General features: G+C 48.9%; 19 protein-coding genes and 4 long non-coding RNA genes across 60 annotated transcripts; 12 read left to right on the plus strand and 11 right to left on the minus strand.

Annotated features, from left to right (window-relative positions):
• The first annotated feature begins 3,343 nt into the window (after window positions 1–3,343).
• On the plus strand, window positions 3,344–51,185 carry Plekhm1 (pleckstrin homology and RUN domain containing M1). Of its 2 annotated transcripts, none has more exons than XM_027428046.2 (12): window positions 3,344–3,458; window positions 11,428–11,513; window positions 16,426–16,673; window positions 17,961–18,587; window positions 27,010–27,400; window positions 35,612–35,894; window positions 37,545–38,465; window positions 41,318–41,463; window positions 44,071–44,264; window positions 47,931–47,994; window positions 48,380–48,537; window positions 49,296–51,185. In XM_027428046.2, exons 2-12 carry the CDS (start codon window positions 11,469–11,471, stop codon window positions 49,405–49,407), a joined length of 3,189 nt encoding a protein of 1,062 aa, XP_027283847.1. In that variant the 5' UTR covers window positions 3,344–3,458; window positions 11,428–11,468; the 3' UTR covers window positions 49,408–51,185. The 2 variants fall into 2 exon arrangements, with proteins under 2 accessions (XP_027283847.1, XP_027283848.1); XM_027428047.2 differs by lacking the exon at window positions 49,296–51,185 and adding an exon at window positions 48,945–49,287.
• Window positions 51,186–52,936: 1,751 nt separating this feature from the next.
• On the plus strand, window positions 52,937–82,203 carry Arhgap27 (Rho GTPase activating protein 27). 5 transcript variants are annotated; one of them, XR_004770867.1, is made up of 19 exons: window positions 52,937–53,075; window positions 54,004–54,129; window positions 55,068–56,071; window positions 73,810–74,226; window positions 74,546–74,728; window positions 74,916–74,996; window positions 75,069–75,152; window positions 75,410–75,477; window positions 75,733–75,823; window positions 76,226–76,330; window positions 78,459–78,557; window positions 79,391–79,496; window positions 79,624–79,746; window positions 79,820–79,918; window positions 80,088–80,165; window positions 80,258–80,392; window positions 80,480–80,585; window positions 80,687–80,966; window positions 81,064–82,203. XR_004770867.1 is itself a non-coding variant. In XM_027428043.2 (18 exons), the coding sequence occupies exons 3-18, from the start codon at window positions 55,268–55,270 to the stop codon at window positions 80,862–80,864; spliced, it is 2,757 nt and encodes a 918-aa protein (XP_027283844.1). In that variant the 5' UTR covers window positions 52,937–53,075; window positions 54,004–54,129; window positions 55,068–55,267; the 3' UTR covers window positions 80,865–82,203. The 5 variants fall into 5 exon arrangements, 4 of the variants coding, with proteins under 4 accessions (XP_027283844.1, XP_027283845.1, XP_035303968.1 ...); XM_027428043.2 differs by having other exon boundaries at window positions 80,687–82,203; XM_027428044.2 differs by having other exon boundaries at window positions 55,133–56,071; window positions 80,687–82,203.
• Window positions 78,854–80,263, minus strand: LOC118237814. Its single transcript, XR_004770868.1, has 3 exons — window positions 80,077–80,263; window positions 79,284–79,986; window positions 78,854–79,184 (listed from the first exon to the last, which is right to left on the minus strand). It is a non-coding gene; the product is annotated as an uncharacterized LOC118237814 (long non-coding RNA).
• Window positions 82,204–87,112: 4,909 nt separating the features above from the next.
• On the minus strand, window positions 87,113–88,388 carry LOC118237813. The gene is made up of 2 exons (XR_004770809.1): window positions 88,278–88,388; window positions 87,113–87,882 (listed from the first exon to the last, which is right to left on the minus strand). It is a non-coding gene; the product is annotated as an uncharacterized LOC118237813 (long non-coding RNA).
• Window positions 88,389–98,382: 9,994 nt separating this feature from the next.
• On the plus strand, window positions 98,383–126,239 carry LOC103164366. Of its 5 annotated transcripts, none has more exons than XR_004770805.1 (6): window positions 98,383–98,460; window positions 104,721–105,088; window positions 105,646–105,727; window positions 107,906–108,027; window positions 109,275–109,444; window positions 125,122–126,239. It is a non-coding gene; the product is annotated as an uncharacterized LOC103164366 (long non-coding RNA). The 5 variants fall into 5 exon arrangements; XR_004770806.1 differs by lacking the exon at window positions 107,906–108,027 and adding an exon at window positions 109,121–109,199; XR_003487414.2 differs by lacking the exon at window positions 107,906–108,027.
• LOC118237813 lies at window positions 100,085–104,238 on the minus strand. The gene is made up of 3 exons (XR_004770810.1): window positions 103,876–104,238; window positions 100,730–100,836; window positions 100,085–100,390 (listed from the first exon to the last, which is right to left on the minus strand). It is a non-coding gene; the product is annotated as an uncharacterized LOC118237813 (long non-coding RNA).
• A 14,015-nt stretch (window positions 126,240–140,254) lies between the features above and the next one.
• Window positions 140,255–188,939, plus strand: Map3k14 (mitogen-activated protein kinase kinase kinase 14). Of its 5 annotated transcripts, none has more exons than XM_027428031.2 (16): window positions 140,255–140,377; window positions 164,024–164,298; window positions 165,358–165,427; window positions 166,866–167,076; window positions 167,158–167,775; window positions 168,777–168,914; window positions 176,713–176,842; window positions 177,050–177,181; window positions 177,707–177,811; window positions 182,191–182,354; window positions 182,713–182,863; window positions 184,243–184,566; window positions 184,741–184,847; window positions 185,152–185,296; window positions 187,067–187,167; window positions 187,460–187,624. In XM_027428031.2, exons 2-16 carry the CDS (start codon window positions 164,043–164,045, stop codon window positions 187,622–187,624), a joined length of 2,817 nt encoding a protein of 938 aa, XP_027283832.1. In that variant the 5' UTR covers window positions 140,255–140,377; window positions 164,024–164,042. The 5 variants fall into 5 exon arrangements, with proteins under 5 accessions (XP_027283832.1, XP_035304239.1, XP_035304237.1 ...); XM_035448346.1 differs by lacking the exon at window positions 140,255–140,377 and adding an exon at window positions 152,033–152,159; XM_035448348.1 differs by lacking the exons at window positions 187,067–187,167; window positions 187,460–187,624 and adding an exon at window positions 186,472–187,046.
• A 150-nt stretch (window positions 188,940–189,089) lies between these two features.
• Spata32 (spermatogenesis associated 32) lies at window positions 189,090–201,909 on the plus strand. The gene is made up of 5 exons (XM_027428034.2): window positions 189,090–190,253; window positions 198,681–198,744; window positions 199,939–199,993; window positions 200,262–201,094; window positions 201,590–201,909. Exons 1-5 carry the CDS (start codon window positions 190,241–190,243, stop codon window positions 201,675–201,677), a joined length of 1,053 nt encoding a protein of 350 aa, XP_027283835.1. The 5' UTR covers window positions 189,090–190,240; the 3' UTR covers window positions 201,678–201,909.
• Window positions 201,910–206,783: 4,874 nt separating this feature from the next.
• LOC103163525 (spermatogenesis-associated protein 21-like) lies at window positions 206,784–210,530 on the plus strand (the record flags this gene model as incomplete). The annotated part of the gene is made up of 9 exons (XM_027427754.2): window positions 206,784–206,833; window positions 207,073–207,297; window positions 207,407–207,456; window positions 208,505–208,648; window positions 209,033–209,104; window positions 209,191–209,311; window positions 209,596–209,774; window positions 209,926–210,084; window positions 210,313–210,530. Coding segments are annotated over 9 exons (1,158 nt in total), but the record flags the coding sequence as incomplete, so codon positions are not given.
• Window positions 210,531–210,535: 5 nt separating this feature from the next.
• Window positions 210,536–270,395, minus strand: Fmnl1 (formin like 1). The gene is given in 27 exon segments (XM_035448345.1): window positions 210,536–210,917; window positions 211,505–211,625; window positions 211,873–211,953; window positions 212,075–212,176; window positions 212,356–212,519; window positions 212,629–212,758; window positions 212,838–212,918; window positions 213,491–213,559; window positions 213,660–213,894; window positions 214,522–214,724; window positions 215,262–215,386; window positions 215,566–215,797; window positions 215,799–215,854; window positions 216,091–216,343; window positions 216,491–216,592; window positions 217,117–217,266; window positions 218,475–218,585; window positions 218,857–218,931; window positions 220,546–220,639; window positions 220,803–220,879; window positions 222,508–222,616; window positions 225,628–225,753; window positions 226,241–226,324; window positions 226,635–226,708; window positions 227,449–227,562; window positions 229,189–229,272; window positions 268,565–270,395. Coding segments are annotated over 26 exon segments (3,150 nt in total). The 5' UTR covers window positions 229,267–229,272; window positions 268,565–270,395; the 3' UTR covers window positions 210,536–210,813.
• On the minus strand, window positions 229,201–277,219 carry Hexim2 (HEXIM P-TEFb complex subunit 2). 8 transcript variants are annotated; one of them, XM_027428036.2, is made up of 4 exons: window positions 276,764–276,933; window positions 276,060–276,165; window positions 270,961–271,886; window positions 229,201–229,272 (listed from the first exon to the last, which is right to left on the minus strand). In XM_027428036.2, the coding sequence occupies exons 2-3, from the start codon at window positions 276,120–276,122 to the stop codon at window positions 271,008–271,010; spliced, it is 942 nt and encodes a 313-aa protein (XP_027283837.1). In that variant the 5' UTR covers window positions 276,123–276,165; window positions 276,764–276,933; the 3' UTR covers window positions 229,201–229,272; window positions 270,961–271,007. The 8 variants fall into 8 exon arrangements, with proteins under 8 accessions (XP_027283837.1, XP_027283841.1, XP_027283838.1 ...); XM_027428040.2 differs by lacking the exon at window positions 229,201–229,272 and having other exon boundaries at window positions 270,862–271,886; window positions 276,859–276,963; XM_027428037.2 differs by lacking the exon at window positions 229,201–229,272 and having other exon boundaries at window positions 270,862–271,886; window positions 276,799–276,939.
• A 13,346-nt stretch (window positions 277,220–290,565) lies between these two features.
• On the minus strand, window positions 290,566–292,616 carry Hexim1 (HEXIM P-TEFb complex subunit 1). The gene has a single exon (XM_027428029.2). The coding sequence runs from the start codon at window positions 292,019–292,021 to the stop codon at window positions 290,951–290,953; it is 1,071 nt and encodes a 356-aa protein (XP_027283830.1). The 5' UTR covers window positions 292,022–292,616; the 3' UTR covers window positions 290,566–290,950.
• Window positions 292,617–293,007: 391 nt separating this feature from the next.
• Acbd4 (acyl-CoA binding domain containing 4) lies at window positions 293,008–307,229 on the minus strand. 6 transcript variants are annotated; one of them, XM_035447879.1, is made up of 11 exons: window positions 307,164–307,229; window positions 305,860–306,271; window positions 305,592–305,730; window positions 305,330–305,448; window positions 304,945–305,065; window positions 304,788–304,872; window positions 304,407–304,527; window positions 304,107–304,211; window positions 303,547–303,777; window positions 302,832–302,971; window positions 293,008–293,058 (listed from the first exon to the last, which is right to left on the minus strand). In XM_035447879.1, the coding sequence occupies exons 4-11, from the start codon at window positions 305,409–305,411 to the stop codon at window positions 293,023–293,025; spliced, it is 921 nt and encodes a 306-aa protein (XP_035303770.1). In that variant the 5' UTR covers window positions 305,412–305,448; window positions 305,592–305,730; window positions 305,860–306,271; window positions 307,164–307,229; the 3' UTR covers window positions 293,008–293,022. The 6 variants fall into 6 exon arrangements, with proteins under 6 accessions (XP_035303770.1, XP_027283824.1, XP_035303767.1 ...); XM_027428023.2 differs by lacking the exon at window positions 293,008–293,058 and adding an exon at window positions 297,145–297,783 and having other exon boundaries at window positions 304,107–304,196; XM_035447876.1 differs by lacking the exon at window positions 293,008–293,058 and adding an exon at window positions 297,145–297,783.
• Window positions 307,230–307,275: 46 nt separating this feature from the next.
• Plcd3 (phospholipase C delta 3) lies at window positions 307,276–331,048 on the plus strand. Of its 3 annotated transcripts, none has more exons than XM_027428015.2 (15): window positions 307,276–307,581; window positions 318,284–318,445; window positions 318,537–318,765; window positions 319,145–319,274; window positions 320,490–320,718; window positions 321,034–321,235; window positions 321,354–321,498; window positions 322,313–322,465; window positions 324,422–324,586; window positions 324,717–324,867; window positions 325,603–325,719; window positions 327,639–327,805; window positions 328,047–328,182; window positions 328,262–328,411; window positions 328,484–331,048. In XM_027428015.2, exons 1-15 carry the CDS (start codon window positions 307,431–307,433, stop codon window positions 328,570–328,572), a joined length of 2,376 nt encoding a protein of 791 aa, XP_027283816.1. In that variant the 5' UTR covers window positions 307,276–307,430; the 3' UTR covers window positions 328,573–331,048. The 3 variants fall into 3 exon arrangements, with proteins under 3 accessions (XP_027283816.1, XP_035303766.1, XP_027283817.1); XM_035447875.1 differs by having other exon boundaries at window positions 320,490–320,598; XM_027428016.2 differs by lacking the exon at window positions 307,276–307,581 and adding an exon at window positions 311,077–311,186.
• A 2,237-nt stretch (window positions 331,049–333,285) lies between these two features.
• Window positions 333,286–362,580, minus strand: Nmt1 (N-myristoyltransferase 1). The gene is made up of 12 exons (XM_027428017.2): window positions 362,410–362,580; window positions 351,742–351,847; window positions 349,036–349,180; window positions 344,412–344,530; window positions 342,066–342,157; window positions 340,719–340,835; window positions 339,625–339,795; window positions 338,746–338,854; window positions 336,187–336,357; window positions 335,573–335,740; window positions 334,633–334,770; window positions 333,286–333,658 (listed from the first exon to the last, which is right to left on the minus strand). Exons 1-12 carry the CDS (start codon window positions 362,538–362,540, stop codon window positions 333,638–333,640), a joined length of 1,488 nt encoding a protein of 495 aa, XP_027283818.1. The 5' UTR covers window positions 362,541–362,580; the 3' UTR covers window positions 333,286–333,637.
• A 260-nt stretch (window positions 362,581–362,840) lies between these two features.
• On the plus strand, window positions 362,841–395,987 carry Dcakd (dephospho-CoA kinase domain containing). Of its 5 annotated transcripts, none has more exons than XM_027428025.2 (6): window positions 374,880–374,994; window positions 382,639–382,930; window positions 389,426–389,634; window positions 389,930–390,133; window positions 392,581–392,668; window positions 394,944–395,987. In XM_027428025.2, the coding sequence occupies exons 3-6, from the start codon at window positions 389,523–389,525 to the stop codon at window positions 395,233–395,235; spliced, it is 696 nt and encodes a 231-aa protein (XP_027283826.1). In that variant the 5' UTR covers window positions 374,880–374,994; window positions 382,639–382,930; window positions 389,426–389,522; the 3' UTR covers window positions 395,236–395,987. The 5 variants fall into 5 exon arrangements, with proteins under 5 accessions (XP_027283829.1, XP_027283828.1, XP_027283825.1 ...); XM_027428026.2 differs by lacking the exon at window positions 382,639–382,930 and adding an exon at window positions 387,101–387,163 and having other exon boundaries at window positions 374,902–374,994; XM_027428028.2 differs by lacking the exons at window positions 374,880–374,994; window positions 382,639–382,930 and adding an exon at window positions 362,841–362,963.
• Window positions 395,988–439,661: 43,674 nt separating this feature from the next.
• Window positions 439,662–446,175, plus strand: C1ql1 (complement C1q like 1). The gene is made up of 2 exons (XM_027428014.2): window positions 439,662–440,258; window positions 445,989–446,175. The coding sequence occupies exons 1-2, from the start codon at window positions 439,662–439,664 to the stop codon at window positions 446,166–446,168; spliced, it is 777 nt and encodes a 258-aa protein (XP_027283815.1). The 3' UTR covers window positions 446,169–446,175.
• Window positions 446,176–457,231: 11,056 nt separating this feature from the next.
• On the plus strand, window positions 457,232–480,539 carry Kif18b (kinesin family member 18B). 2 transcript variants are annotated; one of them, XM_027428011.2, is made up of 16 exons: window positions 457,233–457,376; window positions 469,186–469,512; window positions 470,065–470,222; window positions 470,533–470,637; window positions 470,859–470,969; window positions 471,047–471,244; window positions 471,340–471,516; window positions 472,088–472,162; window positions 472,276–472,373; window positions 472,826–472,994; window positions 473,439–473,542; window positions 477,319–477,524; window positions 477,787–478,300; window positions 479,304–479,387; window positions 479,867–479,952; window positions 480,170–480,539. In XM_027428011.2, exons 2-16 carry the CDS (start codon window positions 469,194–469,196, stop codon window positions 480,244–480,246), a joined length of 2,481 nt encoding a protein of 826 aa, XP_027283812.1. In that variant the 5' UTR covers window positions 457,233–457,376; window positions 469,186–469,193; the 3' UTR covers window positions 480,247–480,539. The 2 variants fall into 2 exon arrangements, with proteins under 2 accessions (XP_027283814.1, XP_027283812.1); XM_027428013.2 differs by lacking the exon at window positions 479,304–479,387 and having other exon boundaries at window positions 457,232–457,376.
• An 8,408-nt stretch (window positions 480,540–488,947) lies between these two features.
• Window positions 488,948–496,156, plus strand: Gfap (glial fibrillary acidic protein). Of its 2 annotated transcripts, XM_027428007.2 has the most exons (10): window positions 488,948–489,402; window positions 490,233–490,293; window positions 490,515–490,610; window positions 491,589–491,750; window positions 492,528–492,653; window positions 492,882–493,102; window positions 493,901–493,944; window positions 494,269–494,388; window positions 495,462–495,547; window positions 496,115–496,156. In XM_027428007.2, exons 1-10 carry the CDS (start codon window positions 488,948–488,950, stop codon window positions 496,154–496,156), a joined length of 1,413 nt encoding a protein of 470 aa, XP_027283808.1. The 2 variants fall into 2 exon arrangements, with proteins under 2 accessions (XP_027283808.1, XP_027283807.1); XM_027428006.2 differs by lacking the exon at window positions 494,269–494,388.
• Window positions 492,113–499,548, minus strand: Fam187a (family with sequence similarity 187 member A). The gene has a single exon (XM_035447407.1). The coding sequence runs from the start codon at window positions 499,519–499,521 to the stop codon at window positions 498,259–498,261; it is 1,263 nt and encodes a 420-aa protein (XP_035303298.1). The 5' UTR covers window positions 499,522–499,548; the 3' UTR covers window positions 492,113–498,258.
• A 114-nt stretch (window positions 499,549–499,662) lies between these two features.
• Window positions 499,663–503,719, minus strand: Ccdc103 (coiled-coil domain containing 103). 2 transcript variants are annotated; one of them, XM_027428009.2, is made up of 4 exons: window positions 503,595–503,719; window positions 502,235–502,385; window positions 501,733–501,865; window positions 499,663–501,140 (listed from the first exon to the last, which is right to left on the minus strand). In XM_027428009.2, the coding sequence occupies exons 2-4, from the start codon at window positions 502,375–502,377 to the stop codon at window positions 500,703–500,705; spliced, it is 714 nt and encodes a 237-aa protein (XP_027283810.1). In that variant the 5' UTR covers window positions 502,378–502,385; window positions 503,595–503,719; the 3' UTR covers window positions 499,663–500,702. The 2 variants fall into 2 exon arrangements, with proteins under 2 accessions (XP_027283810.1, XP_027283811.1); XM_027428010.2 differs by lacking the exon at window positions 503,595–503,719 and adding an exon at window positions 503,221–503,587.
• A 206-nt stretch (window positions 503,720–503,925) lies between these two features.
• On the plus strand, window positions 503,926–548,300 carry Eftud2 (elongation factor Tu GTP binding domain containing 2). Of its 4 annotated transcripts, none has more exons than XM_027427999.2 (28): window positions 503,926–504,046; window positions 507,529–507,637; window positions 518,119–518,284; window positions 519,285–519,363; window positions 520,609–520,684; window positions 521,166–521,231; window positions 521,945–521,980; window positions 522,647–522,737; window positions 523,533–523,615; window positions 525,735–525,901; window positions 528,410–528,534; window positions 534,010–534,073; window positions 534,435–534,525; window positions 536,746–536,881; window positions 538,938–539,065; window positions 539,395–539,588; window positions 540,716–540,827; window positions 541,167–541,307; window positions 542,657–542,758; window positions 543,493–543,575; window positions 545,199–545,285; window positions 545,440–545,566; window positions 545,741–545,828; window positions 546,381–546,499; window positions 546,650–546,744; window positions 547,099–547,252; window positions 547,425–547,532; window positions 547,832–548,300. In XM_027427999.2, the coding sequence occupies exons 2-28, from the start codon at window positions 507,533–507,535 to the stop codon at window positions 547,925–547,927; spliced, it is 2,919 nt and encodes a 972-aa protein (XP_027283800.1). In that variant the 5' UTR covers window positions 503,926–504,046; window positions 507,529–507,532; the 3' UTR covers window positions 547,928–548,300. The 4 variants fall into 4 exon arrangements, with proteins under 4 accessions (XP_027283800.1, XP_027283802.1, XP_027283801.1 ...); XM_027428001.2 differs by having other exon boundaries at window positions 518,122–518,284; XM_027428000.2 differs by lacking the exon at window positions 503,926–504,046 and adding an exon at window positions 504,390–504,517.
• Window positions 548,301–548,819: 519 nt separating this feature from the next.
• Window positions 548,820–550,188, minus strand: Higd1b (HIG1 hypoxia inducible domain family member 1B). Its single transcript, XM_027428003.2, has 3 exons — window positions 550,089–550,188; window positions 549,423–549,557; window positions 548,820–548,890 (listed from the first exon to the last, which is right to left on the minus strand). Exons 1-3 carry the CDS (start codon window positions 550,186–550,188, stop codon window positions 548,820–548,822), a joined length of 306 nt encoding a protein of 101 aa, XP_027283804.1.
• Window positions 550,189–564,461: the final 14,273 nt, after the last annotated feature.

The following is a 564,461-nucleotide window of genomic DNA, read 5'->3' on the forward strand; positions in this document are numbered from 1 at the left end:
TACAGCTGTGGAGGAGGGTTCACTCCTGCTGAGTGGATAATTGACCTGGTAACCCCCAAAGGGGATGAGGGCACTCCAGAAGCAGACACCGTGCCCTTGGCCTTTAGAGGCTAAAGCACAGGGTGAGTTGAACCAAAGCTCAGGCCAGTAGAACTTGGGGTTGGGGATGGCTGAGTAAAAGCATTTGTTGGTCAAGCCTTACCTAAGTTCCAGCTCCACATAAAGCTGGGAAGAGAGAGAAAGCTATATAAAATCATCCACAGACCTCCACACACACATAAACAAAATAAGTAAATTGGGGTATGGAGAGGCCTATTATCCAACTACTTTGTTTTAATTATTTAAAATAATTTTAAATTTAAATATACTTTGATCATATTCTCCCCCCAAGTCATTACAGATCCTATCCCCTCCCAACTTTAAGTTCTTTCTCAAAACAAAAACAAAAACCCAATGCTATAATAATACCAAGAAAACAAAACAACTCTCCAAAAGAAAAAAAATGTAACCAAATAAAAGCAAACAAAAAACTGTGGAGTCCATTACATGTTGGTCAACTACTCCTGAACATGAGGCCTGCCCTGGAGTGATTGATATACCCAGTGTCACTCCATTGGAGAAAACTCATTTTCCCTCATCCAGCTGGTAATAAATGACAGTTCAGTTGTTAACCTTAACCCCAGTGACTAGGTTTTCATTCATTTTTAAATTTATTTTCATTTTTATGTGCATTGGTATGAAGGCGTCAGATCCCTGGAACTGTAGACAGTTGTGGGCTGCCAGTTAAGTCTGTACTCTTAACTCATTCAATTTTTAAACATAACTAAATATAAGACAAAGCAAAAACTATCACACTGAAGTTGGATAAGGAGTCAAAGAGAAGGCACAAGAATCCAAAAGCTGCTCATTTGCGCACTCAGAAATCCCATAAAAACATAAACTGGAGGCCATAATATAAACATAGAGGACCTGGTGTAGACCCATGCTCACAGTTCCTAAGGGAGATGGGAATAGATCTACCTCAAAATCCAGTTATACCACTCTTGGGCATATACCCAAAGGATGCTTCATCCTGCCACAAAGACACTTGCTCAAGCATGTTCATTGCTGCTCTAGTCATAATAGCCAGAAATTGGAAACCACCTAGGTGTCCCTCAGGAGAAGAATAGATAAAGAAAATGTGGTACATTTACACAATGGAGTATTACTCAGCCATTTAAAAAAATGACAATATGAAATTTATAGGCAAATGGGTGTAGTCAGAAAAAAAAATCATCCTGAGTGAGGTATCCCAGACCCAGAAAGACAAACATGGTATGTATTCAGTTATATGTGGATATTAGATGATAAGTTAATGATAACCAAGCTACAATCCATAGAACCACAGAGCATAGGTACAGAGTAAGGGAACAGACAGATTTTGTTAGGAACAGGTTGCAGATGGATGAAGGAATGGAGGAACCAAGTGGGGAGGGGAGAGGGAGCTAGGGGAGAGACTGATAAGATTAAGAAGCATTTGAGGGGTAGTATGGGAACCTAATACAAGAGAAACTTCCTAAAACATATACATACATGAAGGCAACCCAAAGGAAATCTCCAAATAATGCTGGAGACAGAGTCCCACCTGGCTATATCTTGTCACCAAATGAAGCTTCCAGTACAGGGAGTGGGTTATATCTAATTCAGTTGTTGGCCAAAGCGAACCATGGGAATCCTCAAACAACCCAGTCAAGACTATTATGTAGCTCTCCACAAACTTACAGCAAGGTCTCATTGCTGAAGACAACACCTACACAACCCATTGAACCTGCAGATGTCAAGCTGGTGCCTTCTTAAGAGCCTGAATTCACCCCTATGGTCCAGCTTCTTTCATACAGGAAGGCAGTTTGCACGTTACCAAATGTGAAACCAAACACAAAGCCAGCCACAAACCCTTTGATCTACAATGACCACTGTGTGCAAGATACGACAGGGCCATGGTGGCCAAAGCTTGTGGGAGAAACCAATAACTAACTGACTTGACTTTGACTTCATGAGATGGAACCTGACATGCTTGGGGTGACCAAGAACCAGAGACTAGATAGCCCAGGGTAAAACCAAGTAATACTGGTCTTAAAAAAAAAATGTAGTGATAGCCAGGTGGTGGTGGTGACGCATGCCTTTAATCCCAGCACTTGGGAGGTAGAGGCAGGCAGATCTCTGTGAGTTCAAGGCCAGCCTGCTCTATAAAGTGAGTTCCAGGACAGGCTCCAAAGCCACAAAGAGAAATCCTGTCTCAAATACAAAACAAAACAAAATGTAGTGATGACTCCTAATGAAACTCTGCTATACTCATATAGATCAGTGCCTTGTTCAGCCATCATCAGAGAAACTTCCTCCTGCACCAGATGAGAACAAGCATCGAAACCCACAGCCAGACTTATGCAAGAGAGTGACAGGCCTTGGAACATGCAACCCTAAATGGGATGGCTCCATCAAATCCCTCCCCTTGGAGCCCAGGGAACAGCAAGGAAGACACAGAGTCTAAGAGCTAGAGGGGTTGGAGGACACCAGGAAAACCCGGCCCTCTAAATCAACATGAGCAAAGCTCATTTGAACGAAGAGACTGAAGCATATTTACCATGCACTTCGAAGGATTGTCTTTAACAGGCCCCACCTCTGTGGCCCGCACTTAGTTAGGCCCTAGGTTCCTTCTGGGCAAAGTCTGCAAGGGTGCAGTATCTACACCGCCCGCCCTGCCTTTCATTAGCTGCTCACTACTTTCAACAGTTTTCTTCGGAATCCATTCGGAAAGACAGGTGTCACTTTCTGTCATGGAACAAAAGCAATTAAACGGCGAGAAGCAGAAAAGCATGTCCTTCGGGCTTCATGCCTCAAGGGGCTGACCGCAAGCAAATTAACACATCCAAGGGAGCGTTCCGGGAGATCACGTGGTTTAAGACAAGTCAAAACAACTGTTTCCTGGCTCCAGAAAACCAGACCGTAGGGTTCCACTTGGGTCCAGGATCTGCTCCTTGGGGCACCGAGTTAGTGGTGCCACAAGGGCACATCGTGGTCTGAAGGAAACCAAACGACAGTCCCAAAGTCGCACGGATGGGGTTAAGGGTCAGGCCTGACGCAGATCTGCTGGGTGCAGGCGGCTCGAACGCCCCGAGGGGCCCCGCCTCTCTGAGCTACCCAGAACCTAGGGGTCGGGAGCCGCGGGGCCGCTCACCTGCACCGAGACCCCCAGCCTACAAGGCCGGGGCGGGGAAAAGCCACCGGCCCCGCCCCTCGGCTTCTCCGGGCCTCGCGATTGGCTTCGCGGGCCGGAGGCGTGGTCGGAGCGAGGAGCCAACGTGATGGCGTCAGACGCCGCGCGCCGCTTCCTGTTGTCAGTGCCTCAGGAGCCGCAGCTTCTGCTGCAAGGTGTGGGGTCGCCTCGCCCGGAGCGCAGCCACCTGCTCCTGTTCCCTGTGGTGAGTCTGGGTCCGGGCGTGAAGGGAAGCGAGGGGAGGCAGGCCGTGACGCGAGCCGGCGGTGAGCCTGCAGCCTCGCGGCCACTCGCGACCTCTGGGTGCCTTAAGACTTGGGGTGGGAACCTCGGCCCTTCGCAGCCCGGGCCTGCTCCCACCGCAGCCAGCGGCCACCCGGTCTCACCCCCCCCCCCCCCCCGTCTCCACCGCAGCCGACCTCAGCCCTCAGCCGGGCCCCCTTCCCACCGGTCTTGCGTAAGTGAACCCTCTTTAGCCCGGTTGCAATCCGACCCGAGTCACATCGCCTCTTACCTCAACATCACGCTCATCCCTCAACTCGTCTGAACCCTTCCCTCGTCCCTCCTTTCTGGCTCAGATTTACTATCGCAGCCTGTCATGCCCCGGCTCAGCCCCGCGAGGTCTTCTCTCTCATCCCGAACATCCTACGTCTGTCCCTCCCGTTGACCCACTACTAAAGTGGTCTCCCGCTGAACTTGCCCCTTTCTTGGTAACTGTCATCTCAGCTTTATCGCCAGTCCTGTGCGTATCTTGTCCTTGTCGACTCTTACCCTAATTTCCTAGCTGATCATAGAGGTAATTTCTCTCTGGCATTATCCCGAGAGATAATGTCGCCTAAATCTTTTCTAGACTGTCTCCAACTCTGCTGCCTCAGTTCCTACCACCTTTCCCCCAGTCCCTTTGTTATTGTAGACTTAATAATATGTACTTATTCTTTGAGAATTTCATACTTGCATGTAATGTACTTTGATCATATTAAACCCCCCCCCATTCATCCCTGTTAGTTAGGTTTTTTTTTTTTTTTTGAGACAGTGCCCCTCTCTTTAACCTTAGCTGTCCTGGAACTCACTAGAATAGATCAGGTTGGCCTCAAACACATGGAAATCCACTTGCCTCTGCCTTCCAAGTGTTGGGTTTAAAAGTGCGGGCTACTACTCTTGGATATAGTTTGTTTTTTGTTCCTTTGGTTTCATGCAATAGGGAGTAGGTGTGGGTGTTTGGGTTCTTTGTTGTTGTTGTTGTTATTGTTTGTTTTGAGACAAGGTCTCAATAAATAACCAAAGCTAGTCTTGGACTCCTGGTCTTCCCTGCCTCCACCTCCCAAGTGCTGGGATTGTAGGCATGAGCCACCATGTCTGGTTTCCAGGAATTACTATTAACTAGATCTAATTGACCTTTGTCGTTTCCTTCCTTGACCCAGCTGTCTTTCACTTTTAGAATTTAGGAGACAGCTTCCTACCTGTCATACCTGTTATTCTTTAACAGCCATGTCTGCTCCTTTCAGAGCCCAGCAGACTAAACAGCTGAGTTGGTGTCTGTAGGGACTCAGGTGGTAAAAGAGTATAGCGCTTACTCCTTCGATTCTTGAGTGAGAGGATTTTTCCTGGTGTCTGGCCTCCTGGACATGTCTCCACAGATGTCCTTTCTGGCATTCATATTAAATCATTTGTGTTGTAATGTTGGGTGTCACTCAAATACCTGGAAGGTGAGAGATGGCCACTTACCCAGCTCATTCATCCTGGGGCAGTGGAAACCAGCCCTTTTTTTTGGCTGGTGTCCTGGCAGTACATAGCCTCAGGGAGCACTGTGGAGTTGGTTGTGATCACAAAGCCCTGCCCATGTGTCCTAGCACCTGTGAGGAACAATCTTCCTATCGTTCTTCTCTGTATAGCTGAAGGCAGACCTTTCCTATTATTGAACCCACAGACATGATGGCCTTCAGAAGCATGTTGTAAGTCATGAAGAGTATAGACAGTGGGTCCTGGGTAGGCTGAAAGACTAAGTGGGTACCTGTAAAATCACTTCTCTTTTTGTAGGTCCTGGGTCATTTAGTCTTAGCCACTGGGTTTGTAGGAACATGTAAGGGTGAGTTAGTTACCTGTTAGTAGTTGAGGTAGATGGGTGTCTTTAAGGTTCTATGCTCAGCACTTATAGGCCCCCTGGGGGCTTGCAATGTATATTTCCTCCAAGTTCTGATGGGCTTGCTTCAGGAGGATCAGCTATCTATGATGGCAGCCCCTCATCCCCGCCTCACCCCCAGTACTGGCGATTGAACCTAGGATCTTATACATACACTTCCAGTCCTATTAGCAATGTAAGGGCCCTAAGAGATGATCACTGCTACAGTGGTCTCTTTCTTTGAAGGCTGTCTTTAATATCCTCTCATGATGATGCAACCTTCAGAAAGGCTTTTGACTTATTGACCAAATAGCGTACTGGAGGAAATTCCCCAGTAGCCCTACCGTGTCAAAACAGTATGCCTCAACTTCCCACAGTCTGTCACAAAGATATTCCTGTTCTGTATGCCTCACCTTTATTTATTAAGTCATTCAAGAGTGGGGTTTGGCCAGGTGTTGGTGGCAAACACCTTTAATCCCAGCACTCGGGAGGCAGAGGCAGGCAGAGCTCTGTGAGTTCAAGGCCAGCCTGGTCTACAGAGTGAGTGCCAGGATAGGCTCCAAAGCTACACAGAGAAACCCTGTCTCGGGGGAAAAAAAAAAAAGAGTGGGGTTTGTTGTTGTTTTTTTTCCCTTTTGATTTTTTGAATATCACTGTGTATATTGTCCTAGGTACTAGATACACAGTGATGATGGAGCCGAAAAGATAGTTCAGTGATTAAGCGGACCTGGGTTCAATTCCCAGTACCCACTTGGCAGCTCACAGCTGGTCTGTAACTTCAGGATCCAGCACCCTTACACACAGACATGCATATAGGCAAAACACCAATAAAATAAAAGTAAATTAATTTTAAAAAAGGAAACATAGTGATGAATGAGTTGCTCAAAATTCTTGTTTTCATTCATTCAGAATATATACATCATTAGACTCCTACAGCAAAGTTAGAGTGATACCCACCTGTAAGTAACCCTAGGTACTCAGGAGGCTGAGAATGGGGAAGCTTTCCCAATGAGTTTAAGATCTTCCTGGGCTACATATTGAGTACAAGGTCAGCTTATGCTACATAACAAGACCTTTTCTCAAAAATAAAAAAATAAGTGATATGGCTTAGTGGCAGAGCACTTGCTGAATTACAAAGCCCTGAAAAATTTAAAAGCCCGGAATAGTTGGCTAGGCCTTGTAATCTCTGCATTGATGGAGAAGAGAGTGGGAAGTTTGCTTTAAGTTGAGGCTAGCCTGAGCTACGGGAGTGAGGTCCTGTCTTACAAAAAACAAACAAAACAAAAACAACAACAACAAAACAAAAAACAACCAAAAAACCTAGAACAAAACAAAACAAAACAAACAAAAAAACAGAACAAAACCTAAAAAGGGTAGAGGGAGGAAGCCTATGCTGTATGGAACAAGAATATGGGAGAGATGGGTGGTGTTGGATGAAAGGCAAGTTGGAAAGAAGATGTGTCGGGAGGGACAGATGCTCCACCCACACTAGTATCTGTGTGGTCTCTCACCTTCCAGCTTCAAAGGTTCGATCCCTTTACCCCGTTCTACACTCTCTAGAGATTCAGCTTTCTTCAGAGGGAAGGGCGTGCTGTTTACTCACTCAGCATTCACATGCCTGAGAGGTCAGCTGCCTTCTGAATCAGGAGATAACTTTGTCGTTCTTTTCCAATGGAAATAATATGACTCACCAACTGGTCTAGCAGCTGGACGGTACAAGTTCAGGGCTGTTCAGAACAGCCAGGTGTGTATGTGACCAGGCAGTAGAAAGAGGCTGAGGAGTGGCTGAGGTGTCTAAGGAGAAACCCTTGCCGTTTACTGATGGATGTAGTGTTTTGAGAGCAGTAGAGCCATATTATCCATTCTTTCAATTCTCATCTAAGCCATTTTTTTCTTTTCTTCCTTAAAGTGTAGATGAAGTAAGGTGACCACTATACTAGCTAGAACTGGGACAAATCCTTCCTGTGTTGAATATTTAAGAAAGGACAGTTCTGAAACTTGGGTATCATGGAGAAGACCTGGACTCAGCTGGTTGGGGCTGTAAATCTGTCTGGTAAGACAGTGTCTTACTGCCTTTAGTTCTTATTTGATAAAATGGAGCTCCTGAGTTCTTTTGACCCAAGACAGCTTGAGCTGGAAAAAGGACTAAGGAGACCTGAGATTTCTGTTTCTTACCTGCTTCTACTGAGCCTGTGTGCTCCTCTAAAGTAGAGACAACCATTTCTCCCATGACTGTTCTAAGACTGTTCATTCTGGAAAGCCATGGGAGGGTGAATCAATGCCTGGGGTAGCGGCAGAGTTAGTACAATTTGGGTTTGCCTCTCCCTTGCTAACCTCTCCCCAGAATGTCGGAGGCCCTCAGTATTGTTGCCCAAGTCTACTCCTTACTCCTTCATGGGTGTCAGTCTTGTTCTTAGTATTAGTGAAGAACAGCTGAGGAGAGGACATGACATCAGTTCTCTTTGAGGTCCAAGCCACCAGGTAGACAACAGATCACTGATCCAACTTCCATGAGTGAGTGCATCCTGTCTCCCTGAAGCACTATGATTTAGACACGAGTAACCAGTTTTTTAGCTTCTTTCAAAGAAGGGTAAAGGTACAGGGTGTGGTGGTGCATGTCTTTGGTTCCAGCACTGGGGAGGCAGAGGCAGGAGGATCTCTGTGCATTTGAAGCAAGTATGGTCTGCAGGACATCCAGAACTACATGACTCAAATGTGTGTGTGTGTGTGTGTGTGTGTGTGTGTGTGTGTGTGTGTGTGTGTGTGTGTGTGTATTTTCTGAATGGCAGTCTAAACCTGAATTTTTTTTAAACCTATTTTCTGAATTGTGAAATGGTTGCTTTGGACTCCTGAGCTAGTATCAATCATTTTGTGGCTTTTCTGACAGTTTCATGCAGTGGTTACTTTTCTCTGCTTGGACCCTGTGTACTCTGACTTTCTTAGCTTCCGTTTATTTTGGTTTAGTTTAGTTCAGGTTTTGTTTTGTTTTAGTTAATTGATTTTATGTGTATGTGTGTACCTGAGTATATGTATGTGTACCCTATGCTGTGACAGAAGAGGGTCAGGTCTCCCAAAACTGGAGTTGCAGGCTGCTGTAAGCCACCATGTACATGCTGGGAACCAAATTCCCGACTTCTGCAAGAGTAAGTGTGCTTAATTGCTGAGCCATTGCTCCAGCCCCTAGTTAGGTTTTTTTGAGATGGAAGTGTCTGTAGCCAGGCTGGCCTGGAACTTCCTACAGGGCTGAGGGTGGACCTGAACTCAGCAGTCCTCTTGACTCAGCCTCCTTTCCTGAGTGCTGAGTTTACAAGAATGAGCCCACAAAGAAATCCTGTCTCAAGGGTAGGGGGTGGGGATGAGCCCACCTGGGATTTGTGTTTTGTTTTAGTGTGGTTTTGGTTTTATGAGGCAGGTTGTAATGATGATACTGAACCCCTAATTCTTTCAGCTCTGCTTCCAAAAGCTGAGATCACATAGCCTGGGGTGCCTTTAGTTGGTTTGTTTTTAAAAGCTATTACTGAGCCATAGTCCTTATTAATAGTGCCCCCACCATGAGTACACTATTACTTTCAGCTAATTAGTTCCAGAGCTTTTATTGACCTAGGCTATTATTTACATTGTTGAGGTCTAAACCCTAGGGTCCTATCCACCCTGGCTGAGAGAAGAGCAACTGGAGTTTGAGGACTATGTCTAGGACAGGGCTGAGAATGAGAGACTTGGGCCCTGGAAGTATGGGGGCTTGGAGCATCAGCCGCTGGATGTTGCCTTCTGGGCTGCATAAGGGTATTGTGGAAAGAACTCAACCTCCAGGACAGACATATTGTGAGGAGTGACTGCTTGACCACAGCACATACTTCCTTCTCGACCAACCTAGAAACCGAAATTTGGAGCTGGCCTTCTGAAGCCTTGAGAATGCCTGGGGAGGTGGAGCAGAGCCTTTGTAGCCAGAGCCAAGAGCCCTTCCTGGCAACCTGTCTCCATGAGGCCCATGCTCCTTCACACACCTGCCTCCCTTGACAAGGCTTGTCTTAAGAGGTCCACCCTGGGTGCTTTTATTACTGCCATCATGGGAAGGCAGAGATTGGCTTGGTCCCATCATTGAGGACCACCCTGTTTCTCTCCTTCCTGGGCCTCATGCTCCACTTCTGTCTTGTAAACCTTGCCTGCCAGACTGGCCTGAGTGTTCCTTGGGACTGCAACTCAAGTACACTCTTCCCCTTCCCAGCCCCACTCAAGGTCTAGTTCTGAGATTGGCATTTACTTAGGAGTCTGGGGTTTCCTCTGAGCTGGGGTTGGCATTGCTCTGCGTGGTGAAGCCAAGCCACTGCTGTGTAAATTTGTCCCTAGACCTGCTTCAGCTTCCTTGTCCTTCTTCCTCTGTCAGGAAGAAATAATGAAAGGCATTCATAGGGTGATCATAGGAGTCGTGTAAGCCAGGCAGTCTGTTAACATCCCTTGCTTGTGTTAATGTCTTTGTGCCCTAATTAAGCGAGACCGTATAAATATTTGCTCTGTTGTGTTCCCTAGAGACTTGTTTGCATATGAATGTGCCTACCTAGCCAGAGAGCTCAGGCTTGGGCCAAGGGAAGAAGGCACCTGGCCCTTGGAATCTTCAACTGTGGATAGATACATAATACATTGTGGGCAGTGGCATTCTTCATATTATATATTTGTGGCTACATCCACCAGAATTACAGAAACCATTTATACCCAAACACACCATCTTCAGACTTTGCACCTGAGAAATAAAATCCTATGTTCCCTTGATCCTACCTAGATAGGAGCAAATTGTAGTGTCAAACCCATGTTAGCTTGTGACACCCAGGCTAAAGCTTTGCAGCCCAGCAGAAGCAGAAGTGTGAAGAGGGTGCTGTCTCCTGGAGCTGCTGCAGGTGTGCTTAAAACCCTGGACTGGGTCAGGAGTTGAGTACAAGACCAGCTTGAATGTGAATTGTGAGGTCCAGCACCTGGTCCCCACCAGTTCTTAGCATCTTCAGTGAAAGCCCCTCCTTCTGAAATTTTCACATTCACAACCCCTTTTGTCTGAGAATTTTTACATGATCTCATAGGTAGGTGTATAAGGTAGACAAATCAAACAACATATAATAATAAACCATAAATAAATCTATTTAAAAATGTCTTTGGTATACATACAATTATTCTGTTTATTGAAAATGAAAGCAAATTTGCATACTGATAAGCTGGCTGAGCTTGTTTATCAATCCAATTCAGGCTATACTAATTTGATACTTCTATTTGCTAAAAAAATATTCAAAGTCTTTGTTTTCATAATTAAACCATTATGTTTCTAAAAAACAGAAAATTTTGTACTGTAAACACTGCAAGTTGTCTCAAATATGAGCTGAGAGCTGGGTGCAGTGGTGCACACCTTTAATCCCAGGGCCCAGGAAGCAGAGGCAAGATCTCTGTAAATTCTAGGCCATAGAGTTCTGAGACAGCTAGAGCTACATAGCTGTCTAAAGTGTATGTGTGCGGGGGGGGGGGGGGGGGGGGGGGGGTGTGCTGAGGTTTTCCAGTCATTGCTCTTTGATGATGTATGATGATGTATGATGAATTCCTGTGTAGTGCAAAACATGTGTTGCATGTTCAGAACAGCAGTTGAAGTCATGTGATGCAACTCACGTGAGCTCTGCCAGAAACACTTCAGATTCACTAGACACTGCTTTTGAATTAAGTTTTAGTTGCACATTCAGAAACCCACTGAGTATGCCACTCCATAGGGACTTCAACCCGCTGTTGAAGAAGCTTTGCAAATTCCTATCTCATAGGCCCTGGCTTTCTGCACAGGTTTTGGTGCAAAGAGCTCTTGCCTCCCATTTGTGGTGCAAGGGTTTCACCCCTCCCAAGAACTGAGCCTTTGGTCTGTTTCCTTCCTTAAAATCCAGTCTCAGTTTTTCCTTTGTGTTGCTCAAAGGCCTTTCATTTGCAATTTGAGTGGCCTGGCCTGACTGCCTGCTGCCGGCTGGGAGGGGACTGCGATTGTGGGGGTAAATTGGGAGCATGCTCATCTAGCTTCCTTCTTCTGTCCTTGCAGGTGTCATGTGAGTCTCCTTGAGAGCTGCTGCCTGAGTGGAAATGCTCTCAGTGGAGAATGGGCTGGACCCTAGGGCTGCCATCCAGGTATGTGGGCAAAATAAGATAAAGGGTGGGAAGGGCTGCACAGGGCCACCATTTCATCAGGTTTTCCTCTTAAATTTTTTTTTTCTTTTTAGATAGGGTCTCATGTAGTAACCTAGAAAGGCCTCGAACTCACTTCATAGCAAAGGATAAACTGATTCTCCTGCCTCAACCTCCAAGGTGCTAGAATTTCTGGCATGTATCACCATATCCAGCTTTCATCTACTCTTCTTATTTTGAAATAAATATGTCCAGAGAGAGGCTTCAAGTGGAGAAAAATTACAACAAAAGCAGGCTTCCAGGAGCTCCTGACCTTTCTAGATGAGAGAGAGAGAGAGAGAATCTGTGTGTATGTATCTGTGTCTGTGTCTGTCTGTATGTGTCTCTTTGTGCCTGTATGGTGTGCCCTATGGCATATGTGTGGTGGTCAGAGGAAAACCTATGGGAGTCTGTTTTCTCTTTCCATCCTGGGTTCTGGGGGCTAAATTAGGTCAGGCTTGGCACCAAATACCTCTGAGCCTTCTTGCCAATCTCCCACACCCTCTTTTTGAGATGGGGCCTCTCACTGAACCTGAAGGTTGCTGATTTGGTTAGACTGGCTGAGCGGCAGGTCCTTGGAATTCTCCTGTTTCTTCCGCCCCAGGGCTGGGATTGCAGATGTCACCATGCCCAGTTTTTTATGTGGGTGCTGGGGATCCCAACTCAGGTTCTCATGCTTGTTCAACATGCACTTTACAGTTTACTCAAGTTGTTCCAATAATGGGGGTAAATTGGCAGCAATATCTTTGAACAGGTACTATTTTCTAGGAATTTTTCAAGCAAAGATGTGGCCAGTTTAGCAGAATACCTCCAACAAGCCCATTTCCTGTGCTTGTCCCCAGACTTGCTTAGGCACTCTGGACTGGCTGTCTTGTGTTCTTGGAAAGGCAGGAAGTCAGATAGCTTTGGGGCTCAGTGGAACCCTGTCGTGGCATTTTTGGAGTATCCTTTCCTCCCAATACCAGAATCTTCTGTCAACACGGAGCTGCAGCCCTCAGAGAGCTGCCTTCCCTCTCCTGGCCACTAGAGGGTCAGCTCTACCCATCTCCCTTCTGGCTTCCAGCTAGGCCTTTGCAAGTTATCCCTGTCCCACCCTGGGCCCTCTGGAGCTAGAGCAGATCCCTGGTCTCCTAGCAAGAGCTGCACAGATCCACCCCTTGAGGTGTCTGGTTACCTGCATTCCCTGACACAGCACCTGATAGGCACTCAGTTGGAAATAGTTTATGCTTTTATACAATCTAATAATATATTTAAAATAGCATTTAAAATTCAACTCCAAGATTAAAATCTTTGCTTCAAAGGACACTATTCATAAAGTGTTGAGGGAAAGATGAAAAGATACAGTCCACAAAAAAAGAGAAGGTATTATCTCTGATAAAGGTCTAGTAGCTAAAATATATAGAAAACTACTTCAACCCAGCAATTAAAAGATAATCTGGGGGCTTGGAGATGGCTGTTCAGTAGTGTGTGCTGGCATAAAGCCCTGAGTTTAGATCTCCAGAACCCACGTAAAAGCCAGTCCTGGCAGCCTATGTCTGTAATCCCAGGGGGGAGGGTAAGGGCTGACAAATCCTCAGAGTTCATTGATCAGGTAGCCCATGAATTGATGAGCTTAGGTTCAATAAGAGACCTATAAGAATAATGTATAGAATGACTAAGACACTCACCATTGACCTCTTGCCTCCACACACGTGGGCACTCACCTACATATACTGACACATATAAGCACACACACCACACATAAAAACAGGTTGTACAGTGGACAAAAGATTTCTCCAAAAAAGATACACAGATGACCAATAAGCACACAAAGTAATTCGTATTACTGTTAGACCCGGAGAAATGTAAAGGAAAGCCTCGGTCAGGTGCTACTTCACGCCATTTGGGTGGCTGTAATCAGAATGACAATAGCAAGTGTCGTTGTTAGTGTAAAATAGTGGTTACTTGGGCAAACAACTTAGTGTTTCATAGAAAACTTAAATAGAGCTTTTAGGGTTTTTTTATTTCTTTTCTTTTTGGTGTTGGGGATGAAATACAAGATCCCACAAATGGAGGCATTGCTCTACCCCAGCCTGTCATAGGGAGCATAGGTTTTGTGTGATTTAACAATTCTTTGGCTTTTCAGGCAGGTTTTACTTTGTAGTTTAGGTTGACCTGCAACTTACTATCAAGATGGCCTCCAAACTCACATGAAAGTCCTCAGCTTTTAAGTGTCAGGACTGCAAGCCTGTGCCATCGGGCCAACTCTGTGTCTTATCAATTCTAGACCTGGAAGCATGTCTGCATAAAAAGGTGAAGACAAGCATTCAGAGCAGCACTATTCTCAAAAAGTGGGAACAAGCCAGGTGTTCATTTTCTTATGAATGACCAGATAAAGCATGGTATACTTGATTGTAAAAAGGAATTAAATACTGATATGTGCTATAATATAGATAAAACTTGAAAAAATGCCAAGTCAAAGAATCTATACTCAAAGTCACATGTTGTATGTTTCCACTTCTTTGAAATATCCAGAATAGATAAATCTGTACAGGCACAAAATAGATTATCCTACAGCCACTCCACCCCACTCCCAGCCACTGATACACACTTTCCTTCAGTGGTGTTAAAATGTTCTAAAATTAGCTAATGGTAAACGTTGCACCATTCTCTGAGTATACTAAAAACCACTGTGCTTTACTTCCTTTTCCAGAACTTTCTACATTTCATTAACTTTAAATCTTCAGTTCAAAGAAATTCAGTGAACTCTAGACAGAATAAATACAATAAAACCATCAGGTTTTGGTATTGTTTGTTTAGGAATATACCTATGATTAAAGTGATGATAAAAATATAAATAGAATGCTAGAAAGATGGCCCAGCAGTTAAGGACACTCACTGCTCTTTTTTTTCTCCCTTCCTTCCCTCCTTCCTTTTTTTCCTTTTTTTTTTTTTTTTTTGAAACAGTCACTCTATGTAACCTGGCTGTCCTAGAACTCACTCTGTAGACCAGCCTGGCCTCAAACTCAGAGGTCACCTGCCTCTGCCTCCCACATGCTGGAATTAAAGTCATGTACTATCATTGCCAGGCCACATTTTCTGCTTTTGTGTATACTATCTACTAAGCTCATTTAGTATTGCTCTTTTGCATATGGGAATGGATAGCCTATTAGTGCTCATCCCTGTAGAAGACTGATTCTCCTCTCAACAGCCATTGTAAATAAATCTTTTTTGTTTGTTTGATTTGAGACAGAGTCTCACTGTGTAGCCCTGGCTTCAAGAAATCTGCTTCTGCCTCCTGAGTGTTGAGATTAAAATGTGTGCCACCATGCTCAGTGTCAATAAATTTTTAGAAAAATTAGTGAAAGTAAAAGTTACTAAAATTCAGGAATGTGTTACTTCTGGGCAGGACCAAAACCAACAACAGAAAGAACACCCCCCACCCCCCCACCCCCGGGAAGTTTGTAGTTTAAATGGGAGAATTTAATGTGAATTATAATTTGTTAATTGATTTTTTTAAATTCAACTTTCCAAAGAACACTTACTATTCAGACTAAGTCAAAATAAAAGTGAAATGTTTATCTATAACTTAACACATGCTGCAAACCAGTTTTTTGCAGTTCTATCTAGTTCTTTGCTAGCACTAATATGACTTTAATACACTCATAATTATGATTATATACATGTTATGCTAAATTTCTACAACCCTTGATGTACATTTTGTAATTCGTACCTTCTATATGTGTACCAGGCACAGTGGCAACTGTTGGGGACACAGGGAGAAATGAAACCCAATTTCTACCCTCAGTCAGTGGCCCTTGCTGGGCTTGATGGTTCACATAATCTCTGAATTTGAGGCCAGTCTGGTTTACAAAGTGAGTCCAAGGCAGCCAGGCCTACAGAAACCCTTTATCAGAAAATAATAATAATAACAACAACAACAGATCTCTGAATTTGAGGTTAGCCCGGTCTACAGAATGAGTTCCAGGACAGCCAGTTCTACAGAAACCCTTTCTCAAAATAAATAAATAAATAAATAAATAAATAAATAAATATGAAAGAAGAAGCAATGTCCCAGGGTTATAGATCACAAAACATTGTTTCCACTTAATCTTTAGGGAATTGAGGCTCAGAGAGGTTAAGCAAAGTGTCTGCAAACAGAGCTGGTACTGCCTTTGGCTCTAGGCCTGGGCCCTTAGCTAATGTAATTAGGCATCTGTGGTCTTGACCTTTACCCCCACTGTGTTGGGGGTCTAACCGGGGGCTTGTGCCTGCTAAGTATACTCTTTAGCATTTGAGCCACACCCCCTAATTCTTTCTTGGGTTTTGCGTTGAAGAAATATTCTCTGCCTCTTTAGCTTATCTCTGCAGAATGCCCCTGAACTGCGATAGCTGTGATTACATGGATCTGGTATCTAAATATAAGACTAAAGTTTCATTAAAAAATAAATAAATAAATAAATAAATAAATAAATAAATAAATAAAGATGGGGGTTGAGAGATGCTTCTGTGGTTAAAAGCTCTTGTTTTTAAAGAGGACCTGGGTTCAATTCTTAGCATCACAACCATCTGTAACTCCAGTTTCAGGGGATTTGATAGCCTCTTCTAACCTCAGACACCAAGCACTCATGTGGTACACATACATACATGTCAGCCAAACACTCATACATAAAATAAAATTAATAAATCTGATTTTTAAAAACTATGTGCAAAACCATTTCTCTGTGTGCTGGATCTTCACTTGCCATAGTAGCTAGCTTTGCAGGAGTCTTGGGTTCTCTATAAAGGTGTGTATGTGGTTACACACATTGAAAAACAGGCCATGGACTACATTCTACAGACTTCATATAGGATTTACCCCTAAAGTCTGACTGTGCGTTTGATTGACTCCACTTAGGTCATCAAGAAGAAGCTAGTGGGATCTGTGAAGGCCCTGCAGAAGCAGCATGTGTCTCTGGACACAGTGGTCACCAGTGAAGATGGAGATGCCAACACCATGTGCAGTGCCCTGGAGGCCGTGTTTATCCACGGCCTACATGCCAAGCACATCCGTGCCGAGGCGGGAGGAAAAAGGAAGAAGCACACGCATCAGAAGCCTCTGCCTCAGCCTGTTTTCTGGCCCCTTCTGAAGGCTGTCACCCACAAGTGAGAGGGTTGGCATCAGGGAAGGGCTTCAAGTGCGGGGCACTCGACTCTCTTGAGGATGGCAAAGCCAGAAAACAGTGTTCTAGTGTAGGCAGTGTGTGAGGTAGGGCTGGAGGCAGCCTTATAGAAAAGCTTATCTCCAGACCTTGAGACACTCCACACTCATTAAGAGCCTGTGGCTGCTCCTCACCCCGGCACTGTTGACCTTTGACTACGGTAGGCTGAGTCATGTATTACATTGTGAGGCTTGAAAAGACCAAAATGTTCTCTGGTCCTTTTAACAGGACCAGGGTTTGCTGACCTTGCCTTTGACTAATTTTTCTATCATCTAAATTTAATTTAAAAAAATTTTTGTGTATGAGTGTTTCCCCACTCATACATTCATATCTATACATACCATGTATGTGCCTGGTGCAGGGCACACACGCCAAAAGAGGGTGCCAGATCCCCTGGGACTGGAGCTAGAGGTGACCAAGCCACCATGTGGGTGTTGGGAATCAGACTTGGGTCCCTGCAAAAGTAGCCAGTGCTGTTAACCAGTGAGCCATTTCTCCATTTCTTGTTTTAAACTTTATACTCATACTGAATTGTGTCAGGCATTTAGCTAAGAAGCCAAATAGTGGCTGAATATTCACCCCAAGCTCTAACAGCTAAGTGTGGGACCCTTTGTCCTACATAGTCTGATCAATTGATTGTCAGGGCCCCATCTATTATTGCCTGGCTTTGTGACCTAACCAGCCACCCTCCACCTGTTGTAATGGGAGCTCTCCCAGTCTCCTGATAGGTCTGCTACTTTTCTGCCCATTGTGTCTTTTTCTCTAATAGTCCATTGTGCTGAAAATTTATCCTTTTTTTTTTTTTTTTTTTTTTCTGGAAAGTCTTCAGGGCCTAACCGAGACACCGTCCTTTCTAACCAGAAGTGATGGCCCCACCTCTCACTCCACCAATGATAGGACTGACCTTTATGTATTTCTTTCAGTGGCAGTTACCTGGGGCTGAGAGCATAGCTCAGTAGCGGAATGCTTGCCTAGCATATGCAAGGCCCTGGGTTTATTCCCCAGGAATTAGGGGTTGGGAGTTTAACAAATGTGTTGAGTTGGTAGATGTATCTGGTAGCTATGGCTCAACAGCTCAGTTTTTCTGTATTCCCTGAGATGGAATCTGTTGTGCTTAGGTATGTTTGTGTTTGCAGTACTTAATTACTGGTTCTTGCTAAGCAGTGGCTTGAACCACATCTCTGAGATTTGAGGTTGTTTCTTGAAACACATCTGCTCTGTCCTCCTCTAGACACATCGTCTCAGAGTTGGAGCATCTGGTCTTCATCAATACAGACGTAGGCCGCTGCCGGGCCTGGCTGCGGCTGGCCCTCAATGATGGTCTGATGGAGTGCTATCTGAAATTGCTCCTGCAGGAACCCACACGGTTGTGCGAGTACTATCAGCCCACGGCCCTGCTGCGAGATGCCGAAGAGGGCGAGTTTCTCCTGAGCTTCCTGCAAGGACTAACGTCCTTGTCCTTTGAACTCTCCTACAAGTCGGCCATCTTAAATGAATGGACACTCACCCCATTGTCTCTCTCTGGGCTTTGCCCCCTCTCTGAGCTTGACCCTCTCACTACCTCTGGGGCAGAATTACAACGGAAGGAGTCTCTGGATTCAATTTCCCATTCCTCAGGCTCTGAGGACATTGAAGTCCAGCACTCTGGCCATAAGATCCGCAGGAACAGGAAGCTCACTGCCTCTTCCCTCAGCCTGGATACAGCCAGTTCATCCCAGCTATCCTGCAGCCTAAACTCTGACAGCTGTCTGCTCCAAGAGAATGGCTCTAGGAGTCCAGACCGTTCTGAGGAACCCATGTCCTACGACTCAGATCTGGGCCCAGTGAATGCTGATGACTCTGACAGGTCTCTGCAAGAGTGAGTATCCTCCTCCAACCTTTGCTCTGCCTTCCTGTACAAATGATTGTCACTGTACTCTGGTGGTATATGAAGAAGTCAAAGGAGACAAGGGGCTTACTGTAACTGAGGAAATAGCTCAGTGGGGAGAACAAATTGCTTTGTTTTTTGAAATGGCTTCCCTCTGTAGTCTAGGCTATAGTACCTGGTTCTCCTGAGTGCTGGCATTAGAGGTGTGAGCATCACTCTCACCTGGAGAATAGATTTAGTACTCAGAGTTGGCCTGAGTCTTTGGCCTTTCTGAGGTCCACATAAAATATGAGTTTTCCATCTAGAGGGAAGGAACTTGTAGTTCAGAGTGCATATACAACTTCCAGCAAATATGGTGAAGTAGAGGGCATAGACTGTGACCTTTCATAACACCTGACAGACACAAAACCTGAGACAAATGGGGATCAGTGAGTGTATAGAGTATGTAAACAGACTCTCTTAACTCACTTTGCCAAAGGGGAGCATGAGGCTGAACTCCGCTCCATCTGCAGTTCTCAGTTGTCTGCATAAAGCTGCATCACCAGCCCTAGCCCTTTCTCTTCACACCCCCACACTCCCATGCAGTGCTGGGAGTTAAACCAGGGCCTTACATGAGCCACACAAGTTCTCTACCCCTGAACCACATTCCCAAGCCCCAATGCTTTTGGGTTTTATTTGATTTTGTTTATTTTGGTAAGACAGGGTCTCATACAGTAGCCCAGGCTGGCCCTGAACTCTTTGATCCTCTGCTTCCACCTCCTGAGTGCATATGCTTCCAAGTTCCTAAATGTATCTGTAGCAGAAACAGTGTGTTTTTATGTTATTATTTTTAATTTTCTTCCTGTTTCTTTGATTTCCTACAAAAGATAGCATATGTATATTGCTGGTGTGTCAGAGCCTCTTCATTCTCTTCTTATGTCTATTGTTCCACTCAGTAGACATTGAGTTCAGTCAACTCCTAGAAGCACTGATTTGTAGTTTCCACAACTGCTGTCTATTAACACTGTCAGGAATGTCCCCGTGATCTCTCAGTCTTACCAGTGGAAAGTATTGTCAGGGTTGTGGGTATTTGGTAGTTGTTTTGTTCCATAAAACTCATGTCTAGGACCTTTTCATTACTACTGTGCACCCTACATCCTTGGTTCAGGTCCTTCCAGGTTGCCACCTGGTATAGGATGGAATCAAACCCAGTGATATGTGGGCAGGGCTCACAGAAAACCTAGTTTCCAGGCCTACTCCAATCAAATTGCTGCTGACTCTTCTGAACCATTTCTCCATCTTTAAAATGAGATTTCTCACAGATCTGAGAGTCAAATCATTGTCTGTTCAGTGAGTGTACGCAAGGAGGTGCCAACATGATTGCCCCATGCTATGGCTAAGGGGAAGGTTTTTATTGTAAATAAAAGAGAATATCCAGAGGTATCTGGAAGAATTCAGAGCTGAGAGAGAAAGAAATAGACTGAACAAAGCCAGCAGACTGGACATAGCCAGGTCTACCTGTGAGAGAAGGGAGAATAATCAGACATAGAGAACAGAGAAAGCATAGTGAGAACAGCAGCAGCAGGGGTGGGGATGGGGCGGGGCACTTGTCCTTATGGAGAACAAATGGGCATCGGGAGGTGAGAAGGTCTAGGACGCTCTGTGGACTTTGGAATGTGTAATGTGTACTTTGATGCCGAGGGAGCCTGGAGGCCAGTGTGTGCTCTGATATGCAACTTCAAGTACATGTCCATGGAGCCATAGGTCCTTCTGCTGGAGGTCAGGGAAATGACTCCTTTTGGTAGATGCAAACTGGTTTTACAAGTTCCTGAGGAATACTGGCTTTTATCTAACCACCAGAAATCCACCTATAGTCCAGGTTCCTGGATATTTGGACAGCCTTTTGGAGTTTGGGGAATTGGCGTTTCCTTTAGACCTGACAGTGAGCTGCTCATATGAGAATGGTAGGCTCCAGAGGTAGAGCACTGAGTCCGTGCGATGGCAATTTCAGATGTCAAGTGAGGAGCTTAGGTAGAGCACACTGGAGAGAAGTTCTGGGGTGGAGTGATACAATATTACTTAGGCTAGCTCACCTCTCTCAGGCCTTCGCTTTGTCATATGCCTTGCCTTTATCTCTCATGAGTCTCATGACTGAAAAATTCCAGTATAAGGTCTTTGAATCAGTGGCTATCCACCCTGTCTTGGAATCACTGACGTGGTTCTTATGGGGAAACTCAAAAAGAATTGAGGGTCAGAATTGTGAGTAACTGGAGAGTCCACACACGCAAATGCAGGACCAGTGCTGTTCACAGAGCTGGGCCTCAACCTTACCCTCCGGTTGGGGAGGGGAGCAATACTACACTCGCATGTAGAGGTCAGAGGACAACTGTCAGGAGCTGATTCTCTCTTCCACCATGTGCATCCAGCAGATCCAAATCATGTCCTCAGGCTTCACAGCAAGCGTCTTTACTTGATGAGCTGTCTCCCTGACCCAGCATTTTTCTTTTTAATTACAGGGTCTTACCATATATTCTGGGCTGGGCCTGAACTCTTCATCTTCCAGAGCAGGGTTCAAAGAAAAGCACCACCACACCTGCTTGTTGTTAGCCTGTAAGCTGCAGAAATGAGCATTTCTAGATCCTCAGCAGCACTTTGGTTGAGTTTATTCTTTAATGATACTTGAATATTTAAGTTAATTAGGCATAAATATCCTGTCCTTAATGTTTCAACTCTTAAAATACCTTCAGGTTGGACAAAGTACAAAACATGATTTCAAATGAAACCTTTTCATTTGCTATAAGGGGTTCTATTTTGCAGAAAGTAAATTGTAGCTTGCCTTGTGGGCGGTGGACACAAGGGTCTGTGCTATGGTTATGGAAGGTTGTAGACTCAGGCACTAGACAGCCTGGGTTGACCATTTACCAGCCTTCTGTTTCTTTAGCACCATCCCTCCCCTCTGGCTCTTAACAATCTTTCCACTGCAAAACTCTGTCAGTATTTGTCAGGTGTCACTTCTCTTTGGGAAATGACTCAGCTTTAGAGTTCACCTCTGCACTTTCTTCAGTGGCCTGTACCTCAGCGTGACACAGAACCACACTCCGCCAGCCTGAGGGTTTGCAGGGTCACAGAGTCCAAACCCTGCCTGGCTTGGCAGAACTGCTCTCCAAAGCATTGTTTACACACTTTTGTGAATACTCGTGTCCAGATGCACAGACAAGGATGCTGGGGAGAGCTTGTTTGATAAAGCACTTCTGTCTGAATTAGGTCCTCAGAACCTGTAGTGAAAACTCTGGGAGTGGTAGTGCCTATTTTTACTCCCAGTGCTCTGGAGACAGGGGCAGTGGATCCCTGGTGCTCACTGGCCAGCCAGCATAACTTACTAGGCTAGCTCCAGGCCCATGAGAGACCCTGTTTCAAAAAACAAGGTAGATGATGCTTGAGGAATGACACCTGAGGGTGTTCTCAAGCCTGAGCACATACCTGTACCTGCACATACATGATCTCCCCATTTCTCCCACACCCACCAAAAAGTGAGGAAGAGAAGAACTCAGCATTTTCCACCCCCTAGAAGTTATGTTCTTAGATTTTTTTCTTGATTTTTTTTTTTCCTTTTGGGTGGGAGAGACAGTACTGGGGTTGAACCTAAAGTTCAAATTTATACTAGGCAAACTCTACTACTGAAGTATATCCTTAGCCTTCCTGGATCTCACTGTGTAGCTCTGGCAGTCCTGGAACTCACTATATAGACAAGGTTAGTCTCAAACTCAAGACATCTGCCATCCTGTGCCTCCCAAGTGCTGGGATTAAAAACATGCACCACTATGCTGAACCCTATTTGAAATAGGGTCTTCCTAGGCAGAGGGGTCTCCCTGAACTCATTGTGAAGTTCAGGCTGGTCTTGAATTTAGGATCCTCCTGCCTGGGCAGTGTTAGAATTACAGGTCTGATGGGCTGGAGGGATAGCTCAGCCGTTAATGGCTAGGTTCACAACCAAAAATATAAGAATTACAGGTCTGAGTCACCAGATTACCCTTCTTGATTTTATTTATTTGTTTGTTTGTTTATTTTTGAGCTAGCATCTCACTTTGTAGTGTTGGCTGTCCTTGGAACTCTCCATGTAGACCAGATTGGCCTTGAGCTCAGAGGTACACCTACCTCTACCTACCAAGTGTTGGGATCAAAGGCCTTGAACCACCATGCCTGGCTTGATGAGTTGTCCTCTCACTCATGCCCCCACAACACAATAATAATAAGAAATAATATTTAGCCGGGCTTGGTGGCGCACATCTTTAATCCCAGCACTCGGGAGGCAGAGGCAGGCGGATCTCTGTGAGTTCGAGGCCAGCCTGGTCTCCAGAGTGAGTGCCAGGATAGGCTCCAAAGCTACACAGAGAAACTCTGTCTCAAAAACCAAAAAAAAAAAGAAATAATATTTAAACATTTTTCATTTTGGCATTTCCATGCATGTGTATGTGCGTTGATCACATCTCTCTTCTGAGATACCCTCTTGTCTTTCCTTTCTCTCTGGTTTTCTTCCTTTTCCCATTCAGCAGCCCTGTGATCTTTTTCCCTTTCTGTTTTCAATGTCTTTTTTAAACCTAGATCCTACATGTGAGAGAAAAATATACAATGCATGTCTTCCTGAGTCTTGGTTCTCATAACATAATTGTCTCCAGACCCATCCATTTTCCATAAATGGTGCGGTTTTCCTCTAGTTTACAGCTGTATGTCTACCATGTTTTTCTTACCCAGCCATCTGCAGGTGAGTAATTAAGCGGCCTCTGTGACTTGGTTGTCAACAGCGCTGCACAGGGGTTTGAGTCCTTGGGATCTACCCAGGGGTAGTATGGACAGAAGGATATAATTGTTCTCCATTTTTTTTTTTTTTGAGGAATCTCTATACTGATTTTCATAGTTCTAGACTAACACTGTATAAAGGATCCTTTTCCCCTCACATCTGCCACTTACATATTTTTTTACGTTTTTATTTTTTGTATGTGTTTTGCATATATATAAAATAGTCCACATGTGTGCAGTGCCTATGGAGGCCAGAAGAGGGCACAATACCCTATGCATCTAGAGTTATAGACCATTGTTATAGAGCCACCATGTAGGTGATGGGAATCAAACCCTGGACTTCAGCAGTGCAGCCAGTGCTCTTAACTGCTGATCTGTCTCTCTAGCCTCCCACCTGTCTTTCTTATGAAGGTAAGATATTGAGTTCTTACATCAAAAAATGTAGTTTGTTTTTTTTTTTCACATTTTTTGAGACAGGATCTTGTTATGTAGCCTGACATGGAACTTACTATGTAGACCAGACTAACCTCAAATTCATCACAATCCTTCCGCCTCTGCTTCCCAAATGCTGGACTTACAGGCATAAGCCAAAACGCCCAGTTGCAAGATCATTACCCTGTAACTCAAGAACATATTTATTGTCAGGAAAGGAAAAGGCAGTGCATTTGCTCTGTATCTGCCTGTTCTGGACATTTGTACAAACAGAGCCTTGTAATATGTGGCCTTTTATAGCTGGTTTCTTTTTTTTTTTTTTTTCCGAGACAGGGTTTCTCTGTGGCTTTGGAGGCTGTCCTGGAACTAGCTCTTGTACACCAGGCTGGTCTCGAACTCACAGAGATCCGCCTGCCTCTGCCTCCCAAGTGCTAGGATTAAAGGCATGCGCCACCATCGCCCAGCTATAGCTGGTTTCTTATACTTGTATAATATTTCAGAGTTTACCCACACCAGAGCATGCATCATGTCTGAATAATACCCCATTTGGTGCATCTGTCACAATTTGTTCATTCACATGTTAATGGGCTGCTCTTCAACTTTTGACTATTAAGGTAATAGAGCTGAACAGATAATGGTTACCAGTCATGTCCAGATTTTGTCTGCACATGCTTTGGTTCTCATAGGTGTGGACCTGGAGAAGAGTTGCTGGGTCACATGGAATTCTGCTTAACTTTCTGAGGAGCTACCAAACTGCTTCCTATAGCAATGGTACCATTTTACATTCTCACTGTTAACATACAAGAGCTAATTCCTTAGCTGGAAATGAGAGGTAGAGGCAGGAAACTCTGAGATTCAAGGCCAGCCTTGGCTAAATAGCAAGTTTGAGACCATGTGTACAAAAAATAAATTTTAAAAAAGTTAATTTCCCCAAATCTTTGCCAATACTTGTTATTCTCTTTTTTATTGTGGCCAACCTCGTGAGTATAAAGTGGTGCATCGTTGTGGCTTTTGTGCATTTCCGTGGTGGCCAGTGATGCTGACCGCCTTACCATGTATTTATTGGAGATATCTTCACAGAAGTATTTTTGATCTCTGCCCATTTTAGCTTTAGTTATTTGTCATTTTACTGCTGGGTTGTAAGAATTCTGATATTTTCTGGGTATTGAATAGTACAACTATTTCCCCCTGTGTTGTGAATTGTCATTTCTATCTTTCTTCCCTCAGGATGGCAATCAAATCCAAGACTTTGCATATAATAGGCAAGTGTACTACCAAATTGAGCTGTACATACCAGCCCACAGTCTCTCTCTCTCTCTCTCTTTTTTTTTTTTTTTTTTATTGTGTGAGTATGTGTGTTGCTGTTGTTGTGGTTTTCAGACAGGGTTTCACTTTGTAGCCTGGAACTTACTATGTGGTCCAAGCTGATCTCAGGATTTATAGTCTTCCTGCCTCAACCTTCCAAGTTTTGGGATTTAGGTGTGCACCACCCCATGGAGTCTGGCTTCACTTCTTTTGTGGTTTTTGTTTGAGACAGGGTTTCTTTGTGTAGCCCTGGTTGTCCTGGAACTCTCTGTAGACCAGGCTGACCTCAAACTCAGAGATCTGCCTGCCTCTGCCTCCCTAGTGCTGGGATCAAAGGTGTGCACCACCACCACCTAGCTACTTTTTTTTTTACAGGATTTTACGAATCATAAAAATTTGATTTTTTTTCCAGGCATGTCAGTACGTGTTTATAACCCTGTCACTCAGGGAACTGGAGCAGAAGGATCAGTGTGAATTATCTGACAACACTCAGTCTCACACAGAGAAGTTTTTAATCTTGATGAAGTCCAGTTTATGGTTTTGACTGATTGCTTGTGGTTTAGAAGTCACATCTAAGAATTACCTAATTCATTATTTTACCTAACGTAAAGATGCACTTATATCTATATTTTCTTCTAAGAGTTTTATAGTTTTAGCTCTTACATTTAGGTCTCTCATGATTTTTTTAAGTTTGTATATGGTAATACACCTTTATTCTTCCATGTGATTGGCCCCTTTTCGAAGCACCATTTGTTGAAAAGACTGTTTGTTCCCTTACCCACTGAACTGTTCTTGTGTCCATGTGAAAATTTGTAATGGCTTGGTTTGGTGACACCTGCTGACTCTATTGTCTTGGAATGTCAGTGGGATTGGTATGTAGGCAAGAGCAGAACTCTGGTGAGCAGGCAAACACTTTGCATTCTGAGATCAACCAAAATTAAGGGGCACTTACTCCACCTAAGCCAGTGTGGTTGACTCGGGCCATCTTTAGACTCCAGGCAGTCTTGTTGCCCTCTGAACCAGTATTTATCCATAGCTTACTTGTTTTGTAAATGGAAGAGGAAATAACAAATAGTTTATTTTTAAAAGGTGACTTGGATTCCCAGAAGCCCAGGAGAGGGAGGAGCAGTCACTAGCCAGGGCACATTCCAGAAGAACCAGAAGTATACATATATGCGTATCAAGGCAGTAATGTTGACTCTGTGGCCCCTCTGAGGGGACAAGGTATAGTTACCCCACAAAGAGACATTAGTAAGTCACCCCTTGTGTGCTTGTACATACCCTGCCACACCATGTGGGAGATCACCGGATTCCAGCAGTGGTTTGGAGGACCTGTATCTAGTTGACCTTTGAGGGGCCTTTGTACCTCACTACAGCCCTGGTGCCCCATGGCTGTCCCATGGACAAAGTATGTCCTCACTTCACCTATCCCCTATCTCAGAGAGTGGATTCTCAGTGCCTCAGTTCTTAGCTGTTGAGGAGCCCCACTCTGAGGCACCACCTGTTCAGGAAGCTTTGTCACAGATGACACTAGAGAAGCCACTATCCACACAACCACATTTGGCCAAGTAAATTCTCCAAGCCCACAATTAGCCTGTTCAGTTTGAAGTCAGTTCCCACTCAGGTTCTTATTTCTGTCATGTGAATGTGCCACCTGAGACGCCCCCCACACACACACACACAGCTCACCTGCCCACCCACTGTGCCGCAAGTCCTAGTGTCAGTGAGGAGCATCAGAGGAGGCCTATGTGGGAGCTGAGGGATGGCGTGAGTAATTAGAGTCTTGTTTGGTTTGGTTTTAAAATAATCATCAGCTTTCTGTTCTTACCACTGCTCCAGGAGCTGTGGACATCTTAGCCATCAACTTGTCACACAGGTTTGTTTGTTTAAAAACTTCTAGGGTGTTGTCAGAATTCAGCAAAGCCCAGGTTAACTCTGTGCCAAGCAGCGGACCAAGCCAAGAGACAGAGACCTCCACGTTCCAGACCCCTCTCTCCCTCCACAGCCTAGCTACTGGCACACATGTGCACTTGGAGGGGCCTGCAGAGCTCCTTCCTGCCCACGCATCCTCTGGGACCCCAATTGGTGGCTACAAGCATCAGCTACTTCCCCAGGAAACCCCAGATGTGCAGCAGCTGGGCACTGCCCAAGCTGCCCCTGCAGGGAGCACTTCAGACCAGCAGCCTTCAGGTCCCGTGGGCGGAACAGCAGGCCAAGGGAGTGGTCAGCCGAAGGCCCTGCAGTATGGCCGAATTGGGCCGAAGCTTGTGGTTTCCTCTCCTACCAGTCCGGTGAGTATGAAGGCTGTTTTGGGGAGTCTCGGGAATGACTCAAAGCTGAAGTTTCCCCATCTAGTGACCCAGAGTAGCTCTGCCCTCTAGTTAGCTTCCCTGTCCCCATTGAGGAAAGCATGGTAATGATGAGCTGATGTGTCTTGGTGTGTCAGTAGTGGAGAGGAGCCAGGTATTATAAATATCTCTTCTCGTCTTCACAACCACTCCATGAAAAAAAGGGATTCCCATCTAATACCACACTCTGCTTGGCTTTTTGTTGGCTTTTTGTTTTTAAGATCGGGTTTCACTATGTAGCCCAGGTTGGCCTCTGATGTGTGCTCTTTCAATACCACCTTGGTCTCCCAAGTGCTAGGATTACAGAGAGGCGCCAAACAGCATCCAATCTGTGTCCCTAAACTACCACCACTCACTAGTTTATGCCCTTGGAAAAGCCATTTCACATGCCTAAGACTTGATTTTCTTTTTTAATACTTAAAACTAAATTTTCATAAGATTCTGAAATATACTGGATATACTGAAATATCCTCTGAAAATGCTCGTTTTTTTTGTTGTTGTTGTTGTTGTTTTTGTTGTTGTTGTTGTTGTTTCTTAACATGGACTAGGTCATAACTTTGTGGTCAAATGTGGCAGTCACTAAACCAACAGTGGCTATTGGGCACTCAGATGGTCATGGTCATGTAAAACTATAATCTCACTGCTCTGAGGTAGAAGCAGGAAGATCTTGAATTTAAGGCTACATAGTGAGATACTGTTTCAAAAAAAGAAAGAAACATATGGCCAGTCTAGATTTAGATGTGGTACATAAAATAAGCACTGTTAAATTGACTTATTGGGGTATAATTCACACATCATGTAGAAGCATAATTCAGTGATTTTTGGTTGTTTTATGACTATAGAGCTATCACTTCAATATAATTTTAGAACATTTAAATCTCCCATTTAAAGAAATTTTATTAGCAGTTGATAATTTTATTATCAACCTCTAATAACCACTGCTTGATCTCAGTAGATTTGTCTGTTCTGGAAATTTCATAAAAATGGGATTGTGTTTTTGTGATCAGCTTCAGCCGTTTGTGTATATGTGCACATGTATGTGTGGAGCCCAGAGGGATGCTAGTGCATCCACCTTTTTACATGGGTGCTGAGGATCCTAAGTTAGGTCCTCAGGTTTGTGTGGCAAGCATTTTACTGACTGAGCCATCTTCCCATGCCCCTAAGCATGATATTTTAAGAATTAATTCAGTTAAGTGTGATGGCTCATCTCTATTATCCTAGCACACAGGAGGCAGAGGCAGGAAGATCATGAGACCAGCTTAATAAGAAGAATCTACTTCAAAACCCATGTTACAGCATGTATCAGTTCTTCATCCCTTCATCCCTGTTACTGCAGAGTAATAACTACCCCATGGTATTTTCCATTGTATGACTAAGTCATGTGATGGGAACATATGTTGATGGGAAGTTGGATTATTAACACTTTTTGGATATTACAAATGATGTTTAGACATGGGTGTCCAAGATTTAGTATGGGCATATGCTTTTAATTCTCTTAGATACTTAAAATTCTATTAGTAGAATTTTTGGATCATATAGTAACTCTATTTTTAACCTTTTGTGGAACTGCCAAATTGTTTTCCAAAGCAGCTGCTCTATTTTACATTTCCACCGATGCATTTCTCAGCACCCTTATCAACAGTTGTAATTATCTAGTTTCAAATGAATCTATTATTAAAGCCATCCTGGTGGATGAAAAGTGGTAGTTCATGGTGTGTTTAATCTGTATGTTTCTGGTGATTAAAGAATGTCCTTTCATTTGCTTATATAAGGCTATTTTGTCTTTTGTGAAGCACCATCACATTCTATTTTGTTTTAATTTTTATTTTATGTGTATACATGTTTTGCATGCATGTATGTATGTGTACTGCATGTGTTCCTGGTGTCCACAGAGGCCAGAAAAGGACCTTGGATTCCCTGGAACTGGAGTTACAGGTGGTTGTGAGTCACCATGTAGGTGCTGGGTATCAAACCAGGGTCCTCTGGAAGAGCAGCTAGTGCTCCTAACCACTAATCCATCCCTCCAGCCCATTCTTAAAATGAATTCATGTGCTTTGGTTTTTGTCTGTTTTGGTTTTTTTTTTTTATTTTTGTTTTGCTTTGTTTTCTGATATTTGAAACAGGGTCTCTTTTAGTTTAAGCTGACCTTATATTTATTGATCATGTACTAAGCCTAAAATGACTTTGCATTTCTGATTCTCCTGCTTTCACTTCCCTGTGTATAAGGTAGCAGTCAATTTACATCTATTGACTGAGTGTATGTGTGCTTGTGCAGGTGTGTATGTGATCACTTAAGTGTGTTACAGCACACAAATGGAGGTCAGAGGGCATCTTCTGGGGGTTCAGTTATCTGCTTCCACCATGTGTTTTCTCAGTATCAATCTCAGGTTGCCAGGCTTGGCTGCAAATTCCTTTCCCACTAAGCTGTCTCTCTGGCTCCAATTTATATTTTTCTATATAGACATCTGCTTGATCCAGCTCAAAGTATTGAATGTGACTATGAAAATCATGTAATTGCATAACTGGGTCATAGTCTTTGTATTTCCAATTCAGAAGATGGTTCCAGATTTGCTTCTGTAAGATGCATTTTTGTGAGGTCTTAAATGAAAGGGAATCATAAAAGTATGCTGAAGGTTGGAAGGTCTGCAGCTCCTGCCTCAAACTGCAGAGAGAAGGGCACTTTAAGAGTGGCTGTCTGTGTCCAGCTGAGCTCCCAAGTGTGGCCTTGACCATGCCGAGTTCACACTTGCCGAGGGTCTGCCTTTTGCTTTTCAGGTTCAGACATGGTACCTCATCACAGACATGGTACTTCATCACAGACATGGTACCTCATCACAGACATGACACTTCATCACAGACATGGTACCTCATCACAGACATGGTACCTCATCACAGACATGGTACCTTATCACAGACATGGTACTTCATCACAGACATGGTACCTCATCACAGACATGACACTTCATCACAGACATGGTACCTCATCACAGACATGGTACCTCATCACAGACATGGTACCTCATCACAGACATGGTACTTCATCACAGACATGACACTTCATCACAGACATGGTACCTCATCACAGACATGGCACCTCATCACAGACATGGTACCTCATCACAGACATGGTACCTCATCACAGACATGGTACCTCATCACAGACATGGTACCTCATCACAGACATGGTACCTCATCACAGACATGGTACCTCATCACAGACATGGTACCTCATCACAGACATGGTACCTCATCACAGACATGACACTTCATCACAGACATGGTACCTCATCACAGACATGGTACCTCATCACAGACATGGTACTTCATCATAGACATGGTACCTCATCACAGACATGGTACTTCATCATAGACATGGTACCTCATCACAGACATGGTACCTCATCACAGACATGGTACTTCATCACAGACAGACATGGTACCTCATCACAGACATGGTACCTCATCACAGACATGGTAGCTCATCACAGACATGGTACTTCATCATAGACATGGTAGCTCTTCACACATATGGTAGCTTGTTACAGACATGGTACCTTGTCAGGGTCCCAGAGATGATGAAACTGGGTAGCTTACCTCTCAACATAATTCTTCCCCATCCACAGAGTTTTGACCCTCTAGCTTCCCATCAGCTCCCTAGATAAAGCAAGTTCTTTACAGGCTCCAGCTTTTATAGTAACTATTCTTTATGCCTGGATCCTTCTTGACTGTCCCCTGTACCTGTACCCTTCCTGACTGTCCCCTGTGCCTGTACACTTCCTGACTGTCCCCTGTGCCTGTACACTTCCTGACTGTCCCCTGTGCCTGGACTCTTCCTGACTGTCCCCTGTGTCTGTATACTTCCTGACTGTCCCCTGTGCCTGGACCCTTCCTGACTGTCCCCTGTGCCTCAGTGCTGTCCCAGCTTACTCTGACCCCCCAAGGTCTGAAAAGCACCATCCTCATGACTGTCCTTGTTACCTATTCTACCTTGTTTAGAAGGTAGAATTCATCATTCCCTCTTTGGTTGTCTTTTGTTGTTGGCAGGAGTAGTCTAATCACCATCAAGCTTTTAAAGCCCTGAGAACCATTCAGCCTTTCTTTTTCAAATGTTTTGTTTGTAAATCATTCAACATAAAGCATTGACTGTGAGCCAAGCTCCATGACAGATGCTAGGGATACAGTGATGAAACAGGACAGACAAGAGCCCTGGCCTTTGGAGACAGTCATCAGATTAGACAACTGATGATGTGCATTATAATTACACTAGAGCTATGTGCTAGGGATGAAGGGCATAGGGAATGGGGAGCTCTTGGGGGGTGACTAAACCTGGCCTAATAACTGCTCCACTACCTGTGGCATGGGACCCCCCCCCCCTGCATTTGTACATACAGGCAGTTCCCTTGCCTGGCATGATAAGGACAGCCTGAACAGAAAGTCCAGTCCTTTTGACAATGGTCCAGAGAGCATTACATTCCTTAACAATAGCCTCCTGATACCTAATAACGCAAGGCGACATTCCTCTGACTTGGATCCCTAATGGCAGATACTTCTCTGATGTAGATCCCAGGTCAGTGGCGATCTTGAAGTTTGAAGGAACAGGGCCAGATATAAGACCCTGAACAGGCAGATACGGGAGGATGGCAGAATGAAGCAAGAGAATGGGAAACAGATGGTGACCATGAGATTGCCATGATCCATTATTCTTTCTCTGCTTCACCCCATAAGGCAGATAGATCCTCAGTGCTCTCTCAGTGGAATTTTCCCCACTGTTTCTCATTGTTGTTTGTGAGGAACAGAGCCATTCTCTAGAGAATCATCTCCGGTGGCTGCTTTGAGGTCAGTGGACTATGTTTCTTAATAGTCTCCCTCTCCTCGGTGGATAGAGACACAAACTCCCCATCCCATCCCTAAATCCACAGTTGTGTCCATCCCTTCTGATCCTTCCACCCACCTCTGTTGTTTTACAGTGACGGCATTTGGGTAGTCAGGAGTTAGTCCTTTGGGCTGGAAGATGGCTCAGTGAGTCAAAATACTTGTCACACAAGTCTAGCAAGCTAAGTTTGATCGCTGGAACCCAAATAAAGGTGGATAGAGAGAACTAACTCCACAGAGTTGTTCACACACTTGTACAAATGAAAACAGTCTCCTGTCTTTCATAACTCAGTGCCATGTATTTTGTTTGACATTATCAAGAAAAATGATAGTTTGGAACAGCCTTGTAGGATGGAGGTGAGCCGGGGATAGTGAGGTGAGCAGCGGACAGGGTGATATGCTGCCTGGGAGAGAGAGGATTCAGGCAGGGGCTTGTAGAGAAGTGCCCCCTGGTGGAATCCTAAGGGATAGTGCCCTCTCTCACTAGGGCTCGCACAGGGCAGGATCATCAGGTATGTATGAGGTCACCAGGATGGCCAGGTGGCTCCTGGGAGCTATTCCTCACACCCATTTTCCTCAGGGAATCATCTGGGTCTTGGTGACCCAGACGGTCTTTGTTTAGACCAGTTTTGCATGGTCCCTAGCAGCTACCCTGACTAACACATCATCCTGCCCCTAGTAGAAGGAAGTGCCTGCCAGTTCTCAAAGTCACATGAAGAGGCCCCGGGGCCCCATTCTGGAGAGCTCCCCAAGTGCCTGAATCAGAACTTGCCTTTCTTGGCTTCACGAGTCTTGTCACATCTGAATATGTTAAACTGTCCAAACCAACCCTCTGATGCAGCCGGAGCCTGAACCCTCCTTCTCCCTGTCTACATCAGTAGGGAAGGCAGTCTTGATTTGGGGGTTAGAAATAGCAATGTCAGAGTGAGATTGGTAGCACTTAACAGAGCAGTGGGGTGGATCCTGCCCTTATGTGACTCATTTCCTTTGTATAGACAGCCACGTAGTGCAGCCAGCCAGCTTCCTTGCCTCTGCTCTTCCATGTTCCAACATAGAAAGGCAGAAGAAATTACAGTAGTGAAAAATAGGAACTAAACAATATTCTCACAGGCCGCCTGGTTCCATATATCCCCAACTTCCCCTGTCAGTGAGCAGCTTCAGACTTACATAGGAGATTGGGGGAGGGGAGGAGGACTTCCCTGCTATGAGGCTTCAAGACACCTGTATTTCCCCTGCAGGAGAATCAAGTTGTACCCCTTCCTTACATCTTACACAGAAGTTGGCTCAAAATGGGTCACAGATATGTAAGAGCTAATAAAGCTCTTAGCAAAACTGTAGGAGTAAATCTTGGTGACATTAGTTTTAGAGGTGGCTTCTGAGATAAAAACAGCAGGAGCACAGACAGAAGGAAAACTGGCTAAATTAGGCTTGAAATTATAGCATCTCTGTGCTGCAGAAGGCACCATGAAGAAGGAAAACAGAAGCTGGGCATGGGGACTCATGCCTGTATTCCCAGCACTCAAGAGGCTGCTGCAGGAGGCTGATCCAAAGCTGGCCTGGGCTATGTAATGAGTTCTAGGCCAACCTTGCCTAGAGACAGTGTCTCAAAAAGAGAGAAGGAGGGAGGGGGATAAAGAAAACAATAAAAGACAATGTAGAATAGGAAGAATTATTGGTCACTCAGAAACCTGATATGGTTCTGGTGTCTAGATTCTGCTCAGAATGCTTGTAATTTTTATTGGTTTCCTAAAACAGCTATCACAAAGTACCATAAGTTAGATGGATTACGACAGCAACTGTGTATTCCTCAGTAGTACCAGAAGCCTAGTACAGAGCCAGATGTCCATGGGGTTGGTCCTTCTACTGATTCTGAGGAGGAGCTTCTTCCCTGTCTTTCCCTTAGTTCTTAGTATTCTTGGCATTCTTTGGCTTGTAGGTGCATCATCACTCCACTCCCTCCCTCCCTCCATGACCCCAAACTTCTCCCTCCACTTGACGTTTTCCTCTGTGTGTGTCATCTCTTTTTGTCTTTGGTTTTGAGCCAGGATCTGGCCTGGAACTCATAGAGATCTGCTTGTCTTTGCCCCTAGACTCATGGGATTAGAAGCATGTTGCCACTATGTCTCCTTCTCTTATAAAAACATCAGTTGTGTTGGATGAAGGGCTCATCCTGTTCCAATACAAGAGAATCTGAACTCATTCCATTTGCAAGGACTCTGTGCCTAAATAAGATCACATTCTGAGGGGTTAAGATTTCAGCATGTCTTCTGGGGCTGGGGACAAAAATCAACCCTAACAACAAAACCATAAGCCCAATTAAAAATAAAAATCCAAAGAAAAGATAGAGGTAACCAATATGAAAAGATGTTCTCTTGCCATTAGACATTAAGAAAATGCAAATCAAAACCACTGTGAGACACTACTTTACAGGCCAGCATGGCAGAAAGACCTAATGACCGAAGTTGGAGAGTTTAGAAGGAAACTAGAGGGCTGGCGAGTGTTCAGCAGGTAAATAAAGCTGCTTCCCACTCAAGCCTGGCAACCTAAGTTTGATCCCCAGAGCCCACATAAAGATGGAAGGAGAAAACTGACTAAAGTTGTCCTCTGACCTCCATGTGCACACCTTCCCTCCCCTAGTAATATCAGCCTCATACATTGCTAATGGGAATGTAAAATGGTATAGCCACTTTGCAAAACAGCATGTTTATCTCAAGTTAAATATGGAGTGTAAGCATGATCTACCAATTCTACTCCTAGGGGTATGCCCAAGAAAGAGGTATGGGAGATAGACACATCTGCTAGTGGGTAGGGGGTTTATTGGGTAGGGGGTTTATTTGTTTTGTGGGTGATGAAATTATTCCAAACATAGATGGGTATACATCTCTATGAGTATACCATAGACATGGAGTTATATACCCATTTTTGGTTGTGAGCCTAGCCTTTAACAATAGAGCCACTACTCCAGCCCTGCATACACATTTTTAAGGTGTTAAATTGTACTTTATCCATGTAAGTGTACATGCATGTGCGTGCAATTGCCCACAGAGGCCAGAAGAGGGTATCAGATTCCCTGGAGCTGGAGTTACAGGGAGTCACCCAATGTTGGATCTGGGAACCAAACTTTGTTCCTTCACAAGAGTAACAAGTGCTCTTAACCTCCGAGCCATCTCTCAAGCCCCATATACATTCATATTTTTAATTGTATTATATGTGAACTAACAAAATATTTTTAAACTCTTTTTTTAACTCTTAAAAGACTGCCCTGTTACTTTTTTCTTATAGAAAAACAAGTGCTGGATATCTGAAGATGACTTCTGCCGACCTCCCCAGAAGCGTGTTCCCAAGAGTTCTTCTGACCTCTCCACATCTCCTTTGCAAGGGACTCCAGAGTCAAGGCCTGCTCTGCATAGGTGTTTTTCTCAAGGACCAAGAAAGAGCTGTTCCCTGGGGGCATTAGACAAAGCTTGTGTGCCTTCACCAGGCTTCGGGAGTGCCAAAGCAGCCCCGGCAGCCATGTTGGCACAAGATCATAAAAACTTCTGCGTGGTGCATCGGAGGCAGATGGGTAGGTGTCTCTATAGAGTCCCATCCCCCGGGACTGTGAGTTTAAAAAGGCAGCTCTCAGTCCTCTCTGCCATTACAAACAGGTAGTGTGTTCTTCCAGAGTGTAGAGGCAAGGTGGCTCTTAGGCAGGAAAGCACTTCCAAAAAAGTACTGTACTCACTCACATGGTCCACTAGAGCAGTATAAGAACTGCCCACAGGGTGCCATGCTCAGGAGGCTCAGCAGGACCATCCAGCCAGGCCACCTGTGCCTCAAAAAAAAAAAAAAAAAAAAAAAGAACAAACAAAAGACCTGATTACAAAATATAAAGATGCTTTTTTGGTCTTTTGAGATAGGGTCTTGCTGTATAGCCCTGGCTTGCTTAGTACTTAATATATAGCTGAGAACGGTCTCAAACTCATAGCCTCTGGAGTGCTGGGATTTCAGGTGTGTGCTACCACTCCTAGCCCATGTCATACATTGAAATGGAAATATTGTCAATGAAATTTAGGATGGGCAAGCCCAGCTGGGTGCCATAGACCTATAATCTCAGCTGCTCAGTGGGTGGAAGCAAGAGGATCTCAAGTTCATAGAACATAGAGTGAGTTCAAGGCTAGCTTAACATTGCCTTATTTCAAAAAAGTGAAATGACATACTGGGGGTATAGCTCAATGGTCAAACATTGACCTACGTGTGGAAAGCTAAACCAAGATATTTAGGATTGTAGAGCCCATGATTCCCTCCATAACTCAGGAGAACCAGCCTTGAGGTCAGCTGTTCTAATGGCTCCTTCTAAAGGTTTTTATCTTGAATGGCTCAGGGAACAGTTCATGCAGGCTTTATCAGACCTGTGGTCAGTTTCAGCCCTCCATGTACCTGTATGTACCTCCATGTACCAGCTTGATCTCCATACCCTGAACATTCCTGAAAGGTTAATTAATCCTCGATTAATTTTTCAGTGACCCTCAAAATGTTTTGGTTTGGTTTTTGTTTGTTTTTCCAAGACAGGATCTCACAATGTAACTCTAGCTAATTTAAACATATATTATTTTATTATTATTTACTTATGTGTGCATGTGTTCACATAAATCCACGAAGACAGGTGAGAACAGCTCGGAAGAGGGTGTCCATGGAGCTGAGGCACAAGTACTGAGCCTCAAGTGCTTCAGGCTTAGTGGGTCAGGGAGGTGAAGACTAGAAATGAGGGCTTTAGGGATCCTTTTTGGATTGGCCACAAGGTAGGCTTTGGTGGCCTTGAAGGAGCAGTTGTAATGGCATGAGGAGATAGATGAGAACCTAATGGGACCAGGTTCAAGGAGGAGTGGGAACAGGGAAGCCAGAGACAAAATGTGGGTGTTTCCTCGTGGGTTTTGGTAAAGGAGACCAAGAAGCAGGGTGGTAGTTAGAGATGGGCATTTCTAAGCATGGAAGAAATGACTTCATGTGTGCAGTGGAGGAATCTGAGTGCTTATGTCTTTTCAATGAAACGTTGGAGGTGATGTCACCAGATGTGGGGATGAAAGATGGAAATGTGCAAAAAACACTCCATCTGGCTTTTAGGGTTTCTTCTGAAAGTGCTTCTGATGGCAGTCACTCTCCTATGGAACCAGTTATGGCTTTAAATTGTAAAGGGACAGGCCCATAGTCTAAAGTGCCTCTTTTCTTCCAATAGGCCTGTCTAACCCATTCCGAGGCCTCATGAAGCTGGGCACAGTAGCCCGGCGAGGGGCCATGGGCATGTGGAAGGAATTCTTTTGTGAGCTGTCCCCACTGGAGCTCCGCCTCTACCTGAGTGATGAGGAGCGCACCTGTGTGGAAAGCTGTTCCTTGCTCCGATGTGAGGCTGTAGGACCAGCCCATGGTGATGGACGATTTGAGTTGGTCTTCTCTGGCAAGAAGCTGGCACTGCGTGCCTCCTCCCAGGATGAGGCTGAGGACTGGCTTGACCGTGTACGGGAGGCTCTGCAGAAGGTGCGTCCTCAGCAGGAGGATGAGTGGGTGAATATCCAGTACCCAGACCAACCTGAGGATGTCCTAGAGGCTCCACCAGACAGCCTTCCCTCTCATTCAGCCCTGCTCCCAGAGCCTGCAGGGGCCCAAGGCATGCAGTTGGACTGGACATCTGCCCAGGTTCCAGAGCCAGATGCTATCAAAGAGTCCCTTTTGTACCTGTATGCAGACCGGACCTGGGTCCCCTATATTTTTTCCCTGTCCTTGGAGTCTCTGAAATGTTTCCGTGTGAGAAACAATGAGAAGATGCTAAGTGATAGCCATGGAGTGGAGACCATCCGAGACATCTTACCAGACACCAGCCTTGGGGGCCCAGCCTTCTTCAAAATCATCACAGCCAAGGCCATCCTGAAACTGCAGGCCAAAAACACTGAGGAGGCTGCCCTGTGGAGAGACCTGGTCCGAAAGGTGCTAGCATCTTATTTGGAATCGGCTGAGGAGGCTGTGACACTCGGAGGGAGTCTGGATGAAAACTGTCAAGAGGTGCTGAAGTTTGCCACCAGGGAGAATGGCTTCCTGCTACAGTACCTTGTGGCCATCCCCACCGAGAAGGGTCTTGACTCCCAGGGCTGCTTCTGTGCAGGTGCTGACTAATTCTCCCACCAACCCCAGCTGGCTGTGCTCTTCCTCCTGTGGGGTCCTCATTTGGGGCTCCCCACCAAGGCCTTCATCCTTCCCATATCTGACACAGCAGATGGCACCTGCCCTGCAGCCTCTGCTCCTCCACAGTGCCCTCTGTGGACACCTTCTGCCCTGTCACTTGACACCTCCTGATGTTGGGTGGCTCTATGGGTAGCAGTCCTGCTTCCTAAGCCCTTCATCCTTCCTGCTTTATATCATTGCTACACTGAGTGTACTTTTGTTGTAAGGGTATGGGATCCTTCCAAAACATGCATGCCTGCATGCCTTTGTAAGACATGCTATTCAGTGCTGTCTAGTAGGGCTTCTATAATGATGAAAGCATCTGGTCTGTTCTTTCCAGCCATAGTTATAGGTTGCATATGGCCACTGAATGCTTAAAGTATATACATAACTAAGAACTGAATTTCCTATTTGCTTAAATATATAGGGGACTTCTGACTTTGAGCCACTGTGTTGGGCTCCACAGTTTGGGGGCTCATCTTCCCCTTATGTCTCACATAGCCCAGGCTAGCCTTGAGTTTGTTATGTAACTGAAGATGACCTTGAACTCTTGGTCCTTCTGCCTTCCTAAGTGAAGGGTATAGACCTGTGCTACTGTGTCTCCCCTCACCCCCCATTTCTTTCTTCCTTCCTTCCTTTTTTTTTTTTTCTCCATACAATCTCACTGTATAGCCCAAGCTGGTCTTGAATTTTTGCTGCCTCAACCTCCTAAGTAGTGGGATTACAGGCATTTGTCCCCACACCTAGTTGGCTTTTCTGTCCTTTTCTCATATGCATAATATTCATTTCGAAGGATTCTGCTATGCCAGTATCATGGTGGGGGGGGTCTGATCTTGTGCATGGCACAAAGCCAGATGCTTTGTTTGGAGTCAGTCTCTCTCTCTCTCTCTCTCTCTCTCTCTCTTCCTCCGTATATCCTTGTAGAGTTAGGAGCTACTATTTTCTCTGCTTATAGTATTGGTGAGGAAACTGGAGCCCAAAGCTAGTAACTTGTGCCAGGCTCTTAGTATATGCAAGAGGCACTTTGCAAGAGGCAAAGTCCATCAATTGGACTTTGATGATTGTGTCCCAGAACCTGTGCTCATGGGCATGACACCAGAGGGAGTTCCCGTTTCATGATGCTCCCCCATCCACCTTCCATTGGCACCTCTTCCCACCTATCCCATGGACTTGCTGTCCAGGGGAGACGTCAGCTGCCCTGTTGTAGAACAGAGTAGAAAGCGAGCTGTCCTGATGGGGTGTAGCCCATGGGACATAGAGGAAAGCCTGCTTCAAGTGCCTTCAGGGAAGTGGCATGTGGCAAGCCCCTGGAGGGTGGGTGAAGTGGTTGAGCAAAGCTTCCTCCAGAAGACACCTGCAAGCCTCTGCCTGCCCCAGCACTCACACTCTGCTCTTGCTGGGGGGAGGTTCCTGTCTGTGGGTGTGAGCACTATAAGGAGAACTCTTCCCTGTGGCTGTCACCTGCCAGCCTGCCACCTGAGACCTGTAAATCTGAGAAATTCAGGCTTTCTACACTGCTGCTGTCCAGTGGTCAGAAGATGCCAACCAGTGATATTTGTGTTGAAACTCATAGTTTACAGGGCACTTGTATTATTTACACTTTGTCATGACCTCATAAAATAGCTAGCGGTAGCTAAGTTGTACAGTGAAACAGTCTTGGAATGTAGGTGAGTGTCAGGGTAAGGCAGCTGATCAGCAAGAAAACCAGCTCTTTGGTCCTGAGACCAAAGGCACCCCCTCCCCCATTGCCAGTGGGAGGCAGGGAGTGATTAAGCACTAAGGTAGATGTTAGCTTTTTGCCCTGTTTGCCCTGAGCACTCCTGACTCTCACTGCTCTCTGGTATGGAGAAGTACTGACCAAGTGACTAAGGCTGTCACGGCCCACTGTCCTAAGATAGGCTACTGTAGGCTCAAGCAGACACCATGTTATGCCTAGGTCATGCTGTTCCTGCTAGCTTCCCCATCTGCTTCTGTGGCCGGACCCCTCTCCACAGATCTGTCACTGCTGGTCAAGGTTCTAGCTTTGTTACTCTTGTTTCTGAGCCCAGTGGAGAGGTAGGAGTACAGGTTGGCATTGGGGAGCCAGCAGTGGAGCCAGTGAGCAGAGGTGGCTGTGGAGAGTGCTGGCTTTGTGACCAACCAAGCCCAAATCTGAGTGCCACCTATCACTTAGTCTTGGCATGACCTCACCAATGTCTTCCTGTGAGTTTGTTTTGCACAGGTCCTTATTGTGTAACTCTAAGCTGACCTCAAACGCAGAGTCCTCCTCCCTCAGCCTCGGAGTGCTCCCAGAGCCAGAAGTCATCGTTTAATAGTATGCTGTCCAAATCAGCAGCTTTGCCGGGTGTGATGGTGTTCATGGTGCAGGCCTTTAATTCCAGCACTTGGCAGGCAGAAAGCAGGCAGGCAGGTCTCTCTGAGTTCAAGACCAGCCTGTTCTACATACATAGTAAGAGCCTGTCCAAAAAACAAAAAACAAACAAAACCCAGTTTTGATTTTAAGTGGTAGAAATATGAGTGATTTAAAAAAGAATGTTTTACATGTTTATTGAGAGAAAGAGGTCAGAGAACTCAGTTCTTTCTTTCTACCATGTGGGTCCCAGGGATCAAACTTGAGTCATCAGGCTTGGTGGCAAGTGCCTTTTCCCACTGAACCATCTTGCCAGCCCATGAGTGATTGTTGTTACCTTTATATTAGCAGGACTTTCCCACTGTAGCAAATTCCATGTTACATGAAGCTGACTTTGGCCCCACTAACTCTCTCACTCACTCACTCACTGTGCCTTCCCCTAGGCTGCTCACGGCAGATTGGCTTCTCCTTTGTACGACCCAAGCTCTGTGCCTTCTCTGGCCTGTATTACTGTGACTTCTGCCATCAAGATGATGCCTCAGTGATTCCAGCCAGGATCATCCACAACTGGGACCTCACAAAGCGCCCGGTAAGTCTCGGCCAGGCTGTCATCAGTCACGCAGAGCTGCTCAGTGACTGAGAAACATTCTCCCCTAGGGCACCTCGGTTTAGTCCCTAAGATGTGGAACTGATAGCTTGTTGTCTATCTGCAGCCCCTGAACAGGGCTCTGTAAAACTCTGTCCCCAGTGGCTACCTCAGGACAGTTCCTGAAGCTAAGATAGTAACAGAGTTGTTTAAGACCCCGGCAGTAAGGTTGTCAGTAGGAAAGTTAGGGTAGAGTAGATTTAATACACCGATGATTAATGGACCGACAGACAGATGTAGGTAGACAGCTAAACGGGCTAGGCAGCAGGCTGCATCCCTTAGACAGCTTGGCTTATGCTGCTCCTTGGGGGCCAAACCAACTGCACTTCACTGTGGAGAAAAGAAAGCCTTTTTCTAAGTCATACAGTGTGGTCATTGCTTGACACCTGCAACTTAGAGAAGCCCAGAGTTTTTAGCCTCTGAGCATCAGTGTTTCTGGCTGTAAAATAGCCATGCTAATTTTTAGAGTATTTTGAGAGAAAGCCCTTCCCAGACTCACCTTGCCTTACCATATTTGGTTTCTTGAATATTATATCTTGTGTACTTTTTAATTACTCTGTGTGTGTGTGTGTGCACATGCACGTGTAAGCACTCTCCTTCCACCATGTGTTTCCATAGACACCTTTACCTACTGAGCCTTCTTGGTGGCCCTTGGGCACCTTTATTAGTGTTCTTCTGAAGTAGATTGTTTGCTTGCTTGTGATAGTCTCTTAGTGCCTGTCAGCAGTGCCTTTCTGTCCTCATAGCCTGTTACACCTCCGTCCCTAAGGCTACTTATCCAGGGTCTTTCTCCAAAGGGACAGATTTGGCTTTCTCCCAAGGGCATACACATCGAAACACAAGAAAGGAGCTGTTTGTGTCTGTCAGAGCCTTCAGGCTACACAGTGTTGGTTTTGGATGTGCCCCACCGCACAGGGATGGCCACTGAATCAGTTTCACCCCTGTGGTGAGGAGAAACCCCAACACTGGCTTTGTTTGGGCCTTCTGTTGTTTACCTTGTCTCCACCCCAGCCCTCAGCATTAACTATTCAACTACAAAGAGGAGTATAAACCTCAAAATTCAAAGATACACAAGAAAGAGCCCTTTAACAGTAAAAGAGTTAGCACTCCTCGCCTGGTACTTTTATGGAGAGCATCATTCACTGCTGGAGTCTCTGTGCCTCATCTTTTCCCTCACCAGGACACTGCAGTCCTGGTCCAGGTGCTTCTCCCTTAGCAGTCACTGGCCTGGGAAAGACAGGGGAATTCAAAACAGAGTAATTGGCCCAAAGATTTGGGACTTCATTGTTTGCTGCTACTGCGCTGGCTGACCCACTTGTGCTGAGATCCAGCTGGCACTTGGCAGAGTGTCAGCCCAGGACAGGGATTCTGCTTTGGCCTGTCTCTTACATGCCCACAGGATACAAACAGCCTCTGGGGAGCATGAAGCCCCGTGTGCAGGGCTGGGCAGTGTTTAACACACATTGCTGGATGTTATTTCAGCTGAGCCTTGCCTAGGGCCAGAGACTGAGTTGTGGGAAGAGCTAGGCTCAGTCTAGAGGGTAGCAATTTGACCCCAGTCACCCCAGGGTTTGCCACTGGGCTTTGCCCAGACTGGGGGCTGTTACCTCAGTGCTCTGGCACATGGGAAATGCAGTTATCCATTGCTGGGGGAGGTGATAGCTGACAGTTGGGAGATAGCAGATCAGAGGTCTCTCCAGCCCCCAAGTGTATGGGAGCTTTCCTGAGGATCCCATCATATATCCCATGCCCCTCAGAGGCCGATGGGACCAGGGTGGCTCTTGCACTGTGCTTTTTATGTGAATGCAGTATGCCAGGCCCTGCGCTAAAGCTTACATCCTTTACTCTAAACTCAAAATCATGTCATGAAGTGTTCTTTGATTTTCCTCTAGCAAACCTTAGCTCTTGGCTATAGAAAACAGAATGTATGGCAGCCCCATGTTGAGGGACTATGGCTGTTTGCCTCTGCTATCCACAGGCAAGTGGATGAGCTACTTTAGCTTCTCTGAGGGATGGTTCTGAAGATGAGAGAATACAGAGGGACCATACTTCTCTAAGTAGAGAGCACTGGCAATTGAGACCCTATAAGACCCTCCTGAAGTACTGGCGAGAGCTGAGGCCACTCAGGAATGTCATGGAGCTCTGCTCTGTAGCTTCCTGTAGCTGGGGCTTGATGGCAGCGGAGTCACCTGGTTCCTGAGTTAGGGCTCAGAGGACAGCATGTTTCCTGTAGGCAGGAAAAGGGGGCTGGGAGGACAGGAAAGTATGGGAAGTCAGTGAGGCCTATGGGGAGGGAACCCCTCCCTTGTCTCAGCATGGTCAGAGTAGGACAACAACAGGGTTTGAAAGGCAGTCTGGTTTCAGACTCCACCGTTGTCTGAGCTGTGTGACCTTTGTCAAGTGGCCTTAATTCTCTGACCTTATTTCCTGGTCTGTAACTTGAAGAAAGTACCAAGTGGGGACAGGCTGCAGGCAGGTTTGAACTAGGTAACACAACATTCAGCCAGAAGCCTTGGCTGACTGGGCAAGGTCTTCCCTGGATTTTTGCAGGTCTGCCGGCAGGCCCTGAAGTTCCTGGCACAGATCCGGGCCCAGCCCCTTATCAACCTGCAGCTGGTGAATGCCTCTCTGTATGAACACGTGGAGCGCATGCATCTCATTGGCAGGAGCCGGGAACAGCTGAAACTTCTGGGGGACTACCTGGGCCTGTGCAGAAGTGGTGCCCTGAAGGAGCTGAGCAAAAGGTGAGCACTCCTCATGTGCACACGCACCTGTGCGCACACACTAGCCAAAGCCTGGGCAGCTTGTCTGCTTGGGAGATGTCAGAGCTGAGCTGGTGACTTCCCACTGGGCTGTGAAATCACTGTATCCTTTGAGGGTGGTGTGTGGTCTTGTCCACATGTTCATTCATTTGTTTAACAAACATTTGTTGAGAACAACTGTTCCAAGCACCTGGTGGATACTGTGCTGAAAACGGCAGACCCAAGGCCTCCATTCAGGAAGCCACTGATCTGGCGGGAGGCAGGTGAGCCAGCAGCACCTCCAACCAGGGGCAAAGCAGGGGAGAGGAAGGATGCTCCAGATGTACATAGGAGACACATCTGACTGAAGGTCAGAAGGATATATCAGAAAGACTTCTGGAGGGAGTGACTTCTGAAATGAGACATGAAAAGTAAACAGAAGTTACAGAGGAAGGAAGAGAAGTGGGTTGGCTGAGGAGTAGCACACAGGGCCATGGAGGAAAACACCATACATGGAAAGCTCAGGGAGAGCTTTGTCAGAAGAAGGAAGTGGGCAGAGTGGTAAGGGGCAGAAGAAAGAAGGTGGCCTGGCTCATCCCTTGGCTGCTTGCTGTTGTCTTTGGCAGCATTCCTCTCTAGATCATCTACAGCATGAACAATTGGCAGCACTCTTGGGAGGCCCCCCACCCCTACCCTAGATCTTTTAGTGCTCAATGGATAAGAGCTAACCTTGAACTTCAGGATAGTCTTATAAGGTCTCTCCGTGACTGCCTCATAAACCTCCAGGCCCTATACTTATGACTGAAGATGTGACTGTGGAGGGGCTGTACTCTCTGGGGCACCAGAGGCAGGCCTTGGGGAAGAGCAAGGTGCATGGTCCATATGGACTTCGTGTCTGTTTTGCTGGATTTTGGAGACTAGAGGTGCCTACAGGCTGTCTTTCCCTAGCCTTGCTTCCCTAGGGGCCAGCACAGAGCACTATCTGAGCATGTCTCCTCAGGCCCAGGCATACCCCAGTTCTCCCGGAGGTGTACCTGCACTGTGCCTTAGGGATAGGTATGTCCAATGATGGTCCCCTGGATCTTGGGTAGGGCAGAGGGAACACTGACCTTTTTCTGCCTAGAACAGCCAATAACCACCCCCCCCAAGCTTTATCTCCTTCCACAGGGCCTAGAAAAAACAGACAGCCTTTTGGGAGGCTCTGCCACCTAAGATCAGCACACCACCTAGGCCTTTTTTTTTTCCATGAAGTTGACCTATTTTTTCCTTTCAGGGATTCCAGGGGCCAGGGCACCAAAGAATATGTGCACCTGCCCAGTGATAAAATCTCCAGGTGGGAGAAAAGTCTCACTGCCCTCTCTGGAACCCCAGAGACCTGAGGGTCTGTGTAGATGCATGACTATGGCATGGCTCATAGGTGCTGGTCCCATTCACCTTACCTGCTGACTCGTGCCCAACAGCCTCTGGTGGGTGCTCAGGCAGCCTGTCTCTGTCTCCATTTTCTTGACTTGCCCTGCCTTGCCTTGGCTCAGCCCTGCACAACTGTCTATTAGAGGGCAGGTCAGGCTTGTGAATGTCCTATTTTAAAAATGTATTTGTATGTGTGTATATATGGTATATGTATGCATGGGGTTAGGGAGATTGCACACACCTATGTACATGAATACAGAGGCCAAAGGGCAGCCCTGTTCAGTCTCTCTTTGTTGTATTCATTGGAGACAGTCTTTCACTGAACCTGAAGCTTGCCATTTTTGGTTAGACTGGCTGGCCAGTGAGTCCCAGTGTTCCCCCTGTCTTTGTCCCCCACAGCATTAAGGCTACAGCCATACCCCAGTGTTTTATATGAGTACTGGGGAATCCTAACTCAGGTCCACATTTCTGTGCACCAAGCATTCTTTCCCCCTGAAAGTTCCCTTTTAGACAAAGCTCAGAGCAAGGGAAGAGTACAGGAGCAGTCCCTGCCCAACCTAGACCACACCATGGCTCCGGGAAGTATCTTTGGTGCTCTGAGCCTGTTTATCCATCCAAAAGATGGACCACTGGTCTTGGTTATATGGTTTTCCTAAGTTGTGGTGAGGGCCACATGAGAGGCTCAGGGGCTGGGCCTTAACCAGCCATAGAAAGGCAGGCAGATGGTTGTATCCTGAGGAAGGGTACCCAAGCCAGCCTGGGCAGAAGGGCCCAGAGGCTGGGAAGCTTCCCGAGAAGTGGCCAGAGGAAAAGTAGGGCTTTTATGAAACAGGTAAAATTCCTGGCCACCCATGCAAGTCTCCCTCATCACCTAGCCTTGGCAGGGAGGGTTCCTGCCTCCTTTCCTAGCCAGTTAACTTTGCTCCAAAGCACTGAGCAGGGTCTTCTCATTGTATAGGGTGAGAAACTGAGGCACAGGATAGGCTGTGTCCATCTTTGTATATGTCCTCAACCAAACCTTACAGAAAAATCAGTTGCAAGGCCACACTGAGAATGGCAGGCAAAGGGAACAGTAACTCCCAAGGAAGTCCCTGGGCCTGTTGGCTCCTAGGACTGGACAGAGAGAAAATGACAGGGATAAATTTCCATCAAATCAGCCCCACCCTTCCTGCCAACTCAGGATCAGTGTTTGTACCCCCTTCCATGTTTTCCTGGCTATAAATGACAGCTTCCTGTTCCCAGAAAGCTGGAGGCTCACTGGGGGCCAGTCAGAGTCCTCAGCCACAGGGTACAGTGTAGCCTGCTTGGCTGTGTAGGATCCACCATCCTAGCCCCAGATTGGGCTCCCTGTGAATCAAAACTGAGGCCATTGGCTAGAGTGTAGCCAGTCTCCCAGGGGCCTGGCACTGTCCCATCCTAGATGTTCATAGTATCGAGATAGGACCCCAAACCTCCCCAGTTTGGCCAGCCATCCACACCAGTGCCCACACACATGGCCAGTTGGGTTCTGTGCCAGGGATTTTCTGCACATGTTTTCTCTCCCTCCCTCAGGATGTGAGCTGGGGTCCCCACCATTTGTCTGTTAGGAACTGAGCAGAGCTGGTGTCCTGCCTTCATCTTTTGCTGCTCATCCTGAAATAGGATCTGCTTTGCCTAGAGTGTGAATCAGTTCCTCTCAGAGATCAGGGAAACCAGACACTTGAACATGACCTTGGGGTTTGAGGGACTGCATCCATGTTCTTAGACCTCTGTTTCAGTGCTGGCACTGACTCAATGGAGGGGATAAGGATACAGTCAGACTCCTGTGTTCAAGCTCAAGCTCTGATTCTTAACTCCGTGACCTCAGGCAAGTCATTTAACCTGTGTTTCCTGTCTTCTCAAAATGGGAGTTAAAATCAGACTGGCTTCACAGGATTACTACAAAGACTCGGTACTTAGCCCAGTTCCGGGTACCAAGTGTCAGCACACGTCATCCTCATCGCTTGGTAGTCATGTGTTTTCAATGTACTGAATGTGTTCTGTCAATTGTTTGATCCTCAAAACAATTCCATGTCTCCCGGGAGGGTACCTGAGGTACCAAGGGCTAATCAATGTCCCAGGTAGCAGAGGTCAGAGCTCAGGCTGACTTGTGCTCTTAGCCTGCCTGGTAACCCAGATCTGTATTTCTGGCTGGTAGGCAAGGCTGAGGGGAAGAAAACCAGGAGCTGGAGGCCTAACCTTGGAAGCCCTTCTGAGGAAGTGCTTGTGTTGTCTTTGCAGGCTAAGCCACAGGAATTATCTCTTGGAGTCTCCTCACAAATTCAGCGTTGCTGACCTCCAGCAGGTGAGCATGTTTTGCTCCCCACCCCTAAATCCTGAAGAAGTCTCAGAGATACAGTGGTTAACCCGGGCCAGGCAGCAATCTTCAACAGTCCACCCTTCAGAATGGCCTCCCTTTTGCTCTCTACCTCCTGAGCAGTCACTGACCCCTACCTCCCGGGGCTCCAGCAGCCCAACAGTGAGTAGAGGCCTTTCCTTCAAGGATGACAGAGTAGATTGGGATCTCATCTGTAGTCTCCATACCCCAGAGACATCAGGTGCAGGCTGATGCCCGCATCAAACCACCTGATGCAGGGACTTCTTGCCCACGTGGAACCAGGGAAGTTCTGAGGCAGTGCCATGGCGATGCAGTGGTGCTACCTAAGACTGGTCTCCACTTGCTCCTGCAGATTGCAGAGGGGGTGTATGAAGGATTCCTCAAAGCCCTGATTGAGTTCGCCTCCCAGCATGTCTACCACTGTGACCTGTGCACCCAGCGAGGCTTCATCTGCCAGATCTGCCACCACCACGACATCATCTTTCCCTTTGAGTTTGACACCACAGTCAGGTATGAGGAATACATGGCCAGCTACTCCCACAACCACAGCCTTAACCTGTGGTAACCCTCATCTTCTTATGCAGGGGCACGCTGGACATCCTCGTGCCCAGGATACTATGACTGCCCAGGGATGCCTGGCTCACAGTCCCCCCCCCCCCCCCCCCCGCCCCTTACCTTAGAGAAGAGCTGCTGCTGTCTCAGGAAGTGGGCTGTCTTAGAGCTCAGTCTACAATGGGTTGAGGGATTGATGGTGTTTTCCTGGCCCTCAAGCACTAGCATGAGGCTTAGCCCAGTGGGCACCTGGTAGCTGGTACTTACTATGGCCCCAGCTGCAGTAAGTGGTAATTCTTGCCATCCATTGCTGTACATCAATAGAAGCCCCTAAACAGGTATATTCCCATCTTCCTTTACCCCAGGTTGGAATGGAAAACTGAGCTACAAGGATCATCCACTTTTCTTCAGTGGATAAACCAACTAGAGTCAGCCCTGAATGGGCCTGGGCTGTTTGAACTGCTTTAAAGATAGGCGAGAAGTCATAGAAACACGCAGGCAGCATTGATCACAGAGAACGAAGTGGGACACGCATTATCAGCGGGCATGGGGGTCACTTGGGTTCAGTGTCTGAAGTGCTTTCCACGAGAATTGGCGGGCAGCGCATGTGCATGTGGGCTGCAGACAGAACGCAGCCTCTGTGGGTTCTGTCCAAGGCCCTGTCCAGCCTGGCCCAGGCACATCTAGATGACTGGCACCTGACGCTCTCTTCTCAGGTGTGCCGAATGCAGAACTGTCTTCCATCAGAGCTGCCAGGCTGTGGTGAGGAAGGGCTGTCCCCGCTGTGCCCGCCGGCGCAAGTACCAGGAACAGAACAGTGTCAGCTAACCCTGCTATCCTGCCCTTCCGAGGCCATCCAACTGGGTTTGTCGTCAGCCTAGGCTTCTCTGTCTCCCTGTAAGGAAGACTCTCAGGTGTGCCCAGAGCTCTTGCCTCCAGAGAAGGTCCAGGAGTCTCAGTGATGCCCCATGGCCCCTTCTAACCCTTCTGCTCCAGGAGGTGGGGACCACCAGGTGCCTCTGCACAGGGCCTGTCATTGGCAGGCCTGGCTTGTTTAGTTGTCATGGCACCTCCATTAGGGCTGTTCATACACTGTGGAAAAGAGGCTTGGTGAGCACTTTCAACTCACATTCCTGATTAAAAGGTCTAGTTTTTTAAGGTGAGTTTCCCCCCTTCATATTTAAACAGAAAATATTTTTTTATTCTTGACCCTACCCAAGTCACTAAGAAATGCGACCCTTCATCCAAGCAGATGGGCAAGAGCAGCCCCAGCCCAGAGATAGGCATGGGACTGAGTGGACAGGCCTTTCCTTTGTCCTCTCTGGCACATACTGCCAAGAGTGTGTTATGTGCCAAATAGCCCATCACTGCAGGACTGGTCAGTTTCAGCCCCATCTTCCCCTCCCATCTCTGTGCTCTCACCTGGAAAATGTCCCCTTCCTCTGTCAGAGTCCCTGGCTCCTTTCTGGCTTGGGACAGGGGGATGACCAGCACCAGCACTGTCAGCACTTTGAGCCTTCCTTGTTCAGAAAGTCCCTGGTCTTGCCAACCTCATCCCCATGCCCTCCTTAGTCCTACATAGATGGTAGAGCTAGCCCTGCCAGGGTAGAGCAGGCTAGACACCAGAGAGGCTCCAAGCTCCAAACTGGAGAAGAGGCACCATCCTTTGGCTACAGAGAGGTAGAGGGATGTGCCTAGAAGCTGCCCTGTAGAAGCTTCATCAGCCCTAGTCTCCCAAAGCCCTGCGTTCATAAACCTTCAGTTTTTACCTTGCCCAGCAGGACACTGCAGTTCCCAGTTGAGCTCCCTAGAAGCAGGGTTACCCTTAAGAGGCTCTTGGGCTGGTGTAGCATCCCAGAATTGTTAGCAAGGTCATGTTCATAGCCTTGAGGCATTTAGGAGAGTAGCTATGTACTATGCTATCCTCACCTCTCCTGGACCCCACAGCCCTTCTGGCCATCCCAGAATATTCAACTTAGAGCCAGTGGCCTCAGGTGGAATGGAGGGCCTCCCTGGAAATGTGCCTCTCATGTCTAGAGAAGAGGTTTCCCCTCCCTCCCTGAGCTGAGTAAGCTGACTCACCTCCTGAAGCTTACAGAATTGTGCAATAGACCAGAGGAGGCAGGTGGCAAGTGGCAGAGGCTGCCTGCCACAGTTCGTCTGTCCCCATCATGGAAGGCGTGCTCTCCAGTGGTTGGGAAACCAAAGCTTTCAGAACCACGCAATGTATCCATATCTTCACCCCACAGCCAGCATTAACACTTCTCCCAAACCACAGCCTGATCAGAGTCTCCTTGCTTTGGATCTTGAATGGGTAGGAGTCAGTCCCTTGTGGGCTGAGAGTATTCCAGAACCCGCCTGCCTGAGGCAGCCAGAGCCCTTCCACTGCCTGGATTGTACCCTTTGCTGAGCTGCTGATGTGCTCAAATGAGTCACTTTACCTGCCACCAGAAGAGCTCACGTGAACCTCAGCAGTGCCCACACTAGTTCAAAGATTTTTTTTTTTATGCAATATTCTGACAAGTGGGCCTTGACAATATGGAGAAGGAACTGCTTCTGTGGTATTTGACTGATTTTGCAGTAAAGAACTGGTCTTTCTAATCAAAGTGTGGCTTCTGAATCTCAATCCTTTGACTGCTGGGGAAAACACCAGCCATCCCACCCACTCCCCTTCATCCTATTGGGGATTTTAGGGCCCATGGAGCACACTTGCCAGCCAACGCGGCAGGGGAGAAGAGGTAAGTGACAGAATTTAGGTTGCCCTAGGTGGAGGTGATAGCCTTTCAGATTTACACCACTGGACTGTAATAGCTGAAGCTCACTTTTCCACCTTAAATGCCTGAACACACACACACACACACACACACACACACACACACACACACACCACACACACACACACACACACACACACACACACACACACACACCCTTGTAAAAGCTTAGGAATCTGGGTGTGGAGAGGGGCTCAGAGAGGGCAATCGAGAAGGGCAAGCCCTGGCTTCTGGACTCATGGATTAAAGGCTCAAGAACCTGTGTGCTGCTGGCCTTCCCCTGAGGTTCCAGGAGAAGCCCCCCACTGCCCATGCAAGAACAAAAGAAGGAAACAGACTAATTCCTAGGGAAACCAGGTTGCAGAAAAATGGGACAGAAAAAGACAACATCTAGGGCTACGTTTCCTGACCTGGAGGACCTTCAGCCAGTGAGTGGGGTGCTCCTTGGTCATCTATGAGCCAGATTCTCCAGGGGCCTAAAGAAAGAGAAGAGGAACTGGGTTTGGAGCTTGGGGGGGTGGTGCGGGGGGGGGGGGGGGGAGTAGGAGAGGAGCCTGACTCTTGAGCTGATGCTGTCCATCCTTGGCTCAGGCTCTCAGGCTTTCCACCTTCAGCACAGTGCCTCTGAGGGCAGCTTCTGCTTTCGCCCCTGGTCTAGAGGGGGATGGGAAAACTGGCGTTCTCATCCCCAGAAAGCACCTCCTATAATAAAAGCAACAACGAATAATAAAGTGTGTGTGCATACCATCATTGTGTTTGGTGGATGTCATTTAACTTTCCCAGCAAGCCTATGGGGTAATGAGGGGAATTGAGACCCAATAACTAAAGGCCCGCTTGTGGCAGAGTTGGGCATCAGACTGCTGTATCCCAGACAAGGGTGGAGGGACAGAGTTCATTCAGTCTCTTTTTGTGCCGTGTGCCTTCTCTGATGTATCTTAAGATACCCAGCACAGTGGACTCATTGGTGGGCAAGACTAACAAAGCCAAAGATACAGAATGGGAATTCAAGAAAATATGGGAGTGGGTGTGTCCAGCCGAACCCTCAGCCCTGGAGGGACATAGGCCTGGTGTCCAGGTTCCCTTGTCTGCTCAGGAGCCTTAAGCAGCTCCTGGGTGGAGCACCTAGTTGGACCCCACGCTTTTCTTGGAAGCCAGAGAGAGTAAGTACTCTGGTGCTGGGGCTTGCCCTTGTCAGAAATCACAGGCACAGCCCAGAGTGGTAAGGCTGCTTTCCCAAGAAGCAGGTAATTCCCAAGATGCCAGGATCCTGGAACTATACCCAGGCTGCCCGCCGAGTACTGGATGGTGACACTGTTCCCCCTACGACGATGAGGGTCAGTGGGAGTGGAATCTGGTCAGAAGTTGAGAGAAACTGCCTCCCCCGCAGATCTCCATCCAGGCCCGGCCGCCTCCTCCCCGGATCAGGTGTGGCCCAGGATCGCAGGGAAGGAGGGGGAAGGGTGGCGTCTTTGCTCCTAGAGCTCTGGCTCGGCCCAGAGGGGACAGGAAGCCAGGACACCGGGGATTGTCTCTTGCAAGCACAGCCCAGCCCCAGCCTGGGAGGAAGTTCTGCTGAGCGCTCTCCGCCGGTTATATTGTTGAACAGGAAACTGGGCACTGCGGGAGCAGGGCCGTGGAGCAGGCAGCACCGGACGCGGACCCCACGCGCGCGTCTGCCGGGACAAGTGGAAGCTAGGCCAGCCAGCGGGCGAAAGTTCTGAGGTGCCCGGGCCGGGCTGGACTGAGGGAGGGGTGGTAGTGGGGAGGACGATGCTGGGTCGTGGGAGGGCGAGAAAGGTGCCCCAGGTAACCCTCCCCACCCTGGAGCCCCGCGCACTGCCTGCCCTTCTTGCTGCACTGGGACTAGAGCCGAGCGAGCCTGGAGGAGGGCCCAGAGGCCAGATCCCCTGGGAGGAGCGTTAGGCGTGGGGCGAGAGGGGAACCAGCCGGAGTCCCCCAGTGCTGATTTAGGCATTGGTGACGCTATGGCGAAGGGTGACAGGGCAAAAGATGCAGGAAACCTACTGGCTAAGGGTGCGTTCTTGCTTCCAGGGATCCTTCCCGCTCTCGAATCCCTCCCCTTCTCTTCGCTCTCCCGGATAAAGAAAGGGTCTGAGGCACAGGTCCCCTTGCCACACAACCCGAGACACTGAGCTCCTGTGAGCCTCTCTGCAAGGGAGCTCTGATTTTTCCAGGCCGGGATGGGCTGTGCCTCAGCTGAGAGGGCGGAGGTGCGCCAGGAATGGGTAGTGCTCTGAGTCTGTCTGCAAAGGGCTCGCAGTTCGTGATTCAGGGTGCAAATGGCCTCGCTCAGAATGTGCGTGCCGGGACGAGACAACCATCTCCAGGCATTCTCAAGAGCATCGCGCCCGCGAAACGCAGGGTCAAAGGCAGCAAACTCCTCCGGGGATGGAGGGGAGAAGCAGGACCTATTGACTCTTGAGCTCCGCTCGCGATCAGTCAGCACCCTTTCCACGGCAGCTCCTCCCTCGTGCCTTTTTTTTTTTTTTTTTTTTTTTTTTTTTTTTTTGAGATCCAGTCTCTCACATCTCCCGGCACAGGGATGATGGCTGGCTCCTTCTCACCCTCCCAGACAAGCTGGATTGGGGATTGGGGACAGCCCTACTGAGCATGGGTCTCCTCTCTTCAGCTCTGTTCTGCGCCGTTCCTTCAATCTGTCCTTGGAAGTCCCGCCCACAGAGATGCTAGAGACCTCATCGGCCACCCTCCGCCAGCCCCGCCCATCCAGCCCATGGGCACCCTGAGACCCTCCCAGGTAACGTGAGTGCGTGGGGTCCTGGGGAAGGGGGCGTAACCCGAGTGTCCACACTCTCAGGATTTGCTCGCCCAGCCCTGGTCTAATGTGATACCTCCTCCCGGGCTCAGGGTGCTCAGTGACTCAGTTCACACCTTTTCCCCCATCAAAGAATTCTTGAAAACAAGAAGTCACCCTCAGCAAGAGGATGGACTCCCCGCTGCTGGTCCCCAGGCCACCTTGTAGGACAGTAAACAGAGTGGTCAGTACTTCCGCAGTAGGCTTCACTTTGTTAAAGGCACACAGAATCCTCCCTCTACCCCCTACATCAGGCACCAGACTGAGCAAGCATTGGGCGGGGGTGGGGTGGCTTTATAATAGTCACTCCAAAGAACTTTAGGGGACCCTGGTGATGCTATCGCAATGCATTCTTTAGGAGCTACTCTCCCGGACAGGCAGGCAGCGTAGGGAACCCTATTCAGGTGCGCACACCAGGAAGCCTCCCCGGTTGGAGGCCGCCTTGGGAGCTGGAGTGAGTGCAGGGGGCGGTGCCGGCCGCGCTGGGCGGGCGGGACTCCTGGTTCACGTGTGCCGCGACGCCACTGGGAAAGGAAAGAGAAACCCAGAGAACCGGTTCTCCAGCCTTAGCTGTCCAAGCCCCTTCGTCAAAGTCCCTGGGCTAAGCAAGGCAGGGACACCCCAAAGGAAGAACAACTTGGGGGCTGCCCCAGGGCCTGTGCCCCAACGCGAACCTCGCCCGCCCGGAGCGCAGGCTCCTAAAGGGAGGGGGCAGGCACTTAGGGGCTCTCCACCGGCTCCCTGCAGGCTGGAGGCGTCAGGGTGGGCGGGACGGGGACGGGGGCGGGGGAGCGGCGGGAAAGGGACCTTAATTCACAATTCGCCGACCCGGAAAACGAGGCTCAGTCCGCCGTCAGGCAAATGTGCTATCTACCTTGCAGTCCCCGCAGGTCTATGAGCCAAGGTTTCCCGGAGGGAGAGTAAAGTTAGTTCCTATCGTCCTCAGTTTCCTCGCCGTGGGATCGCAGCGGGACGACACACATCTCACAATCCACGTCCCAGAATGGAGCCTTAAGAATGAGAGCTTTGGAGATGATTTTATCCAAGTCCCCAATTCAGAGATGGAAAAACTGAAGCCCGGATGCCCTGGGCAAGGGCAGGAGAGGGACTGGAACCCTTGTCTTTGAGCCCCAGGCGCGGTGCTCTTCCCGGCTGCACGGTCGGCCCTGACTTCGGCGGCTCCTCTTCTGGTTACCCGCAGGGAGGCGCGGTGGCCGCGATGGCGGCGGACGTCGAAGGGGACGTGTACGTGCTGGTGGAGCACCCCTTTGAGTACACCGGCAAAGACGGGCGCCGCATCGCCATCCAGCCCAACGAGCGCTACCGACTGCTGCGCCGCAGCACGGAGCACTGGTGGCACGTGCGCCGCGAGCCCGGGGGTCGCCCTTTCTACCTCCCCGCGCAGTACGTGCGCGAGCTGCCAGCACTCGGCGACCCGGCCCCGGCCCCGGCCCCGCAGCCTTCCGCGCCGCAGCCGCGCCCGGCGATCCCGGAGCCTCTGGCCTATGACTACCGCTTCGTGAGCACCACCCCAGTGGGCGCCGATGGGTCCTCCACCGAGCCCCGGGGCCGCGCCAGCTCCCTAAGTGGCCCCGCGCGACAGCGCGTCGGGGGTCCGCGCAGCAGCCTGGCGCCGGGAGGTCCCGCCTGCCTGTACGTGCGGCCCGCAGCGCCCGTACGACCCGCGCAGTCCCTGGACGACTTGGCGCGCGGCGGCACCGCGCCCCCTGCCGGCCTCCTGGGCAGCGCCGGCCGCTTCAAGGCCTCCAGCGTGGCGGGCTCCTGGGTTTGCCCGCGGCCCCTGGCGCGCAGCGACTCCGAGAACGTCTACGAGGCCATCCCCGACGTGCGCTGCTGCCCTCCGCGGGAGGAGAGACCCAAGCAGGTAGGACGCCGCGAGCGAGGGCACGGGAGGGGAGGTCACAGTCTCGGAGAGCCCAAAGGATTTCTTGACTGAGGTCGTCGTTTGTCCCTTCGTCGTGAATATTCAGGTTTTCGTGCAAAATTGCAAATGGACTTGATTGCTGGGTGCTGTCCCGAACCCTGCCGGGAGATGAACTAACCTAGGACAGGCCCGTGCACCGAATAACGTCCCTAAAATGCCACTCTGACTCTTGTTCCCCTTTAGAAGCTCGAGGTGGAGGTCGGGTCAGATGAGATGGTAGACGGGAAGGTCGAGCATCTGCTTCTCTTTGAGGCAATTTCCAGTATTTCGGTTCCTGTGAAACAAAACAAAACTCTTTATGGGCCTTTTTTTTTTTTTTTCGAGTTCAGTTACAGAGAGATCTCTCTTTCGGAGTCCGATTGTGTTTATCTGAGACATAGGAAAACAGCGCGTTTTTAAACACTTGTAGCCTCGGAATCCTCTTGCTGCGTCCTGTCATCTTAAACTTTAGGGAGAGATGGCCTGCAGGAGGAGGGGGGATACCCCCAGTGGGTTAACATCTGCCATTCGCTGTGGCATTACCCACAACTCACTTCCTCTCTCAGGCACTGAGTCCCGGGTGCCCTCACCCAGGAGGTGCGACCCCATGGGCCAGCTACTTGGCCTTGTGGCTTGTCCTTGCGGCAGAGTTCAGGTTTTGCGGCTACTGAAACTCGAATTTGACTCTGCTGGGTCACCTGCCAGTTGCTGACGAGCTCGGTGTCCTCGTAAGTAAACAATACCCAGTGAGGCGTGGAAGCGCTTGGCACCAGCCAGGGGGAGCAGCTAGGGTCCCGCTGCCTCGGCGCTGGCAGCTGCTTTGAGCCTCTGCGCTCAGGTTTCCGAGGATCACCCCTCCTCCTGGTGGCCACTTCGGAGAACAACACTCAGCCGGCTTAAGTATCTGTGGCCGATCAATAGTCGTTCTGTTTATCCCCCAGCCCAGGCGTCCGTCCGTGGTATAGACGGCTAAACGCCCGCCCGTGCTTGGTTCTCCGGAGCCCTTGAGCTGGCTCCCTTCCTCTAAAGAACTCCCGGATCTTCCCATGAGTTCCTTATCTGTGGTAAATGGCCCCGTGTGCTGAATTCTGGCCAAGGGATTGCTCACACTGTGTTAAGAAGTGAGGAGCTGCAACACCTTCTCCTATGAACCAGGACTATGAAAGTCTGTCCAAAGGCCGTTATCCAGGCTCTGGGACCAAACAGAAAAACTATCCCCCAGATGCTAGAATCTCCTGGGAAATCTCAGCTACCAGAATCCCTGACCTTTCTCCATCCTTCCTCCAGCTCCCTGCGGGTTCCCAGGTGTGAGTAGTTTGGGACGCAGTTGAGGGTGGTCTGGTACTGACACAGAAGGAACCAGTAAGTCTGCCAAAGAGCTGGATGCTGGGCAGATAGGCTGCTGCTGGCTCTCATTAACTCTGTGGCCCTGCTTGCTCCCGTGTGCTGAGTATAACAATAGCACATTCTCTGCTGACACCCTGTCCCCAGCAGACTGTAGGGATGGTGAATTTGTTCTCCCTTGGGAAGGAAACCCCACCCCTGCCCTTCCTTGTCCCAGGCAGCATGGGAAAGAATTTCCTGAAAGGTGAGCATGGCAATTTTCCAGAGGGCATAGATGCGCGCGCGCACACACACACACACACACACACACACACACACACACACACACACACACATCCCTGTTGCTGGCAGTTTCTTGTCCCACCATGTCCTGCCACACTTCAGCCCCAAATAAACACACGGATGCTATATTAATTATAGAACTACTGGCCGATGGCTAGGGCTTCTTATTGGCTATCTCTGTCTTCATTATTAAGCCATAACTAATAATCTATGCATTTCTACATGGCCTTATCTTACCAGAGAACGCCTGGCGCATTCTCCTCCCAATCTCCACATGGCAACTTTCCGAGATCCCTCTCTGCCTACCTTTCCCAGGATTCTCCTCATCTCCTAGTACTGCCTATCTTCCTGCCTCTACTGGTTATTGGCCAAATAGTGTTTTACTCATCAACCAATAAGAGAAACATATATACAGAATGACACCCCCCATCATATCCCCTGCTCATACTCCAAGTTACTCACACTCCCCACCCTCACTCTTACCTCCTCACAGCCCTCAGCCGTGACCCCCCAAGTCCATCTGCTTACTCTTGCTTGTTCATTAGGCATGAATTGATCAGATACCTCCCAAGTGCCCCAGTGAGCCTTCAGACCTAGGGATGATGATAGCACAAAAAAACAGCCCTGAGAGGTACCCTGCCTGGGATAGTACCCCCATGGCAGACAATAGATACTCCTGTCCCACGTAGTTCAGGCGGTGTGGAGCTATGCTGAGGGGGCTGTGGAGCAAGAGCGGAGGAGAGGTGTGGACAGGCCTTCACGGAGGTTTCATAGTTCTGTCTTAACCCACGGTTTGCACTGGCTGTGGTATCTACCATCATGCAGGGCTTTGTGGGAATTTGGACTTTATCCTGCACCTCCTGGAAGGCTCGTAGTAGGGAAGGGGGCGGGCTTGAGAAGGTCTCCTGTGCTCAGGGCTATAATACGTGGTGATAATGGGAGGGTCACAGAGTCTGAGGCCAGGGAAGAGCAGCTGGGCGGCTGAGGCCTAGCTTGCCACTCACACTGGTAGGCAGGCAATGACACTATTTCAGAGGCATGGGGTAGAGAAAAATGGGGTGCACCTGAATATAACTTACAAAAGGAGGAAAAGAGGAACTCAGGGGGAAACAAAGGTACCAAAGAGGATAAGCAGAAGCCTAAAAGCCAAGACGAATGCGCAGAAGTTCAAGTTAGACAAAGGCCATGGGACATTAGGTGACATGGCCACCAGAAGGCCAGCTTGTCAAGGGACTGCAGAAGACATTGTGTGTCAGGAGCTGAAGGGGATGCCGAGGGGAGGCAGACGGCAACTGTTAGGTAGACGAGAGGGAGGTACGCTGTGGTCAGGGTGAGAGGGTGAAATGATCAAGGTATCCCAAAGTCTAAGTCACCGGACAAGGCCAGAGCGAGGAAGGCAGAGGCAGAAGGAATGGGGGTGATGCTGAGGCAGGAGGGGCAGGAGGGGTGCTGAGTCTGGAGGATAGAGCTGGGCAGGCTGAGGCAGGAGGAGGGATGGTTAGACTGGATCCCTGGGAGAAGGGAGTGACTGGAAACCAGAGCAAAGGTGTGAACCACGAGGTGTCAAAGGTGAGAGGGGATCAGATGGGTGTGTCCATATATCAGCTCTGTCCTTCAGGCAGGCCACCCAGCAGGCATACCCAGAGAAGAAGGGAGCCTGTACCACATTTAGTATTTCGTGTTCACAGCTCATGCAAGTACTCCACACTACATCTGGGGTATGCTGGTCACGGAGCTGGACACAATGGACCCAAGGTGTAGTAAGACACAGCCCCAGGGACTAACAGTCCAATGTCCTCTCACTCAGAGGCCTGCACACACAGCTCAGCGCCTAGCAGCTCAGAAGGAAGCATGGGACACCCTTTTGTCTCCAAAACAAACAGGACCATAGAGGAAGTGTGTTCAGATCAGACCCAGGCCTCCAGACTCCAAATCCCACCCTAGCCGGGCAAGTTTAGATTCAGGGAAATGGCCTTCAGAGGTGGCTAGCCTTGTTCCTCTGGGCCAGAACAGTGCGGGGCAGAAGACAAGCAAATCCACTTTTTCTGAGCACAGTGCCCAGCCCTGCAATCCTTCAGCCATCACTGCAGACATCCAGGTTACAGCAGGGAGATTAGATAGTCAGGAGGCCACAGCCAGAGCTCCTGACAGGGTTAGGCCCACACAGGAAGCCAAGAGACAAAGAGGCCTCTGGGGCCATGTCTGTAATCCCAGCTCCTCGGGAGGCTGAGAAAGTAGGATCCCATTTTCAAGGGTCCTTGGGCTACAGAGTGACTACAAAGCCAGTCTGGAGCACTTAGTGAAACTATCAAAATAAAGGGTAAAAAGAGAGCTGGGATGTATACAGCTTAGTCCACACCTAGAATGTTTAAGACTCAGGGTTCAATCCCCAATGCTGCCCTCCCCCTGTGGCCTCTGGCCTCCTTAGCTAGTAGATTTAGGGGTGTGGTCAAAATGCCGGCCTTAGTCTTGGAGGTGGGAAGGCCCAGGGCACAGATGGACTAGAGCCCGCCCCTGTTGCCTGGGCATTGGCTACTGGCAGGACAGGTTACAGACCTTGCTGGGAACTTATGCAAACAGCCCGGAGGCACTGCTCCTGAGAGCTTGGATCTAGTCGGAACTAGAAGAAGCCCCCTGGGCCCTCCCATCTGAGCCTCAGGAACTGTGAGTGATCCCTCCCGGGTATTGGGATTCCTGGGGAAGACTCACTGGCCTCCCTCCTGAGTTCCCCACCTGAGCCCTCCCTGTCCTGTATACTTCCTGGGACAAACGTCTCAGGGACAGACCCAAGCAACCTTGAAAAACTGGGGAATCAATAAAGCAGGGAGTAGAGGCCAAATTAGGGAGATCCAGTGAGATGTCCCTGTCCTGTCCCAGGTCGCTCACATCCCCCCCCCACACACTCCACCCCACCTCACCCCACCTCACGTCTACCCAGTCTCCTAACAGTGATTCTGGGTGGCTCAGCTGGTCTCTCTATACCCGTCCTGGTCTTTTCCTTCCTGTTGACCCAGGGGTCCCAGGACCTAGCCCCTGGCTAGGGGGAGAGCAGAAAGAACAGGTCCATCCCCCGCTCCTGCCCCCCAGCCTTACCTACCTGGTTACTCAGAATGCTCCTACTCACTGCCTTCACCCCTGCAAGCTGGGTGGCTATCCTGTGTCCTCTAGATCCTAGAGGGCTGAATTCTTGCTCATTCTTGGTCTCCAGTTGCCTTTAACCTCTTAGCCTTCAAGCTGTATCTCAGGACCAGCTCACTCCTGCCCCTCCCATCCGAACTCTGGACTTTCCTTTTCCCTACCCTCTGTTCAAGAGTGGGAGAGAGGGGGACAGTCCTCAGTGCCAAATGTCAGCTGGATGGGTGATCAGTGCTGGATCCTGAGGTTCAGGAAGGCCCACGGTCGTAGTAGCCGGTAGTCGGGAATGTGCTCCAGGCTCCATGCCAGAAAAGGGTCTGGGCTGGTGAGCAAGAGGACAGTGGCCGTTGGTTGATGTCTGGGGAGCTGGAACAGCTAGGCCTGTGGGCCTGGGGCATAAGAATGCCTGGTTAAATTTAGGAAGTTCTGTTTCTAAATTGAGGAAGGACTGTGATGTGGAGGGGATTCCCAGATCTGCTCCTGGGGGTCCCTACTCTGCACCTTTTTATTCTGGCTGGAGGTCTCCTGTGAGACATACAGGTCTCTATCTAATCCTGGACCCCAGCCTCCCTCCTCCTCGTCCCTAGGCAGGAACATTCCCTAGCCTGTTTGAATGTGCGAATTACTGTACCCTCCCTGGTAAAATGATTTGACCACCTTTTAAATGCTGGGGTAACAGGAAATTGCCATCTATTTCTGCCAAATTTGGGGTCCTCTTCCAGCATCTGCTTCCCCAGTCTTCCCTGTTGGGAGTTTGCCACAAGGCAGTTCAGTAGGCTGATGGGGGAAGGCCTCTCCTGTGGCTGTCACTCATTAAGTCAGAAATGGTGAGAACTGTATTGCACATCAGGAAGGCAATGAGAGAAGCCCCGGTTGCAGGTAGCTTATTGTCCAGGAGGCAATACACACCAACAAACGTACCGTCAGGAGCTGTGTGTCAAACACATCCCCAAGGTGCCATAGAAGGTGTTAGAAGCTGCCTCTCTGCAGTGATGGGATTGGCAGATAACATCTCAGAATGCTTCCTGAAGGAAGAAAGTGGTATCACAGATAGTCATAAAGGTTTCTGTAATTTCTTCCTGTGAAGCCTTCTAGAACAGAGCACTTTCCTAAGACAGCTTTCCCCCATCATTGTCAGTAACAGTCTATTCCAGGTTTTTGGGTTTTCTCATACTAGTTGACTAGTTAATTTTAGCTTTTTGACATTTTATTAGGAAAGTATTCATTTTTCCATAGATTTGCAAAATTTCCACTTCTGAAATTTAGTATAAGCTGGAAGAGATAGCACACACCTGTCGTGCTAGCATTTGGAAAGCTGTAGCAGGAGAGTCACAAGGCCAGAGCCAGCCAAAGCAGTGTACCAAGAACTCATCTCAAAAACAAAGAAAAGCCAGGCCAATTGCTTATCTCTTAGCAGGAACATTCATTCATTTGACAGCTGATTGCTTCTGCTGGATTTTGTTGAGTCTGGATTTTATTGCCGTGTTTTGCACTTCTTGTTTAGCCTTGTGTCTTCCCCCTGGGGGGTGGGTTGTGATTGGCTTCCCTTTTCTTCTGTCATACTTTCCATTTTATCCGTGGCTTCTGCCTCCATCCTGGCATCCCTAACTAGAGTTCTACACCCTGTCTTGACACTTATTGGACCTGCTGCGAAGCACACTCTGTATTGTATGTATATCATTTCCTTTATGTTTTCTTTCGCTTAAGAGTTAGTTCTCCCGAATGGGTCCATGGGTTTATCTTTTTTCCTATCCTTTTGTAGTTGTGCTATGACATTGGAGAGAATTTCCTCTGCTTGTACTTGAGCCCACAAATTTGAATCTGGTGGTGAATATCTTTTATTCAGTGAGTACAATATATTTCCAAGTCCTTTTTAACTCTCCTTACTTGATCTAACTCTCCTTAAGAGTTCCCATTTTTTGTTTAAGTTGTGATTGCATTGACCAGCCCTTCCTTCTGGTAATAGTCTTGAATTTTTTAATGGAGCTATGTATGCAGGATTTTTTAAAAATAATTCCCCCCGAAACACAGCTTCTCTGTGTAGCCCTGACTGTCCTGGAACTTACTATGTAGATCAGACTGGCCTTGAACCTGAGATCCCCCTGCCTCTGCTACCCTAGTGCTAGGATTGAAGGTGTGCACCACCAGCTTTAAAATAATATTTTAAATTTTATTTTATGTGCACATTTGTCTGTGAAGTGCATCAGATCCCCTGGAACTGGAGTCACAAACAGTTGTAAGACACCCTGTAAGTGCTGGGAATTGAACTCAGGTCCTCTGGAAGAGCAGTCAGTGCTCTTAACCATTGTGCCATTTCTCTAGCCCTAAAATAGTATTTTAATATCTGTGTATGTAGTAAAATTTTCACATGCACCACTCCTGCTTTTTTGCCTGATTTCTGTTGGCCACAAGTCACAATCTCTATTCTCTGTTTTGTTTTCTTCCAGTTTCATTATAAAAAGACAAACTAATATGAATAAAAATTGGATAACTTCTTTTTTTTTTTTTTTTTTGAGATAGGGTTTCTCTGTAGCTTTGGAGCTTGTCCTGGAACTTGTTCTGTAGACTAGGCTGGTCTTGACTTACAGAGATATGCCTGCCTCCTCCTCCTGAGTGCTGGAACTAAAGGTGTGAACCACCACCATCCGGCTGGGTCTTAAGTGTCTCCTACACAGAGAAAGTTATAGGTTTGTGTACAGTGACATATGTCTTTTAAAAATTATTATTTTATGTGTATTGGTATTTTACATGAATGTATGTCTGTGCACCATGGGTGTACAGTGGCCAGAAGAAGTCATTGGGTCCCTTGGAATTGGGAGTTGCTGATGCTCGTGAGCTGCCATGTGGTTTCTGGGAAATGAACCCAGGTCCTCTAGAAGGCAGCCAGTACTCTTAGCCATCTCTCCAGCCCCTATAATTTTACTTTTAGTTGACATAGCAGTCATATACATTTGTAGCACACACAGTGAGATTTCCATACATGTATAAAAAGTATGATTGGTGTAACCATATTGATCATCACAGACAGTCATTATTTCTTTTAATGGGGACATTCAAAACTGTCTCTACTAGCTATTTTTAAATATCAAACATAGGTGCTCTTCAGTGCTCTAGAGTGCAGAAGTTAATTCTTCCATCTACCTGAGCCATTAGACCCACTAACGATTCTTCTCTGTAACCCCTCATACACACACCTCCCAAGTTCTGGCAGCCACCATTTTGTGTTCTGTTTCTTCAAAGCCAACTCCTCAGTTCCCACCTTGACGTGGAACACACACTGTTTGTTGTCCCATGCCTGGTTTGTTTCACTTAACACAGTGTCCTCCAGTTACATTTATGCGTGTCTACAGAATTTCACTCTACGGTGGCTTTGTAGTATTCCATGGTGTTTAGTTTTCCATTGTGTGTCTTCTTTATTCACCCACTGGTGGACAATTAGGTTGGCTCTGTGTGTTGGCGCTTGTAACAGAGCTACAATGATGGTGGTAGTGCAGATGTCTTCTTAACATACTGACTTCAATTTATTTGAATATATTCCCATGATGAGGTGGCTGCTGTGTATGCAGTTCTATTCCTAGCTTTTGGGGGAACACCCACATGGATTTGCATACTGACTATGCTATTTACATCTCACATACGTGCTACAGGGGAATTCTGATTTCCCGATATCTCACTAGCATCTGTTACCTTATTTCCCTAGATTTTAAAATTTATGTGTATGTGTGTGTGCCTGTGTGTTTATGTGCACCATTCTCATGCAGATGCCAGCAGAGGCCAGAAGAGGGCATCAGATCCCTGGAACTAGAGTTACAGGCAGGCGTGAGCTGCTTAGTGTGGGTGCTGGGAACCAAACTTGGATCCTCAGAAAAGCAACACCGCTCTTCACTGCTGAGCCATCTCTCCAGCCTCCATTTATTACCTTTAGTTTTATAAATTTTCTTTTCAACTTCAATTTTATTTTCAGTGCTAGAGATCAAATCCTGTCTAGATGTTTTGTTTTTAACCAGACACCGTATCACTTACTTGTGTCTGTTACACTCTGGAAACCGAGGCACAAGGATCATTTGAACCCAGGAAATTGAGACTAGTCCAAGCAACCTAGTAAGACTTAGGCAGGTGTGGTGCATACCTTTAATCCCAGCACTCCAGAGGCCGAGGCAGGTGGATCTCTGTGAGTCTGAGGCCAGCCTGGTCTACAGAGTCAAGGATCCATAGTAAGACCCTGTCACAAAACAAAACAAAAGGCCCTGTCTCGGCCTTGCAATTTAAAAAGAAAAAAAAAAGATTTCTTTAATGACATTTATGTAAAGTCCAGCAGTTTGCTACTCAGACTCAGTACTTTGGAAGACTGAGGCGGGAGGATTGAAAAATGGAGGGTAACTTTGGCAACTAATCAAGACTGTCTCAAAATTAAAAAAAAAAACAAACTAGAATGTAGCTGATCAGTAGAGCCCTTGCTTAGCCTCCAAGAAGCCTTGAGTTTATTCCCAGGTGCCACAAAAAATAAAATAAAATATCAAAAGTATTTTCATTTATTTTGTGGCTTTTAAATTTTGATGCTGTATTATAGACTTAGTTAAACTGTTACAAATGTACTAAGATTTTATGTATATACACACAGTCATGTGTCACTTACCATGAGAACACATTCTGTGAAATGCATTGTAAGGTAGTTTCATTGTCTTATGGGTGTCATAGGGTGTATTTGACCAAACCTAGATGGCAAACAGGTTGGTCACTCGGCATGACTTTCTGATGTGATCAAGAGACACAGTAACCAGATGTGTGAAGCTACCAGCCATTTCACAGGGAAATTTCTGTCCTAAGCAAAGGAGAAACTGCAATTACAATAGAACACTTAGGCTAGTAAGCACATTAGTTTGTCAGATACTGTGTGCTGTACATTCTACCTAGCTGCTTGTGCTATAGGTTTATACAGCTGCCCATATCATATGTTTGTTTACCCTAGCATCACCAGGAGCTGTGACTAATGCATTGTGTTGTCACTTACCAGTGGTGCCAGGGAATAAGGCTTTTTCAGCTTAAAAAGAAAAGAAAAAAGAAAGATGAGAGAAAAGAAAAAGAAATTAATCTCAGCTCCATAAAAATCTCACTAGATTATTATCATTGGTGGTTATTAATCAAAGTGTCCATATATGCAGCTGTATATATGTGCACTAAAACTGTGTGGATTTTTCTTTTTCTTTATTTTTTTAAAAGATTTATTTATTTATTATGTATACAGTGCTCTGCCTGCATGTTTGCCTGCACGCCAGAAGAGGGCACAATATTTCATTACAGATGGTTGTGAGCCACCATGCGGGTGGATGCTGGGAATTGAACTCAGGACCTTTGGAAGAGTAGCCAGTGCTCTTAATCTCTGAGCCATCTCTCCAGCCCCCCTTTTTTCTTTATTTTGCATCAAATTCTGCCTCAGCGTCTTTGGTGCCAAGATTACAAGACATAAGGATGTAAACCACCATGGAGGGGGAGGTGTTTGAGACTCTCACTCTCTCTCAGCACTAAGTTTATAAAACACTAACAGGATCAGTGTAATCAAAAAGGAGGGGTGGGTGGAGGTTGGAGGTGAAGCCTCCATGGAGATCCAGGTCAGGGAAGCCAACTGGAACAGGAGGCCCCTGAGCCCTGCACTGAAGCAAGGGAGAAATCTGTGGAGTGCGTGGGTAAAAGACAGCCCCTGGCCACACTTTCCTACCTCTGCAGTTTGGCTCAAAGCCACAGTCTTATGGCCAGCCTAGAACTTCCTTGATGGGCTTTGCAGGCCCTCTGCCAGTATTACTTCCACTGTGTAACAGGGAGAAGCCTCACCCAGGTCTTGCCCACCCAGGAGGAGCAGGCCCAGCAGGCAGCTCTATAAGGTCATACAGAGGCTAGGGCAGAGTCCAGTGCTGGGGGTGCCCTATTCGAAACCCAGAATCAGGAAACCAGAAGAACACCCTGCTTTCTCACCAGGGCCCTGTGGGTGTGGGAACTCAGCAGCCAGCTGGGCTTTCACTGAAACCAGCCCTGGGGGCAGGGAGGAGGACAGCACCATGCTATCGTTAAAGAACTATGCTCCAGAAATTTCTTGCCCAGTGGTGGCGGCGTAGGTGCATGCCTTTAATCTCAGTGCTCAGGAGGCAGAGGCAGGTGGATTTCTTCGAGTTCAAGGCCAGCCTGGTCTACAGAGTGAGTTCCAGGACAGCCAAGGCTACACAGAGAAACCTTGTCTCAAAATAACAAAAAAGAAATTCCAGCCCCACACCTCTGGGTGATCTGTTTTCATTCTGTGTTTATCAGGATAATTCAGCCCTAAGCCCATTGGGTTTAGGATGCAGATGAGGTAGGGCACCTGGCCTGGGCCTCACAATCACTCCAGGTAGCAGTGAAATGCTCTGCGTGGTCTAGGACTGCAGTGAAACCTCCTACTTTGCTCCCCCATTGCCCCGTACATCAGTGAGCTTGTAGCTCTCAGCCTGGTCTAGGCAGATACAGAGGGAGACTCCAGTCTCTGGCCCATAGGAGGTGGAGTAGGGGAGGGGCCCACTGTGTGACAATATTAAGGCAAAAAAGCACAGTTCCTTCCTGCCATTCCTCTACCCAATCTGGGTGGCAAAGAGTGGGCCTGCTCAGTGAGTGGATGGAGGCCAGTCCCTGGCTGAGTCTGATTTGGGTCCTCTCTCTCTTTCTCCCTCCTTCCCCTGTCTCTTTCTCTTTAGAGAGAGATTTTCATTAAATAGCCAAGAGGCTACCATGGACAAACTCCAGGCTGTCTTTGAATTTACAGCCTGCCTCAGACTCCTGAATGCTGGAATTATAGGCATGTGCCATACATGCCCTGTGTTTGGGGTCATTTATTTTACTTCTCAACCCAGAGGGCAAGATTTTTCTCTTGTATCGTCTCCCAACCCCATCCCCCTGGGAGAGGCAGATGGAGTGATAGGCAGCTAGTCTGTGCTGGTGGCTCTGGCCCCTCCTACTCTGTAACTCTCAGCATGGTGTGCTTGTGGGCACCAGCTGTGGTCATCACTTCCGCCTATGGGGGAAGGGAGCCACTTTAGCTTGAGAGCTAGGCTGTGCATCCAGAGCGGTGCTGGCTTTCCAGTGTGACTGGTGGGACATGTGGCCAGGGGACTTCTGGTGGAGCAATGACACAGGTGCCAAAGGGCAAAGGACCAAATGTTTCAATTCTATGCTGTGTCTTCATGGGCTTTCTGAAATGAGAGACCAGGCTGCAGACAAACTGGGGACTTATGGAAACAGAGCCCATGAAGGAAGGGCGCCTTGGAGAGGGGTGGGATAGACAAGCTAGTGTCCAGGGACTTGGTGGAGCAGCCACAGCTGCTCACCTGGGGTATGCTGGGCCCACGGGGTGTGGCTGGATTGGAGTGTCTGCCTGCATGAAGTGGTGGAGGGGTTGAAACCAGAAGGGGGCAGCTGCTTGGTGTCCTCCTTTCTCTTAGTCCTCAGTGGAGGGTGGGCAGTTTCACACACGGATGTAGACACACCTATGGGGATGGGTGTGTGTGGCCACCCAGGCGGAAGAGGGCAGATGTGGCTTGGTGACCAAGTCTGGAGGAGATGGGGCCAGGTGGTCAAGTGGGAAGACAGTGGTGTGGCCACTGTCCCTTCTGTTTTCATGACTGGCAGAGTCTAGACACCAGCTTCCCCATACATACCACATGTATCCAACCCCTTCCTCATCTGAAGCTCCCGCAACCTTCCCGTTCCCCTTCGCACCCTCCTGGGCCTTGGGGGAGTCCACAGCCACTCACTCCGTACCCTAGGCTAGCCCAGGCTGAAGCGCTGTCCTCAGTCTTTCTGTCACCTGTCCTTGCATGGGCCTCCTCTTCCATCCCACCTGTTTCCTGGTACAGCTGCTCTGAGCCGAACCTGCATGTGGGCTTTACACCTCCTCTGTCCCCAGAACACTGAGTACAGGGACACAGCCAGCGCAGTCCTGGAAACATGAAAACACCCCAACCTGCGCCACCCCCCACCCATCAGGCAACTTCGTCTCAGGCACTTCCGCAGCCCTGACAGGAAACCAGTCACAGTCTCAGCCTCCCGCCATCTCAAGGCAACTTCTTGTTTCCCAGTTGCCCTGTGCCAGCCCAGAGTTGTGGTCCTGGGCTCCACCCCCTAAAAACTTCCCAGGCAGCATCCCAGCAGCTCAGAGGGGCCGGGATGGTGGACATGATTGCAAAACTGGCCAGGAGGCAGAGCCGGGCCCTGCGGGCACAGGTAAGGATAGAAGGACTCGGGGGCAGGCTTGACCTCTGATGGGGAGGCCTTCTGGGTTCAGAGCTGCAGTGGCCCGCACCCCACCCACTCTTTTAGGAGCTGATTGTAGAAGCTCAGAACAGTTACGTCGGTCGGCACTTTTCTTCTTCGAGGCCTTTCCTGTCTAAGGGTGCACAGAGAGATCTGAGATCCCCAGCTTGGGGCAAGAGAGACAGGGCTTCTACCACTGTGGATGAGGGGAGTTGGGGGGGGGGGTGGAAGGCAAGGAGTGCACTACCATGAGGAAGTGAAGGAGGATCTCTGTGGTGAGAGTAAAGGTCTCTCTTGGCTCAGTCCTCTGACCTGAGGTGGGGAGGCCTCTTCCTCTTCCTCACTCAGGCCCTGTGTCTATACGGAACAACTTAGGAGCCCTGGATACTATTTTTAGGCTGTGGCAGCATGTGGGTCTCCAGAGTGGGGGCCAGCTTGGCAGGCCCCTCTGTCTCCCCGCTCAGAAAAAAAAACACAGTGAGGGGCCTACTCAGACCCCAGGAGCAACGAGAGCCCAGCTGGACCCTGCCAGATGAAAGCCCCTTTAGCTCATGGGAGGGAGAGTGTAGTACATGGAGAGGTCCAGAGTTAGATGGACCAGTGAGCACTCAGCTCCATGGCTGCAGCTTCAAACGGGGGTGGGTTCTGCCTGATTGCCTCTATGAGGGCCCCTCTCTTCCATCCCAAGCGCTTGTCTCTGGGGCAGCACATCCTCCTAATGCTTTCTGCCTCCACCACATGGTTCTGCATCGTCTCTTTTTGTGGTAGCCCAGGGACCCAAACCTCTCTCTCCTCAGTATCACCCAATACCTGCCGGCGTGTCCTCTGTTGAGATCCCGTAGCTCCAGTAGCCTGTCAAGCATAGTCCCTGCTCCAAAGAGCGAGCCCAGCAGCAAGCACCACAGCATCTCCCCACCACCCACGAACCCTTCCAACCCCCACCCCCGGCTCCTGAAACACTCAAGGCCACTGCCCCTTGCGTGCATGCATGCGTCTAGGTGTGGGACAGGAGGTATATCTGGCCTCTGCGATCCCTCTCATAGTGTCTGTCCTGTCCCCATGAATCTCCTGGGCTCTGTGGCTCAAACCTTCATTCCCAGCAAACCCTTTCTCACATTCTGTTCTGTGTGTATGGGTTTGTTTGTTTCCAACATTTGCCGTGGAATTGACTTGCATATTAAAGCAGTGTTTGGATAGATCTGTTATGCTCCAGGGCATTGTCTCACCTGATGGGGGCAGTGGCAGCTGACACACCATCTTACATCCTACTCACAAGAGACGCATGCCTTGGGCAAAGGGGCGAGGTTCAAGCATGAGGCCCTGAGAGTTTGGATCCCTGGCACCCATGTAAATGCTAGGAGGACTTGGCAGTCTGCCTGTAATCCCAGCTCTGGGGAGGCAGAGATGGGGATTTCTAAAGCAAGCTGGCTAGCTCAAATCAGTGAGCTCTGGCTTCAAGTGAGAGACCCCACCTCAATATAAGGTGGAGATCGATCAAGGAAGACAGCCCTATCAACAATATACACATGCAGACATATGTGCACCTGCATTCACACACACACACACACACACACACACACACGCACGACGCACGCACGCACGCACGCACGCACGCACGCACGCACGCACGCACGCACGCACACACGCACGCACGCGTGCACACACGAGCACACCATATACACAAGGGAAGAGAGAAAAAGAAAGGAAGGAAGGCAGTCAGATAGGTGGGCAGCTACCCAACTTCCAAGGCAGAATGCTACTGGACCCTACCAAAGTAATGAGTGTCTTAAACCTCTCCCCTGAGAGGCTGTGACCTGAGGCACCAAAGGGAACAAAGTCAGCATGGGGAGAACAGGAGAGAAGGACAGTCAGGCCCATGGGACAGCCTGAGGAAGTGGACAGGGAGAAGTGGGTAGGTGGGTCTTCTGATGAGGAGGGATAGCCTGGGGTAGCTGAAATACAGGAATACACGTGAGGTTTGGGGTCCGGGAGAAAGCAGTGTGCAGAAGGCCCTGTCTCCACCTCATGAGCCTGGAGGGTAAAGGACAACTGGTGTACTCAGCCCAGCACCTGCATCCTGGGGGCTAGCCAGTCAGAAACTGTAACCTTCCACGTCTTTCCATGCCTTTACACTTTCTTTATTCTGTTTATTGATTGCGTGCACACATAATCATGTGTGCCTCAGCACAGGTGTGGAAGTCACAGGACAACTTGGCAGAGTCAGTTCTCTCCCTCCACTATATGGGTCCTGGGGTTCAAACTCAGGTTGTCAGGCCCGGTGGCACATACCTGTAACGGCTGAGCCCTCTTGCTGGCCCCCACCTTTGCGGTCTTTCTCAGCAGTGACATCACTGACATGCTGCGCTTGCCACACTCTACACCTGCCATGTGTGCCTTTGAGGCCAGTTCTGCAAAGCAGGGACTTGTGTCCCTTTGTTCTCTGCTGCATCCCCAACCCCATGGCTAAGTTCCTACCACCTGACAAAGCATGGGAATCTTTGTGAGATGAGTGACTTTGGGAGGGGGTAATCTTTACTTATTTTTATGTGTGTGGATACAAATACTCATGTAATTACATGCATCGCATGTGTGCCTGGTGCCCAAAGAGGTCAGAAGCGGGGGGAAGGGGGGCATCAGATCCCCTGGAGTTGGAGAGTTGCCAGCCACCATGTGGGTGCTGGGAACTGAACTCAGGTCCTTTGCAAGAGCAGCAAATGTTCTTAACCCACTGAGCCGTCTCTCCAGCCCCCAGTGGATACTTTTTATGTTCCTTCCTAAAACCCAGGGAGAAGCCACATTGAGTAGGACACAGGAACGTTTGTGATGGTTTGGTTTTATCACATGAATTGTGAGTGTGTCACAGCACACACGTGGAGGACAGAAAACAACCTGTGCTAGTCAGTTCTCTCCCTTCACCACGTGGTTTGATCCCAGAGATCAAATGCTGGTCATCAGGCTTGGTAACAAGAGCCTTTATCCACTGAGCCACCTTGTCAGCACATTTTGTGTTTGAGACAGGTGGATCTCTGTGAGTTTGAGGCCAGCCTGGTCTGCAGAGGGAGTTCCAGGACAGGCTCCAATAAAGTACAGTGGCCCAGAATAAAGACTATTCTCATGCAGATGCTCCTTTTTAACCATGGCTCACACCTTTAGTCCCAGCACTCGGGAGGCAGAGGCAGGCAGATCTCTTATGAGTTCGAGATCAGCCTGGTCTATAAGAGCTAGTTCCAGGACAGCCTCCAAAGCCACAGAGAAACCCTGACTTGAAAACCTTCCCCCTGCCACACACACACAGAAAAACAGTTACTGTTACAAAAATTGGAATCTCCAAAAATTTTTAAAGAAAAAAGAAATTGGAGCTGGAGCTCAATGGGACAGTACCTATTTGCCTTCTGTATTTGAAGCTTAGGGTTCAATTAGCACCACCACCACCACCCCCAAAAAATAACCCTATAATCACACTGCCCATATAGACCATCTGTCAGCATTTTGTTTGATTTCAGTCTTTTTGAGACAGGGTCTCATGTACCCCAACCTGGCTTCAAACTCCACATGTAGACAAGGATAGCCTTGAACTTGTGAAGTTCTGCGTCTGTCCTCTGAGTGCTAGAATTACAGGCATGTACTACCATGCCTGGTTGTATGCAGTGCTGGGAAAGGAATCAGGCAGGGCTCCCTGCATGCTATATGAGCACCCTCCCCAGCCCACACATATTAGCTTATTGAGGTGTATGTGTTGCTGGGAGCATTGTGTATTCTTAGAAAACTGTTAACCCTGCTGCCTTGGCCGTCTGCCTCTCTAGAGGGTTGGCATTGCTGGGCTGCGTGATGTTGGGAACACTGGAGGGATGTGGGGAGAGTCTCGGGACCTGAGTCCTGAAGCACAAACGGGGTGAGCCAGGTGGAGTGGGAAACCCAACAAGCTACGGAGGAGCTGAAGGCACTGGGCCCCAGAAGTTCCAGCAGAGAGGGGTGCAACAAGAGCTTAAAGTTCAAGGCCAGGGGCAACAAGGAGTGGCAGGAAATAGAGCCCAAGTCCAGGCAGGTGATGGATGGCCTCTGCAGGCCTCAGACTTTGCCCATTGCCCACGGGGAGGAAGAAAGTGTGAATCATACCAGCTTTTCCTCTGTGACTAGCCAGGTGAACCCTCTCCTCCCCTCTCCTTCCCTGTCCCCATCCTCCCCCACTCTCCACTCCCTCCCTCCCTCCCTCCCTCCCTCCTCCCTCCCTCCCTCCCTCCCTCCCTCTCTCCTTTCCTCCCTCCCTCCCTCCTTGGGGCTCTCAAGGGTGGTGGGAACCTTCAGTGGGGCTATGCACTGCAAAAGGACCCCAAATGAGGCCCACGAAAGAACAACGGGTCCCAGGCCATTGGTCTGTTGCTGCCAGTGCCTCACGTCCCCTGAGTGCAGACTCCTGAGAGCCGAGTTATGGTTAGATGATTAACAAACTGAACTTCCCGTCTGTGGCACACGCTGCTTCAGGCAGCACCATCAAAAGCGTTGACCACAGTGTCTGGGATGGGCAAAGCATACATTTTCCACCCAGGGTAACTGAGTCAGAGAAGTAACCGGGCTCGCGGAAGACTGCCCAGTTTGCAAATGTCCAAGGTCACACTGTGCGACTCAGGAGTTGCCCCAAAAGTTGTCTCCTTCGGCTCCCGCAGGTGGATGATCCCCCGGAGCCAGTGTATGCCAACGTAGAGAAGCAACCTCGAGCCACCTCGCCGCGCTCGGCTGCAGCTCCTCCTCGGCTCAGCCCGGTGTGGGAGACCCACACAGACACGGGCACTGGGCGCCCCTACTACTACAACCCCGACACGGGCGTGACCACCTGGGAGTCACCCTTTGAGGCCTCTGAAGGCGCCACCAGCCCGGCCACCTCCCGGACCTCTGTGGGCAGTGGGGAGAGCCTGACAGAGTGGGGCCAGTACTGGGATGAGGATAGTCGCAGGGTGTTCTTCTACAATTCCTTGACCGGTGAGACGGCCTGGGAGGACGAGACTGAGGACCTGGAGGAGGAACCCCAGGAGCAGCTGGAGATGCAACCCAGCCTGAGCCCTCGAAGCCCAGGACATCAGAGGGTGAGGGGTGGGGCCACCCTGAGGGCCTCTGATCCCACCTCCTGCATCTCAGGGATCAGATAATAGGGATGGGATAATGGGAGGGGAGCATTTCTCAGCATATTTGACCCCTCCTCGTGATAATCAGAGACCAGAGAATGGGGGCGGGGCCATCTCTGACCCCACCTCTTGCTTCTCAGGGACCAGAGAGTAGCTGTCTCTGAGGACCTCTGACTTCTTGCTTCTTGGCCCCAAAGACTAGAGAGTAATAGACGGTTCTGGTACGAAGTGGAGAGACAGGAGACAGAGAACCGCTAACTGCATCTTCTGGTCCCTGCAGCCCCCGACTCCTGAGACAGACTACCCCGAATTGCTGGCCAGTTACCCGGAAGAGGACTATTCTCCGGTGGGCTCCTTCAGTGATCCTGACCCCACTTCTCCCTTGACTGCACCCCCTGGCTGGTCCTGCCACGTTACCCCAGACAAGCAGACGCTCTACACCAACCAGTTCACTCAAGAGCAGGTAGGACATCACTAGCAGGTGACCTAGACAGCCTTGCTGTCTCTCCTTCCCCAGACTTCCTCAACTAGGACCTCCTCTCAAGACTAAAGCGCAGACCCTGCGACATTCAGTACTAAGTTGGGTGCTCCAGTCCCTAGTACCATGCTGGACTCTGGGCTGAGGGCCCTGACCATCCCTGTGTCCACAGTGGGTAAGGTTGGAGGACCAGCATGGAAAGCCATATTTCTACAACCCAGAGGACTCCTCTGTTCAGTGGGAGCTGCCCCAGGTAACTAACTGGGGGAGGGAGAGAGCTAGGGAGGATGGAGGGGATGGTAGGTGATAGTGTCTCTCTCCCCAGGTCCCGATCCCTGCCCCTCGAAGTGTTCGCAAATCCAGCCAGGATAGTGACACTCCAGTCCAGGCTAGCCCTCCAGAGGAGAAGGTGGGAAAGGGCCATGGAGTCTGGGGTCAGGCATTGGTGGAGTATGTTCTTCCCTTCCCTGTAAGCCCAGCGTAGGGGGAGCATGGAAGCCCTGGAGGAATCGCCCTGTGCCTCCCTCCCAGCAGGTGGGAGGGTGACAGGGTTCAGTGAGCCTCAGGCCTAGCCTGTGGGGGAACTTCCAGCTGAGGAGATGCTAGCTATGTCCCTTGTTGCTTGTCCCCCTTATAACCATTCCCGATTCCCCCCCATTCTCTTAGATCAAGACGCTGGACAAGGCAGGAGTGCTCCATCGTACCAAGACAGTGGACAAGGGGAAGAGACTTCGGTGAGGGCCTGTCAAGTCCCTAACCGTGGCAGAGTGGGCCACTTACTAATCCTCGTAGCGACTTCATAAAAAGTCCTGTGAGGAAACTGAGCCGCCTAAGGTTCCTTGGCTACCAGCTGTTAGGGGTGGGAATCCAACTCTTTTGGGCCAGTGCCCCAAGCTATGTTCTTAAAACTCTATGTCCTGGGGGTGGGAGGTCCTCCAGACTAGGAGCAAATCTAAGCCCCGCCCACCCCCACTTCCTTCTATACTTAGGAAGAAACATTGGAGCACCTCCTGGACTGTGCTGGAGGGAGGCGTCCTCACCTTCTTCAAGGACTCAAAGACCTCAGCTGCAGGCGGCCTGGTGAGACTTTTCCCTGAACAAGGGACACCTTCTGCTCTTTTTTTCTAGCCTGGCTTGGGAAACACTAGTCTGAAAAATGGATACCCAAGTACCAAGGAGCTATATATTGGCAAAGAGGGGCCATGACGGCAGGGTCACTACAGTACAAACCGTCCAGACACTTGGGGCCTGAAGAACAGTCCTTGGGGATGGACAGCTCCAGTCAGGAAAGCTGGGAGGCTGGGAGGGGTCTGACATACCTGCTTACAAAATGGGGTTGGGCTCCTTCCTTCCAGCAGGCCAACAGTGTCTAAGACCAGGATGTACCAGGAGCCTGGTATGTCAGAGCCAGGCATTTTAGCAAGCCCATCTAGGTGGATGCCCCTTGTAATTTGGAATCCTCCATTCCTTCCTTCCCCACAGAGGCAGCCTTCCAAGCTCTCAACCCCTGAGTACACAGTTGAATTGAAGGGGGCCTCTCTCTCTTGGGCCCCCAAAGACAAATCCAGCAAGAAGAATGTGTTAGAGGTGAGTCGTGGGATGGGGAAAGGGCCTTTGAATCCCACTGCAGACAGAGCCCAGGGATGGGGACCTGCAGAAAGTAGGGCCAATCGAGTTCTCAAGACTCAGAGTCAAGGCTGCCCCATCTTGGGTCCAGTGTTTCTGTCATCATGCTGTTGGAAGTCCCCACTCTGGGTACAGAGTTAAGTAGCCCTTACCACTGAGGGTAAGAAGCAGGTCTATGGGAGATGACACTGTCATCCCTGAGTGGCCTCCTTCTCTCAGTCACCAGCCTGAGATGGGGACTCTGACTCTAGCCACTCACTGTGATGGGCTGAACCAGAGACCAGCTTTTCCTGGCCAGAGCTCAGATTCCAGTTTTTATTGGGTCCCCAGTGAATAAACCAGTGACAAGCTGGTCAGGTTCCCCCAACAGGAAGAACAAGAAGATTCTGGCAAGGCTTCATAGTACCACGCCCTTCACTGTTTGGGGTTTTGACAGGTCCTAAGATCTGTAAGGCAGAACCCTAGAAAACACAGGCAGTGAGGGGCTGGAGAGTGGCTTAGTCAGTGAAGTACTTGTCACACAGAGAGGCTGAGTTCAATCCCAGAACCCATGAAGAAGCCTAGTGTGGTGGCCCATGCTTGTAATCACAGGGCAGGGAAAACAAACATGGATTCTCTGGGGCTTGCTGGCCAGCCAATCTAATCTAAATGTTGGATTCTGAGTCAGCAAGAGACCCTGTCAAAAATGAAAACAAAGTAGACAGTGCCTGAGGAATAACACCTGAGGTTGAACTCTAGCTTTCACCTGCACACACATGCGTGCACACACATATACACATGCATGCATGAATACACCCCACAGGCAGTGAACTGGCAAAAACCATGCACACAGAGAAAAGTAGCTATTAGCTGGCAAAACAAGTTAGGGATGGTCCATGACGGGAGGAACTAGGGGCAGACAGTGAATAGGAGGTGCTCTGGTCGTCACCCAGAGAAACTTAGATCTATTTCTCCAGGCAGCAAAAGAGGAAAGGGACAGCAATGGGTTACATAGATCTTTACTGTTAAGGAGGGGATCCTCTCTGGGTTCCAGGGAATCTAAGCTGTTTCCTTGCCCTTGCTTCTTAGAGAACTTTCTAATGTGTAGCTCTATGACCCTGGGGTCTAGAAGGATATGTGCCCTTCCAAAGAGCTCCATGGAAGCTGAGCCAGGACCTTAGGTCTGCTTCAGATGGCTGTTATGAAGCACAGTCCAGACATTCTGCAGGGGGCTTGGATGTTTCACTTCTGATGGTTCTCCATGCTATATTCAGTTCTAGATTTATTGGTGTGTGTGTATGTGTGTGTGTGTGTGTGTGTGTGTGTGTGTGTGTGTGTGTGTGTGTGTTACACCACAGAAGTCAGAAAAGGGCATTAGATTTCCCTGAAACAGGAGTTGGAACTGGATGGTTGTGAGCCACCTTGTGGGTACTGGGAACTGAACCCAGGTCCTCTGCAAGAGCAACAAGTGCACTTAACAGCTGATTAAACCATCTCTTAGTTGTAATAGGAGGACAACCAAAAGGCAATTTTCTCTGACTCTAGAAGTTGTTCCCTACTGCCTAAGCCAGGTTCTGCTGTCTGCCTCTCTCTGGACCAAAGGGCTAGATTGGCATGTACTTACAAAGCTAGGCATTGCAGCAGGACAACTCTGTGTTTGGAGTCAGCCATGGGCCAACCATGATATATTTCTACTACTCCCTGTAATTTTTTTTCATTGTTTTTCCAGCAGCTAGGCTCCCACAGGAATTTTCTATCACTTTGCCAATGCCCTGGGGGAGGCCTGCTGTATTCTGTGTTGGGCAGCAATGAGCCCCACAGAGCTCTGACCTGTTACTACTGGCTGTGTGCCCATGAAGAAAGTGACTCAAATGTCCTGGACCTCAGTCCACCTATCACAAACACTGTCACCCACAGCATTAAAGAGGAAGACTTGGACCTGGCTTGAGGCCTTTGCTTTATTAGGTTCTGAGTCTCTTGGGAAGGGAGAGGTCACTTCCCCCTCAGTACACACAAAAGCACACACACACACACACACACACACACTTCAAGCCTACTCCCAAGAGAGACCCAGGGAACAGGGGTAACTGACTGACTTGTGTCCCTCCAGCTGCGAAGCCGAGATGGCTCGGAGTATCTGATTCAGCATGACTCAGAAGCCATCATCAGCACCTGGCACAAGGCCATTGCCGAAGGCATCGAGGAGCTGGTAGGCAGAGCCTGGGACCTCCGGGGCTGACAGAGAGGGACGAGGTCCTTGTATGCAGGCCCCTCGGCTATGCACAGCTATGCATAGTGCTGTCCCCTGCAAGAGCAGCCCATCTGCTGATGAGAGGGGCTTTCCAGAAACACATGACTCCGGCTCTGGGGCTGGTCTTGCAGGACTCTATAGGAGGGCCCAGGCACAACCCATTATAGGGGTGGCAGGTGGGAAAGTACATAACTACCCTGAGACCAGCTAAAACTATAAGATAAAGGATCAACAGATTGAATTCAAAGGCCTTGTGCTTTGCCATTGAGCCATAGCCCTGGTCATGCATTGTGGATACATAGCTTAGTGACAGAGGACGTGTCTAGAATGCAAATGGTCCTGAGTCTGATCCCCAGCTGTGACAAAGTCAACAGCTATTTATCTGGCAGTGGCCTGCTAGTATTAATTTCCATATGAGTTGGCACTGGGTATTGATGAAAATGGGAATCCAGACTCAGGCAGGAGGCAATGTTGGTGTGATCAGCAGTGGTCTGCAAGTTCATGAGCCGGAGCCAACCAAGTGGGATGTAGAGAGCTGAGTGAAGAAGTGGGGAGGCCAGGACCCGGGAGGCTGCTGAAGATGGCCTGGATAAGAAAGAAAGGGCGAGGGTAGAATGACCTGGCTCGCAGCTCCTGGAGGACTCTGCAGCCAGGGAAGGTGAAAGTTGATTCCTGGACATTCACCTGCTAAGAGAAAGCAGGCTCTTCCTGGGATGGCTTCAGGCCGGAACTGCTTGGGACAGGCCCCAGCAGGCCCCAGGCCTTGCTTCTCTGAGGCTGTGTGATTCCAGTCTGCAGACATGCTCCAGAGGGAGGAAGGTGAGCCCGGCAGAGTTGACTTCGGGTCCAGTGAGCGCCTCGGCAGCTGGAGGGAGGAGGACGTGCGGCAGAGTGCAGGTGTGCAGAGGGTCAGGTGGGGAGCCGACCAAAGAGTCCCCTCTGCGGGGTGGGAAATGATGTCCTGGCTAAGGTCTAGAGCCCATATCTACCCCTGCCACCTACTCACTGGTTCGGTCTGTGGCAGCCTCACCCTCGCTGAGTCCCGGAGGCCTGGAAAGCGACTTGAGCAGGGTTCGGCACAAGCTCCGCAAATTCCTACAGAGACGACCCACTCTGCAGTCTCTGCGGGACAAGGGCTACATCAAAGGTACCTGCAACTCTCCGGGACCCGAGCTAAGGTGGCACGGGGCTGGGCGGCGCTGACCAATCTCTTCCCCCAGACCAGGTGTTTGGATGTGCACTGGCTGAACTGTGTGAGCGCGAGAGGAGCCCTGTGCCACGCTTCGTGCAGCAATGCATCCGCACCGTCGAGGCCCGGGGTATGTACACATGCGCAGACAGGGCAGCGTTTCATGGTCCGCTACTAGGAGCGAAAGAGTGGAGACCCCTGGGGGAGCACAGGGTCAAGGAGAAGGAGATGAGGCGATCCTGAGTGGAAATTGCTAGTGTCCCTAGCCCTTCCAGGGTCAGCCATTACCTTTCTCGCAGGGCTGGACATGGACGGGCTGTACCGCATCAGTGGGAACCTGGCCACCATCCAGAAGCTGCGCTATAAGGTGGATCACGGTGAGGTTCTTCCCCAGTCCCTACCCTGGGAACTGAAAGCACAAGTGGATGCAGACGGCCTCTCACTGCCCCCGGCCCTCTCCCCACCGCAGATGAGCGCCTGGACCTGGACGATGGGCGCTGGGAGGACGTCCACGTGATTACCGGCGCCCTGAAACTCTTCTTCCGAGAGCTGCCAGAACCCCTCTTCCCCTTCTCGCACTTCCACCAGTTCATAGCGGCCATCAGTGAGCGCCTTAGGGAGAGGAGGGGTGGGGAGGTTGGCCCGCTTTTGTCACAGCCAGCAGACCGTCTCTGGTCCCTTCCCTCACCAGAGCTGCACGACCCTGCCCAGCGCAGCCGCTGTGTGCGTGACCTGGTGCGCACGCTGCCCGCCCCCAACCACGACACACTGCGACTGCTCATCCAGCACCTGTGCCGGTGAGCGAGCTGGACTTCCCAGGGCAGAAAGGGAGGACTGGCGCCCCCCGTCGAGAGACTCCCCAACCTCTGAGCTGTTGATCCCACCATTCCCACTGCAGGGTGATCGAGCACGGCGAGCAGAACCGTATGACCGTGCAGAATGTGGCCATAGTGTTCGGGCCCACGCTGCTGCGGCCTGAGATGGAGGAAGCCAGCATGCCCATGACCATGGTGTTCCAGAACCAGGTGGTGGAGCTCATCCTACAGCAGTGCACGGACATCTTCCCGCCTCACTGACTGTGGACCCTGGGTGGCTGAGGCCATGAGGCTGGACCTCCTCTGAGGCTCTCCACCTCCCACCCCGCTGCACTGTGACTTCTGCACCCCTCGATTCGGAGGGTACGATGACCCCGCTTCATGACCCCAGTTCATGAAATGTGATTTCTCCCTATTGTAGCCCCATTCAGGGTTTATTAGGGCCCTTTCTTCATTACAGCGCCCCCTGTTGTGTGAATGCGAGACTGTGCCTGGAGGACGAGTGCTTCGGAGGGCCCTAGCTAGGAGGAGGGATTGGATGAAGGCATTCTGGCTTCCACAGACCTACACCTGGCCAGGCCTTGGTGGAGACCCTGTAGGCCCCGTGCTATGCAGGAGGTCCTGCTCTGGTCATGAAGCAGCTACTGACATTGTCCCTGCTGCCAGGGGAGGACTTACCCTGGCGGCCAGCCCAGGCCACTGACTGCTTGCTTCAGTCTTATGGTCCTGTGCCACCCTGTTGCAGGCCACCGGCGAACTTTTCCTGTGCTTTTCTCTCTCCCTGGGCCACACCTGTTCTCTACAAGGGTTCTTCGTGCCCACCCCATGCTTACCCCACACTCACTGCACCTGGTTCCAGGGAGCTGGGACTAGCAGAAGTCAAGTAACTTCAAGTTCCAAAGGTGATCTGAACCCCTGCAAAGGTTCTCCCGACAGCAAGCCCAGCTTCCAGAGGAGAAAGTGATTCCTAACCCCCACAGTAGCACAGCCTATGGGCTGAGCAGAATAAATATGCTGGAGTACCCTACACAAGCTAGAGAGTCCCTTAAGGCAGCAGGGAAGCTTCCACAGCTGTTCTGGGAAGAACAGCATAAACAGAAGCCTCCAGCCCCTGCCTGAACCCTGGCTGGGTGCCTACATGGTACCCACTTGCCATGCGGAGCTGGGAGAGGCCGGTTGGAGAGGTCACAGCCTCAGGCAGAGAGTTGAGCATGTGTCAGCTGCCCCTTCCTTGTGCACACACCACCTCAGCTTATGTCGGAGCCCCTAGCTCCACCCACCCTTACTGACTCAACAAACAATAATAGCTAATATTTATTGAGCATTCCCACCACACCAGCCTTTTACTCGGATTACCCCTTTGGTTTCTTGCAGTTAATATTTATTGTGGACCCTCTGGGCCAGGCACTGTGCTCCTGGGACGGGGGTTCTACGCATGCTACCTGGAGCTTTGGGCCCATTGAGTAAGGCTGATGCAAGCCCAGCCCCGATGGTAGCAGGGCCAAGAAGAGAACAATTGGAGGCCTCTTAACATACATCTTCATATTAAAAGTCTTAAGGCAACCTAACAGCTGTTAAATAAAATACGTTTATTCTCCTACTTTGGCAAATGTTCTTTGATAATGGCCTGGAAGGCTAGCTCCTAGCTTAAACTTGCTGGGCTCTTCCAAGTCCACATTGAGCATTGTGGTATGTGGAGAGCTGCACTGATCTTTAGCCTATCTGCAACCCCCGCCACTATACAGCTAAGGCTGGCCTTGAACTCCTGATCATCCTGCCTCTGCCTCCCAAGTGCTGACAGTGCATCGCCAGGCCCAGCTGCCATCTTTTCTTAATTATTTTCCAACTGAAGGATCTTTGAGTTAAATCTTCTTGAGGCTGTCATGACAGATACTGCTGTACAATGTGTCTGTGGCCACGGTGGGGTGGAGCGAGGCCATCTTTAGCTTGCAGGCAGAACTTCCTTGCTGTGTTCTCAAATGGCAGTGAGGCTAAAGGTTGGGTCCCTCCACACGAGGACTCTGATCCCAACATTAATCCTGACCTTACTTTAACTGAGTGACTCCCCAAGGCTTCATCTCCAAACACGTCACACTGGGCTCATGCTTCAGTGTGAATTGGAGAGGGTGTGAGCTTCCATTCCATTCTACGACGTGCGTGTTTCTATCCTCTTGGGTACACAGCTGTTGCTGGGTCCCACAGCAAATCCCTGCATCTTACTTGTTGGGGAGAGATCTCCCCCACCATCTTTATCAGCAGCCATGGGGAGGGGAGTGCTGACCTTTCTCCCACACTAGCTCTCCTCACAGCCCCAGTCTCCCTCCCTCCCTCTCACAGATGGCTGGCCTCTGCCCCCAGCAATGATAGAAACCACAGTGAGCCCCAGAACAGCCTCTCCTCTCCCTAGCTCTCCACATCCCTGAGGATGACGAGGAGTTGCCTTTTTTTTCCTAAGAGGACCCACGGTTCTCCATGCTTCTCCCATATTGAGCTGCTGTGCTGGGTTGAAGTCACCAGGAAATAGAATCAAGGAGGCCAGCTTGGTGTACTCAGAACCCACACCTACAAAGGGATGAAGGCAGAAAGACTGGGCCCTGTGCCCAGACTCAGCCAAGCTCCCAGAAGCTCTGGGTGAGTTTACGAATTGTCCCTCCTGTGGCAAGAAGCCAGGCTTGCCGGCTGCCTATTAGCCACCCAAGTGCCTGATGGATGGCACAGATCTGGGCAGAGCATCTCCTGGGCATATCCCAGAGGGGCTCAGATGAGAGCTGTTGGTCACTGGGCCTCCACCCACTGGGGGCTTGGTGCTTCAGTCATGGACGAGAGGAGGTTGTGGAACCCATAGTATCCACTGCTATCCCACCTGGCCCCATGGGAACACGCTCCAATCACTGTTTCCCTTGGAAGCCCTCCACCATACACCTCTCTGCAAGCGCAGCCATTCTGTCTCTCTCACAGCCAGACTTTTTAAATTATTACATTTCTTTGTTTGCATGTTGTGTATGTGTGTTGAAGGTGCATGCATGCCATGGCATCTGTGTGTGGACGTCAAAGGACAGACAACTTGCAAAATGTGATCCTTTCCTTTACCATTTGGGTACTAGGGTTGTCAGGCTTGACAGCAAGTTTTATATACGTACAGCTAGATGTTAAGATGCGTCTATGTTGGCTGTCCCATCCACTGACCTCAACCCCTGCATGACACAGACCCCAGAATCTCCTGTGGATTCAGCAACACACCCATGCTGGTAGACACTTTGGGTCTCCGTGTTCACTGGCACCCCGTGTCATACAGGCCTTCCTGGAAACATCCTCAGCCCCCTCATGTTCCTCCCACCTCTGGCCAAGCATGGGAAGAAGGAATTCTCAGACCAGACCCTCCTCCCTGTCTTCCTTCCCAGAATGACACAGCATCAGTGATGTCTGCCCTGTGACAGACATCAGAATCCAGCCTAAGACTGGATTCATGATTTCCCCCAAACCAAGTCCACCTCCAGGGTTTCTCTATCTCAGGAAACAGCTCTGTTATCTCCCAGATGGTCAAGCTAAAGCTTGGGAAGATGCAGGCTCCCTCCAGCCTGTCTCTGCATCCCTGGCCTCTACCTTGTCAACCCTCTTCCCCCCACAAGCCTGGTCTAGGACTCTAGCATCTGCCTGGACTACCACTTAGTCCCTTTCCCATCCCATGCCCCCAGCCCCCACCCCAATTCAGCCTCAGTTTACAACATTGCCCTGGTTATCTTATTGTCCCAATTTAAAACCTCAGACTTGAGTCTGGTGAGATAGCTCGGCAGGTAAAGGCGTCTGCTGCCAAGCCTGACCACTTGAGGAGGGAACTGAGTCCCAAAGTTTCCCTTTGACCTCCACACGCATGGATACACAGTGAGATGTGTGCAGCTTGCCAAGCCCTGAACCTAGTGCAGGGACATTTGCAGAGTCACATTAGTCTTTGTTCCCGGTTTCTAGGCTAGCCCGGGTCCTGAAGAGAGACAGCCACAGGAGTATCGTGTTGGGCCATAAGTTTTTTGATCCCAGGGCTCTGAAGCAGTCTTTTTCCAAGACCTCAGCTCAGCAGTGCCTCGGGAAAGGGACTCTTTATGCTTCGAAGCAAGAGCATCTGAGGTAGCAGAGTGCCCTTGTCAGACCTAAGCAGGAGGGGACTCCTTGGATTGGCAAGAGGGCTGAGAGAGAGCCTGCTTTCCTGGGCCTTTCAAGCCTGGGTGTTCTGCTGCTGCAGGCCTTTGACGAACGCCTGGAGGGGTGAGGGAGCCTGTAGGTTTTTCATTATTATTACTACTAAGAAGGGGTGGAGGTGGAGACCAGCCAACAGAGCAGGCTGCATCCTGCACTACTCACATATACCACTAGGTGGCGATGATCAGAAGGACTGTATGGCCCAGTCTCCTGTGTGGTGTGGTTTGTTCAGTGTTGAGACACAGTGACATGTGGCCAGACTGGCATGCCACTTGCTATACAGCCAGAGATAACCTTGAATTTATGATCCCCTGCTTCCACACCCCAAGAGATCGAAGCCCACCAAGATCCTTTCTCTTTCTTCTCTTCCCCCCTTCCTCCAAGACGTACTTTTTTTATGTGTGTGTGTGTGTGTGTGTGTGTGTGTGTGTGTGTGTGTGTACTCCCGCGCGCGCACACGCGCGTGTGCCACATGTGTGCAGGTATGTGCTGAGGCCAGAAGAGAGCACTGAATCTCCTGGTGCTGAAGTTTCAGGTCGTTGTTAGCCCCCAGCCCACATCATGGCATCTTACATAACCGCTGTGCCACTAATCCTGGCAGGTGATGAGCTCCTCACACCCAGCTGTGGTACGGAACTCACCCACTCCACTGACCTTTGCACACTCTGTATTGTGTGTCTTTGTGCAGAATTCTTTATTTTTGTCACAAGCACAGATTCTCACAGCCACCACCGCCATCAAAACAGAATGGTTCCATCACTTCAAAAGCCCTATTTCTGCCAGACATGATGGCACACACCTTTAACCCCAGCACTTGGGAGGCAGAAGCCAGTGGGTCTCCGTGAGTTTGAGGAAAGCCTGGTCTACACAGTGAGTTCTAGGCCAGCCAGAGCTCCAGGTGAGACCCTGAAAAAACAAACAAACAAAAACCCTCCATTCTTGGCCTGGAGACAGTTTGCTCAGAATCATTTGGTGGGTCGCCAGCACTAAAGTTGGGGAAGCAGGAATGGGATTTATTTGTTTATTTATTTTTATCATTTTATGTGTATGAGTGTTTTCCTCTGCATGTGTGTATGTGCACGACTGGTACCCACCAATACCAGAAGAGCTCATCAGCGACTGGAGTTACAGACAGCCACGAGCTCATTGGGACTTGAACAACAAAGTGCTCTTAGCCGCGGAGCCAACTGTCTCTTTAATATCACATCTCCCTGATTCTTTATCACTAGGCCTCTTCTCGAACCATTTCTCATTTCTTCCTTTGAAACTGTTGTGTGGGGGGACTCACACTCACACAGCGCGTACCCTTTGGAGACTTGGCTTTCTGCATTAGGCACAAACCCTTCAGACCTGAAAGAGTGGCTCCCAGGTCTGCCTCTGTTAGGTTTTTGAAGAGCCACTCTCCGCTGGGGGTAAAGGATGAAGGGAAGCCTCCGGGGTCCTGATGAATACTATAAACCAGTCCCCCACCCTGGCAGGCCAGTGTTCCAACCCCACCCCCACCCCACCCCCCACCCTCATCTCACACCCCTACACCTTCATCCCGCCGCGGGGAAATTAGCTTAGCTTTTCATCAGGGATGCTTGGAGCGGAGCTGCCAGCAGGGGGCACGAGAGGCCTTTTACCCGAGGGGCAATTACATAGACACACCCAGAGCTAGAAGGGGAGCTTTGGAACTTGTGTGAGCCAAGAGAACCCATCTGTCCTGACCACTGTGTCCCGGCCCCAAGAAGAGACAAAGCTTGGAAAGGGAGAAGGAAGGGGGCAGGTTCCTTAGACGGGGTGGGCGTTGCTCCTGCTGCCCAAGCACCTCCTCCTACCCGCTCTTATTCATAGCTCTAGATCCCCCAAGTCCCCGGTGGCCTGCATTCCCCTCTTTTTATCCTGGTACTGGATCTCCGTTTCTCACAACACCCGGGGCACCATCTTCTCCAGAAGTCCCTTCACTCTGAGCTTTCTCTAACACGCTCTCAAAGTGTGCATCTGGCCTGGGTGAAGGATCTTAATGAGCTTTGCTGTGTGCTGGCGCCAGATGACACTAAAGGCCTAGAAGAAAGCCTTGCTCTCAACATGCCCAGGGCCCTGGAATTCAGAGCCTCCGGTCCCTGTCCAGCTGGCGGCATGTGGCCGAGTGACAGGCACCTAATATCAACCTCTGGCCTCCACAGGGGTGCATACACACAAAAGCACCCTCCTATGCACACATACATGGACACACACACACATCCTACACAAATGTAAGTCCCTGTCCTCTGTAATCTCAGTGGGTGTTGTGTGTATGTCAGTCAGAGATCACAGTACTAGAATCTTGTTCATACATTTTGCTTAACTGTAATTCACACATCTGTCTCACTAAGAGACTTCTGGTTCATCTCTAGTTGCTCAGAACCTGGCCCACACAAGGGGTTAAAGTTTGGTTAAAGTATCAGTTATCAAATCTTAGAAACTCCCTTCTAGTCAGCTGCTCTCACCACAACCGTGCACTCCAAGGAGTGGCTGTCTTTTAGGGTCTCCTCCTTGTCTCCCATGAGTGCTAGCCACTAGCCTTCTAACTCCTAGGCTCATTCAGCCCATCCCTGGGCAGGCTCACCCACCCACAGAGCTGTATCTACACCCCTTCAGTTGCCAGGTCTCAAGCAACCCTGCAGCCCAGATCCCTGCATCCACGCACAACTAACCCCCTGGTGTGCTCCACCAGCTGCAGACCAGTCCCTGCTTGTGGAGTGAGGGAGACAAGGAGCCTCAGGAAATTCTTAAGAAAGGTATAAGAACACACAAGAAAGTTGCAAGTAACATAGGGAGCTCGAAATGTCCCTTAGATGAGTCATCTGACCCAGACTGCAGTGGGCTTTTTCATGAAGCAGTCAGTGCCAGAGGCACCCATCCGCCTGAAAAGCAACTCCCATAATTGTCGCCACAAACAAGACTCAGAGCTGTGGGGTCCAGTCTCTTTGGTCTGTCGTTGGTGCCCTATGCAGGGTAAGCAGACATGTGTTCACATCTTCTCAGGAAAGACTGCCCAGACTCCCACTGATTCCTCTTTGATTGAAGTCTTTGCCTTTCCCAGTCTGTCTTCTCCATAAACCTGAAAGTCCATCAGAACAAGAATTTTTGTCTGTCTGACACGATGCTGTGCCCTGCCACCTACACATGAATGAATGAATGAATGAATGAATGAATGATGACTCTCCCTGAGGCTGACTCCATCATCTCCCTCCCCTCAGCATGCTACTCCCGTCTTCTCTCTCCTCCATCTTCCAGCTCAGAACCCCCAGAGCCAGCCCAGAAGGTTCTCTGCCTTCCTTCACATCTCACATCAGCACATCTCACAGACCCTCCTGTGTGTTCAGCCCCAACTCCAACCCCAGGTCCCTTCTACCTCTGGATCCCCTGCCTACCACCATGCCACCATCCTGCCTTCCTGCCCCACCTGATGTCAGCCAAACCATTTTTCTCAATTGCCCATCTCGTTCTGCCAACCTCTCCTGAAGACCCTCTTTGCATCCACAGCTCAAGTGCTGGTCCAGCAGTGTGCAAGACTCGAGAGGAGGATGGCGCCAAGTGCATGACTACAGAAGGTGTCAGAGTGACAGGGGCACAGTAGGATGACAATGAGCATGGGGTGGCAAGATTGGGAAGTTGTTTCTTTTTTAACTCTGTGAAACTTTCCCATTACATCAAGGAGAAAGTTCCCAGAGGTCCTTAGCATCCTCTTTTTATTCTTTTCTGATATTTATTTTTACTACTTTTCTGGTGTGTATATTTGTGCATGTGTTTGCTTGCATGTGTGTGAGTATCTGTGTCTGTGCCCATGTGGGTGCGTGCATACATGAAGACCTGGAGTTGATGAGGCTCATGCTGGCTGTCTTCCTCAATAGTTCACTTCACTTACTCTTGCAATTGAACCCAGCATCCGCTGATTTGGTCAGCCTGGCTAGCCAGCTTGTCCCAGGGATTCCATGTCCCTGCCTCCTGAACACTGACTGGGATTACAGGGGCTACCACATCTGCTTGGGTTTTACATTGGTCCTGGGATTCAAACTCTGTCTTCACACTTTCAGGACAAGGACACTGAGCCATCTCCTTGACCCTCTTTTCACTTGCTGCATTCCTTTTTTTAAAAACATGGACCAGGATGCTGGCCATAGCTGCCCACTAGCAAGCTAGCTAATTAGAATGTAAAGATATCATATTCTGGTTTGATTCCATTTATTTTACAGCACCTGTGATATATGCTACAGGGGTTCTAGTTACAGTAATATCGTCCCATAAAGCAGCATTCACTAGTGAGATTATATCATAGATCATATCCATCAAAATATGAATATCGGGAATACATAATAAACTCTTGCTCACCTGCAGGAAAAGTCAATAGAAATTGTTGACAATCACATAGAAAAATTGGAAAACAACTCAATGCTTCACAAAAGAGGATGTGTAGAGGCTAACAAATGTGTTGATTTCATTAGGCATTAGAGAAATGCAAATTCAAAGCACCACATGGTCCCATTGCATGCCCACCAGAGCTGGGATCAAAGGCTGGATGTCATGTGTTGGCAAGGATGTGAGTCAGTTAGAACTCTCCTGGCTGGAAGCAAGGTGTGTGTGTGTGTGTGTGTGTGTGCCCACTTTAAGAAACTGGCTGCATCTACTGAAGCTGAGCACATGAAGAAAGCCAGGCATTTCTGAAATGAGCATAGAGTGCTCACTGAAAGTTAAGAACAAAGATTTTCACAATGGCTTGGTTCATAAGAGCTGCAAGCTGAGAGCAGTCTGTTTGCCATCGGTGACAGAATGGCAGTGTGCTTTGTGGCATGTCCACAGGATGGAGGACAGTGCAAAAGTGTGATCCAGCAAAAGAGGCCAGGGCAAAGATGAGCAGAGAGAGCAGTCTCCATGCTCCCATTTATGTGGCCTTCAAAAGCAGGAAGACTGGGGCAATGGGAGACAGCCGTTAGTAAACTGCTGCCCGAGCATCAGGCATTGTGGCACAGGCTGATGTTCCTGGCACCAAGGAGGCAGAGACAGGAGGGTCTGTGGATTCCCAGACCAAAGTCAGTAAGACATCCCTAGTAGGGACACCTGAGGTTGTTCTCTGGCCTACACACACACACACACACACACACACACACACACACACACACACACACACACACCCCACATAATTAAAAGAAAAAAATACTTAAACTTACGTATTTGTTTTTTAAAAGTAAACCACTAAAAGAAACATTAAGAAAATGAAAGTTTGACACACTTAAGTGCATTGCTGGTAGAATGTTCATAACAGACATTTGGGGAGCCTGGCTACCTGGGATCTGAGTTGAGTCCAAGTTGTCTGACTTTCTGGGCCGTGCCTCATGTTATGGAGAAAGTTCAGCTTGGTTGATGGTCTGGGTTCAGATTTGGTTTTGTGTTGGGGAGTGTGTTTTGCTTTGTTTGACACAGGGTCTCACCATGTAGCCCTGGACTTGCACTGGTTATATAGACCAGGTGAGCCTCAAACTTGAGATGACCTCCATTCTGCCTCCTAGCACTGGGATTGTAGACATGTGTCCTCACACCCAGATAAGAGCAGGATCTTGAGACTTCTCTATTTACAGACGGAAGGAACAAGCAGGTCTTCATAAGATGCAAATCTGCACAGGTTTCTTTCGGGGGTGGGGTGGGCATGGTTCCTCTTGCGTGCTCTTAAGACCACTAGACGTGTAGCCTGCCTTGGGCCCTTGCCTCTCTCTACGGAGAACTGGACCACGAGATGTGTTGTGGGTTAGCAGTTGTCACAATGACATCACCTTCAAAGGTTAGGGATGCCCCCAAGTCATCCCAGTTCCCTTTAGTGCCCTATATGGATAGGTCACCCAGAACAGCGCCTCCGACTTCTACTTAACCTCTTGATAGCCCAGCAGCTTCCCTAGAAGCCAGGTGCTCACTGCTGAGAAACAGACGGACACTTTGTTTTAAGCTTTATGGGGGGCGGGTGGAGAAACTGGTTCATGTGTAATTTCATATGTGGCTGAGCCCATGATTGCCTTTGAACTTTGGTAAATCAAGTCAGACCTTGTTAATAAGAAAAGTATCATGGGCTTAGTGGATAAGGTGTGTGCTACAGCCTGAGGACCTGGGTTCAATCCCCATGACCCACATGGTGGAAGGAGAGAGAGAAGTGAGAGCCAGCTCTCACAAGCTGTCCTCCATATACACCTCATGGCATGTCTATACACACATATATGTACAATACGAATGAATGAATAAATGAATGAATGAATGAATGAATGAGTGTAAAATTATTTTTTAACGAGCATGGAGGTGCATTCCTTTAATCCCAGCACTCAAGAGGCAGAGGCAGGAGGATCTCTGTGAGTTAGAGGCCAGCCTGGTCTACAAAGCAAAACACGGAAGGAAGGAAGGAAGGAAGGAAGGAAGGAAGGAAGGAAGGAAGGAAGGAAGATACCATAGGGTAAACCTGAACTGCCCCCAAGATCAAGCCCGACACTCTATGTCCCTTCATCCTTCCCCTGTAACCCGTGTTGTCCCCAAATATGCAAGCATTGTCAATTTACATTGTGTCTCCTACACTGGCCCTAGCCACAACTTTTCTTTTCCCCCTGTGGAGAGCAATTCACAGGCGTGGTAAGCATCACAAGTGACTGTGGTGCTCACAGAGTAAGATGGGAGAGGCAGGAATCCCAGCCTCCCACACGGAGGCAGACACAGACAGAAACTCACCCATAAAGTGACACGTACATTCAAGGGTCAACAGCCTGTTGGAGAGAGCTGTGCAAGGGAATGCTTCCTGGAGACCAGTGTTCAAGGATGCTTTTGTGTGGTTGGTGCTGGGGATCGAGCTCCGGTCTGTTTGTGTGCTGGGCAAGCCCTGGGGAGAGACAGAGCCTGGAGACGCAAAGCTCTGGAGACACAAGTCAAAAGGCAGGCAGCACAATTGGAGGCCTCTCCTCTGTCTTTCTCTTAGGAAACCCCACCTACCTCACCTGGTACTTCACTTCTAAAATCCTGCTTTCAGCACCTACTGAACAGCAGGCCAGGTGTGGTGCTGATGCAGAAACACCTCCATAGGCACACTAACTGTTTGCAGGAGGACTTCTCATCTATCCAGTATGGAACCTCATCCTTACAGCAACAGATAGGAGCCATACCGGCTCCCAACATCTGTCTATTAAGCCATGTGCTCATTTATTTAAAACAATATATACTGAGTATTCAACATATGTCAGGAGCTGAATATGTAACAAGGAGCCAGGAGAACAAGTACCCCCCCCCCCGCCAGGGGAGGGGAAGATAAATGCATAAGCCATTGAGGCAGGCGTAACACAACAAATGGGGATATGGCAGAGAGTGACCAGGGCAGACGGTAGAGCAGGCTCTCTGGAAGGAGGACTATGGGCAAAGCGTTCAGTGAGTACAACTGGATCTGGACAGTGTACTGGCTCCTGGGAACAGAAGGAAGGTGACAGATCCTTCTGGAGAACTGGAACGTTCTATGGGGAGCAAGTAAGAAGTGGAAGGTAAAGAAGGAAGCCAGCAGCTAGAATGGGGAAAGCGAGTGATTTTTGGATTCATTTTATGATGCGATGTAAACCCATTGAAAGGTTACATGGAAGCAAGCTGATGCAGTCTGATCGGCTTTGTGTCTTTGTGGGCTTGCTTTTGTGATACTGTTGATGGGACACAGGACCCCTCGCATGCTGGACAAGTGCTCTGCCTACAAATCCAGCCACCTGTGTTTGATATTCGACAAGACTCTACAGGGCAGAGCAAGAAACAGTGAACGCCTCTAGCATCTCTAGTCCCAGTCTACGCAGAGATTGAAGTGTGAGGTCCAGCCTGCCGGAGCCTCCGTCAGCCCGGGAAGCAGCACCCGCACACCCCCAGGCTGGCACTTCTGTGTTCTACCTGCATCTTTTCCTCCTGTCTCTCTCCACTCTGACTTGCTCTGTGGGTACCCTCACCAGGGAACCAGTGTTGGGTGCACATCTGTGTTGTGACATACATGATTACACTGTGTAGAGACGTCACTGTGATTGGTTCAATCACTATGATTGGCTCCCTGGCATCGAGTCCAGGTTGTCTTGGCTTTCTGGGCCCTGCCTCATTTAGCCTCTAGCTAAATGATCAATAGCTAGACAGGAAGTATGGGCAGGACTTCTGGACAGAGAGAGGTCTCGGAAGAGGAAAGAGAGAGACACCAGGAGACATGGAGAGGAAACAGGAGATACAAGATGGAAGAGAGGTAAAAAGTAACGAGGCAGAACATAGGTTAATATAAACGGGTTAATTTAAGTTATAAGAGCTAATTGGGGACAAGTTAAGCTAAGGCTGAGTTTAATGAATAAAGAAGTCTCCATGTCATTATCTGGTCGCTGGCTGGAGGGACAGAGAAAGATTCATTATACATTTTAGGCCAGGTACCTAGGCCAGCTGTCACGGTCTGGTCTCAGTCTCTTCCCATTTCTCCAGCACAAGTAGGAAGACCATGGACAGCTGGCTCAGTGAGCAAGGCTCTACCAGGCAAAGAGGCTATAAAGTGAGTAGCAATGGCCAGGGTTTCAGTCAGAGAGTGATTTAGAATGCTAGACCATAGATACCAACACAGGAAATAAACAAAGAAGCGTGGAAATGATGTCCCATGGGAGAGTAGAGCCTAGAAGTTTGATTCAGAGAAAGTGAACTGGGAAGACAGGATGCTGGAAACCCAGGGCAGAACTATTGGCAGCACCATCAAGGGCCAGGGTGAGCGTGGGAAAAGCACTCATTAGAGGTGAGAAGGTCAGAAGTGTGTGTGTGTGTGTGTGTGTGTGTGTGTGTGTGTGTGTGTGTGTGTGTCATTGGGAATGAGGTTGGGGTGGATGCCAGGCAGTGAGCTAGGAGCCAAAGCCAATCCCTGTCCTGAGTGGGAGTGGCTGGAACGTAGTGGAGGCCATCACAGGACATGGGTGACTAAGGTGTGTTTAGAAGAGCCAGAGATTGACAGGTGTGGTGATGAACACCTCTAATACCAGCCCTTGGGAGGCTGAGACAGGAGGATTACAAGTTTGAGGCCAGCCTGAATTACACAGTGAAATTCTGTCTCAAAATAAAATTTGAACTGAGGTATAGCTAGTGGTACAGCACTTACCTAGCATAAGCAAGGGTCTGGTTTCCATCCCAGCACGGAAAATAAATAAATACAGGCCAGGAGATAGAAGGGGAATGGCTTGGGAGCTACGGAGAACAGCAGGACTCCCACCACCATGTCCCAACCCTGAAGTGTTTGCTTTGGGGTGCTGCTGGGAAACCTCCACAGGGCTAGTGGGTGGGAAGGCACCCTCAGAAACACAAGGCCCCCAGAAAGGACTGCAAAGGACTCCAGAAGGAGGCCTAGTGATGGAGCTGGACAACGATGAGGCCGCTCTTGGCAGATTCTGTACCTGGTTGAGACAGAGGACCAGTCAGGGGCCGTGATGGCAGAAAAAGGTATAGCAGTCCTAGGTTGAAGATGTCCAGGGATGCTGTTCGGGTTGGAGGTTCCCAAGGTGGGTGAGAAGTTGCAAGCCTTTGGTACAGATTAATCAGCTTCTCTAAAAGTGATTTGAACTTAAACCAAGCAACTCAAGCACTCCTAGCAGCTGCTTGCAGTTTCTCCACAAGTCCAGCTCGTTCTCAGCCTCCTGGCATTTGATAATGGCTGTCAGCAGGCCCCTTAGCTCTGACTGTTGGCCAGACTGTTACTCATGGCTTTGAGTGTCCCTGAAGAAGTTGAAGGGTGCTGAACTATCCTTAAGACCCACCCTCCTAGCCTTGTTTCTGTTGAGGCCATTTTTGGCAGACTACCCCCACTGGCTAAGGTGAAAAAACAGCCAGGGCCCTAGTTTTTGAGGGCCCTGATTGAGAAGGATATAGAGACCCAGAATCTTCTACATGGTCACCTCAGCTTTGAGGGGAGGAAACATGGACATAACATCTCACTGGAAGAAGGCCCAAAGCATTTGTGGGCCAGATTAATTTTTTTATTATTGCTTGCTGTGCATGCATGCATGGGTTTGCATGTGAGCGCATATGTATATGTATGCAGGTAGAGGCCACAGCACACACCCTCAGGTGTCATCTTCAGGAATGATGTCCACCCCTTTGAGACAGGGTCTCTCGTACTGGAGCTCACCACTTTGGCTAAGTTGGTTGGCCCATAAGCACAAGGGATATACCTGTCTTTGCCTCCTCGGAGTTAGGATTACAAACACATGGCACCAGGCCAAGCATGCTACATGGATTCTAAGGCTTATGCTTAAGTCATGCTTGCCAAGCAAGCTCTTTATGGACTGAGTCATCTCCCCCAGGCCCCAGGGGTGAGCTTCAGAGCTGTGAAACACTGCAAAGGGGCGTGACATTGGAAGACAAATTCAGAATGCCTCACAACAGAGCCCACACCATGGGCCCTAAGACCATACATGATCTCAGCATCTCTGTAGTCAGAAAGGGGAGGTGAGGTCTCCTCTGAGGTACTGGATGCAGGCACAAAAGTGGGGGCAGGGGTCACTCACTAGGCTAAGTACACATACATCATTGACACACAAAGGGATAGGTTGGGTGAGGGACTCTGGAGACTGGAGATCCACATGCTCAGGGAACCCCAAATCCCAGGTGGAGGGGGGCATCGAGAAGAGAGAAGCACTCCTGGGCAGATGGGCTGGCTCATGAGCATCAGGAATGTCAGGCTAGTGGCCACCTCAGTCCCTAGGAAATGAAACTCCTCCAGGGTCTTATTTGTTCTTTGAGGCTGGCTGTCAGTAACTCCCCTATGCTGGTGCAGAGAAGGCCTGGTGAAACTGGCCTCGGGGATGTGGGAGAAAGGGGGCCACGAGCTTTCTGGTGACCCTGTGTGGGGGATTCCCGGGGAGGGAGAAAGGCCAGGCACTCACAGGTCCTTCTCCTTTAGCTCCACCCCTGGTGAGCAGGGACTTGTCAGGGAGTCAGCCCGGGTTTTGGTGGCAACACCACCAGGAAAGATCTGTGTGGCTTACAGAAGTCACTTCCCTCTTCAGTGCTGTTTCCTCATCCATCAAATGTCAGGTTGGTTGATCTTTATGGTCCTCTCCTGCCCTGACATCACCAGAGACCAGTCACTCTGAACCCCTTCCCCCAGTCCCCCACCCAGAGGCTGCAGGCTGGAGGGACACCTTGTCCTGCAGTTCTGCAGACCCCCTCCTCAGCGCCTCTCCTTACCTCCACCTGCCATTCCCAGCTTGCTGAGACTGACAGAGCGAGCGGGAGGTACCACTGCTGAGGTCCCCTCCCTCCCAGCTCTCACCCTCCTTCCTTGGGCCAGTGTATCCTTCCCAAGGTTTCTCTCTCAATGCCACTCTCAGGATGGGGACAGCAGTGGGAGGGAGCAAATGGGATAGTGTGAGCCCCTTCCCCCAGACCAGTGTGGGGCCCATGATACACTCACTGCAGTTGGGACTTCTCGGAGCTTGTCATAATAGTTACTAATCATTGTGGGAATTTTATATTCTGCTTCCTCGCTAGACTGGAAGTACCAATGAAGACGGGCACTGCTGTGTCCCCAAGGCTGGCAATTGTGACTTGTATGTAGGAGGTGTCAACGCCAATACGTAACTGTTAAAGGAATGGATGAATATACACCCTGAAGCACTAGAGAAGAGGGCTACACACACACACACACACACACACACACACACACACACACACACAACTGCTATGATCAAAAGCTTTCCCCTGCCATCTGACATCATCATCAGTATTATTGGGAGTGCCAAGGACTGAGCCAGGCTTCCCAATGCTGAGTACAGACTCCAATAATACGGAGCTAGACCCCCAGCTATTAAATACCAGGGATTAATTCCATGGCATGATACATTTGCCAAGCTTAGCAAAACACAAACTCAGAATGCCTGGTTAAATTTTTTTCCCAAAAGATTATTGAGCTGACCCACTAGTGTAGATCAAAGGAAAAGAAAAATCCTATTCTCAATTAAACATTCCCAAGTATTAAGACAGTATTGATTACTGACCAAGAATATTTTGAATTTCAGTTAAATAATAAACAAGTTTGTTTTGTTTTTAATATATCCATATACAGGCCGGGCAGTGATGGCGTGTGCCTTTAATCCCAGCACTTGGGAGGCAGAGGCAGAGGCAGAGGCAGGTGGATCTCTGTGAGTTCGAGACCAGCCTGGTCTACAAGAGCGAGTTCCAGGATAGTCTCCAAAGCCACAGAGAAACCCTGTCTTGAAAAATATTGCATATATATTATATATTCCTATTGCAATAGGAATCCAGTGCTGTACTTGGCAGCGCTGGGCCAAGCTACATTCTCTAACTCACATCAACCCTAGGAGAGAGGATTTACTATTTATATTATGCCCCTTTACAAATGAGGGTTCAGGGGCACAGAAGGGATAAGTTGCCTGCCCAAAGTCACGCAGCTAAAAGGCCACTAAAGTAAGGCTAGACCCTGGGCAGTAAAAGATCTGCTTTATTTGTTCCTTTTAAAATACTAGGAATTGAACTGAGGGCTTGTGAATGCTTGGTTAGCAAGAGTTCTGCAATCGAGCTCCTTCCTCAGCCATTTTGTGTGGTTTCACTTGGGGTCTCATGTGTCCCAGGCTGGCCTCAAAGACACTGTGTTTCAGAGCACCACCTTGAACTTCTGATCTTCCTGCCTCAGCCTTCCCAACTGCTGGGGTTACAGTGTGTATTCCACAACACACAGCTCCAGCCCTTTATTTAAGTTTGTTTTAAGACAGTCTCACTAAGTTACCCAGGCAGACTGTGAACTTGCAACCATCAACACAAAAATACATCTTTCATCTCAAAGAAAATATATGCTGGTTCTCACATTAAATATGCATGACCAGAAAGACATGGTCCACTGTGGATGTGGATATATGGGGGGTTTTATTAATTATAAGACAAAGTAACTTAAAGCTTTTACCAAAAACTTTGGTGGGACCACAGGTAGGTGTGTCCACAGTGGGGAACCACCCTATAAGTTTCAGACGGTGTCTGAGGACACTGTTAAGCTTTTGGAATGAGGGAAGCTGGTGTTTGGCTAAGAATATATTTTTTTAAAGGTTGATAGTCACAAGCTTTTAGGTCAAATATAGTGGTAGGCAATGAATGGCTTTCCAAGTGATAAAAATTGGCCCAGGACAATTGGGCTCTAACTCTTTAAAAATCATAAAGTTTGGTCATTTGGTCTTTAACATGAATCTTCTCTCTCTCTCTCTCTCTCTCTCTCTCTCTCTCTCTCTCTCTCTCTCTCTCTCTCTCTCTCTCTCCTCTTCTCTCTCTCTCTCTCTCTCTCTCTCTCTCTCTCCTCTCTCTCTCTCTCTCTCTCAGTTCACATGATTCTCAAGCCTCTGCCTCCTGCCTCCTGAGTTGCTGGCATTATAGGTCCATGCTACCTGAAGATGGACTGGACGGGCTCTTCCCTCCCAGTGAGTGCCCATATGTAGAGGCACAGGGCTGGGCTCTGGAATCCAACAGGGAAATGTCACCAGACAAGAAGAATCTTTGAGAGGGACCAGAAGAAGGACCGGGGGGGGGGGAGGGGGAGGGGCGGCGCCTGCGCGCACACCACAGGACCCGACAGGGTGGGGCAGAATCCTGCAGCAGTCTTGTGGCTTGTCTCTGCTCTGTGAAACAGGTATGAACAGATTCAGTGTCTCTAATTCCAGATCCTAGGATCAGATGTGTTTTGAAACTCAGAACTCCCCAGATTTTAGAAAGAAACTTTAGGGTTGCAAACATAGCTTAGTCAGTAAAGTGCTTGGCACGGAAGCATGAAAGCTGAGTCCAATCCCAAGGATTCATATAGAAAACGTCAAGCTCAGTGACCCACCTCAACATGAAAGGCAGAGACAAAAGGGTCGCTGAGATAAGAACCCGGGACTTTCTGGTCGCCAGCCCGGGGGGGTAGTGGGGGGGGAGGTCTCAATGGTAGATAGACTCTGTCTCAAAAACAAAACAACAAAAACAACAACAAAAACAAAACTAAAAGTAAATAAGAGCCTGAAGAACGACTTCTGGCCTACATACCCATGTATACACACGCACGTGGACGTAAACGGAAAGAAGGAAAGCAAGACAAAATTCTCAGCTTCTTGAGGCAGGAGGATAGCCGGGGCTACAAAGTAAGACCCTGCGTGGGGGGAGTGGGGAGAAGAGGATGAGGGGTCATCTGTGGGCCCTGAACTTCCCAGGGACTGATGTGGCCACACATCTGATGTATATTACAAAGCCCCTTAGGGGGTGCTGGCTGCTGCAGTCTGTATTTATCTGGAACAGGTCATTCTCTGCTGTAAACTTCCAGCATTCTCATTAAGTGGGGAAATGAGGACCGTATCCTGGCCCCGCCCCCCCCATTAGTTTGTCTCAAGATTTAGCATCCTAAATTCCTTCATGGATTTTGGATGGGGATTCAGCGTGGGTGCAGCGGTACCCGGGAGGAGGCAGGGTGCAAGCGGAGGTGGCGCGGCTAAGGAGTTTCCAGAGAGGAAAAGCAGCGGCTGCAAGCCGGCGGGACGTGGCGGGGCGAGCTGCACCCCCATCCTGTGAGCGGGCGTTCCTGGGCTGCCTGCGCCCTGAGTCACCGGCCCGCGGCGGAGCGGAGCTCAGGAAGGCGGCGAGCCAAGGGCAGCGGGTGGGCGGCGGGAGGCGGGTGAGGGCACGATCGAGGCCAGCGCCGTGACTCAGCGAGACCCCAGCGGGTGCAGCCGGGCTAGACTGCTGCTGGGCCTGGTGGGGGACGCACCGCCTAGTCCCCAGCTCCTAGGGGAACGCCCCTCTGAGCCAAAGGCTCTTCAGCAGCTTCCAAAATGGACCACGGAAAAGAATTGTTTCTATGTATTCTGTGCGATCCCTTTCGATGTTTTGTTCTTGTTTAAGATGAGTTCACTTTGTAGACCAGGCTAACCTTGAACACCCAATGTTCCTCTTGCCTCAACCTCCAAGTGCTGGAATTATAGGCATGCACCTGGCTTAATTTTAATTTGTCATTTACATAATACATTCTTTCTTGGAAAATGTAAGCTAACGACAGCCTCAGAGGTAATTGCACACGTGTTTTCATATCAGCACTGCTCACGAAGCTTCGAGTGCTAGAGCAGGGTAAATGAGTGAACAGAAAGCAGTGTGTACAGATGAGCATTATCAGTTAGCATTAACACTGGAAACAGAAAACAAAAACAAAAACGTGTCTTTAATGCCAGCACTCGGGAGACTGAAGCAAGAAGATTGCTGCAAGTTCCAAGACAGCCTGGGCTACATAGTGGGGCATCCTCAGACTTGGCATCCAGAGATCCTATTTTAAAATAAATAGACAGCTAGATAGGAAGGCAAGGTAGAGATGAGCAAGAATACAGTCCAGTGGTAGGTATGGGTGGGAATGCCATAGTGGACTACATCACTTCATATGCTCTTAAATGCCAATTCAGTGGGAAAGGAGAGATGGCTCTGCAGTAAAGATCACCCATTGCTCTTACGGAAGACCCAGGTTCGGCTCCCAGCAACCACATGGGACTCCTAACAGCCTGTAATGCCACGATATCAGAAGTTGCCTTCTGGACCGCATACACCTGCAAGCACATGGTACATATAAACTCACACAGGCTCACACAGCATTCTCATTAAGTGGGGAAATGAGGACCATATCCTGGCCCCGCCCCCCCCATTAGTTCGTCTCAAGATTTAGCATCCTAAATTCCTTCATGGATTTTGGATGGGGATTCAGCCTGGGTGCAGCGGTACTAGGAAGGAGGCAGATAGATACACAGATAAATAAATTTTAAGAATGAATTCAACAATTAAAGAAGGCCTTTTGAAATGTTATAACATGAATGAAACTTGGAGTTCTGCTAAATAAGTCAAACACACCCCCCCACAGACACACAATAAAATAGTGTGATTTCACTTACATGAAGTTAACAGGTGTCCTTGTTCACAAAGGCAGAAGGTAGAATGGTTGTTTGCCAGCATTATAATCTAAAGTATAGCGTTTCAATCCAGCAAGACAAAAAGACCTCTGAAAATGGATGGTGGTAATAGCTTTGAGTGGGTGGTCATGAAGGGAGGGAGAAAGAGTATGCATTGATTTAATGCCACTGAACTGTACTCCTAAAAGTGGCTAAGCCTAGATGGGCATGGCTCAGCCTGTAATCTTGTGAAGCCACTTGGGAGGCTGAAAGGCAAGGAGGCCTACTTGAGCCCAAGAATTTGAGCCCAGCCACAACATTATTGAGACCCTGTCTCAACAACAAGTAATTAAAACAATGACTCAAGAGTTAAGTTTTGTGCATATTTACAATTTAAAGGAAAACATGGAAAGGAAAAGTACCCCTCCCATTCCACCTCTAAGTCATCTAATCCCAGCCCCCAACACCTGCTGCCACCAGCTTTGTGTACCCTTCCAGAGGGATCTAGGCTCAGACAGGGAAACCGTATGTATTAGTGCAGAGACATAAATACAAATGCACGCAGAGGGTGTCTTCCAACACTTTTTCCCCTTTTAAAAAATGCAAGCAGCTGCATGAACTGTGCTCTGCTTTGTCTATTAAAAATGCAACTTGCAGCCGGGCGATGGTGGCACACGCCTTTAATCCCAGCACTCGAGAGGCAGAGGCAGGTGGATCTCTGTGAGTTCGAGACCAGCCTGGTCTACAAGAGACAGCCTCCAAAAGCCACAGAGAAACCCTGTCTCGAAAAACCAAAAAAAGCAACTTGGAGACCTTTCTAGACCTTGGCTTAACAGGCTTCCTTCTCCCCTCCCTCCACCAACAGCTCTATTAAGAGCGATGTCATCCACAGTAAGGATCTTCAACAATCTTTAACAAATTTGTAAAGCCAGGCAATTATTATCGCAGTCCAGCTTGAGCGTATTCCCATTGTCCCATGAAGTCCCTTTGGGTTCACCGTGGTTCATTCCCACTCCCATCCCAGGCCCAGCTGACCGCTGATTCAGCTTTCCACATCTTCATATAAGTGGAATCATGCATGTGGAATTACATACTTTTGGAAATATCCATATTGTTGCATATGTTTAGTTGCTAATTATTCTGTATTGTTCCTTTTTGCTGTCAAGCAGTGTTTCATCATGTTTTGCTTACCTATCCACCAGTTGATAGACTTTTTGATGTTTCCAGATTGGTCATTATTATTAGGGACATTTATGTTTGAGTCCTTTTGTGGGTGTATACTTGTATTTCCCTCAGATAGCGTCTCAGGGTGTCTACGCCATGAAGGGACACCATGACCACAGCAACTCTTATAAAGAAAAACATTTAACTGGGACTACTGGCTTACAGTTCAGAGGGTTAGTCCATTGTCAGCATGTCCAGAAGCATGGTGGCACATGGTGCTGGAGAAGGAGCTGAGAGTTCTACGTTCAGAATAGCAAGCAGCAGGAAGTGACTGAAGCACACTTCCTCCAACAAGGCCACACCTCCTAATAGTGCCACTCCCTGAGTCTATGGAAGCCATTTTTATTCAAGCCACTACAATATCTGTTGTAGTCTTTACTTTAAAACTTCATCTTTTGCCTCATTTTCTGTTTTTGTTTTCTTTTGTCTTGTCTGAGACAAATCTAACTGAGTAGCTTAGGTTAGACCAGAACTCACTCTGTTGCCAAAGACTACCATCCTCCTGCATCAGCCTGCCAGGTGCTGGACAATAGGTGTGAAGGGACCAGCTTCCCTTTCGGCAGCCATAACAGCCGAACACGTGCTTGCCATAAACTTGCCTTAGTCACTTAGAGGTCAGATGCCTGCCTCGTGACAAGAAAACAATCAAAAGTTAGTCACTAGAAAGTCAGATGCCTGTCTCGTGACAAGGAGCCAATCAGAAGTTAGCTGGTGGCGCTATGCTTTACGACCCTGGGTGTGCTTTACGGACAAGCGCACAGCAATGACGTAGAGAGCATAGCAACCACCCTGGGAGGGCCTATGGGCCATAACAACCAGTTGACCAATCAACACAGGGCAAGCCCTCCAAGCCTGGAGGCACACCAATCGTGAGCCTGTGTGTACCCCTAGACACTCCCCTTACGCTGCCCTATAAGATCTCTCTGGAGCCCCTAGGAGCCGTCTTTTCTAGCCATCCGCCATGGCTTAGCTTGTTAAATTACATGGGTTAGCTTGTTAAATTACAATAAAGCCTCGTGCAGTTTGCAGCAAGCTCTCGAATCCGCCTGGTGATTGGGGTGACCGCGAACGTGGCCTGGGACCCCGGATACTTGAGTTTTCGGGGGTCTAACAGGTGTGCGACACCACTCCTGGCCATTTGTCTCATTATTACTGCATTATAAGAGTGCATTCTTTTGTAGCTCAGTATTAGTCCATCATATAGATAAACCTTAGTTAGCTTAACTTGCTCCCTGCTGACAGGCCTCTCTTTCCCCCTCCCTGTATCCTTCCCTGTCTCCCTTTTTCCCTCCCTCCTTCCCTCCCTCCCTCCTGACTTCCCTCTCTCCTTTCTCTGCTGCTGAAGTTTAAACCCAAGGGCCTTGCACATGCTAAGTGAGCCCTCTACCATTTAGTTCTGTCCTCAGTCCCAGATACATTTTGGAAAATTCGAACACTCAGGGGTGGCTGCCCCGTCAGCAGGGTCAGAACACGGGGCCTGCCTGGCTTGTACGTACCCTCTATCCCTGAGGGTATATGTAAAAGACAATGTGGTTTTCAGGGGATGTAACCAGTGCATCCAGGGCCTGGAGATCCCAGGTTTCTCTTCTGGATGCTGTCCCCTGAGAACAGAGATAAGGGGGTTGTGCTAAAGGGGAACAGCTTGAGAAGCCAGCAATGTGGACTGACTTGATACAGGGCAGAGGAGAGCACCAACTTGATAATCAGGAGGCCAGGCCTGGCAGTTACAGCCGCCAATGGATTGGGAAGACCCTTGGTGTGCTGAGCTGTTTCCAGCAGCCTGAGTTCGGATTTGTCTTGAGTCCCATCTCCAGTCTAGAGCACCCCAGGATTTACAAAACATGAAATTGGGTGGGGGGAAGGGCCACCAAGCTGTCAGCAAATGAAGCCCTATTGCCTGGCTCTTTTGTGCTGTGATGACTCACCTCCAGATCTCCATGGAAACCAACATAAACTCTTTACACAGGTGTTGTTTTCATCCATGCAAGGCAGTAGACAGCTAGCAAACCTCCAGGTCAGCTGCCCCTTGCTCAGTGACCCAGGAATCAGGGAAGCCACCTTTTGGTGGCTCCACTGTTTAAAAGGGGGTGGGTCTCAGTGGTTGCAGAGGAATAGAGGAAACAGGAAAGTTGGAGCGCATGGGCCACCCAGGGGGGTTCTAGTGCCTGATCACTGGATGTCCCTCAAGAAAAGAAAACAGAGCCACGTAAGGAACAGAGACTTTGTGCTGGATACCAAAGTTAAAGATAAACTCTTCTGTCAAGCGTTGTGATCCTTGGGAGATTTACTGTGCCTCTCTCTTCTGTGCAAAGAGAAGATAAAGCAAAAGTCCCTACTTCATGAGGCTGCTGCAAAGCCAGACCAGCTCTCTCTAATGCCCAGCCCACAAGGAGCCATTAACAAGTAAACACTTCTAATTAGCCTTCAGTGTGGGGAAAGTTGCCCATGTTCTCAGCATGTGACTGAAAACCACAGCTGAGGCCTGGGCTGCGGCTCACTAGAAGAGAAGTGGCCTTCCTCACAGGAGGCCTGGCTTCAGTCCCTGCCAGGAAGAAGGGAAGCAGGAGAGAGAAGAGGGAGAAGGAAAGAGGGGAGGAACCAAGAAGGAGGGGATTACATATGGCACCAACAAATGTGTTAGGAAGGAGACCCCCTTTAAATAAGCAGCCCCCCTTTCTGCTTCTGCCTAAGGTGCCATGTCTCTTCCCCTCCTTCTAAGAGAATCCCTTCTAACTCCTAACCAATAAATGTGTCTGCTTCCTATCCCCAGGGCACACACGAACCTTGGGTATAGCTGGAGAAAGGACCTTGATCCTCAGCTGAAGAAATTGCACTGAACCAGTGAGATGGGGGCTGTGTCCCCAGACATTGCCCCCACTCTTGACAAATAGAGCACCCAAAGAATGGGTGCCTTCCATGTGGATATTAAGTCCCCTGAAAAGCTTCTTGGAGGACATCAGATTTAAATGAATAGAAGAGGGCCCCTGAATGGCTGAGTGAAGAGGAGGGGGCCGCAGGGCAGTTCAAGCCACTTCCAAGATGGAGAAGGCATGGGAACCCACGATGGCAGTGGAGTAAAAGACAACCCCTCCCTTCAAGACAGGTTCCTCCAGTTTGCAAAGCGAGGCCATAGAACTGGTGAGGACTCCATGATGCTTGGTGGCAGGGGCACCAAAATCTGAGCTCTCTTCCTGGTATTAGTTGTCACTGGGGAAACCGTTAGGAAGCCGGGACATTTCCAGGACTCTTTGGCCCTGGGACAGGTTCTTACCAATTGAACTGAAATAGCATGTGTCACTTCTAGGCTGGGCGAGTGTGTGTGTGTGTGTGTGTGTGTGTGTGTGTGTGTGTGTGTGTGTGTGCCATCCAGAGGTGGATATCCGGTGTCTTCCTCTGTCTCCTCCACCTTACTTTTGAGACAGTCTCTTCACTGAGCCTGGAGCTCACCCACCCCTTTCATTAGACCAGTCAGTGAGCTCTGGGTGTCTGTCTGTCTCCCTGCCACTACTATCCAAGTGCCGAGGTTACAGGCAGGAACACCTTGGCACACCCAACTGTTACATGGGTGTGAAGATCTGAATTCAGGCCGACAAGCTTGCACAGAAGCCCTTACCCGCTGAGCCATCTCCCCAGTCCCCTAGGCCAAGCTTTTGAGACATTGTGGCTCTCACAGAAGTCTCTTTTCATCCCCACAGGTCTGGAGGAGAAGGGAATGACTTAGAGCGTCAAATGTGAAAAGTCTGGTCTCTAAGTCACTGCATGGAGGACGTCTGCCTGGTGAGCTGGTAGTGACCAAGGGTCAGACACAGTGACCTTGAGGGTCTATTTGTTACAGCGGCTAGTACAGTCTTAACATACAGCAAGTGGGCATTTTTTTTTTTCTTTTTTGAGACAGGGTTTCTCTGTGGCTTTTGGAGGCTGTCCTGGAACTCGCTCTGTAGACCAGGCTGGCCTTGAACTCAGAGATCCACCTGCCTCTGCCTCCCAAGTGCTGGGACTAAAGGCGTGTACCACCAACGCCCCGGCAAGTGTGCCTTTCTTTAAAGGACTTTGAATGTGTGAGAGGATAGAGGGACGGAGGCCCCGTTGGCACAACCCCCCCCCCCAACCCTTTTCTTTCCGGCAGGAAAGCTCTTTTGTCATCTCTCTTCCTCGCCCACGCCCTTCTCATCCAGACAGTGATGGGACCCAGGCCGGGTGGGGTCGGGGCTTGTCCGGGTTTCTGCTTCTTAAGAATCTTTCCTCATTGCATGAGCTGGAAATTTTGGCTGCTTTGAGAGACGTGGGCAGCTGACTCCATAACTGGGTGGAGCACCGTGAAGAAATAGAGCTGGTGGCAGTCAAAGGGAGAGAGACGCGAGGCAGCAAGGACTGGGCTGGATGCTTGGAGTCGGGAAAGCCCAGGTTTCAGCTTCCACCCCACCCCCACCCGAACCCCTGGCCAACAAGTGGACAGTCATGGGCAAGGACAAGTTGTACCACCTATACCACTAAGTTAGTTACCACTTGGTCTAGCCCATGGTGGCAGCTCTGCCCGAGGGCCGGGAAGATGGCACATCTAGGAGGGTCCTAGGGACAGGAAGACTCTCCCGAGACCTCAGCATTGTCCTGACTTCTCTTTTCAGAAGAATGTGAGGAAAAGGCACCTGTCGGGGACAGGGAAGTCGGTGTCCCACCCCGCTACTCGTGCAGCCTCCCTCCCATCACATGGCCACCGTCCTGCCACCTTCTCAGATCTCCTGTAACTACCAGTAATTGTCACTTCTCTGGTTCCCACTTCCCCAAACCTGGACAAGCTGTCTTTTCTGCTGCTGTTTTGATATTCAGCTCTGTGGCTGGTGACAGAGAACAGGATTTATAAAATTTCCATTCACCTTGGGAATTATACATTTTGTTTTTTTTTAAATTTTATTGTTTGAGACAATATTTCAGGTAGCCCAGACTGGCCTCAAACTTACTATATAGCTGAGACTGGCCTTGAACTCCTGATCCTTCTGCCTCTACTTCTCAGGGTCTGGGAATACAGGTATACACCACTACACCCAGCTATAATAACATTTAAAATATTTTTGCATGTATTTATTTTGTATCCCCCCCCATACACACACAATGTCCCATTCACAGCACACATGTACAGGCCAGAGGACAACTTGCAAGAGTCAGTTTTCTCCTTCTCCCACATAGTTACTGGGGATGGGAGTAAAAATTTTTTGTTAAATTTTTGTTAAAAATTTGTTAAAAATTTTTGTTAAAAATACTATATCTTATTTATTTACACTGTGTGTGTGTGTATGTGTGTGTGTGTGTGTGTGTGTGTACACATGTCATGGTGAGTGTGTGGAGGTCAAAGGACAGGAGGAGTCAGTCAGCCTTCTCCTTCCAGGATATAGGTCTCAGGAATCAAATTCAGGTTGACAGCAAGTGCCTCCACCCACTGACCCATATCACTGACCTGAAATAAAAAAAAAGCTGTATGCATCAGAAAGCATCATCCAAATGCTGGAAGGTCTCACACTGGATCAGTGGTTCTCAACCTCCCTAATGCTTCGATCCTTTAATACAGTCCCTCATGTTGTAATGACCCTAAATCCTACAATTATTTCCTTGACTACTTCATAACTATAATTTTGTTATTGTAGAATTGTAATGAAAATGTCTGATATTGAGGGAATCTGATATGCAACCCCTGTAAAGGGTTGTTTGATGCCCCCAAAGGGGCTACAACCCAGAGGTTGAGAAGCACTGCACTAGAAGAAAGTAATTGGGAAGTGTATCTGACTTGTAAACAAAGGAACTTGTAAACAAAGTATATAAAGGATGCTTACAACTCAATAACAAAAAGATCAAGAGCTGTCTTTAAAATGGGGAAAATGTTTGACTAGAAACTTCATAGAGGAAGATAAACTAATGGCCAAGAAACACACAAAAAAAACACTCAACATCATCTGTCAACAGGGAAATGCAAAATGAAATCTGCAATGAAACACTAACACCCACCCACCAGGATAGCTAAAATTAAAGACTGATACCAAGTGCTGGCAAGAAAGTGGAGCAATGGGGCTTCTTGTGCCTTGTGGGTAAGTCTGTGAAAAGTACAAGTAATACGTAAAGATGTTTCTTTCATAGCTAAACCTAGAGAGAGCCAGCAATTCCACATTTTTCATCACACTTTTAAGTCTTTTTTTTTTTTTTTTTTTTTTTTTTTTTTTTTTTTTTGGTTTTTCGAGACAGGGTTTCACTGTGTAGCTTTGGAGCCTATCCTGGCACTCACTCTGGAGACCAGGCTGGCCTTGAACTCACAGACATCCACCTGCCTCTGCCTCCCGAGTGCTGGGATTAAAGGCATGCGACACCAATGCCCCGTACACTTTTAGATCTTTACATAAGTGAAAGACCCATCCAAGAATGGTCAAAGCTTTTCTGTGTTCCAACTCTACTTGGAACAGCCCCGGTGACTACCTAGAGAATGGAGAATTCTCCTGATAGAATCAGCTGGTGGAATATGACTCAGCAACAAAAGAGGCCAACTACCAAACACGAGCCACAACATGAATGAATGTCCTATGTGACTTAAAGAGGCACAGAGTCAACTCTACCCTGAGTCAATTTCTGTGAAGACCCGAAACAAATGAAACTAATGTGGGGCGACAAGATTAGAGCAACCTGGAAGGAGGAACGTTCTGGAGAGTTCGTAATGTCTCTTGATAGGAGTTTCAGTGACATGGGTACAGGTGTCTGTTGCCTAATGTGGAAATAAGGTCTGTGCACTTCTTGTATGTGATTTTTAACCTTAGAAACAGTCTACAGAAAGGACTGGGGTTTGGTTCAGTGGCGGGGTGTTAGGATATGCGAGGCCCTGGGCTCTTTCCACACACGCATACATACTGCCATTGTGTCGGGAAGTGATTAGAAACAACATACATTGATGTCTGTAACTTTCTTTGAAACACATTCTCCCCACCCCCACACACATAATAAATCAATACTAATTTTTAAAGGAGAAAAAAGGTACAAGGGAACTCCAAAGATGGTCCTTCTCCTCTTCCATCCCCAGCGTCTGTCCGAACTGGTTCATTTCATCCACCTGGACCACCTTTCAGACTCTCCCTCAACCCCATATAGACATCCAACTAATGGCCACTCTGCTCTCTCTTCCTCCACCCACTTCAGCCACGGTCCCAAAGAGCTGCACAACCAGCCTGGCCTGCCCACCTTCAGGCCATTAGAAACAAGCTCAATCTTATTTCTGGTAAGCCATTGCATGTGGATTTTTCTCTTAAATCAACTGAATGAAATCTTAAATGATGCTTGATCTCACCTACAGTGCTGCAGATGACTTGAAGGCAATACCTGGGATCTGTTTGCCTCAAAGTGCTTGGCGGAACACAGATTCTACATAAATTCTCGCAGGAGTGAGGGCACTCGATGACAGCCAGAGGCACAGACACAGAAAACAGAAGACGCAGCCTGAGCGCCAGCCTGGATAAGAAGGAGGTATGGAGCCCAGCCTGTGAGGTCATGGGAAGGAAGGGCAGGGGGAGAGAAAGCGAGAGGAGGTGAGGGCGAAATTTCCTGCTCTTCTGTTTGTGAGCTCACCAGCCCTCTGGGTCAGGGATGCAACTGGAGCTCATCTAGGGGCTTTCCTCCTCTTTTTGTAATAGTTCACAACCCAGGCCTGGGCCGTGGCGGCGCACACCTTTAATCCCAGCATGCAGGAGGCAGAGGCAGGCGGATCTCTGTGAGTTCAAGGCCAGCCTGGTCTACAGAGCAGTTTCAGCACAGCCCAGGCTACACAGAGAAACCCTGTCTCAAAAGAAAAAAAAAAAGATACAATCCATATTCCATTCAGTTCACACATTGAAAGTATTCAGTAGGGACTGAGGAGATGGCTTGGTGGGTAAAGTGGTTGCTGTGTAAACATGAGAACCTGAGTTTGGATCCCCAGAACTCACATGCTCCTATAATCCCAACTCTGGGACGTGGAGATGGGAGCACCCCTAGGGCTTTCTGGCCAGTCATTCTAGCCTATCAGAGACTCCAGGTTCAGTGAGAGACTCTGCCCTTAAACATAAGGAAGAATGCAATAGAAGACACTGACATTGACCTCTGACCTCCACATGTGCAAGTGCTCTCCCATACACAGGTGCATACACAGCAGAGCATACTATAGAACGTCTTTAGTATAGTAACAGATTGTAAATCACTCCTGAAGTCAATCTGATTTATGCATTTATTTTAGGCAGAGTTCAGACCTAGGCTAGGCCCTGAAACCTTATGGTGATGACAAGATTCCTATCACCCGGCATCCATCCCCTATGTGCCAGGATTTAGGTTATACATAACCACATTTAGCCCTGTGATCAATTTTTAGAATAATTTTATTATGTCAAAAAGAAATCTTTACCAGGGTGTGGCAGCTCACATCATTAATCCCAGCACTTGGGAAGCTGAGGCAGGAAGAGAGTCACAAGTCTGAGGCTAGGTAGTCTTAGGCTATATAGTGAGTTCAAGGCCAGCCTGTGCTATATATCAAGACTTCTGTCCCAGGAGAGGAAGTGGAAGAGGAGGAAGATGAAGAAGAAATAATTCATTGTATATACTTTATATAAATGGAATTAGAAACTGAGTCTCATCGCTCAGGTTTATTAAACACAGCTACTCAAAAGTCTTAGGCAGAAGAATGCAACGTTCAAGGCCTGACTAAGTGGCATGTGAGTTCTAGGCCACCCAGGCCAACTTAGTAAGACTCTGTCTCAAAATGAAAAATGGAATGGGTTGTAGTTCAGTGGTAGGATGTATGAGGTTCTAGAATGTATGCAGTTTTATTTGGTACCAGGGATTATAAATAGGGCTGGGGGATACAGCTTCGTGGTAGAGTACTTGGCCAGTGTCTCACTTACTTTTCTAACCCTGTGACAAAATGCCATGACCAAGGCAACTTATAAAAGAAAGAGTTTGAGTTTACAGTTTCAGAGGCCTAGAATCCATGATGACAGAGCACAGCCATGGCAACAAGAACAGCTAAGTGCTCACATCTTCCCACGTGTAGGAGATAAAGAGAGAACACTGGAAACGCCCGAGTCTAATGCCCTAGTGAAGCCACATCTCCTCCAATAAGGCCACACCTCCTCCAACAAAGCCACACCTCCTAATCCTTCCCAAACAGTTCCACCAACAGGGACCAAGCAAGTATTCAAACATCTGAGCCTATGGGAGTCATTCTCATTCAAACCATCACAACCAGCATGTGCAAGGCCCTGAGTTCATTCTCCAGCACACAGCATACACAAACAGGATTCTCTGGTAATAGGATACATGGTCTTCTTGCTTAGCAAGTTTTCAAGGTTCATGGGGGGCTGGGTCAGGTCAGTACTTCACTCATTTTTATTGCTGAATAAGAGTCCATTGTACACATACATTGTTTTTATTTGCCATCCATCAGTTGATAGATATTTAGGATAGTTTGAATAATATACTTCTGTAAACATTCTTGTAGGAGTGTTTGTATTGTGTATGTTTTTAATTTTCCTAAATACACACCTCTGGGTGGAGTTCCTGGGTCACATGGTAACCCTGATCAGGGTAGTTTGGGATTTTAAGTATATATCTGGGCTAGTGAAATGGCTTCCCTAATGGGCCTCCACAGAGCCCTGATCAAGGCTACTGTAGTATTCCTCTCTTTGAAGAGGTAACTGTACAATCACAGGAGATGGACTGAAATTGGGAAATAGATGTAGCCCGTTTTTACCATAGAAATACAGAGAGATTATGTTCTCAGGCAGCTGCATCTTTTTTTATTCCCATATCACCAACAGCTGTTACTGTCTGCTGGGATCCCATTACAGTTTTGATTTGGATTTCAGTGAGAGCTGGGTGATGTTGTGCCTTGTCATGTGCTTATTGTCACACGCTTATCAAATAAGATATTTGTATATCTTGTTTGAGAAAATGTCTACTGAAGTCCTCTACACATTATTACATTGAGTTGTCCTGACTTTTTTTTTTTTATTTACTGTGTGTGCGTGCATTCGTGAGTGTGTGTGTGTGTGTGTGTGTGTGTGTGTGTGTGTGTGTGTGTATGTGAATGTGTGTGTGTACCCGTGTGTTTGTGTGTGTGTGTGTGTGTGTGTGTGTGTGTGTGTGTGTGTGTGTGTTCAGGTGAAGGCTAGAGACATCAGCTGCCATTCTTCGGATGCCATTAGCCTGGACTCACCAAGAAGGTGAGGCTGGTTGCTCAATGAGCCCCAGAGATCTGCCTGTTTCTTCTTCCCCAGTGCCAGGACTACAAGCATGAGCCACAAGGCCTGGCTACTTTTCTTGTTTGTTTGTTTGTGTTTTTTTTTTTAATGTGGGTTCTGAGAACCAAATTAAGGTCCTTGTCTTGTGTGGCAAATAATTTATAGAAGATGACCAAGCCATTTCTCCAGTCAGTTCATCTTTTTTTTTTTTTTTAAGTTGGTTTGCAAGACTTCTTTTCTGAACTCTTATCACATAAATGATTTGCAAATAGTCTCTCCATTTCTATGAATACCTTCCACCTTTTTTTTAAGCTTGAGGAAATTTTATTAGTTTAAGAGAAACACACAGGGTAGGTAAGCTGTCATGTCGGCAGCTACAGGGCTGAGGGCAGATGGAGAAGAGGGTGGGAGACAGCCATTCAGTTGTAAGGGAAGTCAGCAAGCAGCAACATGGCAGAAATGGGAGAGCTGATGAGTTAGAAAGTGTCAGGGAAAAACATGCCCAGGCACTGGCCAGTGTCCAAAAGAGTCAGGAAGGAAAAAAAGCTACACTTTTCTAAACAGTGCCACAGACAAAAACCTCTGCAAGTGACTTCCACCTGTTACTCATGCCTTTTACTGGCATGCTTTGAAGTTAAAATGTTTTCAATATTATGTAAAATTTTGTTTTACACTAATTGTATGTGTGTGTGTGCACACGCATGCGTGTGATGTATGTGTGTCTATATGCACATGCTTGTGTCACCGCCCATGGGCAGAGGTCAGAGGATAAATTGTGGGAGTCCGTTCTCCCACCATGGAGGACCCAGAGATCAAACTGGCATCCTCAGGCTTAGCGCCTTTACCAGACTGAACCATCTTGCCCGCTCACAACTGAGTTTTGAAACTTGTGATCTTCTTGAACTTGCTCATTGGTTCTATTGGTTTTGGGGTCAAGGGAGTTGATCTTTGTGTCTGGAAGATCACATAGCTCAGGTTGTTCTGACCTCAAGGTCCTCTTACCTCAGCTCCCAGGTGCTGGATTCATAGGCATGTATCACCAGACCTTGATCTGATAGTTTGTTTGGGTGTGCCTTTGTATAAATGCTGTGCATGTGTGTAAGTGCACGTGGTGTATGTATAAGTTCATGTGTGTGTGTGGTGTCTGCACAAGTTCACATGTGCATGGGCCCCAGGGATATTCCTGTTTCCATGCTTCTATTCCCAGCACTGGGGGTTACAGACTCGAGCCACCATGCCTGGCTTTTACATGGGTGCTGGGGATCTGAACTCTATGTCTTCAGGCTTCTGCAGCAAGCTCTTTACTGATGAAACCACCTCCCAGGCACCCTAGGAGATTGCTGTTTTTTTCTAAATGGGTTTCTTAGTATTTTCTATATAAGAGATCAAACCATCTGAAAATATAGATGGTTTCACTTCCTAAAGGTAAATTCTTATTTTATTCCTGAAATGAAGGGAAAAGCATTTAGTCTTTCACCATTAAATATGATGCTAATATTAGTTTGTTTATATGTTTTTTTTCTCTTCCTCTCTCTCCACCCCCTCTCTCACTTTCAATGCCCTTTATCAAAATGAGGAAGTCCTTTATTCAGTTCTTGGTCTGTTGAATGCTTTTATTATGACAGGGTATTGGATTCTGTCAGTGTTCTTTTTCAATAAATATTGAAATGATTTCATAGTATTTCTCTTTTATTCTGTTGACATGATGGATAACATCAATTGACTTCTGGATATTAAGCCAACTTTGAGTTCTGGGATAAATTTCACTTGGTCATGGGGTATAATCCTTTCCATGTGTTGCTGGGTTTGGACTGCTAATATTTTGCTGAATATTGGCGTTGATAATAATAATAGATCTTGGTCTAGTTTTCTTATAATGGCTTTCCCTGGTTTTAATATCAGGGTAGTACTTGCCTCATGGAATAAGCTGGGACATGAGTAGATGTCTTTTTTTATTTTATTTGTGTGATTGAGGCACACATGTTGATGTGTGGCAAGCTTTTCTTGGGGAGACAAAACACACACACATCTACTCACCCCAGATAGGGAACCATGGCAGACCAAAGTACAGATACCACCAAAGTTTAACTTAGTGAACCAAGTTCAGTACTTATCCCTAGCATAGGTGTGGACTTTGGGAGCCCATTCCACATAAAGGAATACTCCCTGAGCCAAGACACATGGGGGTGGGCCTAGGCCCTATCCCAAAGGATATGATAGACTCTGATGACACCCCATGGAAGGCCTCACCATCCAGGGGGAGCAGAAAGGATATGTGATAGGTAGGTTTTAGTTGCAGGGGTGGTAGGGGAGGACGGGAGGGCAGGAGAAGGGATTGTCATGTAAAACAATCCTGTTTCTAACTCAAATAAAAAAGTTGGAAAAAAACTTAGTGAACCAATGAGCTTTATTGGGGTTACTTACAGGAATATGGGTGAGGGGTTCCTTACGGGAGCAGAAATGACTCAAACACAACTGCATCACCAAGGGCCACCCCAGCATGGGTGACAGCTCACAAAGCTGGGAATCTGGGGCATACTGCACAGCCTGCAGACAGCTCAGCAAGTTGGAGAGTATCCCTTCCAGGTGCCTCAGCTGGTCTAAACCAATTCTAGGCAGATCAGCTGGTTTCACTTCCAGGCTGCTGGTCTGGTCTGAGAATCTTCTCTTCTGCTTGGCTTGTCTAAGTCTTCTTTGTCGCTTGAATTCACTCTCTCTGGGACAGAGGCTCAGGCTCAGCTTTTAGTGCTTACTCTGGCAGGGAGGAGCCTAGTGATTTTGGTGAGTTTCAGGAACTTCCTTCAGCTCCTTTGAGTTGTTTGCCTTTCTGCTTAAGGAGCTTCCATGCAGGATATAATGTTTCAATCTCAGAGGAAACTGTTATACAACCTGTTCGTGTCTCTCTCTCTCTCTCTCTCTCTCTCTCTCTCTCTCTCTCTCTCTCTCTCTCTCTCTCTCTCTGTGTGTGTGTGTGTGTGTGTGTGTGTATAGTCAAAGACAGACATCAGATATCAGTCACTTTCCAACACCAGATTCCTGGTTCCTGGGCTCCAGAGACTGGCTCTACAAGTCTGTGTCTGGACTGGGGGGGCGGGGCGGGGGGGCTCCCCCCAGGGCTACCTAATAAGACCTTGTCTCGAAAATAAGTAAACGTAAATGTCTTAGGGTTTCTATTGCTGTGATAAAACACTAAAAGCCACTTGGGGAGGAAAGTGTTTATTTCATTTTACAGCTTGTAGCCCATCAACCAGGAAAGTCAGGGCAGGAACTCAAGGCAACCTGGAGACAGGAACGGATGCAGAGGCCATGGAAGAACACTGCTTACTGGCTTGCTCTCCATGGTTTTTTTGCGGGATGTCAGGGTTTTTTTTGTTTGTTTGTTTGTGTGTTTTGAAACAGGGTTTCTCTGTGTAACAGCCCTAACTGTCCTGGAGACCAGGCTGGCCTCAAACTCACAGAGATCCACCTGCCTCTGCCTCCCGAGTGCTGGGATTAAAGTTGTATGCATTTTTTTCTTTTTCTTTTATTTTATTAGTTCAAATTAGGAACAAGCTTGCTTTAGATGTCAATCCCTTCTCCCTCTCCCTCCCCTCCCCCCAACATCCCACCTGCCCCTAGCCATTCCCAGTTGCATGCATTTTTTAATGACTTATTTTTTCTTTCTTGTGCATTGGTGTTTTCCCTGCATGTAAGTCTGTATTAGGGTGTCATATCTCCTGGAGTTACAAACAGTTGTGGGCTACTGTATAGGGAATTAAACCCAGGTCCTCTGAAAGAGCAGCCAGTGCTCTTAACCACTGAGCCCTCTCTCCAGTTCCTTCAGTCTACTTTTTTATACATCCCAGAATTACCTGACCAGGGATGGCAATACTCACAATGAACTGGGCCCTCCAATGTCAATCACTAATTTAGAAAATGCACTACAGGGCTGGGTGGTAGTGTCTCACACCTTTAATCCCAGAACTCAGAGGCAGAGGCAGGTAGATCAGTGTCAAGGCCAGCCTGGTCTGCAGAACAAGTTCCAGGACATCCAGGGGTAACCAGAGAAGCCCTGTCAAGAAAAAAAAAAAAAAAAAAGAAAGACAGACAGAAAGAAAGAGAGAAAAGAAAAGAAAAAAAGAAAACCCCTATAGAGTTTCCTACAAGCAAGTCTTATGACAGAATTTTCTCAGTTGAGAGTCCCTCTTCCCAAATGACTCTAGCTTGTGTCAAGTTGACATAAAACTAGCCAGCACAATAAATAAACACACAGTAGACTTGCCCAACTTGACTGAACTAGAAAAACAACATTTCATAACCCAAGAACCTTGGAGCCTCTAGCCTGTTCGAATCCACAATGACTATCTAGCTGGGGAGCTGAGGCAAACATTGTTTCCGAGAGCCTGCGGTCCACACATTCCTCTGGTTTTGGAGAAGCACTCCACAGCACTTACCCGTCCCTGCAGCCTCATGGGATTTTTTTTTTCTTCTTCTTCTTAGAACTCACTTCTGGCCACAGCTGTTTCTATACATGTTTCCATCCATCACAAATTGGTCTGGGCCTCTATTCAGGTTAAGTGACTTAGGCATTTCCCTTCAGAAGCCAACTTTCAGAAGGTATCCCAAACTCAAAAATCAGGATAAATTAATATCTGGGAGTCATCTTGATAAGATAACCTGCCAGGCAGCCAGTGGCATGGAGGTGGAACTCAACAGTACAGGGTGCACCAGGCTGTCTGGGTAGTCAGGCCAGGCCTATGGTCTGTGTCCCCATGGCCTGTGAACACCTGGAGAAGCAAGGACTTCAGAGCCCTGCACACTGTTTCCTCACCACCCAGCTTCTTTGGGGCATCTAACCCACTATGAGGCACAAGGGAATTTGGTCACTGCAAGTTCCTGACAATTGGGTGGATTTCCCAGGGACTCTGAACAGCACAGGAGGGGAGGATATGTATGTGCGCTCGCGAGCGCCCAGAAGTTCTTGATATCAGGGGTCTTCATCAGCTGCTCTTCTGCCTTATTTTTTGAGACAGGGATCTTTCTTTTTTTCTTTCCTCTTTAATTTTTTATGTATATGAGTGTTTGGCCTGTGTATATATTCGTGAACCATCTCTGTGCCTGGTGCTGGAAAGGCTAGAGAGAGCATTGGATCCTCTGGAACTGGAGTTATAGACGGTTGTGAGCTGCCATGTGGGTGCTTGGAATTGAACCCAGGTCCTCTGGAAGAACAGCCAGCGCTCTTTAACCACTGAGCCATCTCTCTGGCGCCAGAGAAAGTCGGGGTCTTCCATAGAACCTGGAGCTCACCCATTTAGCTAGGCTGGCAGGCCAGTGAGATCTAGGAATCCTTCTGTTTCCACCCCCACCCCCAGTGCCGGGTTACAGACAGCTATTGGGTCAGGCTTTTATATGGGTACTGGAGATCCAAATCTAGGTTCTTATGCTTGTGTGGCAGGTGCCCAGTGAGCCTTCCGTCTTCCCAGCCCCCCCCTGCGGCCCCCCCCCATAGTGTTTTGTGTTGTTGCTTTTTGTTTTGTTTTGTTTCTGGCGCCTCACTTGGATGTGTTCCTAAATACAAACTGAAGTGAAAGGGTAGGCAGGGCTTTGTGCCAAAGTGTTCCTGGAAAAAGTTTGCCCTTTCGGGAATATCCTTCCTCTTTGTATCCAACTGAGCTTGCCCTCAAATGTGCAAATGGTAACATTCAGAACAGTTGGGTTGGGGCCTGACTGGACTCAGGCTAAACGTTGGTGATTTGTGCAGACCTCATGGTCTGATGGGGAGGTTCCAGAGCTGAGAATCCCTCAGCCCTGACTTTGGAAAAACATCTGAAAGTCAGGAATAGTTACCCAGGAACGACTTCCTGGCCACACCCTTCCATCTGACTACAGGATGCTCCCCAGCCGCCACTCACTCACTCACTCCTGTACCTCATTAAAAGTCCTTTGTAAGTCTCCTGTCTCTTCCTTGGAATTTCCATCTATTCTCTGTTCCAAGAACTACAAAACCTTGTCAGTCAGTTGGGGAACCAGCAGAACAAAAGCAGAGTTCCCTTGAAATACGGTGGCTCCAAAAACCAAAAAGAAAAAAAAAAAGAAAGAAAGAAAAAAGAAATACAGTGGTTCCATGGTGAACTGCAAAGGAAAGGAAATGAGTGCCCCTCCCACCCGCTCCTCCAACCCTCTACCCCACCCCCCATCCCCACTGAAGATAAGCCTCCAGCTGATCACACAGGAGACTCTGTGATAAAATGCTGGTCTTCATGGCTTGTCGACACCTTGTAAATTTTCTCTGAGTTGCTTCATAACCCTCCAAGCACAGCAGTGTCTTCTGGGAAGGAAGCTCTGCAATCAGGCAGTTGTGTTAAACAAACAAACATCACAAAGCAAGGCAAGATGGACCTTGGGGAAGCTGCACAGATATGCAGGCTAGAAAGTGCTAGAAGCATGGTTCTTAGGGATTGTGTCCTGAGCTCTCACAGGGCTGTCCTGTCACAGAGGGTGGCAGAGATCCCAAGGTGGGGGTGGAGATGGGATTTGTTCTTATTTATATGGGTCAAAGCTGGGGTGTGGCTGAGCAGCGGAGTGCTTGCCTAAAATACTCAAGGCCCTGGGTTCAGTCCCCGGCACACACACACATACACACACACCCCAAACACATGGAGCAAAGCCAAGATTAGGACAGGAGTCTCCAGACATCAGATTCCACTTCCCTTTCCCTCCCAGGACCAGTCCTTCAGCTTTATTTCCCAGCTCACTCGGAAGGCAAGAGACTTCAGCAATTGCGCGCTCTGCCAGTGATCTTTTCCTCTCCGCATTCTGTATAGTCTGCATTCCACCAAGAGCTTTCTGCTTCCATGGACTGAGTTTTAGGCAGTTGAGAAGACACCTGAGTTAGGGTAGGAGGCCCCTAAAGTCACACCTAAAGGAGGCAGCAGTCCTCTCCTTGGTGGCATGCTAGAGCCACCTGGGGTCCTTCAAAAAGTCCCCATGTCCAGGCCATACCCCAACCTGATTGCATCATAATCTCTCAGGGTGGACGCCAGGCTTCAGGGTTTTTTAAAGTTCCCCAGTGATACAAGCCAAGTTCAGAACCATGGAGTCAAACAATCCTGAATCAGCTGGAGCCACTTTGATTATAGGTGGTGAATGAATGTCTACCATTTATGTAGGCAAAGGTGTGTGATCGCTGGCAAGGGCAAGTCCCCTCATCTTTTGAGGTCTCATCTAAAAAGCAAACGTTCCGATGGGGATGCTTAAGGGTTAAATGATAAATATTTGTAAGGGCTTGGCTCTGCGCCTGGCACATAGAACATGTCCAGGAACTTGTCACGATTACCAGTGTTTACACTGATGTTCTCTGTGAAGACTGCAAAATGAAATCACATCTCTTCAATTCGAGGGATATGCGCTGTTCACACTTAGATCTTTAAAAGTGAGGTGTGAGTCAGGAGAGAGCCCAGGAATCCACATAAAAAGCTAGATGTAGTGGTGTAAGTCTGTAATCCCAGTATTCCTACATCAGAGATGGGAAGTTTAGACAGGAGAGTCATCTAGAAGCTTGCAGGATGGCTAGTCTGGAGTGCACAGTACAGCAACAGAACCAATGAGAGAGAACTGTCTCAAAAAAATAGAAGGCGCCGGGCGGCGGTAGCACATGCCTTTAATCCCAGCACTCGGGAGGCAGAGACATGCGGATCTCTGTGAGTTCGAGACCAGCCCGGTCTACAAGAGCTAGTTCCAGGATAGGCTGCAAAGCTACACAGAGAAACCCTGTCTCAAAAAACCAAAAAAAAAAAAAAAAAAAAAAAAAAAAGAAGGCAAGAGCCAACTCCTAAAAGTTCTTCTTGAGCTTCCAATGCACACTGTGGTACATGCATGCCTACACACACACCACACACACACACCACAAACACACTCCACCCCTCCCCACCCCACCCCCACACACAATAAATATATTTTCTAAAGTGAAATGTATTTTATCACTGATGGTTACTGGTATTTGGTGACATATAGAAACATGACACTCACCAGTGCTAGGCACCACAGGCTATTTCTGCTCCTTGCTACCCTTGATTGACTTTCCCACAATTTATCAGAAGAGTTGTTTGTGGTTTTTGCTGTGTTTTGTTCACTGAGACACAGTCTCATTATGTAACCTAGACTGGCCACTCTTGATCCTCCTGCCTCAGCCTCCCAAATACTTGGATTACAGGTGTGCCTCGCTACACCTAGCAAATAGAGTATTATTTTTATCTTTCCTCGTATTACAGATTGGTAAACTGAGGCCCAGAATTCAAGTTCTTATAGTCATTTGAAGATTGGAATGGGAACATTGGGGCAGTGACTAAGCTAACTTCTCCGCTCTGTACAGCTTGAGGAAACTAGAGTCCCCTGAACAGGGCAAAGTGGCCCAGTCTGTGCTCACACCCTGCCCTGTTGCCACCTAGAGTGGCTCTGAGCCATAGTGGAAGAAAGCCTATGTGGTTTTCTATGGGTTTGCAAGAGTGAGGCCTGATCTGCCTCACTCGGGCTACCTGGTTGGCTCTACTCTTCCCTCCCTTACTGTGCTGACCCACAGATCCTCTCCCTTGACCACCACAGGAGACCGATGGAGCATATTCCAGCTCATTTGACTTGGTTGGGTCAACAGCTCGGATCCATTCTCTCCTGCTAGTTCAGGCACCTCAGGCTTCCGATCTTGTTTCTAACTGTCTGTCTTGAGTTAGCCTGTCCTGTGGGTCTCACGCACCCTGTCACCGATCTTGTTTCTAACTGTCTGTCTTGAGTTAGCCTGTCCTGTGGGTCTCACTCACCCTGTCACCAGAACGATCTTCCACCACACCAGGCATTATGCCTAGTATTTTGTATGAACTGCCTTCTCTCCATGGGCTGCCCGTGGAGCTAAGTGGAATTTGTATCCGCATTCTGTCTGGTTTTTTGTTGTTGTTGTTGTTGTTTGTTTATTTTTTGTTTTTTGTTTTTCCAGAGAGGGTTTCTCTGTGTAGCTTTGGAGGCTATACTGGCACTCGCTCTGTAGATCAGGCTGGCCTCAAACTCACAGAGTTCCGCCTGCCTCTGCCTCCCGAATGCTGGGATTAAAGATGTGCACCACCAATGCCCAGCCTGTCTGTTTATTTAACACAGGGGCTCATTTTGTAGCCTAGGCTGGCCTGGGATTGACTGTAGCCCTTAAACAACTGTCCTGCCTCGGCCTCATGAGAGCTGGGGTTACAGATGTGAGTCACCATCCCTGGCTTATCATCCCCTCTGTGACCCTGGGACTCATGTGGCTGAGCTACTTCCTTGCTGAGATGAAATACAATCCCAGGCTCCCCAGACTAGTATTTCTGCTAAGCCCTTCCTCCAAAAAGGAAATGTTCACTGAACCCTGCCGCTGGTGCCTCTAGAGGGCCTGCCTGACACTGGAAATGAAGTGATGAGCGGGGCAGGTTAAGATGTGGCTGGCATCAGGGACCTTCTGAACTAGAGGGCACAGGGCTCTGTGCACTCACTCTCATGCACAGTAACGGGCAGCTTCCCATGATTAAGGCTGTCAGGGAAGCCAATGGGAGGTTGGAACTGGGAGAAGCTACAGGGCCTATCTAGCAGGAAGTGAGGAAAGAGACCAGGAAAAGGGCCAGCTCAGTTTCAAGGCAATCAGGGCTGCTCAGACAGCCTTGGGAGAGCCACTACATGACCCCCCAGGTGACCAGCGGAGCAGTGACAGGATGCGATCTGAGTCCTTGAAGGTCCTCTGCCAACAGCAAATTCTGTTGCAATACCTATCAACATGGTGACAGGCCCTGCCACCTCCCCCAGCCTTCCCAGCAAAGGAGGGGCTGAGCCGCAGAGTCAAGGGCTGACAGGCCGAGGACCATATGTGCCACCCAGCCGTGGTCGGGTTTTCAGGAAATGAGGAAATAAGGAGACAGCAAAGTGGCTTAACTCAGCCGGAGGAGCTGGAAGACTTCCATCTGAAACCTCCATGAAATGAAAACCTTAGGCCAGACCAGCATGGCCAGATGGGAGTCGGTCTCACCATAAACTTCTCTCACAGGCTCTGACTCCAGCCTTGGTGCTTAAGTAATTAACACCCGGGCCTCTTTCAGCTGAGCCAGAATCTGCTGGGACGTTATACAGGAGATGACTTTTGACCATATTTCTATTTGTGAAAGTATATCTATTTGAAGGTGGTAAACTGTTTTCTAAAAGGAAATGCTGGTGAGTGCCTTTAATTCCGGCACTCAGGAAGCAGAGGCAGCCAGATCATCATGAGTTCTGGGCCAATCAGGATAACAGAGTGAGAATCTGTCTTAAGAAAAAAAAAAAAAAAAAAAAAAAAAAAAACAATCACAACAAACCAAAGTTTGCGGAGTGCACAGAGCACTTGGAACATGGAGGCAGGAGGATCTGGAGATACACAATGAATGTGAGGCAAAGCCTGGACTGCATAAAGATCCTACTTCAAAACTAACAAATAAAAATAATAAAAATTATGGGCTGGGGAGGTATCTCAATTGGTAAATGGCTTGCCGGGTAAGCATGATACCCATCTATGTCTTATCCACAGATTTTTACATCTATGTAAAAAACTGTGTGGTGGCACACACATAATCACACACTAGATCAGATACAGGCAGATCCTGGGTGCCTCCCGGCCAGTTAGCCTAACCTAATCAAAGAGTCCCAGGTTCCAGGAAGAAAGCCTGTCCCAAGGAAACAAGGTACACAGTTCCTACTGAACATCATTCAGGGTTGACCTCTGACCTTCACACACACACACACTCATACATGTGCACCTACACATAAGATGGATGGACCGATAGATCCCCGAGCCCCAATACACACACACACACACACACACACACACAAACAACATCCCTGGAGTCTGCCATAAAATGGCAGCCGTATCTTAAGCTACTTGTTTGGATTCTGAACCTGGAAGGTGCCTACACTGTGGGGCCAGTAAGGACACAGCTGTAAAGGTGAGCAGGGCCATAGGAGGGAGAGGCTACATCCAGAGAGCCTAGATTAGCATTAGGTGAGTGCCAGGGTTCTGTCCCTGCCTTGAGCAGATTAGGTCCTAGTTCCAAACAGGACAAAGACACAGTTAAGATCATCAAGGACCTATAGGCAGACAGCAAGGAGACCTGGAATGCCTGTAAGCCACCCATCAATAAAGTCAAGCAAGGTCCTAAACCTTCCAAGGAGCTAAGTGCCCCTACGACACAACGTGCGCGCGCGCATGCGCACACACACACACACACACACACACACACACACACACACACACACACATGCACGCACACACCTTAGGGGTATCTACTAGTTGAAGCCAGAATTGACATATCTCAAGTCTTGTCCCAGCTTTGTCTCTTCCAGATGATGTTTGGACCTTCTAGACCTTGGACAGGGTGCCCAGCCCTGTGAAAACAAGGTGAGTGATCTCATGAGACATCCTCAAAGGCGTGATGACTGACAGAACCTTGAGGAGAGGTTGGTTTCTGAACTGTACCAAAGCAATTTATTATATTGATGATTGATGCCTGGCTCTGAGGCAGGTGTCCAAGAGAGACAGGCAGGAAAGGAAGAAGTCCTGGGAGATGTGGGGGTATCTTAGCACCCCAAAGCAAGACACCCTATAGCTGGGGATTCTCCTCAGAGACACATGCTGTAAAAAGAGCCAGGGCTGCCTCAGGTCAGGCCCTGGGGCCAAACAGTGTTCCAGAGGAACAGTGGGAGGCCAGGGCTCCAATTCCTCCACCCTGCAGGGAGAAACTGAGGCTCAGTGAGGTTATGGCTTAGGTAGAACAACACCCCTGTGACATCTGGGGATGGGTTAGCTACATGGCCTTACGGGTAACACAGCTTCTAGGAGACCAGAGAACATTGGGAACATCTCCCAATGGCTGACTTCTCTACTAGGCCCACGAGGCATAGTGTCCAGGACCCACCAAAATCAGGGGGAAGGGAGGGAGAGAATCACCTTCATACCAACATGCTCATACAGTATTTTTTTAACTTTTGAAATTATCATTATTTACTCCTCTCTCTGTGTCTGTCACCACCACCACCACCCCGTGTATGTGTGTGTGTGTGTGTGTGTGTGTGTGTGTGTGTGTGTGTGTGTGTGTGAATGCCATGGCTTGTGTATAGAGACCAGGAGGATAACTTTTGGGAGTTAGTTCTCTTCTACCATCTGGGTTCTGTAGATTGAACTCAGGTCATCAGATTTGGCAGTAAGTTCTCTTATGCACCATGCCACCTCACAACAATTAATACACTGTTAATTGGTGTAGCTGTGTGTGCTCGTTCATGGGCAGGTCTGCATGCATCTGCGTGTGCACACTGATGGAGACTTATCGGGTGTTGTTCTTCCATCTTCTTTTGTGACACAGGGTCTCTCACTCGGACCTGAGCTTGCCTTAGGCTAGGCTGGCAGGCCAGCGAGCTGCGGGCTGCTGGGACCCAGTCCTCTAGATACTCATCTCCCCAGCTGGGATGGCAAGTGTGTGCTGCCACCACACTTGGCTTGTTTGTTTTGTTTTGTTCAGACAGGGTCCTATGTATTCCTGGCTGACCTGGAAACCGCTATGCAGATCAGACTGGCCTTGGAGAGTCCTGCCTCTGCCTCTGCCTCTGCCTCCCCAGTGCTGGGACTAAAGACATGTATGTACCACAGTGCCTGGCACCACATTTGGGTTTTATCTGGGTGCTGAGGATCAAACCCAGGTCCTTGCACTTGCATGGCAAGCAAGCACTTCCCTGACCCTTTTGATTTTGTTTCTAATTCATGAAAGGATTTTCAAAGGTGAAAGTCAGGTGTGACCCTGGTTCCCATGACTCTGTCCTCGAGTGGGAGGGGAAGGAGACGGACAACTTCTTACTTACAATCTTGCCTTGTTTTTTTTTTTTTTTTTTTTTTTTTTTTTTTTTTTTTTTTTTTAAACAAAGCCAGAGCAGACATTCTCCTGAAGAAGTCAAAGCTCTCAACCAGGCCCAGGCCACTCCAGTGAGCCTGCAGCGCCCCACCCCACACTCTGTCCCATGTTCCTCCCCAAATCCCCTCACCATGCCAGCCATCTTGCAACTCTGAGCTGAGCAAGGTTGGGTTCCAATTCCTGGCAGAGCCCAGTTTCCTGTTTTTCTCCAAGTGGACAAGGTCAGGCTGCTGCTGGGAAGGGATGCGGGACCCCAGAGGGCAACAAATCTCAACCACATGGAGGAAGGAGGGGCTCTGAGCCACACCGGGCCCCTCCCTGGGTCCCTCTTTCTCTGTGTAGAGGCCCCACCACTCTGACAGCCTTGCAGAACCCTGCAAGGCCTCTGGGTACCCTCTCACCTGGGTTTCAGTTTGCTCATCTATAAAATGCAGCAGGAGGGTCTAAAGAATCTTCCTGCGTGCAAGAGAATCCAAGTTAGACAAGTCGGGGACATGTCCTCCAAAAGGACCCCAGTGGCTACCTGTGCCGTAGGGCCTGTTACAGGAGCTGAAGTAGTGATGACAGCACTTGCTGACTGCATCCCAGCCCTGTGTGGGACTTTCCGTGCCATCTCATCTTCACAGAGACCTCTGAGAAACATAAGAGCACTTTTGTAGCCTGGTATTGCAAAGGGGAGAGCGAGGCTGCAAGCCCAGCAGCCCTGGGAGCCCTGTGCCCACAGTCCTGCCACCTTCCTCCTCATGCTGCTGGTGTGGACTATATCTGGGAAATCCAGGAATGGCGGTGAACTGTGAGGCCTTAATGGAAGTGGCTGAGGAGTCACTGTGTAAGAACAATAAAATGCTTTGCTGGCTGGTACCCACAGAAACCAGGGACTTAATACAAAGAGCCAGTCCATAAGCATCAGGCCATACCCCATTACCACTGTGTAGGGGACAGTAAGCCACACCTGTTAGAGGCGTGGTCAAAGTGAGGTCAGGATGACCTCTCTGGGCTCTTAAGGGGCCACAGAGCGCATGGAAGCCCCTTCTCCTGCCCCTTCTCTCTGGCCTCACTGCTCGGCTGCCCCTGGCACGCTCTGGCTTGTGTTTGGCTGGTGTTTATCTCAATAAAGATATCTTGACCTTACAGATTATGGATTGTCTCTTGGGTCACTCAATACCATTCAATCAACACCGCTGGGTTTGTGCCTCTTCCAGGATATAGAGCCAGACTCTCCAAGTTCAAATCCCAGCCCTGCCAGTTACAAGGTTGTAAGACTTCGGGCAAGTTTCCTAACTTACTTTGTCTCCGTCCCCTTTGGAGGATGGGCATAATGAAGGTATATGAGGTGACGCACATCCCCAATCCCAACACTCAGGAAGCTGGGGGTTGGACCTTAAGTTTTAGATAGGCTAGAGGATATAAAATGAAATATTGCTCTTCTACCCATCCCAAATACTAATAGTGCTGAGCGCGTGAGTGTGGGTTCAGGAATTAATCTGTCAAATGTAGCCAGCAGCACCCTCTCTCCCTTTTTCCATCTCAGTTCTTCTTACCTTGTTGGCCCTCCCTCCTTCACTCCTCACCACTCTCTCTGTCCCAGCTCTCCCTTGTCTCTTCTTCCCGAGTCTTCCCTGAGGTCCACAGCTGGCTTCCAGGAAGAGTAGGCACCAGCCATGAGTACAATGCCACAGCCATGTCAGGATCTATGCAGTGAATGGGCACCCATGAGAGAGCAGGGCTCCATGCTGCACGAACCCAAGGGAACATTTGCCCCTGTTTCCTGGCAAGCCCTTTTGGCCTGAGACATCGTGACGTTATTCCTAGCCAAAGACCCAAGCCCAAACACAAGAGGTAGCTAGGAACTCCATAAGCCCAGGACTCAGGAGGCTGAGGCAAGAGTTCAATGACAGCCTGGACTACATAAGGGAGGCTCTGCCTCAAAAGGGGGGAAATAGCAAGAACTCTTCCATATCCACCAAAAGCAAGCATGAGGTGCCTGACCAGAAATTCAGGGACCCATGAGAAGTAGGAGACAGGGAACTTAAGCATCGACAGAACCAGGCCCAAGGTTACCCAAGCCCAGACCTTCTAGCCTGAGCAGCCATGTGCGGAAAAACTCAGCCTCTCCAGTTTTATTTATTTATTATTTTGGTTTGGAGAGATCAGAATTTGCTATGTAGCTCAGGCTGGCCTCAGGGCAAGTGGACGAAGCAGGAAGGCAGGTAGGGTAGGTGCTGGGCCTGAGACATGAAATAGTGACTGGACAGCCATAGGATACCCCAAAAAGCCAAGGAAACCATGAGTAACTCACAGCTCCCCGCAGCTGGTCTTTGGAGTCACCTCCCAAGTTGCAGGCTCTAGCAAATGCTATGGAGACACCTCAGCTGTCGGCTTTCTTTAGAGATTGCCTCCAACTGCAGAAAAACTTCATCCAAGGCTCAGGCAGAAGCCAGAGATGATGTAACTGAGATGGTACTGAAAAGCTACCTTAGTCCTAAGCTCCCGGTAGTGTGAGCTGGGCTTTCACTGAGACCACATTCCATCTAACTTCTCCTCTGCCCGGCCTTGCTTCTGCCTTTTCCTCGTGACTGGCACCAGTCCCCCAACGCCTCCTAACTGACTTCCTACACACTCATCTCCAGCTCAGGTTCTGTTGGCTGAGAGAGCTCAGCTTCCATCATCACCTTTATTCTCAGGAGTGTCCCAGGTAGGATGAGACGTTACATAGTCCCACGGGCTCTAGGAATCCTCCCAGGTCACACACAGCGTTTGTCACTGCTCACTCTAATTACTTATTTAATAATACCACATCGAAAGTCTCAAGAGGCAGAGAAGGTATTAAGTTTCATCGTCAGTTCTGCAGAACCCAGGCCTGTCACAGCAGGTGCTCAATAAATATTTGTCAAGTGAATGAATAAACTACCTTATCTGAGGATTTGGAGATCGTGACACCTCTGGGAGAGAACGGCAGGGAACTGCTCTGAGCAGCTAAAATACAGAGCATGGCCACGGTGGCACAAGTGTGTCTACACTCCCGAACAGTCACCTGCCTTTGCTTTAATGCCTCCAGTATCTTGCCCCCTCCCAGTGCCATCCCACCCCTACCTGTAGCTCTCCACACAGTCATTCACCCCTCCCCCATTCCCACACTAGTGGGTCCAGCCCAGGCTTCGGTTCTCTGGGAGGTCGTGGGTTAGAGCTGGACCAAGTACTGTGATCTCAGGTGTCAGTAGGATACTCTGGCCTCCTTTGCCTTTTCCTTTAGCAAGATATCACCTGTGACAATGTCTGGGTGGATTTGTCTGCAGTCCCAGGAAGGACTCTGATTTTCATTGCATCTGTTTCTTAAAACCCCAACTCCTACCCGGGATTCCCTGAACCCCCTGCTTTTCCTTACCCCCTTTCCCCACTCTCCACTGTTGCCATTATCCTGTGACCCAGGGCATAGTCACAGTGCCTGCCAAGGTGAGACTTGCCTAATCACATAAATTACTGTGCGGTTACATGGTGTTTCCTCGGTACAGAGCATGCTCTGTTTTGTCTTGTTTGTTTTGGAATGCTGGGGATGGAGCCCAGGTCTCTATTCACACCACACAATACACTGAGTTATAACACATCTCCAGCCGTGACCACATGTGTTAGCATTTATTTTATTTTTATTTGATATGCATTGATGTTTTGCCTGCATGTATAAAAGGGTGTTGGAGTTCCTGGAACTGGAGTTACAGACAGGTGTGAGCTGCCATGTGGGTGCTGGGAATTGAACCCAGATTCTCTGGAAGAACAGTCAGTGCTCTTAACCACTGAACCATCTCTCCAGCCCCAGGACTACATTTTAAAGATGACCTTTAAGAGGCAACAGTCTTGGTTTGCTTGCCTACTCCACACCAGATGAGTAGAAGGCCAGGTGCAGCTGGGAAAACACCTACCTTGTAGACTTAACCCAGCCAGACACAGCAGCCTGGCAGTCAGTCACCTCCCCATGCCACTGAGGCTCCCAGAGTTCTAGCTGAGCTCCTGAAAACTGGAGCCAATCTGGCGAGCTGGCAGTGCCTGGGAGAGCTGGCAGACCGTCTCCTCTCTGCCCACCTACCTTGCTTCCCACTCTTGTCTCCCCTTAGTAAGACACACTCAGTAAAACTCACTGCTAACTGCGGAGCCAGATTCCAGGAAGTTCGGGCTGAGCAGGCTTCTGACAGCATTCATTCTCAATTCCTTTTTGCTTCTTAAAGGTCCCTGAGCCAGAGCTCAGCCTCGTGACCTTCCAGGCAGGATCCTGGCCACACTTTCTGCATGGTTCCCACCCTCCCCCCATAAGTACACTTCTCCCTTCTTGGGCCTTCTGAGAATCCTAGAAGGTCACTGGTGGAAAGGACCGTGTTGATAGCAAAGGAGGAAACCGAGAAACTGCGGCCCATCTAACTGCTCCCACCTGCCAGTACCCAGCTTCTAGAAGGGCCTCCATTATTTAGGTGCCAAGTGCTGTAGGACACTCTTCTCTCCCCAGACCCGACCGGGGATGAAATGAAAAGGTCTAGCTGTCCTATAAAAGAAGGTTTGGGGGTATTGCTGGCAAGTCACAAAGCCCAGAATAGGAGAGTGAAAAGCAGAGTGTTTCTTACCCCACCTCCATCAATCCAAGGGCTACAGAATTTTCTAGATGAAGGGTTATCTGAAAAGACTGTTAAACTAAGAGCAAAGTGATGGAGATGGAGCGAGGGGAGCTCATGAAGAGATTCGGGAGTGTTTTCTTAGCCTGTGATTTGTCTTGTAGGCATTATGGTGCAAGCATACATGTAAGGACCCTTTGAGGATGGGATCCTCACTCTTCGATCCCTTCCTGGACCATTAGCAAAGAACCAACCCTACCTAGACAGATGGACTATGTCTACCCCCTTGCAAAATGTTTATCATTTTATTCATTCCTTTCTTTAGCGAAGGTTTTTAGCGCCTGTGCCAGCTCACAATGGAACAACCATCCTCAAGGGAGATACAGCAACTATCCCCATGAAGTGTGTGACCCAATGGGTATAAAGAATGTCACAGCAAAGTGGTAATAAAGTCCCACATGAGCAGTAGGCAGGACTAACACAAGGAGCAGATGAGAGACTCAACTCAGGAAGGAGTCAAAGGCAGCCTATGCCAGGGGACTTGAAGGACAGCACCTCAGCCTCAGAGAGGGTTACTTTCCCCGGGATCACACATCTGGCAAGTGGTGGCTGCCCAGTCAACTCCCCATCCGTGTAAACGAACTGGGTTTGAATCCTGCCTTTTTCACTTTCTGCTTAAATTCCCCTAGGTACATTACTGAATTGTTCTTTGTCTCTGTTCCCTCATCATGTAAAAACAGAATATATGAAACCCGCCTGGACTGTATAGAAAGCCAAATGTATTAGCATAACAGTTCTTTCTGCATGGCCTTGGGACCCTCTGAAAATCCCAGAACTCTTTCAAGGGCTCCATGAAGTCAAAACTGTGCAAGATACTGGGACAGCACTTTATGGCATCATACAAATCAAATTCAGGCACCAATCTAGCTGCCTTTGAGTATGTTCATGAAAGACACTTAGGGAAATGTAAAATGTGACATTCTTTTCACTATTTTTTTATTTTATAAAATAAAATTAAATGGGTCAAAGAGATGCCTCAGTATACGACTGCTCTTCCAGAGGACCCAGGTTCAATTCCCAGTAGCCATGCAGCAGCTCACAACCGTCTGTTACTCCATTTCCAGGGGATCCAATGTCCTTTTTCGGGCCTCTTTGGGCACTGTATATACATGGTGCATAGGCATCCATGGAGACAAAACTATTCACATAAATTAAAAATAAATACAATTTTTTCAAAAAATATTATTTCTTATAAAGAGTGTATGGGAGTACACACCTATAATCCTAGCACTTGAGAGGCAGAGGCAGGAGGGTCAGAAGATCAAGGCACACAAATTCACAGCAAATTCACAGCAAATTCAAGGCCAGCCCAGGCTACATGAGACCCTGTCACAAAACAATGACTTTTCCTAGAGAACCAATTACTAAATATTTACTTTCCTGACACCAGATAAAGATCTACGTAAACAAAAGTTCTTTGGGGTCTTCAACAATTTCATTGCAAACTATCGAGCTTGAGAGCCACTGAATTAGCCTTTATAAAATGCGTCCATCAGTGCCAGATTTCTAGCAGGCCTTGGTCACTGTGAGCTGTTGGTCACCAGATTCATATGCTCAGAGAATGAACGTTGCTGGGGGTGGGGATGCATGCCAATAATGCCTGCACTTGGAAGATGGAGGCAGAAGGCAAAAACTCACATACATAAAACATAAACACTCATATACATAAAATGTTAAAAGAAAAACAAATCTTTCAAAAGCAAAAAGAAACTGGGTGTGGTGTCACACGCCTTAACCTGGGAGGTGGAGGCAGGTGGATCTCTTCGAGTTTGAGGTGTGATCATGCACAAAGGAGAGAGTGAACACCTCACAAGTAAATGACAATTTAAGCTAACACTATGTTAAGCTGGGACTTGATGAGCAGGCAGTGGGAAGCCATTAACACCTTTGAGTGAGACAGTAACAATGTAGAAAGTATAGCCTGGCATAGTGGCTGCACCCCAGGTGGATCACTGTGAGTTCAAGGCCAGCCTAGCTCTACATAGCGAGTTCCAGGATAGTCAGAGCTACACAGTGAGGTCCTGCCTCAAACAAACAAAACAGAAAAGAAGAGAAAGGATTGGCACAAAAAGCAAAGTAGGAAAAAAGGATGGGAGGAGAGGAAAAGGGAGGTTCCAAACACAAAGGGAACTGCTTTATAAACAAGTCAGTGTGACTCGGCACAAAAAGAGACAAAGACGATTTGGGGGCTGGCAGTGATGTTATTAGCACAGAGAGAGCAAAGTAGAGATGGAGCTGTCAGATGCCTAGTGGGCTGAAGGGTAGAAACATTCTCTGGTTAAGTGGCAATTCTAGTTTGGAGCTCAGGGTGAAGGTCACACCTGAAGGTGTCAATGCAGAAGTCAACAGTTAGGAGAAGACAATGAAAGGGGCAGCAAAACTGAAACGCTGCATCCAAAGCCCACAGAATCCTCTGCAGAATCCCCTCCCCTACTGCTCATGGCCCCGCATCCCAGATGTGCCCTCCATCCCTGCTCACATGGCCCCCGCATCCCAGATGTGCCCTCCATCCCTGTTCACATGGTCCCCGCATCCCAGATGTGCCCTCCATCCCTGTTCACATGGTCCCAGCATCCCAGATATGCTCTCCATCCCTGCTCACATGGCCCCCGCATCCCAGATGTGCCCTCCATCCCTGCTCACATGGTCCCCGCATCCCAGATGTGCTCTCCATCCCTGTTCACATGGTCCCAGCATCCCAGATGTGCCCTCCATCCCTGCTCACATGGTCCCCGCATCCCAGATGTGCCCTCCATCCTGTTCACATGGTCCTAGCATCCCAGATGTGCCCTCCATCCCTGCTCACATGGTCCCAGCATCCCAGATGTGCCCTCCATCCCTGCTCACATGGTCCCCGCATCCCAGATGTGCCCTCCATCCCTGCTCACATGGTCCCAGCATCCCAGATGTGCCCTCCATCCCTGCTCACATGGTCCCCGCATCCCAGATGTGCCCTCCATCCCTGCTCACATGGTTCCAGCATCCCAGATGTGCCCTCCATCCCTGCTCACATGGTCCCCGCATCCCAGATGTGCTCTCCATCCCTGCTCACATGGTCCCCACATCCCAGATGTGCTCTCCATCCCTGCTCACATGGTCCCCACATCTCAGATGTGCTCTCCATCCCTGCTCACATGGTCCCAGCATCCCAGATGTGCTCTCCATCCCTGCTCAAATGGCCCCCGCATCCCAGATGTGCCCTCCATCCCTGCTCACATGGTCCCCGCATCCCAGATGTGCTCTCCATCCCTGCTCACATGGCCCCAGCATCCCAGATGTGCCCTCCATCCCTGCTCACATGGTCCCCGCATCCCAGATGTGCTCTCCATCCCTGTTCACATGGTCCCAGCATCCCAGATGTGCTCTCCATCCCTGCTCACATGGTCCCCGCATCCCAGATGTGCCCTCCATCCCTGCTCACATGGTCCCCGCATCCCAGATGTGCTCTCCATCCCTGCTCACATGGCCCCCGCATCCCAGATGTGCCCTCCATCCCTGCTCACATGGTCCCCGCATCCCAGATGCGCTCTCCATCCCTGTTCACATGGTCCCAGCATCCCAGATGTGCTCTCCATCCCTGCTCACATGGTCCCAGCATCCCAGATGTGCTCTCCATCCCTGCTCACATGACCCCAGCATCCCAGATGTGCTCTCCATCCCTGCTCACATGACCCCAGCATCCCAGATGTGCTCTCCATCCCTGCTCACATGACCCCAGCATCCCAGATGTGCTCTCCATCCCTATTCACATGGTCCCCACATCCCAGATGTGCTCTCCATCCCTGCTCACATGGTCCCAGCATCCCAGATGTGCCCTCCATCCCTGTTCACATGGTCCCAGCATCCCAGATGTGCCCTCCATCCCTGCTCACATGGTCCCCGCATCCCAGATGTGCCCTCCATCCCTGTTCACATGGTCCCCGCATCCCAGATGTGCTCTCCATCCCTGCTCACATGGTCCCAGCATCCCAGATGTGCTCTCCATCCCTGCTCATATGGTCCCTACATCCCAGATGTGCCCTCCATCCCTGCTCACATTCCACTCTCCATAGTTTCTTGGTACTGAGTCTCTCTATCTGGCTAATCTTTCCCAGGTCTCCATCTTCTGCCACTGTCCTAGTTCAGCTCCATCACATCCAACCTGACTTGCAGCCAAGCTCTGCAGCTGGCCTCCTGCTCTGCAACTCCACCACACTACCTATTTTGGAAAGGGAAATTGAACTAAGATTCCATTCTAGCAATTTAATCTGTCTTTTCCCCAGTGCTATCTGCTACTTATGCACTGCCTTGCCTTCCATAGTCCAGGTCATAGACTTCAGTGTCAGCTACATTTCTCTCCCTGCCCCTTACAGCTGGATTGACTGTCCTTCATCTCTATCTCCATGCCTTCACATGTCACTCCTGATCCCGTGTTACTGATTTGCCTGGCCTTCTCTCAATACACTTGCCCCTGCAGCAATCAGTGTAAGAGGTACCTCTTCCAGGAAGCCTTCTTTGATCTGTCCTATAAGACCTTCGTTCACCCAGTAGCTTCTCTGCCTTTTACACTGTATCGCTGAACCCCTTTGAATAGAAGGACTCTTGCCTCATTCATCACTATGTCACCAAGGACTTAGTCAAGGGCCAGTTGTATGCTTTGTACTCACTTAATGCTTGCTGGATGATTTAGTGAAGCCAGGAACGGAAGAGAACAAGGGAAGAAAGGCTAGGGGTTCGGAACTAAAACTTGGGGAGTGGTCAGTTGGTAGAATGCTTGTTTATCATACATGAAGCCCTGAGCCCAAAACATAGCAGAGGATCAGAAGTTCAAAAGCATCTTCCACCTTAGCTACGGAGATGCCGTCTTCAAAAAGAATAGGAATGAGCTGGTCATGGTGGCACACAGTGCTAATCCCTGCACCGGGGAGGTAGAGGCATGTGGATCTCTGTGAATTCAAGGCCAGCCAGGTCTATACAGTGAGACCCTGTCTCAAAAGGAGGAGGGACAGGAGGAGATGGATAGAAAACATAAAAGGACTGGCTCCAAATGTCACTGATTGTCAGGAGTATGTCCCCTTTAACTCCCTCTTTTAGGTCACACTTAGTCCTCTAGGAGTCTCCATGAGCCCCCTCTGAGAGGTTAGTCCCTATCATCCCCCATACCTAGGCTGTGTGCCCCGCTGTCCAACCTTCACTTTCTCTGCAGCTAACTGTGCCCTGCAAACTCACAGGCCAGCCAGAGGCTCTGGCAGGAAACTAGAAGGTAGAAGACAAGGAGAATCCAGGCTTTCCCTCCATCCCTCTTCTTCTTGAGTGGGAGCTGTGGAGGTGGGTGTGTCTGCCGTGTGGTTCTTCCCCAGTGACCCAGCCTCTGACTGCCCTGCCCTGTCTGGCCTTCCCACCAGGGGGCAGAAGTGGATTCCTGGTCACTGTCGTCTTCTGTTGGCCTTTGCCATTCTTCCTTCTCCTGTGTGATTTATCCCTCTGTGAAATACTGTTTGAACTTAGAACGGCTCTGCTGGCCAGGAGGGGTCCTGCGTGATACAATATATTCCACCCCTCCATCATCATGCACCCAATACCCAGGGTGACTCAACTCCTCATCTGAAATGACTTCGATTCTGCCAGTAACTACAGCAAAGGCTCCCTGAGGGCAGGGACCAGTCTAGACACTTAGTACTTATTTCCCAGCCTGACCTACAGGTGTTCAGCTCATCACATTGTGCAGCACAGAGAAAGAGGAGCTGAGATGAGAGCATTTAAAGGGAGCCAAGTTAGCGTGTGGTCACAGAGAGGAGAGGAGAGCAGAAATCATACTCGGGGAGTACATGCAAACGGAAGACACTGGGAAGCAGCATACAGGAAAGCCAGGATGCAGAAGGTGTCGTCGAGTTGGTTGGTTATTTTTAGGCTGGGAGCTTGGTGGCATTCATGGTTTGAAAGGAGGAGGCTAAAGGAGCAAGATGCTTTATGGCAGGAGATGCTGGGGTATTGGCTGTGGGATAATATGACCAAGTGGCCTCACGCCAGAAGGGACAGGGATGGTATGGATTTTTTTTTTTTTTTTGAGACAACATCTCCTGTAGCTCGGGTGGCCTTGAGCTCCCTATATGGCCAAGGACGACCCTAAGCTTCTGATCTTCTTTCCTCTACTTTTTGAGTGCTAGGATTGTAGGCCATACTGTCATCCTGGTTTATATGATGCTGGTGCAGGGGGTTGAGCCTAGGGCTTCATATCTGCTAGGCAAGCACTCTACAAACTGAGTCACATCTTCAGATGCTATGGAGACTGGGGTAGGAAGGTGAGTGAGAAGGGGAAAACCAGTTGAGAACTGAGAAGACCAGTCAAGCCAGGGATCCCTTTGATGGCACCAAAGTCAGAGTGGCGGGGGGGGGGGGTCTCAGGAGGGATGTCCAGGCATGCTCTCGGTAAGGTTATCTTTGTCCAGTGCTTGTCAGAGACTCCCATTTATATAGCTCCATCCTTTGTCAAGACTCAAACCTCTTTCCCTCTCATCTTAACACTTCTCCTCTCTCCTACCAGTTCTGTAGTCTCTGGTCTCCCTTCCATCACCCCAGTTATGTGGTAAGATGGGCCAGCAGGCAGAGGCCAGCAGCAGCAGGCAACAATGTGCCAGGAAATGTTTAGCAACTAGTTTGGATGGGGGGTGGTATGCTCAGGCTTATGCTATTTGTCAACTTCTATGGTGTAAGTAGTCCCACTGTAAGCTACCTCATGAGGTCACAGTCTGAAGAGCAGGTCTGTATCTATGTATCTGTTTCCTCCACTGCTTTCCATCCCCCACCTAGATGCGTGCGGGTTGAAGGCAGCGATGGGGCAGGTCCAAACTGGGGACCAGCAATAACGTCACGGCTGTAGTGCAAGCAGGTCCCTAGTGGGAGGGAGCATACCTTCTCCTCCAGGAATGTCTGCCCCTAGGCCTAGGTCCTCTCTCAAGTCATCCTCACACCAGCCCTCACCTGAACTCAAGATTAAGCAGGAATGTGGCCCCAAGACCCACAGGCATCAGGTGATTTGCCCAACGCCTTCTCACTAGACATGGCATCGTACCCGAAATGTGCTAAGGCCAAAAGACAGTCTCCCTTCTCCAGGACAAACAGAAAAGGATAAGTGACCCAAAGACAGCATTGTCTCACCACTGCACCCAATTCCACAGAACTGATGGGGGTACTTGCTCCTTGAAACCCAAAGTTTCTATGGAGTCCTGCCTGCAGGGGGTGTGATGTACTGTGCTGTTTGGATCCTGGTCTTTGGGTACGGAGAAGTGACCCTGGGCAAGTCACTTCTTTCCAGGCTTCAGGTTGTTCATCCATGGGACGAACAGTAATAATATGACAGGGTTCTCAAGAAGGGACAACTGCTTCTCCTGGGAATGGTTAGCAATATACAGAGACTTTCTTTTGTCACATGAGGTCTGGGAGCATGTTTTCCTAACCAAGCAGACTGTCAGGAATGCACTTAAATATCCTGCAATGACAAAGTCACAGGGCTCTCCAGTCAGTGACAATGAATTATCCAATACAAAATGTCAAGACTGAGGCTATCCAGTGAGGTTATGCACACAACACACTTAGTGTCTAGTTCACATTCTTTTGTTTGTGGCCTGATTGAAGACAGGGTCTGATGCTGCTCAGTCTGGCCTCAAACACACTCTGTAGGTGAAGATGGCATTGAACTCTTAATCCTCCTGCTTCCAATCTCAAGTGCTGGGATTCCAGCCATATGCCACTATATCTAGCTGGTTTATATTCTTAATCTCGTAAAAGCCAGAAGCTGAACAAATGAGAGCCAAGTATAATGACACATATATGTGAAAATGCTATGATGTAACCCATTCCTTTGCATGCTAACTTTAAGAATTTTTTTTAAAAAAGAGAAGTATAAACAAACATAAAACAGAGGAGCTAGGAATAGTAGCACATGCCTGTAATCCCAATACCGGAGAGGTGAAAGCATGAAGAAGTTTGAGGCGAGCCAGGGCTAAATAATGGGTTATAGGCCATAGAGACCTTACCAAGAGAGAAAGGAAGGAAGGAGAGAGGGAAAGAGGGAAAGAAAGAGAGAGAGAGGGAGAGAGAGAGAGAGAGAGAGAGAGAGAGAGAGAGAGAGAGAGAGAGAGAGAAGAGGACCAGGGATGGAACTCCGTGGTGGAATACTTGCTACGGTATGCAAGGCCCTGGGTTTGAACCTTCCAATCTGAAAACAAAACAGACCCCGCTGTGCTGTCAGCCTGGCACGTCTTACCCTTGTGTATCCAAGCCTGAAATAGATGGGACGTGAAACCCCGAGCACTGAACCCAACACAGCCCCAGGTGTGAGTCACCCTGTAAATGTCAATTATTTTATTTAAAGCCAAGTTGAAGCTGCACAAGTGACTCAGGGCTAGAAGACTGCCCAGACCATCACGACTTATTAGACCTGGACAAGGAAGTCACTTTTGCCTGGAATCTCTCCTAGAGAGTGGGTATTTCAAGATTCAGAGACACCCAGTGACCATGAGGAGAGGAGTGAGGGGCATTAGCATCTCACCTCACACACTGTAGGAAGAGACAGGAGAAGAGCAGCTGAAACCAAGAAGCCCTGCTTTCCCTGCTAGTGAGTGTAGTGGTTTGTTCTCCCCTGCAAGGTGACCTTCTGCTGAGCTTTGAGTCAAGAGTTTACTTCTCACTAATACACCCTAGCATTGGAGTATGGGTTTAAAGACCAGTCATCTTGCTGCAATAGGCAAGGCATGGAAGGGAACCAGGACCACAGAGAAACTAGCAAAACACAGAAATACCGGCTAAAGAAGGAAGGGCGAGAGGGAGATGGTAAAAGTGAGCCAGCCCTGCAGGGAGCGACTGCAGAATCTGGGCCCGCTGCCCACATCTTTCCTGAGAAGTGCTTTGCCCAGAGGCAAACAGGTGGTGGGAGGGCACAGACAGACACCCAAGAAAGACCTGATACCAACCTGCGCATCTGTCCCAGCTCTGCCTCTTCTGAGTCACTGAAATGCCAAACCCTGGTGATGGCAGGAGCTTTTCAGAAGCCCCCAGTCTCACCATCTCTCAGCTGGTCACTGGCAAAGCCAAGATATGTGCCAGAGACTGTCTTGACTCTCAAGTATACGTTCTATGGAAGTCACAGCCAGAAATGCTCCTAGGGACAACACTTGTCATGGTCAAGCATAAGACAGCATGGGCTAGAACTATGAGCAACTTCAAGCTTTGCACTCACACGCTTCTAGCCCAGGGGTGGGTGGGTGAGCCTCTCGGTTTGTAGGCTGTTTATTTTGTTTTCATACAGAAACCTGGTTATGCAGCCCAGATAGGCCTCAAACCTGTCATCCTCCTGTCTCAGCCTCCTGAATGCCGGCCAGATTGTGGCATTCCCACAATGAATGAATGGCCTTTCCTGGTGTCCAACAACAGCTGTCTGCTTGGACACATCTCCAGAGGGAAGCTAGGTCTGCAAAGCGGTCACAAGCAGACAGTGGCCTGGCTCTGGCTCAAACCTTTCCAGACAGGAGTCTCCTTATTTTTCAAGCCAGACTCGGATGGGGCTGCCCACTCCCACCCGACATCCAGTCCCTGCAGCTGCAGCTAAGATTCCCAGCAGAGTCCCTACGGTCACAACACATCTTTCATTCTGGACACTCTAAAAAAAAAAAAAAAAAAAAAAGTGACTTCTTATTACCACTAAATAGAGGCTTGCTGTTCAGTAGAAAGCTCATTAGCAAAGTTAGAAAAGGGGGAAAAAATCTATACATTCCCTACACTCCCTCTCGGCCCCATCAAAAGGGCACTGTAGACACCATGTTTTCAAAGACCAGGTCTTTCTGGCGCTGTAGTCTAGGATGGAGCCTGTGCCCAGCACTCACACTGCGCAGCTTCTCCTGGGGTGGAAAGAGGTTGTACCAAGCCGTCTGCGTTTCAACACTAGGCCTGTCCTACGTGGGCCTCAGGCTCCCCACGCACAGTAACCTCGTCTCCAGACACTTCACAGCACCAGGCACACACCAAGTGCTCCACAAAGTGTTTCTAGCCCCTCCAGGACCCCACGAAGCAGCCACTCCCTCAAGCAGAAAGGAAGTGGAATCCAAGACCTTGGAGGGAAAGCGCCTCGCCATCTCCAAGGTAACCCAAGCCGAAGCTGGGAATGCCCACGCATGCGTACAGTCGCCCTTCCTTCCCGTAACCTCAAAAAGAATGCAACCCGTAAAAAAGATTTGCCAGAAGCCGAAAGCGCATGTGTGGTTCCACCAACACCCTGGCCTCCTCCGCCTACTGCCCGCCCGTCCAGCCAGCCCTCGCCTCTAGAAACCCTGGCCGGAAGCAGTATCCATTTTGGGAAAGGCCGCACTAGCCAATCGCGGCTGGGGAGATGACGGCAGGCCGACTTGGAGGAGACGCCTTATTGGCTTACTTGTGGGAGTGGGCGGGATCAAGGGTCGCAGTGCGGCCAAAGAAAGGAGGCGGGAAGCTCGCAAAGTCGCAGCCACAGGGAGAGGCGTGGCCTAGGGCGGGGCTAGACATGGGGGCGTGGTCGGGGAGGGGCGGCCTGGGCCCCCGAGCTATCGCTGGCCAGCGAAGCGCCACACTCGCTTGGTTGAGGAGAACGGCGCTCAGCCGGTAGGTGACTGGGCAGAGCCCGGAGATCTAGAGCGGGGCGCTGAGGGCCCGAGCGGGCGGGGACGGGGAGCCCCTGAGATCGGGGCCGGGGTGCGCCTTGCTCCCCGCGAGGGCTGCCTGGGATGGGTGGCCGGGTGTCTGCGTTCTAGGCTGCTCGCACGCGCCGCGCCACCAGCGCCACGCTCGCAGCGCCGTGCTCTCCCGGAGCTTCCAGGCCGCGTACCCACGGGTCACACGCTCGCCCGAAACGCGCGAGGGCACTGCCTTCTTCCCCTTCCCCAACATCCGCGCCGTCGAGTTCAGCCGCCCCGCTAGCAGACCCGGCTCTCAGGTGCCCCCCAAGAGAAGGAGACGGCTCCACCGCCCTAGCCGAGGAAAGCGCTGCCTTGAATTCACTGTGAAGTGCCTGGGGTCGCTTGTGCTGGGGGAAGGAGCAGAGGCTGCCCTGGGCACTCAGCAGGGCAGTGCTAGTCGCCCTCAGTACCCTCCCTCTTCGGTGATCCTGACCTTTCTGTGTGGTTCTGTGTTCTACCCGGGACTTTTGGTGTGTGTTTATATGTGCTAGTCCCATCTTGGAAGCTCACCGTGGCTCTAGCAACTTGCAGCCACCTGTCACCAAGTAAAAAACATTTGTCGGAGGCAGAGATTCCCACCTGCTTAGGAGCCTCTTCCGTGTTAACTTCAGAAAAAGTCCTTCCCCCCCCACCCCCGTGTTCATTAACTTCAGAAAAAGTCTCCCCCCCCCCAGTTGAGGTTAAAAGATGGCTCTCGGCACTAAAGGATGGGTTGTAAAGGAGAGGATGATTGAAGAAAAGTTTTTAAAATCCGTGTATTGATGACAATTTGTTGTTGTTGTTGTTCACTGGGGACAGTGAACTTGATGAATTGATTAAGGACTCTAAAAGTGAATGAGCAGTGAACTTTGGAACACTGGCATTGCGGCTAGAAACACAGTCTTTCTGAAAGATCAGAGGATCCTAACATTAGTGATGCATGGTTTTGCTTAGTAGCTTTCACCTTTAGTGGTAGGTGTGGTAAGACGGATAAAGTATTATTCAATTGATAAGTGAAGTACTTGAACCAGGTGTGTGGGGTGAGGGTGAGTGTATGTCTGAGAAGATGTGGGGTAGCTTTTTTTGCTCTTAACATGAGAGGATGCTTGAGGAGTTCTTGACTTGCTTATGATGTATCTCTTGCATCTGAAGTGATGTCAAAGGCAATTCCTTTGGGTCAGTGCCAGCTTTCTGAGTTTTTCAAACACCTTTAAGACATCTTGAAAGCTAGGCAGGGTGGCACACCCTTGTAATCCCACCACTCGGGAGGCTAAGGCAGGAGGAATACTGTGACTTTGAAGGCATCGAGGGCTTCATAGCAAGATCCTGTCTCAGAACACCGGAAAGAAAAAGAGAAGAAGACATCCTGATTTATTTGGAAGAGTGTGGTGAATTTCTCAGAAGATCTCATAATAATAGTTAATATGTCTGACTTAATTTTAGAAATAACTACCTAGCTGTACATACCCAGAAATATATACCAGCAGTTTATGAAATTAAACAGGTACTAGGGTTTAGATCATTTTCTGATTGTTCCTAGGTAGAAGGAGCAGTTTTGAGGTTTTTTCCCCCCTTCTGGTGTCAGAGTTTGTGGGAGTGGCACCATAGAGACCCTGCCAAATGAACCTTCATCTATTAAACAAAAATGTCTGGTTTTGCCATTCGGCCTCGGCAGATAGAGGTTTGGTTCCTCATTTTGGTTCTCCTGATGAACACTGATTCCTTTGTGATTTGCTCCAAGTGTTTGTATGAGAGAGGGTAGGACTCACCCTGATTGGTTGTCTAGCCCTTGGCAACTGTTAGGAGTTTTTTTTTTTTTTCTCCCCCGGTGAGTGAAAGGGTTCATTACTAGCTAGGGACTGGTAGGAGATTGGAGGGGTGTACAGTATCTAAAAGTTCAAATCCAGGCTTGTTTGTTTAGGCCATTTTGCCCACTCTTAAGAATTTTATGTTATCGCCTTGGCCTCTGAAGTCACTTTTAGGATTCCTATTTGTTTTTCCTGTCTGGGTGGACAGCACATGGACTTCTCCCAACAGCTGCTTCTGCTCTGGGAAGAGCTCACAGGTTCATCCTGGGTGGCTTGACAGATGTTCTTTCTGGGGAGAAAGAAGGAATCTGAAAACCAAATTCAGTCTAAGTGAAAGGTCAGCTTGCCACACATGCAGGCAGCAGACATTTCCACTGTTGGCTTCCATCACCTCAATGCTTTTTTTCTTCCTGGCAAAAGGTTAAAATGCAACTAAAATTCTGCTTTCGTGATTAATAAGTCACTACCGCAGTTGTGTCTGATGCTTCCTGTTTGCCCCATTTTAGTATTTCAGTTAAACTGGAGGTATCTCAGCACTCTGGACACTTTTGATAGCACCAGCATGAAGTGGGTGTGGAGAGGGGCGGTTTGGAGAGTGGATTTGGGGAGCTCTAAGGATAAGTCAGCCCTCTGCACACTAGGATCCCGAATAAGGGAAAGGAATGGGGTTGAGTGTTTTCACGGGTAGGGTGAGCCATTGAAGTGTGAGCACCCTGCGTTCATTCGGTGATGCTGACTGCCGGACTGGTAGCTGTGGGGCAGAGCGGGCAGGCCAGGTGGAAGGCAGGCAGTATAGGAAAGTAGCCGGCAGTTCTGTAAATGGTACTGAGGTAGGGTCCTGAGTTCTGACTTCTCTCAGCTGCCTGAGTGATAGGTCTAAGGAAGCTTTCCTCCAAGGCTCCTGTGCTCTTTTATTCATGCTTAAATTAAGGCCCCCTTCCCTTCTTGCTGTCTTAGAGTCTTTCATCTTTAGCTCCCTGGTAGAAATCCTTTGGAATTATGTGCTCAGGGAATAATTTTGTAGACAGCCTTTCTAAGAGGTAAAGATCTTTAAAATGAGGACTGAATAAAACAGATGATAATCCTGAGGAATTTGGTGTCATGGATGGAATCTAAACTGACTTTTCTTGACACACCCTTCATCATTTTAGAATTCTCACTTGCTCAATAGTGATAGGCCCTTCTCCCCAAAAGTCTATTTTGAATGTAATTAAACCAGGGAAGCGACTTTAACTATCATCATGATCCTTAGTTGTTATTGATGTTTAGTGACTGTTGATACTGGTGGTTATTAAAAGCCTACTGTCTGAGCAAGTGTGCCTATGCTCGTATTCCAGATGTAGAAACTAAGGCAGAAGGCACAAGTGATCTGTCCAGTGACACAGCCTGTCCATATTGGCACCACATCCACTGTGTCAGGGCCTGCTCTGCCTGGGCTGTCTTGTCTGTCTGAGTGCCCTTGAGCAAAGTGCTTCACTTCCGTGAGCATGGAGTGCCTCGTCTGCAAATGAGACCAGAAACATTTCGAGGGGCTGTTTTAAGTGGAAGAAAAGAGAGGATTTGTATGCTGGGCTGAGCACAGTGACTGTCACTGCTGTTGGTCATTGTCATGGTAGTTATGACAGTAGTAGTAGCAGCCAGTTACTACATTGTGACTAGATGTGCCATCTGAAAGATGGTATGAAGGAAAACTGTAGTGTCTGACAGGTCAGTCTTTTATTTATTTATTTATTTATTTATTTATTTATTTATTCAGAAGGCCCTCCAAGGATTGCTTCACTAGCCTGGATGGGTTAGCTGTCAAGTTTTCCCAGTCTTTAAAACAACGCCCCCCCCCAAGAAAATCCCCCACATTATTGAATTTATTCATTTTGAGTGCACACATGTGTATCACAGCACATGTGTGGAGATCAGAGGACAATTTTCAGGAGTCACTCTTCTCCTTCCACCATGTGGGCTCTAAAGAGCAAACTCAGGTCTTCAGGCTGAGCTGCAAGCATATTTACTCACTGAGCCATCTCACTAGCCCCTGGTCCCTCAGGCTTACTATACATCCTGCCCTCACTGTACTTCAGATAAGCCTAAAAAGACCTAGGATCTGTCTGGTCAGAGTTCAGAGTTCTAAACAGGGTTATCGGCATTCGTCTCAGGACTCTGATCCAAACAGAACTGGGCCTGTCTGGGACCCCGCCCCCCATATCCTCCATGTGGTTAAGTGGGTCTCAGCATTAACCTGGGGTGAGAAAGAGAGTACTCATAGAATAAAGCCACTGAGGACTTGTTCTTTGTTTGGGGGACAAGGAGGCAACATTTGTTTTGGGGGGGTATGAGTTCCATCAGCACATGGCACCCCACCTCTTCTCCCTTAAAAGGTCTTATCTCTATAACCAGGTATGGGAGCCCTGGATCTACAGTCAAGGATTTGCAGGTTCTGCCTCAGATATCACAGAGTGGGGAGGGGGGAAGATTAAATTCCTTTCTCCCTCTTAATACAAAACAAAAATACTGGCTCCCACCACACTGACATTCTTTCTAAATAGCATTTTTTTCTCTCTTGGGGAAGCTGTCTTGATAGGCGAAGAGTCATTTCTAAAGCGAACCTAGTTTTTAGAAAAAATAAATCACCGGATGTTGAGCCTCGTGAGGAGCTCACTCAGATAGATGAAAATGAAAGCAGCAAGCCCGGGTGGCACTTGCCTTCAAGGCTGGAGATAAAGGCAGAGGTCTGGACCCTGCTCAGTCACTGGCCAGCCCCACAGCCTACATTTGATAGGTGCCTTAGTCATTTTTCAAGCAGCTTTGTTTAGGTGAGGGGAGTACTTTCTCTGGGAGGTGAGTCACTCACGCAGGGGTGTAGGTAACAGGCCATTTGTTCCCCAGCCCACTTGCAGAGGAAGTCCCGAGCAGACCTTATTGAAAAGCCCTCTGCCAAAGATCACCCTCATTCCAGCCCAAGGGCTAGGATTAGGCAGCAGGAAGCCCATGGGAGGCTCCTAAAGCTTGCTGACTGACAGCCCCATCCCCTGCTGGGTCATATGGGCAGGGCACAGAGCCCAGGTCAGCAATGTCACCACTCCTGAGTCCAGCCACCTTGAGGGCGGAAAATGGCTCGCTTCCAGTGACAGTTCAGTGCAGCAGCAGGAGCTTTGGCCCTGGGGAGCTGGGAAATCCCTTGGCAGAGAGTTAGAGAGATACAAACTGTACTTGGAGATGAGAGATTTGGAGAGAACCCTTTTCACCCCTGCCTTCTTTTTAGCTACCTGAGTTGGAGGAGTACAGGAGCTCCAGGGGTTGGGAAAGAAGGCCTGTTGTTCCCTGGGTTTCAAGGAGCTTGGAAGACTGCAAACTCATTCCCTTAGTGGTCTCCACTTACCAGGTCAACGTCGGCGCCCAAAAGAAGCACTGGGGAAGGCCTGAGCCATTCTCCCCTCCCATTTTCTGGTGGTCGCAGCTTCTGCTGACTCTCATTCCAGAGAGCCGTCAATGATCAGTGTCCATAGACAGAGTCACAGATCACAGTGTGTCCTTGACTAGTGCACTCAGTGTTAGTCCATGTGTCCAGGACCATCCACAAGATAGACTTGACTGTTCGGGGCCTCAGTAGAACTGATAATCCCTTGCAAGTGTCCTGGTTTCCTATCACAGAGTCCTCCTGAGTTCAGGACTCAGCATCTACAGAAAAAGCCAGGTCCTGTGTACCTGTTCTGGGGCTGGGGAGTAAAGATAGGAGGATCCTGGGGGCTCCTGGGAGCTCGCTGGCCAGCCAGTCTAGCCAAACAGTGAGCTCCAGTTTTAATGAGACAGGGAAAAAAGCGGGGGAGAGCTGTTCAGGAAAAGGCATGACAGTCACCCTCTGGTGACACACTTATACACACACATGAGAGTAGGGGCCAGATACTCTTTAGCATTTGTACCCCCCTTCTCTGCAAAAGGCCATCCAAGCTACTTGGTGACACAGATTTAGCTCTTTGCACCGTGTCTTGTTGCCACTGGACCCAGGAGCTACACCCAGCGTAGGACTTTAATTTCATTAAACAGCTCCTCTATCTGTTTCCCCTCAGGAACCCATCACTCTCAGGCTGCCTGCAAGCTCTTCAGGCCTGGGAAGGGTGGAACCTGTGTGTCTTCTGCTCTCCTTCTAAGCAAATGTAAACAGAAAGCTGTTTATTTGAGTCTCTCCTCTGCCATGTGGTCGAAAGGAGGCCAGGGTTGATAAGAAAATACAGTCTAGGCAGGGTTACCCGGAAGTCTCAAAGGTTGTCTCCACCTCTAGGGCACTTTCTTATGTTCCCAAGCAGTGTCTTACCTAATGTGGGCCTTTAGAGACTATTGATGATAGATTGTGAGGTTCCAAAGCCACTGAGCACCAAGAAGCATTTGCGTCTTTCTTCTCCAAAGACATGGTATGCTGTCCACAGCTACAGGTGGCCAGAAGAGCCTGAGTAGCCAGTGTCACCCCAGCCGGACCTGTCTGGCTCCTCTCCGTGAGAGGCCTCTGAGGGCAAAGCATGATGTCATGTCTGGGTAATGGCCCACTGTACGTGCAAAGAGCTGCTCTACGTGATCCTTCTGGTGACCTTGGCCTTTCCCTTAACTGAGTAGAATTACTCTTCTGGTTGGTATTAGGAATAGCTGAGAGGCTTAGAAGGAAAGAGGAGTTTAGCCAACCCCAAATGAGGGTGTGATTGCCAGTTGAGATAATACCTAGAGTGTTTTGCCTGGGGGAGTTAATGTGGGGAGCAGCTCCCCATAAGTTTCACCTGTTATGTGCTGTGGTTTGAGAGGCAGGAATATTGTTATAGACAGAAATGTAAGAGAGAGGTGTCTGTGCACCGTCCAGCCCCATGTGCAGGTCAGTCCAGGTGGAGACTGTGTGCATCGGAGGGCCAGAAGGCCCATCTTCTCAGTCAGTCAGAAATAAATGGGTCACCAGGTCAGTATTTAGGGAAGAGGTTGATGATGGTTTCAGCACGTAGCTTGCAGACTTTCCCACTGGGATGCAGTCAGAACACAGTCGCTGACGTGATCCCCGTCGGCAGCCACCAGGTGCCCTCCCATTGAGCTTACCAGTGATAGGTGTGAACACACAAATACCAACCATGCAGGCTCTCAGAGTCTATGGCCCTCATCTATTTAGTCATTTTTTTTTAAATCTTACTTATGTGTATCTCTATATATATGTGTGAGGGATGGGGTATGTGTGCCACAGTGTACATGTGGAGCTCAGAGGACAACCTTGTGAAGTTAGTTCTGTCTTTCCCTTGTTATCCTGGATTCTAGGATCAAACTCAGGCCACCAGATTTGTATGCCAAGTGCCTTTACCTGCTGAGCCATCATGCTGGCCCTTTTTGCTTCCATTTTTTTGTTTTTTGTTTTGTTTTTTGTTTTCCGAGACAGGGTTTCTCTGTGTAGCTTTGGAGCCTATCCTGGCACTCGCTCTGGAGACCAGGCTGGCCTCGAACTCACAGAGATCCTCCTGCCTCTGCCTCCCGAGTGCTGGGATTAAAGGTGTACGCCACCAACACCAGGCCTTGTTTTTGTTTTTTAAGACAAGGTCTCACGATGTAGCCCCGGCTAACCTGTAATTTGCTGCTTAGACCAGGCTGGCCTTGACTTGCTGTGATCCTCCTGCCTCTGCCTCTTAAATGCTGGGATTACGGGCATGTACTACTTACTACACCTGACTGTTCTTTCACTCATTAACTGCCAAGCTCTGGTAGGTGGAGCACATACACATTCCATTGATGGTGGTCCAGCTTACGGTTTCCTGACCGTATGATGCAGAAGTAATAGGCATTCACTAGAAAATCCTCCAGATTTTTAACTTGATCTCTTCTTGAGCTGGTCATAAGAGATACGAGACCACGGTGATCTGGGCAGTGGCTATGGGCCATAGCTCCCTGTCAGCCTCACTATCATGAGGGAACATAGCCAATACTACAAAGCTCTGTGTTGTTCATCTGTAATGTTCAGTAAGCTATGACATTAGGCACAGCCCACATATTTTACTTTACAGTGTTTTCATCTTACAGTGACTTCACTGGATCATATACCATGGAGCATCTGTTGTTAAAAACAAGTAGAACTGGGACACTTCCATCAAAGAACTCACCATGGAGGGCAAGTGGATGACCAGGCGTCATGCTACAGCTTGAGCCAGTGCTGACTGTCCCACAGGAGTAGCCCCCCTCTCAGCCTGCCGGTGTCTCATCAGGACGCCTCGGCATTTCTCTCCTCCTAGAACCTTTTTCTGCTTCTCAGCTTGGACTAGGAGCTTGCTAACACTTCATGTTAGCAGTGTCCTCAGCATGCATGTTCAAACGTGGTGGCACTGAATGGCACAAAGGTGCTCCAACATACTTAAGCTCAGAAGCGTGGTGCCCTGTGTGCCCAAATCACATGCAGGTAGATGGCGCAAGGCCAGGCCCATGACAAGCCTTTTGACAACCAGGGTCAGTATTCTAGGATGGTCTTTCAGGGTCATGAACAAGGAAAGCTCTTGTTTGGGTTGGTCACCATCATATTTCCACTGGCTAGTCCAGCACTTGGAAAGTGGTACCCACTGGGTAGAGTAGGTATCTGTCATCAAATGGAAGTGCAGGATGAAAATCTACACTCCGGTTAGGCCCTGTTGATATGAGTAAGAGTAAGAAAGCCACAGACTTTCCTCAGTTTCCCTCTGTTCACCAAGGAATCAGTCTGAGGTCCTCTTGATACATACAACTCATCAGGTGGTGGTGTCGCACCCTTTTAGTCCCAGCACTCAGGAGGCAGAGGCAGGCGGATCTCTGTGAGTTCAAGGCCAGCCTGCTCTACAAAGCGAGTGCCAGAACAGTCAGAGCTACACAGTGAAACCCTGTTTCTAAAAACAAAAAAAGAAAAAAAGGAGAACATACCTCTATCTCCAACATCCCCCACCTCAGGAGAGAGCAAAAGTATGACCCCTTAGTGTACTGGTTTGTCAGATGCACCCCTGCCACTCATGTCTTCAGCTGATCACTTGGGATAGTTTGTCAAAGAGTATGCAGGACAGCATCTAAAACTGGGCCACGGTCAGGCTCCACAGAATGGACCATGTGTCTCCTTCAACACACCCCCATCCCCCTACATTGGAACTCTTCTGCAGAAAGCCAAATTGTTTGGGTTTCTTGTTTGTTCTGAAGTTCCTCAAATCAGTTCCTCAATTTCAGAACCAGCCACCAGTGACTACAATGACCTTGAAGCCTCCTCCCTTACAGGGACACTGAACCTGGCTTTCTCTTACCCACTAAGGCCTGGGACCACTTCCACCTGTGAAAATCACATATATAAACCCAGGAAGGGGTAATGGTTATATTTTAGCAGGAATGGCCATGCCTAGAGAACAGCTCATTGATATGAATCAGTTCAAAAGGAAGAGAGAAAGAGAGAGAGAGAGAGAGAGAGAGAGAGAGAGAGAGAGGTTCACAGTTCACAACAGCATTGTTATAATGATGACATCAAACTTGGCAAGATCCTGAAGTGCATTTTGATTTATCCAAACAAACAAACAAACAAAACAACTAATTTGACACAGGGTGGTGACTCGCACTTGTAATTCCAGCACTCAGGAGTCTGAGATGGGACAATTATGAGTTCAAGGCCAGCCTGGGCTACATAGCAAGACCTTGTTTCAAACAAAGCAAAGCAAAACAGAACAAGAAAGGGCTGGAGAGGCTGTGGTGTGGCTTAGTGTGAGGCGGTGGGGTAGCGCTGTAATCTTTAGAAACTGTTGAATGGTGTATACATCATCCCCATTTCATGAGAATTCCTAGTCAAAGGAAATACTCTCATAGGCATATTTAAGGGACACTTAAATGCTTTTGCATGACACACATAAAATGTTCTTGCTGTTTATTGTATGACGTATACATGTGGTTGTTTTTTTCTCCATTCTACCCTCCACCTGTGCCTGCGTTCCATGGTGGCCTCTATGGCTCGGAGGTGCCCTCTCTGGTATCCTTCCTATTTGGTGTTGGCTGTTTGTTTGTTTGTTTTTTTGTGTGTGTGTGTGTGTGTGTGTGTGTGTGTGTGTGTGTGTGTGTGTGTGTGTGTGATTTTTCAAGACAGGGTTTCTCTGTATAGCTTGGCTGTCCCAGAACTCACTTTGTATACCAGGCTGGCCTCGAACTCACAGTGATCTGCCTGCCTCTGCCTCCCCAGTGCTGGGATTAAGGCATGTGCCACCACCATCTGGTTGGTGTTGGCTTTTTTTAAAAAAAGATTTATTTATTTATTATTATGTATACAGGGTTCTGTCTCATGCATGCATGCCTGAAGAGGGCACCAGATCTCATTATAGATGGTTGTGAGCCACCGTGTGGTTGCTGGGATTTGAACTCAGGATCTCTGGAAGAACAGCCAGTGCTCTTAACCTCTGAGCCATCCCTCCAGCCCTGGTGTTGACTTTCTTAATGCAAGGCTTTTTGCAAGTTCCATGTAAAATGGCATTGTATCACTTTTTTAAGGCTTATCAAATACCCTGTGTCAGGAGTCTAGAGACAAAGTGTTGGCCATGAGTATGACATGGCAGCTGATGCTCAAGGCTTTGTTATCAAACATACAAACCAAACAGTGACCTAGACTCAAGAATCCCAGAACCAGACTTTATCTGGAATAGCCAATTTGGACTTGGTTACGGACCCATTCCAGGGTGAGATTCTCGTCCCGCAACCAGGGAACAAAGGCCTGCACAATCCAACCATGGAGTCTCTGCTCTCCACTCCATCTTCTAAAACATACGCTGTCTGTTCACGCTTGGCCATCGAGATGCTTCCTCCTGGGTCAGTTCCTGGGGTTCTCACTAACACGTCTTTGGATGTTAACAGCTTCTGTATTTCAGCCCCAGCTTTTCAAGCTCAGGTCATTGGATAAGAGATTCAGTGCCATGGCTAAGAGTAGGCTTCAGCATAAAAGTCCTTCATGTGTGTCCTATTGCTGCCCCTTCCCTGCAGTGTGACATTAGGTAGATGACCTGCAGACCCTCAGTTTCCTCCTCTATATATAGGGCATTGAATAGCCAGGCAAGGGGTCTCGTACCTGTAATCCTAGCTCTCAAGAAGCAGAGGCAAAAGAATTGCAAGTTCCAGGCCAATTAGGATGCATAGCCAGACCTGTCTCAAATAAATACAAAAATAATAAAAAGGAAGGACATAATATAATGTCTTGCTTACAGAGTTGGAAGGATGTAATAATGCATGGATCACATGATACAGAGTGAGCAGTAATAGCTGCCAGTGTGAATTTCTGTTTACATGGGCCAGAACATAATTATATGTATGCAAATGACAACAGATGTTGAAAATACCCAAAGATACGACAAGACAGCTAATCCCAGCCCTTCCGCCGAGGTCGTCATGTGTCACCAGGTTACTCCTCAGTCCATTCTGTGCTGAGAGCTTGCCAGTGGAGACAGAGGCCAGACAGGTTGCAGAGGGCTCTTGGGAGCCACTGTCAGATGTGGTCCTTTGTTTACTGAGAGCTCTGCCTCTGTCTTGAGTCTTTCTCCTCATCCCTTTAGTATCTGTTTGAGATGTTCGGTAGCTGACGTTAGTGCTGCTGACCAGAGACTACGGAGGTGGTACTAGCTCTGCACAGGCAAAGCCTTTGGAACAATTTGCATGTCTAGTCGGGGGAAAGGCTGTTCATTCTGTCACAACGTTCATCCCTCTGCAAGCCCACTCGTAGAATGCCAGGCACTGACCTGTATAAATTAAACGTTAATCATGCAGTAACACGCTGTATGAGATGTAGTTTGAGAATGCCTCTTTCACAGGAGAGATACCAGGACACTGATGAAATGATCTGCCCATGCCTGCATCTCAGAATGTGAAAGGCCAGTGGTTTGCGCTTGCGTCTTCCATCCTTTTCTTTGTGGGATTGGCCTTTCCCAGCACTAATAGGTAAGTAATGTGTTGGAATAAATTAGTGCCAAAGGCCTTTCTTTTTGTTTGTTTGTTTTCGAGACAGGGTTTCTCTGTGTAGCTTTGGAGCCTGTCCTGGAACTCACTCTGTAGACCAGGCTGGCCTCAAACTCACAGAGATCTGCCTGCCTCTGCCTCCTGAGTGTAAGGATTAAAGGCATGTGCCACCACCACCTGGCGCCAAAGGCCTTTCTGAATCTAAGATCAATTTAGGACTCATTCATCATTTAAATAAATATAGAATAAATGACATATGATCCATCTATCTATTTTCTCCCCAGCTGATTAGAAACACCTTGAGGACAAGGATAGTACCTTTAGCAAATAACTAGAATGTGTGAGAACGACCTATTTTCCTGACACCCTGAACCAAGAGAAAAAGAGAGCCACTGACAGAGGGTTCTCTGGGAATTACAGTCCCAGCACTCAGAATGATTTCCCAGCTGTACAAAGGATGTGAACAAAAATGGGCTTTTTGGAGCTACACAGAGAAACCTGTGTCAAAAAAAAAAAATGGGCTTTTTGTGTTACTACTTCTAAGTGACAATTTGGAAAGAGTTCATCCATAGAAGAGCAGGTGGATAGTCTGTAACAAGGCAGAAGAGCAGGTGTGTGTGTGTGTGTGTGTGTGTGTGTGTGTGTGTGTGTGTGTGTGTGATGGCTATCTCCTTACTTCCTGAGTCACAACTAATAAAACTCAAAGTCCCCAGGGAGAATATAAAAGAGAGTGAAATGAAAACCAAAACCCAGAGAGGGGCAGTCTCATTTCCATCCTCTGGCCCTTTGAGCAGCCATGGGTTTGGTGTGTACCTTTGTGTCTGCATGCTTGGGGTCATCCTAAATTTGCCAAGTCCCACTCCCAAACATGAATACATGCTTTTGCAATTCTTGTCCCCAACCAAGAGATGCTTTTTGGTTATAGCATGTTTTCATTATTAAAATAATATAGAGAACATCAGTGAGGGTTATGAGTTGAATGGATAAAGGCCATCCGCTCAGAAGAATGCAGGAAGGGGCAAGGACTTAAGCTTCTTTTGGTACATTCTCCCTCTCCCTCTCCTCCCTCTCCCTCTCCCTCTCCCTCTCCCTCTCCCTCTCCCTCTCCCTCTCCTCCCTCTCCCTCTCCCTCTCCCTCTCTCCCTCTCCCTCTCCCTCTTCCTCTCCCTCTCCCTCTCTCTCTGTGTGTGTGTGTGTGTCTGTGTCTGTGTCTGTGTCTGTGTGCCTGTATTTAACCACTTGAAATCGTCTGTAAAATCAGACTAACTCACTGGGCATTGGTGGCGAATCCCTTTGATCCCAGCACTCGGGAAGCAGAGGCAGGCGGATCTCTGTGAGTTTCAGGACAGCAGGGCTGTTATGCAGAGAAACCTGTCTCAAAAAACACGAAGGAAGGAAGGTAGGAAGGAAGGAAGAAGACTGACTCACTGGAGAAAATTATAAAAACATTCAAAAAATACTAAGACATTCATAAGTCTGACAAGAAGAGAATCTTTGTTATATCTGCCAGTGTCTTGATTTTTTGTTTGTTTTTTTGTTTTAAGATAGAGTCTCCAGCCGGGCGTTGGTGGCGCACGCCTTTAATCCCAGCACTCGGGAGGCAGAGGCAGGCGGATCTCTGTGAGTTCGAGACCAGCCTGGTCTACAAGAGCTAGTTCCAGGATAGCCTCCAAAGCCACAGAGAAACCCCGTCTTGAAAAACCAAAAAAAAAAAAAAAAAAGATGGAGTCTCCATGTCGGTGTTTTTATAAGTGTTGATATACTATAGAAAGGACTGGAGAAATGGTTCGGCAGTTAAGAGCTCTGGCTGCTCTTAAAGAGATCCTTGGTTTGGACTTACAACTGTCTGTACTGCCAATTCCAAGGGATCCAACACCTTTTTCATTTGCAAGTTCCAGGCATGCACAAGGTGAACAGCCACACATGCAGACAAAATACCCATACAAATAAAGTTTAAACACACACACAAGTTAAGTACTATTCAGGGCTAGAGTTTACATATAATTCTATATGCTTTTTCTTTACATTGTCTGCAGTGATATTTGTTCATAGCATTTTAATGGGTATGCTGTGATTTAATAACTAATTCCCAGTAATTAATTTTGTTTGGGTTTGCGTTACTATAGAAACACTATGAACATTCTCACGTGTGCATCTCCTCCTGTATTCCTGTTTGTTTTACATCACAATTGTAATTCTAGGTAATATCTGCATAAAAAGTGGCCATTGCCTTGTGTAACGTGTTACTGTCCCCAGTACTTTCGCTATGTCATTGCATTGGATGAGTAAAAGTGAATGCGGGTGTGTCTAAAGGTCAGAGTGAAGGAGAGGAAAGAGACTGAGGTGCTGTGGGCTGTCAACGGCTCAGGAAGTGCCAGGTGGCCCACACTGGAAGGCCCACTGGGAGACCTGTAGAGCTCAGTAGCTAGAAGGTTGGGCAGCGATGGGAGCAGCCAGAGCCACGCCCTGTGTTTAGGGAAACAGTGGTCAGATAGAGTATAGACCACAGACTTGGGACTGGACCATAAGCACTGCAGAGACAGCAGATGTCTTTCAGCCTGAGGTTGTCTAAAGGACATGGTGTTTTACGATGAGCTCAGCCCAGTGGGGCTGGGCCGAGGTCAGGCAGAGGATGGAAGTGGCTAAGACCTACACTAATAGAATAGATACGGGGTGGTTGCCCTTAGTTAGCATCCTGAGGGCCCGTGAGGGCGTTGGTGTTTCCTCAGGCCCTGGGCCAGCCAGTGCTGCCAAACATGTGGTGGGACTGGAGGTCTATAATAAGCTGTATCCCACAGATTTTCTTAACCCTGCCATTGTCTTTGTGGAATTGGCAGTAAGGCTGAATAGTTGTGGGATGTGAGGGGTTTTTTTATATATATATATTATTGATCTGTAAAATTTTAATGATTAATGAACCTTCACATTTCATATCTTCATTAATGGGAAATGCACAAAAGAAATCTCCCTCCGGGGAGCAGGCTTCAAGCTGGCCAAGGAGGAGGTTCAAGATCCTTCCAGTTCAGTCTCATTCAGAGTGCCCAACTAAGGCCTTAGGTGTGCCCCCTCCTCCTTGCTAGTGGCCACCTGCCCCCTCCTCCCTTGGAAAAGAATTCAGCAAGCCTTCCAGAGCCCTGAAGCTTTTTACCAGCAGTATTTGTCCAGCAGCTACTGTCAGTCCCTCCCCCACAAGAGTCTCCCACCTAGAACCCTGTACCCAAGCATGTGAGGGAATGGAGATTTCTGTCCTCACTGTCCAGGGAATTAGACCCTGGGGTATAGGAGAACCAACTTCATTTCATGATCTCCAGTCTGCTGCAGCTGTGACTTTGGCTTATCCACCAGCAAGAGTTTGTGACTCCTACAGAGAGACTCACCTCTGGATTACATGCATCTTCCTGGGCCCCCCCCCCTCTCTCTGTGTGTGTGTGTGTGTGTGTTTGCAATGTATGTGCATGTCTGTGTGGCAGCCTGAGATTGGTATTGTTCCTCAAGAGTCACCCACACTTATTACTTTTATTATATTTTTATTTACTCAGGCCACAGAGTGGTTGTGGAGGTCAGAGGGCAACTTGGAGTCGTTTCTTTCCTTCTATCATCTGGCTTAGTGGCACGCACCTTCACCTACTGAGCCATCTCTCCTTATTTTTTGAGTCTCTCGCTGGGACCTGAGACTTACACTCAAGGCCTCTGACAGGGCACACACAGCAAGTGTTTTATCAGCTGGCATCTCCTAATCCCTCACCGGTGTCTCCTTTCCCCTGAGCGATTCTTGTTCACCCCTAGGAAGCCTCTCCTAACTGCAGCAGCTATTCTGGGTTCCCCCTGTGCCCCACTGAGTGTCCTGTGGCTGTGTCCTTGAACTCGTGTATTCATGTATTTTTCTGATTGCCTGTCTGTTACCCCAGCATTCTCTGGGCCCCTCCAAGGACTGTGTCATCTTCCTCAGTGTCATCCCAGCACGCAGGGCAGGGTACCCAGCAGACCCACTGTGTGTGCCCAGGGCCTTCACGGCTCTACAGGAGGACAGGATTCAGCGAAGAGACCTTATTCATCAAAAGCCTCCTCTGCCTCCAGTCACTAAGACTCTTCAGTGGGGTCTGTGGGAGACTGTTGTGCCTGTGTGCTCTGAGCTCATGAGCACTACATGGTTTTGGGTTTTTTTGTTTATTTGGTTGGTTTGGGGGTTTATTTTGTTTAGGGGGTAGTGTTTGTGTGTTTGTTTATTGTGGAAGCCAAGTCCCTCTATATATCCCTGGCTGTCCTGGAACTCACACTGTAGACCAGGCTGGCCTTGAACTCACAGAGATCCGCCTGCCTCTGCCTCCTGAGTGCTGGTATTAAAGGTGTGAGTCACCTTTGAAGGTGTCTCTGTTCTTATGGAAGTTATTCTTAAACTTTAATGTACATATGTAACTGTAATTTTTAATGAAATGTACACATTTTCACAAATAAATTTCCCCCCAAAAGACAGGGTTTTATTATTCTTCCACTTTAGGATTTAGCGATTTTATGTGTATGAGTGTTTTGCCTGTGTGTATATCTGTGCACTACATATGTGCCTAGGTGAGAAGGGGGCATCAGATCCCCTAGAACTGAAGTTACAGATGGCTGTGAGCTACTTTGTGGATGCTGGGAACTGAGTCCAGGTCCTCTGGAAGAATGGGCGGTGCTCTTACCCCTGAGCATCTCTCCAGCCCCTTAAGCTGATTTTTCAGACACAATTGTTAAGTTGACCAATGTATTAAACAGATTCCTGTGCCCGCCATTATTTCTTACATTCCATGTCCTTTTTTTCTGGTTTACATTCTTTAACACCTGGCAGCATGCGGCAGGGCCTCTGGCTTGGAAGTCTGACTTGCTGATTCAGCACTTACTGACAGCCCAGACACCTGCCTCCCCAATTCTTAATTCTTGTGCTTCTTGCCTATGAGGACAGAGAAATATGCCAAATACAGGACAGAAATAGTAGTAGCCTTGCAGCCAGTTATTACTTCTCAGTTCCTGGATTCAACAAGAACTGGTGGTCCTTGAGTGCCAGGGGAACCGGCCCAGAGCACTGTCCTTTGAGTCCTAAGCCCATGTCAGGTTCTCTGGTTGTCTAAATTGAGCCTCATCTGCTCCAGCAGCTGACTTAATCTCTCAGCCTTAGTTTCTTCATCTGCCAAATGAAATCTGGAGATCTGGGTATGTTCTCCACAAAGAAGGCGAGCCCCACAGAGAGAGGAGAAGGATGAGCCCCACAGAGAGAGAAGCATATCTGCCAGTGGCCACCCAACCCCTTTGAGCAAAGGGACCATTCTGGCCGGCTGGGTGCCAGGGCAGGGCAGGGGTGGGTGGGGCAGGTGTGGGGACCTGGGGGCCAAATAGCTCTATGCAAGGGCAGCTCCCTGTCTCTGTCACTTGCCCTGGGTTCTCCCTTGCTTCACAATCCCTCCTTTTTGTTAGGTTGAAGCCTGGCTGGTGTGGCCTGTTGGCTAGGCCAGCTACAGGCAAAAAAGAGGAAGCTTTAGGGCGACATTGGTTTCAACCGATATCTTCTTAAGGAAGTTGAGTCATTCTACTTCTGCTGTTTATCCCTCTGGGCATTCAGAGAAGGACACACTCTAATATCCAGATGGAATTGAGAGAGATTTGCCCTTCAGTGGACAGTTTCAAGACAGCCTTACAGGCTTTGATTTTCCTTTTGTGGAGGGTGAAATGAACATGGAATTCCTTGTGAGGCTGTGGACACCTTGTTTGTGTGAAGCAGATACACGGAAGTGCCAGTGACTCAGTGGTCACAGCCTAGTAAAGGACAAAGGGACGAACATGCACTTGGCATCTTCTGTTGGCCAGACTAGCTGCGGCGGTTTGTGTTCTCTACCTGTCTGCTTAGAAGATCCCTGAAAGGAGTCAGAGAAACTGACCAAGGCCAGAACACAGGCTCCAGAGGCAGGGACCAAGTCCAGCACACCTCTAGCTGTGTGACCTCTCAGGCATGCTGGGAACTGCTCACTTCCCCAAGTAAAAGGAAGGTTAAATAATGCTAGGTGCTTAGTAAGTATTAGCCACTGTTGTTCTGAATTGGAGTCATCCAGCCCTCCATTAACCCCGACCTGGTCTGTCTGGGAGCTAGGAGGAACCTCAGAGACCATTTGGTCTAAGGCTTTTCTTAGCAACCTGGGGTTCTACAGAGCCCCTCGGTTGAGGGGAAGAAGGCTGAGTGGGTGAGTGGGTGGGCCTCTTGCCCACCTCCATTATCCAGGGTAGCTGTTTCTGATATGAGTTACATGAGGTTGCATGCTTCTAGCCTTCAGATGGTGATGAGGTGTGATTTCATTTGACAAAAATGGCCCTACTGCTTTTTTTTTTTTTTTTTTTTTTTTTTTTTTTTTTTTTTTTTTTTTTAATCTAGAAGCCTTAGCTTCTGTTTCCCAGCCTGTTGTTCTCAGGGTCAATGTACTTACTAAAAGAGGGAAGTGAAATATGATACATTTTTAAAAAGCTGTTTGCTCTAAAGGCGGACATTTAAAATATTACTGTTGTACCTTTAATGAATCCAAGACTCATTTAGCCTAAATCTTTTTTCTGTTCCAGAATCCTGGAAACAGAATTGTTTTCCATCTGAGCTCTCCAGGTGGTAACTGTGTTTACATCTTATGTGATTGTAATTAAATGTAAACAAATGCATGACCCCAGAACCAGATCTGATTGCCCCTTCAGACCTCCACAGCTCCCCCACACGTGTGAAGACAAAATCAATTCATTTCTTTTTAAAGGTTCAGACTCTAACTAGACTTGGAAGGTGCCTGCTGGCTGCTCAGGAAGCTAAGACAGGAGGACTGCCAGGTTCAAGACCCTTGACCATCTTAAAATGATCTCTTTTCTTACTTTTTTAATATTTGGTGTGTGTGTGCATGCGCCATGGTGCACAAGCTGAGGTCAGAGGGACAACCTGTGGAAGTCGCTTCTCTTTTTTCACTCTTTGTGGATTCCAGGGATCAAGCTCAAGTTCTCAGGCTTGGCAGACCCCAGAAGATGTTTTCTTTAAAAGTTCTGGGAATGTAATGTACCTCAGTGGTAGAACACTTGTTTGGCATGTGTGAGGCCCTGATTTTGGACTCCAGTACTGAAAGAAAAGCGTATTCTGGGCCTGATGCCCAGTGACTCTTTAGTGTATTTAGGATGAGTGCATTTTAAGAAGACATCTGGCACTGTAACTTTCACAGTTCCAAACTTTCAGGTTGGAAACTCCTGCACCGAGAGCTCTTTGGGGAGGAGCTCAAAGGCAGAATCAGGCATGGAACTCTGGCCATGATCTGGGAGACTGGAGCAACCTTCTGAGCCATGGTATACACAGGCAACAGGGCAAGCGCCATGACCCCTTCCTTGGAAAAATACAAACTACATCTTGCTCCTGTGGCTCCCAGACATCCTTACGCCCAAACCAAGAACTGCTCTTACAGGCATAGCCTAGGGTTGATCTGGCAGCACCCTAGGCACTTCTGCCCCCAGATTCCTGCAGTGCCATCGAGGCACGGCAAGAAGAGATCAGGTTGGGTTGTGTATATGCACCAGGCCTGAACCCCTGCCTTTTCCCTGTGTAGGCCCTGGGTGTGGCTCTTGCCTTTGCTGTCATCCTTGGCTTCCATACAGTGAAGATAGCAGGCGGCTGCTTGCGTTGGAAGCTGAGGTGGAGCTGAGGAGGGGGTTGGGTTGGGTAATGAAGTAGAGCCTTGACCTCATTTAGCCCCCACTCTCCATGCACTGCAGGGGAGAGAGAAAGGACAAGTTTCAGGCCTGGGGGTGGCGGGTGGGGGTGAGCTAGCACCCAAAGCGTAGGACTGGGACATACACTTAGCTAGAGTCCTGACATTGATACTGAACTGAGTTTTATGGACCAGACCCACATAGAAGTGGGGGCGGAGAGAAAGCAGGCTTGTCCATATTTGTGGGAGAGCTGCCATCAGGCCAGGGAACCTGGAGGCTGTCAGTGAAAGGCTGAGTCACGGTCATGGGCACAGGAAAGCCAACTGGAGGAGAAGCTTCTCTGCTGCTGACTGTAACTGTCTGCCTTTGGGAGGGTGGGGGTCAGCCTGTGTTCCCTGTGCCATTCTCAGGTCCAGCTGCCAGCTGCTGGGTCAGCTTCTCAATGGCCTCCTTGTCCTTCTGCCTGCTGGGCTAGGGATGAGTCACTGGGGAGTACACGGGAGGCCACAACCTCAACTTCTCCCCAGGGAGAGCAACCCTGTGTTCATCATGCGTTCATGGGGGTAGGGGCGACAGGGCCCTGGCCTGCTGCCCAGCTAGCCACCTAGATGAAAGAAAGGTCCTGGGTTGGCTGAGTGCCCCACAGCCTCTAAAAGAGCCCTAGCTCAAGGTGAACTTTCAACACCAGGTAGAGGCAGGCTATCTGAGCAGAGTGCAACTTGGGGCCACCGTCTTCCCCATTCATTGGCTCAGCTCCTCATCGCTCACGCTCAGGTCACCCTGTCTGAAGGTCTGCAGATGTGCCTTTGGTCCTTGGGTATCCTCGTTCAGCCAGCGTGAGTCATCCTGGTTTTTGTTGTGGTGTTCTCTGTACTAAGATTCAGCCATGCACAGGGTCCCCCTCTGCTCTTAGGATCCCTCTGACCACAGAGGACCATGAGTTTCCTTTCATGTTTGCCTGTGACTTGGGAAACTGGAGGAGTGTGCGTCCAGCCTGAAAAGCCTGTGGTCCGCAGCCTGTGCCAGCTTTGCCACACCGGGGCTGACTGACTGAACAGGCATCCACTTGGGGAGGCGTCAGGTTTTTCACAAGAAATAAGGATACTGAAGTCACCCTGAGTTCCCTTTAAGCATACATCTACTTCTGTTAGATTTGGAGAGTTTTCTAGTTGATTTTTTTAATTGAATTTTCCTTGGTTAAAAGGGCTAAGAAAGTTGGGCTTTATTGTAGGCTTTAAGTCAGTTTTCGGAAGGTCAAGGGATTTGGGAAGGTATGTAGGGAAATGAAAAAACTTACAGTTACACCCTGCCTGGAGGCTCTCGCTCATTTGGAAGTCAGAACTCCCCACAGACATCTTAAAGTGACCAAGTGACAGATTGTCCATTCTAGGCCTCAGAACCAGGCATCCCTGCTGGAGGCTGGAACTGTTCTGAGTTCAGGGCTAGCCTGCCCTCAAGAGGTAGAGATGCAAAAACAATGAACAGAGCCCAACCCATGTCCCAGTTGGGCTGATAGGGCTTCCATAGCCACTGGGATGGAAGGAGGTGAGCGGGGATATCCTAGGAAGAAGCTTGGGCCTGGTATTCCTCAGCTCTCCACAATAACACCAACTTCTAGGCATGACTTGGCAGAAGGCTGGGGGTCTTTGAGGGCTGGCTTCATTTGGTCTACATGTCTGCCCCAAAAGCAAGTAAATATGAGTTGAATTTAATGGTGGTGCAGCAGGGAAGACTGCATTTGTGAGTGACAGCATCCAGAGCGACCTGCCAGCCCAGAACAATTATTAAAGGCCTGTCTGCATATGGTACCTTCTCAGGCTTTGTTACAAAGTCACACCCTGCCCTTTAATAAGTCCCTGTCTTTGGACCAGAGAGATGGCTTAGTGTAGTTAAGGGCAGTTGCTGCTCTTCCAGAGGAACCAGGTTTGAATGCCAGCATCCACATGGTAAGAATCCAGGGTGGCACACACCTTACAGATATCACGTACACGCCACACACACACACACACACACACACACCACACACACACACACCACACATTATATATATAATATATATATATATATATATTAAGTCCTGTCTTGGCTGAGGTATAGCTCAGTGGTGGAACACACTTCTGACATGCTGGACGTCCTGGTCTCAATCCCCAGCATCACACAAAAACAAAAACATGCCTGTCTTTTAAAAGGATTTCAATACTAGTGGGGCATGGTGGCACATGCCTTTAATACCAGCACTCCAGAGGCAGAGGTAGGCAGATCTCTGAGTTTGACAACAGCCTGGTAGACAGAGTGAGTTCCAGGACAGCCAGGGCTATGCAGAGAAACTGGTCTTAGCAGCTCAGGCTGCCACTGTTTTCTCTCATGGTGATTCTAATGTCTGTGCTGTGGGCACAGGTTGACAGCAGTCTATGATTGCACTCTTGGGAAGTGCAGGGTGGTCCACATGGAACCCAGAGAGAGGTGGTGTTTCACGATGTGTGCCCAGACATTGGTTAGTATTAAGGTTCCCAGTATAAATGCTACTCAAAAAAAAAAAAAGTTACCTAGATGTTTTTAGCAAATGAGTTTGGACATTTGAGGAGGAAGCTATTTTTCAGAACCTTCTAGAGAACCACAAACAGTTGCATCATTGGAAAGAAGCCAAGTGTTGAACCCCATTTTTAGGCTGAATAGTAACTTTGTAACATTTATGCACACATATTCATATAAAGTCATGCATTTCGTGACAGTATTTTGATCACAATGAGACTGCATGTACCACTGGCTCCATAAGACTTTGTCACCCCTGATGATGTCATAATTTACTCTGTGATACTCAAACAATGCTAAAATTTCCTGGAGGCACATTTCTCGAAATGTATCCCCATCATTAAATGACATGTGACATATATATATATATATATATATATATATATATATATATATATGTTCCTGCTATGAACAAAACCAAACCTTGATTTCTCCATTGGAAAAAGAGCCACTCTAGTGCCCTCTGTGAAGGCAAGGTGTCCCTGGGGTCTGTGAGGTGATGGCAATAGAGGATAAGATTTACTGCCCTGTCCTGAGGAAACAAAGTTTTCCAAACAATAGGAAGAGTTTTAGTCATTGTAGAGGCAAGAAAAGTCCAGTTCCGATTCCGTGTCATAGCTGTCCGCAGGGGAAAGGTGGGCTCTTCTTTAAAGCTTTGATGATTTCCTACATGCGTATAATGAATATCCATACCATTGCCCTCTTTTTAAAAAAATTATTTTTAGGCCAGTGATGATGGTGGTGCACGCCTTTAATCCCAGCACTCAGGAGGCTGAGGCAGGTGGATCTCTGTGAGTTTAAGGACAGCCTGACCTACAGAGCAAGATCCAAGACAGACAGGGCTACACAAAGAAACCCTGTCTCAAAGAAAGTAATATAACAACAATAATAATAATTTTAAAATTAAAATTATTTATTTTGTGTACTGAATGTTTAACCTTTATATATATGTGTACAGCACATGTATGCAGTGCCCATGGAGGCCAGAAGAGGGCACTGGATCCCGGGAACTGTAGTTATAAGTGGTTATGAGCTGCCATTGGGTACTAGGAACCAAACCCTTGTCCTCTGCAAGAGTAGCAAGAGCTCTAACTGCTGAGCCATCTGTTCAGCTCACCCATTATCTTCTTATCTCTCTCGTTTCCACTCCCCCTCCCACTTGCTTCTCTCTGTCTGTCTGTCTGTCTCTCTCTCTCTCTCTCTCTCTCTCTCTCTCTCTGTGTGTGTGTGTGTGTGTGTGTGTGTGTGTATGTATGTGCTGAGATTAACTAGTATCATTTGCATGAGCGTGGGTGTGGGCTCATTTATTGGAGCATGGACAATTTACCAGTGGCTACATCACTGAGGAAAATGACTCCCATCTCTCTGAAGGCCCAGTAAAGAAATCCATTTACACTGCAGTGCCAGACCAGGAGCCCCACAATGAAGTGCTTGTGAATGTGAGGTTGGCTTCATTACTACTCGGATGTTTAGAGAATGATACACTTGACCTAAAGAATCAAGAACCCTCCAGTGTACACCCCTACACATGCATACACACTTATTTCCCCTCCAGCCTGTGCCTAACGTCTTCATGGGGTCTGGGATTTGGAATGACCTGGTCTGTGTTTGACCTCCTCAAGGTGAGCACGAGCCTAGGAGATGGCAGTGATGGAAGTGGCCTGCCCAGGCACTCCTGGCTCAGCAGTTGGACAACAGAAGGAGCTCGCCAAAGCCAAGGAGAAGACACAGTCACTAGGGAAGAAGCAGAGCTGCATCTACAAGCTTGAGGCTGTGGAGAAGAGCCCCGTGTTCTGTGGAAAGTGGGAGATCCTGAACGATGTGATCACCAAAGGCACAGCAAAGGATGGTTCTGAGGGTGGGCCACCCGCCATCTCCATCATCGCCCAGGCTGAATGTGAGTTTCTGGGGCTGCACTGAGCACAGTGGCGAGGGAATGGGCTTGCAGATGGGTGGCTGGGCATGGGAGGTCAGCCTTGAAGTCCCCATGGGAGACTCATAGTGATCACACTATGAGATTCTCATCAGACACGTTTGGAGGTCTAGCCCAGAACACATAGTGGGAGCTGTAAGAGGGCTTGGGTGGACCGTGGGGGAGGCTGTGCCATTGTGACCTGAAGAGGGGCCAGCCGAGAGGCGGGAATGTTTAAGGACTCTGCAGGAACATCAGGCTGGCCTTAACCTTTTGCTGTGGCATTGAACAAGTAGCATCTGGGGTGGGGGGCAGACTGGAGAGGCCAAGTCTTCTAGGAAACACCTCTGGTCTACATACCTTACTGCCTTCAACCACAAATGGCTCCACCCCCACCCACACCCCCTGCCCCCAAAATAAGCACCGTGCTCTTGAGCCTGCTGGGCCAGTCTCTGGGCAGCCAGCCTCAGCAGGTGAGGCCAAGTCTGGCCCTTTCCACTTACACTCCTGTTGCCTTGAGATGATAGTGATGGCTACCTGGGAAATGAGAACTCCTAGGAGGTCTGGGAAGCACCAGAGTCCTCTGCTATCCTCAGCACCACCAGGGCTGGAACCTGGAGTGCCTGATAGCTCGTGGCATGGTAGCATTTCTCTCCATGTTCCCATCCTCTGCTTCATCTCCCCAAGCCTTCCACTTTTTGGCTTTTGAGAAGAAATGAGAAAACAAAAATGAAATGAGTGCACATGTAAACACATGCATGTAAACATAAATGCATACCAGCTTGTATGTACCCTGTGGTGTGTGGAATGCTCTAGGAAGTGTCATCACTGTGAGGTGGGCAAGCTCCCTATAATCCCCATTTTATAGACAATCCCTCTTGACTGGTAAGCTGGGGATAGGGTAACCCCCAGTGAGAGATAAGTTGGTGGCCAGGAGGTGAGCCACCAGCCAGGAGTATGACAGGGAAAGGAAGAGTGGCCATTAGGGCCTGTCTGTAAAAGACTAGCTCCCTGCTAATCTGACTCCTTTTCCTTGAATTAAAGGTGAGAATAGCCAAGAGTTCAGCCCCACCTTTTCAGAGCGCATTTTCATCGCAGGGTCACAGCAGTACAGGTAAGAAAGCAAGCTGCTAGAGCTGGGAAGGAGGGATCTGACCCCAGGCCTACCTGCCCAGGCCACCCTCACCAAGCCTCTGGCTCCCTGCTTCCGCACCTGGGTTCTGCTCCTGGCAGCCGCCCAGCTTTCCTGGCCCAGCTACTCTCAGCCAAGTCAACTTGCAGAAGCTGCCCCTGGCTCCTGTCAACTTGACGTTTTATTTTTTTTCTCCTCCGAGTCCTTGATACACCCCTGCTTTCCCATCATCAGGGCAGGTGCCGGGAACAGCACCTTCCAGTGGTGAAGAGCCATGAGCACAGTCCAGAGAGGCCACTGTCACCGTCCTATAGGGGAGGCACCCCCGGGGTCTTATTCTAGCCCTGGCCCTGAGTGGGAGCAAGGCTAGGCTCATCTGTCTCCAGGCTCCCCGTTCTCCAAAGATGAGATTCGGTCAGAGTCTGTCCCAGACACAGGCCTCCTTCCCACCAGGGCTTTGATGATTGAATGCATTGGAAACTGCTAGTGATAGCGAGGAGTCAGGGTGGGAGGCTACTGTCTTCCTTAGGCAATTCCTTTAGGCAATTCCTTATGTTGCCTCAGGCACCTTTTGGCCCAGAAATGGGGTTTCTGATGACCTCTCTTCTTTTGGCTGCCGGAGAGAAGCTTGCAGGTCCCCATCACTCCAGGAGCATTGTGGGGTCAAAAGCGATGCAGTAGGGCTGTGGCTGAGGCTGTGGCCAGTGCCCTTCCAAACCCTTTTCTTTAGTGGAACCAGTTCCTTTGATACCTGACAAGGGAGGGAGCCTGGCAGATCCTTGGTGGCTTCTCACATTCCCATGGCAACTAGGTATCTTCAAGGGCTAAGGGTAGAGATGACCTGTCAGAGCTAAGATGCCTGCCCCAAGAATGGCCCACTCTGGGTCAGTTCACCCAAGGAGCAGCCAGAGACTGGCACCTGGTAAAGGGCTAAGGGTCTGCTGCAGCCCACAGTAGCAAGCTTACTCCCGAAGGGCCAGGTGCTAAGGCTTAGGAACTGTTCTCATTTAAATCCCCTCTCCACCCCTTGTGGCGGGAAATACTGCACATATTTCCTGAGTGAGAAACCTTGGTATTCCTTGGGGCTTAGGAACTTGCCACACTATGTAAGCACAGAGGTGCCACGTGACGGCGTTTTGGTCAACAGTGGGCCACGTACACTAAAGTGGTCCCATCGGCCCATAGCACCTAGTGATAAACAGCTGGCCAAGTTTGCGCTAGGATCCGTGGTGCTCACACACGCTCCCTCACCTAACACTGCGCTTCTCACATGCGTCCCCTGTCGTTAAGCATGCATGACTGGAATGACAGAGCTGGGGTTTGCTCTCAGAGTCTCTCTGACTCCACAGACAGTTCTCTGAACCATTCCCTCTTCTCGCTTTCGTGCACTCAAAATGCGGATCTGCCCCTTTTTTGACAGCCAGTCTGAGAGTCTTGATCAGATCCCCAACAATGTGGCTCACGCAACTGAAGGCAAAATGGCCCGTGTGTGCCGGAAGGGGAAGCGTCACAGCAAAGCCCGGAAAAAACGAAAGAAGAGGAGGTCGAAGTCACAGGCCCAGGCAGGAGTGGCCTTAGCCAAGCCCCTGCCCCGAACCCCTGAGCAAGAGAGCTGCACCGTCCCTGTGCAGGTGAGACCCTCCCCTCTGTCCTGGTCCCTGTTCATGGATATTTGGACTGGGACGTGTGACACCTGTATTTTTTTTCTGCAGGAAGATGAGTCTCCACTAGGCACCCTCTATGCCAGAAATGTCTCCCAGTTCACCAAGCCTCTGAAGGAACCAGACCTTGGCCACCTGTGCTGTAAGAAACAAGGCGAAGGCCTGCGACCCGTGCTGCCACGACCAGAGCTCCACAAACTGATCAGCCCATTGCAGTGTCTAAACCACGTGTGGAAACTCCACCACCCCCAGGCCGTAGGCCCCCCACCGCACTCCACTCACCCTTTCCCCTACAGCAGACTGCCGCACCCTTTCCCATTTCACCCTCTGGAGCCCTGGAGACCCTACCCGCTGGAATCCATCTTCCTGGACAAACTAGCCGGTGTAAGCGGCCAGCAGCCCCTACGTGGCCCACACCTAAGCAAACTGGCCTATGGAAACAGTCAGAAGCCCCTGCCTGGCCCACACCTGGAGTCCAGCTACCCATCTCGAGGTGCCCAAGAAAAGGCTCCTGTGGAGGAGTACCTGGTGCACGCACTACAAGGCAGTGTGAGCTCAGGCCAGGCCAACAGCCTGACCAGCCTGGCTAAGACATGGACATCAGGGAGCTCCAAGCCTCAGAGGCTCAGCCCTGAAACGGAGGACAACGAAGGCGTCCTGCTTACTGAGGTAACTAACCCCTAAAGTCCTGGACACAGACCTCCAATAGCCACCTTCCAGATGAGGGACCACTGACAGGGGTCCGAGTTGGGCTTGCTGTGGAAGCAAAGTATCAGTTTAAGCCAGCAGGCCCTGAGGGAGGGTTCCCCTCACTGAGTCACTGATGCCTATGGTAATAAGTGGATTTGCTCATTGGGGATTGAATCAAGATTCTATTACCATGACAAAATGCCTAAAACAATCAACTTGAAAGGCTTGCTTGGGCTGATAGTTTCAGAGGTTTTGGCCCAGTACTTTATGGCTGAGCACTTGGTGGAGGAGGCTTACTGACTGCATCACTTCCCGGAAGCAGAGAGAGATGAAGGGTGTGGATCCTGACATCTGAAGGGCATACCCTCAACGGCCTAACTCCTCCCAACAGGCCACACCTCTTAGAGCCCCCCCCCCATAGCCCTCCACTCACAGCCTCTCTTCCACAGCCTTTCTAGCTGTGTCTTCTTCAGTCTTCCCAGTGGTTTCACTGTTGCTGGATTGTGTGTGTTGAATGAAACACCCTGGCACACAGTGGGGTGCTGCCCACCCGCACCCCCTTTTCCTTTAGTTCTCTGCTAGAGGAACTTTGGAACTTGAAGCATTTTGTTCAACTTGCTGGATTAATTCTATTCACTTTTAACATTGTCTTTGGCCCCCGTTTCTCCGCTACCTTCCAGTTACTGAGTTATATTGTTCCATTGTCAGGGTTGTGGGCAATTCTGCTTTTCACAGCAGGGATCATCTGCCCCCCCCATCCCCCAGGTAGCCTATGAAGGTCACCTTTGCCTTCTTATTCCTGTCCACCCCTTTGGCCTGTCTTCCTCAGAACCCCACCTTAGGGCTGGCAGTGTCTTTGGATGTGGGCATTCGTCCTCCATAGCTCTAGTAAGAGCTGCTAGCCGGAGTCTTCCTCACTGTATCCCTTCTCCCTCTGCTATCCTGGCCATGGAAACCAACCCCCTATTTTTCAACCCTAGAAACTCAAACCAGTGGATTACGAGTACCGAGAAGAGGTCCACTGGGTAACGCACCAGCCCCGTCTGGGCAGGGGCTCCTTTGGTGAGGTCCACAGAATGAAGGACAAGCAGACAGGCTTCCAGTGTGCCGTCAAAAAGGTATGTCAAGGTGATGTGCTGATGGGCTTACACCCGAATTTCCAGCATTTGGGAGGCTGAGACAAGAGAGGGTAGTCATGGATTCTAGGCCAGTCTGGATAATAATGTGAGATCCTGTCTACAAAATTAAAAACAAAACAAAAACAAACAAACAAACAAAAAACATACATAGCAGGTAGGACTCCAGCGAGCTGAAAGGGAAGCCACATGGGGGCTGCTGCACTCAGTCTCAGCAATCGGTCAACGGCAGTCATGGGCTGTTCATCCAGCGCTCTGCCTTGATGGTTGGCACCCTCGCTGCCCTTGGGTCAGCTGGAGTTGGAAGGGAGAGGTCTGTCACATGGCCTGGCCTGATTGCTGCCCTTGGTATGCATTTCTGTGAGAGGCAGTGCAGGAGCACGCAGCTTGGGTCTGGATACAGCCCTGGCCACTGAAGACGCCAGGGCCTGTAGGGGCAAGTCCAGACCTGGAAGATGCTCCAGTCCACAGGAAGTACATACTGAACAAAACCCTTCTGCCGCATAGTGGGGCCTGGCGCAGGTGATTAGAATGGTAACCAGCACCTGACGGGAAGCTAAACCTGCCTCCCAATGCCAAGCCCTGTGAGACCGGCAGGACAGCAGGGGAAACCGTGGCCCAGCCATACACTAAGGAGCTGGGCTGGTGACAAAATCAGGGTCCAAATCCAAACCTGTCATAGACTGTAGTTTTGAAGAGAGGAAGGAAAGGAGAGTCCTTGTCCTAAGGTCTTGATGAGCAGCAGAAAGCTCGAGTCACCTCCCCGGTGGCTTGCCCATGGCCACCCAGGTAGCCCTAGAGCTTGAGACGTCCCCCTGCTGTGTTGCATTGTCCCCACCTAGGTGGGAATGGGCAGCCGCAGACCTCAACAGTGCCAGCCCTCCTCCCTCAAGCCTTCCTCTTGATTGGAAGCCTGCTTGTCCCTAACCAAAAAGACTAAGGACCTGAATTTATCTGGATCATTTGGGGGATTTTGGTTGAGGGGGGTTGTGATTTTGTTTCGAGGGGTTTTGTTGTTTTGTGGGGAGCTGCCCATCAGGGTGAAATAACTGGATTCTATGAGACACCCTGATCCCCAAAAGGAAAGAGATCAAGAAATCAGACCCAACATATTCTGGGCATCATGCAGAATGGACCCTGCTGCTTCTATCATGGCTGCCCTTGTGTTTGGGAATCACTCCAGCTGGGATGTGAAGAAGTCTGGTTTCCTGGGTTCATACTTAGGCCAGGCTGTGGTAGATGTCTAATTTGAACCTCAGAGTAGTGGAATAAGAGTATTTGTAAGTTTTACCTCAGATTTCAAACTGACTGTGTGAAGTGAGCAAGTGACACCATCCTCACCCCTCAGCACACACTGAGGTCTTGCCAGGATGGGTCATCTTCCACTTGGATGCCAGGGCCACGTGCCTAACCTCTTTAGCTGCAGTTCCCCTCCCCAGTCTACCAGAGAAGGCTCAGCTGTCCCTTCTGAGAGGCAGTTGGAGGTGGGTGAGAGAGTGTGAAGTGTCCTAGAGATGGATGTTCAGCACTGGGAGCTTAGTCACCGGCTTCTCAGCTGTCCCTCTGCTGAGGTCCTCTCCGTCCCAGGCAACAAGGAAAACAACCTTAATACATTTCTCTTGTCCTGTGTCCAGGACAGTTAGGAAAGCTCTAGGCAGAAGGCCTGGACTTCCAGGGCTCTGGTTGTCCACATTTGGAGCTCCTGCCCCCTTCCTCCAGCTAGTGGTGGGCAAACAGCCCATCCTTTCTCTCAGTGGAAAGGCTTAGGGCTTGCAGTTTGTTCTGCTCAATTTTCAGCTCTAAAACCACGTGGGGGCTAAGTCCCCTGAACTGGGAAATATAGATTATCTTAGGGCATTTGCCTAGCAAATACGAGGCCCTGGGTTCAAATTCTGATGCTGAATACACAAAATGTTCCCTGAGTTCCCTGGCAAAGGCATGGTGAGTAGGGACAGGAGACAGGGTCTGGGGATCAAAGGTGAGGCCGCCCGTGTCCTATTAGTGCTCCTGGGAAGAATCCTGAACACAAGAAGCCACATAATACCTGCAACCCCTTGCTCTTCCTTCTAGAACATCCGTGGACTTGGGTCATATGCTTATTGGCCACAGATTTAGCCTGTAATGTGATTAATCATTTTTAGGATATGTTTTTGTATATGTGTGTGGGCAACATGTCATGGGGCAGATGTGGAGGTCAGAGAACAACTTGGGATAGTCAGTTCTCTCCTTCCACCTTGTAGATCGAGCTTGGGGCTGGCAGGAAGCAAACACCTGTACCTGTAGAGCCGTTTCACCAGCCCCTCTCATCTTTAGTTGAGAACAGATGCAGCCTCACCATAAATGAAGCCAAATAACATCGAACAAAGGTCTCCCTGTTTCCCACTCCTGTCCTCAAAAATGCCACCGCTCATCTATCTTTTTAGACACTTTATTTATAAGTTTGGCTGTTTATTTTATGAAAATGAGATCCAATCCTGGAGGTTATTCTACACTGACCACCACCCCCACTTCATGAACTATATCCTAGGATTTCTCCTTGGTTCACAGGCTTCTTAAGCCACCAATATCTAAGTTCTCCCTGCCACAGGATGGACTTAAAAGATACTTAAATTCTTGGAACTTGATCCAGACTGTGTGTGAGGGCATGGTCACAGTTTGCTGGCAAAGGGACCATGCCACTCAGCAGATTCTCAAGGGACAATTGCCATCTGCCCTCAACAAGGATGAAGAACTGTTTGTTTTAAGACATCTGGCCCAACCAGAGAATTCTGGGAGCCTCCCTTTGGCTCTGTCACTGAGCTGGAATAGTGTGGAATTGGCCAAGTGAAACCAGCTGTCATGGAGCACCTGCTCTGTGCCAGACACTGTGCAGAGCTGTGGAATTCAAGGGAACTAGTGTTTTGAAGGTTTACTTATGTGTGAGTGTACCACAGCATGTGTGCACAACTTGTGGGAGCCAGTTCTCTCATTTCACTTAAGGCAGAATGCAGTGTGTGTCTCTCTGTGTGTGTGTGGTATGTATGTGTGTGTATGTGTGTGTGTGTGTGTGTGTGTGTGTGTGTGTGTGTGTGTGTGTGTGTGTGTGTGTGTGTGTGTGTGTGTGTGTGTGTGTGTGTGTGTGTGTGTGTGTGTGTGTGTGTGTGTGTGTGTGTGTGTGTGTGTGTGTGTGTGTGTGTGTGTGTGTGTGTGTGTGTGTGTGTGTGTGTGTGTGTGTGTGTGTGTGTGTGTGTGTGTGTGTGTGTGTGTGTGTGTGTGTGTGTGTGTGTGTGTGTGTGGTGTGTGTGTGTGTGTGTGTGTGTGTGTGTGTGTGTGTGTGTGTGTGTGTGTGTGTGTGTGTGTGTGTGTGTGTGTGTGTGTTGTGTGTGTGTGTGTGTGTGTGTGTGTGTGTGTGTGTGTGTGTGTGTGTGTGTGTGTGTGTGTGTGTGTGTGTGTGTGTGTGTGTGTGTGTGTGTGTGTGGTATGTGTGTGTTGTGTGTGTGTGATGTGTATGTGTGGAATGTTTATGTGTGTGTGTGTGGTTTGTGTGTGTTGTATGTGTATGTGTGGTGTTTATGTGTCTATGTGTGTGTGGTATGTGTGTGGTGTATGTGTATGTGTGTGTATGTGTGGTGTTTATGTGTGTGTGTGGTATGTGTGTGGTGTATGTGTAGTGTGTTATGTGTGTGTATGTATGTGTGATGTGTATGTGTGTTTATGTGTTTGTGGTATGTGTGGTATGTGTGTGTGTGTGTGTGTGTGTGGTGTGTGTGTGTGTGTGTGTGTGTGTGTGTGTGTGTGTGTTGTCAGGAATGAACCAGGGCCTCACACTTGCTAGCCAATTGCGTTCTGGTGAGCTAGCTGTATTCCCAGCCTCTCCAGCTTCCAGCCAGCTCTCCCTCTTCACTGAAGGAAGGAGTTCTGGGTCACAGATATGCAATGCCACATTTACTTTCACGTGGCTTTCAGAGATCAAGATCACCAGGCTTGCTCTGCTGGCATTTTCACTTGCTGAGCCATCTTTCCAGCCCAAAGCTAGTTTTTTAACAAACCCAGGCCTTTACATGGTGTACTGATGAAGCAGCAGCATCAGACATGAACTCTGTTTAAGAGCAGGGATCAAAGGGGGACTGTCTGGAGGAGGGTGAGGAAATGGGGACCGCTGGTTTCTTAGGCATCTTTGTGTCCCATCCTGTGTTAGTCACTTTCCCATATTGCTGAGATCTTCAGAACTGGTGGAGTTCCCTGTAGTCCCTTTTTACTGGCAGAAAAACAGATTTAGTATGCTGAAGAAAATCAGGAGGGAAGAGTCGCCAGGCTCAGGCGCCCTGGCATGAAGCAGACGGAAGTGGCTTCTGCACTTGGCAATTCATCAGTGCTGTCTGCATGTCTCCCTGGAGATGCTGCTTCTGAATACATGTAAATACGTCCAGGAGTCAGGACAGAGCCCAGAAAATTCTTCCAGCCATACAGCAGCCGGCAGCTCTAGGTCAGGCCTCTCCAACCAAAACCTTGGCTGTGGACTCTGTTCTCAGCTACTTTGGATGAGTTCTTTGTGCTAACCTCAGCTTCCCCATCAGTGAAATGGGACTGATGGCCTATCCCTTCACAGACTGTTGCATAAGAAACACTCAGTGCTGAACAGTGCCTGCTGTAGTTAATGGCTCTTAAATGTTAGCCTCCACTGGCATCCCATCTCAGCTCAGCACTCTCTCTGAGCTGAGCATGAGAGCACTGAAGTTAAGAGTGGAGAGGTGGTTTTGGTGTTGTCTGGCAGAGGAGTGAGGGGGGCAGGTTTCCCACCTGACTTCATGGGATAACCCTTTTACCTTGCTTCTTCAGGCTCACCCAAACCATAAAATCACCATGTTTTCTGAGAATCCCCATCCCACCAGCTTTGGTCTGTGTTGGAAATGATTCAGAATTGCTGGGCCCCTCTAGCGCCGTGGTTCTTAACTTGTGGGTCGAAACCCCTTTGGGGATTGATTGACCCTTGCACAGGGTCACCTAAGACTATCTGAGTATTAGATATTTACATTGTGATTCATAACAGTAGCAAAATTATAGTTATGAAGTGGCAGTGGAAACAATTTCATGGTTGGGGTCAGCACATTAGGGGCTGTATTAAGGGACAGCACAGCATTAAGAAGTTTGAGAACCACTGCTCTGGAAATGAGTCAAAGTCCCTCACCAGCCTGCTTCGCCATCCTTAGCCTCCTGGTCAGATCTTCTTGGTAGCCAGGCCTCTTCTTCAGCCCTGTTCTTTGAGGTACCTGCTATTTGACAAGTGCCAGTTACTGATGTTTATTTGGTGTGTTTACATCTATTAAATGGTTAGGTATATCCTAAAACTTATCATCCATTGAAAAACAAGCCATATGAGTTGGATGAAATAAAAATATGTGGGGTTTTTTTGGGGGGTGGGGAGTGTTAGTTGAGACCAAGTAGCCCAAGTTGTTCTGAACTTTTACATAGTTGAGACTGGCCTCAAACTTGGGAGCCACCATAGCCACACCCAGCCTCCCTCTGAGTTACTGTTGGTACAGTGGGCCTTCTTGAGCAACCTACAGTTTCCCAAACATCAAAGTGGGCAATCCCACCTTCATTTCCTTTCCTGCATCCCACCATCCCCTAAAGTTCTTTATGTCACAAGCACCAAATGCCTCACTGTGAGAATTTAACAGCAAAAGGAATGTGGTCAGTGTGGGGCCTGAGCCATCCCAACAAGGAGCCCCACAGGCATTGAGCATCCTGTCTCCTGTGCAGAAGCTGCTGGTACCCTTCTAGGTTCTCTGGGGAGCCCTAGGATATTTCGTACATTTTGGGAGTGATTGGAAATCATAGGTGAAGTAGTTTCAGTCAAGTTCACCAGTCTTTTAGAGGAAACACGGATCAAAAGCCAAAGTTCATGTGAGCTGATTAACCAAACTCGGTATTCTTTAAGTAGCCAGAAGAGAGACATTTCCCATTGATAGGCAGAAGTCCAAAAACCCAACATAGGCAAAGCTCCTGTTTGCCCAGTCAGCAAGTCTGGAAACAAAAGCCATGCCAAACTAGTCTGCTACTGCTGTCGCCCCCTGGCGGTGCCACTGCCGTGGACAGGCAGCAGCCAGCAAGTTCAGCATAGGAGTTCAGTAAGTTGTTCTCTCTGGGTTAACAAGAGTCCAAGTGTCCTCGTCACCAAGCATGGACAATCAGAGTGGACAATCAGGTGGACAATCCACCTCTCTGAATCCTCACACAGCCCTGGAGTAGGCAGCCCTGTCCCCACCATTCACATTGAGACTCAGTTGACAGAAGCAAGCGACCTTTTTGTGAATGGCCCAACCAGAATCTAAGCACAGATACTGTGTCCATGGCTTAGTGCTTCCTGGCATGCCAGGCTGCTGGTCCCCATGGAAAGGAGTAAGTGACCCTAACTTCCACATCACAGTGGGCGGGGGGTTGGCCAGCCCCACCCTCGAAGCCTTCTGTACACTCAGATATGAGGAAACAGCTACAGAGTAAACAGTAATATAAGCCCAGGCCTGTGCACATGGCTAGTTTAGTCCTTTGGGAAATAAATAACTGGCCCTACGGAGAGAGTCCAGTGGATGAAATGCATCGTGAGAACTGGGGTTCAGATCCCCAGAACCCTCATAAATACCAGGCAGGCATGGTGGCCGCCTGTAATCCCAGAACTCAGAAACAGAGACAGGAGTTCCCCAACCAAGCTGGACAGCTACACTCGCCAGAATTAATGAGCTCCAGGTTCAGTAGAGACCTTGCCTCAATAAAGTAGAAAACCATAGAGGTAGACACCCAGTGTCAGACCTTCACAAATATACACAGACCATACACACATATTTTAAGAAATAAAAGCAGGTAGTTATGCTGCAAAGGGGTCTGGAGAGATGGCTCAGCAGTAAAGAGCACTGGCTGCTCTTCCAAAGGACCTGAGTTTGGTTCCCAGAACCTACCTGCAGCTCACAGCCTCCGGTAACTCCAATTCCAGGAGATCTGGCGGCTTCTCCTCCCCCAGGCCCCTACATGCATGGAGAACAGATACATGCACTTGGGCACACAGGCACATACACATGAAATTAAATAATTTTTTAAAATCAAAATTGCTATGAGGGATGACGAGGAGCCAGTGTGGTGATTCCCAACCTTCCTATGTTGTGATGACCGGCAACCAAAAAATTATTTTTGCTGCTACTTCATAACTGTAATTTGCTACTGTTATGGATCGTAATGTAAATAAATATCTGATATGCACGTGGTCTTAGGCGCCCCCTGTGAAAGGATTGTTCAGCCCCCAGGGGTCGAGACCCATAGGTTGAGGATCACTGATCCCAGCAGCTCTTCAGAGAATCAACCATGGTGCCACACTTTATTATCCTAGCACTTGGTATACTGAGGCATGATTGCAAGTTCAAAGCCAACCTAGGATGCATAATGAGGCCCTGTTGGGGCCTGGGGGTGGGGTGTGAGAATTAACAAGACCTCATAGAAATTTTCCAGGCAGTTGAGCTGGGGGGAGGAATGTTTGGCAGACTGAGGGTGGACAGCTTTCCAGGAGCCTGGGAGAATTTGCTTTTGTGTGACTGTTATAGTCCACTATGGAACCGGTGTCTGACACTAGGGTTTACACATGGGCAGACAGCTTAGCCCCCGAGGGCCTGGCAGGCCTACCTGGTCCCACTTGGCCTGGACATCACTGCCAGGAGCATCACCAGCCTCTGTGCATAGAATACCAAGGGGACCAGCAGGATGCAGACCCCAGCCTGTCTCCCACCCTGACTCCCAGTCCTCTGTCTTTCAGGTACGGCTCGAGGTGTTCCGGGCAGAGGAGCTGATGGCTTGTGCTGGGCTGACCTCGCCCAGAATTGTCCCTCTCTATGGAGCCGTGCGGGAAGGACCTTGGGTCAACATCTTCATGGAGCTGCTAGAAGGTAAGGAGATGGGTCCTATTTTTCTCTCTCAAAATTCAAGGCCAGGAGTTAACCCCAACTTTGACCTTGGTCTCTAGTCAGTCCACATTGTACCCCCTAGCCCTGTGACACCCTGCTCTCACACAACACCTGCCCTTCACTCTTGCCCTTGGCTTACGTGGAGGCCTGGGAAAGCCCCACATAAAAACTGGCTTGTTCGTTTCCTAGGTGGCTCACTAGGCCAGCTCATAAAGCAGAAGGGCTGTCTGCCAGAAGACCGAGCCCTATACTACTTGGGCCAGGCTCTGGAGGGACTGGAATACCTCCATATACGAAGGATTCTGCATGGTGATGTCAAAGGTAAGGCCCTAGTCACCATGGTCCTGATCCCGGCAGACTCTTCTTCATGCCTGTCTACCTGGTTGTAAGCCTACCTGCTTGTCTTCAGAGTAGATGCCCGGGTCAGCTGACAGGGCTGTGCTGAGCTGGGAGGGAATGATGTTCTCCAGGCCCTCAGTCTAGCACTGTAGTCTCCAGGGTTGTTCACAGAAAACTGGAGACTAAACTCCTGCCCACTGGTGACTTGGGAGGATAAGGGGGAGGGGGGTGCCAAAAGACCACTCTCTGGGAGAGTGGTGGTGCCTGTTGCAGTAGACCCCACCCCAGATCCTGCCTGTGGCCTGCCCCTAGCCTCAACTGACAACCCCCCCACCCCCGCTTTCCATGACTAACTAGACTAATGAGAAGCAGCAGCTGCCATGGAGGACTTGGCCAGAAAGTTGCCTGATGAGAGGCCAGGTCAAGCCAGGCCAGGGTGGGCTGGGGCCTGGAACCTAAACTGACTTGCTGTTCCCCTTCTTCCCTTTTGCTGGGTGCGGCCTACAGCTGACAACGTGCTCCTGTCCAGTGATGGAAGCCGAGCTGCCCTCTGCGACTTTGGCCATGCCTTGTGCCTACAACCTGACGGCCTAGGAAAATCCTTGCTCACGGGTAAGGCACTGTTCTCTACCACATGATCACAATAGCCAGCAGCCATCGCTCAACGTTAGCCTTGCACCACTGTGCTTCCCCTGTGGGGATAAATGCTGTGGTCACCTTAGGTCCCCAAGTAGAATTCAGCCCCACAACCACCCTGGGTTACTCAGGGTTCTGGTTGTGCATAGATACAGTAATAGATGTAAGATGCTCTTTGACCTTGTGGCCTTACACAGCAAGGCCTGAAAGGCCAAAGATCCTGTCGGAGGACCAGACTTTATAGTCCTAGAACTCGCTCTGTAGGCCAAGCTGGCTTCAAATTCACAGAGATCCACCTGCCTCTGCCTCCTGAGTGCTGAGACTAAACGCGTGCGCCACCATACCCTGCTAAGATCCATAGTTTTTACTTCCTTCCGGTGTATGTGGTTTATTGTTGACTTTGGTCTTGTTTCTTCATTTGTTATGAGACATGGTCTAACTGTGTGGTCCAGGCGGCCTCAAACACACAGTTGTTCTGCCTCAGCCTACTGAATGTTAGGATTACAGGCCTATGCCCTGCTTTTGTCTTTATCTTGTGTGTTAACATACAATTATCATTGTGACATTTTCACATGTACGTGTGTGTGTGTGTATGTGTGTGTGTGTGTGTGTGTGTGTGTGTGTGTGTGTGTGTGTGTGTGTGTGTGTTTTACCTTGCTCTTATTTGCACCACCAATCTTCATCCATTCTCCCCTCCTTTCACGGGTCCCCAACTTGCCCCAGTCTTCCTTCTGCTTTCTTTTCTAAAACATGAGAATATTTTGCCTGCATGTATGTAAATGTCCACGGAGGCCACAGAGGACATCTGACCACTGGAACTGGAATTATAGACAGTTGTGAGCCACCATGTGGGTGCTGGGGATTGAACCTGGGTCTTTTGGAACCTCTTACTCACTGAGCCATCTCTTGAGCCCCTCCCTTCTTTCCTGCCATTTATATATGTGTATATGTGGGTTGTTTAATGGAGATCCTGGCCCTGGAGTTGAAGATAAAGTCAGAGAGTTGTAAGTCAGCTATAGTCGATGCTGGGAACGATACTTTCGTACATGTTCCTGACTACAGTGCCATCCCTTTAATCCTGGACATTCTATTACTAAATTACATGTTTTCTACCGTTTTGTTCAATGTTGGATAAAGCATAACAGCTTACTTAATAAGAAGATCCTGGGATACATTTACCCCTATCAAATCAAACTTTGTCATTTTGATTTCAAAGACATTTTATTATCTTAGTGTTCTAAACATTTCGCATTTGTCTCATGATTGCCACTTTACAAGTGAGACACAAATTGCATCGGATTTTTATTCTCTATGATTTAGGGTTCAATTAGACTGAATAAAAATTGCTTTTACCCCTCTAAAAAATAATAAATGTAGATCCTGTCTATGAGAGAAAATGTGTCTCATTTTGTCAGTTTCCCCCATTACACTCCATGTCCCCCTTTTGTCCTCCCTTTGGGCTTTCCCTCCCCTTTCATTAGTTGTCCTCTTCCAGCCACCCCTTTTTGTTTGTTTTTGAAAGAAGGTTACACTGTGTAGTTCTGGAACTCTCTATGTAGACCAGGCTGGCCTCAAACTCAGAGAGATCCTCCTGCCTCTGCCTCGGAAGTGCTGGGATTAAAGATGATCTCTACCACACCCAGCTCAACTGCACCTTCTATTTTCATGCCACAATTGCATCTATTTATATTTAATCTAAATTACAAGGCTGGGGATATAGCGTAGTTGGTAGAGTGCTCGTCTGACATGTGTGAAGTGTTGGCATGCATGATGGTACATGTCTGTAATCCCACATCACCTGTAAATCCAGGTGGAGAAGTTCAAAGTCATCCTCTGCTACATGTCAAGGTCTGGCAATCTTGAGTTTATGAGACCTTGCCTGTGTGTGGTGTGTGTGTGTGTGTGTGTGTGTGTGTGTGTGTGTGTGTGTGTGTGTGTGTGTGTGTGCAGTCTGCATGTGATGTAAACATGTGATTCTCGTCTTCCTGGATCTGACTTATTTCGCTTAACATGACACTCTCCAGTTCCATACATTCTCCTGCCAATGATATCATTTCTTTCTGGCTCTGTAAAAGTCCACTGTGTGTTTGCACCATATGTTCTTTGTCCATGCATCTATTGACAGGTATGTAGGCTGATTTCATGTCTTGGCCATTGTGAATAGTTCAGTGCCTCTCTCTCTGCCATCTAGCAGTAAAAATAACCCATGCCCATTGTAAAATACTTACTATAAAAGGAAAAGGAAGCATTTTACCTATTCCTCTTCCTCAAAGAGAAAATTATGAATAATTTGCATAATTACATAAGTTTTTCCATGCCTCCTTAAAACCATTGTAATTCAATTCTGAAACCTGCTTTTTCCACTTAAGAGTATTGAATATAGAATGGTTCATTTTAAAAGAGGTTCTGTTTTTTTGTTTTTGTTTTTGTTTTTAATGTGTATATGCAAATAGGTATTCAAGTGTCCTTGAAGGCCAGAAGAGGGCATTGGCTCCCCTGGAGCTGGAGTTCTAGGCAGTTGTAAGACACCTGATGTGGGTGCTGGAAGCAGAACTTGGTCCTCTGGAAGAGCAAGTAGTACTCTTTACTGAGCTGTCTCTCCAGCCCCCAGATGGTTCAGTTTTGAGCAAAGGGAAATAATCTATTAGAAGTCTGAGCATCCCCATCTGAAACTACTCTGAAGCTACAGCTTTCGGAGTGATAGGCAGACTCAGGCACACTGATGTTATGTGGAGACGGCCTATAGCCCACAGCGTTGGGTCCCATTTCCAAGACTGCATTCCTCTTGTATATTGGAAATATTCCTAGATTTAAAAAAAAAAAATGAAAACCAGAATGCTTCTGCCCTCTTGTTTTGGATAAGGACACTCAGCCTGTGTCCAGCATGGGTAGTGTGATGTTAAAGGACTGTGTGGGTGAATCTATGGTCTAATTAAACATTTACCTTAAAATGATATTAGTGATTCTTTTGATAATTCATTACAAAAATAATACCCTTTCTACTGTTTGTTTTTAAGACTACTGAGCAAAAATGTCAAGTTCAAAGTACCAGTATAAATACTGTTAGGTCAGCCGGTGGTGGTGGTGCACCTTTAATCCCAGAATTCAGGAGGCAGAGGCAGGCAGATCTCTGTGAGTTTGAGACCAGCCTGGTCTACAAGAGCTAGTTCCAGGACAGCCTCCAAAGCCACAGAGAAACCCTGTCTCAAAAAAATAAACAAAACAAAACAAAACAAAAAATACTGGTAGGTCAGGCATGGTGGCACACACTTTTAATCCCAGCACTCGGGAGGCAGAGGCAGGCAGCTCTCTCGGAGTTCAAAGTCAGTCTGATCTGCAAAGTGAGTTCCAGAACAGCCATGACTGCATAGTGAGATCCTGTCTAAAATAACAATAATAATAAAACATTGTTAGCCAAGCCTGTAATCCCAGCTACCTGAGAGGCTGAGGCAGGAGAATTGCAAGTTCAAGGCCAGCTTTGAGAACTTAGTGAGACCCTGTCTCAAAATAGTGAAAAGAGGGCTAGGCTCTCCCTCAATTGTAAAGTGCTTGCCAAACATGCATAAGACCCTGGGTTCAATCTCAAAAATTGGAAGGAAAAAGCTGACACCCACTTAATTATATATGCTGGCTGTTATTTGCCTGTTTAATAATTATTTGCTTTTGTGCATATGAATTTCCTGGGTTTCGTTATGGAGTGGGTTGGAGTTTGTTTATTTAACATGTCTGTTTTGATTTGTGGTTTTTATTTTGTGTTTATATATGTGTAATTGCTGTGACATTCCTAAACCATTAATTATATGAAAAAAAAAAATGCAGCCAAGGTAAACATAGTGGCTCATGCCTGAAATCCTAACACTTGGGAGGCTAAAGTAGAAGACTGCTGTGAGTTCAAGACCATCCTGGGCTATAGAATGTGACTCTGTTTCAAAAAAAAATAGCTGGGCATAGTGGAGCACACCTTTAATCCCAGCACTCGGGAGGCAGAGGTAGGTGGATCACTGTGAGTTCAAGGCCAGCCTGGTCTACATAGCAAGTTCAGGACTATGTACAGACACCCTGCCTCAAAGCAAAACAAACAACAAAAAAACCATGGTCCAGTGAGATGGCTCAGCAGGTAAAGATACTTGCCGCAGGTCTGGTGACCTGAGTTTGATCCCCAGAACCTATGTAAAGGTGGAAGGAAAGAACCAACCCCACACAGTGACCTCCACAGGTAAGTCACAGCACACATCCACACACTAATAATGTAATTGCTTTTGACTTAAAGCACTTCACCTGGGGTAGCCCAGGAATTAAGTATTGTGGGCACTGATTCATATGTGGTGACTCTGTCTCTGGTGTTGCTTCCTCAGGGGACTGCATTCCTGGGACAGAAACCCACATGGCCCCTGAAGTCGTGATGGGGAAGCCCTGTGACACCAAGGTGGACATCTGGAGCAGCTGCTGCATGATGCTCCACATGCTCAACGGCTGCCACCCCTGGACTCAGTACTTCCGAGGCCCGCTCTGTCTCAAGGTCAGTGGTGGCCCCAAACAGCTGTGAGAGAAGGCCTGCAGGGCCATGTGTCCAGGCCACAGGCCTGTGAGGGTTGTTCTTCCTCGGCAGATGTGAACAATGGGAGCTGTCTTCCGCCTGTCCCCTGGGCTACTTCCACCAGCCTCCTTTATGCTAAGCCTGAAAGACATGGTGTCTTGTTGCCAGGCTCTGGCCTGCCCTATTTGGATCCATGTTTCCCTTTCCTAGAGAGGCTCTCCCCACTGACTGAGGCCCAGCCCTCTGCCTTCTTGGGGTAGATCCCCAAGCCAGCATAGGACTGCTGGAGAGGAACGAATAAGGCTGCTAACAGTCTTGCATGTTGCGTTTTGGCCTCTAGATTGCCAGTGAACCTCCACCTGTGAGGGAGATTCCACCTTCCTGCGCACCCCTCACAGTCCAAGCCATCCAGGAGGGGCTGAGGAAAGAGCCGGGCCACCGAGCTTCTGCCATGGAGCTTCGGGGAAAGGTGGGCCAGGCATTACAGCAAGGTAAGAGTCCCATCGGCCTGGGCCGACAGCAAGCGGTGGGCAGAGAGGAGGTCAGAACCAGAGATGGTCAAAAATGAGAGAAATGGCTGATGCCAGGCTTGAGAGACGGAGGATGAAGGGCTATGACATGGAGAGCTGACTCAGAGTGCAAATAAATTAAAACCACACACACCCAGTAGCCACTCAGCTGATAAAGAACCAGAAAGTTGTAGCACCAAGTGCTGGTGGGACTGTAAGGTAGCAGGACTCCTGGGCACTGGGAGGGCACAGACAGGGCTGCAACCATGCTGGAGGGTGTCTGTTAGCACTCGGGAAGGTCCTTCACACACCCAGGACCCAGCCCCTCCATTCTTGCTGCACTTCAGCCCTGCTGTTAGAGGGAGTTGAGCGTAATTAAGAGTCCCGCAAGGGAGAGAGGAGAGGCAGGTGACTGGGGAATGGGACCTCGCCCAGCTCTTAGCAGCACTCAGTGTTCACAGAGTGTCAGGAACTGATCTGAAAGCTATAGGCAATGAGTGCTAAATGAAGATCAGAACCCCGAAGAGGAGGCCTGGAGCATAAGAGCTCTGTGGCAAGTTAAAAAATCAATACTGGAAGCAATACACATTTTAAGCTGGGCGTGATGACTCATGCCTGGAATCCCAGCACCTAGGAGGCAGAGGCAAAGAGGGTTGTTGGACTTTGAGACATCAGATATAGAGACGTCTTAAAAAAAAGAAAAAAAAAAAAACAATAAAAAGTGACTGCTAAATGTGATGGCACACACCTTTATTCCCAGCACTTGAGAGGCAAAGGCAAATGGATCTCTCTAAGTTCAAGACCAGCATGGTCTACATAGCAAGTTGTAGGCCAGCCAGAGCTACATAGTCAAACCTTGTCTCAATTTTATATATGTGTATGTGTGTTAAAGTTGACACGTGGATTGAGGCATGTCTGTGATCATAGCACTTAAGAGACAAAGACCAGAAGAGTTTTAGAGGCCAGCCTGGGCTACATAGCAAGGCCCTGTCTCAAATGAAAGAGCGAGTCAAATATGGAGCGTAATAGAATGTAGTTCAGCAGATAGGAAGGAGATCAGCAGTAGTTAAAGGAATGAAAGGTGGGACTGAAAAGATGACTCAACAGTTGAGTGTACACACTGCTCTTCCAGAAGACCTGCGTTGAGTTTCCAGCATCCATGTCCCGGGCCTCACAGGCACCCGTGACTGAGCTCCAGGGCCTCTACTGCCCTCTTCTGGCCTTTGTGGGCACGGCACTCACATAATCCACACATACTACACACATAATTTTATTTTTTTAATTGATGGGCCATTCTTGCCTGGGCTGGTGTCTGCATGCCTGTACATTTCCCCCTCACCTCGGGTGCCTTCTCTCTTCAGTGGGAGGTCTGAAAAGCCCTTGGAAAGGAGAATATAAAGAACCAAGACCTCCACCTCCAGACCAAGCCACCTGCCACCAGACCCCTCCGAGGGAGAACCCACCAGCCAAGGCCAGCACAGACGGGGCCTCTGAGCCTCGGCCTCCTCTACCGCCAGAACCACCAGAACAGAGCAGAGCTCCAGCTCCAAACCTGAGCAAGGAGGAGTCTGGCACATGGGAACCCTTGCCTTTGTCCTCCCTGGAGCCAGCCCCTGCCAAGGGCCCCAGCTTCCCAGACCGGAGGGCAACCTTCCCAGAGCTGGAGCTGCAACAGCTAGAGATAGGTATGGTACTTGGGTGTGGCCGTGCATGCACACATACACAGGATTTCTGTTGCTGCTGTTCCCAGCCTCGCCTGTCTTCCACCCCATTCCTGGCAGGCCGGCCCTTGCAGGTTGTGCAGGAGGAACCCTGGGAACCTAGCCCTTCACAGCCGTCTTCCTCTTTTCCCCCCTCAGAACTGTTTCTCAACAGTCTGTCGCAGCCGTTTTCTCTGGAGGAACAGGAACAGATTCTCTCATGCCTCAGCATCGACAGCCTCTCAGTGTCAGAGGACAGTGAAAAGGTGAGCAGCTGAACGGCTGGGGCGTGGGCCCTGTGTATGTGGGAGGTAGAGGAAGAGCGATGAGCTCACCCCTCCTTTCTTGGAGGGGTCCTTGTTCCCCAGACTGAGACAATATGCGTTCAATACATCTGGGAGTCAGGAAAAGCTTTACTAGTAGGGAAAGTGGAGGGTAGCTTTGGTCCCACACAGAAATGCACTTTCCCCATCTAGCCTAGGACAGGCTGGTTCTGACCCTAGGAAAGGCCCAAGGCCAGAAACACTTTCCTGAGTACAGGGCTGAGTCTGTGCCTACTCTTGTGTTCAGAACCCATCAAAGGCCTCTCAGAGCTCACGTGACACCCTGAGTTCCGGCGTGCACTCATGGAGCAGCCAGACAGAGGCAAGAAGTTCCAGCTGCAACATGGTGCTGGCCCGGGGACGGCCCACAGATACTCCAAGCTACTTCAATGGTATGGTCCACTTATCCCCTCTTACCAGCCCGCTCCTGCCAAGGACCAGGAATGGGTAGAGGGAGAGTTCATTAGCCTTTCCCCATCACAGAGGGGTCGGGGAGGAAGGTGTCTGCCACCAAAACCTCACATCTTTCCCTGGAAAGTTGGGTTTAGACTCACAAGGCTTTTCAGAGAAGGAGTAGAGAACCACTGTTCCTGCCCTGGCTACCAGTAGGCTTGTAGAAGGCCGACAGTGTGGGGAGGGAAATGGCCACTCCTGGGCTGGGGCCAGAAGCTGAGTAGCTAAATGCCTGCTGATGGGGAAGAAGGAACACACCCATGAGCATTTCGTCAAGAAGTCAGCAACGACTTCGTTGGCATCATCTCCCAGAATCTAAAGTTAAAAGATGAGAAGACACACAAATGTCCATCTTCAAGCTTATTTGCGCAGTTGTATTAGAGGTGGGCTTCGTCAGTTCATAGTACTAGCCCTCCCCAGGGCCAGTGTGACTCACTGCCAGGCCCCATAGCAAAGGCACTTCAGCTCAGAGATACTCTCACGTTGCCTACAGTCTAATTTAGGAATGTTGAGAATGGAAACATGATGAGCTTGCTTCCTGTCTGGACTAAAATTGGGACGATATGACTCAAAGGAGCTAATGCTCAAAATTCATCAGCAATGACATAGTGTAAGGTTAGAGTGGCATTATTTAAGTAAAATGTTTATCAAGTTAGGATTGATAGCCCAGCTCATCTGCTACATATTTAGATTTTTCTCTTCTATAGTAAAAGAAAAGTCTCTGTTGGATCTTGAATTTTCTGGAACTGACTTGTTATTTAAAAAATATTTGCCAGGCATGGTGGCATATGCCTTTAATCCCAGCATTCTGGAGGCAGAGGCAGATGGATCTGTGAGTTTGAGGCCAGCCTAGTCTACAGAGCAAGTTCCAGGACATGCTCCAAAGCTACAGAGAAACCCTGTCTCAAAAAAACTAAAAAATAAAATAAAATAGAGGGCTTTACAGAGGAGTTTAGTTAATGTCATTTTTAGGAAGATTAATGTTAACACCATCTTTTGTGTTGCTGAGGATTGAACCCAGGGCTGGCCTTTGTGCCCCACCCTTGAGCACACCCCCAGCCCTGGGTGTGTTGTTCTAAAAGAGGAAATTAGTCTATGCCATTTGCGTTTGTAGAACATGGCTACATGTTATCACATTTGCCTCAGTTGACTGAACTAAGAAAAAAAAAGAAGATATCTAGGTGGTGGTGCACGCCTTTAATCCCAGCACTCAGGAGGCAGAGGCAGGTGGATCTCTATCAGTTTGAGGCCAGCCTGGTCTACAGACTGAGTTCCAGGTCAGTCAGGGCTACACAGAGAAACCTTGTCTTAAAAAACTAAAAGGTGCTGGGGTGGGGGATCTAGATGGAGGGACTGTGAAGAGTAAAGAGACAGACAGGTGACAAACCAATAACCCAGTCATGGGGAGGGGCTCTTTGTCTTCAGTGCCTTTCTGCTTTGTGTATATCCAGAGTAGGCTACTGCTTACCCCTGGGAGCTAACTTCAGCTTTTAGCAAGGTGCAAGCCAAATTCCAGGCGTTGCTGGTCAGGGAGAGCTGTGTAACATTAGGGCCCCTTAACCTAAATGTCCTCTCTGCACCTTCACCCCAGCCAGACTGTTCCTCTCTGTGACGGCAGAGTGACTTTACAGAGGTTGCCCCTGCTCCTGCCCCTGCTCTCTGGGTGACCGACCACTGCTCTGCCCTCACTGCCCACTTTTGCCTTCTAGGTGTCAAGGTCCAAATACAGTCTCTCAATGGCGAACACCTTCACATCCGGGAATTCCACCGGGTCAAGGTGGGAGACATTGCAACTGGCATCAGCAGCCAGGTATGGATGCCGGTCACACTTAGGGACAGAGTACTCCAGTAGGAAGGCTTTCAAATAAGTAGAAATGGCACCCTGGAAGATAGTGGCCCCTGGTTTAACTGTCCTCCAGATCCCAGGGCAAGACAGGCAGGGACTGTTGAGAATCTCTGGACCTACAATTGGGCTAGGACTCTCCAAGTCCTCCAGAGTGAAGAACGGGCAGTGTTCTCCAGGTTGCCTGGGTGCCTGCAGATGTCCGAGCATGTTTGGGGACCATCAGCTTTACACCCCACTGCTTTGCTCTTCCCCACAGATCCCAGCCACAGCCTTCAGCTTGGTGACCAAAGATGGACAGCCTGTTCACTATGACATGGAGGTGCCAGACTCAGGCATCGACCTGCAATGCACCCTGGCCCCTGATGGCAGCTTTGCCTGGAGCTGGAGGGTCAAGCATGGCCAACTGGAGAACCGGCCCTAGCCCTGTCTTCCACCACCAGCTCCACTCTGCCCACAGCAGGCTTCCTTTGTATCTCAGTGCTCTGTGCTGGCCTGAGATGCCGGCTGAGTCTGCTCAGGGAGATCTGCCAGTCCCTGGTTCAGCAGTAAGACCAGGGTTTGCAGCAGCAATGGGAGCAGAGAAGGCACCTCCCAGCGTTTGCCTCCTGAGTAAAGAGACAAGGAGGAAACAGGGGTCTCATCCCCCAGGAAGAGAGCCAGTGATCTCCATGATGCTCCAAACATGGTGGCCAGACCCATGCATGTCAGTCAGCACTTGCCAGCAGTTGGCGTGCAGCCTCCAGCCTGGGTCAAGAAGACCAGGTACCTAGGCAGGTAGAAGAGCTAGGTTCCTGCCCAATTCATACAGGGCAAGGCAGCAAGTGTGCCTGCCCAGGGGCTTGTGCAGCCTTTGACCCCTTGTCTGGCCTCCCTGGCCATTGGCTAGTGTGAGTAGAGCGGGTGAGGAGGATGCTAGCACCTTGGTAGAATGCACCATGCCTTCAGGCACCACGCCTTCAGATCACTGCAGCCCAGGCCCAGAGTTGAGCTTGTTCAACCAAGGACCGTAGAAGGTATTGAAGAGAAGTGATTCTCAGGCCTCAAGTTTGTGGCTGCTGGACACCACTCCTCAGAACATCAAGCCTCACTGGGGCCTATCCTGTGGCTAGCTGGCACCCTAGTCCCTCATCTGTGAAACTGAAGGATGACATGAGACCCACCTCACAGAAATAGTCTGCAAATGACAGATTCTAAAGAAAGCCACAGATGCAGGGCTAGCTGCCCGCCAAAACACAGTCAGTATCCAGCATGCCAGCATCGTGGTGGCAAGACACTGCCGGCAGCATTTTGCACTCTGATGACCTCAAAGCACTTTTCTGGCTGCCTTCCAGCAGAGCATTGGCTCTGCATGGACTCCAGCAGGCCAGGGGATGGGAAGGGACTATCTTGACCCATCATCCACACAGGTTTGACGGCTTCAAGCCTCCTCCAGATCCTAGATGAGCGTATATCCACATTGCCCTAACCAGGCTTTTCCTGGTGGGGCTTGGAGTAGCTGCTTGGGACTAATGTAGCATTAAGTTAACTGTGAATCGTTGTGGGGAGGGGTGCGGAGACCCCTCCCCTTCTGGAGAAGCTCATCACCCCACGCCCGATCCCCCAATCCGTCAGGACGCCTTCTGTCCAGCTATTTGCAATGAGCTAGGCTGCTCCAGGCCCCAGCACATGAACTGCAGCCCCGGTGTTGCGTTTGGGGTGTGCCTGAGCTCTGTAAGCAATAAAATTTGGGGCAATGATTGGGTGTTTGTAAGCTGTGGTGTCTCTTTTGCCTGCCCGCTTGCTGTACTCCACAACCCTGACGGCTGTTGGGGGTAAATTCCTTCAAGTAGGCTGCTTGTCCTACCACTCTCCGGGCTGCCCTCTGGTAGCTAGCCAAACTTCTGAGCTGAGGGGAGGAAGTGAAGAGGCCAGGCAGCCCAGGAGCACCAGAAGGGGGGAGGGGCTTGCCTGGGGCAGGACTACCACTCACCCTCTCCTGTCCCTGAGGTCTGGCAGCCTCAGGACTTGCCTGGTATCAGTTTGAACATTGGCATGGATGGTGAGGACTTGCCCAGCACAAGATCCTCAGTTGTGGGGCGCAGGGTGGATCAAGGATGGAGGTGCATTGTCCGATCCAGCTCCAGTCTCTAGGAAGAGCTGACTGTGCTGGTGCTCACCTGTAATCCAGCCTTGGGCTACATGAAGAATCTGAGGCCAGCCTGGCCTACATGGGACTTTGTCTCAAACTGAAAAACAATTTTTAAATAGACTTGAGACAGGGTCTCACTGTCTGTCCTGGAACTCATTACATGGACCACGCTGGCCTCAAACCCACAGAGATCCCCTTGCCTCCGCCTCCCTAGTGCTGGAATTAAATAAAGGTTTATGCTACCATGTCCAGCTGGGAGGGGGGAGATTAAAGCCAGCTAAAATGACTCTGGATAAAGAGGCTTAACACCAAACCTGACAATCTGATTTTGATCCTCAGGAATTGCATGGTGGAAGGTGACAACCAATTCCCAAAAGTTGTCCTCTGACCTCCACACTGGCCACAGTATGCAAGTGTTCACACACACAAATAACAAATGTAATTGTAAAAAACTCTAAGATCACCCCGGAAAACCGAATGGGTGTATGTGCTGCACACACATACTGCTTAGATTGAGATTCAGCCGTCCTTGGAGGAATCCTAGAACTTCAAAAATGCAGCGACTTTGTGGCCTGAAGAGGTTCGGAGTCCTGTCGTTACCCAGGACTGCTGCCCACATACCTGGTCTGCTTTGGAGTGGTTAGCTGCCCCAGGTCTTTGTCTCGGTACCCTGGCTGCTTGACCTCCAAACCTTGTAAGATCCTCAGCTGCTCCCACCCACATCCTTGGCATGGACCTTCAAGTTTCCTGCCAGTCAGATCCCAAACGTCACAGAAGCCGCAGCATCACAGGCGCCAGCGCCCCCTTCATCCCAGCGCCCCTCCACCTGGCTAGCCAAAGAGCGCACTGGAGGCGGAGGGGCAGCAGCCACCAGCCCGCTCCCGCCTCCCGGACAGAGCCTCCTTCAGCATGGGGGTGACAGGTGGGAACAGCGGCGAGTGGTGGGCGGCGCCAAAAATGGCGGGGCGGTGGCGGGAGAAAGGGAAACAGTGATTGATGCCCAAGAATTGGCCTGGGGAGTGGAAGGGAAAGCTGACCCCAGCCAAGCCCTTCTGGGTGCCTTTGATTAGTGGGGCAGCCCGGTGCTGTGAAAAAAAAAAAGGCTGGATCGGTGCGGGTCTTAAAGAATTTAGCCCAATGGGATCGCATTCACGGGGAAAAGTGCGCACATTCGGCAGAGCTAAGGATTGGGGATTTAATGTCTGCAAATCCACCTTGCGTGAGACACTGAGGAGGACCCAGAGACCCAAAGCGAGTAAAGCCGAAACCCGCAGGGGGCCGGGGGGGGGGGGGAGTCACGTGCTCCGAACGTGGGCCTGGGGCTACCAGAAGAGCAGTGAGGTCTAGAAGGAGTCTCAAGAATTGTTGAGGTCTTGCGTCATCACAGTGGGTAGCCGAGAGTACTGACAGTTCTGGTTGGTGAAATTAAGGTCCCTTCCAGGAAAAATATGTGGTCACAAGCTTGAAAGGAACGTGGTGCAGGGACAATAATTTGTCCACCTCTATCCCCAGCCCCAAATAGTGGCCAATACCTGAGGGTGAGCATTTCCTTTTCAGTTTTATCAAAGAAATAAACACCCCTGACTCAAGAGCACTGGAGAGTTTATTCGCTGATAAAAAACAAAAAACAAAAAACAAAAAACAAAAAACAAAAAAAAAAACGAAACAGTGGTCCCCAGGCATATCTCAGAGCAGTTGCAAGCATAACTTTTCTCAATAACAATAATAATAAAATATAAATTCTAGGTTAAAAACTAATCAGAATTTTAAAACCAACTATTATTAGTGATTCTGCTGCCAGTATGAGTTTATTCCTCTTATAAGTTACTGGGGTTTCCCTTTTAAGTTTGTGAGCTGGGCAGTGGTGGTGCAGGGAAGATCATCTCTGTGAGTTTGAGGCCAGCCTGGTCTACAGAGTGAGCTCCAGGATGGCCAAGGATGCACAGAGAAACGCTGTCTGGAAAAGCATAGATACATAGATAGATAGATGATAGATATCAAATAAACAAATAATTTGTGGGACAGGTTGGTATCATGGTAGTAAAACCCTCGCTGTGCAAGCATGAGGACCAGGGTTCAGATCCCTAGAACCCACATAATCCCAAGTGGATGAGATACCCAGGCTATAATCCCAGCCTCTGTAGGTTGAGACAGGAGATGCCCAGAGCAAGGCTGACCCACTATCATGTCTGTGAGCTCTGGGTTTCATGGAGAGACCCTGCCTCGAAGAATGAGGCAGAAGAGCACCAAGGATAATTCCTAATTCCAAAAGTCAACCTCTAGCTTCCACACGTAAACACACACACACACACACACACACACACACACACACACACACACACACGAAATGAAAAACAAATTTGTGAATCAGTTGTACCTGATATAAACCATGACAACAGTGAGGATTACTCTGCAGCTGTCTGCCCAGTATTTAGAAAACTTTTCCAAGCTGGTGAGACCCTTCGTCTAAGGGGAGTTTTTACTTTTTTCTTCTCCAACTTCTTTGTTCTCCCTAGGTCTCTCTTCTAGATTCATAAACAGATGTGGGTGGAGAAGATAGCTGTCTGTCAGTATCTTGCAAACATGAGGACCTGATTCAATCCCCAGAGCCCATGTGAAACAGACAGGGTAGTAGTGTCTGGAATCTCAATGCTAAGAAGGCAGGAGAATCCCCGAGACCTCTGGCTGGCCTGAGTAGCCTGTGAGAGAGGTTGTCTCACACAGCAGGCTCCCCAGGAAGGACATGTGAGGCCTCCACACGCACATGGTGTGCACATGCATGAACACTTATGCACACATATGGGGGGGGAAGCAGACTCCCTATTGCTTCTCTTCTCTCACTCTAGCATGGTATTTGGGGAATATTTCTTCCTGGAAATACTCTTTCCTGTTTCCCAGGGCTATTTGCCAGAAAGCTTTCTCCATCTTTAATTCTTTTTCATAGCATCCAGTTCATTTTAGTGTCGTCCTTGAATCTCTGAAAATGATCAGCTTCTCTTAAGTACTCTTCTGTTTCTCAAATTACCTTTGGTGTCCTTGGATCACCTTTTCATTTGCTTATTGACAGTTTTGTCAAGTATTTGGTGGCCCTAGGTTGCCCCTATTCAAGAAACCAGCAGTGGTGGCGCACGCCTTTAATCCCAGCACTAGGGAGGCAGAGGCAGGCAGATCTCTGAGTTCAAGGCTAACCTGGTTTACAGAGTGAGTTCCAGGACAGCCATGACTGTTACACAAAGAAAATCCGTCTCAAAACCAAAAATACAAAACAAAACCTCACTGGGACCCCTTCAACTGTAGGTCTTCTTGCCTAGCCAGTGTCACTTAAGGGTGGTAAGACACACCTGTGGGGATGTCAGCAGCTCCTGATGATTTACCCAGTGGGGAAAGAGCATCTCCAACCCCAGACTCCCTCCCTTCATTCCTGGAATCTCTGAGCTCCCCTCCCCACTTGTGTGACCTTTGACCTTCCTTCTCAGTTTCTGCTTCCACTCCATCAGACAGCATCCCTCGTCTTCTGCCTTCCACACTCCAGAAGCATACAGATCTCTCTGGCGTGCTGTTCACTGGCTTAGTTATCATTACAAATTCATATTCATAATCTATCTGTGCGTGTCTGTCTGTCTGTCTCTGGATTAAATATGGAGTCTCCCAAGTTCTCCCAAGATGCTGTATCTCTGAGCACTCTCCCAGCTCTTTCTCATCTCTAAGCTCCATTTCGAACACCCAGTCATGAGGAGGAAATAACATCACATTGTTTAGGGTTCTCTCTCATTGGTATATTATCCTATTACCATTTGAAGGTAGACTTGTGATAAGTTAAAGTTGCATAGTCTAGCCTTAAAGCAACTAAAATAACAAGACAAAGCCATAGCTTTGGAGATCCAATAGAATCATACAGATAAATAATCTAAAGGGGAGGGTATAAAAAAAAAAGCAGAGTGATAGATGGAAAGCAAATAAAAGAAGAATCGATTTAAACACAAAAAGCTCATAGCACCCTTCTAAAGCAAGTGCTTAGCATGGACAAGAGCATTGTCCTGGTTTCAGTCTCCAGCACTGCCCCCCGAAACTCCTGCCCCACACAAAGTCACTCTTAAACAGTAGAGATTACCTAAATAGACAGAAAAAGTGACACTTGGTCTGGGGATATAGCTGTATTGATGGAGTGCTTGCTGATATGCACAGGCTCTGGATTCAGTCCACACTACCAGGAAAAAGAGAAGAAAGCATCAGACTCATCTATACGCTGCCCATTTAAAATCCACTTTAAATATAAACATACAAAGATTAAAAGTAAAGTGATAGCTCATGCTAATGCTAATCCCCAGTACCATGAACATGAGACTACAAAAAGCTAAAAACATTATCAATATCAAAGCAGGTTTCAAATCAAATAATTCCAGAGATAAAAGGAGATCATTTCACAGTGATAAAAAGGTTACTTCATTAAGGGTTAGGGCAAGTAGTAAGTAAAGGTGCTTGCCAGCAAGCCTGATGAACTGAGTTCGATCCCCAGGACCACACAGTAGAGAAAACTGATTCCTGAAAATTGTCCTATGACCTGTGTGTGTGTGTGTGTGTGTGTGTGTGTGTGTGTGTGTGTGTGTGCGCGCGCGCACGCTCGAGCACACACACACACACACACACACACACACACACACACACGGAGCATAATAAACAAATAAATGTTAATGTTTTAATTATAAAAGAAAATGCTTTTTTTTAAGTTAAGATCTTGAGTAAGCCAGGTATGGTTGTGTATATCTGTAATCTCTGTACTCACAGGCAGAGAAAGGAGGGTTGAAAGTTTGAGAACAGCCTGTGTAACACAGTAACTTCCAGGTTAGCCTACGCTACGTAGTAAGACCTTGTCTCAAGAAACTATGCTAACAGCAGTTGGGTTGTAGCCCAGTTGGTTGAGTCCTTGCCTAGCGTGCACAAAAGCTTGGATTTGAGTTCCATTACCACTTAAGCCAGGTGTGGTAGCACCTGCCTGTATCCCAGCAACTTGTTAGATAGAAGCAGAGAGATCAGAAATTTCAGGTCATCCTAAGTAAGTACACAGCATGTTCAAAGTCAGTCAGAGAAACATTAAACCCTCTCTCAATAAGTAAATAAACAAACAAAGAATAAATTATATATAATATATATATAAAGAAAACCAAAATAATAGCAATACTATTATCATTTTAAAAGGATTATCTAGGGCCGGGCATTGGTGGCTCACACCTTTAATTCCAGCACTCGGGAGGCAGAGGCAGGTGTATCTCTGTGAGTTCGAGACCAGCCTGGTCTACAAGAGCTAGTTCCAGGACAGATTCCAAAGCAACAGAGGAACTCTGTCTCGAAAAACCAAAAAAAAGAAAAGGACTATCAAGGCTCTGAGTTTCATCCCCAGGGCTACAAAACAAAAGAACAAATAACTATTCTAAAGGATTGTGTCCTTAACATCAGAGCTTCAAAGTACATGGGGAAAAAAAACTAATATAATGTCCAAGTGTGGCCTACAGTCCCAACACTCACGAGCAGAGACAAAAAGATCAGGAGTGCAAGGACAGCTTTGGTAGGGAGTTTGAACCCAGCCTGTGCTATATTAGATGCTGTCAGAGTCAGGAAAGAGAAGGAGGGGAGGGGCTAGAGAGGCAGTTCTGCAACTAAGAGCACTTGCTGCTCTTGTAGAAGACTCAAGTTCACATCCCAGTATCTAGGTCAGGAAGCTCACAACCACCTACAACTCCAGCTCCAAAGGAATCCAGTGCGCCCTCTTCTGGCCTCCATTGGCATCTGCACTCACATGCATATACCTGTATACAGCCATGCAAGCATACACAACATTAAAAAAATAATTTTTATTTTTTTTCTTTTGGTTTTTCGAGACAGGGTTTCTCTGTGTAGCTTTGGAGCCTATCCTGGAACTCGCTCTGGAGACCAGGCTGGCCTCGAACTCACAGAGATCCGCCTGCCTCTGCCTCCCCGAGTGCTGGGATTAAAGGTGTACGCCACCAATGCCCGGCAAAAAAATAATTTTTAAATATTTAGCCAGATGATGCTGTGTACACCTTTAATTCCAGCAGTCAGGAGGCAGAGGCAGGTAGATCTCTGTGAGTTCTATGCCAGCCTGGTCTACAAAGCAAGTTTTAGGACAGCCAGAGCTTGTTACATAGAGAAACCTTGTCTCCAAAAACCAATAGTAAATAAATACACAAAGAGAGAGAAAGAAAATGTGAAAGTAGGAAGTTGCTTCAGTTAGGCAGAGAAGAATAAGACTGTGTAATGGGGGTAAATATAATCAAAATACATCAGATACATGTATGACATCCATAAAACTTACTTAAGAGGAAAACTGATGTAACTTCCAAGGAGAAAAAGTGTGACCTGCCATCATAGTTGACGACTTCAGTACTCCTCTCAGGAGCAGAAAGGACTAGTAGACACAAAGTCAATAGTATCTCAAGGACTTGAATGGCTCCACCTGATAACTGACATTGGCAGAACACTGCACTCCACAGCAGAAAACACACTCTTCTTTGAAAATGATCTTCACACTGGGTGTGGTGGCGCTAGCCTTTAACACCAACACTGGGGAGGCAGAGGCAGGCAGATCTCTGAGTTCAAAGCCAGCCTGGTCTACAGAGCTAGTTGCAAGAGAGTTAGGGATGCACATGGAAACCCTGTCTCAGAAAGAAAAAAGATCTACAAAAAAGATCATGTTCTGAACAAAAAGTCTCGCTAAGCCAAGCATGGTGGCACACACCTTTAATCGGAGGGCAGAGGCAGGTGGATCTGAGACCAAGTCCCATGCCAGCCAAGGCTACATAGAGAGACCCTGTCTCAAGCAACAGCAACTTGGGGCTGGCGAGATGACTCTGCAATTAAGAGCACATACTGGTCTTTTGTAGAAGTTTTGAGTTCGATTCCCAACACTCACTTTGGGCCACTCACAACTTTAGGTAACTCCACTTCCAGGTGGATCTGTTACCTGGGGCTAGAGACTGCTCAGTGGTTAAGAGCACATACTGCTCTTGCAGAGGACCCTGGTTCAATTCCCAGCACCCACATCTGTTGGCTCACAACCTCTTATATATAAAGCAAGCTCCCAGGGTTCACACACCTCTGGTCTCTAAGTGCACCTGCACTCATGTGGCACACACACATAATTATTAAAATAATAAGATATTTTAAAAGTAATGGGGGGAGCAGGGGCTGGGCAGATGGCTCAGCGGTTAAGAGCACTGGCTGCCCTTCCAGAGGTCCCATGCTCAATTCCCACCACCCACATGGCAGCTCAAAACTGTTAACTCCAGTTCCTGGGAATCTGACATCTTCACACCAATGCACATAAAATAAAATTAAAATAACTTATTTCAAAAACTTGAACAGGCAGAATGCCGCATACCCATAATCCCAATATTCAGGAGGCTGAGGCAGGCTGATCTCTATGAATTTGAGGCCAGCCTGGTCTCCAGAGCGAGAACCTGTCTCAAAGTGATGAAGATGCTATTTCTAATAATAGGAGGCGAGGTGTAGTGGTGAACACCGTTAATCCCAGCATCCAGGAGTCAGAGGAAAGGAAATTGTAAGTTCAAGGCCAGCCCTGGTCTACATAGTGAGACCCTGTCCTAAAATGATGATAATAATAGTAATCATAATCATAAAAATAAATATTTCTTCAAATCAGTTGAGCAAATTAGGAAAGGAAACTTCAATCTGATAAAAAGACTTGTATGAAGCAAACCACCACCAACATAAAGATGGGATTCTGACTGTTCCCCACGAGAACATGGGAAAGAAGCAAGGCTGTCTGCCCGCATTCCACAATTATGTAGTGATCATTCCCAGTGCAAAAAAGGGAAGGAAGGAAAAAGGAGACACAAGACATGGAAGGAAAAGACAAAGTTGTCTTGATTCACACACGTTCTCTTTGATGTGCAAATCCTGTGGGCTCTCTTTAAGAGCTGGTGGGTTTTCAGTGCACCTTTAGGACTTGAGATGGTATTTCTAGAATATTAGAAATAACTGGACATTGGAAATACCTCATCTGTCACAGACTGCCACTTGACTTTCTAACAGAACACTCCTAAGGCAGGCACAGAAATCCCAAATGGAGTCAACATGGACCTTGTCTCCCAGACCCCAGTGCTACTATGAAGCTTTCAAAATTGTAATTCGCCCTTCTGTACATACACGGTTGCAGTTTATGGAAGGATTGAAGTTGTGTGATGATCAGATATCCAGAAAAATTGTCAAGTGGCCAAGGAAGGGCTCTGTGGTTGGGCAGGAAAGAGCCCTGCTCAGGGTCAAATGGAGCTGAAGCTGACGAAGACGATGACTGAAGAAAGCCAGAGGAGCTTGTTGATCAAGGAGGCAGGGCTGTCCTTCGAGTTCCTGTCCATGGTGCTTCTCTCAGAGCCTCACCACACAGCTGACCTACGATCCCCAGGTCAGGCTGAAGCACAGATGTGTCTAAATCCCAATGCCTAAGACCAGCCAAGCAAGGACAGCCCCTTCCATCCCTGGGAAGAAACCACAGCACTTTCTCACGCTTCTGAGACAATCCTGAGAGCAATTCTTAGCCAGAAAGTAAGGTTAACGTTTCCTGCTCCACCCTAGGCTCCTGGGAACCCGCTTTGCATAATGCATGGAAGTCATGATCCCTCGCCATCAATGCTGACCCATACCAGGGAAGCAAGAGACTGAGGCAGCCTAGTGCCCCACTCACTTCCAGAGAGTGAAGGGCAGCTTCAGTATTAGAGGACAAAAGCCGCCTGGCTGTCTCCTGGCTCCGAGATGCCCCTAGGACTTCTAAGAATGGATTCAAGTTCACCACACAGGATTGTGGTGCTGGCACAAACTCGGGTCAAGCACTCTGAGTGTAGGCCTTGGTCTGGGTCAGGAATAGGTGACCAAAAAGAGCTTGGGAAGCAGCAGTGATAAAGAGTGGGGTGGGGGAAGTCCTTCAGGAGTGTGATGGGCTCCTGTGGGGTACGGCAGAGCAGAAAATGGAGTTAGTTCTGCAGCCTGAATTCAAGTCCTTGATTCAGCAACCACCAGCTATGGGAAGCCTAGGCAGTGAGCACCCTCCGGTGCTTTCTGTGGAAACGACGAGATGGAGTACTGTGGGCATTCACAATTGTGCATGCAAGCGATAGGTTCAAGAGCTGGAACAAGGCCAAGATGGCAAGTGGAGGGTAGCAGACAGGGAAGTCAGACTGTTGACCCTGGCAAGGGGGTGATGAGGGGAGAGACAATGTCGAGTGGGCGGGAGGTGGGGGCAGAAGAAATTGGCACCAGCTCAGGGCCTGTCCCTCACCCTGATGCTCCTTGTCCTTTCCTTTTTCCTCCGGGCCAGGTACCAGTTCATTCCCCTGCTGTGGCAAGAATGACGTGGATATCGTGGATATCATGGAAAGAACGTGAGGACCAGTCCCTCTCCCCAATCAGCACAGCCCCTCCCCCCAAACCCCAGGCTCTCAGCCCTTCCTCCAACACCATACACTCCCATCCAATTAGGATCTCCTCTTTAGCCCCTTCCCAGATCTCAGGAGTAGTGTCCAGGCCAGAGGCTAGGGTTGCCTGTGGTCTCATCTCTGCCTTCAGCCTCCAACCCTCGAAGGGGGCTAGGGTGGAGCACGTGGAGGCATGGTTGCCTTGCTGGGGGTCAGACAGAGCTGTCCAAGGTAGGGAAGACAGGTGCGTGAGGAGGAGGGAACGGGAATTCAAGGTTGTGAAACAGCTAGAAGTAGGGGCTAAGAAGAACTGAAGGGGCCCTGCACTACCCCCCCCATCCAGGGCTTCTCAGAGCTATCCCCTGGGAATGTGGCAGGTGGGTAATGGGCCTCACTCTAGGCTCTCCCTGTGTAGGGAGCCATTTTCTGAGCATCATGGCTCTCCTGTGGCACTTAAAAATGAAGATTCCCAGCCTGGTCTACATAGTGAGTCCCAGGACAGCCAATGCTACACAGAGAAATCCTGTCCCAAGACCACCCCCACTAAAAAAAAAATAGAATGAAGATTCCCAGGCCCCTTCTCCAACTAAATGGAGCTGAAGAGTCAACTGGCAAGCTCTCCAGAGTTCCTGAAGCTTGGAGAGTCTTACAAATACCATAACCAGCTTAGTGGGTAAAGTGTTTAGAGCACAAGTATGAGGGCCTGGGTTCAGATATCCCACAACCAGGTAAAAAGCTGAACATGCTAACACTGTAACTCTCAGAGCTGGGACGTAGAAGCAGGAAGATCCCAGGGGCTCACCAGCCAGCCACTCTAGCAAAGCAATGAACTCCATGGTCAGAGAGAGACCCTGTCTCCAAAAAATGAGGTGGAAAATAACTAAGGTAGACACATAAAATCATCCTCTAGCCTTCACATCTGTATTTGTGTCCATGCACACACACACACACACACACACACACACACACACACACACACACACACACACACACACACACACACTCCAGCGCTCCCAATGGAGCGGGGACAGTGGGGAGTAGAGCTCGGGTCTTCTTGCCTACCCCTGTGCAAGGCCAGAACTCTGAGGGCCCTAGAGATCGCTACCTCTGATGACCCTGCCCATGCATCTGTGTCACCTGTTTTGATTCCTTATGCCTCAGGAGTGACCAGCAGCAGCCCCAGTCCCATAAAGACAAGGAGGATGAAGAAGAAGCGGTGAGATCATCACACTTTGTGCAGTGGGTGGTAGCAGGAAAGGAGGGCAGGGTCTTTATGCTTGGCAATCCTAGGACAATAGGACCAGGCCACACACACACCTTCACCAGCTGTCTGCACTTCCTTCTCTGCTCCAGGCAGGTCTCTGAGATAAGGGGTGGGTAGTGTGCCACACAGAAGCAGGACAGAGGCTTGGTGTGTCAGGGGAGTCCTGGGGGGAAGGGGTGTCCAGGTCCTGTTGCCTCAGCTTTCATTTGAAATCTTTCAGCCTGCAGCAGAATTGCCCAAGCTGGAGTCCCTACCCGAAGTGCAGCCGAACCCAGGCCCAGTGCCACAGCTGGAGGAGATGGCAATAATGATGCCCTCTAAACCCACACCGGATGCTGAGGGGGACTACATCACTGAAAGCCAGGAGCAGCAGATCTACAGTATCGAATCCCTCAAGCCCTATAAGGAAGAGCTGATAGAAAGGCCCTGGAGCTTCAAAACAAGCTCAAGCAGCATGGAAGAGGAGCTTGTGTGCACCTCCACCCATTTCCGCTCCATCCGAGTGCAGACCTCCAAACACCTCTTCTGGTCGAACAAGCTCACCCAGGCGTCAGAGCTCAGCTTCCAGAAGGTCAAGAGCCCCCGGGAAAAGTATGTCTCCATTTCCCAGGTTCTCACAGAGTGTGCCCCACGGCCACTAGGCTCCAGCAGGTCTTGCACCAGCCTGCCTGCAGCCCTTGGTCTGGCAGATCTGATCAACTTTGCATCTTCCCTGGCTGTAGCCTCCTCCAGCAGCATGAACATGCCTAATTTAGAAAATATAATCAAAGGTTCATCCGAGAAGTCCCAGGAGACGTCTAGAGAGTTTTGCCAGCCAGGCCAGTCCGTCAAGTTTTCCCAGACTACCCAGATTACCCAGATGTCCTCGGAGAAGCAAGAGAAAAAACCCGAAAACATGACAACTCACAAATCCTGGACTCCAGAAACCAGGAATGTAGCTTGTTCTTACATAAATTTTAGCAAGACAGGGCTCAAGAACCACACCATCCAAGGAGAAGTGAAGTTTGTCCAGGCACCAACCACGTCCCCTCAGCTTCAGGGAGCCAAAGAAGAGTGAGTGACACTGCCCTGCAGTCTTTGGCTAGCATGTGGGGATGGGCTCAGTTCTCACATAGCTGGGTGGGGTGTGAAACAGTGGAATTGAGGGGGGAGGGGCTGAAGTAGGGAACTCAAGCAAGCTTAGTCGAGGGCCCAACCTCAATGACCTCACAAAGGCTGCTAGGAACAAGATTCCGGTGACCTGAGGTGCAGTAGCAAAGCCAGGGCCAGAGGAGGCCTGGGGACCATGGAGGGTGAGCTCTCCAGGGCTAGGACAGAAACCTGGGTTCAAAATGGGCAGGGCCACGTAGTATCAGGAATCATGCTGTCTGCCTCCATTCCTAGGCCACAGGACACTTGCATGAATGAGCATAGGGGAACCGGGCTTCAGAGCCCTTGGCCTCTGATGACATGTAGACACAGAACAGAATGCCAGCTGCCCCACAGATGCAGTGGGAGACACACCCCAGACCCTAATGCCCTAGTGACACTGTCTCTTTTGTGTTGCAGCTCGGTGCCGGGAACCAAGAAAGGGAATCCATTATTGCTGAAAATCCTTTTTAAGTTGTCATCCCCTCATCCCCAGAGAAATGACTAGACAAAAACAGTAAAGCCTCCAGTGCTGGCCCTGGTGAAGACTTTTTTTTAAGGTGCTCGGTTGGAACCCAGGGACCTGAACATATTTAGGCCAGTGTTTTACTCCTGGGCTATATCCTCAGTCCTTGGATTTTTTAGATAGTGTCTAATTCTGTAGCCCAGACTGGCGTCAAACCCTTGATCTGCCTACCTCGGCCTCTTGAGTGACGACATTACAAGTATGCACCACCCTGCTTGGGCTCTAGCTCATATTTTGGAGGACCAATGCCTCCTAACCACTGAGCACACCTGGCTGCTATATTCTGGAAGCAATTTTTTAGGGATGACACCTCCATTTTTTAGTTTCCCTTTAGCCCACCTGTCCCCTGAGCTCTGGCTAGCTGTGTACGGTCTGACTACTCCCCAAAGTGCTTCCACTTTACTGCCCTTACCAGATCACTAGGTCACCTAAAAGCTCCATCCCAGTTTTTTAGGCCTAAGTCTAGAGACATATGGGCATGAGGATGTGGGAGATAGGGCCTCCTGGAGGTGGGGCTGACCGGATGAGAAAGTAAATCCAAAGGGAAGTCTTGCTGTGGCCATGGGTTAGGGAGGATATTGTGTGAAGGCTTGAAAGAGGGAAGAGCTGAGGTTGATAGATCTTTTAGAAGGCCACAGCCCCAAGCCAGAAGTAACTCCAAATGTAGGGAGACCCCATGTGTGGTGACATATCCAACATGGCAACCCGGAGGAGTTCCCCCACATTGCCAGCCTGACACTTGCATAAGGCAGCTTGCCCACAGACAGGAAACACGATCCACAAGAACGGGCACATGCATGCCCGGGGCCAGCTGCAGGGGTAAAATATGCACAGAGGCACACATCCACTATGTCTGGGGTCAGGCCTCAGAGGCCCAGAAGAAAGGCAATGTGAGAGAGCTTCCGCTTTTGGCAAAGGTCAGGAGGCTGTGAAGTGGGGAAGGGAGTTTGGGCCTGGAGAAAGAGAAGGGGCCAGCTTGATCCACAGGCAGCTGTGTGTATGAGAAGGGCAGGGGACATCTCACTCTGTGTAGCCCAAGCTAGTTTCAAAGTTGTGACAATCTCTCTACCTTGGTCTCTTAGTGCTGGGGCTACAATCGCTAACATCACACCTGGTTTGTGTTTCTGTAAGTCGGAGTTCTTTATGTTGGCGTAGCTGGACTGCCTCAGATCCATAATGATTCTCTTGCCTCTGCCTCCTGAGTGCTGGGATCACATGTATACGCTGCCACATCAGCTTTTGTTGTTGTCGTCGTCACTGTTACTGAGACTGGGCCTCGTTATGTAGCCCTGACTGCCTCTTGCCTCTGTCTCCTGGGTGCTAGGAGTCGAGGCAGATGCCACCACATGGCTTCCTTTTTCTTTTAAGACAGGGTATAGCTGTGTAACTCAGGCTGGCTTTGAACTCAAAAAACTGCTTGCCTTAGTCTTCAGAGTGCTGGGGTTATAAAAGGAGCATGTCATCACGCCCAGCCCTGGTCAGGCTCCCTGCCAAGGGAAAAGCCCATCAAGACCATAGGAGAAGGCTGAGCAGGGAGAGAACCTAGGGACAGGGAAGTGGGATTAGGAATTGGGAGAGGAAAAGGGTGGGGATGTGGAGTGTCATTGCGCTCTTAGGATTTGTCTTTTTAGAGTTTATTGTTTTGTGGGATTTTTAAAGACAAATTCTACTTTTTAACCAGAGGTGGCGCACACACCTCTCATCCCAGAACTTAGGAGATGGTGACAGAAGAAAATGAAATTAAAAGTTGTCCTTGCACTAGATGTGGTGGCCACACTTTTAATCCTAGCACTCAGGAGGCAGAGGCAGGTGGATCTCTGTGAGTTCGAGGCCAGCCTGGTCTCCAGAGCAAGTTCCAGGACAGTCAAGGCTACACAAAGAAACCCTGTCTCAAAAACAAAACAACAAAAAGTCATTCTCAGCCAAATAGTAACCTCAAGGACAGCCTGGGCTATGGCACATAAAATCCTGTCCAAAAGGAAAAAATTGTTGAAAGTGGCTTCAGGTGCACCAAACAAGTGTCAAGCACAGACAGTTCCTGTGTGTTCTTTCTCTTCCCCCAGCCCCTACAGCATGGAACACAGGGACACTCTGAAACAGGTACACACACCCACACTGGCTCACAGCATCACCCAAGGCCCTTGGAGACGTTGGGGTTCACTCCCTCTCAGTGTACGTCCTGTGACAAGTGTATGGCATGTGTCCCATTGTAGTGTCATACAAAATAGTTTGCCCACCCTGGATACCCTCTGTGTCCACCCACTCATCCCTCCCCTCAACTCCAGGCACGCACTGATTGGTTACTGTCCGTCTGCTTTTTCCAGAATGAATTGGAATTGACCCTCGTGCAGCCTTTTCAAACAGGCGTCTTTCCCTTACTAAGCAGTTAACTGTCTTTTCTCCCTGTCTTTTCACGCCTTGACAGCTCATTTCCTTTCCGTACTCAATAATATTCTGCTATCTAGATGGATCAGTTTGTTTTTCCACCCACCTACCAAAACATATCTTGGTGGATCCCACGTTTCGGCAGTTAGGAGGTTGCAATAAGTATCAGTGTGTGGATTTTGTGTTTTAAAATAATCTGGATAAGTGCCAAGGACCACAGTTGCTGCTTAATATACATTGTAAAGGTGTGTTCAGAGGCTGGGGAGGTGGTTCAGCTACCAAAGGCTGGGCTCACAACCAAAACATCAAGATGGGTTCAGATTTATAAGAAATAGCTGGAGTGGCTGCCGGAGAAACTCATCACTTTGAAGCCCCAGCAATTCCTGTCTTCATCGTTTTGTGGTGTCGGTGTTTGAAATACTGGAGTTCTCAGGGATCCATAGTGGTGTGTCATCTTACTGTTCAGTTCTCTAGTGATTTGAGATGCTGGAGACTGTATCTTTGATTTGTTAAGGTGTCTGCTCACATCTTTTGCCCATTTTAATCGGATGACTCATTTTCTCATTGTTGAGTTTTAGAGGTTGTTTGTAATTTTGTGTCTATAATTGTCTTCTAATTTTCTTCACTCTGTTGGCAGAGTCAAAGGTTTGGGGGGGTTGTTTGTTTGTTTATTTGTTTTGAGACAGGGTCTCTCTATGTGGAACTGGCTGCCCTGGAACTTGCTATGTAAACCAAGATGGCCTCGAACTCAGAGATCTGACTGCCTCTGCCTCAAGAGTACTGGGATTAAAGAGGCATGAGCCACCAGGTCCTGCTAAATTTAAGTATTTTATTATATTTACCTTGAGTTTGGCAAGTACAATTCTTTTTATATATTGTTGACTTCATTTTAGTAACATTTTGTCAATGATTTTTGCATCTGTGCAGGAGAGATGGCTCAGTGGTTAGCAATTCCTGCTCTCCCAGAGGACCTGAGTTAATTTCCCAGCACTCACACTGGCCAGTTCACAACTGCCTGTATCTCCAGCTCCAGGGGATCAGATGTTCTCTTCTGGTCTCCAAAACCACTTGCACTCATTTGCATAAACACACCACATACACCCACAAACAAAAAGCCTTTAAGACAATTTCTTTAAGATGGGGTCTCACTATATAACCCAGCTGGCCTGGAACTCTCAGTGATCTGCCTGCCTCTGCCTCCCAAATGCTGGGATTAAAAATCATGTATTGACTGATGGTGGTGTATACTTTTAATCCCAGGTGTCGTCACACCTGGACAAAATAATTTACACTGTTGCTGTTTGTTTGTTTGTTGTTTGGGGGATTTTGAGAGGGTTGTTTTGTTTTGAGACTTTTTTTTCTGTGTTGCCCTGGCTGTCCTGGAACTCACTCTGAAGACCAGGCTGGTCTGGAACTCAAAGAGATCCACCTGCCTCTGTCTCCTGAGTGCTGGGATTAAAGTTGTGTGCCACTACACCTGGTGGCTGAAATGATGTTTAAAAACAAGATTTTTCTATTATGTTCTTGATGAATATTGTAGTTTTCTGGAAAAGCTTTTTTTCTGTTTGGGGTACAACTGGCCTTGCAGTTATCGTAGAGAAAGTGAATGGTCCTTCATTAAAAGTTGAATTTCAGCGGGCCTCCCTCTGCTGAGGCAGGCTGTAACTGTTGCTTCCATTTCCTTAGTAGATATTTATTCATATCATTTCTTCACATGTAAGTTTTGGCAGCTTCTGCTTCTCATCTACTTATAGGCATAGTCATTTCTAATATTCCTTTATTATGCTTTGACTATCCGTGAGATCTATAGTGATGTCCCTTTCACAATGCTGTTACTCTTCCCCTCCCACCTATTTTTATTTATGTAGTGGTGTGTGTGTGTGTGTGTGTGTGTGTGTGTGTGTGTGTGTGCACATGTGTGTGTGTGCACGTCCATGCCGGGGAAAGTGTACGGATGTCAGGACAGTTTGAATTAGTCGGCTCTCTTCTTCCACGTAGGTCCTGGGGACCTTTGAACTCGGGTCACCAAACTTGTCAGCAGGCGCCTTTACTCACTGAGCTGTCTCACCAGCCCCATCCACCTCATTAGTCTTTCAAAGAACAAGATTTGGGCATTTATTATTTTCATTATTGATTTTCTGCTTTCGATCATATTTTTATTTATTTATTTATTTTCGGTTTTTTGAGACAGGGTTTCTCTGTGTAGCTTTGGAGCCTATCCTGGCACGCTCTCTGTAGACCAGGCTGGCCTCAAACTCACAGAGATCCGTCTGCCTCTGCCTCCCGAGTGCTGGGATTAAAGACGTGCATCACCAACGCCCAGCCTGGCAGTGAATAATCTCCAGGTGTCTAAAGATCTTGCAGCTCTCGGCTATGGTTTCTAGTTTCATTCACTAGTAATCTGGGAGTAGACATTGTCTGATGAACATTATTTTTAAATATTCTTGAAATGTCTTAAAATGTAATTGGTGGGTTTCTATTGGACCTGGCTTTGGGGTTCTGTGGCCTGCTTTTCCTTGAGGGCCTCTGCCATCCTGGTTCAGTATCCAGAGTGTAACCACAAATCCAGGTGCCTGAAGGGAGGTTAAAGCACAGTTCCAGCAGGAAGTCAGCCTGTGAGGGAGGGTTGGTAGCTCTCCTGACACAAAACAAGTCACCACAGAGGCAGCCTGGGGGCAGCCTCAGAGCCTGTGACTCTGCCTTTCAGGCAGCAGAGGCCAGAAGACCAAGAGATCCCCATCGACACTGAGAAGGTACTGGCGACTAGGCCGGGGGGGGGGGTCCTTTTTTTTTTTTTTTCTCTCATCTGAGTTGGAGATTCATGCCCTGTGCCTGCTACAGAAGGCCCTTCTTATAGAGCTGTGGGTTCAGATGGCCGGAGGATCCTGGGAGGAGGAGGTGGAGCTGGTCACCAGTCCTTATCTGCTAGGTCCCTGGAGTCTATGCCCTCCAGTTGACTGGGCTGTCCTTCCTTCTTCTCCCTGTCTCCAAGGCCTCCACAGAAGCCTCGGAGTCTCCTCACTCGAGATATACGCGAGGAGCAGGCTGGCAGGGTGCATAAAGGGCGGCTGCGGCTGCAGACAGACCAGCTGTCCCAATCAGAGCTAGAAGCAACCATGGCTACAAAGGAGCAGCAGACCATAGTGAGAGCAAGAGAATTTAAGGACCCCAAAGCTACCCAACCATACTGGTCAGACCTGGATACCAAGTCTCAGAGGTGAGGGTAGGAACTAGAGGTCAGGTTTGGGGTGCTGGTGTGGGGGCAAGGCCTGCCTGGCCCCAGAATTTCTCCACAACAGGCCCATGTGCACCTTCTTTTGCTGAAGCATTCTGACTGATGACAGTGTGGCTCCTCTGACACCCCGGCAGCTGGCAGGTAAGAACCGTAAGTCCAGAAGTGGAGAGGAAACATGGGAGTGCTCGCGACAGAGGGTGGCATGTTGATGACCCTTGAACCCTCCCTCCATGACAGCCTGATTTTTTTCTTCTCTGTAGCCCAAGGCTTCACTGCTGTGCCCCCAGAAGCATGTGTGTATCTGTCCCTGTGTGTCTGTGACTCTGTTTATCTTTGTGCCTGTGTCTGTGAAGGAAATAGGGAAAATAAAACTAAATGTATTGGCGGATGGTTGGATAGAGGTATCTAAATGGATGGGATAGAATAAAAAATATATATAAAGAAAAAAAGAGGAATGGACAGAAAAAAAAATTCCCAGGGTCTGACATGAGAGGTGGGAAATAGGTAGAAGGTATTTCTCCATGACAGGGACCCAATCATTGCTGATCATTTTCCTCACCAGCAATCTGAGTGCTTGCTTATATGCCACACCCCAATGGGGCTCCCGAGCAGCCACAGAGCCAGACTCCACATGTGACCTTGGATGTGAATTTTTTTAATGGTTTTTAATTTTAGTTGTGTGAGGAGGTATGTGCAGTGCCCACAGCAGCCAGGGGTTCTCTGCAAGAGCAGCTTAACCACTAAACCAAATCTCTAGTCCCAGGTATGAGTTTTTAAACTATTTTTGCACTTGTGTGTGTGCACACAAGCCGAGCATGCACCGTGGCACTCGTGTGGAGGACAAGAGGATAACTTATGGGAATCTGTTCTCTTTATCTTGTGGGTCCTGTGGCTCAAACTCAGGTCATCAGGTGTGGCAGCAAGCACCTTTCCTCGTCAAGCCATCTCTCTGCCCTCTAGACATGAGTTGTAAATGCTTTTTGTCAGAAAATGTCCAAATCTGGCAAGGATGGAATAACTTAAGAGCCAGCACACAGCAGTCACTGTGCTGTTGCTGTCCATTGTAGTGAAACGTTATAATAGTGTCCAGACCCCAGTCCCACCCCGCTGGAGTGTCGAGGAAAAGTCTCAAGGCCACCCACCGCACATAGTTCTCAGCTTGCTGACAGTCTCCTCTCGCCACCCTCAGCCTTCCAGGATGTCTTCAAACTGTTCAGCTGCAGTCCAACGGGAACCGTGGACATGCAGAGCATGAAAGTCGCGCTGCGCAACGTGGGGATCCAGCTGGGCCCACAAGAGATGTGTGAGGCTCTTCGGCTGGCCGACTTGGATGGTGGGCGCCCATCTCTGCCTTGGCGTTCTCCTACTCTAGTCAATCTCCTAATGAGTGTGACCCATGTCCTTGGCCTGGTCCTCTTATTTTATTTTTTTTTAAGTTCCCTCTTCTAGAAAGCTCCTATCTCCCAGGCTTTGTACTTTGCTTCTGAGTCGCTCCTCATGCCCAGGGGCAAGAGCTGTTTCTCTCCACACTCACACTAGAACCCTTTGGCTTCTACAGAAGTATTTAATAATGAAATCTATCTGAAAGAGATAAATGGTTTAGAGGAGGGTTGGAGAAAATCCCAAATAATTCTCGATGTATATTTAAACCCCCAACGTATCTACAGGGCAAACTTTCCAAAAGGGAGGTACCCACTGCACCCTCTTGTCTTCCCAGGTGATGGAATCGTAAGCTTCAAGGACTTCCTGGGTGTCCTCACTGACAACCACCTTTTGGCTCAGTGCATAAGTGAGGGGTTAAGCTTATGGGCAGGGGTGTGGGGGTCTTGGATGAGGATACCCCTCCTCACTCTTGCCTGTGTTTGCTGTACTCAGGCCAAATGAGGAGCAATCGGGTCTTTGAGCCTCCGGGCCTTCAGACCCTGCTCCTCGAGGTGCTGTTCAAGTTGCTGAGGCAGGGCTTTGTGCCCTCCAAATCAGGTCAGGAGGTGACAAGGTGGGCACAGCCAACCCCAGCTCCCAGACTCAAGATTCTGAGAACTGAACCAGCCCTTGCAGGAAGTCCCCTGAAGCTCCCACCCCCACCCCGACTCCTCACCCACCCCACCCCACCCCACCCCACCCCACCCCCCGAGAATGCTCTGTGTCCATTTCCTGGGCCCTAGGTCATGTTTAGGTAAAGACAAGTAGCTTCTGGTCCTGCTTGGGTTTCCCCACACGAAAGATGGAGGAGACCAAGAAGCGGTGTCTGAGCCCGCTGTCCCACTTTTCTCCTCCAAGCTACTATTCCAAGAAGCAGCGGGCTCTGCGGCTGAACACACACTTTAAGTGCCGGGTGCGCGGCCAGGGTCGGCCTGTGCGTGCACACACGGGTCTCAACTACTTCTGCCAGGCAGCGCGTCTCAGCGGCCTCTCCAGCACCCAGCTAGCGCGTTCCCTGCACACTCTGTACAGAGAGGGTGCGCCCCCAGCCGGCCGCGAGTGGGGCAGGGTGGGACACGCGAGGGTTGGAAAGGATGCTCCAGGTCATCCGCAGCCTAGCCCCACCTGCTCCCGCAGGGCCCCTCCCAGTACTATCCCCGCCTCTTCCTCCTCTGGATCCCTCCCCAGGTGGGCGCAGCCCCTACTCTCAGATTCCCAATCTGGCCACGCGGTCGCGACCAGATCGCAGGATCTCGAACCGATCCCCAGGCCCCGACGTTCGCCTCCCCAAGCCCCATCAGCCAGGTCGCCCCAAGTTCCCTCCCAACCTGGGACCACTCAGCAAAGGTGAGAATCCTCAAGAGCGGGGCCAGATCGGCCGAGGAGACTCTAAGGACAGGGCAGATGGGGCGGAGGCGGGACAGCAGATGGGGAGTGATTGGCAGGCATCAGAGGCTGGCGTAGAGCGGGAACTTAACCAAAAGACATGGGGACTGCAGGGGCAGCAGGAGATGTACCCAGGTGTTGCTGATCGCACCCGCGTCTATAACGAGTTGCCCTCTGGATCTTCCGCAGGTCCCCTCCACCCTCACGCCGGGCTAGTGAGCCAGCCACTGGAGCAAATGCGCCCCGCGAAGCTGGCTCCCTCACCGACAACTCTAGTGCAGAAGCACCCCTCCTCCCCTTCGCCAGCCTGTTTCCAGAGATGTGCTATGAAGAGCTTGTACAAGTAAAACGTTTGCTGAGCGAAACTGGCTGCGCCTGGTGGGGTCGGGCACTGAGCCGACGCACATCTTTTGCAAACATCTTTATTAATCTTGTATAAAAATAAGGTCCAAGGAGAATCCTCCGGGCTAGGGCGGCGGCGAGGTACACTTTGTAAGTTACAGACCAGGCTCGCGCTCAGGCTAAGTATGGCTATTGGAGGGCGAGGGTGCTGCGAGCTGGTGGGGTGAGGGCTTTCAAGGCTTGTAGTCAGCCAGAGGAGCGGATGCTCGACCCAGCCGAGCTAAGGACCACCTTCCTTGAACTCCAGCCTGCCTACAGATCTACAGAATCCACCAGCAGACACAGTGGCTACAGCGAGAGGTCAGTAGTGACCTGCAGTGGGGGTCCCGGGAGTCGCCGGCGAGCACTTCGGCGTCCTGTGTCTGTGCGGATATAGGGCTGGTTCCGAAGATCTGGAAGCCAAAAGGGACACATTGGCCCAAGCTCCAGAACACAGGCTCACTTTTCTAAGGATTTGATTTTGTGCACGTGGAAGGGGACACTGATTTACCTCAGCCAGAAACACCACCCCCTAAAACATGGGAGGCATGTCTGGCCCCCCCAAATTCCCAAAGTTGTGCCAGCACTGGAATCACAGGCCGGTCTATCTAGGTACCTGGGAACTAGAGGGGCATCTCCTCTCCCAGGCTGGCCTCACAGAGGAGCCGGGATGTCCGCTTGCCGGTGCGGGCGGTGAAGGGCACTGTCTTGAGCACTGAGATTTTGGAGATAGAAGGTAGAAAGAGAGAAAACAAAAGAAATACAGAAAAGGTAGCAAAAGGCATGGCGGACAGGCACAGTGGCGCACGCCTTCAATGCCAGCACTGCAGAGGCAGAGGCAGGAGGATCTCTGTGAATTTGAAGCCAGCCTGGTCTACCTAGCAAGTTCCAGGCAAGAGGAGTTGCCAGGAGGCAGCAGATCCCTCCGAATGGGGGAGAAACAGAAAGAGAATGACACAATAGAGGCTGAAGACAGAGGTCTGGCTATGTATGTTCTCACCTGTGATAATGTCTTCGATGGCCCCATCTCTGTCACTCTCGTAGATGAGTGGCTCTTTCTGCTGCTTCCGTTTCAGCTCAGAGATGAGGTCCATCTGTTGTCGCCTGGCCTTGGGTGGAGACTGAGGAGATGAACAACTCTAACTTTAGGACACTTCTCACCCCACCTACTCTGAAACATCTGTGCAGTTCCCCACAGCAAGGACAGGCAGCTAACGCAGACATAAACCCACTCTCTCCCTAGCTTCTGGGGCACTGACTTTATCCTTGGGCAGGATCTATCTCAACACTTGAAGGTGTAGGGGTGAGACGAGAGAGTGAAAAGGATGTGTCCCCCGGTCGCAGGCTCGGGGACAGCCACCTGCCTACCTTGGGTGCCGGAGGCTCTTCTCTGCCGGAAGTGTCCACAGCTGCTTCCTTCTTCCACTGCTCCACCTCTTGCTCTGCTTTCTGAGGGCACAAGGCAGATCTTGGTAAGGACAGCCTTTCCTCTTTCCCTGTCCTACCTGGGACAGAAGTGGTCCCCACTCCTCCCTCTGCTGTCAGGGAGAGGCCCATCAGACACTTGTACCTTGTAGGCCTTGGTGAAGCGGCTAAAGAGGGGAAAAAACACGGAGGGGGACGTGGTCTTGGGATTTTCTCCAAAGTACTCGACTACCGACTCATAGGCCTCCTGCAAGGACAACCCCATCAGCACCACTAGCTTGGAGCCTGACCTAGCTCCATGCCCCTTCTTCCACACAGGGTGGTCCCTTACTCCTCCCAGAGTTCTGTCTGTGGCCACACCCCTCCAGGCCCTGGCTCCACCCCTCCACCCCAAGGCTTCAGTGCTCCCGTGTTCCCCCAACCTACCTGAGCTGTCTTGCTGTCTGCCAGCAGCTTGTCCATGGTAGGAGAGTTGGCCCTCAGGAACTCCTTGAGCACCACGCAGTCATCCTGCCGCACAAACTCTCGCTGTGTCAACTCCAGGCCTCGCTGCAGGGAGCGCACATCCCCCAAGACACTATCCAGGGACACTAGAATGGACAGCATGGCGTCCGGGGATCAGGCAGCATGCCCACAGTTATACCCTGTAGTATCCCTTCCTAACTCCTATCAGTGGCTCAAGACCCCACCACCCTGTACCTGAGCCTGCCTTGTCCAAGAAGTGCAGGTCACTATGAAAGCCCATGAGCTGAGGGTACTTCTCAGCAATGACCTTCACCAAGTAGTGCAATAATGTCTGTTTTCGGTCGGTCGACTTCATCTCCAACAACTGGACAAGGATATGTTATAAGCCATGGGCCACCAACCAGCCCCAGCCCCCAGCCCCCAGGCCAGGAGCCCCTTCTCACCGCATCCAGACTCTGAAGTCGGAAACCATAGGCTGCCCCGCGCTTACTGCTGTTCATGTAGTTGCCAAAAGCCAGGACAATCTGGGAAAGCCAGAGAAAGAATGAGATCCAGGCTGGAAAAATCCCTTGAAGAATACATACTTCTCAGAATGGAAAAAAGGTGGCAAGAAATCAGCCCTCACACTCGGGCCTTCCTGAATGGACCCTTCAGTTCCATGGCACATGCAACCTGTGTATACAGCTCGTGTGTACGCTGTTAACACCATGAGCATACTCTAACTTCATCCTCTCTCATTCCACCCTAAAACTGGCTTGCCAACACCTCCCTCCTCAAACCCTTGATGGCCATGTATGTATTCTGGTCTGCAGAGACACCACTGAGTAGGTGCAGTGACCATATCGCTCACAAAGCAATCCGTAGACTGACTGAGCCCTGCAGCAGGAGCTCAGCCACACTATGCAAGCATGGCTGACATTGATAATGTCCCCCTGCACCGCCCATCTTAGCTTGGCTATCAGATCATGCAAGTGAGAAACAGAAACATCATCTTTGCTATATCCCAGGTGGACTAGGCCTGAGTCTCCCTTTTGATGCTACTTAGACTAGGCAAAGGTAGGCCCTGCTTCCCGGGGCCCTCGCCGTAGGCTCTCACCTCCAGGATCTGGCGCAGCTTGTCAGAGGACTTGATGGACATTGAGGCTGCGATGATGGCGTTCAGTTGCTAAGCGTGGGGTGAAGAGGAAGTGAGCTGAGCTCAGAGAAGCTTCCTCCCTTCCCCCAGCCCAGGCTCCACCACACCACCCTGCCCGTCCTGCCCACACCGGCATGAGCAGCTGAGCCGTGTCTGGAAAGTTGCCCAGGAAGGTGAGGGTGTTCATGCGCTCGGGCAGTCTCTGGATGCGACTGAGGCGCAGCATGAACCGGTCCTCCTCTGACAGCTCCTCCATCGGCCGCCGTTCCTTCTCAAAGCGGGCTATCAGGCTACGCTCGTACTCTGTGGGCTGGAAACGGGTCAACAGCTCCAAGAAATCCAGGCTCAGAGTCTGTAGGTCATAGCTGCATGAGGAAACAGGGGGGAGATTGGGTGCCGCCGCCCCAGAGAAAAGGGCTGAATAAACAATCGTCAACATTTGGTATCTGCAGCCAGCCAGCTTCGGAAAAGGAGAGAGGAGTCAAGGGAAGCTGGGAAACCCCTGTCCTATCATACAACACTGGCAGGTGCTATACATAAATCCTTCGGCCTGGGTGTCCATGATGGGCAGAAGCAGGAAGCAAATGGGGAGGTCCCAATCTGGGCACCTACAGTCTGTTTTCTTGGCAAAAAAAATGAGGACAATGTTCCCTCACCAGGATTGGTGTAACGTTTGGTGGGTTCTGTCCCCAAACATTATTGGTTTTTTTTTTTTTTTTTTGGTGGGGGGCGTCAAGACAGAGTTTCTCTATGTAACAACCCAGGCTGTCCTGGAACCCACTCTGTAGACCCGGCTGGCCTTCAACTCACAGATATCCACCTGCCTGTTTGATTTTTTGAGACAGGGTCTTACCATATAGTTCTGGCTATCCTGGAACTCAATATGTAAAACAATCTAGCCTTAAACTCACAGAGATCCACCTGCCTCCGCTACTGCTGGGGTTCCTATGAGGCTCGGCCTGATGACCCTAGCCTAGTGCACAGGTACTCACGTCTCAATGGCCTGGCAGATTCTGTCTGCCCCTAGGTTGCCCTTGCGCAGGGTGATGGCCAAATTCTTGGCCCGGTTGGCCTCAATGAGTGTTGCCTTGGTGGGAGCTTTATGAGCCGCCTTCCCCTTCAGGGTGCTGAGGTCCAGGCTGGGGCCTTGAGATTTGGTCTTGAACTGTTCCTCAAAGTCATTCATATCTAGCTCCTAAGGATGCAAGGAAGAGACTGCTAGGCTGACTGGAGCTGAGACCTGCCCACACTCCCGGCTCAACACTGTGCCCACAGCAAAGGCAGCAAGTATAGCCTGACAGAACACCCATTGGACAGAATAACCAGTGCGCTAGCTTGACCACAGTCTTGACAGGAGATACAGGGGAGACACAAGAAAGATGTGACAGAGAAGAACACAACACAGAGGACCCAGATTCCTGGCCATTAATGCTGAAGGGAAGGCTGAGCAGCTGGCAGTAAAAGAGATTATTTCGGGCAGAGAAAACAGTGTGAGCAATGGCCCAGGAGACAGGGAGCCCATTTCAAAGCGAAACGAATCAGAAGGGCCCAGGCCTTAGTTATCTGTGGGAAATGGGCAGAAAGGAGAGACCACACTCTGGGGAGAGGAAAGCCTGCAACGGTCAGGATACTGACTTCTGGATGCACCAATCCAGGGTCTGAAAGCCCACGCATGCCCTGTTCCCCACCCTGAAGAAGGTGACCACCCTGCAGCCCTCTGCTACCTGCTTACCTGTAACACTTTCTCATCGTTGAGCTCAGTGAAGACAGTGCCTGTGATCTGACTGGGTTTCAGTGCCACCCAGTTCAGCAATGGCATCCGGAATTTGGTCTGGATGGGTTTCTTGGCCTTCACCCCTGGGAGCAGGAACAAGTTGTGAACAGTGCAGACACTGGAGGGAACTAACCCAGCCAGGCCTAACAAGCAAGGCAGGAGGCTGGAGGAGACTGGTAGAGAGGGTCCCCTGATCGAGGGGAGGAGCCCTGGTTCGCTTCCCGCCAGCCCTAGAGGATCTGAGATAGTTCACTCCACTTACCAGGGCCTATCTCTGGGCCTTGTTCTCCAGGGATATCAGGGGGCCCTCCCGGAGGTGGTGGGGGCGGCGGTGGCACTGGTCCATCAGTACCAAGTGGGTGGTGGGGGTGGGGCGGCAGGTCTCCAGGCAACGGAGGTGCAGGTGGAGGCTCTGTGCAGCCTGGGAGAGGCGGGGCCAGCGGGGGTGCAGAGGAAAGAGCTTCCTGCTGGGACTGGAGGTTAGGTAGTGGGGGGTGGCGGTGGCGGCGGCGGCGGCGGCGGCGGCGATGCTGCCCCGGGCACCGACTCTGCTGCAGGTGGGAGATGTGAGCCCAGGGAGGACATGGGAGGAACCATCAACTTCTTGGCTTGGGGAGGGAGTTCCTTGCCACCTCCCTGCCCAAAACATGCATCCAGAACCCATTTCAACCCACCTGCGTGTACCTGTGACACGCCCACAACCCAAACCTCATCTTTCACAGCCAGGTATATCCCCGAGATACCTTCACTGCCCTGGTCTCTCCCCAAGCATGAAGCAACTGCTCACCTGGGCTAGGAGAGTCTGTGGGTACCCCCGGAGTTGCTGCATTGTCGCCACTTGGTGTCGCCACCGCTCCTGGGAGGATCTCGATGGAGACAACATCCCCGGGCCCCCGCAGGATTCGGATTAACCCCTTTTCCTCAAGCTCCTCCACTTTTAGCTCTAGAGCTGAGGGTCGCACCATGGTGGGGGCCGGCACTTTCTCAGGCTCAGGGATTCGTCTGGCCGTGCCCATGGGGGTCGACTCGCTGAAACGCTCCTGCGAGCCCCAGTAGAGGGATTAGCGCCCACCGGCAAGCTCTCTGGCACAGAGCAACCCCGCCCCAATCCCCTTCTGGGATAGCCTGGGAGGTCAAGCGGAGAAGGCTCCTTGGGAAGCCTGGCCCGGCCCACACCCACAGCTCACCCTCAGGGTCTCCAATTCCTTGCGGGCCTGGCTCAGCTGCTTCTCCAGTTCAGCGATCTTGGCCATGGAGTCGTTCTCTGCGTCCCGAAGCCTCTCTGTCAGCTGTGGCACCAGCACATGGTGAGCTACCACCCGCGGCCAGGCACTGGCACCGCCGGTGAGGGGGCGGCATCAGGCAAGCCTGCCTGGAGGACTGGGGGTGGTTCCCACATCCGCTTGGCCCCGCGTGCCAAGGGTGGGCCGTGCCTGGCACCTGAACCCAAATAAATGAAGAGGGGAAACCAAGGCACCAGTGCGAAGAAAGGCAGTAGGGGAGAAGATTGTGCTGAGAGGGGCCCCAGGATCTAGCTCACTGGAGTCCGGGTTTGGAATCTGCGCAGGGGGGAGGTGCCTGCCTTGCGCACACGTCCCACACAGCGTGGGCGCTCCCTGAAGACTCATTGAGAAAGACACCAAAAGGACTCCGGATTTGGATCGAGAGCAAACTCAGAGCCCAGGCAGACTGCCGCCTCCAATCTACACCCAGAACTATGTCTTCCATTCAGGGCTTGCTGTACAAGAGGCGCCCCGAGGTAGCCTTCCTGTAGGCCTACTATGCAATAGACTAGGTTGGGACCAGCTCTCACCAGTGCTACTTGCTCCTGCAGCTCCTCCATGTGCTCCAGCACTGCATTCTTAGTCTCTGTGTCCTCCAGCAGGGCTCCCACATCAAAAACGTTGTCCAGGTACGCCTGGATCTGCACCTGCAGCTTGTCACTCTCTGTCAGCCGGAGCCTCTGTCCCCAGACAGCAGGAGCATGGTGAGGGCTGAGGTGGTGGTGGGGGTGTCTATCCAACCACTACTAGGACCCAGACGAAGGTTCTTGGGCTCTAGTTTGCTTTTTATTTTTATTGATATAATTCACATACCACACAATTCACTATTTTAAGATGTGTTGCCTGTTTTCTGAAAGGTCAGTACCCCAGACGGAAACCCTATGCCAGCTAGGGTTTCTTTTCCATTTTCTCCTCCCCAGCCCTCTGGCAGCCATGAATCTTCTTTCTGCCTCTATGGATTTAGCCATTCTGGATATTTATTTTTAAAACTCATATCTAATATTCAGATGTTTCTGTATGTATGTGTGTCCCTGTGAGAGCTTATGGAAGCCACGTGAGTTCAGGTGTTCTCAGAGACCAGAAGAGCGCACCCCCCCCCCAGGAGATTATGAACCACCTGCCCTGGGTGCTGGGAACCACAGAGGGTCCTGGGTCCTCTGCAAGAGTAGAGTGCTCTTAATCAGCAAGCCGTCTTTCCAGCCCAATGTTCAGCCTTTCGCACCTGGCTTCTCTCTTCTTTGAAAGCTCAGCCATGCTGACGTTTGTGTCTGATGACACCCCTTGTTCTACTGTGTGGCTAGACTAGCCTTGCCTCCTCTTGCTGTTTCCAGTTCTAGCTTTAGGAAATCCAATCCCAAAGGCCCTCTAGAAAGCCTCCCAAAGGAATCAGATCAAAAGCTGTGGCTTCTCCGCTCACCATTCCTCTGTTCCCTCTTCCCAAGACCCAGACTCAACCTGAGGCAGCCCTCCTCCCCCCGCCCCTTCTGCCCAGTATCTCTGGGCCTCCCATCATGTGCTGGAGTCAGGGCACCTGACTGAGCTGATGCTCAGTCTTTATCACCTCTGTGATTGACAGAAAGACAGGATGAATAGATCCGTGCAAGGTCACACAGCTAAAAAGTGGCAGAGGTAGGATTCTGTCTTATTTGTAGGTTTTTATCATTTTGGGGAGAGGGAAGGAGTGAAGCCCAGACTGAACTTGAACTTGAGACCCTTCTACCTTGGCTTCCCAAGTGATATGATTGCTGGCATGGATCACCAAACTCAGCTCTCAGAGCCAGGATTTGAACTCAAAACCTGCTAATTACATACTACATCCATAACTACATACTCCACAATGGGTGGGGGCAGTTCAGCCAGGGGGCTAGGGGTGGGGTGCAGGGCTCACCTCCAAGTACAGGTCCAGACCCAGGTGAGTGAATTCATATTGCAAGAAGACACGGAAGTTCATGTTCTCCACTGAGTGTACCACAATGTTGATGAATTGCATGCAAGCCACCTGGGGGCCAGGAACACCAGTGCTGCTCTCTTCCACTTCCTATTTGTCACCAAGCTTCCCCCCTCTCTACAGCTGGCATTCCACTAACCTGTAACCTTCAGGCCCCCTTAGTGCAGTCCTTACTCCCCTGACATCCACCCTGTCCCACTGATACAACTCAGTCCTTACACTTTGCTGGAGCAAAACCCTGAGCCCAGCTACCCAGTTCCTTAGCTGCTCCCAGCATACAACAAGGCCCAGCCAATCCTCAGCCCCAGAGCTCCAAGCTCACCATGAAGTCAATGTTGCTGTCTTCATTCCGGAAATACTCCATCAGCTTTTCAAAGCGGTGCTGCTCCCCACACACCTGCAGATGGCGAGTGGAAGTCACTAAATAATGGGTCACACATCTCCTGTGCCATCTTTCAGCCACCATCCTTGTGCCCCTACAGGTGCCTCTCCAAATTTCATCTAAATGTGGCCTTTGTAAACCTCCCAGGTCCACTGAGCCATCTCTCCAGCCTCATACCGTGTTTTGGAGACAGGGTGTCTCAGTGGTCCAGTGCTCACAAAGCAGCTAGGCTGGCTACCACTGAGCTCCAGAGAACTGCCTATCTCTGCCTCTTCAGGAATGGAGTTACAATCACAAGCCACCAAACTCTATTTCTTTTAAGATTTATTTATTTTTATTTTATTGAGTGTTTGCTGGCATGTATATGCAAGCATGCCTGGTGCCTACAGAGGTCAGAAAAGGATATCAGATCCCCTGGAACTGGAGTTGTGGACAGCTGTAGGTTGCCCTTAACCACTGAGCCATCTCTCCAGCCCCTGAGATTTTATGTTTTTGCAATGTGGTCTCACTATGTAGCCATGGATGGCCTGGTGCTCATAAAGATCCACTTGCCTCTGCCTCTGGAGTGCTAGGATTAAAGGTGTGCCACCATGCCTGACAAACCTGGCTTTTGTGTGTGTGGGCTCCGGGATTCAGGTCCTCATGTGAAGGAGAAGGCTTGTAGATTCAAGATACCTTTATTCAGATAAATACCAGCCAAATGCAAGCCAGAGTGTGGCCCAGAGGCAGCAAGGCAGGGAGGCCAGAGAGAAGGGGGCCCCCACATGTCTGCAGCCCCTTAAGAACCTAACACTCGGGGCTGGAGAGATGGCTCAGCGGTTAAGAGCACTGACTGTTCTTCCAGAAGTCCTGAGTTCAATTCCCAGCAACCACATGGTGGCTCACAACCACTTTGAATGGGATCTGGTGCCCTCTGCTGGCATGCAGGCAGAAGATTGTATAGGCTGTATACATAATAAATAAATAAAATCTTTAAAAAAAATAGAACCTAACACTCGTCATCTTGACCACGCCCTGACAGGCATGGTCAGGCACACCTGTAGCCAGCCCTTAGGAGGCGTGGTTATGGTGTCTCCCTACACTCACTCTGGCAAAGTAAGTACTTTATTGAATGATTACTATTACCCCAGCCCTCTCATGCCTTTTCATTTCTTCTGCTCACTCAATCCTAATGGCCTGACTCTGATTCTGTGCCTGCCACATAGTCAGACTCAGTAAACATTCATGAAAGAATGTATGAAGACATCCACCCAGGCCCTTTCTTTTTCTTTCTTTTCTTTCTTCCTTTCTTTTTTTTTTTTTTTTTTTTTTTTTGAGACAGGGTCTATGTTGGGTTGGTTTTGTTTTGGAATAAGTTTGGGGTTTTTAGTTTTGGAGCCTAGAGGCTGGTCTTGAACTCATTATGTAGCCAATGATAATCTTGAAGTCCTACTCCTTCTGGCTCTGGGATACAGCCCTGTACCATCATGTTGAACTCATCTAGCTGTAGAGATTGGTTGACTGGCTGGGCATGGTGGCATACACCTATTATCCTAGCACTCAGATGTGCTATCAGAGGCCACAATTTCTGGCAACCAGATTCCAAGGAGTACCAGAGGGCAAGTAGGTTTGGGATAGTGGATCCAGTACCTCCTTAAAGTTGTCAAAAGCTGCAAGAATGATGTCATGTCCTCCCCGCACCAGGCACACAGCTGCCAGCAGCTCCAGCACCAGAGCCTTGGTTCTGGAAAGAGAAGAGGGAGGCTGGTCCCCACAGCATGGATGGCATGGGTCTGGCTAGAGGACAGGGGAGCTGGGGTGGGGTGTGCCTGGGCAGCAGTCCTGAGGATAAGGGACAGAGTTTGCAAGGGCAGAAGCAAGAAACCAGTTAGGAGTATAGACCTCACCTGGGGTTCTTGTTGTTAAGGCTTAGAGCGATCTCATTGACACAGGCTGGGTGGTTCATAACAAGGCTGAAGCCAGACTGGGAAGACAGGAGAGGTTAGCATCTCCAGGTGGGTCCCCAAGATTGCCAACACCCACAGCATAGTCTGGGCCATGCTGTCCTGGCCTATAATGCTCCAAGTCCTTCATACCCAACCATAAACTCTACTTTAAGAAGTCAGGCCCAGGGGCTAGAGAGATGGCTCAGAGGTTAAGAGCATTGACTTCTCTTCCAGAGGTCCTGACTTCAATTCCCAGCAACCACATGGTGGCTCACAACCATCCATTTGAGATCTGGCACCCTCTTCTGGTGTGCAGATATACATGGAAGCAGAATGTTGTATACATAATAAATAAATGAAATCTTTAAAAAAAAAAAAAGAAGTTAGGCCCAGGTGGGCAGTGGTGTATGCCTTTAACCCCAGCACTCAGGAGACAGAGGCAGGTAGACCTCTGTGAGTTCAAGGCCAGCCTGTTCTACAGAACAAGTTCCAAGACAGGCTCCAAAAGCTATACAGAGAAATCCTGTCTTGAAAAACAAAACAAACAAACAAAAAAGCCAGGCCCATTTATTTATTCATTCATTTGTTGTTTGTTTGTTTTGGTCTATAAGACAGGGTTTCTCTGTGTAGCCCTAGTCACTCTGTAGACCAGGCTGGCTTCAAACTCATGGAGATCCACCTGCCTCTGCCTCCCAAGTGCTGGGATTAAAGACGTGTGTCACCACTGTTATTTATGTTTTCAAAAGTCAGTGTCAGACACCCTGGATATAGCCTTACAGGCATGTCCTTTTGACGTACAGACATATACATGCTGGACAAACATGAAATAGTTTTTTTTTTTTTTAAACCACACATACAGACTTTATTCCCAGCACTCAGGAGGCAGAGGCAGGCAGATCTCTGTGAGTTCAAGGCCATCCTGGTCTACAGAGCAAATTTCAGGACAGCAAAGACTATACAGTGAGATGCTATCTCTGGGGAAGAAAACAAAACCACACACATAAAAATCTCATAATGTTTTAAGAATGTTTACAGCTTTGTGTTGGACTGAGCTTTCAGCTGCATGTGACCCACAGGCCACAGGCTGGACACACCTGCAGGCTGTTGAAGCAAAGCAGTGAAGCCTCACACACTGCAGCAACCTCCCAATGCCATAGCCAAGCCATAGACTCCGCTACCCAAACCACCTTGATCTCCATCTGAGGCCCCTGCTTTCCCCCAATCACACCCAAGGCCACTTCCCCACAAAGCATCATCCTCGGGGCCCCACACCACAGCCCAGACCCCCGGGCTTCCCTGTAGGGAGACACCATAACCATGCTTCCTAAGGGCTGGCTACAGGTGTGCCTGACCACGCCTGTCAAGGAGAGATCAGAGTGACTCGGCATGGGCTCTTAAGCAACCTCGAGCACATGGAACACTCTCTTCCCCTTCAGCTGCCCCTTCTCTCTGGTCTCCCTGCCTTGCTGCCCCTGGGCACGTTCTGGCTTGTGTTTGGCTGGTATTTATCTGAATAAAGGTATCTTGAATCTACAAGCCTTCTCCTTCACTTCCCAGGTGGGGTTTCAGGGGAGACTGACACTTGGTCTTAGAACATCAGCAGCTTGTGCGGCCCCATGGGGACAAGCCGGCTCCCTGAGACCCCAGTTCCATGCCACCAGCTGACCTGGTAGTTCATGATGGCCCGCAGACACATGATGCACACGTGGACGTCATCCTTTTGGCTGACGATTCGGGAATTCCTCAGGGTCTTCCTGCTGTGGGCTGGTGTCAGCCTGGTGGGTATGGCAGAAGAGGCAGCAGGGTCAGAGCCTCAATCCCAAGCTTCCTGCTCCCCATGCCAGTAAAATGTCCTCTGGAGTGAGGGGGCATATCTGGAACTCTAAGCCACTGTTCCCTATCTACCCAACCCAGTGGGCCAGCTGAAGGTGGGCATTCTTTCTCAGGGGCTGGCATGCTGCACGGAGGTGGCAAGGGAGGGAAAGGAAGCAAAGGCCTTTACAAAGACTTGGTTTTTCAAAAGGGCTGCTGTGAGCCAGGCATGGTGGCATGTGCCTGTAATTCCAGTATTTGGGAAATAAGGACATGAGGATTGGAGTTCTAGACCAGCTTTGGCTACATAGTAGAGAGTTTGAGGCTAGCCTAGGTTACATGAGAGCCGGTCTCAAAAAAACAAAGAAGGGAGGGGGGAGAATATAGAAAAGGGAGAGAGAATGTAGGGAAAGAGAGGGAGGGAGTAGAGCTGTGGTGTGAATGGAAAGCCCACCAAAGACAAAGCTTGGAAGTAGTTAGACACCAGAAATGTCTCCACAAGGTGGCGCTTACAACCACTTAGACTCATCTTCCATCTTGAGAGGCAGACTAAACGCCAAGTGCCTAGATTCAAGAACATTCCAGCTTGCTACTTAGTGGAGAAGCATTTAATCTCCCTTTCCTCATTTGTAAAAGGAATGGCAGCATTAGTACCATACTGGAGGATGCAGGGGGAATGAGACAAGGTCTCATGAAGACCAGGCTGGCCTCCTACACAGGTTTATACCACCATACCCAGCAATAGTAGATACCTTGTGTGTACGCGTGTGTGCGTGTGTGTGCATGTGTGTGTGTGCATCTGTGTGTACTTGTGTGTGTGTGCACACGCAGGCGTGCAGACCCATCAAGTTTGAGTATCATTCTTCAGAAGCTTTCCACCTTGTTTGTTGGTGTGTGTGTGTGTGGTGTGTGCTTGCACACTTGCATATATGTGTGTGCACTCAGTGTGCATGTGAAGGCCAGAGGCTGATTTCATATATTTTCCTTGATCAGTCTTTACTTGTTTTTGAGACCCGTGTCTTATTAAATTCAGATGCTCTGTGTCCACTAGACTGGCAGGCCAGCAAGCTCCAGTGGGCCTCCTGTCTGTCTCCCAGCACTGAGAACACAGGCGCCATGTTTCACATGGATGCTGGAAATCCAAACTCTGGCCCACCTGCTTGTGGGGAAGCACTGTACCCACTGAGTCGTGTCCCCAGCCCCTACTTTGTTCTTTTGAGACAGGGCCTCTCACAGGGACATGGTGCTTGCCAATTAGCCAGGCTGTCTGGCCACTGAGCCCCAGGGATCCTCTTGTCTCTGCCTCTCCAGTGCTGGCACTACAAGCACATACCCAACTTTTTCCAGGGGTGTCAGGCCTTCATGTTACAAGGCAAACATTTTACCAACTGAGCCGTCTCCTTGGCCTCACTAACACCTTCCTCACAGGCTTGTTGGCATTATGTAATAAGCTTCAGCCTGGCACCTCATAAGGAGTCCACTGAGTGCACTCTCTAGTATTCTTGGACAAAAAAGAAAAAAAGAGCTAGGTTTTCATTTTTATAGAACCACCAACCATGTCTTCCACACATTGATCCTCTTGACAGCTCTGTAGCTTCTTCCACAGGTCTTCATTGGAGTCCTCCCTGCCGCTGCTTGCCACACCAAGCTTTCCTATCATTGCTCAAATGTGTCTCAGTCTTTGTTCATGCTGCCCTCCCCCATCTGTTAGATACTGTTCCAGTGTGGCCTCTTCTGAAAATCTTCCCTGTACCCGAACGCAATGGGCACCTCCCTTCTCAGAGGTCCAGGTCATAGCTCCATGGTTTTGCACCACACCGAATCTCTGTGATTATACACCACACTAAACAGTCTTCCACTAGACAGTGGCCCCCAAAAGCAGAATGAACGGTCTTGCGGGCACTTACCACTAATATGTGCTATTTTGGAAGTGTATTTCATAAGTGTCTTAAAAACTGTTAAGTGAGTGAATGAAGGAAAAAAAAAACACACTTGGTGAAATCTTGGTGCTTAATACACAGTTGGTCCAGGCTGGTAGTGTGGCTCCTCTGTGTATGTGTGTGTCTGTGTCTGTCTGTGTGTGTGTGTCTCTGTGTGTGTGTGTGTGTGTGTGTGTGTGTGTGTGTGTCTGTGTCTGTGTGTGTCTGTGTCTGTGTCTGTGTCTGTGTGTCTGTGTGTGTCTCTGTGTGTGTGTGCACACATGTATGTATATAATTGTATAATGGGCTGTGGAGATGGCTAGTTGGTAAGATCACTTGTGTGTGTGTGTGTGTGTGTGTGTGTGTGTGTGTGTGTTCACGTGTATGTATGTAATGGGCTGTGGAGATGGCTAGTTGGTAAGATCACTTGCTGTGAAGCAAGATGACCTGAGTTCAAATCCCCAACATCCATATAAAAGCCATGCTTAGCACTGACACACACACATGCCCTTACACTGACCCCCCCACACACACACACACACAAATAAATAAATAACATATATGTGGTCCCTCAGACCCAATACAGGAAGCTGATGCTCCAGGGTCATCTCCTTCCCCCTTCCCGAATCCTAACACGACGGCAGAATGTCCGTGTCAAGATGAGGAAACCAATCTACAGCGCTGAACTCAGGGTGTCAGCTGAGTCTTCCAACCCACCACCCCACGGAATCGGCCCAGCATGCACCTGCCCCCAGGTGACTACGTACCGGGGAGAAGGGGGGCACCTGGAGGCCGCATAGGAAGAAACAAGGGGTTAGATGGATACAAAAGGGATCCTACCCACCCCAAACCCCCCTCCTTATTCCAGTCCTCCTCAGATTCTAGTTTCTAGATGCCTCCACCTGAAGACTTAATACATTTGTGTCCAAAAGTCAAGACTCTGGTTCCCCCATGCTGAACTACACCTCCCTCCAACCCTCAGGGTCCTGATTAGATGTGGCAGTGTGTGGCTCTGTTCTCTACTCTCCCATCATCCCATCTAGGGCCCCGCGTACTTGATGGTCAGGCGACTTTTGGGCACAGATGAGGGTGGTGCCTTGGTGAGGTCTTCCACAGACTGTTCCAGAGGCTTGCTCTTCTCTGCACTAGCGGCCACATTGTCTGTGCTCTCCATGTCATACCTGGAGATGCGACCGAAGGAGCTTGGATGTTTCTACTACAAGGGACACTTAAACAGGGGACAGAGGGACATGCAAGGCAAGGAGGGTTTGCAAGAGAGACTGAGGCAGGAGGAGAAGGCTATGTTCATTCATGGCTCTCATGTTTTGTTTGGTTTTGGTTTTATTTTTGAGACAGCCTCTCACTCTGTAGACCAGGCTAGCCAGAACTCACAGTGATCTGACTGTCTCTGTCTCCCAAAGGCTGGGATTAGAGATCTGAACCACCACAGCCTGGCTCATCCATGGCTCTATGCAGAGCACAGAAAAGGGAGAAGGAATGTCCCTCCTGGGTAAGGACAGGCCTTCTGAAGAACCATTGCCCAGGGCTAGGTCCAATGCTCCCAGGACAGGGCAAGAGATCAGCTCCTGTTCAGAGGGGTAGCTGAGGCCTGGGAATGTGTGATCAGGACTCTGAGGGGCAGACTGAGGGTTAGGGGCAGGAGCTTACGCCACAGAGCATTGGGCAAAGGCCAGGTACTCCAGCAGGACATCCAGACCACGGTTCTCTTCATTGAGGAACTCCTGCACCCACCTGCAGAGGACAAGGTTCAACGAGTTACAGCCAGAAAGAGTTCTGCCCAAGTGAGCAACAAGCACACAAAGCAAAAGCCCTTGAGTGCGCTTGCCCCAGAACTCATATGACACCATCCCCCACCCTCAAGAGACTCAGGGATACCAGAGAATGCTGAGGGCCCAGGCAGGACCCGCAGGCAGCCCGCTGTGTGCAGAAGTCTGGCACAGGCAGCAGGGGAATGAAGGAAATGGTCCCATAGGCCTAGCCTGTGATGGAGGGGCTGGAAAGCCCCAGAGGCTCCCAGGAGGCGGAGTCTTCCTAAACTCACCCGATGTGGTTTGTCCTCAGGGAAGTCTCCAGCTCCCGTAGCACCTGTGTAGACTCCTGAACTCGCCTCTTAAACTGGGGGCCAAAAACAAGATCTGTGGGTGGAGCCCGGACTCCCACAGTCCTGAGACAGCAGCCAGAAGTACCACCCCCACCATGTGTTCAAGGCCTTTCACGTTTAGCCTCCCCCGCCACCTCTACACGCCTGCCCAGCAGGATGAGCACTCAGGGACTACATGCCTCCCCTCCAACATGGAGGGCATATCCACACACGAGTGAAGATACTGGGTGCACAGACATACCTCCATACAGTGATACAGCATACACACGCACACGCACATCTCTGCACAAACACACGGGACACAGGCACAACAAACACAAGCATGCACATCCACCCAGGAGAACCTGGATATGAACACATAGGGTGCTTATCCATTTGTTTATGTATGGGTACACACATATTCATTCATTCGCCCCCCTCTCTCTCTCCTCCTATACATGGGCTCAGGGATACACATGAGAACAAATATACCTACAAACCCCAAAGTGCACACATCTATCACATACATATATCTATGTAGGAATATACAGGGTACACATGCAATACAAATACACACAGGAATGCCCGTGTAAGTACATGTAAGATAGATACGTGAGTCTATGAGAGCGCCTGCCTGGGGGATTCAGTCCCCTATAATTAAATTACACATGCACACTTATACATGCACTCATACAAGGCCACAAAAAAAAAAAAAAAGATACACATGACCGTTGCAGCTGTTTAGAGGGAACAGGATAGAAAGGGAGATATGTACCCCCAGATTGGACATCCAATCAGCTGCTACCTTTCGGCTGACCCCACCAGTATCCAGGTAGCTCTTCAGCTTCTGAATGTAGGCTGCAGGGGGATTCTTGACTTGAAACCGCTCCTGGGGAGATGGATGGAGTGTACAGAGAGTTGGTCCGAAAACCACTGGATAGTTTTCCTCCCAATGCCTCCTTCTCAGCTCAGACTTGGGTTTCAGGCTGTCTTAAACCACTTCTGCAATACCAGAAGTACAAACATATGGAAGACCCTAGCCTCGGGCCTGGTTTGTGCCTCTCCTGGGGCCTGTGGACTAGAGGCCAGTCCTGCCACAGGCCTTGCCTTGGGTTATTCATTCAGGCCTGTCTTGCCCTTCCTGGACTGGAGTGGGAAGTTCAGGCAGAAGCCAGCTCCCTGGCAAGTAGATAGCCCATCTCCAGGACAGGTGTCCTGTCCCTCTGCAGGTACCTGTGTGTGCTCTTTCCCTGTATTCCACTGCTACAGTCCCTCACACAGAGGCAGGAACCACAGCAAGACATATCCCCACCCCAAAGCTCCTAGCCTTCCCAGCTCAAAGCCCTCAGGTGTGCTCAGACACCCTCTCCTACCTCCTACTCTGAAGACTTTGAGCCTAACCTCTGAGAATCCAGGCAGAGCCCTTCATCGGGGACAACTACTGCAGCTCCAGAGGCTCTAGGACACTCCCTATTTTGCCATGGCCCAGCCTTACCAAGATGGATGCCCAGCTGGTACGTCCCAACCCAGTCCATTAGTGGAAGGCTTTGCTGGGTCCCAGAGGGAGTTCTTCCCTCCAAATCCTTACCCACCTCTAGCCTCCAGGCCGCTATTTTTCTGGCTGACCCTGCCACAACCAGCCCACCCTATTCCACCCCTGCTCAAGGGAAGAGTACTCTGGGCCTCCAGCAGCCAGAGGGATGAGGCAGCCCAGGGAACTCAGGGCCCAGCCAGCAGTCTGAACTAACTGCTCTTGGAGATGGCTGCTTGACTGTCTCCTCTGGTCTCAGAAGAAAAAGACAGTTGTCACTGCTCTTCCTCCCACTCCAGTTGGCTAAACCCAGGGGTATTGTCTCCTTTATTGCTCAGGGTAGGAGAGTCAAGCCACTGGGCATGGAGACCCACACCTATACATAATCCCAGTACTCTGGAAGCTAAGGTAGAAGGAACATGACTTTGAAGCCAGCCTGAGCTGTTTAGCAAGACTGGGTTTCAAAAACAGAAACCCAGGCCAGGCGTTGGTGGCGCATGCCTTTAATCCCAGGACTGGGGAGGCAGAGGCGGGCGGATCTCTGTGAGTTCGAGGCCAGCCTGATCTCCAGAGCGATTGCCAGGATAGCCTCCAAAGCTACACAGAGAAACCCTGTCTCGAAGGAAAAAACAAAAAACAAAAAACAAACAAACAAACAAAAAAAAAAAACAGAAACCCAAGTGTTATGGACATAGTGGTAGACTGCTGGCGTAGCATGCATGAGGCCCTGAGCTCGGCCCCCAGTGGTGCAAAGCATGGAGAGCAGCCACGGCCAGTTCGCTAGGAAACGCTCTGCTGATGACCCCTAAGGTCGCTGATCAGGTCTTTCAAGGGAGGACAGAGTCCTACAATGGCCCCCAGTGACTTGGTAGGTATTATCCCCTGGGCAGCATGGCGGGTCCCCCTCCTGCCTGCTCCTGCACCTCAGAGCAGGGTGCCCTAAGAACAGAGGCAGGGGCAGGTGAGCCTTCCCGGGATACACACCTGGTCACAGATGAGTTCCCATTTCTTCTCATTGTCATACTGGCTCAGCAGCTGGACCTTGTCTGGAGGCAAGTTCATACAGTTCTGGGGGAGGTGAAAGACAAAGGCCCCTGAGTCCAGGACTCCCCCATAACCAAGAAGGAGAGGACACGCATCTCCAGGGAATCCACAGGGCTCCCTCAGAGGTGAGCAACCTCTTGTCCTAACAGACCAGCAGTGTTGTCCAGGGAGAAAATCGAGGCCCCAGGAGGTAGGCCACCTTCCCCGAGGCCCAGGGCCTGAGCTAGAAAGGGACGGGGCGAGAGGAGGGTTCTGAATCCAAGTCTGACTAGACCCTGCCACCATCCACATCACCTTCCTAGCACAGCTAGCATGAGGCAAGTGTGCGCATTCATCAGGGACCTCCAACACCTCTAGGCTCCATTTTACTCACTGGAGCTAAGGAGACCTGATCTCTGCCCCCCACTGAAGTGAGGAGCCAACGGGGAAGCCATCTCCAGACAGGCCCAGCTAGGACCTGGCAGCAGGGTCTTATTCCCACATGTCATCAGACACCTTGTGTGCACAGACTAGGTCCAGGTCACTAGGGTTGAAGGGCCTTAGAGCAGTGTGTCAGCCACCAGGGAGTTCCAGAAAGATGTGTCACAGCGGCAGAGGTGGGGGGATTTGAAGGATGGAAGGTCCTTCCACCACAGAATAGGCAGAACACTGGGCCTGTGGTTCTGGTGGCCCAGGCTGGGACTCTCCCACACACCCCCAGGATCTGAGATAAATCTCCAGGTCCCCTCCCCCTAGCTGCACGTTCTTGTCACCACAGATCAGATGAGAAGTACAGTTCAGCCTGGACTATGGGTTTAGATCAATGTTGCCAAAAGCAGGGGTCTCCATGTCCCCTAGGACAAGCAAGTCTGCCCAACAGACCTAGAAAACAAGGCCAGTTCACTCTAATCCAGGAAACCTCAATTTTAAGGAGAACCTAACTATATGTCGGTCCCCCAATGCCAGTTCTTACCCTCATGGAGTCCCCAGTTTAGTCTAGATCTCTACTGGGGATATGGTAACCCCCTAAGGAGCCTAGCCCAAAGTCTGGGAGTTGTCTGCCACCCACTCTGGTAGTTCAGGCTAGACTCTCTGACCCTTGGCTCTGAGAAGAGGCCAGAGCTGGAGCAGAGACAGAGCCACACCCACTCCAGACTCTTCAACTAGCTTCCTCTCTTGGGTGACAGGGTTAGGTCTGGGGCTCTGGCCAGACCTTACCCCAAAATCACTGCCTTGACTCATCCTCAGAGAACAGGAAGCTGGGTATTATCAGCCCCCGTTGGCTAAGTTTTCCGGCTGGGGCCCTATTTGTGAGGTGAAACTGCCCACCCACCATACTCCAAAGCCAGCCACGGACTGAGGTACGTCATCCCTGTCCCCATTGCGAAAGTGAGCCTGGACTGGGGAAACTGTGCCAGGCCAGCTCCTGCTTCATGACAGTCTTTCCAAAGGGGTCTGAAGGCTGTGGGGCGGGGCCTACTCTATTCCAGGGGGGCTAGGAAGCCACTTTTCCTCTTGTCTGTCTGATTTATCCCCACCCAACAGAGACAGAGCTAGGGGTGGGGCTGAGGTGCAGCAAGGCAGGAGAAAGAGGAAGTGGGAGTCAGGCCTGCCAGGACCCTGGAGCTGGGGCCAGTGTAGAGGAGGGAGATGAGGAGGATGCTAAGCCCAGGCTTCTGAGCCTTAGAGGAAGACAGCCTCTCTCATGGGGGATGTCTGAGGTCTCACTTACCTTGGAGACTCTACTTTTTGGCTCTAGAATGGTTCGGTAGTATTAATTTTTTTATTTGTTTTTTTCAAGATAGGGTTTCACTATGTCCTGGAACTCAGTCTGTAGACAAGACTGGCTTCAAACTCACAGAGATTTGCCTGCCTCTGCCTTCCAGGTGCTGGGATTAAAGGCCTGCACCACTAACACCCAGCAGTAATTTTAATTTCAGTAACAACCCTAATAGACGGGTTAAAAAACTAGCCTTGCCAGGCGGCGGCGGCACACACCTTTAATCCCAGCACTCGGAAGGCAGATGCAGGTGGATCTCTGTGAATTCAAGACCAGCCTGGTCTACAGAGCGAGTTCCAGGACAGCATCCAAAACAACGCAGAGAAACCCTGTTTCAAAAAACAAAACAACAAAACCATCCTCACCTAAATGCATTTCATGCCAGACACTGACCTCCTCTTATCCTGACCACCATCATTGGCACCGTTAACAGGCCCATCTCACAGATGCAAGCACAAATTAATTCAGTGATCTGCCGAAGGTTACCTTATAAAACCAGCAAGGGGGGGGGGGGCTGACTGGCTTTGAGCCACAGCCCTGGTTCATACCCGCAGAGCCACTCCAAGGTTAGTGCTAGTGACAGACACTCTGTGTGGGGCTGCCTGGTGTACCTGTCTCAACAATGGCAGACGGTAGGGTGCCCCTTTACCCCTTCCCTACCTGGGACTCTTCTGGCCCAGGCCCACGTGCCAGCCTGCCAGACAATCTAAATTTAGGCTCCGAAATCAGAAATAGCTCTGACAGCGCTGAGCACTCATTAGCAGCTGCTCCCCGGCTGTGGCTGTACCCACCAAGGAACTGGGTATCCAGGGAGCAGGAGACACGCCAGCAAATGCCACTCACTCAGAGTGAGGTAGGGCCACCCTCAAACCAGGAGCCAAGCCCCATACCAGGGCCTGAATTCAGCAAGGGCGTAGCACAGTTTGCAGTCACTGGGGGATAGATAAACAATAGGCTGGCTGACATTGTTCAAATAGGACAGGAAGGGACAGGTATATGCCTCGTGTGTGAGTGGCATCTGCCTCCTGGGAGGATGGAAGAGGGCAGCTGTGATGCAAAGGTACTTAAGCTAAGTTCAAGAGACCCACCTAGGTGGGTCCACCTAGTCTGACTGATTATGGCCTGATCAGCCTCAGCTTCCTCCTCCATAGAATAGGCACAGGCTGGCCCGCCTCATACTCCCAGAGTGCCTACCAATATTCAGAAGCTATGTTTTTTTGTTTGTTTGTTTTTTGGAGGGGGGATTGAGACAGGGTTTCTCTGGCTTTGGAGGCTGTCTTGGACACCAGGCTGGTCTCGAACTCACAGAAATCCACCTGCCTCTCCCTCTGAGTGCTGGGATTAAAGGTGTGTGCCACCACCGCCTGGCTCAGAAGCTATGTTTTGATGCAATAATAATACTCTTGGGTGCCCCACAACCAGGAAGAGGCATCTCATAAATGTGAGGCATAGGAGACAGGAGGGGTCCACAGAAGACTTCAAGGTGGATGGGGGAGGGGGGTAGGTGAGCAGAGATATAAAGACATCTGGATTGCCCAAAGCTGGCTCCAAAGTTTGGCCAAACCTGTACTGGCCCTTTCCCTACTGTCCTATTGCTTCAGGCCAGGTGAGGAAGCAGGTGGGGTTAATTGGATGGGGTGTGGCCAAGCAAAAAAGCTGGTACTTGCCATTTGGCATAGGCCTATTACAATCCCAACACTCTGGAGGCAGAGACAGGAAGCTGGCTCCAAGTTTGAGGCCAGACTGGACTAGACAGTGAGAGAATATATAAAAATAAATAATAAGAGCCAGGTGGTGGTGGCACACACCTTTTAATCCCAGCACTTTGGGAGGCAGAGGCAGTCAGATCCCTGAGTTCGATGCCAGCTTGGTCTACAGAGTGAGTTCCAGGACAGCCAGACCTACACAGAGAAACCCTGCCTAGAAAAACAAAAATAATAATAATAACAATAAATAAATGGAACTGATTTCATTCCTATCCCTATGAGACTGTGGGGACAACCTTCTCTCCCTGCCCTGAAACTCCAGAGACAGATCCCAACTTCAGTCCATCCCCGCCCAGCCCCTGCAGGCTGCAATGAGCTACACTCCTGGCACTGCCTGCCTTGTTGACTTGTAAGACACTGTCCCAGGAGACTGAGGACTCTGGACACATCTGGACACTGCCACACCCTCATATTTCACTTTCAATTTGCACAGAATCTAGTCTCCATTCCACCACCCCACCCCTTCCTCACAGCCCAGCCCCTTGAGGTCCAGGAAGCACCTGAAAGTGGACCCCAATTCCAGTATCAGGTAACCCCAGAGCTCAGCATGACAGGTCTGAATGCCTGGCTACCTCCAGGCCTATTTGCACCACTGCCCACCCCCAGTCTCAACCTTGGCATTCAAGCTGTTGGCACATATGCAGAAACAATCAGTTGCATCCATCACTTAAAATCCCGGAATCAGACTTGCAGGAGCTCTTACAAGCCGTCCCAGGCTTAAAGGAAACTATGCCGTAATCCATCCTGCATCAGGAGCTGAGAACCCCAAAAGTTACCAGTTTCTCAGGGACCAAGGTGAGTGACAGCTGGGACACCAGACCTTGCCAACCATATAATCCAGGCTAACAACAGAATAACAACAACAATAAATACCCCTAAATACTTCTCAGGCCTCAGTTCCCTTCCAAGTATTATGTAGCTCTATTATCCACTCAGTTAAATGTCAATAAGCAAACCAATTACAACAATAACCCCATTTCCCAGATGGGAAACTGAAGCACACAGATATTAAGTCACTTGCCCAAGGAGACCTAGCTGACAATGTGGTTTAAAAAATTCCAGGTTTGGGGCTGGAGAGATGGCTCAGAGGTTAAGAGCACAGACTGCTCTTCCAGAGGTCCTGGAAGTGCACGGCAGCCTGGGATGCTCTTCCAGAGGTCCTGAGTTCAATTCCCAGCAACCACCAGATCTGGTGCCCTCGTCTGGTGTGCAGATATACATGAAAGCAGAATGTTGTATACATAATAAATAAAATCTTTAAAAAAAAATTCCAGGTTTGGCCAGGAGGTGGTGGTGCATGCATTTAATCCCAGCACTTGGGAGGCAGAGGCAGGTGGATCTCTGTGAGTTCAAGGCCAGCTTGGTCTACAGAGTAAGTTCCGGGACAAACCCCAAAGCTACACAGAGAAAGCCTGTCTCAAAAAAAAAAAAAAAAAAAAAAAAAGAACCTTCAAGGTTTGTTTGGTCCCCCTAAAGTAGGGGGCACTGGGGTCCTGGCTGCAGACAACCCAAGACCCAATCCCCCATCTGAGAAACCAGGAACAGCCACAGTAGCTTCCTGCCACCCAGCACCCTACACTTCCTGTTGTTGCCCACACTGAGCTCTTACTCATTGGGGGAACCCCCCCAGCACCCTATCCGTGTAGGGAAGTAGAGGCCTCCCACCCCCTTCTCGTGTACACACCGCTACCACCGTTAGCACCAGGCTACTCCACCCTGCAGGAGAGACCGGCCCTCCCTCTCGTGGTTTCCGGCCACCAGGCAGTTTTCAGTCTAGGCCTCGTTGCTTCTAACCTGTGCGATGACAAGAAGGCAGCCTGGCCTGTGACAGCTGAAGACCTGGGGGTGACTCAATAGTGCACGGCAGCCTGGGATGCTCCTGGTGGGGGCAGGGGCAAAGGGCTCCCCTTGTTCACTGTAGGCAGTATTTACTGATGTTTGCTCCTTGGTGGGCTCTGTACTGAACCCTCTACTTAATCTTTTACCTCAGCAATCCTAGGAGGTCACCATATACCTCTTATCCTGTTTCACGCGTTAGAAAAACTGGAGCTCAGAGAGGTGAACTTGCCCAAGGTCACTCATGAAATAAGCAACAAAGATGAGACTCATCCTCCAAACTGCATGTTCCCCAACCCAGCCCCTTCAAAAGCAGGGAGAACCAAGCCACCTTCCAGAATTTTGTATTCCCAAGAAAAATGCAGAGGTGGCCCCAAGGGCAAACCCACCTGCTCCTGCTCATCTCATTCATCCCCTTGCCAGCTGACCCCAGATGCCGTTGTGAATCATGTCACTTCATCCCTGCCTGCAGGAAATGTCAGCTATGGCCTTTGCCCAACCCAACATCTAGCCACAAGGCCACACCCCAATGAGATCCACTGTCCAGAAGTAGGAGGCACAGGGACCGAGCTACACCTCAAGCACCAAAGTTATACCTGTCACTGACCAGCAAAGTAGAGATCCACCCTGCTCTTCACCATCAGCCCCAGAAGCAGGAGGTAAAGCATCAAGAACCTACATTCTACTTGGAGCTGTCCTGACTGTCCCATACCACCTGATATAGTGTCCATGTCGTCCTAGATACAAGAGCCCCTTGGGAAGCTAAACCCCTGCCTAGCAAACTCCTCTCCACATAGTACAACCCCACCTGGATAAAAGTACACAGACATCCCCAGGCACTTTTCCTTATTCCTCTACCCCAGGTCCACAGGCAGATCACAGGGGCCCTGTGGCCAGCCACATACATAGCACTCATAGCAGTCCTGGACAGGGTGATTTGCCGTGCCAACCCCTCACTCTGCATGGCTCTCAGAGAAGGCAGGGAAATGCTGGAAGACACCCAGCCTTGGGTATGGGCGTAGGAGAGGCGAGAGCTCAAAGCCTGGCTGCCTGGTGTTCCCACCACCATAGCAGGCCTGTGTAGTGGGGCAGCCATCGCTCCTCCGCAGTTGCTAAGGCAGCAGCCAAAAACCTTGGCTCAACCTGCTCTTTCTCACCAATTCCATTTTAAACAGGGCACCCCTCATAGCCCTCTTGGGAAGGTAGTGCCCCATCAACCTTAGTGGGAAAACATCTCTTTGCTCCCCTTGTCTGGCTGGTGGAAGCACCCCCAAACCCATAAAAAGAGAGCCGTGGCCAAGAGAAAAGGAAGAGTTTGGGGAGTTGGGAAGCCTACTTCCTACTGGGATGGAGGGGCTAAGGTGAAATTACAGGTTCCCTGGGGCCATGTGACTGGGGAACTCTGTTCCCCTACCAACACTGGGGGACCTTAGGGTCGGCCCCTACAATAACTTCAGGTTCTTTTCGAATTAGATGAGCACTGGTCCCAGGGGTAGGGGTCACATGGAGCCACACCCACTGTAAGACTCCTGGGTTCACCAAATCTTTAGCCCTGGCTAGCCTCAGACAGAAGTCAAGGTTGTTAATCCAGATGGAGCTCATGACCCTGATGGGTGAGGGAACTAGAAAATCCAGTTCTAAACCATGTAACCTGAGGATGGGTTTACCCACCCAGGGAGAAGGGACACACTGAGTTCCAGGGGACCTGAAAGGCATGGGTATCCCTGTGGGTGCTAGTGCCCTAGACTTCCACTAAACCATCAAGACACTCATCTCTGGTCATCTCCCCATGGCCCAGCACTCAGAGGCACCCAGCTGCTTTCATGTCCACCTCATCACTACAGCCACAAGTCCAGCCAGAGCAATCAAGTACCACCCTTGCTTGAGAACTTCTCCACTTGACTTTTGGAATTTCCACTGGTCTGAATTATTCAGAAGGCTCCTCCCCATTAGTGTATATGACTGAACAGATGGGGGCCCAGACCTTCCCCTAGCCATAGACACACATAAAGGGAAGGATGACCCATGGCCCCCTGTCAGATTGAACTCATCACTACTAACTCAGGCTCCTTAGATGGCCCCCTGCCCAACTTGGTCAGCTCAGCTGAACTTGGTCAAGGTCTGTATTTGGGGAAGAGGGAGTTAGGGACAGGTGGAGAGATAAGGAAGCCCAAGGCTAGCCTGGTCTGAAATGTCCCTCAGAGTCCCTGCCTTCACAAGGACAGGCCCAGCTCCATCTCAAAGATCCCCCAGGCTCCTCCTGTCCTTCTTTTGGAGGGGACAGGAGCCAGGATTCTCAAGAACTGTTGGGAGGTGCCCCTTTGGGACCATGCAAAGGATCTGGCAAGTCAAGCCTAATGACTGACTAGCCAGAGAAGGGAAATGCTGTCTAGGCGGTGCAGGCCACAGTGGGCCAGCACTGCTTGGCTTCCGGAGTGAACCTCTCCTGGGCTCCCCACCCTCAGACCTGCAATACCAGCCTACTGAGACTGAGAAGTGCCTCCAGGAAACAGGCCAGCCTTACTCCCTGTCACCCAATGAACAAGGGATGGCTAACAGGAGACAGGCCACTGGGCAACTACCTACTAAAGGGCAGGAAAGAGGGCTGGGGTAAAGAGGGGAAGTGAAAATGAGTGGCCTTTCCCCTTCCCTACACTTCTCCTGCCTCCCACCCTTCTTAGGGATCTCCCACTGCACGGGAGTGCCCCCCCCCCCCCCCCCGCCACCAGAAAGACTTAAACTGCTCCAGGCTCAGCCTGAGTTGATAGCTCCCTCCCACAGGGGCCTAGACTTCAGCTCCTCCTCCCTCCCATCCCACCCTCCCCTGCCCCAATTTCCCTAGCAGGTGACAGCCAAGGAGGAGGGGAGCCTTCCAGACTTTTTTTGTTCTACCCCAAACCAGAGTGACCAACCCACCCTGACCCCGCCCTTCCTAATGTTACTCCTTTCTGTGGTTAGGAGGGGTGACCATGATGGATGCAAGCACCCATTCCGGGGCATGGCGGGGGAAGGGGGCGACAAGAAACAGCAGCTGAGGACTTGAGAGTCCAACTCCCAGGCCAGACACACCAGAACAAACCCGGACCAAACACTCCACTAGGGCTACGGCTTCCAGGAGGTTAAATTATAACCCCTTCCATCTTTGACCCTGAGCGCAGAAGGGCGGGCACTCCAGACCCGCACCCAACAGCTGGGCCTGCGTGCAGTGGAGAAGGGGTCGCCAGCCTCCTCCCACCCTGCGCGTGATCGTTCAGAACCCAAGCTCTCAGGACATTTTTGACACCTTTAGACCTAGGAGCATGGGGTGGGGGTTCCCTTAAGAAGGCTTACTGGAGGTGGCTGAAGAAAGTTTTTGGGGGGAGAGCGTTAAGTCGCTCTGAACGATGACACTGTCACTCCCACCCCCTGGAGGGGCAGCAGGTGGACCAGGGATCTCCAAGCGGCACCTGAGTCCCAAGAGGCGGGGACGACTACGGAGCCCCTGTCATCCCAGGCTCCTGGTGCGCACCGGGTCACACTCACCAAGACCCGCGTGAACCTCTCTTCTAGCTCCCCCGCCGCCGGCATCGGTTGCTTGGGGGCGGCTGGCTGCTTCGGGGGCGACGCGGTGGGGCCCGCGGGTTGCTCGGCGCTGCCGGCCGCGTTGCCCATGGTGGTCCCCACCCAGCCGGCCAGGCGCCTCCAGCCTCGGAGATCCAGTTTTCCCAAGGGGTAGCGGACTAGGCTCCCGGAGCCGGGGGCGAAGGGCAGTGGCGGGTGACGGGGCTGGGCTCGGCGTCTCTGGGCTCAGCGGCGCGCAGGGACCGGGGTGCGGCGTCCCATCGCGGCGGCCCCGTCCGAGGGAGCGGGCGGCGAGCGAGGCTCGGGGAGGAAGTCGGGCTGCAGGCGGCCGGGGCCAGAGGGCTGGGCCGGGGGCAGGAAGCTGCGGCGCGGGCTCCCCCCTCGGCGATTTTCGAACTTCTGCTGCCGCTCCCGGTGCGCGCAAACCGCAGTTCTCCGCCGCGCACCCGGCCCCAGGGGGGCGGGCTGCAGGGAGGGGGCGGGCGTGGGCGCTGGCCGGGGGTCCTCCGCAGCCATGGCACGCCGGCCGGGGCCTGCCGAGCGCTGCACCTGCGGCGGAGGGGGCGGCCGCCGATGCACCTGCCCGAAGCCGAGCCGACCCAGGCGAGGCCGAGAACACGGCGGCGTGCTCGCCAGGCGCCTCCGGGTCCTAGAACCGCAGCTCTCCGCCAGCCCAGAGCCGGGCCGTGAGGGTCTCTGAGCCCGGGCCTGGAGGAGGCAAAAAACCCCCACCCCACGAGCGGGATTGTCCAACCAATGCACGCGCATCTTGGAGACCTAAGGCGGCGCTGCGGTGATGGGGCGTAAGGGATGTGGGGGTCCCCCTCTGGGGTCCCCGACTAAGGAGGTGGGAACCCCCTTCCAGGCCCCCCACCTCTGTGTCTCTCTTCTGTTAAGCCCAGAGATGAGCTGAGGACCACAGGGAACCATCTGCAAACAGGTTGGAGGGCAGGGACCTAGGTCAATGAGACCTGATCAGCTGTGACTATGCCAATATCTTCCGTGGCTTTAGACCGAGGGGCACCCATGGGAAAACAAGGTTGGAGAATCTGGGGACCACTGTGGTGGTGCCAAGGAGAAGCAGGGCATTGAGAGGGATTAAAGCCAGCTGCCAGGCTGGGAGAGGCATATGCACCGCAGAGGAGAGGAAAAGCTTGACTCTGTCACCATCAGGGACCTACACTGGCCTCTCTACCTGAAGAGTAAGAACCTTGGATATCCGACAGTTACAGAAAGATTTCTGTGACAGTGACCAGCAAAGGTAGGTATGGATGTCCTCATTTCAGTGACGGGGAAATGAGGAACAAAGAAGTTAAGGGACTTGTCCAAGGCCACACAGCTAATAAGTGCAGAAACAGGCCTCTTCCGCCCCGTGTCCAAAATCTACACTGCCTTGGTCTCTCATTCCTCTTAGGGTAGGAGAGTGGAGAAGGGGGTAGACCTTCAGGGCTTGGGCTCAAACTCCAGCCTGAATTAGCTCCCCACTTAATTTGTGGGGCTCTCAAGTTGGCCCCTCCCTGTACTGCCAGGCCATGGGATGGGGTGCCCCACACTGAGTGAGCCCTGGACTTTCTCTGTACCAGATCAGGGGCCCTGAGTGGCCACTCTGGATCATTCCCAGCTCTCATCCTCATACTCAGAGCCACTGACAAGGGTTTCAGCAGGAACCGGGAAATTAATTATCTAATCATGAGGAAAACCAGACATGAACCAGCCCCTTCCCCCAGACCGACCTGATTTAAGCCTCTCCTGCCAAGGTCACCAGCATCCCTGGTATTGCAGTCCCTATTTCACATCCCGAGCAGGGCCTTCGGGGCAGGTGAAAATGGGGCTCTGTGAGCCTGCTAGGAAGGTGATCTGTCCTGTGCTCACCGCCACCTTCCTTACCCTTGTTGCCCTTGGGCCTTGCCTACCATGAGCGGCTGGGAGATCTTTTTGTTTATTTATTAAAGGCTTTGCTTCCTGATTCTTCCATAGCTGTCTCTTTCAATTCATCAACAAATGTTTCCTTTGCCCCAGCTGTGTGCCCAGCTGTCTGCTTAATGCTGGGGCTTCTGGGATAGCTAAGGAGTCCCTAACCTTGGACTGCTATCAGCCTGTAAGGAACCGATTGAGTATCTGTGTTGAAGGGCCTGTGGGACCACTGCCGGGGCTTCCTCTTGCCCATCACTACTACTTTGAGGGACACTGAAAATTGGGCCTCTGGTGCAGTAATTGCCAGCCTGCGTCCTCATTGCCAAGCACCTCCCACCCAAAACCTGGTGGAAATAAAGCTAAACTAAAAAGGGCCTATTGTGTGGAAAATTACCCTGTCAGCAAGCCTACATTATCTCTCCTGCTGACCAGAAACGTGAGTTACCAAAGAGATCAATCAATCACTACCTATTACATTTAGTGGCTTGGCAGGAAGCATCTTCCCAAATCATGGACCACAATGGAGAAAATTCTACCAGGAAGGCTTGGCTGTCAAGTTTGGGAACAATGTTTCGATAAGTCTGTGTTGCCCCCTTCTGTGAGCAGGTGGTATGACAGCCACGACGGAGTGACGCTGTGGTGATGGATGGTCACAGCCAGGATGACATTTTCCTGACTACTGCTACTTTGTCATCTCTAATGGAAGGAGTATGCAGGCGCCGGGGACAATCAGATCTCAGGTGACTGAGCATATAGCCACAAATAGTAGGTGTCTCTTTAAAGAGAAGGGTAAGCTATGAATGTGGTCTCTGGAAGAGTGCAAAGTGGGAGCATGCAGAGCCCTGGGTTCAAGCTTCACTACTGAAAGGGAAGGAAGAAAGGGAAAGGGGAGGCTGGTGAACAAGCATGAGGAAGCAGTCTGTAATCCCAGCATTCTGGATGCTGAGGCAGGAGAATACTGAGTTCAATTAAGAAAAACTGGGAGGCTGGGGGATGGCACAGTTGTTAAGAGCACTGGCTGCTCTCTGTCCTGAGTTCAATTCCCAGTAACCACATGGTGGCTCACAACCATCTGTAATGAGATCTGGTGCCTTCTTATGGTAAGCATACATGCAGGCAGAACACTGTATACATAATAAATAAATAAAATCTTTAAAAAGAAAGAAAACTGGGTATCTAGCAAACCCCTAGTTCATAAATGAAAAGGGGAACTGGGCATAGTGGTACACGCCTTGAATCCCAGCACTTGGGAGACAGAGGCAGGTGGATCTCTATGAGTTCAAGACCATGAACATAGTGACCCCCAGGCTAACCAAGGCTATATGGTGAGATATGTCTCCACACTACCACCACCACTATCTCCCCCGCCCCCTTAAAAAGGAGCACTGGTTGCTCTTCCAAAGGACCTGGGTTCAACTGCCAACACCCACATAGTGTCTCACAAACGTTTGTAACTCCAGTTTCAGGAATTCTGACACCCTCTGCTGGCCTGCACTGGTATGGCATGCACGTGGTGCACAAACATTCACGTAGACAAAACAGCCACACATTACTGTAATAAGGTGTAGGCCCAGAAAGATGACTCAGCTGGTAAAGGTACTTGCTACATAAATCTGACCTGAGTTTGATTTCTGAAACAAGCCTAAGAGAACCTACTCCACAAAAGTGTTCTCTGACCACCATATACTCCATGGCACACACACTCCCCCACACACATACAATAATGATTAATAGATGGGCATGATGGTGCACGCCATTAATCCCAGTGCTCAGGAGGCAGAGGCAGGCTGATATCTGTGAGTTCAAGGCCAGCCTGGTCCACAGATCGAGTTCCAGGACAGCCAGGGCTACACAGAGAAACCCTGTCTTGAAAAAGATAAAAAATAATAATTAATAAAATTAAATTAAAATAAGGTGGAGAGAGGTAGAGGAAGATGCCGGACATTGACCTCTGGCCTCCACATGTACACACATGAGTATGTACACTTGCATACACACAGGCCAGTGCACTAGCACAAGCCTATAATACCAGAGCCAGAGAGTGGAAGGCACTGAAGATCTGGTGTTCCGAGCCAATGTCAACTGCTTGGTGAGCTGGATGCCAGCTTGGGCTACATGATACCCTAACTTAAAATGAAGAAAGAAAGGGAACAGTATTGATGAGTATATCCTTGCAGAGATGTCTGAATGTTTATGAAAAGTGTGTGTTAATGTGTGCTTGACATTCTTACAGCATCCAACACCTCACTCCTTTCTATGCCTGCTGTGTAACTCATTCCACCGCTCCCTTCCTGATGAATATTCGGGTTATATCAGTCCATTTTGTTGTTATTGTTATAAATATTGAGCTCTCTGTCCCTCCCTCTTCTCTTTCTCCCTCTTCCTCCTGCTCCCCCTTTCCTTCCTCCTTCCCTCCCCCCAAGACTGTCCTTGGACTCTCTATTCTCCACCAGCCTGCCTCAGCTTCCCAAGTGCTAGAATTACAGGCATACACCACCATGTCCCACCTGGGCTTTAAGGTTTTTAATAAATATTCACTGACTTGCCCCCCCAAAAGTGCGACCTGACCAACTTGGAGCAGCAACAATGGATGGGTGTGGTAGCTTGAATGAGACTGGCCCCTCGGGCTCCTGTTTGAATCCCTGGTCCTCAGTTGCTGGAACTGTTTGGGAAAGATCAGGAGGTGTGGCCCTGTTAGAGGAGGGTGTCACTCTGTGTGGGCCTTTAGACTTCAGAAGCCTCTGGCTATCCCGGAGTGCTCTCTGCTTCCTGTCCATGGATCCGGATGGGAGTGCAGCACCTGCTCCAGCATCACGCCTGCTGCACAATCCTATGCTCCCCACCTCTGGAACTGCAGGCCCCTTCCTTCTGTAAGTTGCCTCCGTCATGGCATTTTATCACAGCAATAGAAAAGTAACTAATACAATGAGAATGCCCACACCTTCACAAACACCGTCTAAATGGCACGCCTTCTGACTTTAGGTAAAGCCTTTCTGGAAATCATGGGATCTACTTCTTTCTTTGGACTGTAGATTTCTCCAAGGCAGGGACTTTGGAGAAATCTTTTCTGTCCCTACGCATTAGTTTTTTGTGGATTTGACACAAGTTAGAGTCACTTGAGAAGAGAGACCTCAGCTAAGAAAATGGCTCCATCAGACTGTCCTGGAGGCAAGTCGGTGGAGTATTTTCTTGATCAGTGACTTGTGTGGGAGGGTCCAGCCTCAAAGAAGAAGAGAAGAAGAGGAAGAGGGAAGAGGGAAGAGAGAAGGAGAAAAGAAAGAAAATTACCTGGACTATGTTATCTTTCATCTAAGAAGTGAGGTATGAGTGAGGATAAATATTGACATTTATTTGAATTTGCATAGAGGAAATAGTAACAGTGGTAGCCTGTGGGTGCTGAGGAAACCAGAGGGGCAAGTGGGGTGACAGAAAAACTTCCCAATGAATTTCTTTTTTAAAATTTTATTTTATGTGTATTAGTGTTTTGCCAGGAGTTTGGGTTCCCCTGAAACTGGAGTTACAGACAGCTGTAAGCTGCCATGTGGGTGCTGGGACTTGAACCCCAGTCCTCTGGAAGAGCAGTGAGTGCTTTTAACTGCTGAGCCATCATCTCTCCAACTCCAGAATTTCTTACTATATAATTTTGGTTGTTGAATCCTATGTGTTTATTGCCTATTCCAAAGCTACATTAAAAGAAAATTGTGGGGGCTGGAGAGATGGTTCAGTACTTAAGAGCACTTGCTGCTCCTGCAGAGGTCTCCTGCAGAGGTCCCCGGTTCAGTTCCCAGCACCCACATGGTGGCTCACAACTATGGGTGACTCCAAGGCCAGGGCATCCAACCAGCACCATCTTCTGGCAAAACACCCATACACCTAAAATGTAAAACATAAATCTTTTTATTTTTATTATATATATATATATATATATATATATATATATATATATATGTATATATTATGCGCATTGGTGTTTTGCCATGGGTGTCAGGTCTCCTGGAACTGGGATTACACACAGTGGTGAGCTGCCATGTGAATGCTGGAATTGAACTCAGGTTCTCTGGAAAAGTAGCCAGTACTCTTAACTGCTGTCTCATCTCTCCAGCCCCGGTAAAACATAAATCTTTAAAAAAATTAAAAGCAAAAAAATAAATAATAAATAAATAAATAAAAGCTGTAGTCTAGGGAGTTGGCTCAGTGGCTGAGATATGAGCACTTTCAGTTTGCAAATCAGTACCATTAAAAAAAAAATACTGGGTATGAGTACACAAACCTAAGTTCAGTGCTGGGAGAGACAGGAGACAGGAAGAGTCTTGCGATTTGCTAGCCAGCCATTCTAACAAAAAAGCTCCTTGTTCAGATAGACCTCGTCTCAAGGGATTCAGGCAGGAAATGATAGACCCGGATACCTGACCTCCTCTGGCCTATACATGTGGACACAGAGAGAATCACCCTCACACACATACACACACATGCATACATACACATGCATACACACAGGGGCAAATGGTACCAAGCATTCTAGCACATGCCTGTACTCTCAGTGCTTGGGAGGCTGACATGGAAGGATTGAGGTTAAGGTCAGCCTGGGTCACATGATGAACTTGAGGTCAGCCAGGGCTACAAAGCAAGAGTCTGTCTCAAAGAAGGAAAGAAAACACAAGCCAAAACTGGTGGCCTAGGCCTGTGACCCCCGCTAGTCAAGAGGATGGAAAAGTTCAAGGCCTTGAGGGGTGCTCCCCACCCCACCCCCAGCTGAGAAGCTATTGGCAGTTGATGGCTACTGAGAGAGGGAGACTTACCTTGGGAGGTTCATGTAACCTCTTGTTGGTTGCTCCAGACACCTAGTGAATGACTCTACACCCAGGTGCTTAGATCAGCACTAATTGGACTTGGGGGACTAATTAATAATAATGATGATGATGATGGTCTTGATGTTGGGACAGAGATAGATGCTCAGCTGACCTGCCTCAGGCTGTATCAAGAATGGAGGATAGAGCCAGGCGTTGGTGGCACATGCCTTTAATCCCAGCACTCCAGAGGCAGAGGCAGGCGGATCTCTGTGAGTTTGAGGCCAGCCTGGACTACAAGAGCTAGTTCCAGGACAGCCTCCAAAGCCACAGGAAAACCCTGTCTCAAAAACCAAAAAAAAAAAAAAAAAAAGGGGGGGGGGAGATAGAGCCAGGCATTGGTGGTGAACGCCTTTAATCCCAGCACTCAGGAGGCAAAGGCAGGTGGATCTCTGTGAGTTTGAGGCCAGCCTGAGTTCCAGGGCAGGCTCCAAAGCTACAGAGAAACCCTGCCTCAAAAAAAAAAAAAAAAAAAAAAAAAAAAAAAAAAAAAAAAAAAAAAACACAACAAAAACAAAAAAGAATGAGGGATAGGGTCAAGTATCATGGTGCATGCCTTTAATCCCAGCCCCCCCCCCCCAAAAAAAAAAGAAAAGAAAGAAAGAAAGAAAGGAGAAAGAGAGAGAGAGAGGATGGCAGGCTGCAGATGTAGCCCATTGGTACAGCACTTGGCTTAGCATGCAAAAGAGCTTTAGCCCAACAATACAGAAGACATTTAAATCACCTGCCTCTAAACTGGTAGATCAAGCAAAACAAATAAAAAGCAAGTTTCCCTAGTGACAGACCTTTTCTTGGTTTGTTTGAGTTTTTACTTTTGGTGTCTGAGTGCTTTGCCTGCGTGCGTGTGTGTGTGTGTGTGTGTGTGTGTGTGTGTGTGTGTGTGTGTGTGTGAGTGAGTGAGTGAGCTACATTCCTGCCTGGTGTCTGCAGCGATCAGAAGGCAGAAGGCAGTAGATCTGGACCTGGAGTTAGGGTGCTTTGAACTTGTGTGTGGGTGCTGGAGTGAACCCGGGGCCTCCTGCAAGAGCAGTCATCACTCTTAACCACTGAGCCATCACCCACTCATCCATTCCCTTCCTCCCTCCCTCCCTCTCTCTCCCCTTCCTTCCTTTTTTAAGCAGACTGTCCTCCAATTCTCCATCTTCCAGTCTCAGCCTTTCAAGTGGGATTATCATGGATGCTGCCACCACACCCCGTTTAACACCGAATTCTAACTGTATATTACATGTCTTTGTCTCTGAAACAGTCACCTGCAGAGGCAGGTGGCCATCTTTCTCAGTGACACATCTCACACTTGCCATCCTCCTGCCTCAGCCTCCTGCTTTCAGAGATTACAGGTGTGCACCACTTGTCTGTCTTAACCAGCTCTGCCTGCCCAGTCAGAATAGGAAAATGGAGTTAATCCTCTCAGAACCCCGAATCCCATACAAACTAGTGCAGAAAGGCCTTGTCTCGTGGCCTGCCGAATGCTTAGCCTCTGGGCTGAATGGAGGAGAGCTGAGGGTCGTGTGTAGTGTGCTTGGTATACACTGAAGGGTTAATGAATGCTGAGTGAGTCTCTATGGAAGACCTGCTGCACACAGACTTCATGGAAGCAGCTTAACAGGCAAAGGCTGCTAATATAAACACTCACTGGATCGAGTGAATCCCGCAAAGGTCTTGTGTTGGAAACTTAAGCTTCAGCACAACTTTGGGAAGTGAGACTGTAAGAGGTGGTTAGAACAGACCCCTCTCGAATGCCATCACAGTAGCAAGTTCCTGATGAGCGGGTGAGTTCAGCTTTTGTCACATGGTGGCTTCCCCCATGTTGTAAGAAGGTGTCACCAAAGACAGTCCTCACTGTTGGAACACTGATCTCCAGATCTGTAATAAATAAGTTTCATTTCTTTATAAATGACCCAGTCTTGGGTGTTCTATTATAGCATCCCAAAACAAATAAGGCAGCCCCTTGGCCGGGTGGGTGTTGGTAGCACACGCCTTTAGTCCCAGTACTTGGGAGGCAGGGGCAGGCGGATCTCTGTGAGTTTGAGGCCAGTCTGCTTTACAAAGCGAGTACCAGGATAGGCTCCAAAGCTACACAGAGAAAGCCTGTCTTGGAAAAACAAACAAACAAAACAAATAAGTCATCCCCATATGTACAGATGGGAAAACTTGGGCCTAAGGAGAGATTGGGTAACTTGTGCAAGGTCAAGAAGATGGCAGATCAGAGAAAAGAATAGGGAAATAGAAAAGAAATAGACCCAGGGCTGGGCATGGTGGCACATGTCTTCAATTCCAACACTCAGGAAGCAAAATATCTCTGTGAGTTCAAGGTCAGTCCGATCTACACAGAGAGACCCTGTCTCAAAAAAAAGAAAGAAAGGAAGAAAGAAAAAATAAAGAAACCCAGGCCTCTCCATGAAGAAAGAGCTCCTTGCCTCACGAGGAGAGGTCTGTGTGCCACAGGGGTCACTGAGGAAGGAACACAGGCTAACTTCAGACCCACTTCTCGCACGTGTGTGGGCCCAGGGGCCTCTGAGCAGGGAACCCATAGGCATCCAGGTGCCTAGGATAGCCTACTCCTCTGCTATCAATATGGTAGCCACAGGTTCCTGCATTGTTGGCACAGTCCCAGGGACACACCTGACATGGGGTAGTGTGGGAGTGAAGAAACACAGATGGACACGCAGAAGAGCTGAGGTAGAGAGAACTGGACTCTGATGCAGAGACTGAAGCACCTTGGAAACGCTGCACGTTTATAGAGTCGAACAGAAAAGCGGGGTTATTGCATATAGATAAACAAGGAGATGGCGTTTATGTCAACAGTTGGATCAAGGACACAGGGTTAGCTTCTACCAGTAGGAACAGCCTAGGAAGGGAGCACCCGTGAGGAGGGCCACCCATGAGGGGAGGATCCCATGAGGGGAGCATCCCATGCAGGAAGCAGTCTGTAATTTTTGGGGGGATAGTGGTGGACACTCCTGCAGACCCTATCAACAGCCACACACGGGCCGGTAGGGTCTGGGGTGAGGGTCCTTGACGTGGCACACCCATGTCAGCAGCACACGCTCACTCAGGACTTTACACACTTGGGGCTTTCTCCATTCCCCACAATTAGCCACAGGTGATTATTGAATTTTTTTGTTTTTTGTTTGTTTGTTTGTTTGTTTGTTTTGAGACAGGGTTTCTCTGTGGCTTTGGAGGCTGTCCTGGAACTAGCTCTTGTAGACCAGGCTGCTCTTGAACTCTCAGAGACCCGCCTGCCTCTGCCTCCCACCCAAGTGCTGAGACTAAAGGCGTGCACCACCACCGCCCAGCGATTATTGAAATTTTTAAGGATTATTTATTTTTTGAATCTGAGTATTTTGCCTGGATGTATGTATGCATACCATGTGTGTGTCTAGAGCTCAGGGATACCAGTCTGGATCCTCTGGAACTGGAGTTACAGATGGTTGTTGCTGTGATAAAGAGCTTGCGGGACCTTGGCAGATTCCATGGCAGAAGAGGTTGACTGAGGCAGAGGGACAAACATGCCAGGCAGACAGAGCTTAAGTGAGAAGTTTTAAAAGAAAGGGGAGGGAGGGGGTAAGGAAAGAGAAAAGAGATAAAAAGACACAGAGACAGAGAAAGGACAGAAGAGAAGAGGGAGACAGGAAAAGTCCTGTCTGCCCCGGGGGAACAATGGAGGGCGTAAGTGGGCAAGGTTCGTCTTTTAAAGGGTCTTTTGCACCTGTGTGCAGACTACTTAGCCATGGACCCTGGGCTGACCAGGGTACTGCCTGAGTGCATTCTGCCAGGTGACAGGGCAGGCCAGCATAATGCCCGAATCCTTACAATCGTGAGCCACCATTTGGATGCAGGGAGCTGAACCTGGGTCCTCTGCAACAGTCAGTGCTCTTAACCACTGAGCCATCTCTCTAGCCCCTGGCTATTGAAGAATGAATGATTCCAATGAAATAAAACTTAAAATTCAGTTCTTTGGCCATACTATGTCACATTTCAAATGCTCAACAGCCCCTGTAGTTAATGGTACCATACTGGAGAGGGCAGGTTGAAACCATTCCATCATCCAACAAACTTCTCCTGGATCCCCACAGGACAGATTGCACAGTCCTGGATCCTGGCACATGGGAGGTGGAGACCAGAGAATAAGGATTTCAAGTTCCTCTTCAGCTTCATAGTGAATTTAAGGTCTATAATAACTGAATTGTAATAACATGGGATCCAGTCCTCTTCCCCACCCCCCAGAAAACAAACGAATAAATTCTGCTGGGTACTGGTGGTCTAGCAGAAGCAGGATGCCCAAGGGACTGCTTACTTCTGGGGATGCATACAGTTAGGAGAACCAAGAGTGCTGCCTTTCCTGCCTTGCTGTAAGAACAGAGTACACCCAAGAGGTTGGGATGGCTTCCTGGTAAGAATGACATTTGATGGCGTGATGGTGGGAAAGGAAGGAGAATGGTGATTCCAGGGAAAGCAGCACAAGAAAAGCAGTAGCGATGGCCTGCTGGGAGAAGTGCCACGTTTGGTGTGACCAGAGTGAGCGTGTGGGACTAAATGGGAAGAGTGGGAATCTGGAAGGGTGCTGAAGGCCGAAGGCAACATACTAACAACGGCCCTGGTGACTGATGGGGTCAGGAATGGCAGGAAGGGCAAGACCAGTCACATCAGATCATCATGTTAAGGGTAAGAACTGGAAGGAATCTGGCTGTGGTGGTGCATGCCTTTAATCCAGAACTTGGGAGGCAGAGGCAGGAAGATTTCTGTGAATCCCAGGCCAGCCTGGTCTACAGAGTGAGTTCCAGGACAGCCAGGGCTACATAGAGAAACCCTGTCTCGAAAACCAAAAACAAACACACAAAAAAGAACTGGAAGGAAGAGGCTTGGCAAGATGGCTCAGAGGGTGAGGCCACATTTGCCATCAAGCATGATGACCTAAGTACAATCTTCATGGTGAAAGGAGAGTACTCACTCCTACAGTCAGTCGTCTTCTGACTCTGCATGTGCTCTGCAGCATGCACCTCCCTCACACACACAGGCATGCGCACACAAAGGCATGCACACACACATGAACACAGGCATGCACACACACAGGCATGCGCACACACATGAACACAGGCATGCACACACATACACAGAGGGCAGGAAGTCTGTACTCTCCCTCCACCACATAGTACCTGGGATTTTTTTTTTGTTGTTGTTTTTGTTTTTGTTTTTTCTCTGTGTAGCTTTGGAGCCTATCCTGGCACTCGCTCTGGAGACCAGGCTGGACTCGAACTCACAGAGATCCGCCTGCCTCTGCCTCCCGAGTGCTGGGATTAAAGGTGTGCGCCACCAATGCCCGGCTAGTACCTGGGATTTCAAATTCACTTTGGTAGGTTTGATGGCAAGGGAGGGCCTTTGGTCTCAGCACTCGGGAGGAAGAGTGGATCTCCTGTGGGTTTAAGGCCAGCCTGGTCTACAATGTGAGCTCCAGGACAGCCAAGCTAAAGAGACTGTGGATGTGCTCAATGGTAGAGCTCTTACTAACATGCACAAAGTCTTGAGTTCAATCTACTCCAGCCCCAAGTTCTGCAGACATAAAGGTTAAACATCTATCCAAAACAGGAATCTTCCAAAGTTAGAGATTTTATTCTGGTTTTTCCCAGCCAGGGCTTGCTAGAACCAGCAGTGTCCCAGGAGTACAGGGTAGAATGAGGGGCACAGGTGGCCGGAAAAGGCAGAGTCCCGCTGCTTCAGAACATTCCTTCCTAGGCTGCCGACATTTTCTGATCTGACAACTGGAGTGGCCAGGGACCCAGGCCAGGAATGACTCACCCACTGGGTCCCAGAGCTGTGGGGGAGGCCTGCCCTGCGGTGAGGGCCCAGTCGGTAGGTGGCGCTGTTGAGTCAGCACTGGCAGAACCTGACTGAGCTCCTCCGGGACCTGGAGCTGGTCAACCCTTGGATTTTTCTTCCAGAACCCAGGGCCCAGGAGCTGTGAGTAGCCTCACTCATCCTCCCCCGGACCTGGCTCCCAGCTCTCAGCTTTCCTGTGCTGTGGGTGCCCCAAGGCCACCCACCCCTCACCTGAGGCCAAGAGGAGGACAGGAGGTGTCATGGGCAGGCTTCACTCAATTCCTGGCCCTAGAATCTAAGTAGCAAATTAATCTTCCCTTTCCCTCCACCCTTTCCTCCCCCTCCGTCCTCCCCCTTCCTCCTCCCTCCTCTCTTTCCTCCTCCTGGGCAGCTCTATCTAGTCGTTCAAAACAAACATGTTTTCAGCCCATCCCACGCCTGCCCTGCTGGGGCCTATTCCGAGTTGTAAGTCCTGGACTTCAGTTCCTCCTGCGGCATCCAGGGGGCAGGGTAGATATGGGAAAGGGTTGACAGGCTCGTCTAGGTGCTGGGGTGGAGGAGGGGCTGGCAATGCCTCAGCCTTCCTGCAGTCTCCAGAGCAGGGACTGTGCATTTCGGCTCTCTGCTGGCCTACCCACATTCAGATGGAAGGGACTGAGTCCACCCACCCCCTGCCTCCAGGAAGGACTGGACACTCAGCACCTTCCACACCCTTCAGAGTCTCCCTCTGGAGATGCAAGCAAGCCCCACAGATCTTGACTGGGACCATCAAAGGTTCCATTATCATACTGTGCCTTGTCCAAAGGTCCAATTCCACTCTGTGCTTTTCAGCAGCACCTCCCAGCATAGCGGGGCCTCTTTGTCCCTCTTTGGGATCAGCAGTGCACCTGGGTAAAATTCCTTTTCTGAATTGTCTCGCCAGTTCCAGTGTTTGTCTTACTGGGACTTCACTTCTACCACACTGGGGGAACAGGAAGACCACGTACCTGCAACAGTGTGTTCTTCAAGAAATTCTTTTGTTTTGGTTTTTTGAGACAGAGTTTTGCTGTGTAGCCTTAGCTGTCCAGAAACTCCATCTGTAGACCAGGCTGGCCTCGAACTCAGAGACTGGCCTGCCTCTGCCTCCCAAATGCTGGGATTAAAGGCATGCGGTGCCGACACTGCCACCACCACCTAGCAAATTATAAAAGGTAAGGAAAACAAGTAACCAGGCCAGCTGTTGCAGCATTTGCCTGTAATCTCAACATTTAGGCAAGAAGATGGAGGGTTGAAAGCCAACCTGGGCTACACAGCAAAATGAAGTCTTGTGGATTTTTGTTGTTTGCATTTGTTGTTTGAGACAGGATCTCACTCTAACCCTGGCTGGCCTGGAACCACTACATAGACCAGGCTGGCCTCAGACTCACAGAGATCTGCCTACCTCAGCTTCCCAAGGGCTGGGGATAAAGATGTGCACAACCACACCTGCATTTTTAATATTTATTTATTATTACTGTGTGTATGCACATGGTATACTTGTGAATGGGGGTGCATGCATGCCATGCTTGTGTGTGAAGATCAGGACAACTCTGGGGGGGGGTCACTTTTCTTCCACTCAAGTCTTCGGGCCAGAAAGCAGGCCCAGCACCTTGTGCCATGAGTGCTGTGCTTTGAAGGTGACGTGTCCACATAGGCACATGTGTGGAAGGCTTGGTTCCCCACCGGTGGGTACTTCTGGAATTGGTAGCAGCTTTAGGAGGTGAACTCTAGCTAAGGCAAGTCGGTTACTAGGTGTTTTGAAGATTATACCTGAACCCTGTTTCCATCTTGCTTTCTGATGCCTATCCGACATTAGGCAAACAGCCTTCTCCTCTCCCACCACAACCGCCTCAATGCTCTGCTACCGCTAGGCCCAGATGCAACAGAGCTGAGAGAAATGGACTGCGACCTCTGAAACCCTGAACCAAAATAAATAATTCTGTCCTTTAGGTTGCTTTTCTTGTATATTTATTACAGTGCCAGAACACTAACTCAGGAGGAAAAACAATGACAACCACAAAGTAAGTAAAAGTGTCTAGAGCTGGAGATGTAACTCAGAGGTAGAGTACTTGCCTTGTATGCATAAGGCAAACCCTGGGTTCGATCCCCACCATTGCATAAACTGAGCATGGTAGCACACCGTACGGTGTTGTGGTAGATTACATGCCTGTAATCCTAGCATGTGGGAGATAGAAGATCAAAAATTTAAAGTCTTCCTTAGGTACACAGCAGTTCCAGGCCAGCCTGAGATACAAGAGATTGTGTCTCATTAATTAAATGTTGGCTAGGAATGGTAGTTCATGCCTTTAGTCCCAGCATTCAAGAGGCAGTGGCAAGTGGATCTCTAAGTAGCAGGCCAGCCAGGGCTGTCTTCATGTATGACCTGGAGAGGCATCGTTTATCTCTGGGGGACCTGGGATGCTGGGGTGCTAGCCATGCCCTGGAGTAGCTGGACATTTCACTTCACTGTCCAGGCTCTGTAGAACCATCAGGGGCCACCTGGACCTGGCAAGATGCTGTTAAGCTGGATCCAAGTCGACTCCCTGGGCTTAAAGCATCTGATCTCCGCATCACCCCAGCATCAATCACCCTGACATGTTTGGTAGCCTTGCGCCTCCAGCTCTATGGCCAACAGCTGCTGGTAGTCCTGCAACAACAGCCAATTAGGATGGTCAGTGGGTCTCCAGAAAACATCCCAATGGGAGCAAGGAGGTATAGACGATGACATAGCTCCCATGAGTGAGGCAGAGTAAGGCCCAAGGGTCTGCAATTCCTAGCGTCCCAGGAATTCAGAAAAGGTCAATTTCGAAACAGGCACAGGCCACCCAGTGAGTTGTCACAAAAAGGGTGGGGGCCAAGGACTCTGAGCTGAGAGAGACACAGTCACCTGGTACCATGACTTTGAGAAAAGCCAGAAGGCAAGGAAAGGACCATGCTCGAGAAGGGAAGCCTCACATCCAGGGGGAATGGTCAGAAGTGGATAACCCCACCAGAGACCCAATTGTTGGTACTGAACGGAAGGCAAAGCCATCAGCGCATGAGAAAGCAGATTTGTTGCAGGTGGAAGAGAGCAGATCTATTGAAGGTGAAACAGGTGGGTAGGGTCCCAGCATGAAGAGATTACAAAGTGCCGGGAAGTGGATTTTTGGCAGGCTTATTCCCCATGAGTGAGGCAGAACCAGATCCAATGGCCTTTTTCAAGCAAGGATGGAGCCAGAAAGACACAAGCTGCCTTGATGACTCGTCAATTAAGGGGCGGAAGCCAAAGTACCTGAGGGTCCGAGAAATAAGGCTGGCACAGTCCACCCAGTCAAAGGGTGGGAGCCAAGGGCTCAGAGCCCGAGAGAGCCATGGTTGCCTGAGACCAGGACTTAAGGAGGCCTGGGAAGGTGGAGTGGCTCACCAATCATGCGGATTTTGGATGGCAGGACCCAGCGATCCTGAGAAGCTAGACTGTTGTGTGTGAACCAGTCCTGGCATGCCTCAAACTGCCTTCCAGCAGGAGAAGCCTGGAGAGCCTTCCCTGACAGGAAACTAAAGTTGTAATTTAAGAAAAGCATGTGCGAGAGAAAGATGCTATGCAACACGGTTCAAGCAGAGGGTTTTTGTTTTTGTTTTGTTTTTAGTTAGGGAAATGGATCATAAAAAGGGAAAGGGGGCCGGGCAGTGGTGGTGCCACCTTTAATCCCAGCACTCAGGAGGCAGAGGCAGGCAGATCTCTGGGAGTTTGAGGCCAGCCTGGTCTACACAGCGAGTTCCAGGACAACATCCAAAGCAATACAGAGAAACCCTGTCTCGAAGAAAAAAAGAAACCCTGTCTCAAAAAGCCAAAAAAAAAAAAAAAAATACAAGTAGTGTTTCATACCAACACTTGGGAAGCAGAGGCAGGCAGATGTCTGTGAGTTCAAAGCCAGCCTGGTCTACAGAGTGAGTTCCAGAACAGCCAAGGCTACACAGAGAAACCCTGTCTCAAAAAAAACGAAAACCAAACACACACACACACACACACACACACACACACACACACACACACCCCAAAACTGAGAGAGAATGGGGGGATTAAAGAGAGAGAGAAATGTGGGAGGGGCCAGACAGCTGGACATGGTAGCTCAGGACTGTAATTCTGATCTAAGAAAGCTGAAGGAGGAAGACACTGAAATTTTGAGACCAGTTTAGGCTATAAAATGGAATCCTTGCTTTAAAAAAAAAAAAAGATTTAATCTTGTCTCCTTAAGCAAGACTATCTTCAGAAATACTGTGTGTGTGTGTGTGTGTGTGTGTGTGTGTGTACATGTGAGTGCATGTAAAACCAGAGGTTGACATCAGGTGTCAATAGCTCTCCATCTTAGCTTTTGAGATACGGTCTCTCGCTGAGCCTGGAGCTCACAACTTTGGCTAGGCTGGCTGTCTAACATGCCCTAGAATCCTTCTGGTTTTGCTTTTCCAGGCCGACAATTGCAAGCATATGCTGCCAAGTCTGTCTTTTCACAAAGGTGCTGGGGATACAAACGCGGATCTTCACGCTTGTATGACAAGCACTTCTCCCACTGACCCACCTCCTCATCCCCCCACTAATGCATTTGGAGAAGGTGTGCTGGACACACTTATAATCCCAGCACTGAGGAGGCTGGGTCAGGATTGCTTTAAATTCCAGGCTAGCCTAGGCTACATGACTCCCTGTCCTAAAACACAGGCTGGGAAGGTGGTTTGATTGGTCCAAGTCCTGACCATTCCAGCATCAGGACCTGAGTTTGATCCCAGTACCAACCCCAGCAGGGTGTGGTGGTGTACATCTCTAATCCCAGTTCTGGAAAGACAAACAGGTGGGGCTTTGGGGCTTGCTGGCTAGCCAGCCTAGCCTAATTGGAGGTGTGGGGAAGAGAGATGGCTCTGTGGTTAAAAGAGGGTTCCATTCTTGCAGAGGACCAGGGTTTGGTTTCTAGCATCCACATTGGACAACTCATTAACTGCCTGTAAATACCTCCAGGTGAACTGATGCCTCTTGCTTTTGCAGGCACCTACATACACATTCACTCCAAAAAATATAAATAAAACCTTAGAACCAAAAAACTAAAGTGAATAGTCTTGAGTGACATCTAAGGTTGACTTTTACTCTCTAGATATATGTGTATATGCACACACACATCAATATAAAAATAAAGCAAAAAAACCATTTGAGATTTCCTTGTGCATATCTTAGCACCTTCTTTCCTACTAAAAATAAAACCCATTTTGAGCTGGGCAGTGGCAGCGCACTCCTTTAATCCCAGCACTTGGGAGGCAGAGGCAGTCAGATCTCTGTGAGTTTGAGGCCAGGCTGTTCTACAGAGTGAGGACCAGGAGAGGCTCCAAAGCTACACAAAGAAACCCTGTCTAGAAAAACCAAAATAAATAAATAATAAAACCCATTCTGTATTTACAATTTTGTGTGCTTGTGGCATATCGTATGTACATTCATGTTGTGGAGGCCTGGAATTGGCATCAGATGTCTTCTCAATTATACTCCACCTTCTATATTGAGGCAGGGTCTCTCCATGAACTTTTGTTTTGTTTTGTTTTGTTTTTCGAGACAGGGTTTCTCTGTGTAGCTTTGGAGCCTATCCTGGCACTCGCTCTGGATAACAGGCTGGCCTCAAACTCACAGAGAACTGCCTGTCTCTGCCTCCCGAGTGCTGGGATTAAAGGCGTGCGCCAGCAACGCCCGGCTTCTCCATGAACTTTGAGCTTGCTATTTCAGCTAGTCTGGCTAGCCAGCTGCCTTCTATATGCTGGGATTACAGGTAGACCACCATAGCCACCAAGATTTTTTTTTAAGATTTATTTATTTATTATGTATACAACATTCTGCCTCCATATATGCCTGCATGCAGGAAGAGGGCACCATATCACATTACAGATGGTTGTGAGCCACCATGTGGTTGCTGGGAATTGAACTCAGGACCTCTGGAAGAGCAGTCAGTGCTCTTAACCTTCGAGCCATCTCTCCAGGCCGCCACCAAGCTTTTTTATGTGAGTTCTGGGGATCATGAGCTGCAGTCTTATATGGGAAATGCTTGACCCATGGAGCCATCTCCCAGGCCACACACACACACACACACACACACACACACACACACACACACACGATGGGGGTTGTCCTTCTGTATATATGTTTCTCTTATTGGTTAATGAATAAAACACTGTTTGGCAAATGAGGCAGGAAGATAGGCGGGACTAGGAGACAAGAAGAATTCTGGGAAAGGTAGACAGAGAGGGCCCGCCAGAACAGTCCCATGTAGGTTGCCAAAGGAGTAACAGGTCCGGACCCTTCTCTGTTAATATAAGACCACTTGGAAATACTTAGATTAATATTAATGGGTTAATAATTAAAATGGAGCTAGCCAATAAGAAGCAATAGTCATTGGCCAACAGATTTATAATTAGTATAGCATTTCTGTGTTTATTTGGGGCTGAGGTGGTTGTGGAACCTGGCAGACAAGAAAACATTAAGCAACACACACACACACACACACACACACACACACACACACACCCTCTTTTTTTATTAGAAGTCTTGAGCTTGTGATTCTTCTGCCTCAGTCTCTTAAGCAGCTGAGATTACAGGTCTACAACATCATGCTTAGCTAAACTCCTTTAATTTCAAAATATATTAATCAGACAAATATCAAGTATTCAGACAAACAAAATGAATGCAATGGTGAGAACCATCCAGCATCAAAAGAATAAAGCTGGCAAAGCTAGAGTTTGTGTCTATGATACCAGCACCCACACAGGGGATCATTAGTTCAAGGATGGCCTGGGGCCACATAATGGGATCCAGTCTCAAAACACCAAAATTTTCTAGGTGTGATGGCACACACCTTTAGTCCTAGCACTGGAGAGGCAGAGAGAGACTTCCTGTGAGTTTGAGGCCAGCCTAATCTATATAGGGAGTTCCAGGCCAGCTGGAGACCCTGTTTCAAAAAACAAAACAAAATTATAGTAACAAACAATCAAAAAACAACTCATCAAAACTCCCCTCCACCTCACAAAACTTATCTGTATGATACATGTAACTTGGTTCTTTGTGAATGCTGTGTATATATGGTAGAGGTGTGTGTGTGCAGAAGTGTGCACAATGCATGTTGAGGCCAGAGGTCAATCTCAGATATCATTCCCATGGTGTTGTCTCCCTTAGTTTTTAAGACAGGGTCTTTCACTGGCCTGGAACTCCCTAGAAGGTTAAGATGGCTAACCAGAGAGTCCCAGGGATCCCCTGTCTCTACTTCCCCAGTGTTGGGATTTCAAGCACAAATCACCATGCCTGGCTTTACTTTATATATTATTATTAATGTGTGTTCTGTATGTATGTGCACATGCAAACACAAAGGTTGACCAAACTGCTGTTTCCAATTGCAGTTCCCATGTTATTTATATGGATATAATATATAATATGTATAATATATATATTTCTTTTTGAGACCCTGTATCTCATATATCTCAGGCTGGCCTGGAGCTCTCTGTGTAGCTGAGGATGGGCTTGAACTCCTGATCACCTCCAGCCTCCTGAGGGCTAGGTTTATTTGTGTATTTTATTTGTGTATGTCACTAAGCCAGGTTGTAACTGACTTCTTTTGTCTGTTTGTGGGACAGAAAAGGAGGTTCTCTGAGACACAGGCTCATGAAAATGGGGTGTAGCATAGATTTGCATGCTGCAAGAGATACAATGAGCAAGCTTCAGCACTGTCTGTGTGAGCAGAGAAGCCACTAATTATAAGCACATTTTGTCTGCTATTGGGGCCCAAGTGGGATGCAGGCTCACAGAAAAGCACTCCCCAGCACTCAAAGCCCATCGAAGCGTGCCCAGCTCTGAGAGGGGCTTCGAGGAATGCAAATGGCAGCTTTCTGAGCTACAGTCAGAGACGGAGCTGCCTGCTAGGCATGCTGAGGGTTTCATGGGCTCTGAGGGTCTTACTTACTTCTGTGGAAAAGAGGAGAAACAGGTCTTACTTCTGTAGCAACTGATGATTTGCTGAACCTAAGAGCCAGTAGTTGGAGGGTTGTGAACAGAGCCACTGCTAGCAGAAGCCAGAGAAGGGTGCTGGATCCCCTGGGGCTGAAGTTACAGATAGGGTTCAGTCACCCAATGTGGGTGCTGCAACCAAAATTGTGTCTTCTAGAAGAGCAGCAAGTGTTCTTAACCACTGAACCATCTCAAGGAAATTTTTTTTGCAAGAGAAGAAGAAGAGGAGGAGGAGGAGGAGGGGGAGGAGGAGGAGGAAGAGGAGGAGGGGGAGGAGGAGGAGGAGGAGGAACTCTTTTTGTATCAGCCCCTGTGTAAGACACTGTGAGACAACAAAAAACCACTCAGGAAGGGATTTTTACACTCAGGATCTCAGTCGGGAGGACAAATCATGAAGACTGAATGTCATCCAGGCAACATGAAGGGAAACGCCAACCCAGCCCCTGAGGAGGGTAGGCTGATGCTCATCTACTTCCATACCCAAGTCCATTTGGTCCCATGACAAAACACCACAGTCCAAGTAATTCACAAAACACGAAGAGATGCAGTCAGGAATTCAAAACCATGAACAGACGTAGCCAGGTATGGTGGCACACACCTATAAACCCAGCACTTGGAAATTGAGGCAGGAAAATGAAGAGTTGTTTTTATCGTAGCCCCACCCCATCAACAACCCCATTCAGACTGATGGGTTAAGAAAGCCCTTTGTGGAGCTGGAGAGATGGCTCAGGGGTTAAGAGCACTGCCCGTGCTTCCAGAGGTCCTGAGTTCAATTCCCAGCAACCACATGGTGGTTCCCAACCATTTGTAATGTAGTCTGGTGCCCTCTTCTGGACTGCAGGGACACATGCAGGCAGAATACTGTATACATAATAAATAAAGAGAGAGAGAGCCCTTCATTCTGAGCCCCTGTGATACAATCCTCATTCACTGGGCCCCAGCTCCCAACACTGCTTTCTACCCTGTGAAGTAAGTGTCCAGTACACAGTGGGTCTGGTTGGAATCTGTAATGATCTCAGTGCTCTGAAGGATGAAGCAGAAGGATCAAGAATTCCAGGCCAGGGCTACAGCCTACCCAGGAACTAGCTCTGCAGACCAGGCTGGCCTCAAACTCACAGAGATCTGCCTGCCTCCACATCCCGAGTTCTGGGATTAAAGGGAACACCACCACCACCCAGCCCGACCTTGATTTCTTTATCCTCTTGTCTCTACCTCCAAAGTGTGGAGATTACAGGCAGAGCCACCACACTGGCTTCAACCTCTTCTCTGTCTGTGGGGGTCAAATGGCAAGAAACGAATACAGCTTATACTGGTTAGCATCTAGCAAGGGACGAATATTGCTACTTGTTGCCTGTGTTACAACTTATTCCTCATGGATTCCTGTGCAAGCCAATCCAGTTCTCCAAAACCCAGTCTCTCCAACTGTGACGTGGGGACCTGGCAATCAGGCCCAATGAAACACAGATGAATAAAAACATCATGAACTCTCTGGAATGCTTCATAAATGAAAGGCGGTATTTAAAAGAAGGCTACAAGTGGAGCTGGAGAGATGGCTCAGTGGTTAAGAGCACTGGCTGCTCTTCCAGAGGACCTGAGTTTGACACCCAGCACCCACATAGCAGCTTACAACCTCTGTAACTCCAGTTCCAGGGAATCTGACACCCTCTTTTGGCCTCCACGGGAATAAAGATGGTGCATAGACAAACACACACACTTGAAATACCTATACACATAAATTAAAGTTTAGGCCAGGCATGGTGGCGCATGCCTTTAATCTCAGCACTTAGGACGCAGAGGCAGGCAGACAGTTGTGAGTTAAGGCCAGCATGGTCTACAAAGCAAGTTCCAAGACAGCCAAGGCTATTAAGCAGAAAAACCCTGACTCAAAAAAACACCCCCCAAAAAATAAAAATTTAAATAATAGAAAAGGAAGGGTACAAGGGGAAAAGACTATTAAAGTGGCTGGGGACATAACTTAGTTAAGTGCTTGCTGTAAAAGCATGAGGACCTGAGTTCAGGTCCCTGGCACTAATGTAAACAGCCTAAGCATTGCTGGAACCTATAATCCCAGAATTGGCTGGCATAGAGACATGAAGATCTCTGGAACTCTCTGACCAGCCAACCGAGTGAGGTCCAAGTTCAGTGTGAGACCCTATCTCAAAAGATAAGATGTCCTAGTTTGCTTTCTATCGCTGTGATAAACACCATGACCAAAAGCAACTTGGGGAGGAAAGGTTTATTCAGTCATTGAGGGAAGCTAGGGGCTGGAAATAAAAGCAGAAACAGAGGCAGGAACCACGGGGGAGTATTGCTTATGGCTTCCTCCTCACAGCTTGTTCAGCTTGGCTTTTTTTGTTTGTTTGTTTGTTTGTTTGTTGTTTGTTTGTTTTTCAAGACAGGGTTTCTCTGTGTAGCTTTGGAGCTGATGCCTGCCTCTGCCTCTGCCTCCCAAGTGCTGGGATTAAAGGCATATGCCACCAACGCCCGGCTCAGGTTGGTGTTTTGCCATAGGTGTCAGGTCCTCTGGAGCTGAGTTACAGACAGTTGTTAGCTGCCACGTGGTTGCTAGGAATTGAACTCAGGACCTCTGGAAGAGCACTCAGTGCTCTTAACCTCTGAGCCATCTCTCCAGCCCCACCTTAGCTTTTTATACAACTCAGGACAAGCTACCCAGAGGCTGCACCCCTGAAGGTGGGCTGGGTCCTCCCATATCAACCACCAATCAAGAAAATGTTCCACAAACACCACACACACACACACACACACACACACACACACACACACACACGTGTCCAGAGGCTAATCTGATGGAGGCAATTCCCCAGCTGAGATTCTATCTTCCCAGATGACTCTAGTTTGTGTCAAATAGACAAGAAACTAAGTAGGACGGGAACTGAAGTCACCCCCATTGACCTCTGGCCACCACATACATATATGTGTACACGTATCACCCCAACACACACATCACAGACAGAAACACACACACACACTCAGAAAGAGAGAGAAGAGTGCTAGCTAGTTTTACGTCAACTTGACAGAAGCTAAAGTCTAAGCAGAGGGAACTTCAATTGAAAAAAAAAAATCCCTTCGTAAGATCAGGCAGTAGGCAAGCCTATAGGGCATTTTCTTAATCAGTGATTGATGGGGGAGGTTCTTGATTGATGGGGGAGGTTCAGCCCATTGTGGGTGGTGCCAGCCCTGGCTTGTGGTCCTGGGTTCTATAAGAAAGCAGGCTGAGGGCTGGAGAGATGGCTCAGAGGTTAAGAGCACTGGCTCCTCTTCCAGAGGTCCTGAGTTCAATTCCCAGCAGCCACATGGTGGCTCACAACCATCTGTAATGAGATCTGGCGCCCTCTGCTGGCCTGCAGACATACATGCAGAGCATTCACATACATAAAATATAAATATGATAAAATCTTTAGAGCTGGGTGTTGGTGGTGCACGCCTTTAAATCCCAGCAGCCTTTAAATCCCAGCACTTGGTAGTTCGAGACCAGCCTGGTCTACAAGAGCTAGTTCCAGGACAGCTCCAAAGCCACAGAGAAACCCTGTCTCAAAAAAAAAAAAAAAAAAAAATCTTAAAAAAGAAAGAAAGGAAGAAAGAAAGAAAACAGGCTGAGCAAGCCAGTAAGCATTAACTCTTCCATGACCTCTGCTTCAGCTCCTGCCTGGCCCTTTTGAGTTCCTGTCCTGACTTCCTTTGATGATGAACTGTGATATGGAGAAGTAAGCAAACTAAATTATTTCCTTCCCACATTGCTTTTAGTCATGGTATTTCCTCACAGCAACAAAGACTAAAGGAAGGAAGGGAGGAACAAGGGACAGAATTCATGTGTGGGGAGTCTATGCCTAGCCCGTGGTAGGGGAGGAGAAACACGAGTTCAAGGTCACCCTCAGCTACACAGAGCATTCAAAGCCAGCCTGGGTTACATGTCAAAAACAAACAAATATCAAACCTAGGGTCTGGAGAGATGGCTCAACAGTTGAAAGCACTGGCTGCTCTTCTAGAGGATCCAGGTTCAATCGCCAGTACCTAAATGGCAGCTCATAACTGTCTGTAACTCCAATTCAGCAGTCTGACACCCTAACATAGACATACACACAGGGAAAACACTAATGCACATAAAATAAAAACAAAACAAAACAAATAAACAAAGTCAAACTTAAGGCTAGAGCTATAAACTCCATGAGGATGTGACTTCTGCCCACACAGCTCACTATAATATGCCTGGGACAGCACAGCTACCGTGTTGTGGATCAAGTTATTACCCTCCCACCAGTGCCTCAGAATGTAGCCTCATTTGGAAATCAGGTCTTTGCTGGGGTAATCAAGTTAAAATAAGGCTATTAGGGAGAGCTCTAATGCAACAGGACCAGTGTCCTCCTAAAAAGAGAGGATTTGGACACAGAGACAGATGCACACAGAGGGAAGAGGCCTGGGGATGGAGGTCAGTAGTAGAGCACTTGCCTAGCAGGCAGGAAGCCCTGGGTTTCACCCCTGGGGTGGGGATGGGGCGTTGGAGCGGCACATTTACAAGACAAGAGAGATCAAAAGTTGCCAACAAACAGAAGCTAAAAGGGAGGCTAAGAAGGGCCCTTCTTGTTTTTGTTTACTTGTTTGTTTGGTTTGGTTTTTTGAGACAGGGTTTCTCTGTGGCTTTGGAGGCTGTCCTGGCACTGGCTCTGTAGACCAGGCTAGTCTGGAACTCACAGAGATCCGCCTGCCTCTGTCTCCTGAGTGCTGGGATTAAACACGTGTGCCACCAACGCCCAGCGAAGGGCCCTTCTTGTACAGGTTTCACAAGGAACATTTCAGACCTCTGCCTCAGGAGTGGGAAACAGTTGATTAATTCTCTCCTGTTCTAAGCTGGAGGAGGGTCTTCAGTTGCAGCCACCTTGAGACACAGATACATCCAGTGTATCACTCTTGAATAAATACACAGTGCTGCTATATACCTGGTGACATATGGCATCTCCTCACTGGCAGGCTTCGTGGCCAGTCAGGAGCATGGGAATGTGCCCCTTTGGGTCTGTGCTAACGGGGCAGAGAAAGCAAGATTTGATGCTGTTCCGTGCAATGCACAGCGCTTGCTTGCTGGATGCCTTTCATAGAAGGCCTGGGGAAACGCCCAGTCCAGAGGCCCCTGACCTCAGAAGCAGAAGTCATCATTAGCTGATCGTGGCCATGGCGCATGCCTTTAATCCCAGCGTTTAGGAGGCAGAGGCAGGTGGATTTCTGATGTCTGATGTTCAAAGCCAGCCTGGTCTATAGAGTGAGTTCCAGGACAGCCAGGGCTACACAGAGAAACCTTGTCTTAAAAAAAAAAAAAAAACAAGCTGGGCGCTGGTGGTGCACACCTTTAATTCCAGCACTCGAGAGGGAGATGCAGGCGGATCTCTGTGAGTTCGAGACCAGCCTGGTCTACAAGAGCTAGTTCCAGGACAGCCTCCAAAGCCACAGGGAAACCCTGCCTCGAAAAACCAAAAAATAAAAAACAAAGTAATAATAATAATAATAATAATAATAATAATAATAATATACAAACAAATAATAAGGAAAAAAACAAAAGGTTTATGAGAAACAAGGAATTTCAAATAACAGTGAAAAGACTTTCCAACAGTGATAGGGTCCCAACTGTATAAGCAGTTAGAAAAATACAAGTGTTTGTGCAAATGTCATTCTGAATCTGAAACCCTGAACTGAAAAACTGCCTAGGAGGACAAAGTAGCTTAGGTGCATAGGGAGAGCCTGTGTGAGGGGTGCGGTGAGCCTGGGGCTATGACACACTCTGTGTGAGTGTCAGGGTGAGGGTGGCTGGTTCAGGCACCCCGAAAAAGAGAAACCCTTTCTCAGGGGAGGAGAAATGGAGGACTAGACCCATGGAAAACTGAGGGGACATCTCCCACTATGCTTCCTTGTCACGGGCCCTCAGGCATGTAGCGCTAAAGGGCAGTGAGGTCTGTGTGTCAGGGGTGGGGGCAGGGGGGTTCCTTTAGTAATCTTCAGTGTGGAGCTGGCCAGCCCAACCACACAACTACAAGGGCTTGGCTCCTGACAAAACCTGAGGCAACCTGTCTGGATCCTCCCAATGAGGCAAAGGAGTCACAGAGCCTCAGGACACTGGGGAGGGAGCCTGGAAAGAGCAGGAGCCATTTGAAATTATACAGACTCTTTTCCCTCCTTCTGTGAAAGCTGGGGCTATGGCAGAAGCAGGCTGGAGGCCTAGCAGGTCTGTGTCCTCCCCACACTAATCTCTTTAGTGATGTCCTCCTGGAGCCACTGGGTCTAGAAGGGAGCAGGAGATGAACCCACCTTCCTTGCCCAAGGCAGGTGCCTTGAGGGCTGACCATTTTGGATGAGTTCCAGAGATGGTCCCAGAGGCAAGTGGTCTCTGGAATGTCCAAGAGCACAGGCAGCTGGGATTCAGTAGCCAACTGGGGACCAGCTGCTCAGCTTGTCCTCTACCAGGCAAGCCTGTGCAGATCCACAAGGTTGACAAGGAACTCTCTGTTTGGGCTAAGGGGATGGATTTGGGGCTATGGGAAAATTGGAGGGAGGACAGAAATATCCCCTGTGATTCCCACCCTGACCTGCAGGAAGGCTTGGCCTTCTAGTTCAGGCAGCACCTCCCAGCTCCTCAGAGGCCAGTATTTCGGGCAAAGGGGAAACCTTCTAGAAGAGATAAGAGACTGAGGGAGTGAGAAGAACTCCCAAGAACCACTTTGGAATGGGGCTATTTATGATTACGCAAGGCCCAGAGAGTAGTAAAGTGTATGGGCTCTTCCATTAAAACACTGCCCACACAGCTGGTCCTCGGCTAAGCCCTTAACTTGCTTTCTTTTTAAAGAAGGGGAACACAGTGGTCAAGAGCTCAAGCTATAACCAGAAAAAACTGCCTACAACCCCAGCTACCCCTTCCCCTCCATGGTGTGGCCTTAAACAGCTTTCTCAACCTCTCTGCACTAAGCCTTCCTCATCTCAAGTGACTGACCCCAAACCTTATGTTATGAATCACACTGTCCCTGAGGCCATACTCACTGCCTGAACTTGCAGTAAGGACCCAGGAGGATAAAAGATGGGGGATATATTTCCTAAGCTAGGCAGCAGAGCCTTGCCAAGAGAGTCCAGGATCTCAGCCTGGGCTGAAACTCCTGCCTGCACCTCACACATAAGAAAAGTAGTCCTTGTGACTGTAACTGGAATCAATCTAGGATCTGAGGACTCCTGGTCCAGTGCTCCTCCTTTAACAGCACCCTCAGGGAGAGCACACTTTGGGTATGGGCATCCAGTCTCTTGCCTAGATGTACTGGGGAAGTGACTGGCATGTTCAAGGTGGTATGGCTATAGACATTTGAGAATCTATCTAGGCTGAGGAAATTCACAGGCACAGAAAGCAGGTGTGTGGCTTTCAGGGCTGACTAAGAAATGGGGGTCTGGGGTGGAAAATAACTGCTTAATAGCTTTGGGCCTTCATTTTAGCTTTATGGAATCAGATGATAGTGGGGTGCTGGGGTGCATACATTAGGAATGGAAATGCCACTGAACTACTGAACTGCTCATTTGAATAGGACATTTCATGTTATATAAATTTACCAAGTATTTTTGCGCTCTCTCTCTCTCTCTCTCTCTCTCTGTGTGTGTGTGTGTGTGTGTGTGTGTGTGTGTGTGTGAGAGAGAGAGAGAGAGAGAGAGAGAGAGAGAGAGAGAGAGAGCACATGTGTGCAGGTACCCACAGGGGCCAGAAGAGAGTGTTGAATCACTCTCCCAGAGCTGAAGTACAGACAGCGACGACCCACTCAACATGGGTGCTGAGATCTGAATTCGGTCCTCTGAAAGAGCAGGAACCCCTCTTAAGCACTGAGCCATCTCTCTGGCCCCCCACCTTTGGTTTTTAGGGACAAGGTTTTACACTGAGATGGCTGACCTTGACCTCTAATCCTTACAAGAAGTCAGCCACTGTAGCCAGGCTTATGTGCTGCTGAGCATCTACCCCAGGGCTTCATGACCACTAAGTGAGCCTTCCACCAACTGAGCTACATCCCTGCTTTCCCTTCGTAGTAACAAAAGAGAATGGTGCCTAGCGTTAGAAGACTAGAGAAAGGCGCCCAGGAGGAACTGAGGTCTGAGGATGCTACAGAAACAAGTTGGAGGTTCTGGGGACACTCGGGGGAGATTTCTCCATGGCAGGGGAGGATGCTGGAAGCTGCAGGTGGAGGAAGCCGGGCTCCATCCTCTGGACCAGGCTAATTGGCTCTAAGCAGAACCCCAGGTGTCTGCTTCCCTCCCTGACTGGAAGCTCCTGGAGGGTGGGGGCAGGGGCCTCACCCTTTTCTCTGCGTTTCATTTCCAGAGCAACATCACAGGGTTCTCTTAAAAAACCTGGCACTGATGGAATGAAATCCAACACGTTCCGCAGCAGAAGATTGGCCACTGCCCACACCAGAGAAGCCAGGCTGGCACTCACCACCTCCAGGCATTGGGGAGACTTCCCAAGACCAAAGGGCCTGCCCAGAACCCTTGGTAGCTCAGCACACCCAAAGGGCAGCGCCCCCTAGTTTGGGGTGGGGGAAGGGACTGAGGGAGCACCATGGGCTCCTTTGTCAGACCCAGGAAGGAGAGAGAGTGGGGGCAGCACAGGAAGTAGGGGGTGGGAAGCTCCCTCCGGAATCTATCCCCCCTCCCCTCCTCACTTGTACAGAACTTGCACATGCTCAGTGTGCCCATGAATTGGGTTGGCTGGGGGAGGGCACTGGCTGGCACCCCCACTTAAAGGGCCAGTGCCAACCTTGCTGTTCTCAAGAGAGACAACAGAACCAGCTACTATCCCACTGAGTTAGTTCCTTTACGTCCACGATGCTGGTTCTAGACTCACCCTTTACCCTGGTCCCTTCACTACTACCTCTTATAATTGATCCCACTGCAGGAAGGGTCTGCCTATGGGTACTAAAATTGCCACCTGGGATCAGAGTCCCTGAGAGAGAGAGGAGAGGGAGAGAGAGAGATCTGGCCAGGCAGGCAAGCAGGCATGGTGGGAGGCTTCCACAATCAGTCCCATGAAGGATGGGCCTCTCCTGGCTCAGTAATCAAGAGGTCACAGGGGAGTAAGCCACCGAGCTTTGCTCTGAAAGCCATTTTTCCCTAGCTGTGGCGGTGAGGAAGTGGCCTGAGCTGTACACTGGGATAGAGAGGCCAGGCCTCCAGACCTGGCTGCCAAAGAGAGAACAGAAGTGGGGGTACATGAAAGGGACTCACACCTGGCCTCCACCTCTCCCCAGCACCAAGCTCTCAACAAGATGGCTTCCTTTCCTGACACTGCTGACTCTGAGATCGGGGAACCAGTTGGAGGCCAGAGCTGACATGACTTTCTTCAGGCCTGACCCTTTCCCAGATTACACCCTTTGCTTTGTTTTCTTCTTGCTCCACCCTGTCCATTTTCACCCCCCCCCCCAAGCCCTGGGGAAATTAATTCACCTCTGTGCTATCCTGGCCAAGAGCCCTTCAGCCATTTTGTGTGTAAGTAAGGGGTGGAGGTGGCTGGCAGCCTCCCTCCCTCCCTCACACTCCTCAGCTCTTCAGGTCTTAGACCAAAAGAGGCCAGCCTCCTCACCTGCCCCTAGCCCAGCAACTTGCAATCATGCCACACATGGACCACCCCACACCCTGCTCCACAAACCTCCCCCACACACACCACCAGCCCTTGGGAATCCTTTCTTCCCCTCCTTGTTTTACACACACATACACACACACACACACACACACACACACACACACACAGCCTTGCCTCTGGGTAAACAACCTTGTCCTGGTCCTCCCTCAGCTTGCTCCAGGCTCTGTTCTGTGGAATGCAGCAGCTGGGAGACTGCAGGCCTTGGGTCCCAGGCTAGTATACTGCAGGCTCCTGGCAAGCTATCCTAGAGTCTGGACAGTCACTTCCTCTCTGAACCTTGAGTTCCCCATCTGCAAAGTGGAGACAATCATTCCTGCTGACAACAGTCTGGGAATGAAAAATGCAAGAGAAGGAGGCAAAACCTTTGATCAGAGTTTTGGGGAGAGACCCCTGGCCTGGGACTTTGCTTTCCCTTGAAACCAATCCCTCCCTTCAGTCTGTTGTAGAAGGTGCTGGCCAGGCCTGGGTGTGGCAGTACAGAAATAAAAGTTGTCCTGGCAATACACAGGGTTTGTCAACATTTCCATCCCTAACAGTTCCCAGCCCTGAGCCCTTCTCTTGCCTGATACGGTTGTTCCAAACCTTTGGAAAGGAAAGTCAGCTAGGTCCTCAAGGTTTCTGCTCCTCCCTGTGCCTGGTGCCAGAGACAGGGGCTCACTGGTGAGCTAAATTCCCTGTCACCACTGAAGTTATCCCCAGTACCAGCCAGAGATGACACAGGGATGGTACCTGGAGATAGAGGCACACTGCATTCCCTTCACTGACCCCCACCACTGCATCCTGGAGTCGGGCCTATGGCTCACACTTGTGATCACACAATTAGGCCAACAGAAGGAGGATGCCAAGGGAGGCAGCAGAAAAGCCCTGCTAAAGATCCCCTGGATGTCCCCTCTACCTGATGGCTTTCTCTGCCAGCAGTGGATATTGAGTGCTTACTTCTGAATGTCCCTCCCAGAAGTAAGGGGATGAACTAGAATGACTAGCTTAGGTTAGCTGCCAAGGTGAGGGGCTGTCAAGATCAAGGATGCTGAATCCAGGAATACAAGGAACAAGGTCTAAATAAACTCCAGGCTTGAGTCTTCTCCTTCCAGGGATGCTTCCAGCTCCTCAAGGAGGATCTCATTCTGTAGCACAGGCTGACTGCAAACTCGTGATCCTCCTGCCTGAAGACTGGAATTACAGGCATTGCTCCCAGCTCCACTATCATGTGGCAACTGGAAAATCAGGTTCTGGCTGGACCTGGGGGCTCTGGACTGAGTCATCACCCCCCTCCCACTCTCTGAGGATGATCACTCTAAGACTCATGAGTGTGGTTTGGGTATCCTGGAGAACCAATGGGAACCCATCAAGGAGTTGGCTGTGTCCTCAGGCTTGGAGCAAGGAGAAACTGAGACCTCTCTGGGACAATGGGCTTAGCTTACTCCATACTTCCAAAATGCTAGGCAAATGTGCTACCACCCTAGCCCACAAGTTTTCTTGTGGTTTTTTGTTTTGTTTTGTTTTTTTTAAGATTTTGTATTTATGCGTGTACATGCACAATACCATATATACATACGTTGGGGGGTGGGAGAGTGCGCACACAAGCGCGCACAGGAACACAAGCATGTCACAGAGATCAGAAGAGGGCATTAGATTCTCTGGAGCTGGAATTACAAAAAGTTCTGAGTCACCTGTTGGTGCAGGGAACCAAATTCTAGTCCTCTAAAAGAACAGTGAGGTCTCTTAACCACTGACTCATCAAATCTTCAGCCCGAAGCGAAGGATTTTGGCTGGGGATGTGCTTCAGTTGGTAGAATTCTAGCTTAGCATGCATCCCTGCCTTGAATCCACAGCACAACCAAAACCAGACATAGTTGTGCACATCTTTTATTCCAGAACTTGGGAGGTGAAGACAGAAGGATCAGAAGTTCAAGGTCAGCCTCAGCTATAAGAAATGCTTCCAAAATACAAACAAACTACAGAAAATGAAGAGGGCTGAAGAGATGGCTCAGTGGTTATGAGCACTGGCTGCTCTTCTAGAGGACCTGGGTTCAGTTCCCAGCACCCACATGGCAGCTCACAACTGTCTGTAACTCCAGTCCCAAGGGAATCCAGTGCCCTTTTCTGGCCTCCACTGGCACTGCACACATGTGCTGCTCAGCCATACATGCAAGCAAAATACCTATGCACATAAAAATAAGCTTTTAAAAATAAAAAGGAATTTTGACTCACACAAAGAGGCCTAGTGAAATCAAGTCTAAGCCGGGCGTTGGTGGCGCACGCCTTTAAATCCCAGCACTCGGGAGGCAGAGGCAGGCAGATCTCTGTGAGTTTGAGGCCAGCCTGGTCTACAAGAGCTAGTTCCAAGACAGCCTCCAAAGCCACGGAGAAACCCTGTCTCAAAAAAACCAAAAAAAGAAAAAAAAAAATCAAGTCTAGCCACTCCCACTGGTTCTCACAAGGCCATTTAATTCCTCTGTAAAAAGTTAGATGACATCAAAGACCCAATCGTGGAAATGGTGGGAACGACAAGGGGAAACTCTGACCTTGTCTTAGCAGTTCTCAGTGGAGGGAGGGGTGCGGGGAACAGCTTTCATCTGTCATCTGCCTCCTTGTGACCCAGCTGGCCTGCATGGGCACAGAATGGGGTCTCATCCTTGGGCCTGGGGATCCCTTCTGTGGCTGGCTTCTCCTGGTCACAGCAGCTGCCGTCTCGGTTCCACATCTCGTTCTCCTGCCGGAGCCTCTGGTTTTCAGTCCGGAGCCTCTCCACCTCAGCAGCCAGCTCTTCCACCTGTTGACAGGGTTGTCTGCTAGGGCGCCCCTGCAGCTGCTGGAGCCTCCGACTTTCCTGCTCAGCCTGTGACAGCCGCCTCTCTAGATCCAGGTAGTCTCGCACCAGCTCCTGCTTGCTGCGGCCCTGAAGGCTCTCAGTGTGGTATCGCTCATAAGCCTCAGAGAAGTCCCTCTGCTGGAATTCCCCATGAGCTCGGCCCTGCCCATCACTGTCCCCTGCTTCATTCTCACCACTGGAGCCTGGGTGGGAGAGCCCGTGGAGCACATCCAAGTTAGGTTCCTCCAGGTCACGGTCATCCATGAGGAACTGGGTGGTGTTGTAGGGTGCCAGGGGCTGGCCTTTGGCGAACATCTCCTCACGGACCCGGGAGGCCCTCTGGCTCTGTCTCTCATCTCGCTGTTGCTTCTCAGCCCAGCTCAGCTCCAAGTAAGGCCGCCAGTGGCGCTTGCGCTTTGATGGCCGCCTTCGGTGCTTCTTTCGGGCCAGCACTGCCTCCACTGAACAGCACCGTGGGCTCTGGGTCCGAGGACCTCTATTGTTACAACCTGAGCCAACCCCAGCCGATGCAATACCTTCATCTTCTGAGTGAATCTCCTTTTCTAATGGCAGAAGCAAGGAACCACCAAAGTCACGAGGCTCATGGGCTGTCTGGGGGCTCGGCGGGCAACGAGAGGTCTAGAGAGAGGAAGGAGGGTGAATCACAGATTGCCTCTCCCTGGGAGTGGGATCCTTCCCAGCCCACACAGCCCTCTCACACCTGCCTCATGCAGTCCCTCAACCTTTTACAATCTACTTAGTTAACTCTCTTCCAGTGGGGAGAGTAACACTTCCACTGACTATTTCACTGTCACTGGTCATTTCTTTTTTCTTTGAGACATAACATCTCCATAGACCAGTTGGCTTTGAACTCATTTGTGCAACCAAAGATGGTCTTGGGGCTGGAGAGATGGCTCGGAGGTTAAGAGCACTGGCTGTTCTTCCAGCGGTCCTGAGTTCAATTCCCAGCAACCACATGGTGGCTCACAACCATCTGTAATGAGACCTGGTGCCCTCTTCTGGCGTGCAGGCATATATGGAGGCATAATGTTGTATACATAATAAATATTTTTAAAAAAAGATGATCTTGAACTTTTGATCTTCTTGCCTCCACCTCCTGAATGCTGGATTATAGACATATACCACCAAGCCTGGTTTAGGCAGTGCTGGGGATCAAACACCAGGGTCTTATGCATGCTGGGTATTAATGAAGCTGTCTGCTGTCTGTCCATCTTCGCCCCCCACCCCGCCGGCTCATCACTGGTCATTTAAATGTCTAGAACCATACCAGACCTAGAGTAGGCATCCCACAAGTGCTATTAAATGAAAGCTGGAAAAGCTAGATGTGGTAGCCTGCACCTGTAGATCCCAGCGTTAGGGAGGAGGTGAGGCAGTAGGATCAGGACTTCAAGACAGGCTCAAGGACAGCCTGGGCTACCCGAACACCTTCACAGGTACCCACATTCAGAAGGGATTCATACTTGATTTAATGCTCTGCTGTCCTTGAAACTGAGGTCCTCCTATTGTAACTCAGGCTAGCCTCAAGCTCACCATCCTCCTGCCTCAGCCTCACAAGTAGCTGGGATCAATAACAGGTATATGACACTATTACTAGCTCTGAACTCAATACTTTTATCGAAGCCAGAGTCTCTCACACATGCTCAGCAGGAGCAATGACACTCAGCTATATTCTAGCCCTTTAACTTTTGTTTTGAAATAGTCTCACTCTGTACCTAGGCGAGTCCTGATTTTACAATCCACCTGCCTCGGCCTCTAGAGTAGCTAAGATTATAGGCCTGTGTTACCAGGCCAGGGTTTGAACAGGGATTCCCTGCCCCCTCCCTGAAAATTATATAACTAAACCTACTGTCAGCTCTTTGTATGGCTGACCCTTCTCTATTCCCCATGCTTCAGTTCTAACCTAACGTTGCTCATTAGGTGATGCTCCCCACGAAGACCCTAAAGCGGCTCTCCTTCCTCTCCTCAATCCCCTCCCCAGCTACTCTATCATGTCACACAGGTGACCTCACAGAGAGCACCTAGCATATTGCTATTTATCATCTCTCTTCACCCCCTGAGAATATGCCATATTACCCCTAAGCTCAGTAGGCATGAATTTGTTTCTCTCTCTATGTGAGAAGCACCAAGAGGTCCTAACCAAGGAGAGGTTGTAAGGAAATTTTGGAACTCTGAAGTAGAGAGAATCTGTCAAGCTCAGCACTACGGGACAGAAGCAAGTAGATCTCTCAGTCTGAGGCCAGCCTGTCAAGTTCCAGCACAGCCAGAGCTACACAAGGACCTTGGGAGAGGAGAGGAGGAGGGAGCAAGAGCGTAGCTGTGTGGTGAGGGTGGGAGTCCTGGGTGTGGCTGATAAAGAATGAACTGCTCCAAGTTTGTGGTTTGGGCGATTTCTAATAATAACCACTATCATTGGCATGTTGTTTTATACAATACAAATGGCATCTGAGCAGGGTTCCTTTGTAAAGTTTTATTACTTTGTGTGTGTGTGTGTGTGTGTAAGTCAGAAGATAACTGTGGGAATTGGTTTTCCCTTTCTACCCTGTAAATCCAGGGGCTGTCAGGCTTGGTACAAGTATTTTACCTACTAAGCCATCTTGCTGGCCTCTGAGCAGGGGATTTTCTTTAAGAAACAAACTATTTGCAGCTTTTTGTTTGTTTTTTGTTTTTGAGACTGGCTGTCCCAGAACTCACTTTGTAGACCAGGCTGGCCTCAAACTCAGAGATCTGCCTCTGACTCCCGCATGCTGGAATTTATACAGCCTTTTAAGAGCAGGTGTATATTATATGAATATATGCAAGTGTTGCTGGATTGTTTTGGGGGAGGGAGGGTTATTTGGGAAGCAGTCTCACTTGGTAGCCCAGGACATTCTGGAACTCATTCTATAGCCCAAACTGGTCTCCAGTCCTCAGCAATCCTGCCTCACCCTCCTAAGTACTGGGATTATACATATGAAGGATGGTGCTACTTATTTTAGTATGTGTTTTAGAGATCCTAAGGAGAATTCTGGAGGGGGGAGGGGTGGGGGAGTGGAGATATGAGTTGTTTGTTGTATTCTTTCACCTACAGGGAATATCACCCAATCATAAGTGACTGGCCTTGTCTTGCTGGTGGCTTGGGCCAACTGAGATGGATCTGTCTCCCATCATAGGCAAAGCACTGGGCACACAAATACAGGATGGCTTACTTGCATGTTGACAACCATTTACCTGTTCCCAGCCCTCAGTCCTTTAGTGATTCTTGCCCCAAACCAGCTGTCTCTCAGCTTACCTACTGTCTCCATGCTGCCCTCTACAACCATTATCACTGTGAAAAATAAGTTCTAGCCGGGCAGTGATGGCGCACGACTTTAACCCCAGCACTCGGGAGGCAGAGGCAGGCGGATCTCTGTGAGTTCCAGGCCAGTCTGGTCTCCAGAGCGAGTGCCAGGACAGTCTCCAAAGCCACACAGAGAAACTCTGTCTTGAAAAGCCAAGAAAAAGAAAAAGAAAAAGAAAAGCTCTATAATCTGCATGAGTCACATGCCCTCTCCAATCCTTCTAGGTTGGCATGCCATGAGTTTCAAAGTCTAAGAAACCCTGGAAATAGGTAGGATGGGTCAAAAGCCTCTCTGAGCCAGACACTGTGACAAACATATAATGCCAGCACTTGAGAGGTGGAGGAAGGCAAATCTCTGTAAGTTTGAGGCCAACCTGGTTTACAAAGCCAGTTCCAGGACAGCCAGGCCTGTTACACAGAAAAAAAACCTGTCTCAACGCCCGGGGGGCTGGTGGTGCACGCCTTTAGTCCCAGTACTCGGAAGGCAGAGGCAGGTGGATCTCTGTGAGTTTGAGACCAGCCTGGTCTACACGAGCTAGTTCCAGGACAGCCTCCAAAGCCACAGAGAAACCCTGTCTGGAAGAAAAAAAAAAAAAAAAAGAACAAAACAAACAAACAGCAAACAACAAAGAGCTGCATAAAGCAATTTTCTATCATTTGCAAGGTCCTGGGTTCAATCCCAGCACCTCAAAGTCCACAACAACAACAAAACGATTCTCTGATTCTTGCCTCTTTGATACTTTGGAAGTGTGGGTAATGAGAGAATAGGTAAAATGGGCCAATGAGAGACAGCATGAGCTGTGACCCTGTGGGCTCCTGTTCAGCACATTAGGTGCCGTTTACTGGGGGTTTTAGGATCTTTCTCTCCTCTCTTTTGAGGCCTCCCTCCTTTTATACCAAAAATTATTTTCCTGTTTCATTCTTGGTTCTCAGCCTGGAAAAAAAAAAAGTGCAAATATCCCACCAAGATATTTGACCTTGAAGTTGCTTGTCACTGAGTGAGAGAAAAGGTTCTCTTACCAGAAGACACTGAGTTTCAAGTGGGATTCTGTCGCCTATAGCTGCATGATTCTGGAAAAGGTATTGCAGCTCTCAGAACCTTAGCTTCTGTCAACTGGAAATAATTCCTACCTTCAAGGGCTTTTAGGAATTCATGAGATACCACTGAGTCACAATCTGGCCTACTTCCCAGAGCACAGCACAAGACTCATTTAAAACACAGGCTTTCTAGCCGGGTGTGGTGATGCGGGCTGTAACTTTAGCACTTGTAAGGCTGAAGCAAGAGTGCTGTTGCAAGTTCAAGGCCAGCTGGGGACATGTAGAAAGCCCACCCCCACCCTCATCACAAACAACAGAAATAAAATAAGATACTGGTTTTCTAAACCTACCAGCACATTTGAAACAAGAAACTAGGATTTCAGCTGTTTGACCCCATGTTTGGAGCTTTCAGGCGGCTGGGAGGGGTAGGTACTTACCTTTGCCTCCTCCGGGGCAGCTGATGCCTCTGTATTACAGTTGGTATGGTTCAGAGTGGCCATCTTCTCCTACTCTCTCAGTAGATGCTTTTAATTAGTGTGACACCTGCTTTGAACAACAACAGAAACCTAAGTCCTCAGGCAGAACCCGGTTGGTCAGGAACTATTTGCCCCAGCAGCAGCAGCAGCAAGCAGTAGCAGCAGCCATTTTGTGGCCCCAGACCTGCCAGTCTTCACTTTCAAATGAAGACTCCAAGGCTGCTTCCATACCTTAGTTTTCACACCTCCAGCCAGCAAGAGGCCAAACAGGATGGAGAGACTTCTCTCTCCAGTCCTGTTCCCTGGGCCCCAGGCCTCCATTCTAACTAGTGAAGACCAGGCTGGCAGTTAGGAAGGTAGGCCTAAGGTGCAAAGGAAACTGCTTGGGGAAGCTGGGGCTGGGGTGGGTCTGTGGCTCCTGGAAGCCCCTATCTTGACTGCCTTCACCCTCTCCAGGCTGGGACCTGGGCAGGACCTACAGTTTAAGTCTTTTTGTCTACAGGGCCTGGACTGCTACCCTCCTGCCTCAAGGAACGGGGAAATGGAGAAAATAAGTCTTCATACTACATGCAGCTGACAGGGAAAATCAAATGGGATAAAGCATTGATTTCTTGGAAGGGGGAAAATAGTCATGGAAGGGAGGTTTTAGCAAAGGTGGGACTGACCTATTTGCTGTCAAGGGCTTAGTGTACACCACTACCTCTGTGTGTCTTTCTTGTGCGACCGCCTGTCCATGAAATTCTCAACGCCTCAGCCCTACCTCTTGCTGCAGTAGCAGCAGCTCTGGCCAAGCCGCTCAGGCACTAAGATGGGGGGAGGTGGGAGGGGGGACGACGAAGAGGACAGCCTGGCAGCGCAATGACTGCTGGGGGTTGTAGTTCTTCCACTCTAGGAAAGCTGCCCAGGATACCTTCAAGCTCCCTTACGTCAACAACCATTACCCAGGGACACCGAAACCTATCCGCTTTTGCGTGGACGTCCCGCGCTCACCGATCTCTTCTTTGATTGGGTCACTTGTCTGCCAATCTTCTCACTTTTGTCAACAACTAGCTGTGCGGAAGCACAACTGGACCCGCCCTGTCAGAACTCAATTAAAGAGTTCATTGATGGCGTTAGCCTTTACCAGGGAGGAAAATAGATCCGGCTGAGAGGGGCGGGGCTTACGCGCGGAGTGATCCCTAGCCTTGAGGAAGGCGACGAGCAGCCCGGTAGCCGCCGCCGCCATTTTGGGCTGGGAGGAGGCAGCGGAGGGACTCGCTGCGCAGTGAGAGCACCCCATGGGGGGTGGTCCGGGCGCGGGGAGAGGCCGGGCCGAGTGGGCTGCCTGAAGTGGCGGCGCCGGGAGACGGCGGGGAGTTGGGTTGGGGGCCGCGGAGGGTGAAGGTTGGTGTCTCCCCGGCCGAGCCCAGTCCTCAAACCGTCCCGGCGGCCCCGCAGTCTCGCCTTTGAGAGCGGGGTTTTGGGTGATTACCGCGTATTTCCCGTGACCCCGACAGAGGAGAGGCCAATAGGACGGCTTCCCCTTTGCTGAGCTTCCACCGGGACGCGGATCCTGAGGCCAAGCTCTGCCAAGGCCTCTCCCCACCCCCATTCGTCTGGGTATGGCGGCGAGGCCCGGCGTGGCTGGCCCCCATCGGAAGGACGAGGTGGGCGCGACGCCAGTTGGAGGCGCTGGCTCGCGGGTTCGGGCCGAGGTTGCAGCCGTAGCCTCATGCCTCCCTCGGTGCTAGTCAGCTGGAGGCTCGGAGGGCGCCCAGCCGCAGTGCACCCACCTCTCCCCCCCCCCCCCATGCACCAAGTCCATCGTCCCACCTCTCGGGGCTGCGAAAAGCAACAGCCCTCTAACTACTATAGCAACCACCAACTCCCCTGGGACCGACTAGATGGGGCACGTGGAAAGCTCGAGCTCAGGGCTTGGAAATCTCTGAGCTCTCTTGCCCTCAAGATTGCTCCCATCGAGCCCCGACTCCCCCAATGGCCTGGCCTCGAACGTCACCAGCCACTTTTGGAAACTCCTAAAGTGTGCTGCCCCACTTGGAAATTTTACGACAAAGGGATGGGGTTCTGCCCTTTGCAGGTTCGGAACAGAAAATAATTCAGAGTCACCATGGTACAGTAATAGAAATGGAGCGGCCCATTTCGGATACTTCAAAAACATCTGTTTGCGTTTTGAAATCCGAGCCGTAAACTTAGGGACGAAATGGCTGTGCTACAAGGGGAAAGGAGAGCTAATTCCAGTGTGATCTCTGTAAGCCTACACAATGTCCCGTTTAAAGTCCTGTTCCACAAACTAAAAAGAGTATTTTCTGTGCCAGTGTCCCATCGTTACTAGAGCCATTTCTTCTTTAGAACGTGGAAGGTACTTAAGTAGAAATGGCAGTTTTGATCTAGTTCCTGTATGTGGGTTATAGGGGAGACGTTCATTGAAAGAATAAACTTGCAACTTAAAATTATAGCAGTTAAAGCATTTAAAAGGCTGGTGTTTGACGTGATATTCTTTTACTGAATTGCAGATTAAACATCTTGTTCCCTAGAGACTTCCAGGCTACACCTTCAAATGATACCTTTGTAGCTCAGCTGTCAGTTAAAATGGTGTCCAGATAGGCTCTGGAGTAGGTCGTTAACTAGCCATAGGTATCTGTGGGTACCTTGTAATGAATTTTACTGCTAGTTATAGATGGTCTAATTCCTAGGCCTTTGCTTTAACTGTAGGACCCATGAAAGTTTCTTCAGCGTTGACGGACTGCTCCTTGTATTAATAAAAGTCCTTCTAGCTGGATGTGGTGGGTCTCTTAAGAATTCGAGGCCAGCCTGGTCTACATAGAGAGTTCCGGGCCAGCCAAAGCTACATAGTGAGACTCATTTCAAAATAAAATAATTTTAAGTTATGTGATGACTTCGTAGTTGTAATTTCTGCCAGCATCCCTCGGATGCTTTGAAAAAAAAATCTTAAAACCCTACAAACAAATACAAGCCCACCTGATCACCATTGACTAGGATTCTTTTGGTTTTTTGAGATGTCTTAACTCTAGCCCAGGCTGGACTCAAATTCAGGATAATCCTTCTGTCTCAACCTAGAATTGCAGCAGGTGTGAGCTACTATACCAGCTTGATTTTCTGCTTGTACTTTTGAATCGGTTTCAGATAGCCTAGACTGACCCTGAACTCCTTGTAGTATAGTTTAGGCTGGCCTTGAACTTCCTTCCTCCACTTCCCAAGTTCTTGGATTATAGGCATGTAGTGCCACACCCAATATTATTTACTTGCTTTGTTTGTGTGCGTACATTGCACAAGTGGAGGTCAGAATCTGTGAAAGTCTGTTCCTCCATCACCTGGCTTCCCAGGGAGGGAATTCCTGTTGTGAGGTTTGGCAGCAAGTGCCTTTACACAATGAGCCATCTTTCTGGTCTCCTAATGGGTGTTTAGGTTTTTGTTGTTATTGTTGTTTGCTTGCCATTTTGAAACAGGGTCTCTGTTTAGCCCAAGTTGGCCAGGAGCTATCTGCTTGAGCCCCTCAAGTGTTCTCAGGTGTATAGCACTGCATTTATTCGTGACTAAGATTGATTAATTAAAGACAGGGTCTCCTGTAGCTCTTTTTGGCCTTGAGCTCAGTAGCCAACCATGACCTTTGAACTCCTGGTGGTCCTGCCTGTGCTGAGTGCTGAAATTAGAGGAGTGCACCATCCTGTACCATTTAGATGGCACTGGATTGACCCCAGAGCTTTGTGCACTCTAGGCATACTCTCAACTGAGCTTTATCCCCAGCCCCATTAGAGCCCTTAATTCAAAATGTGAACTGCATCTTTGTTTTTTGTTTTTTTTTTTTTTGAGACATGGCCTTGCTCTGTAGTCCAGGATGACCTAGAACTCACATCATAGACTTCAGTAGCCTTAAATTCATAGCAGCCCACTTGCCTTAGGTAAGGCTACAGGTGTCAGCCCAGTAGTTAAACACCTGGTTTAAGTACTTCTAACTGAAGCATCAGTGCACTGTTCATCCCAAAGTTTCCTTTGTCATGTTCACTTTACCCTGATCAAGAAAAGATGAAGAGCCTTGTATTGTAGGCTCATGCTAATCCTAGCACTTGAGAGGCAGAGGCAGGAGGATTACCACAAATTGGGAGACTAACCTCGGCTACACATTAAGACTATCTCAAAAAAAAAAAAAGGAAACCTTTAATCTCAGTACTTGGGAGTCAGAGGCAGGCAGATCTCTGAATTCGAGGCCAGCCTAGTATACAGAACGACTTCCAGGATAGCTAGGGCTGTTACACAGAGTAACCCTGTCTTGAAAAGCCAAAAAAGAAAAAAATGGGGCTTTAATTCAGTGGGAGAGAACTTGTTTAGCATGCACAGGAATGGAGAGTGGGAGTAGGAATGAGTTAGGAAATGATAACATTTAATTGGTAGGAGTCAGGTTAAATAGTCATAGGAGCTGAGGGGGGGCTTCGGATTATCTCTGTGGTTCTTTTGTCAAGAAGGAGGACCCTAGACTCCTGTGATCCATCCTCTGTTGTGAAGGCATCTAGCTAAACCTTTGGCAGTGCTATACCAGGTGCAGAAACTTATTACTCAGTTATAGATGAAGGCTTAACTGTGCTTAAGGATGACACATGAGCTTTTTCCCTTCCTTGATTTTAAATAGTTGGGAATAGCTGGGTGTGGTGGCGCCTGCCTGTAACCCTTATACTCAGTAGGTGGATTCTCATCTTGTTGGACACCAAGCTCAACTACAGTGAGACCCTATGTTAAAAACAATGGGAGGTAGAGACAACTCAGACCTGAGTTCAGGCCCCAGAACCCAAGTTTTAAAAAAAAAGATGCTAGGGGTCTGGAGCAATGCTCAGTAATTAAAAGCACTACTGCTCTTGTAATGGACCATCGTTCCAGGTCAGGGCCCTTTTCTGACCTCTGTGGGTACCAGGCATGCATGTGGTACACATAAATTCATGAAAACAAACACTCATAGGCAAAAGTGCAAGATGCCAGGTGTGATGGCCTATTTCTTTAATCCCAGCACTTGGGAGGAAGAGGCAGGCTGATTTTGAGTTCTAGGTTATCCTGGTCTACAAAGCAAGTTCTGAAACAGCCATGGCTACACAGAGAAAGCCTATTGGCTGGAGTGTTAGGGAGGCAGAGAGGCAGGCTCTCTGGGGTTTCCTGGAGGAGGTGAAACTGAGTGTACTTGCTAGTTAGAGGCCAATAAAAGCCCTTGTCTCAAGTAAGTGTCTGTGGGAGATGGCACCAAAGGTAGCCCTCTGGCCACCATATGTGTGTGTATTCACATTCACACACGTGTACCTGCATACCCTCCCTGGCTTCTGTACCTGTGTAGACAGCCTTTCTACTTCAGAAATAACTTCTTCAGAAGCTCTGAGGGGATCTGGGAATGTAGCTCTGTGGGTAGAGTGCTTGCCTAGCACACATGAGCCTCTGTCCATCCCTTCCCCACCAAAAACTTTAGTGCATATATAAGACCTGCCTTACTGGAGTATGGCTGCTGCACACAAAAGGGAAGCCATCTAAGGAGACTGAGTAGGGTCAGTATCTCATGGCACCAAAGCAGCTGTTATTATAAAGTAGTTGATATTTTGTATTTACCTGATGGGCCAACTCCTGGAGGCCAGTCAGTCACTCTGTAAGTAAGATTCATGGGCAGAAGTGGAAATGTGTCTCCAAATTACTCCTTGTTACTTAGATACTTCTGAAGAAGATACTTGCTTCTGTGTGTGGCTCCCATGTTCCACCCTTCTGTCCATCATTTTCTCCACCCCCCCCCCTTTTTTTTGAGACAGGGTGCCTTTGCATAGCCCTAGTTGTCTTGGGATTCAGTGTGTAGACCAGGCTGGCCATGAACTTAATATGTAGCCAAGGCTGGACTTGAATTCTCAGTTCTTGCCTTAGCTTCCTGAGTGCTGGAGTTATATGGGTACCACCATGTATTTTATTTGTTTCTCTTTTCAGATTGTTTGAATGTTATTAGGCTAAATGTACATTTATTAAGAACTAAAAGGAAGACATTCCTTCTAGTCCTAAATTTGATATTTTGCTTTTGCCTGAAAGTTGACATTGGCATTATCCAAATATGCAAAATGACATGTTTAAAGTAGCCTCCAGGGACTGAAGAGGTGGCCTAAGAGTGAAGAGCACAAAGTGCTCTTCTAGGGGGCCCAAGTTCAATTCCTAGCACTCATATCAGGTAACTTACAACTGCTTGTCATTCCACTTCCAGGGACTCCAACACCTCTGATCTCTAAGAGCCTTATGTTCACACACACACACACACACACACACACACACACACACACACAGACAGGTAGATCTCTGAGTTCCAGGCCCCAAAGCTACAGAGAAACCCTGTCTTGAAAAAGCAAAATAAGGGCTGGAGAGATGGCTTAGTAGTTAAGAGCATTGACTGCTCTTCCAGAGGTCCTGAGTTAGGGACTCCAACACCTCTGATCTCTAAGAGCCTTATGTACACACACACACACACACACACACACACACACACACACACACACACACACACAGAGAGAGAGAGAGAGAGACAGGTAGATCTCTGAGTTCCAGGCCCCAAAGCTACAGAGAAACCCTGTCTTGAAAAAGCAAAATAAGGGCTGGAGAGATGGCTTAGTAGTTAAGAGCATTGACTGCTCTTCCAGAGGTCCTGAGTTCAATTCCCAGCAACCACATGGTGGCTCACAACCATCCGTTATAAGATCTGGTGCCCTCTTCTGGTGTGCAGATATACATGGAAGCAGAATGTTGTATACATAATAAATAAATAAAATCTTTTAAAAAAAAGAAAAAGCAAAATAAATACATAAATAAAATCTTAAAGTAAGCTTCAGAACTCCAATAATTTGCTCTCATAGTCTACTGGAGGCTAGAGAAACTTATATTAATTAGATTACTGGGGAGATGTTGATAATTTCCCTCATAGTTTTATATATGAGGTACCCCCAAATTCTTGTTACTTGCTTCATTGTAAAAGAGTTGTTTGTTTGGTTGGTTTTGCCTTTTATTTTGTTTTTTTCAAGACAGGGTTTTACTATGTAGCTATAGCTATCCTGGAATTCACTTTGTAAACCAGACTGGCTTCAAACTCACAGAAATCCACCTGCCTCTGCCTCCCTAGTGCCATGTGCTATCTACCATGCCTGGCCTGGTTTTGGTTTTAAGACGATCTCACAATGTATCCCTGTCTGGCATGGATATCACAGAGATTTGCCTGCCTCTTCCAAGTGGGCTGGGATTCAGGAATGTAGTTTTTGTTCGCTGCAGATCAGTAGCAGTTTATATGTGCTGGAGAGATGACATAGTGGTTAAGAGCACTTTCTGCTCTTGCAGAGGACCCAGGTTCAGTTCCTAGAACCCATCTGTGTGTGTGACTCATACCATAGCTCATAAGTGTGTGTGACTCCAGTACCAGATGATCCAACACACTTGGATCTTGGCCTCCTCAGGCACCAGGCATACACATGGTGCACACGTAAATGCAGGTAAAACACTCACACAAATTAAATTCTCAAAAAATGCAGTGATGGGCTTGGTAGAGCATACCTTTAGTCCCAGCACTCAAGAATCAGAGGCAAGCATTTCTAATAATTCAAGGCCAGCTTGATCTACATACTGAGTTCCAAGCTAGTCAAAGCTACATAGTGAGACTGTCTCAAAACAAAAAAGGGATAGAGGCTAGGTATAGTGTCAAACAGCTGTAATTCCAGCATTGGGGAAACTTGAGGCAAAATGATCAGAGGAATTCAAGGTCAGCTGTGGCTACATAGTGAGATTGAGGCCAGCTTGGGTTACATGACATCCTGTTATAGCAGAACTAAATATAAATACATGCGTACACACACACACACACACACACACACACACACACACACACACACACACACACGGCTTCAGGTGAAACCTTAAAATTCCCTTCTGAATTTTTACTTGTGTAAAACTCTGTTTTTGTTATTTTGAAACAGGGTCTCTCTGTATAGCCCTGGCTGTCCTGGTCTTTGCTAGTAGATGAGGCTGGTTTGGAATTCATAGCTGTCCACCTGCCTGCTGGAATTAATAGTATGCACCATCTTGTTCTTGTTCAGTGCAGTGAGGACTCTTTTTTTTTTTTTTTTTTTTTTTAAACCTCTGAGCCATCTCTGCAGCCCAATTGATAGTACTTTTAGGAATCAAATCACACTGGATTGTTGAAGACTTATTCTCAGGTTCCTGTAGTAGCTCAGCCTTTTGAGTTTCTTTGACATGTAAAGGTTTGTTACAGAACTGGAGTTACTTTCCATGTTGTTAGATAATTTTTTATAATTGAATCTCCTCTTTAGAAGTAAAACTCAAGAAAAAGTTTACTTAAGTAGTTTTGTTTTTCTGAGACAAGAGTCTAGTGTAGACCAGGCTGACTTCAAATTCAGGAGGTAATTGAGAATGACCTTGAATTCCAGAACTGCCTCCACCTACAATTCCAAGCATTGAAATTAAAGGCATATACCATGTCCTGTTTGCAGGTTGCTGGGGAGATACTAGGAATTGAACCCAAGGACTCCTGCATGTTCTACATACTCAACTAAACTCCCAGTTCTTGAGAGATTTATAAGAGTGGTATAAAACAGTCTATGTTTCTTCAGTATGAACCCAAAAGTGCTGGGTGTAGTGGCACACACCTTTACTCCCAGCACTTGGGAAGCAGAGGCAGGTGGATTTCCAGCCCAGCCTGCTGGTGTACGAAGTTTCAGAACAGCCAGGGCTACGTAGTAAGATCCTGTCTCAAAAAAAAAAAAAAAAAAAAATAGAAGAAGAAAACCAAGAATCCAAATGGTAACACATCTTTAATCACAGCACTCAGGAGGTAGAGGCCAGCCAGGGCCACATGGAGAAACCCTGTCACAAAACACAAAAAAGCTTTTCTGAGCCAAGTGTGATGTATGCCAGGCTTCTAGGGAGGCTGAAGTAGGAGATGGCTGGAACCTAGGAATTGAGACCAGCCTGAACAACATAATGAGACTTGGTCACAATAACATAAATCAGTAAAGAGCTGTGTGTGGTGGTGAATATAATCCCAGCACTCTGCATAGTTTGGTCTACATAGTTCGTTGTTCAGGCCAGCAAGGGCTACATACCAAGACCCTTTCTCAAAAACAAACAAGAAAATTAGGATTGAATTTGTGAGTGTGGTGATACAAACCTCTTATTACAGCGTTCAGGAGTCTAAGGCAGGGGAGTTGCAAGTTTGGGCTATATAGCAAGACTCAAAAATAAATGTAAATATTAGGATCCAGTGAGATAGCTTAGTGGCTTTCACTTGGCTGCCACCAAGCCTGATGACCTAAATTGGATCTTCAGGACTTACATGGTGGAAGGAAACGATCTGCAAGTTGTCTTCTGACTTTCACTTGAAGGGTGTGGCGTGTCCACGAACATACAAATATAAAGCCTGGAGAGGTGGTTGAGTGCCTACTGGAACTTGCTGTTCTTGCTGAGGATCTGGGTTTAGTTCCAGCACCCACATGGCAGCTACAACCACCTCTATGTAATCAGGGGGATCTGATGCTCTCTTCTGGCCTTTGGACACCAGGCAAGTGTGCAGTGCACTTAAATACATGCAGGCACACATACACATAAAAATAAATCTTTTAAAAATAAAAATATTACATTACTTTTTATTTCTTACACACCAGCTATTTATATTTTGTGTGAGAGTAACGTAGAATTTTTATTGCAATCATGGTGTGCTAATGTGCAAAGTTAACTCCTTTGGAAAAACAGCCAATGTCAAGTATGCTGGCTCATGCCTGTAATCTCAGCATTCAGAAGGCTGAGGCAGGATTGTCCTGGGTTTGAGACTAGCCTGGGCTTCATAGCATCAGACCAGCCTCGGGGTAGAGTGAGACCAAGTCTCACAATAGTCATAAAAGCCCGAAAATTCAAGTGTGCTTCAGGACCTCTGTATAAGCACTTTCTCAATAGCCAGTTTTTGGCCAAGTGTGATGTATGCCAGGCTTCTAGGGAGGCATTGTGAATATTAGTTGTCAAATCTTAGGCATGTAAGTAGGTTAGGCATATGTAGATGTTTAGAATTACCTAAAGTTCTGTTTTGGTTTTTGTTTGATTTTTGAGACAGGGTTTCTCTGTGGCTTTGGAGGCTGTCCTGGAACTTGCATTATAGACCAGGCTGGTCTTGAACTCACAGACAGCTTGCTCCCTCTGCCTCTGGAGTACAGAGTGCTGGGATTAATGTTTGGTTTCATATAGCCATCCTATATATATATATATATATATATATATATATATATATTTTTTTTTTTTTTTTTTTTTTTTTTTTTTTTTTTTTTTTTCGAGACAGGGTTTCTCTGTGTAGCTTTGGAGGTTCCTGGCACTCGCTCTGGAGACCAGGCTGGCCTCAAACTCACAGAGATCCGCCTGCCTCTGCCTCCCGAGTGCTGGGATTAAAGGCATGGGCCACCAGCGCCCTTCGATAAAATGTTTTTAAAAGATAATATTTTTATCAATATCACACATGTATTCAGTGTTGTAATTTGATCAATCTCCCCTTTAACTCCTCCCAGATCTACTCACACCACCCCCAGCTTTATTTATTTATTTAATTTTTGTGGTCCACTGATTCCAGTTTGTATTTCCCGTGTATTCATGGGTGTGGGGCCATCCATTGGAGCATAGTGGTCCTGCTAGGGGCCACATCCTTAGACAAACAAAAGAAACAATTCTCCCTCTTCCAGAAGCCATTGATTGTGAGCTCAGCAGCTCTGGGGTGGGGGTGGGGGGTGGGCGTTGTGACCCTGCTTCCCCTTTGTGCTGGAGTGTTGACCCCTTTTCTGAAGGTACACTATTAGGTTGTAGGGTTTCTTTTTGTTTTTAGGTTCTTTGGAGTCTTTTCATTTCTCTGCCTCCTGTATCCCCAGCCAGACCTGGAGAGCAAAACCAGAGTCCTTGAGCAGGCTAGGCAAGTCCTCTGCCCCCCAGCACAGTTTCTCTAACTTTGAAGTCATTAGGCTAAAGTATGGATTGCTTTTTGTTTTGATGAGTATTGTGCTGAGTATTGTGCTAACTGTCCTGTCACTCATCCTGTCACAGAGCCATGGTTTGGGGAGATAAGCTTCTACCATGCAGCTCAGTCTGACTTCAGACTCTTCTATTTTCCATGTGTTGAGACTATAGGTGTGCAAATTATACCTGGCTTTAAAGTATGTTTATTCATATTTTCCAAAAGCAAAGGCTTTTTATTCAGGGTAAAGCGAAAAGTAAAAGACTGATCAAACAGGCAACTGTTTTGTCCCTGTTAGAGCCAGTAACAATTGTCACACCTACAGTAAGCACCTTTATGTTTCAGTGTGTTTTGGAGACGGGACTCCTATTATGTGGGCTGATCTTCAACTTGCTATGTAGCCAAGGATGACCTTTAATACCTGTTTGTCCAGCTTTCACATCCCAGATGCTGGGGTTACAGGTGTTTATCACCAGACCCAATGAAAGTAGCTTTCTTTTGTATAATACTTTTTGAAAGATTTGTTTTATTTGTATGAGTGCTTTGCCTGTTACCTATCATTTCTTTTTTCTTTCTTCCTTTCTTTCTTTCTTTTTTTTTTTGAGACAGGGTTTCTCTATGTGTTCCTGGCTGTCCTTGAACTCACCCTGTAAAGCAGACTAGCCTCAAAAAGATTCATCTGCTTCTACCTCCTGAGTGCTAGAATTATAGGCATGTGTCACCATGGCCAGGTTCCTTCCCCATTTCCTAAGGGGGAAGTCTCTCCCTGAGACATGGGGCTTACATATTATACTAAACTAAGCAGCCCCCACACCTAGCTTTTTGTTTGTTTTTTGAGACAGAGTTTCTGGCTTTGGAGGCTGTCCTGGAACTAGCTCTTATAGACAAGGCTGGCTTCGAACTCATAGCCTGCCTCTGCCTCCCGTGTGCTGGGACTAAAGGCGTGTGCCACCACCTCCAGGCCTAAACTCAGGTTTTCATGGCAAGCCTTTTACCAATTTAGTTATGTCCCCTCCCCGTTCCCCCTTTTAGTATTTTGAGACGGTCTCACATAACCAGCCCAGGTTGGCCTAGAACTTGCTATGTTGAGGGCAGTGACTTTGAACTTGTGATCCTCCTGTTTCTACTTCCTGAATGGTAGGATTACAGGTATAAGTACATGCCTGGGTTATCAAACCCATGACTATGTACAGGATAGGGAACCATTGTGCCAACTGAACTATATTCCCAGGCCATTATTTTAGAGAAAATCTATTTTTCAGATCTAAATCAATCTTGAACTCTCTGGTTCTGTCCCCTAAAACTCTGAAATAAAAAGGATTCTACCTCTTAGTTTTTGACTGGCCCAAGAAAAGTTCTGTCTACCTGTCAGTCTGGGAAGCAATTTCCTCTCATTTATAGCCATAGTACAAGAAAGGGAACAAACTGAAATTGCTCACTTGTAAGTCAGGTCTTCTGAGTAGCTGTTAAAATGTTTGGCAAAAGACTTGCATGAAAGGCTGGGGTGTGTGTGGCGGGTGGAGGGTCATTTGTCATCACAACACTGTTACTATAGGCAACTCAGCGTCCTCTCTGCTGGAAGAGCAACAGTGGGTGTTTCAGTCTAGAAAGTTGAGTTTTATGTTAATGTCTATCATTCCAAGAACATAAATAGCAAGATATTATTAGTGCCTTTGAAACATTGAGACAGAAATTTGCATAATCCAAGGTAAAGTAGAATAATTTGGGAATACTTAAAACATTTGTGTATTTTTTAAAACTGGACATAGTTTGCCTTCTCAGAATAGAATATAGACATTTCCTAATGACAAATGCATTTAAGGTCTTCCCAGAGTGGATTCTGGAAATTCCATGTTTCTAATAGTAGGAGAAATATGTTGTTTCTAGTTAAATCTTTCTTAGGAAAAAATCACCTGAAATCAAAGGTTCTCACTGCTGCTTCCTCCTGTGGTGCAGTCAAAATGAGGCATGGCTTTGCATGGTAAAGCCAGAGGCACTGTCACTGCCTTCTGCCAGACAGGGCTGCTGCATGATGTCATAGAAGAAAAAATGAAAAAACACAAGGAAACTATTTCAAAATATATTTAATGCAATCTTTAGGTCAAAGAAAAATTGTTTTTTACAGTTTCTGCAGTGGACCACCTGCCAGAGTAGGAGCAGCATAGTTTGAAGGTCCCAGTTCATCTTACTGGCAGCTTCCCTTGATTTATTGATCTGTATATGCTGCCTATGCGTCATCGGGAGCATTTCATTCTTGACATTTCCATCACCTCCACTGTTGCCATGCAGCTGCCAGAACACAGAGAAGGGCGCACATCCCCCCCCCCTTTGCAGGGGTTCTTAACCACCACCAAAGAATTGGGTAACCTCCTGAGGCTCTTGAACCTGCTGGTATGTGAATATATGTCGCAAAAATACAAACAACTATATGAGGTTTGTGGAGCCCCAAGACCCCTGTGGTTTTTAAGGCTCCAGGTTAAGGAACCTGTGTGCTAATAATTTGAGCAATACCATTGCCCTAGGGAAACACTGTCACAGGTCAGGTAAAGAGGACTGGATTAGCTATACTGACAAGGCAGAACAATGGTTGAATTTATAATTTCTGACTCTGTTAGGAATTGGTTCCCAGTCTTCCTGCATTTTTAGGAGCAGAAGTACCTAACCTGTGCAGCTGTCCAACAGCCCAGGAGGTTGAGAATAGCTGCTGCACTAGGAGCACACAGCGTTTCTAGTCATCACTTAAGGACTGCAGCCCTCTCTCTCCTGAACTAGCTTTACTTGCAGAAAGGAGCATTTCAAATTTCAGTTTGATTCTAATAGAAAGGCCAGCTTTTCTTTTCTTAATAGAGAAAAGCACTTAAGTATTGGACAACAAAGCTGCTAAGTCCTTGGATCACTTAGCCATTTCAAGTCCAATATTCTAACATGTTAACATAAAGAGTTGCACTACAAGTGTATCTCTTGCTTGTACTAAGAAAGCAAGTTCACCAGAGGTCAGTCTCACCTAGGCATCCAGGATCCTAACATTGGCACTTGGGGAGTAGGGGGTTAGAAGGGAAGGCAGGAGTACTGAAGACTTGTAAGAGATGAAATTTGTCAGTTATCTAACAAATTGCCAAATTAGGTTTATACTTTTTGGTTAGCACACTTCTGAATGGCCATCAAGGGGCAGATACTAAGCTTCTGCCTGTAGCCACTTTCTACTCCCCCAAGTACCCAGCAATTGGTTAATTAAGAAAGAAAAGGCATTCAGAAGCAAGCACACTTAAGTACTGAAGTAAAACTGTATGTATTTTATCTGAACTGTATTTTGAAGCATTCTAAAACCATGAGGGGGGGGATAAATTGAATTTTTTCGTCTTTTTACAAATTGATAAATTTAAGTTTTTTAACCCCTCCTCAAAAGTACAATCACACAAATCACGTTTTGAATCTCTAGAAATCACACTGAAACTGTTACATTTACAAACATTAAATTTATTATAACTAGAATGAATGTAATGGGTCTCAGATTTGGCCACCTCATAGCTCCGCTTAAGGAGGGGATTTTTATTTTAAACAGAAAAATGCATTATAATTTGGTCAAATTACTTGCACATTAAGAAACGACATCTAAGGAGGAAAACAAGAAAAGCAACCCTTCAGTTTCACATAATTAAAGAACAGGAGAAAGCACACAAGCAACATCATAGCTAAATTTACCAAACCAAAGCCAGGGGGATTTTCTCTTCTGATTATGTGTCATAAAAAGGTCCGCTGTCTTATATACACATGTATATAATGTTACATTCCAGCACTGTAAAAAGTCCCCTTTTGCCCCCTCCCCCCAAAAGTTTTCTGTCTAGTCGCCGAACTTGGAAAGCGGCGCTCGCTCCTGCTGCCGGTGCAGTTCGTTCTCGGTCAGCAGCTGGAGGTTCTCGGCGCGCAGTCGGTCCAGCTCCAGCTCCAGCTCCCGCACTCGCGCGTCGACGCCACCCAGCCGCTTGCTTTCCAGCCGCAGCCGGTTATTTTCGTCCTCCTTGCGCGAGAGGCACTTCTCCAGCTCCAGGTACTCTTTGATGAGCTCCTGCTTGCTCATGTTCTGCAAGCTCTCAGCGTGGTACCGTTCGTACGTCTCCGAGAAGTCCCGCTGCAGAAACTCGCTGCCGTCCCCTCCCATGCCATCGCTGCCCCCATCCTCCTCACCAGCTTCTTCCACAAAGTCCTCATCGCTGGTGTCGTCGGATTTGGCGGCTGCCCGCTTGGGGTAGAGGCCGGTTTTGAGGTCAGGCTCCTCCTGATCGTGGTCATCCATGAGGAACTGTGTGGTGTTATAGGGTGCGACCGGCTGGCCCTTGGCGAACATCTCAGCTCGAACCCGCGAAGCTCGCAGGCTCTGCTTCTCGTCGAACTTTTTCTTCTCCTCCCAAGTCAGCTTGTAGTAGGGCTTCCAATGCCGCTTCTTCTTGGATGGGCGTCTCCGATGTTTCTTCTTGCCCAGCTGTCTCTGCTGCTGTCCCCATGGTTCCTCGCCTCCAGGGGCAGGAGCCCCCAACTTGGTGGCCTCCGGGTCATGACCCGGCAGGACAAGGGACTCTGACATCGGTTGCCCCTCCACCGACGGGGAGGCACCGCCAGTGGATAGGTTCTCCCCGTTCTGGCCCTTGTCGCCCGTTTCCAGGCAGCTCGATTCTGGACAGTCATTGGTCTGCAAGGGGAGCGGCTGGAGCTTCAGGCCTCCTTCTCCCTCCTGCCCGGGACGGCAGCCCGACTGCGGGGACGCTCTCGATTGCCACCTACTGTCCTCCTTGGGCACCCGTTCCTCTGCGCCCGGGGGGCGGTCAGAGTTCTGCTCCTCATGGACAACAGCAGCACCTGTATAGTTGCTAGTTTGAGGCTGGTGTTGATGCTCTGACAAGAGTGGCTCAGCCATGGCTTAGTAGAGTCCTCTTCTGAAAGTTTGAGAAATTTTGCCTTAAGGAGAAAAAGGTTTTTTTCTTTTCAGAAAATGTCCAACAAAGTCCTCTTCGGCCGGGAATTTCTGTAGTGACGCTTTTCGTCCGTCTTGTCAGCAAACTTCAATCGCAACTTGGAGTTAAGTCAATAAAGGGTTAAGTGCTCACACGCGTGGCCAACTAGCAGGTCCAAGGGGTGCAGCGGCAGGCACCGTACGTAATGTTCAGAGGGGTGGGCTTCACGCCTCCCCGCCGAGCGCTCCCACGAAGGAGGAGTTGGTGGGCAAGGAGATGAGGTTTAAGTCCAATGGGTTAAACCCAGCCCCGAAGGGGTTAAAACTACCCGATGACGCTGCCTCCGAGGGGCCGAATCCACAAAGGGTTAAATCCCCTGCCGCAGAGCCCACAAGGGGTTAAAGTCCCAGAGCCGCCTCCTCCCACTTCCACGGGTGTCGCTCCAACCCAAGCTCCCAGTTCCCCAGGCCGGGCCGGAGCCTTAGCCGAGGACAGGCAAACTCATCTCCCCTCTGGCTCGATGCTCCGCTCGGTTCTCCTCCGCCTCCTCCTCTTTTCCTCCCTCCCTCCTCCCCCTTCAGACAGCTCTTCTTCCGCCTCCTCCTCCTGCTTCCCCTCCCAACCTGATTTTCCACCTGCCAACTTCCAACTGCTGTCTCCCAGCCCTCAGCGCCTCTTATATATAGAAGCTTGCTAGCCCCGCCCATGCGCATGCGTAACGGAGTCCCGGTGTGGGGCCGCCGGGAGTCGTAGTCCCCTTCTTTCGGTCCCGCCGTCCTCGCGCGCCGTGCAACGTAGCCAATCGTAGAGCGCGTAGGGGGCGTCTCCCAGGCAGCCTCCTTCCACCGCTTTGCAGTCGCTGAAGAAACGTGAGCAGCCATTGGGCAAGAGTTATTCGTCTCTCCGAGGAGGGAAGACCAATCGCAGAGGAGATGGGGCGGATTCTGGACCGTACCATTGTGCTTCAGGAATACAAGAAGATTCCATGACCTTTGGGAGCCTAGACAGAATATTTTTATTAAAAGGTGCGTTTAAAAGACCACTGTCGTATTCTGTTCTCAGCGGAAAGGTTCTGATGGTCATAGACGGTTTTCAACTAGTGCAAAAATGGTTTGTCCCTAAAAAGTAGTCCCTGAAGTGTAAAAAAGGATTAAAACGTATAAAAGGAGATGTTAGTCATAATTACTGACATTGGATTCTTAAAATTACAATAATGTCTCTACGGCATGGGGCGAGTTCCTGGGAGAGAGATAAGCGGAAGGATATTGTGGACAAATATTTATTTGGAAAAAAATCCGATAAGCGCATGAAGAAGTAAACAAATGAAGAATTAAGAAGTGCCGCCTTAAAGGGACAGTGTCCCGGACTGTCGTACATCAGTGTCAGACTAGGCCTCGGGAGACGAGAGGGCGGGTTCGAGTCCTGAGTGACGTCGGCCCCCAGGCCACCCTGGGGACCCTTGGGTGAGAGCAGCCACCCTGGCCAAGAGCCATCGCCGCACCAGAGGTGAAAGCAAAGCGGTCACCCGCGGCCTAGCGTTTCCCCCGAGCACCACCGAAAGCGCGTGGTGGGGTGAGGGACTCGCCCCGAACCCCGGACTCGGCCGAAGAAAATGGCCTCCCGGGGCCTCGGCCTGGTCGCTGAGTCCGCCAATCTTTCCCTAGCAGCGACTGGGGGTTCCGGGCCAGTCTTGATGCTCGTCTGTATTGGGGAGGGATCCAGAAATCACTGCGTTTACGATGTCGTCCACAAAGATGGGACTGGGGGAAAGAGGCTTCGAGAGGAGGGCTGGACGCTTTCCCTGGAGCTGGGTGTGCTTGGCCCAGGGCCAGGGAGGATTGGGGGTGAAATGGGATCCTATTTCCCCCTTAAAAGTAGTTCAGATTCTGATCTCCCACTCAAGAACCCGGAGAACTCTCTTAATCCCCTTGGTGAAATTGCCGCTTTTTCCTTTGCTTGAGTACCTAGAGACCCATGCTTCCTATTCCTTCTTACATTCCAGCCATAATTCAGTGGGATCCTATGCACGGAACTATTGGGCCACCACAGCCATGTGAGACACACCAGGATTTAGCCTCCATTTTAGATATAAGACTTGGAGAAATGAAATGACTTATCCAAGGTCACCTGACAATTAAGTGGCAGGTCAAACTAGAGCTCCTGTCTTCCTGATGCCCAATACTTTTTTTTTTTTTTTTGTCAAAAATACAAAATTCAAGGCCTGGAGAGCTGGCTCAGCAATTAAGAGTATTGGTACCCACGTGGTAGCTCACGATTGTCTCCAGATCCAGGGGATTGGATGCCCTCCATAGGCACCAGGCATGTATGTGATTCAGACATACATGCAGGGAAAAAACCTCAGATATGTAAAATAACAAAAATAAAACATAAAATCCTTTCCTCCCACTCCCTCAAGAACTCTGGATTGTTTCTTTTCATCTTCATTTAACCTTCAAATCGTTGGAAACGATGCCTTTGACGATCATTTGTTAGGGCAAAAAAGATATTTTTTGAGCTTCAAGTTGCTCAGACTACACTAAGAAACCCAACCACTGCTGGGCATTGGTGGCGCAGGCCTTTAACCCCAGAACTTGGGAGGCAGAGGCAGGTGGATCTCTGTGAGTTGGAGGCCAGCCTGGTCTACAAGAGCTAGTTCCAGGACAGCCTCTAAAGCCACAGAGAAACCCTGTCTTGAAAAAAAAAAAAAAAAAAAAAAAGCAAAAACAAAAAAAGAAAGTCTATGCAGCAACTGTGTGAGCCAAACCGCTTGGGACTTGGGAATTTGTGGACAGGTGTTGTGGAGCAATTGACTTGGAAGTAGCATGAAGAACATTTTTCTTTGTGTTTGTTTTGTGTCTGAGGCAAGGCATCAGTATATAGTGACGTCTTTGCCTCAGCCTCCACAGTAGTTCTAACTACAGAAGCATGTTACCTCTGGGGTTAAAGGCCTTTTATGAAGAGGAAAAGGCTTAGGAACGCCAGAGGGGTGGGGGTGGGGGTAGCAGTTTAGTGCAAGACTGACTGTCTCCAGGGGGAAGCAAGCAGGAATGCCCTCGGGGAACATGCAGATGTTTTGAAAATGACCATTCTAGCTTGTTTTCCACGTATTTCCAGAAACTCAGGTCTGTCTGAAAAGCCTGCCTTTCTCTGTCCTCATCCATTAGGAGGCACCAAGGGATGAAGATTAAAGAGAGGGGGCTCTGGATGTGGGAGAAGATTGCTCAGCAGTTAAGAGCACTGTGTTTTTCAGAGGACCTGGGCTCGGTTTCCCAACATCCGTGTGGCAGTTCACACACTGTAAATCCAGTTCCAAGGGATCTGGTACTCTGTTCTGACCTCCACCAGCACCAGGCATGTAGGGCACAGGGACACATGCAAAGAAAACACTCATTTGAATAAAGTGTATCTTAATTTTTTTGTTTTGTTTTTCAAGACAGGGTTTCTCTGTAGCTTTGGAGCCTGTCCTGGAACTCACTATATAGACCAGGCTGGCCTGGAACTCACAGAGATCCGCTTGCCTCTACCTCCCGAGTGCTGGGCTTAAAGGTGTGTGCCAACACCGCCTGGCAAAAATTTTTAAGAGGAGCTGGGTAGTGGCCTTTAATCCCAGCACTTGGGAGGTAGAGGCAGGTGGGTCTCTTGGGTTTGAGGCCAGTCTGGTCTACAGAGTGAGTTCAAGGATATCCAGGTTTATACAAGTGAAACCCTGTCTCAAAAAGCAAAACAGCCAAAGTTTTTTTAAGAGGAAATGAGGTCTTTGCAGATAACTTGATTGGGAGAACAAAACTTCCAAACTTCAGGTTTTAGAGGATTTGGGTACTCACAGTCAGTGATGTAGAAGTTAAAGTTGAACCTAGACTAAGTTTATTAGACAGGGCTAAGTAGTGTAGGGGTTGGGGGGGGGGTCTCCTCGATAATGGGAGAGACATGATCACCAGGCTGTAGAATTCCAGAACATCTAGTCTTTGCCAAGCATTTCCCACTCTCCAATCATTGTTAAACCTCTCGTTTGCCTTAGGATGAAGAGACCGTTCCCAGTTCACAAACAGGTCGATCCAGACTCAAAACAGTTAATCTTTTAGTCCCAATTTGCAGAGCCAGCATGTGAGTTGTGAGCTGACTTCTACTTTCCCTGCTCCCGAATCCTAGCCCTAATTTGATCGGCTCCCACTGCCCAGCTGATGTCTGCCTTTAGCACAGGTTATTTTCAACCCTCTTGCTTGTGACCCTGGACTGTGTCCTGCAGTACCTGTGAGTGGTGTCTGTCCTTAGGGTACCCTCCTGCTGCTGAAGCCCCAAAGAGTGACTCTTTTCCATGAGGCCTAAGGATAGCCCAGCCTGGGGAAGTGGTCAGACCCACAGTGTTAAGGAACTCTCCAGTAGCCTTGCCTTTCTCCAAGATCAAGGAAGAACCTGGAGCCCAGGTGGTAGCAGCTGCCAGTAGCTAGCCGTCCGTCATCGGCTCTGAGCACTAGGAGGTGCTGGAGTAGTCCTTCTAAAGCTGAATACAGGCTAGTGGCTGCAGCCAGATTGACACAGAATATCCGACCAGAGGCCAAGGCCAAGGCCACTTAAGACAGCTGGCAAAAGTTCCAAAGCCAAGCAGCTCAAGAGGTCTGTGTGGGCACTAGGTCCACCACAACTGGGGGGGGTCCAGGCAATAGAAGACCTGCCCCAATTGGGTCCGGGCCTTCTAGAAAGTTCTCTGGGAAGAACAGAGGTCATGAGAGAGAGTAACAACTAAGAAGAAAGGACTCGGGGAGAGGCAGCATCATTTGGAGCCCAGAGCGGGTTACCCCAATCCTTAGTTGATTTTGCAGAATTGGGCCAGCAGTCCTCCCTTTGGGGCGGGGCCAACAACGCCCAGCTCGCGGTAAGAGCTCCAAGCCTCTAAGCGTGTGCCCCCACCCCTTCCCACCCTGTGCTCCCTGACCCCCAGCGTGAGGCCCGTTTTCTCCGGGTTCCTTATAAGGAAGCCCTAGCTTCTGCAGGGTACTTAGGGACGGAGTGGGACCGGACTTGTGTTTTGCGCGACCCCCACCCCCACCCGTTTCCCGCTCTTTTCGTGGGCACCCAGACGGCAGACTGAGGTTTTCTTTTGTTTAATGAAGCGTTCAATTGCACGTGAATCTCCAGTGAAGTCCTGAGCGCGGTGTGTACTTGTGCTTGTGTACGGGGCGTCCCAGCCCCCAGCCTGCACACTCCTCCCATTCTTCCCTGCTCCTCCAACCAATCAGTCTTCAGGCCAGGTCCAAGTCCCAACTTGCCCAAGAGCTGAGCCTCGGCAGAGAGCCGACCCGGCGGGAGCAAAGTCAGGTGACCCAGAGGGTGGGGTCGGAGGGTGCTCACCGCCAACCCCAAAGCTAGGATGTGCACCGTAACAGCAGTCAGCCCGACAGCCTAGGGACCCAGGGCGTCGGTGCGAACTGCAGAGAAGGGTGGGGTCTTGTGGGGCCCCCACTAAAGGAGGGCGTGCCAGAGCGAAGGAGCATTGGAGGGGGATTTCTAATGCTGTTTCCCTAAACCTAGGGAGGCTCAGGACACAGCAGGACGTGCGGGGACTCCTCACAGCTTTCTCCATTGCTAGAGACACCCCTTCCTTGCGTCACCTCTTCTGGGTCCGAAACTGTCGCAAGAGCCACTGGGCAACGAAGGGCCACAGGATAAAGAAGAGCAGCGCGGGAGCCGAGAGCCCTAGGGGCCAAGGCCGAGTCCTGGGTGGCCTCTGCAGCCAAGAAGGAAGGAGTCAGAAGCCTGCCTGGGTTCAGTACAGTCCTCCTAGTAGCTTGCTTCCAGACTCATCCATTCGGCCTGGCCTCCCTGAGACTGGGAAGATCCTACCCTGCATCTGCTCCACTAGCCTGAAGTTACACCCCCGCCCCCTCTCTCTCTCTCTCTCTCTCTCTCTCTCTCTCTCTCTCTCTCTCTCTCTCTCTCTACACACACACACACACACACACACACACACACACACACACACACACACACGTCCAATCCCAGGTGATAGGAGAGACTGGCTTCCAAACTGGGTCCTGCAGGCCGCAAAAGAAGGAAGGACCCGGCTGAAGGCCTGTACTGTAAAACATACACCACACATTTCAAACAAGGACTCAGACGTTAGTTTCTAGTATCTATTCTAGAAGGAGCTAGGACTCCTAGGAGTAGCAGCCGATTCTAGGATCGGGTCAGGGAAGGTGAGGCAGCGTGAGACGTCTTGTAATAAAAAGCTCGAGAGCCCCTAAAGATGAACTTGGGGTCTAGGGACAGGATCTGACTTAAAAGGGTCTCCAAAGTTGTGACAATCTAGTTTAAGGAAGAAAAAAAAAAATGCCGGGCCGTGGTGTCCCAGCACTCGGGAGGCAGAGGCAGGCAAATCTCTGTATGTTCGAGACCAGCCTGGTCTACAAGAGCTAGTTCCAGGACAGCCTCCAATGCTACACAGAGAAACCCTGTCTCGGAAAAAGGGGGGAGGGGGAGGGGAACTGATAAAATAGTTCAGTGGGTAAAGCCTGACTGCCTGAGTTCAATTCCCAGAGCTTCCATAAATGTAGGAGACCGCCAACTCTACAAAGTTGTCCACTGACTTATACACACATACTCAGGGAGCAGTACACGGTGGAGCCTGTGACTCCACTGGAGCATCCAACAACCTCTTTAAGGGCAGCACTGCACAGACTGGTGCACAGACATATGTTCAGGCAAAACACTCATGTATATAAAATAAACATTTTAAAAAAGAGAGACAGAGAGAGCTCTGTGGAAGGGCACTGCCTAGCATGTGAGATGCTGGGTTCAATCCCCAGAACTGCAGAAAAAAAACAAAAGAATGATTACAGATGACTAAAATGCTGAGTCTTTAAAATTTAGGAGTCTGTGACAATAAGAAATCTAGAAGTTACACCACTGAGGAGCTTGCCAGTCAGTTCCTTACTGTAAACATTAATTAGGGTCTGGAGAGATGGCTCAGTGGTTACGAACACTTGCTGCTCTGCAGAGGGGCAAAGTTCAATTCCCAGCACCCACATGACGACTCACAGCCATCCATAACTCCAGTTCCAGGGGACCTGACACTCTTTTGATTGGGCACAAGGCAGACATATGATACACATACAACACACATGCAAACAAGCAAAATAGACACAAAATTAATGTTAACAAATAAAGAAATAAACACGGGTTAGGGAAGCAGCTCCATGGGGCAGCACGTCCTAGCATGTGCAAGACCCCCGAGTTCCACCACAGCACTGTGAAAAACAAGAGATGAAGATGGGCATGGTGGCCCCTGCTTATAATCCCAGCACTCAGGAGACCATAGGTGGATTCCAAGGCTAGCCTGGCTTACACATCAGGATCCTGTCACAAAAAAAAAAAAAAAAAAAAAAAAAAAAAAAAAAAAAAAAAGAAAGGAAGACCAGCTTCAAAGAAGAAAAAAAAGAAACTGTGCTTTTTCTGTGGACAACTTTGTTTCAAGAAAACCCTACAGAAAACAAAATGCTAACCTACTGGAGGAATAAGAGAATTGAAAAGTAACATTTTTTTTGCAAGCACTAAATAAATTGCTATGGAGGCAAAGATGATCAGTTGTCAAACACAGTGTGGCAAATAGTTGATGAATTGGATATTCCATGGCTTCAAGAGGAAAACTTGATACCATGGAGTTGGGGCAGAATGTCACCCTTGCATCTAGGCCAGCAATGCATCTATGCTAGACTCAATATCGGTAGAGAGTCAGACACCACTTGTCCCCGAGCGTCCTCTGAAGTGAGGAGCACCACTCTGATATGGTTTGTTGTTTGTAAAATAATTATTTATTGTGCATGCATGTGTGTGTGTGCGTGTGTGCCCATCAAGGTCTGATTCCCTGGAGCTGAAGTTCCAGGCATTTCAGAGCTGTCTGACATGGGTGCAAGGAAGTAAACCTGGGGCCTCTGGGTGAATAGGAAGTTCTTTTAACAGCTGATCCATCTTCCCAGCCCCCAGATTTCTGTTTTTAATTTACTGAGACAGGGTCTTACTTTATTGCTCAGGCTGACCTGGAACTCACAGCAACCCTCCCACCTCAGCCTTCCTAGTGCAAGGATTACAAGTGTAAACTACACTGGGTGGCAGAGGGAAGGAGACAGAGGCAGGCACATCACAGTGAGTTCAAGACCAGCCTGGTCTACATAGTGAGTTCAGGCCAGCCAGAGGTACCCAATGAGACCCTATCTCAAACACAACAAAAGAACAAAAAACACACAGTCCCCCATCTCCCTGCCCCCCAAGGACTAGCTAGCTAGATGACTCTGTAGTTACGAGCACTGGCTGCTCTTGCATTGTACCTAGCACTCTCATGGCAGCTCACAACTGTCTTTGATTCCAGTTTCAGGGGATCTAACACCCTCTTCTGACTTATGAGGATGCCAGGCACTCATGTGGTACACATACATACATGCAGGCAAAACGCTCATACACATAAAAGAAAAAAAAAAAAACACTAAACCAAAAACAAGTGTAAGCTACCTCACCTAGTCGGATGGAATCCTGACCAGAATGTTTAGCTGGATACTACACCATTTTTGTATGGTGTATCTTATCTTACACCATTGTACCTTACACCATTCCACAGAAAATACAATGTACAAGGAACTTAGACATGATTAGACCCCTAAAGTGGGGCATTCTACATGCCTCTATGCCAGGACTAGTTTAGGCTGAGGGATGAAGCTTAGATACTGAGCTGAATGCCCTGGGTTTGACACCTGCCCCTCCGCACAGCCAACAACAGTAATAATGATGATGAACCGGGAATAGTGTGACCCTGAAGTGGACCACAGCAGCTGGAAGAGGCAGTTTCAAGACAACTAGGAAAATCTGAACTTGGATTGGCTATCTGGTGATATTATAGAATTGTAATAAGATATATTCAGAGTAGAGCTTTATGATGCTTACAATATAATTCTTGCTTTCTGGCTGATGTGGAACTCATTATGTAGCTTAGGCGAGCCTCAGATGTCATAGATCTTCCTGACTCTGCCTCAGGGTGGTAGGATTGGAGGTATGCTGTAACAATCTACTTAAAATGCTTAGGATCAAGCCAGGCAGTGGTGGCGCACGCCTTTAATCCCAGCACTCGGGAGGCAGAGGCAGGAGGATCTCTGTGAGTTCAAGGCCAGCCTGGTCTCCAGAGCGAGTTCCAGGATAGGCTCCAAAGCTACACAGAGAAACCCTGTCACCAAAAAAAACAAAAAAACAAAAACAAAAACAAAAGTCCCTAGTGGGGGGGTGGCTTGAGGGGAATCCTTCAAATTTCAAGTAGGTAAAAGGTAAAACAGGAAAAAAAAAATGCCGTAGGGGAGGGGAGGCAGTGTTGAAATCCTTGTCACCAGGACTCAGATCCACCACCCTCAGTAGGTTAAGGGTCACACCCTAGATCTCCAAATACAGCAACCAGTCCCAGTCCTGTTTTAAACACTCTTTCACTAGGGTAGGTACCAAGAGACTTGGGACCACTGTGTGCTTCATCACTCGATACTAAACATCATTGTAATAACAACACAGCCCATTGCTAGGTACTGGGTACTGGCAAAAGCAGTTCAGTGAAGGACCCCATGTTGTGTGCCCTCAGGTAAACTAAATTCTCAGGCCTTTATTCCTCTTCTGCAAAAGATAAATAAAGCCATGTGTGGTGGTGAATGCCTGTCATCTCAACACTCTCGGGAGGCTGAGGCTAGAGGACTGTAAATTCTAAGCCTTTGGGATCCAGAGAAAGATAATACCACACACAAATAGGCAAAAGCCAAGCCGGTAGGCAACATGGTGATTGAGGATTCAGAGAGAGAGAGGGGGAGAGAGAGAGGGGGGGAGAGAAAGAGAGGGGGAGGAGAAAGGGAGGGAGAGGGAAAGAATATCAGTAAGTTAGCAGGACGGCAAAGAACTGGTCGGAACTGAAGAACACTTGGACTGAGCAGTGGTGAAGACTGTTTAAAAAAAAAAAAAAAGCCAGGCATGCTAGGGCACACCTTAATTCCAGCACTTGGGAAGCAGAGGCAGATGGATCTCTGGGAGTTCAAGCCCACCCTGGTCTACAGGGCTAGTTCCAGGACAGCCAAGGCGACACAGAGAAATCCCTCCCAAGAAGCAAAAACAAAAAAACCCCCCAAAACCAAAAACAAACCAAAAAACCACTTGGTCAGCCAGGCAGAGGGGCTTTGTAACCCCAGCACTCCCAAGGCTGAGTAGGCAGATTACCAGAGGTGCAGCCCAGGCTACAAAGTGAGTCCCTGACCAGCCTAGGTTTAGGCTGAGTTCCTGCCTCAAATAAGACAAATTAAATCAAATCAAAACAACAAAAGGATATATAGATTAGGGGTGTAACTGTGCTGTGAACTGTTCTGCATGAGATGGGGTGCGAGGAAATGAAAGGCGTAAAGTTGAACTGTTGGAGGCAAACCCTAAATCTAGGAACAGGGGTGCTGGCTGAGGGCCAACAGTGATCCCATCTCCAGTACAAAAAGCAGACACTTTGTGGCCCTTTGAATACTTGGGAATGACTCCCTGCTTGGTTTTTCTTGGTCCCCCTTTCCTAGTAGACTCTTCCCCCACTCCCCCTAGGGTGGAAAATACTCCCACTGGATGGCTTCCCTGACTAGAAAAGGGGCTGTACCATTCTCTGCACAGAGTATCGGACAGGTGGAGTCATGGAACCAAAACCCAAATCAGCTGGATGAAGAATCCAGAGTGAAGTTCTGAGCACTCTTGCCCAATCTTTTAGTGAAGGAGGGAGACACTCACTTGCTCACATGGCTGGGCCTTGCTTTCCAGGCTCTCGAGTCTCCTTTGGACATTCTTCATGCTTTCCTGCATGGCCCGGACTGTCGCCACCAACCATCTGTCCAATTCCTGGGGCCCAGTTAGGCTGCCTTCCAACCCCTCTGTGGAGCATAGAGACACAGGAAGGGAACTCAGGAGACAGTCTGCACAAGTTGGGGCAGGCCCAGAAAAGTCCAGAGAAGAGTAATGATGCTTGATCCCTGTCCCGAGTGTGGCCTTTACAAGGTCCATTTGCAGGACTGAGTGGTGGGCTGCTGGCACAGGCCTGACCTAGCACTGCCACTGGTCAGCTATGTGACTCTGGGCAAATCATTCACTTCTCCAAGCCTTAGTTTAGCGCCTGAAAATTAGGGGAAGATGTCCTCTCCAGACTGGTCTGCTCAGGGGAATAAACAAGAATTTATGAAGGTATTGCCGTGGTGATTTAGCACACAGGAAGTTCTAGACAGAGAGAGGACAACTTCCCAATGCCATGCACTTGTGTCTGTAAGTTGCCTTTGCTGAGGGTGCAGAGGTCACCAACCTCAGGAAGACCAAGGACAGGGATTTTGCTCTCCTAGGCAGGCATCTGGCTGTTGGGTAGCCCTCCCAGGCTGCCCCCCAGTGGCCCCACTGGACTTCCACCTTTGTCCTAAGAGGCTTGGGTGTCAGGCCATCGGCAGGGTAGAGAGCTCACCTTTCTCACTAGGGGACTCAGGGCTGCTTCTGGTGTCCAGCTCTCTGCCAGGGGCTCCCCTCTGCTCTGCCCAAACCTGCTGAGATGAGTCCCAGGTCCCAGGGTAGAGGTGGGACAGTTCTGACACAGCAGGAATGGGGGACAAGAGGGGAGGTCTCACCAACTCTGGCTCTAGCTGTTCCAGGGAGTCACAGAAAACCTCCAGGTCCAAGTCCCTGGGTGGCTGGGACTCTGCAGAGGGAAAAGGAGAGTCTCTTGTTAAAGGCAGCTGCACTGGGGCTGGGGGTCCTGCTCTGAAAGGAGGGGAGAGTGGGTGGCCGAGCACTGAGCCCTTCCTTAGGGGACCTAGAGTCCTTGCCATAGCAGGCATGATGGGCCCAAGACATGAGACCCCGAAAACAGTCTCCGAGTCTCCCCTTGACCTCGGAGAGCACAGAAAGCCTCAGTGTCCCTGGACATGTGATATAAAGGGGACAGCGTGGCATCGAGCTTCTCCTCTCCTGAAGGTGTTCCTTCCCAGTCTAGGTGTGGCTCTGTATCTCTCCTGCCGAACCACTAACCTGGACTTGGAGGAACTGGCTCCTTGGGGAGGCAAGAAGGCTCTGGAGTCCTCTGATCGTCATCTCTGTGCAGCACTGGCTCCTTCCAACCTGTCAAGACACAGCCTCAAAGAGGAGCAGGGAAGAGGCTGGCATCTTCCAGTGACATCAAGTCCCTTGTCCCCATTAGTCATGCATACTAGCATATAACTAGCCCAACAGGAGTGCTGACTGAGGACCTTACAGATGCCACACCTATGGCCCTTTGCTCCTACTGCCCACAGCAGCCACCCACCAGGGCTCCCATCCTGGAGATCTGACCTGTGACCCTTCTCAGGAAGGTGTCTGGGGGCCTCGGCATGTCAGGGATCACCTGGTACAGGGGCTCGAAACAACCAAACATATCCTCTGTCACCTCGCCCAGGGGCACTGTGTCAATTACCTGTGCAGGAAGGGTTCTAATGGGACAGGCTGGCCCCTCCCATCGCTACCTCCAATTCCCTTTGGTGCCCAGCCTCTCCCCTTACTACTTCTCTTCATGTACCTCCACCTTGTATCAGTCAGGATCAGACAGGATTGGGAGAAAGGGCAACAGAAAGGTGATTTCCATAAAGGCTATCAGTGGATAGGAATCACAGAACACACCCCCGGAAGAGTGAGGGTAAGCCACCCGTATGGACCGAGCAAGACAGTCCTCACTACCTTCTGTGCCACCAGCTTCATCTCAGAGATGTAGGCAGACATGGCTTCCCCTCTGCTCATCTTGCCCAGGCTGTTCCAGGCATCCCTAGGAGGCAGAGGGCTGTGAGAAATTGGGTGACAGCTGAGGCATTTTTTACCCTGCGGAAGGGGAGCTCACCACTTGTAACGTCCAATGGGGTCCCAGAACCCAGGTCGGGGAACCAGGCAGGGCCCCATGGTAGCTTGCTTGTAGTAGCTGTAGAATCTCAGCATCTCTTCATATGAGGGGCGGTAAGAGCCTGAGCAGGGAGTTGGGAAGTAGAGGGCACCTCATCAGCCCCAGTTCCAAAAGGATGAAGGCTGCACCTTGGAAGGGCAGAGGTGGCCATGGCTCCCCCCCCCCGCGCCCCCCGCAGCTAGAACAGGAAGCAGAGAGGAACCCCACCACAGGCTAGGGAGGAACTTGTCTGTCTGTAAACATTGCAGGGTTCAGGCCTAGTTCCATTTATGGGTTGGAACCCCAAAACGCCCCAACTCCCAAACGCCAATCCTTACAGCCTCACCATTCTTAGGCAGGTTCTGAATGACGCTGACGGCTGCCTGGAACTGTTTCTGGCAGTCGGGCTCTTCCTTCTCGGTGCCCATGCTGCTCCAAGTTCTGGGCTCCTACTTTGGAGCTACTCTGCAGGAGCGGGTGTCAGTGTTACCGGGCCTCACGGTCCACGGTGGCCACTGGTCCAGTTCCCAGAGAGGCAAACCAAGTCCCAAGACCCGAGCGCTACTCCAGGAGGCCAGAAGTTGCGCTGAGGAGGGTCTTTCCCCTACCTCAAGGAAGCGTCAGTGGAGCCAGAGTGGCGAGGACCACCAGCGTGGTCATGGGTGGGAGGAGAGGCAGGTAGGTGGCAGGGTCTCAGAGCCACAGACGTCCCCAGATGCACCTCTCTAGGTTGCCCATTTCCAGTTCCTGAACGGGCGAATCAGCGAGCGAGGAGGAGTCGGGTGGGATGAACAGCCGGCCACCCGGCTGCCCGCGCCCCGGGCCCTCACTCACCCTTGGGCGCCCACTGCCGGGACTCCGGGGTCCTCTACTCACCCCACTAACCAGTCGTTTCCGATTGACCCCTGGGCCCAGAGGGGCGGGACGCAAAGAAGAAAATTGAGCCAATGAGAGGCACCGTTTCACATTCGGCTGCTATACCCTGACCACTCAGAAAGGTTCTTTCAAGACTATGCAAATGCTTCGCCCTGCCTTTCCCATTTAGGCGGCTGGGCTAATTATGGGTCGCTCGCCGCGCAGCCCGACGGCCAGAGGCGGGCTGCAGCGCCTCCCGGTGGACACGCCGCCGAATGGTCGCAGAGTCCTCGCGCCCCCTGGCGGAAACTGGCGGGAGTCGGTCGGCTGAGGCTGGCCCCGCTTATCCGAGACACCGCGACTCAGCTCTTGGAACAGGTCTACGCTGGCAACGGAGAGGAGTCCTGGAGCACGGCGTTCCTCAGAACTGGAGCTGAGTTTTGGGAAAAGTAAGAGTAAACCAGAGAAATAGCGACAAAGAACATTCCTGGAAGGAATCAAAGCTCAAAAGCAGAAGCGAAGGTTGGACACTTAGTAAGAAAATCTAAGATCGCAGAGATGGTGGGGGGGCCTCAAGCTCACTAACGTACAGAATTGCCGGGACTGGGACATACGGGAACATTGTAGAGGGGGAGGGGCAGTAGACGGCGATTCTAGCACCCGAAAAACGCCTGGCTGCCAGCCGCTGCCAAGTGCCAGCTCCCTGCTTGCGCTTTAGAGCCACCTGGACATCCCAACCTTCGCATTCACAAGTGTACATCTAACACCGCGCCGGCGCCCGTAAAAGGCGCCTTCCCTTGGGATGACGTCACCAGCACCTTCTCAGAGCGCGGTTCGGATCCCTTGACCCAGGATGTCACCAAAGCCTCTTAAGCGCTGAACCCCTGGGCCAGTTTCTGGGTCCCTAAACTTAGTCGCACCTCCGTCTTCAGATCAGTAAGCTTCGAGAAGTCCACGTCTAAGGAAGGGGTGGCTACTGGCTCGGAGCCCGGAGATTAACCCATGACGTCACTGCCCCAGCCTCCCGCTCCCATCCCTGCGCAGCCCCTTCTGGGGTTCCATGGGCTTCCCCGGCTCCCAAGGGCCCTTTAGCCCAGGACGAGCCTCTATAGAGCCCTGCCCCCTGTCTGGCTCCCGAAAGGAACGGCAAAGGTGGATGGAGTAAGGCTCCTGAGTCTTCACAGAGTCAGAGACCCCAGAAAAAGAGTCTGTGCCCGAGGTCAGTCTTCTCCCCCCAGGGTATTCAGCCCCCTCTAACAGGGACTCTGGTCACCGGAGGGGAGGAGATCCGGGGGACCTCCGGGGAAATGGAAAGATGGGCTCACCAGCAGGGCGAGCGCTCCGGGCCTGGGGTCCCGCAGGCACCTCGCCCCGCCCACTCTCCGCTCGCCCCGCCCACCTCCACCTCTTCCCTCCCTCTCTCCCTCCTCCCGAGGTCTCCTCCTCCTCCTCCTCCTCCTCCCGACTCTCACGGCGCCGCTAAGTTTTCTTCGCTCGGGACCGCGCACTGGGCGCGGGCTGGGCGCGAGCTGTGTGCCGGTTGCCCCGTCCTCACGCACAGATCCCGGGCCAGCTCCGGGCCCTCCGAGACCATGCTGTGCGGCAGCTGGAGAAGAAGCCGTCGCTCTCCCGAGGAGCCCCTTGTGGCCGCCCAGGTCGCAACTCCCCTGGCGCTCCCGCCCTCGCCCGCGTCACCGGACAGCGGCACCAAGAGGCCTGGGCTGCGGGCACTGAAGAAGATGGGTCAGTGACACGCGAGGATGGGTCCGGGTGGGCACGAACTGTCTCTAGGGACAACCTGGAAGGAGCTGGGTGTACAGGCCATCTGGCTTCCCAGGGTGCGTGGCGCTGGGGAGGATCTGATCAAGAGCATCAGCTCTGTTCCTGTTGGGGGGTCACACCTGCGGTCACCCTATTCCCAGGCTGTGCCAGAAGGCCTGGCTACCCTTTCAGTCTCACCAGGAGGCGCTCGCCCGCCGGGCGGTTCTGGAGTGAGAATTTGGGCTAGGGGCATGGATAGGGAGAATGGAGTGAGAGATAAAAGCTTGGAGTTAGGTTGAGGATGTAACTCAAATGGTAGAGTACGCGCCTAGCTGTAGGTTCGAGACCCAGTATTACATCCCTAGCATCTCATCAATTTACTGTTGGTAATCCCCAGCACTGGAGAGGTGGAGGTAAGTGGATCAGAAGTTCAAGGTCATTCTCCGCTGCACAGTAATTAATACATATATCCCAACCTGGGATATGAGACCGCTATCTTAAAAATACATACGTTAAAAACTTGGGGTGCGCTCGCCTCTCTCCCTAGCGCTATCTGAGGCCTGTGGGCATCTCATAGCACCTGCTGTTTTTCACCCTGAGGAGCCATTTACAGATGGCCTCTGGAAGACTCTAGATCCCAAGCCAGCCCCGTAACCCTCAGGTGCTCTCTGCCAGGAGCAACGACACAGCCCTGGCATGACTTGGGGAATGGTTTGAGAAAGCCTAGGTCCCTACTTCAGAAGTGAGTGAAGTCACTCCTCAAGGAGCCTAACCTCAGCCGATACTGTGGTGGTTTGCAGGTGAGATGTCATATTCATCTTCCCCAGGTAGGTGGCCTAATCCCCATTTCACAGAGGAGGAAACTGACTCAGACATCAAAGAATTTTGCCTAGGTTAACAGACAGCGTAGCAGCACAGCTGACACTCTCTGAGTCTGGGCAAAATGGAACTCACGGGACTTGAACAAGGGGCATTAAGTGAGAGCACTTTATAAACTGTAAGGTGCTGAAAACAGAAATGCCTTGTTGGAACTGCCAACCTCGAGACAGAATTCAGGGGTTCCAAATGCCAGCCTTGGCATCCCTTCACAGCTGTCCCCTCCTTGTTCCACCCGAATGTGTCCGATGCTGCTCTGAGCACTGTGCCTAAGGCAGGTCTTTGCCCTGCCCCCGACACAGTCATTCAAGAGGTCAATATTTATGGACCCAACAACAGACAATGTAGACACACAGTCCTGCCCTCAGACAGCTAAATGACAAAGTAAGGGGTCGGAAGATGGGTGGGGGGGAGGGAGGGGGCAGATTGTGACGCTGGGGAAACAGGGAGGAACTCTGTTGGACCCCAGAACTTAAAGGATGCTCATGTGGTTAGGAGAGAGGCAGAAGGACCCCCTGGGGTCCCTCTCTGTAGAATTACAGGCTTTGTTTGGATGGCAGTAGGATCCCAGAAAGGCCACTGGCAGGAAATATAACAGTCAGAGGATCGGATGGACAGCAGGGTGGTCAAACCAGGGTAAAAGGAAGCCTGGCTGGAAGGATGCAGAGGGTTAGCTCAGGAAGAGGTGTGGTACTCAGTGTCATGGGGAGGATCCAGAGCCGCCAAGAGGAGACTGGGATGGCTTCCTAATTGGAAATCAGACTAGAGGTGCCGTTAGTCTGCGACCTCATGGTGCATGGAGAGGGGTTGGCCTTGTGAGGCGACCTACCACTAAGGCAGGACAGGGCTCTCAGGAGAGGCAGTCTGAGCCATTGGCCCCTTGGAGTTGTGGATGTTGCTCGACACAAGAGACAAAGCGCACACACCAGCTGTCCTTTCCTCCTGTGCCCATTTGCTGAGCCCCATCAGTGGCCATGGTGCTAGGCCAGGGGCTGAGGGCACAAAGAAGGGTGATGGAGGCTTGCCCTAGAGGCACATAGTGTACTAGGAAGAGACTTGTAGACACATAATTACAGGAGAGCCCAGCTTAGCAAGAGTCAGCTGAGCATGCCTGCACGGGAGCTCTGTGTGTTCATCGTGGAAGTACGTACATATCCAAACATCATTTGTGCCCTTCCTACCACTGGCTGGCTCTGCCCTGCTGAGTGATTGCTGAGTGACCATAGAGAGAGCAATTCTAGTGTGTAGGGAATGTTACTTCCCTCAGGCAATGCTCCCTCCATCTGCCCCTCCCAAGATGATCCTCATCACCCCTACCAGGCTAAGAGAAAACAGATCTTATTTCAGGTCAAGGAACTGGAGCAGGGAGTATCTCAGAGGGGCCTGAGGGAGGACAAGGCCTGTGGAGCCACAGTAAGGGGAACCAGGCCAAGGGCAGGGAGGAGAGGGACTGAGTGGGCGCCATCTGCCGTACTGGGCTGGGCCTGAGCATTGCTGCCCACTGAGCTTGCCTCAGACTTCATACTACTTACGTCTCAGTCACTGCTGGAGCATGTGTCCTCCTCAGTGACAGACAGACAGGAGATGGTTGGGTAAAGCCCCTGCCAGCAGCCATTAAGAGGCCCTGACTGCCTGCCAACCACAGTCAAGGTTCCAAGGACACACTTTATTACTATAATTAACGAGTACTAACACCTTCATATCATCGAGCCATGTGATTGTGTATCATCTCATTTAGTACCAAGAGCCTCATTTTACCATTAGGTAACAGGATAGAAGAAAGCCAGCTGTGGCGACCCATGCCTGGAATCCCAGCTGGGAGAGGCAGACAAGCCAGCCTGGAGTGCATTTTGAGTTCCAGACCAGAAAGGGCTATATATCGAGGCTTTGTCTCAAAAAAAAAAACAAAAGCTAAAAGTGATGGAGAGATCTGAATTCAGGCAGTATGGCCGAGAGTCTAGGCTCTAAACAGGGATGAAAGAGATGTTCATTTGGGAAGAGCTTGCTGTTCCCCAGAGATGGCCTCTCGGGGTTGCTAATGAAATATAGAAGGCTAAATTGTTTTGTTTTGGGTGGGGTTTTTTGTTGTTTTGTTTATTGTTTTGATTTTTTGACACAGGATTTCTCTGTATAGTTTTGGCTGTCCTGGAGCTCGTTCTGTAGACCAGGCCAGCCTCGAACTCACAGAGATCTGCCTGCCTCTGTCTTCCAGTGCTTGGCAGGATGTTTAATTTGCTTAATTTGAATGTTGGGTGCACAAAGAATAATTTTGGACATACATATGTATCTGTCTACCTCTAGAATGTGTATGTAAATTATAGATCTGTGGTTATGTATAATTTTGGGGGGGAGGTGGTCTGGTGCTGGGAATGGAACCCAGAGCCTTGAGCATGCTAGACAGGCACTGAACAGTATTCTCCAGCCCCATGGGACATACTTACACTAAAAAGGTATTTGTTGTTTTTTTTTAAAATTCACATGTAAAGGAGTCCCTCTTCCGTTTTTGTTTGCTGTTTTGTTTTTTTTTTTTTTTCCAGCAATCGCTTTCTCCCCAGCCTGTCTGCGCCTGTGCGTTCATGCTCCACCCAGACCCCTAATCCTCTCAATGAACAGAGGGCTGAGTAGGCACAATCTTGTTCTTACCCTCCCTCCTAGCTCACTCCTGGGTGAGGCAGCTTTCCCAATGGATTGTCCGGGATGTCCTCTTAAGGGTGAGTTGGGCTGGCCTGAAGTGGAGATGGCAGAAGGGGGACTTCAAGAGACCTTAGACCTAGCAGGTGCCTAGACTGGGTGATGGGGAGGGCAAGGCAGCCTTGTAGCCTCCCCACCTCACCATCCCTTGACCCCATTCATGCCTGTTCTGGCCTGGCCAAGCCCAGAAGGCACCACACCCTCCACTCCCTGGTCCACAGGCCTCTGGGGGAAGCCCTGCCTACACTTCCTGCTTTTCTTGATTTTCCCGGGGAATGTTGTGGAATATATTGAGTACTCCCTCCCTCTGGCCTCCATGTAGTGGTGAGCTGGAACAAGAACAAGGGGGACATCGTTGGTCCCTGGGACAATGGGCCTGGCTAAGGAACTAGAGTAGGAAGGTCACTGGAGTCAAATCGTGGCTGTGTGTCTTTCCCAGTACTTCCCTAGGAGCCAGCCACTAGGAATGCTGCTGCCTCCTGCTCCCCTCACACACACTTTGGCAGGAGCAGTTGGCTGCACTGTTCCTGCATGTCTCACATTCCTGTCCGAGCCCCGTGAGTGTTTCCTGACTGACAGGGCAGTGCAATAGTACACACACACACACACACACACACACACTGCCTACAGTTTTCTTCCCCACCCCACCCACGGGTCTAGACAAACACACAAGTACACGTCCTCCCCATTATATTCACACCCTACTCACACACCCCTCTGTTAAATACTCTGAACCCTATAGCCTGTCTCCACCAGCCCACATCAGCCTCTGTCCACTACCCAGCCCCTGCCTTGGACGTCCACAGTTTTCACCATGTGTAGTTTGCCCTCTCTGAGTGTCAGTGGCCTGTCTGTGATAGGATCTGGGAGCACTTTCTAGCTGGTGGGATGCAGTCTCCTGCCTCCCATCTTAGCTTCCCAGACAGAATTGCATGAGCCCCAGCTCCCAGCCCCCAGCCCCAGTGGCCCTGGTCCTGGTGGTTATACAGGTATTCATCCTCACCACAGTGTCTGGATGAACCCTTTGGAACTGAGCTGAGCAGCAGGCTCAGGGACAATATCTGTACCCCAGATGACACTGCTGCACTGGGCCAGAGACAACTCAGACCTGGCTTGGAGAGGGACAAAGATGGACACCATAGGCCTGAGGAGGGCAGATCCACTGGGACCCTTGGTGCCTCTTCCTGCTGGGCTTCCACTCACTTCCGAAGAGGGGAGTCTGTTCCCTCATTTACTGAACAGCCAGCCTTGTATGTTTTTGCTCGTACTTCCACGACAGCTCCACCACTTGGTTAGCCACCGTGTGACTCAGCCTCGGCAGCTTTGAGATAACAATTCATGTTCAGGATAATTCAGCCACTCAACATATAGCCTAGCCAGGTGCAGCACGCACTTGCAATCACAACATCAAGGATGACATAGTAGGACTGCTGCAAGTTGGAAGCCAGCCAGGGTATATGGGATTCTGTTGGAGGCGGGGAGGACCACAGTAATTTTTGGTATATTATTAAAATTTAATAGTCAAGTAGCTCATATCTATAATCCCAACACTGGGGAGCTGAGGCAGAATTGTGAGTTGGGGCTGGCCTGTGACTCGACAGATCTTGTTTAAAAAAAAAAAAACTGTGATTGTGTTGTATAATAAAATAGGTTGTTCTAGACCTAGGAATATAACTTAATGGCACAGAATTTTTATGACTGAAGCTCTGGGCTTGAAGAGGAAGGAAAGGAGACAGGAAAGAGGGAGGGAAGGAGGAAGCAAGAGAGACAGAGAGAAACGGAGACAGAAACAGAACCATGCTAGGAGGTACCCGCCTATAATTTCAACCAGTGAGGGGCTGAGGCAAGGGTTCAGGACCAAACAACACAATAAAACCAAACCAAAAATGAAACTCTAGCCCTTATCAAATAATCCCAGCACTTGGGAGGCAGAGGCAGGAGGATCAGGAGTTCAAGGGCATCTTTGGCAGCGTAGTGGGTTTGAGGCCAACTTCTAAGTGGTTGGCGCTGGGCGTTTGCCCACCTGCTATGCAGCCGTCATTCATTACCTGTTTGAGGCTTTCTCTAGCCCCACACAGACACTGTGTAACCACCAGGCAGGAACTCCCCATTTCTCCTTCCTGTGATCTGCTTTCTGTCTGTGGAACTGCCTATTTCGTATGTCGCCAATGAGTTCAGTCATAAGATGTGTGTCACTTGGGGATCCAACATCTGTCATCTGTCATCAGGTTTGGTATGGTGTGTGTCAGGTGTAGCAGATTTCACTTTTATTATTATTGTCGTCATTATTTTAGAGATAGTCTTGCTATTTGGCCCAGGTTGGTCCTTGAACTCTTGGCAATCCCCTGCTTCAGCCTCCTGAAAGTGTGGCTCCTGTGTCTATCCCATGCCTCCCTTCTCCACTCATCTCTGATGAACTCTTGGGTTGTTTCCATCTCTGGCTCTCCACCCTCATTTTTTTCCTGTTGTTATTTGGTGATGGCTGCCCCTCCCACACAGTTGAGAGAGGCTGTGGCCCTAGCCCAGGGTCAGACACAGTAGGAAGTGAGTGGGAGGCCTGTGCACCTGGTCAGACCTGGTAAAGGATGAGACCTCTGTGGATGTGTCCTGGTGGCAGGGTGGAGAGCCAGTACTCACTGCCCTCATCGGGGCCTCTTATCTTTGTTGATCCTGTTGATACCCCAAGACCCTCTCTCCCCCTCTGCTCATGGTTTAGGAGTACCCACCTGGAACCTACCCCCTGGCCCAGCTTGGTTATGGACCCTCACTGTATTCTGATTTTTTGTTTGTTTGTTTGTTTGGTTTTTTTAGATGGTTTCTCTGTGTAGCTTTGGAGCCTATCCTGGCACTCGCTCTGGAGACCATACTGGCCTTGAACTCACAGAGATCCACCTGCCTCTCTGCCCTCGGAGTGCTGGGATTAAAGGTTTGGGCCACCACGGCCCGTCTGACTTTTCTTTTTCCATTTTTTCTTTTCTTTTTTTCTTCTTCTTTCTTTTTCTTTTTTGATTAGGAGAGGGTCTTTTTGGATAAGACAGGGTCTTAATCTGTAGCTTAAGCTGGCCTCAAACTTGGCACTCCTCCTGCCATTCCCTCTCAAGTGCTGAGGTTTTTGGTGTGAACTCATACACTGGCTCTAGTTGGCTTTTCTATGGGTGTGTGGTTGAGAGGTAAGTGTGGTCACAGGCTAATGCCACTTGGGTGGGTAGCTTACTCCTCCCTCCCCAACAGACTCTAGAGATCCTGGGAATAAGGACAGGAGTAGGTGGGTGGGAGCAGGGTGGGGGGGTGGGGGGCTGTCATTGTGGAAACCTGCTCCAGTGGGAGCCACCAGGCTTTCAGACTGCCAGTCTCAGTTTCAATAGCCTGTTTGCAAAAGGCTGGGGACAAAGCAGGCCCACTGTGACTCACCTCCATTTCCCGGCTTAGTCATTCACCAGCCCCCTCCCCACCCCCACAGGCTTGGCATCCGAGGACTGGCCCAGTTAGGGGAGGTGACTTCAGCTGAGGAAACTTTCCAGGCTGAGGGGGTGAAGGAAGGGTGAGCCCGGGCTAGCTTTGGTGCCAGGCCTGGTGGCACCACTGGTCCCCTGCATGCCCCGCCCTCACCTCGTCTCTCTGGATCAGTTAATTCAGAGTGCCTGGATGAATATGATAGATAGGAGGGGGCGGAGGAGGGGTGAGTCTGGGGATCCCTTGACCTAGCTGTATGGAAACAGGGCACCAGCCCCTATCCTGACCAGGGGTGTGAAGGGGAACTGTGATTGAAGGCTTCAGTCCTCTATGCCTTGAAAAACCCCAGGGAAATCGTGAGTAGCTGGAGGCAGGGGTAGGTTACCCCTCCTGCTCCTGAGAACCTGATTTTCAGTCACGATCACCCTCAAGCTGTAAGGTAAATTTGGGGCCTCAGTCAATAAAGTGCTTACCTTGCAAGCATGATGACCTGAGTTCAATCACCGAAGCCCACATAAAAAGGTAGGTTTGGTGGCACACACCTATAATCCCAGCAGAGCTAGGAAGACCGTTGTGGCTGGCCACTTAGCCTATATACACACACTTGTACACACGGAAGCACTCTTGCACGGGTGATCATGCCCTCTGCCAGAAAGCAGCTTTAAAATACAGACACCCAAGTGCCAGCCCATGCCTGTGGAATGGGCATCTCTGGCTCCAGGAGAATCCAATATACAGCTAGGGCTGAGAACCCAGACCCCAAGGCATCCAGTTCTGAACTCAGGAAAGATAGGGCAGGGCTGCATAGAATTCAAAGCACTTAGCCTGCCCATCTGCTTTGGCTGCAGAGTCTTTCCGTAAATAATAATTGGAGCCAAGCTCTGGGAGATAAGAGTTCATTCTAGCCTTGGGTCTTTTAAAGTCTCCTGAGATTCCATATAGCATTTTGTTGTTGTTGTTGTTGGTGGTGGTGGTGGTGTGTGTGTGTGTGTGTGTGTGTGTGTGTGTGTGTGTGCAAACAAGTGAGCAAAGGGCAGAGGAGAGGGTTGTGAGGAGAGGGCTATGTGTGTTCTATCACTCCTTGCCTTATCTCCTTGAGACAGGTTATTTCTCAGAACCTGGTGCCTGGCTGGTGGCCAACAAGCCCAGGCAACCTTGCTCTACCTCCCACCACACTGAGATTACAGGCCTGCCTGGCTACATCTTGCTTTTATGTGGGTTCTGGGAATTTGAACTCAGTTCATCATGCTTGTCTGCAAGTGTTCTTAGGGCTGAGCCATCTCCTGGCCCTTGTTCTTTGTTTGTTTAGCTGGAATTCACATTCCTCTTGCCTCGCCCCAGTGTTGGGATTTGGGATTTGGGGCTTATGGGTTTGGGACACTCCTTTTTTTTTTTGTTTGTTTGTTTGTTTTTTGAGACAGGGTTTCTCTGTGTAGCGTTGGAGCCTATCCTGGCACTTGCTCTGGAGACCAGGCTGGCCTCGAACTCACAGAGATCCACCTGCCTCTGCCTCCCGAGTGCTGGGATTAAAAGCATGCGCCACCAACGCCCAGCCTGGGACACTCCTTTTTATTTCACTTTTTTCATTCCTCTTCCTCTTTTTTTTTTTTTTTTTTTTTTTTTTTTTTTTTTTAAAGACATGGTCTCATTATGTAAGTGCAGGGGGCTTGGAGTTTGACAAATAGACCAGTCAGGGTCTCAGACTCACAGAGCTTGGCCTGCTTCTGGCTCCTGAGTGCTGAGATTAAAGGTGTGCACCGCCATGCCTACTCCTTGTTTGTTTTTAAATTTAATTTATTTATTAGTTATGTGTATGTTTGAGTGTGTGTGTGACAGGAGTACCTCAGACCCATTGGAGCTGAAGTTCTGAGCTCAAATTTTGAAAAAGGAAAAATTGCCTTTGGTGTTCAGGGAGGGAGAACTCTCCATTGTGAAGGCAAATCAGAAAGGCTTCCTGGAGGAGGTGGCAACTGAGCTTTGTCCTTGAACTCAGCTACAAGAGGAAGAGGACCCTCACTACAAAGTCATGGTGTGGGAGCAGACATACTCAAGTCACAGTTGGGCAAGCAGGCACCTCAAGTCCAATTCCCAGTGCCCGTGTACGGTGACTTACATCTGTACTTCCAGCTCCAGGGAAACCAATTTCCTCTTCTGAACCCCTCCAGCACCTGTTTTCACATGTGTACAAATACACACGTACACATACACACTAACAAAATAAAGCCACGTGTGATGGTGCACACCTTTAACCCCAGAAGAGGCAGGCAAATCTCTGTGAGTTGGAAACCAGCCTGGTCAACAGAGTGAGTTCCAGGACAGCCAAGGCTACACAGAGAAACCCTGTCTCACAAGAAAAAAACAGACAAAAAGAAAAAGGAGGAAGGAGGGAGACACTGTTGTTTGCCTCACAGTGATTTTGGTTTTTTGCTTTTTCAATTTGATTTAGTTGCCAACATTAAAAAATGTGGTCGCTTCCCATCCAGACAGAGATTCCTGGCCTCTGGAAACTTGGCTTTCCTCCACTCCTGGCTGTCCCCTCCAGCTGAAGGGCGCAGGCTCTGTAAAGAGCCTGGTTCCCTCTTCTACTGTCCCAGCTGGTGCCCCTTTGGTGTCTTCACTTGTGAAGGTGTCTCAGCACAGGCTCCAGCAGAGCTGGCCAATGCAGGCTCCAGGCTTTGGGCTGGCATGGGCTGAACCCTGCAGGGCAGGAGTGGGCAGTCTATAGCTGGAGAACACAGGCTTAGAGCAGTCTCAGGTTAGTGCCACCAGGGTCATGTAACTGGAGGTGACAGGGTAGGAACTTTATTCCACAGTGCCTTGAATGTAAATTCTGCTCCTCTCTTACTTCCCACTACCCAGGGCGCTTGAGGAAGCAGGAAGAGAAAGGCAGACCCTACAGAAGGGCCTTGCAGTGCCTGGCCCAGGAGGTCGATCACACAGGACTCCTGGAGTCCTTGACCTGATGCTCTGGAGGCAGAGTGCTCCCCCCCTCCCGCAATGACTTTGGGAAGATACAGGCGAGGAGCTTGGGTTGCCACAAGATTTAGGTTAGATAATAGTGGGAAGACTTCCTGATGGCTGGAAGTTTCACATCAAGGAAAAGGTTGTTGGTAGCCATTCTGGGTTTTGGGGCTTTAACATTTTTTAAAGGTAGGTGTGTGTGTGTGTGTGTGTGTGTGTGTGTGTGTGTGTGTGTGTGTGTGTGTGTGAGAAGACAATTGGCTGGAGTTGGTCCATTACTTGTCCTCCACCATGTCAGTGTAAGTAGAGGTTGCCAGGTTTGTAGGGCAAACATCTTTTCACACGAAATCATCTTACCAGCCCTTGAGCTTTTGGTGGAGGTGTCTGGAAGAACGGGTAATCTTCAGTGAGACCCGAGTCCCAGGCACTGTGCTTGGAACAGAGGAAACCACAGTAGCCGAAACCTCCTACTGGCCAGCCTGGAAAGGGGTGTTTGGGGCTGCAAAGCTTCAAGCAGGTGACTTTGGTAATGTGGCTTGTTACAATGAGAAGGGACAGGGGCACGGGAGGTCTGGGTGTGGCTAAGCTTGCAGAAGGCCTCCCATTTCCCCCAGCCTCAACCAGCTGGGGGACAGTGCGAGGGACTGCTGGCCCGGGATGCTACCTTGCAGGGCCAGGACCAACGCCCCAGATTTCCCTGCAGGCCTGACGGAGGATGAGGATGTCCAAGCCATGCTGCGGGGCTCCAGGCTCCTCAAGATCCGCTCACGCACGTGGCACAAGGAGCGGCTGTACCGGCTGCAGGAGGATGGCCTGAGCGTGTGGTTCCAGCGGCGGATCCAGCACGCGCCCTCGAAGCACATCTGTGAGTGGAGTCAGCAGGGGTGGCGCCCGGCAGGGCAGTGGGGACAGCAGCGGGGGGCCGCGACTGCCATCTGACCCTGCCTGGATCTTAGTCTTCGTGCAGCACATCGAGGCTGTCCGGGAGGGTCATCAGTCGGAGGGCTTGCGCCGCTTTGGGGGTGCCTACGCGCCTGCGCGCTGCCTCACCATCGCCTTCAAGGGCCGCCGCAAGAACCTGGACCTGGCGGCGCCCACTGCGGAGGAGGCGCAGTGCTGGGTGCGAGGCCTGGCCAAGCTCCGGGAGCGCCTGGAAGCCATGAGCCAGCGGGAGCGGCTAGACCAATATCCTTCCGGGCTGGGAGGGAGAACCTGTTCTAGGATGGGCTCCTGGCCTAAGCAGCACGTGCCAAGGCAGTTCCCGGTGCTCTGATACCGTGCTCTGATACGGGGATGGAGCCTCACCCTGGCCTGGCCTGAGCCCTTAGTAGGGAAAGGCACCACCCCCACTCCAAGGATGAAACAGGAAGGACCTCCTTAATTTAGGGAACTGGGCCCTGAGAAGACATTGCCCTTGTGCCCTTGGAACTCCACCCACCCCCCCACCCATACATGGGCCAAGAAGAAAGTACAGTCTATCTAATCTTGGGGCCCCTGACCAGGTACTGACAACCCATTAGTGCTGGCCAAGGGGCCTAGTCTGCTATTTCCTGAGCACACACACCTGGATATGGTCCTATCTGCACCGGGCTGACTCCGACCAGGACAGTAAGATGAGCTTCAAGGAGATCAAGAGCCTGCTTAGGATGGTCAACGTGGACATGAATGACATGTACGCCTACCGCCTCTTCAAGGTGAACTCGGGCGTCACCCCCTCTGCCCCAGCATCTGAAACACCAGCTCTATCCAGTTTGTTTTGTTTTTTGAGACAGGGTTTCTCTGTGTAGCTTTGGAGCCTATCCTGGCAATCACGCTGTAGACCAGGCTGGCCTCGAACTCTAGTTTTTTGGGGTTTTGTGGTCATTTGTAGACAGGATCTCACTAAGTAGCTCAGACTGGCCTTGAACTTGTGATCCTCCTGTCCCAGCTTCTGGAATAGCTGGGATTTCTGATCAACACCACCAGACCCTGCTACTCTTCAGCATTTTTTTTTTTTTTTTTTTTTTTTTTTTTTGTAGGGAGCCACCACTACCTACAGAAAGACAACACCCAAGCCTAGTTAACTAGGTTTTTCCAGCTAGGTGTGGTGGTACACACCTTTAATCCTAGCACTCTGGAGGCAAAAACAGTCAGATCTCTGTGAGTTTGAGATAAGCCAAGCAGCCTTATCTGCGTAGCAAGTTCCAGTAAAGGGTACATTAAAAAGTCAGACCCTATCTTCAAAAAATCAAACAAATAAAAAGCTTTTCTCAGTCCCTGGAGCCAGAGGACCAGAGCTTTATATGACACTCAGAGGTAGGATGACATCTCCAGAGCCCGAGCAGCAAAGTCGTGTTCATCTCTCTCAAGCTGCAGGGCACCACCTGTCCATGTGACTGTGTGTGTGCCTTGCACATGGGAGCACAGGCTAACACAGTATACACAAGTCTCCCCTACATGTCTTGTGCCTGTGTGGGGGCTCTAGGGTACACAGGTGACTACATCTGTACATTGATTTGGGTTACATGGCAGAATTGTGTGGATGCTGAGTGTGACCAGCCTGTGCCCTGCAAAGACACGGGAGCCCACATGCCTGTGTACAGCTCTGAGTAATCATTTCATTTACTCCCGCTCCCTGAGCTGGTGTCTTATGAGGAGGTGTCCTGTGCCACAAGTCCTGCCTCCCCAGGCTGCCATTTTTGTTCCAAATCCTGATCATGATCCTTGGGGTAGGCCATGGTGCAAAGGGCCAGGTGTGAACCCCAAGAACCTACGTCCCTGAAGTTAACTCAGGGGTGTGGGTCTAAGGAACTGGAGTCCTGGGAAATAAGGGTTGCTGCTTTTCCAGCTGCTAAGATCGTGAGTGTGTCAATTAGGGCCAGATTCCCAAGGGTGTCCCTTCCTCTGAGCCCCACCTCCCCATGCCCCAGGAGTGTGACCATTCCAACAACGAGTGTCTGGAGGGGGCTGAGATTGAAGCATTCCTACGGAGGCTGCTAAGAAGGCCTGAACTGGAGGAGATCTTCCGCCGATACTCGGGTGAGGACCGTGTGCTGAGCGCCTCTGAGCTGCTGGAGTTCTTGGAAGACCAGGGCGAGGATAGTGCCACCCTGGCCTGTGCCCGGCAGCTCATCCAGACCTATGAGCTCAATGAGACAGGTGAGTGAGCCCAGTTCAGTCTTATTCCAGGGTGGCAGTTCTGGATTTCTAGCCACCAGGTTCTGCCATCGCTGTCCCAGGTAGGTCCCCTCGTCTCTCCCAGGTTCCACATCTCTACCTGGAAAATGGCATTGTAATGTGTCTGCCCCTCAGGGTTCTGTGGAAGATCAGGTGGCACGGTGCATGCAGTCAACCAGCAGCCTAGCCGTTATGGCTAAGTTAATTGCGCCACGGGTGCTGTTTGAACCTGGACATGTACCCCACCCCACCCCGCCCCCCAGGTAGCCCCACCCTCTCTCCTTCTCTTCCCTGTAGCCAAGCAGCATGAGCTGATGACGCTGGATGGCTTCATCATGTACCTGCTGTCGCCTGAGGGGGCTGCCCTGAACATGGCCCACTCGTGTGTGTTCCAGGACATGGGCCAGCCCCTTGCCCACTACTTCATCTCCTCCTCTCACAATACCTACCTGACCGACTCTCAGATTGGAGGGCCCAGCAGCACTGAGGCCTATGTGAGGTACAATGGTGAGGGTGAAAGCATCAGGCTTTACTCTGCATTTCCTGGCTAAGCTTGCCGCTGTCCCGTGACAGTGGCATACCCACACTTTGCCCATCCATCTGTCTGTCTATTGCAGAGCCTTTGCCCAGGGATGCCGCTGTGTGGAACTTGACTGCTGGGAGGGGCCGGGAGGGGAACCTCTCATCTATCATGGCCACACGCTCACTTCCAAGATCCTCTTTCGGGATGTGATCCAAGCTGTGCATGACCATGCTTTCACGGTAAGCCTCTGGGGCCCCATGCCCAGCCTGGGGGCCTTCCTAGTGACCCCTTGCCCCCCCCCCCCCGTAGCCATATGCCCTTCTTAGAGCATCATTCATTCACCCAGTGCTGTGGGAATAACAGGCCCGGAGGGTAAAATAAAGCTGAATGGAGTGCTCCCTCCTCCCATCCTCGTGGCTAACAAATGTGCCATCACCAAGTTCCCAGAAGAGAACCCTGGGGCTCAGGGGAGGACAACTGAGTCATGACTTCCGAGAGGACAGCTCAGGTTCAGCAGTGGCACCTGCATGTGCTTTGTGAGGCACATAGTATAGCGCAAGCCGATTACGGTGTCTCCCTACAACACAGCTCCACAAATCTGCAACATGGCCAACATGGTCACTGCCATTAACTCTGAAAGAGCGCTTTTTATAAACCAGTCATTGGTGAAGCCACCTGCAGTCTCCAAACAGCCCACCCTTTCCCAGATACCCCACATCTGACCTCTGGTACTTCCACACATATCTTGGTGCCAGAATGTCCTTACAGATTTGGTTGTTTTTTGTTTTTGTTTTTCGAGACAGGGTTTCTCTGTGTAGCTTTGGAGGCTGTCCTGGCACTCGCTCTGGAGACCAGGCTGGCCTCAAACTCACAGAGATCCGCCTGCCTCTGCCTCCCGAGTGCTGGGATTAAAGGCGTGCGCCACCAATGCCCAGCCTAGATGGTCCACAGCCTTGCCTTTGCCTGCTTGTCTTGAAGAGCTGGACACCCTGTGTAGGAGAGGGACCAGCAGAGGATGACACTGACCTGTTGCCTCTCTCCACCCTCTGACAGTCGTCCCCATATCCTGTTATCCTATCCCTTGAGAACCACTGTGGGCTGGAACAGCAGGCTGTCATGGCCCACCACCTTCGAAGCATTCTGGGAGACATGCTCGTGACACAGGCCTTGGACTCCCATAACCCTGAGGAGCTGCCTTCTCCTGAGGTAATGCTCCCAGACCCGCAGTTTGGGAGATGGGTTGGTCGGTCTGACTGTGATCCACCCCTGGCCTCATTCACGACACCTCTCTGGTTCAGGACTCCTCACCTCTTTCTGCCAGGACCTTTTCCTGCTCAGCTGACATCTGCCACCCAACTGTCCTTTTGGCTGCCCTCTGGTTCTTTATCCCTGACTGGACCTAGCCCATCCACTTACTGGGCTTTCTAAGTCTTGCTCTGCCTGGCCTGGCCTGGCCTGGCCTGTGTCCCTTCTCGCAGGGTACCTGTAAGTCCAGCCACTTCCACCTCTATGGCCTGAGTTGACATTCTTCCCCCTAGATCTCCCTTCCCAACCATCTGCTCTTGCCAGATGCTACCTGCTTAGGACTGCGGATAAGTAGGGCTAGGACTGTGAGGCTCAGCAATTCAGCAATTACCCAGTGTGCATGAGGTCCTGGGTTCAGTCCCTAGTACTGAAGGGGGTCAGGCTTGCTTCTCACATTTATCCTACTGTTTCACTAGAAGTAACCGTCTTCCAGGTTTTTTTTTGTTTTGTTTTTTTGGTTTTTCGAGACAATATTTCTCTGTGGCTTTGGAGGCTGTCCTGGAACTAGCTCTTGTAGACCAGGCTGGTCTCGAACTCACAGAGATCCACCTGCCTCTGCCTCCCAAGTGCTGGGATTAAAGGCGTGCGCCACCAGTTTTTCATCTTCCAGTTTTTATGTGTGTCAGTTTTTCCATGTATACACACCTAGGCACACAAAGATTTTCTCACGTATTTGTTTGGTTGTTTTACTGTTACCGTTATTTTGAGACAGGATCTCATATAACCTAGGCTGGCCTCCAACTTAATCGCCGTCTCTGCTCTGCAGTGTAGAGTGCTGGGATTAAAGGGTGACCCTGAACTTTGGATCCTCTTGCTCCCATCTCAAGCGGGAATTACAAGAGTGTGTTCAATAATGCTGGGTTGTGTAGTGTTGAGGTAGAAGCTAGAACTCTGTGCATGGCAGGCAAGAACTCTACCATTGAGCTACATCCCCAGCCATGGATGCCTGGTATTCTTTAGCCCAAACTGGCCATGAACTTGACATCAGCAGGTTGTCAAACATGTCTTTACTGAGACAGATGAAGGATGAAGAGATGGAGGCTAAAAAACAAGGAAAAGTGGCACATGCCAATAATCCCAGCACAAAGATGGTGGAGGCAAGGGGATTGGGAATTCAAAGTTATCTTTGGCTATGTGGTGAATCTGAGGTCAGCAGAAGGGTACATAAGACGTTCTCAGAAAGAAACATACAAAAAGCCGGGCGTTGGTGGCGCACACCTTTAGTCCCAGCACTCAGGAGCAGAGGCAGGTGGATCTTTGTGAGTTCAAGACCAGCCTGGTGTACAAGAGCTAGTTCTAGGGCAGCCTTCAAAGCCACAGAGAAATCCTGACTCGAAAAACTTAAAAAACAAAACAACAACAACAAAAACATACAAAAAACTTAAACAAAAGGGTAGTGTGATTATATATTCTGTAGTCATTTCTTCCATGAAAGGTCTTTCTGGACTGGGTGGTGGTGGTGCATACCTAATCCCAGCACTCGAGAGGCAGAGGCAGGCAGCTCTCTGTGAGTTCAAGGCCAGCCTGAATAGCTAGGGCCCTGACAGCCAGGGCCACAAAGAGAAACCCTGTCTCGAATAAAACGACAAAGCAAAACAACAAAGATCTTTCTGGAAGAGAGCTCCTTCCCTTTAGATCCCAAGCTGCCTCTGAGTGTGTAAGGGCTGCCGTGTGGCACTCTGACAGATGGCACCTTTCTACCCAACCTCCATCAATGGCCTTGTGGTGGGATCACTTTTTCCTGTTAGAAACAGTACTGCTGTTTATCGCCTGCCTGCTTGTCTGCCAGCCACTCTCAGGGCAGTGGCTGGCTGATGGGCTGCCCAGGGCTTTACTTGCCTACCTTGGCCTCTACAGCAGCTAAAGGGCCGGGTCTTGGTGAAAGGAAAGAAACTGCTGACTGCTCGGAATGAGGACGGACGGATGTTATTAGACGGACGGATGTTATTAGACGGGGAGGAGGAGGAGGAGGAGGAGGAGGAGACAGAAGAGGCTTTGGAGGCCGCAGAGCAGAGACGGCGAGTGAGTGTTACCACATGGGTCAGTAGCCTGGGTCCCACTGCAGGGGTGAGGGTGGAGAAGGCTAGGAAGGCAAGGGAGGTGGGAGCAGAGGCCTTGAGCCAGGTGATCCCCACTGACTCTGGTTTCCCAGGCCAAGCAGATCTCCCCAGAACTCTCAGCACTGGCTGTGTATTGCTGTGCCAGCCGACTGCGGACCCTGGACCCCAGGCCCAGCCCACCTCAGCCTTACAAGGTTGGCTCCCTCAGCGAGCGCAAGGCTAGGAAGTTTACCCGGGAGGCAGGTAGGAACCAGACTGTGGGCATCTGGGAACAGGAGGCATGGAACCCTACAGGCTCTGGGGGGTTGGATGGGGATCCTGAAGTTGTTCTGAAGGTTGAGGGGGCTTTCAGGGACCTAAGGACATCAGGAGGACCAGGGAAAGGTTCTGCTAGGAGAATGATGGGATAGCTCCAGGCTAAGTATGGGTGGAGAAGCCACAAATGAGAGAAGCTTGGGGCTGCCTTCACCCACTCACCACCTAGTGGTGGTCAAGACATTGGCTAACCAGTCAGGCTAGTGGCAGGGGCTGGCACAGCCTGGAAGTATGAGACCAGGAAGGCTTCCTAGAGCATACCATGCCTGAGAAGACATGTCACTGCCCAGGAAGGAGGAAACAGAAGGGGGAAAGGACTCTAAATAGGAGGAACAGGTTATATGAAGGCCTAGACACATCGGGGCCATGACAAGAGTTCCAGGAATCTAAGACATGGCTGGGGGCATGTGCTGGATGAGTGACACCAACTGGCAGTCTAGGACTAGGGCTAGGTGTTCAGTGTAGGGAGTCAAGAGTATGGACATCAGTAATGCCAAGTGCCAAGCTGTGTGGCTGCCAGGTGTCCCTGCCTCTCTCTGGTCCTCAGCAACCTCTTCTGTACCTTTTTACAGTAGGTCAGGAGAGGGGTGAATGGGGGGAAGGAACTGGTTCAGGGACAGAAGCCTGGGTCCTATCACAATCCCGGCCCCAATTCTGCCCTAGGGAACAGCTTTGCCAGACACAACACTCAGCAACTGACCAGAGTGTACCCGATGGGGCTGCGGATGAACTCAGCCAACTATAACCCCCAAGAGATGTGGAACGCAGGCTGTCAGTTGGGTGAGCCGGGCTCTAAACAAGGAAGTCTGAATGGGGATGGGCACATCAACAGTGAGTGGCCACACAGCTTTCTAGAAGGGGGGAAACGCACTGGTGTTTAAAGAGCTGCCTGAAATGCAGGTTTGTTTGTTTTCAGCAATGTGAAAGTTACTTTTTGCTTTTTGAGACAGGGTCTCACTATCCGGCCCTGACTGGCTTCAAACTCACCTGCCTCTGCCTAAGCAACTTACAATTTTTTTCCCCCTTGGACTGTCCTGGAGCTCACTAGGTAGCCCAAACTGGCTTCACTTACTCCTGCCTCCTGAGTGCTGAGATTAAAGGCATGTACCACAACACCTGGCCAAAAGTTACATTTCTGTGTGAGGTACATAACCTGTAACCCTAATACTTGGGAGGCAGAAGACAGGAGGGGCAGTAGCTATGGTCATGTTTGACCCTTGGCTACTTAATGAGTCTGAAGCCAGTCTGGGTTACATGAGATAGTTCAGAATACCTAAAAGAAAGTTACTTATTTTTGTATGTTCCCATGTATGGATGCATGTGTGTGTTCCTGTCCATGTGTGCATGTATGTAGGCTAGAGGTCAGCATTGGGTATATTCACAGTTCTCCACTTTTTTTTTTTATAAAGATTTTTGTGTATGTGACTTTTATGTATGATTTTATTTGTATGTGACGTTTATGTGTTTGTGTGTTTGCACGTAAGCATCTGGACTACATACACACCTGTGGAGGCCAGAGGGCCCTGGGTCCTCTGGAACTGGAGTTAACAGAACGTTGTGAGACACCAGGTTCTGGGAACCGAACTCAGGCCCTCTCTGCTTGGTAGCTAAAAGCCATCATCTCTCTAGCTTCCTCCACTTTAGTTTTCAGACAAGGTCTTGCACTGTACCTAGAGTTTGCCCTTGCAGCTAGACTGGTGAACTGGTGAGACCCCCAGAAACCACCTGCCTCTGCCTTCACCACACTGAGCTCAGAGACACACACTGCTATGCCTGGCTTTTTCGTGGGATCCAGGGATCCAAACTCAGGGCCTCACTCATGCTTCTACAGGAAGCCCTTTATTCCCTGAGTCATCTCCTCAACTCCCACAAATGACATCTTTATGAGGGTAGAAAAAAAGAATGAGCCGGATGTGGTGACTAACACCCACAATCCCAGCACTCAGGAAGCTGAGGCAGGAAAATGATGAATTCAAGGCCAGCCTGAATTACAGGTAGTTTAGGTTAACCTGGTTTATGGTGTGAGACTATAGTAAAAAAACAAAAACTATCAAGAAAGGAATTAAAAACCCTTATCTCCAAGTGCCCTACACACACACACACACACACACACACACACACACACACACACACACACACACACACACACACACACAAAGAGACAGTTCTGCTAAGCCAATACTGATAAAGATGGGCTCTGGGAGACACTGAACCCTGCCAAAGAGATCATCTTCTCTCTGGAGGTATGTGTGGCAACCTCAGGATTTTTCAGGCCTTGGCTCTGACACAAAGAGGCTTTGCCAGCATGCCCCTCTTCAGCCTCCTTTACAAACCTTAAAGGAATGCAGGGATGTGAAGGTGAACACATGCTCCCTCCTCAGCAGGTCCTGACATGGACAGGGCATTAGTAACTAGAGGGCTGGACACTGGACCCTTTGTCCAACCTGGTTGTTCTTGAATCTGCACTGAGAGAGCCACTAAGATTTCTCAGCTCACTTAGCAGTGGTGACGCTCACCTCCAATCCCAGCACTCGGGAGGCAGAGGCAGGCAGATCTCTGTGAGCCAGCTGCTGGTGGGTCAGCCTGGTCTACAGAGTGAGTTCCAGGACAGCCTCCAAAGCTAAACAGAGAAACCCTGTCTGGAAAAACCAAAAAACAAACAAAGATTTTTCTGCTCAGCCATGTTGTCTTCTCCACAGTGGCTCTGAACTTTCAGACCCCTGGCTACGAGATGGACCTCAACACAGGGCGATTCCTCATAAATGGACAGTGTGGCTATGTCCTGAAACCTGCTTACCTGAGGCAACTCGACACCACCTTTGACCCTGAGTGCCCTGGACCCCCCAGCACTACTCTGACAGTCCAGGTCAGCTGCTGGTCCACACCTCTATCTCAGGTTAAGGCTAGCTCTGGGGAGACACCAGTCTGAGGGGAAGAAAGACAAAGGAGGCCAGAAATGGGCTTGGCATGAGGCAGCCCACATGTCTGCATCTGTGCAGGGGAGACAATCTGAGTGTGAGGACAAAGGGCTTAGAGTTCCAGGGGGGCAAGGGTCGGTATAGGCCCCAGTGGGGCCAGGCAGAACCTGTCCTTCTGCCCTCCTTTAGGTACTAACGGCCCAACAGCTGCCCAAGCTGAATGCAGAGAAGCCCAGCTCCATCGTGGATCCTCTAGTGCGCGTGGAGGTCCATGGCGTGCCTGCGGACTGTGCCCACAAGGAGACTGACTATGTGCTCAACAATGGTGAGCCAGCCAGTTGCTGGTGGGAGGGTGGGGCAGGCCCTGGGGCTACTGGACCCTAACTGCTACACCTGTCCCCTAGGCTTCAACCCCTGCTGGAAGCAGACTCTGAAGTTCCAACTACGGGTCCCAGAGCTGGTGCTGGTCAGGTTCGTGGTAGAGGACTATGACTCCACCTCTCCCAATGACTTTGTGGGCCAGTTCACACTGCCTCTCAACAGCCTGAAGCAAGGTAGGTGTGGAAGTGAGGAGGGAACAAAAGGATGGGGTTCCAGCCTCTGACTTCCGGCTGTCTGTCCCGCAGGGTACCGCCACATCCACCTGCTTTCCAAGGATGGAGCCTCGCTGTCCCCGGCCACACTCTTCGTTCACATCCGCATTCAGAACTCTTGAGGGTCTCACTCACTTACCCTAGGATCAGTGAGCGCTGGTATCATGGCACGAGCCCTCTCTAGAGCAAGGGACCATGGGAGTGCCAGCCCCTCACACGTGACCCGTCCTGATCACCAGGTGCTGAGCATACCTGGTGCTGAGAGCTGTTCAGTCCCTCAGTGAGACACAGGGCCATAATCGGCGTCTCATCCAGTGACCCACTGGACTTCAGGAGCCTCCAACCCTGGGGCCTTGAGGTGGTTCCAGCTCCCCTGGTCTTCAGCCAACCTGAGGAGCAGGACACCTGTCCCTCTGCCCCCCAGTGAGGCCTCCTTTCCCTTCAGCTTTTCCAGTTTCTCTCCCTTCCCGTCTCAGGCAGGCAGGGAGCAGATGAACCCCGGAGAAAACCTGGCACTAGATATGTAACTTGTGTCACAGAAGAACCCCGGAGAAGGCAGAAAAGTAACTATTTTTAAAAATAAATTAGAAAAAGCAAGCCTAGCGATGGTGGCGCACACCTTTAGTCCTAGCACTCGGGAGGCAGAGGCAGAGGCAGAGGCAGTGGCAGGCAGATCTCTGTGAGTTTGAGGCCAGCCTGGTCTACAAAGTGAGTTCCAGGACAGCTAGGGCTAGAGAAACCCTGTCTCAACCACCCCCACCCAAAAAGAAAGAAAGTAAAGAAAAAGTGTACATTCTCACTTTATTCCCCAGGCCCACAGAGGACGGGGACAGACTAGAGTGAGGGCCACTGGGGCCTCTTCTCCAAGTGGGATCTGGGTTTTGTCCAAGGCAGCCAGGGGTGGCTACAGGCCATGGCCTTTGGCTTGAAGCTGCTGCCAGTACTGATTTATAAGATCCCTCCTCCTTAAATGGGGAGGGAACAAGCCCTGCAGGGCACATTCCAATGACAGGCAGCCCTAGTAGATGAATACCTGCAAAGCCTGCCACTGTGACTATCAATGAGGAAACAATGGTCTCCAGCTTGTCAGGATGGAGCCTTAATGGGACTGTTAGGCTGTGGCACTTTAGATTCCATAGGGCAATAGTATTATTAGCCATGGGCAAGGTGGGGGTGGGGTTAGGCTGGCCTTACATTGACCTTAAGCCCTACAGAACCCAAAGCCCCAAGGCTAGGGTAACCTTCCTGCCATCCCAATACCCAAGCCAGTGAGTGTGGCTTCTCCCTGCTATCTGTTCCTATGGAGGGGCTTTGCTTCTCTGATGGATGGATTTGTGTGTTTAAAAGATAATCAGGATCTGAAGTGGCCTAGGGAAGATGGGAAATGCAGGCAGACCACAAGCCCTGGCTGGGACACAGCTGAAGCCAAGTAAGTCCAGTTAGGATGTGCTAGCTCTGGGGGATTAGAAAGGTCAGGATGGGTCATTTCCACAGGCAGAGAACAGTGAGTTACAGGGACTTGAACACGGGTTACAGGGACTGGCAACTTGTCATGTTAAAAAAGCACCCCTAGGGGGAGCTCCCAGAAGGGCTTTTGCCTCTCAGGACTGAGTCCCTAGAGTCCCACAGTCCAACAGCATTCTTCAGCTGGGCCTCATGGGATAGGCCTTTAATCCCAGCTACTTGGAAGGCTGAAGCATGTTGCAAATTGCTGACCTGTGTCCCATTCCTGGAACCCATGTAAAAGTGGAAGGGGAGAACAGGAGGCCCGTGGCTTGTGAGCTTCTACCACACACTGGAGACTGCACATAGCTAGGTGGCAAACTCCTTGCTTAGCATGTGTGAGGTGCCAGCCCCTCTGTGGTAGATGGGTGAGGCTGGGGAGAAAATCATAAGTGCCTTGAAAGAGGTCTTGTAAAGCTGGCCTGGTGTTGGTGGCCCTGGGAAAGGGGCTTTCCTGTCACCTAGCCTTAACCCAGGTGCTGCTCTATTGCCACCTACTACTGACCAGAGGAACACCAGGAGAGAGCGGGCCATTGAGCTGCTTCCTTTATTAGAAACAAGTGAGATGTACTGAGTGGAACAATGCATTTGGTATCTCTGCCCCCCCACCCCTGCCCCAGCAACGAATGCCCCCGGTACAGCCCGAAGAAAAGCCAAAACAAAATAGTGAAGCCCTCTCCCTGGCCCCAGATGCAGCACCTGCTTGCCACTCAGTCAACATTTTGAGTTTAATTACATGAAACTGCCCTAAATCTCCTCAGGTGAGATCAGGCTGTAGACCTGCCTTCACTTGGCAGCAGGACAAGATAGGTCTGCTCTGCTTCTGGGGCAGACAGACCAGGCCACAATAGATACTCTAGATTCTTTTCCTGACCTCAGAGTCTCTCTCTCTCTCTCTCTCTCAGGCTGTAGACAGCTCCATAAAAACAGTTCAGGGCCTTCAGGCCCCCAGCTTAGTTAAATGCTGGTCATCTTTGGAGACAGAATTCAGTATCACAAAGACACCTGCTTCAGAGTGCCAGCATATAAGGGGGACACATAGCAGAAAGAAGGGCTAGGCCTGAAATTTTCCATAAAATAATGAGTGTTAGCAAAGCTTGGTGTGAGTCAACCTTCAGATGCCAACATCTTCAGCCACAGGCACTAGTGGGGAAAGTGAGCCCCATGTAGGCCTCAATCCAGGGTTAAGCTCACTCCCTAAAGACTGGAGTCCGTGGTAGCTTGGAGAGTCAATCCAAAGGCAGGGAGGGAAGGTCTTCAGGGCATGGCAGAGGAGTGGAGCCAGGCCCACTGAGACCTTCTGACAGTGGCTGCCTGAGGCAGGTCAGCTTAGAGGCCCCAGGACCCTTCTCATATGGTTCAAGCCAGTCACAAGGCCACCATACTTCAAAGGCTGTGGAGCAGCTCTGAATCCATGATGGCGCTCTTTAGCCCCTTATCCCATGAGGGTTGAATGAAGACACCAGGACAGTTTGGATAAAAACAAGACTTAAAAACAACCCCTGAGCCAGCTCCTGCAGACCTGGGCAGGGCGCCCATCCCGAGGCCACAGCAGAAGCAGAGCAAGCCACCTGATTCTGGGGACAGAGTTGTTGCCAGCAGATCTGTTTCTTCCAGGGCAGCCCCCTGGGACTGGCTGTTTTGTTCCATGACTGGGGTCAATGAAACCAAAGCTCACTCCAGAGATTTGTGTACCCCAAATCTCAGAGGCAATTTGAGCTGAGAGCTGGCTCCCAACTGATCAAGATGAAGGCAGGAGGCCTTTCCACATTCCAGGACTGCCCACGTAGGAAAGACTTGAGTACTTTGTTCTTTAAGAGTATGGGCAGGGCAAGTGAGCGAGCCCACCTGGGCACTTAGGACACTGTGTCTGATGACTGAGGCTGAGCCCCTGCCTCTCTGACTCCTCCCATCTGTAGAACTCAGTGCACATTTTGCCAAGAGCAGCAGCTTCTTTGGTCTGAGGATCTTGGAGTCACAAGTCAGTCATCTTCGCTGGCACTTGCCATTCGCAGCACAGGACAGTGAAGGGAAGGAAGGTCCCTAGAGGCCTCTGATGAGAACCCTCCACAGCATAGCTGCCTCCAGCAGCAGTCTACAGAGCAGACAGCATCCCAAGCACACAATTCTCTTCAGCATTAGCGTCTGCAGAACACCACCAGAAGCCACAGCCTGATCCAAACCCCTGTTTGCCTGCAGAACAGCTTCAGTTCAGGGGACAAGGCTGAACCTGGCTCGTGGTTAAGGCTTCTTTCCCCTACAAGCTCCCCCTGCCCCTGAGATGCCAAGAGGTGAAAGAACAAGGTATCATTTGGGGCTTTCTCCCAGAGCACAAGTTACAAGGAAGCTGAATGTGCCTTGCTGACAGTACCTCCTAGGCCTATGCCTGAACACCACTGAAGAATGCTCACATGGGCAGCCATGTGCTCAGGGGCTTCACTACTTCTAGAGAAACTGGCAGCAACAATAACCATCATTACCACCACAAAAATCCACACAAGAGCATTGGTGATAATCAGACTCAGACAGCGGCAACACTGCCAAGTTTAGATTGCCTGTAGTTACTATTTCCTGCTGCCACTGCGGGCTGCACACCTTGGAAAGGAGCTAAAGGACTACAGAAGGAGATGGCTGATGGGTTGGAAGGCATAGGCAGGGGCAGGGGCTGGGGCTGAAGGGCCAGGGCATCGTCACACCACCCCTGCTCAGCCTCCCTGGGACACTCCCTTTTAGCACTAAGATGACTTAAACAGAGCTTGCACTGATACGGTCTCCACAAGATCCCAGGTACTACAAGGAGGTCCAAGGTTCCTTTCAAATAGCCAACCTTCTTAGGTGGTGAAAGCAAAGTCTCAAAGGAACACAACAGCTGTAAAGTTGGCACCAGCCGGCTCAAAAGCCTTTAAAACCAATTGGTTGGATAACCTTCTAAGGGAGAAGGCCCAAGAGATGGAAGAGGGACTTACTAATGAAATCTGTTTCCATGACTGTCACCACTTCCTACTCTCAGAATGCAGTGGTCTGGCCTCTGGTCAGGGCCAGCCCCACCCCAGGAGCTTGTCCTGCCATCCTGGAGACCCGAGCCTTCTCCTGAGCTGGCAGTCCCTCCACCTTCCCACCTCATCCAAAGCCAGCTGGGCAGCCAATTCCAAAGGGGAACTGGGTGAGGCTCCCCAGATCCCCTTCCTCCTGCTCCCCGAGAACAGCACCTGCTCCTGAAGAAACAGTAACTGTGCCAATACGTGTCTGTCTGCCACTGTCCTTGAAGAGTGACTGGATTCTGTTTCTTTCTCATTAGAGATCAAACATCCTTGTACATTTGGAACATGAAAGATAGTTAAAATATTTATATATATAATATATATACTTTTATTATTCACCCGTCAACTCCATAATATGCGAATCACGAGCTAGGTTCAGCAGTTACATTCCCTTGATCACGGCTGCATGAGGGTGTTATTCATTGAAAACAGGGAGACCAGAAACATGGCCAAAGGTGACATCACGCAGCCTACACCATTGCAATGTAATTGTCAAGTTCGCTGGCGGTTTGGTAAAGCCGGTTCAGTTCTGTTCTATTTGCCAGAGATCTCACATTTGTGAAAGTTGGACCAACAAGTGGTGGGATTCCGTTTCCTGGTTTAAATTCTCAGTGGCTTTATCCAGAATCTCACAGGCAACTGGTTACTGTAACACCAACCCAACCTAGGAGAGCCAACGGGGAAAGGTCACGTTGAGTTGACAATGTCCAGGACTTTCCTGCCTCCCCAGTCCTGTGGTTCAGGCCCACTGAGCTCAGAGGAAAAGGTCTGCCGTGGGAGCAGATGCTGTGCACAGGCTTCGCTCCCAGCCTTTGCTGGGCGTATACTTCTATCAGGTCCTAAAAGGAAGGCAGTGGCGGCACCCTGAAGAACCCTGCGCCAAAGCACCCAGCTCATGGGCAGTGTGCTGTTATCACTGGCTGCCCATGCCTGGCTGCCCCGAGGAGGTGGAGGATGAAGGGGCAAGAGAGGGCCACACTGAGAAGAGAATGGCAGTCCAGGACAGCAAAGGCAGACCCCAAGTGGCTAACCATGGGTAGCTCAGCTTATGAGTTCCTCAAAGGTCTGTGACTCCAGCTCCTTGGAAACAGGAGGTGGGAGAATCTTACGTTTAAAGCCTTAGTGGGCTAGAGTGAGTTTAAGGCCAGTCTGAGCAACTTAGTGAGATCCTGTATCCAAAAAAGAACAGAGTACGGTGGCACACTTTCAATCCCAGCATTTGGGAGGCAGAGGCAAGTGGATCTCTTTGACCTGTGAGTCCAAGGCCATCTTGGACTATATGGCAAGTTCTAGGCTACATAGTGAGACCCTGTCTCAAATTAAATTAAATACATACATTTTTTTTAAAAACTTCAAGGCACACAGTTAGTTACTTAGCATATATGAAGCTGTAGGTTCAAGCTCCAGGACTAGTAACAATAAAACCGACAGCATAGAAAGCCCTGCACTGACAGATGGGAAGAGAAGCTCCTCGCCTGTCCATCCTCACCTGCTGGTCTGGCCATCAGATGGAACCGACTTTTCAAGGCCTAAGCACAGACCTCGGAGGCCTAGGCTGGTGCAGCACTTCTGTGCTGTTTTAGCTGGAGCCATTGGCTCCCTGACTCGCAGCTCAGTGGCTGGCTGTGACACACATACCTTCTCGGCCCCCATGCTAGGGCACTTCCAATTGTACAGGTAATACTGCAGGTTGCCGTCCCCTATGCCGAATTTGAGCTTCTCCAGGAATGTTTTATTCTCCATGAGATCCAGTGCATTGAATACATCGAACCCTTTCTGCAGGGGAGCAGAAGAAACGACAACAGTTGAGAACAGGAGGCTGCTTCCCCCTGCTGTCCTACAGGCAGCCAGCCACAGGGTGGACGTTGTAGAAGGAGTAAGCAGCTTTCAGAGGCTCCAGCTACATCCTGGTTAGCAAACTCCAGTTTGCACTGAGGTCTCCAGATGTACTTCCCAAGATGGTCCTCAGGCCACTCACAGTCCACCCTCTCCTCAGTGTCCTCTGAGGGGATCAAAACTGGACCCTGCTCCTCCCCGAAAAGTCAGCTCCTATTAACTTCTTAACCTCTATGGCCACTCAACTCTGGGTTCCCAGTGTGCACTGACTGACTGTGTGACACACTTTATAGGCTGCTTGAGGCTCTGACAAGGACACTTCTAAAATCTCACCAAATTGATCTGTCCTCATAGAGAAGAACAGGCCTGCCCACAGAGGCTGGCCAGGGTGCAAGTAGGCATAGGAAGCGCAAGACTAACTGACGACAGAGCTACGCCTTCCAGTCAGCCACTCCAATCTTCACCAGGGCAGAGCGCAGGCTCCCCACTCATGCTGGAGAGCCACAAGAACCCTAACCCTGAGGCTGGCTGCCCAGTCAGGCTCCCCACTCAAGGAGTTCAATGACACCCCACCCTCTTCTAGACTGGAGTTTGTGGCTGAAAACTGCTGGGACTTTGCCTAAGAGCAGGAAACTAAGGAAGCTCAATGCCTCTGGGCAGCAAACTCCTGAGCTGTACTCATTACTACTAAAAAGCCCTGTCCTCGAGTCTCCCAAGACCGTTTGTCTGATCAACTACTCACCATTTTGGCTAGAACAAGGGCATCGCTCATAAGGTCTAGAAGAGGGGTCTGGGTGTGAACGTTGTAGAAGGAGTAAGCAGCTTTCAGACTCTTGTGGGTTGGATGGTTCATGATGGTGGAGGGAAGTGTATAAAAGCTCAGGAAATCAGTCACCTCACCGTTGGCATTCTGAAGGGAAGATTAAATAGACAAGCACTGTCACATACGCAGACACCATGTTACTCTCACACCGTTTTCAGGTAGCTGAATGGGTGGACACTGGAACAGGATGTGCCACAAGAGGAAGCACACCAGCTAAGGGCTCTTGAGGACAACCAGGCTGGACTGTGGGCCGAGCAACCCTGCTGGGCATGGCCAGGGATGTCTTCACATGGCTCGCATCCTCAGACTTCAGCTTTGGTGTCTGGACCACACTAGCTCAAGCAGAGAGGCAGAGGCTTGCCTGATTAAGCAGCGTGGTGCTCTCTATTCTTCATTGAGCAGAGGTGGGGAATCAATGGTATCCTTTCAACAAATGCACACTGTGACCCCGAACAGACTTCAGAAAGCCTAACATGGTAATACCAGCTCTCTGGGAATCTAGCTGTTTCTCTGGGAATGAATGGCCAACTCACCTCTACCACAAAAGTGTCAATGATGTTCTCTTGGGGGTAGAACCAGTGCTCTACCTCTTCCTGGCTCATGACTGGCGTGAGGAGAAACTGCTTCAAGTACCTGGTGAGCAGCTGGTGTACTACTGGAATGTCCTTTTTTTCCATTGCTCGGAGCCCAGCTGTCTTGGGAGTCTGGAAGGAGGACAGAGAAGATGGTGTCAGATGTGCCTGTCACCCTGGACCTGACCACACAGGTCATCCTCAGCATCACCTCTAGCCCTTGAGGTATCCAGACTCAGACTCAGCTTGCCTCTGGGGATCTGGCTGGCCCTTCCCTCCTGGACAGAGCTAATGTTGAGGCAGAGACTGTGGCATCCATTTATATCCACGTGTTCTAGTCTATCCTTCAGAAATATAGGCTTCCCTAACTTCCCTCTCCACAAAGCATATGAACTGCTTGCTACCCTAGGGCCAAGTGAATTCAGTGGAAGGAAACCATGTGATCCTAAGGAACAAATACTAGGGCTAGCAGACTATCCCTGGAGGCTCAGTGCACACAAGGAGTGCTGGTCCATACAGAAAACACCAGACTCACAAATGACATATGCCAGTCACTGCCGGCCACAACAAGGACAGGGACCACTTTTAAAACTTCAACGTGAGCCTGGAGGTGGTGGTGCACGCCTTTGATCCCAGCACTCAGGAGGCAGAAGCAGGCAGCTCTCTGTGAGTTTGAGACCAGCCTGGTCTATAAGAGCTAGTTCCAGGACAGCCTCCAAAACCACAGAGAAACACTTTCTCAATCCCCCCCTCCTCCAAAAAAAACAACAACAAAAAAAAACAAAAACAAAAACAAAAAACCTTCAGTGCGGAGCTAGGGAGATGGCTGAGTGGGTAAAAGTGATTGCTGTGTAAGTGTAAGGACTTGAATGTGTACGAATCCCCAGAAGCCATGTAAAAGCTGGATGTAACAGTGTCAGCATCTGTACCCCTAGTCCTTCTACACGGAGAAAACAGGAAGTAACATGTACAGTAACTTGGGCCAGCTAGCCTGATGCAGACAGAGGAAACCAGGAAAGAGATTCCACCCACAAGGCAGAGGCAGAGACTGGAGACACAAATGCATGTGTGTAAAACTTCAGTCTGGACCTCACCCTTCAAACTTCCTTGATAATCTTGATCTCTCTAGGAAATGCTTACTGACTTTATTCATCATGGCAATCCCCACAGTGACCTCTCAAACCCCCAAAATAAATCCATACTGGGTTTCTCACTCAAATACAGGGAGATCCATACATTCTTTTGGATCCAAGAGCACCTGAATATGGCTTTATACCTGCCTATAACGCGGGGGGGGGGGGGGGGGATAGGATGTCATAGGGGAAAAGACATCTCCCACAGCCCCTAATTTTCCAACCTTCCTTCCTTTTTTTTTTTTTTTTTGGTCTTTTTTTGGAGACAGGGTCTCATGTAGCCCAGGTTGACAACAAACTTGCTATGCCAAAGCTGGCCTTGAACTCATCTTCCTGGTCCTGAGTGCTGGGATCACAAGCACAAGACAGCACATTCAGTTTTCCAATCCCATTTTAGCAATATGTAACTACAATGTCACACTTGCTCAAGACAGGACAATGAACCTAACCCAGTATTAGACCCATGCCAAGGTAAGTAATCCCATGTGCAGATCAATCTCTTCAATCTAGCAGACCTTTGAGCAGCAAGCACTTTGTATGATTGACAGCTACCTAGGGGACATGGGTTCAAGTACAACCATCCATATGACAGCTGGCAACCATCTGATAGCTACTTGGATGTGCTCTGAGGCCAGTGGAGGGAATTAAGAGTACACAGCTCAGGATCCGGAAAGTGGGCAGACTGAGACCTAGAATTGAAGACCTGGTCACTCCAGATTATTCAGTCCCTCAGTGTCATTCTGGGTGTGGGGGAGGGATTAGAAATCTGGTTTCTTGACGGGCGTTGGTGGCGCAAGCCTTTAATCCCAGTACTCGGGAGGAAGAGGTAGGTGGATTTCTGTGAGTTCAAGGCCAGCCTGGTCTACAAGAGCGAGCGCCAGGATAGGCTCCAAAGGCACAGTGAAACCCTGTCTCTAAAAAACCAAAAAAAAAAAAAAAAAAAAAAAAAAAAGAAAAGAAAAAAAAGTCTGGTCTACAGAGTGAATTCCAGAATAGCCAGGGCTACACAGAGAAACCCTGTTCAAACAAACAAACAAACAAACAAACAAACAAACATACATACATACATACATACATCTGGCTTCTCTCACAAGCTCCATCAGCACACCCCCTGCTGTCTTGGCAGAAGGGAGTAGACACTGAAGAGTTTACCACACTGGTCTCTAGAGTGTGGGAAACACAGATGAGATCAAGGTCCAGTAAGGCAATCCATTTTCTATCTATGCTTCTTCACCTAGGCTAACATCAGAGAGCAGTAGTGTTCTCTGAGCAGGCAGCAGGAGAATCCTGGTAGACAGTAAGACATAGAACCTGGCGACTAGGCGCTGGTGAATGGAAACCTCCCGCACATCCCTGTCCCTGCCCGCCACCCCAGAGCACCACTGGCCTCTGGCAGTCGGTAGAGCTTCATGGTGCGCTGCATGGTCATATTTCTGCTCAGGTGAGAGAACTTCACTTCAATCAGCTTCCGAGGGTTTAGAGACCGATGCCAGTACCTGTAGGGACACAAATGTCCTTACCTCAGGAGGCTCTGGCCAGTCGTACTCATTAAGAGGAGAAGAGCAGGGCACCAGATGGCCAGCAGGTGTCATGAGCGACTCATCAAGCCCCTTCTGGAGGTACGGGCTCAGCCTCCTCCAGTGGGTCAGAGCTGCCATGGGCCCTCCGACACTTTTTCCTCCCTATTTTTCTATTTCAAAAGCCATTCTTTTGTTAGAGTAGCTGTCTGGGGAGCACAATCGGGTCCTGGAACCAGGTCAGTGGCAGATTGACAAGGGTGCCCAGAAGACGGGCAGACACGCTTACCCGCCTCTCTTTCCTCTTCTGTATTCACCTCGAGTTATTATTTTTGCAGTTCTCTAGGCAGAGATTATTCAATCGTTTCAAACACCTTTCCAAGGTGAAGGCTGTCCTTAGATCACACAGGATCAGACAAGTTCTCTTTGATCCACAAAATATTCATTAATGAAGCTAAGCCAAATACTTAAAACTAAAAGGCATTTTCTATAAAAACCCAAATTTGGCCTCATACTTTAAACAAAACCCTCATCTGTAACTGGTGGTAATCCGATTTGAGAATCTCTTTGCAACTGGTCTGAATCACACCTCCTTCACATTCCCAAAATGTTCTCCACCTGGCTGCGGCCAGCTATCCAGCCATCCACACCCCACTGAGCAGGCACAGAGCAGGGCAATGCTATGTCTTAGTGACATTACTCCTCAGCTATAGCCAGCACTCCCAAGACCCACAGGAAGACATTTTTACCTGCAGGTGCCAACAGGCTTTGGCAATACCACGCCAGCAGTGTAAACAGCTTGGAAAATGCCCTCCAGGTGAACCCTCCGGGTTATCTCTCGGATCAAAACTGGAGCCACCCTCTTGGAGCGCAGCTTCTTGTGGACACACAGGAAGTTAATCTCCACCATCTTCTTCTCTCTTGAGAGGGAGGCAAAATGCTGACGGCTAAGGTTTTTCCCACACAACAGGAATGGAATCTCTTCAAATTAGGCAGTGCTACACCTGAAGGTGTGCATTTTGCTGTCATTGTCACTACTGGGGATCCCACCCACTACCAGTTTCTACTTGGCAAGCTTGCCTCACATTCTCTACTCAAAAGGCAAGTGGGAAGCCTGTGAATACTTTATCTGCAGGCACCACTAGCACCACCCTGGGGAGTCCCTGTGAGTAGGCTGAGGAGTACCACCTGCAGCAGACGATGAAGCAGCATTAAGAAACCCCAGAGTAAATCAAGGCTAGTATGGATCTGAGACAAGCTTGATCTTGAACTCGATAAGTAACTCAGGCCAGCCCTGAGCCATCGACCCTCCTTCTTCTACCTCCCAAGATGTAGCTTATATTATAGGTGTGAACCACTACTGACAGATAATCTAAGATTTTGATACCCACAAGAATCTACAGCCTGTGGATCCAGAAGACTGCAGCAGATGACTGTGAGACCATCTGAATCGGTGCCACACTAGCTCCTGCCCATTTCTGAAGCTGCTCAATTGTATAACCATGTGACTGGGGCAGGAATGCAGAAGTGGATGGCCTCAGCAAAGTCACAGACAAAGCAACCAGCTACAATTCAGGGACAGTCTCACCATGCAGCCTTGGCTGGCCTGAAACTTGCTATGTAGATCATCAGGCTGGCCTTGAACTCAGAGATCCACCCGCCTCTGCCACCCAAGTGCTGTGATTAAAGGGCCATGATAAATGTCAAAGCACGTGGTTCCCATGCTGAGTTTTACTCCCAGCATACAGATGCCTCCATCTTCCTTTCACAGGTAAACACACAGCTTTCTTCTTCCCTTTCCTCCCAGACCAGCAAGATGGTGGTGACAAGTGCTGATGCTTACGTGTCATAGATGTGGATGTTTGCTGGGATGGCACTGATGAACCCAACCAGTTTCCGACTTGAGACCACTCGAACCCCGCAGTGCCACTGTGGGAGCCAGCCAGGTGGCCGGAGAGCCCTGGAACAAAGATGAGGACAGGAGCTGTGGTACCACTTACAGCAGGCTGGAGAGCTGCTTAGGCTCCAGAGCCATGCTGGGTCCTGAGCTGGCATTACCACTTGCCTGGGCGTTAACAACCACGTTCTCTTTAGGACGAAGGCGTCCTAGACTCCGACAGAATCAAGTCACAGGCATTTCTCGAAAGCATCTTTGTCCCGGTCATGCTGGAGATTGTTCCCAGGCTTGCACATATATTCCAACAAGTTCTCTGGCACTAAGCCACACAGCCCAGTCTTATTTGTTGTTGTTTTTTGAAACAGGCTCTCTATGCACCCTAGGCTGTCTTCAAACTTGTGACCATCCTGGTTCTGCCATAAGTACACCCCTTTGCTAGGGTCTGTGTTTTTGTTTTTCGAAACAGGGTCTTACTATGTAGCTTCAACTGCCCTGAAACCCTCTATGTACAACAGACTGGCTTTGAATGCAGAGATTTGCCTGTCTTTATCTCCTAAGTGCTGGTTTTACAGGCATGTGCCAACATGGCTAGTGTTTATGTTCATCTCACAGCTTGAACTAGAGGACTGTCATTTGGAGGCCAGTGGTCTTTTGGTTAGGGACTAACTTGGAAACCCTGGGGTTTGCCATCTGCCCCTTGGAGCATCTCTTCTCTTTCTGCTTCCCCTATCCATTGGGGTGAACCCATGCCACTTCAGCCTCATGCCTCTATCTTCTTAGATGCTAAATGTAGCCCAGGGTAGTAGATGGCTCATGCAGGGTAGGCCATTTTCTATAACTGAGCATGCTCATTAACTGGATAGTAAAGAACTTTTCTTTCAAATCTTAGTAGGTCTCATCTGCCCTTCTCCCCTTGAAAAGGTCACCATATGGTAGATGATCTTTGTTTCTGGGCACCAACTCTGCATGTCTCCCTCAGCCCATCTATTTTAAGGAAGGTTTCAGCTCTAAGCACCACTTAAAGCAAGTCTCCAGATGCACGAACTCAAGCACAAAGCAGTTTGCCACTCAAAGGCTGGCTCTTGGGAAGGAGGAGAACTCCATGTTCCTTTGTGGTTCTGCTATCTGCTTTGCCCTTAAAACTGGAAGAGCTCTTGGAGCCGGAGAGCAGGCCTTTACCAGACATTAAGCCCTTGGGATCCTTTGATTTCCTAGCCTCCAGATCCATGAGAAGTAAATTTTCACTGTTTACAAGTTAAATAAAATTATATTAAAGACACCCTTACAACTTACCACAAAAGAAACTCTGGGGAATAATCAAATCGGAACATGTTGTCATCGTCTTCCACGTAGTTCTCATTCAGGAGGGTGTACAGTTCTTTTAGCTGCAGAGAAATGAGTAGCTCACTGAAGTGCTCTGCCCAGTGGAAGCCAACTCCAATGCCCTGTGGCTCTGAGCTTCACAGAAGGACAACGCTAATTGCCAGAACTACCTCAAATCTCTCAAACCTGTGTCATCCCAGGCATGGCAAGGATTCTTTTAGAACAAGTACCCATGGGTGTGATAAGAAACAGAAGCACTAGGGGCAGAGCCACAGACTTCAGTACACAGTGGTGTCTAGAATATTGTCTCTCCACCAGAGGAAGCTTCCCAAATTCTGTAAACATGATTTTGGGGGCTTGTCAAACTATTTACTCCCAGGACATCACTGCCATACAAATAAATAAATAAATAAATAAATAAAAGTTTGGTTTTTATCATCTAGCCCAAAAGACTTTTGTCCTTTTTCTGCCTTTAAGCTGTCTCCCTCAGCTGGCCCAAGTAAGTAAAAACACTTATTGTGCAAGTCTGTCTGAGTTCAATCCCTAGGCTCACATAAAAGTAGGAGGGGAACAACTTTATACAGTTGTCCTCTGACCTCCACAGGTACTGTGGCACACGCACTGTCTATCCTTCCCCATCTCCCATCCTCCAGCCCTCACCCCTGCTCTCCCCAAACAGATCTGTTCCTAAACCAGGTATGGTGGAGAGTAAGCCAAGAGGAACCCTAGAGCCCTGAGTTGAGGGCAGAGGGCTCTTACACAGAAAGAAATTCCTAGGTCTCTGGTGTCAAAACAAGCGGATAACAGTGTGTTGGTGCAGACTTACAATCTCATCACTCAGGGGCCTGAAGCAGGAGGCCTGACTCAAAGTCAAGGCCAGCTAGGGTTATGTAATAAGACTGTCTCAAAGGTAAAAAAGAAAGTGGCTGGGGGAGTACTTCAGTTGGTAGACTATTTGTCTACTAGTCCAGTGTGCAGTTTTGTTCTTTTGTTTCACTTACAAGAAGAGTAGATGAAAACAAAAACCACAAGAGTCAACAAACCCATGTGGAGTTTATTAATGGGACAAGGAAGAAGAAAAGGGGGAAGGGGGAGGGAGAGAAAGAAAGAAGAGAAGGGAGAGAAAGGGGAGAAAGGAGAGAGGGGGCGGGGCGAAGGGAGAGGGAAAGAACATGTGGAGCTGCCCGCTTAAAAGGAGAAGCTTGCACATGTGTACTGAGTCCTTACGCAGCCCCGTGACATAGCCATGACATGGCCACACACACAGGGCCCTTTGAGCTGCCTAAGTGTCTGCTTGAATGCCAATTTGTGTGTCCCACCCATTGTCGGGGGTGAGGTCAGCATAATGCCGGGTTCCAACACACAGAGCTCTGGGTTCGGTCCCTAGCACCACATAATCAGGTGTTGGTGACACATACCTGCGATACCAACAGATATCTACCTAAAAAAAAAAACCCAAAACAAATGCTGGGCACAGTGTTACATGACTGTAATCCCAGCACTTGGAAGGGAGATGGAGCTCCATGAGTTCAAGGCTACCTTGGTCATCTAGCAAGTTCCAGGCCTGCTAGGGCCATATAGTTAGACTCTATCTCAAAAACAAAACAAGAACCAAGCATATAGATGCACACGTGCACAGGCACATTCACGGCTATGCACCCCACGCCCCCATATCAAGAATAAAAATAAGGAACTGGAGAGATGTCAGTGTTTAAGAGGATTTGCCGCTCTTCCAGAGGAACCAAGCTCATGCCTCAATACCCAGATCAGGCAGCTCACAACCATCTGTAACTGTAGCTTCAGGAGTTACACCGCTTCTGACCTCTGTGGGTCCCCCAAACTCACATGCACTGTGCTGGCTGATTTTTGTCAACTTAACACAATCTGGAAGAGGGTGTATTAATTGAGAAAATGCCTCCACAAGAGTAGCCTGCTTTGGCCAGGCTGTGGTGGTGCACACCTTTAATCCCAGCACTTGGGAGGCAGAGAGGCAGGTGGATCTCTGTGAGTTCAAGGCCAACATGGTCTACAGAATGAGTTCCACACTAGACAGGGCTACATAATAGAGACCCTGTCTCAAAAATCAAAGCAAAACAAAAATAAAACAAATCCAATGACAAAGGAATAAAAGGGGAAAAAAAAAAAAAAAGACTCTACAATGGGGAACTTGAGAAGACAGCTTTCAGCCTTACAAGTATGAGATACTAACTACTAGTGTGTAGAGTCTGGGCACACCCAGAAAGTACCAGATGGGGTCTGTTCAGCCCTCTGTGGCTCAGCTCCTAAGAGTCCCACCTGCAAATCAGGCCTACTCACCACACCACGGTCTCCCAGGTCCAAGGCATCCCAAGTGAAGCCCTGGGGTAGGGTATAGGGCTCCTGGCGAATGTTGTCCTTGTCAGGTTCCACTGGCCCATGGGTATTTACCACTTCACCTAGAAAAGCACAGCCAGGAGTCAACAGGTGGCTCCACCAGGGGGAAGGGAGAGCTTGTTTAAAACATTCACTGGAGGCAGCGAGGCAGGCGGATCTCTGTGAGTTCAAGGCCAACATGGTCTACAGGCTGGGGATGAGGTTCAGCAGCTAGAGTGGTCATCTTGCTTGTGTACTGAGTACTATAGGCTCAGTACTATATATCCTGGGCACAGTGGTGCACGACTACAGCCAGCACTTAGCAGCGGCAGAAGGATCAGAACTCTGAGGTCATCTACCACTACACAGTGAGTTTAAGGCCAGTCTGAGCTACATGAGACCCTACCTGAGGAAAAACACATTATCAGAGCTAATTTCCCCTGGCCCTAGGAACCCCATAGCTGAAGAACATTCCATGCTTGGCAACTGAAAACTCTCTCTCCAGTTACCTTTGGTCCCTGGTTGAGGGCCAATGCACAACAAAACCTCAGAAGAATATCTGGGATCCAAGGTGGCTCATTTTTGGAAATCCTTGTACATCTCCCTTGGGCTCCTGAGTGACAAACATTCATCATAGCTAACCTGGCTTCCTGCCTCCTGGCTGGTGCAGTGTCGTTATGTTCTAGCCTACACACCCTTCCCTAACCTGAGGAGATCTGTAAGGAGCTGCAACAAGGCTGCCTTTGTGTCAAGAACAACAGAATACTGGGCTCACTCCTCAGTCAGATGACGGCTTCTAGCAGCCAGGCTCTCTTGGCCTTCCAGCTTCAGCTTCCAGCCCTGTGGGCCAGCTAACTGCCTGCCTCTGCCAGCTCAGGGCCTCTGTGCTTTGAGCACTACAAATGCCTTGGGGCTGACTCACAGGTCTGCAGATGCTGCCGGGAAGTCTCCCTCTGGCACCACCCCCCCTCCTCTGTGGGAGAGCTTGGGAGGCTGAGATGAAGGGGAGAAACTAAAACTAGATGAGACTAGAGAGGAAAGCCAGGCAGTCAAGCAGTTAAGGTTTTGTTTGTTTAAGACAGGAGAGTGCTAAGTAGCCCAGGCTGGCCTTGTGCTCACAGCACTCCTCCTGTCTTAGCCTCCTAATGTGGGATTACAGGTATGTACCAGTATGTACAAGCTCGTTCCTATTGTCCTCAGTCACTTACTTCCTAGTTAGAGGTGCCATGCCGCCCATGTCTGCTGTGCAGAGCCGAGAGCCGTAAACAGCAGAGGACAGACTATGAGCTGCAGAGGGACAGCTAAAGTCAAGGGGAAGAAAAAAAAAAAAAAAACCAAAACAAAACAAAAACCCTGTTCCCCTCAACAAGGAAAGAATGACATGATTGGAAGAGGGACTGAAGGCTCATGGAGAAGGCTCATGGAGGGCACCTAACAACTGTTCCAGACCAAAGCTTCTGAAACGAAGTCCTAACCCAGGCCTGCATATGTGAAAGTGGGGCTGTCAAGAAAGTTCTGGTAACAGTAAATGGTTTTGGACACACATATCAAAAATGAATTGAAAATTAAGCATGGCAGTGTTATGTAGCCTTGGCTCTGAACACACATGGGCAAGCTGCACTGTGCGTGCTAACATGCTATGAAACATCAATGAACTCTGTCTTAGAAACCTTGGCTCAGATCAAGACTATTGAACGGAGGCTGGAAGACGGTGAGGTGACTAACAGCACTGCTGCTCTTCCAGAAGACTCTAGCGCAGTTCCCAGCACCCATTTCAGGTGGCTCATGATGGACCTGAAAGGCCAGTTCTAGCAGGTGTGGACATCGCATCCTCTTCTAGCCTCTGAGGGCAAACACATACCCAACACACACAGGCATAGGCACCTAAAATTTTAAGCTTATTTATTTCATTTTATTCATTTGTTTTTGTGTGTGTATGAGTGTTTTGCCTGTTTGTATGTATATGCATCATACGTGTGCTTGGTGTCCATGGAGGTCAGAAGAAGGGGTCAAGTGCCCTGGAACTTGAGTTATGGATGGTTGGAAGCCATCACACAGGTGCTGGAAACTGAACCTGAGTCCTCTGCAAGAACAAGTGTTCGTAACCATGAGCTATCTATTCAACAAATTCTGTTTACAGTAAAGGGATATGTCCATGTGCAGCAGGATTTAGCTCTTTATGTGAAAATAAAAAGGCATATCTGGCCAGGCAGTGGTGGCTCACACCTTTAATCCCAGCACTCTGGAGGCAGAGGCAGGTGGATCTCTGTGAGTTCAAGGCCAGCCTGGTCTACAAAGTGAATTCCAGGACAGCCAAAGCAATACAGAGAAACCCTGTCTTGAAAAATGACAAAAAAACAACAAAAACATTTCATTAATATGCAAATGTCTTTTTGAGACATGATCGTATGTAGTTTTCAGTCTGACCTCATGTTCACTGCATATTGGAAGCTATCTTTGAACTCTTGATTTGTTTTAATTTTCAATAATATTTTTATTAGACAATTTCATACAATATGTCTAAACATATTCACCTCCAAACTTCTCCTATTATCACTTTCGCAACCCTTCTCACCTAACTAACTTGAGATTTTATTTTTCTTTCTCCATTGAGTCCAGATTTTGTTGCCCAGCTAGAGGTGGGAGTGGGGCCCACAGTGGTGTGTAGTTAACCTGTCAAGGGTCATATCATTAAAGAAAACCCACTCTGCCTCTCCCAGTGGCTATCAAATGCTAACAGCTCCTCAGCTGGTGGTGGGGCTTCGTGTCCACCTTCCCTGCACAATGCTGAGGTTTTGTCTGAAGAGCTCGTGCAGGCCTTGTGCTTGCTGTCACGACCTCTGTGCCCTGTAGCGCCTGACGAACACTTTCCTTGAGGCTACTACACCTCTCACAATTGTTCTCCCTCCTCCTCTGGGAGAGGAGTGACAGGAGTGAGGGTCCACTTAGTGCTGAGCACCCTGCAGTCCCTTACTTGCCGCACACTGACCAGGTCTCGACTGTGTAAATTACCTCTTACTACAAAGAGAGGCTTCTCTAATGAGGGTATTTTTATTAAAGATACATTTTTTTAAATGATTTATTTATTTATTATGTGTACAGTGTTCTGCCTACATATATGCCTGCAGGCCAGAAGAGGGCACCAGATCTCATTACGGATGCCTGTGAGTTAATATATGGGTGCTGGGAATTGAACTCAGGACCTCTGGAAGAGCAGCCAGCGCTCTTAACCACTGAGCCATCTCTCTAGCCCAAAGATACATATTTTTTTATGTGTATGACACACGTGTGTATACCCTAAGAGGTCCTAAGAGGGCAGTGGATACCCTGGAGCTGCAATTCAGGACGTTATGATTTGTCTCAATGTAGACAATCATCTATAATGACTAAGCCATCTCGCCAGTGTTTTGGGGCTGGAGAGAGGGCTCAAAAATTCAGAGCACATGCTGCAGAGGACAAAATTCATCCCCAGGCAGCCCTGTATTGGATGGCTCACAACTGCCTGTTGTTCTGTGTTTATATTCACAGACAGACACACAGGTCATTTCAAAAAATGATAAATCTTTTTAAAAACATAAAAAGAAAACACACCAGGAGCTGTGCAGTAGTGGTGTATTCCTTTAATCCCAACATTCGGGAGGCAGGGGCACGTGATTCTCTGTGAGTTCAAGGCCAGCCTGGGTTCTAAGAGTTCCAGGACAACTAGGACTACTCAGAGAAACACACCCCCCCCCTCAAAAAAGGAAAACAAACAACACACACTTTACTTCCTCAGCTACATACACATGAAACAAGAATTGGGTCCCAAGAGTCCCAGAAACAAAACCAAAACCTCCACCAGAAGCTCCAAGGGCAGTGACCAAGGTCAGCTGTGATGATTCAGGTCTAGCAGACATCTCTAACTCCAGCAGGTGCAATTACCTCTGGAATACATATGGGGTTTCCGTCTGTCTAATCCCTTTACAAGTTTATTACATCATTTTACAGTTAAGTGTTATTTTAAGACAGGGCCTCACTATGTAGCTCTGGATGGACTGAAACTACCCTTGTAGATCAGGCTGGCCTCAAACACAGAGATCCACTTGTTTCTGCCTCCAGGTGCTACAAGAAATAAAGGTGTATGCCACCACTGGCTTCACTGTGGCTTTTTAAGTGTACCTGATGAAAAATATAGTATTCTTGGAGTTGAGTCCTGACTATTACTTGAACTTAGTAAGCTTGAATTAGCTGAAAGCGGAGGATTCTGGGGACTCTTCCCATTCCAGAGTTCACATTCGTCCACACAAACACAACAGTCTTTCACTAATCTAAGTGGGATGATAGACCCATGGACAGACATCCCCACTCATCATGTGCTAAGACATTGTTCTCTGTAGACTTAAGATGATGATGGTCGCTTGTTCTGAGTGTGACACTGTGACATGACAAGGACTCTGAACAATAGCCTTTTATATGCTCCTTTTACAGACAATCCTCTAGAAACAATCACCACAGATCTCTAGGACCTTGTGGTTCTCCATTAGAGAACACCCACAGAAGCGCAGCCAAGGCACATTCCTTGCTCTCACCTGCAAAAGGAAATACATACCCAGTTTGGGGACTGGCTGTGTATCCCAGAACTGGTAGCTTCGCTTGCTGGCCTCCTCCATGGTTTTGGCAGGTCCCTGACCCACTGAGAACAGCTCAATGGCCTTCTGTATTTCCTGGATCCTCTCTGCTGGCAAAGAGTTCATCTGGACAAGACAGTTGGAGAAAGAAAAGACCCATTGTGTTAGCAAGACTTATGAGTCACTAAGAGTTCAAGAGTTGGCACACCTTTAATCTCAGCACTGGGAAGCTGAGGCAGGCAAATCTCTATGAGTCAGCTTGGTTTACACAGAGAGCTCCTGGCCAACCAGTGAGACCCTGTCCCAAACAAACAGACAGACAAACAAACAAACAAAAAGAGTTAGCTTGGTATAGGAGTACACATCTGCCATCCTAGCTCTCAAGAGGAAGAGTCAAGTTTGAGGCTAATCTTGGCTACATGAGATCCTGTATCAAAACAGCAAGAGTTCAGGGCGATAGCATGAGGGCCTGGGTTTCATGTCTAGCACCAAGACAGAAAAAGTTGACGACAGTAGTATATGCATAACCCCACTGCTGGGGAGGTGAAGCTGTGAGGATCCCTGGAGGCCTGCTGCCCAACTAATCTAGCCAAATCATGGAGCTCCAGATTCAAGGAGGAACCCCTCTCAAAAATATGGTGGCAAGTGATTAAGAAAACTGATACTGACTGCCCACATAACATGTGCAGCATGTAAGAACAAGTATACACAAGCACACAACCAAGAGTTCAGAAGTAAAGGGTACAGTCAAAAATGGTATGTGGTTCCTTAGTTCTAATTAGAGGTTATTTACATATTATATAAGAAATGGAGAAAAGAGTAGCTGAGAATTAGCTAATGGGTGCTACCTATGGGATTTTGCTGTTTATTTTTTGGTCTTTTGGCGTTTTTGTTGGTTTTTTGTTTTGAGACAGGGTCTCACTGTATAGCCTTGGCTGTCCTAGAAATCCCCCAGTAGACCAGGCTGACCTCAAACTTCAGATGATCCTCTTGCCTCTGCTAAAATTACCAGAGTACACATCACACTTGGATTTGCCTATAGTTTTCCCCATCTCCATCTCATGACGTTCATGCCAAAAGTAAATAGAACCAAGTGCAAAATTTCAAGCAATGCAGAATATAAAAAACACAAAGAAAAAATACCTGTAGCTGGGTGTAGTTGCTATATAAGTTTGTAATTCGAGAGGCCTAGATATGGTCTGGATATGAGGATCAGAAATTTGAGGACAGCAATGGGCAACATAAGACAATGTCTTGAAAAGAAAGGGGGGGGGGCTGGAGAAGTGCTTCAATAGCTAAGGACACTAGTGGCTCTTCCAGAGGATCCGGGTTTGATTTCCAGCACCCACGTGGCAGCTTACAATTATCTATGACTCCACCCACATGGCAGCTCACACTGTCTATGACTCCAGTTCCAGGGGGTCCAACGCTCTCTTCTGGTCTCCATAGACAATGCACACATGTGATGCATAGATATATATGCAGGCAAAGTACCTACACATAAAATAATCAGTCCCACTCCCTTAATTATAATCCTTATTATGAATAGTTTAAACCTAAAAATGTGAGAAATATATAGAACCCTAGACTTCTTTAGATGCAAGTTCTAAAACCATAGACATCTTTTTCAAAAAGCAAAATTGGGGGGCTGGAGAGATGGCTCAGAGGTTAAAAACACTGACTGTTCTTCCAGAGGTCCTGATTTCAATTCCCAGCAACCACATGGTGGCTCACAACCATCTATAGCAGGATCGGATGCCCTCTTCTGGTGTAAAGCTGTACATGCATATAGAGCACTCATAGGTACATAAAATAAATAGATCTAAAAACAAAAAAAAAACACTTGTTCAAAAAATATTTTTGCAGTCGGGAAGTAGTGGCACATGACTTTAATCCCAGCACTAGAGAAACAGAGGCAGGCAGATCTGAGTCGGAAGACAGCTTTGTCTATAGAGTAAGTTCCAGGACAACCAGGGCTATACAGAGAAACCCTATCTCAAAATAAGTAAATAAACAAACAAACAAACAAATAAATAAATCAAAACAAATATGTTGAATGTGTGCACATATGCAGGTGCTATAGTGTGTGGAGGTCAGAGAATAACTTTCAGGAGTCTGTTCTCTCCTTCCACTATAATGGTCCAAGGGACCAAACTGGTCACCAGGCCAGGCTGCAAGACTTAAGACCTAGAAGACCAAGAACACTGCTCTAAGAAGCAGGGGCTGTCACCTGGTACATACAGGCAATGTGTGCCTGTAATTCTGTGGGTGCTGCACTGGAATTGGATCTAACCCACAGGGTCTTCTAAGGCACCAAGAAGAGTTTCATCACCAAAGTCTAGGGCACAGAGGGCAGACAGCACTGGAATGTCTTATCTTTAAATAATACCAGTGGAGATGATCAGTTTAAGTTGTTCCTACACATTTCCCTCAAAACTCATTAGTCATGCAGGGCGTTGGTAGCGTATGCCTTTAATCCAAGAACTCGGGAGGCAGAGGCAGGAGGATCTCTGTGAGTTTGAGACCAGCCTGGTCTACAAGAGCTAGTTCCAGGACAGCCTCCAAAGCCACAGAGAAACCCTGCCTCGAAAAACCAAAAAAAAAATAAAAAACAAAACCAAAAAACATAAAACAAAAACAAAAAAACCACAAAACTCATCAGTCATAGAAAACAGTCTCCTTGTTACCTTCACAGGCTGATCCTGGGCATCTGTGTCATTGCTTTTCTCTTTCTTCTTCTTTTGTTTCTTTTTCTTCTTCTTGGCTCCAGTGTCATTGGCTGGACTCATGCCACTGTAAGACAAAGTAAACACTGATGGAGGCCTAAAAACAACATCAGATGCTTTAAACTACACTGACAAAAGGCTTTTCTGTAGAGCAGGCCTTCCTAATCAAGCCTGTTGGCTTCAGAAACAGACTGGAGAATCCAGCTCCCAGAAGGGGTGTTTAGAGGACACAAGCAAGCACAGCTCCCCAGGGAGGAGACACTGTGCAAGGCATGTCCTATTTATTTCAAAGGGCTTTTTCTGTTCTTGCATTCATTCATTCATTCATTCATTCATTCATTCATTCATTCATTCACTGAGACAGGGTCTCCAGCAGCCAAGGATGACCCCCATCAATGGCTTTGAACTTTTGAGCCTCCTGCTTCCACCTCCAAAATGCTGCAACTACAGACACTCCACCCACCTGGTTTATGGGGCTCAACAAAGCTTCTTGCAAGCAAAGAAAGTACTCTACCAACTGAACTACATTCCCAGTTTTTCCTTCCTTTTCTTCCTTCCCCCACCTTCCTTTCTTTCTTTCTTTTTTTTTTTTCTTTTTTTGGACAAGGTCTTACTATGTAACACTGGCTAACCTGGTATTCAGTATGTATCTCAGGTTGGACTCAAACTTATGGCATTCCTCCTGCCTCAGCCTCCTGAGAGGTAGGAAGATAGGTATGAGCCACCACATCTGTTTTTGGGAGGTAGGAGGGATATGTACTTATTTTTTTTCTAGGTTGCCAGGCTGCACAAAAGACAAAGACATCTGTCAACACTGTGTTGGTACCAACACCACTTTTTTTTTTTTTTAAAGATTTTACTTATTTATTATGTACATAACATTCTGCTTCCATGTATACCTGCACACCATAAGAGGGCACCAGATCTCATAACAGATGGTTGTGAGCCACCATGTGGTTGCTGGGAATTGAACTCAGGACCTCTGGAAGAGCAGTCAGTGTCCTTAACCTCTGAACCACCTCTCCAGCCCCCAACATCACTTTCTTAGGGCCCTAAATTAAAAAGGATAGCCTTTTGGGAATCCTTTGCCCTGGCTTATCCAAATGTAACCAGTATGTTAACTGGGTTTCCCCAGCTGGACCTAAAGTACAAGACAGTATAGAAAAGAGAGCAGGATGAAGAGAGTTTGACATTACTGCACTCCATGCAGTAAAACGAAACAAATCTTTTATAAGTACAAGACAGAGGCACACACTTACTACAGCAAATCAAAGCTTAACTTGCTCCTTCTTTTCCAAAATACTGAACAGAGACTTGTGTGAAATTTGTCCTTTGAAGGCAGGGAATATACGATATGGGAACTGAGATGGCTATCCTGGAACTCACTCTGTAGACCAGGCTGGACTCCAACTCAGATCGGCCTGCTCTGCCTTCTGAGTGCTGGGATTAAAGGTGTGTACCACCACACCCCACAGGAATGTCATTTTTAGTGAAGGCCCTAAATGTTAAATTCAAACACACAAGAAATCTTATGGATGCTCTTGTACAAAATCAGGGCAGCAGGAAGAGATGGAAAATGAGCCTCCGTGCTTCTAAAATAGAACAGTGCCGGGTGTGTGTGGGTGGGAGGGAAGGGCAAGCTGACAGATGAGCAGAGCACAGAAGTTCCCGACAGCAGGAAGGGTCCGTAACACAGGCCTCCTCTCCCCTGCAGGGTGACAAACACTCAAATGTGTGTGCCTGGGAACTAAAATCTTTTATAATAGGGAAAGAGAGAGCAGAGGGAACCTCCAGCCTTGGGAGGAGTTTCACAGCAATGTGCCTTAACCTGTTGCTTATAGGAGACCACAATGAGGAGACCTGATCATCAACTAACCAGCCAGTACCCAGGGACAAACCACCCATCTCTCAAGATGTGGAGCCTTTTCTCCCTGACATGTTACAGCAGTGGTCAACCTGTGGGTTAAGACCCCTCAGCATCACCTAAGACTATCAGAAGACACAGATCTTTACATCACAACTCAGAACAGTAGCAAAATTACAGTTAGGAAGTAGCAACAAAAATAATTTTATGGTTGGAGTCACCACAACATGAGGAACTGTACTAAAGGTCACAGCATTAGGAAGAGGTTGAGAACAGTGCACTGGTTACAGTCTCAGCCCCCAGAAGGATGTATCTGGAAAGCCAGCCTCCAAAGCCAAGTTGTTAACTGTCTTCTCACACTAGGTCCAAGAAGGAAACTTAGTGTAAAGAGCAGGGTGTTGGAGGTAACCGGGAGAGGCAGGCATGGGGCACATGCCTATAGTTCCAGCACTAGGGAGGCTGAGGCTAAGGACGATGGAGAGTTCCAGGTCAGTCTGAGGTAATGTCCAGGATGATGTTTTATTCTGAAAGCCATCTCTGACTCCTCCATCTCACTGACATCTGCTTGAAAATTATAATCTCCTAAAAAACTATATACATATAATTATTTATACAAAATGATGGGTTTCTTTCTTTGCCTCCCATTGATTTAATAATGTTGTGAGCATAGGGGCCACACCACACAGCTGTTTCTCACAGCCCCTCCTATTACACGGCACACACAGCTAAGAGTCAACAATTTTATGCTTGCCTGATGCTTTCTAGGCACAATGGACTAAAATAAAACTCAGAAGAGCTTCAGCCCAAAAGAGGTCAGTGAAATATCTCTAGTGCGGTTCCACGGAACCACTGTGCCAACATTCTGAGAAAGCAGTGAAATGCCGTGCTCTTCTTTCTTCCTGTGTCTTGGTTGGGATTTTTAATGACCAACGTCCTCCTCACCATTATCCTCCTTAGGTCATGAGGTCATGTCCTATACCTAAGTCAAAGCAGAGAATGCCACTGACACTATTCAAACGGTGCTGTCTGCAACACAGACTGCAGGTTTCTGAGGGCAAAGTTCAGAAGGGAAAATTTGTAACGGAAGGGGACTCACCATGGCCAAACTTGAACTCAAGATTCTCCTATGCTAGCCTCTTGTGTACCAGGGCATGTGTCTTTATTCACCCACCTTGTCTTTATTCACCCACCTTTTTTTTTTTTTTTAGACATACTATGTAGCCGTAGCTGCCCTAGAACCCTCTATGTAGACCAGGCTGGCCTCAAACTCATAGAGCTATCTGCCTCTGCCTCTCACGTGCTATTATTAAAGGCCTATGGGACCGTATTATGCAGTTTTAATTTTTAACTTTTAAGTATGTGTAAATGTTTGTATGGTGTGTACCAATGCTCTTGGAAACCAGAAGGTGTCGGATTCCCTGGAGCTGGAGTAACAGCAGTTACAAGCCTTCTGACCTGCATGCCAGAGCCAAACTCAGGTCCTCTGGAAGAGCAGGAGGGGCTCTTGGCGGCTGAGCCATGACTCACCCCCTATTCTCTCTGTCTCTGAAAGCTATAAGCTAAGGCTTGGGACTATAAAGTAAGTTCTCCACAGAAAGGTACTAAAATAAATCCTGAACTCTTGTTCTAATTTCAACATCCGGAGAGCCTTTTGCAAAAGAAGTTACCCTCAGGGATGTGACATAGTCACCCGCAATCCTCCCAGCACTCACAAAGCCCAGAGGCAAATGAACAGAGGGACATTTCAAGGACACTCAGAGGAAACAAGGTGGCACTCATCAGTATCAGCTGCATATTGTCTGTACTGCTGTGGCTGCTGCAGCACTGGAAACTACACCCCAAACTCCACATACCCCCACCCATTAGTAGATTGGGAGTTTGGAGCATGGATGGCTCATCAGGTAAAATGCCTACTGCCAAATTGATGACCTGAGTTTGAACCCAGGATCCACATGGTGGAATGGAGAGTCCTTCAAGAAGTCCTGTGACATCCACACAGGTCCCATGGCAATGTGCACATATGCAAATAAACAAAATGCAATGAATTTTTAAAAACCTGCTTGTGAATCCTAAATTCCTACTGTCATAGAGGCACTAGGTGGCTCTGGAAGGAACTTGTAGGCAGGAATTCCAGAGGCCTGCTTTTACACCTTTGCCTTCTCTAGATGTTTTGAGGGCTGAATGAGCCAATTCCTGTCATGGAGGAGAGCTTTTTTTTTTTTTTTGTTTTTGGTTTTTCGAGACAGGGTTTCTCTGTGGCTTTGGAGGCTGCACTGGAACTAGCTCTTGTAGACCAGGCTGGTCTGGAACTCACAGAGATCCGCCTGCCTCTGCTTCTTGGGTGCTTGCACACTAAAGGTGTGCGCCACCACCACCTGGCTGAGGAGAGCTATTTTTAAGAGCTCGCAAAGACTCTGATATAACTGATGAAAAGCTGGACCAGCAGACAACAAGACTAAGATGAAATAATGAGATAAATACTGAAATTCAACAGTTTGAGTTTGTTTGGTGCACTGTGACCTGGCAAGCCAAAGATCAAACCAAATGCTATTCAATGCTCAATCCGTGTCCACTGAGGATGACCCTGGACTATTCATGAGAGTTTCAAGAGCCAGCCAACTCCATTGCAACCTAACTCCTAGGCTGAGAAAATCCACAAACTGAAGAGATCCAAAGAGAGGACTCTTGCTGCTACAGGATGCAGGAGCTTGGGAACACTGCTCAGTGGTTGTACCCCTCGTGTGTAAGGTGCTGGGTCTGAACATCAGCACCACCACAAAAAGAGAAAAGGGGGGGGGATTCAGAATACAGAAATCAATCCCAGATGGAAAACACACCCGGCAAGTTCAAAACGGAGGGTGAGGTGGAGGCTCACAAGAAAAGCAGAACTGATCTTCCCAAGTGAAATCAGAGGGTTTAGCATACACTAACAGCAACAGCAGGCACTCAACTACAGTCAACCTTCAGCTGCTCCTCAATAAGAACACTAGACAAACCAGGTAAAGCAAGCACTGCCCCTGGCAAGGCATTTCAGGTGCTTAACATAGAGAACACAGTATTTCATGTGCTTTAAAGGGAGCAATCACAAGGAAACCGTCTCTGGGGAATCAGAGAGAGGCTTCATGAGTAGAGCTTGCTCAACTTGAAGTTGTGGCTCATCCTGTAATTCTAACCCTTGGGAGGCTGAGGCAGAGATCCTCTCCTACAAGTCTGAAGCCAGCCTTAATACAAGCTGAAACAAACAAATAGAACAGAGCTGGTCAGGTGTGGTGGCTCAGGCCTTTAATGCTGGCACTGGAAGGCAGAGGCAGGCAGATCTGAATTCCAGGGCAGCCAGGACTACACAGAGAATCCCTGTCTCAACAAAACCAAATGAGGCTGGGCTGGGCGGTGGTAGCACACGCCTTTAGTCCCAGCACTCAGGAGGCAAAGGCAGGCAGATCTCTGTGAGTTCGAAACCAACCTGGTCTACAAGAGCTAGTTCCAGGACAGGCTCCAAAGCCACAGAGAAACCCTGTCTCGAAAAAACAAACAGCAAATGAATAAATAAATATTTAAAAATGGAGGAGCAGGTAAGACGGATTTAGTGGATAAAGGTGTTTATAGGCAGGCCTGACCGCCTGAGTTTATTCTGACTTCAACGAGCTCACTATGCATAAACAAAACATTTGTACAACATACACACAAATAAATAAATGCAATATTTGTTTTTAAATGGAGATTTTAACAAATTAAGAGAAAAGGCCAAAAAGCATCCTCCTGGAGCCCCTACTTTCGGAGCTCCAAAGAGAAAGGGTTAACTGGCAGCTTGACAAAGCTGATGAATTTTGGAGTGAGCTTATTAGTTCAACAATGTGGGAGATCAGCAAAACCAGCTTGCCATGGGCAGCAGTCTCCCTGAAATAGGCTTCATTTACTTTTAATTTCTTCTGCTCTCCAGTTTCTTCTCTTTGAAGCAGCTCTTGATTAGTTTCTTTTTAACTACCATTTAATTAGGAAATATAATTAGAATACTTATTTGATATCAGCAATGAGAGTTCTCTTCATTTTGCTTTGATCTAGTTTTGAGAAACCAAAAGCTGAAGAGAGACATGAAGAGAGAGCCTAAAAACTAAAAAGATTTCTTCTTCCCAAGTGCTAGATGCAGTTATAAGCCAGCAAACAGTGTGGATACAGTCACTGTGAGACAAAAGGAAGACAAAGCAAGCAAGAAAAGCTTTGTGGAATTTACCTTCTGTCCTAATTCCATTTGTCAACCCCACACAGCCTGAAGTCACTCACCTGAGAGGAGAGACTGGATTGAGGAACTAGGTCAGATTGGCCTGTGGACATGCCTTGAGTGCTGACACAGGAGGACCCAGTCCACTGTGGGAAGCACCATCCCTAGGCAGGTGGTCCTGAGCTGTATAAGGAAGGAAATTAAGAGCCCAAGGAAATGGCCTAGCAATTACTAGTTGGGCTGGGTGTGGTGCCACACTCCTGTAATCCTAGCCCTTGGGTGGCAGAGGCAGGTGGATCTCTGTGAGTTCACGGCCAGCCTTGTACAAGTCCCAGACCAGTTGGAACTAAATGTAAGATCCTGTATTGAACAAAAGCACTAGCTGTTCCTCCAGAGGATCCAAGTTTGGTTCTCAGCACCCGTACAGGGTGATTTACAACCATCTGTAACTCCATGGGAACCGGCGTCCTCTTCTGGCTTCCCCAGACACCAACACACACACACAGCAGACACAGAAATAAATGTAAAAACATCGGAGGAGGAGGAAACTAGCTAAGCAGAAGCACAAGTGTAGGAGTGAGCCACCAAGCAGTGTTCCTCTATGGCTTCTGTCTCTGAGTTCCTGTCCTGTCTTCCCTCAACAAGGGGCTGCAGTCTGGAATGTGTATTATGTAAACATACCACGTATATGTACACTACATAAACCTTTCCTCACCTAATCACTTTTGGTTAGCAACAGAACGAAAGCTAAACACCATCTACAAGTAAAAAAATCTACTTTCTCTCCTTGTTTAATTATGCCCATTGTTCTGCAGTGGTCTCAAATGGGTGGCAATCTGGCCTCAGCCTCCTGAGATTAGACATACACTACCATATGTACCCAGCTCCTTTCTTCTTAAATTTCTTCATAGGAGACAGTATCTCTTGTGCTCCCACAAATACACACCCCCATATGCAAAACAAGTAAGAACTTAAAATGCAAACATCTGGGGGTGGGTGGGTGGAGGGAGAGATGCCTCAGAGGTTAAGAGCATGTTTACCAATACTTGTAGGAGTTCAGTTCCCAGCACCATGTTGAGGGGCTCATAACCACACATATTTCCAGGTCCAGGAGACTGAAGCCCTTTTAAGCCTTCCTCGGGGACCTGCACTCACACGCATATACACACAACTAAAAATTTTTTTAATTAACAAAAATAAAAACAGGAAAAAAGGGGGCAAGAAACACTTCAAAAAGAAAAAAAAATGAACTTCCATAATAAACTGGAGGTGGCAGGTTTCTGCAGGCATTTCACAAAACGCTGTAGGAAGATCTGTGAGAAAAGTGCTTGCTGGGAAAGCCTGGTTACCCCGAGTTCCATCCTCAGAACCCACACAAAAAAGCTGGATGTTGTGGCACACAATCTTAGCACTCCTAGGATAGGACCCAAGAAAGAGATAGAAGAAGCTTCCAGGAACTGGTTCCTGGAAGCCGAGGAACAAGTTAAATGAGAGTACACAGCAAGGCAGAAGCAACAGGAGCGCTGCCTTAACAAGATGGAAGGAGAGAACTGACCTCCAAAACTGTTCTCTGACCTCCAAACACAGGCATGCAAGCACACAGTAGTAAGACAAGATTTATATGTAAGAAAAATCTGAGACTGGAGATGTGTCTACAATCTCAGAACTAAAGAAGTGAAGGCAGGAGAACTAGAATTTCAAGATCATTCTCCATGCAAAATGAGTTCAAGGGTAGCCTGAGCTATATGACACCCTGCACTAAGATAGGCCAGGCAGTTTAATATTTGCCTTCATTCACCAAACACTCAGTAACACCTACTGAGTGCCAGGTACCTCCAGGCATAATCCTTGTCCTCATGCACCCTGATAGACCATGAGACAGAGACCTGGACACACTCAGTAAATTATCAAACATATTATTTACTGCTATATTAAAACTACAAAGGTACAACTTGAAAAAAAAAAAAAGAAAGGAAGGCAAGTTGGGGAAAGTCAGGGGAATAACTGAAGAAAGAAAAGGAGAGTTAAGCTACTCTTTTTTTGAGACAGGGTTTCTCTGTGGCTTTGGAGGCTGTCCTGGAACTCACAGAGATCCACCTGCCTCTGCCTCCTGAGTGCTGGGACTAAAGCCGTGTGCCACCACCGTCCTGTCCTAAACTACTCTTAATGTCCTCTCTAATTTCATAAACAACTGGAGATAAGAAAACTTTCCCAAGACCACAGCTATTGATCTTGGGATCACAACCAGGCTTTCAGTTTGTTTCTGCAGACAGTCTTACTATAGAGTCCTGGCTGTTTAGCTATATAGATCAGGCTAGCCTTGACCTCAGAGATCCACCTGTCTGAGCCTCCCAGCACTGGGATTAAATGACTGCACCACCACACCCTGCTCAAAGCAGGTTTGAATGACTCCAAAGTTCATGCTTTTCCCAGGGTGATGCTGTCTCTTTCCAAAACACTTTGCTTTGAAATTTAATGGGAAATGCCAATTCTAAGCGTCACAAGTAGACTGTCTCCTGACTAGGACCTTTGTTTTTTACCTGCCACCTCCAAACTAGCTCATTCTCACAGACCCCTAGATTTGGTAATCTAATTTGTTCACTCAAACCATACCTGGTAATAGAACACCTTCCCCCTGGGGGAGGTGAGGGGGATGGGTTCACTCCCAAAGATTTGGGGAAAGGGGAGCTATTACTCTGTGGTACTACTGTAACTAAAACAAAGAACTTCCTGGAAAACAGGATTTTCTTGGTTTTCATGCTTGTGGTTGAACACCAGGGCCTGCAATAGGAAATGCACGTGCTCTACTGCTGAGCTATGCCCCAGCTCTTGGCAAAGTTTCGCAAACTGATCAGTTTTTCAGAGTACAAAACCCATTTAAAAAACAAAAACAAAAAAAGATTAACCCTGGTCAAGGCAACAGCTTCACAGAGAAAAACGGAGCAATTACAGAATGAACAAAGGAAAAAACTCACACTTTCACTTCTAGAATGACTTTCAAATCCAGCACTCTCATTTGGTGGGGATTTTTTTTTTTTTTTTTTTTCTCAAGAGGCCTGTCCTGTTCCTTCTTCTAGCTCCTACATCCTCAGAGATTCCATTCTTGGGAATAGCTAGCTCAAACGAGACTGTTACATTAGATCTGTTGTGAGTTACAGCAACAGAACACAGTCATAAAATCAAATTTGGCAAGCTTCCTTTTCTGCCACATTCGTGTGATTTTTTTTTTTTTCATGCTGTTGAAGAACAAGAAGTGATATGTTTCTAAAATCTAAAACTCACCCCAGGCAAACAGCTAGCCACATGATCCTTTGCTCAACCACCTCTAGATAGACTAAATAAGAGTGCATCCAAAGGTCATGACATCCCACCTTTATCTCAATTCTCACTGGGGGAAAGGCGGAAGTTAAAGGCTGCCAGTTACAGCTCAGGACAAGCTGGCTACAACAAAGTCTGACTTTGAAAGTCAGACTACCACACACTCAGACAATTACACGAAAAATATACATATGCATATAGACAGACAGACAGATGGTGAGGAGTTAGCAGCAGACAAATAATGTGAACAAAAATAAATTATTCACTGGGACCGGCTTACAGATGTACTGATTTGGGAAAAAAAAAAATCAACGCTCAAATATCTTGTCCATCTCTTCTTCTCTAGTAACAAACGACAGCAGCTACTTACAGTAGGAGCTACATGGTGGCCTGTAACAGTAGTCCCTATAGTGGGAGGCAGAGGCAAGAGCATCACCCTGAGTTTGAGGACAACCTGCTCTCCATGGACAGACTGAACTACTCCTCCAGAACCTGGCTCAAGAAACCCCCAAATCCCCGAAAGACCCTAAAGTACAAGATATGCAGTATCCCTCAAGTACCACATATTCTCCAAGAAGAGACATCAGTTTTTTGAAGCTTTGAGCTACTTCACTACGTTAACAAAGGTACAAGAAGACTGACTCTAATAATACCTACGGGTTATTTGAGGCAAAAGACACCGAATAAGTCAAAGCATTATCACATCGCTAATACCACAGGATTTATAAGGTGAGTTTGTATCTTAGAACTCTCCGGCAGTAATATTTTACAACATAATTATATACATGGCTTGTATAGTCTGGTGAATTTCCTCATTGGCCGTGAACTACAACGAAATGCTTTATTACTAGTTTATTGCCAGTCACGTTGTTCATTCACCTTTATAAGTAGCGTTCCTCTGAACTACAGTTTCTAAATTGCTCTGCGTTGTACTATTGAGACCCACCGTTCAAAATGCTCTTTTTCCCCATCGTGCCTGAAGCACACGAATGGTACACTATACAGAACTTTTATATAATAAAACTATTGCATGTCTCCGACCCTTAATTTCCGAGCACCTACCCCAGTAAATGACAAAGGCAAAAACCAATCGCTAGGCAGGATCTCAGTGGCTTAGCCAATGAGAACATGGGGTGGGGTTAGACTAAGCTCCCGGTGACTTCCCCGCACCCCAGAGACCCAGCCTGTGGGAGACCGGACAGGAATTGGGCTACGAGGATCTCATTACCCCCGGTTGTAGCTGTTGTCCTCCTCGTTCTCGCAATCGCTGCAGTGCTCATGGCCGTTTCCGTTCCCTTCCATCATCTGCGGCAGCGAAGGTGCCGGCAGCTTCACTGCTGTCTCACTCTCATCCGCCATCTTGGGTTGCGAGAGCCGGGCTCCCCGCCCCGCTACATGGAGGGCTCCTATTGGACAGGAGAAATTTGCACTGCATTCTGGGATTGGTAGTTTTTGTGAAGAAATCTGACACTAAGGGCTGCGCGTTCTCAAGAAACTGGACTGAAGTGGACTACAAAACCCAGAAATCATGAAGGGACGTCTTGGGAAGAGTGGGCAGCAATTCCGGAAGCCCCTAGGTTCAGCCGCGCTCTGAGGCGAAGAGGTCCCCACGCCTTGTAGGGTGGTCGCGGGGAATTCTGGGACTTGCAGTTCCATATTGAATTAGCGTTTCGGGAGCGATAGGTGGCAAAGTCCAAGCTTTCACTTCAGCCTACCCTTGATAGGCATCGGGCCACAGGTGAGCCGTTATCGGCTGCCGTTAAGGACCGTTACCACTCCCGGGTAAGTGAAAGACACTGCCAAGAGCCCATTACCCCTTAAAGAGGGCTTTCCTCCTGGAAGCCGGGCTTGCTCTCGGCTTCCTTCCCTACTCGGGCCTTTAGGCAGACCTGAGTCTTTGGAAGCCTAGAGGCAGCGGATTGAGGCGTGTGGAACGCTGACCCTGAGCCAGAAGACTTGATTGCTTGCAAGCGAGGCTTTTGGTTTCATGGCTTCTAGTTAGGCACCGAGCTCCCCTTCTCACTGTCCCTGTGATTCACCACTAGAGCATCCAAAACGAATCTTTTTTTTCCCTATTATAATCTAATTAATTACATCATTTCCTCATTCTCGTGAGCTCCCCTACCTCCTTAAATGAGCACTTACACACCAGGCTGCCGGGTAAGGCTTTTTGTACATATTTCTGTATAATTTTAACAAGCCTAGAATGTGCATGCCATGATTATTCCTTTTTTCACAGGTGAAAAGACATTTCCAGGGAAGTTGGTACATTGCTTGTAGGTGGCAAAATCTGTATATAAATTTGGATCTATTTACTCTATACCCTCTTTAATTCTTTATCAACACAGCAGTCACATTGTCCGATACAGGCAGCCACCACAAGAAAATCAATTATAGGAAGGTAATTGCAACATCTATCTCAGAATTGCCTGAATGCACGCCGGGTGTGGTGGCACACGCCTTTAATCCCAGCACTCGGGAGGCAGAGACAGGCGGATCTCTGTGAGTTCAAGGCCAGCCTGGCCTGCAGAGCAAGTTCCAGGACAGGCTCCAAAACAATACAGAGAAACCCTGTCTCGAAAAACAAAAACAAAAAACCTGAATGCTTCCGTCCCTTCGGTCTCCCTCCTGTCCTGAGAAGATAGCCCAAGAAGATAGGCTTAGAGATTTCTTATTTGTGTTGAGTATGGTAGGTGGGGAGAAAAGCTTAGTTCTTACCATTAGAGAGCTGCTGGCCAAAAAGGGAAATGATCTTTGCCTTTGCAAAACTGAACAAGAGAAGGAACAATTCCCCTCTGACTCAGAGACAGAAAACAAAATAAAACACAGAGCTAAATATAGTCAACTCCTCTTACGTTAGTGGCAGGCCCAGAAAAGTAAGTAGATTCCAAAACTGCAAACACTGTCCGGTCATTTCTGTGTGAAGCAGTCAAAGCTACACACTTGGGCTCAGCTGCCACGTACACACACCTCTCCAGGCCAAAGACCACTTACTCTTCAGTAGACAGCTTGCCTAGCATGTGTAAAGCCCTAGGTTCACTGTGCACTAACTACTACCTCCAACATACATTTATTTGTGTGCATGTGTGTGCATGCTTGCACCTTGACCCACTGAGCCGTCTCACCATCTGGAGGTTAACTTTTCTATTGCCTCTTTTAACTTACATGCTCTTGTAAACAATACAGGGGAAGCCGGGCAGTGGTGGCGTACGCCTTTAGTCCCAGCACTCGGGAGACAGAGGCAGGCAGGTCTCTGTAAATTTGAGACCAGCTTAGTCTACAAGAGCTAGTTCCAGGACAGCCTCCAAAGCCACAGAGAAACCCTGTCTCAACCCCTCCCCCCCCCAAAAAAAAAAACAAAACCCACAGGGCAATGGACTTGAAAATTGTATTGGTCCCAAAACTCAGTGATGCTCAATTGCAGAACTTGAATGAGAACTTACATCTATTATTCTAATTCCCTGTGTTGTTGGTTTCTGCACAAACAACAAACATTCAATAAGGTCAAGGAAGAGCCAGGCAGTGGTGGTGCACGCCTTTAATCCCAGCACTCAGGAGGCAGAAGCAGGTGGATCTTGTGAGTTCCAGAGCAGCCTGCTCTACAGAGCGAGTTCCAGGACAGCCTCCAAAGCCACAGAGAAACCCTGTCTCGAAAAACCAACCAAACAAACAAACAAACAAAAACAAGAAAGAATGAAGAGAAGATGTAGGCTTTTGTGACCCTGCCATTCTTTTTTGGGGGGAGAGGGGTTGGTTTTCGAGAAAGGGTTTCTCTGTGTAACAGCTCTGGCTCTCCTGGAACTTGCTTTGTAGACCAGAGAGATCTGCCTGCCTCTGCCTCCCAAGTGCTAGGATTAAAGGCTGAGCCACCACCGCCCAGTGGACCCTGCGTTTCTTCTAGTTCACACCTGAAGTACAACACTTTGCATTGCCAGGTGTGATGGCACATGCCTATAATTGTCGCACTGAAGGCAGAGGCAGTTGGATTCAGACCACCTTGAATTCCATAGTCCTGACCTCTATGGTTAACCGACACACATATGCACAAACCCAAACACTGATACACAAGCATACATATAATTAAAACTAATAAAAATACAATATTTTAAAGAAGATTTTGAGGATAAGCCAGGATCACAAGTTTGAGGTCAGCCTGGACTACCTAACAAGGTGTTGTTCCCCCCCACACTAGGATGCTGCTTTTGAGGTACCATAATGAGATTGATAAAGCTGTAAGGTGGGGGATGAGGAACATATTTCGATTGAAAGCAGGGTTAGTGGTACAGGCCTGTCATCCCATCTGCTGGAGAGGCTGAGGCAGTAGAGTAACACCAGCCTGCCAACTTAGTGAGACCCAGTGGGAGGGCTAGAGAATGCTCAGGGGTATGAGTACTTGTCTAACATCCTAGGTTCTACTCTAACACACACAGAGAGAGAGAGAGAGAGAGAGAGAGAGAGAGAGAGAGAGAGAGAGAGAGAAAAGGTAATGTTGGAAAAGCAGGCAAGAATTGGGCAAAAGAGTGGGAGAACATGGACTTTATGCTAAAGACTTGGAGCCACTGATGGGGTCGTTAGATTTATGGATGAACAAATGGCAACAAAGAAGGTCGTGGTGGAGACGAGTAAGTAGAAGGCACAGGCAGGAACACAGTATACGGCAGGATGTTTGTACAGCACTTTCTTGCGAGCGTCCCCTCCTTCTGATCTGTGTCATCTGCTACCTTGTGTGAGCAGATCAGGTTTCATTCGGTGATTTGTCCAAGGTCTCTGCTGCTTAGTATGGAGTTGAGACTTTACATGGGATGTTTTAATCCAGAGATGGATGAGAGAATCATGTTCATTTTCCTCCCTCTTTCACAGGGTGGTATTTGAGCAGAAATATGTCTGTGTTTCTGGCTAAGGAGTTCAGACTTTGTGAGGACCTAGAGGAGAGTCTTCGATTATGGTTTTTTTGTTTGTTTGTTTGTTTTTTAAGCAGCTTAATTTTTTTTTTGAGACAGTGTCTGGCTAGCCTTGGATGGAACTCCTTCGGTAGCCCAGGTTGGCCTTCAACTCATCAATCTCCTGTGCAACCTCTTAAATATTGGGATTACAGACATGAACTGCCATACCCAGCTGTGGAAGCTTTTAAATAAAGGATGAATATTAATGATATTTGTAAAGTGTGGTATAAATTTAATTATGTTTTAATATTTATTTAAAATAAACATGGGAAGTAAATTTAGTTTTAGGAAGTAGAAGTCAAAGGAGTCATTTCTACTGGACTCACAGGGCTTGTCCTTCAAACAAAGCTGGAAGCAGTGTGATATTCTAGGATAGATGCTAAGGCCCAGAGCAGACTAAGGCACAAGTCACTGTCAGAATGAAATGACATCATTGCCTAAGCAGCTGGGGTCAGCTCATGGTTTATTGTGACTTTCTTGAATAATGGAAAATACTAAGTTGAAAGAGTTCTTGTTGGCATCACTCAGAACTACAAAAGTTGGGGCTGAGGAGATGGCCTTGTGGGTATTAGTACAGGTGTGGCTGCATATACCCGTGACCCAGCACTGTGGTGTGTAGAGAGACTGTCCAAAGGGAAAAGGTAGATCCTGTTGGAGCAGGACTCCAGATGTCTTCGTCTGGCCTCCAAAGGGGTGCAAACACACACACTAAGGAAAACAAAACAAAACAGGACTGAAACTGCTCCTGGCAGATTGGACCACAGGTTCAATCATAGAATGCAAAGCCCACCCTGGCACACTAATAGTTCCCAGTATTATAAACAAGATACCTGGAGATTTTCATGCACCATCCCTTGGCAAAACTAGATAATCTGGCAAGTGCCAATGGCAGGGTCATCAGGGCAGGCATTTCCTGCTTTTGTCTAGGCCAGCTACCATTACTGACAAATAAATACCCTCTGATAGGTGAGGCCTAAAAAAAAAAGGCTAAAACCCTAGAGCAAGGTTATCTGTAAACTAATTGTTAAGGGAGGGATCCTGGGACGTTAGAGCTGCTTTATAGAATAAGAAATTTATTCTTGCCAGGCGTTGGTTGCACAGGCCTTTAATCCCAGCACTCGGGAGGCAGAGGCAGGAGGATCTCTGTGAGTTCGAGGCCAGCCTGGTCTCCAGAGCGAGTGCCAGGATAGGCTCCAAAGCTACACAGAGAAACCCTGTCTCAAAAAACCAGAGAGAGAGAGAGAGAGAGAGAGAGAGAGAGAGAGAGAGAGAGAGATTTATTCTTAGCCCCATGGCATAGAACCAGGAGAGCTGTTTCCTGACGAGCTTTCTACTGCGCAGAGTGAACTTCAAAGATAGCAAGAAGCTGTCTTGATATAAAGAGTCATTTTCTTCTGTGGCTGTTACATTACCTCCTTCCTGTAAATACCTTCCACTCATGTTCAGGCATGCAAGCAAAGTTAAATTCAGTGAGTCAAAAGAAAAGAAAAAGGACTTCAAAGTAGGAGGAGCTTGGTCAGGAAGAAGCAGTTTCAGAAAGAGATGGAAGAGGGCCAGCAAGATGGCTGGCTCAGAGGGAAAGGAACTCACTACCATGTCTAAAACCTGAGTTCAATCCCCAGAATCCACAGGGCAGAAGGAGAGAACTGACTCCTGTGAGTAGTCTTCTGACCTTGAAAACACACACACACACACACACACACACACACACACACACACACACACACACACACCAAATATTTAAAGAAAAATTACATCTGAATTTGTTGAGTAATTTTTTTTTTTAAATTAGAGAGTGAGTTCTAAGGCATTGGGCAGGATAGTCTAAGTCTAGACAGCAATGTGCAGGATGTCAAGTGCTGTCAGAATATGTGAAGCAAAGGGCCCATTGGATCCTAAGATGAATGCTATTTGCAAATTCAAGGCCAACCTAGACTACACAGCAAGTCGGCTGGGGATGGGTGGGAGAATAGAAACCATTCATGTGGAGACTCCATGTAGTTGAAGTACAAGGCAGTAGAAGGCAAGGAGAAAGTTCCAGGGACTGGGATTTTTTTCTTTTGTTTGTTTGTTTGCTTTTTGTTTTTCAAGACAGGGTTTCTCTGTGTAGCTATGTAGACCAAGCTGGCCTCCTTGAACTCACAGACATCTGCCCACCTCTGCCTACCTCCCGAGTGCTGGGACTAAAGGCGTGTACCACCACTGCCCAACTGGACTGGGATTTTTGTTTGTTTTTTTGTTTTTCGAGACAGGATTTCTCCGTGGCTTTGGAGGCTATCCTGGAACTAGCTCTTGTAGACCAGGCTGGTCTCAAACTCACAGAGATCCGCCTGCCTCTGACTCCCGAGTGCTGGGATTAAAGGCGTGCCCCACCAATGCCTGGCTAGGACTGGGATTTTAACAACAGGCAAAAATTGACTCCCCCCCCCCCCACTGCCTAATCCTTTCCCTAATTTATTTATTTGTACTAGTAATTGAAGTTGGGACTCTAGGACATTAGCTACATCCTCAGCCCTTTACAACTTTTATTTTGAGATGGAGTCTCTGTAACTTATTCAGGATGGCTCTGAATCCATTCTAGCCCAGGCAGGCCTTGGCCTTTTGCTTCTCCTGCCTCAAGTTCCCAAGTAGCTGGCTTTCCAGGTCTAAGTTATCAGGGGACTCTAATCTTTTAATCACCCATCCCTTCCCCTCATTTATGTATGCTGCTTTGAGACAGAATCCCACATGGCCAAAACTGGCCTGATAGCCTCAGCTCACTGTGGAGCTGAAGCTGGCCTTGGAATTCCTGATGCTTCTGCCTCAGTTTCCAGAGTGCGGAGCCATCAGGCCTTCTGCCGAGTCTCCAGCTAAGCCCATTCCTCTCACATGCTACTCTAAACTCTAGAAAGAGGCTTTTTCTCCTCAACCCATATGAGCTGACTTGGAGAAAAGCATTGTGTCTGGGAAGAAAATACAGAGGCTGACCTCAGATCACAGTCCCAGGGTCTATCAATTTACTAAACTTTCCAAGGAGTCGAAGAAGCAAGGGCTGGGGCTCAAAAGACTATACACAGCATGCAGATTTCCAGTCCATCTGGGACCCCTTTGTCCTACAGAAGCCATCTTGCCCCTCCCCAAAGTTATTTGAGACACAAACGTGTCCTCTATTTTTCTTAAAGTCGCCATGTAAATCTTTCTGGCATTGGTTTCTGTCACCTGTTTTTTCCATAGAACAGTGAACATGAAGCTTACATTCCAATAACAAAGTGTGAGTGAGAATTCCTGGATATATGGCTAGTCTATTGCAGCTGCCTGTTTCCTGTCACAATCTAACCTGTTGTGATGATCGTTCGCCCTGTAGGTGTGGCTAGATATCCCACAGTAATACCTACCAACCACATGAACCTCAATTCATAGGAGTAACTTGAACTCAAATACCAGATGATGTAAATACTACCTTGGAAGGCTCTGGGAGCCCTTTACTTTATTGACTCGTGTATGGGATACCCAGAGATTTGAGGTTGACTCTTTTTATCAATTGTTCAAAAACTTTCAGTCTTCAATGGCAATAATATTCATGGCAGATTAATCAAAATTGGCCAAATGCTAAAGCCTAAAGAAACCTTACCAACACCCCCTTAGGTGCTTGACTAGGAATTCTAGGACAAGCTGAATTTGCTATTCCTTATGTACTAGTTACTTTTCTACTACTGCAATGCAGCACCATGACCAAAAGCAACATGGGGAGGAAAGAGTTAATGTGGTTTACTAATCCTGAAACCCAGCCCACCAGGGAAGCCAAGGCAGGAACTCAAAAGATTAGGAACCTGGAGGCAGGAGCTGATGCAGAGGCCACTGAGGAGTGCTACTTACTGACTTGTTCCTCATGACTTGCTCAACCTGCTTCTCCCCCGCCCCCAAACAGGGTTTCTCTGTGGCTTTGGAGGCTGTCCTGGAACTTGTAGACCAGGCTGGTCTTGAACTCACTGAGGTCCACCTCCCTCTGCCTCCCGAGTGCTGGGATCAAAGGTGTGTGCCACCACCACTTGGCTCAGCTTCCTTCCTTCCTTTTCTTTCTTTCTTTCTTTCTTTCTTTCTTTCTTTCTTTCTTTCAAGATTTTATATATTCATTACTTATACAGTTTTCTGCCTGCATGCCAGCAGAGGGCACCAGATCTCATTCAAAGTGGTTGTGAGCCACCATGTGGTTGCCGGGAATTGAACTCAGGACCTCTGGAAGAAGAGTCCGTGCTCTTATAGATGAGCCATCTCTCCAGCCCTCAGCTTGCTTTCTTAAAGACCCCAGAATCATAAGCTCAGGGGTGGTCCCACCCATAGTGGCCCTCCCACATTAATCACTAATTAAGAAAATGCCTTGCAGGCTTGCCTGCCTACAGCCCGATTTTTTTTTTAAGATTTATTTATTATGTATAGAATGTTCTATCTGCATGTATGCCTGCCCACCAGAAAAGGGCACCAGATCTCATTACAGATGGTTGTGAGCCAACATGTAGTTGCTGGGAATTGAACTCAGGACCTCTGGAAGAGCAGCTGGTGCTCGCAAATTCTGAACCTTCTCTCCAGCCCCTAGGACTTAACTTTCAAAACAGGACATATAGAATGCTATTTCAAGAAAAGGAAACAGTGGGAAGCTCTTCTAGAGCAGTGGCTCTCAGCCTTCCTATACTGCAGCCCTTTAAAACAGTTCCTCATGCTGTGGTGACCCCAACTGTACAATTATTTCATTGATAACCCATAACTATAATTTTGATACTGCTGTGAATCATAATGTAAATATCTGATATGCAGGATGTCTGACGTACAACCCTAAAGGGGTTGTGACCCACAGGTTGAGAAGGAGAATATGTGTTACAGCAAAGGATGAAAACCACCTGAGAAACTATGCAGGACAGTTTCTGGAGTGTTCCAGGACTATTTCCACTCAGAGGTGGGAAAGAGCCTGCCCTTGAACTCAAGAAGGATTGTTGACAATGTTACCACATATGGAATCTAAGGTAACTGTGTAGCAATGGTCAACACTTTTTTTTTTTTTTTTTTTGGTTTTTGGCTTTGGAACCTGTCCTGGAACTTGTTCTGGGGACCAGGCTGGCCTCGAACTCACAAAGATCCACCTGCCTCTGCCTCCTGAGTGCTGGGATTGAAGGTGGGCGCCACCAACGCCCTGCTGGCCAACACTTATCGAAGCAGCCAGGGCTAACAATCTGTGGAAATCTTATGGCAATTTTCAATTTTGAGCAATAATAGATGGAGTTTGTAACTTAAGACAAGTCTGGCTTTTTTTTTTTTTTTTTTTTTTTTGAGAGGGTCTCACTATGTAGCTTTGGTTGGCTGTCCTGGAATTCTCTATGCAAGGCCAAGCTGGCCTTTAAACTCAAACTCCCAGAGATCCACCTGCCTCTGCCTCCCAAATGCTGGGACTAAAGGCATGCACCACCCGGACCAGCTCCAACAGGTCTGGTCTCTTGTTTCTGTCCCTGCCTTAAATAATATTTGGTGTGTGCTGGAGAGATGGGTCAATGGTTAAGAGCACTGGCTGATCTTCCAGAGGTCCTGAGTTCACTTCCCAGCAACCACATGTTAGCCCACAACCATCTGTAATGAGATCTGGTGCCCTCTTCTGGCCTGAAGGCATACATGCAGGCAGAACACTGTATACATAATAAGTAAATCTTTTAAAAAAATAATATTTGGTGCATTGGAAAATTCTGCTCGAAGGAACTCAGAATGATACTATGTTGTTACCTGATTTCTTCTGTAATATAGCTGTCTATTTATTTCCTTAAGCTGGAATCTGGTGTAACACCAAGATAATAGGCCAAGTTATTATCCAAAAACAAGAGTTATAGTAATTTAGATATTGAAGACCAGTCTTTCCTAGATTTGAAGTTAGCCACCCCACATGAGGTGATTGCCATGAATTCAAGCTGGCCAGATGAAATACTAGAGTTAAAGAATAATGAACTGGGGGCTGGAGAGATGGTTCAGCATTAAGAGCAATGACTTCTCTTCCAGAGGACCAGGGTTTCATTTCCCAGTACCCACATGGGAACTGTCTGTAACTCCAAGATCTGACACCGTCGCACAGACATGCATGCAGGCAAAATGTCATTGCACATAAAATACATATAAATTATTTACAAAAAGAATGAAATGAGCCGGGCGTTGGTGGCGCGCGCCTTTAATCCCAGCACTCGGGAGGCAAAGGCAGGCGGATCTCTGTGAGTTCGAGACCAGCCTGGTCTAAAAAAAAAAAAAGAATGAAATGTTTCGGGTGCTGCAGACATCAAATACAATATTCTATAAAGCATAAATAACTGTAGACACAGAGGGAAAACGTATCAGTGTAGTTAGGGAGTATGATGTCATATGCAGAGGAATCTTTCATTGGTTGGTTAGGATGCCTCTTCCTGATCTGCTACTTTCACCTCATCAGGCCAGAATATGTTCTTTAATTTTATATATATGTCCAACAGGTGGCGCACGCCTTTTAATCTTAGCACTCGGGAGGCAGAGGCAGGCGGATCTCTGTAAGTTCGAGGCCAGCCTGGTCTATAGAGCAAGTGCCAGGATAGATTCCAAAGCTACACAGAGAAACCCTGTCTCGAAAAAACAAAATGAACAAACAAACAAACAAAAAGCCAAAAAGTCCTGTTATATGTCACATGTAAATGTTATATCAAATAGAGAGGGTTAAAGAAAAGAAAACGAGAAGTTTAGATCACGATGGCTGGTGTTTTTGTTGTTGTTGGTTTTTGTTTTTTCGAGACAGGGTTTCTCTGTGGCTTTGGAGGCTGTGCTGGAACTCACTCTAGGCTGGCCTGGAACTCACAGAGATCTGCCTGCCTCTGCCTCCCGAGTGCTGGGATTAAATTAATGGCATGTGCCACCACCGCCCGATAGCTGGTGTTTTGACATGATCCAAGAGTTTGTTTCTTAGTAGCGTTACCAATAGTTCCTCTCCTGAAGACTGCTGTCCTGCCTACTACTCAGGCCCCATCGACATCAGATCCTAGGAATGATCCTTCCTAGCTACCAGGGACTTTAGACTATTTAATAAATAAATAATATGTATCCCCTGCATGCACAAAATGTGATGCCTGTCCAACAGGAGGAACTGTGAATGAGAATGTTTGGAAAGGAGCTGTGTCTGCAGAGACTGTTGTTCAGACTGCAGTACTATGGAGAGATTGCAATAGTCCAAGTCCAGAGGCTAATTGCCTCATTCTGGGCTAGTTCTAGCCCTCAGGAATAGCCAGCCATTCCTTATCTACCACTATGTCTGAACTAACATCTTTCAACTAATAGAATAGATAAACCTTTTGGAGCCAGGCAGTAGTGGCACACACCTTTAATACCAGCACTCAGGAGGCAAACACAGGTGAATCTCTGTGAGTTTGAGGCCAGCCTGGTCAACATAATGAGTTCCAAGACAGCCAGGGCTACACAGAGAAACCCTGTCTCGAAAAACCAAAACCAAAACAAACCCACAAAAGCACTTTTGAAATATATTAACTTAGCAGACCACTAGCTTCCACTGACACAGAAGGTTAAGAATGTCATCAAATAGCATCTTAGGCCTATAGAAAAATTGCCCACACCTTGCTTTAACCTCCTCTCTGATATAGTCACCTATGTATTTTAAACTTGAGTTTATTTGTGACATCTTTGTCCTGTAGAACTATAAAGGTTCATGAAACTGCTTCCATGTTGGAACACAGAATTTGGGATAACCTAAATCTTGTGTTACTGGGCCAGGGTCACTCATATGCTCTAGGATAAAACCTTGTCTTTTATTCTTTTATTGAGTTGAGAGCTGTTTCTTTCAACGACAAAAGTGATCCGATAAAAATGTCAAATTACTTCATTCTTCAATATATACACTCCTCACTACAAAGGGCACTCAGAATGCCCTTCTTAGTGGCAAAGAAACCTGATTCCTGCTTTCAGTTAGAGAGCAAGGATGCAGTGCAGGAAGAGGAAAGAAGGCAGGATAGGCATCATTAAGGCCTACCTGCTACCTGTGCTTTTCATTGGGTACTTACTATTTCCAATTTTTTTTTTTTTTTTTTTTTTTTTTTTTGGCTTTTTGAGACAGGTTTTCTCTGTGTAGCTTTGGAGTCTATCCTGGCACTCGCTCTGGAGACCAGGCTGGCCTCGAACTCACAGAGATCCGCCTGCCTCTGCATCCTGAGTGCTAGGATTTAAGGCGTGCCTCACCAACGCCCAGCTAGTTCCATTCTTTCAGCAACACTGCACAGTAGTGATTATCCCCCTCTTCTAGAGGAATTTAGATGAGGTATGGACAAAATATGGGCCAGCAATCAAGTAACTTTGAGCGGACAAATGGATTAACTTCGAAATCTCGATTAACGACAGTATCCACCTTAAGAACTCTGAGGCCTGAGATAAGCTTACAGAGTGTGCTCCTTAAGACCTGGCAGATAAAAAAATGCCTGGTTAACTGCCAAGGCTACTGTGGTTCCTAAAGTGGAGCCATGGTTAACACTTTTCTCTGATAGTTTTGCTACTGGGATCTAAAGTTCGTACTCACTGCTCTAGGGGAAAAACAGGTGATAGAAATTGTGCCAGGAAGTACATTTCCTTTGCTAGCCTTCCAGAAAAGATAAAAGTGAAGACTGAGCATGGACCAGCAAGCTCCCAGGCTCTCTGCAGAGCTCGGCCCGGCCACGCCCACCTCCTCCTGGCGAGCGGCTGGCGCTTGGCCCCCCTTTCCGGTTCTGCCCCTTCCGCTGACTGGACATCCGGTCCGCGTGCACGCTCGCGGATCCCGCCCGTGCAGCGAGTCATCCAGTAAGCTCCGCGGAGATTGGGCTAGCGGCCGAGGCTGAGGCCGAGTCGGAGCCCCGGTAGGTAGCGGCGCGGGCGAAAGGAGGGGGCGGGCCGGGCCGGTGGCGGGCCGCGAGCGCTCGCTCTCTTTGTTTCCCTCGGCGGCGCGGCGCGGGCTGGGGGCCGGGGCTGCACGCGGACCACCGCCGGAACGCGCGATCCTGCGGCCGAGTTTGGTGCATTGTGCGCGCCTTTTTTTTTTTTTTTTTTTTTTTTTTTTAAGCACATATTTGTAGCTGACCCTGGGGCAAACAAACGCGTCTGCCATCACATCTTGACAACTAACCTGTGAAATCAAGTGTTTTCCACCTCTACCGCCGTGGAAACGGAGGAACGAAACGTTTACAACTGGGAAGGGATCTAAAACCCGGGGTTCTGCCCAAAGCCTCTGCGCTTCAGAGCTGTGGGCTCGGGTTCAATTTTGATCTATGAATCTAATCTCTGCCCTTTTGATTTTTTAATCCAACCTCTGTCCTTTCCAATAGTATAGCCTTCCTCGGCTTTGCTATTACCCTCAGTTTGTTCATCAGAAAAATGGGGATGAGACCTGTTTCAAGCTCGGTCGGTGGTGGATGCTGTTTTGCATCTACCATCTGATTTTCAGACCTTGTTTTTCATGGCTTCCCTCCTTAGAGAAGGTAGACTAGCTGGTTTTCTAAATTAGTTTACTCTAGTCCTGGGGACGGAGTGAATCTCCCACTCACCCACTAGTGAAGGCCTCACAGGAACCTCCAGCCCAACGTGGGCTGCATAAAGCAAGACCTTCAACTCCGGTTAAAAATTTAAATATATACGTTAAAAAAATGAGGTGTTAACTTCATTTTAAAAATCTCTGGTGTTAAGGAGTTGCCACAACTTCTGTGATCACCCTGGATTACAGGGAAGTTATTACCTGGTTACACTTTCCCATTGTGTTTTAAAGGCGATACTTTGAAGTTTGGAATGTTTTACATTTGGGGTTTTCTGTGTTTATGTTTTAAACTGCAGCTTGTTAGGTTGGGTGATGACTCCAAATGGAGTCAGCTTAACTGAATGAGAACTGCTAAAAATACAGCAGCGGTGACATTATGATCATGCAACAAGCAATAATTAATTCAGAATCTAACACCGAGGAAGCTGGAGAGGTGGCTTGGAGATTAAGAGCACTGGTTGCTTTTCCAGAGATCCTGAGTTCAATTCCCAGCAACAATATGGTGGCTCACAACAATCTGTAATGAGATCTGGTGCCCTCTTCTGGCATGCAGGCATATATGTAGGCAGAACAGTATATACATAATAAATTAATCTTAAAAAAAAAAGGAATCCAATATCGAATAACTTCTTATTTGTTTCTGGCCGTGTTTGTCAGAATTGTAACGTTGGCCTCACCACAGCCCCGATTCCCAACACAGAATGGACACTTGCTTGTACACAACAAAGTCTTCTGTGTTAACAGAAACACTGATTTAGTTAATGGGAGGGAAACAAACTAAATACACCATCATTCCTCAGCATGTTAAGTAAGCATGTCTTTAGATAAGGTTGTTTTAGACTGTTTTATCTTATCAGGCATGGTGGCACAGACCTTTAATCCAAGAACTTGGGTGGCAGAGGTAGGTAGATCTCTGAGTTACAGGCCCTCCGGGACTATATAGGAGACCTGTCTCAAGAAGGGAAAGACGGAAAGATTTTATTAAATTTATTTGTTTTGGTGTTTGTAACAGAATTTCACATGACCTAGGCTGGCCTTGACCTCACTCTGTAGCCAAGACTGGCCTGAACCTCCAGCTTCCTGAATTATAGTACTGTTTTTTTGGTTTTTGTTTTGTTTTGTTTTTGAGATGTTGGTCTCCTACCCTTGCTGGCTTCCAGCAGTGAGCAGTGTAGTAGTTGAGGATGACCTTGAACTGCTGATGTTCATGCTGGCGTTCCAGACCCGTCCATGATACATACTGTGTCATTACAAGTCAGGATGAAAGCCCTTTAATATAATAATATAAACTATTACCACTATGTATACATATATGTACATGATGTATACATATATGTACATGTGAAAATCAACTTTTAAATTAAGTCAAGGGCTGTGGTCCAAAGATGTAGTCCCAGCACTTGGGAGGTAGAGGGGGAAGGATGATTCTGGGATATGTAGCCAGTTGGAGATCAACTTGGCTACACGAGACCCTGTCTCAAAAACCAAATAACAAGAAATTTCCTTTGTTTCCAGGGCCTAATGCTTGTTGGCCAAGTATAGTCTATTGATGAGCTGTATCCCCACTGCAAGGCTGTTTTTCGTGTTTGTTTGTTTTTTTTTTTTTAAGTGTGTTTTGCCTGAATGCGGGTTTGTGCACCTTATGTGTGCTTGGTGCCCACGGAGGTCGGAAGAGGTCATTGGAACTGTGGTTAAGGATGGTTGTGAACCACCATGTAGACGCTGGAACCCAGGTCCTCTACATGTGCAACCAGTGTTCTTAATCACTGAGCCATCTCTCCAGTGGTTGAACAACTTTTACAAAGACTTAATTAAAAATATATTTTGAAAAAAAGTAAAATTTGGGGGGGGGATTTGTTACTATTAGGCAGGGCTTGTTGACCCACACGTCAGCACTAGGGAGGCAGAGGCAGCCGGAGCTCTGTGTTCAAGGACAGCCAGAGCTACACAGAGAAACTGGGAGGGGGGGGAAGAGAAGAAAGCGAAGGCCGTCGTCCTGTTAAGAGTTTTTGCATCTTTAACTTGTTATTTAATGGTTGTATACAGTAGAAGATGCCTTGTTACCTGCCTCTGTTATTTATTGACTGGTTGAGAAAGACTCATCACTCAGACTGGTGTGAAGATTCTCACTCAGCTTCCCTATCCCTGGGATTAGACATGAGCCACCATGCCCCGCTACCTGCTTGTATTAAAATGCCAGAAATATTTTATGGGGGGGAAGGATGGGGGTGGAATTTGATCCAACAGTACTGTTTCCAAAAGAATGTCTGAAATTAGTAATAACCAACTTGAGCAGTTTATTCCCAGGTTCCAGGGCAGCCCAAAGCCTGTGGTTCAATTTAAAACACCGATTTTTTTTTTTTCCATGTAAAATACAATTATAAAGGAAACACTCCTGAGAATTCACTGTTTGGTCCTACTTAGAAGGTCACAGGAGAAGAAACTGTATGTATTTACCACAAATGAAAGTTCAAAGTGAAAAAAGATTGTTTTGGTACCCATGCAGATGGTACGGAGCAACTGATGTGTGGGATGTTGGATTTATAGTGGCAGTGAACATATGACTGACTGACTTCATGTTCCCATAGGCATTTGGAGCTAAAAAGAAATCTCAGTATATCCTACCGAAGGCAATAACCTCATCAGAAGCTATGCCTTTAAGGACCATTTGTTTACAAACTTTTGCAAAGACTTGGACTGTGATACAAATGTATGTTACTATATGCAGGCTTAAGGTTGTTCTTAGGGTGAGGTTTAAGCAGAAAGAAGAAGCTGTCGTTTTGACTGAGTAGACCTCTAACTTTGTTAATGTTTTTCATTATGACTTAGGCCTTCCAAAACTTACTTATAAGATACTATCAAAGAACTCAATGTATGTCTCCTCAAGGAGAAAGAAATTGTAACATCTAATGTTACAAGATAAATGGAAAGTTTTACTTTAAAAGTTAACTTGGAAGAATAGAGTGGAAAATTGCTTATTTAGAAATCTTTGGGCTGGGCATTGGTGGCACATGCCTTTAATCCCAGCACTCGAGAGGCAGAGGCAGGTGGATCTCTGTGAGTTCGAGGCCAGCCTGGTCTATAAGAGTGAGTTCCAGGACAGCTTCCAAAGCTACAGAGAAACCCTGTCTCGAAAAAAACGAAAAACAAAACAAAGTGAGTTCCAGGACAGCCAGTGCTGTTAAACAGAGAAATCCTATCTCAAAAACCCATTGTGGGGGGTGGGGAGTGGGGGGAGAAAAATGGCCAGGTCTGGTAGTGCAGGCCTTTAATCCCAGCATTTAGGCAGAGGCAGGTGGAGTTTGGAGCCAGCCTGGTCTACATACTAAGTTCCAGGACAGATAGGGCCACATATTGAAACCCTGCCTCAAATAAACAAACAAATAAAATGATGTTATGCATACTTCTGCCATTTTGTGCTGTGTGTTGATGGGAAGGAGTTGGTAGTTTCAGCATTGATAGTGTCTTTGGATTTGTTTTCCCTTCTGTCACTTTCCTACCTGTCATGTGTTCTGGAATTTCAGCTGTATGCTGTCATATCTGGCTCAGCGTTGGTGATCATAAAATGAAGGTATCAGTCAACTTGGAAAAATGATTCTTGTGTCCTGCGTATCAGGCAAGGTTAATTACGTAAAAGTAAGCAAGCACACCCATCTCCTTAGCATACACATTTGTTCACGTCTTTAATAAATGGCAACATTTCAAATTAAAAATAAGGGGAGAATTGATACCTTCTGTACTTCCTGGGGACCTGCACACACATGGCATATTGTACTTACAGAGTCTACACATAAAAAGGAAATAAATATTAAATATTAGATAAATAATAAATGATATTAAATAATAAATATTAAATAATTTAAATAAATATTAAAATGAGGATTGGAGAGATGGCTCAGAGGTTAAGAGCACTGACTGCTTTTCCAGATGTTCTGAGTTCAATTCCCAGCAACCACATGGTGGCTCACAACCATCCATTATGAGATCTGGTGCCCTCTTCTGGCCTGCAGGCAGAACACTGTGCACATAAATAAATAAATAAATAAATCTTTTTTTTTTAATGAGTATTGGCACACACCTTTAATCCCATCACTTGGGAGGCAGAGGCAGGCGGACCTCTGTGAGTTCAAGGCCAGCCTGGTCTACAAATGGAGTTCCAGGACAGCCTCCAAAACAATACAGAGAAACCCTGTCTTGGAAAAACCAAAAAAAAAAAAAAACAGAGAGAGAATTGGAGAGCTGGCTTATCAAGTCTAACAACCTTAGTTCAGTCTCCGGGGTCCGAGTGGTGGAAGGAGGAAGCGGACCCCCACCAGTAGTCTTAGTGCCCTCCATGTACATGCCGCAGCAGGTATGACACTTGCACACAATAAAATGTAAACATTTCCTGGGCAACAATGGGTTACGAATGGGAAAACACTGACTTTTGAGTGACAACTATGCTGGGATAGATCTGGAGAGATGGGTGAAAGGTTAGAGATAAGGCTGATAAATAGAAGCTGGGCAGGCTTGTTGTAGTGTTGAGCTGATAGGGTCCTAGATTCCTTCCAGATTCTCTTAAACAAAACAAAAACAGCAAAACCAGGAGCTGGACTTGCCATCAAGTGATGTTTTTGCAGAGAACATGGCTTTAGTTCCCAGAACACACATCAGGCAGCTTTAACTGTACCTCCAGTCCCATGAGATCCAGTGCTGGCTTCTAAGAGATTAAAGCACATGTACATAACATATATGAAGGCAAAACAGTAATACACATAAAAGCAAAACTATTTTAAAGCAGTTCCAGCGGGTGTTGGTGGCGCCCGCCTTTAATCCCAGCACTCGGGAGGCAGAGGCAGGCAGATCTCTGTGAGTTCCAGAACAGCCTGGTCTCCAGAGCAAGTGCCAGGATAGGCTCCAAAGCTACACAGAGAGACCCTGTTTCTAACCCCCCCCAAAAAAAAGCAGTTCCTTGATATACATATAATTTAACCATTTGTTGAAATGGTTACAAATGAAATGAAAACAAATTTGCATGCTAATGAGATACAGGTGACTTTAAAACTTTTTAAAATTAAATCTTGGCCAGAGAGATGGTTCAGCAGTTAAGAATACTTGTTGCTCTTACAGAAAATTCGTGTTTGAGTCTTGTCTCCCCCAGGGTGTTTCACAAGCACATGTGACTCCAGTTCCAGAGAAGCTGCCTTCTGACCTCTGGACACTAAGACATATGTGGCATGCAAACACATACAGAATGCATAAATCTAATAAAAAGCTTTACATCTGGGCTAAATACTTGAAATACCTGCAGAATGTAGAACATTTTCAATGTTTTTCAGGGTTTATCATTTGTTTATTTTGAGACAGGTCAGAGGATCACCTGCAGAGGCAGAGGTAGTTCTCTCCATCCACCTTGTAGGTCTTGGGGATAGAACCAGGGTCATCAGGCTTGGCAGCAAGTGCGTTAACACAGTAAGCCATTTTCAGTGGCCCAACCTTGAACATCTGGCCACCATCTCCCTCCATTTTAATGCTGCGATAGCACTCAGCCCTCCGGGCATGCTAGCAAGCACTCTACTGAGTTAAATCACCAGTCCTTGGCTACTTTCTATAAGACCATCATTCTGTGTGTACATTAGGAACATTACATTGATAGCATGCACTAACGCTGGTGTGCAGATACTGCTTGGTAGTACGTATGCACTCTGCATATGAGATCAGAGTATGTTGGATATTTTTTTTTTTAAGATTATGTATACAACATTCTGCTTCCATGTATATCTGCACATCAGAAGAGGGCACTGGATCTCATAACGGATGGTTGTGAGCCACCATGTGGTTGCTGGGAATTGAACTCAGGACTTCTGGAAAAGCAGACAGTGCTCTTAACCTCTGAGCCATCCCTCCAGCCCCATATGTTGGATGTTGAGGACCAGGGATGTAATAAAGTTCTGTGCTGCAGTATGGATGAGTACTAGAAATGCCTTGTATTCATTTTTATTCCTGCTGGACATTGCACATTCATAATCCTTTTACTGCTGCCAAATTTTGTCATCCCCACATTGAGTTACACAGCTGTAAGTTTCTAGGTGTGTAATGTGTTGAGTGGGGGTAGATCAGTAAGTGCTGTGAAGAGAAGTAAAGCAGGCCACAGAGCAAGCAAAGCAGGTTGCTAGGTTTTTGTTTTGTTTTGTTTTGTTTTGTTTCGAGACAGGGTTTCTTTGTGACTTTGGAGGCTGTCCTGGAACTAGCTCTTGTAGACCAGGCTGGTCTCGAACTCACAAAGATCCATCTGCCTCTGCCTCTGCCTCCCGATTCCTGGGACTAAAGACGTGCGCCACCACTGCCCAGCACAGGATGCTGTTTTATGTACAAGTTTATACTTATATATAAACACTGTTACTTATATGACAGTGAGGCAGAGATAAGTGTTTAGTGGTTTTAAATTTTATTTATAACGTGGGTGTGGGTGTGGGCCAGTGTGCAAGAGGCCAGTCAGTCTGAGGAGTTGGTTCTCCTACCCAAGGATTCCTCTGATTAGATTCAGGTGTGATCGGCAAAGCCCTTTGACCTGCTGAGCCTTCCCACCTAGAGGAGAGCTTTCTTTGCTGGGAGCTGCAGAGTTAGCAGTGTTCTCACCATGGTCAAGTAGCTCTGTGACCATCAGGGGGGCTACTTAGAGGAGGGATGATGGGAAACACGTAGTGGGAGCATCCTGCATCCATGAGGCCTGTGAAGGACTCTGCAAAGTCTTGACTTACACCGGATGGGATAGGAGTCCTGGGGAGTTTTGAGGGCTAATCTGAGTCCATGGTGGCAGGAGAGACCCCTCCGGAAAGTTGTCATGTCACATCCACACTCAATCTGTGGCACTCTCCCTCGTTTCCTCCCTCCTTCTGTTACCTTGTCACCCAAACAAGTGGGCCTGTGACATCACACTCTGATTGGGAAGATGAGGGACCATGACCTCTCTCCTGTCATTTAATTCTTACAGGACTCCTGTGGGAAGTCATAATGAATCCTGTTCATTACTCAAAGGGAAGTTCTGAATGTTGAAGGAAATTCCCTAAGGTCCTTCTGATCACAAAGCCTTTTGGGATGGACCTTCCCGGTGGCCCGTTTTCTGCATTGATATCTGCATAGCAGTCCAGTCCGTGCACATCCTGCCATTCATAGATGCTTCTTGGGGTGCTGGTTTTTTCTGAGAAGAGACCACCTCCTTCCTGCACTTGGTGTTGGCCATGGGCAGAAGGAAAAGCTTGCCCCCCTCTTGACACACCCTCCAGGTAATGGGCAGCTCAGACGAAGGGTGACTTGAAGGGACAGCATAGAGGAGAACTTGGACTCCCAGTTGAAACACAAACCCTCACCAATAGTGACCAATTAGGAGTCGGAAAAGTGTAAAAGTAGCACTTAACAGTTAACTGGCAAACTGTATTTTTTTAGTCATTGGTTCTATAAGAAAATAATTGGGTCCCAAGACAGGAATGACTCGTTTTCATGAATGATTATATTGATCATTGGAGGAAAATGGATACATCCCTTTTGGAAAGCAATTGAAGGAGAGAAGTGGCCAGCTGGCCAGACATGCCCAGTGTGACACCTTGAGAAGTGAGCTGCTCGCTAATGAGCAGCTGGGTCCGGCCTGGTGCAAGCAGGCTGGGGGCAACAGAAGAGTGCCTCATGTGGTGTCTTCAGCTCTTGGGTGGGGGTGGGGTGTGTTGGGGGCAGGGCTCCAGTTTGTGATCACCATGCTCACATGGCATAGAATACTGATCAAGAGACTAATTCTAGGCTCTGGTTTGCTACTTACAGGAGAATTCGGCCCCCAGATTTTTCCCTTCTCCTTCCCTGGGCATTAATTATTCATATGTAGTTACCAGAGACTCCTGTAACTGGGCATGGTTGTACACATCTGCAAGTCAGTGTTCAGGAGTTTTGGGTATAGAGGATTGCTGCAATTTAGAGGGTCGCCTGGGCCACATTGGAAGATCACGTTTCACAGACAAAAGACACATTCCCTCTGTGGAATGCTAGGTGTCCTTAGTTCCAAATTACATATGTAGAAACTGAGTCAAAAGAAAGGTTAAGCAACTTAAAATCCCTGCACCCAACTGCTTATAACTCTAGCTCCAAGGGGATCCAATGTCTTGGCCTCTGCAGGCACATGCACTTACATGCTCATAATTAAATTAAATCTTTAAGAAATAGTCATATACTAGGAACTGTGGAAATGACTCAGCGGTTGAGAGCACTGGCTGCTCTTCCAGAGGACCCAAGTTCAGTTCCCAGTTCCCACATGTTAGCTCACTCCTGTCTGTAACTCCAGTTCCAGGGGAATCTGATACCTTCATACCAATGCACATAAAATAAAGTTAAATAAATTATTAAAAAAAGAAATAGCCATAGACAGAAAGTCACACAAACAAAAGTACAAAGTATGAGTACATGGAAGGCAGAGTGAGTACACAGGCCGCAGTGTCTAGTGTCTGGCATCTGGCGTTGGACAGGCTTCATCTGAAGGCCTTAACTCAGAGAGACCTCTCTTGTCCCTCGGTCAACACAGCAAATCCCCGGCATCACATACTGTGTACTCCACCCTCACTCTATAGACTATGAGCTGTTTGTTTGTTTGTTTGATAGGGTCAGTTAGCAGTGGGTATGGGATAAAGTGACAGCAAGAGTTGTCAGGGACAACATGCATGGAGGCCTAGAGGTGGAAAAGAAGCAGCGGCTCTAGGGAGTGACAGGTGTTGCAGAGACATTTGTGTGTGGCTGTAAGGGGACGGGAAGGCAGGGGAGGTTTGTGCAGGTGTGTGACAGGCTCAGATGATCCTGTAGTTACGATCTTAGTTCAGTGGGGACTGTTGATCAAGTGTCAAGGCTGCAGAGTTGGCCTGTAGCGTTAGGTCAGCAGCGAGGCTTTTGTCAGAGGTGTATGAGGCAGTCCACTCCTTTCCAAAGAAACCAGAGGAAGTTCCAAGAGAATTCTCCCCAAATGTCCTTCCCTTGTCTTTGGTCTGCTGGGGCCCAAGAGGGAACGATAGACGCGCATATTGGAGTAGCTCAGTGAGAGAACCCACTGTTTACAGAGCACAGTACAATGGAGCCTCCTCTTGGGTCTTTGGGCTCACAGAGGATTTGGGATATAGACACTGCTGTCTCGAAGTCTTTGCTTGCCTTTCTCTTTGTATCTGTGCCTCTTCCCTGACACGAAGTGGGGGGGGGGGGAAGGGATGAAGCATTGGATGTGGCTCCCCTGGGATCAGAGCCCTGCTTTTCTCCTGGCCCGGCCTTGGCTGCTGAATCCCATGCTGAATTCCTGGCAGTAGCTTCCCATTTCCCTTCTCTGAACCTTTAGCTCTCCTCCAGTCAAGCCAGCTGAGAACAGTCTCTAGTCCTGCAGAGGAGGAGAGCCGGGCCTTGGGCCAGCAGTGTGGCCCATCAGGTAATGTGCTTGCTGCCAAGCATGACAGCCTGAGTTCATCCTCAGAACCCACATGGTAGGAGATGCCCAGCCTTTAAGTTGTCCTCTGACCTCTACACATACACAGACGTACATTAACTTTTGTTTGTTTGTTTGAAACAGGGTCTCACTAAGTAGCTCTAGCTGTCCTGGAACTCATAGAGATCTGCCTATCTCTGCCTCCTAAGTGCTGGGATTAAAAATGTGAGCCACCATGCCTGGCCAATGCATGAAATTTTTTGTTTGTTTTTGTTTTTCAAGACGGGGGTTTCTCTGTATAACAGTCCTGCCTGTTCTGGAACTCAGTCTATAGACAGGTTTGCAGAGGACTTAGACTTGGCCAGGCTTAGGGGAAACTGTGAGGTTCTGCCTCAGCAGTAGTTCAACAGGGGAAGTAAGGTAGATTCTGGGAAATAATGGCTTGGTTGGCAACATAGGTTGTTGTGGGGTGTTTTTGGGTGGGGGGGGTAGTTCAAGACAGGGTTTCTGTGTGGTTTTGCAGGCTGTCCTGGAACTAACTCTTGTAGACTAGGTTGGTCTCGAACTCACAGAGATCTGTCTGCCTCTGCCTCTGCCTCCTGAGTGCTGGGACTAAAGGCATGTGCCACCACCACCTGACAGCAACATAGTTTTTAAAAGTGGCTATTCATGTGTGCTGGGGGAACTATTGACAAATTTGAGTGATACTTAGAGGAATTTGGTATAAGTCTTACTTTCTGCCTTGCTGGGCTTTGAAAGAACAGTGTTCAGCTTCCTTTCCTGGCACAGCCTGATCTTTGGATAACCTAGAGTGCAAAGGGGCTTTTGGTCCGGGTCAGGGCCAGTATCACCTAACTGTTCCTGCTCCCCACTCTGTTGCTTCCAGCTGTTTTCATTTGTTCTTGTCTGTCTTGTCTTTCCCCACAGGGCAAACTGGGGCTGTCTGAGAGGTCCCTGGCACATGGCTGAGAAGCACAGAGGAAGGAGCTTGGTCAACAGTTGGTGAGGGAATGAGTCACCCAGGGCTTTCTGGCAGGAACAGCTGGTTCTTATCAATTCTCTTCAAGCCAGCAGCCAAACACCTCTGTCCCCTCAGTCTTCTTTGTGAAGGCAAAGTGTCAGGTTGTTTCCACAGATGGAAGTCCAAGGCACTGGAAAGAGTGGCTTTTCATTTGGTTGCCACAGGAGCCTGCACTTTACATCTGTGTCTTGGTCATTGGTTCTCTTTCTGTAGAACAAAACAGTTTAGTCCCAGCACTTGGGAGGCAGAGGCAGGTGGATCTGTTAGTTCAAGGCCAGCCTAGTCTCCAGAGTAAGTCCCAGGACAGCCAGGGCTATTACACAGAGAAACCCTATCTCAAAAAAACAAAACAAAAACAAAAACAGTATGATAATCATTAAATCAGCCACTGGGAATCATGTACATACTTATAATCCCAGTACTTGGGAGGATCAGGAGTTCAAGGTCATCCTCAGCTATATAGTGTGTTCAAAGCTAGCCTGGGCAGACCCTTCCTCTGCTCGTCACTATGTACTGCTGTAAATGAAGAGCTAGGATCTATTGTGAGCACTGCCGTACACCAGAATTGCTGAGGACGCTCCATCTCCAAAGATTGGATTCATTCCATTCTCAGGAGGGGTCTGGGCGGTTCTGTGGAGTTGGGTTAAGGTCACCTTGGCTAGATGGTCTTCCAAGTCCCACTCCCACTCAGCTGGTGTTGAGGAAAAGAGGGACGGTATGGACCTTGATTGCTTTAGAGCAGGACTTGAAATGTTTCTATCCAAACCCCCTTTTCACCAGAATGTGACTCTGGGTTCATGGGTATTAGTGGCAATAATCAAGAAATGTATTTTAAGGGCCAACAGGATGACTAAGGAAATGAAGGTGTGAAAAACACTTGTTTGGTATATACATGATGGAAGCAGATTTGCACACCAATGGATGCACTATTTTTACATAAATCATGAACTCTTTGGTTTTGGTTTTGATGTGTGGGTTTTGTTTCACCAGGTGTGTGCCTGGTGCCTGCAGAGGCCAGAAGAGACTGTCAAATCCTTCAAACTGGAGTTACAGGTGATTGTGAACCACCATTTGGTTCTAGGAATCAAACCTGGTTCCTCTGTAAGAGCAGCAACTGCTCCTATCCCCGGAGCCATCTCTTCAACCCTTTCTTGCCCTTTTGAGATAGGGCCTTGCTATGTATACCAGGCTGACTTCAAACTTGTAACCGTCCTGACCTCTTTTTCCCGAATGTGTGGCTACAGAAGTATACCACACTAAGCAAAAATTAAATTAAATCAAGGTTGAATATTTGATATTATAGGATGTAGGTCATCTTCAGTGTTTTTCAGAGTTGATTGATACTTAAATTTCCTGATCATCAGTGTTGGGAACACTGTTTCACATGAGTACATAGTATAAAATGATATGTGTAGGGCTATTTCAGAAGTTGTTGGAAATTCTACCTTAATTCTGCCCAAATTCATTTCATATTTTTTAAAAATGAAACTCAAGTTAACAACAACTCAAACAGCAATTTTTATAATCAAACATTTTGGTAATATTCTCCAAAGGTTCACTAATATGATATTTAAATGCCAAGGAATGACAGTAGGAAAATACTCTTTTTTTTGTAATTAAACCGCTGTGTTTCTGTATGATCAGGTAACTCTGAGCACACAGGGAAAACCCTGAGTTCTTAATACGGCAGTGTCATAGTTGTTTCCAGCAGGATTTGCTGGCATTGAGTGTGGAGAAGTCATGACATGGGCAGGAGCTGCCAGAAACGGATTGGAACCATTTTGTGGGTTTTGTTGTAGTTATTGTCTTAAATTACTTATATATATTTTTTTTTTAAAAAAGTGTTTAGGCCAGCCAGTGGTGGTGCACGCCTTTAATCCCAGCACTCGGGAGGCAGAGGGAGGCAGATCTCTGAGTTCGAGACCAGCCTGGTCTACAAGAGCTAGTTCCAGGACAGGCTCCAAAGCCACAGAGAAACCCTGTCTCGAAAAACAAAAAACAAAAACAAAAAAAAGTGTTTGTGTGTGCACGTGTGGAGGTCAGAGGACAACTTGAGAATGTCAGTTCTCTATTCTTTCCTTCCACCATGTTGGCCCCAGGGATTGGACTCGGGTTGTCAGGCTTGGTGGCAGATACCTTCACCTGCTGAGCTATCTCAATGGTCCCACAGCCCTTCTTGGTTTGGTTTTGTTGTCTTTTAGAAGTAAAGTCTCACTCTGTAGTTCAGGCTGTCCTGGAACTCAGCACGTAGCTCAGTCTTCTTGGCCTTAATGTCCTAAATTCTGGGATTATAGGGTTGTACTGTCATGCCTAGTTGAGAAGCTGTGCCTGAGGGACAGCAGCAGAGATGGGGACCAAGACACCGATTCCACGTTCTCTTACCACATAGCTTCAGCTGAATGGTCTGTTTCCTTTATACAATTGAACTTTGTCCTTAACTTCCTTTTGTTGAAAGGGAGACTACCTGGGGGTGACAGTATCCTCAGGTTAGCTTTTAAAATGTGCCATTCTGGGGACTGGAGAGATGGTTCAGAGGTTAAGAGCACTTGTTGTTCTTCCAGAGGTCCTGAGTTCAATTCCCAGCAACCACATGGTGGCTCATAACCATCTGTAATGAGATCTGATGCCCTATTCTGGCCTGCAGGCATACATGCAGACAGAACCCTGTATACATAATAAAGAAATCTTTAAAAAAATAAAATAAGGTGTGCCATTCTTTAGTTAGGTCTCTCTATTTCGACTCTTAGTCTGTGGTTGATACTTGCCTCTCTGTGCCCTGACCCACGTGAGAATGAGCTAAGCAATGGAAACCCGTAGGTTGCTTTCTTGCTACCCTGTGTCACACCCAACTGGCTGTTTCCCTGCCACTGTTGCTTGTGTTCAGGAGGGACAAGCTCATTTCCATGTGAACACAGGCAAAGTGTAATTAGGACAATAAATCAGCGGGTTAACAAAAATGGTCCTGGTGGATTTCAAGCCCTACTAAGAATACGTATACTCACACTAAAAAACAGAGGTATAGAATGAGACTTAAAGAGACTGGGAATGGTGGCATGGACCTTCATTTAATCCCAGGTACTTGGACATTGAAAGCAGAAGGGTGACTAGTTCAAGGCTGCAAGGATGCACTAGTGAGCCCCTGGGGAATAGCTTATTAGAGCAGCGCTTGACCAGCATGCACCAGGCCCTAATGTCTAGCCCATTCTGACACACACAGTACTGGAAATTTCTTCTCAGAAGCAGCCCTAGAGCTCCCCAAGCTCAGGACTGGGCCCTGCCCAACCTACTGTCTCCCTGAATGTCTCTTGACAACAGGTTTTTCCAGCCTGGTGGAGCAGTTGATTGGCAAGTGTGCTGACTGTCCAGTGCTTCCTGGCTCCTACTCTGCCTGTATTCTGTCTCTCCTGGGAAGATGTTCCTGGTGGGCCTAACGGGAGGCATTGCCTCAGGCAAGAGCTCCGTCATCCAGGTGTTCCAACAGCTGGGCTGTGCTGTGATTGATGTGGATGTCATTGCCCGGCACGGTGAGTTGGAAGGGGACCCGTTGTACACAGCAGCCTCCTTATGCTTCCTTTCTTCCAGCAGCCTCCTCCTCTTGGACCTTCCGAGAGTGAGGCTGTCCTAACGGTTTGCCTGTCTCTGCTCCTGCTTCCCTTAAGGCTCTCTGCTTATTCTTCTCCCTAAACTCAGCTCCATCCCTGGCTGGGGGTCCTGTGTGCTTTGCTCATTCCCTCAGTTTATTTGCCTGTGGTCATTTGGGGTCTTCTGGACTCTGGATGGCTGGAGGCTCTGGATTGACCCAACCTCTTCATGCCACAGTCGTCCAGCCGGGGTATCCTGCTCACCGGCGTATTGTACAGGCCTTTGGCACTGAAGTCTTGCTGGAGAACGGTGACATCGACCGCAAGGTCCTTGGAGACCTGATCTTTAACCAGCCTGACCGTCGGCAGCTACTCAATTCCATCACCCACCCTGAGATCCGCAAGGAGATGATGAAGGAGACCTTCAAGTATTTTCTCCGAGGTGAGACTTTAGACTTGGGAGCTGAAGGGGACGGACAACCTCCTTCTGAAGCCTTTCTCTATTTTAATCACTCCAGGGTAGGTAGGGTTGTGGTTATCTGGCCTGCTGAGTTCACACTATTTATTGGCATGGAGACTTCCTACCAGCCTTTGGTATATATGGCCTCTAGTCTGTTCCTCTAAGTAAAGGCCTAGTGGCCTAGCTCCCCCATCAGTCGTAGTGTGGGGACTATTTCCTGGCGAGTATGGGATCCCTTTTGGTTGTCTTCAAGTTTTCCCACTGTAACCATGGCCAGGCCCTTTATCCTTCATGCCTCAGGTTCTTGTGTACAGAGTAAAAGCCCTCTCCCTAATACGTTCTTGGGACAGTACTTCTCTCTAAAAGGTTATGACGAGAAGCATCTATGCTGTTGACCCAAACCTACCCTAAAGTGCTAGAGAGGCTGGAGCTGGCTTCTAGCACCTGCTGCTCTAACCCCTTTTGCCATTTGTCCCCAAGACACTCTGCCAAAGTCATCTTTCTTCTTCCTTCAAGAAGAGTCTGGACTCTGCCTTTGTCTTCCCCCACTGTCTGCCAACCCACTATGCCACTGCTCCCCTCTGCCCACCCTGCCTGGCAAAGCCTTCTGCCTTTCATTCCTGCCCTTTACATTTGCTCCCAGGCCAGCTCTCAGTACATTTGCAGGGCTGTGAGGCACCAGTGGCTTCCTCCTTCTGAAATTAAGCATTGGATAATGTCACCAGCTCCAAAGCTCTCCTGTTGTGTCATCCACCCAGCCTCCCCACCTCCCCAACCACCACCACTTAAATAAAAGCCAGAAATTCTTTTCAGTTCGATAAGGTGAAAAATGGGGACGACAGCTGTGGCTTCCACAGTCCCGGTTTCTCCCTGATGAGTATAACAAATACAACTGTCAAAGTTGGTATAATCAAACGTCAGATAAGATCACCAGCTGTTGGGGAGGTCTCTGCGTAGGCAGGCGGATGTCTTAATAGAGTCAGGACAGTTTCAGGGCTTATCAAGTAGGAGAGATGTGACAGCTGAATAGCCTTTTACCAGTAAACCATAGAGCTGGCTTCCAGCTCCCAAGAGAGACCCAGGAGAAAGGACAGGAAGAGGGGAGGGAGGGAGGGGAGAGGAACAGGAAAGGGAGATAAGAGGCCCCAGGGAGGATCCAGTTTTTTTCTCTGTCTTTGAGCTGGAGAGGGTGAAATGGGAGGTGGAGAGGCTTAATGCCAACCTCCCTCCTCCCAGGAACAATAGCAGTGACACCTATCGTTTAGCGGCCACTTAGCTGAGGGGCTTAGCTGCTGCTCAGTGTTGTGTGCATTCAGAGCTCGTGTAATCTTGCCCATCACCCTGTGAAGCAGGGATTCCTTTCATTCCTTACACAGATTAGTTTTGTTAAGGACCTGCAGTCACATGGGGCGCTACAAACTAGGGTGTGCTAGCAGAGCTCAGGAACCCCATGCCCTCATCAACCAAGGCTTCTCTTAGGCTTACCGGGCCACCGGTTGTCGAGAGCAGCAGTCCTGGCAGCTAGTGTGTGGTTCTGTGGTTGACGGTGTCTGGAATGGGTGCCGTCCAGGCCCCAGGTCTGTGAGCAGCATCTGTCCCTGCTGCTGCCTTTTATCCCTTCCATCTTTGTTTGTCCACACGGGGCTCAGGGAGCAACAGGAGTGCACGTAACTCTCGGGGACGTGCCCACCCATGTGTGGGAGCACATCACCACTTCCAGCCTGGACTGGAGAGGACCCGAGGTGCCCTGTCTCCATTGAGGGAGCCCTGCAGTTAACTGAACCACCCTCACTGCTCTGGGATAGTACATGTCTCTCACAGAAAGCCACAGAGGTAGTATTGGTTTCCTTAAAAGGCATCCATGTCTGGACCTGACTTCCAGGAAAGGGCCTGTGCTTTGGGTGTTTTGAGCCAGTGTAAGATGAAATAGGGCAGAAAGGGACTCAGCATCTCCCAGAAACTTCCCAGTTGCCTACAACCTTGACTATGTCTTGTCTCAGGTTAGAAATAACTTTTGGGGTTGAAGGTCAGGGTTGACCCAGACCACCTAGTCTTTGATGTACTGTGCTCCAGACCCCCACCTAGTCTGCACAGGACCTCCCAGCTCCTGGGTTCTGCTGGTCCTTATCGGAACTCCTGGCCTCCACCTTCTCGTTCCGAGTATCCACATCTTCCCTGCTTTCCAAAGCTAGTGCAAATGCCAGTCCTTCTCCAAGGTCCCCCCCCCCCCCCCCCCCCGGTCAGCCAGCCAGAAGTTATTTTCTGCGGCATTCTGCTCTGAATGGCACTGTAACTGCCTGGCACTCAGGGTATGTCTGTCCTTGGAAGGGCTCCATCTGCTGGGGCATTCTCTGTGTCGGGCTGGTCACAAGCATGCTTCCTGGTATCCTTGCAGAATTGAACTTGGGAGTTTTCCATCCTCTCCCCAGGGTACCGCTATGTGATCCTGGACATCCCCCTCCTGTTTGAGACCAAGAAGCTGCTCAAGTACATGAAGCACACAGTGGTCGTGTACTGGTAAGTGTGACACACATGGCCTGGCCTATGGGCACTGGAAAGGACACCTAGGGTAAGATGTACTTGGGAAGCATCCCTTTACGCTTTTCCCATGGGTGGCCAAGGCACAAAGTGAGCTGGGGTAGTGGTACCCAGGCTTACACAAACCAAACCAACTTTCATACCTGATCCCGATACACCTGGGGCAGGTATGAGTTTCAGGGGAGGGTGGGGGTGTCCCAGGCTTCGATAGTGTTTGGGAAGGGCTCCCCCTGCTGGCTGCTGGAGACACTTCAGTTGCACTGTCTGGTTTTGTCTCTGGCCACCCTCATCCTAGAGCACTGCACAACTTCCCAAACACTCCATGTTTACAGCCTCATTCTGTCACTTTTCAGTATGAAGTACTCATGCCAAAGGGACACTTCTGAGTCAGAGAGGGAAAACGGAAGTGGAGGCAGTTACAAAATATGTTCATGACCATCCACTGGGAGCACTCATGAATAGAGAGCATAGTATATCCAAGATCACCCATTGGTGGTACCTGTGGGTAGAGAGCAGGATGTGTTGGAGATCACCCATTGGGAGCACTCAAGAATAGAGAGTAGAATATGTTGGAGATTACCCACTGGGAGCACTCATGAATAGAGAGCAGAATGTGTTGGAGATCACCCATTGGGAGCACTCAAGAATAGAGAGTAGAATATGTTGGAGATTACCCATTGGGAGCACTCAAGAATAGAGAGCAGAATGTGTTGGAGATCACCCATTGGGAGCACTCAAGAATAGAGAGTAGAATATGTTGGAGATTACCCATTGGGAGCACTCAAGAATAGAGAGCAGAATGTGTTGGAGATCACCCACTGGGAGCACTCAAGAATAGAGAGTAGAATATGTTGGAGATTACCCACTGGGAGCACTCATGAATAGAGAGCAGAATGTGTTGGAGATCACCCGTTGAGAGCACCCGTGGGTAGAGAGCTGTGTGGATGTAGCAGAAGAATCTAAGGAAGGAGCTTTCTTCTCAGAATCCCCCAGGGCAGTAAGCAAATCAGTCCAGGTTTGGCAAACAGGAGAATTAAGCTGCGAAAGAAATGAGTCACAGTCCTTGCTGGTGAGAGAATAGACGAGGCTGCAGGGTGTCTCTGCTTCTCAGAAACTCCCCAGATGTCACAAGTGTAGCAGACACATAGGTGGGCCTTGGCTCTGCAGGTATTTTGGGCATAGGGTAGTTCTCAAGGGATCGATGTGTGGGAGGCTCCTAGTATACTGGAACACTGAGTGCCCTGAGCATCACCCTGTCCTTACCCAGATCTCTCATGGCTGTCACTCAGTGTGAATCCCTTGAGCCTCTCAGTTCCTCCACAGGGCTGTGCTTCCCCACATAAAACCTCAGTCTCTCCCTTGCTTGTTTTTTTGTGGTGATGAAGATAGAACCCAGGAGTGACTTCCAGGACAGCCAGGGCTACACACAGAAACCTTGTCTCAAAAAACCAAAAACCTGAAAACAAAAAAAACTATATACGTAGGGATCAGAAAGGAGAAGGTTAGATTAGTTGCTTGTCACCAAAAGGATCTGTACCTTGTGAGCCAGCATGGAGCATTTTCTGAAGAATGATTGTACCTAAATGTGATCCTTAATGATTTTGAGAAAAATTGACTTGTAAAATGAGTAAAGAAGAACATAGCCATCAACAGAGTCCAGCATTTGCTGTCACAGCCCTAGGAAGGCTGTTGGTGCTGCCACCAGTACATCCGGGAGGCTCTCCGTTCTGTACCACACCTTTCAAACAGTGCAGTCCCAAACAACTGCCAGCCAGCTCCATTGTCTTGTAGATTCCTCAGCCACAGACATCCCTTGACTAAAGTTGGATGTCTTCTCTGCCCGCTACAGCCTCTATATAATAAGGTTAATTTTCACAGAAGAAGTGCTTATGTCTGGCTTTGTTCTGTTTCTCAAGTTGCAGACAAAGGCCTGAGTGGTAAAAATCTTCCCATTTTATAGCAGGGAAAACTCAGGCCAATGGACAGACAGAAAGACCTAGATGGTGGGAAATGGCTGCTTCAGCCCACTCCTCTCTTGCTCTTGTTGGGAGTCTGAGGTGGTTGATACGGCTGGAGTCCTGTTCTCCAGGACCTGTCTCAGCCTGGCAGCATGACTCTGTGGCTGCAGGCAGGAGAGGGAGTTTTCTAAGGGAAGATGCTGTCCTAGTCTGTGTCCCAGGCTAGCTCCCCACTTGTGAATCTTGCTGCAGAGAGGAAGGCTGGGGTCCACAGAACACTTTTGCCTTGTCCTTAGTGACCGAGACACACAGCTGGCACGGCTGATGAAGCGGAACAGCCTGAAGCGTGAGGACGCAGAGGCAAGGGTCAATGCCCAGCTGCCCCTGAAGGACAAGGCCCGGATGGCCAACCACGTTCTAGACAACTCGGGCGAGTGGAGCCTCACCAGACGCCAGGTCATCCTTCTGCATGCCAAGTTGGAACGATCCATGGAATACCTGCCACTGAGGCTCGGGTTCCTAACGGGCCTAGCAGGCATTGCCAGCCTCCTTTACCTGCTCACCCGTTACCTCCTCCCTTCTCCCTAGCTAGGTACACCAAGGCAGCAAGCCTTAGGCCTCCTCCTTAGAGACCTAAGTCAGGTACCATGTCCTCAACACTACACTCGCTCTGGAGTATATCCAGTCAGACTCAGAAAGCAAAAAGAAGCCCACTGTCGGGTACCCCTTCCTGCCCTCTCTAGAACCCCACCATCCCCTAGAACCCCCTCAGAACACTATCCACGATGGCAGAAAACAGCAGTCTCTGTGGCCCTCCCCATGGTTACAGTGATATAGCCAACAGTTTCTTGGGCTTGAGCCTTCTCGGAGCATCTGTCATATCATGGCCACAAACTCCCCAGTGAACCCCAGAAAATCCTTCGGACTGAAGGCCGTTTTCAAACAGAACTGTCTCCTGGGTTGAAGCCTTTTGCCAGGGTGCAGTGTGAATCCTTTCTGGGGGATGCCATGGCTAGGCCGTGGCAGGGCCCTTTGGAGAAATCAGCTTCTGATGGGGCTTTACTCACAACCTAGCCCCCTCCACTGCCTCGGAGCCCCCCACTCTGTATTTCCCAGCCCCCCCCCCATGCTATCTGACCTCTGTGCCTTCCCCAGATGCTCCCTGCCCTGCAGTACCTTACCCTGGCTGCCCCTGGGAAGGTGTCAGCAAGAAACTGACTTCTCCTAGACTGTATGCCTCTAGGTGGCAGGGCTGACTCATCTCGGCTCTAGTGCACTGCAGCCTGCTCTCCACTGGTGCTCAATAAACTGGATTGGTCTAAAATGTCCGCTAAATCCCACTTGGCCTCTGCTCATACTGAGGAGACCTACACAGAAGACTCCAGCCAGGTCTGCACCTCTGGGAGGTCGGTGGAGGTGCTGGGCAGATCACATCTTCTCACCCCACAGGTCTGTGTTTTCTTACCCAACCTAATTAGACCAGTACAGACATCGGCCTTCCCTGCCGGTGTCTGCCGACCTGCTGATGTGTGGATCTTGTTCCTAGCAGCCTATTAAGGCCAAAAATGAGTGTGACTAATGTGAGCTCGGCAGCGGCCATTTTTAATGTCCCCTTTCACAGAGCTGCTTAAACCTCAGAGAGCAGCTCATTAACTCCCTGCACATTTCCAAGCAGCAAAAGGGGGCTGCAAGGAGGTGGAGGAGGTAGCAGGAGCTGCCTGCTCCCTCAGTTGGGTCGGGTTTGGCAGAACCTGGCAAAGGGGAGAAACTGGACAGTTTTCCTGTAACCCAGTGACCCGGGAAACGATTATTGTTCCCTCTGGCATTCTGGACAGAGTGTGTACAGTAAGTACAAGTTACTGCAGAGCAATGCTGGGATTTGGTCTGGGTCACCAGTGCACACTCTGCCTGCCCCCCTCTCAGGAGGAGCAGCAGACCCAGTTCTGTCTCCTTGCCTTTCTGCGTGGTAAGTTGAGGACACTTAAAAACCCTTTGCAAATCGAGAACACTCAGTTACTTCTTTCTTGGTCCAGCACTCTAAATTTGATGCCAAGTGTGACCGAACATTGGTCTAGAAGGTGTGCAGAAGCCAGTACAGTTACGCACTGGCCCTGACAGCCGCCCTCCTCCCCAGCCTCCCTCCCTTCTGACCTACTGACCAAGGTGGCTTTGGAAAAAGGCTTGCTCTCCTGCTTGACTTCAGTGCCTGTCTAATTGGCACCTGGAACACTTCTGCTTCTCCAGAGCAGGTGACCTCCTCTGCGACCAGCAGGTGGCAGCACTCACCCAAGCAGGGATCTTAACTATCCCTCAGGATGGTAGACCACCTCAGCCACCTGATTCTCAGTAAGAAGACGCAGATGGGCCAGTGGTGGTGCACGCCTTTAGTCTCAGCACTTGGGAGGCAGAGGTAGGTGGATCTCTCTGAGTTCAAGGCCAGTTCCAGGACAGCCAGGACCATTACGCAGAGAAACCCTGTCTCAAAAAGAAAAAACAAACAGAAAAAGAAAGAAGATGCAGATGGGATGGGATCTGGGCGTGGCAGTGCACGCCAGTAACCCCAGCACTGGAGAAGCTAAGGGGATGCTCGGGGTCAGACAGCAGTTTGAACTCCACAGATCCTACCTCTCCCCTCCTTCTCCATCCTTGGGCCTCGGTTTTCAGCTTGGGTTCCCTAAGAGGGGCAATAGGATGCTGTGAGAACTAACTCCATGCTCACCTGTGTCTCTGCGAGGGGAGAAGGATGCAGCCAGTCCCCTAAAGCCCTTTTCCCTCCTGCTCCAAGTTGCCCAAGGTTAATTTACAGTTTTGCACTTTACAAAGCACAGTCTCCATTGTCTTCAAGTCTGCACACAGTGAGTGATGTGGGCAGAATTTTACAAAGGTTTCAGGGGTGGAGGTGGATGTGACTGCAGGCTGTGACCACCATTCTTCTGGATTCCCAGCAGTGTGCTGTGCCTCTTGTCAGTAACACCTTTATCCAACATTTACTGGCAACAGTTGCGTGGGGGAGGGATGGCGTCTTTCCTGAGTATTCCTCATTCTCCCAAAGGCACTTGAGCTCCAGGAGTGGATGGATGGTAGAAATGATCACAGGTGCGGGGTCACATGGATGGCCACTAGAGGCCTTGACGATGGCTAGAAGTAAAGGAGGTGATGAGATGTGGTGGGTTGCTTTCCTGCTCTGCTCAGAGAAGGGAGAACTTGGCTGATGGCTCCTACATTCTGAGCTAAAACAGCACCTAGCTGGGACCCAAAGCCTCCTCTCCTTACTCCCTACCACCTCCTCCCCTCCCTTCCCCATCGCTCAGATTCCAATACAATTTCCAACTAACCAGCATGTCGATAGAACAAGTCGGGCGGCCGGATTGCTGGCCAATTACAGGAAATCATTCTGCTCCACAGCTCAGCCCTGGGATGGGGGATGTGAGGGAGCAGGCTTCTGGCTTGCAGGCTGGGAAGAGCTGAAGGCAGGGAGCCTGCCGCAGCAGCACCCCCTTCCCCCCCTCCCTGGGCAGGCAGCATGGGGAGGCTCTTGCAGCTCTGGGCTCTTCCTCAGCCTCACATAGAGCTTTGGATCCAGGTTGTTGGTGGGTTTTTTTGTGGGGAGATTGGAGCCCCAAGCTGTAGAGAAACTCAGAGGCTAACGGCCAGTGAGGATCATTCCCAGGTGAAGCTTGTGCTTCAAGGAGTTTGTCTAGAGAAGAAGAAGATAGAAAACCATGGATGAGACTATTCAACTCCAGAGGGAACTAGAGACTGGGGTGGGTGGCACCCAGGGGCCCCTACAAGACTTGCCTGAGGGCCTAGAAACTGAAGTTCTCACTGGCCAAACGAACCTGTACTCCCACAGCCAGCCCCAGCCAAGGAGCCCCAGGTTAAGGCTATCAGAACTCACTCCCTGGGGGAGCAGGGAAGGCGCGGAATATCCTGGCTTAGTCAATGGGATTCCAGTCCAGAAGGTGGACCGCAGGAGTGTGGGAGAGGGAGCCCTTCCTCACCACCTCAACCCCTCTGCCGGAGGTCCCGCCTCTGGCTCCTAGGAAAGGAGGACACCAAGAAGCCTTCACTCCTGCCAAGAACTGCGCCCACTTGGATGCCCCTTTTCATTCCCCATTCCTTCCCTCCGCAGTCCTCCAGAACCTATCCTAGCCACCCTTCAGCCTGCCCCTGCCTGCCACAGAGCCTCCGCCTCCCTCTCCCACCTGAGTACCCCTTTTCTACCACAGGACGTCTCCCCAAAAGGACTGGAAGATCCCAAGGGGCAAAAACTAGTCTGTAAACCCCAGTCTCCACTGACTAGCCATTTGTCTGGAACCCCAGGAGATCAGTGACAAGTGGTCCACGATCCAGCCTATTCTCCCTGCTATAGTTACTGCCCCGATTCCAAAACCTCTCCTGCTCCCCTCCAGGGATGGGCTTGGGACGGCTCGCCTACAGCTCTTTGGCCCACTCAATGGTAGAAATGCTGGGCAGCCGCGGGCAGCGAAAATAAGCCCGAGACTGGAAGAAAATGCAGAGAAAACACAGTTGAGGCTGTGTTCAAAATTCCTCTGCTGATATGCGTCCGGAAAGCAGGGTCAGCGCCCAGGGAGCCCTTCTTCCAAATGCCTCAGCTCCAGTGTGCAGGCTCAGAAGTCGGGGCTGGTCCTGTGTGTGACCATGGCTTGGTGCTCCTGGGCTCTAGTGACTCTGAAGTGCCCCCCCCCCTCCCCGCGTGCTGCCTCTCCTGGGCCGTGCGCCCAGTGCTCAGCGATCCGAAAGAGGGCGCCGGCTCTGCCCTCATAGGCGGTGCCTCCCGCCCCACCGTTAGGCGCTCAGCAGCCCGCAGGCTGGATGCCATCGATCTGGTCGCGGGGACCCTGGCGCGCTGCCTCCCCACACTTGCTTTTCGCTTTTAATTGAAGTTTGTTTGAGCAGAGCGCGGAGCAGGCAGAAGCAGAAACCAAATATTTAGTTGCTGCAAATTGGCACCTCCAGATCAATTACCCGGCCCGTGTCAGGGCCTGCGCCGCCCCCCCCCCCAGACTGGTGGAATCTCAATGCCGCGCTGCCCCGCGTGGGCTGCCCGCGCCGGCGGTCTCCATTCCACCGCACGTTTCTCATCAACTCCAACCATACATCACCCGTGGCCGCCAGGGAACATGTTTTCAATGGGAAAAGTTCCCTGAAAAAGTCCTCGTTGATTCTCACTGTGCCCTGTGCTGGTCTGGCCCCTGCTGCCACCTCTGCGTTTATGTAATGGGGATAACCTGGGGTCAGAGTTTCAAAGGACTTTGGGCCACAGGTACCTAGCCCCAATTCTAGCAAACGCACTTATCCGATGAATGACCTCAGGGAGTTTGTTTTCCCTGAGCCTGGGTTTCTCCGTGTGTGATTATGGGGCTTATCCTTCACCAAGTATGACGGTCAAACTGAGGTACAACGTCCTGCCTGGGGACAAGTGGTTCTGTACATGACACTCCGCTGCTGGGTTGGGGATGTAGCTCAGTAGAGTTGTTTCCCTAGCATATGTTAAGTCCCAGGTTCGATCCCCAGCAAAGCATACAACTAGTGGTTCTGGCCTGCAATCTTTACATGCAGGCCGGGGAATCAGAAGTTCAAGGTCATCCTCAGAAATAGTAAATTTGAGGTCAACTTGGAATAAATGAGACACTGTCTTGAAAATAATAAAGTCTACTGTTCTGTTTTGTGTGTGTGTGTGTGTGTGTGTGTGTGTGTGTGTGTGTGTGTGTGTATAGGACTACTTGGCTGGTCAGGTCAGTTCTAGGACTCTGTCCTAGCCCAGGTGCCTCAGGACAGTCATTTAGGAGCTATTCTTTCAGGCCTGGAGGGGAGCCAAACAACAGCCTGGACCTCAAGGCTACCCAAAGGCAGGTAAGGGACCAGAGAGAATCTGGAGATGGTGGTCAGACACTCCTAGCCCAGCTTGCTATGGGCACCAGGGGGTCTGGAGGAATGGGGGATAGCTGGACTATGCACGAGCTTCTGCCTTTCCCTTCGGCAAGTTCCTAGACCTCAGTTTTCCCCCGAGTAAGATAGGGCCACCTCCCCACTCCCTTTGAGGAGAAAGGGTGAGCTTCTCCGCGGTGTGAGGAAGGGGCCTGAGCTATGCCAACTTTCCCTTCTTTCCTGTACTCACTGCTCCCATTCCCAGAGTCCCTTGGGAGAATTGCAGTCCAAGAGTTTGACATTTTTAAAGGCCACCACCATAGGCAGAGTGACAGGGGCTCTGGGTGGGATGAGCAGAGTGGGGGATGTCTGTAGCCCCAGCCTTCAGCTGGCCCTCCACACCACGTCTATAAGGCCTACTTGCCCCCTCTGTCCCTAGCCAGGATCTTTGCTCTCCCTTTGTCCCAGCTCCTTGGGGGAAGGATTCAGACACCCCTAGAGGAGAAACTGGAGGTGAAGTAAACAAGCTGGCATGAAATTCAGGTCCCCAGTGAGAGGCAAATTCACCCCTAACCCTCATTTTTCTCAACTGTGAAATGGAATCACAAGCCAATACTATACTGTTATTTATAGTGATGATTAATTATTAATTAATTAATTAATTAATTAATTTGAGGCAAGGTCTCACAATATAATTCTAATTGACTGGGAACTCACAGAGGTCCAACTGCTTCTGTCTCCCCCAGGTGCTAGGATTAAAGGCACTGGCCACCACTCCTAGCCTGATGAGTGATTTCTCAAGGTTACTGAATCTATTTGCCTTTCCTTCCTAGGCATACTCCTAACCTGTCTCCAATAGGCTCACCTCTGCTGACAAAATCCCTCCTTCCAGGATGGTATCCTACCATTTATCAAACCAGAAAGTCCTTCTGACAGTCTACCTTAAATCTCTCACTGCTTCCTTCAAAAGAAATATAAAGAACCAACATCCAGAAGATAAATGTTTATAGATAGATAATGCCACACTATTTTAAAAAATACCCCATAGAGGACCAGAGGGGGTAGGGAATTACTGTCGGACACAATGCTCTTTACACTAAACATCTTGGCGATAAATATAGCTATGTAATTCTTTTTTTCTCCTTGGCAGAGGGAGAGGCTGAGGCTGGGCAGAAAGGCAGAGGGGCCCGAAAATATAAATCAATATGTGACTTTAATATATGTGCCTTCGGTGGCAGTGTGTGCTGGGGGATTATTAGTAACCTTGATTCCTGCTCAGTGTCCATGTGAGGCAGGGAGATGCTCAGCCCCCAGGGAGGAGAAGAGAAATTAGGAAGCCAAATTCTTCTCCTGATTGACACCTGGGTAAACATTATCCTGGCAGAAGGGGAAAAGAAAAAAAAAAAAAAGATCAATGCTGGTATTTTTATCACGTTCCAGGGACGGACAGGGGGAGAAATTAAAGACACAGTTCTGTGATATCAGTGCATATGCTCATCTTCAGGGTGGAACCCGCCTAGAGGTGGTAAGGGCAGGACCATGGCGGGAGAGCAAGTGGGTCTGTGCCAGGGAGCCTCAGCCCTGCATTTTACAGCACTCACCGGCAGGTATAAAGGAGCCGGCTCTCCATGGCAGGGGAAAGGCACCGACTTTTATGGGGACATCACAGGTGCAGGGATCTGAAGTGACATCAGACCCTGGCTCTCATGGAGGATGCAAAGGCAGTGGTCCCCACAGGCTGTTTCTATGGGAGGTTCCCAGAGCAGAGAGATGGGAGAGTGGCTTCTGGGGGCCACAGGAAAGGAGGGGTGCAGAGTGGCTTGATGCCAGTGAGGAGGGAGGGGCATCTCGTGGGCTGTCTGAGATCTGGAGTCAGGAAAGCCTAGTCCTCCACCCCGAGGAGCCTAGCTCTGTGACCTTGGCCAAGGCATTTGACCTCACAGAGGTTCATGCTCCTAATGTGTAAAACAGAAGCAGGCAGCTCTGCTCTGCCCACCCATGGCTTTCCCAGTGAGATTATACAGTGTATTCTTCAGGGCGGAGGCACTGCTGCTGGCTAGGGAGGCTCTGCCCATGGGCTGGGGATGGTGTGGTTTTGTCATTATAAGAAAAGAGTCAGATGGGATCCACACCAGTATTTAAGAATGGTGTCAGAGGTACCTCAAAGAGTAGAAAGAGCCAGGCATGGGGAGGGGTTTCAGTTTAGGCTTATCTAGCAAGACCCCCCTTCTCAGAAAACAAAAAAACAAAACCGACATTTGGCAGGAGGATCAAGAGTTCAAGATCGTTTTCAGCTACACAGAGTTCTAGGCCCGCCTGGGATACAGAAGTTTGTCAAAAACAAAACAAACCCACATTGACTTAAATGTGATTTAAAATTTTATTTTATGTTTTTGGGTGTTTTGCCTGTCAGTCTTTGCACCATATGACTGTAGTACCCACAGAGGCCAGAAGAGGGCACAGGAATCCTTGGAACTGTAGTTAAAGATGGTTGTGAGTCACCCTTAGTGCTGGGAATCTAACCTGGGTCCCCTGCAAGAGTAGCTAGAGCTATGAACTGCTGAACTATTTCCCTAGTCCTTAAATACCATTTTAAGCGAACTCGTCGTATTTAAAACATCATTTCAGCTAATGGCGCTGACCACATTCCAAGTGCTCACGAGCCACATGGGCTGAGTGGCTTCCAAACTGAGCCAGCACAACCCTAGAAAAAAGAGCCATAGGGCAGGAGCTCCTGCCCCAGGACAGTATAAAGGGCCTATGGAGGCAGAGGGGCAAGGTGCACTCTTGAGGTGCAAGATGAATGCCCCCCTTTTGTGTTGGCTGGAGGTTTTCTGTGGCTTCCAAGGGACTGTAATTATCCAACAGAGGCTTTCTAGGGGGACAGACTGGTGGAAGTGGTCCATTTCAGCAGGCACATCTCAGGTCACAAGGGTCCTGGGCAGACATGGGGTGGACATGGGACAGACACGAGGTGGATATGGGGTGGACATGGGGTAGACATGTGTAGACATGTGGTAAACGTGGAGTACCTTATTCATGGTCTTCTGTGTCCTTGTTTCAGAATTGTCCTGCTAAGAAAGGAGTAGGAGAGGCACCAGGCCTGCCAGGCCCCACACTAGCCGTGATTTCCATACTTTGCACACTGGTCAGGAGAGCTAAGATATTTAGAGAAGCCATAGGGAGCCCAGCCAATGGGGCTCAGGAGATTGTGTGAACCCAAGGCATCCCTCCTGTCCTGTCTTAGTCAGTGTTCTATTGCTGTGAAGCAGCACCATGGTGGAGACAGCTCCTATAAAGGAAAGCATCTGGCTGGGCAGTGGTGACTCATGCCTTTAATCCCAGCACTCGGAGAGGCAAAGGCCAGGAGATCTCTGTGAGTTCAAGGTCAGCCTGGTCTACAAAGAGAGTTCCAGGACAGCTAGGACTGTTACACAGAGAAACTCTGTCTCGGAAAAAAAAATTTAAGAAAAAATTTAATTGGAGTGTCTTACAGTTCAGAGATTCAGTCCGTTATCATCACGGTGAAGCATGATGGAGGCAGGCAGGCGACATGGGGCTGGAGAAGGAGCAGAGAGCTCTGCATCTGGATCTGCAGGCAGCAGGAAGTGGACACTGGGTGTAGCTTGAGCATAGGAGACCTCAAAAGCCCACCCCCACAGTGACACACTTCCTCCAGCAAGGCCACGCCTCCCAGTAGTGGATGTCGGGGAGCTACTGGAGACAATTACATTCAAACTACCACAGCTCCTCTCCTCAAAAGCCAAATATAATGCTTGTCAAGTTTTGTCAAGGCTGAAAGGGATAAGTAACCCTACAAGGATAGGGACAGTGGCTGTAGCACACGCTCCAACCCCTCATATACACATTCACAAAAAGACACAGACAAGCCAGCTGTGCTGGCACAAGTCTATTAATCCCATCCTTGAGGAGGCAGAAGCAGGATTGCCTCAAGTTTAAGCCCAGCCTGTCCTTCTCAGTGAATTCCATGCAGACCCATTTATATGTACATAGTATGTAAACGCCAGCTCATACGCACACACCCACTCACACACCTCCACACATGAACAAGTGTTCTATGCTCCCCCCATCTGGGTTTCTTCCTACATAGAGTTGCTCCCACTGAGTTCCTCCCTCCAGGGCCTAAGCTTGCACTTCCTAGTCCAAGGCTTCGCTGATTCCCAGTGGCTACCAAACAGCTTTAGACTGTGTGGTCTGGCACCCTACAGCCCTTTCCTCGTTGCACTAACTTGCCTTGCCTGCTGTGATCCAGCCTTCTGCATCTGCCTGAGCAGTTTTCTCCTCTCCGTTCCCACTCCTGCCTGACTGCAGTGGCCCCTAGCCTGCAAGGCCTGGCTCAAATGCCCCCTCTTCTGGGAACATTTCCTGGGAATCTAACCTGAAATGCCCTCCCTCCTCTGCTTCAGCCCCCATCACTGTGGCTGTTGCCTTCAACCCCCTTCTCTCACTCTGGGTCATCCCAAGGAAAGGGCCCCAAGGAGACGGCGATCCCCTGGAAGGCGGGACAGTGGGCAAGTGTCCTGAGTGTCTCCTCTGAGCTCAGTCTCTGCTTTCCACCCCAAGGTAACACCAAGGTCGGATGTGAGGAAAAACAGGTGACTGGGTGAGGATTTGGTAAGGCTCAGGACCTCCCTTCACCCCAGACTTCTTCCTAGGCTCCTGCCTGCCCTTGGCTCTGCTCCCTCTGCCCCTCCCATTCACCAGGACCAGTGTCTCTTGCTGGACAGGCACTGTGGCTCTCCTCTTTGAGCCCAGGTCCCTGTCTGTGCCTGTTACAGACCTCAGGTCTCTGCCATCCACCTGGGATCATGGGGGAAGAGGTGTAAGGAACTACCTTTGTGTGTGTGTGTGTGTTTTCTTTTTCTTGGTCCATTCAAATAAAGATTTCTAACCGCCTTCACAGACACACGTTACAAGATGAAGAAATGAGAGAGGAGGTCAGAGAGGAGAGAGGTCCTGCTTCTGACACCTACTGGCTCTGTCCCTGGCGCCCTGCAAAGGTCACCTCTCAGAGCCAACACTGTGAGCCCTTGCCCACCCTGTCCACCCTTCTTTCTGGTGACTCGGGTGCAGACTCCAGTGTTTTCCTCCCTTGACAACCCACAAGGCTGTGCTCCAACCCTGGCCCCGCCAGCCCCGGCTCGCCCAGCCCTAGCCCCGCCAGCCCCGGCTCACCCAGCCCTGGCCCCGCCAGCCCTGGCTCGCCCAGCCCGGCCTCTCATATTCCAGCTTTCTGTCCCCACTCCCATCTGCAACCACAGCACATCCAAGCTGTCTGATTAACTCAATTGATTAATTAAGCTCTAATGAGAGCCATGACTCACCCCTGCAGCTGCTGACCAGGAGGCCAGCATGCCAGGAAGGGCACTGAATCCACAGACATGGCCGTAGGAGGGCCCAGAGGCAGAGCACTCAGCTGGTGCCACTTGCTTGTAAAGGTGGCACAAAGCTTGCCCGCGGCTAGGTCTCCTCCAGATCTCTGGAAGGGGAGAGGGCTTTGTAGCCTGGAAGAAGCCAGTTGTTACATTTAGCACCAGGCTTTCAGGAGGCAAAAAGGGAGGTGAGTTGGCCGAGAGACGTAAAAGGACCAACCTTCACCTTAACTCATAGGACCCAGAGTACTCAAGGCCCAGAGAATAGGTCCTTCTTGGGCACTGACCATAGGGACCACACAGAGCCCTGCCAGCTGCCTTCTTCATGGTTTCCTCCATCACAACCACCAGCCATGGGGCTACCCATGACCTCCACCTGACTGCTGCTCTGCATCCCAAAGAGCTACAAGCCCAGGTCTCCCAGCCAACCCTTTGCACACATCTCCCTCTGTCAGACTCTGTCCTCTCAACTGGGTTTGGGTACCGTACCAATGCCTTCATGAGCAATGATGCAAGTGAATGGAACTCCCATCACAAATAAACCCTGACCGGGGAAGCATGGTGTCCCCTCCAGAGAGGACATTGACATCACAGCTTCCCTGGGTCACATCTGCTTCTTCCCTGCTTTTTGGCATTGGTGTTTGCCTCAGGAGAACATACTCCAGCACACACACACACACACACACACACACACACACACACACACACACACTCTACGTTGGTCATAGTCCTTTAACTCCTTTCTGGAGTCAGAGCCACTCTGTCTATTCCCGCCCATCCCAGCACCCACAGAACTCCAAATGAAGCAAAGACATGTTGAATATTTCCTGAATAAAGAAAGGGGGGAAGGAAGGTGGGAAAAAAACGGACGAACCATCTACAAGTGGCAGATGTGCTGAGCCCCAGTCCAGTGCCGAGAGGGGGACTCTGGGAGATGGGACTAGGCAGGGTTAGGGTACTCTAGGTACTTAGCTATTCATGTAACCACTGTCTGTCTGCATGGCTCATTGGGCCAGATGGTGAGGGGGTGATCCCCTTTCCCGCTCCTTCTCTTCCACTCCCCTCAAATGAGGGGATGTGCCAGAATCAACACAGGGGAACAAGGGGGTGGTAGGGAGAAGAGCAGGGCGAGGCAGGATGAGGAGAGCATGGCTCTGGGTGCTCAGGTTTTCTTCCTTCAAGGCAGACAGGAAACAGGGTGCTGGCTGGGGTGTCACAGTGGGTTGGAGTCCTGGCTTTGTTTGACTCTGGGGGAGCTATAAGCCTGTGGCCTCCTTATTTGTACAAGTCTGATGGTAGAGGCTCTGGGTCTGTGGCACTCCAACAGTCTTACAGTGTTGCGGCCCCAAGGGATGTCTGTGACATGAGAGTGTGAGATAGGGATGGACACACACACTCTCGCGCGCACACGTGCACACACACACACACACACACACACACACACACACACACACACACACACACACAGAGCCCTCAGTGGTCAGAGTAATCACAGCCAGGAGCCACCGGTTCCCAACCCCGGCCCCTCTGCTGTCACTGCCCCTCAGATTCAATTACCAGCTCAGCTTTCAAATCAGGCTTCAGCCAGTAACTTTACTGGAGAAAATGATTATGTGATTATTTCAACCTTGCTCCAAACACCATTTTAATTGGATCTGGGAAAAGGCAATTTCTGCATCAGAGGGGCCACTCGAGATGGGGAGTGTCCCAGGGATGTCAAGCAGGAGCCACTTTCTCAGCCTCCAAGGGTATAAATGGGACACCTCTAGGACTTGCTCCCCCCAAAAGTTCCTACTGTCACAGAACCCAAGGTGAGCCTCAGGGGAAAGAGGGCATTGAAGGGGGGGTGCTTTCCAAGGAAGTGAGCTAGAGAAAGGGTTGGATGAGGGCAAATCCTAGGGGCCTCGTTTCTACCAGAGACCATCTTTTTCTGTCACCGGCTGCCTTACCCCAGTCCCCCTACTCTCTCCCTTCCCTTGCTAACCTCAAGTAAACGTTTTGGTCAAACACCAGACTGAGGAAGCAGAATTGGAAACATCTGATTTTCCAGAATCCAGTATAGCCTTTAGAAGGGATTTGAGAATATCTGTTCCAGGGGCCACCTTACTGGATGGATAACTGGAGTCCAGTGACATGTGAATCTTTCGGAGCCCATTTCCTCATCTCCCAAAGGCAGAACTGCTTCTAGGCAATCCTAAAGTTCCTCCCAACAACAAAGCCATTTTAGCTGATTTACCAGGTGTCTTGGTTCCCCACCAAGCCGGAGTATTCCAGGGTCAACTCCCCAGTGGCCAATTCCACTGGGAGCTATGGGCTCTGAGCTACATAGAGCCCATCTGCCCCTGTCACCAACAATATCCTTGGGCCAGAGCTCAGCCAGGTGCCAGAGAGAAAGTGGGCATGGGCCTGGAGTGGGAGGGCAGTGCCCCAGAGGTAGAGAGATGACATGCAAAGCCTGGTGGACAGCCCACCTTGGATTCTGTCTTCATCATAAGCAATTGCCTTTCCTAGGGGCTCCTTCTGACTCCTCTCCCCTCCATGACAGAGACATCTCAATACTGTAAAAGCTGCTTAGAGCACAGGTTCTCAGCATTCCTAATGCTGTGACCCTTTATACAGGTCCTCGTGTTGTGGTAACTCCCCCAACAATAAAATTATTTCATTGCTATTTCGTAACTGTAATTTTGCTACTGTACAAATCGTAATGTAAATATCTGATATGCAGGATATCTGATATTTGACCCCTGTGGTTAGAAGATGCCACATTGGAGAAGGGACAATAGCGTGCTCCTCATTGAAGAAACGAATGTGTCGCCCATGCCTCACTGGGATTCCAGTCCCACCCGGGACTGCAGATCTCAATGTCTGCCAGCCATCAGCATTTATTCAGAAAACAAAGGCAAAGGGACAACAAGGCAGACACAAAGAGCATGGAAGTTGCTGGCTATTGAGCACCTACTGGGTGACTGGTGCGGGGTCAGTGCCACATCCCCCAAATTAACAATCTGGCAGGAAAACACCCTTTTCTCAGGAGTAGCCTGGAACTCTGAAACATAGCAGAGAAGATGAAAAAAAAAAAAAAAAACAGGTTAGTGAGATTGCTCACTGGGTAAAGACTCTTGCCATGCAAGCCTGGTGGCCTGAGTACAATTCCTGAAACCTACGTAAGGGCACAAGGAGAGAAGTGACTTGACAAGGCTGTTCTCTGATCTCCATGTGCATAGCACGGTGCGTGTGCCCGCCACAGTAATAGTATTAATAATAATAATTTATTTTTAGAAAAGAAATGAAGTCAATCACTAGTCTGACCTGTGGGATGAAGTCTGGGAGGGCTTCCTGGAAGAGTCAGGGTGTTCAGGCTGTGAGTGAGTAGAGAGCATTCAGGCAGCAGGGATGGGGGAGGGAGAGAGAAGGCAGTTGCCATACTTTTGCATGCCCCCCTGAAGGGAGGGGGTTTCACAGACTACAGTCCTGAGACACAGCCAGGTGAGACGCTTGTCGGGGTGCAGCGCAGCCTTCTAGAAGAGGCTGAATTCATCAGGATCCTTCTGGGCATGAGCCCTGTCCTTTGCTGACTTCTCCTCAGTCTCCGTGACTCCTCAGGTGGAACACACCAGCAGGCAGAAGAGGGGCCGGGTTGGGAATTAGAAGAAACAGTTCTCATGGATCGCTGGGACCCAGGAGGGCGTGAGAATAAGATGTATAATGGACAGGACCCCCAATCTTCTTCAGAGAGTGCCTGCCTGGAGACGGGGGTTTCAAATGCCTGGATCATGGGGGAGGGGAATTCTGTTGTCAGAGAAGCCCCCACGGCACCGCCATCCCTCCTTCACTCATTAATTTCTGGAGAAGTATTAGCTGTCAGCAAGCAGTGGTCCTCCAATTCAAATTACAGAATTTGAATTCTTAATTTCTCCTAATCCATCAGTGAGCTGCCTTCCTGAGCTAATATTAGCAGCATCTGGTGAGGCTGGGAGCGTATTCGCTGATGTCTCACACCCTCTCTAATCGATAGGGCTGGGCCCCTCCCAGGCAGGGACCCCCTCCCTGCTCCCCAACTGCCTCCACTTCCAAAAGGAACGGAGAGTTTTAGGAAGGTCCCTGGAGAGCCACACAGCAGGAAATAGAGAAAAGGTAGGGAAGAGGTGGGGAGATGGACCTGGAGCCTGGAAGGACGTGGGAACTGGTAATAGCAAGAAAGCCATGGAAGACGTGATTAGAGGACAAGGGAGATGGAGAGCCTGAGCCAGAGGCCTAAAGGTGGCATGAGCTGGGGAGCTGGGGAGCTGGGAAAGAGCCTTCAAAACAAAGAGATTAGCCAACACAGGGAGAAAACAGCAAAGAAGAGCAAACCCCAGGGTTCACCACAGTGAGCTGTGATGAACACTCCTCCTGCCACCACTGGGCCCACCAGAGCACCTTCCCTTGGGTGTTCTGGGGGCGAGACTCTGCGTCTCATGTCACAGCTCAAAAGCCCCATCTGCCAGGGAGCCCTCTTGCTTTTTCCTCCGTCAGTATGATTCCCTTACCTCAAGTATGAGCAGACAGGCGGTATGCTGAGACCTCCTGGGAGACGAGGCCGCAGGGACAACCACTAGGTTAGGTATCTCATGTCCATTTATTTTAAATCTTGAGAGAGAGAGGGAGAGAGAGAGAGAAAGACAGAGAGAGAGAGAGAGAGAGAGAGAGAGAGAGAGTTGAGGTAGGGCCTCATGTAGGCCAGGTCTGCCTGAGATGCCTGACCCTTCTACCTCCACCTCTGTTCTTCATCCTTTGTGTCTGTCCTGCTCCTTGGTAAGTGTGAGTCTCTCTGGGCATGGCCACATGCCCTCCAATGTCCTAGGGCCCAGCCTTGCCCGGCAAGTGCTCTGTAAATATTTGTGGACTTATCGACGGATTGATTGGTGCAGTGAAGACCAGAACGGGGATGTAAGCTGAGAAGTGTCTCTTTCAGCCTGGGTCCTGGGGAAGTGTCAGGAAGCTGCAGACACAGTGGTGACCCTGGGTCCCAGCAGGTGTGCATGGCCAGATGGGGACAGCTGTGAGAGGGAAGGTTTGGGGACCCGATGAGGTCTTGGGAAAGCTGTGCTCCAGGTTGCTCAGGAAGCCTCCCTGACCAGGCACCCAGCTGGTGAAGGTCTCTGTCCCTCCCCCACACACCCTGAATCTGCAGGGCCAGACCTGCGTGGAACTATTTTGGACCAAACCTCTGAATTATGCACAGGCTGGCCAGTGAGCTCCATGCTGCTAATGAGTGGGAGGGGGTGGGGAGTTTCATTTTCCCCCAGGAGGGGGGTGATGGGTGGCCACTGAAGCTTTTGTGACCAAGGGGTTGTACCTGTGCATGAATGAATGATCATGGCTTTATAACCAGAGACTGTGAGGTCCCAAAGATGCTCCCCCTCCCAATGAGGAAACAGGCTGATGAGCTCCTGAACATGGCAACCTGTGGTCCCCAAATCTCCACTAGGGCAGATGGGGACAAGAGGACTGTATCCTATGTCGTATGTCTTGCCTTTTGACTGCCCGTGGGACCCTCAAAAGTCATTGTCCCATCAGAGCCAGACACCCCCCACCCCCCACCCACCCCCACCCCCACCGCCGCCACCAGAGTTGTCCCATTAACAAGAGTTGTCACAACACACCCATTCAGCAGCGGCAGTAACCCCCACTTTACTTAGAAGGAAACAGAGTCAGAAAGACTAAGTCACAAAACAAAGAGAAAGAGAGGTATCTTGCTGGAGATTGCATAACATGGGACCAGGAGAAGGAGGAGCTAAACAGCTGAGGAGTTCTAAGGTTGAACAGCCCAGAAGAGATTCCCAGGACCTGCCGCACAGAGAAGCTTTGTGTCCAGAAACTCCTACAGCTCAGTAATGTGTCCAGAAACTCCTACAGCTCAGTAAGTCTAGAGCCCAGAGGTGGTGGCGCAGTTTTAATCCCAGCCCTCGGGAGGCAGAGGCAGGTGGATCTCTGTGAGTTCGAGGCCAGTCTGGTTTACAGAGCAAGTTGCCAGGACAGTCCCCAAAGCAATACAGAGAAACCCTGTCTAGAAAGACCAGGGAGAGGGAGAGGAAGAAAGAGAGGGTGCCAAGATGGCTGAACGTGTTCCATATCCCTAGTCCAAAGTAACTCCAGCTCAGGTGGTTCTGATACCCTCTTCTGGCCGCTGCTAGTATTGCATGCGTGTGTACTACATGCAGACGCATATACATAGATAAAATAATAAGCGAATCTTTTTTTTTTTTTAAAGAGTGCTCACTTGCTCAGTGCTCTTGCAGAGGGACTGGGTTCAGTTTCCAGCACCTTATGGTGGCTCACAGCCTCTTGTAACTCCAGTTGCGTGTGCTGCAGCACCCCCTCCTGGACACTGAAGGTATTTGCACTCACGTGAGGGTGTATCCTCCCACATATATACAAGATTAAAAATAAATAAAATAGCCGGCGTTGGTGGTGCACAGTCAGCACTCGGGAGGCAGAGGCAGGCGGATCTCTGTGAGTTTGAGGCCAGCCTGGTCTCCAGAGAGAGTGCCAGGACAGCCTCCAAAGCCACAGAGAAACCCTGTCTCGAAAAACCAAAAATAAATAAATAAATAAATAAATAAATAAATAAATAAATAAATAAATAAATAAAATATGGGGCTGGAGAGATGGCTTAGAGGTTAAGAGCGCCGACTGCTCTTCCAGAGGTCCTGAGTTCAATTCCCAACAACCACATGGTGACTCACAACCATCCGTTATGAGATCTGGTGCCCTCTTCTGGTGTGCAGATATACATGGAAGCAGAATGTTGTATACATAATAAATAAATAAAATCTTTAAAAAAATAAAATAAACCTTTTTTTTTTAAAGTACATACCTCATAAACATTCTTGGGGAAAGCTGCCAGACACCAAGAGTACATACTACATAATTCCATTTATATGAAATGCTAGGAACGACAGATCTCATCTACAGGGACAGGAAGCAGATGAGCGGTTGCCTGGGGTTGGGGGCAGGGTGACAGCTGACTGGGAAGGGGCACCAGGGAGCTTTTGGGAATGATGAAAATATTCTTGATTGTTGAGATGGTTATATGTGTATATAAATTTGCCAAAATTCTTCAAACTGAACACTTTAAATGTATGCATTTTTACTCTATGTAAATTATATTTCAATAAAGTTGAAAGAGAAACCCAGGCAAGCTGAGATGAAATCCCCACTTAAATCTGTTGTGCCCAATCTGTCTCAAGAAACTAAACAACAGCAACAACAAAAACTGTCGTGTCTTGTGTCTGAGCACTGGGCACCTGTGGCCCCTTTGAGGAAGTGTGTATGGTTCTGTTTTGGTTTTTTTTGTTGTTGTTCATTTGTTTGTTTTGTTTTAATGATTTATTTGGTGTTTATGTGTGAGGGCCCACATATATGTATGTGCACAATATTTGACCCTGTTACCCAGAGAGGTAGGAAGAGGGCACCCTGGAAGAGGAATAATAGTGTAGGCTGCCATGTGGACTCTGGGAACTGAACCTGGCTTTCCTGAGCTCCTGCTCTGCCTTTGTTGCAAATTAATTAATTTTAAAGTCTCATTTAACCCAGACTGGCCTCAAACTAGCTACACAGCTGAGGATGGCCTTGATCCTTCTGCCTCCATATCTCAAGGGCTGGGATAACAGGCTTAAGCTTCTAAACCAAACAAAGATGCCCGTCACTCTTTGGTGTGTGGCTCCAGGGACTGAAGCCAGGGCCTGCTATGTAGTGCTAGGCAAGCATCCACCAACTGAGCCACACCCTCAGCCCCGAGATTACTGTGTTGTTGTTCTTTTGTTTTTCTTTTCTTTTTTGGGGGGCGGTGGTTTTCAAGAGAGGGTTTCTCTTTGTAACAGTCCTGGCTGCCCTGGAACTCACTTTGTAGATCAGGCTGCCCCAGAGATCCATCAGCCTCTGCTTTCCAAGTGCTGGGACTAAAGGCATGCGCCACCTGCCCCACTGATTGCTGGGTGTCTCTTTCCTCTTGATTCTTAGGCATTCACCCAGGTAGAGGATGACCCTGCCCCCACCATCCCACCAGGATCCAGCACCAGGCTCCCTGTAGCTGGGCAGAGTGCCAGCATCCCTCTGCCTGAGGCAGATGGGCAGGGTTGAACTTGGTCAGGACTGGCTGGGGTTAGGGATGGCAGGGAAATGAGATCTACAAATCGCAGCAAATTGTTCATTGATTTCTATCCTGTTGGAAGGAACCCTGGGACCAGCGAGAGCAAGACTGGGTTTGAACTAGAAAAGCAGGAAGGAAGGCTTAGCCTAGGGCTGGCAGGCAAAGTCGAGAGGCAGGAATATGCCTTTTGGGGATGTCTCTTCCATCTACCCTCGAGATTTCTGGGAGGTGGGCAGGTTCTAGTCAATGCAACATGCAAATAGAGAGAGGGGTGAGAAATACAAGAGAAAAGGGCTCCATCTCTGAACGCCTGCTTCTCCAAGATGACCCACACTATAAATATACGGCCTCATTAGGTCCTTAGACACACACAAATGATTCTGCCATATGCTGTGGCTTGGGAATCAGAAAATAACCATCGTGCCTCCACAGGACACAAGTCCCTAGTGACCTGCCTTCCCAGCTTCCACGGCCTGTGGGTCCTATGGGTTCCTAGAGTTGGCTATATGTTCCCCACACTCCCACCCACGCCCCAGCCCCTCCGTGTCTTTGTACGGGCAGGACCCTCTACCTAGAGAGTTTTCTCTATGTCCTGTCCTGTGCAACCCTGAAGTCCTAGACAAAACCTGAAGCCCCACAGCCTCCTGAGTTCTTTCTTCCTTAAATCCTGGAGTCTGGTCTGGAGCAGTCATACTCCTGCCTTCTGCTTGCAGCATGTGTAAATGTCTCCATGTGGAGGCTCAGAGGATGTTGCTCTCCTGTGGTTTCCTGGGCAACAGTACCATCTCCTCTGGACAGTAAGAATCTGGCTGTCAGAAACCACATCCTAACCATCTCCAACCCCATCCTTAACCTGCAGCCCACAATGCAGCATGTGGCTGAAGCCTTGAGGACACCTGCAAGTAGAAGGATCCACAGGGACATCTTGTCTCCACCCCTGCAATTCAGAAGTTCTCATGATGGAAGACAGTTTCCCCCTTACTTTAGTTTCTGCTCCATTACCTGGAAATAGCGGAATGAAAGGCCTCCAGGCAGCTTTCCAGGTCCTACCACCCACCCCCCTCCACACACACACTACTTATTGTGTGAGGATCCCATCCAGGAGGCTGGTGTTGATTCGCCCTGGGTCCCCAGGGTACAGTTAGAACCCAGGAGAAGAAAAAAAGGGGGGGGGGTGAGCATTGGTGGTTCACGTCTTTGATCCCAGCACTTGGGAAGCAGAGATGGGCTGATCTCTGAGTTTGAGGCCAGCCTAGCCTACAAAATGAGTTCCAGGACAGCTGCACGGAAAACCCTGTCTTGAAGGAATTAAAAAAAAAAAAAAAAAAAAAAATCCAGAAGTTGTTGCTATCCACTTCTGTTTTGTTGAGGTTCTAGGCAAGTTACAGGGTTGTTTGTACCTGTGAGAGGAAGGAGGAGGACCCCCAGAGATTGCCCCCCTTGGGAATCTGAGCCTCCTCATTGAAAGAGAAGCTGAAGTTTGGGACATAGACCTGACCTGACTACAGTATGCCAGAGGCAAGTGCCCTCTCACAATATGGGATTCTCCTGAGCCTGGTCCATTGTGGGCAATGGGCAGGGCATCACAGTTGGTTATGTAGCTCCCTGGGCAGGCCCCAAGGAGGAGAGGGCAGTCAGTCTCCCAAACCTGCAGCCAGGGACAGGCCAGCATTTCCAGGGACAGACTGATTTCCTGTCACTTGGCCGCTGGGCCCAGAGCAGCTGCTCCCTCATCTAATTAATGGTCCTGGTTCTGAGTTCTTGATGAAGAGGTATCCTGAGCTATTGCTCTACCCAGGTCTCCATGGAGCTTTCCATTGAGCAAGGGTTTCCAGGAGGGGTCCGGAGAGATGGGGACGGCTCACAGGGCTGCCACACTGAGAACTACATCCCTTCCCATCTTTCATCCTACCTTTTGTCCTCACTGTTTTGTAGAAGCTTCCTCTTCCCTCTGTCCAGGCCCCTCACTGGCTCTTCCCTGCCCTCACAGGTCTCATCCATCCTTTCTTCTTTCCATGAGCCCTGTATCTTTCCCCGGCTATAATTGGGCACATTGAATGTGGTGATCTCGGGGCCTTCTATGAGATCAGCCCATCCCAGAATCATAACTCTCCATGAACTATCACTTTGAGCAGCTAGCATCCTTCCTAGGATAAAGGAACTGGAGGTGTCCAGTGGATAACAGCTGGATTCCAAAGAGAAAATGAGGAATGTTTTCCCAGGTCAATTCTGTCCCCTGCTCATTGCTGTCTGATGTGGAAGTCAGGACTGGGTCAGATGGAGAGGGAGGGACTGGGCTAGAGACCCAACAGCTCCACCACTGGCCAACTGGCCAAGTCCAAGAAGCTGAAGGAAGTTCGGGTTAGTTCCAGTCAGAGCAAGGTAAATCTGGCAGTCACCAGCAGGCATCTGAATGTTCCAGTAGACAGTAATGGATGATGGTCAGGGACTAGGGACCCTTGATAGATCTGTGACTGGAGGAAAATTACAAGCCATGATTAACTTGAGATGTCAATTTTGGAGGTTCTTAATGAAAGCCATTATTGGGTGCTGGGGTGGCTAGTCATGCTGGGCATTTGGTGTTGGGGGGGCCACTATTGAGATATTAGCATGTTGGTGTTGGGCCATCTAGAGTAGTTGATCAACAATGAGGGTGGAGTAGACATTTGATAGTTGGTTGAGCCTGGGTTGTTATGGTCGGGAAGTAAGGTAAGTCAAGAGGTCATAGTCGGGGGTGGAGGTAGATGATGAATGTTAGGGTCTGGAAAGCAGGTGATTCCTCCCCCACATCGCTAAGGCACGGCACCTCCTCTCATATGTGGTGTCTAATAAGGCTCAAACTACAAGGCCCCAGGTTCCTGGCTCTACTCCACAGTCATCCCCAAACCATGCAACTTGCTTTACTCAGGCAAAGGTCCTGTGAGTGGAAAGGGCTTGGCCTCCTGAGACCTGTCAGGTAGGAAGGCAAGGCTTGTAACTGTGTGGCGCTTGGGATGCAGCTCAGTTGGTAGAGAGCTTGACTAGCATGCATAAAGTCCTGGATTAAGTCCCCAGTGCTATGTAAAGCCAGGAATGGTGGCACACACCTGTAACCCCAGCATTCGGGAGGTAGAGGCCGGAAGATCAGGAGGAGTTCAAGGTCATCCTCGGCCACACAGGATGTTTGAAGACTGGCCAGGATACTAAGACCCTGCCTCCAAACACAAACACAAAACAAAACAAAGTGATTTGTGGAGCATGGGGGATGGTGAGACTCCACAAGGATGGGGGCTGTGAGAGGCCAAGATGGTCATTGACGAATCGATTCCCACTATTGATGTTCCTCGGACAACTTTTGAAAGGTGGAGCTGAGGGAGAGCATGGGGGTCTCTCAGAGAAAGTCATGGCATGGCTTGGCCACACGGAATACCAATGAGATGTCTGCTCACTTGGTCTTTCACAGCTGCTCCCTGTAGGGCGAGTGGGAGGTGGGGACATATACCCAAGTATGTAATGACCTACAGCTGAGAGGCTATGGGGCCTATGAGAGGCAATGAGCCGTAGTTCTTGAATGCAGCATCCTAGCCCTGGGCAAGCCATTCCCATGGGGACAGTTTCTGCAGAGAGCTGGTCATTCTCCAAAAGAGACCACTTCCCTCTTCAACTGACAGAGAATGGCTTGAACTGGAATTGTTCAAGTAAAGCTGAGAAGTCCCCTCTTGAGAAAGGTGGCCCCTGGGTCACCCACTCCCACTGTGCCTTTCCTTATATTGTCATAGGAGATCTTATACATGGTGAGAAATGGTCATATCCCCCTAGAGGTGTGATGAGAAATGGTCAAGCCCCACTCTCCAAGCAGAGGGCATGACTAACAGCACCTAGAGGTGAAGGACCTGGCAGGCAGAAGGAAGGCAGCACTGACTCCAATTAGGAAAGTCGCCAAGTCCCGCAGATAGTCAGGAGACAAGGAGAGACAGGCCAGTCCAGTGCTGCGAGCTGGGGCAGTGTTGGGATTAGGATGTTGGTTCAGGATGAAGCCAATGCCAAAGCTTCTGTGGCCATCAATGCCCAGGGGCACTGACCAGAAGGTACCATCTGGTAGAGGAGGCAGTGTTTGTGCCTTAGATAATCGTCCAGCCTGATGGAGATGTCCATTGCTTTTCCAGGAGTCCCATTGTAAAAAGGACCTTGTCTCAGGGAGCCCTCAAGTCCAAAGATGGAGGCAGCACCTGACATTGAGTGACCTTTGCTTAGGCGGAAAGGCAAGGTGTCCTGATGGGAGAGGCACTGGGAGACCCCTGAGCTGAGTGACAGAATGTGGAGGCCAGAGTAGCCTTAAAGCCATAGCTGGGATGGGCGAGAAGCTGGCACACTGGCTTCTAACCCTCTGACATTCTGGTGCTGGCCTAATTCACTCACCCACTCTGGTTGTAACTGTGTGTGCGCTGCTCTGTCCCCTGTTCTGTCCCTGATGAATTATTAAAATTAAGAAAGAGGCCAAGGCTGCTGCTCCTGGCAGAGTGGACCCCTCCAGGTGTGCCTCTCCTCAGCCATGCCCATCATACCTCTCCAGACCCACACTCTATTTCCTGGGAGTATGCCTTGTCTGTGTCACCATCCCTCCCCTGGCATCCCAACTGTAGGAGTCCCTAGGTGACCAAGACCCGGAAGATGAGCAATTGTTTCAGCATCACACATGATAACAATTTCATGAATGACTTTGGACAGGCCCATTTCCTTCTGCCACTCTGGACATGGATTGGGTCCAATGTAATTGCCTCCCAGGGTCCTGCAAGCCCCACTCTCCAAGCAGAGGGCATGACTAACAGCACTGTCCAGCTGGGCCTGGTGGTGTCACCGAAGCAAGAGGGTCTGGAGTTCAAGGCCTGGTAGAGAGCAGCCTGTGCCGCATGAGACCCTGTCTTTAAAAGAAGGTGGGTGGGCATGATGGCGCACCCCTTTAATCCCAGCACTCGGGAGGCAGAGGCAGGAGGATCTCTGTGAGTTCGAGGCCAGCCTGGTCTCCAGAGCGAGTGCCGGGACAAGCTCCAAAGCTATACAGAGAAACCCTGTCTCGAAAAACCAAAAAGAAGAAGAAGAAGAAGAAGAAGAAGAAGAAGAAGAAGAAGAAGAAGAAGAAGAAGAAGAAGAAGAAGAAGAAGAAGGAAAGAAAGAAAGAAAGAAAGAAAGAAAGAAAGAAAGAAAGAAAGAAAGAAAGAAAGACGAAGACAAAAGCAGGCAGATCTCTATGAGTTCAAATCCAGCCTGGTCTACATAGTGAGTTTCCATCCAGTTGGGGCTATATGTTAAGATTGTCTCAAAAAGAAGAGGAGAAGGAGGGGAAGGGGGAGAACGGGGAAGCAACACCACCGCTGTCTTAGGTGGGTGTGGTGGCACATGTTGGTAATCCCCAAGGCTTTGCCATTTAGTAGTGTGTGGCCTCAGTAATGACTCTTCCTCCTGGAGCCTTTGTCTCCTGTAAAATGGGCTCAAGAAAACAGTGTAGTTGGTACAAAGGCAGAATCTGCTTCCTGAGACTGGTGCGAGCATCCGATGAGATAGAGCCAGTCAAGCGTTTGGCTCACAGTCGGTACTTGATAAATACTGACAGCCATTGCTGGTGGTATTTTCTTCCCAGGGGTCTTAGACAGCCCTTCTTCGGACTCCATTCCTCCCTCTTCAGGTGACTACTATACCACAGCTGTCTAATTCAATATGCTCAGCTCCCACACAGCCTTCCACCCCTGTTCTGCAAGTGTCCCCTTCCTGTGTCCCCCTTCCCACTGACAAGCCTGCACAATCCCCGCCCTATACACTTGCCACCACTCAAAGGGCCCGCCCCGCCCAGCCCCCTCAACGGCAATTATGGAGAGCAAACAAGAGCAGCTGATGAGAAAGGAGTTGCTATTAGCTTAACCTTTCGGGACTGGAGCTGCTGGGAAGAGTTAGGGAGGTGCACAGGGGCGGAGGGGAGCTGGGGTGGGGGGGGGAGGCTCCAGCAGCAGGTGGGCTGGGGAGGGAGGCCAGCAAAGCAGGTGGAAGGAACTGACTCCAGGGGACCAATGGGCAGGATGCAGATGCAGCCCCAGAGAACAGTAAGGAGACAAAGGATGAACAGAAAGCCCAGAAAGTCGGGTAAGGAGACTGGAAGGTAGTGTTAGAAGAGGAGGGAGGCAGACGGAATGTCCGGAAAGGCCAACAGAATCACACATCCCCGAACCTGGGACCTCCTGCACACAGTAGGATAGCATGCTAAAAAGCTATACACTTCTACTCTGACAATGTGTCATATTACTAAGTAAGGATTGTCAGAGCTGCGTGAGATCGCAGACACCACCTGACCCTGCTCTCCCATTTTATAAATGGAGAAACTGAGATCAGGAGAGGACCTCAAATTCCCCCAAATCATAGTGAATTTTGGTAGAACCTGTGTGAGCAGTCAGGCCCCTGAGCTGCTCCCCCTACCACCTCCCCTCGATCCCTCCCTCCGTGCACCTGCTCACCCCTCCACTGTCCTGTCAGTCTAGAGACAGACACAAGCTTTCATTCCGCCAGAGCCGGGTGGACAAGGCTGGGTCCCAGCCTGCAGTGGCAAGAACTTTGAGCCGGTGTCCAGTGAGAATGACTAAAGAAATAAAACAGGGTATGAAGTCCCTCAGAGAGACAAGGTATCCACAATTACCTCTCCTCGGTAAATTCATTATCAATGTCTACCAACATGTACAGGGACCAAAAATCTGCGTGAACCAGGAAGGCTTCAGGGAAGAGGTGATGTCGTCTGAGCTTTAAAGGATGAAGAGAGGAAAACGTGGCTGTTGTGATTTTCCCAGTAAGGGCAAGGGAAGGTTCTGGAAAACATGGGGAGTTCAGGAATGCTAGGCGGTGGAGAAGGCGTTTCCCTTCTGAGATAGAGGGATGGTGGATGGGGCGAGTGAAACAGGCCAGAAGCTAATTTGTGGGGGTAGTTGTGTGGGGGGGATTGAGGGGCTGTTGCCTTTCTGCTTGTTTCCACCCATGCCTCACTTGCTTCTCATCTCCAGTTGGGGTGGGCCAGTCAAGAAAGGACAGATACTGACTCAGAGATAACCAGAAGGCCTGGGTGGTAGGCCTTCTACCTGAGCTGGGCTTGGTCAAGCGCAGCAGCTCACTGTGACCCTTCATCCTCCTTGCCACTCGGGGCTGAGGGAGGCGGTGGGGGACGGGGAGAGGGAAGAAAGACCTGACTCACACTTAGCCCACATCCTCGGCGAGACAGCAAGGAATATTTTTAGGAGCTCATTAAACAGGGAAGAAAGAAGGAAAGGGAAGGAAGGAAGACGAGGATTATGCATTATTTTTCATCCAAGTGACAGCTCTGAGCATTTCCACTGGAACTGTCATGCAAAAGAAATGGCATGTCTAATATTATTATGGAACGGCTGTACGCCAGCCTGCGTGGCTATGCGCCTGTGGGAGGGTGCGTGTGCCAGCAGTGGGCCACACTGTGTGGCTGGGACCCAGGTGGGCCTGTGTATGTGACTCCGGGCAAGTGTTCCCGGATGCCTGGTGGGATAAGGACAGCTGCATGTGGGCATCGGATGCCTGGGATTTTAACGTAGGAACAGCTCTGTGAAACTATGTGTAATGGGGCGTGCAATCTGTGTACAACTGTGTAATTGGGTGTGTGTAACTCGAGTACGTGAGGCATCGAGGGAACGCCTGTACCTCTGGAGCTGGGGGTAGGGGGCATATAATCGCAGGCCAGGAATCGACCAGGAGGGTGTGGCCATGAGTGAGGGGACAGAGGCCTAGTTGATTTCAAGGAGACCCCCAGAAGACAATGGGGAAATGGAGAGGGCGAAAGGGACTCATGTGCCCTCCTGTCCTTGTCTTGGAAGCAAAGAGACCTGTGGCTGGAGGGTCCCAGCTCACACCCCTTTTCTGTGGGGAGGACACTGGCCCTCTACTGTGAGTTCAAAGTCCTTTGGATGGAGCTCAAACTACTTAGTAGGCTCTTCCCAAAGGTGATCTCATTGGATTCCCAGAGCACTCTGGAGAGGCAGGCACTACTAAAGTGGGCCTGAGGTATGACACTCGAGTTGACAATTACTTCCCTGACACCACGGAGTCCAGATGAGCAAAGACAAGATGTGGACCTCCGTGTGACTTCTTGGAATGGGTAGAGAGCCGAGCATAGGAAGGTGACAGAGGGAGACCCAGCATCGGAGAGGCTTCTCAGGGCTTGTTTGCGGGGCGGGGTGGGGAGGTTATATGAGCATCTGCCTAGATGATGAGGACCCAGAGCACTCTGGGAAAGAAGGAACCGAGAGAGATGCAGGGAGACAGAGTCATGCAGCAGCAGGGCTGGCGAGGAGATCCGCTACTGTCAGCGGCTGAGCTGTGGCGCGGGCCCTGCCGACTCGGTAACTAAAGCCAACCTCGTAAGTGGCTAATTGATTTCTGTTCCCTGATTAAATGTGCAGCGCTTTACACGGCAGCAGAAGGAGGTCAGCGCTCCCCCCCACTTCTCCAGCGCGCCTCGTGCGGAGAGACAAAGAAATTGATTTTCCAATCGATGCTCTGTGCAATGATTAAATGTTCTCTGCACAGCGGGCCTAATGAGTCCCAGAGGGGCGTGCCGGCCCTTTAATTAGAGACTCCCAGGGGGCCTGGGATAGGGGCTGCCCCAGAGTGAGGGGGTCCAGCCAGACAGGAGATCTCATCTCCAAGGATTTGGTGGGCTTGGCCTCTGGGGAAGCATCCTGTCTGAGGAATGCTGTCTAAAGGGTCCCGGGATAGGGACTCTGTGGAGGGGGCCCTGGGAGGTCTCCATGGAGAGACCCTCCCACCGGGAGATCCTATGAAGGGACTCATGGGCTGAGGGTCCCTGAGCTGAGCCTACCTACCAGGAAAGACCTGGGCGAGGAGAGTTGGAGACTGAACCCCTACCTGTCCCCACCCGCCACGGAATACACAGAACCATCTGCGTGGCCTCGATCCAGGGCCTCCACCCGGTGGGCTGGGTGTTCAGGCCCGGGCCACGACCTCCGAGTAGGCAGCAGTTCTCCCTCCGGTTAGTCCAGCTCCTCCGGCAGCTGAGACCCAGACAGGAAATGAATCCCCTCTAAGCGGCTGCTGCGTTTTCATTACCCAGCTGCCCCATTGGAGGAGCCGACTAAAGACTTTAGAAATTCAAATGAGGCTCTCGGGGGAGACCCGGGCTTAAACATTCCCCTGCGCAGGCGGCTTTATTGAAGGAATAAACTATATTTGCAAAGTAAGATATTGAGGCTGTCAGTTTCTCTTAGGGATATAATGAGATCCTGAGAGGGAGGGAGGCAGCAAGATGGAGCTCCCAAGGGCGGGAGCCTCAGGCTTGAGCTCCGGGGTGAGCTAGCTCCCAAAGGCCAGCCCTTGCCCTACTGTGGAACCCAGCCCTCCTCTGCATACCCACTAACCCACCTCCCCAGCAGAGCTGAGAGACGCCTGGTGCCCAGGAGAAAGAATTGAGTTGCCGTGGCCTAGAAATCTCAAGACAGTGGAACCCTCTGAAGTCCTGCTGGTCCCGCCCCTTACCTGTCAGCTCCCGCCATGGACACCACTCTTCTGGGAAAACTGAAATGAAGGGCAGGAGTGAGACTGGCTTTAGGTTGGGGCTAGCTGTATGACCTTGAGTAAGTAAGGTACTTAACCTCTCCATGCCTCAGCAACATTTCCTTAAAATATTAATACCTACTTCATGAGGTTGTTGGGAAGATAAATGAATTATTATACATAGAGTGTTTGGCATGTTACTTGGTTACTGGGTAACACTCAATAAATCACAGCTACTATTAAAGAATTGTGAGGGGGCTGTGGCAGCCATGTGCTCAGCTGGAATAATGCTTGCCTAGCACGCACGACGTCCAGCACTATGTAAAACCAAGTGTGGTGGGCCACACCTGTAATCCCAGCACTCAGGATGTGCGGGTAGAATTGTAAATTCAAGGTCAGTCTTGGCTATGTAGAGAGTTGAGGCCAGCTTGATTGAAAATGCAGAAGACAATAACGGCCAGCTGGTCTCTTTCCTTCCAGAGACCTTACTCTGTGGTGACCACCTAAGGGCTAAAAGAACCCCCTCACGGCCCGGCGGTGGTGGCTCACGCCTTTGATCCCAGCACCCGAGAGGCAGAAGCAGGTGGATCTTTGTGAGTTCCAGACCAGCCTAGTCTACAAGAGTTAGTTCCAGGACAGCCTCCAAAGCCACAAAGAAACCCTGTCTCCAGTCTCGATAAAAACAAAAACAAAAACAAAAAAACAACTCCCTCACATCCTCCACCACTGTCATCATCACAGTTACCGGCACCACCATGATTCACACTCAAATACATATCCCCAGAATGGAAGAAGGAACAGTGCCCCTGAGGGCTGGGATGATAGAATGAATCCCAGATGGCTTCCTGCTGGGGGTGTCTGGGAATCATGAGCAGCACAACCATTCTCTTACAGGTGGGTCACCATAGAGCTACCTAGTTTGTTTTTTAGTAGAAAACTCAAGCCCAAGCCCAGAAAAGAACAAGGAGAGCAAGATCACTAGATCCCCAAACTCACCATCTCAGAGCTCAGAGACAAGAGAAGGGCGACAGCCATTGCCTTTCCACCTCGGTGCCACTCAGAGCCACCACAGTGCGGTGTGTAGGCCAAGGGAGGCCCACAGTCAGATTTGGGAGTGGAGCTATCACTTTAATGGGTCAGGCAGCTACTGTACTGTCAGTCACTCTCACTCTGAGACTAAGGGGAGATTGCACTTGACAGCACAGCGTACAGGGTCAGGAGAACACAGACACAGAGGCTGCCCAGGAGCAGAGGAGGTCCGAGTTAGCAGGACTGTGAGGGTCCATGGGCTCCTGGTCTTTCCATCTTCCTTGGTGGGACCCCAACCTGTGCTGAAGGGAAGGCTGCGGAGATTGAGAAGTGCAGACAAAATGGTCAGGGTCTGCTAATGAAAGTGATAGTTATGCTGGGCTGTTGGTGGCTCACGCCTTTAATCCCAGCACTTAAGAGATAGAGGCAGGTGGATCTTTGTGAGTTTGAGACCAACCTGGTCTACAGAGTGAGTTCCAGGACAGCCAGGGCTGTTTCACAGAGAAACCCTGTCTCAAAAAAAACAAAACAAATGTAATAGTCATTAAAGCATCCTGAATGGCTGTTTCCTGCCCTGTTGGCATGCAGGTAGGTGGCTTTGTGATGGCACAAGAAGGAAATTGGGAGCTAGGGATTCGGCTCAGTGGCAGAATGCTTACCAAATATCTGCAAGGCCCAGTGTAGCCATTGTTTTTTAAACAAACAAAAACCAAGAACATGGGTTAGAAGTCAAAGGATTTCAGTACCTTCCCATGCCTGTAGCAGCTCACCTGATAGCTCTCGGGCTCAGAGTTTTGTTTATTCAGGGTCTCACTGTGTAACCCAGGCTTGCCTGGAATTCATGGTTCTCCCCTCTGACTGCTGGGATGGCAGCACTCAGCTTTGTGTGCTCATCAGCAGGAGAGCGTTCCCAGGGCAACACTGTGTAAATGAAGCAAATACCACAGGACCTGGCGCACAGTAGGCCCTCCAGGCTCTGCTGAAACTGAGCTTTCTTCTAGCTCTCATCTGAGAATAGCATTCTGAAATGAACTTCCACCACATTGTCCCCACCTCTGGCATCTGTCACCACCATCTCCTCCTCCAGCGGGAGCATCACTTCCACGATTAACGTCACCAGTACCATCATGACCACCGCCAGTGCCACCTGCATCACCACCAACTTCCCATAAGGGTCACACGCACAAACAATATGCTTTTTGTGGCCTAGTCAGAGCAAGGAAACAGTGATGTATGTGGCGTCTGGGTGGTGCAGAAGCAAAGCCAGACTTTCTGACTCTCCCCAAAACAATGAGAAACCCCACAAGCAATCGACTTCAAGAAACAGCAGGTACACTGTGCAATGGAATGCTGGGTGTCCCTGTAGTCCTGGCTCCCCAAGTTTCAGCACCCAATTGCTGGCTGTCAAAGTTGCATCAGATACATACAAATGGCAAAGGTGCAAGTATTAGTTGAGGCCCTTTTATGTGCCAGGCACTAACTCTGGTGTTTACATGTATAATGTCCTTGACCCTATGGTAATATATAATGAGTATTAGTTACCTAATTCCAAAGAGAAAGAAGCAGCAACTCAGAATGGGGAGAATTTGCCTACAGTCACCTGATCCATTATTGTCTAAGGTGGGATTCATACCACTCTCATTTTTAAAATTATCTTATTTTGTGTGTATGGCTGTTTGCCTGAATGCATATATATAATCTCTGTATCTCTTGTATGCCTGCAGAAACCAGGAGAGGGCATTGAATCCCCTGGAATTGGAATTACAGATGGTTATGAGTAGCTATGTGGGTGCTAAGACTCAAACCTGGGTCCTGCTGAGCTGTCTCTCCAGCCCCACAGCACCCTCTTGCTCCCATTCTTAGACGGCTTGCCCAGGAGAGCCAAACTGAAGGTGTATAGTAGGAAGGTGTTGATCCTGGGATGGTAGAGGCTTCTGGAATGTTTTTTGTTTTGTTTTGTTTTTGTTTTTGAGACAGGGTTTCTCACAGTGTTTCTCTGTGGCTTTGGAGGGTGTCCTGGAACTCTCTCTTGTAGACCAGGCTGGTCTTGAATTCACAGAGATCCTCCTGCCTCTGCCTCTGCCTCTGGAGTGCTGGGATTAAAGGCGTGTGCACCACCGCCCAGCCCTGGAATGTTATTTTACAGTTTATTTATTTATTTATTTTGCCTGTGTGTTTTGAGTCCCTATGAAGTTCTCATAGGGTTTTTTTGTTTTTTGTTTTTTTTAAAGATTTGATTATTTAGCCGGGCGGTGGTGGTGCACGCCTTTAATCCCAGCACTCGGGAGGCAGAGGCATGTGGATCTCTGTGAGTTCGAGACCAGCCTGGTCTACAAGAGCTAGTTCCAGGACAGCCTCCAAAAGCCACAGAGAAACCCTGTCTTGAAAAACCAAAAAAAAAAAAAAAAAAAATATATATATATATATATATATATATATATAATATATATATATATATATATAGTGCAGGCCAGAAGAGGGCACCAGTTCCCATTACAGATGGTTGTGAGCCATCATGTGGCTGCTGGGAATTGAACTCAGGTCCTCTGTAAGAACAGTCAGTGCTCCTAACCTCTGAGCCATCTCTCCAGCTCCAAGGCCAGGTAGTTTTAAGCATGGTATGCAGCTGAGGATGACCTTGAAGACCAGATCCTACTGTTCCCATTTCCCAAGTTCTGGGAGTCCAGACGTTTGCTACTACACCAGCACAGCCAGCTCTTCCTTCTCCTTTCTTGCATTTGTTTGTCATACGTGTATGCACACACTTGAATACATGCATGCCACAGCACATGTGTGGAAGTCAGAGGACAACTGAGAGTTGGAGGTTGGTTCTCCCCTCCCACCATGAGGATCCCAAGACCAAACTCAGGTCACTAGAGATGGCACCTTACCCCCTGAGTCATCCATCTTACTGGCCCCAATCCTTAAAAAAACAAACCAAACCAAAAAACAAAGTAACAACAACAACAAACAAACCAAACAATAAAAAACAGGGTCTTGTTATGTAGCCCAGGTTGTCCCTGAACTCTCTATCTTCTCGCCTCTTCCTCTCCAGTGTTTATCACAGACAGGCAACACCACATCTGGCTTCTGGATCATTCTCAAGCCTTCAGCTAGACGAACAAGTTGTCTATGTCTCCAAGTGATACACTGTGACATTGCCCCTAGACCCCAAGGGAGTCACTCCGCTGTGCATTTGCTCATCTTTTTTTCTTTTTTAAATACTTTATTTAACTTTATTTTATGTGCATTGGTGTAAGGATACCAGATCCCCTGGAACTGGAGTTACAGACAGTTGTGAGCCGCCATGTAGGTGCTGGGAGTAGAACCGGGGTCCTCACGAAGAGCAGCCACTGCTCTTAATCACTGAGCCATCTCTCCAGCCCCGCATTTGCTCATCTTTAACCAGTTCTTAACACCAAGCAAGCAGGAACCTTGCCAGCTTTCTCACTGGCTGCCGAGACCCAGCACAGGGCCTGGCACTATGCTGAGTAATGGTGGCTGTGTAAATACATGAATGAACCTGTGAAAGCATGAATCAATCAGAACGTCAAGACCTGGGGAGAGCTGCACTGACGACTAGAGAACAGGAAAACTAGAGAACAGGAAAATGCACCATTTCTCCTGCATTTTCTTCTTCTGCCTCCGCCTCCCCCCCCCCCGCCCCCTTTTCTGGTTTTATTGAAATGGCTCTCCTCAGATTGTCGAGCACAAACTGACTGATTGATGCCCCAGAACTAATACCCTCAGACAGACCCAAGGCGAGAGGACGATTATTTAACACAGCACCCAGGGGCACGGGGTACCAGAACATCATTCTTGTGTAGTATAAAGCCGATGAAATAAAAAGTTTATGCCCAAAATAAGTCAGACTCCTCCCCACGGTGGCTTCCATTTTTTCCTGAAGCCCCTGTCTGTGTATCTTTTCCTCTGCATGTCTGGTGGGTCCTGGATTCCTGGGGATAGAGAGCTGCTCCACGGGCCGCCCTCCCCACCCCCACAAGCACCTCTTGGGAGTCAAGGTCCCTGGGCAAGGTCTGGTTAACAATGTCCATCATTTGGGGAGTGGGACCCATTTGCTCTTTCCCCTGATGCAACCCTTCAAGGTAAGGATGGTGCTGATTGATCTCTGGTCTCATCTGGCTCCCTTTGGGTGACGAGATGGGCACTGATGGGTGAGCTGGCAGTCAGGCTGGAGCGGCACAGCCACATGCCCTGGGCGCTGTCTTTCCTGCTTGTCACCACTCCCGGCTGCCCAAGCAGCAAAGCAAAGCCACACTGACAAGATCCAGAGGGGAGAAGCTCCAGCTGGGGCTGTGCTGGTCTTACAGGCCACTGGAGCTGCAATATGACAGCATCTCAAGTGGAGGGGGGCCCTCTGTCCCTACTGCCTGCCTGTCTCTGCTTCAACCCTTGTCAGTCTCCATTTCTTTGGCTTGCTTCTATTCCTTCTTTCCATTCCAGACTGACCTCAAGTCCAAATGGCCCTTGATCCAGGCCTCTATCCATTTCCTCCTTTTAACCTACACACACACACACACACACACACACACACACACACACACACACCATCACAACTGGGACTTGAGCCCCCTGTAGGTGATTGTGAGCCGATTTGTAAGTAAAGGCACAAGCCTGAGAGCATCAGTGCAGAAGTGAACGTTACGATGTGTGAGTACACACAAGTGTACAAGTGAATGTCCTTGAAAGTTGAAAATAGTGTGTGTGAGTTGGGGGTGAGTGTGGCCTTGGCCCCCGGAGCCCTCGAATGGGCTGGATGAGGAGGAAGGATGGGGATGACTGAGTGTGGAAACTTAGCTGGCGACAGATGGACAAATGCGTCCTTCCAGCTGGCATCTCTGGATGTAGAAGCAGCCAGCCCCACAACCTATTTGACCACCCGCTTTGTCATCCTGGATTCTCTCAAATCAGGCCAGAGAGTAAGGAAGCTGCCGGGCTGCAGGCAGAGCCCTTGCCCGCTCCCTGGGCCTGTCAGCCACTGATCTGTTCGTGTTCCTATAAATATTTACAAATCCCAGCTGCTGAGGAGCAAGACATCCCCCGCCAGCTGGGGCTCCCAGACTGGAAACTGGTGGGAGGGATCTGGCAAGTGAGGACCATGGGAGGGAGAGGGTAGGGCTGCTGTGGAGAGACAGGTGTTCAGGACTCCTGAGTTCACAGCTTCTAACTTTGCCAGGCTTAGCTCACCGGCCCCTGTAGGTCTAGAAATACCACTGATCGGAATCAGGAAGCCTGCCCCACTGCTATCTAATCGAGGGTCTTTCTCCTGCACCTTCCCATGTCTCATAACTGAGATACATACAGGAAAGGGTCTTACTACATCTTAGATGATGTAAAACTCCCCTGTAGTCCCTGGAGGATACTGCTAGGAGCTCTCTGGATTGGAGGTCTGCAGTCCTCTCTGTAGGTGAAAGCATTTTCAGCTGGATTTACCCTCTGCCCCTGCCTGCTCTATCACTCCTGGTACTGGGCTGGGAGTGAATGGATACCTGAAGGAGGAAGACCCACTTGCCCAAAGCTGCCTACACTATGTTTCAAGGAGGGTGCTCAGGCATCATGGTGAACTGGAGGGGAGGACCTTTTCCCAGACAGGGACATGTGTGCCTAACGGCTCTGGGGCATTGTAGGAGTTGTCTGGCTGTTTTGGATATGCTATGTAGCTGAGGTTGGGCTCCAATTTATGACCCTCCGGCCTCTGCCTCCCAAGTGCTTCAATTACAGATGTGCTACCAAGCCTGGCATCCCATCCTTTTTTTCCTGCCTGGTCTGGAATTTGCTAGGTAGACGAGGCTAGCCCCTAACTCCCAGAAACCTGCCTGCTTCTGCTTCCTAAGTACTGGGAACAAAGACATGGGACACCATTCCCAGTTTACAATCCACATGTTCCCAGAAGCACTTAAAAGCTGGCTGACTCCAGCTTTTAGTGGCAGAAGGACCCAATAAGGACTATCTATGGTTTCAGACTCCTGACCTGTGAGCACCTCTAACCCTTAGTGGTACCCCCTTTGACCTTGCTCAGATAATGCCTATATTGCCTAGGTGTTTTCAAGAAGACAGACTGTGTAGTAAAAGGGAAAAGAAAGGGCTGGAGAGATGGCTCAGTGGTTAAGAGCACTGACTGTTCTTCCAGAGGTCCTGAGTTCAAACCCAGCAACCACATGGTGGCTCACAACCATCCATTATGAGATCTGGTGTCCTCTGCTTCATGCAGGCAGAAGACTGGGAGGAACCTGGTGACTCTGAGGGTTCCTGGCTGCCTCTATGAGTCACCCAGCTGGAACTATACAGTCAGACAGGGGCTGTGCTCTGCCAGAGAGTTCAGAGGGCCCCCGGGGGCTTTCCATCTTACTTGCTGGCATCCAGGTCTAACAATTCCAAGTGTTTAAGGTGAGAAGGGGGCTCAGTGGTTAAGGAGCATTTCCTGCTCTAACAGAGGACCTGAATTTGGTCCCCAGCTATAAAGATGAGACGGGCTGGGAAAAGTCTCAAAGGGGTTGCTCTCCTTAGTGCAGAGCTTTGGGTAGGTAAAGAGCAGAGAACTGGGTCCAGGGGCCAGGAGTTTTTCAATTCCGATCTTCTCAACTGCTAGGGAGGAAGAGCAGAGGCTGGGAGGAGGGGACAGAAGGGAGGGACAAGGAGCTGGCATGTGCTCTGGAAGACAGATCTGGTGATGGCAGTGGTTAGGAAAGAGTTAAGAATATTCCTAAAATAGCTGAGCGTGAGCCCAAAGCAGCCATCTAGTGCCTCTCCCAGAGAGCGTGGATCTATAGCAGGGAAAAGCCAGCTTACTCTATACCCCACCGCCTGCTGCCTGGCATGGCTGCTAATTAATCTCCCAGCACCCCCCCCCCACACACACACACCAACCCCTTCTATCCCAGCAGGAGGCCAAGGGAAGAGAAAGCAAAGGGGTTACATCTCATTTCCCCAAAGGACAGAATGTTCCAGCTGGCACCAGCAGTCTGGTGTCCAGTGCCCCCATTTTTCATGTATACCCCTGGTCTGGGGTTAGAGGTGGGACACAGATGGACAGGCAGGCGCAAGGCTTTGAAGCTTGACAGTACACTGTGCCAAGTTCTCCCAACATACGCATGGTCAGCCATGGTAGGGTGAAGACCCCACCCAGGAAGCTCAGCAAACACCAGTTTTTCTTAGATCTGTGTCCCCTCTCCACTTTGGGATATTGGGGGTGGTGTTAGGGCAGGGAGGGGACAGGGAAGTCTCTCTAAGAGGAAACTATATTTCTACTTCAGGGCAGAACCAGTCAGAGATTCTTTGCAGAGCCTAGTAGGAAATGAAAATGTTTCAAAAACTGGTAGGAATTTCAGGGTGGAGAGAAGAGAGAATCAAACCATATTCAAGTCTATTCTGAACACAGGCCTCGTATCACTGCGCCCTTGAAGCCAGCCCTGTTTAGGGCTCCATTTAATGAGCATATACTATATACCCGTTGCTCAGTTTTACTTGTCTCCAAGGCTCTCATATATCCCTCTTCATAAAGAGCTGAGACCCATTCTGAACAAAACAGGAAGGCGAATGCCATGCTACCCCCAACCCTGGCTGACTTGGGCTCTCCAAAGACACTTCCACAGCCTCCCCACCCAGCTGCTGTAACTCCCTGAAGCCCCACCCTCCATTACCACCCTCAGAGGGTCTGTGTGGACCACCCAGACCAAAGGAGTGTTATCTGCCTCTCCTCCCTCAGCCTTTCTCACTAGTGAGACCTTCTTGGAAAGGGTCCCAGGGATTCATCATGGTTCTGTCTCAGATTGACCGCCGCAACCTTGGGGAAACCACCGCCTCCCGTCCCCCCACTTTCCCTGTCTGTGAATGGAGCACCTCTAATACCTCTAAGATCCTGCCTCTGCCTCTTGAAGTAGGTATAAGCAGGGAAGTTTTTCCTTAAAAGGGAGGTGCTTTTTGAGTCAGGCTTGATGACACAGGCTTGTGCTCCCAACAGCTAAGGAGAACAGAAAGTTCAAGACCTGTCCAGTCTACAGATAGAGTTCAAGGCTAGCCTGGGCAATATAACAAGATCCTGTCTCAAAATAAAAATTAAAAAGTTAGCTGGGGATACAACACTAGGAATAGAGGTCAAGGGTAGAATGAGTGCTTGCCTAGTAGGCCCTAGTTTCTACTCTGTCCTGCCTCCTCCCCTTCTTCTGGTGGGGCTGGAAGAGTTAAGGCCCGTGGAAAGGGAACCTGAGGGAGCCTGCAGATCACACTGGCCAGATGGGTCTTCGATGTCGCCTTTGCAGGAGGCTCAAACATAATTGCACTGCCTGTCACTCCTGCGTCCCGATATCTGTCTCCCCGGCTGACCCTGCGCACCCGCTATTATATTGGTTCCTGTTGGGCCTGTGGAGCCTCATCACTTATACATGCAGCTGGGGGAAGCAGACTGGGCTGAGAGAAACAGCCCCTCCCCTTAGTTCTCCTCCACCCTCAGCCAGGGCCTTTTTATGAGCCGCCTCCCTGGTGTTGGATCTGAGATGGCAGCTACCATTCAGAATGGGGGGGGGTAGGGTAGGGTGCACAGGCTACAGGTCCCTGAAACTCCTCCCCACCCTCACCCTCAAGCATGAGATCCAGGTTCTCTGTTGATAGAGGCATAAGAAAAACCTACCAGTGACCTGGGAACTTTATTTTTGTTTCTGGATCCCTCTTTCCTCCACAGCAGATGGGGCTGGCTGGAGGTGGGGACTTGGAGGAGGTCTTCTGTGAGATGGGTCAGAATTGAGTTCTGAGAGCCAGCCTGGATTAGCCTACTGAGGTATGCACCCCTCCCCCACATCACAACTCAACTTCTATTCTCCTGTACTTTCTGACCCAATGTCATACTTCCCCAAAGGGGAGGGGATTTGAATTATGGAGGGCCTTTCATGAAAGCTCTGGAAATGTCTAAATTAAAATGTCATGGTGGGAATGGAAATATTTTAATGGATGCCACTGGGGAGATGTCCTTACTGTGAGTAACACAGCCTTTCAAAGCTTTCCTGGACAATTACTCAGCCCGGAGAAATGAATGGTGGTGGCACATGCCTTTAATCTCAGCGCTCAGGAGGCAGAGGCAGGTGGATCTTTCTAAGTTAGTTTGAAGCCAGCCTGGTCTACAGAGTGAGTTCCAGGACAGCCAGGGCTACACAAAGAAACCCTGTCTCAAAACAACAACAACAACAAAAAAAAAAACAAAAAACAAAAAAACAAAGCCGGGTTGTGGTGGCATACCCCTTTAATCCCAGCACTGGGGAGGCAGAGGCAGGTGAATCTCTGTGAGTTCGAGACCAGCCTGGTCTACAAGAGCTAGTTCCAGGACAGCCTCCAAAGCCACAGAGAAACCCTGTCTCGAAAAACCAAAAACCAAAAACAAAAAAAAACAAAAACAAAAAAAACCAGTGAAGGTCCTAAAATGTGACAAGACACTAACTACACCCACTGCTAGACAAACTGGGCCTCTAAGCTAGTCTCTGCCTCTGATACCCAGCTCCCTACCTAGCCCAAGCCAAAGCTTAAAGACTAGAAACAGAATATGCCTTTCATATACCTGGGCCTTGATTCTAAAATCCTCTTCTTTGTCTTCCCTCTCAGGGATGTGCCTGGGAGGGATGGAGAGATAAAAGACCCCAATCCAGGGTCCAAAAGACCAGTGTTCCTGTCGTGACTCTCCCTTTTACTGGCTGTATGATCCTGGGCTAGCTACTTAACCCCTCTGTCCCTCAGTGTCCTCCTCTTCCACGCAGAAAGGGTGGTGCTTATTCCTTAGACTCTAGTAAGGATTTGATAAGTAGAATACAAAAAAGCACATAGTCCATATCTGTACCCAGGCAATCACAACAGCATCCACCCATCCTTCATTCCCTTAGTATATATTTCAAGATCCTTCCAGGAACCTGGATGTCCTCTGTCCCCCTCCCTATCCTTTTAGGGACCCTCTTATCTATCAGTCGCTAACCTAAACTTTTGCCTGCTCAGTCTAGGCCGCTATCATGTCTTACCTGGCCCACAACTGCCTCCTAGTCTCCTCCACAAATACTCTATTTTAATCTTTCTTCCCCACAGGAACCAGAGTAATCATTCGCATGCAAAAATTCTGATCATATTTCTTATTCAACATCCTTCCCAAGTAGTTTTTAATTGCCTTGGGATAAATTGTAAACTCCGTCACAGCCCACAGGGCCCCACAAGCTTAGTCCTTAACACATGCGGTTTCCCTCCAGCTGTACAACTCTCTGATCCCCCTCCCAACCCCTGTGACAGCCAGACCCTCACCTTGCTGACTCCCGTTGTCAGGGCTTGATTTAAATAGTGCCTGGATCAGGAGGAGCCCCTTCTTTCCAGCCTCCAGAGGACTCCTGTGTGAATGTCTCACAGTCTCACCCATTCCCAGGCAGCACTGTTGTCAGGATAGCCACTGCTTGTTCAATAGGCCAGAGTCCAGTGATGGGTTGTAAACTACATGAGGTCGGAAACCTTTTCTTGCTCATCATTATGTCCCATGGTATTAAATTGGACCCCTAGTCAGTTAAAATTGTGTTACAGAGTGGATGGAAGAAAGATGAATGAATAGACAGGTGCAGAAAAAAAAATGATACTTCTTTGTAACAGCTACCTAGAGTCTTGTAGCTCCATAGCCTTCATCTGTATGTCATTTATGCTTCATAACATCTAGTACAATCCCCTACCCGAACCTGGACTCCTCAGCCATAAATCTGCCTTAAAGTTTGTACTGTGGAGACATACTAGCTGGACATGGTGGCACACAGCTCTAATCCCAGCACTTAGGAGGCAGAGGCTGGTTATCTCTATGAGTTCAAGGCCAGCCTGGTCTACATATCAAATTCTAGGACAGCTAATACTACATAGAAAAAACTTACTTAAAAATAAATAAATAAATAAATAAATAAATAAAGATGTATAATAACTTTAGGGGCTAGAGAGATAGTTTAGCATTTACGAGCACTGGCTGTTCTCCCAGAGGACCTGGGTTCAATTCCTAGCACCCACATGGCAGCTCACAACTGTCCGTAACTCCAGTTCCAAGGAATCTGATGCCCTCTTCTGGACTCCACAGGCACCAGGTATGTAAGTGGTGCATGGATATACATGCAGGCAAAATACTCAAACATCCAACATAATAAGTTTTAAAAGACACCTAACAACTTTAAGTCTGTGATAATCAACTGTTAATTTTAAAGCAGGAAATATATATAAAGTGCTTGAAATGGGTTTTGGCATTTATTAAGTGGATAAAAATCCACATTGGCTGCAATACTATCACCTTAGCGTTTATAATTTCTTTGTGTCCATATCTCCTGCCAAACAGTGCTTCCATCGAGCTTTTTCATAGGGGCAGATCACCACTACTATCTTGCAGTACCCAGCTAGATGTCTCCAGCCAAGGCAAAAACAACTGAAGGCAGCCCTGCCAGCTGCTGAGTCAAAGCACAGCACCCCCTTCGTCACTCACATCCTAGACACCGCTAACAGTCTCTCACACATGCACACCCACTCAACTACTCATTCAGAGCACCTCCAAACACCAAGGAACAGCTACTCATTCCTAAATGTAGCCATACATAAGTTAGAAGCCTTGTACTCCCTTCCCTGTGCCCTCTCCGAGCAATTCACCCCAGGACAGAGAACCTAACCCCACCACGAAAATGGAGGGGCCTATATGGATGAATCCTCACTGAGAAGAGGGAAATCAAAGCCAGATTTTTTTTTTCCTTCAACAACTACAGAATCCCACAGAATCAGGGTACTGCCTGCCCTCCTAGCAGAGGCTTCACTCCAGATCCTTCCTGACCACCTAAGACCCTAGTATGGTCTTAATGCCAGTGTTTGAAAGGTAGAGGCAGGCAAATCTCAGAGTTCAAGGCCAGCCTGGTCTACAGAGTGAGTTCCAGGGTAGGTGAGGGCTACACAGAGAAACCCTGTTTCAAAAAAACCAAACCAAAAGGAAAAACAACAACAACAACACAATATAAGAAAAGGTCTGTGTGCCCTCTCTAAATCTAGAAGCAAACATACACCCTGTGTCCTCTCCTAGCCAAAGCAGTCTTCAGAAAAAAGACAGTGTAACACACAGCCAACTTAGGCCAAGGGTGGGTGGTAAGAGGACTTTCTTAGGCTTGAGGCGACACAATTATATTAGCAACTAAGGGTCGACATTCTACAAACATTGTATCTCATTTCATCCCCCACAACCACCCTTTCTCCAGAGGACGACACTGGAGGTATGGAGGCAAGGCCATCGATCTAAAATCACCAGGTGGAATTGGCACCTAGGTCTTTAATTCCAGAATCTTGGATCTGGCTTTTGAGAATGAAGAAAGCTTGGAGGAGCTTTTTTTACGAATTAAAATAGGAGACGCCGTTAATGCAGCACCGTGTCGATCCATCCAGCCCTGAGCTCTCTGATAAAGGGGTGCGGAGCTCCAGAGGGTAGGGATGGTCTCCTATGGGAACCTGGGCGGGGCAGGGAGAGCCCAGGGGAGGAGCCCAGGGGAGGAGGCGGTGGCTCAGGCTCACAGGCCAAGATGGCTGTTAATTAAAGTGCTGGCACCAGCTCCTTTCTGCAAAGTTTGAAGCCGTTATTTTCCACTCCAGCGAAGCGGGGAGAATCCGGCTGGGCTGACAGAGACGCCACACCGCGCCAGGGGAGCGGGCGCGCTTTCGGGGCGGGGGGCGGAGCACGGTGGGGCGGCAAGCGCGCCTCTCGGACGCCCCGGCGAGCGCGGGGGTGGCCGTCTTCGTTGTGTTCCCAGCGGCCGCAGGCTGTTGGTTTGATTCCTCCCCTCCTCTGCTAAGCTACGGCTGAAGGCAACCAAGGAACGCCAGTCTAAGGAGCGAGGGGCTCGAGCGCGTGTCTAGAAGGCTGGGAGGTCTGGACAAATCATACTCTCATGCCCGCGTACGCACCCCTCGGGTCACCAGCCCGGTCGCTATAAAGGCAATTGCACTTAAGAAACTGTCCCAAGGGACCAGGAAGCCACCTACAGCTGAGAGCTCAGGGCTACTCGGCCTGTGTCTGCCTGGAGAAGCGTAGGGGCACTAAGGCATGCTCGCATCACCTTGCACTTTGGACAATAACTAGTCCCCAGAGACCCTGTCACGTTGAGGTTGGAACAGCTGGGAGCAAGGCTGAAGGCTGGAATCCTACCTCTGCCATATCTTACTTTCGCGACTTGGGGCAAATCTCATAACTTCGCAGAGCCTCTGTTCTTCATGTGTAAAATGAGAATAATGGTGGGCTTTATGATGTGAAGTAGATGTGTTCATACATACAAAGCATCCAACACAGTTTGCTTTGGCTCCCGCCTCCTTGACGATGCAAGTCATTCTGACCTGGGTTCGTACTTGGAAGGTCCACTCTGGCAGTGTTCCGCCCACTCCCACTCCTACCATTGGTTATTCCTGAGTCCCTTAGTCTCAATCTTTGGTAGGAATAGTCACAGAATCAAATGGACGGTGGGAGGCCAGCGGTGGGAGTGTGAGCTGGGAGGAGTCTTGCAGCCAAAAAGAATGAGCTGGAGTGTCATTGTTTGTCGTGGCCAGAGGCCTCAGAAAGACACAGTCCGCCTCGGAAAAAGGAGGGTGAAGGAGGAACACTGAGCGCAGCAGCTTGAGCTGGGCCTCAAATAATATGACAAATATTTTGATGGAAGCAGACACATTTCAGTTTATGCAACCTAAACACTTTACTCAACTCAAGGAAGAGAGCCTCATGCAACCTGATGGGGGTGTAAGAGTTAGGGAGTCCCCTAAGGGACTCAACCCATACTCTTTTGGCAGATAGTAAATAGCACTGCCCAGGGCTAGTTAGCTAGTTAGCTTTAACATGGGGGTCCCTCGCCTTCTCTGGGTCCTTATTTTTCCTTGTCTAGCTAGTAGCTGGGATCAGAGGAAGCCGCAGGGAAGAGGCCCCAGGCAAAGGCAGCCTAGCAGATAGCCCCGGGGCAGTAGAAAAGAAGGGGTAGAAGACTGCCATCCTGGGAGAGGGTGTCCCCGAACAGTTAGCAAAAAAAAAAAAAAAAAAAAAAAAAAAAAAAAAAAAAAAAAAAGACGAGGTGGCTGCTATTAGAATTCAGAGATCTTTTTAGGCACCCTAAAAACAAAGGATCTGTCCAAACGGGTTATCTGGATGCTAGGCCTGGGTGCCTACAGAATGGCTCCTCCTTAGTCTTCCTTCCCGGCTTTGGTCTTCACCCTGTCCCTTTTTCTTGGTCTGCCCTCTTGCTCCTCGCTTTGCACACCCCCACTTCAGCATCTCTTTGTCCCCTGAAGATAGGGACAATGTTTCATCCTTCAACCTCCTGCAGGTGGTGGTCCTTTGCCAGTGTCACGGTTTTCCTCGGGACTGACCCCAGGGACAACTATCCCGATGCCACTCTGAGCTTTCTGCCTCTCCCTTCCGTTCGCTCTTTGGTCCTAACCCTCCCTTCCCTCTGAGAGTCTCCTTGTTTATCTGACTCTAGCCCCCTCCCCATTTCTGAGCCTCAGTCTCCAGCTACCTCTGTGGCGCCCTTCGGAGTCTCATAAACCCCGCCCCTCTCTGCCCCTCCAGCCTCACGACTTCCGCGGCCCAATTAGGCGCCGGTCCCGCCCGCATCCCCACCCCTCGCCCTCTCGAAGCCGGGCGGAGCGGGTGGGCGGGGCCCAGAGAAGGGGGCGGTGGCCCCAGCCCGAGAAAGCGGGAGGAGCTAGGCGCAAGGCGGGAGGCGGCGGCCGCCGCGTTCAGTTGGGCAGCGCAGCGGGAGGGAAGCACGAGGCCGAAGCCGGCTGCTGGGCTCCGCAGCGCAAGCAGCGCAGCGCGGCGCCCGGGCCCCGGCTCCATGCCCGCAGCCCCGCCGGACCGCCCTTGAGCGCGGGCATCGCGCCCGCGCTCCCTACCCGCCGGCACCATTGCCCCGACGGCGCGGCCGGGTGGCCCGGCTCTCCCCAGGCTCCGCGCGGGCCGGAAAACGCTGCTGGCAGCCGCTGCGGGCGTGGTGATGCTGCTCGTGCTGGTGGTGCTCATCCCGGTGCTGGTGAGCTCAGGCGGCCCGGATGGCCACTATGAGATGCTGGGCACCTGCCGCATGGTGTGCGACCCCTACCCCGCGCGGGGCCCCGGCGCCGGCGCGCGGTCCGACGGCGGCGACGCTCTGAGCGAGCAGAGCGGTGCGCCCCCGCCCTCCACGCTGGTGCAGGGCCCCCAGGGGAAGCCGGGCCGCACTGGCAAGCCGGGTCCCCCCGGGCCTCCAGGGGACCGGGGTCCTCCGGGTCCTGTGGGACCGCCCGGGGAGAAGGGTGAGCCAGGCAAGCCCGGCCCTCCTGGCCTGCCGGGTTCAGGAGGCAGCGGCGCCATCAGCACGGCCACCTATACCACGGTGCCACGCGTGGCCTTCTACGCCGGCCTCAAGAACCCTCATGAGGGTTACGAGGTGCTCAAGTTTGACGACGTGGTCACCAACCTAGGCAACAACTACGATGCGGCCAGCGGCAAGTTTACATGCAACATTCCTGGCACCTACTTTTTCACCTACCACGTCCTTATGCGCGGCGGCGACGGCACCAGTATGTGGGCGGACCTCTGCAAGAACGGCCAGGTGGGCCATGAGGGGGCATGGGGCTGACCTGGGGGCAGGGCACCCAGGGAGCCCCAGGAGAATGCGTATTGGATCAGAGTCGACAGGCACACCAGGCAGGCGTAGGTGGTGACCCTAAAGCGGCCCCCTTAACGATCAGGAGAAGAATGGTCGCAATTAGCGGGCACCCCTGACTCTTCAGCCCTTGAGCTCGAGCTCTAAGGCAAATGCTACAGGGCACCCGCGGAGTGGGAAATGCGTAAAGCTAAATCCAACTAGTCAGATCATAGGGCTCTAGGGCGCGCGGACTGGTCCTTAGGGGTTTGGCCCTTGGGAGGCTGATTCAGGCTGATTCACTTGAGAGCTAAGATTCAAGCTGACGCCGGCTGGCTTTAAGGGAACAGCAAGTATGTGCTCTTGGGCACGGATAAGGAGAAGCAGTCTCCATGCCTGAGGGCGCTAAACCGAGTGGCTGTGCGCGCAAGAGGAGGAGGGCTGCAGGAGATGTTTTGGGCATAAAGGTAGAGGGAGTCCAGCGCCCAATAGCCTTAGCTGCAGTACGTCCCTGGCTCTAGAGAAGGAACCATCGAGCTGGTCTTTGCAAACCCCCTGGAATGCTCAACCTTTTCTCGGAGTATCAGAGCTATCCAGCGCCTCCGGGGAAAAGTTTCCTCCAGAGGCGGGGCAGAGTGAGAGAAACTCGCCTCCTTAAGATCTCCAGGTCCAACTCCTCCACTATCCTAGCAGATAGAGAGCTGGAAGAGCCCTCTCCGTCCCCTGGAGTGCTTGTGTCTGAGACAGGGACAGCGGGCGCACAGTGTTTCCCTTGGAAACACCCACCCTGGGTTCCCAGTTACCAGCGCTCTCACCTCTGGGTTTCATGAGCCCCCATCCCGGGGGCGTGATCAAGCTGAACCTTCTCTTCTCAGAGGCCAGGGTCAGAATTGAGGTAGGCTATGGAAGTGAGAAGGAATCAATCCTCTGTGATTGAGACTCCAGATCTTCTCGGAACCCCTCCCACTGCAGCACTACCCTTCTTTGGGATCTGCAAAGTTTGGGGATAGGAGAGTGGGCAGAAAGCCTATCGGTATGGAAGACTGTCCTCTCTTCTTTTTTTCTGCCTGCTTCCCCCACTCCCTCTATGGTTTCTGCCTCTTTTTCTGTCTTTTGACCATTTCTTACCGGAATCCGCCATTCATCTCTGTCTCTCTTCTCTGGGTCCAACCTCCCCCCTTCTCTATTGCTGGGTCTCTCTCCCTTTTGTGTCTGTCGGGCTTCTGCTGTCTCTCCTCTTTGTCCTTGGTTCCTGACCAAATGGGAAGGCTCCAGAATCCAGCAAAGGCTCATTCTGCAGACAGCCCCACAAGTCCCCTTATTAATCACCAATAAGGCATGCAGCAATGTCACCTTCATTGATGCCATTCCTTCCTCAAAGAAAGTTTGAGCTGGCCCAAAGCCGAGGTTTAGGACACCGGGCTTGCTGGGATTGAAGAGTGGTTACTAGGCCCTTAGACCCTTAGACAGGGGGTCCCAGCAGGGTCCCAGCAATAGGGCCTGAGGCGTCTCCTCATATAGTGTGTGATATAGTGGGGCCACTTGCCTTAGTCTCTTGGAATTGAAACCATTCCCCAAACCTCTTTCCCCTCCCTCAGAGCCTGGGTGTTAGCACAGCCCGAAGAAGAGTTCACAAGGTGAAGGACCACAGGCTTCCAGAGGTTCACTGAGGCTATTTTAGGGTTTCAAAGACTCATCACATTAACAGTTACTCAAAGACGTCCCTCCCCCCCCCCAAACAAACAAAAAAAAATGATTAAGAACAGTAATGGAGTCTGTGGCCTCCTCCCAATACCCTTTTGTGACTTCTTCCAGATTGTCCAAGAGGCTCACTGAATCTCAGCAACCATTCCACGTATTTGTTGTGACCCCCTACAGGAAACAAGACTTGAGGCTTGTTTGGAACCAAGGGTTTAGCCCATTTGCCCTCTAGGGCTCTCTGGCTTCTGTAGCGGGGGCAGTAGTAGTGGCCATACAGTAACACACTCAGTAGGCACTGTATTAAAGGTGGGCTGGGAATGCATCTGGCAACTCCTGTCTCCACATGTGTTGTCTGAGAGAGTGACTAAGTGGGTCGGCCCTACCCTAGCTCAGAACCACTTGGCAGGAAGAAAAGGATGTTGAATCCAGGTTCGCCAGGTTAGGAGACACCACTAACGGGGGAGGAAAGGGTCATGTGTAGAGGAAGGCTGCCTCGGGTAGGTGAGACATTTAAGTAAGCAGAGAAAACGGTGACAGGGCTGCCCAATGGTTGGAAATAGAGGAAAGGCACTTTTGCTTACCATGTCTTCAGGTGGAGAGGCCACTGTGGGCGGGCATTGCATGCAAAGTTTCCTGCTTGCAAAGAGGTTTCCAGTCCGTCCCTGGTTAAGAAGAATAGAGAAAGGGGTTTTTCCATCAGCATGCCTAGTGCCTAAGGATCCATGTCTAAGGCCCACTGCCCTCTCTCCATAGGGTTAGCCTTGCGTCAGTCTCCCGAGTCTGATGGCACCCGATACAAGTGCTTAGAATGAGAAGTCTGAGGGAAGCCTGACCACAACCACCTCCATATCTGTGGTTCAGACAGGTCAGGGTGAACACAAAATTGATAAACATAGCTACTGTGCCATAAAAAAAACCTCCTGGGGAATCAGCCTCACATCTAGCGGGTGGAAAGAGACCCAGCTGTCCTCTCTAACTTCTGGTACCATAAGCAGCACAGACTCACACAGAATGGACCTGGTAAATCTATGTGCCGACAGTCCTCTATGAACCAGGCTGGCAACTTCTGGGAGCCACACCTACCTATCCAAGCCCCGGGTGTGGACTGGGGAAATAGCCCTTTCCCTGACTATAGTCTAGGAACTGGGTTACCCTGGTCAAACCACTGCCTCAGTTTCCCCTCTTGGTGGCCCCTCCTGACAAGGAACAGGCTGCTCTCTGGCTTCCATGGCAACCTCAATTCCCCATCTTTCCTAGGGTTCCCAAGAGGAGCTCGATGCCTCAACGGCTTCCAGTCTTGAGTAGAGAACTGGGACCCCTGGGCTCCATTTCAGGATCTCCCACTGTCTAAGGATGGAAGGGCATAAATTCTTGCTGCTTCCATGGATAATTAGGATAATTACAGCAACAATCATGGTGATGAATAAATAATAAACATAAGCAGAACAGTTCTGATGCCTGTCACATCACCAGGAGATTCCTATTGACGGATGACTGTGTTCTAATGGATTTGGCTATTAAAGAGCACACTGTTTTAATGAGTTAAGGCTAAATTAATCTGGGTAATAAAAATAATTGTTATTAGTAGTAATTTATTACCAAAGATAATGAAGTGCACATGTAATAATAAATACTACCAGGATTAGGGCCCAGGGAACAATACAGAAGTTGGCTGCTTGCTTTCAGCTCTTCTCTGCTAGTTTAAAACCCTATCAAGACTTAATTTTTTTGCTTTACCATCTAAAGGCTTTTGTAAAGGTGGCAGTAGTGAGATAGGGACTTCTTATCCAATTTTCTAGACATAGAAACTGAGGCCTTGAATAAACAGAGTCTCTCTCTTATTTCCTCCCTCCCACATTTTTTTTTTTTTTTTGAGACAGGGTTTCTCTGTGTATCCCTGGCTGGCCTGGAACTCACTGTGTAGACCAGGATGGCCTTGAACTCACAGAAATCTGCCTGCTTCTACCCCCCCAGTGCTGGGATGAAAGGCGTGCGCCACTACTGCCGGGCCCACCTTTAAAATTTTATTGCGTGTGGGGACACAACATTTGTTGTGGAGGTCAGAGAGGACAACTTGCAGGAGTCAGTTCTGTCCTACCATGTGGGTTCCTGGGGACTGAACTCGGGTCATCAGGCTTGGCACCTTTACCTGCTGAGATACCTTACCAGCCCCTTCTCCCACTTTTTAGAGGAGATGTTTCCCCAGTTGTAATCCACATGGTTCCAACCCAGGCTGGGGAAGAGGTTAAGGAGAGATAAGGGGCTGGAAGGACATTGAATTCGGGGAGAGGTGCATGCAAATGTGTTGGGCCCTCTTGGTTGTAGCATTGCTGCTGAGTCGGCTGTTTTAGCAAGGATGACCCACAGTTATGCTTCCCTTAACTCCCCCATCCCCCCCACTGCCAACTGTGATTTGGCTTCAGCCTAGACAGTAGTCTTGGGTTAGGTGGCTGCAGGAGCTGCCATCAGAGGAGAGGGCTAGAGAGGAACTGTGGAAAAGCCTGCCTCAGAACCCTGTTCAATGTCGCCTTCCCCACTGCAAGCTACAACTAAGGGGAAGGCTTCTCTCCCCCCCCCTTTAATTTTTTAAATGTTGATTTTAACTCATGTGTATGGGTTTTTGATCGCATACCACATGTGTGCCTTCCAGAAGAGGGTATCGAAGCCCCAGGCACTGGAATTACAGATGGTTTTGTGAGCCGTCATGTGAGTGCTGGGAATTAAACTGGAGTCCTCTGCAAGAGCAGCCAGTGCTCTTAACCCCCGAGCCATCTCTCCAGCCCCAGCTCTCTTTTTAGTTTTTAAAATCTACTTTATGTGTATGGGTGTTTTGCCTGCATGTTGTGTATCACATGTTTGCCTGGAGCCTTTAGGGGCCAGAAAAGAGCATAGGATCCCCTGGAGCTGGAGTTACAGACAGTTGTGAGCTGTCGTATAAGGTGCTAGGAATCGAACCTGACGTCCCCTGGAAGAATAGCCAGTGGTCTTAATCCACTGAGCTAACCCTCCAGTCCCTCTTCTGTTCCTTACCCTCTATTTTAGGGAGACCCTGAATTCAAAAGCTTAGTTCTCTTGTTGCCTCAGAAATGTCCACAGATAACTCAAACACCAACACCCTCCCCCAATGTCTTAAACTAGTCAGAGCCCTCAGAAGTCACACTGCAGTGCTAGTGCTTCTCTTGAGCTGTCCTTTCCTGTCCTCATCTCCCTCAAGACCAGGACCACAGAGGATGTAAGCCCCCAATTCCTTCCCTCCCGTCCTGTTTTTTTTCTGTTGCCCTAGGATGGGTAGCAGAAGAGTTGGGAGTCCTTTGACCAGGGTAATAGTCACAGCGATATTGCTATAACTCCCAGAGGCCTTGGGCAGTGGGTTCAATCAAAGGCCAGGAGGGGAAACAATTACCAGGCCTTGAGTCTCAGTGCCAAGGTGAGAGAGACTCTGGAATGAGCTTTGGATAGACCCAAAGGCCCAGCCCTGCTTCTTAGTTACTAGCAGTCTGGTATTGCCCCAGCTGCCTCACCTCCGTGGGCAAGCTGTGTCCTTTGTCCATCCATTGACATAAGAGCAGGTGGGTGTGAGAGAAATGGCAGCAGAGAGGTAGGAAAGAATGCCAACGACAGAGGGAAGATCTTCCATCTCAGGAAGTACAAGGCAGCCCTCTATGCAAGGAAGGACTTCCAAGTGGGGCCACCCTGGAAGGCGCTGAGGTGGGCAGCAGGCAGATGGTGAGACCTGCAGGAGTTACAGATGAAGATTCCATCTGGACTTCAGATTCGAACCCAGATATGTCCTGCCCTAGAATCCAGGGCTTCTTGATGTCTGCTCCCAAAATGTTATGCATGATTAAGCGGCGGGCAGGGTGGGATGACGGAAAAGCAGGCCAAGGTCCTGAATGGCCAGAAAGCTGGGCTTTAGGACCTCCAACTCCTCACCATATGGCTGCCTCACCTCCTTCCCCTCTCATACTGCCCCACCCCCCACCCCCACCCCCATAGGTGCGGGCCAGCGCCATTGCCCAGGATGCAGACCAGAACTACGACTATGCCAGCAACAGCGTGATCCTGCACCTGGACGCAGGCGATGAGGTCTTCATCAAGCTGGATGGAGGCAAAGCGCATGGTGGCAACAGCAACAAATACAGCACTTTCTCTGGCTTCATCATCTATTCAGATTGAGCCCCTGTACCCCTTTCCATCCGTGGCTCTTCATCCCTGGGGCTCCCCTCTCAAGAGAGGCAAACAAGAACCCATTCCCTACTCATTTTCAAATTGCTTGGCCCGGGCCGCCGACCCTCCCAGGCTGAATCGCCTCTTGCCTCCACCACCTAGTCCAGGCCTTTATTCCATGGAGCGCAACCCCCCCCACCCCACACCCCCGCACGCAGTTCCGGCCCGGGTGGCAGGTTGCCTTTCTGGCCCCAGCCTGCACTGTATATGTGTACAATAGGACTGTTTACTGCCCACCCCTCCTGCCAGCCAGGCCCAGTCTGGGGGGCGGGAAGTTGGCGCGGTTGCTTCCTGCGGGGTGACCCCGCCTGGGGGAGGAGCGGGTTAGGGGCTGGATAACTTCCCAGCACCCTCAAAACCCTGGAACAGCTGCAACTGGTCTGACCAAAGCTATAATAAAAACATTTCCACCCCGTGGGGATTTCAGTCTGTGCCCTGGGGAAGTGTGTAGGAGGTGCCCTGGACCCCGTCCTCTAGACTGGGAAGGAGTATGGTAAAAGATTTGGGGACAACCAGATGCTGGCCCCATAGCTGCTCCAGAGGAAGGACCAAAAGTCCGATGCAGGCTGGGCGGTGGGGGCGCACGCCTTTAATCGCAGCACTCGGGAGGCAGAGGCAGGCAGATCTCTGTGAGTTCGAGGCCAGCCTGGTCTACAAGCGAGTTCCAGGCCACCCAAAGCTACATAGAGAAACCTGGTCTTGAAAAAACAACAAAGACGTCTGATGCTCACTCACCACAGCCCGAGTGGGCAGCAATCTAGTCACATGCTATGTGGTGGTAAAGCGCCATCTTTGCATTGGGAGCAAGGTACAGGCAAATTTTTAAGCGGAGAGCCTAGGTTCCTATGATACCTCGTGTGATCCAAGCCCCTCTCTGACTGGTGAAAGCCACAAAAAGGATCGAGCTTTGCACTAAAAGCTGGTTGACCTTGTTCGAATCACTACTTTTGAGCTCCTGTTTTTTTCATCAGTAAAATGTGGGAAAGGAAACCCACTTCCCTCAACTGGCGGTTAAAGAGGTGTAATGTACACACTCAAAGCACATAGCTCTTCTTGTTTATGTATCATTTAAAAGTTTGCAGGATGTTTTCAGGTACTCTCTCACCCAAGTTGGAGTTAGGTGAATGGGTAAGCTTTCTTCCACGGAGGTTAAAGTGGCAGGGTTGTTAAGTTCTGTGGTTGTACCTGAATCCAAGTCACACTGACTCTCTGGCCTGCCACTGCCTCTTTCACCTTCTTGTAACTGGCAACATGTAACACGTGACCCACTGTGTGTCAGACACTGTGTAGGCACTTTATAAATATTTCCTCACAGATAGGTATGACGTGCAAAATGGGTTCACAGAAAGCCCTCCCATGTCCGTATTTGGTTTTTGAGACAGGGTTTCACTGTATCCCTGGCTGTCCTGGAACTCACTCTGTAGACCAGGCTGGCCTTGAACTCTCAGAGATCCACTTGCCCCTGCCTCTGAAGTACTGGGATTAGAGGTGTGCGCCACCACTGCCCAGCCAATTTTGTGCATTTTACTGGTATATTTATTTGGAGATGGAGTTTCACTCATCATTTTGCCTGGATTGGTCATCACTCCTGAGCTCAAGTGTTCCTCTAGTGTCAGCCTCTCAGTGGGATGACACCTGGCTACTTTATCGATTTTTAGATAAAGAAACTGAAGCTCAGCAAGGTTGTGCAGATTGCCAAACCACAGGGCTACAAACAGGCAAATGCCAATATTTGAGCCAAGGACAGTGCCCTTCCCCAGTGCTCTATATTTACAAGGAACTGGCATATTCAAAGTAGAGCTGAGTTGGGATAGCCCCATCCCATCCTTCTCCTCCTACCCCAGCCCTACAGAGGCCTGATGCATTAATAAGCATCTGCCATGGGCCGCAGCCATGGGCTGGGGCTTAGGAGAATGCCAAGGCTCTACACTGAGGAAAGGTCCCATCTGGCTCGCCAGTCTGGCTCAGCTGGAGAGGCAGGAAGGAGGGGCAGCCACCCTCCTGGCCAGGCCCCATGTATGGACCCTTGTCATGGCTGGCAGATTTGAATGGCTTTCTTTATCTTCCCTTCTCTCCCCTATTTCCCCCCGCTGCCAGCTGTGGCCATTTAATAAAATTAGTTTAATGCTTGTGCCCTCCCTGTGAGATCTGGAGATTGAAATCTGCAGGTCCCCACAAACCCAATAAAACCCCTGGCAGCTCTAGATGGAACTAGAGTCTCCATGGGAAGTGTGATTAGATTAGAAGGCACTCCTCCTGTCCCCTAGTGATGCCCACAGCTGCCTCTGGCTCTTTAATAGCCACACCGACTCAGAATTACCTAGTGGCCATACTTGGGATGGAGGGGGTTCCGCCCTACCCTAGAGGCCATAAGGACTATCCCAGGTACAACCTGGGATAACAACCAAGTACGTGTTAATTCTGTCTACAGTGAGTGCTTGGCTAGCTGGCTGCTTTGCATTTCTTTCTGGTGACTTGATAATCCTCATGCCATTTTGAGAGATGGGACTGAAATCCCCATTCTTGCAGATGAGGACTCACAGACTTATCACTTGCCATGGCCAGGTGGGATGTTTGTGGCACACCTAGGACTGGACCAAAGCCAAGGAGTTTCTCTACCTCTGCAAGGCTCCAGGAGTGTCCTGCAATGCCAGCTGAGTACACTTAGGCAACATCCCAGCTACAAGGGACTCTACTGGAAGGTCTCTTCCCCATCAAACAGTGGCTCCCTAAGGACAAAAATCTGTTTTCTCCTTCAGATGAGAGACAGCTGATGAGGGAGGGCAAGAGCTATGTCTCCACCACTCAGACTGGGAAGTTTTCTGAAGGCAAGGCTTGTATCTCCTGCATCAGACTAGTGGGACCTCAAAGTCTGTATTTTCTCTCCATACTGTCATCTAGTTCCTTGACAGAGAGCTGTATATCTGCTTCAACAGTAATTGATCCCTCAATGTACTGGTGATGGTTCCCGCTTGCAGTTCTGTGGGTAGGCACAAGTTTACTTTTCTGCTCATCTAGGCCTTTCTGAGATGAGGGGACAGTTTCTACCTGTAAACTGGGTATCCTTGATGACAAGATTGTCTCCTTTGTAGTTCAGAGTTCTCTGAGAGCAGATGGTGTATCTCCCTCTCGGCCTCCTTCAGTCAGGGGCTTTTTAGGTACAGGGATATTGGGGGGGGGGCGGTGGCCTGGGTGGTAGGTGGAAGGAGGCTGGACAGACAGAATGTGAGTCCACGCTAGCTAGAGAATGGAAGCAAGAAGTGTCCCCAGGTTACCCTCACCCTTTTAGAAAGATGTGTGACTAATTAAGGAAGAATGTCCCTGTCAGGAGGGGAGTGTGGATGGAGGTAACCCCAGAGTTCACTCACACAGGGATGGCAGGCCATTCTGTAGCTAGGCAGCTGACAGCCGTAGGTGCTGGTGTCACCCTGGTTTCTGAGGTTATTGGGTCCAGAGGGGGCAGTAGGGCCCACTGCTGGGGGCTGCCCTAATTGGATGACTTTGCAGGAAGGCCAGGCAGGTGCACTCAGCTCTCTGCTTCAGCTTCCTACAAACACATCTGCCATGTCGAGGTCTAGGGGTTAATTGGCTCCTGCCTCACTCCCGGTAACCAATATTTCATTTACTGCTCGGAGGGGGAGCTGCCCAGACAATCAATCCTGGACAAGTGTCCAGGAGGTAGGGGAGCTGGGCAGGCACAGGAGCTGTTCAGGCAGGAGTTTGGGGGCCCAGGGGAAGAGGCAGGAGCTATAGACCCAGAGAAGGTGGCCAAGTGCTCAAGGCAACTCTGACCCTGGCTGGAGGTCTCCTGACCATGAAAACAGCCCCAGGGTCCTCAAAGGCCAAGAGCAAATCCCAGGAGTCCAGAGGCCTCCCCATTGCAGCCATGCTGTTTCCCCTGCCCTGGTGCCCTATGCATTTCTGGATCTAGATGCCCCCCAGATGAAGCTGTGACAGGTTAGATGCTGTTAATAAGACTTCTTCACATGTGATGAAGGAATATATGAAAAACAGAATTGGAGGTGTGAGTTCCTAGCTCCCAGGTAGCGAACCTTAAAATTCTACAAATGAGGTGATAATAAAGTGGAACTGAAAGGTCTGTAGGTGTTTGGAACAGGAAGGGACTGGAAGGGTCACTGAGAAATAGCAGCTAGGGGCTGAATGAGCAAAGGGCCCAGACGACTCTCCCACCCCAGGCATTTTCCATATGCCACGCCATTGTCTTGTGTGCTGAAACTGATAACCGAAGGCACAGAATAGGTAACTTCTGTTCCACAGCTGGAAAAACCAAGGCCCAGAAAAAGTTGCCCAGGGCAGAGCTAGAACCAGAGATCACAGGACCTAGTAGACAAACAGGGAGTGGAGACAAAAGATCCAGCTCAAACCCTGACTGTGTCAGATGTCCTAGGAAAAGACATTTCATTTCCTCTGCCCCTTTGTTTCCTCATCTACAAAACGGGGCTGGATACTACTTGAAAGGCCGTCGGGAGGAAGTGAATGAGAACCTGTTTTGTAAATTCTGAAGAAAAATGTGTATGTGTTATTATTGTTGTAATCCAAGTCCCCTGAGCCTTGAGATTTCCTGTTTTTTGTTCAGCAGTGCCTGGGATTATTAATAGGATGGTTCCTAAAAGATGATACCCAGGTTGTTTTCAAGCCTGGTAACAACCAAGTGAGAGTAGGACTCTAAGGGGGAGGATCTGGTGTGGGGGATCTAGGAGGGGGAGCTAAGTATTCAGAATGTGTTCACTAGTCTCCATTCTGGACTCTCCAACCTACTGCTCTGTGACTTCCAAAATGGGGTGAGTACAGGGATACCCCAAAGCCTCCATCTGTTCCTGTCTGGATTTTTTTCTGTTCATTTCAGCAAATATTGCTGGACACCTACCTATACGCAAGGCCTTTGCTCAGTGCCAAGGAGCTTAACAAGAAGCCACTAGAACAGTAGGTCATGACCCCTTTTCGGGCATTAAATGATCTTTTCGAAGGGGTCGCCTAAGACCATAAAACAAAACAGATATTTACATTACAATTCATAACAGTAGCAAAATTACAGTTATGAAAATAATTGTATGGTTTGAGGTCACCACAACATGAGGAACTGTATTAAAGGGTCACAGCATCAGGATGGTTGATAATCAGAGCACTAGAGATTCAAGATACCCGTGGGGATGGTATTCAGACACTCACAGCATGGTGACCTGCGAGGGCAAGGGAAACTCCACCAACTATGAGCAGGGGTTGCTCTGAGGCAATTACACTACATGGGGCTTGGCTTTGTTCTGGTCTCTAAAATCTGACCCCCTGTGCCTGGAATTGTTGCTGTAGGTGAACTTTTGGGGTGATGGACAGTGTTTCTTCATTGCAGGCTGAGCAGCTCTCCTTCCCCTTAGTCACCCAGTGTGCTTTCTGTAATGTTTCCTTCCACCTGGCAAAGGGCAAATCTGAAGGCTTGTCCCCAGGTCCCCAAGGTAGAAGTCTCTTAGGTCCCTCAGTCAGAAGCTCCAGCCTGAACTGGGAAACTGCCAAGGGCATGAGAACTACACACCTCTCCCCCTGACTGACTGACTGACTGACCAGATGTAGGGATGGGACTGCTAGGACCCTTGGTTACTGCAGCCGCCTGCAGAATATCTGTGCACTCTTCAAAGTCCAAGTTCATTGCCTGTTCTTCCATAAAGTCTTCAGCAGTCACCTGTTTCCTGGGCCAGACTCAGGCTCTCCAGTAGAGGACAATGTTTCCTTTAGTATATGACACTGTGCCAGCCACATAAGAACCATTCTGCTGCTGGGCAGTGGTGGCACACACCTTTAATTCCAACACTTGGGAGGCAGAGACAGGTGGATCTCTGTGAGTTCAAGGCCGGCCTGGTCTACAGAGTGAGTTTCAGGACAGCCAGGACTGTTATATAGAGAAACCTTGTCTCAACCCCCCACCCCTGCCGCCAAAAAAAGAACCGTTCTGCCAGTGTTAGCTATTTCAAACGTCTCTCGCCCTCCTTGAACCACCACCTTTTCCTCTGTGATGGCCGGATGGGCACCTCGAGACATCACTTAGGTGTCCTTCAGGGTAGAAGGATCTGTTCCACTGACTGCTGGAAGTGCTGCCAGCAGATCACATTCAGCTGCCTCAAAATCCCTCTCCTGGGGGATTCACCTCTGCCAATGTGAGTGCCTTGCTTGCTTGTCTTATCCTCTTCTCTTCATAACTCGCTCCCACAACTGATTTTGTTAAGGGCTTTGAGGCCTTGGCTCCCTGCAAAGGACCACTCTAAAGTATCCTCCTAGCTTCAGAGAGCTCAGCACAATTTCTCCCTTTGCTCTATCCTGCACATTCTCTCCCACAGGTGTTAATTCTCACAGCAATGTCTCTGAAACAAGAAAACAAATAAACAAAAACTTGTGACACACTGATCTGCTCCCTGGAACCTACTCTGCAGAGTTCTCAACCTGTAACACTTGCCTCTGATCTTTTACAAAAAGAATAATTTTTTTGAGACAGGGTTTCACTGTGCAGCCCTGGCTGGCTTAGAACTCTCTATGTAGACTAAGCTGGCAGAGAACTCACAGAGACCCACCTCTGCCTCCTAAGTGCTGGCAATTATGCGTTAAAGGCGCATACTACCACACCTGGCTCCTACTTTGGTGGTTTTTTTTTGTTGTTGTTGTTTTTGAGACATAGTTGCTCACTGGGGCCTGGGAATTTCTTATTAGGCTAGGATAACTGGCCCACGAGCTTCCAGGATCCACCTGTTCCTACTTCTCAGGCAGTGGGATTACAAGTGCATGCCACCATGCTCATCTTTGTACATGAGTGCTGGGAATGGAACTTGGATTCATGCTTGCATGGCAAGCACTTTACTGACCAAGCCATCTTCTCAACCCTGATAGCCTCATTTTTTGTATTAATCTTCAACTTCTCATACTTTCATTGCCTCCTTCCCATCATCGTTTAAGTTTTTCTAATATGTAAAAGGCCTCCTTCGACCCCATCCTCTCTGTTCCACTTGAGAATAAATATCCTCAAAGAGTGCTTACTACTTTCCTGTCTCATCCTGATCTAGAGGCTGCCACTCCTCTGAAACTGCCCAAGTCAAGTCCACTCAACCCCTCCATGATAAAGCAAATGGACTTGGGAGCCCTCATCGTGCTTGGCTTCTGTATTAGGTTACGATGGCAAGAATGATGTCTTAAAGCTAGGCCTGATGGCACAGCCTCTAAGCCCAGCTACTTGTCAAGCTGAGGCAAGAGGATAATGTGTTCAAGCACAGCTCGAGCAACTCAGTGAGACCCTGTCTCAAAATAAAAATTAAAACAGAGGGCGAGGCCAGGCAGTGGTGGTTCACATCTTTGATCCCAGAACTCGTGAGGCAGAGGCGGGCAGATCTCTGTGAGTTCTAGGCCAGCCTGGTCTATAAAGCTATACAGAGAAACTCTGTCTCCAAAAAGTAAACAAATAAGTAAATAAAAAATAAAATTAAATAAATAAAAACAAAATGGAGGGCTAGGGCTACAGCTCAATGGGAGAGCATTTGCTGTGTGTGTTAGAATCTGGGCTTCATTCTCAGGATTATTAATAAATAGATGAATGGATAATAGCATGATGGGCTTGATTCAAGGACACTTCTCAAGGACCTTTCTTTTTTAAAAAATCATTTATTTATTTATTTATTTATTATGTGTATGAGTGTTTGTCTGCATGGATGTCTGTGTACCAAATGCATGCCTGGTGTCTAGAGGCCAGAAGAGGATGACAGACCATGGTGAGTGGCCATATGAGTGCTGGGAATTGAATCTGGGTTCTCTGGAAGACTAGCCAGTATTTCTTTTTTTCTTTTTTTCTTTTTTCTTTTTTTGGTTTTTCGAGACAGAGTTTCTCTGTGTAGCTTTGGAGCCTATCCTGGCACTCGCTCTGGAGACCAGGCTGGCCTCGAACTCACAGAGATCAGCCTGCCTCTGCCTCCCAACTGCTGGGATTAAAGGCGTGTGCCACCAACGCCCGGCCCTGCGCCACCAACTCCCGGTTCGATTAGCCAGTATTTCTATAGCCTCTGACCCCCAATTAGTCTATTTCTAATGTCAGACCTTGGCTCGAAGGGTGTATAAATTCAACAGAAAAGGGTTATGGTCAGTTGTACAGTGTCTGCCTGGCATGAACAAGGTCCTGGTTTTGATCCTGGAATTAAAATAAGAAAAGAATGTGCAGATGCTCTTCTCATCTACATCCCCTACCCACCTCTGGCAGGCTGTTTCAGCAGTCACAGAGAGTAAGGTGTATGTTCACCCCACAAGATGTAGACCACACCAGCTAAAAGCACTTCTCGTCTGCACAGACAACAGAGCTAAAACCACACAGGTTAGCATCTATGTCTTGAGGGTATTTTTTCTATATTTATTTATTCACTGTGTATTGTTCCACATTTATTTATGCACACCACAACAGGCATATGGAAGCCATAGACAACCTGAGAAAGTTAATTCTTTCTTCCACCATGTGAATTCTAGGGATTAAATTCCAACCATCAATTTAGCAGCTTTTACCACTGAACCACAAGCCAGCCCTGCCTTGAGTTTGGGTTTACACACATATATTTTACAGTGTTGGGGATCAAACACATGGCTTCCTATTTGCTAGACAAGCCCTCTACCACTAAACTCCATGTTCAACCCTGAGCCTTAAAATTCATGTGTTTTGTTTTTTCGAGACAGGGTATATGTTATCCTGACTATCTTGGAGCTCAATATGTAGACCAGTCTGGCCTCTAACTCACAGAGATCCTCCTGCCTCCCGAGTGCTGGGATTAAAGGCATGTACTACCATGCCCAGCTGAAATTCTTTTTGGGGGGCAGGAGCATGGTTCGAGACAAGGTTTCTTGGGCAGTTCTGACTGTCCTGGAAGTAGCTCTGTAGGATAGGCTGACCTCACAAAGATCTGTCTGCCTCTCTGCCTCCATGAGTGCTGCGATTAAAGGCATTTACCACCTTGCCCAGCTGAAATTCTTTTTAAGGATTTTTATAAAATTATGTGTACATGTGTTTGTCTATGAGTGGGTGTTTGCATGCATATGGTACTTGTAGAGACCAGAAGAGGGTGTCAGATGCCCTGGAGCTGACAGTTGTGAGCTCTCCAATATGAGTGTTGGGAACCCAACTCAGGTCCTCTAGAAGAGTGGTAAGTGCTCTTAGCCACTGAACCAGGCTAACTGTAGGCCATCTGACCTCAACAACAACAACAAAACAAAACCAAAGCAAAACCAAAAAACAAAACAAAAGTCTCTTATCTTGGCTTCTGAGATCTAAGAAACAGGCTTTGACAGACTATTCTCCCATCTTTTACATCTCAGCTAACATAGCCATTATTGCCTCAGTATGTTCTTACTATAGCCTATATTATCTTACGGTATTGTTAGTTAGCTTAATTCTCCTCCCCCACATCTTCCTCCTCCTTCCCCACCCACACCCCTTCCCAGGGGCTTACTCGATAGTTCAAGCTGGGCTAGCACTTACTACGTCTATGAAGCTGGCTTTGAACTTGAAACATTCCCTTTTTTCTGCCTTACTATGTACCACAGTTCCCGTCCCTGATAAATATCTAATTTGCCTGTAGATTGTGAGCTCCAAGTATCACTTATCCCTGGCTGTCACCCCTGTATCCCTGGCTGTCCTAACAGTTGGTGAATGAATGAATATGAAGACACCTAGTGCCATTTTGCTGAACGTCTACAAGATGTCTTGCTCACATTATGTCTTTTTAACTTTTTTACTTATGGGGTTGAAGATTTAGTTCAGTGGTAGCAATAAGGCCCTGGATTCGGTCCTCAGCTCTGCAGGATGGGGATGAGGGGAAGAAAAAAAAAGTGCCAGACTTGGTGCTTCTTCTTGAAGGTCCTAAACCTTCCATTATACCTCACACCTCTACACAGACAAATCACTGTAAGAGGGGAGGGCACCCTTAACCAGAAAGCTATCCTCAAACAACCGATTCCTTTTGGAGTTGGAGAAGGCAAGAGCATCCAGTGTTCTTGTTGCTTTGTACCTGTAACTGTACCTTCACTCAATTTTCTTGTTTTGTCCTCACTAAGCTAAGTGCTGTTCTATCATTTTGGATCCAGAGAGGTGAATAGAGAGTTTGGGTCTGGGAGGCAGAGGAGGGGGGCGAGAGAAGGGGAGGGAGGGAGGAGGACTTGGGGTTGGAATGTAAAATGAAAAATAATTTTTTTAAATTAAAAAATAGTTTGGGTCGGGGCTGGAGAGATGGCTCAGAGGTTAAGAGCACTGACTGCTCCTCCAGAGGTCCTGAGTTCAATTCCCAGCAACCACATGGTGGCTCACAGCCATCCGTTATGAGATCTGGTGCCCTTTTCTGCTGTGCAGATATACATGGAAGCAGAATGTTGTACACATAATAAATAAATAAATAAATAAAATCTTTTTTTAAAAAAAAGTTTGGATCAAGTCAACCAGGTATTAAATAATGACTGCTAACTAACCTGTTGACAGCTGTGGTGGAGGAAATGTTTACCTTCCTTATATGCCCCAGACCTACACACAACGCCACAGAGGGAACAAACTAAGTTTACTGAAAATAGCAAGTAGAGGGCTTCATTTTCTAGCCCTGGCTGGCCTGAACTTGCTATGCAGTCCAGGCTGTCTTCGAACTCGACACAGATCCGCCCACCTTGAGTGACGACATTAAAGGAACGCGCCTCTACGGATAGGAGGGGGCCCGTTTAGGCCACAGAAGCAGACTTAAAATCCTATTGAATGTGTGGTCGCTGTGATAACTGATGCTGAGTTCAGCACACAGACGACAGAGACGGGGCGGGGCCCCTCGTTTCACAGCTAGGGACTGCTTTCTGGCGGCAACTGTGGCCGGCCGAGTCTCTGCCAAAGAACCTCCAGCAAGGAAGACCGCAAGTGCGCAGGCGCACCTCGGGCTGTCTTTGTTACTTAGGAAACAGCCAATCAGCGAGCGCGACGGCGACCAATGGGAAGCGCGGATGAGCGGACCGGCTGATTTGAACGCGCCGCGCCGGAAGAAGGTGGGTGCGGTGGGAGAGGGTGCGGGGCGTCTCCGTCCCGAGTCCGGGGGCTCCCGTCTGTGGTGTGGGCACGCCTGAGCGACCCGAGACATCAGCGGCGGGAACCGACGAAAGGTAGGCTTGGGCCCTCGGTGGGGACGGCCCCGCGGGCTCGGGAGGGAGGTCTCGGACGCGCCGGCCCGGCGGCCGCGGGCTGGGCCCTGAGCCAGAGCGTTTGGGAAAGACAGGGACGAGAGGGAGGGCACTTCCTTTACGCCAGTGTACCTCAGATCGCGCCCGTGTCCGCGGCCCGGGACCCGTGTCCGGCCCTCCCGTGTCTACCGGCCCTTTGAAAGGCGCACCCCGCTCGGTAGCAGCTCCCCCGCCTCGAGTGTGAGGTGGAAATGAGTTTTTGAACTGTTACAACTGGAGAGCCGGGACGGCCTGCGGAAGAGCATGGTTAGCTCGCTCGTCTCCACTCGCCTCGTCTAAAGAGTGGATCACACAGCCGTGTGCCGGGTGGGGACAAGGTGGGCGGGGGGGTGGGCGGTGCTGCATACCAGGTCTGGGTTATACCAGGAAGATCGATTTTTTTTTTTTTTAAATCTTTGAACATTTGAGCTACTGACGTGACATTTAAAAGGTAGAGCCTGGTCTGCTCCAAAGGACTTAAAATAGTTTACCGGACCTAATTGGTTCTGTGCATCACGGGGAAATGCTGTATCATATAGTTTTACCAGCAATGTCTAATATTTGTTGGGCGCTTAAATGAACTCAGCTTCAGGTTGGAACGAGCTTGTTCCAGCCTAACAATAATAACGCGAGGAGAGAGATAATAGTATTACTTGCAGTTTGCATGTTGAGAAACCGAAGCATAGAGTGGTTAAGTCCGACTTGGGAGAAGATCTTTAATTTTATTTTTTCTGAATGAGCTTTTCGGTGTTAACACCATTTCCCTCAATCTCCCCACCCATTTCTTCTCTATTTTATTATTGAACCCGATCCACACCCAGGCAGGTTTGTTTTGTTTTTCGAAACAGTTTCTCTGTGTAACAGTCCTGGTTGTTGTGAACTCACTGAGATCCTCCTGCCTCTGCCTCCCCAGTGCTGGGACTAAAGGTGTGTGCCAACACCGCCCCGGCCCCAGGCCCCATTCTCAGTTAGGTGGTTTTTTTGTTTGTTTGTTTTGTTTTTTTGTTTGTCTAATTCAGCTCCATTTGTACATTTTTCCTTCTTACGGTCTAGGGGTCAAACCCAAGACCACCAGCACTACGAAGGAGCTATATTCCCAGCCCAAGTACCGTTTAAAGAAAGTTTAAAAGTAGCAGTATTGGCCGGGTGTTGATGGCTCACGTCTTAGTCCCAGAACTGGTGAGGCAGAGGCAGGCCTGGTCTACAGAGGGAGTTCCAGGACGGCCTCCAAAGCTACACAGAGAAATCCTGTCTCAAAAAACAAAACTGGGCTGGAGGGATGGCTCAGAGGTTAAGTGAACTGTCTGCTGTTCTAGAGGTCCTGAGTTCAATTCCCAGCAACCAGGTGATGGCTCAGACCCATCTGTAATGAGATGTGGTGCCCTCTTCTGGTGTGTAGGGATACATGCGGACAAAACACTGTATACATAATAAATTTTTAAAAAGTAGCATATTGTTAGAGACATTTGTAAAGCTTTTCTCTATCTGGTGACAAAGCAACTGTGAGTAATTATAATATTATATAAACTGCATTCTCTCTCCACAAGCAGTTAAATTATAAATACACAAGCTAGGCATAGTAAAACACTTCTGTAATTCCGGCACCTGAGATGTGTAACTATAATCCCAGCACCTAAGATGTGTCAGAGGAGATCTCCGAGTTTAAGGCCAGTCATAGTGAGACTCTTTCAAAACACACCCCCCAAAAAACAAACAAACAAATAAATACAAATGAAAAAAAATTCACATTTGGGAACTTAAAAAACACACTGAGACTGGAGAGATGGCCCAGCCGTTAAAGGCTAGGCTCACAACCAAAACCACACTGACCTCAGTTAAATAGAACATCACAATTACAATGAAAAGATAGCTAGCATATTGTCGGGGATGTGATTTAGTGGCAAATGCTTGCCTAGCATGTACTAAGACCCGAGTTTAGTTCAGTTCGGTTCTCAGCACTCCACCCCATTCCTTCCCAAATAGAAGTTATAGAAATTCTTAATTGATCTAATCCAATGAGGAGATTAAACTAGTTTAAAATTTACCTTCACACAAATGAAAAACCCCCACTGAATTCCCAGGTATTTACAGTCAATTAGAAAAGCAAACATTTTCATTCTAAAGATTCTAGATTTTATTGTTGAACATGATTAAAATCACAAGTACATAAAAAAGTGTAGTTGTTAAAACTTCAAATAAAACATCAGGAGTCAGCAGCCAGCATGTCAAGGTCCTAAGTTCAATCCTCAGCACTGCCCACATCCAGTGTGTGTGTGCATATGTGGGGGTAAACCAGAAATGGAAACAAATACCCTTAACTAACAAAGTATGAAATAACGAGAGCATTCCCTATAAAATGAGGAAAGATGAATGCTCACAATTGCTGCTGCCGCTGCTCAATATCATAATAGAATTCCTAGCCAGAACTGTAAGACAAGAAAACTAAATCACCATCTGTAAGATAGGAAGGAATAAGCAAAGGAGACATGGTGGCATGTGCTTATAGCCCCAGCATTTGGGAGGATCTTAATGTCAGGCTAAACTGAGCTGTATATCCAGACCATGGAAAATGACAAACTAAAGGAACAGACAGAACTATTAAACAGCTCAGCACTAGGGCATTTGCCTGGTGTGTGCAACACTCAGACCTGGATAGAAAAAGAATAGCCTATGATTTTCTATTTAAAAATCAAGCCATGCATAGCATACTGATACCAAGGTGAGGGACATACAGAGCCCAGAAGTGGGACCAAAAAGAAAAAGAAAAACTTAGTAAATTGACCACAGGGCAGAATTAGTGTGTAAGGATGGAGCAGTGCCTCTGAGTGAGCTTAGCTTAGAGTGCTTAGCATGCAGGCACACTCAGTGAAAAACTCCGTAAATGCCAACTATAATACTTACTAAGGTTTTGGGGTTCAGAATCTGTTTTTCTCTATCCCTTATTCATTCACGGGACAAGTATTATTCAGCACCTACTGAATGCTGGGACAGGTCCCCAAATACCTGGGGTTCGTGGGTGAGACAAGACACAGTGTACGAGGAATGATACAAACCAGTGAAGCAGCTGTAGCTGTTTCTGTAACAGCCGTGTCAGAGGGATGTATTCCTTCATTCCCTCCTTCTCAGATCCCATTGTCTGCAGGGGGATCTCCTTAAGCCTGCAGAATTTCTCCTCTAGAGCCTTCAGAGGTTGAGCTGATCCCTACAAGGGTGGGCAAAAGAAGCCACCCCTAAAACATCAGAATCTTGATTTCCCAGCCCCAGCTCAGCAGCACGCTAGCCTCTGGGTTTTAATGAGCTGCCCAGGGTTAGAAATAGGACTTGAGTGTGCCTGCCTGAGAACCCTGAAGATCTTATTAAAGAATCATCTCCCTTGTACTTTGGGCTGAAATGCTCTTTCCAAGCGAGGATCAAAGCAAACTTGACAAACGTTCTCTCATTAATCTCCCCATCCCCCTAGGGTAGGAGCAGATTGGTAGCTGTTCTCACTGGCTCTCAAATCAGGAAGCTGATGTGACATTGATGGCGGTGTGGCTCTCGGAAAGACCACCCCACTAGTCAGATGCAGAACACAGACCAGGACCCGGTGTCCTTGGGGCACCCATGGCAAGTGTTAACCTACCTTCTGCACCTGGTGCCCCTAGCACTGTCTTGGGAAGAGAAAATATCTCATTAGGCAAACAGACTGGCCCCTCTGGCCCTCGGGAGGCGGGAGGAGAGAGCTGTAAAGGTTATACACACTCTTTGCCAGTGCCCTTTTTAATTTCCTGCTTAGACTGTTAGGCTGCTTTGCGGCTCCTCCTCAGCCAGAACCCTCCCCATGGGCCTCTGGAAGTGCCAGGGAGGCAGCCAGTGTAGACCTAGGCATGCTCTGCCTTTACTTCTCCCACAGAGAAGCAGGTCTCCAGGGGATGTGAATGTAAAGACAAGAAAAAGGAACTCTGGTGGTGAAAATTAGGTGTAGTCCGTACATCTGCAAGTGCTTTCAGAGCACATAATCTAGTCCCATAAAAGGGGTTACAATTATTATACAAACATAAGGGACTATTAAAACCATGTGATCATCAGAGCATAATATATAATATCATTATCAGACAGGATAGCAGACTCTGCGGTCAGACTGCCTGGGTTGGAACTGGGGCTCCATCACTCACTAGTATTGGAACCTTGGGCAAGTTGCTTAACCCTCTCTGTCTCAATTCCTCACTGAAAAATGAGTGTAATAATCCTATCCATCTTGGGGGATTGCAGTGGAGATACAAGGAGACGATGTGTGCATGCTGCTCTGAACAGAGCTTGATAGAGTGAGCAGTTTGCTAATATGTTTATTATGACAATCTATTGCTGGGATGAAAACTGAATTATATACACATAAAAGGATTATTGTTGGGTGATATCTTTGCCTTATTTGGTGCTGGGAAGGAGTTAAGTTTAGGGGTGAAGGAACAGGAGTTTCAAATCATCTCAGTTCTACCTCATTCCCCAAGAAAACCCTGAGATGTTGGCCAGAATATTCAGCAGAAGCCCTACTTTGCTGAATAGCCTTCATTATGACTGACCAGCAGATATAACCTTTATTGGGAAAGTATTATCTGTTCATATCCTTCAGGAACAGCCCCATTACTTCTCCATGTTAATATGTCCCTAGAGCTGGGCTAAACTGACTTTTGCCTGCATCCCCAAAGTTCCACCCCCACCTTTGGTAGTCTGCTCCAAGGAGAAATGAAGAGGCAGGCACAGAGGTATGAAGGAACACCAAATGATTGCAGGCTGGAAACCTCTGGAATTATTACCAGATCAACATTGGGAAATCTGTTGTAGTACCCCTCTGCGCCAACAGATTCCGGGTGGGATACAGTGAAGTCATCTCAACAGTACCCACTCCTACATCCCTAATGGGCAGTGGAGAGTAGGCAGCCTAATAAAAAAGAGCTGAAAATAGAAAGCAACTGTCATTATTTGCAAACTATATTACCGTGTAATTGAAAGGCCTAAGAGAGTCGGTGACAGTCTATTAGAACTAATACAAACATTTGGTGTTCTGGGCAGATGCATCCAGATATCCAAAGCTTTCCTATATTCCGGCAAAATATGGTTTTGAAAATGCAATTTTAAAAGGCGTCTATTCACAATATAACAAAGACTGTGTAATAACTAGTAATAAACCAAAACAAGAATGTACGATACTCACGAGAGGAAAATTATGAAATTTTACTGAAGATTATAAAGTTGTGAAAGCATGGAAAGAGACAGCAGTTCCTAGGTGGGAAGCTTCCGTATCATCAAGATACCAAGTCTTCTCATATTAACCTGTAAATTGAAAATAATCCAAATTAAAATCTTAGCAGGATTTTCTTCATGGAGCTTCACAAGATAATTCTAAAATCATATGCAAGGAAAGCTGTCCAGGAATAACCAAGAAAAAGTGCAAGAAGTGGCACATCACAGAGGAGCTGTGACAGCGGTGTGCCGGAAAAATAAGTGCAGGTCTCTATAAAAAATTAGTTGTGTTTGAAATAGGTGGGAAAGAAATTGTCTTCAATAAATGTTCCTGCCAGTTAGAAAGAAAGGTATTTATAAAACTCCTTCACTATTCACAACAATTTTATCTCCATAAAGAACAAAATGTAAGAAAGGAAGGTATTGGACAGGAGTGTAAGAAAAGCATTTGTTGCTTCTGAAGAAGAGGGCTGCTCTGGAACTCAGTGTATAGACCAGTTTGAGCTCTAACTCACAGAGATTGACTCTCCTGCCTCTGCTTCTGCCTCCGAGGTCCAGGAAAAAAAAAAGTCTTCTTAAAGATGATATAGAAGAGGGGCTGGAGAGGTAACTCAGTGGTTAAGAGCACTGGCTGCTCTTGCAGAGGACCTGGGTTCAATTCCCAGTACCCACATGGCAGCTCAACCCTGTCTGTAACTCCTGCTTCTCCTGTAGGGGGGATCTGGTGCCCTCCCCTCCTACAGACATACCTGCAGGCAAAACATGGATGTACATAAAATAGTAAGTATTTTTTAAAAAATGACATAGAAGTCATTAAAAAAAAAAAAAAAAAAAACCACTGGGCATGGTGGTACGCACCTGTAATTCCACCATTCAGGAAGTAGAGGCAGAAGGATCAGGGTTCAGGATCGTCCTGAACATACTGGATTCAGGGTCAGCATGGGTAGTATAAAAGCCATAAAAGGAAAGCATAGACATATTCATTCAACCATTTGAAAATAAAGGTAAGCCAGGAATGGTGATGTATTCCTATAATCAATCCTAGCACTTGGGAAGTAGAGGCAGGAAGACCAAGAGTTCAAGGCTAGCCTCAGCTACATTGTTAAAAAGCTAGCAGGGCTACATGAGACCCTATCTCAAAAAAATACAATAAAATAAAAGATGATTACATAAAGCAGGGGTGGGGTGCGGGGCAGCACCTGAAAATTGCTGACTATAATAGTCTGTCCTTACTGGGTATAGTGCACACAACTGTAAATCCTAGCACTTGGGAGATGGAGGCAAGAGGATCCTTCAAGCTCATCCTCTGCTACCTAGCAAGTTCAAAGCTAGCCTGAGCTACATGGAACCCTGACTCTGAAAGACCCCCGAAGAGGCACTTTCGTAGAGGGAGACCCACACACCCAGGAATCAGCGAGGCCACGAACTGGATGCAAAAAACAAGAGGCTTTATTGGAGACGCAGGTACCTGGGGCGACTTAGCTTCTGTGTGGCTAAGCGCCCCGAGCCAAGGGAAAGGGGTCCTTATATAGGGAAAAAGGCGCAAGCTAGGAGCAGGGATTCTATTGGATAATTCTAATGAGGCATTATACAGAGCTATTCCCATTGGTCAATGTATATGAGGCGCTATACAGGGTTATTCAAATGAGGCAAAGTACAGAGTTATTCAAATGAGGTGAAACACAGAGTCTTTCAAATGAGGCGAAATACAGAATCATTTCCATTGGATGGTTCAAATGAGACACAGAGCCATTCCAGATCAGCATATTCTCAAGGTCTGGTGTCTGGTACAGCAGACTCAATTCCCCCCCCTTCCTGATGGCTGACCTTGGGGGCGGAGACCTTGGGACGGAGTGTTTCTCTTCGGGCGGGGCGGGGGCTCAGGGGCAGGGCTCCAGGCCGGCTCACTCGGTGTTTGTTCTCGTGCCGACCCACCCGGTGCTCGTTCTCGGGCTGGCCCACCTGGTGCTCATTCTCGGGCCGGCCCACCCGGTGCTCGTTCTCGGGCCTGCCCACCTGGTGCTCGTTGCTCGGCCCCAGCCCCGAGGCGCGGTGCCAGGCGGGGCGGGCCGGGGGCGCGAGCCCTGCCGGGGTGAAGGCTTGGGAGGCCCCGGCAGCTTCGGGGCAGGGGGCTCAGGGGCATTTCGAGCGGGTCTTTCATTCCCCCATTTCTCTTGTAACTGAATGGAATCTTCCATTCAGGTCTCTGGTTAGGTCTTTCTCTAAGCTTGGCCATGCTGCCTCTATTCCTGTATGGTCTGTATAGGATTACCTCAGAGAGTGATGTTAAGGATTTCTCGAGTGCATTGACTGACTCTTTTAGGACCTGGATATCTGTGTGCATGGCTTGCTGTAGAAGTTTGAAATGATTAATTCCCTATGCAGGCTGCTATGCCCCCCACTGTTATCCCTCCTAATAATAGGGCCACGGTAAAGGATATTGGCTCCCTCTTATATCGGGTTGATTTCCCTAATACGCTGTAAAGGAAATAAGGAGAGGCATAGAGGTGATACCGGTGGAGCCCTTTTGCCATCCTCTGGTTACCTGAATCTTGTCCCATGAGGATGAAGGCTTCCAGTGAGCATCCCCTGTCGTTTCGCATCCCCATGCAAGGGAGTTCTCCTTTTGACTTAGCATTCTAACCAGGGAAAATGGACGGCGAAATTTCTTTCCAAACTGCTTCCTGCTGACTTTGGGACGAAGTTAGGGACCCCAGAAGGTTGAAATGCTAGTCAAAAGCAAAAAGGAATTTTAGGCAATGGGGAATCCATCAGGGGCTTCTGGTTTGTAGAGATAGGGGGTGTCCACATCAGCAGACTGGTTCATAGCCATAGCAAGTCCGCAACTGATATTCAGATGTCTGTCAGAAGCAGAAACCTGTTTAAGACATATTTAAACTAGGAACAGAGGTTAAAACTTATTTACTGAAGCCCACAGTGCAGAAAAAGCAGATGTCTGGATATCTGTTCAAACAGCAAGAACATATTTATAACTTTGAGTCCTAGCAAAAACTACAGATTTTGGGCTATAAGCATGTACATTTCTCTTCTGTCCAGAGAGCCGGGTATGGATTGGACAGAGGTGCCTTTGGCCTGATGAAAAGCCCTTTAAGTTTGTACTTAGATGACAACCAAAATAAACTTAAAAACCTTGAGCTTGTGCCTGAACAGTAGATAGTCATTATTTTATCAGCTAACATACTGACTAGTCTATAGTGGATCTGACTGTCTGATGCTGTCAAGCTGACAACCAGTAATATTTCAGAGATCTGAGAAGGGTATATTTTATCCGAATCTACTAAAAAGGACAGAAGCCAGTCAGAAGCAAGTCCATATACAGTTAGCCAAACCCAAGCAATCTTCGCCAGGCCTATACTATGAGAGGTTTTATTTTCTCTCTGTGGAAGAGGGACATGGAAAAGACTGACCTTGTTTTGTCTAGGCAAAGGGGTACAATCAATTTTCCAGCGTCCAGCAGCTTTGTCCACGGTCTCGGCCAGGTTCTGGCAGGTGGCAGGTTTTATATCTGAGCATCTCGCTCACTGGTCCAGGTGCAGGAACTGAGGTGCCTGTAATCTTCTTTGGAGATTTTGGGTCATTGTCAGGATCTGGCAGTCTGTCCGACATTAAAAACTTTAAAGATAACAATTTAAATGCCATATTCTGAAGATCTCTGAAGCATTAGAGGTCTGTTTGTCTGTTTTAATTACTTGCCTTAAGCATACATTAAGTATCTACAGGTGGCTAGATAAGGTCTTATTTCTGTAAATAATTAGCACCTGCTCTAGAGAGGTACAGGTGATGCAAGGCCAGGGCAGGCACATCTAAGTGCCAGGATTCCTTAAACAGTAGCTTAACTTCTTAGGCAGGGTTTTTCTGTGACTTGTAACAACCTTTTCTCTGACCTTTGACAACTTTCCTCTGACCTTCTATAACTTGCTTTAACCCTCTGTAACTTTCTGTGACCTCCAACAACTTGCTTTAACCCTCTGTAACTTTTACCGCTTGCTTTAACTCTTTATCCTACCTTTTAGTTCATTTCTCTGACTCTCTTAGACATTCTTAGACAAGTTTCCTTTTTCCTTTCCCTCTTTATTATTTAAGTCTCCTACATTTTTTTTTCATTTCTCAGTTAACATCAAAATTTTATCAAAGTCCTTTTTACAGTTCTTAATAACTTTAAGGCCGTTTAGATGTCCGGATCAGGCCAGATAAGTTTATACGCTCGAGCTGAGGAACAAAGAGTAATTCATTTGCGTTTATGCACATCAATTACAAAACAAAGGCCAAACAACACAGAACACAGAACAGGTTTTCGCAGCGCGGTTTCGACAGAGAGTCGAAAGAATTGAGAAGGGGGTGGGGTCGAAGAAGGGGGCCCTCCTTCTTCGCCCCCAGTAAAGATTGCAAATCCCTCAAGCCGAGGGCCTTCTCCAAAGAGACTGGGAAGATGTCCAGTCATAGATCTAAGTTCAAAGTACAAATCCCTCATCCCGAGGGCTTCCCAAGTTCAAAATACAAATCCCTCATCCTGAGGGCTTCAAACGCTACCAGGACGTCTCCTGGAGCCGCGGTCGGGAGTCCGAGCTCGTCAGCTCCTCTCGGATCCGCCAAATACAAATGTACACAGCTGTATACTACAAACGCAAGCGCAATTCACAAAACGGATTCAGACAGACAAGACAAAACAGCGGATCCGCACAACACTTACCTCCCAGACGTGGGTCGGTGGTCCCTGAGTGGGGGGGTCTCTAATCCCGGACGAGCCCCCAAATGAAAGACCCCCGAAGAGGCACTTTCGTAGAGGGAGACCCACACACCCAGGAATCAGCGAGGCCACGAACTGGATGCAAAAAACAAGAGGCTTTATTGGAGACGCAGGTACCTGGGGCGACTTAGCTTCTGTGTGGCTAAGCGCCCCGAGCCAAGGGAAAGGGGTCCTTATATAGGGAAAAAGGCGCAAGCTAGGAGCAGGGATTCTATTGGATAATTCTAATGAGGCATTATACAGAGCTATTCCCATTGGTCAATGTATATGAGGCGCTATACAGGGTTATTCAAATGAGGCAAAGTACAGAGTTATTCAAATGAGGTGAAACACAGAGTCTTTCAAATGAGGCGAAATACAGAATCATTTCCATTGGATGGTTCAAATGAGACACAGAGCCATTCCAGATCAGCATATTCTCAAGGTCTGGTGTCTGGTACAGCAGACTCAATTCCCCCCCCTTCCTGATGGCTGACCTTGGGGGCGGAGACCTTGGGACGGAGTGTTTCTCTTCGGGCGGGGCGGGGGCTCAGGGGCAGGGCTCCAGGCCGGCTCACTCAGTGTTTGTTCTCGTGCCGACCCACCCGGTGCTCGTTCTCGGGCTGGCCCACCTGGTGCTCATTCTCGGGCCGGCCCACCCGGTGCTCGTTCTCGGGCCTGCCCACCTGGTGCTCGTTGCTCGGCCCCAGCCCCGAGGCGCGGTGCCAGGCGGGGCGGGCCGGGGGCGCGAGCCCTGCCGGGGTGAAGGCTTGGGAGGCCCCGGCAGCTTCGGGGCAGGGGGCTCAGGGGCATTTCGAGCGGGTCTTTCAACTCAACACAAACAAACAAAAATGTTACAAGTTTGCTACATTTATGGCAGGTTTTCCCCTAGGAATACATGGTTGCTTTGATATCAGTAACAGCAATAATGTACCCCAGGGAGAGAAGACACAAAAATATGGTCAAAAGGTGCTAAAGCTCTGTATCTTTCTGACAACAACTACTTAAAATGGTAGAATGGGCTGGAGAAATGGCTTAGCCGGTAAAGGTGCTTGCTGTACAAGGTGAAGGCAAGGTGTTCTCTAACCTCTACACACATGCCTGTACTCACATATGTGAACACGCGCTCGTGGGCACACACACAATCATACATGCAAAATAAAATTTTAAAATTTTATTTTAAAATTAGAAAAAAAGTTGGTTTAAGTATGGAGAAAAGGAAGCTGGGTTTTGGTGGTGCAAGCCTTTAATCTCAGCACTCGAGAGGCAGAGGCAGGTGGATCTCTGTGAGTTCAAGGCCAGCCTGGTCTAGAGAGTGAGTTCCAGGATAGCCAAAGCTACACAGAGAAATCCTGTCTCGAAAAACCAAAAAAAAAAAAAAAAAAAATTATGGAGGAAAGGGTGTGTGTGTATGGTGGGGGGGGATCTCAAATACATAAGTATTTATTTGGCAAGTCCAAGAAAAATGAAAGTATTGGAATTAAGCTGGGTGTTGGCACACACCTTTGATCCCAGCACTCGGGAGGCAGAGGCAAGTGGATATCTGTGAGTTTGAGGCCAGTCTGGGCTACAGAGTGAGTTCCAGGATAGCCAAAGCTACACAGAGAAATCCTCTCTCCAAAAACTAAAAATATTAATAATGATAATAATAATAATTGATACTGCTACTGACGTCTTGCCCTCTTGGGGGACAAAAGTCAGTCACTGGAAGGTGGGAAAGGCCCTTCAATCTTGAAACATACTGTTGATTGGTGTGATTCTCATCTCAGTCATGTCTCTGCACAGGTGTTGCCATGGTGATGACTGTGGAGGACAGCGTGGTTCGGGTGGTCGTGCGGGTGAGGCCTCCCACCCCTAGGGAGCTAGAGAGTCAGCGCCGGCCTGTGATTCAGGTGGTAGATGAGAGGATGCTGGTGTTTGACCCCGAAGAGTGTGATGGGGGATTTTCTGGCCTAAAATGGACTGGCTCCCACAATGGCCCCAAGAAGAAGGGCAAAGACCTGACATTTGTCTTTGACCGGGTCTTTGGTGAGGCAGCCACTCAACAGGATGTGTTCCAGCACACTACACACAGCATCCTTGACAGCTTCCTCCAGGGCTACAACTGCTCAGGTGAGAACTGCCTGCCAGGTAGTGGGCTTGCCTATCTGTTCCTGTCTGAGAGAAGGGTGCTGTAGATCTTCTGATCTCTGCTTGGGGTCCATTCATTCACTTGACTATATACAATGCATTCCACTGGGTCCTCGTCTAATCACCAATTAGACATGGTTTTGAACTCTTGATGCTTATAACACACTACAGGGAGTGTGTGTGTGTGTCTGTCTGTCTGTCTGTCTGTCTGTCTGTCTGTCTGTGTACACGTACACTATAAACCCGGGTGAGTGATGGCAAGAGAAAGACCTCCATCAGAAGATGTCCTGAGCTTGGAGAAGGAAGGGATAGTCCTCAACTCCAATGCAGATCCTATTGTCCTGGAATCTTAGGCCCTGGGAGAACACAGGCTGAACTTGAGCAATGAGGGAATCCCCGCGGTAGAGGCTTTGGAACTGTGGTCATACACAGCAGGGGAAAGGGACTTGGGAAGGCTAGAAACAAGCTGACACAGCCCTCGGAGAGGTAGATTTTTCCCAGCTGCCACCTTTTCCCCCATTTTGTCCTTTATAGTGTTTGCCTATGGAGCCACTGGGGCTGGGAAGACACACACCATGCTGGGAAAGGAGGGAGACCCTGGCATCATGTACCTAACCACCATGGAACTATATAGGCGTCTTGAAGCCCGCCAGGAAGAAAAAAAATTCGAGGTCCTCATCAGTTACCTGGAGGTAGGGCTGCTACCTCTCTGGCCCACATCATACTTCATTCTCAGAACACCTGAAGAGGGCTTGGAGTGGGACCTGGGGAAGAAGTTCCAGGGGACACATATAGCCCAGTCAGAGGCCTTATGGAAAGAAAACCTATCCTCCCTGCTCTTGTCATCTGACATAACCTGCAAAGTGCTACTCTTGGGGCTGGTGTCTCAACACCAGTTCAACTAAGTCTGTCTGTCCCCTCTGAGCCCCCTGAGTCTGTGCTCTATTGCTGTCATGGAGGATGCTCTTCCTCAGGTTTCTTCCTCTTGTCCTTTTTCCTAAGGTGTATAATGAGCAGATTCATGACCTCCTGGAGCCCAAAGGACCCCTCACCATCCGTGAGGACCCTGATAAGGGAGTGGTGGTGCCGGGACTTTCTTTCCACCAGGTATGTGCTGGGCCTCAGCTGTGGCAGCCACTCCATTGGTCCTCTGGGGCTCCCTAAAATGGCAGTTTGGCAGTCTCCTGGATGCTGTGGTGGTTGTGGTGATGGTGGCGGCAGCTGCAGTAGCAATAGAAAGTGACAGGCTCTGAAGAGCAGCCTTTCCTGCCAGGAGAAAAGCCCTGGTGGTAAGACCACAGCCCCCTCTCTTGGTATCTCCTCTATAGCCAGCCTCAGCCACACAGCTACTAGAGATGCTGACCAGAGGCAACTGCAGCCGCACACAGCACCCCACGGATGCCAACGCCACATCTTCCCGCTCTCATGCCATCTTCCAGGTAAGCAGTGTCATGTGCTCAGACTAAAACTGGGTGTCCTGATGTCTACACCTCTCACTATTACCCTCTGCCCCCAGATCTTTGTAAAGCAGCAGGACCGGGTTCCAGGACTGACCCAGGCCCTTCAAGTAGCTAAGATGAGCCTGATTGACCTGGCTGGCTCAGAGCGGGCATCTAGTACCCATGCCAAAGGAGAGCGGCTACGGGAGGGTGCCAACATCAACCGCTCTCTGTTAGCACTCATCAATGTCCTCAATGCCTTGGCCGATGCAAAGGTAATGCAGAGTGGGCCCAGCAAATGAGCACCTGAGCTAGTGTTCCCTCCTCCAGCACAGAGCAGTCTAACCCTGCTACCCACTTACTTCCCCAGGGCCGCAAGTCTCATGTGCCCTACCGAGACAGCAAGCTGACGCGCCTGCTCAAGGACTCCATTGGGGGCAACTGCCGCACTGTGATGATCGCTGCCATCAGCCCTTCCAGCCTCACCTATGAGGATACTTATAACACCCTCAAATATGCCGACCGTGCCAAGGAGATCAGACTCACGGTGCGTACCAGGAGGGAGCCCTGCATATGGAGGGAGCCCCCACCTGAGAGGAGGTGGGGACAAGCCCTAGATAGCCTTCTTGGATTCCTCTTCATTGTTCCCAGGCACAGGACAGTTTCCTGTGCTCATGAATGGTCTTAGTGATAGAAGCAGTAACATTCTGTCCTGAGGAAGACCTCAGCTACACTGAGGCAGGATGTTCAGATTTGCTACAGGCAATAGAACCCTATTTTCCATAAAGTGCCATCAGTACCCTATACACTGACTCAGGACAAAAGCAGAGGAAGTCTGGCCTCCCCTGCCTGTCTCCGCAGTGAACCCTGCTTACCCAGAGCTACTACAGAGCAGGCTGCTCCCTGGCCCAGGGTGTTAGTCAGGGCTCAGGCCACACACAATCCTCTTCCCTTTACTGTGGTCCCAGGCACTAATATTATTACAGGAGACCCCTGCTCCGTTATCTGACTTGGGAGAGTGAGTTTAACATGAGTGAGGCTTCCCACCCAGCTTGAGGTCATGGAGATTATTGTCATTTGTTTGAATAAACGATCTCTTCTGTGTGCCCCCAACTCAGCTGAAGAGCAACGTGATCAGTCTGGACCATCACATCAGCCAGTATGCTACCATCTGCCAACAGCTCCAGGCTGAGGTGAGGAGCAATCTAGGAGCAAGACACAGAAGCTTGGGGTCCTGCCGGGGTTCTGTGCCGCTCCTGGCTTTTGTGAGTGCTTGGGGCTCTGAGAACTGGGCTGTTTGTTTCAGGTGGCTGCCCTGAGGGAGAAGCTCCAGATGTATGAGACAGGGGCCCAGGCCCTGCAACAGCGCTCTCCACAGTCCTCCAAGTTGAGCACACCACAACAGTGAGTTTGGCTGCCCTTTCCTGCATCACCCTTCAGATCAACTGCAGAGGGAATGAGCCCCATTGTGTTTTCTTTCTTTCTTTCTTTCTTTCTTTCTTTCTTTCTTTCTTTCTTTCTTTCTTGCCACTTCATGGGCTAGGAATCTTTGTCTTATGTTCTAGCACCTAAAATGAGGAGTTCCTAGCTGGGACCCACCCAGCAGCTAACAACTAATAGTTATATAGATGAAGCACTAACACCCGGCCATAAAAGCAGCTCCTCATCAGGGAAAGGTCAGCAGGGATTGAGTGTCATTGTCCTTTAACCAGAAAATCTCTGACACCTCCCACTCCCAATGGCTACCTATTTGTCACTCAAGTGTTGCAGATGGGCTTTGCTACCAGATACTAAAACATTCTGCTTCCCTCTCTTACTCCCCAGCTTAAGCCTCTCAAAATTCACTTCCTCCTTAGCCTTCCAAGCTCCCCATTACAGCCTGGGCACTCCAGCCAGTCCTGTACCCCAGAACTCCATGCAAAGTGTGGAACCCTTCAAGAGGAGAGCCTGGAGACAGAGGCTCAGAAACAGATGGTTGTGGAAGGAAATGTTTCCCATCAGGAACAGTCTCCACAGGACAAGCAGGTAGGACCTGTGGACATGAAGCCTGGGCCTTGAGAAGACAGGCGGTAGAATAGCGTAAAGGCATCTCTCCTTTCTCCACCCGAGTGTCTCGAATCTACCAGGTCCTTATGTGTTTGAAAGTGGCTGGGAGAAGGGAAAGAAGGACTATTATTCATTTTTGAACATTTACTTTGTGTGTGTGTGTGTGTGTGTGTGTGTGTGTGTGTGTGTGTGTGTGTGTGTGTGTGTGTATTCATGCCATAGTGCATAGTATAAGTCAGAGGACAATTTGTGACATTTGGTTCTCTTCCCCATCATATGGGTCCCAGGTATTGAACCCAGGTCATCAGGCTTAGTGGCAAGCTCCCTTATCTGCTGAGCCATGTCAGCAGCCCAGGGGAAGGATTTTAGGAGATCGTCCTTGCCTTACTACTAATGCTTCCTCCTTCTTCATTTCCAATACAGATGCCAGAGCCGAGCTTGCCAGAGTCCCCTAGTCTGACTTTGCAGCCGAAGCTAGTCATGAGCCAACACTCGCCACAGAAATGGGACAGGGACCATTTTAAGCAGTAGGTGTCTTATCTCCAGTGAGGTCCAAGGTGGGGAGTGACAGGTCAGCCTCCTGGGATGGGAGCCGATGTTCAGAATGTTATGGAAGTTCCAATTCTTAGGTGACAGTTAAGTCCCTTTTCCTTTCTTATTTTGGTTTTTTGAGAGCTTTTCTGTGTAGCCCTGGCTGTCCTGAAACTCACTCTGTAGACCAGGCTGACCTCAAACTCAGAGATCCTCCTGCCTCTGCCTACCTAGTTCTGAGATTAATGGCATAAGCCACCATGCCCAGCTTCAAGTCCCTTCTCATGGGTAGCATGGCTGCTTTCAAGCCCTTGCTGTGATCATGAATTCTATCTTCATCACTCTTTATTCTGCCTCAGTGGTGGCAACCTAACAGGCAAGAAAAGCAAAACACCCCTGCACACACTTATGTTGCATACATGAGTGCGAGCTTGAGCACACACACACACACACACACACACTCTCTCTCTCTCTCTCTCTCTCTCTCTCTCTCTCTCTCTCTCTCTCTCTCTCTCTCTCTCTCTCCCTCCCTCCCTCCCAGACAAACAGCAAGAACTGAGGTAGGATAGGTTAGGCTGCTGGGGGTGCTGGCAGGTAGCTTTCCAGTCTGGGCAGCACTGCTTTCCCTGTACAGCCAAGAGGAGCTGGGCCCCAGGCAGAAGAGGTGGGTAACCTTCATGAGTCAGATTTTCCTATGCACCCTCGACAACAGATTGTGGCTATTTTTTCCAGAAGTAGGTAAGATCCTCCACCCCAAGCCAAAAAGAAAAATATTTGGATCATTTCTTCTGGGCCACATAGAGGGTTTTTCTCTAGTTTTCACATGGCCCCCAGTATACAAAACCCTGCCACTTAGCCTTGCTACTGTCAGCCCCACTCTCCCCTCCCCTGCACGGTTCACACTAGGCAGTGTATTTAAAGCTTCTGGACAGAAGGGCCTGCTTAATTTTATTTCTTGTCGGGGAGTGTCTGTTCCCGACTCAGCAAAAATGCTGCAGCCTGAATAATCAAAGGCTCATTATCTGTCTCATGTTGCCAACTCCCTGGGCCCTGAGGAGTATGCAGGTGAGGTGTCCCATTGGCCTCCTAACTACTGGCTCCCATGGATGACTCGTGTCTTTCTGCTTGATGTCCCCCGTTATAAAGAGAGGCCACTTTATAGTGGTCATCATTTTTGCTCTGCCTGTGGTTTTGTGGCCTCTGACAAGTTACTTCTATCTAGGCTGATTTTTGAAAATCATAATTCTTATGCTCTCTGAGTTCTTTGAGATGAAATACTAATAAAATATGACACAGGACCCAAATATCTATTTCTGCAGAGCATAGTGGTGTACTTTGCATTTGGAAAAGCTCTGACAAACAGATAATAGTAATTTCCCTTTGAGTTGATTAGAACTCAGAGTCTTGAGCCACCAGGGCATGGAACAGATTTGAGAGGTTTTTCCCAGTTCAGTTTTTCAAGACTTTTTTTCTCTGTTGTAAAATCTTTTTTATTTTATTTATGTGTTGGGTAATTGGTTGGTTTCTTGGTGTTTTGAGTCAGGGTCTCTTTACATATCCCTGGCTGTCCTGGAACTCACTATGTAGACTAAGCTGATTTTAACTCACGAAGCTCACCTGCTTCAACCTCCATGCTGGGATTAAAGGCAGGTGCCATGGCTCCAGGTGTAAAAGCCTTTCTTAAGAAATCTTATGCTGAGGTGTAATACACAGAACAGATGAAACAGAGTTCTTCAGTCCTACAAGTGCTAGAAATAGAAACCTAAGTAGAAAGCCCAACTGTCCATGTGTCAACTGTGGAGCTGTAGCCTTTGTCCAGGGCACAGAGCAAGGACAGAGCCCAACCCAAGTCCTCTGACATCCAGGCCCATGTATTTCTCCCATTGCCCACTCATTTTTTGGGGAGGAGGGGTGTTTCGAGGTGTAGGGTTTCTCTGTGGCTTTGGAGACTGTCCTGGAACTAGCTCTTGTAGACCAGGCTGGTCTCGAACTCACAGAGATCTGCCTGCCTCTGCTTCCCCAATGCTGGGATTAAAGGCATGCACCACCACTGCCACTGCCCAGATTGCCCAGTTCAGATTGGGCTAGAGAGATGGCTCAGAGATTAAGAGCACCGACTGTTCTTCCAGAGGTCCTGAGTTCAATTCCCAGTAGCTACATGGTGGCTCACAACCATCTGTGATGAGATCTGATGCCCTCTTCTGGCGTGCAGGCATGTGTGCAGATTGAACTGTATACATAATAAATAAATACATCAGAGAGAGAGAGAGAGAGAGAGAGAGAGATATCCAGGACACTCAAGGCTACACAGAGAAACCCTGTCTTGAAAAACAAAACAAAATAAAGCTCAGATCTTCCTCATAATGGCTCAAAAAAATACAGAGTTTCCACTGTGTCCTCCTTAATTAATGTCCTGCCTGCTTTCACAAAGTAAGGCCTTAAGGCTGTTTTGCCAAATGAGTTTGTGTTTCCTGAGCACACTCTGATTGCGGCCAGTGAAGGGCTTCAGAGAGTCCAGACAGGTGGTCACCTGAGGATAGATCCTTTGCCATGACTAATCCTTACTAAGGTAATTGTGTTTATTCTTTTATCACAGGCGTGCCTTAGAGGAAGAAATTTTGCTTTATGAGAATCTAAATTTACAATATCAATAAAATCACATTACCCTCAGAATTTCCTTTAAATAGTCCCCTGGTGCATGTGATCTGTGTGTTGATTTTCTCACACTTTTTCAGGATCCCTACCATTAGCTAGAAAACCCATATCCAAATGCATTTCAAGGGTCTTCTCAAAGCCACAATCAACATAGCCTCTTATTTAATCTCTCCTTATTCCAACAAGGAAGATGCCATTTTAGAGAAATAATAAGCATTCTTAACTATTCTGCATGTGTGTAAAATAAGTCACTTAGAACAGGTATGGTGGCTCATGCCTTTAGTCCTAGAACTAAGGAGGCCAGACAGCCAGATCTCTGAGTTCCTGGCCAGTTAAGAGTTATGCAGTGAGATCCTGTTTCCAATCACAGTAACAAACCTCTAATCCCAGTCCTTTGGAGGCACAGTAGGTGAATATTTGAGTTCTAGACCAGCCTGTTCTATAAAGCAGGTTCCAGAGAAAGCCTGCCTTAAAGAACCAATAAATCAATAACTTCGTTAGTGTTCCCAGTAGCCCTGTGCTGTAGTGGTGCTTGTTACCACCCCACTTTAGAGTTGTTGAGACTGAGTTAACAAGTGCAGTGAAGACCCTGCATCTGGGGCGTGTGGAACTGATTTGAACAGGACTGATTAGATCTGGGTTCTTAGCTATTGTCTTACCCCGTCGGTAAAGATAATAGTTTTAAAGATGCCAGCACTAAGCCAGGAGTGCTGGTACACATTGTAATCCTAGCACTTGGTAGGTGGGGACTGGAGGACATGCTCAGCTACATAGCATGTTCAGGGCCACTCTGGGCTACATGAGACCAAAACGACCACAGCACTATTAAGTGGTAGAGCTGAGGAGGAACTCAGACCTCCCAAGTCCAAGGTCACTTGGCACCCTTTCCTTATTTCCCAGGTCCCTACCTTTGCCATAGGGAATAGTGATACCTCCCACCATTACCTGTGGTGGTGTTGGCCTTTGGTAAGGGTATGCCAAAGCAGGACCTGTGGCCAGGAGGAGGGTAAAGCAAGGAAGCTAGTCTGGGGCAAAGCAGGAGAGAGATGGGACAGTGCTCACCTGGTCAGACTGGGTCTAAATAAGTTATATGCAAATCCTCTGTCCTCTGTTCCAGGTTGGCCCTCCGGGTGCTGCGCCTGGCCCAGAGACAATACTCCCTGCTGCAGGCAGCCAACCTTCTGACTCCTGACATGATCTCAGAACTTGAGACCCTGCAGCAGCTGGTGCATGAGGAAAACACTGAACTCGGGACTCAGAGCCCCAGGACTCCTGGTCGGGCGAAGGGGGACCCTCTAGATCAGGAGCTGTATTTGGAGTCTAGTGAGTGTTATTTTTAATCTGTCTCCCCTATTGTTGCCATCTCTAAGGCCCACCTGTGGCCAGGGTGTGGACTGGGGCCTCAGATGCTGGGGTATGCGTTGGTGGGAGGCTGGAACCTAACATCATGGATTTCTGTGCAAACAGACCAGAGAGAACTGGGGAGTTAAGGGCTCTTAACTCCTCTGGTGTCTGCTCCCATATTCTATACACTACTCTCTGGCCAGTGCCAGGTCCCTTCTCAGTGTATTCCTTCTCTATCCAGAGTCTTCAGGGTACTGTGGTCCTGTGACCCGGACCATGGCAAAGCAACTGAATGGCCTCACACACACTCTGGGAATCCCACTTGGACCTGACTGCACCTCAGATAAGACATTCCAAAAGCCCGCCAAGGAGAAGAAGAAAAGGAAACTGAACCCAGCAGAACCCAGCAGCCCACCAGCCCCAAATCTGGAGACTAAGCGCCAGCGCCAGTCCTTCCTTCCCTGCCTGAAGAGGGGCTCTCTACCTAAGGCCCAGCCTTCCTCTGAGCCCAGAACTCCCGAAGGAGAAAGGACCTCCTCCCGAGTCTGCCCAGCTACAGTCATTAAAGGCCGGGTCCCCCTGGCCTCTTCTGCCTTACAGAACTGCTCTACTCCTCTCGTCCTACCCACTCGTGACCTCAACACCACCTTCAACATCTCCGAGGAGTCCCCCTCCAAACCCAGCTTCCATGAACTTGTTGGCTGTGAGGCAGTCTCCCAGGAGCTGACGAGCAAAGACCAGCCCTCCATCCCTAGGTGAGTACCCACGCATCTCCCATATCTTTCAGAAGGTGGAAGGCAGCTGACTCTTAGAGTGGAGACATTTGCCACCTGCCTCCCCTTGGTCACTTGTCAGCCTTGTGCCCAGGCCCAGGAAAGCAAAGCAGGCAGTCGTAAGGCTACATGAGTTATCTTAGAGTGACCTGGGCCCATGCCTTGTCCCTCCAACTATGCTGGTTCCGTGTCGTGCTCATGAGTAGCTAATGGGACGCCAGCATAGGAAAGGTCATCAGGGAACCAGGAATTAACAAGCCCAGTTCCGTCTGTTCCTAGGCTTTATTTTGGTTCCATGACCCATTCTGAGTTTGTACCCCGAAGATAAATACCTATTTCATCTACTTATACTCTAGGTGTTTGGAATAGAGAAGGAAGGCTAAGAGTGGTGCACATGCCTTTCATCCCAGCACTCAGGAGGCAGAGGCAGGCGGACTCTATGAGTTCAAAGTCAACCTGGTCTACAAAGTGAGTTCCAGGACAGCCAGGGCTCTGTAGAGAGATCCTGTCTCAAAAAAACCAAAGGGAGACTGGCACACTAGGGAAAGAAAACTTTTCTTCAGTATTTTCTAGAGCAAAGTTGAAGCTGTTACCTTTGCCCTCAAACCACATAATAGGGGAATGGCAACTAGCTCAGGACTGAGGCCGAGGCCAGCAGACTGCCCTCCCACGGCCCCATGCCTTCCATGCCCCATGGCCAGCCTTCAGTAACAAGCTCAGAGCTGGGCAGGTGGAAGGGTGAAATTGCTTGAACTCCAGCTCCCAGGACATGCCAGAAACTGACATCTGGATGTTCTCCCGGAACAGGGCTGTCAGTCAGCTGTCAGCCCAAGCTGAGAGAGGCAGGGGGAGAGACCATCTCTTAGCAGAAAGAAGCCTCAGGTCATTTGGTCCATCCTCCCTCCCTGCAAGCTCGGGGCTGGTGAGAGGAGAGTGCTCAGTGGCATCTCTGGCCCCTTCCTGATCTGCCACTGCCACCCCATAGTGCACCTGTGCTCCTGTTCACCACGATGGGCCCCAAATCTTCTCTACCTACAACCACTGCCGGCAAGAAGAGGCGCACTGTGAGGTGAGGCTGGAGGTGGGGAGAGGAAAGCCTAACCAGATTAGTGGGCACCAACTAAGCACAGACCCGAAGCTGGTTTTCTCTGGACCCCCTTGGAGAAAGCAGCCACAGTCCTGTGAGCAGGGACAGCATTTAGTTCTCTGACTGGAATCTCTCTGGCCTCTGCTTACTATTTATCAGGAGGTTTTCCCAGAGATGATATGGGCCTTAGACACCTAGCCATGCGGGAGATTGGCATTGCTCATTGGCTAATCCACCGATGGGACTATTTCTTTCACCTCTGCTTCCTTGGATGTCCCGCATCCCACAAGCCTCTCCTCCCCTCATTGTGCCTCCCATTCTCTCCTGTGGATTTGAAAACTGCTGTTCAACTTCTGCCCTTGAGGTTTGGCTTCTAGGTACCTCTCTTCCACACACACCCACAGTCCATAATATGTCTGTGACCTTCCCATCTTCTTGCCTCCCTGCCTTCCCTTCTTCAGGTCTTCAGTTTCCCGAGGCCGCAGCTGCATTGCCCGCCTTCCCAGTAGCACTTTGAAGAATCCAGACAGACCCTTCACAGCCCCTGGTAACTGGACCTAGGGACAAGTGTAGCTGAGCAGTGGTGGCTGATGAAAATGGGATGTAGGAGACCCAGGTGGAGGAGAGCCTGAATGATTTGCAAGCATTTCAAGGACCCCGACTGGGGAGGCGGGGGCCGGGGGAGAACAGGATGAGAGGCAAGGGACCTGGGACAGAGCCTCACTTTGTCCTTATGTACCGCTCTCTGTCTAACTGACCTGCAGAACCACCCTTGATTCTTCACTGCCTTGGTGACCAGAGGACTCATAAGGGACTGATTGGGGTGACAGAGTGCTGTTAACTGGGTATCCTGACCACGAGACCTCCAAGCTTGTCCTGACTCACCAACACCTTTAGGCTAACAGCCTTCTTCGGTCTGGAACTGCCAATACCATGTGCCCCTGCCCTGCCCTCTAGACCTCGGAACAATTAACACCAACGTGCCTTTCCTGTATTAACACCAACATGCCTTTCCTGTATTAACACCCTCCCCAACTATCCATCTGCCCCTTGCCTTCTTTATTACACTCTGTTACACTCATCTTCCTGGTGTATACATATTCACTTGTGAGTATTAAACATGTGGCTATATTATCTTGTCACTTTCTCATTCCTAAACCCTTCCATGCAAGCAAGGAACTCCTGTGCACTTCTCTACCCCTCAGCCTCATGTCTGCCAACAAGCTCTGTGTAGTGATGGCTTCTACACAGGAAGGGTGGATGAGGACAAAGGGGGCATTTGCTGGCACGTCCGGCTCGGCCCTTCTGGTGTTTGAGATGGGCATCTTCAGCCCTGTGCCCACAGCCCTGGGCAGGAATGCCTCGCCCCCAGATGATGTAGCTCATGACAGGTGTTGTGGTTTATAAAGCTTTATTATTTTCACTCAGTAAACACAGGGCATATGCCAGGTTATAAGAAGAGAGGGGCCGGGCGTTGGTGGCGCACACCTTTAATCCCAGCACTCGGGAGGCAGAGGCAGGCGGATCTCTGTGAGTTCCAGGCCAGCCTGGTCTACAAGAGCTAGTTCCAGGGCAGGCTCCAAAACAATACAGAGAAACCCTGTCTCGAAAAGCCAAAAAAAAAGAAGAGAGGAGAATATAGCCTTAATGTTACCACTTAGATATAGTGCTAGCTATCTATATTGGTATTTAAGTGTCCTAGATCTATATATTTGTCTACTTTAATGATTACTAAATCATCTCTATCCCTGGAGTGTGTTCTTCCTTCTATACCCTCATAGGTTAGTGCCACCTTTCCTTTTTATTAGTTAGAGGCCAACTTTTGTTGCATAACATGGAAAAAAATCTACAGGAAACTGTAGCTCAGTGGTAGGGTGCTTGCCTGGCATCTTGCAGCCCTGGGTTCAAGAAACTTAGGAGTTCAAGAAATAGTACTGCCTGGCGACCTGCAGCCTTCTGTTCTGGGTCCTAGACCTGGCTCCAGGCTCCAGTGAAGATCCTCTCTGTGGGCCTGGGAAATGACTCAGGAGGAAAAACTCTTGTTTTTTTTGCAGGCCTTCCTGACAATCTGAGTTCAGTCCCCAAACTCATCCCATAGTTGTCCTCTGACCACACACACGTGCTGTGACATGCATGTTCCCTGTACTCATACATGTACACACACACTATTTTCTTCCTCACAAGATCTTTGCTCCCAGTGGGTTTAAAAGGATCTCATTTAGATGTCTATTACACCTTAGGGGTGAATTGTTCTGCTGTCAGAAAAGGCCTTTTTGGTAGAATCCAGTTCTGAGGTGAGGCTCCAAGTGAACTCCAGCTAGAGTCCAGAGCAGCCTGCTCCTCTCCCCACTCCACCAGCTCCTGGGGGCCTTCCATTCCCCTTGCTGGGTTGTATAGCAATTCAATATGGTTATCTCTGTCCTCCCTATGAAGACATGGTTGGCTGAGTGAATTAATAATGTAAACAAAATTACAGGAGCTTGTGTTGAACTTGCCCCCCAAAACAAACACATTTTAAGGGTATTTAATACATTGTGAACAGTGTGTAAATAATGCTGCCATGTTCCCAGCATGCTTGGGCCCCTCCTGCTCAGTTCTGTTCCTTATTGGGAGAGTGAGGAAAAGCAGGGGGGTGAGCTTCCCTGTTCTGTCACTGTGTCTGAGCTCTCGATGGCCCTATGAGATGGAGAAGATCCACCCAGCTTACCCACAGTTGGACAGCAAGTGTTTTAGATCAAGCCCACATTCTGGTTTTTACATAACACAGGATTGCTGCCTTTTTGAAGTGAACAGACATCATGTCTCTTCTCAGGCATGGGGTTCCCGCCTCTCCAATTAGTCTTAATGAGTTTGTTCCCCTGTGTACCATGGCTCCCTTGAAGCAGTCAGATTCACATCTGTAGCCCCTGGTGGCTGGCACGGCGCTTTCATTTGAGATCTCACTGAGTGATAGCTGGATGCAGATGGAGTAACTTCTCCATTTCCCGGGGTCTTCACATATATTACCTCTTCTGATCATCACTATCGCCCTTCAAGTGCAAAGACAGTTGGCACAGGGCAAGGCAGCCAGTAACAAGGGCCAGGAGGGCATGCTCTGCACAGTGGGGTCTTTGCATGTGGCAGAGTTTGCCAGGCTGGGGGCAGCCTGACAGTGGGAGAGGTCACTCTTGACAAGGATGTTCGGCAGCCAGCCATTCACTCCGCAAACATTTGCAGCTCTGTGGTACAAAGTGTGCTTTCGGGTGACCCATAAAATGTACTAAGCCTCTGGGCTGATGGAGCTAAGCACGTGTGGCTCCTGCCCTCAATCACAGGAGGTCGGGCTGAGAGCTTGGCTGTGTGGTGTCCTGCATGCCACAGGCAGTCGGGCTGGCAGGAACTGCAGGGGGGCAGCAAGCTGACACCCAGCTTCCATCTGACTTGCATGGGCGATGAGACTCTGAAATTGGATTGTTCTTTCATAGAGTCATCCATGAGACATGGTAATCAATGCCTCTCCATCCACCACAGACCCAGCCTGGCCTAATGCCCCCTCTCCCTGCATCATCCCAGCCCTGCTTCTGTGAGTTGAGAAAGCAGTCACCCCACGCTCTTTGGTCACACAGAAGCTTAGATCTGAACCTGCCATTTGGGGTACACATTTCTACCCAGTTCACAAAACCAGGCTTGTGGCAAAGAGCTGAAAACCTTTGTGAAGACAAAGGGGGTGGCACCTATTCCTGGAACTGAATGAACAGCAAAATCTACCATCCATGCTGAAAACTGGCAAGGGGGAAGGGTCTAGTCTTTCTGTGTTCTCCCTATGTGCAGTCTTCAGCTTGCTCCCTCCGGGCTTCCCAACCTGGGGAATCTCCTTGGCAGCTATTTCATGAGTTCTACCCCAGTCACCTGTTTCCAGAACCTCTTCCTCCCTCCCCCCCCCATGGCCCCATGGCTCTTGACTGTGCTTGAGGGATTCTGGTTCCAGGTAGAATCTAAGTCATGGCTGCTTTCTTTTCCACAGTTCTGTGTGTGTGTGTGTGTGTGTGTGTGTGTGTGTGTGTGTGTGTGTGTGTGTGTGTGTAAAGAGGCATCCAGGACAGTTGGGGATGAATGTTGGGGGAGGAAGAGAACAGATCCATACCCAGGAGTCTGAGGTCTGTTTCAAGTAAGCCTTATGGCTCTCTGCTCAACACAGCCCTGTCCATTGGCCCATCCTATCCACTTGGAGAACTGCTAGTCTGCAAATAGTGGGTGACTATCAGCCCTCTTCTCCCACCAGGGCCACATCTAGTCCCACCCCTCACCCCCAGGGGTCCAATCAGGTGGGAGGGGGAGGGAGGATGTAGGGAGAAAGTGCAAAGCAGACTGGGAAAGCAATTAAAAAGCAGATGTCAGGGTTGGAAGCTGGGAGGTAAAGGACAGACTGAAGTGGGCCTGTCTGGGGCCCTGAGAGGCCAGGGAGAAAGGGCCTGAGCTTATTAACTCTGCCACAGCAGCCTGGCCCCAGAACCTGTGAAAATGAATGAGCTGCTGATTCCAGCAATAGGGAGAGGCAGACCCAAGGAGGAAGAAGAAGGACTCTGGGGTCCAGTCTGGGGTCATTCAGCAGCCACAGGAGCTGATTTCTGATTAGCAGAACCTGGCTGGGTATAGGCTAGAGGTGGGAGAATGAATGGCCCCTGGTCCAAGGCAGGTCCTCTCCAACTGAAGCCCCCACCTGCAGAAGCTTCAGTTGGTAAGAAGCTAGTCCTGTTCCGTGGTGCCTTAACCTGGGAGGTGTAGACCCTGTTCTGAGGGGGAAGACAGATTCTAGCATCAGGAAATCTTGACCTGGAGGTGGGGGGAAGCACAGCTCATCTTCCCACGAGGACTCAGGCAGAGGTGCACAGGAGAGCCAGGCACAAAAGGCAAACGCAGGAGTTACAGCCTCAAGTCTAAGGATGGAGGAAGGCACTTGAGAACAGAGCCCACAGGGGATAAGGGAAGCAAGAATGTGGGCTAGGGGGCAACAGCTGCTTCAAAAAAGGTACGTGTTGGGCTGGATGACTGTGGGTGTAGACAAAGTATTTGCCTAATTAACATGCATGATGTCCTGGGTTTGAATATCAGATAAACCAAGTGTGGTGGCGCACACATGTAATCCCAGCACTCAGAAGGTGGAGTCAGGAGGATCAGAAGTTCAAGGTCATCATTGGCTACATACATATCAAATTTGAGGCCAACCTGAGATATAATGAGACTGTCTCACAAAACAGTAACAGCAAAAACAAAGAATCAACAAAAACCTAATAGTGTCCTCTTGGAGGACCTGAAGCCACCAGCAGCTACAAGTCTAGGAGAATACAACCTTGACTCCCCGCTCTCTTTACTCACCGTTGTCCCTTGGTCCTATCCACTCTGCCATGTAACCTCTCTTAAAGGTTCTCACATTCTCCCAATAGAGCTGTAGGACTTGGCAGCCCTTACTCAAGTTCCTGCCCCTCCTGGCCAAGCCATCACAGAAGCTCCAGCATTTGATAACTGGAGCACATGGGATGCATTTCAAAATGGACACTATGGTTTGTCAACAGTGTCTCTCACAGACTGTTCTCACAATGTTCTTGGGAGGTGAACCCTCATTTCACAGATCTGGAGATGGAGATTCAGTGATGGTTCCTGCCTCATTCAACACTTAACAGCTCCTGAGGAGCCAAAGTGTTGCTTTCTCCTCAAGAGGGCACCGTCACAACAGAGGTGAGTGGTGAAGAAAAAAAATCAAAGCAGAATGGCCAGCTGGGCGATACAAATGTGGATGTTAGAAAAACCACCAACCTCTAGGAAAACCTATTTCCTTCCACTGGTTTTGGTGGCCAGACCTGGGCAGCTGAGCACTGCCATCTAGTGGCCATAGGGCTCAAATTCCCTTCTTCCAGGCAGCACCAGGGGATGGGGTTAGCCAGTCTTGATCTCACTGCCATTCTGTACTTGCACTGGGCAGGGGCAGGTGTGCAAGCAGAGCCAGTAGGTGACACTGAGATTGCACGGCCACTTGAATTAGAGGCTGGCATCGGTGGGAAACACCAGACACTGTGTAGATGAGTTGAGAGCAGAAGTGGGATTGTCCCAGGAGGAATTGAGGCTTTGCCGTGTAAGCAAAAGATCATCGGTCAGATTTTAATACAAGGAGAGGGACACTAGGAAGCCATCTATCCCCACTTTGACTTGAAGCAGGGCTCAGTTTGGCTGTGGACTCTGTAGTGAGGTTCCAAGCATCTGTCTCCATGGCTGGCAGCACCCTGTGGTGGAGTCTAAAAGTCGGCTGGAGTTTGGCCTGAGGCTTTTGTTTTTGGAGACTTCTGCTTGGGAAAGTTGAAAAAGAGTAACCCCCAGGGTGAGGCAGGAGCCAGGCTATGAGGATGGGAATCCCTGTGGCAACTGGGAGAGCAGCGGGCCTGTCTATTTTCCTACCAAGTGCCTATCTGGGGCAGATATGCATGAATATGGTGGGAAGTGGGCTAGGAACTTGGCTAGAGAGCTACCCAGCAATAGGGCTTAGGTAAATGAATGCATGGAGGGGAAAGCCACACAGCTGTTAAAATGATGATGTAGGCAAATGGCTATTGATTCAGAAAGATGTTCACAACATATTGTTGAAGGAAAAGCAAATTACAAAATAATTGGTGCAGTATGGGCCTGTTTTGAAAAAAACCATTTATATGTGTAGAAAAACCTGGCAGTGTTTATCTGCATGTGGCAAAACTATGGCTAATTAAATATTTAAATTGCTTATGTGTATTTTCTTTTCTTTTATTTTTAAAGATTTTATTTATTTATTATGTATACAACATTCTGCTTCCATGTACATCTGCACACCCGAAGAGAGCACCAGATCTCATAATGGATGGTTGTGAGCCACCATGTGGTTGCTGGTGCTGAACTCAGGACCTCTGGAAGAGCAGTCGGTGCTCTTAACCTCTGAGCCATCTCTCCAGCCCGCTTATGTGTATTTTCTGATTTCTCTACAGTGAGTGTATAATAAAACACCAATATGAAAGTTTGTAATCAAGTGTCTTTGTTTTGTCTCTACACACAAAGACCCTTTGAGAGAGTATAGCAAGGATCCAAAAGCCCAGTGGGGTTAGAGTGGAACTTGGTCCTACATCAGGGGTACAAGGAGGGGGTGAGGGGCAGAGACTGGAGGACTCCTTGGCTGGTACTGAAATAAACTCACATAAACAGGACGGACTCTCCAGTTTTTCTGTCAAACCTCTCCTGCTCTTGTCGTATCTTTTCCCTTCAGAACCACTTTGTTTGGACCTAGAAAGGCAGGCCACTCCTACCCTCTGAGATGTGTCCTGAGTTAAAGGCTGGTCTCTAGTAAGGCTCTTCCCTTAACATCCCCTGTTCTTTAGCGTTCCAGCTTATAAGAATATTAATAGTCACTGGGGGGCAGGAAGTGGTCATGCAAGCCTTTAATCACAAAGGGGCAATTGGATTGCTGTGAGTTCCAGACCAGCTTGATCTATATAGTGAGTTCCAGGGGACATGATGACATACTGCCTAAAGGTTGCTGGGAACTTCTCTCAAGATCTGCCTTACTATGCCGTTGTCCTCAATGGGGGAAGATATGGCTAGATCTTAAGGAGCTCCTTCCTTTCCCATGCTGGGACTCGCTAGGGGAACCTCAGCCTGTGCAAGTTCAAGTGAATGCCATGTCCCTGGTACCGAGTAAGGGATGCTGCTGTGTCAGGAGCTCAGGGGTCTGAATTGGCTTGAGCAGGGGGAGGGGGCAAGCAGCCAGGCGTTGTCTGTAAGCTGGCTGCCCCCAGGACCTCCTCTGTGTGCCCGCTGAATGACTCACCTTGGCAGAGACACAATGGTCAGGGTAGGCACACAGCCTGCTTCCCGTTGCACTCCAGGCCCCCTTCGATGCTTTCCGAGAAGTCCATTGATCTGGGAGCTTGTACAGCACCAGGGGCTGACATCCTGGCATCTTAGGATAAAAGCAGCCCAGCCCCCTTGGGGCTGCCCTTGCCGTATGGCTCCCTCACTGGCGGCAGAGAACAAGGCTCTATTCAGCAAGTGCCCTGGAGCAGGGATCAGAAGCTCAAGCATGGACAGAGGGAAGCAGGGGTGGGGGGAACTTAGCTGTCTGTTTTCCAGAAGCCCAAGGGCACAAATGGCTAAGGCGCCTGGGAGGGACCAGAGTGGAGGGGATGGATAGGCCTGAAGTCTCACGGCAACAGCCTCCTCCCCACCATTGATGATAGTGAATTCTGGCTTCCCAGACCTAGAGATTCCCCAGAGGCCTGATGTGTGGAAATTTGAAGAAGATAAATCTCCTGGGAGAATGAGGGGTGACCAGGAGGACAGGGTGTTACAAAAATGAAGATTCCAGCATGCACAACCAACTCATTCATAGCTACTCTGTAGAGCTGTCAGGGGCCAGGCTCGGGGAGGAGTAAAGGGAAGCTGGACCAGGAAGAAATGGCCCAGTAGGCTAGACACGATGCCAAAGAGGGGCTCAGGAAGGAGGTCTGCTATTGTACCCTATTAGGGTCCTCATGCATTCCTTCTGTCTTGCCCCTTAGACACACAGCTAGAGGCCCAGGCTGGCCCTGGAGTCATAGGGAGGGCCCCAAGCCCAGCCCTTCACTCCTGAACTCCAGGAATGAGAAGACAGGATGGCAGGGAGAGGACTCTGGACACCTGTTGGGAATGGGAGTCAGCAGGAAACTATCATATAGGCTGATCCTGGAGGCAGGGCATAGATTCTTCAAGTTCCTAGCATCTCACAGGCCCATGGAAAAGTGCAGAATGAGGGTAGCCCTGGCTTCTAGACGCTAAGAGCAGGGGGCAGCTCACCCAACCCAGCTCGTGCTCACCCTCTCTCTCTCTCTCTCTCTCTCTCTCTCTCTCTCTCTCTCTCTCGTGTGTGTGTGTGTGTGTGTGTGTGTGTGTGTGTGTGTGTGCGCGCGCGTGCGTGTTTGCTCACATGCTCGAGTGCACCTACACACAAATGCTTGTTCATTGCAAGATATTCCTGTGTGGGCCCATGTGCACTGAGGTTAAATGTCAGCATCAGGTATTGTTCCTCAGACACTGTTGCCTTGGTTTTCTTTGAGACATCGTTTCTCTCTGGGACCTGGAACTCACCCATTAATCAGTGAGACCCAAGGATCCTCCTGGTTTTCTTTCCCCAGCACTGGAGTTACAAGTACACATCGTCAGACCTGACCTTTTGTTTTCATTCTGTGACTAGAACTTGAGTCTTCATGCTTGACAGGCAAGCAATTTATGGGCTGTTTCCTCAGCCACTCTAGCCCTCTCTTGACCCATCTTACCAGAAAGGGGTTTTTCTTCATCACTGGTGAAGCCAAGCTGGTGTGCCCAGGGAAACCTTGACTCTAGTACAAAGACCTCAGTGGGGTGAGAGGAGCTCTCCCCGTAGCTGGGCTAGGGCCCAGCTCCACCCCCTCAGTCTATTCAGTGGGGTGCTGCCAGGAAGTCAGGGCAGAGCCAGTTCAGCCCATTCCTCCATAAAACTCTGACATCCCCAGAGCCAGCAGGGCCAGGGCAGGATGGAGCGAAGACGCATCACCTCTGCACGTCGCTCCTATGCCTCCTCCGAGACGGTGGTCAGGGGCCTGGGTCCCAGCCGCCACCTGGGTACCATCCCACGCTTCTCTTTGGCTCGAATGCCTCCTCCACTCCCTGCCAGGGTGGACTTCTCCCTGGCCGGGGCTCTCAATGCTGGCTTCAAGGAGACTCGGGCCAGTGAGCGCGCTGAGATGATGGAGCTCAACGACCGCTTTGCTAGCTACATCGAGAAGGTCCGCTTCCTGGAACAGCAAAACAAAGCACTGGCAGCTGAGCTGAACCAGCTTCGTGCCAAGGAGCCCACCAAACTGGCGGACGTCTACCAGGCAGAGCTGCGAGAGCTGCGGCTGCGGCTGGACCACCTTACTGCCAACAGTGCCCGGTTGGAGGTGGAGAGGGACAATCTGGCACAGGACCTGGGCACCCTGAGGCAGAAGTGAGGAGGGGGTCAGGGAAAATGGCTAGACAGAACCGAGAGGGATGCCTATAAGGAAGGGTACTGACTCTGGCAAGGGCTCGGCGTTTCAGCTGCTGCATTTCCCCATGCCTGGGAAAGGGAGAGCTATCTTTGCTCCCTAATATGATGGGAATAGGCAGGGAGAGGCCAGAACTTCAGCGATCTGATTCCCAAAGGTCTGCTGCCAGGGAGCCTGGCACGCGGGACATCTCCACACTGGGGAAGGCTGTGTGGGCAGCGAGGGCACCAGCCAGCAGGTGCTCTGCTTTTTCATTCATTTGGCACTGTGAATCTGACGAGTGAAGGCTTATGTCCACAAGGAGGCTCTGGTCTCTGAAATAGAGAGAATGAAAGAAAGGGCAGGCCTGGGTGCAGAACCCCGATGACTGTCTGTCACCAGTTTTTGTCATAGCTGTGAAGGAGAGGTCATGATACAATCTGTCCTAAAAGGTGGAACTCTGGGGCATGGTGCTTTGCTGAGTGGTGGACATTCGTGTGCCCATATAGTGCAGGAGGTGCACTGGTGTCTGTAAAGCGTGCACATGGTGGTGGATGCGCCTGTGCGAGCATGAGCAGGTGCACCAACCCCGATAAGGCACCTCAGTAATGAGTTAAGGCAGAAACTCTTATCTGCTGCTTACTCTCTCAGCCAGGGCCTCTGTTTAGGAAGCCTCTGCTCCTTACGTCTCCTGCCACTCTGTGGGTCCTGTGAGAGTGTTTTATGACAGTCAATTCCATAGAGGTTGGGACAGGGATCTAATAAGAGTTCTTAGGAAAGCATTAAGCCCATACTGTGTCCCATATCCCAGGCTCCAAGATGAAACCAATTTGAGGCTGGAGGCTGAGAACAACCTGGCTGCCTATAGACAGGTCAGAGAGATGGGAGGGATGGGCAGCTGGGGTGGGGGTGTGTGTGTTGGGGGTAGGGCTTGGGGGTGGGGTTAATGACTGCCCACCCAGACATAGGCCCTGAACTTAACCCTTCACTGCAGTTGCCTGCTTCCCAGACCCCCACAAGGAGGGAGAAGACAAAACTGGAGGTTGTAGTGGGGTGGGCTCTGGGGTCAAAAAAGGCCCTCTCCCCACTCCAGGAGGCAGATGAAGCTACCATGGCCCGTCTGGACCTGGAGAGGAAGATTGAGTCGCTGGAGGAGGAGATACAGTTCTTGAGGAAGGTCCATGAGGAGGTGAGGCCAGGTGGAACGAGGGAGGCCAAACAAGAATCTTCAAATGAAAGAGACAGACAGATGGACAGATAGATACTTAGAGAGGGAAACAGAGAAGCCAACTGTCAGGAAGAAAGAAAATGAAAGAGAAAGAGTGAAGACAGAGAGACCAAGGGAGGTGTTTTCCAGTGTCTCCTACCCCTGGAAAATGCACACAGGCCCTCCCCCACCACCATGTTTTGAGAAGCACAAGGCCAGGTCTTTAGTTTCTTCTCCACATCAGCTCTGTGAGCCCTTCTTGTGGTCTCCTTTCATAACAGGAAGGATGTTGAATCCTAGAGAAGTTAAAAACAAAACAAAACAAAACAACCACCCCAAAGTCACACAGCCTGTCTGGTTTCACCCTCTCCCCCACTTGTCACCAGGAAGATGGGAGACAGTCATGAAAACCCCTCTGAGGACATGCCATCTCAGCATTTGGGAGGTAGAGGTAGGAAGCTCAAAGTGTTTAAGGCCAATTTCAGCTACACAGAAGATTTGAGATCAGCCTGGTCTCCATGAGACCCTGTCTCAAATACACACACACACACACACCCCTCTGTTCTCTGACCTCAGAGCCAGGATGCAGGACATATTCATGCCTGGCTCCTGAACACACAGCCCTGGGAGGAAGACGCCCTCAGATTCTCATTCCATACCCATTAGGGTTTTTATTTCTACTTTTTAACAGGGTCTCACTGTGTAGCCTTGGCTTGCCTGGAACATTCTATGTAGAGCAGACTGGCTTCAAAATCATAGAGGACTGCCTGCTCCAGCCTCTCACATGCTAGGGTTAAAGGTTAAATGGCACATGCCCATTAGCTTAGGCTATGCACTTCCTCCAGTAAAGGCTGCCCCATTTCCCTGAGCCAGTGACATATCTGGGCAGGCAAAAGTGTGATGCTGGGAGAGCCCCAGCTGTAGCCTGGGCCTGAGATACCCCTTCTTTTACCCTATTAGGAAGTTCGAGAACTCCGGGAGCAGCTGGCCCAACAGCAGGTCCACGTGGAGATGGATGTGGCCAAGCCAGACCTCACAGCGGCCCTGAGAGAGATTCGAACTCAATACGAGGCAGTGGCCACCAGTAACATGCAAGAGACAGAGGAGTGGTATCGGTCCAAGGTACCCGTGGGCTAGCCTGCCTCTTCCAGGCAGCCCTTCCTGATCCACACTGGGGAATAGGGAAGGAGGCTTGGAAAATAACCTATCTAGGTGACCAGCTTGCTCAGAGAAGTGAGATGGCTTGCCCAGGACCACACAGGCATTACGACTTCCCAAACTACTCATTGTTATTGCTACTACTATTTTTAACCAGCAAGGTTAAAGGTTAACTAGTTTGCACAATGTCACACAGCTCCTAAGTGAACAAGGGATAAAGTTTCTAATCCTAACCCATCTCATTTGAGAGCCTGCCTTTTTGATGCCTCTGCCAGTCTGTGTCCTGTGTTCCTGAACGTCTACTGTGTGCCGGGTACTCCCCAAGATACAGAGAAACATTTATTTGGTCAAGGAGATATCAGAGTTTATACAGACTGGGAAACAGGGGCTTGTGCTAAACAGGCAGCTTAGAGACTCAAGAGAAGAGGGAAGGGCGTCTCAAGTAGAGAACAGGCGTTGTGAGGAGGCCTGAGACAGAAAAGCAGAGACTGGAGGTGTTGCTGGCCAGGGCACAGAGTCCAGTTTGAGCCGCAGAAGCCAGTGACAGCCTGAACATGTTGAAGGCCTGATAAATCCTTCGGTTACAGTTGCTGCACCTGGGAGAGACCTGAGGTCGACCCCACTTTTCTGATTTTCCAGAGACCGTGTCTATCCCCCATCCCAGGCAGCAACCTGGTTTGTGCACTGTGCCGATGGGAGGCTCCAGCCCTCCCTTCGACTTCAGTTCCTCTTTCGATTTAGTTTGCAGACCTCACAGATGCTGCTTCCCGCAACGCAGAGCTGCTCCGCCAGGCTAAGCACGAGGCTAATGACTATCGCCGCCAACTGCAGGCCTTGACCTGCGACCTGGAGTCCTTGCGCGGCACGGTGAGCACAGGCAGGGACCACTGGTCGGATGGGGGCAGCCGTCACCCAAGATGTTGCTGGAAGGGGACCGGGCGGGGGGGGGTTGGGAGGGTTGAGGGTAGATGAAGAGTGGTAAAGGGAGGAAGGAATCTGAAAAGTTGGAGGTGGGTAGGGGGCTGAGGCTGAGGGTGGGGCCTCAAAGCCCCTTGGAATCACCGGACCAAGTGATCAGTCGGTTCCATCCGGCAGAATGAGTCCCTAGAGAGGCAAATGCGTGAACAGGACGAGCGCCACGCGCGGGAGTCGGCAAGTTACCAGGAGGCGCTCGCCCGGCTGGAGGAGGAGGGCCAAAGCCTCAAAGAGGAGATGGCTCGCCACCTGCAGGAATACCAGGATCTACTCAACGTCAAGCTAGCACTGGACATCGAGATTGCCACCTACAGGAAATTGCTAGAGGGCGAGGAAAACCGGTGAGCTCATCTCCTTAGAGCTGTTTTTTCTCCTTAGAATTCCCCCTAAGGTACTCCAGTAGCCTTGTATTCCTTCCACCCCCAAAGTCCAGCCTAAGGCATAATAGGTATTCAAGAAATGACTGAAGGATAGATAGATAGATAGATAGATAGATAGATAGATAGATAGATAGATAGACAGACAGACAGACAGATAGATTCATTCAACCAGTATTAAGTTCCAGGGCTGAGGACTTGAGCTATTCCCCCAAACTAAGAGGCTGACTCCCAAGGCTAGCCAACAAAGATGGGACTTCTCCCGCCCACCTGCCAAGCCTCCATGCTCCTTCCTGGAGGTATTCTGTGGGGGCAGATAATACACAAGCTCCTTGCAGATTTTTCCAGCTGCAGGAGAGTATTAGCTTCTGGGCTGAAATTTAGGTGGAGGAGGTTGGAGGTTGCTGTGTGGTTAGGGTTAGGTTCCTAGTATCCACATGACAGCTTGCAATGTTCTGTAGTAACGCTCCGGTTCCAGGGGATCCAACACCCACTTCTGCCATATATATGTAGTTCATTACTTTAATCCCAGCACTTGAGAGGAAGAGGCAGGCAGATCTCTATGAGTGTGAGGCCAGCCAACACTGCATAGAGAGACCTTTGTCTGAAAGACCTGAGGTGAGGGGAGAGAGAGACAGAGAGACAGAGGGGGAGGGATGTAGGGAATGGAACCAGGCTGGCCTGGCAAAGGACTTTGAGATTTTCATGCTGTGATCTGGGAATGTTCTGGCCTCATCACCCCCATCCCTCACTGTCTTTCAGCATCACCATCCCTGTACAAACTTTCTCCAACCTGCAGATCCGAGGTCAGTATAGTGGGGCCTTGTGGGAAAGGGTATTGAATAGCTACCTCCTCCCCCAGGCCTGTGGACTGCTCTTGGGGACTGGGGGCAAAGGAATCCAAGTTCTCCTTGGGAGCCTTTAAGACCTTCCACTAATCCTACGTAGAGCACAGCATCCTAGGGCTTATAGCTGTCCCTGTCTCACTCTGCCCTATGCCCCCAACCCCTAGCTGTACCCTTGCAGAACTGGTGAGGTCTCGACTGATGCCAGGTCTGCTAGCCATGAACAAGCTCTGCCCTTCTCAATGTTTTACGTTTTGTTTTGTTTTGAACTGCTTGTCACTACAGGAGACAAAAGCACCAAAGAAGGGGAAGGCCACAAAGTCACAAGGCATCTCAAAAGGCTCACAGTACAAGTTATACCAATACAGGCTCACCAGATTGTAAACGCAGCCCCGCCAACTCTCGGTTAGATAGATGCCTGCTTTTCAGCTGTGTGTTATCCCAGCTAGACAGGGAGAGAGCATCATCAAGCCTATTTCCCCACTCCTCTTGGCCTCCTCTAAAGGACAGGGACCTTTCTCCAGAAGCTTCAGTCCCAAGCCCGTCCTGGCTATGTGTGATTAGGTTATACCAACAGAGCTAGCCTATGTTAAAGGGGACTTGTCCCTGGGAGTAAATGTTCCTGCTGAGCAAATGCCAGCCTCTGCCTCACCTCTTTGCTGTCACTAGGTGGTCCCCTTGGGTCTTGCAGTGCCTCTGGGCAGGCTCTGTGTTTGATTCATGGGTCCCCAAGGCTCTGTTGTTTCACTCAATGCTGACTCAGCCCAGAGGATTAGCTCCCTCTGGACTGCTGCTCTTGTAGTGAATAAAGTTTTATGTTCCCTGCTCTTCATTTTAAATATTACTGAGTGTGACATGTTCTATTTTCCTCTCTAAGGGGGATGGACCAAATTACTTTTTACTGGTATGTGGCCCTTAAGTGATTCTTAGATGCAGGGAGGAAATTTCACGTAGGAATATTGGCCATACATATTTCAAGATGTAATTCAGCATTAGAAAGTTAATTATGCTGACCAGGTAAAAGTAATAGTGCCAAATTCTAGACAGTCAAGGGCCACTAGAGTCCAGATAAGTGACAGAAAAAGGTAAGGATGGGGAAGGGTCCCACACGTATTAATCACTAATTGTGGCACATGTTAACATGTGTTAGTCACCCCATCACCATCTCCAGGGAAGTAGGCACCGTGAGCACTTTTTGTAAGAGAGGAAACTGAGGCCTCTATCTTGATGTAGCCCTTGGTTGTCAGGAAGCCAGGTGCCAGAATAGAAGGCCGCGTGGGCTACAGGACAGCAGTAAGATGTGTCTGTGCTGGGGGGCAGTTGGGAGTCTCCAGCCACTTTGGGCAAACTGAGCCTCTCCCTACCTAGTTAGATAGCCCTGTATTCATGCCCCTGGGTGCATGATGGGAAGCTGGATACAGGACAGGCTGTTTAGTGCCCCAAGAGCCCACTGAGGCCTCCTCTCCTCGCACCTGCAGAAACCAGCTTGGACACCAAGTCCGTCTCAGAAGGGCACCTCAAGAGGAACATCGTGGTGAAGACGGTGGAGATGCGGGACGGTGAGGTGAGCAAAGGCTCTGGTTGCCCCCAGGAGTTCCTGAAGCGAGACTGCAGAAAGCCTGGGACTAGCTCACAGAAGGTCCCTATTAACTAACTACCGGGGCTCCCAATGGAAATTTGGAAGAAGGGATTGACCTTGAATGCAATTCTCCTTTCCCAACCCTTCCTCAGGTGGTGTGTTAAGGGCAACCCGGGTACCAAGGCCTCCTGATGGCTCAGCTCTGACTGGGACAGTTAGGGAAAGAAAAGGCCTTCAAATCTTACTCAAAGGAGCTTTCCAGAGAGGAATGGGAACAGGAGATAGACACAGCATGCATGGCCTTCTCTATTTGTTGGGGTGGCAACAGAGATAGCTTCTCCTGTGCCATAGTGTCAGGCATGGTGTTAGATGCTTTACAAGTGGCATTTCACACCCCAATTGGACCTCAGCATGATGCAATTACAATGACAGTCAAGGGAGGACAGGTCAGGATAGTTGGGAGCTTGCCTCAGGATGCACAGCCTAGCATGGTGGGTCTGGGAGCTATGTCACCCCTAACTGTGCACTGTGCACCTTCCCTGTCCCCTGCAGGTCATTAAGGAGTCCAAGCAAGAGCACAAGGATGTGATGTGAGGTGTGCCCACCTGGTGGCCCCTGCCAGACAGTGTGAAGGGCCCAGAGCTCCCCCTCAGATAGCCCTGTTCCCTTCAACATCAGCATTCCCCTTCCCTCTGTTTTTATGCCTGTCTGCTGCCCGGGGCTCAGTCCTTACTGCTGACAGATGGTACATACTCTGTGCCTCCAACTAACAGGATACTCACCCCAAAGGGGCAGTCAGGAGGGGAGGGGCCAGCAGCTGGGTTAGAATTGGAAGGAAAGAGGAAAGTTGGGCAGAGCAGGGAGCCTTAACAAATCATTTCCTTCATCCTTGTTGTTATGGAAACTGTGGCCAGAGCTGATGGTCTCTGGGAATTGGACTTTGAGTTTCCACTAGCTGCTGAAGGAAGACAGAAAGTCGGACAGAAAGGGGAGGTCCCAAGGCAAAGTAGCTCTAGCCAGAGACTTGTTTCCAGAATAGCCCTGACTGATCTAGGAGTGGGTGGGGAGACCTGCTACCTGGAATGGCCACTAAGGCAGACCTAAGAGTCATCACCTTCAGAGTGATGACTCGTGTCTCAGCCCTACTGAGTTGCCACTCAGCTCAGCAGCCTGTGAGCATGTGGAAACTTGGTTCTCAGCCCTTGGGGGGATCTATAGCATAAGTGGAGAAGGAAGTAGTACCAGGAGGGGGTAGAGGTGGGGTACCTGGCCCCTAAGTGTGGATGCAGAGAGATCAAGTCCAGGAAGGCCCCCCTACTCAGGCTGGAGGAGCACCAGCAGAGATGATTCAGACATTGGAGTTGGAAGTTGTAGGCAACCAGTTACACTTGGCTCTGGGTCCTGGGAATCAAAGAAATGACTCATTCTCCTGAAGACACTGAAACAGGAGAGAGGGACTTCTTTCCATTGGGCAGGGTAAAGCTGTGTCTCGGTTGTCAAGGTCTATTCCTGGCTGCATGGTCTGTATCCACTCAGTTCTCTGCCCCCGTGACTGCTGCTTTGTAATCCGGATGAAACTACTACCATCCTTTTGAGGCTCTCCATCCCATAATTTATAGCTGCTGTTCTCCAAGCAAGGGGCCTGTGTCCTTTTTATGCATACTCATAATATTACCTATGTTTTTAGTCATCATCCTATTTGACAATTTGGGAAACTGAGACATGAGCCTGGTAGACTGGCTCCTGTTCCAGCTGCTTAGAGACAATTTGGGACTATGCTTCCACACCAGAGCACCTTCTCTTGGGCTGGTTGGTGGGGAATTGTGCCCAGCAATGGGGCTGAAAGTGTCCACTCCATTGTCCTTTCCTCCCCTCTAAGGTCATAAAAGGAGAGTGGGGCCCCTCCTCTTCCTAGGACATTGTACCCTCTCCTCCCACTCCTTGCTGCCTCTGCTAACCTCTGCTGTCACCTTTACTCACTAAGAAGAAATAAAGACATGTGTCATGGCCTTCCGCAGAGTGGGTCTGATTTGTTCAGAAGCTGGGGTGAAGAGCAAGGCAGGAGTCAACTGGCTCATTATTACAGGTAGTCTTGAGATCCTGACTCCATTGCAGCAGCTACCTGTCAGATCCCACCTCCTACAGAGTGCTGGCGCTGTGGCCTTTGCTCCAGACCTCTTCTCCTCCCCAGTCCCTAGCCTGGGTACCACCATTCAGAAAGTCCTGTGTTGGATCTCCATTTTCCTCACTCATCCCCATCTTCACACCTGCTGCTCTGCTATTCCCAGAACAATCGGAAGCCGAGGAAGACATAGCTCCTCCACTTTCCTTTCTCTTTCTCCATCCCACCCCATCCAGTTCAACCAGGGCCCAGCAGTAGTCCTCAAGAGCAAAACACCCTCAATGTCAGCAACGCTGACAGATGACCTGATGGGTTTATCAGTTCACTTCCTCCTGCAACCTGAGTGTCAAGTGAGAAGACTACTGTCCATTCCCTTCCTGACTTCAGTCTCTGACCTCTGACCTCCCTCAGGCGTCTCCACTTTCCAGATTAGACCCAGGCCCCTCCCATGAAACTGGAGAGCAAGTTGTAAATAAAAGACTTGTACATCACCTTGTCACGTGTCCCAGCCCAAGGTGCCCATCCAGGAGCATCTGGTACCATTTAACAAACATACTGAAAATACAACTGGCTTTCACAGTTGGAGAAGGGCATGGGTGGAGAAGTTGGGACAACAGCGGAATGAGTAGCAACAGCACCGACAGACATGAATGGTGACAAAGATTGCGGTGATGAGCAGATAGCCTATCAGGGTGAGCTCCACAGCACTGCGAGTCTCGGGGTCTGAGAGTGAGGCTGGGTAGCGTCCTCGAGATGTTACTCCCAACCGGAAGCCAGCGATTCTCAACCCTTGCCGCCAGCAGTAATAGATGCCCCGGTCACTCAACTGGGTAAAGCGGATGTGGAGATGGTTGCCGTGGTCGATGAACACGCGCATGGATCTGTTGACGCCTTTTAGGTATTGTGTGCGGTAGAGGGGCTGGCGGTCTTTGTCCCAGGCTACAGCATGCTCTGGCCGGGCCCCGGGACAGGAGATGATGAGGCCATGGCCTAGTCTCTGCTGATGGAATTGAATGGGCACCTGAGGCAGCCAGGGACGGCTGCCCATTTTGGACACATAGTTGTAGATTGTCAGCATACCCTTCCGGATCTGATTCCTCTTCTCACAGGACACTAGGCAGCTCTGAATTAGCAGCTCAGGTGTGTGGTACCTGGTCCTGATCCACAGTTTCCTTGGCACAGCCCGAGAGCCACAGGACACGACATCGGGCAGTGTCTTAAGGTACCGAGGGGAGAGGTCAGGGTTCTGCAGGTAGCAGAGTCCAAGGCGCCACTGTTCCCCATGCACCCCACAGCGGTCACAGGGTGTCCACTCCCAGAAGGTAGTAAAGACATGGAGGCTTCCAAAGTATTCATCCGGCAATGGCTCCTGGCCCCTGTCCTTGAAGGTGGCTACCATTCCCTCACTGCTTTGGATGTCCACATCATAGGCATAAAAATAGTCCCCCTTACGGGTGCCACAAAAATATAGGCCTGAGTCCTCGGGCTGGGCCCGGAAAACCAACAGACTGAACATCCGGATGCTGAAGCGAACCAGCATGCTGCTGCCTGCTCGAACATGAGCCGCCTCTGTGAGCAACCGCCCATCAAAGTCTGTAAGCACTGTAGTGTGGCTGCTTCCCAGGTGCTTTTGGTAATACCAGACCACAGCTGAAACATCCTCAGGTTTGCAGTGGCAGGGAAGCTCAAAGCTCATGTCAGCCAGATAGGCAGCATTATCAAACATCAGGAAAGCTGGGCAGGGAGTCTTCTGAAAAATGTTCTCCTTCTCCACGATTTCAAAGGCCTGGAGACTGCCCCAGGCCCACAGGAGCACAGTGGTGTGGGCCAGACTCATGCTTGTAGGAAGGAGGGTCTTAAATGGGCAGGGCAAAACCTAAGGCACCAAAGACCTATGGCTTTTTAGAAATCATGCTGAGAGGAGGCTGCTACATAAAGAAAGGGTCAAACAACCAGTAAAAGAAGCCAGAAAACTGCAGAGGAGACAGCCAGGTGCAAGGCAATTTATTCCCAGCTGATGTACAAGATGCCGTTCTAACACACCAGGACAGATCTCAAGAGTGGGGTGGGGAGTCATTCTAGAACCTAGCAGTCTCTCACCTTTCTAGAACACTGACACTCAACTAAGAATGGGTCAAGGGAAACTAGAATGAGCTGTAAGTACCCTTGGCCCTGCCTGCCCAGGAGAACATCCTTTTATTATTCTGAGAGATAACAGCAACCTCTCTTGCACAGCTGGTCATCCGGGATGCTGGCCAGACCTGGGCCAATGGACTGGGGATTTCCCAGGCTCAACCTGTGAAAGAACTAGGTCTCTGGGGGAACATTCTGCATCTCAAATGAAGGACCTTTCCTTGTTATTGATTGGCTGTTCACTCACTGGCTTTGGGTTATAAATATTCTGGTTAAGAGTTATGATCAGTGCTTGTCTTTCGCTAGAGGTCAGTGAGTTTGCCCTCCCCCCCCTCCCCACACACAGGAGGAAACTCTGTGTGGCCAGAATTTAGTTGTAAGCACACCTACCTCTCAAGGCTAGGGACATGGCAAACTCGAAAGGCAGGTAGCAAAACACTCTCAACCAGGTGGGCCCTTGGCTACCCTGGGGAAACACAAGATGAAGTTATGGGTTGGAGAAGTGGGCAAGCCCACTATGAAAAGGGAAGTGGGTGTGGGTTCCTCACCATAGTTCTTTCAATACTTCTGCAGACACCCCAAGATAACCCCACAAAATTCGTTCCAAGGGGGCTGGCGGGATGGCTCAATGGTTAAGAGAACTGGTTGCTCTTCCAGAGGCCTGGGGTAGGTTTGACTCCAGCACTATTATGGCAGCTTACAACCATCTGTAACTACACTTCCAGAGATGCCAACACTCTCTCTGGCCTCCTCAGGCACTGGGTACACACATGGTGGACATACATACATGTAGGCAAAACACTTAGACACATTAAACAAGTCTTTTTTTTTTTAAAAAAAATGCTTTCTGAGACCGCTTGGGAATGCTGAGGGCAGCCAGTCCTATCATTGGACCCCATACAGACCTAGTAGCTCCTGTAGGAGCCCCTCCTCTCCCTGTAGCCCAGCAAATGGCTCCTCCATGCTGAGTGCCCCCTGCATGGGTCTGGTGGTGCCCATAGCCTGCAACTTCTGAAACAAGAGCTGACAGCTCTCTCGCTCTGCATGGCTCAGCAGGCTCAGGTTCAAGGTGAATCGCCCAGTGTTAGCCAAGCTGTGCAGAATCCCTAGCACTGCCTCCCGGTCACTTAGCCTCACATGCTCAGCCAGTGCCACTAGCAGCTCCCCAAGAAGTCCAAAGCCCACATCCATCTGGAAGAGGTGGCCCAGCTTGGGACCCCCAAGTTGAAGCAGGGCTTGGTAGCGCTCTGACCCACTTCTTAAGTGTCTCCGCCAATCACGGTAAAACTCTGCAGAGGTCGCAGGCAGGAAGGGTGATTTCTCCTGCATAACAAAAGGAAACAGGTCCAGAGCTCATCTTGCCACTCTGCAACTGTGATGGGGAGGGAGGTTATGAATTTTCATCTTAGCGCTGCAACTGCTCTCTGAGCTCTAGGAAGGCTAGCCTCTGCGGCCTCATTTTCAGATGAGGGAGCTGGGGATGCAGGAGGGAGGGAGGGCCCAAGGAATGAATCCAGGCTATGATTTGAAGGTCTCCTTTGTACTGGGGTTTTCCTCCTGAGAAAGGAAACATAGCTCTTGGCCTTTTAGAGTAAGTCAGAACTTTCTCTGAAAAAAGTGAGGGAGTTTACTGTAAATCTCTGGTCTGACAGGCTGGGTTCTTCCCCACCCCCCATACCACCACAGGCTCACAATACTATTTACCACCAATCTGAGAAAGAATATTAAGAGGACTGCTAAGCCCAATTCAACTCAGTCTCACCATCTAATTGCTGTTCTGGGATTAGGAAAAAAAAATCTCTTTCTGTTGGCTTCCCTGAGACATAAGAATGTGGTATGTGTTGTAAAAAGATAGGGTCATAGCTTTAGCACAGAGAAATCCTGCTGGGCCAAAGAGACTGCCCCCAGCACCTACCTGGGGTATTTCAGTGGCCACATCCTCAAAAGTCCTTTCCCTAGTAGTGTGACTATTCCAGGGCACACTTCTTTTTCCTCCCATTTTGTCCTTCTGTTCCAGAGGTTTCAGGTGTGATGCAAGGACAATACCTCTGGGTCAAAGACAAAGATTGAAACTTAAATGTTTCTCTAAGCCTGGGGCAGCTATTTGGCTAGGCGTATTTACAGGAAATAGGGCAATTACTACAACAATAGTAGCATAGATACCTAAAAGTCCTCATGCACTTCAAATGGGCTACACACTGTGCTCAGAGTCTTACATGCAATAACTCAAACAACTGTAGCAGCCATTTCTCTCTCTTTACAGACAGAGCTGAGTCTCAGATAGGTTAAGGAGCTTGGGTAAGATCAAGTAACAGAGGGTAGGGGCAGGACAGAATGATCTGAATCTAGACTGCTTGCTTTTGACTTCTGTAGCCCACCAGGACAGAGGGGCCTGTTGAAAACAGCTGCAAGCCAACCTGAACTCCTCATAGGAAGGCACTCTTTGTTCAACTGCCCGTAACTTGGCATCATTCTCCCTTTTGTACTTCTCATCAGCAGCAAGTGCAGCCTGCAGCTCTTTCTCCAAAGCCTTGAAGTTGATTGCATCATTCTTTTCCATGGCAAGGCCTGGGAAGGCAAGAAGAACGCATTTCAGCAGAGGGTTTCATATCAGGGTAAAGATGATGCCTTGGGATTCTTTGCCAGAATGTGAAACAACCCAAAGCAATCCAATCTACGTCCTGGAATGCTACAGAAGTCTAGTTTCCTTCTTTAAAGATCAAACGGAATTGCACGGTGAAGACATATTGAAGGCTTCTTACAGAAAACAGAGCAGAAAGCTTCCAGTTTGAAGTCTTAATTTTGTTCTCTGCTTCTAACACTATTTTAGATGCCAAGGGCTAGCACAGCAGTGGTAGGAGCTTGCCTAGCAAGTGCAAGACCTTGGGTTTGATGTCCAGCGTGATCACAAAGCAAGTAATCTGGGCGTTTCAGCTGAGAAAGCATTTAGATCTCAGAATTCTGAAACTCCATTCTTTCACATAGGATTTCTCTACGGCATGTTGCCACAGAGGAGCGCGTGCCTACCCACGCACATACACACGGGTGCACACAGCAGAACTCTTATTAGTTACTCTTGAGCTCCAGGACAAAATTTCACACTTTGTTAACTATTTTAAATGGAGGAAAAAAGTAGTTTCACCTAAACCAAAATCAATGACCAAGCAGGGAGTGCGTCAAGGAAAAGTGGCAGAAGGGAAAAAGTTCAGCGACTTCTATTTCCCCCCCCCGAGGGGGGGGGGCTGAATAATCTACATTCCCCAAACCCCTGACAAACGGAGGGCTACAGGCACAGGTTGTGTGGTGTGTGGGCATTATAGCCAGTCCTACCACCCGAGTTCTGTGCCTCCCGGTATGAGTCTGACAGGCTGTTTTCACCGCAATCTGTGAGAACCCTCGCTACCTCAGAATCCTGGTGAGCCGGAGCTAGATACAGCACTTCACTCCTGATCAGCCCTAGGGCAGGAAAAGTGCGGGTCCACAAGCAACTCCACAACCATCCCCGACCTCAAAGTGGGATGCCATGTGGGCAGTATTAGCAAGCCAGCATCTGGACTCAAGTGTCTCAGATCGTATCCATTGTTTTTTGGGTGGGGGGTGGGAGGTGTCTTGCTACGTGGTCCAGGTTGTTCTCTCCAAAACATCTGAGCTCATGGTCTTTCCTCCAGGCTCAGCCTGGGGAGCAGCTGAGACTCCCGCCTCCCTGACAAGGTCTTAGCCTTCCCCAATCATAGAATGACTAGAACAACTCCCTTTACTCTGTCCCTCGACCCTCACCCAGCAGGCCCAGCCTTGGACCCCTTGCTTTCTTGGGGGGTTAAACCCCCGATCTGTTAGAACGCCTGCGTATCGCCCTCCCAACAGCGGCAGTCGCCTAGCAACGGCGCCACTAGCCCGCCCACGTGACCCGCCCGAAGGCCCTCCGTTTCAGGGTGTCCCAAGGCGCCTGATCAGATTCGTGAATCCTCCGGCCTTGCTTTTCTTTGGGGCAATTCACGCTTTGTTTTGAGGACCGACAACTTGGTCCTTCCCGTTTCTGTCTCCGAGGTCAGCATTCCTCGAAGCTGTTCTTCAGGCAGACGGTGTCCTCCGAGACGGAGCGGGCGGGCGGGCGGGCGGGCGGCGCGCTCGGGGTCCTTCCTGGCGCCGGGCGCCGGCGTTGTCGCGGCGTGCAGCGGAAGCGCGGGCTCAGGCTGCGGACCCGGAGTGCTCGGTTGAGCAGGCGGCGGGTGAGCTGGCCCGGGAAGGGAGCTCTGGGAGGTTGGGACACGAGAGAACATGGGCTTGGGAAGAGGCGATTTATATAGTGTTTATCCCTTTCGCTTCACACGGGTAAATTGAGGCCTGGAGTGGGAAAGGGAATGAAAGATACCCCCCCCCCCCAACACACGCTCACAGCGACGATTCCGGGCTTTCCTCGATACCCTGCGTGGTTAAAATCCTGTCCCTAGGTAGAGGTGGCGCTCTGTCGACCCAGACCCCCGCCACTCCCCCTTCTTTCGGTGACTCCTTCACCTCTAAGCCTTCTCGATCTTCAAAATATTCGGCACCGAGCAGGCTGTGGTGGCTAATGCCTGTTTCTCCCGCTCTGGAGATCGAGGCAGGAAGATTGCTGCAGGTTCAAGACCAGCCTAGGCTAAGTCGTGACAGAAAAGCTTCAGCGTTCCTTTGAGAATCTGCGTTGTAGCGGGAGGATGCAGGTTTAGTATTTAGAAACTAGCTTTGCTTAACTAAATACGTCACTAATTCACCCCCCTTCCCCAAAAAACCCAAAACCCAACAAAACTTGTTGAGGGCCTATTTTATGCTATGCATTTTTTTTTTTTGCTTCGGTTTTATTATTAACGTTTATCAGTAGCAAATGTACACACCTGTTCCCCAAGTATTGTTCAAGCTTTGTTACTTGGCAGGGGAATATAGCTAAGTGGTTGAGTGTTTGGTAGAGTGTGAGGCCCAGGATTCGATCCTAAGCACCTTAACACACAACTCAGTGTAAGGGGGGCCTGGCAGGTGTATATGGGTGAGTGTTTAGAGTGATAGATAGGTGATATTGAAGGAGAAACTTGAGTTAAATGAGTTAACGAGGTATAAACAGCCAGAGTGACAAGTACCATGATTCTGGGGCAGAAATGGGCCTGGCTTGTTGAATAAGTAACTTTCTGTAAAAGTTTGTGCCATCACTTGATGAGAGGCTTGGGAGAATGAAATGAACATGTGTGGTACATGTAATCAGTTTTCATAATGATTTACATTTAATTACCAGTGATTAGCACTCCAATTTTGCTCCTCTCCTTGAGGTATTCAGTCTACTACAAGAAATACCAGAATTTCAAACCTAAACATTCCGTTCAGTTAACATTAAAGTTACTATTTGTGCAGAGTGCTGTCTGGGGTACTGGCAGGTGAGCACAAAGGAGCTTGGGGATTCTCGTACTCAGGGATGTTCACATCTTATGCTGACCAACATTGATTGTTGTTTGGTTTGGTTTTTTCGAGACAGGGTTTCTTTGTGTAGCCCTGGTCATCCTTGAACTTGCTGTGTAGACCAGGTTGGCCTTGAACTCAGAGATCTACTTGCTTTTGCCTTCCAAGTGCTGGGATTAAAGTTGTGCACCGCCATCATCACCCAGCTGTTGTTTCTTTCTTTCTTTTTTTCTTTTTTCTTTTTGGTTTTTTTGAGACAGAGTTTCTCCGTGTAGCTTTGGAGCCTATCCTGGCACTCGATCTGGAGACCAGGCTGAGATTGAACTCAGGTTGCATAGCAAGGGCTTTTACCCACTGAGCCATCTCCTTGGTGCCTTTAAAAGGTTTTATGCCATGATTATCCACTCCATTTTTCTACTTGAAGAAATACATAGAGAGGTAAAGTAACTTCTCTGAGTTACATCATTGTTAGGGATGAGGTTAAGGGATGAATTGAGGTCTTTAACCCCTGAGGCCAGTGCTTTCCCATACTCTGGTTTTTGTTGCTTGCAAAATGCAGAGTTGTTGGTGAGAATAATAGGTAAATAGCATTTGGGATAGGAAATACTGATAAACGTGCAAAAGGTTCTAGTGTCAAGGAGAAATGAGACATTGGAGGTCTAGGGAAACTTGAAGGCTGTGAGATTTAAACTATTCTTTTGAACAGCATTTCAATAATTGATGTGAGGAAAAAACCCACAGTTTTTGTTTTTGTTTTTTTGAGACAGGGTTTCTCTGTGGCTTTGGAGGCTGCCCTGGAACTCGCTCTGTAGACCAGGCTGGTCTTGAACTCACAGAGATCTTCCTGCCTCTGCCTCCCGAGTGCTTGGACTTAAGGCGTGCACCAACAACGCCTGGCAAAACCACAGTTCTTATTCATTACAAGGAAAATGAGTAATTTTATAATGAAAAACCTGTCAGCTGTCACCTTAATTGAGGGATCAAAGTTAGCACCAATAAGAACGAGTTGAAATTATGTACCAAAAAGAGCACACCATCCCTGTGTGATATCCTTGTTCTGGATGGGTAACCTGAGTGTAATAGGCAGGCAAATGCACATGAAGGGACATTCTACAAAATCATGGGTTTGTAATCTCCAAAAGTGTCAAGTCATAAAAACCAAGACTAAAAAACTGTTGTAGATTAAAAGAATAAAGCTGCCTCAATGCAAGCATATGATCCTGGTTTGTGTCCTTGGCTATGCAGTTCAGTTTTGAAACAGTTTGTCAAACTTGGTGGGGCCTGTGTATTAGATAGAATAGCCTGTCTGAATTAATTTTCTGATTTTGATGGTTGTATTGTGATATTTTGAGAATTATCATTAAAAAAGGAAGTGAGAGGCTGGGGAAAGGCTCAGCAGTTAAAGAGCACTTGCTAGGCATTCAGGAAGACTAGAGGTCAGATTCTAGTACCCATGTGACAATCTTTGTGTTCCCCAAAGGACAGTCCTTGGTACATGTACATGTGCATGCACTCATGCATAGACACACACAGACATGCACACACGCATAAATTTAATTCATTAAATAAATTTAGATGGGGTGGTGGTGGTGGACTGGGCATGAGTTGTATACCTGTTATGTCAGCTTGGAAGGCAGAGGCAGAAGGATTTGGAGTTCAAGGCTAGCTTGGGTAACAGTGAGAGCCTGCATGCCTTTAAAATTAAAAAGAAAGCCAGGTGGGAATGGAGAGATGGTTCAGTGGTTAAGAGTACTGGCTGCCCTTTCAAAGGACCCAGGTTCGATTCTCCCTATCCACATGTTAGCTTACACCCAGTCTATAATTTCAGTTTCAAGGGAGGTGACATCCTCTCCTGGTTTACGTGGGCTTCATGTCTAGGAATGTGGTATAAAGACATGCATGCAGGCAAAACACCTACACACAGAAAATAAAAAATTTTAAATAAATAAAACAAAGCTAGGCATGGGGCATAAGTTTGTTATCGAAGCACTTTGGAGGCTAAGGCAGTAGGATCAGGAGTTCAAGACCAATGTGGGCTATAGAGTTTGAGGCCAGTTTGGGCAACAAAAGGCCTTGTCCCTAAGTAAATAAAGTGATGAGGGTGGGGTGTGTGAATATTTAAAATGAGTAGGGCAGCAAAGTGGAGAAAGTACTGGACTCTGGGGAGATTGTTCACTAGATGGGTTAGTCCCAAGGCAGCTCCTGAAGGGATGGTGTGTGAGGAGACAGGGTGTGATGCAGGCTTGCAGGACTTACAGATCCTGACTCGACTCTTCTTGAATTTTAGCATCATGGATACTGACTTGTATGATGAATTTGGGAATTATATTGGACCAGAGCTCGATTCTGATGAAGATGATGATGAACTGGGAAGAGAGACAAAAGATCTTGATGAGGTAAAACAAACATGGTGTTTTACTTTTTTTTTCACCCCTTTTTTTGGGGTGGGGGGTCATTGAGGCATATTTCTCTGTGTAACAGCCCTGGCTGTCCCGGAACTCCCTCTATAGACGAGGCTGGTCTTAAACTCATAGAGGCACCTGCCTGTGCCTCCCACAGACCAGCTAAACATTGTTTTCTTTATCCCTCTCCTTTTTAAAACAATTCTCCTGTAATAACCTGCATGTATTTCTAATGTTGCCTTTTTTGTAACATGATTTTTATTGGTATTTTATATTGGCCCCTAGAAGTTCAGAGGGAATATCAAAGCATTTCATTCATGAGGTGGTTTTAGAGTCTGAGCTCTAGTATTTGCTCTGTAATAGCGCTTCTGGTTCCCTGTAGTGTCTCCTGACAATCACAAGCAATCCCGCTTGAGGAACGGGAAGCCAGCTGTGTCAGTGCATCTGCACTTGCAACTCTCTGTGAGCTCCGACTTTAAAAGAGGCACACGAAAAATATAGTGGTGGCACACACCTTTAATCCCAGCACTCAGGAGGCAGAGGCAGGCAGATCTCTGTGAGTTCAAGGCCAGCCTGGTCTCCAGAGTGAGTTCTAGGACAGCCAGAGCTGCACAGAGAAACTGACTTGGAAATAGGGGGAGGGAGCATACAAAAGGAGGGTGTAGATTCCTATTCCAGTTTAAGAGAGGAGTTAAAAGTCCAGAAGAGTTTGAGGCTTGCAAAGGTACTTTATTATAAAGTCAGGAATGTTATGTAATCCCAACACATGGAAATGGAGGCAGTTAATAAGGAGTTCAAAGTCAGCCTCAGTTTCACAATGAGTTTGAGGCAAGCCCAGGCTTCGTTGAGATCCTGTCTCCAAAAAATAGCCCTAAAGAATTAGTAAAAAGTTTTGTGTTTGGTTTTTTGAGACAGGGTTTCTCTGTGTGGCGATGGAGCCTATCCTGGCACTCGCTTTGGAGACCTGGCTGGCCTCGATCTCACAGAGATCCGCCTGCCTCTGCCTCCCAAGTGCTGGGATTAAGGCGTGTGCCACCAACGCCTGGCTTTTTTTTTTTTTTTTTTTGGGGGGGGGTACTGTTTTAGAGTACTGTTTTATGTTTCTTGACAAATACCTGTCAAGCACCGACTAAAGGAGGAAGGACTTACGGCTCATGATTTCAGGACTTCAGTGGCTCATAGTAGAGCACACATGACAGCAGTTGGTTCTTCACATCTCAGGACACTAGGAGGAGAGAGAGGACAGAAACCAGAGCCAGACTGTAAGCCCCAAGGCTCCATCTTCCTAATGTTTCACAAGCCTAAAACAGCACCACCAACTGGGGACTAGGTGTTCAAACACCAGCAAGACAGAGACATTTTGCATCCAAATGGCAACAGGCACCCAAAGTGGCTCTAATGTTTTAGCATTATTCTGAACATGATGAGTAAAACATAGATTTAAAGAAAGTAGGGTCTTTTGGGGAAGAATGATTTCAGTGGGAATGAGAAGGGGATGGGTGAGAAGAACTAACTCCATTATGCAGATGTATAAAACTGTCAAACAGTGAAGACAGATGCAGTGGATTGATTAGTCTATTAACAAGGAGATAAGATATTCTCGGGATAGCAGAAGATGGGAACAAAGTTCTGGTTGCCATCAGCTTCTGTAAAGGACAATGTTTCTCAAGCTAGAAAAAATATTCACTAGAGAAAAGGAAGTTGAAGCTGCTTGCAGGTGTGGGGAAATGAGGGTGGCTTGCATCTTCAGTGTGTTCAAGTCTGCAGGTCCAGGTGAATTGCACCCTGGGGGTGTTAGGAAATGTTGACGAGGTAAGCTGAGAGCCGCTGGGAACATACTTCAGAGGTAGACGAACCCTGGATTCAGTCGCTAGCACTGCCAAGATGAAGGGTGGAGAGGAGAGACCATGGAAGAAAAAAATGAACTAAGCAATTCATCTTAAAATGAATTAGAGCCAGGTGTGATAATACACACCTTTATTCCTAGTAACTGAGAGACGGAGGCAGGTGGATCTCTGTGAGTTCAAGGCCAGCCTGGACTACATACTGAGTTCTAGGACAGCCAGAGCTACACAGAGAGACCCTGTCTCTAAAAACTAAGCAAAAGATGGAGGGAGAATCTTAAGCTTGGTAAGTGTAATATGTATCCATGTAGAAGTAGCGAAGGGATGTTTGTGAGGCCCGGGTTGAGGCAGTGTCTCACAGTGCAATCCCAGCCAGCCTCCAATTCTGGACAGTTTTCGAGGCTCACAAGTTTAAGCTACAGGAAAGTAATTTTAGGGGTTGGATTTTTTTGTTGTTGTTATTTTGTTTTGTTTTTGTTTTTTCGAGACAGGGTTTCTCTGTTTAGCTTAGTAGACCAGGCTGGCCTCGAATTCACAGAGATCTGCCTGCCTCTGCCTCCCATGTGCTGGGATAGAAGGCTTGTGCTTGGCTGCTCTTGCAGAGGACTGAAGTTTGAATCTCAGCACCCACATGACAGCTCACAAACCATCTGTAACTCTAGTTCTAGGGGATCCAGTACCCTTTTACTGGCCTCTGGCACCAGATGTGCACACGGTACACAGACATACATGCAGGCAAAGCACCCAAACACATTTATTTATTCATTTATTTGGTTTTTTTGTTTTGTTTTGTTTTGTTTTTCGAGTCAGGGTTTCTCTGTGTAGTCTTGAAAACCAAAAAAAAAAAAAAAAAAAAAAAAAAATTTTGTCTATTTAGTTTTTGAGGCCTAGTTTCTCTGTGTAGTTTTGGCTGACCTGGAACTCACTGTGTAGTCCAGGCTGGCCTCAAACTCAGAAATCTGCCTGCTTCTGCCTCCCAAGTGCTGAGATTAAATGTGTGTGCCACCACTGCCTGTCTCCAAGCACATAAATGTTTTTAAAAAAATTAATAATTAAAAAATCCAGTTAAGAGTTTTATGTAAATGGTCTTCTCATTTACTAGGTCAAGATATAGGTCAGGAATATGCTATGGAAATCATGTGTGTAGATTTTTTTTTTAAGATTTATTTATTGGGGCCAGGCGGTGGTAGCAGATCTCTGTGAGTTCGAGGCCAGCTCGGTCTACACAGTGAGTTCCAGGACAGCTTCTAAAGCTACAGAGAAACCCTGTCTTGAACCCCCCCGAACTCCCCCAAAAAGATTTATTTACTATGTATACAGTGTTCTGCTTACACACCAGAAGAGGGCACCAGATCTCATTTAAGGTGGTTGTGAGCCACCATGTGGTTGCTGGGAATTGAACTCAGGACCTCTGGAAGAATAGTCACTGCTCTTAACCTCTGAGCCATCTCTCCAGCGGTAGATATTTTTTAATGTGGTACAGGGTGTGGGACCCAGGACCTCTCATTTACTACTCGAATGCTTAACAAGACATTTGAATTTACTCATGCCTTATGAACCCTTTTTTTTTTTTTAAAGATTATATTTATTTTTAATGTGTGAGTATTTTGCCTGCATGTAGGTAAGTGTACCTCATGCATCCCTAGTGCCCACAGAGTAGAAGGGTCCATTGGATCCCCTGAAACTAGAGTTTCAGGCAGTTGTGAGCTGCCATGTGGGAGCTGGGAACCAAACTCAGGTCATCTGCAAGGGCAGCAAATTCTCTTCACCATTGAGCCATTTCTCCTTTATGAGCCTTTTTAATTATTTTATATGCATGTGTAGTGTGTTCAGGTGTGTGTAGGTGCACCTGTGTGCTTGTGTGGAGGCCTGGCGACACCCTCTGTGTCATTTTCAGGAATGTTGTCCACCTCCTTTGAGACAAGGGTTTTTTGTTTTGTTTTGTTTTGTTTTGTTTTTGAGACAGGGTTTCTCTGTGGCTTTGGAGCTTGTCCTGGAACTAGCTCTGTAGATCAGGCTGGTCTCAAACTCACAGAGATCCGCCTGCCTCTGTCTCCCAAATGCTGGGATTAAAGGTGTGCGTCACCAACACCCGGCTGAGACAAGGTTTTTCATTGGGGGCTCATCACTTAGTCTAGACTGGTTGGCCAGTTAACCCCGGAGATCCTCCTGTCTTGCCACACAGACATCTATCTGTGCTTTGTTCTGTCCTTTGCAGCCTTTCTGTCAATAACTTGCATGCAGGTGGAGATTGGAGCTGTTAACTTGCCCGGCCCGTCACAGCTAACACATTAGGTAATAGAATCAGAATTCCAGATGATCCCAGCAGATCTGGAGTCTGTGTTTGTAGATTCAGGATGTAGAGAGAGCAGGGCAAGCTTTGCCTTCTGGGAGCTTACTGCTTCTTGGAGGAGATGAAATGCAAAGTATGTATAATTAGAGCTGGGAGGAGATGGGGCCAGTTAGGTGATACAGATTCGGTACCATAGTAAAAGTGTGAGGAGGCACCCCGACCCTGGAGACCAGAGACACAGGTAAGAAAGCAGCTTTGATGTGGGCCCACAGTTGTAGAGACAAAGCAGTGATTAGTGGGTGTCCAGGTTGCAAGGCGAGAAATCAGGAGGACAGAGTTCCTTTCAGGGGCTAAAAATGTCTAAAATTGATTGTGGTGGTGATTGTGCAGATGTGCAGGTAGACTGAAAGCGCTGGACTGTGCATTTCAGATGGTGAGTTACATCTCAGTAACCCGCTAACAAGCACAGAGAAGACAGGTGATGGTGAAGGGGGCATGTGAGTGCTTTTACCTGCGCTCCTCAGTGTCTTATTCCCATACTGCCACCATAGTAGTCACTCTAATGATGTATGTTTTGTTGGTGTGAATTGCTAAATCTGTAGAGTCTAAACTTTGTGCATAAATTTAAACTTAAGTACATGGTATTGTGTGGTGCTGTTTTCTTTCATGCTGTCTCCCCTCTGCCTTGTGATGAGCGGAGCAGGTGGGATTCAACCCTTGCTGATTAGCATCTGATGACTGCTGCTCGCTTCTTCCTAGTGTGCAGCACAGCACTCCTCTGTGTGTGTGTGTGTGTGTGTGTGTGTGTGTGTGTGTGTGTGTGTGTGTGTGTGTGTATGTGTGTGTACGTGCCAGGATTTCAACCAGAGGCCTTGCACTTGGTATGCAGGTGCTCTTCTACTGAGGTTTACACCAGCTGTTTTAAAATATTGTCCTTCAAAGGGGCTGGGGGAGCAGGGACTAGCTATATAGGCAAGAGTACTTGAATTCAGTGCACAGCCAGGCTGCCCCTGAACTAATGATTCTCCCACCATACTCTCCCAGGTGCTGAGACTACAGGAATATACTACCGTGCCCAGACAACAAAGTTTTTGTGATTTTATTTTTACGTGTGTGTGTGTGTGTGTGTGTGTGTGTGTGTGTGTGTGTGTGTGTGTGTGTGTGTGTGTTTGGTAGAGACAGGGTCTCACAAGAAGTCCAAGCTGGCTTGGAAGTCATTAAGTAGCCCAGGATGACAGTGAACTCATGATTCTTGTGCCTTGGCTCCCAAGGTCTGGGTTTATAGGTTTGTCTCTTAAGTTCTATGTTGAAGTATGTAGCAGTGAAGGGAAACGTGATTTTGCTAATGGAGATGTACATAGGATTTTGGAGCTTGTTGGCCATGGTAGCACATGTCTGTAATCCTAGCAGTTGAAAAGCAGAAGTGGAAAGATCACAATTTCAAGGCCAGCTTGAACTGCAGAGTTCTTTTTTTTTAGATTTATTATGTGTATTCTGCTTGCATGTGTCCCTGCAGGCCAAAAGAGGACACCAGATCTCCTAACAGATGGTTGTGAGCCACCATGTGGTGACTGGGAATTGAACTCAGCCAGTGCTCTTAACCTCTGAGCCATATCTCCAGCCCTGAAACTCTATCTTAAACAAAAAGAGCTGGGCCTACACCTTTAATCCCAGCACTTGGAAGCAGCGACAGGCAGATCCCTGTGAGTTCAAGGACAGCTTGTTCAACAGAGCAAGTTCCAGGACAGCCAGGGCTACAGAGAAACCCTGTCTCAAAAAAACCAAACCAAAACAAGCTGTTTGGAGCTGTAATGCATAAGAGTTTGTAAGAATGGTCTGCATGTAGCTGCTAACCGGCAAACCATTCTTCTACAGATAACCAAAGTCTAGTCCTTAGAGGACCACTGTGGGTGTAAAGCACAGGAGGTGGCCAGAAAGTTAAAGGCCTTGCATAGAAAACTAGGAATAAGAGCCAGATGAGGTGGCACACACCTTTAATTCCAGCAGAGGCCAAGGCTGGCAGATTTCTATGAGTTCAAGGCCATCTTGGTTCATATAGTGAGTTCCAAGACAGCCAGGGCTACACAGTGAGACCCTTTTTCTCAAAAGAAAAAACTGAGAGCAAGGGATGACATGGCCAAAGCAAAATGCTGGCATTCTTCCTTCAGTGAGAGGAGGGTTGGAGGCCTGACACCTAGTCAGCGGTTCATCACAGAGCTACCAGCATGCCTGTGAAGATGTGGGGTTGGGCCTCTGCTTGAGTGAGAGGGAAGCCGAGGTACTTAGAGGAGTGCTGCTTGTTAACAGACAGAAGGAATGCTGGAAGCTCCTTAGCTGTAGTTTAGGCTTGTTTGAGCTCCTTCGTGATGCTGTGGTGGACAGTCCCAGCTATAACACAAAAGCCCACAGTTACATCCCAAATGCGTTCAGGTGTGTGGGGCAGAAGACCAGCTTGGTAGCTATTTTGAAGCCATCACCAGTAGGATATGTTTGGCTGCTGAAAGAGCTGATGTAATCTCAGCCTGCTTTAGTAGAAGTAGAACATGCAGATGGCGGGAGGTAGCCAGGCAGCCCACCACTGGAGGGACTTGAATGCTTTTTTAAAAAATGGGCTGACATTTTAGAATTTGTGTGAAGGAAAACAAACGCCCACCACTGTCTCTACCCACCTCACACACAGGATGCCTTCCGCTCTGTTCTTGTGGATGAATTGTTTTCAGTCAACTAAACCCTTCCCCCATCCCTCCTCGCCAAGACCTTCACCAGCACTTCTCCCCTCCCTGTCCTGCACCATCAGTTTTCCCTCTCTGGTGGCTCATCCCAGTCTACGTACGGTAAACCCATCCATCTGGGTATGGCGGTACACGCTGTTAATCCCAGCATGGGGGGTGGGCAGAGGCATAGGATCTCTATGAGTTTGAGGCCAGCCTAATCTGTGGCCAGAACTACATAATAGAGAGATCATGACTCAAAAACACAAAACAAACTTCACAAATAAAAGCCCTTTGCTTGTAATTCAGCTGCTCGGGAAACTAAGGAAGGAAGTTCAGTGCCAGCCTGGGCAGTTTAGTGAGACCCTGTCTCAGTAAAATAAGGTAGCATTTGTCTAGTGCGTATGACGGCCTGGGTTCCATTTCTAGTATCACCCCAGCCTCTTTAGACTCCATGCCCTCTTCAGGTACCCTCCATTTCCTTGCTTCCCTAATGCATGTTTCCAAATCTCCCATTTGCTCTCAAACTTACTCCTCTATCCTACTCCCTGGACACTGTTTTGTCAGAGTCACCAGTGTGCCAACCCCAAAGGCTCGCTTGACCTGCCAGCAGCATCAGGTGAGCTGATGATTCCCTCACATGCTCTCTTCCCTTGTTTTCCAGAGAGGCCCCTGGCTTTTACACTAGTGACCCTTCTTTCTTAGTCTTTACTGATAGCTTCTCATCTCCCAGGCCTCCAGTGCCAGCATGCTGAGAGTTCCATGTTTGTTTCTTCTTTCTTAGTCTTTACTGATAGCTTCTCATCTCCCAGGCTTCCAGTGCCAGCATGCTGAGAGTTCCATGTTTGTTTTTCACAACAGGGTTTCTCTGTGTAGCCTTAGCTGTCCTGGAACTCGCTGTGTAGACCAGGCTGGCTTCGAACTCTCAGAGATCAGCTTGCCTCTGCCTCCCCAGTGCTGGGATTAAAGACATGTGCTACCACTGCCTGGCCTAGAGTTGCATCTTTCCACCTCTGCTCCATCTCCATACACTGTACTGGTCATTGGATCCAGTCTGTCAGATGACTTCTGTGCCAAAGACTCTTGGATTTCTCTCTTCAAAGACCTTTCTCTTGAGCTTTGGCTTTATGTGTCCTGCAACTGACTTGGCTTCTGTCCTTGATATGCCTGATGGAGGGTCTCAAATGTAGCAAGCCTGCCAAACTCTGAGTCCCTCCTCATACTGCTCTTAAATTCTTCCTCATCCCAGTAAAACAACAACAACAACAAAACTGAACAGTACCGTGCTCCAGTTGCGCATGTCAGAGGCCCCCTCTCCCTCCTGTTTATTAGTGAGCACTTGGTTCTACACAATACTTCTAGGATACAGCTTTTTCTCACCACCTTCACAGCTGCCACTGTGCAAGTCACGGTCTCTTTAGTGAATTCCTGCAGTAGGTTTCTAACCAGCCAGCCTTTTAGGGTGTTCTCAGGGTGAGAAACGGACCAGGTTGTCCCTGTCCTCCTCCAACAGACAGTGCTGAGGTTTGAACCCAAGGCCCTGAGCTATAACTGCCGATGCAGATTGCCCTAGTTGAAAAACATTATTCTAGAAAAAAGTGAAGTCAGGACCCAGGAAAATGGCTCAGTTGCTGTACAAACATAAGGGCATAAATTCAGTCCCTAGAACCCACAAAAATTCCAGGTGTGATAGTGTAGAGTCAGCCACTGCTGGGGAGGCAGACACAGGTGGGTCCCTGGAGCCGGAGCCGGAGCCGGAGCCGGGGCTGGGGCTGGGGCTGGGGCGCCAGCCAGTTTTGACTAATCCACAAGCCCCAGGTCACAGTGCGAGACTGACTCAAAAGATAGCACTTTGCTAGCGCCCCCTCCCCAAACACACGCAAAACAAGAGGGTGGGGTCAGATTACTTAAATAGTCAGGAAGGTCTTCTGTGGTCCCTCCTATGGGACTTCAGTTAACTCTCCCATTGTTCTCCCTACTCCTAAACATGTTGGCTTCCTGGCTAACCCTCACAGTCTGTGTACAGTGCTTGACCGGAGTCTTTTATTTGCTGTTTCAACTAAGTGGAATGTTCTCCTCACCCACCTCCCAAGACCCTTTTTAGCTGATGAAGAAAATTGTTCAAAGTCACTCATAACCAGGAGCTGATACATAAGGACTTACATTTGGGGCCAATTAATTGTTAACCACTTAATGTCGTTGTTTTTAGGACATTCACAAAGTTATACAACTATCATCACTATCAACTTTAGAACATTTTCATCATCCCAGGAAGAAAAAGCTACACCTGCTGACCTTTGTCTTCCCTGAGCCCTGTTTTCTTTCCCTTTGTATTTGCATGTAAATGAGATGATACACAATGAAGCCTTTTATGCCTTGTTACCTTCACTCTGTTGTGTTTAGAGTTTACCTATGTTGTAGCATTGTGCACACAGGTGATGTGTGTATTTCATTTCTTTTTATTGCCAAATATTGTTTTGTATGAAAGCAGTGTACTTCACTAACCAGTCATAAAGTGATCTACTTTGGGCTTCTAGTTTTGTTTTTGCTATTATGAATAGTACTACCAAGAATAATTATTTAGAAGTCTTTGTGCATCTGTGATTTTGTGTATTTGAGGTTACCAGCTAGTTTTATGTCAACTTGGCACAAGCCAGAGTCCTCTTAAAAGAGGAAACCTCAATTGAGAAGATGCCCCCACCATACTGTCCTGTGGGTTAGGCTGTGGTGCATTTTCTTGATTGATGAGGGAGGGCCCAGCTCACTGTGTGCAGTGCCACCCCTGGGCTGGTGGTCCTAAGTGCTATAAGAAATTGAGCTGAACAAACCAATAAACAGCATTCAGTCCCTCCATGGGTTCTTTTCAGCTCCTGTCTCCAGGTTCCTGCCTTGACTTCCTGCAGTAATGGACTGTGATGTGGAAGTGTGAGCAGAAATAAACCCTTTCCTCCCTAAGATGGTCATGATGTTTTATCACAGCAATAGAACACCTTTAATCCAAGCACTTCGGAGGCAGAGGCAGGTGGATTTCTGTGAGTTCCAGGACAGCCTGGGCTATACAGAGAAACCCTGTCTTAAAAAACCAAATAAGCAAACAAACAAAATAGAAGCCCTGCATTGTTTAGGACTGGAATTGCTTGGTTGTGTTTCATATTATGTTGAATGTTTTGAAAAGCTTCCCAAAGTGGCATCACCTTTCCCCACTCACAGCAGCGAGGACCTCATTGTTTTGCGTTCTCGATGGCATCTGTTACTGTCTGTAACCAAGTGAATTTTCCAAAATTAGTTTTGTCAATCTGAGTGAGTCATTTAAAGATATGGGCTTGTTTCTAATTTCTACCTCTGGCTCTTGATTTTTGCCCTTGGATCAAGTGGGGTTTTTGTTTGATTTTTCTTAATTGGCTGTGTTGAATTAGCTGTTGGTTTTCTTCAGCCTCAATCCACTGTGGCCAGTGATCCCGTGATCCCATTAAGACAGGGGCAAGTTTGGTGCAACAGAGCTGCCATAGCCAACGCCCCCAGTGTCTCTTGAGTGGAGGGTCTTCCAAGTCAGCTCTTCCACAGAGGTGGCAGTTAGCTGTCAGCGGGAAAAGGTCCCCTTCTGTCCTCCCTCTCTGTTGCGTTTAGATGGATGACGATGAGGACGAGGATGACGTGGGAGAGCACGAGGATGACCACCCTGGGATGGAGGTGGTGCTGCATGAGGACAAAAAGTACTACCCCACAGCCGAGGAGGTGTACGGCCCTGAGGTGGAGACCATAGTTCAGGAGGAAGACACTCAGCCTCTCACAGGTATGGCTGGAGGAAACCTTGCCTAGCTGTCAGCAAATCTTCAAAGTTCAGTGGATGAACTGGGCGTTTTTTTTCTTTAATTTCTCGTGTTAAACAACACGAGAGTGCACCACCACACAGCAAAAGCAAAAGCAAAAGCAAAAAAAAGTGTTAAGTACTTTTGATCTGTGGCTCAGGTCAGTTAAGAGCACTGCTTGGCCAGGCATTGGTGGCGCACACCTTTAATCCCAGCACTTGGGAGGCAGAGGCAGGCGGATCTGTGTGAGTTCAAGGCCAGCCTGGTCTACAAAGCAAGTTCCAGGGTAAACTCCAAAGCAATGCAGAGAAACCTTGTCTCAAAACCAAAAAAACAAAAAAAAGAGCACTTCTTGCAGAGGACACAGGCTCAATTCCAAGCACCCACATGACAGCTCATAACCCCCTGTAACTCACAGAAGACGATCCAATGCCTTCTTCTGACTTCTGAGGGCACCAGACATACACATGGTGTACAAATATATACACACAGGCAAAACACCCAGACACATGAAATAAAATAAATAAATTATACACACACACACACACACACACACACACACACACACACACACACACACGAGTTAGTGCTTTTTTATCTACTTCTTGGTGCTTAAAAACCAAAATTCTCTTTTGTCTGATGTTTTCCGTGCAAATTCCCGCCCTTCTCCGAAGTCCTCAGGTGCTTGTTGTCTAGCTCTTAATAGTGGTTCTGGAAATCGATTCCATTTTAAAATGTAAAGAGACCTGGAGTTTTTGTGTTCGTTGTTTCACTATACCACACCAAATAAGCTTTGTGCTCTTGAGTGAGCAGTTCAAGGATGAAATAGCATTCCCCGGCTGTCAACATGAGTGACAGATCCGTGACAATAAAACAAATTGATGTTATATATCATGCGCTCTGAATCCCAGTCCAGCTGAATCAAGCTCTGTATTTTTGGCTTATACCTAACTACATGTCACTACTTTTCTTTTTTCCTCCTAGAGCCCATTATAAAGCCAGTGAAAACCAAGAAATTCACTCTGATGGAGCAGACATTACCTGTCACGGTATATGAGATGGAGTAAGTTATAAGGCCTCTCAGTTCTCTGAAGAAATAGTGCAGCCATCTTTTTTTTTTTTTTTTTTTTTTTTTTTTAAGGCAGGAAAAGGTGGTTTATGATTGAAGGAGCCAGAGAATTATGACAACGGTTTTTTATGATCCAGCAGAACTATGGCTGCTGGGATATTTAAGTTCAGTCTTCTGTTGCAGCTCTCATCCTTGTCAGCTGTTTCTGCTTCCTCTGTCTCAGCAGTGCTTCCAACCCGGGTAGTCCTGGGAGCCAGCCTTTGAGATGAATGGGGTGTTAAAATTTTCAGTGTTTAGATCACCAGAGCTGTGGTCAGCAGCTGAAAATGGCTCCCTGAAGCTCCTTCTGACAACTTATTGTTGTCTGTCTGTCTCTCTCTCTTTGTTCTTCTCTATATTTTGATGGTAGGTTTTTCTGTTTTATTTGGGGTTTTGTTTGTTTGCTTATTTTTGGGTTTTTGAGATAGAGATTCTCTGAATAGCCTTGGCTGTTGCAGAACTCACTCTGTAGACCAGGCTGGCCTTAAACTCAGAGATCCACCTGCCTGTGCCTCTTGAGTGCTGGGATTAAATGTGTGTACCGCCACAACCCAGCCTGATTTTTGTTTGTTTGCATTTTAAGACAAAATTTCACTAGGTAGGCAAGGATAACATTAAATTCTTGCTCCCCCTACCTCCACCTACTAGGTGTTGCGATTATAAAACTGTACCACCATGCCCAGCTGTTCTTTGCATCCTTCTCATCCCTCCCGGTCCCCGGGTCTCATGCATCCCAGGCTGGTCTTGATTCTGCTGTCTCTACCACCTAAGCCCTGAGACTAAAGATGTGATGCACCATGCTTGCCTCTTCTTAATTCAACTTTTGTTTTTCAATCATTTTACTGTTGAAATCCCTGTAAGGGTGAGTGTGATGGCCCAGTGGGAGAGTCAGGTCTTACAACCTAAGTTTATTCCTGAGACCCACGTGGCAGGAGAGAACCAGGTCCCAAACCTGTCCTCAGTCCTCCACACGCACTCTGATGCACGCTGTGCCCTGTCACCTGGAAGGCACTGATCGTTTCTGGGTTGTGTCGTCTCAAGAGCACCCCAACCAGGGTTGTGTAGATGCAGTTGTTCTGCCTCTGGGTGATCTGCAATTGGACTGAAAGTTCTTCCTGGCTGAAAATAGCTGAACACCTTTGTGCTACCCTCTTTGGGGAACTTTTGTCATAGTCCTTTTCTTTTCCTTTCTCCATCCAGTTTCTTAGCTGATCTGATGGACAACTCAGAGCTCATCCGAAACGTGACCCTTTGTGGCCATCTCCACCACGGCAAGGTGAGAGACTGTTCTGCCTCTTGGAACAGGATTGCTCTTTGAACCTGCTCATATTCTGAATTTTTAGAGTCACGGAGATGGAAGCTTGAAGTCCTAAGGCAGCTTGGTGGCTGGGGGGACAGTTACACTCCCTGCATGCTCTTATGGGACTGTTGTGAAAGTCCAGCGTTTCTGCCCCTGTTCCTAAGCCGCTTACATGTCTGAGCAGTGTGCTTGCATCTGGACAGAGAAGGGGAAATTGAGCCTTACTCTGGTTTTTATAACCTTTTATTTCCTGAGGGAGGTCTTCCCAAGAAAGGTTTCATCTTTCATTGAAAAATAATCTTGTGGCTTCTGTGTTAATCCTTTGCTGTCCCATAATCCTCTTTGTTTTCCTCTTCTTCCCTTCATGCCTGAATTACATGGTGTGTTGGGGGCTTTGGAAAGGGGGCATAGATTTTCCTCTGTAATTGGCAGGTCTCACCCATCTCTTCTCTTTCAGACGTGTTTTGTAGATTGCTTGATAGAACAGACTCATCCGGAAATCAGAAAACGCTATGACCAAGATGTGAGTGGAACTTGGGCCGAGCTGTTTGGGGTGGAGGGGATGCCTCACTCCTTCCCTTCCTTCACCCTGCACTCATAACCAGTGTGTGCAGACTGCTGCTGTGTGATTATACTTTATTAATAGGTGTAAGCACATCATTTCGACTTTCTCAGGAGCACAGAGAATATTAACCTGCAGTTATTTTAGATGAACTGTTTCGCATTTGGGATCCCGCCTCAGTGATGTATCCTGACTTTTATAGTCTCTTCTTTCCTGTCGTTTTATTAATAGCCTGTTCTATAAATATCATACAATTGGACCTTGTTGTTTTCATGGTAAATTTAAATGCCTGTGAACAAGGCCAACAGTGGCGGCTAGTCTCAGTGCAATAAATGTTCAGACTCTGTCAGATTGACTGTTGTGACATGTGAGACTTGACTGTTGGAACGAATCTCCCTTTTCCACTCTTTCAGATCCAGTGCAGTGCGTCTAGCTTATGTCTCCAGCCATGCATGGTCTTTAGTGACCGCTCACCCTACTCCCACCCCTGCACACATGCAAGAACATTTTCTGTCTTGAGGGGCACTGGCCTCACTGTCAGGAATTACTGTGGGAACAGCCTGCTGTCTTCAGTAGGGTTTCCCCTTGGGAAGCCCCTTGAGTTGGGAGGAGGTGAGGGAAGGTGATTGATGGAAGTCTGAATTCGGGTTGTAACAGCACTGAATTTTTTTCAGCTGTGCTATACTGACATCCTCTTCACAGAGCAAGAGGTAAGGTGCCTTGGGAAATTAGATTTTGCTTACAAAGGCCCACCACCATAGTTTTGTAGAGAATGTGGGGGGAGGACTCCCATAGCACTCCCATTTAGCCTTGCCCAACAGTTCTGCAGCTCTCAGTCACCCCATAACGAGAACTGGGAGGGCCAGCTGGAGCACAGGTGGGGAGCCTTCCAGTCCTTGAGTAGATTTAATTTTGCCTAATAAGACATACTGAGAGATGGTGTCCAAATTTGCAAAACTCTACATGATCTTTACAACATCCTGACAATCCCTAAGATGCCTACTGTGTGCATCTCCTTCCTGGAGAGGCTTCTCTGTGGACAGCTTGTGGGACCATTGTGATTCTTTCCTTCTGGGTTTCCCTTCCTCCTCATCACCTCTTCTCTTCCCCTCCTTTTTTTTTTTTTTTTTTTTTTTTTTTTTTTTTTTTTTATCTATCCTCTTTTCCCTCTTCAAAGCAAGTTCCAGGACAGCCAGGGCTATTCGTTACACAGAGAAACCCTGTCTAGAACCACCCCCCACCCCACCCCCCCAAAAAAGGAATTAAACTTGTTACAAGGAGAGACATCATTGTAGTTAACCAGCAATTGGCAAACCCCAAGAGCTGGGTGAATTCTTCTGTACGGGAAGAAGCCTTGACCAGTGTCTACCTTTCAGAGAGGTGTTGGCATCAAGAGCACTCCGGTGACGGTGGTGCTGCCGGATACCAAAGGGAAGTCTTACCTCTTCAACATCATGGACACACCAGGTGGGACAGCCAGGGCCCTTCGCTGTCACATCCTGTCTCATTTCCTGTTGTGTTCCTTTCCCAAAGCAATACAGAGTGGGACATCTTGACTTTGTACTCTCTTCACCTTTGTTGAGTTTTCTTTTCAAGGATTCCCACTTTGACAAATTACCAAGCATGATCCCTATCCTTTGATTTCACTTCTGTTTTTACTTTTCTATGGAATTTTCAATTTTAGGGATCCTGTGTGTTGATTGATTTTAGTTTATGTCAGACCCCATCTGACATAAATCAACCTCATCGCAGGCCTTCAGCATGCTCAGTCTTCTAGAAAGCGGGCAGTGAGCACCAGGGTGCAGTGAGCCTTGCTGCTGGCTCGCTCTTTTATGGAAAGGGCTGACTTAACACAAAGTTGTTTTATTTAACATGTGGGCAATTTGGAGTTTAGCAGATTTGCCTTCAGGACACCGTCTTGTGCCAGGGCCTGATACTCTCAAGCCCCTGCTCACCCTGTCCCCCAATAGCACCATGCTCTGGGCCTTTCCCTGCCTCCAGAGAGTCATAGCTCTTGCAGAACTCTGTTGATTGCTGATCAAACTAAGTTGGTGTGTCAGCTGCTTTACCTTCTCTGTGTGGAGACCTGTGTGTGAAACCTTAATCCCAGGTTGAGACTCTAATGGGAGAAATGGATACGCTGCAAGGTGCTGTGGACTGAGGAGGAATATTTGGGTTCACAGACTTTGCAGTGCTCCTCAGGTCATCCTGCAGGTTAACTGCCTCATACCCCTAAGTGATGACTGGATATTTGCTTTTCAGGACACGTGAATTTTTCTGATGAGGTCACAGCTGGCTTGCGAATCTCAGATGGGGTGGTCCTTTTCATTGATGCTGCTGAGGGGGTAAGTTAGTCCCCTGTTACTATGCCCCTACATATCACTCAAATTGCCATGTGAGCTAGGAGGCAGCAAACATGAAGGTCTGTGTGATAAATCTCAGGTTTGCTCTAAATTTAGGGAAGCAAGTGATGCTCAAAATTAGAGATGGGAGTTGAAATTCTTTTATATTTCTAAACTGAAAAAATTGGGTAATGCCACTAACTTTATATAGTCACCAGTGTCACCAGCAGAGGGAGTCAGAGGCACCTTTTTAAAAACCTCAAGCTCAGTTAAACACAGGTACAATCTGCTCACTGTTAACTGTTCATGATGTTTCTCTGTACCCAGAGATGTGCTCTCCTATGTATAAAAGTATTCACAGACCTTTGCTTTCTTTCTGTTGTGTTTTGTAATGAGATGAGATCTTACTCGGCCTGGCTCTGTTTGTTAAGGCACTTGGTGCCAGCCTGGTGACAGGAGTTCAGTCTTGAACCCACACATGATAGAAGCAGAGAACCGGCTTCCAAAAGTTGTCCTCTGACCTCCACACCACCACATTATGTAAACACTTCCACATACATAAAAATAAGTAAATAAATGTGATTTTTAAAGTTAAAAAGAGGCAGGGGTGGCACATGCCTTTAATCCTCGCACTCAGGAAGCAGAGGCAGGTGGATCTCTGAGTTCCAGGCTAGCCTGGTCTACAGAAGTTCCAGGACAGCAGGAACTACACAGAGAAACTCTTGTCTTGAGGGAAAAAATAAAAAGAAGAAGAAATCTCATTATGTAGCCCAGGTTGACCTGGAACTCAGAGATCTGCCTGCCTCTGCCTCCCAAATGCTAGGATTAGAGGTGTGCACCACACACAGCGTATTCTCATATATCTTGATGGTCTAGTTGACTCATCTCTGACTATCAAGAGTTCTTTGTAACTGGCTCTTTCGTCCTTTTGACCTACCTCATCATGTTTTGAGTTCTTGCTTATTTTCTTACACACTTGCCCTACCCTAGTCGTAAAACCAGCCATTTCTTCAACAAGCTCTGGCTTCCTATATAGTGGAGACCACTATCTGGGGGTGTTCATTGCTGCTTTGATGCTTTGCCTCCAGGCCCATTCACTGAGCACAGCTAGGTAATACCCACCCACACGTCTGTCACTCTTCTGCACACAGGTGTTGAAAATGTCACTTGTTCAAACTGAGTGTCGCTTTGTCTGTCTGAAATCACGACACACGGGAAGTAAGGGGATTGCTAAAAGTTTGAGGCAGGCTAGGGCTACAACCCAAGACCTTACCTCAAAAAAATAAAACAACAATAACAAATAAGAAAATGGCTTGTTCGGCCAGGCATGGTGGCATATACCCTATCATCCTAACTACTGTGGAGGCCAAGGCAGAAAAACAGCAAATTTGAGACTAGCTTGAGCAAGGTAGTGACACCCTGGTTCAGAAGAGACTAAAACAGGGAAGGGATTTAGCTCAGGGGCAGCATTCCTCAAATGTCCAAGGCTCTGGGTTTATTCCTTAGGATCACTGACAAGGGGCTGGAGGTGGGTCACAGCATTCATTTTAATACTTCCTCATCAGTAAGTTCTTCCTAGCGTTCTCAGTGCTGAGAAGCTTTGGTCCCAGCATGGCCGTTGTGTTTATTTGCTTTTTAGTCTTGCTGTGTAGGTGCCCCCTTCAAAAGAAATTAAGGTGTAGGTGCCCCCTTCAAAAGAAATTAAGGTGCCTTATTCAATAACAAATAAGAAAACAAGCCATTTTCTTATTTGTTATTGTTGTTTTATTTTTTTGAGGTAAGGTCTTGGGTTGTAGCCCTAGCCTGCCTCAAACTTTTAGCAATCCCCTTACTTCCCGTGTGTCGTGATTTCAGACAGACAAAGCGACACTCAGTTTGAACAAGTGACATTTTCAACACCTGTGTGCAGAAGAGTGACAGACGTGTGGGTGGGTATTACCTAGCTGTGCTCAGCTTCACAGCCCCGAGTCTGCCTTGCGGATGATGCTTCCAGCTGACACTTCACGCCCAGGCCATTTCCCCTTTGTACAGAAAGTGTTGCGAATGTCGCCTTCCCCCCTACTATAGATGTGCTCTCTACTCTTAGTACCCACTTCCCGCTTCAGAGCCCTGTGTTTCTCAGGTGATGCTGAACACAGAGCGGCTGATTAAGCATGCAGTGCAGGAGAGGTTAGCAGTCACCGTGTGCATCAACAAAATCGACCGGCTGATCTTGGAGCTGAAGCTGCCTCCAACAGATGCTTATTACAAACTTCGACACATTGTGGATGAGGTCAATGGATTAATAAGGTATAAGACCCCTGGGAGTGGACTTCCTGTCCTTAGGAGAGTCTGGCTTTTATAAATCTTAATTTTACCCTTGAAGACTTCTGGGAGTCCCTCACTTTGTGGCATGTGGGTGATCCTGTCAGTTCTAACAGCACATGTCGGGTCTCTGCAGGACTGCCTGCAAGCCTCTCCTCAGCAGTTCAGTGTCTGAACCAGCCACGCGGTTTAGCACATCCCTGGTTCTGTAGTCAGTAGACTCTAAAGCAGTCTCACCTTTACCACCTGCCAGCCATGTGAAGTTGGCGATTACCAAAGCTCATTATTTACTTACCTGTTTATTTAGATATCTGGATGTTTAGCTGCACATATGTTTGTACACCGTGTACATGTCTGGTACCTACACTAGTCGGAAGAAAACAGTAGATTCCTTAAAGCTAAAGTTAAGGAGAGCTGTGAGTCTCCATGTGGGTGCTGGGAACTGAGCCCAGGTCCTGTGCAAGAGCAATGTGCTGCTCTACCTGCTGAGCCTTCTCTTCAGCCCCCAAAGGTCATTTTTGCTTCTATTAAACAAACAAACAAACAAACAAACAACCCCGGATACAGTGTGGTGGCATATGCCGATGGTCCCAGCACTTAGGAGGTCAAGGCAGGAGGATTAGAAGTTTGAAGCTAGTTTGGAGTACATAGCAAGTTCTAGGTTGGCATGAGGACCATGGAGGGGCCCTATCTCAACAACTCACATTAGGGCTGAGTAGATGGCTTGGTGAGTAAAGTGATTGCTTCATGAAGACCTGAGTTCAGGTCCCTAAAATCCATAGAACAAGCTAGGATGGTACCTCCCATCTGTGATCCAGCACAGTGTGGTGGAGACAGGGAAACCACGTGGCTAGGCAGTCTGGCCAATTGATGAGCTCCAGGTTCAGTGAAAGAACCTGACTCAAAGATCAAAGTGGAGAATAATAATAAAAAATGACACTCGGTGTCAACCTCTGGTCTCTGTGGGTGTGTGTACCCACATACACAAAAATAATTAAATTTAATTAAAAAAAAATAAGATGGGCATAATGGTCCACCCCAATAATCCTGACACTCAGGAGCTGAGGCAGGAGAGTTACTATGAGTTTGAGGTCAACATGGGCTACAGAGTGAGGCACTATCTCATAAAACAAAGAGGGCCAACGTGATGGCTGAGCAGATGAAGGACTTGCACAAGCCTAACTGCCTGTATTCAATCCCCAGAACCTACATAAAGATGGAAGGACGGAACGGACCCCACACTCTGACCTCTATAGACACCCCACACATACATGCCATACACACATACAATCAATAAATGAGTCAGCAGAACTTTTTTTTTAACTAAGCAAATGAATTGCCTATTGGGATGTTAAAAGAAATTAAGTAGCTAGTTGGTACAGCTCCCTTGCCATATGGCACCTGCTGCTGAGTGATGTTGGCTGCTCTGTCTTACTGATAACACAGGGTGTGTAAATGAAGAAACTTTACTGTGTGTTCTGCAAGCATCTGCTTCATAAGAAGATGGAAGATTTAGTTAGAATTACACATGTAAGTTGCTTTGAGGCCTATGTTAGCACAGTTGCTGTAGGATATGGTATTCTGTGAGTCTGGAGAACCCAGCACAGGCCATCTAACTCCTTAAGCCCCTGGGCCTCCTGCCTCAGCCTTCCAAATGCTGGGATTACAGGCCAGTGCCTCCACTCCTGGCCTTCCGAATGACTCAAGTTGTTTGCAAAGTTTAGGTCTGGGGTGTAGCTCCATCCGAGAGCACTTGCTACTATATGCAGGGTCTGGGTTATGCACTCTGCAAAATAGTGAAATGAAAGTTTCAGAATTTTTGAAACAAGAAGCCAAACAGAGTAAAGAGAGTGACAGCGAAGAGGAGCAAATCTGCCGTTTCTCTTTTTTCTCAGTGTTGTTTATCTGTCCTGTCCTTACCTGCATGTCCCCCACCCCTAGACAGGGTCTGCTATAGCTCAGGCTAGCCTGGAACTTCTACAGAGCCAAGGATGACCTGGAACTTCTGATCTTCCTGCCCTAAGCTGTCATATCTAGTTCATGTGGTACTGGGGTTCAAACCCAGGGCCTCGTGAGTGCTGGGCAAGCTGGCCCAGCCCTTTATATGCCCATTTGTATTGGGGCAGTGATGTCTCCTAAATGTGTCCCTCTCTGGTCACATTAGATTCATTTATGTTCCCAAGTCTTTATCTCTGTCCTTCTGGTTTCCCCTTGTCTGTCCTGTGTAGTTAGCTTTTTCAAGACTGCAGAGGGTCCCAGCTCTGGGACATCAGCTTGTTACTGGGAGTGAGGGAACAACTTTATCATGTCACATTCTTGACCAGGCTTTTGGCAAATCTAAGAATCTTAAGCCAACACCTCCTGAGGCTGGAGAATGAAGATGCGATGGGGAGTTGCTGCCCATCCTCTTGGCAGTGTGTTAATGATGCGGCAGAGTCTGGCATCAGGGCTGCCTCACACCCTGGCCCGGTCTCACCGCCATCTCTGTTTCAGCATGTATTCCACCGATGAGAACCTGATCCTTTCGCCGCTCCTGGGCAACGTCTGCTTCTCCAGCTCCCAGTACAGCATTTGCTTCACACTGGGCTCCTTTGCCAAGATCTATGCTGACACCTTTGGTAAGCTCTGCCTGCTGCTGTCTCGCCAGCTTTCCCAGTCATGTGTCCTCTGTCCTGCAGAATGCCTCAGGAATTGGCTTTCTGTCATGTCCCTGTGCTGGAGAGTGGGGGATACTTCATCACTTATTATTATCACATTTGGGGCTCCTTTTTGCCTCAGATTCTTTCTTTAGGCTCAGTTGTTTCTAGACAATATTTTTTTTTAAGATAAACAAACTTATTTTTTTCTGTGTGTTTGTGCCCCTAAGTGTTTGTATGTATAACATGTGTGTACACACAGAGGCCTTTGTTGGGATTCCCCCCGAACTGGAGTTACAGATAGTTGCAATGTGGGTGCTGGGAACCAACCTGGGCCGCTGGGCCGTCTTTCAAGCCTCCAAGGCGGGGGGGGGGGGGGGGGGTAGGTTAGAGAACAGGACTGGGACCCCTGGAACTGGAATACAGGTGGATGTGAGCTGTTTTATGCTGGTGTTGGTAACTCAGCCTAGGTCCTTTTTAAGACCAGTGATCTCTGTGCAACTGAGCCATCTTTCTACCCCCTCTAAGTAACAAATTTGAGTAATTAGGAAGAAGCCAGATGTGATGGTGCATGCCTTTAATCCCAGCAAGCAGTTCTCTGAGTTTGAGGCCATCCAGGGCTGCATGGGATAGCCTGTCTAAAAAGAGCTCGTTTTAAAAGTAAGCATCCGTGCTAGCGTGAGGCCTCCTGGAGACTGTGGAGGAGGACCTGCCCATACTGCCCATGCCCACAGAGCATTCTCAGTCCTTTTCCAGGGTGTACAGGCTTGCGCTGTCAGCGCAGCTCGCCATCTCTCCACCATCTCAAGGCACATAGAAACATAATAGGCCTCATTGAGAACTCATGCTGGCTTTGCAGTTAGCCTTTACAAGCCTCTCTGGCAGGCATGGGTAAGTAAGTTTATGGATTCCTAGAGCTCTGATGCCATATCCCCGTGACCAGTTTCCCTACCCATTGGGCTCCATGGCTTCCATCTCTGCTTTGCTGATTAACTGTCGTTCCCATAAGATCTTGCAGTGAGAGTCCCGTGTGTCATGTGAGATTTTTATAGAGGGTTATTGTACACTGATTTTAGACCTGAGGAGATGGACCATGTGAAAGGTCTCAAAACTGAACAACAGGGCTGGAGAGATGGCTTAGCAGTTAAGAGCACTAACTGCTCTTCCAGCAACCGCATGGTGTCTGACAGGCAACTCTAGTGGGATCTGATGCCCTCTTCTGGCATAAAGGCATACATGCAGATAGAGCACTCATCCATAAAGTAAATAAACCTTAAAAAAAAAAATTAAAAACCCACAAAAACGCCTGTGTTGGTGGCCCACACTTTAATCCCAGCATTGGGGAGGCAGAGGTAGGTGGATCTCTGTGAGTTCGAGACCAGCCTGGTCTACAAGAGCTAGTTCCAGGACAGTCTCCAAAGCCACAGAGAAACCCTGTCATAAAAACTAGATTTAAAAAAAAGATACAAAAAGCAAAAAACTGATAAGACAGTTGTACACCACCGCAGTTCTTCTCCCCTGCCTGTAATGGGGGGCGGGGTGCCTTTGCTCTTGGTGCTTTTTCTTTCTTTTGTTTTTAATCTTACACTGTTTTGGTTGGCTTATTTGCTTGTTTTTTGTTTTGTTTGTTTTTGCAGTGCCTAGAATTGAATTCAAAAGCTAGGCAAACATTCAACTCTACCCTGAAGATAGATTAGATAGGTAGATGATAGATTCAGTAGACAGATATTTTTGTGTGGTGATATTTTGTTTATGATCTAACAAATAAAGGTTGACAGAAGATCAGAGTGCAAAGCTAGCCACACTAGTCAGCCATATAGTCTGGGCAGTGGTGGTGCACACCTTTAATCCCAGCACTAGAGAGGAATATAAGGCAGGTGGAGACAGGAGTGCAATGTATTCAGTCAGGCTGAGAACAGGATCTCCCCTTTTGGTAGAGGTAAGAACTCTCTAGTGGTTGGCTGCTTTGCTTTTCTGATTTTTTTTTTTTTTTTTTTTGCTATAACCATTGTAATAGCAAAAATAGCTTTGCTATTTACCATTGTACATGAATGAGATATTATATATAGGGCTGGGCAGTTAAGAGCACTGTTGGGACCTGGGTTAAGCTGTTAGACATTTAAGAACACTGGCCAGGGGCTGGAGAGATGGCTCAGCAGTTAAGAGCACTGACTGTTGTTCCAGAGGTCCTGAGTTCAATTCCCAGCAACCCAATGGTGGCTCACAATCACCTTGAATGAGATCTGATGTCCTCTGCTGGCATGCAGGCAAAAGACTGTATACATAATAAATAAATAAATAAAATCTTAAAAAAAAAAAAAAAAAAACACTGGCTGGGACCTGGGTTCAATTCATATTACCCAGTTGATATCTATAACTCTATGACCACTTCATACACATATATACTTGCAGACAAACACTCATACACTTAAATAAAAATAAATCTGTTTTTTAAAAAGATATTACACCTAGACATCATCTGCATTTTCACTCATCATTGGAACAGTGACCACATTCTTGCCGTGAGACCCTGATTTTTGTTGATGTGCAGTTGTAAACTGGGTGGATGGGACTTTGAAAGGAGCCTGAGGCAGCGTGTGCTAAGGGTGCAGGAGGCCCTAGGCTTTATCCCTAGCACCTAAATGAATACTGGGTAGATGACTGATTGGGCAGAGGAACAGTGAACAAAACCGAAGTGAGCAGAGTTCAAGAGAAATCTGTGTGTTTCAGTGTCCTTTGTGTCAGCATGAAAAGCAGAGTCAGCTTTCCTGAATCATAAGCAGACATGCTTCAGTTTCTTTAAGTTCTTGTTTTTTTAAGTTTCACTGTGTATCCTAGGTTGACCTAGAACTCAGCACATTTCCCAGGCTGGCCTCAAACTTCTACCTCACCATAGCTGGCTGAGATGGTGTGATTTCTTATTTACAGAAGGCCCTGCTCCTTGAAAGACATGATTATTCATTGTTTGGCCCCACCATCAGTCTGTGGAGGAGCTAGCCATGGGCTCTAGTGTAATCTCAACATAGTCATAAAAAGCCACACAGGAGCACTTCGGAAGGCTGCACTGAAGGGATATTCAAGATCATGTGGTCCTAGGGCCTTACTTTTCCTTTTATTTCACGTAATTACTTTTGTGTGATCACAGAACATTCTGCTGGAGTTGGGCCCCTGGAATCTGTTCCCACTATATTGTCAGATCAGTATTTCCTCTTGTTGGCAGTGAAATGCAGTGAGTTCAAGGTCAGTCTAAGCGACACAAGACCCTTTCTCAAAAACCCACAGAAGTCTGGGGGTTGGAGAGATGGCTCAGAGGTTATGAGCACTGGTTGCTCCTCCAGAGTTCAGTTTCCAGCAACCGAATAGTGGCTCACAATCATCTATAATGAGATCTGGTGCCCTCTTCTGTCATGCAGGCATACACACAGGCAGAACACTATACATAATAAATAAAAAATCACAACAAAATCACAAAATTCGAGTGTATATGCCATTGGTAGAGTGCTTACATAGCGAAAACTGACAGCTAATACTGGAGCCTGATGGAGGAGGGCTTGAGAATCTAGGTACTTGCTTGCGTTGGCATTTGGGAGCTGTTAAAATTGTGGTGTCTGCAGAGCTGACGAAAGACAGGGCATTCAGGAAGCACTGCTTGTTTGATATTTTGTCAATACTCAGGCAGGATTGTGAATGTGGATTATTGTTCTCTGAGGTTGGGAAGGAGAGGGGTGGGAGGGACATCTGCTCACTCTTTAATTGAACATTCGTTAACTCTTGAGATGGTAGGCCCTTTACTGTAGGTGTTGAGGGTTGGGAGACTTGGTCTTTTTGTTTTGTTTTATTTTGTTTTTTGAGACAGGGTTTCTCTGTGGCTTTGGAGGCTGTCCTGGAACTAGCTTTTGTAGACCAGGCTGGTCTGGAACTCACAGAGATCTGCCTGCCTCTGCTTCTTGGGTGCTTGCACACTAAAGGTGTGCGCCACAACTGCCTGGCTTTTTTTTTTTTTTTGGTTTGTTTACTTAATATGTGACAGTGTTCTGCCTGGATGTATATCTGCACACCAGAAGAGGGCACAAGATCTCATTATATAGATGTCAGTGAACCACCATGTGGTTGCTGGGAATTGAACTCAGGACCTCTGGAAGAGCAAGCAGTGCTCTTAACTTCTGAGCAATCTTTCCAGCCCTACATGAGACTCTTAAAAAACAAAAAGTTAAAATGAAAAAATAACAGTGTGAAGAGTAAAAAGGAGAACTTGTTTTTTATTATCAGTTTTTAAATTTATTTTACATACCAACCACAGTTTCCCCTCACTCAGAAGAAGAACGTAATAATTGACAGAAGGAAAAATGGGTTTGGCCCTTGTTTGACATGCAGAAGTAGCTGCAATGAGAAAGTCTGGAGAGAGAGTGTGGCCTTTGGGAAAGGAGGGTGCATTGCTTTTGTAGTCTGAGGTAAGAGGGGCAGGAGCCTGACATCAGGATAGGACTGTCTGGGAGTCAGTTGGCGTTCTCAGTTCTCTCAGTGAATACTTCAGGAGCTATGTGCTCAGAGAAGGATTTTGTTGTTTTGTAAACTGGAGATTGAACCCTAATTAGGGGCTCAGACATGCTAGGTAAGCACTCTGTCACCCCATACTCAAGAGCATGATTTTTTGTTTTTTTTTTTTTGTTTTTTGTTTTTCAAGGCAGGGTTTCTCTGTGGCTTTGGAGACTGTCCTGGAACTAGCTCTTGTAGACCAGGCTGGTCTCAAACTCACAGAGATCCCTCTGCCTCTGCCTCCCGAGTGCTGGAACTAAAGGCATGTGCCACCACTACCCAGCAAGAGCATGAATTTTAAAAGCCATGGCTGCTTGGTTCAGTCTGATCAAATTTCACATTGAAGCTAAACTGAAAAAACTAATTAGTAAAAGATGAGACAGGTAGTTGTGGTGTTGTATGCCAGTAGGGTATGCTGAAGAGGTAAGGGAAGACAGATCTCTGAGTTTGGGGACAGCTGGGTCTACCTGTGAGTTCCAGGCCAGACAGGACGACATAGTGAAACTCTTCTTAAAAAAAAAAAAAAAAAAATTAAAGAATGGCTCCAGCATGTACTCTCCAGGCTGGGTGTCCACTCTGTGGCACCTCACAATGACACTGCAGCTAGAAGATGGCCCACATGGGTTGCAGAAAGGATGGTGTCATTGCAGACAGGGGATGTAGATGCACCTCAGGAGGTGACATGGGCCATGCTCCTGTGCATAGCTTGGTCCTTAGCCTAGGCCCAGGGCTAAGGGGAGACACCTGGGTTCTCCTTTCGTCTCTACTATGTCCTTGTCCTTGGGCCAGTCCTGCCCTCCTGTGCCTCGGTGTCTGCCGCCTGACCAGAAGGAAGAACGTGCTTTAACAGCTGGCAGTACCTAAAACAGTTCTGAGCTGCACTGTCCCGGGAAAATTGTGACTGTGTGGCTTCTTCCATAGGTGACATCAATTACCAGGAGTTTGCTAAAAGACTCTGGGGTGATATCTACTTCAATCCCAAAACGTAAGTATCATGTGGGGCACCACTGCTGATGATCTGTTTCCCTGGTAACAGCACATGGGTTCTGATGCTAAAACCTACTTTTATCTTATGCATGAAGTCACCATCTCTCTGCAGAGTGTTGGCACCATGAGCTTAGTGGAAAGAGAGCGGCTGGCTCCCCACACCCCCAGGTCTTCAAGGCTGGGTCAGATATGCAGGACAGCCATAGCCAAGAGTCCTCCCAGGAATCCATTTGGAAACTGATCACACAGAGTCTTCCCTCTGCTTGGCTTCTCTCAGATTCATATTTTAGACACTGTACCCTTGAGTCAAGTCACATTCTCCCTCATTGGTTGCTCACAGCACTTCTTTTTCTCTTTAGGAGAAAGTTCACAAAAAAGGCTCCAACCAGCAGCTCCCAGAGGAGCTTTGTGGAGTTTATCTTGGAGCCCCTTTATAAGATCCTTGCTCAGGTGAGTGGTGGGTCACCTGCTTCGGGTCTGCTTTAAATCTGCTAGGTCATCACTTTTTGTTTTTTTGTGTGTGTTTCGGGGGGCCTTGGAGGTCTTTGTGTGGGGTGCATGTTCGTGTGCAGCCCCATAAGCTTATGTGTGCACGTGTGTAAGCCGGAGGTTGGTGTCAGGTGTCTTCCTCTTTAGCACCTGACCTAGTTATTTTGAGACAGGGTCATTCACCAAATCTGGAGCTTGCCGGTTGACTGACTGCTTGGCCAGTGAGCCTCTACATTCCCTGTCTCCATTCTCAGTGCTGGGATTAGATACGTCTGCAGGCATGCTCAGCTTTGTATGTGGGTTCTGACCCTCAAGTCAAGTCCTCGTGCCTGCACAGCGTGGACTTTACCCATCTTCCCGCCCCGTCATCAACTGTTTATTAAAAATCTTTGAGCCAGGCAGTGTGCAGCAATGGCACACACCTTTAATTCCAGCACTCAGGAGGCAGAGGCAGGCGGATCTTTGTGAGTTCCAGGACAGCCAGGGCTACACAGAGAAACCCTGTCTCAAAACACAAACTTTTTGTCAGATGGTGGTGGTACATGCCTTTAATCCCAGCATTAGGGAAGCAGAGACAGGAAGCTCTCTTGAGTTCCAGGCCAGCCTGGTCTACAAAGCTACACAGAGAAACCCTGACTCAAAAAATTCAACAACAAAAACCAACCTTTTGAGAAGTGTCCCACCTTTAATCCTAGAACCCGGGAGGCCAAGGCAGGCAGATCTCTGAGTTCAAGGCCAGCCTTATCCATGTAGGAAGTTTCAGGACAACTAGGGCTACACAGAGAACCCCTGTCTCCAAAACCTTCAAAACCTCTTGGAAAGCTGGAAAAATGACTTAGTGCTTAAGTGTACTTGTTGACCTTGTAGAGAACCTTAGTTCACTTTCCAGCACCCATGTTGGGCAGCTCACAAACACCTGTAATTTAGTTCCAGGGCATGTGGTGCTCTCTTCCGGGACTCCATGGGCATCTGCATGCATCATACACATACATCACACTCAATGCATTTTATATACATGTAAAATTAAATACAATTTTTAAAAGGTTTTGGAGTCTTGGAATTTAGCTCAGTGCAATAAAGCGCATGTCTGTCATACACAAAGCCCAGGGTTCAATTCTTAACACTGCAGAAAACTAGGTATGGTGGCATAGGCCTGCAATCCCAGCACTTGGGAAGTAGACACACGAGGATCAGATGTTCGTGGTTATCTTAACCACATAGTGAGTTAGAGGCTAGCCTTGACTACTTGAGACCCTGCCCCTAAAAAACAAGGGTCCTGGAGGGGGCTGGTCTAGCAGTTAAGAATACTTAATTGTTTAACCCTGCCTCAAAACAGAAGGTAAGAACAGGTCTTGGAAGTCAATTAAATGTCTCTGTCACTGGAAACCTGCGTAGGTCAATCATGGTGTAACTGTGACGCATTTGCCTCACCTGTGTGGTTGATCCTCAGGACCACACGAGGAAGGAGGAAGGGGGAGGGCTAGTTGGACTTTAGAATGAAACATGTTTATGTGAGTTTGTGCTGAAGTACCGAGCTGGAAAGGTGAAAATATCATAGGAATTTTTATGCAGACTTTTCTTCCAAGACAATAATAAAATATGCAGGTGTTTAATTAGAGCTGCGTCCAGTGGACACACATATACACGATCTCATGCACACAATGTGTGTGGCCGTTCCTACCCACAAAAGAGGAAAACACAGCAGTAGAATAAAATAATGACTAAAATTTACCAGTGCTAAAAAAAAACCCACTTAGTATCTCTTGTCAGGCTGGAATGGATTAATAAAAGAAATTTACAGAATCTGCCTCTGTAGAGAGACCTTGAGTCTGCCGAGGATGATTTAGCATGGCTCTGTCCTGACAGGTGGCCTTTTTTGGTTCCTTCCAGTGTGGGCCTCTAAATCTGGGCAGACTTTAAGTAGGGAGGGGTAAGGGTGATTTCTTGAGTGGGCGCAATGCTGCTTGTCAGACACTAGGGGGCAGCACTGACAGTAATCAAGCTGAATGCTTACTTTATGGGGCATTCGGAGACTTAACCAGGTCAGCTTCACTCCTGAAAACTAGGTAGTGTCTACTCACTCCTCCCTGTAGAAGCCTGCTTGGCCTCCCCTCACTCTGTGTGTAATGTCTCACTAGGGCTGTCACTACAGAGCTGACCCAGTGCCTTCTTCTCTCACAGGTGGTGGGTGATGTGGATACCAGCCTGCCAAGGACCCTGGACGAGCTTGGCATCCACCTGACCAAGGAGGAGCTGAAGCTGAACATCCGCCCTCTGCTCAGGCTGGTCTGCAAAAAGTTCTTTGGCGAGTTCACAGGTAATAAATATCTCAAAGCCCTGGACATTACTCTCCTCATCCGGGCATCGTGGTTCACACCGGCAGTCCTCTAACTCAGTGGTTAGATCAGTTGTTTACAGGACACTTTGGGCTACATGATGTCTCAGAAAATAAACAAGAACAGCCTCAGGTGTCCTCCCATGGCTTACCTGGGAAGCTCCCTTCCCTGCAGGGCAGAGGAGTTGTGAGGGCATGTGAACCAACTGAGGTGGCTTTTCCAGCTGTTTTCTTTAGGTGTTTCTTGTGTTAGAAAAAGGAATTAGGTTTCTCCCGTCAGGAGGGTCCTGCAGGTGACGGAGATAAGTGGCAGGCTCTAGGCTCTGAAGTATTTACTGGGGTCAGGCAGGAAGGTGGATGGCCAGGGATGTGGAGTAGCAGGGAAGGCACAGGTGAGGAGCACTCAGGAGATGATTGGTTTTCTTCATCGCTATGACAACACCTGGCAGAAACAGTTGATTGCGACTTGTGCTTTAGGAGGGTGCATCGTCGTGGAGGGAAAGGCACGTAGGGCTCACAATGAGAGTGGGTAGCCAGGCCTCCTTCTTCACAGACCAGGAGACAGCCTGGGCTAGCAGCGGAGCCAGCTGTAACTGACTCTGCTGCTAGGCCCACATTCTCACAGTTCTGCAGCCTCCCCAGACGGTACTCCTGCCTGGAGCCAGTGGGGGACATTTCATATTGTCCTCACAGGGGCTTGGATTCATTTGAAGACGGGGTCTTGCTATCCAGGTCTGACTGTCTTGGAACTCACTATATAAACCAGGCTGGCCTTGAACTCACAGATCCTCCTGCCTCTGCTGCCTAAGTATTGGGATCAAAGACGTGCACCACCACACCTGGCAAAACCTGAGTTTTGCTTCTGGCCTGCAGCTTTTAGGGGGAACCAGGCCAGACTAATTTTTTCTGTGACTGATTTTTGTCTGTAAATAAGAACAAGTGCCTGTAATCGCAGCACTCAACAGACTGATGTAAGATTGTCATGAATTTAAGACCAGCATGTGTTATATAGCACTGTTCAGGCAGCCTGACTTACAGGGCAAGGTGCTGTCTTAAAAAATAGCTGTGAAACAGGGCATGATGGTGCATGTCTAAGCCCAGTATTCAGGAGGCAGAGGCAGGCAGATCTCATGAATTCAAGGTCCATCAAGTCTACATGGGAAATTCCAGTGCAGCCTGGGTTGTATAGTGACGCCCTATCTCAGAAAGTTTGAGTGGTGGAGGGACAAGGGAAGGGTCCTTAGCAACCATGGGTTCTTCGTCTAATGGCAATTAAAGGTGTCTGGACCTTTAAAGATTATACTAACTCTGGACTGGCCATCAGCCCAAAGATACTGGGCACCCATCAAGCAGATACACTTGGAACTGGGACTGTGGTTCATTTGTAGACCTCTAGGTTCAGTCTTGAGACTGAAGAAGAAAAAAATTTTAGTCTTCCCAGGGTGCTAATGAGCAGTCTGTCTCGTGGCTTATTAACCTGTTAGGGAAACGGTAACTTACTGCATAGAAACGTGTAGTGTTTCTCCAAGGGCAGGCTGGTCAGCTGAGGTCTGTCCTAAGTAAACAGAAAGGGATGAGGGAAACGTATCTGGCTCAGTAAATACTTGGGTTCAGTAAGAACATGGGTCTCTGTGGCCATGGGTTGGTTGTTTTAGAGTACTTAAGCTTTTTTGTCAGGTGGATTTTAAGGAATTGTGCCCCACCAAAACCTACTTCTTAAATTTCTCTGGCACGGTGACTCCAAAAAAGTGTTTTCTCCTTCTAGAAAATGGGCTTCCCTGGAAGTGTTATCTATCTCCTGGTTAGCCCATGCTTCCCTGGAAGTGTTATCTCCTGGTTAGCCCATGCTTCCCTGGAAGTGTCATCTCCTGATTAGCCCATGCTTCCCTGGAAGTGTCATCTCCTGGTTAGCCCATGCTTCCCTGGCAGTGTTATCTATCTCCTGGTTAGCCCATGCTCCCCCTCCAATTCCTTGGTGAGAATGTGTAGCAGCAGCAGTGTAGCAATGTAGTGACGGTGTCCTCTTCTCCCGCCACAGGCTTTGTGGACATGTGTGTGCAGCACATTCCATCTCCAAAGGTGGGCGCCAAACCCAAGATCGAGCACACCTACACTGGCGGCGTGGACTCCGACCTTGGCGAGGCCATGAGTGACTGTGACCCCGATGTAAGGGAACGTTTTATGGCATAGGTCTTCACTCTACCTCAGGCTGGTGTCACACTCCCAGGAGTCCTCCTGCCTCAGCCTCCCTTATGCTGGGATTGCTAGCCTGTACCACCTGCTTGGCTTGGTTTTCTCATTTGTATTTTTGTTGTGTCTGAGTCTCCTGTTAGCCCCTCATAGAGGGAGGGGTAATGCACGGTTTGGAATTTCTCCAGGAGTCCACGTCTTCCTTAGTCTGGCCTTTCTCCTCCCAGCTCCTGTCATTGTTGTCAGGATGTGGTGTTACCTTCGGGCTGTCTGTGGTTAAAGCTGTCCTCTGTCCCCTCTGCCAGGGTCCCTTGATGTGTCACACTACTAAGATGTACAGCACAGATGACGGAGTTCAGTTTCATGCCTTTGGCCGGGTACTGAGTGGCACCATCCATGCTGGGCAGCCTGTGAAGGTGCTGGGGGAGAACTATACTCTGGAAGACGAGGAAGATTCCCAGATATGTACCGTGGGCCGCCTTTGGATCTCGGTCGCCAGGTACTATACTCCTGACCAGAGTCTACAAGGACACGTGCGGGTGTCTATCCTGGGACTGTCGCCGTGTTAATGGGGTCCTAGGAAACACAGCGACCTGGTACAGCTGGTACAGTGTAGAGTGAGATGACCCCCTTCCTGACATCTAGTTCTTAAGGTTGCCGGGGCTGAAGGGCAACTCCTGTTAGAATGTCAGGAGCTTTCCCTTTGACTTTTGGGTATCTGGAGTGAAGTGTTTTCTTTTAGTAGAATTTCTGTTGTTACTCTTTTTATTCCCTTTTTAATGTGTATGAGTGTTTTGCCTGCATGTATGCGTGTGCATCATGTGCGTGGTTGGTGCCCCAAAAGGCCCTTAAGAGTGCTTTGGATCCCTGAACAGTGTTGCTTCCATGTGGCTGCTGGGAGTCACACTGAGGTCCTTTGGAAGAGCAGCTGGTGCTCTCGACTACAGGGTCACCTCTCTTATCCACTTTGCTGTGTCCCTTAGCTTACTGCTTCTGGTTTCTTCCCAGAAGCAGTTGTACCCAAACATGCTCGAATCTCTGGAGCTTCCCAGGCTGCTGGATTGCACTTAGATTGGGCCTCTGGGCTGTTTGTCATCAGGTGACAAGCAGAACCAGAGCAATCCTGTTGGTAACGTGGCTGCCATGCCTCAGTGATGGCCCCTTCCCCTCCTCTAAATCCATCCTTACTCTAGAAGACAGAAGAAAACTGAAGAGCTCAGGGGTGTGTGTGTGTGTGTTTTAGCAGCCCCTTAGGTTAGATAACTCCTAGGCAATGGCTATTTTGTTTTTTGTTTTATGATATAGGGTCTCACTGTATAGCCCTGGCTGTGCTGGAACTCACTGTGTAGACCAGGCTGCTGGCCTCTAACGTACAGAGGTCCACATCACATCCTCATACATGACACTCTGGCATAGCTCTTTCTTGTCCCATGTGCTCGCATCGATGATCCCCTCCCCACAAGAGTGGATCTGGGTTACTCACCTCTGCTCCTGGTCTGGGCCTGGCGTTAGCAGGTGCTTGGTGCTTGTGTGTGTGTGTGTGTGTGTGTGTGTGTGTGTGTGTGTGTGTGTGTGTAGTGAATGCTCTGACTAAGTCCTATGCTTGTTTATTGGCTGTTACTTCAGGTACCACATTGAAGTGAATCGTGTTCCTGCTGGCAACTGGGTTCTGATTGAAGGCGTTGATCAGCCGATTGTGAAGACAGCAACCATAACTGAACCCCGAGGCAATGAGGAGGTAGTGTTTCTGAAGGGGAGCAGGGAGCACTTTGAGCTAGAAGGGCACAGAAACCATGGTCATGTGAGCAAACAAACTTTGGAACTCAGAAGATCCTAATCCAGAGTCGATGCTACTTCTTGGCTCTGCCCTCGCCCTGCCACATTCTAGAAATTAGGACTAGTGAGCTTCTTGTTCATCCCAGGGCTGTGCCAAATGCCTGGAGCAAATGGTCCTTTAAATTGGGCCCCAGCTGTACCATGGTTCTCGGTTGGGGAGTCGAGACTTTAGCTTCTCCCTTAGGCCTGTGCCTTCTTGCCTGCCCCTGAGGCCCTCGCTCCTCTGTGTTTTGGATCTCAGGCTCAGATTTTCCGGCCCTTGAAATTCAATACCACATCTGTTATCAAGATTGCCGTGGAGCCAGTCAACCCCTCAGAGCTGCCCAAAATGCTTGATGGCCTGCGCAAGGTCAACAAGAGCTATCCATCTCTCACCACCAAGGTATGTTCGAGGCCTGCAGTAGCTGCGAAGCCATATCCGCCCCAGCTAACTGCTCTGTGCTGTCACTGTGTGACATTCAGCAGCTATTCCTGATCTGTTGCTTCCCACAGCCTGGTTCATGGACCAGCTCACCTGATATCATTTAAGGGCTAGACAAGACTGGACTGTGTGTATGTTTCCTCAGATGACTTTAGATAGACTTTTTCCTTAAGGGGCACACAATTTGAACTGAATCAGGTATGGTGGTGGACACCGTTAATCCCAGCATCTGCAAGGTGGCGTCAGGAGAATGCAGAAAGCTCAGGTCAGCCTCAGCTTCATAGGGAGTTGGAGGCCATTGTGGGCTACAAATAGGGCTAGAGAGATGGCTCAGCAGTTGAGAACATTGGCTGCTCTTCCAGAGGACCTGGGTTCAATTCCCCACACCCAGGTGGCTGCTCATCACCATCTGTAACTCCAGTTCCGAGGGATCTGAATCGCTTTTCTGGTCTCACAGGTGCCAGGCATGCAGTGCATACGTGTAAATGCAGGCAAGACACCCATACACATAAAATAACAACAGAAAGTTAAAACAAACAAAAGTGACTGATCTTGTTACACTCTTGAGCCTGCCACCAAACTATTTCTAAGAGGCAGGAAGGCAGAGTTACAGGGCGAGCTTATTTTGGTGGATATAAGGATGGGCTTTAACCTGCATGGCCAAGGGAGTAATCAAGTCAGTGATGCCGTACTCAGCAGCACTGTGCTAAATGGTCCTGGTGTCTTAGGGGCCTACTCATTAGGGAAGTATTGTCCTCTGGATTCTTATTTTGGGGACAGACACTTACTGTACAGTATTGGTTGACCTAGAACTAGCTATACAAATCAAATTGACCTCAAGGTCAGGGTGAATCTTCTGCCTCTGCCACCTAGATGCTGGGGTTACAGGCATATCACCACACCCAGCTTTTTTCTTTCCTTTTTTGGGGGAGTGTGGAGTGGGATGTAGAGGTGCTAAGGGCTGAACTCAAGTTCTCAGTCGTGCAGGAAAAAGATGCTTGACCACTGAACTAGCCCTAGCTCTCCACTGAACTTCTTGAGAAGCTGAAACAGGCTGAGGGTGGTGGCGCAGGCCTTTATTCCCAGCACTTGGGAGGCAGAGGCAGGCAGCTCTCTGTGAGTTCCAAGACAGCCTGGTCTACACAAAGAAACCCTGTCTTAAAAAAAAAAAAAAAAAGAAGCTGAAACAGTCACTGCTTTTGCTAATGGGTTGTGGTACCTTCATCTCCGGTGCATCAATTTTTGTTTACATCTGTTGTGACCTAGACAAGAGAGTGAGGGCCGTGACTGCTGGGGCCCCTGTATTTCAGGTAGAAGAGTCTGGCGAGCATGTGATCCTGGGCACTGGAGAGCTCTACCTGGACTGTGTGATGCATGATCTTCGGAAGATGTACTCAGAGATCGACATCAAGGTGCCGCTTCCCTTAGCCTCACTTCCGGTTCCGGAGGGATGTGCTCGGTAGCCAGACCCTCAGCGATCCTGGATGCCCACCGACCCTTTTGTAGAGAGCACTTCCTGCTGCTCTTTGTCAGGGAAGATTCTAGAGGATGGGTTTACCATGTTCACCCAATCGTTTTCAGTGTCATGCATTTAAAGTCAAGGCTCTCAAGCCAGAGTTGTCCTTGTCCCTTCATTAGAAAAAACTACCCAGTCTCTGGTGATTGGCTCAGGGTTGGTGGAGTCATGGTGAGTGGGAGCTAACTCTCCAGGTTTGTCACCATGCATGGCATGACATTGTCTCCCAGTCAAAACATATTCTCTCCAGGGTCCTTTGTTACTGGGCAGGTGCCCTCTTGGATGCCTCTACTCCTGGGGTTGTGGCTTGAGGATGGAGCAGGTGCTCACAGTGGGCCTAGCACTGTTATTTGTCTTGCCCCCAGAGTTATGCAGAGGATGGTAGTTAGTGGAAGCTTCTTGGACCATAATTAAAACTCTAGCTTTAGAGCCTAGTTTGAGTCCCTGTTTACTCCTGACTCAGAAGTAGAATTTCTCTACTCAGCTCTTTGGTCATAGTATGGACAGTTCTTTAGCCTGCTGTTGCAGAGCCACTTAGGGAGCTCATACAGAGGGAGAGGGATGCTTTAGAATTCCCTAGGTCCTTCCAGCAAAACTCAGTTTCACCTCAATTTTTTTCTCGTTGCGAAGGTGGCTGACCCAGTTGTGACGTTCTGTGAGACAGTGGTCGAAACATCCTCCCTCAAATGCTTTGCTGAAACGCCCAATAAGAAGTAAGTGGGGGGGGGTGGAGGTGGCAAGGGAGAGCAATAGGGAGCAGATAGAACAAATAGAACCATGTGTAGATGGGAAAATGCCACAAAGAAACCATTATTTGGATTTTCTTGGGTTTTTGTTTTGTTTTGTTTTGTTTTTTTCTGAAAAGGAGTCTCACACTGAAACTCAGGCTGGCCTGGTCTATCTCAAAAAAAGAAAAAGAAAATAGGTGGCTGGGAGTATACGGGAAGGAAGACACCCGACATCAGCCTGCATACACATATACATGTAAACACACACAAATGAGCAAAGGAAGAATCCAGGTGTGGTGCTAAATGCCTGCAATCCCATCACGTGGGAGATAGAGGCGGGAGGATCAGGTGTTCTAGGCCAGCCTCAACCACATAACAAATTTTGAGGCCAGCCTAGGCCATGTGAGATTCTTTATTTAACAACAACAACAACAAAACCCCACATGGTGGTATACACACCCTTAATCTCATCACTCAGGAAACAGATGTGGGTAGATCTTTACATAGAACTCCAGGTCAGCACTACATAGTGAGCCCCTGTCTCAAAACAAACAACAGCAAAAAACCAGGCATGGTGGTTTAAATCTGTAATTCCAGTACTTGGAAAGCAAAGGCAGGAGGACTGATGTAAATTCAAGGCCAGCTCCATCTATATAACAAGTTGGAAGCCATCTGGGGCTATACATATGACCTTGTCTTAGGGGAAAGAAAATGGTGGAAGCTGGGAACGCTGTGCCTTGTGCCTAGAACTGACAGTCTCGTGCTCTCCCACACTCACTTCAGTGCTACCCAACCACAGCTTTGCAGCAGTTAACACTTCCTGAGATGGGGTGGGGACTGCTTAGATACTTGACTTTACTTGACTTGAGACTTTAGCCCTTCCTGCTCTGGCATTCCCTCCTGAGAATTTCATAGCTGCCACATCAGCTTTGGTAAATTTGCCCTATGTATTATCTAGTTTTTGTTTATTTGTTCAAAGTTTGGGGTGTTTGTTTTGTTTTGCTTTGGTTTTTGAGACAGGGTTTCTCTGTGTAGCCCTAGCTGTCCTAGAACTCACTCTATAGACCAGGCTGCACTCATAGAGATCTGCCTGCCTCTGTCTCCCGAGTGCTGGAATTAAAAGTGAACCACCACCACCACCACCTGTTTTTTTTGTTTGTTTGTTTTTTAATGGGTGCTGGAAGTGGAATCCAGCTCCTCATATATGCTGAGCACATGCTGTATTGCCAAGCTACACTCTCCAGCCACAGCCTTACTTTTTAAGAAAGAGCAGATAGAGGGGCTGGAGACATAGTTGAATGGTTAAGAGTACTTGTTGATCTTGCAGAGGGACCAAAGTTTTATTTCCAGCACATGTGTGGTGGCTCAAAGTCCCAGTCCAGGGTATCTAACAGCCTTGTCTGGCTTCTTTGAATGCTGCACACATGTGGTCCAAGTACATAAATACAAGCAAAATAACTCATACACATTTAAAAAAAGCAAATGAAGGAAGACAGGGTGCCCTTTACTGCCCCATGCCTCTTCCATTTCTGTTACTGTCTCAGAGGTCTGTGTAGTCACCCCTGCGCACGGTGACCCCGTCTTACTGCTCCTGTCCTTTCTGACCAGGAACAAGATCACCATGATTGCTGAGCCTCTCGAGAAAGGCCTGGCTGAGGACATCGAGAACGAAGTGGTCCAGATCACCTGGAACAGGTTAGAAGGGCTCCGCTTGCAGCGCTCACACTGCGGCTTCTTCGCCTGCTTCCGTGACGCCATCCATCCTCCTTTGTTGTCCTGATATGATATGGGCAGACTGGCTCACTGTCTTCCAGAAAGGAAGGAAGCCACTGTCTCCTCTTTCTTCCAGGAAGAAGCTGGGAGAGTTCTTCCAAACAAAGTATGACTGGGATCTGCTGGCTGCCCGTTCCATCTGGGCCTTCGGTCCTGACGCTACAGGACCAAACATCCTAGTGGATGACACGTTGCCCTCGGAGGTAGGGTAAAGAGTACTGCTGGGAGGCCTGTGGCGAGGCATTTGCCCTGGAGCGAGGAAACTGCAGTGCCTTCTTCCCTGTTGAAAGCAGCCTCACACAGCCATACTTACCTCCTCCATCTAACTCAGTGGCTGTTGTCAGCGTATTGCTAAGAACCCTAATGTCTGTGTGTAGGTGGACAAGGCACTTCTTGGCTCAGTGAAGGACAGCATTGTTCAAGGTTTCCAGTGGGGAACACGTGAGGGACCTCTCTGCGATGAATGTAAGTCCACCAGCAATTTCCTGACCTAATCCCCAGGACACTTGCTCCTAGCTGCATGAGGTGACGGAATAGGGATGGGTTTCCCATCTTTGGGACTCATCAGGAAAAACAACTTGGGGTACACTGAGCTATCCCAAGTCTTTAGTCAGCCTCTTCCCTGCTCCCTTCCTATCTCGGTGCCATCACTTGGCACAACCCTAAATGAAGGAATTTCTAGACTTTGTTTGTTCTTAACTCCCGAGTAGAACTTGTCTTTGGTGTACTGAAGAGAGATACACGAGGGTAATCAGGTTGGAGTGATTTATTGATACAAACTAGGCTGTGTAGACCAAATGCAATTTGTAGAATATGGTCTAGACAACTGTTCAGAACCAGCATGTAGACTTGTAAGAAAGTTCCATTGTCATAGCATGGCCTGAATCAGATGCTGAGTCCATGTTCAACTGCTGACTTGTTTGCTGCTGGCCTTGCTAATCTGATGTGGTAAATTTGTATCTTATCTTCGACTAGCTGCACTATGGTCTCTGTAGCATGTTACCATCTCCTTTTCAGTGATCCGGAATGTCAAGTTTAAGATCCTAGATGCAGTGGTTGCCCAGGAACCCCTCCATCGGGGTGGAGGCCAGATCATTCCTACAGCCAGGAGGGTGGTCTACTCTGCCTTCCTCATGGTGAGTGGAGCTGCAGGGAGCTGTCAGCTTCCCTGGATAGAGAATTAAGTGGAGGACCAGGCAGAAGCCAAGGACCCAGAAGGTCCAGGAGACCCTTTATAGTCCTCACACTGTCTTCCTCGGCCTGAGCCCCGTCTTGCTCTGTTGCAGGCCACTCCTCGTCTGATGGAGCCTTACTACTTTGTAGAGGTCCAGGCCCCTGCAGACTGTGTATCTGCTGTTTACACAGTCCTGGCCAGGCGCAGGTGAGCGACCTGTTGGCAGGGAGGGTACTTGACAGCAAGAAGCCTTTGGCTGCTGGGGGGCGGGGGGAGGTGGCCCCAGCTATTGCTGTCTTGCCCTTTCCACTCCAGAAGCCCACCAAGCTTGTTTTCCACAAGGAAAGAATTGGCAGAGTGAAGTAGTGATGGGCTTGTCCATAGGGCCCCTCTCTTCTGTATCCCTGCTCTTGCCTCCTCCCGAGAGGACCCCCAAGCCCATTCCCTCTGCAGAGCATATTCCATTAGGTCTTTATTGGATGGTGCTTTATAGGATACACATTGCCCTTGTCTTGGGGCCTGTGTACATCTAGGGCCTTGGCCTTTGTTTTTCTCTCTCAGGGGGCATGTGACTCAGGATGCACCTATACCAGGCTCCCCTCTGTACACCATCAAAGCTTTCATCCCAGCCATCGACTCTTTCGGCTTTGAGACTGACCTCCGCACGCATACCCAGGGCCAGGCCTTTTCCCTGTCTGTCTTCCACCACTGGCAGGTGAGGAAACCTGGCCAACTTGGCCTCCCAGTTCAGCACATTGCCCTCCTGGCCAGTTCCTCTTCTGTCCAGATGTCCTCTAGGACATTCTATAGCCCTGGAGAAGGTTCCTCCTTCTGGGCCTGGATCCTCTGGGAAGCTGCCTCGGCTACCTGAAATCTCTGTGTTCCAGATCGTGCCTGGTGATCCTCTGGACAAGAGCATTGTCATCCGCCCGTTGGAGCCACAGCCAGCCCCTCACCTGGCCCGGGAGTTCATGATCAAAACCCGTCGTAGGAAGGTGTGTGTTCTTCAAATCATTGCCATCCCTCACCCCCAGGGTCTCCACAGGACTTGTATGTGGAATTTCTTCCTCTTGGAGGGTAGTGTACTACTGTTTGGAAAGAACAGTCCCTTTATTGCTCGGCTAAGCAGACCTAGGGCCCAAAGGGAACAGAGGAGCTATAACCGTACCTTAAAGGCACAAATCATCAGACAATGTAGACCAGCCTTTCCCCCTCAAGCACAGGACTGGATGCCCCTGTATTCAGTTACCCCTCCTGTGGACTTCACTCTAGTGTCTGACTCTGTTCTCCTCAGGGCCTGAGTGAAGATGTGAGCATCAGCAAGTTCTTTGATGATCCTATGTTGCTGGAGCTCGCCAAACAGGACGTTGTGCTCAATTATCCCATGTGAGTGCTGGGGCTGGCAGCTCCTGCTCCCTGCCATGCCTGCAGCCCTGGACTCAAGCTGAGACCTGTGTAACTGGGTCTCCGTGCTCTGAGCATCTGGGAACTGCTAAGGGCCCCTCTGAACAACCCAGAAACCTCCATGCCAGTGTCCCAGGGAGGAAGGGGCATCTGGCCTTCCAGATCCTTCTGTGGCCTCTGTGGCCTGGCTCCATTCCCAAGGAACAGAGAGGAGCTTGGGCCCAGGAAAGAAGAACGAACGAGAACAGGATGAAAGCGTTTAACCCCAAGGGGCCTGTCTTCAGGATTTACATGGAATTTTATTTCTTACAAGTTCAACCCTAGCCATGGTTTGTAAATGAACAGAACATTCTGCCCTCTGCCTTGGTCACTGCTTTCGTCCCTCACCCCACCCTCTGCCTGTCTAATCTGAGCACTTACATTCTGGGTATGTGATTTCCCATGAGGCATTACTGCCTCTGCTCCCAGCTGCAGCTGCCTTCCTGACAGGGTCCCTAGGGGAGCAGCCCGTGGTGGAAGGAATGCCTGTGTCTGATTCAGTATTCCCATGAGCCTCAGGGCCCCTCCCCAGCCCCCGCCTTCCCATTCCCATTCCCATTCCAGAATGCTTCTGGCTGGACATGACTTGGTACAAGAGTTGCTGGGACCCTGGGAACTGTGCTCGGAGACTGCTGCTCCTTGAGTCTCTCTCCCTTGAGTTGGGGCCAGAGCCCTTTGGTTCCCACCCATTGTACTGGGCCCACCCTCCAGCCACCGCAGTTCCTCTCCTCTCCTCTGCTGGGCTCTGCTCTGCTCATGAGTAAGACACTTAACTTTCTTCAACATCGCTTTATTAGGTGCTTACAGAGACGGCTGGGGAATTGGGCCATCCTGCCGCCTCAGGAGTCTGACTTCTCGGGGTCCTCTGACGCCCTCTTGATGTAATCTCTGTACATTGTGTACATGGCACCTGCATGAAGAAGGAAGGGAGGTGACCTCTGGTGCCTGAGCCCTAGATCCTTTTGCCCATCCTTCAAGGTGTGGGTCCTGGTGGCTCTACTCTAGCTTTTCCCTTGAGACCCACCCAGCTTTCTCATCTTTCTGCCCCAGGCCCCAACAGCTGCCCCAGACATCCATACTCGGGGAGCAACTCCTCACAACAGTTCATACACTTTGATGTGATGAGTGGGCTAGCCACGGGTGGTTCTTATGCATGGGGAAACTGAGGCCCAGTGAAAGGAACTAGCCCACAGCTCACAAGTAGCTGCTGCTGCTTCCTAGTTCTCACCTTTGGGGAAAATTCATGAAGCAGGCTGTCTTCATGTCCTATTACTCAGCAACAGTGACCAGTGGGGAGCCCTGCAAAGGCCTCAGTGCAGGGATTGATCAAGGAATTGGTGTGGATTCTAGTGTGGGCAGCAGGGACTTGAACTTTGGACCAGTTAACTGAGGACACTCTGCTTTGTCCCTCTTCTCCCTCTGACCCCCACCACGTTGCTTACCGAGCATGATCGCGCCCACAGCGCATGCCTGTGCTGCCACTCGGGTGTGAATCAGATGTATGGACAACTTGGTGGAACCTCGAGCCTTCAGCCGGTAAATCCTGTACGCTGCTACCACCAGGCAGCCTCCTACACCTGTGGGCAGAGAACAGAATCACTGGTCTTGTGTCCAAGTCTCCTCTGGGCTTGCAGGGTGGGCACTGGGTACTAAGCAGATTCTTTCATGCATCTAAATTTGGAATATTGAGTTTTCTCACAATGGCATTTTTCAAGTGCCTGTGACCTTCATGAAGTCCCTTCCCCCTGTGCAGCAAGTTCATTGTCATGACTATGCATAACCCCACCTGAGCTTTTCCACCCACTCCTGGCTCCCACCTCTTTGTTCAGGTTTTCATATTCTAGAGCCTGGAAGGGAAACCTTGAGACAACCCTAGACTGCAATAGAGACCCCTATCCTGAGGCTGCTGTTAGTACACTGTGTCCCAGTGTACTTTGCATTCAGTCAGGTGCCACCTCCAGCCATGCAGGCTCACTGTATTCCAAGTTTGTTCCTTGTGCAGTGGGTGGGCCACTTGAGTTCTCTGACCTTCTCATTCTTTAAAAGGACCAAGTCATGAAGTCCCAGAGAGGAGGTATCCACCCCAACCCTGTTCTTCCCCCACTCACCTATAGGCACCAATGGAGACTCCCTGGTTTTCCTTAGGAACTTCTCAGTCAGGTTGTCCTCACCCTCAGGTGGCACCCACCAGCCCTTGTTAGCAGACATGATCCCCGGTCCAGATGTTAGCTTCTGTGTGCCTAGGCTTCAGCCTAGCCCTAGAGGGAGGTCGTCTGCAGTGACTCTGATTCTTGGTCTTCAGGGGAAAGGGAGATTACCTGCTAAGACCTTCCCATGCCCAGCACAGCCTGCACTTGAAAAGACGCCCTGTTCTCTCTCAGGTGTTTGGCCACTGGTGGCTACTTTCTTCATGTCCCTAACATCTGCCTCCTCTCCAGTTCATCTGACTTTCCTGTTCTCTCGCTTCCTGCTCCATCTCTGCATCCCTATGGGTGGGATCCTCTGGCCAAGAAAAACAGCTGGAAAAACCCAGAGGAGACTGGAACACTCTGAATCTTGGGGCTCCTTTGGTCTTGGATCTTTTGACAGTTGCTCCTAAGGGAGCTACAGAGGAAGATCTGACTCTAGGGAGCCAGAGCTGTTCTGGATAGACGCAACAATGGTTAACTAAACCACTGGAGCAGATGTCAATGAGACATTGATATATTTTGCACCTCAAGACTAAAGGAACAAATTCTGGTCCTCAAGCTGCTCACCAGCCTACTACCTCCATCCTGAGCTTGTAGACCCCTAAAAATGTTTGCTCTGGTCATAGCTAAAGTCCTCTGAGGAGGGGTTCAGCCAGTAGGATGCCCTCTGACTACAACCACAAGACAAGGTCTCTGCTTGAGCCAGCTCTTCCTGGTAGCCCCTGAGTCTCCAGCATTCCCGTGCTTACCTAAGAGATAGATGGCCAGAAAGTGGAGCATGAACAGCCAAACCAGTGCTCAGTATCTGCTGCTTTGCATCAGCCGAAAGCTGATGCCAGAGTTGTCACTATGGGGTCAGGGAAGCAGTGTCTTTGAAGTCATGTAAGCAGAGAGCAGAGGGCAGGGCATCATCAGGCTTACCCCACCCTACCCCACCCCCATCTGCTGAGCTCCAGATGCAGCAAAGTGAGGTTAGACCTGAAGGAGCAGAGAGACCTTAGCTGATGTTTGTGCACACATGTGAGTGCCCTGTGGAGAACTAGAGAAGCGTGTTGTGGGGCTTTTCTGGTCTTAGCCTTGGTCTCTTTTTGAACCAAGCCTGTAACCCCAGCTAGTTAGGAGACTAAGGAAAGAGAATTACACACTCAAAGCCAGCCTGGGCTACAGAGTGAGTTCATAACCAGCCTGGACAACTTAGTGAGACCCTGTCTCTGGAAAAGAAATAGGTGTGTTGGTGTACACCTTAATACCAGCAGGTGAACCGCTGTGAGTTCCAGGTCAGCCAGGGTAATGTAGACCCTGTCTCAAAAATGTAAAACATCATGGCAGTGGTGGCACATGGCTTTAATCCCAGCACTCGGGAGGTAGAGGCAGGCAGATCTCTTGAGTTCAAGGCCAGCCTGGTCTGCAGAGTGAATTCCAGGGTTCTTGGAGGAGCCCTGTCTTGAAAAACCAATAAATAAATAAATAAAAATAAAAAAGAGAGTTGAGGACTTAGAGTGTAGCTCAATGGTAAACACTTTTTTTTGCAAGTGGGAAGTTCTAGGTTCTTCTCCAGTTGTGAGGGACTGGGGTTTCAAGGAGTCTTTTTGTTGTTGTCTGAGACAGGGTCTCATTTAGCTTTGGCTGGCTTGGAACTCAATGTAGACCAGGCTGGTCTCCAACTCACCAAGATTCACCTGCCTCTGCCTCCCAAGTGCTGGGATCAGTGAAACGTGCCACCACACCCAGCCACAACCAAGGACTTTTCTCAGGAGTGTGAAACAGCTGGAATGATGCTCACTGCTGTCTCATGGCAGTCCCTGACTTTGCATGAGTGGAATTCTCTCTATACCAGGTATTTGTCTTTCAGACCTGACCTGTCAGAGGGAGGGGCTGAGCTTCTAAGACACCAAATTACTTGTCCAAAGATACACAGCTACTAAATAATGTTGTCGTAATCTGTCCCGTGTCTGTCTACTCTGAAACCCTTTCACACTGGACCATCCTGGCATCCCTGACTAAGAAGCAGCTGTTGCTAAGCCAGTGGGAACAGGTCAGGATGCACTGTGGAGGGTCCCCCTCCCTTCAAGGCCTTTGTTCCCTCCATACATCACTTAGTCTCTGTGTGCGTGCGTGCTTGCCCATGTTCCCCAGAGGAGCCTTTTTGGTACTGGAAATGTGTCCAGCAGCTGATGTCTCTCATTCTCCCTAACACTCACTGCTCCACGAACAAGCTCAAGGTCACAGCAAATCCCCAGGGCCATCGCATATCCCCAGTGTCCATGAGAACTCGCCTCTCGGTCATTCACACACACACACTCCTGTGCTGCCTCTCCATGGCCCCATACTGGCCCGAGTTCTCAAGAGATGCATGGTATACGCTCCTCTCATGTAGGCTACCGGAAATGCCGGGATGAGACAAGACAGGGGTGGTGATCAAATTCAAATCTTTTAAAAACTGGGACAAAGGGCTAGACATGGCTAAGTGGTAAAAAGAACTTGTTCTTGCAGAAAATCCTCATGGCGGCTCACAACTGCCTGTAAGTACAGTTTCAGGGGCCCCTGTGCCTTCTGGCCTCCACAGACACAAGACATGTATGTTGGGCACAAGCATACATGCAGCTCCTCACACATATACCTAAATATAAATCATTATTGGGCTGGAGTGGTCAAGATTTTGAATTTGGATCCCAGCAAACATGTCTGATAACTGAAGACTGCCTGAAACTCCAACTCTCAGAGATCTGTCGCCCTGGCACATACCCATTCATGTAAATGTGCACACACATGCACACATACAACAAAAATGTTTGAGACAGTCTCACCAGGTGTTGGTGGCGCACGCCTTTAATCCCAGCACTCGGGAGGCAGAGGCAGGCAGATCTCTGTGAGTTTGAGACCAGCCTGGTCTCCAGAGCGAGTGCCAGGATAGGCTCCAAAGCTACACAGAGAAACCCTGTCTCAAAAAACAACAAAAACAGTCTCACTATGGTGCCCTGGCTAGCCTGGAATTTGCTGTGTAAACAGGCTGCCCTTGAACTCAGAATGCTCCAACTGCTTCTGGTGAATTAAAGTGCTGGAATTAAAGGCATGTACCATCACACTCTGCTAAAACCTTACAATTATTACTATTACATGAATGAATATATGATGCATGTGTGGAGCATGTACATGCCATGGCGCATGTGTGGTGGTCAGAGAGTTGATTCTTTCCTTCCAACTTTTACATGGGTTCTGGCCGGGCGTTGGTGGCGCATGCCTTTAATCCCAGCACTCGGGAGGCAGAAGCAGGCGGATCTCTGTAAGTTTGAGACCAGCCTGGTCTACAAGAGCTTGTTCCAGGACAGCCTCCAAAGCCACAGAGAAACCCTGACTCCAAAAACAAAAACAAAGAAACAAAAAAAAAATTGCATGGGTTCTGGGGACTCAAACTCTGACAGGCTTGGTGGCAAGCACTTTTACTCAGAGTCATATCTTAAAAAAGAGTTTCTGGGTTTTGAGACAGGGTCTCACTGTGTAGCCCAGGCTAGCCTGGAATTTGTCATGTAGATTAGGTTGGCTTTGAACTCAGAGCTCTTTCTCTGATTTCTGAGTCCCTGGATTAAAGTGTGAACTACAAAACCAGCTAATGAAAGGAGATATTTAGTGCAGAGTTCAGCTCCACAAGTACCTGAGATCCCTGACATCAACCTCTGGCCTCTGCATAGACACCTGTGCACAATGGCGTGTGCACATCCACACACACTAACACATACATGTGCACAGGGGCATGTGCACATCCACACACACTCTAACACATACATGTGCACAGGGGCATGTGTGCACACACACACACACTCTAACACATACATGTGCACAGGGGCATGTGTGCACACACACACATCTAACACATGTGCACAGGGGCATGTGCACACACACATCTAACACATACATGTGCACAGGGGCATGTGTGCACACACACACACACTAACACATACATGTGCACAGGGGCATGTGCACACACACATCTAACACATACATGTGCACAGGGGCATGTGTGCACACACACACACTCTAACACATACATGTGCACAGGGGCATGTGCACACACACATCTAACACATGTGCACAGGGGCATGTGTGCACACACACACACTCTAACACATACATGTGCACAGGGGCATGTGTGCACACACACACATCTAACACATACATGTGCAGAGGAGGAACTCATCTGTAGAAGAAATTTTATCCAGTTCTGACAACCTATCTGACCACCTTGCAGGACAGACCTGAGGTAAACACGGACAGGTAAATGACACGCTGGACCACCACACCCTCACCAGGACCGCTTAATGATGTAGACTTCTTCCCCTCCATCGAAACTGAAGCTTCATTTCAGTGCACAAGGATGGCTGTCGGGGTCACTGGACCCCTTTATATTCCCTTTTCTCAGCAGGACCACACTGAGTGAATTTCCTTTCTCATCTTTTGTTAGATAGGGTCTCACTGGCCTGGAGCTTGCTGTTAGACCAGGCTGGCCTCAGATCCCAGATTTCCCTGCCTCTGCCTCTGCCTCTCCAGTGCTGGTGTTAAAGGCGTGACCACCATGCCTAGCCGTTATTCATCTATTAAAGGCGTGACCACCATGCCTGGCCGTTATTCATCTCTTTAGTAGGCATGGGAGAACATAGGCTGAACCTAGCTTGTTGGGGCTTCAGGAGCCCAGGCTATTACCAAAAAAACAAAACCAACAAAACAAAAGACTCTGTAACAGAGACTATTATTATTCCCATTTCACAGATGTAAAACTGAGGCTCTGAGCCAGGGGTGGTGATACACACCTTTAATCCCAGCATTCGGGAGGCAGAGGCAGGCAGATTTTTAAGTTTGAGGCCAGCTTGGTCTACAGAATGAATTCCAGGACAGCCAAGGCTACACAGAGAAACCCTGTCTTAAAAAACAAACAAACAAACAAAAAACTGAGGCTCCATTGAAGTACTTACGTAAAATCACTGTATGCAATAGAGAAAACCAAACATCTAACCATCCTTAAATTTCACTGCCCAGGACTAACTTATGAGGATATACTGCAGGAGAAGTCTTGAGATAGAAGAAATAAAGTTGCTTTTTTATTCTAAAAATTTGTGAGGGCTGTGGCTTGTCCTGGCATCCAAGGCCCTGAGTTTGGTCCCCAGCACTAAAAGGGGAGGGGCCCTGAAGATATACAGTAAAACTTCAAGTAACAAGTTTCTGTAGCGTCCTGTTTTGTAAACAGATAAGATAAAATTATGACAGCATCATTTTTGTTAATATGCCAAGTGTTTAATAATTGTTTCCATGTAAGCACTTCTATGTTAGCAATTTGCTTATGAACCTTCTTTTTCTTCCAAATCAGGTCACATTAATAAAATCTGGCTTAGAGGGGCCCAAATTAAATGCACAGATAGACTAAGTGTACGGGCCAGCATCTATAGGCCGGTGTCGGATGCAGAATTAATCTGTCCATACACTGCTACATGGGTCACTAAATATTTTGCTAAGCTACTTGATCTCTGAGTCCCCATCCTCTGCTGTGGAAACAGCCTCTCTCCAGAGGTTAGCACTCCTCAGGCCACTGCCTGCTCCTCTTCCTCCTGAATGAGCAAGTGGCAGGAAATGGGGCCGACTGAAAAGTCCCTGACAACTTCACTGTTGGGTGACCTCTCCCTAACTGGAAGCTCCCTGGATGTTGTCCCTGTCGTGCTGAAGTGGAATGGGTTGGGGGAGGGGATGACGTCTTGAAGCTCTCTGCACATAATCTAAGGCACAGCTGTGCTATATATAGCCCAAGGGAGCTGAGTGGCCACACAGGACAAGGGAGTGACATGGAACTTCTGCCTTGAGCTAATGAGAGCTGTGAGTGAGGGCCAGATGAGCATGAACTAGACAAGGAACCGGGATGGAGTGCAAAGGAACAGAATGGAAGGATTGAGGAGCGTCTCAGGAGACAGAAGACCAACATTTCCGTCAGAGAGAAGTACTGGGATTTGAGAAGCAACAAGCAGAGATAAGGACTGGGGATGGTGGCACACCCTTGTTCCCAACACTTGGGAAGCAGAGGCAGGGGGATCTCTGTGATTTGAAGGCCAGCCCCGTCTATATAATGAGACCCTGTCTCAAACTAACTGAAACAAAACAAAAACCAAGTTCTTAGCTCAGGACAACAGAGTGAGACCCTGCCTTAAAAAAAAAAAAAAAAAAAGGAGGGAGGGAGGGAAGGAAGGAAGGAAGCAAGCAAGCAAGGAAGGACAAAGAGTAACAGAAAGGTCATTGAAGTCTCCAGATGAGGGGTATAGGTGCAGGTGGCCCCCAGAAATGGTTGGGCCTGGGAATCTGTGATATCCCATCTCCTTTTAGAAACTGGAACAAGGTTCTAAGAACCTTGCAACATCTGTGAAGGACATCCCCAAGAGCCACAGGCATGGAGCCAGCAAAGTGCCTTTGATATGTTCCAGAGAGACTGTTCCCATTTCAAACAGACTTTAAGGGGACATGGGTAGAGCCGGGCAGGGTGGTGTGTGCCTGTAGTCCTAACTCAGGAACTGACACAAGATTGTTTGAGTTCAGGAATTCAAAAGCAGGCAACATAGTGACATACAGGGTGTGCATAACTGTAACTGGAAGACTGACTCTGCCTGCGGTAATGCGACCGTTAAAGAATCCTGTTTGTGAAGGGACAGTTCTGGCCTGTAGAACATACTGGCAGAGATTCCGGACTCAGACAGGAAATGGGTGCGCCAGAAATTGAAATCTTTTGTGTTGGCTGTTTTTGGAATTGCCATATCTATCTCCAAGCTTCCTCTAAAATACTCTGTAGGTTGGATGATACCTAAAATCTTCAAAAGCCTAAAACTTTGGGCACCTTACATATTGTATTTAATCCTTCATACTTCTCTAGCAGGTATGAGTCACAACTGTTTTCAAAAACAAGAAATAGGCTGGAGAGATGCTTAGCGGTTAAGAGCACGGGTTGCTCTTCCAGAGGACCTGGGACTCAAATCCACTTGATGGCTCACAAATGTTGCAACTCCAGTCCAGGGCATCTGATGCCCTCTTTGGGCCTCCTCGGGCAATACACACATGTGGCTTGCAGACACACATGCAGGCAAAACATTTACACACATAAAATACAAATAAGTCTTTTGGGGGGGGCGGTCGAGACAGGGCTTCTCTGTGGTTTTAGAGGCTGAACTAGCTCTCATAGACCAGGCTGGTCTGGAACTCACAGAGATCCACCTCTGCCTCCCGAGTGCTGGGATTAAAGGTGTGTGCCACCAACACCCGGCTAAAGCCTTTTTTTTTTTTTTAAGTAAAAAACAACAACAACAAAACAACCAGGCAGGGGTGATGCTACCCTTTAATCCCAGCGTTCAAGGAGGCAGAGGCAGGTGGATCTCTGCGAGTTTGAGGGCAGCCTGATCTACAGCATGAGTTCCAGTACAGCCAGGACTACACAGAGAAACCCTGTCTCAAAAAGCAAAATCAAGCAAACAAACAAAAAGTTTAGAAAAAAAAAAACAGGAAGAAGAAATATGGCTCAGCAGGTAAAATTCCTTGCTATGTAAGCCTGATGAACTGAGCCTGGATCCCTAGAACCCTAAGGGCACAAGTCTGCAATTTCGACACTCCTGTGAAGCCATGAGACAGAATAACCCTGGAAAGCACAGCAGCAGATGAGAGGGACCCTGTCTAAACCACATGGAAAATGAGGGCAGATACATGAGTATTCTGTCTCTGTCTCTGCCTGCCTGCCTGTCTGTCCCAGCAGAGGAGATGGCACTTTCCCGAAATCCCAGAGTATAGGAGGTGGAAGCCGGAGAATCAGAAATTCAAGGTCTTCATTAGCTTCAAGTTGAGTTCAAGGCCAGAGTGAGCTACATGAGAACTTTTCTTCTGTGTGTATGAGTGATTGCATGTATGTGTACCATGTGCATGCCAGGTGCCCTTGGAGACCAGAAGAGGACATTGGCTCTCTTCTGGAACTATAATGAGCTGCCATGTGTGTGTTGGGAACTAAACTGGGGTACTCTGCAAGAGCAGCAAGGGCTTTCAATGGATGAGCTGTCTTCACAGCCCCTGAGAACTCCCCCCCCCCAAGACAGGGTTTCTTTGTGTAGCTGTGGAGCCTGTCCTGGAACTCACTCTGTAGATCAGGCTGGCCTTGAATACTGCCTCCCAAGTGCTGGGATTAAAGGTGTGCGCCACCCATCGAGATTTTATTTTTTTATGAAAAATATTTTTAATTGTTATTAAGTGCTGGAGAGATGGTTTGGCAGTTAAGAGAAAAATTTTCAAATTATTTTATTATGTGTATGGGTGGGTGTTTTGCTTGTATTATGTCTGTGTGCTGAGTATCTGCCTGATGCCATGGAGGCCAGAAGACAGCATTGGATCCTCTGGGACTAGAGTTACAGACAGCTATGAGACACCAAGTGTGTGCCGGGAATAAGCCTGGGATAGCTGGAAGAGCAGCTAGTGCTCTCAGGCCCTGAGCCATCCCTCCATCCCTGAGAATCTATTTTTAAAAAGCCAAAGGTGGTGGATTGGAAACAAGAGTGCAGACAGCTAACAGGGTAGACTTCTGGACCCAGGCCTTCCAGGCATTTCAGGGACTTTCCCAAGGTCAGGGCAAACCTGGGCCAGAGCCTTGTGTTCTGTGCCTGTCCAGAGTCTGTCTGGCCAGTGGTACCAGGACAGGTGTCTTTAGGTCTGACTATATTGCATGTAGCCCTCACTCCCCCAAGGAAACTGATCTTCATTTAAAATCCAATACTCAAGAAACTACAGTCATGGCACTGGGACACAGCTGGTGGGAGTCGCCTTACCCTTCCTGCTATATTACCTGACTTGTGTTACCTACTCAAAAAGTTTCCCACAGCCAAGGTCGGACTCAGCTAACATCCTTGTAGGCAAATCCAGGAAAAAATGGTACAATATATCCCATAGATTAACCGAAACTGCCCGGATTAGCAGAGAGGGAGGGAGGTTTGTGTCACTAATACCCATCTCCTGGGGACGGAGGAATCCTGAGCGGTCCACCTTCCCATCAAGGCTGGGCCAGGCAGGACTCAGGCATTTACTGCCAACAGTGAGTATCCTTCACATGCCACCTCTCCAGGCCCCTGCACCACCCCCAAAGACACAGGAATCTGCTCAGAGTTTACCAGCCAAGTGGGGACCCTGCAAAGTACGTAATGGAAATAGTGACACAATGCAGCCTTCAAGCTGACCTAACTGTTCCCAAACCACAGAGCCCCAGGGTGACTCTCAAGTTCTCAAATCGGGTTTTGATCTTTTCCTGCCTGAGCCCCATGTGAATAAAATGCAATGTGGTTCTCACAGCACAGGGCCCCAGCCACTCCCTGCCACAGCCTGGAAACCAGACCTGTTTCCCTGTTTGAAACTTGGGGTTTTGCTGTTGTTGTTTTGTTTTGCTTACTTGCTTTTTTTCTCTTCAGGAGGCTATCCTTTTGTTCTAAGAATGGTAAGTTTTTATTAACAAATTTAGCACTTCCCAACATTCAGTAACAATAAGTCTTTACTCCAAAGCCATCCATCCACCCATCCATCCATCCATCCATTCATTCTTCTCTGTGACAGGTCTCTATATGAAGCTCTGGCTGTCCTGGACATCACTATGTAGACCAGGCCAGTCTGCAACTGAGAGATCCACCTGCCTCTGCCTTTCAAGTGTTGACATTAAAAGTGTGCACAAAGTCTGTCTGGCTTTCTTTAGTTCTTCCTTCCTTCCTTCCTTCCTTCCTTCCTTCCTTCCTTCCTTTCCTGCTTTCCTTCCTTTTCCTTCCTTCCTTCTTTCTTTCTTTCTTTCTTTCTTTCGTTTTCTTTCTTTCTTTCTTTCTTTTGTTGTTATTGTGTGTTTGTTTGTTTTTTGAGATAGGGTTTCTCTGTGTGTAGCCCTGGCTGTCTGGGAATGTGCTTTGTAGACCAGGCTGACCTCAAATTCAGAGATCCTCCTGCCTATGCCTCCCCATTGCTGGGATTAAAGGTGTGTGCCACCATGTCCTGCCTAGTTTATATATATATATATATATATATATATATATATATATATATGGTTTTTCGAGACAGGGTTTCTCTGTGTAGCTTTGGAGCCTATCCTGGCACTTACTCTGGAGACCAGGCTGGCCTCGAACTCACAGAGATCTGCCTGCCTCTGCCTCCTGAGTGCTAGGATCAAAGGCGTGCACCACCTAGCTTAATATTTTTAAAGCCACTGACTTTCAGGGTTTATTTTTAAATTTTGTTTATGTGTATGAGTGTTTGCCTTATTTTAGGTTATAAGTCTGGTTTATAAAACTATCCACTGGAAAACAAGATACCTTATTTGAGTCTCATTTTTAGGGTCTTTACAAGGTAGCTCTGAGCTAGGCATGATACTCCTGAAATTCCAGTACTTAGGAGTCTGAGGCAGGAGGATTACAATTTCAAGGCTAGCCTGAGCTACATAGTGAGGCCTTTTATCAAAAACAAGGTCTGGGCTGGAGATGTAGATGAGTTAGTAGCCTATGTGCCTAGAATGCACAAGCCTTGGTTTGATGCTCAGTCATAAACCTGAGTTGGAGGCAAGAGAATCAGAATTCAAGGTTAACCTTAGCTACATAGTGATGCTAATCTTCCACACATGAAGCCCTGTTTAAACACACCAGGGGGGCAATAAAATGGTTCAGCTGGTAAAGGTATTTGCTGGGTGGTGGGGGAGCTGATTGCCTAAGTTTGATCCCTGGAAACCACTTGATTGGAGAGAACCAACTCCCAAAAGTTGTCCTCTGACTTTCACATTCATGTGTATACAAACAAAGACACATTCAGGGATGGAGAAATGGCTCAGCAGTTAAGAGCACTGACTGCTCCTCCAGAGGACCCAGGTTCAATTCCCAGAACCCACATAGCAGCTCAAGACTGTCTGTAACTCCAGTGCCAGGGCATCTAACACCCTTACACAGACATACATGCAGGCAAAACACTAATGCACATAAAAATACATAAATTAAGAAAATACATAAATTAAGAAAAGAAAACCTCAGACACAGATACACAGCAAATAAATAGATAAATAAATGTAATAATGAAAAGAGAATAAAGAACAACATTAAAACCCAATGCTGTAGACCTGGTGGTGCTGCTTGCCTACCAAGTGCAGGGCTCTAGGTTCAAGTCCTCAGCTCAAGCTCGCTCGTGTACACACACACACACACACACACACACACACACACACACACACACACTGTATCTTGTATTAGTTTGCTCTTTATGTTGCTGTGATAAATACCATGACCAAAAGCAACTCTGGTAGAAAAAGGTTTATTTTATCTTACAGCTGACAATCCATAATGAAGGGAAGTCGGGACAGGAACTCAAGGCAGAGTTTGGATTGAAAACCACAGAGGAGGGGCTGGAGAGATGGCTCAGCAGTTAGGAGCACTTGCTGCTCTTGAAGAAGACTCAGGTTCAGCTCCCAGCACCCATGTGGTGATTTACAACCATCCTAACTCCATTTTCAGGAGATCTGTTCCCTTTCTGACCTCTACAGGCACCATGCACACATGTGGTACACATATGTACATGTACGCAAGACAAATAAAATGAATACATCGAATAAAATGTTTTTGGTTTTTGAGACAGGGCTTCTCAGTATAACAGTCCTGGCTGTCCTGGAACTTGCTTTGTAGACCAGGCTGGTCTTGAACTCACAGAGATCCACTTGCCTCTGCTTCCCAAGTGCTGGGATTAAAGGTGTGTGGTAACACTTGTTCAGCTTAAATTTTTTAAATGATATAATCAATAATTAAAAAAAAACACAGAGGGCTGGGCGTTGGTGATGCATGCTTTTAATTGATAAGCACACTCTAGCTGTATTTCATGGACTAAAAAGAAACTCACCAATACACATCTAAAGAGAGATAATGATTGGTAACACGGTAACAGTTTAGAAGGAGCTATCCCAGGTCTCCATACGAAATAGACAAAGATAAAGGATGGCTTCCCTGGCAGGCTTATCAATTTATAGGAGGATGATCCTAATGAGTATTTGATTTTACATGCATATAATTGTATATCTTTAATTATGTAAAATGTATAATTCCATGCAACCAACCTTTTGGAATAGGATGTAAGATTTATTAGTTATAATGATGGGGGTAGCACAGAGGAAGCTCTGTGGGGTGTGGTACCCACTACTTATCCGAGGGACCATAATTGGGAATATATTTGACACTACATCCATCCACCATGAGCAGCCAATCAGCCACCATGTCTTTACAATCATCTGCATCTGTGTGTGTGGTGCACACCTTTAATCCCAGCACTCAGGAGGCAAAGGGAAGCAGATCTCTCTGAGTTTTGAGGCTAGCCTGGTCTATATGTCAAGTTACAGGACAGCCAGAGTTACACAGAGACCTTGTCACAAGAAAGGAAGTAAGTAAGAAAGCAAGCAAGCATTAAGCCAAGCTGCCTGTGGTGGCTTATGTCTAGGATCCTGTCACTATGGAAAACAGAGGAAGGAGGATCACGACAAGTTCAAGGCTAGCCTGGGACACAGTGTAAATCTCTGTCCCAAAACAACAAAAACCTTAGTGAGAAAAACACTTCTATTTTTCTTTCCTTCTGCACCTGTGTGCATGACATCCAGGATATGTGGAGATCAGAACCCAACTTGAATGAGTCAGTTCTCTCCTATCATGTGGGTCAAACTCCATTAGGCGAGGTAACAAGTGCTTTTTTCTCACTTTGTCTCAAGCAACCCAAACCCAGGGTCTTGCACATTAAGCAAATGCTCTACCATTGAGCTGTGTTCCTAGACCTCAAAGTTTTGTTGTATTTATCTCAATTTTATTTTTATTTTACTTGCTTCTATGAACACTCTGCTACAAGCATTTTGGTGAACATCTGTAGCCATTTCTGTAGAATTCTTGTGAATTTCTAAAGTGTATGTGTGGTTTGTCTGCATAAATGTCTGTGTACCATATACATGCCTGTTGCTGGAGGAAGCCAGAAGAAGGCTTCAGATCTTATGGAACTGGAGTTAGAGATGGTTGTGAGCTGCTAATGTGGGCACTGAGAATTGAACCTGGGTCCTCTGGAACAGCATCCAGTGCTCTCAACTATTGAGCCATCTCTCCAGTCCACAGTAAAGTAGCATACTATTAAAATTATACAGGTCAGTAAAGTGCTTGTTACAAAAGCAAGAGAACCTGAGTTTGGATCTCCAGCACCTACATAAAAAGTGGGATGTGACACACACGCGTGCACACACACACACACAGGGTCCCTCCATGGAGTCCTCGATGTCCTGAAGCTCACTATGTAGACCAGACTGACCTCAAACTCACAGAGCTCCACCCAGGAGGTCCAGAAAAGATCCCTGAAGATTCTTTTGGCTGGCCAGTCTAGGTGAATCAATGAGCTCCAGATTAAGTGAGAAATTCTGTCTCAAAAATAAAACAGAGCCTGGCGTTGGTGGTGCATGCTTTTAATCCCAGCACTCATGAGGCAGAGGCAGGTTGATCTCTGTGAGTTCGAGGTCAGCCTGGTTTCCAGAGCGAGTGCCAGGATAGGCTCCAAAGCTACACAGAGAAACCCTGTCTCGAAAAAACCAATAAATAAATAAATAAATTTAAGATCACTGATTGACCTCTACACACACAACAACACACCACACACACACACACACACACACACACACACACACACACACACACACACACACACACTCAGAGTCTGGGGTATAGTTCAGTGGTAGAGAGTTGTCTAGCATGCAGGAGGCCCTGAGTTTGATTCTCACCACCAAGAAAGAAAGGAAAAAAAAAAAAACCTGTCTACAGCTCACTATACCAACTAAACACACCTGTGTATTCAGCATCCAGATCAAGCACAGAATTAGCCCTCCAAAGTCCCATCATGCTCTTTTCCAGGCACTGTCCTGCACACCAGGTAAGTTCAAGTCTCACTTAGAGCACCAAGTGAGCACATTCCTTTTGCCTGTTTTCAAACTATATATAAATGGAAACTTAGTAAGAGATTATATAACTCAGTTGCTTATTCTCATTGATGCACATTGTACCAATGTATGGTTATAGTAGCATTTATCTATTCTGTGGTTGATGGGCATTTTGAGTGGTTTCCTATCTTTTGTTTGTGCTTCTATGACCACTCTGCCGTGAGAATTTTGGTGAACATCAGTAGGCGTTTCTGTAGAATTCCCATGAAATTTTCAAAATTCTAGTGTGCTCATCTGATGACACTGGAGTGGACATGTGCTCTCCAGAGTGA

Source organism: Cricetulus griseus, chromosome 7 (assembly GCF_003668045.3).
Source record: "Cricetulus griseus strain 17A/GY chromosome 7, alternate assembly CriGri-PICRH-1.0, whole genome shotgun sequence".
Taxonomy (NCBI): domain Eukaryota; kingdom Metazoa; phylum Chordata; class Mammalia; order Rodentia; family Cricetidae; genus Cricetulus; species Cricetulus griseus.

Bases quoted from the DNA above. Each gene is read 5' to 3' on its own strand.
- Plekhm1 (XM_027428046.2), top strand. From the start codon at position 11,469: ATGCTCTCAGTGGAGAATGGGCTGGACCCTAGGGCTGCCATCCAG. The intron at 38,466-41,317 runs GTGCTGACTAAT...GCCTTCCCCTAG, and splicing joins CCAGGGCTGCTTCTGTGCAG to GCTGCTCACGGCAGATTGGC. The intron at 41,464-44,070 runs GTAAGTCTCGGC...GGATTTTTGCAG, and splicing joins GGGACCTCACAAAGCGCCCG to GTCTGCCGGCAGGCCCTGAA.
- Arhgap27 (XM_027428043.2), top strand. From the start codon at position 55,268: ATGCCCTGGGCAAGGGCAGGAGAGGGACTGGAACCCTTGTCTTTGAGC. The intron at 75,478-75,732 runs GTGAGGGCCTGT...TTCTATACTTAG, and splicing joins GACAAGGGGAAGAGACTTCG to GAAGAAACATTGGAGCACCT. The intron at 80,393-80,479 runs GTGAGCGCCTTA...TTCCCTCACCAG, and splicing joins CCAGTTCATAGCGGCCATCA to AGCTGCACGACCCTGCCCAG.
- Map3k14 (XM_027428031.2), top strand. From the start codon at position 164,043: ATGGCAGTGATGGAAGTGGCCTGCCCAGGCACTCCTGGCTCAGCAGTT. The intron at 167,077-167,157 runs GTGAGACCCTCC...TTTTTTCTGCAG, and splicing joins GCTGCACCGTCCCTGTGCAG to GAAGATGAGTCTCCACTAGG. The intron at 176,843-177,049 runs GTAAGGAGATGG...TTCGTTTCCTAG, and splicing joins CTTCATGGAGCTGCTAGAAG to GTGGCTCACTAGGCCAGCTC.
- Spata32 (XM_027428034.2), top strand. The intron at 198,745-199,938 runs GTGAGGACCAGT...CTTATGCCTCAG, and splicing joins GTGGATATCATGGAAAGAAC to GAGTGACCAGCAGCAGCCCC. The intron at 201,095-201,589 runs GTGAGTGACACT...TTTGTGTTGCAG, and splicing joins CTTCAGGGAGCCAAAGAAGA to CTCGGTGCCGGGAACCAAGA.
- Hexim2 (XM_027428036.2), bottom strand. From the start codon at position 276,122: ATGGCCACTCTGAACCATACCAACTGTAATACAGAGGCATCAGCTGCC. The intron at 271,887-276,059 runs GTAAGTACCTAC...TCCTCTCTCTAG, and splicing joins CTGCCCCGGAGGAGGCAAAG to ACCTCTCGTTGCCCGCCGAG.
- Hexim1 (XM_027428029.2), bottom strand. From the start codon at position 292,021: ATGGCTGAGCCACTCTTGTCAGAGCATCAACACCAGCCTCAAACTAGC.
- Acbd4 (XM_035447876.1), bottom strand. From the start codon at position 305,411: ATGGGCACCGAGAAGGAAGAGCCCGACTGCCAGAAACAGTTCCAGGCA. The intron at 304,873-304,944 runs GTGAGCTCCCCT...TCTGCCTCCTAG, and splicing joins CCCATTGGACGTTACAAGTG to GGATGCCTGGAACAGCCTGG. The intron at 297,784-302,831 runs GTGAGTGTCTCC...TCTTGGCTGCAG, and splicing joins AGGCCCAGCCATGTGAGCAA to AGGCCACCCAGGACTCGGCC.
- Plcd3 (XM_027428015.2), top strand. From the start codon at position 307,431: ATGCTGTGCGGCAGCTGGAGAAGAAGCCGTCGCTCTCCCGAGGAGCCC. The intron at 321,236-321,353 runs GTACAATGGTGA...TGTCTATTGCAG, and splicing joins AGCACTGAGGCCTATGTGAG to AGCCTTTGCCCAGGGATGCC. The intron at 324,868-325,602 runs GTAGGAACCAGA...ATTCTGCCCTAG, and splicing joins GAAGTTTACCCGGGAGGCAG to GGAACAGCTTTGCCAGACAC.
- Nmt1 (XM_027428017.2), bottom strand. From the start codon at position 362,540: ATGGCGGATGAGAGTGAGACAGCAGTGAAGCTGCCGGCACCTTCGCTG. The intron at 342,158-344,411 runs GTGAGTAGGCCT...ATTTCTCTGCAG, and splicing joins ACCTGGGAGACCGTGGTGTG to CTAAAAGAACTGTACACCCT. The intron at 336,358-338,745 runs GCCAGTGGTGCT...TCCTCCTTCCAG, and splicing joins AGCTCTACCGACTGCCAGAG to ACTCCCAAGACAGCTGGGCT.
- Dcakd (XM_027428028.2), top strand. From the start codon at position 389,523: ATGTTCCTGGTGGGCCTAACGGGAGGCATTGCCTCAGGCAAGAGCTCC. The intron at 389,635-389,929 runs GTGAGTTGGAAG...TTCATGCCACAG, and splicing joins GGATGTCATTGCCCGGCACG to TCGTCCAGCCGGGGTATCCT. The intron at 390,134-392,580 runs GTGAGACTTTAG...TCCTCTCCCCAG, and splicing joins CTTCAAGTATTTTCTCCGAG to GGTACCGCTATGTGATCCTG.
- C1ql1 (XM_027428014.2), top strand. From the start codon at position 439,662: ATGCTGCTCGTGCTGGTGGTGCTCATCCCGGTGCTGGTGAGCTCAGGC. The intron at 440,259-445,988 runs GTGGGCCATGAG...CCACCCCCATAG, and splicing joins ACCTCTGCAAGAACGGCCAG to GTGCGGGCCAGCGCCATTGC.
- Kif18b (XM_027428011.2), top strand. From the start codon at position 469,194: ATGGTGATGACTGTGGAGGACAGCGTGGTTCGGGTGGTCGTGCGGGTG. The intron at 472,163-472,275 runs GTGAGGAGCAAT...TGTTTGTTTCAG, and splicing joins GCCAACAGCTCCAGGCTGAG to GTGGCTGCCCTGAGGGAGAA. The intron at 478,301-479,303 runs GTGAGTACCCAC...GCCACCCCATAG, and splicing joins GACCAGCCCTCCATCCCTAG to TGCACCTGTGCTCCTGTTCA.
- Gfap (XM_027428007.2), top strand. From the start codon at position 488,948: ATGGAGCGAAGACGCATCACCTCTGCACGTCGCTCCTATGCCTCCTCC. The intron at 494,389-495,461 runs GTTAGATAGATG...TCGCACCTGCAG, and splicing joins CGCAGCCCCGCCAACTCTCG to AAACCAGCTTGGACACCAAG. The intron at 495,548-496,114 runs GTGAGCAAAGGC...TGTCCCCTGCAG, and splicing joins TGGAGATGCGGGACGGTGAG to GTCATTAAGGAGTCCAAGCA.
- Fam187a (XM_035447407.1), bottom strand. From the start codon at position 499,521: ATGAGTCTGGCCCACACCACTGTGCTCCTGTGGGCCTGGGGCAGTCTC.
- Ccdc103 (XM_027428009.2), bottom strand. From the start codon at position 502,377: ATGGAAAAGAATGATGCAATCAACTTCAAGGCTTTGGAGAAAGAGCTG. The intron at 501,866-502,234 runs GTTGGCTTGCAG...TCTTTGACCCAG, and splicing joins CCTTCCTATGAGGAGTTCAG to AGGTATTGTCCTTGCATCAC. The intron at 501,141-501,732 runs GTAGGTGCTGGG...TTTGTTATGCAG, and splicing joins TGGCCACTGAAATACCCCAG to GAGAAATCACCCTTCCTGCC.
- Eftud2 (XM_027427999.2), top strand. From the start codon at position 507,533: ATGGATACTGACTTGTATGATGAATTTGGGAATTATATTGGACCAGAG. The intron at 521,981-522,646 runs GTAAGGTGCCTT...TCTACCTTTCAG, and splicing joins TCCTCTTCACAGAGCAAGAG to AGAGGTGTTGGCATCAAGAG. The intron at 545,286-545,439 runs GTTAGAAGGGCT...TCTTTCTTCCAG, and splicing joins GTCCAGATCACCTGGAACAG to GAAGAAGCTGGGAGAGTTCT.
- Higd1b (XM_027428003.2), bottom strand. From the start codon at position 550,188: ATGTCTGCTAACAAGGGCTGGTGGGTGCCACCTGAGGGTGAGGACAAC. The intron at 549,558-550,088 runs GTGAGTGGGGGA...CTCTGCCCACAG, and splicing joins GTCTCCATTGGTGCCTATAG to GTGTAGGAGGCTGCCTGGTG. The intron at 548,891-549,422 runs GTAAGCAACGTG...TTCTTCATGCAG, and splicing joins TGTGGGCGCGATCATGCTCG to GTGCCATGTACACAATGTAC.